A 538,972-nucleotide genomic window follows, 5' to 3' on the forward strand; every position below is an offset into this window, starting at 1 on the left:
GAGGCCCTGTCTGTTCCTTGACGAGAGGGCTGGGGACAGATGTCGGTCTTCATTCTGCTTCTCCTGTCGGGACTGCAGGAGACCCCTTTTGGGAGCCCAGGGACCCCCTCCCACGAGGGTGATCAGTGGTTCCAGCTGCCTGCCCGCCCCTCACTATTACAGGCCACATTTAGTGTATGTATAGAAAGCGAAGTGGGAGGAGAAAGACGCCGGCGTTCCTCACTTTCTCAGAGAAGTCGGGGATGCTAAAAAAGACTGAGGACTCAGGAGAACTAGAGGGGCTCCTTTACTGTGGACAAGGAGAACTTTGGGCCCAGACAGGGCAGGGGACTTGATTCAAGTCATGCAGCATATTAGCGGCTTTTGGTTTATTTTATTTATTATTCTTTGAAGCATCTGTTTATTTTTGTCTGTGGGTCTTAGTTTCGGCATGCCGGCTCTTCGTTGCAGTGTGTGGACTTAGTTCTCGCAGGACACGTGGGATCTTAGTTCCTAGACCAGGAATCGAACCTGCATCCTATGCATTGGAAAGCAGATTCTTAACCACTGGACCACCGGGGAAGTCCCTGGCTTTGGGTGCAAAGGTCAAATCCTCATGTTTAAGGGGAGGGAGCCAGCAATGAGGAGGGGGAGCCTTTTTTCATTTCCTGGTGATTTGCAAGCAGCTTGTCTCTTAATTGATTGTATGTGGTGGGGTTTTTTATTTCTTGGTTTGTTTTTTTGTATTTTTTTCGTAGCTGCTGGAATCACTCCCAGAAGTAAAGGGGCTGAGATGAGCAAAATAAATAAGGAATAAACAGGCTCAACATGTGGGGGAAGTGAAAGTAAAAAAGCAACTGTGAGTTTGGGGTAAAACTGACTCAGAGCTGAATGGGAGCAACTCTGAAACCAAAGTTAATGAGATGGAAAAAGAGCAGCAAACATGATAAACAGCCGGAGCGTGTTTCTGTGTTTTGTTTTTCCTGGAACAATGGAGCTCCGGGCTTGCCAGTCTCTTTAAGTGAGGAGCCTGGGCTGGGCTTGGCATGTCCCCCAACTCTGGCAGGCGTGAAGGACTGGAAGGGAACTCTCGCCTTCTGGGCCCTTGATCCTGGCCTTTGATTTTGCCGGGGTCTGCTCACCAGCTCAGTCACCAGCCAGGTACCCTGGGGCCGTCTTCTGTCTGCTCTCATCCTTCCCTTTCATCCTAAGGCTCCTTAAATTTCCAGCTGGCTCCATTTATGGTATTGATCGGGAGCCCCTGGGGACCAGCTGCGCTCGGATGGACCCCTCCTGTTCCTTTGTTACCTTTGACAAGCCCTGGACCTCCCATGTCTCTTTTCTCTGAAATGATGAAAATGCTGACAACATTCTTTTGCTATTCTCAACCGATGAGAATTTTTGCTTCCTAGGGCCAGTCTCCATTTAGTGGATAAAATAGAACCCAATAGGAATTGATTACCACCCCACAGGCTCCTCACAGGCCCGGCAGCCCTGTCCAAGAATGGCTCTTTCATTTCAGGGAATGGATAGATGGTCCTGCTGGTAGCTGTCTAAAGAGGGAGCAGGGAGCTAGCTTGGCATCTTCTAGACTTTCTCTCAGGCTGGCGTCATCACAGCCCTTGGTGGGGCAGGTGTTGGTAGCCCATTTTGTGGATGAGAAAATAAAGGCCCAGAGATGTGAAGGAGCATGCTTGCATCTTGGCAGAAGTAGGCTTGAACATAGAACTGTCTGAACCCAAGGCCCATTGTCCCTGTTGAGAACCGGGTTAGATGTGAAGAGCTCTATCTTGGTTTTCGCAAGTACCTTGTTAATGCTAAAAAATACTAGTAGCTGGGGGCTTCCCTGGTGGTCCAGTGGTTAAGACTTAAGCTTCTAGTGCAGGGCGTGCAGGTTTGATCCCTGGGAGCAGAGATTAAAAACCAAAACATGAAACAGAAGCAATATTGTAACAAACTTAATAAAGACTTTAAAAAGGGTCCACATCAAAAAAAAAAAAGCTTTAAAAACAATAAAATAAAATATTAGTATCCTGTTTGGTGTTCACCGTGTTCAGTGGCAGCTCTTTCGGCAGAGGTTGGAAGGCAGGGAGAAGGGGGACAAGGGCTGAGGAGTGCCTTTCGATGGGGAATCACCAGAGCTAAGGTCACAGGTGGGCGGACTGTGTCTTGCTGGCAGACGGGCTCTGTTTATCCAGAGATGCTCTTGCCCTGGGCTTCCCAGGTGGCTCAGCTGTAAAGAACCTACCTGCCAATGCAGGAGACGAAAAAGACATGGGTTTGATTCCTGGGTCGGGAAGATCTGAAGTAGGAGATGGCAACCCACTCTAGTATTCTTGTCTGGAGAATCCCCATGGACAGGGGAGCCTGGTGGGGCTAGAGTCCTTGGGCCTGCAAAGAGCTGGACAAAACTGAGCGACTGAACACGAGTCAGACAGTGGGGGCACTGTTCAGGAAGAGCTGACTGTCCTCCTGAGGTGGGTTTCAGAGTGGGGCTGGGTTAAGCCCAGGCTGGTTTACATCCAGATCTGGCAGGAGAGGCTCATTGTCGTCACCAGGCAGAGAGACCTGTAACCTGCAGACAAGTGGGGATGCAGGAGGATTTCAAAGGGAAACAACTAATGCGTGGGGAGGGTGGGTAATAAGCAAAAAGAACTCTCATCCAAGGAAGGGGTGCCAGACCCTGTGAACCCTGACATCTGAGCTGAAGAGTGCATGGTCAGGACACAGAGGAGCAGTTCTGATGGCCGCATTAGCAGCCCCCAGTTCTGTCTCATTGTCAGAATCAGCCAGGGAGCTTTAATAAGAAAAAATAATAGCTATGGTCAATCCCTGGCGGTGGTTTGGTTGTTAAGTCGTGTCCAACTCTTTGCAGTCCCGTGGACTGCAGCCCACCAGTCTCCTCTGTCCATGGGATTCTCCAGGCACGAATACTGGAGTGGGTCGCCATTTCCTTCTCCAGGGGATCTTCCCGACCCAGGGATCGAACCTGTGTCTCCTACATTGCAGGCGGTCTCCTGCATTACAGGTGGATTCTTTACTGAGGCACCAGGGAAGCCAGTCCCTATCCCTAGACTTTATTGGGATGGCTAGTGATACTGATGACCAACCAAGGGCGGCGGTACCTGGGTTAAATGAGTGTGTTATTCAACATCAAAATAAATATTTGAGGGAGACAAGAATCAACACTCAGGCAACAAACCTTTGAGAACTTAACGCCTGCCAGGAACTTCTGTGGCTTGTATCGAGGCAGATGGGGTCCCCCTATCCTCTAGGAGTGTGCAGAATAGGTGATAAAACCTCTCCAAGCCTCACTTTCCTCATAAGTTCAATGGGACAAATACTGCTTTGAGCACAGGGTCTCCGTGAAGTTTATGTGAAAGAGCAACGTGGAAACCAAGTTCCTAGCTTAGCATCTGGGCCATGGTAGTTTCCCCAGAGTTGTCTGCTGACCACAGTTGCTGATGCAGGACTTCTCTTTCAGTTCAAGAGCCATGTGAATTGAGGGTCTACACTGTGTCAGGGACGGTCCAGGCTTTGGAGGATGTTGTTGTTGTTGTTGTTTTGGCCATACTGTGGCACGTGGGATCTTAAGTTCACCCAGCAGGGATCTAACCCACACCCTGTACAATGAAAGCTTGGAGTCTTAACCACTAGATTGGCAGGGAAGTCCCTAGGCTTTGGAGGATGTTGGAGTGAGGGGGACCTCATTTCAGTCCTCAGATAGCTTACAGTGCGATTGGGAGACAGCTGCGTTAAACCCCCAGCATTTCAGCATCTAGAATGCAAGCCCAGGCTGAGCATAGATACTTCATGCCCTGCTTTCTGTGGGTCTGGGGCCAGAGGGTAAAATGTCCAGGGAAGCTGCTTAGAGAGAATTCCAAAGGAAGTACTGGATTGTGCAGGATGAATAACGTTCTCTAGGCGGGCAAGGTGCTTGCAGGCAGCCGGGACTGGATGTGCAAACATTGGAAGGCTTGACAGAGGTGTGTTGGCTGCAGGGGCCTGGCGGGTGGGGTCTCTGGACCTTGCCTTCCAAGGTCTCTTTTTGTTGGTGGTGGTCGCTAAGTTGTGTCTGGACTCTTGCAACCCCATGGATGGTAGCCGGCCAGGCTCTTCTGTCCACGGGATTCCCCAGGCAAGAATACTGGAGGGGGGTTACCATTGCTTCTGCCAGGTGATCGTCCCCACCCAGGGATCGAACCCGCGTCTCCTGAATTGCAGGCAGATTCTTTGCTGCTGAGCCACCGGGAAAGCCCTCCAAGGTCTCTAGGCCCCTCATTCTTGTCCTCTGTTTCTCTCTCTCCTCCCTCTTTTCCTCCCCAGAATGGCACATACCAGGTGCAGACACTTGAAAAAGTTCATCTGCTTGATGTTTGATTTATCATTCAAACCTTCGGTAACTGGTTTCTAGTCTCATAAAATATTAAATACATCCATATATCGGATATCACATTTTGATATGTTTTCACGCCTCATTTGCCACCAAAGTCAAGGACAAACTCACATTTTTCATGGCATGGGGCCCAGATTTGTCCGAGTACAGTGTTTTATTATATCCCCTCACCCCAGCCCTCCATGCAGACCCGAATTTCTCAGGGTGTTGCTTGAGCGTCCCCACCGACAGCCCACTCGGCACTGACCGTGGCACGCCTGGGGCAGAAAGGCAGCATATATCATCCCCGAGGAGGATTATTTGCATAGCATTGTAAACATTTTTGGAAGGGCAAGGTCTCTGTCAGACATCTCCAGATCCCTCATCGAACAGCAGTCAAGCCAGTGGCAGAGCCTGAGGGGGAGGAGCTGTGAGTACGTTCGTTCTTTCCATCTGTTCTGGTTCCCATGCATTCGTCTGACATTTCATGAGCATCTATTAAATGACAGGCACTGAATTAGGCTCTGGGTATGTTAAGACGGTCAGTCAGACAGAGAAGGAGAAATATCATATGACATCCCTTATAGGTGGAATCTAAAAAGATATGAATGAGCTTACTTACACAATAGGAAGAGATTCACAGACTTAGAGAATGAACTCATGAGTGCCGGGGGGAAGGGATAGTTAAGGGTTTGGGGAAGGTCAGGTACATACTGCTATATTTAAAATGGATGACCAACCAAAACCTATTGTGTAGCACATGGAACTCTGCTCAATGTTATGTGCCAGCCTGGATGGGAGGGGAGTTTGGGAGAGAATGGATACATGTGTAATGTATGGCTGAGTGTCTTCACTGTTCGCTTGAAACTATCACAACATTGTTAATTGGCTATACCCTAATACAAAATGTTTTTGGTGTTAAAAATTAAAAAGGTAGTAAACTATTGCCTCACCATCAGAAGGGAAAGTATAGATGGCATTCAGGGCAGTAAGTGCTACATGTATCCAGGGAGAAGCGTGTCAGAGGAGCTGTGAGCGTGGAGAGGAAGGCATGCAGCTCTCCCCTGGGGGGTGGGGAGAGGATGGGACAGCAAGAAAGACTTCATAGAAGGAGGGAACCTTGCGTTTAGTTTTTGGCTAAGAATAAGTGTGCAGAAGGCAGAGGGCAGGCAAGGACACCCTGGGATGTGCCTTGGAGAAGCTGGGAGCTCCTCAGTGTGGCTGGGACCATAGGGTTTGGGGAGGAGCTTGATAGGCTTGAATGTACACAGGAGGTGAGGGTGGGCCATGGAGGGCCTTTGAAGCCATGAGGATAAAGGGATCTGGTTGTATCTCAGAGACTGTGAAGGTCCACTGAAGCGTTTTAATGGAGGGAATGCCGTGACCAGATGTGTAATTGGGGATGGTTTGGAGCAGGACAAGGGGAGAGTCAGGGAAGCCCGTCAGTCGGCTGCTTCTGTAACCCAGGGGAGAAGGAGGAGGGCCGGATCCAAGGGGAGAAGAGGAGGACACGGCTCAGGAGACATTTAGGACTTGAACTCGATGGTGTAACTGATACAGGGTTAGTGGCGCTAAGGCTGGGTCCCCCTAAATGTAGGCTTTGAGAACAGTATTTATATTGTAAGAGGTTTGTTTGGGGCATGATCATGGAAAACATCAGTGCCAAAGTGAGACAGGGAAGGAAAGGAAGCCGGTGAAAGGAGCTTAAAGGACAGGTGAGTGCTGTGGACGCATGGGGCTCAGTCCTGCCGGGGGCTTGCAGAGACAGTAGGGTGTTCCTCCTGATGTGCCAGGGGGTTGGGATATAATCATCCAGATGCCATGTGTCTTTGGCTAAGGGTTGCCCCCATACCTAATGACCCAGCACTAGTCTGCAGGAGAAAGCCATCAGCCCAAAGTCATAGGTGCCTGCCATACAGGGATGATGCTTGCCAAGGGGATTCAGGCAGGGCACAGTTAGCATCTATACTGTTGGTACAAGAGAGGGGAGACAACGGGTTAGGTGGTGACGCCATTCAGAAAGAGAGACTGTGGGAAGAGTGGTCAATAGGGGAGAAAGGGAGATGGCTAATTCTACTTTGGACATACTGAGTTGGAGGTGCCACAGAGAAACATCCAATAAGCAACTGAATGATGGGATCTAAAATTCAGGAGAGAGGAGTGGGCTCAAGACACAGAATCTGGCTCCATTCGGGTAGAGATGGAGTCTAAGTCATGTACTAAGATTAAGTCACTTGGAGTCAGTTAATCTGAGTGCATGGAGCCTAAGCCAAGCGCTCAGATTAAGGCAGGCAGGCTGGGGCTAACAGGGGCTTCCCTGGTGGCTCAGATGGTAAAGGATCTGCCTGCAATGCAGGAGACCAGGGTTCTATCCCTGGGTCGGGAAGATCCTCTGGAGAAGGGAATGGCAACCCACTCCAGTATTCTTGCCTGGAAAATCCCGTGGAAAGAGGAGCCTGGCAGGCTACAGTCCATGGGGTCGCAAAGAGTCAGACACAACTGAGTGATGAACACACAGACATACAATAAGTGTTGGGAAGAACAGATGAATTTATGGAGCAAACTAAGGAAGAAAGCTCAGAAGCAAAGTGAGGAGTAACCAGAGGTAGAAGAACAGATGAAAGCAATTGAGACCACGGAATCCCAGGGAGGAAGACGCTGGAGATGACAGACGTGCCAAGAGGTTCAGGAAGGTGAGGATGGGACAGGGTTGGGTGGGTAATGAGGAGGTTGTGGGTATTGGAGGAGCGTTTTCAGCTGAGTGGTGGGAACAAGATACAGAGCAGAGGCAGCTGTATTAGGTTTATGTTCAAGGAAGAGTCAGGGTCAGCGTGACATTTAGGAGTGTATTCTGGAACTGGTGTGCGAGACTGGAGAGAGGAGACGCTGTAAAGGAGCGGCTGGGAGGGTCCTGGTCTGGGACGTGGCGGTGGGCATAGAAAGGAAGAGGCAGGTGGGCCGCGGCAGCCTGCAAAGAAGGCTCGATAACGCTCAAAGTCGCTAGGCTTGGGGGCACATCTGCAGCGGCTCTCCGGGCCATCCCTCCGGTCACACTCCGCCAGGAGTCCGCAGAGTCAGCTGTATCAAGAGTGTCTGTGTTCCAGGGTGGGGTGCTGTTGTCATTGACCTACGTGGTCTCTGCCATCCCCCTTCTGAGGGGGTGACCTTGGCCACGCTCCTGATCCTTCTGAGACTTCTTTCTGTGTACAGAGGCAGAGGTGATGGCCACCATGCCCGCGTCCTGAGCTGTGAGGCTCCAACAGCTGGTGGTTTCGGAGCCTTGCATAGGGTGTGCCAACCTGTCTGGGTGTTTCACTACGCTCAGAACCACCATCAGGGCCTGTGGCTTCGGTGGGCCTGGGACAGTGCCCCGTGGAGCTGGCCTCGCTTCTCTGCTTGCTGGACTTTGAGGCCCCAGCTCACTCTTCTGGAAGCGCCAGTGTGCGCTGACCTTGACTGCTCCCCGTCAAGGTGGACAGGCCTGGCTGGATTGCAGCCTGTGGACAAAAAAGTGACCGGCCAGCAGGAGCCTTTTTTCCCCTTTCTCTTCTTCGATTCAGAACTGGTCTGTAGCCCACTGGTTTCAGGGAGGTGACTGAATCTGCTTTGCTGAATTATAATAGCAAATTGATTTTATAGCCGCCAGTGTCTGTAACACATTCCAAGTCAACTTGGGATAGCGCTGTTGTGGGGTAATAGCATTTTAATTATGTGTGTATCTAGTCTGGCTAAACGCTGGAGGCCTGGGGCAGAGACTCAACCCCAGTGCTCCCCGGTCCCTCTCCCCCCTTACGTCTGGTCTGCTGAACCACTATCAGAGATGTTACACCGGGAGCCCAGCCCTCTCCTGCCTCAGGGATCGGGGAAGCTGAGCAGTTGGGGGTGAGGTTGAAGATGACTCTGGGCTTGCATCTGTTTCAGATTTTCCTCCCCTTTAACACGTCCTCTGTCCCCCTCTCTCTGCTCCTTCCTTCTCAGCCTCTTTGTATCTTTACTGCTCAGTGCTTTGTCAGCTTTGCCTGCTACCATTCTTTCCTCCTCTGCACTGAGTTTTTCTCTCACCCTTTTCTCTGTTCTCTCTTCTCATGTGCTGTGTGGTCTTCGGCAAGTTTCTTACCCTCTCTGAGCCACAGTTCTCTCATTTATAAGTTGAGGTGGTTAGACTAAGTGGTCTCGGTGATCCTTTGGTGCTAATGTGATTCCTCCCCGTGTCCTGCCCTCTCCCCTCCCACCTGCCTTCTCTTTTGTTTTCTCTCCTTCATTTCTCAGCTTCAATTACTTTTATGGCCCGCCTGCATGTGGGCCAGACAGCGGTGATGAAGGCAGGGAGCAGGAATTTCCCCTCTCCACCATAAGAGTGGAGGCCTGAGTTGCCTTTTGTGATCCCTGAGCCACCCAGAGGAGATGGATTTAGTGAGGAGCTGACTTGCTCCCCTCCCCCAGAACAGCCAAGTAATTGAAGAAAACATGAATGTTAATGACGCATGTAGCATTTGGAAGTTAGAGGGGTGATTAATATGTTGTAAGTTGTATATTAACACCTTTGCAGTGGCATAATGAAGACAAAATATACACTTGTAGACGAGATTGTTTACTCTTGCTGGCCCCTGAAGCCTCAGAAAACGTGGGGTTGCTGTGTGTGTGGCCAGTGGGCATGGGAGAGGGACCTCTTTCTGGCATTGAGGTTCTGGCCCACGATCTTTGTCACCTGAGCAGAGGACAGGAGCATGGCAGGCAGGGGACTTGGGATCAGCAGGGGGACAAGATCGAGGGCACCATCATTTGGGAGCAGCCCCCCCAGAAGACAGGGTGGCATGTTCTTCATGGCTTGGGGAGCTGACTCTTAAGTTTTCAAAAGAACTTCAGGAGAGGGTGGCTATCTCCAGATGGCACCCACTTCGAGGGGGTGAAGTGCAAGAAGGATGAGGGAGAGAGGAGCGCCCTGCAGCGTCTCAGGCTTCAGGAGCTCAGCAATTAGCCCTCCTGCTCTGGGGAGGTCTGCGCTGCTGGACTGGGCATCCTTGTTAAGTTATAGGCCAGGTCCAAGGAAGCGTGTGGATGGAAAACTCTTACTTGCCTCTTATTCCCCACTGATGCTCCGTCAGCCCTTTTAGAGTCAGAATCCAAGGGTGTGGGGAGTCTTGAACGAACCTTTAGGCCACATGTTACAATTTCCAATTGGAAGTGAGAAGGAGAGACTTTGTTTTGGGCTCACAGCTTAAGGCAGAACCAGAGGGACTGGCTCTCTGGGGTTGCTTCTCAGGGATTCGGGACTAAGTGCTAGGACCGAGAGCCACAGTTCATTCCTTTGACCGCGTGGACCTGTGGGTAGTTCAGTGGTCCAAGAGGCTAAGGAGAAATTCAGTTACACACTCCACCCTGTAGTTATGAAATCTGGAATAGGAGTAGAAGGCAGATAGATTCATATCCCGTCCCTGGATCTGCTGGCTGTGTGGCTGTGACAAAGTTGTTTCATCTCCCTGGGCCTCAGTCAACCTGCTTATCACACAGGAGTGATAATGCTGAATATCCTAAACACACATTCTGAAAAATTATTTGAGTCAGTGTGTGTGTGTTTGTGCGCGTGTGCACGTGTGTGTATGTATGAGAGAGAAATACCAAGTACAGCTTCTGGCACAGAACAAGACAGGTACTCAGAAGATGGTGATGTATGATAATTTTCGTTTCTGTCACTGTCATCATCGGCTTTCCTGGCCGCATCCTGTGTGTGCAGCCGCCTCCTGCTTGTCCTTCAGGATTCAGCTTAGTCACCTCCTCTGGGCATATTGCCTCACCTCCCACCACCCCAGTCTGGATGCCACACCCTCCAGTGTGCTCTCCTCCATCTACATTGTCCCTAGAATTTGTATGTCTTTCTCCTCTATCTGACGTGAAGCTCAGTGAGCAGGGATTGTGTTTCATTCTCCCTGGATCCTCAGCACCAGCCTTTGGTAACTATTCATGGAATGAATGAATGACCTAACTCTAGGCCTGGAGGGCACAGCGTGAAATGAAGCCAGTGGATGTGAACATAGCTGTTCATTTTCCAAGATTAATCATACATGCTTCCGTGCTGTGCAGAGAACACTGTGCTTTGGGGTTTAGAGCATTCCCCCGATCCCTACAAGCGACAGAGAGCCTGTGACACAGGTTATCTCCTTATATGACCAACTGCAACTCAAGTCCTGCTGAGTCCTTCTTTTCTGGATTCTTGGTTCATTCTTCTTGCAACACGGTTGTCATTTGCCTTGTCCTGTGATCACTTGCTTCCATAACTGACTTCCACCAAGCTCTTTGGGGATTCATCCCATTGTTGTTGTTCAGCCATGCAGTCATGTCCAGCTCTTTGCCACTCCACAGACTGCAGCACACCAGGCTTCCCTGTGCTTTACCATCTCCCGGGGCTTGCTCAAACTCATGTCAGTTGAGTCAGTGATGCCATCCAACCATCTTGTCCTCTGCCATCCCCTTCTCCTCCTGCCTCCAATATTTCCCAGCATCAAGGTCTTTTCTAGTGAGTCAGCTATTCTAATCAGGTGGCCAAAGTATTGGAGGTTCAGCTTTAGCATCAGTCCTTCTAGTGAATATTCAGGCTTGATTTCCTTTAGAATTGACTGGTTTGATTTTCTTGCAGTCCAAGGGACTCTCAAGAGTCTTCTCCAACACCATAGTTCAAAAGCATCAGTTCTTCGGCACTCAGCCTTCCTTATGGTCCAAATCTCACATCCATATATGACCACTGGAAAAACTATAGTTTTGACTATATGGACCTGCTTTTTAATATGCTGTCTAGATTTGGCATAGCTTTTCTTCTAAGGATCAAGCGTGTTTTCATTTCATGTCTGTAGTCACCATCTACAGTGGTTTTGGAGCCCAAGAAAAGAAAGTCTCTCACTGTTTTTATTGTTTCCCATCTATTTTCCATGAAGCAACAGGACCAGATGCCATAATCTTAGTTTTCTGAATGTTGAGTTTTAAGCCAGTTTTTTTTTTTTAACTCTCTTTTTCATGTTCATCAAGAGGCTCTTTAGTTCCTCTTCACTTTCTGCCATAAGGGTGGTATCCTCTGCATATCTGAGATTATTGATATATCTCCTGGCAATCTTGATTCCAGCTTATGCTTCTTCCAGCCTAGCATTTCTCATGATGTACTCTGCATGTGAGATAAATAAGCAAGGTGACAAATATACAGCCTTGATGTACTCCTTTCCCGATTTTGAGCCAGTCTGTTGTTCCATGTCCAGTTTTAACTGTTGCTTCTTGACCTGCATACAGGTTTCATAGGAGGCAGGTAAGGTGGTCTGGTATTCTGATCTCTTTAAAAATTTCCCACAGTTTGCTGTGATCCACACAGTCAAAGGCTTTAGCATAGTCAATGAAGCAGAAGTAGATGTTTTTCTGAAATTCTCTTGCTTCTCTATGATCCAGCAGATGTTGGCAACTTGATCTCTGGTTCCTCTGCTTTTTCTAAATCTAGCTTGTACACCTGGAAGTTCTTGGTTCACGTACTGTTGAAGCCCAGCTTGGAGAATTTTGAGCATTACTTTGGAGAGCAATTGTGCAGTAGTTTGAACATTCTTTGGCATTGCCTTTCTTTGGGGTTGGAATGAAAACTGACCTTTTTCAGTCCTGTAGCCACTCTTGACTTCCTACTTTTGCATTCCAGCCCCCTATGATGAAAAGGATACCTTTTTTGGTGTTAGTTCTGAAAGGTCTTGTAGGTCTTCTTCGGCGTTAGTGGTTGGGGCATAGACTTGGATTACTGTGATATTGAATGGTTTGCCTTGGAAACAACCAGAGATCATTCTGTCATCTTTGAGACTGCACCCAAGTTCTGCATTTCAGACTCTCTTGTTGAGTATGAGGGCTATTCCATTTCTTCTAAGGGATTCTTGCCCACAGTAGTAGATATAATGGTCATCTGAATTAAATTTGCCCATTCTGGTCCATGTTAGTTCACTGATTCCTAAAATGTCAGTGTTCACCCTATGCTCTCCCATGGCTGTCTGTATTGGACACCTGTTGCCACTGAGAACTGCCTGGGTGTCCACTTGTATAGACGCTGCTGCTAGTCGGGTATGCATGGTATATCAGTGAATGAATGCATGAGTGATTTCTTACTCTAGTTCTAGTAGGAGCCTATTCAGCTATTGCCTTATTATGTGGTATGCCAGTTTTTCTACTTATCCAGAGTTCTTAGTTCCCGGAAACAAAGGATCTTTTTTTTTTTTTTTTTTTTTGCTGTGCCACATGGCATGTAGGATCTTAGTTTCCCTACCAGGGATTGAAGCTGTGCCCACTGCTTTGAAGGCTTGGAGTCTTAGCCGCTGGACCGCCAGGGAAGTTCCACAAGGATCTTATTAAATACTTCTGTGTTCTCATAGTACTGGATAAATCAGTTTGAATGGCTAATTAATTACTGATTGATTTCCTCAAATTTTCTATCCTATTAAGACTTTTGAAGCAAAAAAAATAAAAGAGTCTTATTAGCCTTGTTAAGGAGTGACAATATTTGAAAGAATTGACCAAGGTTGCGTCCCAGTGATGAAACATATGGCATATGGGATTCCACATGATGGGTGGAAATCCTGAGAGTTTTTCTAATCATTTCCTCACAGGCACTAATTACTTTAATGAAGGCAAAAGATCTCAGTTAAAGAGAATTATTAGACTTGGACAATAGAAGTTGTCAATGTAGCCCTCATTAAAACCTTAGTTAATTGAGTTGCCTTGTGCTGGGTGGTCACTGGCTTTGGGCTTTCCCAGCGATATCTGTGGAAAGAAAGCAGGACATCCCTGCTGGCCCAGTGGTTGAGAATCTGTGTACCAGTGCAAGGGACACAGATTCTATCCCTGATCTGGAAGATCCCACATGCTGCAGGGCAACTAAATCCACAAGCCACAGCTGTTAAGGCCACATACCATAACTAATGAAGCCTGTGCTCCCCAGTAAGAGAAGCCACCACAATGAGAAACTTCTACACTGTTACAAAGAGTAGCCCCTGCTGAACACAATCAGAGAAACCCTGTGCAGAGAAACAAAGTCTCAACTCAGTAAAAATAAAATAAACTTAAAGTAAATTTAAAAATATCAAACCATTGGGGAAAAAAAGGATGGCGGAGGGTCTCTGCTCATTCTGGGCCAGGCTGAGGCCATGGCAGCTCTGAGCTTTCCCCACCCTGCATGTGGAGTTCTGAGCTAGGGGCGCTGGAGGAGGGTGGTAGGGGGAACTCAGGGGAAAATGAATTGACTGCCCACACCTTGGAGTCTAGGGGCGCTGGAGGAGGGTGGTGGGGGAACTCAGGGGAAAATGAATTGACTGCCCACACCTTGGAGTCTGGGGAGGGGAGAGGAGTTATGAGCTCATGATGTGAACTTGAGTGCTTGTGGGAGAAAAAAAACGTTTCAAACCAGCTACCAACCTAATCAGTAGATCTCTGTGTGTGAGTGATAGGGTGCGAGGATAAATAGTCATTCGAGGCCTGAAGGGTTGGTCTCTGCATGTCATCTTGGAGTATGACAATGATGAGAATAACTAACACCTGCATATAGGAGAAGGCAATGGCAACCCACTCCAGTACTCTTGCCTGGAAAATCCCATGGATGGAGGAGCCTGGTAGGCTGCAGTCCATGGGGTCGCACAGAGTTGGACACAACTGAAGCGACTTAGCAGCAGCAGCAGCCTATAGGAGTGACTAAGGGAGCTTGGGTTCTAAGGGAGTTGCAGAGACCCAAGTTTATAGCCGAGCTCAGCCGCTTACTAGCTGACTGACCTCTGGCAAGTGACTTACAGCCTCTGCTTCTCCATCTCTTTTGTGAGGTATCATAATAGATGACTCCTCTGTCTTTTGTGCAAGGTGACATGTTCTCCACCTGGGACTAGAACCTAGGTCTTATCAATTCATGGCCTACGCTTTGTACACACTACTGTGGAGGGAAAGGGGACTGTGTATGTTTAATTAGCTGGTGTTGGGAAGAGCTTTGGAGATACAAAGCTCTTGATAAGTGGTAATCCTCTTAAATCTGTGTAGGGCTGATGTGTGAATGGAATATACAAGGCAAACAGCCTTGGGGGAATTGACGAGGAGGGCAGGGCGGCCCAGACAGAGCAACGGAGAGAGAGAGAGAGAGAGAAAATGAGTGAGTGAGTGTGGAGCGTGTGCACACAAGTTTGTCTGTGTGTCTGTGGATGCACATGTATCATTTTTGCTCACCTTGCTGCTGCTGCTGCTAAGTCGCTTCAGTCGTGTCCAACTTTGTGTGACCCCATAGATGGCAGCCCACCAGACCCCGTCCCTGGGATTCTCCAGGCAAGAACACTGGAGTGGGTTGCCATTTCCTTCTCCAATGCATCAAAGTGAAAAGTGAAAGTGAAGTCACTCAGTCATGTCCGACTCCTAGCGACCCCATGGACTTCAGCCTTCCAGGCTCCTCCGTCCCTGGGATTCTCCAGGCAAGAACACTGGAGTGGGGTGCCATTGCCTTCTCCAATGCATGAAAGTGAAAAGTGAAAGTGAAGTCACTCAGTTGTGTCTGCCTCTTCTTGACCCCATGGACTGCAGCCTACCAGGCTCCTCCGCCCATGGGATTTTCCAGGCAAGAACACTGGAGTGGGGTGCCATCGCCTTCTCCGTTGCTCACCTTGAGGGTGCTTCAAAGTGATGGGTAGGGATTAAAGTATCAGATGGGACCAACAGGAGACCTCCATGTCTTTGCATCCCAGGAGTTCTGGGATTCTCTCCTTGGTTGGAAGGTGACCCCGGGTTCTGGGGCAGAGAAGCATGGAAGTTCTGAGGGCACATCTGTGTGGCCCGGGGAGGTGTTAAAGAAGAACCTGGTGCAGAGTGAGCTCTCTGCTTGCTGCCCTGCTCATTCAGCGTCTCAGGATGCTTATAACATTTGAAAATTGGCCTGATGCTTCCTTCTGGCAAAGTTGCCAGTCCTGCTGTAGCCTGGAATTGGGGGATCTGTGAACTCAGAGACACTCTGTTCTGCTTTGACTCAGTGGCGGACAATCTGTTTTCCCCTAGGAGCTGGGTTTTGGTCTTCAGTTATCAGTCAGTGCGCTCTCTCCTCTGTTCCCTCCTCCTCCCCATAAGGAGGCTCCGCCCACATCCTCACTGGCTTCCTTCTTTTGCCTTCCTCCTTTCCTCTGCTGGTGGTGAGAGCACGCTGCTTTTGGCCAGCCAGAAGCCGACCTGGGGTTGAAGATGTAAGTGCTTATAGTTCCTTGCGGGGGGTGGGGGTGGGGTGGGATGGGGGGATCCCAGGAAACAATCATTTCCTTGAGAAGCGAGACCACAGAGGAGAAGAGGATATAGAGCAGCTTGTAGGTTACACTATGGGCAACCACCACCCAGCCTCACTAGGGACAGTAGGAGAGCATACAGGGCATCCGAGAGCAAGGTGTCCTGTTGGCCGCAGACCAGAGATTGTGACACTTGGGCCCTGCGTGTGTACCTGGGCTGCATGGGTTCCGGGGACCAGAAAGTTCTCAGGTGAGCTGCAGGTGCCTGAGGCTGGACGCCCTTGAATTGGGGAGCATGAGTGGAAGTGACCAGGGCCCCGCAGCTCCTCCTGGCCACCCCGAACCACCCTGGAGACCAGACCTGTACTCAGCTGCTGGGTACGGGCAGCTCCTCGGGCCATAACCCGCTCACATGGAGATGCCAGCTGCCCTCTGGGGTTGGGAGCATGTCTGCAATTTTTTATTTCCTGAAGAGCCTGAGGGTGACCTGATTTATGAGAACTGCAAACAAATGGAGAGCTTCCAGCATGCTAGGCGCTCGGTCCTTTTCCTGCACACCTCGCTTTGCTTCTCTCTCTGTAGCCCATGAAACAGGATAATTTCTTTTGTAAATTTTGGCTGTGCAGGCTCTTTGTTGTGGCTCGGGGGCTTTCTGTATTTGCAGTGTGCCAGCTTAGTTGCTCTGTAGCATGTGAGGTCTTAGTTCCCCAACCCGGGATCAAACTCATGTCCCCTGCATTGGAAGGTGGATTCTTAACCACTTGGGCCACCAGGGAAGTCCCTTTGAAAAAAATAAGGTAGAAATGGAAATTACTTTCTAGTTGGGGCAACTGAGGCAAAGAGTGAAGTGATTCACTCCAGTTCACATAGTTGGTGGTGGAAGAAATGGCAACTCATTCTAGTTTCCTTGCCTGGAAAATTCCATGGACAGAGGAGCCTGGTGGGCTATAGTTCATGGGGTCAGTGTCAGGCACGACTGAGCAACTGAGCGTACCCACACCCACACAAACACACACACACACACACAGAGTTGGTAGGAGGCAGGTTCATAACTCTGACCAGGGGCCTTCACTCTGCCCTGTACCAGCTCTTCTGCCTCATCTCAGGATCCACAATGCCTGCTGATGCCAACTGGCATGTCCCAAAGTGCTGACAGACTGGGTGGGCTTCTTCCGTGGGCCTCCTGTGTATAAGGATACCCGAATGAGATCAACTCTAAGTGTGTGTTAATAACTCCCCTGAATTGTGGATTGATGAGGACCTGGGCCTAGGGGGACAGGAATTGCCTTTAAATCAGGTTCTGAAGAACATCCCAGCCTCTAACCCCTGGATAAATTTTTCTCTGCCTGGCAGGGCCTGGCAACTGCTGGTGGCGCAGCTCCCGCATCATTACCAGGAAGCCCAGCCCTGCCAGTGCCTGCTTGTCACTTTCTTTGTCCCAGGGAGCCCCTGGAGACCTTTAGGAACATGTCCCACCTGTTGGGCCTGGCTGGCGCTCTCCCTGCCCGCAAGGCCTGAAACAATGACTTCGCTGTTGGGCTTCATGATCATCACTTGTGGGCAGAGAACCCCAGGGACCTGTTCAGCTGGGCGCTCACTTCCATTTTAATCAGGGCCAAAGAGCCCTGGAGTGGGAATAGGGCATCTTGATTTAAGTCCCACTAATTACCATGCATCCTTGTACTTCTGTTTTCTGGGCCTTAGTTTCCTCATGTGCTGAGGATGGAACCTAATGTCCCTTCCATTCGCAAAGTGCCAGGAGTCAGAGAGAGGGGCAGGAGGTCGTTGGGTTACAGAGAGGGCAGAGGATTAATGGCTGATTTCAGACACTGGTCTCCCTAGGGATCCAGCTGTTTGCTAGCTGACAGTTCAAGCACCCAGGACCCTGAGAACAGTCCCAGAGACCTTGGACCCTGCCTGTCCCCAGAGCTTGAAAGCATGGCTGGCCTTGGGTCTCCGTGGGAACAGGGGGCAGAGGGAAGAACAGGGAGATGGTGCATGGAGGGTGGGGGAGCGAGCTGTGGACACAGCCAGAGTTGAGTGGCTGGAGTCTGGCCCAGCCCCAGGCGCAGAGGGGCGGCTGGAATGGGCCAGGTCATGATGGATTGTTCCTGCTTGGCATCTGGGCCGATAACCCCAGCACTAAGGGATCCCTGGGAGTGGCAAAGCTGGAACTCAGTTGTAAAGACAGCGATGGAGAACAGAGCTTCCGTAAGGGGGTCTTGAGGAAGAGCCTGCTGGGTCGTTCTTTCAAATTGGCTGTGACAGAGATGTCCCCCAAGGAGCCATGCTCAGCTCCATCTCTCACCAGATGGAAGCTAGCTGCTTTGGTCCAGAGGATTTGGCTCTGTTATTGCCAACAGGGTGGATGAATTAGGAGGGCGGCCCCACATTGCCTCAGTCCGTAGTCTGTGTTTTCGCAAAGAAGAAAGTAACATCGTCGAGCACCTACTATGTGCCAGGCTCTGTGCTCCACTCCAGGGTATTCACAGATGGATCAGGCAGAGACCCTTCCCTCCAGGGGCTTAGGTCCTAGGGGGCAGAGGCAGGCCACTGTCAGACATTCCCGGCATTTGTGGAACATGAATGCGGAAGAGGAGGGTGTGCCACAGATGAGAGATGGTTGGAACTTCCCCAGAGGATTTACTGGGGAAGACTGAGGGTGAGGGGGCGGGTGTGGGTGGATTTCTTTCTGGGGAAACTTCACAAGCAGAGGAATCATGACAGGATTGTGTCCCTGCCCTGCATGGATGAGCTGAGGGAATTCAGGCTGGATCCATAACAAACACCCGGGAACAGTGGGCAGCTCTGGTCCCTATGCAGGAAGGGAGGCTGAGCCTTGAGTGGGAAGCAGAGGGATTGGAGATGGGCATGCACGAGGCACCAAGCCCCCAAGGACATTCAGGTAATCAAAGGCCAGCATGGGAACCCAAGTTGGACCTTGAGAAGGCAATTTTCAGACATGTGAATGGGGTGCTCAGATTTTACCAGGTTCCCCTCTGCAACAGGCCATGAACCACTGTGTTTTGCTTGCATTGAACAAGCCTACGACTCACTGTACTTGCCTGTGCAAGTGAAACCAGGACCCCCTCTGCGTCAGGCCGTTTCACTGGGCTTTTGCTCCAGGTTCCTTGGCCTCTGCATGATCTGTCTGAGTGGGTCTAGGTAATGGGTAAGTGTGGCTGGAGCAGTAAGTTCACTTAGGACTCAGATCCTCACTGAGAACCTTCTCTGAGCCCTGTGGATGTTGGCAAAATGTTATGTCTATGTAGCCATGTGTGTTTCTCTGGGAAAGAGTCTGAAATGTTCTTTTTTAGGAAAAATTTTTTCCTTTTTTAAAAAATAATTTTTGTTGGAGTATAGTTGTTTTAAAATGTTGCATTAGTTTCTACTGTACAGCAAAATGAGTCAACTGTACATATATAATATATTCCCTCCCTTTTGGATTTTCTTCCCATTTGCTGCTGCTACTCCTAAGTTGCTCCAGTCGTGTCCGACCCTGTGCGAACCCATAGACGGCAGCCCACCAGGCTCCCCCATCCCTGGGATTCTCCAGGCAAGAACACTGGAGTGGGTTGCCATTTCCTTCTCCAGTGCAGGAAAGTGAAAAGTGAAAGTGAAGTCGCTCAGTCGTGTCCGACTCTTCGTGACCCCATGGACTGCAGCCTACCAGGCTCCTCCATCCATGGGATTCTCCAGGCAAGAGTACTGGCGTGGGGTGTTCCTTCCCATTCAGGTTACCGTAGAGCTCTGAGTTGAGTTCCCTGTACTATACGTATGTTCTCATTAGTTGTCTAGTTTATACATAGCGTCAATAGTGTGTATGTGACGATCCCAGTCTCTCCATTCATCCCACCCTGCTTTCCCCCTTGGTATTCATATATTCATTCTCTACATCTGTATCTCTATTTCTGCTTTGCAAATAAGATTATGTGCACCATTTTTCTAGATTTCGCATATACACATTAATATATGATATTTGTTTTTCTCTTTCTGACTTATTTCACTCTGTTTGACACTCTCTAGATCCACCCATGTCTCTGCAAACAATCAGATTCTCAAAATAGTCCTTTACCTCCCAAACAGTTAAGGTTAGAACTGTTGAGACAGGCTCTGTCTGCCTTGCCCTCCATTGTATTACCGGTGCTAAGGGCTTGTCTTAGCCTGTTTGGGCTTCTCTAACAAATTACCATAGCTTGGCTGGCTTACAAACAACAGAAATTCATTTCTGTCGGTTCTGGAGGCTGGGATGTCTAAGATCAGGGTACTGGCAGCTTTGGTGTAGCCATCTTTTTTTTGCTGTAACCTCACATGGTAGAAGGGGCAAGGAAGCTCTTTGGGGCCTGTTTTCTTTTTGAACTTTTTTCTTTGTATTGGAGTATAGCCAATTAACAATGTTGTGATAGTTTCGGGTGGACAGCAAAGGTGCTCAGCCATGAATATGCGTGTATCCATTCTCCCCCAAACTCCCCACCCATCCAGGCTGCCACATAATATTGAGCAGAGTTCCCTGTGCTGTACAATAGGTCCTTGTTGGTTATCCATTTAAAATATATCAGTGTGTATATGACATTCTCAAACTCCCTAACTATCCTTTCTTTGGGGGCCTCTTTTGTTAATGGGACTAATCCCAGCGCAAAGGTTCCACCTTCATGATCCGATCATCTCCCAAAGGCCCCACCTCCTAATGTTTGATACCATCACATTGGGGTTTTGGATTCCAACCTATGAATTCTGGGGGAAACACAAACCTTCAGTTTATAGCAGTGCTTGATAAGTAATCACTAGATGACTAGGGTTCCATGGGGTCGCAAAGAGTTGGGCATGACTGAGCGACTAACACTTTCACTAACAGTTTTCCTAGGTGATTGAAAGGAATAAGGTTCATAAATTTTTTAAGGCAGATGTTCACAGCCCTGTGGAAAAGCTCTTGTTCAGCTTGTTTAACAAGCACTTATTTAGCTCCAGTGGTGTGCCAGGTAGTAAGTACAGTACTATCACTGCTCCTGTTGACATCGGCACTGCTGTGTCTTCAGCTCCATCCAGCCCCCTGTTTATGATGTGCCAAGCATCATGCTAAGCCCTTTACAAACACAATCTCATTTAATCCTTACAACTGTCCAATGAGGTCGACATCGTTACCCCCATTTTAAAGACAAGGCTCCGAGAACGGCTAAGTCACTTGCCAAAGATCACGCAATCACTGGCAAAGCTCTCATTCCCATCGGAGTCTGCCTAGTTCCAAAACCTGTATACTCAGCCACTATTTCAGGGCTGGGTGGCTCAGTGCTGAGAACTAGGACTCTTTCCTGTTTCTCCAGATTGGCTGAATTCTCTTTGGCTGAGAGATGACTAGCCACATCTGCCATCTCAGGCTGCCCAGCCCAAAGTCCCTGTCCACTGGGAAAGGAACTCTGAGTCCTGGGTGAGAGGAGGAAAGCAGCAGGGCACAGGGAGCCTGGAGGGCTGGCCCGGGGTTCCTGCAAGCCCTCTCCCCAGGGGAACCTTTCTCACTGTCTGCTTTCTAGTCTCTGATCAGCTGACTGCTGGGAGGCCATCCTGCTAGGACAAGATCAGGGCACTGGGCACTTGGAGCTGTCAGGGAGAAATATGGGCATCATTTCAACAGGTAATCACAGGATATTGTGAGCTTGTTCAGTGCAAAGAAAGCTCAAATGGCACAGAAATCCTCTCCCAGATAATCAATGGACATTGCACCTAAGGGATTTCCTGTGGATGGCCACAAAGGAGTCTTCCCTGGGGCCCTGGTGGTGGCATGAAGTGCTGGGCTGGAGGGGCTGGCAGGAGTGGTGGCTGTGATGTCCAAGGGGCCGATGAGAGGTTAAGGGGAGTGGGGGAGAGAGTGCCTTTGCCTCTGATCAGGAGTTTAGAGACTGCATTTTAGCCCCATCTGGGTCACTTATACAAAAACTTGGCAAAGTTGTCGTTTTTCTGGAGCCTCAGTTTCCTCCTCTCTGAAGTAGAGGGGCTTGATTGCATGGATTTGGTCAGTTCAGACACTCTGATTCTGCCATCTCTAGAGGCTCCTCAGCTGGAATGTCAAGACAAAAATCCTTTGTAATAATCAACATGGGCAGGTTGTAGAGCTTGTGCATGTCTTCATGTGTATCTTTTATTAGTAGTAGCAACAAACATGCAACAGCTAACATTCCTTGAGGATGCAGGACATATTAGGCTCTATGGAAAGTACACTATTTCTTTTATCCCTCATGTGCTAAGTGCTAAGTTGCTTCAGTTGTGTCCGACTCTCTGCGACCCTATGGGCTGTAGCCCACCAGGCTCCTCCGTCCATGGGATTCTCCAGGCAAGAATACTCAACCCCATGGAGTGGGTTGCCATGCCCTCCTCCAGGAAGTCTTCCCAACCCAGCCCTCATAACAACCCCATTGTACCAAGGAGGACCTGAAGCTCCGAAAGGGTGAATAACTTACCCCAGACCACATAGTCTGTAGAGAGCAGAAATGAATTGCCTATCTGAGCTGTTAAATTTCAAAGCTGGTGCCCTCAAGCACTGGGCTAGAGTTTTTCAATCTCTTGACCACAGTCCACAGCAGGAATACATTTCAGGATCCAACCCAGATTACCCAGAGATAGTTATACAAACTGAAATGCTGTATGCTCTGTGCACTGACAGTTCCCATTTTCATTGCTTTTCATCTCTTTCTTGATCATCTTTATTGTATTAGTTTCCTGTGGCTGCCCTAACAAAGGACCACAAACTGGGTCACTTAAAACAGCAGAAGCTTGGTCTGTCTCAGTTCTGGAGGCTAGAAGTTGTTTTTTTTTAATTTGTTTTATTGAAGTATAGTTGATTTATAATGTTGTGTTAATTTCTGATGTATAACAAAGTGATTCAGTTATATATTAATACATTATTTTCAGATTCTTTTCCATTATAATTTGTCACAGGATTCGAATATCGTTCCCTGAGCGATACAGTAGGACCTTCATGTTTATTCATTCCATACATAATAGTTTGTATCTGTTGATCCCAGACTTATATACATCATGGGCTTCCCTGATAGCTCAGTAGGTAAGGAATCTGCCTGCAATGCAGGAGACCCCAGTTCGATTCCTGGGTTGGTTCCTGATCTGATTCCCAATTCGATTCCTGGGCCTATACATCATAGTGTGTATCTGCTAATCCCAAACTCCCAGTCCATCCCCCCACCCTGCAACCCCAGGTCTCTTCTATGTGTCTGTGAGTCTGTTTCTGTTTTATAGACACATTCACTTGTGTCAGATTTTAGATTCTGCATGTAAGTGATATCATATGCTATTTGTCTTTCTCTTTCTGACTTACTTCACTTAGTGTGATAGTCTCTAGGTCCACTCACGCTGCTGCTTTATTGCCTCCTTTCTGTGGCTGAGCTGTACTCCGGGGTGTGTGTGTGTGTGTGTGTGTGTATGTGTGTGTGTGTGTGCACGCCACATCTTCTTACCCATTCATCTGTTGATGGGCATTTAGGTTGTTTCCATGTCTTGGAATAGTGCTGCTGTGAACATAGATGTGCATGTATCTTTTTGAATTATCGTTTTGTCCAGGTATATGCCCAGGAATGGAATTACTGGATCACATGGTAGCTCCATTTTTAGTTGTTTTGAGGACCCTCCATACTGTTTTCCATAGTGGCTGCAATACTTAACATCCTCACTAACAGTGTAGGAGGGTTTCCTTTTCTCTACACCCTCTGCAGCATTTGTCATTTGTTGATTTTTTTAAATGATGACCTTCTGACTGGTGTGAGATGATACCTCATTGTAGTTTTGATTTTCATTTCTTTAATAATTAGCAATGTTGAACATCTTTTCATGTGCTTGTTGGCCATCTGTATGTCTTCTTTGGAAAATTGTCTATTTGGGTCTTCTGACCACTTTTCGATTGGGTTATTTTCTTGCTATTGATTACATGAGCTGTTTGTATAAGCCTTTGTTGGGTGCATCATTTACAACTATTTTCTCCCAGTTTGTCTTTGTTCTGGTTTCTTTGCTGTACAAAAGCTTGTAAGTTTGATTTGATCCCATTTGTTTATTTTTGCTTTTACTATCGCTTTGGGAGACTGCCATAAGAAAAACATTGCATCAATTTATGTCAGAGAATGTTTTGCCTATATTTTCTTTAAGAGTTGTATGGAGTCATATTTTATATTTAAGTCTTTAAGCCATTTTGAGTTTATTTTTGTGTATGGTGTGAGGATGTGTTCTAACTTTATTTGCATGCAACTGTTCAGCTTTCCCAACACCACTTGTTAAAGAGACTATCTTTTCTCCATTGTATATTCTACTATCCTTTGTCAGAAATTAATTGAATATTAGGTGTGTGGGTTTATTTCTGGGCTCTTTCTTCAGTTCCATCGATCCATATATCTATCTTTGTGCCAGTACCATGCTGTTTTGATTACTGTAGCTTTGTAGTGTTGTCTGAATGGAGGCCAGAAGGTTGAGGCCGAGGTGCTGACAGAGTCGAGCTCTCTTGAAGGCTCAAGGGGGGAATCTGTTCCATGCTTCTTCTGATGACTTCGGGCCGTCCTTGGCTTTTGGCTGTATTAGTCTAGTCTCTGCCCCTGGTTCAATTCCTGTGTCGGGAAGATCCACTGGAGAAGGAATAGGCTACCCACTCTAGTATTCTTGGGCTTCCCTTGTGGCTCAGCTGGTAAAGAATCTGCCTGCAATGTGGGAGACCTGGGTTCAGTCCCTGGGTTGGGAAGTTCCCCTGGAGAAGGGAAAGGCTACCGACTTCAGTATTCTGGCCTGGAGAATTCCATGGACTGTATAGCCCATGGGGTTACAAAGAGTAGGGCATGACTGATGGACTTTCACTCCACGTCACTGCCCCCATGGTCACCTGCCCCCCTGTGTCTCTTCTACTCTCTGTGTCTATCTTATACGGATACCTGTGGTTACATTCAGAGCCCACCTCACAGTCCAGGACAGGCCTTCCTTTCAAGATCTTTAACTTAATCATATCATTTGCCGTATAAGGTAATATTCATAGATTCCAAAGATTGGGACAGGAACCTCTGTTTTGGGGGACCACCATGCCTAGAATTATGGACTGGTGAATTCTTTGCATTCTCTGTAAATTTCAAACAGTTACCATCACTATTCACTTTGAAGGTCCAATTGTCCCATCACTGGCCAAGTGGGAGAACCTTCAAGGCAGCCTCTTGATCGTTAGACCCACTAGTCTGGGGCAATTTCTTGCTCTCTAATGCGAGACGTCTCAGGTTCACCTTGTGTATTCCTTGTCCCTGAACTGGAATTTCTTCTGGGCAGTCTGGTTTCTTTCAGTAGGAAACGGAATAGTATTTCTCTTTGATATTGTCTATTCTACTCTATTTCATTGAAAAATTTTACTGATTGCAATCTACCTAATTGATATCAAACTGCCACCTGCAGCTTGTGCTGGGCTCTTCTGCGTTTGCTTGCCTTTCCCACAAATTTAACTTTTTTTCCCATATAAGTGTGAAGTACCCACAGAACAGGGCCAGATTTCCATCCACCGGTTCTCCCAGCGCTGAGTCTGCTTACAGAGGGTGGCCCTTCACACTTCCGGCCGCCGCCCTGTCCTAAGGCCCTGCTTCCTGCTAGACTTCATCGCCCTCCTCCCCCGCTGTGCTCTTCTCTCCACCCCACTCCCAGCTCAGCCCCTCTATATCACTGTCACTCTTCTGCATTGCCATTCTAAGAGGCTAATGTGAAAATTGTTCACAGATGGCACAGACAATATGGAAAAGAGCCTCTCCTCATCAGAGCAACACAAGATAGTGTTTTTAAGTGATTAAATTGTTATCACAATAATTATGCTGAAATCCCAAACATCTCCTCAATGTGCTGCTTCAGCCTTTCATCAAGGGCTCCTGAGGTCCCCTTGGTGGTTCTCAGGAGGCAACACCTACAGGGGTTTCAAGAACTGATGGTCCAGTCCCCTTCTGTGGCCTTCAAACTGGGACTCTATAGAGAGAAATCTTTAGGCAGTGTGGCTGTGTCCCCACAGCTCCTTACCTGTGAACCAGGTGCCAAGCCGGGCCCTTGGCCAGTTTCTAGCAGACTTTGCTTGGTGGCTGCCGCAGCCCTGTCTTCACACACAGTCTCTGTGCCCTAAATAGCCCACAGGTGCTCCCAGAGGCCTTGTCCTGCCCACTCCACAGTGCTTGCCCCCCAGCTTCTTTGCACCCTCTCAGAGCCAGCTGGCACAGAGGGAGAAAGCAAACTGGATGAAATCTTTCACATCACTTAAGACTGATGGACACTTGGTCTCTTACCTTCCCCAGAATATTTGCATTTTGGGAGTATCTTGGAAGTCTGTCACAGCTCTCTCCTTCCTCCCTATCTATCGGGCAGACCCTTGTTTCTTTCTTCCAGGGCTGTGACCAGCTCCTGCCTCCCTCACGCCTGTCCAGCCCCTCTCCCCACCTGCTGCCCCAGAGAGAAAGCTCAGGAAACCACACCTAAAGGAAGACCACTTCATTTCTGGTTATCCAGGGGGAAGGGCAGTGGTGGGGATGGAAGAGAGACCTGGGAAAGAGGAGACACACTTTGTATTAAAATTAAAGACTAGCAGTCATGAAGCTGCTCTTAAAACAAATATTTAAAACTAGATTTTAATTTCATAGCATGGTCAGCCAAGGCAGCGAGGGAAGAGCCAGGGGAGGCTGAGCGAGAAAGGGCCCTGACCTGCAGAAGCAGAGGGGAAATTATGAACAGATTCTGTGCCTCATTTTAGGTTAGAGATTCAGCGTCTTTGCTTCTTATCACTCACATGGATAATGCTTATTGATCAGTTCTTCAGCTGCTCTTTCTCTCTAGGTCTATCTGTCTCCCCTGTTAACAGACCACAGTTCAGTCTATTCAGAAGAGGCCACATTTTGGCTTGGGTTTCGATGGACAGAAGTACGCTCTGGCTTGTGTTTCTTCATCTTCTCAACCCAAAGACAGAGCCAGGGATATGAAGGAAAACAGTGTGTTTGGTGAGAGGGTGGGTGGATGGATGGGTGAATCAGCACTTCCGGGTGGAAATGATTCATCAGCGGTGGTGTCAGCAGCCTGCAGGGGATTGGGGCGGTGTGGACAGTGGCCTGCCCAGCCCACCTCAGGCTCCGGCGATCGGGGACTGCCCAGTCTCTCTTCTGTTCGGATCCTACCTCTGATTAAGAGCCCTGACACAGTGTCTGAAGAAATATAAAGGCCAAATTCAGCAGCTAGGATGGAATTACATTAAGGAGAATGAAATTAAAGGCTTTTCACAGAAAGGGTTCTCTAGGATCATACGATGGAAGACTTTAATTATTTCAAAGTGCCCCCCAAAAAAGATGCTGTCAAAATGAATTCACCTTGGGGAATCACATAAAAACATTATGTATGTGTATCTCTTGGAGTTGTTAAGCTGTTACTGACTTAGAGGGCTACTGGCAGCCCACGAAAGGGGGACTTCAGTTGCCTCCCCTGTGAGCTGATGACAGATGATGCAACGCTGCAACTGGGGCAACAGAGACCAGGGAGGGGAGAAAGGATTTAAGGTCCTCTGATGAGACACAGGCAAGAACTTGAGGTCATCTAATAACTTTCTTTTGCTGACCTGGTGTAGATGCTTTCTTAGATGGAAGCTAGTGGGTTTCCCTTGCCATTGAAAGAGAGAGGGTATGGTATCTCTTTGTGAGTTGGGGTGTGCTGTTTCAAGGCCACACAGGGTGGTGCTCTTAGGACCCTGTATCCAAAGGCCTTACCATCTTCCCTTGGCCAGACTAGCACTACTTCTAGGTGCAGACACTTCTCCAGCTCACCTTGATCCAGGCTTTTCCCCAGGGATCCTGGGCCAGAGACCCACCCCTCGGAGTTCACTCAGTCCCCCCTCTATTTGAACCCCCATTTGGATTAAATCTCATGGACTCCAAAGCTGCTGCCCATTCATTGCTCTGGACCCCCATGGTCTGAAAACCCTCTGGCTGCACTGCCCATCCATTTTTACTTGTCCAAGGCTCATCAGAAGCATGATAGAGTCACGTAGCTAGAACTTTGTAGGTCAGAAGAAACTAGAACGTTTGCCTTGTGGTCTTCTCCTAAGACGCATTTGCCTGACATAATTGACAGAGAGCCAGCCCTGGCAGTGGTGACCCTGAGGGTTCCCGATGTGCCGGTTGACACCTGGAGTCTCAGGGTCTTGCCCCTTGCACACTGGTCAGTGGCCCCTGGGAGAAGCGGGCCAGGTGGAGGTTCCGCCTGGTCCTGTCCTGCCGATCTTGCCTTGGGAGCCCCTGTGTTGATACTGGGGGTGCATCTAGGCTTGTGTGGCTCAGTGTTTGCTTTATTTACTGTGGAATCCACAGGGATAGCTCACAGGAGGTGTCTCACTAATATTCATCAATGCTGGTCGGTGAATGGACACTAGGGAGCCCAAGTTGGTCTAGTCTTTTAGTCATAAGAAGTTGCACTTGCCATGACTCCCTAAACTGGCTTTGGATGGGAGCCCTCACTCACCTTCCCTGGTGGCTCGGACCTTAAAGAATCTGCCTACAATGCAGGAGATCCAGGTTCAGTGCCTGGGTCGGTAAGATTCCCTGGAGAAGGGACCCCGCTCCAGTATTCTTGCCTGGAGGATTCCATGGACTGAGGGGCCTGGTGGGCTACAGACCATGGAGTCCCAAAGAGTTGGACATGACCGAGCGACTAACACTTTCGCTTTTTCACCCTTCACTCTCCTGGTCTTGCCTGAAGGAGGAGGCGCACTGTCTGGTGTCAGGAGAGCCCAGGGTGGGAGCTGTAAACCTGGGTTCTCATCCCAGCTCCTCCTGACTCTGGCTCCATGTACACAGGTGCTGTCTCCAGGCCTCCGTGGGCCTCTCTGCAACGGGATGGGTGTGCTCTGCTAGTCTCTTCCAGTTCTGGGCTTTCCTGATCTCCCTATTTCCGTCCCTGCTCCACCCTGTGCCTCCCGGAGCCGCCAGAGCCAGCCTGGGAGGTGGAATGGGGCCCGCAGGACTGGCCATCGGAGCCTCCCCTCTCCTGTCTCCCCCTCTGCTTCCCTGTGTGGCTGAGGCCTTGTTCATCCTTTAATGATTCACCGCACACAGCCTGGGGCTGCGTGGCAGCTCCCAAAGGCCGAGTCACCTCCTGCAGAGAAAGGCCGCCTGTCCCTGAGAGCGGGCACTGCTGGAGCAAAGCTGTCAGCACGCTGCTGTCGCCGTGGTCACCGAGCCCCGGGCAGCATGAGCTCGTAGCGTGGAGGCACTGCTGGATCTGTGCACCGGGGCCTGGCCAAACAGAGAGAGTCCCTTGAGTGCCGGTCCCCTCTGGTCACACTCCCTGCCCCCCCCCACCACAGTTCCCATGTGGAACCATTCTTCAGGTTATCACATGTTCCCTGAGGAAGGAATGTGGAGGCACACTCCAAAGAAAACTCCAGAGCTCATGCGCTGCCAACAATTTGCTTTGCCCCTCAAGCCCTCTTTGGCCTCGGTCTTCTTATCTGTTAAATAGGCCTGAGAATGTTCCTGATGGAGGTGGTCAGAGGCAAAGTTTGTGACAGTCCTTTGGAAAGTGCAAAGGGTTATTCTCGGTGTGCAGCCTTGGGGCCGGTGACGGGGCTGCTAAGGGAACACAAGGGGTGAGGGCAAGCTCATGGAAGGGTGCTGTGGAGATGACTAAGATGAAGACTTCCCTGGTGCTCTGGTAGATAAGACTCTGTGCTTCCACTGCCAGAGATGCAGGTTTGAGCCCTGATTGGGGAACTAAGATCCCACATGCCACGCATTGCGACCAAAAAGAGAGAGAGAGAGAGAGAGGACAATTCTATCACTGATTTGAAAAGGTTTTTCAAACAAAATGAAAGTTTTTTCTTTTTTTTTTTTTTTTTAAGATAGCTTAAAAGTGGGGAGAGACTCAGAGATGTGGCAGGCTGGTGGGTAGAGGGAGGTTCAGCGGGCTCTGTCCCCATCACTCGGCCCTTCATCTGACATCTCTGGGTGCCAGCCTTTTCTCTGCTTGGAGAAGTCACTGATTTTTAGCCCAGAAATACATCTTCAGCCCATGGTACTAGGACACCCAGTCACCCCCCAAACCACTCACTACTTCTTACCTGCCCTTGCCCTGGTGGATATAAGGAATCTGACTCTTGAAAATCCACTTGGTGTTCACTGGGGCCTCTCTGACCACCACCTGCCTCTTTGGGTAAGAGCACCTTTTGGAGAATGTAGGGGATCTGAGCCAGGAGCTGTGTTCCTGAGGTCCTCCTGACAGCATATGGTCTGTGCAGAGAAGGGAAGTGAAGGTGGAAGTCATCAGCTATTTCTCTGGGGCTATGGTCCATTTCACTGGATGGAGGAGGAGAGGGGTGATCAGCTTCACGGAGGCCCGAGGAAGACCACCACAGAGGACCTGGGTAGGTCCTGAGGCCTTTGCAGTCTCGTTGGCTCTTGGGGTGAAAGACTTCTCCAGAGAGGGTGAGAAACCCCAGGATCAGTTCTCTCTATTTTTTCTAGACGATGAAAAATAAATGTGAAGTAAAGAGGGCTTCAGGGAAAGAGCTATCCTTCCCTCCGTCTCTTCATTCTTTCTTAAATATTTATTAAGCAAGTTGTGTAAGCCCTACACTGTGCTAGAATACCGAGTGTGAAGCACCTGTCTCTTGCCCTCTTTGTTGTTGTTCAGTTGCTCAGTCGTATCCAACTCTTTGCAACCCCATGGATGCAGCACGCCAGGCTTCCCTGTCCTTCACCGTCTCCTGGAGTTTGCTCAGACTCGTGTCCATTGAGTTGATGATGCCATCCAACCATCTCATTCTCTGTTCCCCTCTTCTCCTTCTGCCCTCAATCTTTCCCAGGATCAGAGTCTTTTCCAGTGAGTCAGCTGTTTGCATCAGGTGGCCAAAGTATTGGAGCTTCAGCTTCAGCATCAGTCCATCCAGTGACTATTCAATGTTGATTTCCTTCAGGATTGACTGGTTTGGTCTCCTTTCAGTCCAAGGGACACTCAAAAAGTCTGCTCCAACACAGTTCGAAAGCATCAGTTCTTCGGTACTCAGCCTTCTTTATGGTCCAACTCTCACATCTGGCTCTTAGAGCTCACAAACTAGTCAGGAAGATGAAACAGCCATCAAACACAGCAGTCAAAGCAAGCATGCAGGCACTGAGGGGAGTAGCCTAGCCATTCAGGCTTGGGTGAGCTTGGGGAAAGCCTGGTGCTGTCAAGGAGGGCAGTGTGGAGGAGGTGGCTCAGAGGTGGGCCTTGGGGGGTCAGAAAGCTTGGAGAGGTAGGGAAGATGAAAGGATACATGTGATGAGAGAAAAACTGGTGCAGCGTAGTAGTTGATGATCTGAGTTTGAATCCTGTCTGTACCACTGAATATTCATGTGCCTGGACAAGTCACCTTCCTATCTGAGCTTTGTTTCTTCATTTGAAAAATGGGGACAGTAGCAGTATCTACCTCTGAAGGATGGTTTGAGAATTAAATAAAAGAAAAGCTGTGTGGGGCCAGTTGCTCCAGAATACGTATACTTTCCAACTTGGTACCCTTGTTATCCCTACTGTTGCTGCTGCTACACTCTGCCCTCGGCCTTGTAGCTGCCTCTCTGCTGCCCTTCTCACACCCTCTCAGCATCCCTGCATCTCCCCTCTGGGCCACCTGTGCACCTGGTTATGTACTCAGGCCTCTGGCCAATCCCCTGTCTCCAAGCAGAGAAGGCTGGAGCGCCTCAAGCAGGTGTGAATTAAACCCAGCTTCCCTCCTGCTCTGCTCCAGTAGTCCTCCAAGGCAGAAAGTTTCCCTGCCAGGCCTCTGCTGTTTGTGTTGACAGCTCCAGCTACCTTTTCCTCCCAGCGTCCCCCATGCTGGGCGGCTGGAGAGCTGGCCTTTTGCTTCGAGAGAGGGGATACTGTGCCCTTAGAGGCTGCATCTGCCCGCACCACTCTGGAGCCTGACATTTTGTCTGCACCAAGATAGAGTCCTCTGTGCTAATTGGGCCCGTCCCCGCTGTCCTAGTGCTAATCCAGTATCGTTGAACTTGCACTTGAGTGGCAAAGCTTCCGAGCAGAGTGCCCAGCCCGGAGATGAAAGGTGCCCAGCAGTTGTGCTGGCGGTGGGGCCACCATGGGCCCAGAGCAGGGCGCATCCTTCCCAGCTGAGGTCTGGAAGCCCCACTGAGCTCATCATGTGAGTGAACAGTCTGGGAGGGTTGCCCCTCTCCCCACGCGGCTGCAGCTTGCAGCCATTCCTCGTCACTGCCTTTTACAAGCCCTCAGGCCCTCGGCATCTCTCACCTGTCAGTCTCTGGGGTCAACAGAAGGCCCTGCAGCCCCGGCACTGGAGCTCAGCCGCTTGGGAGCAGGTGAGCTAGGCCTCCAGTGACCTATTCTTTAGCTCAGACAAAAGGCCGCCTGATCACTTTGTGGTATTATTTTGAGTGTTTCTGAAACAAATCAAAACCTGCTTGAAGAAGAACAGTGAACCAGCATTTCTTAAGGGTGCACGTGCTCCTGGCAACCCGCTGGGAAGAAGGGGCAGTCTCGGCTTTGAAGCCACACTCCTGCCCGTGGTTCTGAGCCAGCAACCATTGCCAGCCTTCCCCATGCTGCCAGGGAAAAAAAAGGGACCCCTAAGAGAAGTGGGCTCCTTCCTCCTCTCTGAAGGGTGTTGGGCTGGGCTCTGGGTGGGTGAGACTCTGTCTCAGGAACGTCAGGTGAGGAAGAAACCCACTGGGGAGAGCAGTTCTGTTAGGGTCCATGAGTCCATATCGTTTTGAGCAAAACTGAGCTGATGCTGACGAGCTTTGCCAACTTTAAAATTACTCCAGCTCCTTCTGCGCCAGAGCCCTGGGGGCTGAGGGAGGGCAGAGCTGTGGGGGATCTTGGTAGCCCCTCTTCTCTCGCTGGACCCCTTTTTGCTTCATCTGATTGGAAAATGAGAGGGTGTTCCAGGAGACCTGTGGGTTCTTGGAGAAGAACTCTCACCACCTGAGTAAAATGTGCATGGGCTGAAGCATTGGACGGTCCTGGGCCTGGGTCTCAGCTCTGTCCCCTGTTCCCGGCTAGGTGACTGCTCAGCCTCAGCTGTCTCGGGCGCAGGACGGGGATAATTACAGCATCAGCATCTCAGGGCTTTTGTGAGAATTAGCAGAGATGCATGCAGAGCACTTGCGCAGTGTCCGGCTCACTGACAGCGCCCAGGACGTGCCAGCCATCAGGTCTGCTTCCACCGCTGCAGTCACTGTCAGTATTTTTATCATCCCCTCTGGTGCTGATCATGTTGGCTATGGGGCTGGCTGGGGGCCCCAGAGTGCCTCTCAGACTTTAAACTGCACACGAATCACGTAGAGGCCTTGTCATAGGGGGATTCTAACTCAGGAGGTGTCTGAAGGTGGAGCCTGAGGTTCCGCGTTTCTCGCCGGCTCCCCGGTGACACTGCTGCTGTCTGTGGGCTATGCTCTGGGTGGCCGGGCTGTGGCCGTGACCCCCGGCCTCAGTGCACAGAGTGGGTGGATGTGGCATCTGGGCCCAGGCCTCCAGGTCGGCTCGGGTGGGAGCCTCTCAGGGTCAAGAAGGATATGAGGAGCCTGGTGAGTTCAGCAGCCCCATCGTTAGAGAGAGAGAGAGAGAGAGAGAGAGAGAGAAAGAGAGGGCAGAGGCCTCGGCGGGCTGTGAGATCAGCGGAGGTCTTCCCGGCTGATGTCATGAAAGAGAGTTTGAAGATGCTTCTTTCCTCGAACTCCTCATTTTCTCATAATTTAGGGCTGATTGTTATGATTGCTGCCCGAATCTCGGGCCTATCTCTCCAATTATGCTGAAAGCTCTTGGAAGACAAGGGTCTGGTCTCTCATCCTCTTTACCCCTGAGCTCCTACGATCCAGCCCGGCTTGTAGGACGCACTCGGGACCCATATGCCTGGAGCCCTGACTGTGCAGCTTGGTGGGGTGCAGGGTGAGGACAGGCTGTGGAATCAGGTGACCCTGCCCCAGTCTGGCACAATCATGTACTTTCCTGCAGCGCGTGGGCAGCTTCTGAACACCCCCATCCTCCCCACAAGCCTCATCTGGAAAAATAGGAACAGCGACCCACCTCAGAGAGTTATCAGGATTCACTGAGATAAAGTATGTCAAAGGGCCCAAACTTCCCCGGTGGCTCAGTGGTAAAGAATCCGTCTGCCAATGCAGGAGATGTAGGAGCCTCGGGTTCAATTCCTGGGTCGGGGGGCGCCGTTGGAGAAGGAAATGGCAATCCACTCCAGTGTTCTTGCTTGGGGAATACTGTGGACAGGGGAGCCTGGCAGGCTGCAGTCTATTGGGGTCACAAAGAATGGGACAGGACTTAACAGCTGAACCACAACAGCAAATGTCAAGGGCCCAGCTCAGAGTGGGCCTTCAATTCCCAGTTGCTCCCTTTCTTTCCTCCTTGTCGTCTTTCATATTCTCAAGCTATAGCATGGGTCCTCTTAGAACTGCAGTCTTATCCCCAAGGCTTTTCTACACTGACCGGTTCTATCTCCAGGCTAGCACTGAACTGTGAAATAAAGGTCTAAAACCCACCCCCTGGGACTCCCCTGGTGGTCCAGTGGTTGGGGCTCTGAACTTCCAATGCAGGGGGTGCAGGTTCGATCCCTGGTTGGGGAGCTAAGATCCCACCTGCTGCACTGAGTAAGCGAAAAATTTAAAAAAAAAAAAAAGTCACCCTTTTTCTAGTCCTCTCCTCCCTCTACTGCCTGCTGCTTGTTTATCTTGCTGAAAACTTTGCTCTTTTGGGAATAGCACTTAAGTTGCCCTGCCCAGTGAGTCCTGGGGATGGGTGGGGAAGAGAACTACGGACTGAACTGATTGATGGATTCCCAGCGTCGCATTCCCAGAGTCACCTGCAGCCCCCTGCAGCCCCCTGCAGCCCCCTGCAGCCCCCTGCACTACCGCCAGCTGCCCCTAGAGGCCGAGTCTTTGCCGGCAGGACCAGGACACCTTCATTCTGCTGTGTGGCTCTCTGCTGGGTTTGCCAGGGAGTTGATGCTGAGGCCTTGTTAACTGCTTCTGTCTGTCACCCACTTGGAAGTCATGCAAGGTTTCCTTCACTCTCACCTACAACCTGGGAGGCAGGCTGGCTGTACCATTCTCACTTTACAGGTGAGGAGACTTACAGGCCACCTGTTCACCCAAGGACACAATCACCCCTGTCATCTGGCTCTAAGTTCAGGGCCCTTTTCCTTGGGTGATGGCTGCCCACACCACGCCATCGGCACAATGGCAGGTTTAGAGAGGACCAAGAACATTGTGTACCGGGTGTCAGTGATTTCAGAGTCCTCTTGGCCTGGAGCTTCATTTAAGATGAAATGCCATCAGCAGGGTAATTATCATTATCGGCGTATTTAAAGTGCTTAAATATTTGAGTCCAAGTCAAGCTTTTACAGCTCTCTAAATCAGAGAGGCAGTTACGCTGGGGCCAGGCCTCCTAGGAACCGTAGCCCTTCTGTATTAGGAGCAGAAAGAACTGTTTCCTAGCACAAAGGGAGCTCCCTGCAGACAGGGGCCCCTCTCTCCAGAACGGGCTCTGCACACTTGAGCACATGTGTGTGCCTGCATGTCTGTGTTATCACCCTGTGGCGTAGAAAGTCTCAGCACATCCTGCTTGGATCTGGAGATAGGCTGCTGCGCCTGTCACTGTGGCCTTCAATTAGGGACCTGAGATGCTTTTAACTTTTATTGTTTATTAATAAAGTTAAATCCTAAGCATTAAAACCATACTGGTTTAGCTTTTATTCAAGAGGGAAATGAAAATGATCCATTCCCTAGGTGAGAGAGGACAGGTTGTGTGAGCATGAGGAGGCCCCTGGGAATAGGGGGCTGGGGAGGCTGTGTGAACCTCTGACTTCCCTCTGCCGGCACCATTGTGTTTCCTGGGGATCCCCGCCCGGCCAGAGGCAGGCCGAGAGCATGGCTGGGCTTGGGGATTTTTTTTTTAAGTGAAGAGCCTCACTTACAGAACATCAACTTGTGAGAGGTGCAGAAAGACCACCGTGAACCTCTTTGCTTTGCAGCTGAGTGTGTCTGAGCACGTGGAGGTCAGGGCAGGATGGTGCAGTGGTTCTCAGAGAAGCCGTTGGAGGCGGCCAAACATAGGTTCAAGTCCTGCTGCTTCCACTTGCGGGCTGTGTCCTATCAGAGCAGCAGGGGCTCCTTTCTGAACCCCATCTCCAAAGTGGGGCTCTTTGAAAAAAGTGAAAGTGTTAGTCTCTCGGTCATGCCTGACTCTTTGTGACCCCACAGACTTCGTGCCCCACAAGTTCCTCTGTCCATGGAATTCTCCAGGCATGAATACTGGAGTGGGTTGCCAGGCCCTCCTTCACGGAATCTTCCCGACCCAGGGGTCGAACCCAAATATCCTGCATTGCAGGTGGACTCTTTGCTGTGTGAGCTACTGGGGAAGCCTGGGGCCCTTTAGACCTGCCTTTCAGTTTATATGAAGATTAAGAGTGATGGTGTGTGCAAATTCAGTTCAGTTCAGTCACTCAGTTGTGTCCGACTCTTTTTGACCCCATGGACTGCAGCACGCTAGGCTTTCCTGTCCATCTCCAATTCTCTGAGCTTATTCAAACTCAGGTCCATCGAGTTGGTGATGCTATCCAACCATCTCATCCTCTGTCATCCCCTTCTCCTCCTGCCTTCAATCTTTCCCAGCATCAGGGTGTTTTCCAATGATTCAGTTCTTCACATCAGGTGGCCAAAGTATTGGAATTTCAGCATCAGTCCTTCCAGTGAATATTCAGGACTGATTTCCTTTAGGATGGACTCATTCGATCTCCTTGTAGTGCAAGGGACTCTCAAGAGTCTTCTCCAGCACCACAGTTCAAAAGCATCAACTCTTTGGCACTCAGCTTTCTTTATAGTCCAACTCTCACATCCATACGTGATTACTGGAAAAACCATAGCCTGGACTAGATGGACCTTTGTTAGCAAAGTAATGTCTCTGCTTTTGAATATGCTGTCTAGGTTGGTCATATTCCAAGAAGCAAGTGTTTTTTAATTTCATGGCTGCAGTCACCATCTGCAGTGATTTTGGAGCCCAAGAAAAGAAAGTCTCTCACTGTTTCCATTGTTTCCCCATCTACTTGCCATGAAGTGAAGGGACCGGATGCCATGATCTTCTTTTCCTGAATGTTGAGCTTTAAGCCAACTTTTTCACTCTCCTCTTTCACTTTCATCAAGAGGCTCTTTAGTTCTTCACTTTCTGCCATAAGGGTTGTGTCATCTGCATATCTGAGGTTATTAATGTTTCTCCTGGCAATTTTGATCCCAGCTTGTGCTTCATCCAGCCTGGCATTTCTCATGATGTACTCTGTGTATAAGTTAAATAAGCAGAGTGACAGTATACAGCCTTGACATATTCCTTTCCTGATTTGGAACCAGTCTGTTGTTCCACGTCCAGTTCTAGCTGTTGCTTCTTGACCTGCATACAGATTTCTTAGGAGGCAGGTCAGGTGGTCTGGTATTCCCATCTTTAGACCCACCTTTCAGTATGTGAAGATGAAGAGTGATGGTATATGGAAAGTGCCTGAGATATTGTGAGCCACCTGAAAAATGACAGGAGGTAGACCCTGGTGCCTTGCCTTTGGTGGCATTCTCTCTCCTTTTGTTGCTTAAGGTGGTTAGAGGATTAATCACCAAACTTGACAAGTAACATTTCCTGAGACCCTGCTATGTGCCGGGGCCATGTGGAGACCCCCCAGACTGTAGAGCGTGGAGGTGTGATTGAAACCAGAGGCCCCTCCCTCTGGCTATTTGCAGCAGCGGCAGCCTCGAAAGGCCTCGCCTCTAACACAGTTTCCTCCTCCCAAGGGTCCCGCCCTGGTTAGCCTTCTGCACAGCCAGTCTGCAGGGCTGTGCCCTGGCTTTTCTGGGAAGAGCCATCCCAGACGTAAGACTCTCCGGGGCTGCCAGCCTGCATTTCCCCAGGGGCACCTTGTTCCCCTGGGGACTGTTCAGGATTGAGTCTGTCAGACGGGGGACTTGTTGCTATGTCTGGAAAACCCACTGATCTGGAGACAGCGGGCTGGGAATTGAAAAGAGAGAAGGGAGGGCAATGTGGGGACAGTGAGAGGTTCATCTCCAGAGCGCTTATGAGACTGCCGGCCAGGGGCTTATTTCTCCCTCCTCCCTAATCTCCTTGCCCAGCTCAGGCAGCCACCAAGCAGGTAGAGCAGGTGGCCAGACTGCGTGGCCCCTCACCTCTGGCTGCCTGGGGAGGGAGATGGGGGCTCCCCTCGGTGCTCAGCTGAGCTCAGTCTTGGCAGCTGGGGGCAAAGCTCAGCTGAAAATGGATCCGTGAGACCAGGGGACCTTGAGGAGCTAAGGGACTAGTTTCCTAACCCCCTCCCCACTCTGGGCCCGAGAGGATGGGAGGGCAGTAGGGGGCTGCCAGTGTGGCCAAGATCCCTGCAGAAGTCTCAGGTCCTTCCAATGTGTCAGGTGCCTGCTGTGAATTTTTCTTGGAGATAATTGGCCTGTGAGGTTACAAACCTGGCAATTCCCCACCTGCTCAGAATGGGAGAACTCTGGCTAATTCTTGGAAACACAACAGAGCTGCCCGAAGTGCAGTAAATCAGCTTTGTAAATTGGGAGGCTAGGTCAAAGTCTGGTTGGTTCTTTGGCAGTTTGTAAAGCTGCAGATGGCCCTGGCCAGTCTCGCGGGGCCACACCCAGGTCTTCTGCCAGGTCTAGTCTGCCCGGAGCACTTTTGCATTCCTAGTGCTCCATCTGTGCTGACCTTGGGGCTGACCCAGCTTCACCAAGACCTGCTCTGAGGGTTCTAGTTCATCATCTAGAGGCCCAAACGGTGCCTCCCTGGTGCGACCCAGGAGGCCAGCTGCCATGCCCCCACTGTTCGCTTTCCAGGAGGAAGCAAGAGGCTCAGCATGTCACAGGTTTCGGGTTAAGCAGCGGCACAGGGTGTGCTGAGTGGTGTTAGGGCTGTGCCTGCCGTGCCGTCACTTACCTTGTGCTCCCGCTGCCTAGTTGTAGTTGCTATTTTAAGTTAAGACGGTTCTACTTTATTAAAAAGGAAATCCCTCAGGGAGGGGTAATACTGCTGAACTGCTGTTAGCCATGGACAATTTAGTGTGAATTAATTAATCAGATGGTGTCCCCTGTGACCGCAGGGTGGAAGGGGCATAAAGTCGGGTGATTATGGGGAGAGCGCAGAGAAGGGGAGCCAGTGGCCCTGAGGACAAGCAGAACCCCTACTGTGCCAGGTTATCTCTTGTTTGCTTTAATTTTTTTAATGTAAACTTTTTCACAGGAGTCTATCAAGTATACCAAAAAAAAAAAAAAGAAATCATAAGTGCACAGCTTTGAATTTTTGCACAGTGGACACACCCTTCTATCCCACACCTGGACGGACAAACGGCAGCCAGTTGTCCCACTCAGGCCCCCAGCTTGTCAATATGACCCCTGCTGTGACCACGGTCCTGACTCTCAGTGCCTGTTTCGGAAATGGATGAACGCAGAGCTATACTGCAGGCATCTTCTGTGTCTGGCTTTCTTTTGTTCAGCGTTCTCTTTGTGGGTTTCATCCACGTTGGTACAGTTCGTTGATTTTTCATTGCTGTGTTCCATTGTCTGAATATGCCATCGCTTATTGATTCTATGGATGGTGGACATTTGGGTGTTTAGTTTTCATGCTCATCGACAGCGATGCCTTGAATATTCTTGGACATGTCTTTCTTATTTCTCTTTTATGTCTCTGGGTAGACGGTTTTCTCCTGGGAACCCTCCTCCGACCTCCATCCCCAGGGGAGGTTAGATGCCCCTCTGTTCGCCACTCTGTGGCATTCTGCAGCATTTCCTGAGGGCAGGAAAAGTAGGACTGTGATATTTTCAGCTTTTAGTCAGTGTCTGGCATTGAGTTGATGCTCAAAAGTGTTGGTTGAATGAATGAACAAATCTTGCCTATATCACAGTTTTGCCTGGGGCTGCTCTTGACCTCTAAGCAAAGCAGCTTAGGAAAGCTGTGTTGGGGGACCTTAGGGACCAACTGGGATTCCTCCCTAGAGAGAGTGGTGCTTTCTGGACTCTGGGCTCCACTTGAGCCCTGGTGTCGCGGAGAATGGGACTGGAGTCCAGGGCCTTAGTCAGAGGTGTCTGGCTGGGCAGGATCCCAACTCTTCCAGGCATTTCAGGGACTAGACTTCAAGCTGTGGCAAAATGAGCCTGTGCCCCCTTTGTATCTCTGAGGACCCTCAGGCCACACAGGCCTCCCTGGACATAGGTGTTTGGTGGCCAGCTTGGGGGGAAGCATCATGAAGAATGGAAGAGAAAGAGAAGACACAGGAAGGCAGGGTAGAGAAAGAGAGGAGGCGAGGAGGAGAGCAGACACATACACAAATCTTTTCTTTCTCCTTTCCAGAAGCAAGGCACAGGGGAGAACCAGACAGGCATGGAGCCTGAGCTCTCAGGGGAAGCAAGTGACCTCATGTTTGGGCTGTGTGGATTTCACCAGCAAGTGGCAAAGTGGAAGCAGGAACATGAGCCTGTCGAAATGCAATGTCAGGGTGCCCCGGTGGGATAGGCCTCTTTTTTTTCCCCATTGGTGCTTGGCAGATCCCTTTCACAGGCAGACTGAGTCGCTTCCTGTGCTCCCTGGCTGAGCAGCGTTGATTGAGCACGTTATTCTTTATTCATACACCTTTTGCTGAGCTGCATAACAAATGTGCTGTAAATTTCGGTGCTTTAGAGAGAGCCTGATGCATAAAACAGGACTGCCTCCCCTAATATAATGGAGGCTGGTCAAATTCCGCATACATCAAAGCCATTTGGGGTGCAATTGCTGTGTTTTTGAAGTAAACATTACTTCTTAAAGAAGATCCACACCCAGAGTAAATTATTTTTTTTTGGCATGATCTGAGGCTACAGCTGGTTGAATCTTTTCAGCTCAGCCCAGGTTTTCTCCTAGTGAAGTGTGCCAGAGTGCTTAAATCCAAAACTGCAGAATGCTCCTTTCTTCTCCTGGGCTGCCTTTGCCCAGAAGTGTACCTCTCCCAGCCCTGTCTATCTTGTTCCTTGTGGTGGCATCTCAGTCTTCATTTTATGCATTCATTTTTACTAATTGGCCAATTATGTAGCGCTTACTATGTTCTGGGCTTCCCTGGTGGCTCAGACAGTCAAGAATCTGCCTACAATTTGGGAGACCTGGGTTCAAGCCCTGGGTCGGGAAGATCCCCTGGAAGAGGGAACGGCTACCCACTCCAGTATACTTGCCTGGAGAATCCCATGCACAGAGGAGCCTGGTGAGGTACGGTTCATGGGGTCACAAAGAGTCGGACACGACTGAGCGACTAACACTTTCACTTTTCACTTTACTATGTGCCAGGCTCATTTCAAAGCTCTTTAACAAATATTAACTCAGTTAACCTTCACAACTCCATGAAGAGGCACTTATTTTTTTAATACTTATTTTTATTTATTTAGCTGTGCTGGTGTTAGTTGCAGCACATGAAATCTTCGATCTTCTTTGCAGCTTGTGTGGGATTTTTAGTTGTAGCATGTGAATTCTTAGTTGCCACATATGGGATCTAGTTCCCTGGCCAGGGATCAAACCCAGCCCTCCTGCACTGGGAGTGCAGAGTCTTAGCCACTGGACCACCAGGGAAGTCTGAAGCACTTACTTTTAATGCCATTTTCCAGATAAGGGAACCAAGGCACAGAGAAGTTAAGTAACACACTCTGCTGCCTCTCAATTAAGTCTTCTCAAGTGGCGTGAGAAGCAGGGGCCTGCCTTTTTCAGGAATTAGAAACAACATTTGGTGCCTTTCTTCACATCCTCCTAATTGGAGGTTGCCCCTTGACCTTGAAGAGCAGAGGGTCAGCTCTTGGAGAAGAAGTCAGAGTCTGTGAAGTACACCTGTCCAAAGGCCAGGCTGGATCGGCAGCACCATGGACAGAGGCACAAAGGGGCGCTTGGAGCTCAGGCCAGCAAGGTCAGCTCTGGATAGAAGAATTCCAAGAGCTTGCTGTTAATTCTCTTCATCTTGTTAGACATCCACACCATAGATGTTCCTGGCATCTCTGGACTTATGTCCTTTTCTTCTAGTTTTTCCTTCCCCTGTTCTCCACCCATCTCCACTCTGGTGGCACCGGTATCCTCACAGTTGTCCAGTCTGGAAGCCTGGAGAAGTGAAAGTGAAAGTGTTAGTCACTCAGTTGTGTCCAACTCTTTGTGACCCTATGGAGTGTAGCTTGCCAGACTCCTCTGTCCGTGGAAGTATCCAGACAAGAATACTGGAGTGGGTTGCCATTCCCTTCTCCAGGGGATCTTCCTGACACAGGGACTGAACCCAGGTTTCTTGCATTGCAGGCAGATTCTTTACCATCTGAGACACCAGGGAAGTCATCCTGTTTTCCTGTTTTTCTCATGCTCCACATCAGATCACTAGGTCCTGTCAACTCCACCTCCTATAAAAGTTTCACCTGCAGACACACCTCTCTGCCTCTGCCTTTGTTCAGGTCACTTTATCTTATCAGGACTTCTGTGTCGCCCAGCCCACCAACCTTTCACACGTTAGAGGCAACCCCTCCAAAACTTCTTTTGAGGTACAGTCCGAGTGATTTTTCAGTTTTCCTTCTGTGATTCCGGTTACGTCACCCTTTACTTGATACTGTTCAATGGCTCTTAGAATACACTTCACGCTTCTTAGGAGTGGCTTCCAAGGCAATGGGTGACCAGGTCTTGCCTCCCTCAGGGCATCAGCTCTCATTGCTTTCAGATCCCTAAACATCTCTGTTTCCTCTTCCTTCAGGCCATGAATGTACTATTTCCTCGTCCCCCTCTCTGTCTCCCTCTGGCTAATCCCAAGGTATTGTTCACATCCCCGCTTAGATGTCCTTTCTTCTGAGGTGTGCTCTCTGACACCCCCAGCCCCGCCTTGGGGACCCCTTCCCAGTGTTCCCATGACAACCAGACAACACTTCCTCCACAGTAACACCATGTACTTGGTATTTGAATTTGATGGCTACCTGTGTGTTTATCTGTTTTACACAGTGTCTCCCCATAGTGTCTTATGTCCTAGTAGAGAGCTGATTTGTGGAAAGCAGTTAAAAAAAAAAAAACACACACACTTTAAAGAGTAAGTGCTACCAGAAAAAGGGTATTGATCCGGCAGCCAGGAGACTCAAGTTTTATTTATTTATTTTTAATTTTAATTTATGTTTGTATATAATTTATTTTAATTGGAGATTAATTACTTTACAATATTGTAATTTCTTTTTAAGTGGAGGATACTTGCTTTACAATATTGTGTTGGTTTCTGCCATGTATCCACATGGATCAGCTATAGGTATATACATGGCCCCTCCCTCTTAAATCGCCCTCTCCCCTCCTCTACCCCATCCTACCCGCTCTAGGTTGTCACAGAGCACCGTGTTTGAGACTCAGGTCTTAGAACCTGCTCTGGCACAGATTCTTGACGCTGAAGAAGTCATTTTCCGACTCTGAGCCTCATATTCGTGTCTGTGAGGTGAGGAGCCTGCACTAGGTTCTGGATCCATCTTCTGCATCCAAGATTTGCTTTCCTAGGCCGTCTCTATCTCCCAGGTTGTGAGAACCTCCCCTCTCCACTCCTTCTCCGTCTTGGCTCCCTGCCTTTAGCTGGACACAAATTCTTGATGCTGAAGAAGCCATTTTCTGACTCCAAGCCTCACGTTCGTGTCTGTGAGGTGAGGAGCCTGCACTAGCCAGTGGCGGCCTTGGTTTCTCCTTGAATCCAGGACGAGAATGCCTTGAAATTCTCCCATGTCCTTCTTCTCACCTCATCTTGTTTGCTGTCAGAACACTGTAAGTAGGATGCTTCTCAAGCTGCCTCTGTCCCTGTGATCAATAGAAAGACGTCGCATCTACATGCTCGCAAGGCCGCCTTCCCCCAGCAGACCTGGGAGACTCCGGGTGGCCACAGCCTGAGTCAGCACCGTGTTTAATTTTAGGACTCGCTTACTGTTCACATGCTTCTCCTATTCATCCAGCACATCCCTCGAGCATTTACTACATGACAGGCATTGCTCTTGGTGCTCAACAAAACCCTGATCTCGGGGGCTTACGTTTTCACAAGTGTGTGTAGGAGCGACCCACACAAATATGCAGCACAGTGGGGAAGTAAATTAGATAACAAGGTAGGAGGCGGTGAGTGCTGTGGAAGGAAAGGGAAAGAGGAGCCGAGAAGATGGAGACTCTGAGACTCTGAAACTTGAGTCAAGACCTGAAGAAGTTGAGGGCGAGTATCAGTTTCTGTGGGGGAAGAACATTCCAGGTCCCAAAGTGGGAGCACTCTGGGGCGGTGTGCAGGCATGGACCCGGCATGAGCTGACAGGGCGCCTGGCCCGGTGCTCGGCAGGCTGGTCACTAGCGTATGCTGGTGATCAGAGCATAGGCAAATAGAGCAAATAAATGAAACTGTTTGCCACCTGGCCCACTGCATGCTGGCATTGTGATCCTTGGCAAATTACTTTGTTGAGTTCCTGCTTCTTTGCCTTTGTAGGAGGGTCACGACCCAGGCTTCATGGGGTTGTTGTGGAACTTGATGAATTAGGTACATGGAGCAGCCAGCTGATTGGCACATGCGTGGTGCGTGCAGCCCAATAATATCAGTCCCTGGCATGCCCTTCTCCTGGTCTTTGGGCAAGATGTTTGTCTTCTCCGAGTCTCAGCTTCTGCTTCTGAAACACAGAGGATAGTCAATTCTGCGCTGTCTTCTGTCTAGACGTTAATAACTGTCATGTCCAGCAATGGGAGTAACAGTATTTTAAATGTATTGAGTTGGCCGAACGTCCCTGGGTTGGGAAGATCCCCTGGAGAAGGAAATGGCAGCCCACTCCAGTATTCTTGCCTGCAAAACGCCATGGACGGTGGAGCCTGGTAGGCTACTGTCCATGGGGTTGCAAAGAGTCGGACACGACTGAGCGACTTTACTTCACTTTGTTCAAGGTTTTCCCTAACCTGAACAAACTTTTTGGCCAACCCAATAGATGACAGATTCCCCGGGGCAGGGGCTCTGTGTCCATCTGTGTGTGAGTATACGTGTGTATGATTGCATGTATGTACAGTTCGACAGGACACAAGTAGGTTTTTTTTTTTTAAATCCTTCGTAGATGCTTCAGGGACAAGGACACTGTGTTTTTAGATGAGACCTCAAACCTCCCACTCGGTGTTCAGTCGATCCTCATTGAATAAATGAAATAGTGCTGATGAAGTGACCTTTGCTGGATAAAATGTACAGGTCGAATTCAGCAGAGCTGTTTGCTTCCAGGTAGCAATGATGGTAGCAATGGTAGCCATCATGAAGAATATTTAGAATATATTTATCGAGGACTTAACTATATGCCAGGCACTGTATTAAGGACTTTACATGCATTTCTCATTTAAAACAGTCAACAACCCTGCAAGGTACGTACAGCTATTATCAGGATTTTATAGTTGAGGCAACTGAGGCTCAGATGTCAACATCTTGATCACAGCTCGTAAATGAAGGAGCTGAAATTAGAACCCAGCCTTCCGGAGAGCTAATGCACTTTCCTGCTACTCTTATGTCTTCCTGAAATGTCACTGCACCTTTCCATGGTCTGATCTCCCATGAGGCTGGGAGGAGGTAGGAGTGGCGTGGGGAGAAAGGCCGTTCTTTCAACCAGGCCATGTGGAAAGTCCCAACTATAGTCACTCCCCAGGTAACTGGCAGACCTTCCCAGTAGAATGGGGGGAAGATGAAGGAGTTAGCTTTTCTTGCCTGCAGTAGACAGTGAAGATGTGTAAAGACAAGGATTGCTTTCTTCTATGTACCTAAAGTTTTCCTTTTCCATTTGGTCTCAGAGCATGTTAAGAACTTGCTGGAGGGGATTTCCCTGGTGGTCCAGTGGTTAAGACTTTGTACTTCCAATAAAGGGGGAGCAGGTTCGATCCCTGGTCAGGGAACTAAGATCCCGTATGCTGTGAGGTATGGCCCAAAATAATTTAAAGATAAACCTACTGAAGAACCAAAATTGCTTAAAAAAAAAAAAAAAAGAACTTGGTGGCGCTATGTGAGCCCTGGACCACACATTTCCCTTTTAGGTGCCTAAAACCTGAGGACACATGTGTATGTATAGTAATATACACTTGGTGCATACATGCTAAGTCACTTCAGTTAAAGAGTCAGTTAAAGAGTCAGACTCTTTAAGACCCCATGGACTGTTAAAGAGTCAGTTAAAGAGTCAGACTCTTTAAGACCCCATGGACTGTAGCCCAACAGGCTCCTCTGTCCATGGGATTCTCCAGGCAAGAATACTGGAGTGTGTTACCATGCCCTCCTTCAGGGGATCTTCCCGACCCAGGGATGGAACCTATGTCTCTTAGGTCTCCTGTATTGGCAGGCAGGTTCTTTACCTACTCATGCCACCTGGGAAGCCCATATGCACGTATGATGTCAATATATAATATATGTATGTGTGGTGTGTGTGTGTGTGTATCTCCATCCTTCAAGGCCAGTGTAAGGGCCTCTTTCTGACCACGCCTGGGCAGCAGTGGGCACCCTCTGTGCCCTGCCAGCACTTCCTTACACCTTAGCTGTGTGGCTGCACTTCCCAGCCTGTGCCTGGTGACCGATGTCTGCACCTGTGTCCCTGTGAAAGAACGTCTTGTGTCCTAGTAGCTTTCTGTCCACTTGCAGCTCATGACTAGTGAGTGCATACTCAGCATGTAAGCTCCTGCTTAGTTGCACAGTCGTGGATGACTCTTTGTGACCCCATGGACTGCAGCCTGCCAGGCTAGCCTGTCTTCCGTGGGCTCCTCACCTCCATGGGCTTCTCTAGGCAAGAAAACTGGAGTGATTGTCATTTCCTTTTCCAGAGGATCTTCCCACCCAGGGATCAAGCCTGAATCTCTTAAGTCTCCTGCATTGGCAGGTGGGTGTTTTACCACTAGTCCCACCAGCATGGAGATGAACAAACGAATGAACAAGAGACTGGTCTTCGTACCACCAGCCTACTGCTAAGTCACTTCAGTCATGTCCGACTCTGTGCGACCCCATAGACGGCAGCCCACCAGGCTCCCCCGTCCCTGGGATTCTCCAAGCAAGCACAGTGGAGTGGGCTGCCATTTCCTTCTCCAATGTATGAAAGTGAAAAGTGAAAGTGAAGTCGCTCAGTCGTGTCCAACTCTTGGCGACCCCATGGACTGCAGCCTACCAGGCTCCTCCGTCCATGGGGTTTTCCAGGCAAGAGTACTGGAGTGGGGTGCCATTGCCTTCTCCACCACCAGCCTAGGTGAGGCTATTACCTACCCCAGTCACTCCCGGGTAGGGGGTTAACGACAGAGGCTACCTTCCTGTGGGATGGGGTGCCCAGAGCCAAGCTGGAGATGTTCGATGTCCTTGGCCTGCAAGCTCCCGTGGGCATGCCAAGCTGCGTAGAGCTGGCCTGGATGCTCCCCCAGCCCCTCAGCTGGACTGGGTGGCCAGCTGAGGTGGCTTGGAAGAGCCTTTCTTCTGGAGCCTTGCTCATCTGGCGCCTGTGTTCCCGTCCCCTGGCCTGCCAGCTTCTCCTTGGGTCTGCATGGAGAAGGAACGCGTTAGGAAGTTGCTCCTCTGCGTGTTTAATGTGTTCCATGCCTGCTGTGTCCCCCAGTGCTCAAGTTCCGGGCAATTACCCTCCTGCCGGGTTTCGTTGCTGAGCACAGCAGGTGGGCCTTGTTTGTAATTCACTTGCACCATTAACGCTGGGTTAGCACCATAAGGGCGACTGATGCGCTCAGTGCCCCCAGCCCCAGATGCCACTTGATAGCAGGATGTTAGATTGGCTTTCGGGGCTGAGGCATTTCTAAGCTCTTCCTGATCTGCTTTCTCCAGTTGAAAGCGATGAGAGAGGTTTCATCTATTGAAAATCACAGAATACTAACAGTCATCTGCACTAATGGGAGATCTGTACCCAAATACTGGTCGCCCCAAATCATGGTGATTTGGCTCCAAACAATAAGAGCAATAATCCTAATAACAGCTCTCAGCAATCTAAGCAACAGTGCCATCATTGAGCACTCGCCATTTGCAGGCGTACTGCTAAGATCACAGCTAATTTTTGAGAGCAATCTTAGGAATATCCAATATTTTCTCCATATTGTGGATGGGAAAACTGAGGTTTGGAGAGGTCAGTCACTTGGCCAAGGGCATAGCTAATAAGGAGCAGAGCCCAGTGTTGTGGATCTCAGTCTAATGCAGGCACAAAACTTGTGCTGCTAACGGCTACCTTACATTGCCCTCCTCTGAGATGAATGATGTGGAGTTTTGTGAATGGAGGTGGAGTCAGGTCAAGATCTCCGACTTGCCATGCTATTTTTTTTTTTGCTAGCATTGATATTAAGATGAGTTACTGAGTATGGGAATGAGGAGTCTGATTAAAACATCCTCCATAGGTTTACTTTTATTAATTAATCAACCGTACATTTATTGAGCTCCAGCTAGGTGGAAAACGTTGTCCTGGGTGTTTTACAGAAAACAAAGATAAATCATTCATCCGTTCAGTAAATCTGAGAGATGGGGAGTCAGACATATATTCCAGAATGAAAGACAGGGAATGAAATGTTGGGGGTGGGGGCGGAGGAGGTAAGAATTAAACAACCGCAGGGATCTTACTTTCTGATTGTTGAAACATGATTGGCAGTTGGCAAAATCTACTGCAATAAGCATCACATAGAGTGTCTCCTTTGATCTTTGAACAACCCCATGGAGAAGACAGTGCAAGTAGCATGTTTCCAGTTTTATGGGAAATTAAGGCACAGAGGGGCTTTCCTTGTGGTTTAGTGGTAAAGAGTGTACCTGCCAAGCAGGAGACGTGGGTTCAATCACTGGGTCGGGAAGACCCCGTGGAGAAGGAAATGGCACCCCACTGCAGTTCTCTAGTCTAGAGATCTCCATGGACAGAGGAGTCTGGCAGGCTATATATAGTCTATGGGGTTGGAGAAGAGGTTGACACTGCTTGGGAACTAAACAACAACAGCAAAAGGCATAGAGGTTTTAGGGTCTGCTGGTGGTTGCACAGAGAATGCTAGTAAAGCCAGGTTGGAGCAGAGGCCTTATGACTCCAGCCCCAGACTCTTCAAGAATCTCTCCCATTAGAGCCCAGCGGATATGCTCAGCCTAATCCAAGCTTGGTGCGGTATATGTGATGCCCTCGGCCCTACTGAGGCTGATTCTGGAGCTGCCTGGGGCTCTACTTTCTTTGCAGACCTAACGCCTGGCTGCTTAGAAACTTTCTTTTCCCTAAATTTGTGGGAAAATTCGGGGCCCTAATGTTCAGGCTGTACGGGGTCCGCTCCCTTCAGGGTCAGCTTCCCCATGTTCACATCCATGTACATGTGGCTAAGTGCCCATTAACTGGCCTCGCTGCTCTCCAGGCCGCCTGACACACCCTGGTCTCATCAATTTCCTTAAGTACAGCTCCTGTCCTGGCCCTCCCTTGCCCAGAAACTTTCAGTGGCTCTTTGTTGCCTGGAGGATAAAGTCCTTGCTCCTTAACCTTGGCATCGAAAGCCTTCTAGAATCTGACCCCAAGGCTTATCTCTCTCTGGACCCCACAGACACCATGTGCTCCTGCCAAGGTGAGATACTCCCTGTCCCTGGGACAGCTCCCTTGCCTTCTGCAATGAGTGCCTGGAAGGTTTCCCTTCCTGCACAGCACATACCTCGGGGCTCAGTACACGTCCTGCATCTTCCAAGAATCTGGTTCCAACTCTCCGGGCCCCAGGAGGCCTTTCTGCCTCTGTATTCCCAGCACTTCCTCCCGTTTGCTGATGAAGGCTGCCCTGTGTTGTGACAGCTGCTCCGTTGCTCTCTTGCACCGTGAGTTTATGAGGGGTGCTGCTTAATTTACTTTTCCCACAAGGACATCCGACTTTTCCAGTAAGTTCCTTGAGGGCAGTCAGTCCACCTGAGAGTTCTGAGAGCCTGTTGGTGCTCAGCACAGCGCTGGGTGGGCCCCAAGTGCCCAGGGACCCTGGCACAACGTAGCAGGGTTGCCAGGATCTGGGAGGTTCCTCCCCCCACCCCACCCCTGCACCAGGTGGTACTTACAGCTTTTCTCTCTCCTTCTGGCAGCTGGAGCTGGGCTTTCATGGTTACGTGCCCGCTTCATCTGGGCCTTTGTGGTGGGGGAAGTGTTAAGTCCAGAGACAGCCCCCTTGCTTAACTAAGGAAGTCAAGGATTTCCCCAGGGGAACGTCAAACGCCTTCAGCCTCTGGACTTCAACCCCTAGCCTCTCTTGGCTCTGCCTGAGTTTCTGAGACATCCCAGGCCATGGAGAGGAGAAGCGATGAGGCTTTCACAGGCTGGGCGAGAACTACTATGTGTGCGTGCTGAGTCTCCTCAGTCGTTTCCAACTGTTTGGGACCCAATGGACTGGGTAGCCTGCCAGGCTCCTCTGTCCATGGGATTCTGCAGGCAAGAATACTGGAGCGGGTTGCCCTTTCCTTCTCCAGGGGATCTTCCCAATGCATTGGCAGGTGAATTATTTACCACTGGCACCACCTGGGAAGCCCAAGAGCTACTGTTGCCTGTGACTAACGCAGAATACTGGGGCAGCTCCTAGAGAGAGTGTTCCCTGCATCCCTGACCCCTGCAGAGATCAGGAAAAGGTAGTGGGGGCCCCTTTCCCCTCCCCATCTCTCCTTCCAAGGGAGGACCCTCCTCTCATCTAGGGCCTGGGATCCTGCTAAGAACCAGAGCTGTGAATGCATTGGTGTGTCTTGGAGGCGCTGCACGTGGGCTGGGTAAGCATGGAAACTGCAGGTAGGCTTGGGGACTGTGAAAGCAGCAGGAGAGGAGGTGCTCGGGTTAGCCTGTGTCTGGCTAGGGACTGTGGTCTGGGAATACACTCTGGGGTCACCTCTGAACAGTGGCTCTACTCCTGCTCTCCTGGTAGCCGGAGCACCTGGGCCGGTGACAGTTGGTCCAGTGACTGAGAGAGCACTGAACAGGCCGAGCAGTCACTGAGCACTTGACCCGGAGGTGGTGCATGCATGCATGCTCAGTTGCTCAGTCATGTCCGACTTTTTGCGATCCCATGGACCATAGACTGCCAGGCTCCTCTGTCCTTGGGATTCTCCAGGCAGGAACACTGGAGTGGGTTGCCATGCCCTCCTTCAGGGAATCTTCCTGACTCATGTTGTTAGCCTTACACTACAGAGGACGGGGTGCAGGCTCAGAGGTGAAGTAAGCCTAGGTCTTAGAGCCAGTCATTGAGAAAGCTGGAATTCTTTATTGTTTTTTTAAATTATTAACTAGATTTCTTAATTGAAAAAGCCATCCAATCTTTAGCTTAAAATGCAAACAGTAGAGAACACTTCAGAATGACAAGTGAGTCTGCCACCTGCACTGCCTGCAGTTCTAGGACCTTCTTTGCAGGGGGGCAGTTGTCCAGCAGCAGCTTCTGTCCTCTGCCCCACACAGAGCCTGGTGCCAGGCCTTCCCCAGGTGGATGGCCATCAGTGCTGATGGCACTGGGTGGGGGCAGGGGCTGGAGGGGACTTCCATGCCATTTCCAGAGCTCACAGTGAACTTGGGAGATGCCAGCAGAATAAGTCAATCACTTTGCAATTTGAAGGGGACACCCACCCTCACTGTGGAGAAACTTTTCATATTTAACCGAGATGTTTTATCAATGGTGCTGCATAGATGGAGAAGTCTTGAGGCTACTGTAAAAATAAGACTGAAAACCAGAAGCAGGAGGCTTAAGTCCAAATCCTGAGAATACCAGAGAACCCCTGACTCCAGGGAACATTAATCGACAGCAGCTCATCAAACGCCTCCATACCTACACTGAAACCAAACACCACCCAATGGCCAACAAGTTCCAGAGCAAGACATACTGTGCAAATTCTCCAGCAACACAGGAACACAGCCCTGAGCTTCAATATACAGGCTTCCCAAAGTCACTCCAAACCCACTGACATCTCATAACTCATTACTGGACACTTCATTGCACTCCAGAGTGAAGAAATCCAGCTCCACCCACCATAACACCGACACAAGCTTCCCTAACCAGGAAACCTTGACAAGCCACCCGTACAACCCCACCCACAGCGAGGAAATGCCACAATAAAAAGAACTCCACAAACTGCCAGAATACAGAAAGGCCACCCCAAACACAGCAATATAAACAGGATGAAGGGACAGAGGAATACCCAGCAGGTAAAGGAACAGGATAAATGCCCACCAAACCAAACAAAAGAGGAAGAGATAGGGAATCTACCTGATAAAGAATTCCGAATAATGATAGTGAAAATGATCCAAAATCTTGAAATCAAAATGGAATCACAGATAAATAGCCTGGAGACAAGGATTGAGAAGATACAAGAAAGGTTTAACAAGGACCTAGAAGAAATAAAAAAGAGTCAATATATAATGAATAATGCAATAAGTGAGATCAAAAACACTCTGGAGGGAACAAATAGTAGAATAACAGAGGCAGAAGATAGGATTAGTGAAGTAGAAGATAGAATAGTAGAAATAAGTGAATCAGAGAAGAAAAAAGAAAAACTAATTAAAAGAAATGAGGACAATCTCAGAGACCTCCAGGATAATGTTAAACACCCCACCATTTGAATCATAGGAGTCCCAGAAGAAGAAGACAAGAAGAAAGACCATGAGAAAATACTTGAGGAGATAATAGTTGAAAACTTCCCAAAAATGGGGAAGGAAATAATCTCTCAAGTCCAAGAAACCCAGAGAGTCCCAAACAGGATAAACCCAAGGCGAAACACCCCAAGACACATATTAATCAAATTAACAAAAATCAAACACAAAGAACAAATATTAAAAGCAGCAAGGGAAAAACAACAAATGACACACAAGGGGATTCCCATAAGGATAACAGCTGCTCTTTCAATAGAAACTCTTTAGGCCAGGAGGAATGGCAGGACATACTTAAAGTGATGAAAGAAAATAACCTACAGCCCAGATTACTGTACCCAGAAAGGATCTCATTCAAATATGAAGGAGAAATCAAAAGCTTTACAGACATGCAAAAGCTGAGAGAATTCAGCACCACCAAACCAGCTCTCCAGCAAATGCTAAAGGATCTTCTCTAGACAGGAAACACAGAAAGGGTGTATAAACTCGAACCCAAAACAATAAGTAAATGGCAATGGGATCATACTTATCAATAATTACCTTAAACGTAAATGGGTTGAATGCCCCAACCAAAAGACAAAGACTGGCTGAATGGATACAAAAACAAGACCCCTATACAGATTGTCTACAAGAGACCCACCTCAAAACAAGGGACACATACAGACTGAAAGTGAAGGGCTGGAAAAAGATATTCCATGAAAATAGAGACCAAAAGAAAGCGGGAGTAGCAATACTCATATCAGATAAAATAGACTTTAAAACAAAGGCTGTGAAAAGAGACAAAGAAGGACACTACATAATGATCAAAGGATCAATCCAAGAAGAAGATATAACAATTATAAATATATATGCACCCAACATGGGGTTGTGAAGAGTCGGACACGACTGAGCGACTTCACTTTCACTTTTCACTTCCATGCATTGGAGAGGGAAATGGCAACCCACTCCAGTGTTCTTGCCTGGAGAATCCCAGGGACAGGGGAGCCTGGTGGGCTGCCATCTGTGGGGTCGTACAGAGTCGGACACGACTGAAGCAACTTAGCAGCAGCAGCAGCAGCAACATAGGAGCACCACATATGTAAGACAAATGCTAATAAGTATGAAAGGGGAAATTAACAATAACACAATAATAGTGGGAGACTTTAATATGCCGCTCACAGCTATAGATAGATCAACTAAACAGAAAATTAACAAGGAAACACAAACTTTAAATGATACAATAGACCAGTTAGACCTAATTGATATCTATAGGACATTTCACCCCAAAACAATGAATTTCACCTTTTTCTCAAGTGCACATGGAACCTTCTCCAGGATAGATCACATCCTGGGCCATAAATCTAGCCTTGGTAAATTCAAAAAAACTGAAATCATTCCAAGCATCTTTTCTGACCACAATGCAGTAAGATTAGATCTCAATTACAGGAGAAAAACTATTTAAAATTCCAACATATGGAGGCTGAACAACACCCTGCTGAATAACCAACAAATCACAGAAGAAATCAAAAAAGAAATAAAAATATGCATAGAAATGAATGAAAGTTAAAACAGTACAATCCAAAACCTGTGGGACACTGTAAAAGCAGTGCAAAGGGGAATGTTCTTAGCAATACAGGCATACCTCAAGAAACAAGAAAAAAGTCAAATAAATAACCTAACTCGACACCTAAAGAAACTAGAAAAGGAAGAAATGAAAAACCCCAGGGTTAGTAGAAGGAAAGAAATGTTAAAAATTAGGGCAGAAATAAATGCAAAAGAAACAAAAGAGACCATAGCAAAAATTAACAAAGCCAAAAGTTTGTTCTTTGAAAGGATAAATAAAATTGACACACCATTAGCCAGATTCATCAACAAACAAAGGGAGAAAAATCAAATCAATAAAATTAGAAATGAAAACGGAGAGATCACAACAGACAACACAGAAATACAAAGGATCATAAGAGAATACTATCAGCAATTATATGCCAATAAAATGGACAACTTGGAAGAAATGGACAAATTCTTAGAAAAATACAACTTTCCAAACCTGAACCAAGAAGAAATAGAAAATCTTAACAGACCCATCACAAGCACGGAAATTGAAACTGTAATCAGAACTCTTCCAGCAAACAAAAGCCCAGGTCCAGACAGCTTCACAGCTGAATTCTACCAAAAATTTAGAGAAGAGCTAACACCTATCCTACTCAAACTCTTCCAGAAAATTGCAGAGGAAGGTAAACTTCCAAACTAATTCTATGAGACCACCATCACCCTAATACCAAAACCTGACAAAGATGCCACAAAAAAAGAAAACTACAGGCCAATATCACTGATGAACATAGATGCAAAAATCCTTAACAAAATTCTAGCAATCAGAATCCAGCAACACATTAAAAAGATCATACACCATGACCAAGTGGGCTTTATCCCAGGGATGCAAGGATTCTTCAATATCTGCGAATCAATCAATGTAATACACCACATTAACAAATTGAAAAATAAAAACCATATGATTATCTCAATAGATGCAGAGAAAGCCTTTGACAAAATTCAACATCCATTTATGATAAAAACTCTCCAGAAAGCAGGAATAGAAGGAACATACCTCAACATAATAAAAGCTATATATGACAAATCCACAGCAAACCTTATCCTCAATGGTGAAAAATTGAAAGCATTTCCCCTAAAGTCAGGAACAAGACAAGGGGGCCACTTTCACCACTACTATTCAACATAGTTTTGGAAGTTTTGGCCATAGCAATCAGAACAGAAAAAGAAATCCAAATTGGAAAAGAAGAAGTAAAACTCTCACTGTTTGCAGATGACATGATCCTCTACATAGAAAACCCTAAAGACTCCACCAGAAAATTACTAGAACTAATCAATGAATATAGTAAAGTTGCAGGATATAAAATCGACACACAGGAATCCCTTGCATTCCTATACACTAATAATGAGAAATAGAAAGAGAAATTAAGGAAACAATTCCATTCACCATTGCAATGAAAAGAATAAAATACTTAAGAATATATCTACGTAAAGAAACTAAAGACCTATATATAGAAAACTATAAAACACTGGTGAAAGAAATCAAAGAGGACACTAATAGATGGAGAAATATACCATGTTCAGGGACTGGAAGAATCAACATAGTGAAAATGAGTATACTACCCAAAGCAATCTATAGATTCAATGCAATCCCTATCAAGCTACCAACGGTATTTTTCACAGAGCTAAAACAAATAATTTCACAATTTGTATGGAAATATGAAAATCCTTGAATAGCCAAAGCAGTTCAGTTCAGTTTCAGTTCAGTTGCTCAGCCGTGTCCGACTCTTTGCAACCCCATGAATCGCAGCACGCCAAGCCTCCCTGTCCATCACCATCTCCCGGAGTTCACTCAGACTCACGTCCATCGAGTCCGTGATGCCATCCAGCCATCCCATCCTTGGTCGTCCCCTTCTCCTCCTGCCCTCAATCCCTCCCAGCATCAGAGTCTTTTCCAATGAGTCAACTCTTCGCATGAGGTGGCCAAAGTACTGGAGTTTCAGCTTTAGCATCATTCCTTCCAAAGAAATCCCAGGGTTGATCTCCTTCAGAATGGACTGGTTGGATCTTCTTGCAGTCCAAGGGACTCTCAAGAGTCTTCTCCAACACCACAGTTCAAAAGCATCCATTCTTCAGCGCTCAGCCTTCTTCACAGTCCAACTCTCACATCCATACATGACCATTGGAAAAACCATAGCCTTGACTAGACGGACCTTAGTTGGCAAAGTAATGTCCCTGCTTTTGAATATGCTATCTAGGTTGGTCATAACTTTTCTTCCAAGGAGTAAGAGTCTTTTAATTTCATGGCTGCAGTTACCATCTGTGGTGATTTTAGAGCCCCCAAAAAACAAAGTCTGACACTGTTTCCACTGTTTCCCTGTCTATTTCCCATGAAGTGATGGGACCGGATGCCATGATCTTCTTTTCCTGAATGTTGAGCTTTAAGCCAACTTTTTCACTCTCCTCTTTCACTTTCATCAAGAGGGTTTTTAGCTCCTCTTCACTTTCTGCCATAAGGGTGGTGTCATCTGCATATCTGAGGTTATTGATATTTCTCCCAGCAATCTTGATTCCAGCTTGTGTTTCTTCCAGTCCAGTGTTTCTCATGATGTACTTGGCATATAAGTTAAATAACAAGGGTGATCTTGAGAAGAAAGAATGGAACTGGATGAATCAACCTGTCTGACTTCAGGCTCTACTACAAAGCCACAGTCATCAAGACAGTATGGTACTGGCACAAAGACAGAAATATAGATCAATGGAACAAAATAGAAAGCCCAGAGATAAATCCACACACCTATGGACACCTTATCTTTGACAAAGGAGGCAAGAGTATACAATGGAGAAAAGACAATCTCTTTAACAAGTGGAGCTGGGAAAACTGGTCAACCACTTGTGAAAGAATGAAACTAGAACACTTTCTAACACCATACACAAAAATAAACTCAAAATGGATTAAAGATCTAAATGTATGACCAGAAACTATAAAACTCCTAGAGGAGAACATAGGCAAAACACTCTCTGACATAAATCACAGCAGGATCCTCTATGACTCACTTCCCAGAATATTGGAAATAAAAGCAAAAATAAACAAATGGGACCTAATTAAAATTAAAAACTTCATCACAACAAAGGAAAATATAAGCAAGGTGAAAAGACAGCCTTCAGAATGGGAGAAAATAATAGCAAATGAAGCAACTGACAAAGAACTAATCTCAAAAATATACAAGCAACTCCTGCAGCTCAATTCCAGAAAAATAGACGACCCAATCAAAAAATGGGCCAAAGAACTAAACAGACATTTCTCCAAAGAAGACATACAGATGGCTAAGAAACACATGAAAAGATGCTCAACATCACTCATTAGCAGAGAAATGCAAATCAAACCCACAATGAGGTACCGTTTCATGCCAGTCAGAATGGCTGCGATCCAAAAGTCTACAAGCAATAAATGCTGGAGAGGGTGTGGAGAAAAGGGAACCCTCTTACACTGTTGGTGGGAATGCAGACTAGTACAGCCACGATGGAGAACAGTGTGGAGATTCCTTAAAAAACTGGAAATAGAACTGCCTTATGACCCAGCAATCCCACTACTGGGCATACACACTGAGGAAACCAGAATTGAAAGAGACATGTACCCCAGTGTTCATCGCAGCACTGTTTATAATAGCCAGGACATGGAAGCAACCTAGATGTCCATCAGCAGATGAATGGATAAGAAAGCAGTGGTACATATACACAATGGAGTATTACTCAGCCATTAAAAAGAACACATTTGAATCAGTTCCAATGAGGTGGATGAAACTGGAGCCTATTATACAGAGTGAAGTAAGCCAGAAAGAAAAACACCAATACAGTGTACTAACGCATTTATATGGAATTTAGAAAGATGGTAACGATAACCCTGTATGCGAGACAGCAAAAGAGACACAGATGTATAGAACAGTCTTTTCGACTCTGTGGGAGAGGGAGAGGGTGGGATGATTTGGGAGAATGGCATTGAAACATGGAAAATATCATATATGAAATGAATCGCCAGTCTATGTTCGATGCATGATACAGGATGCTTGGGGCTGGTGCACTGGGATGACCCAGAGGGATGATATGGGGAGGGAGGAGGGAGGGGGGTTCAGGATGGGGAGGGAACACGTGTACACCTGTGGCAGATTCATGTTGATGTATGGCAAAACCAATACAATATTGTAAAGTAATTAGCCTCCAATTAAAATAAATAAATTTATATTAAGATAAATAAATAAATCATATAAATCAAATGAAGGGGACACCCAGGTGGTACAATGGTAAAGAATCTGCCTGCCAATGCAGGAGGCACAAGAGATGTGTGTTTGATTCTGGGGGCAGGAAGATCCCCTAGAGTAGGAAATGGCAACCCACTCCAGTATTCTTGCCTGGAAAATTCCATGGACAGGGGAGCTGGGTGGGTTGCAGCCCATGGGCTTGTGAAGAGTCGGTCAGAACTGAACACGCAGGCATGCCACTTATTTTGCTGTGGACCTTTCTTGTGCAATATCTAGCTTTTGTATCTTCTTTACTTCTGCCTACCCTCCCACCACCCGCCAGCCTTAGGGGTGCTGGGAGCAAGGGGCCAGTCCTGGGCCTCCTGGAGGAATGCATGCACCTTGGAATGGCTGCCTTCTCTCCTGCTCTGGCAGGGACTTTAAGAAGACAGGGCCTTACTTTCTTCCAGTAGTGTCTGAGACGCTGAAAAGGCCGATGTGTACATGAGCTGACCATGTGGGTGAGATGGAACCCGGCCAAGGGAAGGGAGCTTGCGTCTGTGACCCAGCCACTCTTAGGTCAGGAAGTGCTTCCTTATCGATAACAGTTAGAGCGCTGTCCTCTGGCTTTGACCTCAGTGGAGCTGGAGATTGTCTTCCATCATACGTGAGTCTATAATAACCCATCTCTGGCTGCAGATGGTTAAACTCAGATGCATCTCCCACCCCTGTCCTTGTCTTCTCCAGGCTACAGAGCCCAACTCTTCCCACATCTCTTTATGGAAGTTTGCAGTGCACACAGCCTTGCTCCTAGGCTTCTGCAGGGCAGCCCCTCTCCTCACAAACACCCAGAAAGAACCTGAGCAAGGGAGAGAGGGCTGTGTTTACGTGGAGGTAATTCAGATGCTGTCCTTTACAGCAGTTTCTCTCCCCATCTTTCTCCCCACTTACTCAATTCCTCTGTGGAGGCTCTTGCAAGGTCTCTCTGCTTTAAATGTGTACAGATGGCTCCATCACTGGGTTATTTTCTTTCAAAGCCTCAACTCACATGGTCTCTGCTAGGAGCTTGACTCCCCAGGGCCCATCCTGGTGGCTTCAGATAAATGCCAGGGACATTTTTCACCATCCAGAGCCAGCCTTGACCTCCACATCTGACCCAGGGATCCTCTTCTCATCTCTCACGGCTCACCTTGACTGGTGGGTGATTAATTCTCCATCTTCTCACCTCTAACCACCTCCTTTGCCATAGAGAAGAGATTGAAATGCTGTGGCCTCCTCCCTTTTCTGTGAAGGATGCTTGGTCCAGTATGAGTTTCAGGAGGGCAGTTGGCTGTGGATGCAGAGCCTTATCCTGCACTTTGGAGCAGAGAGAGACTGGGGATGCCTAATGAGAGGGACTCACAGAAACACAGCAGATTCAAAAAGAAGGTGCTCCCAGCTTTCTAGCTGTGTGGGCTCCCTGCCATCTCCAACACCCATGGCGCAGTGCTCCACCAGCGCCTAGCGTGGGCTCCCTGCCATCTGTGACGCCCGTGGCGCAGTGCTCCACCAGCGCCTAGCGTGGGCTCCCTGCCATCTGTGACACCCGTGGCACAGCGCTCCACCAGCGCCTAGCATGGGCTCCCTGCCATCTCTGACACCCGTGGCCCAGCACTCCACCAGCGCCTCGCGTGGGCTCCCTGCCATCTCCGGCACTCATGGCACAGTGCTCCACCAGCGCCTCTGGGTCTCCTCTGCTGTGTTGTTCCTTCTGTCTGGCTCCTCGCCTCCCTACTCACCCCTGTCCCCTTCAAAGAACCTGGCCAACTCAAGTCAAACATTTTATCCTCTGGCCACATGAAGACCCCACCAAACACTCTGTAGTAGCCTCTATTTTCCCCTCACCATCTGTCATTATGGCATCTAGTTACCTAGATATGGATTAATATCTCCTCCCTAGACTGTAAGCTCCATCACGGCAGGAATTAGACACTGCCTACTGGAGAAGACTCTTGAGAGTCCCTTGGACTGCAAGAAGATCCAACCAGTCCATTCTGAAGGAGATCAGCCCTGGGATTTCTTTGAAAGAAATGATGCTAAAGCTGAAACTCCAGTATTCTGGCCACCTCATGCGAAGAGTTGACTCACTGGAAAAGACTCTGATGCTGGGAGGGATTGGGGGCAGGAGGAGAAGGGGACGACAGAGGATGAGATGGCTGGATGGTATCACTGACTCGATGGACGTGAGTCTGAGTGAACTCTGGGAGTTGGTGATGGACAGGGAGGCCTGGTATGCTGCGACTTGTGGGGTCACAAAGAGTTGGACACAACTGAGCGGCTGAACTGAACTGAACTGAACCACCCAGTAGGCACTCAATAGAAATATTTGTTGAATGCATGAAGTATGAATCATGTAGTGGTATTAAGTCTAGTTTATGCTTGGGCTTCCTAGGTGGTGCTAGTGGTAAAAAGCCTGCCTGCCAATGCAGGAGATGCAGGTGACGCTGGTTCAATCCCTGGATCAGGAAGATCTCCTGGAGGAGGGCACAGCAACCCACTCCAGTATTCTTGCCTGAGAAATCCCATGGACAGAGGAGCCAGATACAGTCCATAGGGTTGCAAAGAGTCAGACACAACTGAAACGACTCAGCACACATGCTTTGGCCAGTCTAGTGTAAAGGAAAAACAAACACCAATTCTTTTTAGAAAGCACTTCACTCACCTACAACGTATTTCTCCAGCTATTATCTCCTTTGAGTCTCTTAGCAACTCCGAAGGGCAGATGGTGGGAGTGTAGTTTCCCCATTTCACCGAAGAAGAAATGGAGGCCCTGAGAGGTTAAGAGATGGGCCTGAGGTCACACAGCTCTCCACCTCCAGTGTCTGCGTTTTCTCCTGTGCCAGGCTGAGTCTGAGTGAAGAAGGAGGGCTGACTCTTCAGGGAAAGGTTCTAGGCGGGGCTGACCTGGAGCAGCATTTTGGAGGTGAGAGGGCTGTGGATTAATCTTAGCACGAGGCGTGGGAGGTCGTCTCATTGGGAGAAGATGTGGCTGTGGTCCAGTGTGCCTTGGGGGGATGAGGGAGGGACAGGAAGTTCACATTCCCCGATTGCATCACACCTAAGATCTCTCGAAACAGCTTTTCTAGGGAGGCCTCGCGTCACCCATGGTTTATAGGTGTGGAAATGAAGCTCTTAGAGGTTAAGTAACCAGCTTAAGGAAGCAAAGTGACAGCTGAGACTGGAAACCAGGGTTGTCAGCTCTTTGTTTAGAGGTTGATTGAATGCTTTGGTCTGAAATAGACACGGGAAGTGGTTTGGAGGGGAAGACAAACTGGGGGTCCCCCCAGCTCACTCATTAGTGCCCAAGAATTGGGAACCGCTTCTGGAGTCGTGTGTCCTGAGTGCTGGCAGACACCTCCAGGGGCCCTGCTCCCTGGATGGCCTCCCCTAAAGTCAGGCCCAGGCAGAACAGTCCTTCCACTTTAGTTTATCCTGGTGCGTCACACCTGGTCCAGCTGATGCCAAGCCTCCCTGGCTTGTGTGCTATATTGTAACTCATCACAAACTCCTGACAGCGTCTCCTGATAGTAAATCCTAAAGGCTGAGGACATCTGGGCTGATGGTTTTGCCAAAGGACACTCCTAGACTCAGTTCTGTGTTGCTGGCTTCCCCTGCCCCTGATTTGGCAAAGTGTGCAAATGGGCCCAGATCTATTTGCATTTCTCGGCTTCTTTAACATCGTGATGATCACTATCATCACATTCTTACACTTCCTCAGGTACCACTGTGTGCCAGATTCTGGGGTACCTAGAGGAGGCAGGTATAGAGAGCAGTAGATGAGAATGGGGTGCTGGAACCAAGGCCTGGTTCTTCCACTGACAAGCTGAGTGACCTTGGCAAGTCCCATTCGACCCCTCCACCTTTGGGTTCCTTGTCTGCTGGGGATTGGAGGGAGGATGAGTAAGTCTGCCTCACAGAATTCTGAGGAGTATTAAATCTTAAATAGTACTTTGCACATAGAAAGCGAATGTACTTACATATACATATTTATTTATTTTTGGCTCCCCTGGGTCTTCGATGTTGTGCATGGGCTTCTCATTGTGGTGGCTTCTCTTGTGGTGGAACATGGGTTCTAGGTGCACAAGTTTAGTTGCCCCACAGCTTGTGGGATCTTCCTGGACCAAGGCTCAAACCTGTGTCTCATGCATTGGCAGGTGGATTCTTAACCACTGGACCACCAGGGACGTCCAGAAAGCAAATATTTAGTAAATGTTACCTGTTCTCATAAAGTACAGTTCCTAGAACTGCAGAATCTCAGAGTTTAAAAGAACCTTAGAGATCATTGGTCTGATTCTCTTATTTTACAAAATGGAAAACTGAGGCTCAGACAGGCTCAGAGCTAGTGAACACCCAGGCCCCTGACTCCCAGGACAGGATCTGCATCCAAGCATCACTTACTTGTTGCCGGGGAGATGGGATGCTTAACACATGCTGCCCATGTTATCAGGTCACAGAGGGTGACTCCCCAAGGAGGCCACATGGCCTGGGGTGCCACCCCACTACCTGCACATCCCGTCCAAGCTGCTAGCTGCTGTTGGGAGTTTCTCTCTGTTGGAGGAGTCAGAAAAGCAGAGAATCACATGCCCATTTGTCTTGGGGAGGCTGGAGTATCATGAGGAGTAATCAAGATCTTGTTGCCCAGAGTCGAGAGCAGACCTGTAGTTAATCTGGCTGCCCCTCTGATTTTCTTTGTCCTCCCACCACCAAACACTCTCTAGTGGCTGTAAGCCTCCTCTTGGACTCACCCCAGAAAATCAGGATTGATGGTGTAATAGACTTATGGGGGTGAGAGAGACCAGCAGAGGGACCGCTGACAAGTCAGGAGAGGAGAGGTCATTTAGAACAACTGGGTCAGGGAGTCTAGACACCGTTTACCATGGAACATGAGGAGCTGTGGTTGGGCAGTGTCTGTCTGTGCCTGTTAACCAGTGTGGGTTGAGAGTCAGCACACATTCGTGGAGCTTCTATTCAGGATGAGCATCATAACAAGCGTGTCGGGAAGATACATGCCAGAGAGATGATGCTCCCCTGCCTTCCAGGAATGCACAGTCTGGAACAGAGAGAGAGCATCAGTACATGCAAGTTAAATAACCATTCATTTATTCACTCATTTCTTAATGTTTATTTATAGCAGCATTGCACTGGGTGCTGTTCTAGGTGCTGAAGGTAAAACAGTGAAGAAGAAGGCTCTGCTTTCACGGAGCTTCATTCAAAAATACAAGCACCAGGGCTTCCCAGTGGCCTAGTGCCTAAGATTCTGGCTACCAATGCAGGGGGCCTGGGTTCCGTCCCTGGTCAGAGAACTAGATCCCATATGCCACAACTAAGACCCAGCACAGCCAAAATGAATAAGTAAAAATAAATATTAAAAATCTTTAAAAAATTAAATACAAGCATCAGAGAAAGGATTAGAGACATTGAGGTCTGAAAGAGACAGGAGAGGATTTTCTACCTTGAGGAAGCAGAGCAGTCTTGAGATGCTGAAACAATGGAAATTAGGTGCCCCCTTTGAAAAAAAGTGGGGACCTCTAATCATTGTATTAAAAAGCAGAGACATCACTTTGCTGACAAAGCTCTGTAGAGTCAAAGCTGTGGTTTTCCAATAGTCATTTATGGATGGGAGAGTTGGACCATAAAGAATGCTGAGTGCTGAAGAATTGATGCTTTTGAGTTGTGGTGCTGGAGAAGACTCTTGAGAGTCTGTTGGACTGCAAGGAGATCCAACCAGTCCACCCTAAAGGAAATCAGTCCTGAATATTCATTGGAAGGGCTGGTGCTGAAGCTGAAACTCCATAGCATGGCTACCTGATGCACCTTTTCCAGCCAACTCACTGGAAAAGACTCTGATGCTGGGAAAGATTGAGGGCAAGAGGGGGAGCAGAAAATGAGATGATTGGATGGCATCATTGACTCAATGGACATGAGTTTGAGCAAACTCTGGGATATGGTGAAGGACAGAGAAGCCTGATGTGCTGCAGTCCATGGGGTCACAAAGAGTTGGACACGACTGAGTGACTGAACAGCAACTGATTTCTGGTGTTTGGGTCAGGAAACATCCTGGGCAGGTAAATGCTGAAGCAGAGATGAGACCGCAGAAGCCTCAACCGCCAGTCTGATTCCACAGCACATCTCTCAAGTGCTCCCGGGGCAGGGTGCAATCAGTGTGTGGGGTGACACTTCCTGTGCTGTGCTGGTGAGGGCTGGAGGGCTGGAGCAGAGCTGAGCGTGCTCTGTGGAGGAGCTGCACCCGAACACTACGTTTTCTTTCTGGGCAAGGACTCTGAAAGTAACTCACTAGGAAATAATTCACGCCCACAGAGCCTTTTCCATGTCTATAACCTGACTGAATTATTTCATAATTTCAACAGATATTTTTGAGGCTTCCCTGGTGGCTCAGATGGTAAGGAATCAGCCTGTAATGCAGGAGACCCAGGTTCAATCCTTGGGTTGGGAAGATCCCCTGGAGGAGGAAATGGCAACTCACTCCAGTATTCTTGCCTGGAGAATTCCATGGAGAGAGGAGCCTGGCGGGACAGTCCATGGGGTCATAAAGAGTTGGAAACCAGTGAGCGTCTAACACTTTCACACTGTGGCCAGCCTGTCCTAGGCACTGGGGATGCAGGTGGAAAATTCTTACGTGTTCCCTGCTCTCCTGGTGCCTGTCACCCCATGAGGTAGGCATTCATATCCCCATGTTACCAATGAGGAAACAGGCTCCCAGGGGTGGAGCTGCTCAGGAGGTTCCCTCCTTAAGGACCACAGCAGATCACACCTGGCCTCCTTCCGTGCTGGGCCCTAACTGTGCACTTGTTAGGGTTGGCATGAGTGCTCTAGGGTGTCAAGAACAGCGTTCTCAAATTGCCTGGGGAAGATCTATCAGAGCCCTTCAGAAATTAGAAGTCATATTTGTATCAGCCTGCTTTGGACTTAAATTCTGCCAGTGCCTTTGTATTCAACTCTAGGTGAACGAGGAGCCTGGGATCTGTGGTCGCATGGGGTTAGATGGTCTTGAATTTGAACTTCAGCACGACTGCTTCAGTTGCATGACCTTGGGTTAATGATTGATCCTCCTTGAGCCTCAGCTTCCACATCTGTGAAGTGGGTATGCAATATCATCTTATAGAGTTAGTATAATAGCCATGAACAGTTAATTACTCTGAGCAGTACAGGATAAGCATCTTAGCATCACTCCTCCTAATGATTCTGTGAGGGAACTTTTATCATTGGGCTTCCCTGGTGGCTCAGTGGTAAATAATCCGCCTGCCCATGCAGGAGACTCAGGTTCCATCCCTGGGTTGGGAAGATCCCCTGGAGAAGGAAATGACAACCCACTCCAGTGTTCTCACCTGGGAAATCCTATGAATGGGGGAGCCTGGCAGGCTACAGTCCATGGGGTTGTAAAGAGTCAAATACGACTTAGTGACTGAACACAGACACGTTTCTATCATTCCCATGTTATGAATGAACAAGTTGAGGTTTAGAGTAGTTAACTCACTTGCTCATGGTGTACAGCTGCTACATGGCAGTGCAGGTCTCAACCTGTGTAAGAACTGTGACTATCAGTCCGCGCCCCAGCCACAGAAGTAAAGAGCAATAAACGTTTCCCTCCCCTTTTCAGTACTCTTGCCTGGAAAATCCCGTGGATAGAGGAGCCTGGCGGGCAGCAGTCCATGGGGTCACAAAGAGTCAGACACGACTGAGAGGCTAACTTTTCACTTTCACTTTTCTCCTTTCAACATATATCGACATGATGATCCTATGCCTGGATCTAGAGCGTTCTGTCTGCTTAGATTGTATTAACTACAGTGAATGTACGAAACATAAAACATACAAGTCAGACTGAGAATTTATTTCATCTTGGTATAAACTCAGAAAATGCCTTTTAATGCCATCTGTTCACTGATTTCATTCAGCCAATACTAATAGAGCACCTACTGTGTGCCAGATAGTGTGTTGGTGCTGGCCACGGTCCCGGCATCATAGCTGACAGTTCTGTGGGGAGACAGGAGGCATCATCATGAGCAGAGTATGTGTCCTAACGAGGAATGTTCCAGATGTGGTAGCAGCAGATGGGAAAGGGATCCCAGAAAGCCTCAGAGGGGAAGTAATGCAGTGAGCCTGGAAGACACAGTTTTCAGGCCAATAAGGGGGGGAGACTGCAGCCAGTGCATGGGCAGAGGGTGGGTGCTGAGGCAAGTCGGAGATTGCGCTCTGCTGAGGATTGGGTGCCGTGGAGTTGGAGGTAGAGGCAAGAAGACAGGAACCAGGGCTTCCCGGGAGGATCAGTAGTAAAGAATCCTTCAGCCAGTCAGGAGACTCCGGTTCCATTTCTGGCCTGGGAAGATCCCACATTCCACGGAGCAACTAAGCGTGAGTGCCATAACTATTGAGCTTGTGCTCTAGAGCCTGGGAGCCCCGACTACTGAAACCCACGTACCCTAGAGCCTGTGCTCCGCAACAAGAGAAGCCACTGCAATGAGAAGCTCTCATACCGCAACTCGAGAGTGGCATCTGCTCACCACAGCTAGAGAAAGCCTGCAAAGCAATGAAGACCCAGCACAGTCAAAAATATAAAACAAAAAGAAAGAAAGAGGAACTAGATCTTGAAGGGTTTATCTGCTGGAGTTAAGTTTGCCTTTGATTCTTGATGCAGTAGAGAGCTGTGGTAGACTTTGGGGCTGGGGTGTGAACATCATCAAGTTTGCGGTTTGGTAAGAACTCCTGGCTGCTCATTCAGGTGGTCAGATGGTAAAGAATCCATTTGCAATGCAGGAGACCTGGGTTTGATCCCTGGTCAGGAAGATCCCCTGGAGAAGGGAACAGCAACCCACTCCAGTATTCTTGCCTGGAAAATTCCATGGACTGAGGAGCTTGGCGGGTTGTAGTTCATGGGGTCACAAAGAGTCAGACACGACTGAGTGAATAACACTTTTATTTCACTTTTCTGGCCACTCACTGGAGACCCAACAGAGAGGGAAAGACCAGAGGGAGAGAGACCGAGATGGCTGCTGTTGCAGAGTCCTGGCTGTTGCTGGTCGATGTCTGGACTGGAGCAGGTTGACGGTGATGGAGAGAAAGTGATGGAGCTATTGGGACTTGGTGACTGAGTCGATGTGGGGTGTGGGGAAGTAGAACTCTACAGTGACTCTCTGCTTTCTAGCTTGGGTGACTAGTGGATCGTGGTGCCATCCCCTGAGAAGGAGAATGTAGGAGGAGAAACAGATGGTGGGGTTGGTGGAGAGGAGTCCTCCTCTTTAGGACAAGGTGTGTCTGGAGGGCTGGATGTCCAGGTGGAGATTTCAGGAAGCAGCCATCTCAGTACAGGTGTTCTGGGCTGGAGATTCTTATTTAGAAGCCACACCATGCCAGTGGTAATAACTCGTGGGTGAAGGTGGAACTCCCTTGGGATGATGTTAGTGGGAAGAGGGGCTGGATGCTCTATTGCTAGAAAAAAATTTTATCCTTAAATTATGAAAATATTTTCAGTTGGTAAAGGCTATGCCATAAAGTTCTAAGACCAGATTCATATAAATTGAAAATAAGACCTCAACTTTCCTTGTGTTTTTGGATAAAGAATCCAGAAGCTTCATGATCTGTTCTCATACGCAAACAGGTACGTGACAGACGACTACCCAGCGGAGTCTGAATCCTGGCTTAGCCCTGGCTTTCCCTAGTAACAGCTGTGTTACCTTGAACTAGGCACCTTTCTTGAGCTCAGCTTCCTTGTCAGTAACAGAACTTGTTTTGTGACTAATTAAGATAAAGATTATGGAAAAATTTTGCAAACCCTTGGGTCATGATGGTGCTTTTTATTCCTGTAAGGTTTTGGGGGAGATTATTTCTCATCACTTTGCCCAAGAGCAGCTGAGGACCTGAGCCATTGTCCTTACATGTGGTCTCCAGGATCAGCCAGCCTTTGGGGTCATGAATAATGGCCGTCAGGCCTTCATGGATTGAGTGTAGTTCTGTCATCAAATAAAATTTACACAGGCTAATCTGACACCTATTTAGCGGTCTGCATGGTAATTACTGTGCAGTGGGCTGACCAGGCATAAATGGAAAGCATTTGACAGAAACGATTATATTTAGTATTACTTTTATATAGCCTAGCAAGATTTTTACGGTTCTTCCATCTTTGACAGCCTATTCATTTTCCACTCAATGCGAATTTATTGAGGCTGTAATATATGCCAGGCACAGTTCTGGGCCCTGAGATGACAGAGAAACAGGATTTCTGTTCCAGCCCCACCTCCACTGAGCTTGAATTCTAATGGGGAGACAGTCACTCAATAGTCAACCTTACCCACAATGAGTAAGAATGCCAAGCTTCCCTTGAGATCATGGTTGCTTTCATCTCTTCCTGCACTAACACCCATGAATTAATATTTAATTAAATTTATTTATTGGGCTGCATCATTATTTGGTCTTAGCTGTGTCATGTGGAATCTAGTTCCCTGGCCAGGAATTGAACCCGAGGCCCCTGCATTTGTTGTTCAGTCACTCAGTTGTGTCCAACTCTTTGTGACCCCATGGACTGCAGCACGCCAGGATTCCTTGTCCTTCACGTCTCCCAGAGCTTGCTCAAACTCATGTCCATTGAGTTGGTGATGCCATCCAAACATCTCATCTTCTGTCGTCCCCTTCTCCTCCTGCCTTCAATTTTTCCCAGCATCAGGGTCTTTTCTAATGAGTCAGCTCTTCGCATCAGGTGGCCAAAGTATTGGAACTTCAGCTTCAGCATCAGTCCTTCCAATGAATATTTAAGATTGATTTCCTTTAGGATGGACTGGTTTGATCTCCTTGCCATCCAAGGGACTCTCAAGAGTCTTCTCCAGCACCACAGTTCAAAAGCACTCAGTCTTCTTTATGGTCCATCTAGGGCCCCCTGCATTATGAGCGCAGAACCTTAGCCAATAGAGCACCAGGGAAGTCCCAGCACCAGTGAACTAAGAGACAAAGATTCTGAGCCTGATTTGCCAACAGCAAAGTTGTCTTTGCTCCAATCTTTATCCTTTATTTCCCTCTGTCTCCTTATATCAGGCAGTGGCTTGAGACCTTCCTTCTATTGAACAAATATGTCCTGTGCACCTGTTGGTATAAGTAGCCTCAAGGGATATAGCAGTAAAACTGGGAGTGGTCTAGCCCTGGAGAAGCCCACACTTGAGCCTGGAGAGACACGGGCAACAGAGGAAAACACGTTGCCATCAGAGCCACTAGGGGCTGCTAGGAGTGGGTAGAGAGGCACCCGATTCTGGCACCTGGCAAGGTGTGGGGAGAGGAGCACACTCCAGGCAGAGGGGCGGAGTTGTGTGCAAGAAGGTGCAAGGTGCTGGGTCAGGCTGCAACATGAGCTGCTGTGGGAAGAGGGGATGTCATAAAACAAAACCTTTACCAAGTGTAACACACATACACACATACGGAAAAGTGAACATTATCATCGGTATATATACAGCTCGACTGATTTCACAAACTGAGCACACTTTGCTTAGCATCTGGAATAAGAAACAGGACATCACCAGCATCCTCAGAAGAACCCCTGTGGTGCTTTTTGGTCACTGCCCTCCTGCAGGGGTCATCACTAACTGGACTTCTTATAGCACATGGTGGTTTTGTCTGCTTTTAGATAGAATCATGTGGTAAATGCTTTTGTACCTGGTTTCTTCTAGTCAACCTTATGTCTATGAGATTCATCACGTAGGTGCATGGAGTTGTTGACTGTTCATCTTCATTTCCAAGCTGTATTCCCTTGTGTGACTGGACACTACATTCCTCCATCCTGCTGCTGGACATCTGGGTAGTTTCCAGTTTAGGGAGATCCAAAGAGTGCCACTGTGAACATTCTAGTATGTGTCTGATGAGTGTATCACACATTTCTATTAGAAATACCTATGGTGGAGTTGCGGGGACCCCTGTAGCTCAAACGGTAAAGAATCTGCCTGCCATGCAGGAGACCAGGGTTCAATTCCTGGCTTGGGAAGTTCCTCTGGAGAAGGGAGTGGCAATCCACTCCAGTATTCTTGCCTGGAGAATTCCATGGACAGAGAAGCCTGGTGGGCTACAGTCCGTGGGGTTGCAAAGAGTCAGGCATGACTGAGTGACTAACACACACACACAAAGTTCTAATAGACCAGTTTTCCACAACAGCTACGTCAAGCTACATTCCCAGTGACACTGTAGGAGAGTTCCAGGTGCTCCACATCTTTGCCAACACTTTGTAGTATCATTTTCCTAAGGCATTCTGGTGAGTGTATGTTGTTGTTGTTTAGTCACTAAATCGCGTCCGACTTTTTTGTGACCCCATGGACTAATCCTGCCAGGCTCCTCTATCCATAGGATTTCCCAAATGAGAATACTGGAGTGGGTGGTCATTTCCTTCTCCAGGGGATTTTCTCAACTCAGGGATAAGCCCGCATCTCCTGCACTGCAGGCAGATTCTTTACTGCTGAGCCACCAGGGAAGTCCGGGTGCGTGTATAGTGATAACGTATTGAGATTTATAATTGCATTTTCCCTAGCACTTTTCCAAGTGTGCTCCAAAACTTTTGGATATAGTTGTTAGTGAAATGTTTGTTCTAGTCTTTTGCCTATATTGGAGAAGGAAACGACAACCCACTCCAGTATTCTTGCCTAGAGAATCCTGTGGACAGAGGAGCTTGGTGGGCAGCCATCTATGGGGTCACACAGTGTCAGATGTGACTGAGCGACCTCACTTTTTTCTATGAATCATTTGGCCACAGTCACACTGCCTGCCCCTGATTTGATGGGGGTGAAGGTGGAGGATGGCTTTTGAACCTGAGGCTTCTGTGAGCCTGGGCAGAGTGGGGAAGGCAAAGGCCTGTAGCCGGCCTGGAGCTCCCCCGCAGGTGCAGGGGTTTGGGGAGGGAGTGTCGGTCCTCCTCACTGAGGCTGTCCACTAGGGGAGGCCGCTGTGCTGGAGGGTGGCTCCCAGCACGGGGACTCACGCACTTCTCCCCCTCCCCCGCAGAGTTATGTCATGCCCAGACCAGCGGAGGGCTCCATGAGGATTCATAGAAGATGCCCCGCGTCTGGGCGCCTTTGGTGCTGCTTCCCACGTGGCTCGTGATGGTCGCCTGCAGTCCACACTCCCTGAGGATTGGTAAGCGCTGCCCTTGTGGCACCCTGGGGGCAGTTCAGCCCTGGGTGATGCCCCTCCTGCACCCAGGTGTCTGCCGGGCACATCTGACCCTGCACTGCCCTCCTGAATTTGGCTGGGGCAGGGGTGGCAGTGGTGGGACAGCCGACAGGCCCACAGCTATGATCTGCTTAAGCTGCCTCTTGTGTTGAAACTAAAGATTCTGATAAGTCTCTCTTGCAGCCTGTGATGGACTCAGGATGGGAATGGCTGGGGGGCTTCCAAATCCAGGGCTAGAGAGCAGAACACAGCTCATCTCTTCTGTCCTCTGATCAATCCCAGAAGTCTTCCTGGAGGCTGTGTTCAGATGAAGTGTTCTTGGTGCCCCTGACTTGGCTGCTTGGCTGGGCCTTGGTGTCTGCTTGCCCTAGCCTGGTTCTGGGAAGGAAGAACGTGCCACTTCAGAGACATATGTCCACCAGCTCTGTCCCTTGTTCTTGCTGCCATGGGGGTGCTCTTTCTAGCTGTAGGCAGGCACTGCTATTGATGGCCCGTCAGCACCCCTGTGCCTGGCAGAAGGCTTGGGCTCTTTCCAGGGTTCAGAAATGCCTGAAAAATCAACTGCCTCCCCTACCCCTCAACACCTTCAAGACTGAGCAAAGCTGCTTACCTGCAGGCGTTGCTGTTAAGCAGTGGGGCACTGGTGATCCGGGCATTGGGAACACGGCTCCAGCTGCAGAGGCAGATAGGCCAGTCCAGCAGACACTGTGTGGTCAGCTGATGGCCTGGGACAGATGAGGGATGTTGGGGACTGGGTTGTGTACTTGTATATGGGCAAGAGAGTCAGTGTGGACAGGTAGTTGGGGCACAGAAGTGAGGAATCCAGGCAGGTGTGTTGGTCACAAGAAGACCAGTCCAACAGCAGGACCCCTGGGCAAGGCCAGGCAACAGCCGTAGAAGCACCTAAACACCAGGTAGGTTGTCTAGGCAGGTGCCCACCCGAGGCCTTTCTGCCTAGACTGGGCTGGGGATGGCAAAAGTGGATGCTATGCACAAGGCAGGATCTGAGATCCTAAACTTGAACCTGAAAGGGTTAGAGGCTGTTTTAGAATGAAGACTATGATATAGAATCCCAGGGGCACTTGGCCTAAAGCTCCTGAACTCCTCTAGTGCAGTTAGAACTGGTTCTAAGGTCCCAGAGGTTGGCATGATGGTGGTGATGGGTGGTCAGGAGGCCCTGGCCAGGCCAGGCATCACAGGTCAGAGCCTAAGTAGGAGGCCCCCAAGTTGCTCCGTGCTGTGTCGTGGGCACACAGACATATTTCTCCATGGATATGCCAGAGACACTTAATTGGAATCAGAAATGAGGACCAGTGACTCAGTCCTTCCCCTCATCCTGCCCTTGGCTCACCACCCTGCACACTTAAAAAAAGGAATTAAAAACAAACCCTTTCCTCCCTCTTCCCCATTCACTTCTACTGAAACTTCAAAACCTAATTTAATTCTGCTTAGCAGCAATGCAAAACGGTTCATATCCTTAAGATGCTTAATTTATAAGATGCCTCCAGTTATTCAGCATTTGCTGTGAGGTTTTCTTCTCCTCTAAATGAGTGGATGAAGCGGTAACCCATCAATTTCCATTTGTCGCTAATGGGAAGCGGAAAGAGACTGAGACGGAATCAGTAGCGCCTCGTGGCCTCGGCTCTCCTGACACTTGTTCCCTCGGAGGGAAAGCGGAAAGTGAAGCTGACAGATCCCTGTCTGGCCTGCTGTGCGACAGGGGAGGGCTTCCAAGGAACCCCTGCTCCCATCCCCACACTTGGAACGATGCTTGTCCAGTTCCGTCAGCTCTGCTGGTGCTGGTTGTGGTTCATGCCAGGCCACATCCAGCTGATTTCCAGCCAGGGGCCCTGCTGGTGGACAAGGTCAGACCGAGCCTGATCTCCTGCAGAGTCCAGGAAGCTGAGTGAAGTCAACAAAGAGAGAGAAAAGTAAAGAAAAACCAAAACAGCAATGCCCGGGCTTGTTTGGCTGTCTCCTTGGTTATCCTGGGAGCCGGGAGCTTTATGGATGAAAAGGTGCTAATTGCTCGGACTCCGGAGGGGATCTGGAGTAGGGCAGGGATGAGGAGAGAAGTAGGTCAGGAAAACGCAAGTAGCTGAGCAGCAGGCAGCCTTCCGCACCAATGGGCTGGACCAGCGCTGATGGCGCCGGGTCCCCCAAGGCCTCCAGAGCCTCTTGGAAAAGGGAGGGGCTGCTGCTCCTTCCCCTTTCCCAGGGGTCACTCTCCCCACATTTGATTCTTCTGGAGTTCCTCCCAAACCCCCAGCCTCAATGTAGATGGCTGTGAGAGCGAGACTGCATGAAGGGACCAGGGATCTCGGAGATAAATGGTCCCGCCTGCTCCATCTCCAGCCCCGCTTGACGGCTGGTGACAATATGGATGCTTGTAAAGAGGCGCCGAGCCCATTACCCTGCCTTGGGACTGCTGTTTTTCATTCAAGTGAGGCATGGGGCGGGAGATACAGCCAAATTGTCTATTACGGGGTCCAGTGTTTACCCCCCTCCACCCAATGAGGTTTTGGGTAAGAGAAAGGGATTTTATTTATGATGGTGAAGCTGCCCGCATAAATTCCCCAAACTCTCACACATCTGTCAGCCCGCTTCAGTCATCTATCTTCTGGAAATGTCTTTTGATTTTGCTTCTGTCCCTCTGGGTCCTCTGAGTGATGACTGTGGGAGCCACAAGTTAATAAATGCCCTGAGAAGACCTCCCCTCCCCATCTCTAGAGCCCTCCATTACTTAAAGGGATCATCGTTATATCTTAAAGCCACAAAGGATTCTGCGGATCCCATTTTCCAACTGCTCATTTCGCAGATGGGGAGGGAGACCCACAGGGGTGGAGGTTTGGCCAAGGTCACAGGGGTCACGGGGGCGGGGCTGGTGGCAGCCAGTCCTAGGGCCTGGTCTCCTGACTCCTCTTGCAGTGCCCCCTCCATTGCCCACCAGTGGGCTCCCTAAGCCACTGGGGAAGCAGAGTCACCTTCAACAGCAGGTGGAGGTCCTTGTCTCTTACGGTTTCCTCCCATCCTGTTTCTGATATTAGCAAATCTTGCCCCCAAACTCATTAGGAACTCAGTATTTGTCAGCTGAATGAATGTGAGGCTTTCCCGCTAGCCATCTATTACTCCTTCCCCGGTCACTTATTTTAGCCACACGACTACTCACTGTTAAGTGAATATGCCATATACTAGGGAGGTTTACTCTGGGCTTTTCTCATTCCTCTTCTGGGCCTGAAGAGCTCTTCCTTGCATTCCATTCTGTCTGCCTGGGGAAAAAAAAAAGCAACTTCTCCAGCTCCTCCTCTCCCCTCCCCTCCTCCTTCTCCCCCTTTTGCATCACCAATATCACAGAGCCCTTCCTCCTCAGACTTCTCTCCCAACATTTTCCTGTCCTTCCTAGGGTCAGGCCGTCTTTGCCCAGCCATTCTCCCATTCCCCTGTTCCATCATTCACTGGTTTGTGCTCTGATTGTTATGGCATTTTCCCACCAGCTTGGCTTCCAAGGGAGATGGACCACATGACACGGGCCCTCACACTTGATGTATGCAAGTGCGTCACACAAGCTCAGTGAAGCGGGGGGATGGGTCTGTGATCCTTGCAAGACGCGGTTCCCTCAGAACATGCTCCGCATCATTGTTTTAAAGTTTCTTCCAGTCTTGGTTGTTGTTCAGTCGCTAAGTCATGTCCAGCTCTTCACGACCCCATGAACTGCAGCCCTCCAGGCTTCCCTGTCTTTCATTATCTCCCCGAGCTTGCTCAAACTCATGTCCATTGAATCAGTGATGCCATCCAGCCATCTCATCCTCCGTCATCCCCTTCTCCTCTTGCCCTCAATCTTTCCCAGCATCAGGGTCTTTTCCAATGAGTCAGCTTTTCCCTGTGCTTAAAGAGGTAGACTTATTGGAGGAAGGAGAAGAAAAAGCAGAAAGAGAAGAGAGAGAAAACGTCCATCTATCTGTCTTACTTAAAAGAGAGAGGAGGAATGGACTGAGGTCCTGATTGAGTTCTAAGGCAAGTGTTTGCTGTAATGGTAAAAACAGGGATTCACCCATTCATTCATGAGTCCACTCAACAAGCATTTATTGATTGCTGTGTGCCAAGGACTGAGGATATGGTGCTAAATAATAATAATCCCCATAATAATTCCCACTTGGAAAGACCTCACTTTCTTGCAGGTACTGTGCTGGGTGTTTCACATATTTCAGGCAATCTTCACGCCAGAATTAATGATCCAATGTTATAGATGAAGAAACAGAGGCTCAGGGAGCTTAAATAACTTGTCTAAGGTCACACAGAGACTGAAATTCAAACCTGTCTGTCTCCAAAGCTTCTCTTTCTGCTTTGCTCTACTGCAGCTCTACAGCCCTGGAGACATTTGGGATATTCCATTATCACAGCAGTCACATGAAATATATTGTGTTCTATCTGGTAAAGGGATTGAAAGATGGAATCATTAGTGCTTTTATAGGCTCTCACTCTTGTTTTGTTTTTAACTCCTAAATAATTTCCTAAGGACCCAGACAAAGTCCATCAGACAGATGAGGAAACTGAGGCCTGGGGATCTGAGAGGCTCGATCAGGGTGGTGCAGAGTTCTGCTCAGTGTGGGTGGCTCTAGACATCAGCAGGTTATTGTAGCGGTGAATCTCTTGTTTAAGGTTTCCCTGCGAGGTAAAGCAGCAAGAGCTTGTATTTATTCGACACTCTGTCTTACTAGGACCCCAAGCACTTTACAACTCCCATTTTTCACTGAGTTGGTTTCCCTCAATGAGCTCCAAGTCCTGCAGAGAGAATGTTTAACATAGAACATTCAAATGTTATGAAGATGAAGATAATAAGAGAATTGGGGGAGGTAAGCGGGGGGAATAAAACACACCAGTTTTCTTACCCTGTTCTGCTGTGTGTTAAATATATTGGACACTTCTGCTGCTGCTGCTGCTGCTGCTACTAAGTCGCTTCAGTCGTGTCCAACTCTGTGAGACCCCATAGACAGCAGCCCACCAGGCTCCCCTGTCCCTGGGATTCTCCAGGCAAGAACACTGGAGTGGGTTGCCATTTCCTTCTCCAGTGCATGAAAGTGAAAAGTGAAAGTGAAGTCGCTTAGTTGTGTCCGACTCCTAGCGACCCCATGGACTACAGCCTACCAGGCTCCCCTGTCCCTGGGATTCTCCAGGCAAGAACACTGGAGTGGGGTGCCATTGCCTTCTCCAATGCATGAAAGTGAAAAGTGAAAGCGAAGTCGTGAAGCATGAAAGTGAAGCATATCCGACTCTTAGCGACCTCACCAAGATCCAGATATACCAGTGGAATGCTGTTCCTTGCAGAGGACATACCATGGGGCTTTTTGAGTAGTGGGCTTCCCTGCATAATGTGTGATGTGATCACGTGATTTGATTTATGAAATTTTGATCAGCGTGTCACTCTTCATCTCTTTTCCCAGTTGAGTCACCCATATAAGCAATCAGTTGGTCTTTCACATTAGGGACAAATAGAAATTGATGCCTTTCTCCTTCACCTGTCATCTAGAGAGAGAATCCATGGACAAAGCTTTCTGGGACACACATCCCTCCTCTAATAACCACCTTAGGGGATCAGGGTCTTTGTTATTATGTCTGTGTTCCTGAGTCTAGCACAGTGCCTGGCCCATGAAAGGTGCTTAGGAACTGCTAGATGAATTATCTAACTATGAGTTTTGAATCTTGAACTGACCTGTCAGTTTTTTAATCTCTCTTCTCCCAGATGTTGGTCAGTGCTCAAAAATGTCAACCAATTTTATTTAACTGTAAGTGTACAAAATATGTATTTAGGAGAGCAACTATTAGAGCATCTGCCCGCATGCATGCTTGCTCGGGGCTGTCTCTCCTCCTTCCTGCCATCCCTGCCGCCTCTGCCTCTTCAGAGGGGTGAAGGAGGCTTGGTTAGAAAGGTATTCCAGGCCAGAGGGCCATGCGGTGTCATCTGTCTTTGCTTGTGGCTTGGTCTTCCGCCACGGGCACTGCATTGGATATTGTCAGGACGTGCGTCCTCTCTCTCAAGCTTTCCAGAACCCATCTGTGAGCTGCAGCCTCTGGCCATAGTCTCTTGCACTGAGGAAGCGAGGGATGAATTAGGCCTAGATGCTCCATTTTACAGATAAGACAAACTGGGGTCCCCATAAGGCACAGCAAGTTGGCAAAGGCCACTGTGGCAGTGCCAGGACTCCCAACTCCCAACTGCCTGGTGACACCGATGCCACGGTTTACGCTGTGCAACACGTTCTTTGCTGTTTTTGCTCAGTCACTAAGTTGTGTCCGACTCTTTGTGAGCCATGGACTGCAGCACACCAGGCCCCCTGCCCCTTACCGTCTCCTGTGGTTTTCCCAAGTCCATGTCCTTGAGTCAGGGATGCTATTCAACCATCTTATCCTCTGTCGCCTTCTTCTCCTTTTATCTTCAGTCTTCCCCATCATCAGGGTCTTTTCCAGTGAGTCGGCATTTCACATCAGGTGGCTGACGTGTTAATTCAGTTTCCCCAACAACCTGCCAGGTAGAAGTAGACACATCTTGTAGAAGAGGAGTCTGAGGCTCATGGAGTTTGTGGCTTGCCCAGCTCTCATGCAGCGGAGTGGTAGCCTCAAAAGGAAAGAGAGGGGAGGACATCTGGGCGGAGACAAATGGGATCTCTTGAGTCAAGCTGGAGGTCAGCTGAGGTGGCAGAGTCCTGAATAACCTGTTGATGTGTTCTCTCTCTTCTCTCTCTCTCTTTTTTTTTTTTTTTTGGTTGAGTGGCATGCAGAATCTTAGTTCCCTGACCAAGGGTTGAACCTATGCCCCCTGCAGTGGAAGCTCAGAGTCCTAACCACTGAACCAGCAGGAAGGTCCCACAGTATATTTGTTTTTTAATTGGAGTATCATTATTTTACAATGTTCTGTTCGTTTCTACTGTACAACAAAGTGAATCAGCTGTATGTGCGCATATATCTTCTCCCTCTTGAGCCTCTCTCGCACCCCGCTCCATCCAACCTCTTTAGGTCATCACAGAGCACCAAGCTGAGCTCCCTGTGCTCTGCAGAAACTTCCCACTTGCTGTCTATTGTACACAAGGTAGTGATATATGTCAGTTGTACTCTCCCAGTTTATCCCATCCTCCCCTCTGACTGTGCATTCTCTATGGGTAAGACTGAAAGCTGCAAGGGCCAGCATGCCAATGCCTAGGACCTTAAGAAATCAGACTGAGCTAAAGCAAACAGGCCGGTGATGGCAGGAAACATGGTGTTTCCTTAAACATATCATGGCGGATCTCCGGAAAGAAACTCGGAAAGGCCCCGGTAGCAGTGGTATTAGAGACAAGGGAGGGGGTTATTTTTTCCTAACTCAAAGCTGTACATCATAGAGCTGATTTCCAAATAATTTTGGTGCATGACTTCCTATGTTCACTGCTGCTTGAAGAGCCTGGTTTCCCCAGGGTCTCATATGGCCCCTCCACTCATGCGATGACCCACACTATCTGCTGCTCTGCCAGAGGAAGCCCCACCTGGCAGAGACACACATGATTTGAGAGAACTGGCATGGTAATATTTAGTCAGAATTTCAAAAACCTGTCTTCAGTCCTGCAAAGTGATTTACAAGAGTCTTGGGATGAGGACTGAGTCATTAGCTCTATTTTGGCGGGAGGGTGTGGGGGGAATGTGTTGTTTCAGGGGGAGGTGGAAATCATGGAGAGAGATTTGGGTTTGGTGTAGAAAAATGCTTATTCGACAGATGGGATGGGTTCTGATGCTGAGGTCCTCACAGCTGGAGATGGCCACAGCTGGGCTGGACAGAGATTTCAGCATCATGGCGGGGAGGGTGGGGGCTGGACCTCTTACCTTCAGGACCCCTTCCATGCTGGAATACTGTGCTAGAATACTGCAGCCTTTGGTCTGTTCTCATACTATGAGGGAGATAGCCCATTATCCTTGTGTTCTCATTATCAGCCACTCAACAGAGCTTAAAATGGAGGCGGCCATCTGCCCGATTTAAGCTATGACCCCGTTCGGCCACAGTTGCTTGAGCAGGATAAGGAGGGAAGCCCTACAAGTTCTGCTTGCTCGGTTGGTGTAGCCCTGCCTGGGTGTTTCTTTTCTCCCTGTGGCCACTGCTGAGGAGTCAGAGATGCGCGGGTGATGGCGGTAGCTGCTGCCAGCTCTCAACCAAGTGCCTGGGTGTGTGCGAGCCTGAGTGGGTAGGAGGCATGAATCCCACTCACAGCCTCGCGGCTCAGCTGCAGGCAAGACAGCGGTCACACTTAGCTCTCATTAGTCTGGATGCGGGGGCACGCATTCCATATCAGCTGGACAAGGGCTGCAGGCATGTTGGGTCACCCAGCAGCCCTTCTGTATCTTTTTGGTGTGTGTTTCTTCCCATCGAGCTGCGTTAGGGGCCGATAAGCTTGTGGCGGCTCTGGAACCCCTTTAGCCCACATCGATGAGGGGCATGGTCCAGAGGGAGGCACCTGCTCATCGAGTCCAGCCTCAGCAGATGCGTGATGAAGGAGGACTTTATCCAATCCCCGGCCAGGAGGCATCACCACCATGCTAGATTCAGGAGGAAAGCCAACCTGACCAGGGGCGGGTGAGCACCTGGTGCAGCCCTTGAGAGGCTCCCTTATATCTCTCTCCCCTCAGCCTGCTCTCTCCTGACTCACCAGGTGCCTTCCATGGCCATTCCAAGCTCACTGGACACCACGGAGCCTGCTGTGTTCTGTGCGGCACTGGGGTTGGCCTGGGAAGCCTCCAGCATAGAGTAGAGGTGGATGCTGGAGCCTGGGCTCGAACGGTTTGGGTGTGAGCACCACCTTTTACTAGTTGTGTGACCCTGGGAGACAACTTAATTTCTTGGTGCTTCAATTTCTTCAAGTATAGCATGGATGACAGTAGTTGCTTCCTCATATGTTTATGAGAATTCAATGAGTTCCCTGGAGGCTCAGTTGGTAAAGAACCCACCTGCAATGCAGGAGATGCAGGAAGATCCCCTGGAGAAAGAATTGGCAACCCACTCCAGTATTGTTGCCTGGGAAATCCCATGGACAGAGGAGCCTGGCAGGCTACAGTCCATGGGATCGCAAGAGTGGGACATGACTTAGTGACTAAACTACTACCAGTACCTACAGAGCACTTAGGAAAGTGTCAGGCGTGTATTAAGTGCTGGGAAAGTGATGCCTGTTACTGGGAATGGCCCTGTTGGGCCACCCTGTGCCCACCTCTTGGCCTTCCCCTGCCTGGAGCATCCTTCTCCACTCCTCCATCAAGTGCTGTATCTGTATCCTCCCCTTTCCTAAATCCTGCTTTAAATTCAGTTATTTCTAAGAGCCAAGAGTCTGCACCCAGTTTGGAAAGCTCTTCTAGAATTCTCAGAGCACAAGAGGTGTGCATGCTGACTGAATCACGCATGCCTTGCACTGATGTCATTGGTCCATCCTGCCTCTTTTCGAAAACATTTTAAAAACTTTATTTGAATTCCATCGGTCCCACAAACTCAAGAGCATCCTGAGAGATTGGACTCTATCTTCTTTACCTTTCCAGTGTTGTGGGCATTTTCCCCTGAGGTAATGGTCCCCACTACTGGCTAGTGGATCTGAGTGATTGCCCATCTTAAAAACCTTCCTTAGCCCCACATCCTTCTTCAGCGAAACTCCATTTCCCTTCTTCCCATTGCAGAGAAACTCTGCAAAAGAATTCTCATGCAAAGCTGTCTCCATTTCTTCTCCTCTCTTACCTAATCCGTAGGACTCTCTCCCATCAGATTTTCACTCCCACCCACGGTGCCTCCATGGCCTCATCCGATCACCTGTCTCCAGGACTCATTTCACCGGCAGCATTCACTCCCTCTTCCTGGAAACATTTCTTTCTCTTGGCTTCTGGGTCACACTCCATCTTGATTCTTACCCTCCCTCACTAGCTCCCAGTCTCTCTTGCTGTTTCCTTGTCCTGTCTCCAACCTCTGAATATGTATGTGCTCCAGGGTTCTGTTCTCAGACCTCTTCTCTTTCCACCCACCGCCCACTGATCTCATCCAGCTTTATGGCTTTTGATGTTACAACTCTCCTATGTCACCTCCAATCCTGACATCTCCCCATAACTCCAGACTTATATGCCTACTCCACATCCCCTGTTAGAGGTCTAAGAGAAACTCAAACTCGAAGTGTCCAAACTTGAGCTGTTGATGTTCCCCTTTAAGCCTGTTTCTCGTACCATCTCCTCCATTTCATATGTGGTGATGGCATCCTATCTCTTTGAACTTAGGTCCCAACCCTTGGAGTCATGCCTGATTCCATCTTTCTCTGATATCACATATGCTCCCCTTCAGCAGCTCCTGTCTGCTGCACCTTCCAGAACCGAGGCCCTTCTGGCCACCTCTGCTGTGGCTTTCCTGTTCCAAGATAGTCTCTCTCCCTGGATCACTGCAAAGCTTTCCTACTGCTTTCTCTGCTTCTCTCTTGCCCTGTCACTTTCGTTTCTCAGGATGGCAGCAAGGATGATTCTTTAAAAATATAAGCTGGATCATGTCAGCCCTCTGCTCAGCTCCTTCAATGCCTTCTCACCTCAAGTCAGAGGAAAAGAAAGAGTCCTTCTGGGGTCCCTCCCTTGGTATCCTCCACGATCTGCCCGCTTGTTCTGTTACTTTTTTTCTTCATTCCTTACCCTCCGTCTCTTGCTCACTCCATACCGGCCTCCACCCCCTGGCTTCCTTGGTGTCCTCTCTGCCTAGGACAATCTTCACCTAGATGTGTGTGTGGTTCGTGCTCTCATTTCCTGTAGGTCATGCCCTGCCCACCATTTCTCTCTCTCTTTCTTCCTTGCCTTTTTTTTTTTTTAATAGCACTTGTCACCATCTGATAAACTGGGTCCTATTTGTTATTATGCATCTTCCCATCAACCGAAGCCCTTTGTTTTGTTCTCTGCTGTTTCCCTGGCATGTAAGGCAGTGCCTAGTACACAGAAGCTTGCCTAGCTCATGCTCAGTCTTGTCCAACTCTTTGCGACCCCATGAACTGTAGCCCACCTGGCTTCTCTGTCCGTGGAATTTTCCAGGCAAAAATACTGAAGTGGGTTGCCGTTTCCTCCTCCAGGGTACACAGAAGGTGCTCACTAAATGTCTACTGAATGAGTGAGCAATGCAGCCCCTAGGGAGGTCCCTGAGGAGCTTCAAATTTGAAAGCTGTTGGAAGGCAGATGGTCCCACTCGCAAAGCGCTTCTAAACAAGTGTTCCTTTAAGCGAGGACAGTGCAGTGACCCTGCTGGCTTCCTTTCCCCAGGTTCCGTGACCCCTGCAGCAAAGCCTATGTCCCGGGGCCAGTCTCCATCCCACTGAGGAAGTCCAAGCCAGCAGGTTAATGACTCAGCATCAAAACCAGTCTTGGCTACTGGTCCTACTTTGTCCCTCAGAATCAAACACTGAACTGTTGACTAAGAATCCTCTCCCAGCTGTGCGGCTGCTGCAGGGCTCAAGTTTCTGTCTCGTCATCAAGTCTGAAACCTCACTCTCATATTTTGACTGCGTCCGAGCTTCCCCCGGGGGCTCCGGCCAGGCCTTGCTTGCTTCAGTCTTCCTAAAGTCTGGGGACCTGAATCTGGACCCAGCCTCCCAGCTAGGACCCTGCCACCCGCTCCCAGCTCTTTCCTGAAGCTGCCAGTTTTGACCAGGGTACCTGCGTTTGGTCTGCCATGGATTCTTCCAGTGCTGGACCCAGCCTTTCTGCTTGTCCTCAGAGTCACAAAATCTTGATGGTGGCCAGGGAACCCCAGGGTAACCCATTCCACTTTTGAAGAGCTCAGACAATCCGTTTTCCTATCTGTCGAGCCACAGTCTGTCTCTGTGAGCTCTGCCTGTCTCTCGGGAGCTGACAGAGCAGGCCTAGTGCTCTTCCCGCCGATGGCGTCTCTCAGGTCTGAAGCCCTGTCATTTCACAGCCCCCAGCAGCTCCTTTCTTTCGGAGATTCATCATGAGTGCCTCTGACAGTTGCTTCCGTCTCAGTATCTGGATTCTGCTCATCATCCTGGTCACTGCCCTCTGAATATGGGTTTTCTCTTTTCTCCTTTCCAGGTGGGATGTGGTCTCCGAATGAGAGACAGGCACTCCCCTCATCTACTCCCTGTCCACACCACCCACACGTGCTCCAGCCTGATGGGGTCTGGTCTCCAGGTTCAGAGCCTCTGGTTGGACCCAAGCACTGACTGATCAGTGTTTCAGTTAAAAAAAAACAAAAAAGCCTGTCTAGGTCTCCACCTATGTCTGTGCGAGGCGTGCCCCTTCCCCTGCCCCGGCTCCTCTCAGGCTGGCTTTGCTCTTGACCCCAGAGCCGATGCTCTTTGAAAGCCGGTGGCAGGTTGCCCCTGGTGTCTGAAGATATCTGTGTTTAGGAGGCAAGTGCTGGGAGGTTCCCCAAGTTGCGTCACCCCTGTGGTTTCTTCCGAGATGTGCTTCTCCATCCTTTATAGAACATGGTCTTTCAAGCAGGGAGTGACACAGGCAGGGGAGGGAATGCCACTTTGCTGGCGACACTCATAAATTTCCCCCAGTGCCAGGGATCTAACAACATGAGACTTTGAGTTTTCGGCTCACAGATGAAAGAACAGGGATTTTCCCCGAGATGACAGGAAAGGGAGGCAGATAGCCCTGGGGCCTCCACAGGAAGCTCTGCTAAGGGCTTGCCAGAAAGGCACCAGCCGCAGCCTGCCGGGGAGCATAGTGGCGGTGGGTGGCCCCGCACCTCTGGGCAGCCATCAGGAAGTCCCAGGCCAGGGGACAGGGAAGCAGGGAGCTTTCCAAAGGCCATCGTGGGGACACTCCCTGCTCTTCCTGGAGCCCTTGGGGTTTCTGAACATAAAGGGACCTTTATCTTTAATGTCAGTTTCCCTTTTAGAGCCAGTTGGGAAAACCTTGAGTGCTAAAGGAATTTAAAATGGAAACGAGTGGAGTTGGAGGAGATGAAATAGCGTGTAAGTGAATATAAGTACCTGTGGATTCACCCCCGTTGGACCTCTCCCTATACTGAGTCAACTTCTCCCTCATCTGCCCAGGAATTATCTTACCAGCTGAGCTGCAAGGGAAGCCCAGGAATTATCCGTCAGAGAGTAATACTGGCCTCTGGGCGGGACCAGTCCTGGGGGTGGGGGGCAGGGGGCTGTTGCTGTCGGCTTGTGATGACAGCCCAGTGGGCTTCATTTTGGACCTTGATTCAGTGCCTGTCTTACCATGAAGTCATAAGAATGTTCACCTGGGGGAGCTTGGGGTTCACAGTCACGTCTTCATATCCTCAGCATCATGGACAAGGCAGCCTCGAATTAAAAACCCATGGGTGCGACTCTCTGTTACTAGCCATGTTCCTTTAGGCAAATTAGCCAACCTTTTTCATGCTCAGTTTCCCATCTGTAAGCTGGAGATAATGCTTTGCCATAGGAGGAGGTTATCATATTAATTGAAAGGAGATATGTAATATCATATGTACCATCCATGGTTTGTAGCATCTAGTAATATTTAGAAAATATTAATTGCCTTTCTTTTGTTTCTTTAAAAAAACAGTAGCTTGCCCAACATTACGGCAGGTGTAATTCTGGGTGGCATTGCAGGGCTGTTAAATGGAATTGGGCTTTACTGACATACAAACTTGAAAATGAATTAGCATGTGACTTTGTGCAAATTATTTAGCCTCTGTTTTTTTACTAGATAATGGGGTAATTATACACACCCTATATACTGAGATTTATGTACGATAATGTATCCAAAACGGATAGCCCAGTGCCTGATAATTAGTAGTTCAATAAACAGTAGTTATTAAAAGTAGTTCTACCATAGTTATTATTACTATAGCTTTCTCCTGCTGCCATAACAAATTACCACAAACTCAGTGGCTTAATCCAGACAAATTTATTAATTTATGGTCAGAAGTCAGGCTGAGCTAAAACTAAGATGTCAGCAGGACTGTGATCCTTCCCGGAGGCTCTAGGGGAGAATTCATTTCCTGCTCATTTTGATTGTTGGCAGAATTCAATTCCTTGCAGTCACAAAATCAAGGTTCTTGTTTTATTACTGGCTGTCAGCAGAGGCTGTTCCCAGCTTCCCGAGTGCGGCATGCCTTGGCTCATGGCCCCCTTCTTCCATTCTCAAAGTTCTGGGTCACTTCATTCTCACATCACAGCTCCCTGACCTCAGCCAAGGAAATGTTCGCCAATTTTAAGAACTCACCAGATTATATTGAGCATGCTGAGATGATCCAGGATAATCTCCCCATCTCAAGGTCTGGAACCTTAATGACATCTGCAGAGTCCGTTCTGCCCTGGAAAGTAACACGGTGGCGGACTCCAGGGATTAGGACATGGACATCTTTGGGGGCCATTATTCTGTTCTGTTTAGATGGCTTCCAAGATAGGAGCCTGAGCCTCTTGAAAGCCTTCTCATGAGCAGAGCTGTGGGCAGGGGACCACACTTGTGTTTGGAAACTGGCCCCAGGCCAACCCTTGACCCGATTGCCTGACTCCTGTTACGGTCAACCATTCTGCATGAGAACCAGACAGCCCAGAGCCCTGAAGCGGATGAGTTTCCTCTATGGGCAGAGGGAACCCGGTAGGACAGCCACAAGACTGTGACTGAGACTGTGCCACAGGAGAGAGAGAGAGTCACACAGGGCCTGTGTAACGAGAAGCTCTTCGTCACGGTGATTTAACGTGCCATGGTTCCGAAGGAGTAACCTCCAAGTAGTGTTATCTGAGGCCGCGTCACGTGGGCTCTGCTGGGCTTGGCTTGGAGTGATGGGTTTATTTCCTGCCATGGGGCCAGGAAAGAATTATGTCCCCCCAGAGTCTCAGCAGACTGTCTCTTACTCTGCTTGTCATCCTTCCAGAAAGGGACAGATCCTCTGGTGTTTTAGGAAAGCATGTGATATTAGAAGATACTATCAGGAGTTAGGAAACCTGGGCTTTAAGGCTGATCCAACTGGTTTTTCTTGGTCCTTATTTAATGCTGACAGTGCCCTGCAGTGGACTGAGGCTCTGTGGGAAATACAGGGAACAGGATATTTTGTTGTTAAGGTTCTAATGTGAAAAGGTAAGCCTCAGACATGAAGGAACTCCAGGGTAGCACAAAGCAGAAAGGCCTGGAGTGCTAATGGGCTAGTTCCAGATTTAAGCAATGGTCATTGGCACTTCGGGCTTCTTTTTGCCTTCTTGATATGACACCTGTTTCCATCTAGTTAAAGGACGGGGGTCCATCACTTTCAAGGACTGTATCCAGGGGCTGGAATGACATTCATATGTATTGAGCATCTAATATGTGCCCATCACTGACTATAAATTATATAATTTAAGTTTTGCAACAACCTTCAGAGGTGGGTTGGATGATGCCTGGTCTGTAGGTATAGAATCCAAGGCTTGGAGGGATTGAGGTCCCCCATGTGGAACATAGAAGACCCTGGATTTGAACCCAGATTTCTTTGGCCCCAAACCTGTGCTATGTCACACTAGGTGCCTCTCATTCTTGTGCCCACTGTACTTCCTTCGAGGAACCCCTGGGAGGAGTGGGGAGAAGGCAACCATGAAGGAGGTCTACCCAAGACCCCAAGGACACTTTGATTTCTTTCTCTCTCTCTCTCTTTTTTTTTTTTTTTTGGCTACACTGGGTCTTCATTCCTGTGTGCAGGCTTTCTTTGTTTGCAGCAAGCAGGAGGGTACTATCTCACTGCAGCAGCTTCTTGTGTTGTGGAGCTGTAGGCTCGAGGGCTTCAGTAGTTGTAGCACACAGGCTCAGTAGTTGCGGTACACAAGCTAGTTCTTGTGAATTCTTCCCAGACCAGGGATTGAACCCATCTACCCTGCACTGGCAGATGGGAGTTCCTTAATTTCTTTAGAGAAGCAGAAGGCAGATGCCAAGCCTGAGCCCCCCTCATTGCCCCCTCCTGCCCTTGCAGGTTTCCTCTGCAGACATTGGAGAGAGAGAAATTAACTTAAAACTGAACCACAGGAGTAGCGCTGAAGGCACCTTTAGGCTAAAAATAAGAGCAGAGCTGTGCTGCTCGGAGGGGACGAATCTGCTCGTTGCCTTTATTTATAGCCCCCTATTTATTAGATTCCAAATGATGTTTAACCAGGAATCATATGGCAGTGATCTTTGATTACTTGTGTGGCTAATGGCTGAACATATATTATTATTGCTATTTATCCTGCCCTGTTAAATGTATCCGGTGCTTCTTTCCCAGGAAGGCGCCAAGGAGAGGGGCCCAGAGGGTGCCTACCTTGTAAGATGAGCACAGTGCCCCAGAGCAAGGAGAGTGAAGGTGGCTTGACTGGTGACCAGGCGACAGGCTCTGCCAGGAGTATTTTTAAATTATTATTATTATCGTCCACATTGCATAGGCTGCAGCATCTTGGTTCCCTGACCAGGGGTCAAACCCACACCCCCTGCAGTGGAATCACTAAGTCTTCACCACTGGACTACCAGGAAGTCCTAGGAGTATTTTGTTTAAAAAGGGGGTGGGTGTGGTCCTTTGAAATAGAGGGAGTGGAGATGGGAGTTGGAGAGGACACTCTAAAAGGGAAAGAAGAGTGTAAAGGAAGAGAGTAAGTTGGGACTTTTCGAGTCAGAAATATCTAGCCTTATAATAATAGCATTATTAAATATTTGTTATGTTCCAGGGACTATGCTTAGAGCTTCCCTGGTGGCTCAGAGGTTAAAGCGTCTGCCTCCAATGTGGGAAACCTGGGGTCAATCCCTGGGTCGGGAAGATCCCCCTGGAGAAGGAAATGGCAACCCACTCCAGTATTCATGCCTGGGGAATCCCATGGATGGAGAAGCCTGGTAGGCTACGGTCCATGGGGTCGCAAAGCATCGGACACGACTGAGTGACTTCACTTTCGGGACTATGCTGTTCAAAATCACTTAATGCTGACATCATGTCCATTTTACAGATGAGGAAGCTGAGGCTCAGAGAGTAAACAGGTTACCCAGGATCACACAGATGGTGTGAGGCTGGAACCAGCATTAAAACCCACAGCCTGCCTGCCTCAGGAGACCATATACTCATTATTACTGCCCTGCCCTACTTCAAAACCAGTGTCCTCTCCTCTTTCACCTGCATATGTGCTCAGCCCCTCAGTCATGTCTGACCCTTTGCGACCCTTTGGACTATAATATCCTGCCAGGCTCCTCTGTCCACGGGTTTTCCAGGCAAGAATATTGGAGTGGGTTGCCATTTCCTCCTCCAGGGAATCTTCCCGACCCAGGAATCAAATCCACGTCTCCTGTGTCTCCTGCGTTGCAGGCGGATTCTTACCTGCTGACCCATGGGGAAGTTCCCTCTTTTGCTTAAGCTTGACTTTCTGAGTAAACAGTCCAGGAAGAAAATGGAAATCGTGTCCCTGAGGCCTGGAAAGAGTACAGAGACTGGAGTTCTTGACTTCCCCTGTGCTCTCCTGGGGTGCTTAGGATGCATTGCCAGCAGTGCCCAGGGCCACCTGGGACCACCTGGAGTGGGCCACTGGGTTGGGGCAGGGAGTGGGAGGTTCAGGATGTTGAGTAAAGCTTCCTCGGCTTCCTTGTCCAAGCCTCAGGGTGGGACCGCCAGGGCCTCTGAAGGTGGAGGTGATGGGGTCCTGGGCACATCTGGGCCCTTTTGCCCAAGGAGCAGAAGCTGTAGCATCTCCACACCCCTGGCCCCAACATCTAAGGAGGGCTCTAATGGGGAAGCTCAAGAAGCGCCTTTCCGGGGCACCTGAAGCCTTCGCAGGCAGGCTGCAGACCGTCCAGACAGCCCCAGCCTTCATCATCACACCCCCATTTCCATCCCTGCCCCATGAACACTTGCCATCAGGCATCCTGCCCTCCAGACACACTGGGGCCCCGGAGCACCTCTGTGTCTCTCATTCCTGGGCCTTTGCTCCATCTGCTTTATCTCCTTATCTCCTCACCTCAATTACCCCTGCAGAATTTTCTTCAAAACCTCGCTGTTCCTCTAAGAAAATTTCCGTGACTGTCCTTTCCTTCCCCGTAACAGGGCTGTCTGCCCTTCCCTGCTCCACAGTGTGCTGTGGGCGGCCAGCTCCACCCCAGCCTTTGGCTCATAGTGATGAGAGTTGTTCAGGCATTGGTTTCTCTGGAGGCCAAGACGGCCCCTCTCAGCCTTGCTAATAAGTAGGTGTTCAGTAAACATTGGTGGAATGAATGAATGACTCAGCTCTTACCCCTGGCTGCCATGAAGAAGGTGTTTGTGCCCCTTGGGACTGTATACCCTGTGACTTTGAAAATGGGGACCCTGGGGCAGGAAATGGGGGCTGCATGAGCTAAGTTACACGTTCTGAGACAGAACAGCAGGGAGCCTGGAACATTCTGGTGGGAGTGGAGATGTTAGCCAGCTGAGTGTCTCAGAACTTAGACAGGAGGAGAGAGACTTGGATCGGAAGCATCCTCCCTGCACCTCTCCTCTCCCCATAGCTCGATGTGCGGTCTCTGGCCTTTTCAATTCTAGCAGGCGCACCGTTGGCGCATTTGACCTTTAGAAGGAGGTCTGTGTGCTCGGGCTGGCATCACAGGGGCCCCCTGCCCGGCGTGACTCTGATGACCGACTCCCACCCCGGGAGGCTCTGCCCCACAGTGGGATGGACTGGCCTCCAGCCCTTTCACCCCATCCCTCGGTGCCCTTCCCTTCATCTCTGCAGACATCACCAGCGGCTGCCTGGGGTCTGGCCAGATGCCAGGGCACTTGAAGAGAGGCTCCTTAGATAGGCTCAGGAAGGGATGTGGTTGGAGGAAGAGTAGAGAGGGAGGGGGAAGATGCAGGTGGGGCAGGAGTGTGCTCAGAGAAGTGGGGCTCAGGCGAGAAGCCCTGGGTGAGAGTGAGCCCCAGGCTGTGCGAGCTGTGGGATGCTCCAGGGTCGCGTCGCCGCTCTGGGCTCCCGTTTCTCCGGCCATGGTCCCCCGCCCTGTCCCGCCCGGGGTTCTGTCTCTGGGCAGCTCCTCTCTCTGGAGGCTGCAGCATATGTGAGTGTGCCTCCACCTCCTCCTTTTTCCCTTCCCTCCCTCTCTTCCCTCTGCCCCGCTCAGGATTTACTGTCCACCTGGGTCTAGATTATCCCCTGATTAAGTGCCATTTAGCTGTTGGCTGCCTGTTCACTGAGTTTTATGGACACACTCAGTGAGGCACAGGGGCCAAGGCCTGATTTTGGAGAAGGGGGTAATGAGAACAGGGCAGCAGCAGCCCACTTAGATTGGATTTTAATAAAGTTTCCAGCTAGGCTAAATCATCGCATCACAGGCGGCCCAGCGATGGCTGAGCGTAGCTGGTCAGCCCCCCACCGCTGCCTCCTCTCGCTGGGGCAGGCTGGAAAGTGCAGAGTTGGGGCTGGGGGTGGGACATGGAGGAGGGGGTCTGCGGGAGGGGAAGTGCTCATCTCCAGCAGAGGACCCTCCTTGACAGCAAGGGTAGGGCTGTTGGGAAGCATGCTCAAGGTAAAGGGTCTCCGACGGGAGGCAGGATGCCTGCTCTTTCAGCAGCTGTTAATTAGTTGCAGATGATGAGATAATTCATAAAAATTAGCAGTGATTTCCTTCATTGTGTTAATATTACCGGGCAATAAAACTGCTGTTAAGGATGACTTTTCTCTGCATCAAAGAGCAGGATGTCAAGGAAAAAAAGAGCCCTCAGTGGGGTGGAGGGAGGAAAAAAGGAAAACAGAACTGGTGAGAGAATGACAGGGGGAGTGATTTCCCAGCTTTGGCTGGAATCATCGGAATAAGAAGTCAAATTGAAATGCAAATCCTGGGTCTCTCTGAGCCCTGGCTGGGAAGAAACGCATTTGGTGGTGTCACCTTGGCAGTCGATGGGCAGCCAGACGGACGGCGGGGAGGGCTTCCCCCAGCTGCTCAGTGGAAGGGAAGATGGCCATGATGTCAGCCTCCATCCCCATCAGGGAGTCGGCCTGGGCCCCCAGGAGAATTCTCCAGAGAAGAGACATGTTTGCTTATGAGGCATGTGAAGCCCGTGATCTGGCCTTGACCCCTTCATCCGCATCTCTTAGAGCTTTTCTCCTGTCTCACCCAGCTCTGTGCGCACTGGCCTAAGGTCAGTTTCTTGAATGTGGCCGCCGCCTTCCTGTCTTAGGGCCTCACACATACTTTGTCTACACCATAATTTGACCTCCTCTCCATTTCTTTCATTTCTATGTAAAGTGTCATTTCTGTAGCTAAGCCTTCTTTGAGCTGTACTACTAGCTCCCGACACAGTGTCCACATTGCTTATGGGGAGTGAGAGATGGATGAATAGCGTCTTTTCTTTAAAAAAAAAATTATTTTTGGCTGCGCCGGGGCTTCGTTGCTATAGGCAGGCTTTCTCTAGTTGCAGTGAGCAGGGGGCTATTCTCTGGTTGCGGTGTGCAGCCTTCTCACTGAGGTGGTTTCTCCTGTGAAATGCTGGCTCTAGAGCCGGGGCTCAGTTGCTGTGGCATGGGGGTTTAGATGCCCTGCGGCATGCGGGATCTTCCCAAACCAGGGATCAAACCCCTGTCCCCTGTATTGGCAGATGGGTTCTTAACCACTGGGCCACCAGGAAAGTCCTGGATGAAGAGTGTTTTCCCTGCTTAAACCCTTCCCCAGTCACTTGTTACCCCCAGGTTCAAACTCGAGTGCATATTCATTTGCTAGGGCTTCTGTACCAAAATACTGAGTGGCTTAAACAACAGATAATTATTTTCTCGCTGTTCTGGAGGCTGGAAATCCAAGGTCAAGGTGCTGGCCAGGTACAGTTTCTCCTGAGGCCATTCTCCTTGACTTGCAAATAACCACCTTCTCATCCTTTTCTCAGGTGGCGTTTCCTCTCTGCACATGCCCTTCTGGGGTCTCTCTGTGCGTTCATATTTCCTTTTCTTGCCAGGACACTAGTCAGATTGAATTAAGACCTGCCCTCATGACCTCGCTGTAACTCAGCGGTCTCTTTAAAAGATGCATCATGAAGTACAGTTACAATCTGAGGTACAGAGGATTAGGTTTCAACATATGGATATTAGGGGAACCCAGTTTGGCCCGTAACAGCATCCCATGTGATCTAGTCCCTGCACATCTCACCGGTCACATCTCCATCTCCCCTCTTAACTCTGTTCTTCCGAATGCCCCCTAAGCATGTCATACTTTACCTGTCACCATACGCAGAAGAATTTTGTCCATGTGTCTGGCTGATGAATCCCTACTCATTCTCTAAAACCCAGTTTAAATGTCATGTTTCCCAGGAAGTGTGCCCTGGCGCCGTCTCTCCCTCCTTTTACTGCTCACACTCTCCTAGGTCATCTTGCCTTATGAGCATCTGTGTTGTAACAGGCTTGCTTATGACTTATCATCGTCTGGGCATGCTTAGTCGTATCCGATTCTTTGCGACCCCATGGACTGTAGCCCGCCAGTCTTATCTGTCCGTGGAATTTTCCAGACAAAAATACTGGACTGGGTTGCCATTTCCTTCTCCAAGGGATTTTCCCTACCCGGGGCTCAAACCTGGGTCTCTTGCACTGGCAGATGGATTCTTTACTGTCTGAGCCACAAAGGAAGTCTCCCTTGAACTTGCTGTGCTCTTTTTGAGAGTATTGGCTAATACAGAGAGGGTACTCTGTAAATTGTTGAGGGTACAAATGAATGGTCAAAACTTTTTTGAAAGCTCAGAAAATGATTTGGATTTTAATAACCTAGGTCAGAGATGATGTTGGCTTATATTAGGTGGTGACTGTGGGGACGGTGAGAAGTAAATGGATCTATTTGAAGTTGAATTGACCAGTCTTGGTAGTAGATAGATGTGGAGGTTGATTGGAGGGTTAGGAATGACCAGGTTTCCAGCTTGACCAGCTCAGTATCCAGAGGTATTATGTATTAAGAAGGAGAAGAGTGGAATAGGAGCAGCCTTGGGATTGGTGGGGTAGGGGAGATCAGGAATTGTAAGATATTCAAGTCAGCATGTCAGGCAGTCAAATGGTTATAAGATAGTAGATCTCAGAAGAGAGGTCTTGGACAGACCGGTAATGGGGGATCATTGGCATGTAAGTGTTATCCCCACCCATGAGATCAGGCCATCTCCTAGGGAGAGAACAGTGTGGAGAGTCTTAGGATTGAGCAGCCTAGAACGTTTACTCAAAAAAGAAAGATACCATTTTGCAAAGTAGGCACAGTCTAGTGAATCCACAGTAAATGAGATGATTGAAGTACCTACAAGACTTAACCAGCTGAAATATTTTAACTGTTAAGAAAAAATGGAAAACTGAAATTATATATATATATATATATATATATATATATATATGTTATATATATTTGGCTGTGGTGGGTCTTAGTTGGAGCATGCAGGATCTTTAATTGCGATATGTGGGAACTAGTTCCTTGACCAGGTATTGAACCCAGGCCCCCGAATCAGGAACTCGGAGTCTTAGCTACTAGACAACCAGGGAAATCCCTGGAAAACTGAATTTTGTATCTGTGGGGCATATTGGCCAACGATGGTACACTAGCCATAGAAAATGGGAGAATGGTTTTGAAAGGCCAGCATGTCTCTTGGTAGACCAGCTGACACCACATGAAGCTGTGACCTCACACTCTGCTCTTGATAAACACTAGTCCTGACTGTCCATGTGCCAGGCTAGGAAAAGTTTTCCCTGGTGATGTGTTGGAAGATTCTCAAGGGATAAATCATGAACACAGACTTTGCAAATAAGTGCAAAACTTTTCTAGACCATTAACACTTTCTGGTAAGCCTTTTTTTTTTTTTCCTTTCTCTGGGAGAAAGAAAAGTGGAACTAATAGAATGTACATCTGATTTAATTAATGACTGATCCATTCTCTCATTCACACTCAATATTATGAACAAACAGCTGTAAGGCAAGGTTAAGAAGAAAAGGGATTCTGTTTGATTCCTGACCTCCAAGGGCTGGTGGAGACAGTACTGACACAGGTGGAAAAATGAATGACAGTGTAAGACAACTTAATAACTCTAAGAGGACAAAACATTTAAGCGCCCGATGAAGGGTGCAGACAATATGTGGTACAGGAGCCTAGGAGAAGGGGAACTCACTCACTCTGTACCCAGGTCATCTGGGAAGGCTGCTCTGTTCTTATCTGATCCAGTTGTTTATCTTGAGGAAGTGAACGAAGGATGCTTTTTAGGTTGTACAGGAAGACAGATGGAATGGAATCTCCGAGCTTGCGCTTCTGCGGAAGATGACATTTAGTTCTGCTGCCATCTGTTGGTGGGTGTGGAAAGGCGCCAGGAGCACAGTCCGCAGGTGGTAAAACACGAAGGGTGCCAAGAAGAACCAGGTGCTGGCGCCCACCTCTCTGGGATAAGGAAGCTTTTGTTCAGTCCATTGTCATTAAAAATATGATCCTCAGGCCTGCAGCGTTGAAGTTACCTATTGTGGCTGTTCAGTCGCTCAGTTGTGCCCAGCTCTTTGTGACCCCAGGGACTAGAACACGCCAGGCTTCCCTGTCCTTCACTGTCTCCCGGAGTTTGCTCAAATTCATGTCCATTGAGTCGATGATGCCATCCAACCATCTCATCCTCCGTTGCCCCCTTCTCCCGCCCTCATCTTTCCCAGCATCAGGGTCTTTTCTACTGAGTTGGCTCTTCACATCAGGTGGCCAAAGTGTTGGAGCTTCAGCTTCAGCATCAGTCCTTGCAATGAATATTCAGGGTTAATTTCCTTTAGGCTTGACTGCTTTGATCTTCCTGTCCAAGGGACTCTTAAGAGTCTTCTCCAGCACCACAGTTTGAAAGCAACAGTTCCTCAGTGCTCAGTTTTCTTCACTGTCCAACTCTCACTTCTGTACATGAAATTACCTGGGATTATGCTAAAATGCATAATCTCAAACTCTACCCTACACCTACAAAATCAGTATAAGTTAGGCCCCTGCAAGGGGATTCTCATGTTCATTAAAGTTTAAGAAACATTAATCTGGTCCTGGTGATTTAAGAACCTTCTGGGTCCCTTCCCAGGCCCTCCTCCCTGGAATTCCAATTAGTGGGACTAGGATGACACCTGGAGATTCATGTTTTTAACATGTACCCCCAGATGGTGACTTCCATGCCATCAGGAAAGTTTTGTAAGCTCTGCTCCAGCTGCAATCCATGTCCCTGGGTCAGGTCAGCTATTCAGCATGCATAACCTGGACGTATGCACTTCCCTTTCCATTGAAATCATTCTTTTCAAGACTGCCAGCCAAACGGTGTTTTCTTGGTCTTCATCCTCTCAACCTCCTTTGCCTCTATGCGGCGGTTACAGTTTGGGTGACCTCTTCCTTTCTGAAGCTCTCTCTTGATCTTGGTTTCCATTAGCCTCTCCTATTTTTGTACTCCTAACTACTTCTTTATCTTTTTCTCTGGTTTTTCTTCTTCCCTGATCCCTTGACTCTCCCTTCAGCCTTTCTGGGCTGTCTTGTCTACCTTGTGGCTGTAGTTACCATCTCGATATGAACAACTTTCCACATCAGCTATGTGCGGGAGGTCCCCCATGTGTGATAGCACCATTCAGGCTGAGGGTCAGTCATGCTGCTCTAATAGGCAGCAAGTATGTGGGCTTTAGAACTAAACCACCCTGAGCCTGAGCCACGCTGTCCACTTGGCAGCTGATGGATCGTGAATAAATTAATTTACTTTTGAGTCTCAGTTTACCTCTAGAGTGAGATGAGTAATATCTACTTAATACTTCAGAGGAACATTTTTGAGACCACTTGGGAAATGTATATAAAATGCATGACATATAACAAATGCTTCATAAATGTCATTCTTTAAAAAAAAAATCTTGATAGACACCTTCACTGGACTGAATTCGTTGTACCCGTGCTGCATTTTTTCAGCTATGTCTTTGCTCATAATCTTCCCTCTGCTTGGATCATTTCCAGTTTTGTTGCCTTTCAAGGTCAAATTCTGTTGCCACCTTGGCACCAAGTTCTGTGATCAACTCAACACCAAATCAGCTTTTGCACAAATTTCTATATTTCTGTTACTCTTTTAATACTTAAATCACTTATACGTTGTGTTATAATTGGTTAGGCATATGCCATCTTCCATGCAAGAGTAAAAGCTCCGTTTGGACCAGGCTCCTGTCCTTCTAATAGTTTTATTGCCCCAAAGGCCTGCAGAGTGCCTGTCTTTTATGCCAGGGAAGCTCAAATGTCCCACTGGTCATGAATGGACTGCATCACCTTTGCCTGTGAAAGCCAAGACATTACTCTCCATTACATATGCTAATAGAAGAGCAGTGATGTGGAGAATCAAAATAACCAACTGTCCCAACATTATTGCTGTTGGCTTTGGAAGGCATTGTGATGTTTCTGCTTCAGATTTACCTTGTTGATTATGTTTCATCAGGCACACATCAGAATGAGTCTGTATTCCATGAGCGTGCACCATCTGGGAAACTGAAGGGTGTGATCCAAAACTGCACTGAGCAGTAGGAGAAGCTAGTTTAGGATTTCAGCTGTCCAGAGATAATCCACAAAGTGAATAATCAACCCCGATGTAACCGAGAGATGGCTATGTTATTATTATCCTGCTCAGCTTTCTCTGGTCAACCCCTGTATAACAATATGTTCATTAATTAGTCAAGGGCATGCTAATCATTTGCCATTGACATAAAATACCTCTGGCGATAGAGTAGAAGCTCTGTATTTTGAATTGATGCCAGCCTATTATAATAATGATGCCTTACATTGGTATAATGATTTATAAAGAGCTTTCATGTATGTTATTTAATTTTATATTCTTGATGCCCTGAAGTAGATAGAGTAGGTCTCATTTTACTATTTGACAGATGCGGAAACCACGGCTCAGAGAAGTTCAGTGACTTCCCCAGGCTGTCTTAGTTAGATCTAGGCAGAGTCAGGGATCCAGCTTTTGTATTTCTCCTCCATTAAGGAAACTGTCATTCTTTAAAATGTTTATTATGATTCACTTGGAAGATTGCCAGGTGATTCTTTTTATAGTTTCCAGTTTTCTGGTGAAATTCTTTATTTTATTCTATTGATATAAATTTTCTTTCTGTTTTATGAACAACAAAAGCATCACATTTAGAGTCCTTTTCTTTGAACTTGGATATCTGGATCGCCTGTGGGTCTGTTTCTATTGTCTGTTTTTTCCCCCTTCTTGGATTTTGGTTGTATGGTTCTAACTCTGGGTATACCTAATTTTTTTATTGAATGCTAGACACTGTATAGACTGTAGGATGCTCTGATCTTCAAGAGAGGGTTTACTCTGCTAGACAGAGTGCAACCAGTGGTCTTAATCCAACTAAAGACTGAACCAAGTCCATGCAGGATTGTGTTTTGATAAAGTTTAGTCTGATCTGTCCCTCTCCTTTACAGCTAGCACTAATTGAGAGACTCGTGTGTTCACACGGTCCCTTTCTTTGATAGGCCCTGGATTCTAGTCTTGTCTTTTCAGTAAGTTAATACTTCAGGAAAACTCTCTGCTTCATAGAGACTTTCTGCTTAGTTTTTTTTTTTTTCCTCCTTCTATTACATTCAGCTTTCAGAATTCCATAAATGACCCAAGGGGAAAGCTGGCCATGCATTTGAGGCCCCTCATGCCTCTAACTTTCTCTTTCTAGTCCTAATACTGCTGGAAGCTTTGCTGGCTGTTTTTGTCTCCTAGCAGCAACCCTGTGCCTATGTAAAATATCCTCAGCCTCTTGTCCTGCACTCAAAAATGGTGAATGCTTCCAGGTTAGAATCAATTCTAGAATATGAGTTTGCCTCTCCTCACTTTCCCCCCTAGGTAGTTATATCCTCGCTGATCCCCTTGCTCCAGGAGGTCTATGAGACCTTGCATGTGTATGTGTATGGTCAGTCACTTCTGCTGCTGTTGCTAAGTCACTTCAGTCGTGTCCGACTCTGTGCGACCCCATAGACAGCAGCCCACCAGGCTCCGCCATCCCTGGGATTCTCCAGGCAAGAACACTGGAGTGGGTTGCCATTTCCTTCTCCAGTGCATGAAAGTGAAAAGTGAAAGTGAAGTCACTGAGTCGTGTCCAACTCTCAGCGACCCCATGGACTGCAGCCCACCAGGCTCCTCCATCCATGGGATTTTCCAGGCAAGAATACTGGAGTGGGGTGGCATTACCTTCTCAGCTCAGTCACTTCAGTCGTGTCCAACTCTTTGCAACCCCATGGACTGTTGCCCGCCAGGCTCCTCTGTCCATGAGATTCTTCAGGCAAGAATAGAGTACTGAGGTGCATTGCATGTCCTCCTCCTGGGGAGCTTCTGACCCATGATCCAACCTTTGTCTCCTATGTCTCCTGCACTGCAGGTGGATTCTTTATCCACTGAGCCACTTGGGAAGCCCCTACAAGACTTTAACACAAATGCATTTTGCATTTAATCTAGCATTTTTGGTTGTTCTCAGAGGAAGTATTGATCTGCCTCAGACTCTCCCCTCCTACTCAGAAGTAGAAATCAAATGTTTATTCTCTACACAAAAAAAGCCACAGCTTACATGGGCAGTTCTTAGCTGGAGGTCTTGGGAGGTGGCCTAGCCAGCTGGGGGAGAACCTTCTTCAAGGCATTTACGGGTGTCTCCAGGCGGCCCGGAAGACAGGGAAATGGATGGGTTGTAACTCTGTGGCCTGGGAGGAAGGCATTCATTAGGCTGAGGAATGAGCGTTCGGCAAGCTCAGGAGTCCTCACCACTCCATCAGGTTTCTAATGATTTTGTCAGAGTGTTAATCCCCTGGGTGAGCAGCAGCATTTTGATATCAGCAAACAGATTGTGTTTCAGCCCAGATCGCCTAATATGGAGTGCTGCATGAGAGCTGAAAAAAATTCATCCGATTTTAATGGAGTTGAGAGAGGCTAGTTGGGATAACAAACATTGAAAATAGGGTGATGGGGCTCAGAGTGAGAATGGGTTGGAGAGGCAGGTGCTGGACATAGCGCTGGTCCACGTGCATTCCAAAATGGATGTATTTGTGTACCTGGATACGAAAGGAGGGGATGCAACTGTACTCACAGGGTGCTTTAGGGATGATCTCTTCTGGGGCGAACCGTTTCTGAATGCCTAGTCTGGCCCAGCTCCTATGAATACAGAGATAAGGAGAACCAAAATCCAAACCCTCAGGACCTCCCAGTCTGCTGGTAGAGGTTGACAAGCGGCCAAATGATGAATAAGAGTAGTACTAGCAGTATTGGATGTAGGAACATCCCGGGTGCACCGGGAGTACAGAGCAGGGACAGGGTTTAGGGGTGAGGGGAAAGCTTGAGCTGATCTCTCCAGTGAGCCAGCTGGACAGGGTGGAGGACGTTCCAGGCAGAAGGAGCCGGCTGAGGAAATGTGCTGCTGCAGTGCTGTGATAACGTGAGCATGCACGCGCGTGTGTTCAGTCTCTTCACTTGTGTCCGACTCTCTGTGACCCCACGACTCTAGCCCGCCAGGCTCCTCTGTCCATGGGATTCTCCAGGCGAGAATACTGGAGCGGGTTGCTGTGCCTTCCTCCAGCGGATCTTTTCAACCCAGGGATCACCGCATCTCTTACGTCTCCTGCGTTGGCAGGTGGGTTCTTTACCACTAGCGCCACCCGGGAAGCCCCAGCATATATGTGATCCTACAGAAATGCGGACTTTTCATTTCTTCTGCCACTCCATGGTCAGATCTATTTGTTTTTAACATTTATTTATTGATTTGTCTGTGCCGGGTTTTGGTTATGACACACAGGATTTTTGATCTTCATTGCGACATGCTGGATCCTTAGTTGCAGTGTGTGGGATCTAGTTTCCTGACCAGGGATCGAACACGGGCCCCCTGCATTGGGAGCTTGGAGTCTTGGCCACTGGACCACTAGGGAAGTCCCCCTGGTCAGATCTTTAATGACATCTTGCTTGGTGAGAACTTTTTGCCTGCATCCTGTCTCTCACCTCTTGAGTCTATCCTCTATGTTGAACCATGTTTTTTCCCTAATCTGCACACCTGGCCATTGTTGTTCACCACTCAAGAACTTCTTAGGGTTCCTCTTTTTTTATAAAATAAAGTACAGAATTCTTGGGATACATTAAGCCATTTAGTGATATGACTGTAACCTACTGCCCTGCTGCCATCAACACCTTCCCCAACCCTACCCTGGAGCCATATTCCCTAGCTTTGTGTGTGTGGCAAATTGCTTCAGTTGTGTCTGACTCTTTGCAACCCCATGGATTGTAGCCCGCTAGGCTCCTCTGTTCAAGGGATTTTCCAGGCAAAAATACTGGAGTGGGTTGCTGTGCCATCCTCCAGGGGATCTTCCTGACCCAGGGATAGAACCCAAGACCCAGGGATCGAACTCGTGTTCCTTATGTCTCCTGCACTGGCAGGCAGGTTCTTTACCACTAAGAAGAGACAACAGTAGTTGAGAGCCCAAACTTGGGGGCCAGGCTGGGAAACCCTTTCTCTACCTTTCCTGGGCCACTATTCCTGGAGATAACCAGTGTTTTCCTGCCCCCGTGACTTTGTCCATGGTCTTCCCTGTGCCTGAAATGCCCTTCCCTGCCATCTTTGCCTGATAAAATTCCACTCTTTACTCCAGACTCAGGTCACATGTCACCTCCTCTCTGAAAGCTTCCCTGATCCTCTCTGTCAGAATGATTCATTTCTCCTCTGAGTTACTTAATAGTCTACCCCTCTGTTAAAATAAATCACCTTCAGCCTATCTTATAACTTTTGTGTCTCTGTCTGTCTATCGGTGACTGCCTCTGCCCCCACCAGGGAAACCTCCTTGAAGGTAGGGAGAATGCCTTATTCATCTCGTGGTCTCCATCACACCTCACAGTGCATTCCTGGTGCTCAATAAATATTTATTGATTGAATGAATAAACGAGTATTGAATGGGCTTTCCACGTGTTCTGTTCTTGGTGTCTCTTATTGTAATTAAAGCTTTTTTTTCTTTTTTAGTCGATTTCGGCAAAAAGCAAAATAAATTTTACGTGAGGTTTGAGAAGGACTGTAGAAGTGATTTATGGGCGGATAGGAGATCTGTGCAAACAGGTGGGAGAAATGTTCACAGTCAGCTCTGCCCGCTCCTTCCATTCCTCCAGACCCGAAAAGCAGAAGTACAGCTGCCTTCAGCCAAGGCCAACGCCAAGCCCCGATGCCCGCAAGCCCAATGTCCCCTGCCCTCCTGGCAGGTGAGCAGCTTTAGTGTATGGTGTTGAAGTCCTGGGTAGAAATGCTCTCTCCTGAGAGTGTGTTTGGACATTTGTGGCCGGTTTACACATAGTGGGCACTGTGGAGGCTCATGTTCTGGAATGGTCTTTTGGGGAGGAGCTTGTGCTGTGGAGCACCTTTGCACCAATTGAGATAGCTGTTTACTTGTCCAGCCATATTCTGTCACAGCAAGCCTTGGCAAAGCCCACATGAGGCTCAAACTTGTGACCTTGGCTTCCTGGCCTCACGTTCCAGTCACCTGAGCCAAGCCCACAGCAGGCACTGGCTGCACCTGTCTCTGTATTTCGAAGAGTGAGGTTGGGCCCAGATAGCAGACAGCCCAGCAGCCGGCGCCAGGGCCCTGTCTGTCAGGAACTGGATGCCCAGAAACCTCGGTTCAGCTCGGAGAGTCAGAACACCTCCCGGGTGGCCCAGACGGGTCCCAAAGTGGCCATTTCTCCCCAAATGGGGACAATAACCCTGGGACCTGTGGCTTTTGTTTTTGATGACTTTGCACCAACAAGCCAGGTGTCTTGGCCCCCACCCGCCCCATCAGCCAATGTTCCCAAGGCCCAGATTTAACTTTCTCTTATTTTAGTTTCAGGCCATTTCTTCTTTTAATGGTGTCCCTAGCTTCCTGAAATAATTCTTGCCCTTCTTTTATGCAGCTGTGTCTCACATATTTATGGGAAGTTATCATGTCCTCATGGGTCCTGGTTCTCTGAGTCCCACATATTATGTTCCTTTAACCTCCCTTTATAGGTCAAGAATTCTGATTCCTTTAATCATTTTTATTACCTTTCTTGGTATTCACTCTCCCTCCTTGACTTCCATTAAGAGCCAGAAGGCCCAAACTTCAGAATGTGTTCCAAAAGTGGCCCAAACAGGGGTGGGGGCAGTCAAGACCCTGTCTTAGGAACTCATAGCTTCTGTCCCCCATGAAGCTCTGGCATGTTTCTCGTTTACTTTGGCCTCATTGCTCCCAAATGACCTACCCTGAACTTCACCTTCCTGTGGAATGGGCTTATTCATTAAAAAAAATTTTTTTTATGTGGATCATTTTTAAAGTCTTGATTGAATTTGCTATAATACTGCTTCTACAGTGTATTAAAAAGCAGAGACATCACTTTGCCTAAATAGTCAAAGCTATGGTTTTTCATGTATGAATGTGAGAGTTGGACCATAAAGAAGGCTGAGCACCAAACAATGGATGCTTTTGAACTATGGTGCTGGAGAAGACACTTGAGAGTCCCTTGGACTGCAAGGAGATCAAACCAGTCAATCCCAAAGGAAATCAATGCTGAATATTCACTGGAAGGACTGATGCTGAAGCTGAAGCTCCAGTACTTTGGCCACCTGCTTTGAAGAGTTGACTTATTGGAAAAGACCCTGATGCTGGCAAAGATTGAGAGCAGGAAGAGAAGGGGATGAGAGAGGATGAGATGGTTGGATGCTATCATCGACTCAATGAACATGAGTTTGAACAAACTCCAGGAGATGGTGATGGACAGGGAAGCCTGGCGTGCTGCAGTCCATGGGGTCACAAAGAGTCGGACACAACTGAGTGACTGTTCTGGTTTTTTGGCCATGAGGCATGTGAGATACCAGCTCCCCAACCAGGGATCAGACGTGTACCCCCTGCATTGGAAGGCCAAGTCTTAATGATTGGGCCACCAGGGAAATCCCTGGAATAGGCTTACTCTTACCATGGCCAAATTCCCAGACTTGAGGTGGTGGCGAGGCATCCTCAGAAGACTTAGGGTAAAAGGAGAGAGCCAGCAGGTGCTGAGTGCCTGTGATGTTCAGGCACCACACAAGACTCCTCACCCATATTATCTCCTTGAACTCTCACGTAATCAGCTCAAATATATATCATCACTCCCCTTTACCTAGTTAAGGACTAAGGCTCAAAATTGTGCAATAACTTTCCGTCGCGCGTGTGGCTAATCAACTGCGCATCTAGGATTTGAACACAGGCTGTGAGATGACCCCAAAAAGTCTTTTTTTTCCCACTCTCTGCAGCCTCCTTTAGAAGAAGTAGGAAGAGAGCCTTTTGCAGAGGGAGCAGTGGGACCCAGAGGTGCATTGCGGGGAGGACTCTGTTTCCTTTATCCTCAGTGTGTCCACATCCTGGGGACCAGTCACTTCCCTCTGACATGTCCTGAAAGAAAAAAAAAAAAAAAAAAACACCTTACTTACTTTGCTCTAAACACCTCTCCCTTTATCCTGAATGCAGAGTATTTCTTGCCTCTTGAGCAGTGGGACCATTATGGCCCCAGATGCCCTGCCACTGGCCTGAAGGGGCATGTTGGGGTTGCCTATGCTCCTCACTTCTGAGCTGGAGGGAGAGCATTCTGCAGCCTGGAGCTTGGGAATTTTCCCCGCTGGCTGATGCTGCGCCCAGCCCTTTCCTGCTCCCATTGCGCTGCTGTAAGGGTACCCTCCTGTGATGCATATCCATTGGATTGGGCTGACCATGGTCCCTCTGTGTGTGGCTCGCATGCTATTGCTTTCTGAACCCAGCCAGGCAGCAGGGGGTGGATGTGGTAGCCCCACAAGGCAAGTTGATCAAGTCTTAGTGGTGCCTGGGATGATGGGTGCCCTCCTTACCACTTGGCCGGAGGGCAGGAGAGGATCCACCACTGTGCTGTTGACCCCCTTGCACCTGCCTCCCCCGCCCACGTTGTAAGAGTAAAGGAGAACAGCGCCCTGTCAGCAAGTATCTTGGAAAGGCTTGAGATAACCAGGTAATACTGGAGATAACCAGTGCCTGTGAAGACCTTGGGTGGGGGACAGAAAAAAACTGGTTCGACCACTTCTTTTGGAGCACACTCAGCTGTAGGGAAGACTTCTGAGGCTTTGCTTCTCTGAATCAGCCCCACGGGGGCACAGTTACTCATTTCAGAACCCAATTATAGGACTTGCCTGGCAGTCCAGTGGTTAGAACTCTAGCCCTCCGTGCAGAGCGCCAGGGTTTAATCCCTGGTTCTAAAATTAAGATCCCACATGCCGTGTGGCATGTCCAAAAACAGCAACAGAAAAACAACTGTAGTCTCCATGCTGGTCTTCGTACTGGGTGTTGGGGAGACAGATGAACACAGGGGACTTGTTTTCAAGCATTGAGCAGTCTAATGGGAGAGATGGCATATAACAGATCATTCAGCTCAGGGCAGCGACGGCAGGAATGGAGATTTACACTGTGGAATGGGAAGCAAGGCTCCCCCCAGCCTAAAACAGGGGTGGTAGCGGCAGGAGTTGGTTTTTAAGGGCGATGTCCCCTGAGCTGAGTTTAAAAGAAGAGTGAAAGTGGGCCAGACGAAGAAGGATACACCAAAGGGGAATTGTAAGTAGGGCAGACAGGAAGCCAGGGAGATGAGACTGAAATCGGGGGCCCAGTCGTGGAGACCCTGTGTGCTGGAGAGGGAAGATTCAACTCAGGGAGGAACAAGAAACCAATACAGACGGCTTTTAAGTTAGGAGAGTGCCTTGGCAATTTACATCTCAGATGAATCTTCCCAGAAGTAAAATAGAGGGCATATTTGAAGAGGGTAAAACTTCAAAAAAAAGAGACCAGTTAAGAGACTGTTGCAGTAGTCCAACCGTTTGTTCATCCATCAATCTATCCTTTTCATGAATATTTACTGAGTGACAAGTATATGTTAGGTGCTTGGTGAGTGTAGGTACAGAGAGGTAGACACAAAAGATGGAGCCCTGGTCTCCAAAGCTGACATACAAGAGGCCAGGAGGCCTGGACCTTTCACATAGAGCTGATAGAGGACAGAAGATGAAGTACAATATTATTTCAGAAGTCAGTTTAGTAGGATTTGGTTACTAATTAGATGGGGCAGGCGGGAAACATGAAGACAGAGGCAAGGACGTCTCTGGATTTCCACTCGGGATGACTGCAGTGGCTGAGTCAGGAGGAGGTCTCCATTAGCATCCTTAGCACCCCAATTAAACAGCTAACCTAAGTAAGCCATGTAGACTCAGCTGTAGACAAGTTCGCTAGCACCATTCCCCCTTTCAGCCTGACTGCCTTTCATTCCCTTCTATAAAAATTCTGGAGCTACCGCTGGGAGACTGGGAGGTTGACATCAACCAGGGGCAGAGGGTGCGTGGGAGACGTGATGGACTGCAGGTACTCAGGACCTTGGGTAAACAGCTGGACATACAGGTCTGAGGCACGAGCGTTGGGGTCTGGACTGGCAGTGTAGCTTTGGCATTGTCAGCAAGGAAACCGTGATAGCAGACAAAAGAATTGCAAGCAGAATGGTGCTGGGAAAGGAACAGTGGCCTAAACAAGATGCCATGGCTCAGGCCTCAGGTTGGCTCTTCATTTGCAGCCTGACCTGAGGCTAGCTTTTCCTTCTTGGACCTCGGAGGCCCTGATCTGTAAAATGAGATGATCAGACCAGATCAGTGGCCTCCAAACTTATGTTTAGTGGTTACATCCTTCATTTACACACAGAATCGCAATAGGTAAAAACTGAGCTACTGGGATCGAAGCAGGATGTCGGGGCCTTGGAGGTTGGCATCCCTTCTCCCTCTACCTCCCAATACCCAGATGTAGCCTAGGAGGGTGTTCTGGGGAGCACAGTTTGAGAATCAGAAATCTGTGGGATTTCAGAGGTCCCTTCCCTCCAGCGCCGGCTTCCTGGAGCCTGATTCATAGCTCGCTTGGGTACAGGAGGGAGAGACTGTGCCTCCGGCCTCCTGGAGATTGCAATCGGGTCAGTGGGAGACGGAGGAGGAAGAGGCAGCCGGGAGCCCACCCCCACCTGCGTAAACCCAGGATAATTTTTGTCTTTCAGGAGCCTAATTAAAATCCAAGCCCTTTCATTTGTTCCCTTAAAAAAGAGAGAGAAAGAAAAGCCGCACAGGCCATAAAACACCGCAGCCTCCTGTAATGTTTTCCCATCTCTTCCTGCAGTTCCGTTCTTCCTAGTTTATCATCCTCAGGCTTGATCACAGGAACTTTATTATTTCCTTTTCCCCTCCAGCACATGTAGGAAGGTAAAAAAAAAAAAAAGAAAAAAGAAGAAGATATTGAGCCTCCGCTGAAGCCAGATCTGCTTCTCACCCCTTTCAAAGGCCTTTACTATTATGATTCACAGCCCCCAAGGAGGAGACTCAGAGACCCCTGGCTAAGAGTGCTCATGCCAGCCCTGCTCTTTCAGCCCCAGGAGTATAGGGGTGGGGGGGGGAGCTCTTTCTCACACAAGCTGACCTGCGCCTGCAGACAGAGGCGGTGCTGAGCTGTGTTCTGAGCTATAAATTAGCCAGCTGTGGTCCAGCCCCCAAGGGGCTGTAAATAGACCGGGGGTCTTCAACTTCCCTGGCGCTGAGCTTGTCCCTGCAGCCATCCTGTCCGCTCACTTCTAGCCTCCAGGGCTTCAGGCTCCCTGACTGAGGTCCAAGCTCTCCCCCTGCCCAGAATGGCCGCCCTGTCCTGCCGTGACGGGCCTTCAGTGACTCGCCAGGAGATTGTCTCCAAGCCATATTTCACCCAGGTGCCTGTGAGAAAGACTCCCTCTGTTCTCACTGCAAAGCGAGAGAGAGGCTGCTTCGGCCACATCAAGACATCAGCTCTTCCGCGGCCAGGGCGCTCGAGGCAGAGCTTGTCAGAAACTTCATTTATGCAGAAGACGAAGAGAGGTCAGTCTGCGGGGTCTGGCTGGCCCACCACCTCCCTGGCCTGGAAGGTGGCCAGGAGGCAGGATGGGGCAGAGCTTTCCCAGCCTCATTAGCACAGCCCGGGCCCCGTTTTGAGCCGTGTGACCAGGCTGAGATGCGGTGTCCTTAGCAGGGAGGCCCGGCTGGATATTGATCCGCCCTGCAGAGGCCTGGAGGACTTGCAGCTGGAGCCGGCATGCAGACCACCGACCGTGGACCCAGCTGTGTGCAGCCCCCAGGTGCACACAGAGGTGACAAAACCAGAACAAGCCTGAAGGGCCTCCCATCACTCACCCAGAGAGCCCTGCTTTGTGACCTGGCAGGAGCAAGCACCAGGCTCTCAGCTGCCTCTCCCTCCCAGAGCAGACCTGCCTCAGTGCTCTTTCCCAAGCCCTCCTTCCCAGGCGAGGCTTCCAGTTCTCTCCCCCTTGCCAGCAGAGGGATCTGGGCTGCCGGCTTCTGCAAGATGGGCCAGCGGGCCCAGGAGTGCCTCTGACTTGTCCTATAAATGACAATAGAGCTAACAAGATCTAATTGGCTATTAAAGGAGAAAGCGCCCTATAGATGCTGCAGGCTAATTAACCCTGGGAGCGCAGAGCGGAAGGATGGATCACTGCAGGGTCTGCATGTGAGCGCATCTGTGCTAAAGTGTGTCTGCCCCAGTGACGACTGGGAAAAGAGATGCTCCTGCATAGCCAGTCTCAAACCACCCCCACGGAGCCCCGGAATCCCACTCGGTGGGCCAGGAGAGACAGAGCTCACTTCAGCTCCGGAGCTCAGACTCAGATCCTATGTACCGATGAGGAAACGGGACTCTCTGGAGGTGGGGGGGGGTGGGGAGGTGGCACTCCCCTAAGACCACAGAGCTGGCTGGTGGTGAAGTGGAGTGAACTTGGAGTTTAGAAGTGGTGTGAGGGTCCCCACCTCTGTCCTGAGGATTCAGAGTCTCATGAAGGAGATGATCTCTACAGATCATAATTATAACCCAGTCTGCAGAGGCCTGGAGGAACCCGCTGAACTGAGTAGCGACCGCTCAGCTTTACCCTGGGGACCCAGAGGAGGCTTCCCGGGGAGGTACAGTCTGAACTAAGTTTTGAGTAAGATGTTTTTATTAATAGATAGACCTGTGAGGGGAGGACATTGGGCAGAGGAGCCTGGGAAGTCCCAGTGGCTGAGTCCCAAAGTGGGAAGGCTGAGGATGGAGAAGGGGGTTGAAGCCCTGCTCCAGTGTGGACTCGAGGCGTGTCCTGGGAGCGGTACGGAGCTGGCATTGGTGGTGGCTCCCTCGTGCTTCTCATTTGGAAGAAAACTGGATGCAGCCAGATGGGCTGGGGGTGGGGAGAAGGTGGGGGCTGGAGAGATGAGGAGGGCTGGGCCAAGGCAGCGGCAGCAGGATGGCCGGGAAGGAGGGAGGAGCCCCAGGTGACTCTCAGACCTTGGTGCCTTTAGTAGCGACAGACAGCAGCTGTGGGGCCAGCGCTCTGCTCTCTGCACCCTCTTTCGATCCAGCTCCCCAGCTCATAGGCCGTCAGAGCCGGAAGAGGCCTTTGGAAGTCTCCTGGTCCAGCTCTGTCATTTACAGAAGAGAAAACCGAGACCCCGGGAGATGTTGTGATGGGGTAGCCCCACGTCTGTAACCTTGACGTCCAGCGCCTGGTGCGGTGTCCCTTCCTGTCCTTCCCTGGAGTCTGTGCTTCTCCTTGTGAAAGAATCTGCCTTCTGCCTCCTCACCTGTCCTTAGTCCCATCATCTTCCTAATGTTTTTCCTTTGCTTTCCTTTCCTCTCTCTGACGACATCCTTCCAGACCCACCTAACACCGGGATGGTTCAGCCTGCATTCAGCAGTCGGTTCTGTTCTTGAAGACGTGACAGTTAGAGCCTTTGGTTGGCTGTGCTGATGAACAGTGATGAACAGTTCAAAGCATCAGCTAACCCACATCCTAAATGCCTGATGGCACGCTGTGCTCCAACTGGTTTCACTAAGTCTGACCTTTAAAAGTGTGTGTTCCTTCAGCATACGCCAACAGCCAGAGGGCAGGGTAGCCCCGAGGTTACAAATGAGCTAGGAATGAGCCACAGAGCACACAAAGGTGCATTTACTTCAATAGAAAGGCTTTTGCGGGGCTGTCAGCGGCATCATCAGGAGTGCCACCCACCGCCAACCTTCATGGGGTAATACATCCGGTAGGCACGTGGGGCTGGGGCCGTTGGGTTGGAGCCAGTCCCTCTGGGAAGGGCTGGCAGTGTAGAAGTGAATGCGAGCCCAGTGCTGTCCACGGAGGGTCTCACTCCTACCCCTGCCCTGCCTGCTTCTTGCATCAGGCTGCAGCTACACCCCTCCTCTTCCTTCTCCTGCTCTGGCCGCCCTCTCTCCTTCTAGGTCCTGGAGTTAGGAGTGGGTGGTTTGGCCAGAGCTGAGGTGACATCACTCTTCCTTTTTGACCTTGAAGGGTGTGATGTTTCTCAGTTCAATCCAATCTATTTTATACGTATTTGAAAAAGTGTGCTTTACCATCCTAAAATGGAATTCACCAATACTTTAACCCTTCTGCATGCGTGATTTAAAAGCGTATAATATCCTAAGTATAACAAAGGATAAATTAAAGGCAAGTAACATAATAAAATATGTTTCCGTACAGGCGCACCTCATTTTATTGTGCTTTGTTTTATGGCATTTCACAGATAATTGTGTTCTTTTTTACAAACTGAAGGTCTGTGGCAGCCCTGCGTGGAGCAGATCTATTGGAGCCATTTTTCCAGCAGCGTTTGCTCACTTTGTGTCTGTGTGTCAGATTTTGGTAATTCTTGCAGTATTTCAAACTTTTTCATGATTATCATAATTGTTACGGTGACCTGTCATGAGTGATCTTCAGTGTTACTGATACAGTTGTTTTGAGGCACCACAAATAATACTGGCGGCAAATTTAACTTGTAAATGTTGTTTGTGTTCTGACTGCTCTGCGTACTGGCTGTTCTCCTATTCGCTCCCTCTCCTCGGGCCTCCCTGTTCCCTGAGTCACAGCAATAGTGACATTAAGCCAATTAATAACCCTGCAATGGCCAACTGTCAAGTGCAAAAAGAGTAACTCATCTCTTACTTTAAATTAAAAAAAGAAACACACATACAAACTAGCAATAGGACTTCCCTGGGGGTCCAGTGGGTAAGAATCCTCATGCCAGTGTTGGGGACACGGGTTCAATCCCTGGTCCTGGAAGGTCCCACACGCCACAGAGCAACTACGTCCGTGCACCGCAACTACTAAATCTGTGTTCTAGAGCCCACGTGCCACAACAAGAGAAAAGCCACCGCCGTGAGCAGCCTGTGCACCACAACCAGAGAGTAGCCCCCGCTTGCCAAAGCTAGAGAAAGCCCCCACGCAGCAACGAAGACCCAACCCAGCCGAAATTAAATTATATAGAGAGAGCAATTGGAATGATTTTTAGTGAGGGAAGCACGTCAAAAGCTGAGGTGAGCCAAAAACACTTAGCCAAGTTGTGAATGCAAAGGAAAAGTTATTGAAGGAAAATGAAAGTGCTGCTCCAGTGAACACACAAATGATAAGAAAGTGAAACAGCCTTATTTCTGAAATGGAGAAAGTTTGAATGGTCTGGATAGAAGATCAAACCAGCCACAGACTCTTAAACCAAGGCTAATACAGAGTAGGTCCCTAGCTCTCTTCAATTCTGGGAAGGCTGAGAGGGGTAAGGCAGCTGCAGAAGGAAAGTCTCAAGCTACCAGAGGTTAGTTCATGAGGTTTAAGGAAAGAAGCCACCTCCGTAACATCAAAGCCCAAAGTGAAGCAGCGAGTGCCGTTGTAGAAGCTACAGGAAGTTATCCAGAAGATCTAGCTAGGATAATTCACGAAGGTGGCTACAACCGAACAGCAAGGCCTTCCCAGGTGGCGCTAGAGGTAAAGAACCCACCTGCCAAAGCAGGAGACTTAAGAGACGTGGGTTTGATCTCTGGGTTGGGAAGATCCCCCCGAGAAGGCGTGGCAACACACTCTTGCCTGGAGAATCCCATGGACAGAGGAGCCTCATGGGCTGCAGTCCATGGTGTCACAAAGAGTCAGACGCTAGTGAAGTGACTTAGCACAGCACACACAGCACAACCAAGCAACAGATTTTCAGTGTTGACCAAACAGTCTTCTCCTGGAAGAAGATACCATCTAGGACTTTCATAGCTAGAGAGGAGAAGTCAGTGCCTGGCTTCAAAGCTTCAAAGAACAGGCTGACTCTCTTGTTCTGCAGCTGGTGACTTTATGTTTAAGCCAATGCTCCTTTATCATTCTGAAAATCCTCAGGCCTTTAAGAATTATGCTAAATCTACTCTGCCTGTGTTCTCTAAATGAAACAATAAAGCCTGGATGATGGAACATCTGTTTACAACATGGTTTACTGAATATTTTGAGTCCCCTGTTGAGATCTACTGCTCAGAAAAAAAAGTTTCCTTTTGAAATCTTACTGCTCTCTGACAATGCACCTGGTTACCCAGAGCTCTGATGGAGATGTACAACGAGATTAATGTTTTCATGCCTGCTAACACAGCATCCATTCTGCAGCCCATGAATCAAGGAGTCATTTCAACTTTCAAGTCTTATTATTTAAGAAATACATTTTAGGAGACTATAGCTACCATAGCTAGAGATTCCTCTGATGAGTCTTGGAAAAGTCAGTCAAAAATCTTCTGGAAAGGAAGCTTCTGGATGCTATGATGAATGCCATTCTGGGTGCCATTTGTGATTCATGGACAGAGGTCAAAATACCAACCTTAACAGAAGTTTGGAAGCAGTTGATTCCAGCTGTCATGGATGCCTTTGAAGGGTTCAAGACTCCCGTGGAGGAAGTAACTGCAGATGTGGTAGAAACAGTAAGAAAACTAGAATCAGAAGTGGAGCCTGAAGATGTTAACTGAATGACTGCCATCTCACGATAAAGTGGTCTTCCTCCGTGGCTCAGCTCGTAAAGAATCCGCCTGCAATGTGGCAGACCTGGGTTCAATCCCTGGGTTGGGAAGATCCCCTGGAGAAGGGAAAGGCTACCCACTGCAGTATTCTGGCCTAGAGAATTTCATGGACTGTATAGTCCATGGGGTCACAAAGAGTCAGACACCACTGAGAGACTTCACTCACTCACTCACTCATGATAAAGCTTTCACAGATGGCGAGTTGCTTCTTATGGATGAACAAGAAAAGTGTTTTTTTTTTTTTTTTTTTTTTGAGATTGAAACTACTCCTGGGGGAAGATGCTATGAAGATTATTGAAATGACAATAAAGAACTTAAAAATATGACATAGGGCTTCTCTGGGGGTTCAGTGATAAAGAATCCGCCTGCTAGTGCAGGAGACACAGGTTCTATCCCTGGTCTGGAAAGATCCCACATTCCTTGGAGCAGCTAGGCCCATGAGCCACAAGCACTGAGCCCACATGCCGCAGCTGTTAAGGCCCGCGTCCCGCAGAGCCCGTGCTCTGCAACGAGAGAAGCCACCACAGTGAGAGCGGCTGAGCACCACAGCTGGAAAGCAGCCCGCACTCTCCACAACTAGAGAAAAGCCCACGCAGCAACGAAGACCCGGCCCAGCAAAAAATAAGTAAATAAAAATTATTTAAGAAAAGAAAATGTGAGCAAAAGGGAATGTGACTATCTTCTTAAAAAAGAGAATGTTATATAAACTTAGATGATAAAGCAGCAGCAGCCTTTGAGAGGACTGAATCCAACTTTGAAAGAAGTTCTGCTGTGGGTAAAATGCTATCAAACAGCATTGGACACTGCAGAGAAATTTTTCGCAAAAGGAAGAGTCCATTGATTTGCAAAATTCATTCTTGTCTTATTTTAAGGGGCCCCAACCTTCAGCACCCACCACCCTGATCAGTCAGTAGCCATCAAGATTGAGGCAAGACCCTCCACCGGTTAAAATACTTATGACCCTCTGAAGACTCAGATGATGGTCTGCATCTTGTAGCAATGAAGTATTTTTAAATTGACGTATGGACATTGTGCTTTTAGACAAGATGCTATCATACAGCTAATGGACCACAGAATAGTGTGTGTGTGTTTAGTCACTCAGTCATGTTCGACCCTTTAGACTAGCCCGCCAGGCTCCTCTGTCCGTGGGAGTTTTCAGGAAAGGATACTGGGGTGAGTTGCCATTTTCTCCTCCAGGGGATCTTCCCAATTCAGGGATCGAACCTGCGTCTCCTGCATCTCCTGGGTCTCCTGCATTGCAGGCGGATTCTTTACCCTCTAAGTTATCAGGAAAGCCCACAGTATAGTGTAAACATAACTTTTATATGCACCGGGAAACCAAAAAATTCATGTGACTCAGTTTATTGTGATATTCGCTTTATTGTGGTGGTTTACAATGGAACCTGCAGTATTTCTCAGGTGTGCCTGTATATAAATGCTTGGGCATTACTACATTTAGAGGAAAAAAATATCCCCCAAATTTTCAGAAAGCCTCACAGGGTTCCTGTGAAGAACCACTGGCTTTGGAGTTACAGAAACTTGAGTCAAATTCTGTATCCAGCCACCAAGAGCTGTGTGACCTTGGGCAAGTGAATTAGCCTCTTTGAGCTCCTGGCCCCTCATCTGTAAATCGCAGGGAACCATGGCTGCCCGCTGTATGGACTAGAAGCATTAATGAGATGCGGTGTTTTAAAGCTTTTTACCCAGGGCTGACTTCTCCCCTCCCGCGTCTTTTGTTCTGGATACTCATCTCCTGGTAATATTCATAAAATCCTTCCAACTCACCTTTGTTCCGTACTTCACCTTTGAAAGCAGTTTTGCTTCTGTTGTGCCATGACCGCCTCCTGCTCTTCCCCTCTCCCCACCTCTGCGGCTCCCATATAGCCAGCCCAGTAGCCTGGCCCCTGCTCCCCCAGTACCCTCCAACCCACATCCTCTGTGAACCCCCTGAGCCTCTGAAGGTCCTTAGGCTTGTCTGCACCACAATGCTGGAAATAAAGATTTCCAGCATCACAGTATATTCCTTCATCCCTATATAGGCACCATCCTGATTCGGGGGATGGGGAAAGTGGAGCTCTCAGGAGCCCATTTACCCCCACTATGAGCGCATGCATTTTTCTGTATTATCAGTGCATTGTAGTCATCACAGGCTTCCCTGGTGGCTCAGTGGTAAAGAATCTGCATGCGATGTAGGAGACGCGGGTTCAGTTCCTGGGATGGGAAGATCCTCTGCAGGAGGACATGGCAGCCCACTCCAGTATTCTTGCCTGGAGAATTCCATGGACATAGAAGCCTGGTGGGCTATAGTCCATGGGGTTGCACAGAGTTGGGCATGATGAAGTGAGTTAGTACGCATGCGTGAAGATGATCATCATGATCATGGGTTGTTGGTTTCACCTGTCTCAGCAAGGCCTCCCTCCAGGTACGAGCCCTTAATAAATACATTATGACCCTCCCTGCTATACACGATAGGAAGAAATTCTACCTAGCTCTGGGAAGATTTCCTGCCCGCATCTGTTTGTTTCATTGTCAGCCCTGAGCACGTACTGCCTCTTACACTTCATAGTTCCTGTTGCCACTGGAACCCACTGCTTCCATCCACACAGCTGCCTGTGAGCCTTGAAGCTCAGTGGCAAGGCACTGCCCTACTGCGCTGACCTTATCTCAGTGGCCCACACTCCCTGGTCATTCCTCCAAAGCCTGGGCCAAGGTGCTTGGAGGGGAGATCAGGCTGGCTCCTCTAGGGATCCTGCCCAGGGATGTTGGGAGCTGGTGGCCACTGGTCTCCATGCAGCCTCCAGCTCTTGGTTCATTCATTCATTGAGCAAATATTTATTTAGTGCCTGCTGGGATCAGGCACTGTTCCAGGCACTGAGCATAAAGCAGTGAATTAAAACAAGCAATAACCCTGACTCATGAAGAATATAAACATAAATTGTGTGTGTGGTCTATCAAGGATAGGTATTAAGGAGAAAAATGAAACAAGGAAAGGACAGGAAAGGTCCAAGAGAAAGGGTGTCAAAATGTTAGATGGGGTGGCTGGGGAAAGCCCCACTGAGAAAGTAATGTTTGAGTAAAGACTTAAAGGAAGTGAGAGAGGAGCCAGGCAGATACCAGGAGAAGAGCATGTCAGAGAGGGAACAGCCCATGCAGACATGCAGAGACCAGAGGCAGGAGGGGCCCTGACAAGTCCAAGACACAACCAGGGGGCTGAGCTGGCAGAACAACAGGAGACAAGGTCAGAGCTGCGGCTAGGAGGGTCAGACCATGTGGCTCTTTAGAGTAAAATGTGAAACAGAAGGAGTTTTTTTTTTTTTTTAATTGAAGTATTTTTACAATGTTATGTTAGATTCAGGTGTATGGTAAAGTGATTCAGTTGTACATATATATATGCTCTTTTTCAGACTCTTATCTAGTATAGGTTTTATGAAATATTGACTATGATCTCCTGTGCTATACAGTAGGTCCTTGTTGTTTATCTATTTTATATATAGTAGTATGTATCTGTTAATCCCAAGATCCTAGTTTATTCCTCTCCTTTTGGTAACTAGAAGTTTGTTTTCTTTGTGAATCTGCTTTGTAAATAAATTCATTTGCATCATTTTTTAGATTCCACATGTAAGGGGTAATTGTGACATTTGTTTCTGTCTGATTTACTTCACTTGTTGTGATCATCTTTCAGTTCAGTTCAGTCACTCAGTCGTGTCCAACTCTTTGCGACCCCATGAACCACAGCACGCCAGGCCTCCCTGTCCGTCACCAACTCCAGGAGTCCACCCAAACCCATGTCCATTGTGTTGGTGCTGCCGTCCAACCATCTCATCCTCTGTCACCCCCTTCTTCTCCTGCCCTCAATCTTTCCCAGCATCAGGGTCTTTTCAAATGAGTCAGCTCTCCGCATCAGGTGGCCAAAGTATTGGAGTTTCAGCATCAGTCCCTCCGATGAACACCCAGGACTGATTTCCTTTAGGATGGACTGGTTGAATCTCCTTGCAGTCCAAGGGCCCCTCAAGAGTCTTCTCCAACACCACAGTTCAAAAGCATCAATTCTTCGGCACTCAGCTTTCTTTATAGTCCAACTCTCACATCCATACATAACCACTGGAAAAACCATAGCCTTGACTAGATGGACCTTTGTTGGCAAAGTAATGTCTCTGCTTTTTAATATGCTGTCTAGGTTGGTCATAACTTTCCTTCCAAGGAGCAAGCGTCTTTTAATTTCATGGCTGCAGTCACCATCCACAGTGCTTTTGGAGCCCAGAAAAATAAAGTCAGCCACTGTTTCCACTGTTTCCCCATCTATTAGCCATGAAGTGATGGAACCAGATGCCATGATCTTAGTTTTCTGAATGTCAAACTTTAAGCCAGCTTTTTTCACTCTCTTTCACTTTCATCAAGAGGCTCTAGGCCCATCCATGTTGCTGCAAATGGCACTATTTCATTCTCTTTTTATAGCTGAGTAAGATTCCATTGTATGTGTGTACCACATCCTCATTATCCATTCCTCTGTTGATGGACGCTTGTGTTGCTTCCATGTCTTGGCTATGGGAATAGTTCTGCTGTGAACACTGGGATGCATATATATTTTTGATTTAGAGTTTTCATATATGCCCAGGAGTGGAATTGTAGGACCATATGGCAGCTCAAATTTTAGTTTTTTAAGGAAACTCCATGCTGTTTTCTTGTACTGGATGCCCCAACTTACATTCTTCTCAACAGTGTAGGGGGGTTCCCTTTTCTCCACACTCAAACATTTATTTTTTGTATGCTTTTTTATGATGGAATTGTAGGATCATATGGCATTGTGATCTGGTGTGAGACCAGCCATTCTGACTGGTGTGAGAGGTGATACCTCATTATGGTTTTGATTTGCATTTTCCTAGTAACGAACAGTGTTGAGCATCTTTTCACGTGCCTCCCGGCCATCTGGATGTCTTCTCTGGAGAAATGTCTACTTAGATCTTCAGCCCATGAGTTGTTTTATTTTATATTGAACTGTAGGAAGCAGAGGTTTTGCATAAAACAAGGTCATGAGCTGACTTCAGTTTTGAAGGGATCACTCTGGTTGCAGGGGAAAATGCAGGGAGACCAAATTAGGAGACTTGTAGGAATCCAGGGGAAAGGTGATGTTGACTCACAACAGGTACAGCAGCCCAGTAGTAAGAAGTGGTGGAATCTGGATAGATTTTGAAGGTAAAGCGAACAGAATTTCCTGATGGTTTAGATATGAGATGTGAGAGCAAGAGAGGCATCAAGAGTGACTCCAAAGTTTTTGGTTTAGCTTTAGAAGGATGGAATTGGCATTTGTTGCAATAGAAAGGGAGACTGGACTGACTTGGGAATAGAAGCTCTCTGAGTCCAGTCTTGGGCTAATAATTCTGAGACACCTGTGATGACTGTCTGGTGACATTTAGGAATGTGAGCCTGGAGTTCAAGCCACTGGCTTCTGCTAGAAATACAGACTTGAAAGTCATCAGTGTAGGCATGCATGAGTGCTAAGTCACTTCAGTCCTATCTGACTCTCTGCGACCTCATGTACTGTAGCCCACCAGGTTCCTCTGTCCATTCTCCTCTGAGAATCCATGGGATTCTCCAGGCAAGAATATTGGAGAGGGTTGCCATGCCCTCCCCCAGGGGATCTTTCCTACCCAGGGATTGAATCCAGGTCTCTTGCATTGCAGGCAGATTCTTTACTGTCTGAGCCACTAGGGAAGCCCAAGAATACTGGAGTGGGTAGCCTATTCCTTCTCCAGGGGATCTTCCCAAGCCAGGAATTGAATCAGGGTCTCCTGCATTGCAGACAGATTCTTTACCAGCTGAGCTACCAGGGAAGGCCCCCCATCAGCATATAGATACTTAAAGTTCTGAGACTGGATTTGTGGAGATACTGAAGAGGTCCAAGGACAAAGCTGTGGGTCACTTCCAAATTAGGATATTGAATTGAAGAGAAGATGCCACCAGTCTTTGGAGGAAAGCCAGGTGAGCAGGGTCTTCTGGAAGTTGAGGAAAGAGTGATGAGCTTTAACAGGTGCTCCTGAGAGATCCAGGAACATGAGGACCAAGAGGTGGGCCCACTCCTGAAGGACTTCTGTTTCACTTTGCTTTTTAATGCTCTGCATTTTTTGTTGTTCCATGGGTCATTGTCTGGGGAAGGGTGACTGTGCCAATGGTGGGGGCATTTCTGTCTGAGTGACGCTGGGGGCCCCAGCCTTACAGAAAGCTGGAGGGAAGATTTATTGTATTGAAAAGAAAAGTGGAAGATACCAGGACACTTTCAAGTTTATTTCATTTTACCCACAGGTCCTGGTAGTGGAAGATTTGTAGGGTTACTTTTAGATAAAGAAAATGAGGTGCAAAGAAAAAACAGCTAACTTTAGGTCATGGGCTTTTAAAAAACTTTCTTAATGAAATTAATTTATTTCCTTGGCTGCGCTGGGTCTTCTTGCTGTGCTCGGGCTTTCTCTAGTGGCAGCGGGTGGGGGCTACTCTTTAGTTGTGGTGTGCAGCCTTCCCTTGCAGTGGCTTCTCTTGTTGATGAGCACAGGCTCAGGGGTGCATGGGCTTCAGCAGCTGTGGTGTGAGGGCCCTATAGCGTGGGCTCAGTAGTGGTAGTGCATGGGCTTAGTTGTTCGTGGAATATGGAATCTTCCCAGACCAGGGATTGAACCTGTTGGCCCTGCATTGGTAGGCAAATCCTTAGCCACTGGACCACTAGAGCTTTGAAATCAGTGTTGGCCAAGAGAACCTTCTGCAATGATGGAAATATTCTCTATCTACTTTGCCCGGTACAGGAAGTCCCCTACATGTGAAGGAGCTCCATTCCAAGAGTGTGTGTTTATAAGTCCAATTTGTTTGTAAGTCCTACGAAGTTAGCCTAGGTACCCAACTAACACAGTCAGCTATATAGTACTGTACTGTAATGTTTATAATACTTTTCACACAAATAATGCATGAGAACAAATGAACACAAAAAATAAAGCATTTTTAATTTGCAGTACAGAACCTTGAAAAGTTCAGTAGTGCTGCATACAGGGGCTGGCATCGAGTGAACAGGCAAGAAGGGTTACCGACCGCAGGAGGGACAGGAGGTGGGAGATGGTGGAGCTGAACCTTTGCCAGCAATAGGAGATGGAGGACAAGCTTCAATTTCATTCACACCTGACATCCGTGGCACAGGTTCTGGTTCCTGGCTGGATTCAATTCTATCTACCTTCTTGAAAAAACGATCCGGTGGTATCTGGGTAGTGACTTTTTTTCTCATCATGGATGACATGGTAGCACTGATTTGCATTCTGAACGGCTGCTGCAACCTTCATGTACTATTCTGTGTTTGGGTCCTGGCCTCAAAAAGTAACAGTGCCCCCTCAAATAAAGAAAATCCCCTTGCCATTTGCAAAGGATGGACACACGTGACAATGTATGCCAGACATGTGAACTAACATATGTGACCTGACATGGGAACACATGTTTGCGTCTTTGAAAGCTTAAAACTAGGCTTGTATGAGGCGGACTTGCTGTATTGGCTCTTTGAGTTACATCTGGCTGCTGACTACTTGAAACGTGGCTAGTACAACTGAGCTGACTTTTTAATTGTGTTTTACATAAATTAATTTAAATTTATTTAAAGATCCACCAGTGGCTAGTGGTTACATTCATGGACAGTACAGTTCTTAGCGAATGAACCTGGATTTAAACCCTAGTCTTCTGACTCAAAAGGACTTCCATGGTGGCTCAGACAGTAAAGAATCTGCCTGTGATGTGAGAGACCTGGGTTCAATCTCTGAGTTGGGAAGATCCCCTGGAGAAGGAAATGGCAGCCCACTCCAGTATTCTTGCCTGGAGAATTCCATGGGCAGAGCAGTCTGGCAGGCTACATACAGTCCGTAGGGTCACAGAGTTGGACATGACCGAGCAACTTTCAATTTTTCTTCTGACCCAAAGCCTTGAATATTTTCAAACTATCCTCTGTTCCTCAAGAAGGTGGTAGAATGCTCCAAAGAAGAATAGGCTGGCCTGAGCTGGTGTATTTGGGGGAGCGCAGAGTTGGAGAAGGACAGAGAAGGCGATGGCACCCCACTCCAGTGCGCTTGCCTGGAAAATCCCGTGGACGGAGGAGGCTGGTGGGCTGCAGTCCATGGTGTCACGAAGAGTCAGACACGACTGAGCGACTTCACTTTCACTTTTCACTTTCATGCGTTGGAGAAGGAAATGGCAACCCGCTCCAGTGTTCTTGCCTGGAGAATCCCAGGGACAGGGGAGCCTGGTGGGCTGCCGTCTATGGGGTTGCACAGAGTCGGACACGACTGACGCGACTTAGCAGCAGCAGCAGAGTTGGAGAAGGAGATAATGCCTATGACCTAGGGGCTCCTCCAAAGTTCTCAGGTTTATCAGCCAGCTGACAGGTTCTCCAAGGTATCCTGTAGTCATTATCTTCTGCTCAGCCCAGCCTGGGCTCTGTGGGCTGGGTGCACCTCAGGGCAGAGCGTACCTAGTGGTTGTGGTTTAGTCGCTAAGTTGCGTCTGACACTTTTAAGACTCCATGGAATCTAAAAAAGAACGCCTTTGAGTCAGTTCTAATGAGGTGGGCGAACCTGGAGCCTATTGCACAGAGTGAAGTATGTCAGAAAGAGAAATATAAATATCATATATGATGCACTTTTATGGAATCTGGAAAGATGGTACTGGTGAATTTATTTGCAGGGCAGCAGTGGAGAAACAGACATAGAGAACAGACTTATGGACACGGAGGGTGGGGAGAAGGAGAGGGTGAGATGTATGGAGAGAGTAACATGGAAACTTACAATATAATATGTAAAATAGACGGCCAGTGCAAATTTGCTGTATGACTCAGGGAACTCAAACAGGGGCTCTGTGACAATCTAGAAGGGTGGGATGGGGAGGGAGACGGGAGGGAGGCTAAAGAGCGAGGAGACCTATGTAACCCTATGGCTGATTCATGTTGATGTTTGACAGAAAACAACAAAATTCTGTAAAGCAATTATTCTTCAATTAAAAAATAAATAAATATATTTTAAAAATTAATTAATTAATTTATTTTTTGGCCATACCACGGGGCATGTGGGATCTTCATTCCCCCACCAGGGATTGAACCTGTGCCGTCTACAGTAGGAGCACAGAGTTTTAACCACTGGACCACCAGGGAAAGCCCCATAAAAAATAAATAAATATTTTAAAAAGACCCCATGGACTGTAACCCACCAATCCTCCATAGGATTGTCAGACAAGAATACTGGAGTGGGTTGCCATTTCCTTCTCCAGGGGATCTTCCTGACCCAGAGATTTAACCGGAGTCTCTTGCCTCTCCTGCAATGTAGGTGGATTCTTTACCACTGAGCCACCAGGGAAGTGTACCTAGTACATGCCCATTTTAAAATCCTACCATCTGTGTATTCCCTCTCCTCTGTGAATTCCCTCTCCTCTGTGAAGTTTTCCCTATCCGTCCCATCCGAGAATTGCTTTGAAATATTAATATTTAAACCTCTTTGTGGATCCTTAGAATGTACCTGCTATTATTGTCACTATCTCACTTATGTTTGTGTCCTGCCTTCTGAATTATCTATAAACCACCACAAGCAAGTGAATTATCCATGTCCCATCTCCTGTTCACAGTGGGTACAGAGTGTAGAGAACACTAAGTCTGATCATCTTTGTATCAATAGAACCTGGAATCATGCTTAGAAAATAGTGCGAGTTCCATAAATGTCTATTTCATAATTTAATGGCAAAACTTAGATTCATTATAGTCCTGGTTCAGATTCCTAGGTGTCCACCCACTATTTTTGTGGTCAAAGGCAAAATACTGAGCTCTTTGAAATTCAGTTTATTCATCTTTCAAGTGTGATACAACTCTTTTGTGTTCTCTTGAACATCAAATGAGATGCGAACTATAGAAGTTTTTGCACAGTGCTTCTGAGTGACAGTGTTTCTTTTCATTGAACTATAGTTGATTTACAATGTTGTGTTAGTTTTCAGGTGTACAGCAAAATGATTCAGTGTTTTATATGTGTGTATATATCCTTTTTCAGACTCTTCCATTTGAAGTTATTACAAGATATTGAAAATAATTCTCTGTGACCTGTGTGCATGTTCAGCCATGTCTAACTCTCTGTGACCCCGTGGGCTGTAGTCTGCCAGGCTCCTGTGTCCATAGGATTTCCCAGGCAAAAAAATACTGGGGTAGGTTGCCATTTCCTACTCCAGGGTATCTTCTTGACACAGGAATTGAACCCACGTCTCTTGAGTCTCTTCCACTGGCAGGTAGATTCTTTCACTGCGATCCTTGGGAAGCCCTCTATAATTCTCTATGCTATACAGTAAATCCTTATTATTTATCTGTTTTATGTATAGTGGTATCCATCTATTAATCTCATAATCCTCATTTATCCTTCCCCCTTATGTAATAACATGTCTTGATTTTTCTTATGATGCTGTGTCTTTAGTTTATTCTTCACTAGACTGTGGTCTTCCGAAATGTAGGGACTGTATTTTACTCACCAGCGTCCTTTGCACAATCCTCTAAACTTATTAGATCCTCTGGAAGAGCCATAGGATTTATTGCTTGCTGGGTAGTTCTGGCCCCAGCTCAGAAGATACAGCTGAATGAGATGTGACCGGGACCAACAGAGAGCTTGTGGATGGGTCGGGGCCTAGAGGGTTCATGGCCTCTGTCTCAGCTTGTCTGCTTGTAACTTTTAGCCGCTGCTTCCCCTCCCCAAGGGGTCATTGGATTTCTTTAAATTGCAGAGCTGTCCTGGGTAGTTCCCCTACTAGAGTGGAAGCTCCAGGAGGATAGATGTTTTTGTCTTTTTGTTCACCCTTTGTCTAGAGCAATGCCTAGTATGTGGTAGGTGCTGTAAAAATGTTTGTTAAATGAAGCAGTGTCCACAGGTGGGCATGAGAAATACTCTATTATCCAAGGGTCTTCACTTTTTTTTTGGTAAAGGACCAAATTATAGATATTTTAGACTTTGGGACTATACTCTCTGTTGTGATTGCTCAGCTCTGCCAGGTTGCACAAAAGCAGCCACAGACAAATGAGCAGGGTGTGTTCTGATAAAATTTAATTTACATAAGCCGGCAGCATGTGGTTTTCCAGCTGTCTCAGCGCTGTTTCTTCCCTATTCTTTCCTCATGGAAGAGTCTTTGCACCCTCGTCTAAAGTCAGCTAGTCATAGATGTTTGGGTTTATTCTGAACTCTCAATTCTATTCCACTGGTCTGTATATCTGTACTTATGCCAGCACCAACATTTTGATTCAGCAACTTTGGAATCAGGAAGTATGAGTCTTCCAGCTTTTTCCATTTCAATATTATCTTGGCTATTCAGAGCCCTTGCAGTTCTCTATGAATTTGAGGATCAGCTTTTCCATTTCCGTAAAAAACACCATTGGAATTTTGATAGGGATTGCACTGAACCTATCAACAACTCTGGGGAGTATTGCCTTCTTAACAATATTAAGTCTTTCAACCCATGAACCTGGGCTGTCTTTCTCCTTGATTATGTCTTCTTTCAATTCTTCCAGCAAGGTTTTGTAGTTCTCATTGCGTAAGTCTTTCATCTCCTGAGTTTGTTCCGAAGTACTTTATGCTTTTAATGCTATTGCAAATGGAAATGTTTTCTCAGTTTTCATTTTGAATTGTTCATTGCTAGTATCTTGAAACAAAACTGGTTTTTGTATTTTGATCTTGTACCTGGTAATTTTGCTGAATTTGTTTCTTAGCTCTGTTAGTTTTTTTTTTTTTTCTTTTTGGTGGATTATTTGAGATTCTCTATATATATGGATAAATGTCATCTGCAAGGAATGAAGTTGGGCCTCTACCTCAATCCTTGTATAAAAAGTAATCCAAAATGGATCAAAACCCTACATATAATAACTAAAACTATAAAGTTAGTCACTCAGTCTTGTCCAACTTTTTGAGACCCATAGACTTTAGCCTGCCAGGCTCCTCTGTCCATGGAATTCTCCAGGCAAGAATACTGGAGTGGGTAGCCATTCCCTTCTCCAGGGGATTTTCCCGACTCAGGGATCAAACATGGGTCTCCTACATTGTAGACAGATTCTCTACCATCTGAGGCATCAGAGAAGCCCTAGAAAACTCTGAGAAGAAAACATAGCAGTAAATCTTCATGACCTTGGATGTGACACCAAAAATACGAGCAAGAAAAGGTAAATTGGGCTTATCAAAATTAAACTTTTGTGAATCAAAGGACACTATCAAAAAATGAAAAGACAACCTATGGAATGGGAGAAAATATTTGCAAATCATAAATTTAATAAGGGATAGTAAATAATAAGAACTCTTATAACTCAACAGCAAAAAGACAAACAACCCAATTTAAAAATTGGCAATGGACTTGAATAGTCATTTCTCCAAAGTCCAAATGTTCCACAAATGTGTGAAAAGATATAAAATTTCTTTGGTTTTTAAGGAAATGCAAATCAAAACAACAATGAAATAGTACTTTACATCCACTCGGATGGCTTTTAATATAAAACAAAAAATGCCGGAAGATAGTTAGTATTGGCAAGGGTGTGGAGAAATCGGAATGTTTGTATGTTGCTGGTGAGAGTGTAAAATGGTGCAGCCGCTGTGGAAAACAGTTTGGCAGTTCTTAAAAAAGCTGAACACAGAATTATAATATGGCCCACCAATCCCACTCTAAGTACATACCCCAAAGAAATAAAATGTATAGCCACATAAAAACATGAATGTTTATAGCATCATTAAAAGATGGAGACAGCCCAGTTATCCCATCAATAGCTGAATGTATAAATAGTCACATATATACAGCAGAATATTATTCAGCCATCAAAAGGAATGAAGTACTGATATGTGCTATAATTCGAACCTTGAAACATCATGCTAAGTGAAAGAAGCCAGATACAAAAATAAACTTATTTTATGATTCCTTTAAGTGAAATGCCCAGGGGAGGCAAATCCAGAGACACAGGGGCTGAGGGTAGGAGAGAATGGGGTGTGTGTGTATTATTACTTGAAGAGAATATGGTGTTGTTCTGGGGTGATGAAGCATTTTTGAAACTGAAGAAAGGTGACTGTTGTACAACATTTTGAATGCCTGCACTAAATATCATTAAATTGTATACTATAAAATATATGTATGAAATTATATAAACTGTATGAATTTCACCTCCGTTGAAAACCAAACAGGTGGCAGGATTGACCTGTGGGCCATAGTTTGCCAACCTTTGAGAGCACTGTTTTTCAAACTGCAGGTCGAGACCCATTAGTACGTTGGGAGATCAGTTTAGTGGTTCGCAACCAGCAGTTTTAGCAAAAATGAAAAAGAATGGAAAAGAACTTATCAGAGTGTCATAGGCAGTAAGAAGTTACTGTTTCATGAAATGTTTGTTTCAGTTTTATATATACGTTTAGGTCCCGGTTAATGATGTGATGTATACTTCTTTTTATTGGTCATGGTTAATGGATGAGAAAAACTTGACCTCCTCCTCAGATTTGATTAATTTGCTAGAGCAGCTCACAGAACTTGAAACATTTACACTTTAAAGGATACAGATGAATCACTAGATGAAGAAATACACAGGGTGAGATCTGGAAAGGTCCTGAACGCAGGAACCTCTGTCCCTGAGGAGTTGTATGTTATCTTCCAGATGTGAACGTGTTTACCGATCTGGAAGCTCTCTGAACCCTGTATTTTAGGAATTTTATGGAGGCTTCCGCACATAGGCATGATCAATTATTAATTCCATTTCCAGCCCTTCTTCCTTCTCAAGTGAATGGGGAACAGTGCTGAAAATTCCAAGCTTCTGATCCTGGCTGGGTCTTTCTGGTGATCAGCCCCCCCATCGAGGAGGCTTCTGGGAGCCCAGAGTCACCTCATTAGAACAAAAGATGCTTCTATCTCCCAGGCAACCTCAAGGGTTTCAGGAACCCTGTAACCTTAAAGACCAAATAATAGAACCAAACATTCTCCCAGTGCTCTTATCACTTAGGAAATTCCCTGGGTTTTAAGAGCTCTGTGCTGGAAGCGAGGATGAAGACCAAATATATAAATCACAATATCACAGTTAACAAAACTTCAAAGCTGTTTTTTACGTATTTAGTTCTGTGGCCTCTTTTTTGGGTCAGGTCCAGTGTCAAAGCCCAAAGCCAATCCTCATTTTCTGCTCATCTTCCCCAGTGGCCCAATGTCTCTGGCTACTGTCTAACATCCTCTTGTAGCTGCAGTGAGGCCTCCAGGACATCCCACTCCCTGCAGTGGACCCTAAACACCAGAGAACTGCTTCCCCAGCATCCAGTGGGGTCCAGAGGTCTTTGGACACTAGCTGGGCACAATGACCAAGTCCATTTGGTCTTCACTTAGGGGAGACACAGGAACCTCTTCCTGCCTGCTTCCAAGAGCTTGATGATCCAGCCTGAAGTCCTGGGAAGGGACTGAGGGTCCTAGAGCTGCCCCGATCTCTGCATGTAATTTTTGTTTTTAATTGGAGTATAGTTGCTTTATCATGTTGTGTGTGTTTCTACTGGACAATGAGGTGGAGCAGCTATATGTATACATATGTCTGCTCTTCTTGTACCTGCCTCCCACCTCTCTGCCTCCCACTTCTCTCGGTCGTGACAGAGCCCTGAGCAGAGCTCCCTGTACTGTACAGCAGCTTCCCTCCAGCCATCTCTTTTACTCACGGTAGTGTACAGATGTCAAACCCAGTCTCTCAGTTTGTCCCGCCCTCCCCTCCAGCTCCACTCCTTGTCAGATATCTTGTCATCATTCAGATCCAGCTTCTCCTGGTCTCCTGGCTGATTCAGTCCCAGTGTTTGGTTCGTAGTTCTTCTTCCCCAGCTCCTCCACCTCTCTCATCGTGACTCTGCTAGCTTGCTGGGGGTCTGAAGGACTGGGTGTCCTCATATGTCTCTGTGTGAACCTCTGCTCAAGCCTGCCCTTGGTCCCTTCCCTCCACAGGACACCAGAGCTTGGAGACCACGGATTAACCTATAACAGAGAATGGGATGGGTGGCTGGGCTGCAAGGCCCATGCGCTGTGTGCATGGTGTGCTCGGGTTTTGAGAGCATGGGGGATCCCTGAAAGGTCCAGGGTTGATTTCTAGCCCAGAAAGGACTCAACCTGCAGGGATCTTTATCACATAAGACATACAGGAAGTCTGTTCCATGCAGTATCAAGACAATGTGGGAGGTTAAGAAAGAGGAGCGTATGATCAAGACCCTGGGAAACTGTGGCTGGATCAATAACAGCTACACCCACCCCGTCTGTGGCTGCCCTTTGGTCTAAAGGTGCCTCCTACTGGGCAGCCTCGTCTCCTGCAAGCACTGCTCCTGTTTGTTACAGTCACCATATTATCAATGTTGTCATTCAGTTGCTAAGTCATGTCTGACTCTTTGCGATCCCATGGACTGCAACACACCACTCTTCCCTGTCCTTCACTGTCTCCCGGAGTTTGCTCAAACTCACGTCCATTGATTCGATGATGCCATCCAACCATCACATTCTCTGCCAGGTGTTAATAGCTACACTGCAACCACAGCCTGACACTCTGTCTGGCACCTTGAAAGGGATAAACAGCCACAGATCTCCTCCAACTCTGGCAAAGGTCCTGGAGTGCCTCAGAGTTCCTGGGACAGTCAAGCAGAGCTTTTTTGTCTTCATCAACGTTGAACACCCAGGCTTGGATGAGCCTGCCAGATGAGGACATCTCAGGACAACACTGCAGGGTGATGCTCATTTACAGACACCTGGAGACAACACCCCTAGGGAGCAATGAAAGCGGCTGAGTACATGCATCAGAACCATGCGCCCTGGGAACTGGAGCCGGCAAGCTCCCCATGTATCACCTCGCTGGCTGAGACCCACGGTCTTGGCTGCCAGCCTGACAGGCACAGCCACTCTGCTCTGGGTGAATCATCGAGGTAAAGCCTGAGGAGGGACCTGTCAGTCAGGGCTGAATCCACCCTGATCTCTGAACTCTGCCCCCTGCACATCCCACACATGGGTCTTGCTACATAAACTCACGTGGCTCTGTAATCTCAGAATCCCGTTTTGGTGACAGAATGACAAAGGTGAAGGGAAGTAAGTGGGAGGCTGGGCAACCATAGTGCTTTTACATATCGACTATCATTTATTTAGCTCGCAGTCTTTAACTGGGGCAACAGCGCTTGATGGGGAAGACTGAGAAGGACTCAGCTCTGCTCCATGTAGCATCCACTAGGGGCAGCTGGGAGCAAGTGCATAAAACTACATGGCTGGCAGGTTGGCACTGACTGGAGGGGGCCTCTCTTCCTCTCTAAATGGACCTCACCATGTGGGCTCCTCTGCAGGCTGCTTGAGCTTCCATGCCACGTGGAGGCATGTACTAAGACCAAGCAACCCAGAAGAGCTGGGCGGAAGCTGTACTGCCCTTTCTGACCCAGTGGAACTCCCATAGCATCCCTTCCACTGTAGTTGCAAGACCCCCCTACCTTCAAGGGGCAGTGTCCAGAGTCACATCACTGGGAGAGCATGTGGGATGGGAGATGATGTTGTGACCATTTCTGAAAAATACCATCTCCTTATGAGCCATGGAGAAGGGATAGCAATGTTTTGGACATTACCGCATCCTTAGAAGCCTAAGGGGCTCAATGAAGCGGTAATGGGTGAGAGGCAAGGTGCTGAGGAAGTGGGTTCTGCCACTGGCACAAAGGACCCTGTTTCTGCTCTGGAGGGTAGGGGGTGTGGGTGGGGAAGCACAGAGCTTTCGATCTGCTCATTTATTTTTGACTGTGCTGGGTCTTTGTTGCTGTTCAGGCTTTTTCTCTAGCTGTGGTGAGCAGAGGCTACTCTTCATTGCAGTGGCTTCTCTTGTTGTGGAACTTGGACTCCAGGGCGTGCAGGCTCAGGCTCTGCAGTATAAAGTCAGTAGTTGCAGTGCACGGGCTTCGTTGCTCCATGGCACGTGGGATCTTCCTGGCTCAGGGATTGAACCCATGTCTCCTGCATTGGCAGGCAGATTCTTTACCGCTGAGCCCCCAGGGAAGCCCCTAATTTGCTTCTCTGATGTAAGTGAGAGACCCTTTGTGAGAAAGACATGAATAGGATTTGTTGTGTTTAGTTTCCCCATCCCCACCCACCTCTAGCTCAGCTCAACAGAAATCCCTGATGAATAATCTTCGTCAGGGAGAGACCAGAAATATCTTCCTACTTAACAGGCAGGCAGAGGCGAGGATGAGCGTGGGGCTCAGTGGTGAGGCCCCTGCAGCTGGCAGATTGACTCGTGTGAGTTTTTTTTTTCTTTTGAATCTCTGGGTTTTGGAACAGAGCCACATCCAGGGAGATGCCCCCAGCTTGGTGCTCCTTGTGGGAACACAAACAGGCTCCAGAAGAAGGTGGCAGCTGCTGGATGCCGAAACGAAGCTGCCCCTCTGAAGGTTAGTTGCCCTCAGCTGTGTTAGACCAGAAAGCAGTTGCTGAGACCTGTCCTTCTGCGGCTCAGGCTCAAGTTTCTCCTTCGAGTAGGTCCAAAGCTCTGCTGCCCTCTGAGGCCTGGGGCTGCTATGCAGAGTCCCCTGCTGTCTGTCACCTCCCAAGCCCTGGAAGATTGGTTGTTCGTAGGACTCCAGCAAGCCAGATGTTGTTGCTATCCAGTAGCCAAGTCGTGTCTGCCTCTCTCTGACCCCGTGAACTGCAGCATGCCAGGCTTTCCTGTCCTTCACTATCTCCCTGAGATTGCTCAAACTCATGTCCATTGAGTCGATGATGCCATCTGACCATCTTATTCTGTGTTGCCCCCTTCTCCTCTCGCCCTCAATCTTTCATAGCATCAGGGTCTTTTCTGCTAATGGCCCAGAGCCTAAGCAAAGTCAGGGCAGTAATCTTTACCTGCTTCGCCTGGGGATATTTATAAAACCTGAGCACCTTCGGGCAGACTGTGTGGACGTGACATATATAAATAGCCCTCAGGAGGACCTGCATTCTCAGGAGGAATGCAGAATCCTTTCTGAGCCGTAATTTTAAAAGCGAGGGCCAAGGATCGTCTATTTAAATGCTTATTTAGAGAATTTATTAAGAATGTAGATTTCAAAACAACAAGAAAAAGAAAGTAGGTTTCAAAACAACAAGAAAAAGAAAGTAGGTTTCAGTTCTACTGAAATCTATAGTGGAGTCTCTGAATCTAGCATCTGCTTTTTAACCAGCACCTAGGGATTTACAGAAATTCAAGTTTGAGACCCACTTGTAATCCCTTCCCCTACTCTAGACTGTCAAACACAGCAGTTCACTCACCTCTGTCTGTGCCATGGGTGGTTAGGTGCCAGAGGTATGAGGTTACATAAGACATGGGATCTGATAGGAAGGGGATAATTGTTTCCAGAAATTCTCAGACTAAGTGTTATCATCTGAAAATGTGGATTCACTTCCCTGATAACTTTCCTTACCTTCTGTGCCCGGGTTTTAGAATTACTTCCTAAGGGGTGTCTCTACAAATGCTGACTAGCTTATAGGAAATAAAAGGTCAGTTTGATAGGAGTTCTGCAGAGTTGACACCATCTGGCTTGGCAATGTGGGATCTTAATAATAATATAGTTTACTTGTATATGGCACCTCTGATTATCCCTGCAAAAAAACAAGTCTTGGAAGTATGTGTTCCCTACACACAATGCTTCGGACAGCTTTTCACCCATTTCCCAAAGCCCCTTCTTTTCTGAAGCCCTTTCTTTTCCTTCTTCTAAGGTTTTCTGATGATGCCAAAGAGAGTATGTTTTCAGTGACCGAAAAAAAAAAAAAAAAAAAAAAAACCTGGGCAGAGAATGAGATGACTAGGAATCAAGTTCCCTCTTGGCCACTTATGACCCATGAGATGTAGAATCTGCATTTCCCTATCTGCCATGTTGATACCTCCCCGCCCACCTCATAGGGATCGAGGCGATAAAGCAAGTGAGATGCTTTGAAATCTGAGCAGCAAACACATGCCTGCAAAGCATTACGATGAGTAGCGCGAACTCTGTGCCTTGGTTTCTGAGTTATCTACAGGTCCCTGCTGAATAGTGGTCAGCAAGAGGCAAGGCAGAAACAAAATGAAAGGATTGACCCCATGTCACGTCTTAAATCCCAAATCCACAAATACAGAAGATGCCCTGTAGTCTAATTAATCCTTATAGCCATGCTGAGAAGGAGAGAGGACAGATGTTATCTGTACGGAGAGGAGATTGGACTCGATATTTTCTGGGGCCTCTTCCAGGTCTAAAATGAAATAATTCTGTTATTTGTCAGATGAGAAAACTGGGCTGAACTGAGCTGAGCGGAGGTTAAGAGGTCTGGCTAAGACCACGGGCTTATTAATGACAAGAGTCAAGATGTAACTGGGGCCTCTGCCCCCACCCCCCACCCCTCCTGATAAATGGCATTGTCTCACTCTGGCTCCCCAAGGACTGAGCAGATATTGGGGTTGAAGCTGGCCCTTCTTTGGGCAAGAGCATGCATGCATGCCTGCTCGGTCATGTCCAACTCTTTGTGATCCTACGGACTATATAGCCTGCCAGACTCCTCTGTCCATGGGATTTCCCAGGCAAGAATACTGGGAGTGGGTTACCATTTCCTCCTCCAGGGAATCTTCCTGACCCAGGGATCGAACTCCTGTCTCCTGTGTCTCCTGCATTGCAGGCAGATTCTTTACCGCTGAACCACCAGGGAAGATCACGTGTGGGCAAAGAGAAAGAAAGTGAAGTCGCTCAGTCGCTCAGTCCCTCAGTCGTGTCCGACTCTTTGTGACCCCGTGGACTGTAGCCCACCAGGCCCCTCCATCCATGGGATTCTCCAGGCAAGAATACTGGAGTGGGTTGCCATTTCCTTCTCCAGGGGATCTTCCTGACCCAGGGATCGAACCCAGGTCTCCTGCATTGCAGGCAGACGCTCTAACCTCTGCGCCACCAGGGAAGCCCTGGTGGGCAAAGTGGTCCCCAGTTCCAGCTGCTTGGGTTCCTTGCTCCTGAGCATTGTAATTCACAATAATCTTTCTTCCCAGATTGGAATATGTGGGTGGTTTCTAAGCACAGAGGTCAAAGGAGAACCAGGAGCAGCTGGCCTTTCTGGTAGGACTCCAGCCCACCTCCAGACTTGCCCCAGAGGGTCTAACGGGTAAAGACGAGCCCTGTACAGCCCGCTCCTGGGTCCTCTCTCAGAGCTGTTTTGCCACCTCACAGAGCAGGATGAACCATCATCACTTTATCATTTTAAATGTTAATAATTTATATTATTTTCTAATCTGTGTGCCTGGAAACCTCTTTGCCAGAGGCCCAGTGACTAAGAAGTGGCTAAATAAACTGGGAGCCTTTAGCAGATTCCAGGGGCTGCTGTTCCCTGGAAGGCTGCACAGAGCCTGAGCCTGCTGCCTCCCAGCCACAGCCAGGATGCCCCCAGGAGGTGGGGAGGATGGGCCAGCCGTGGCCCTGTTCCCAGATTCTGGCCCCGGTGGGCCCCGCTGAGCTGCAGGAGGCGGGGAGCCCCCAGTCAGTGTCTCTGATGAATACTGCACCGGAGCTGTCATGTCAGGGAAGCACGCCTTCCTCAAGAGACATTAAATATTAAAGGTACCAATAGCAGCCGTAGAGGCAGAGGGTGAACAAAACTGAGAAAATGTTCATACTAAGAGCAACCCTGTTAACTCCTGGGCGTAGAATGAGCATTTCTAAAGCAGGGCAAAGGCATTGAACTCCTTGGGTCTCCACTTTCTCAATGGGCTGACCAAGTGAGAGTGAATATTCTGCCCCGTATCTGCTGTCCCAAGCTGGAGATGCCCTGGGGCTCCTCACACGCCTGCCGCATAGCCTGAGGTGAGGAGGGAGACAGAGCAAGCTTGTCCTGGCTGAGGGTTCCTCTCCTGGCTGGGAGTCACACCCTGGAATGGAGCATATTTCTATTCAAGGGGCCTCTCAGGATAGCCCGAGTGCAAGAGGACAGGCCCTTCCAAAATCCCATAGCAGAGATTCCCAGGGCAGAAAGGGGCCTCAGAGACCACCTTCTCCAATCTCTGACCATCTGGCAAAACCCTATCAAACAGATTGATACCTCCTGTTTTTCAGGCAAGAACTTCCCCAAATGTCTGTTGTTGGGATAGGAAGATGTAGCTCAGACACCCAGGAGCTGTGGGAATCCTGTTGCGATTGGAGGGGGAAAGGTTGTCTTCCCCTGCACCTGTGGGGGCAGACAAGCCTCAGAGCTGATATGCAGCCCCACGGAGACAGAAGGTGACGGGTACTCTAAGGATAGGAAGCCTGGAGGTCCTAGCACTGGAATATCCCCATTCTATAGCCTGGGAGCTTCACATAGAGTCGAGTTCATTCGTCCACTCAGGAACTCAGAGATGTTAATTCCGTACGCAGTGTGCCATGTGCTGTCCCGGGTGCTCTGGGTACAATGATGAGCAAACTGAACACGGTCTCTGCCTTCCCCCAGCCTACACGCAGCCGGGAAATTGGACAAGTAAATAAGCAATACCTCAGGCTTTCCTGGCGGTCCAGTGGTTAAGAATCCATCTGCCAGTGCAGGGTACACAAGTTCAACCCCTGGTATGGGAACTAAGATCCCACCTGCCGCAGGGCCACAAAGCCTGTGGGCCCGCGTGCCCTAGGGCCTGTGCACTGCAGCGAGAGAAGCCCCTGGGTGCAATGCAACTAGAGAGCAGCCCCCGCTCACAGCAACTAGGGAATGTCCATGTGTGGCAACAAAGACCCAGCACAGCCAAAGCTGAGTAAATTTTAGAAATAAGCAGTACTCTTGGGGGAAGGGGAGTACTCTGATGCCAAAAGCACAGGGCACTAAGGGAGCCGGGGTGCAGGGGCACCCAGCCTGCTCCTGGGAGCCAAGAGAAGGCTTCTCAGCAGAGACAATGGAGAAGTGACTCCTGGTGTCCAGCCGTGTGGTGTGCTGGGCAGGGGTGGAGGAGGGGGGGAGGGGCAAAAATGGCAGAAAAATGAGCCCAGAGGGGCAGGAAGTGAGAGAGGGCAAGGAAGCAGGCATGTGGGTCCCTTGAAGCCGCTCAGGCAAAGCAATCTGGGACCATCTCCAGCTCAATTGAGGAAAATCTCCTCCGGCTCAGTCATTTGTGTGCTCTGTGGAGACCTGTGCATCCGAGGTCATGGACTCTGCTGTTTTTGTTTTCTCCTAAATTCAACCTCTGCCTGCATCCTGCAAGGACAGGTTATGCTCTACCTCTGAGGTGGCAGCTCTGGTTGGTAGTCAGTTTTTTCTGATGCCTCCTCACTTCCTTCTGTGGCCCTAGTTGGGCTCTCATGGGCCTAGGAAAGTTCATCTTCTTCATTTTAAAAACGATGAATTATTTTATTGATTTATTTTTGGCTGCACTGGGCCTTCACTGCGGTTTGATGGCTTTCTCTAGTTGCCATGACTGGACCTACCCTCCAGCTGCAGTTTGAGGGCTTCTCATTGCGGTGGCTTCTCTTGTTGTGGAACACGGGCTCCAGGTTGTGCCGGCTTGGTGGTTATAGCGTCGGGGTTAGTTGCCCCACAGCATGTGGAATCTTCTTGGACCAGAGATCAAACCTGTGTCCCTTGCATTGGCAGGCAGATTCTTTACCACTGGACCACCAGAGAAGGTGGTCCACCTAATTCTTCTTGATGGCCCTTTAAACACTTGAAGTCAGCAATCATGTCCCTCCCAGATCGCTTCCCCTGGATGGAGACATCCTGCTCCTTCAGCCACTTCCCCTATGATTTAATTTCCCTTTGTGCTACTAGCCTGCACCCTCTCCTTCCCTAGTTTCCCATTGTCCTTGTGAAAATGGTGACCAGTTTGGCCCCAGTGCTTGGCATTAGCCTGGCTAGAGCAGGGATCAGAGCAGGAGATCCCCTCCTTTGTCCCACATACTCTGCTATTATTAATACAACCCAGGTTTGCACTTTTCTTTTTCCAAGTAGCAGTTTATCACGGTTGGCTCATGTCAAGCTTGGGGTTCAAAAACAAATGAACAAACAAAACCGTATCTTTTAATAAATGTTCCAAGCCAGGTGTCCCCTGTTTATAGATCGGCTATTGATTTCTCAAATCCAAATGTAAGACTTTGTATTTTCCATCCAAGATTTCATTTCCTTGGTTTCCCTCAGTCTTCTATTCTGCCAGTCATTTTGCACTTGGGTTCTGTCACCTGATGTGCTAAGAGCTCACCTTCTGAGTTTTGTGGCCCCTGCAGATTTGGTCAGCATGCTCTGTATGTTGTCATCTCTGATACCTGCAAGCCCCCAGACCCTGTCTGGTTACTCCATACGGGAGCAGGAGGAAGGCCAAATGGGTACCCGTGCATCACTGCCATTGGGCTATTCAATCATTGTCACGTTGTAATTGGCAAAAGTGAAACAGCAGCGTGTTCTGTGTTTTGAGCCCTTTCCCAGGCTAGGTTTAATTGCAATGGGATTTATGACTGTCGCTGTAGGAGGTAATAGATGTGTCTCTTTCATCCTGTCTGGCTACTGAGGATTTCTAAGGGAAGAGGAGAGACAAGTGGAACCGGAACTAGGAACTCTGCAAGGTGGTGGGGAAAGTGGCGACCAGTGACTGGATGAGTGGCAGCTGTGAAGGTCGCCCTAAGAGATGTCAGGCATGAATATTCACAGTTCCCCGTGCTTACAGTGCCTTCCCGGCCTTATCTCTTCACAGCAGCCTTGGCAGATAGGGAAAGGAGGGCTGGATTCTCCATTTTACAGAGGCGGAGATTGAGTCGAGAGTGGATTTGCAGCCGATTCAAAGTCCCGCCAAAAGTCAGGATTAGAACCGGGCTGAACTCCGGGTTTCAGGCTGTCATCTTCCTGCTACCCACACCCTGCTCCTCCGGCGTCATTCACAGGGCCCATCTCTGCTTGGCACTCTTCCTCCTCGACTCTTATATGTGAGGTGACGTGCATGGCAGCGTGTTGTGAAGAGGAGCCTGGAGGGCCCGTCCACAGTTTCTGTTGTTAAAATAGGACTTTCTGTGGGTGGGATACCTCGCTGGGCATCTAGTGGGATGCAAAGCATGGGATCCGCTATCCCAGCTTTTCAGTAGGAGCTACGTTCAATAGTGTTAGGAATTCACTTAGCCAGGAGGCTTATCTTGATGTATCATCCACAACTCAGGGGAGCGTTGGAGGAAGGAAAGTACTGATGCCTCTGTCTGTTGCAACCTAGAGTAAAGGCAAGGGACTCTCAGAAAAGACCAATCCTCCCTGCTCCCCTCCCTCCCTTCCACCCTCCCTTCCTTCTCTCCTCTCCTCTTCCCTTCTTCCATCCATTCACCCTCCCACTTATTTTTCCTATCAGCAATTATTTATTGAGCATCTATTTTGTGTCAGGCACTGCTCCAGGTGCTGTGATTCACTGGTGAACAGGCAGGTGCAGATTCTAACCTCTTGGAACTTAGAATCAAGTGGAGAAGACCGAGGACTAAGACTTACTTGAAAGTATCAAGTGCATCCTCATAGGGGAGGTGTTGGGGTACAGTAGGTCACTGAACAAGGACCTGGGAGCTGATCTGTGTGTCAGGGAAACTTTCCTAGAGGAACCTAGAGAAGCGCTTGGCAACCCTCTCCAGTATTCTTGCCGGAAAAATCCCATAGATAGAGGAGCCTGGCAGGCTACAGTCCATGGGATCACAAAGAGTCAGGCATACTAAGCAACTAACACACAGACACACACACTCCTAGAGGAAATCATGACTTAAACTGAGACCTGAAGTTTCAGTAAAAGGTAAGAATTAGTCCTGGTAAAGAGACCATGGAAGCATGGTACAGTTAGAGCAAGAGGCATGTTCAAAGACTGGGGGCAATAGAGGACATGATGTTTATGTGAAATGTAGGGAAACAGGGAAATGGAAAGAGATGAGCCTGGAGAGATATTCAGGGGCCAGATCATAAGGGAGTCCTGTTGAGGAGGCCTGGACTTAAGCCTAGTACGAGGGGAAACGTCTACAGAGTTCTGAGCAGGGAGGAACATGAGCAGGTTTCTGTTTTAGAGAGATTCCTCTAGCCAAAGTGAGAAGAACAAACTGAAGGTGTTCAGTTTGGGTCCTGCTGATTCTGCAGTGCCTCCGGGCTTGGCGGTGGAATGGTGTATCCTGTAGGAAACTTGATGTGTGGGTCCGGAGCTCAGAAGAGAAGTGCAGGCTGGAAATAGGAATTCACCATGTCTCTGCTAGCACTTAGGCACTAATGCTAGTCCTAAGATACCGGGAGTCAGCTCATCAAAGCCATGGTTATGGATGCCACAACCGGGAAGGGCAGGGGACCTAGAACAGAATCCCGAGCACTGACCTATGAGGGCAAGCAGATAATTCAAGAATGGAAGCCACCTTTTAGGGTCGCAGTGGAATCCAACAAAAGCTGTGGGTCTTCTTTCCAGAACAAAGCAAAATAAACCAAAGCGGTGGGACCCTTATGAACTCCTCAGAAGTTAATCAGTGACCTCAGATGAAGGACCCCTGCTCTCTCACACCTCCCAGGAGGGAGAACACATCTCCAAGCCTTTCTTTCCCTAATCGTCTGATCCTGCCCTCTCTGTGTCTCCTCCCCGCCTTCCTGTTTCCTTTTCTAGACGTTCGTTTTCTCCCCCAGTGACTTCCCGGTCAGGTACGGAGAATGACATTTGCCAAGGGCTCAGGCAGGGATTCTCAAGTCCTGGTGTCTCCAAACCACCAGAACGGAAACATCACACTTTTACAGCATCACCTCTCACCAGGTTCCATGGGCACCTCGCCGGTTCCCTTTGGTGGGGCCGATAGACTCAGGCAGATCGTCCCACCTTGAGATAGAGCCGGGGAGACTGAAGCAGAAAATAGGACACGGCGTCCTCTGGGTTTCCACTTTCATTTATTTCAAATGAATTAAACATACTCTCCCTGTTCCCCTTCTTTGTGTGGATTCCAGGTGGGAGAAATAACCCAAGCAAAGACACAGGGGCAGGACTGTCCTGAGAAGGAAAAGGGCTTCAGGGTCACTCAAGAACTGGGCGCATGGGATGTCCCCATCGTGGGGGTGGGGTGGGGAGGGGTGGGGTGGGGATGGATGAGGCTGCAGGGCTGTCTGGAGCCTGACGGTGGTGGTCCTAAATGCAAGGCGGATGAGAAGTCAGGACTATTCTGTAGGTCGTGGGGAGCTGGCAGCATTTCTGAAATGGGAAAGAACATATCAGAGCTGAAGCAGAGGAACCAGAGCCTGATTTGCAGAAGCCCAAACGTGGATTTGTACAATTATAGAACTCATTAATTTACTCAACATGAATCGAGTGCCTGCTATTTGCAGGCTCAGAACTTGAACCAAGAGATGCAAAGATAAGATGCAGTCCCTGCCTTCAAAGAGTTGGCAGCCTGGCTGGGGAAACAGAAAGGCGTGATAAGTAGGTGGGAGGAAGCAAGGCCCTCGGCACCCCCACCCCAGCCACTCTCCTGCGCTGTGCAGGAACCCTTCCAACAGTGAGGGGAAGGAAAGGAAATCTCTCCCAGAGGCTGCTGGAGGAGAAAGCCTTCCCAAACAGCTGATGCTCTGACCAGAGCTAACGATGGGCTCATAGGAGGGGGGTTCTGAGACTTGGTCATCCCCTGAACCTCATTTAGAGTCTCAAGGCCCTAGACAAAACCCCATGTGCACAGCCCTGGGCTGAGCTTTCAGCTTGGAGGGTTAGAGAGGACGCGGCAGAGTTTAAGATCTAAATCCTCTAAATATTTGCTGTGAGGCCTCTTCATCCCCAAGAGGAGAGACAACGTGGAGGAAGCAGCTCCCCAGCACTCAGAGGGGCAGTTTGTGGTCCAGCCAGGAGATTTCCCCCGATGACCGAATGACCTTTAAGGAGGTCAAAGGCCATGTGTCTGTGTATGCAATTGGGGAAAGGAGAGGGTGGGACTAATTGAGAAAGTAGCATTGACATATATATGCTGTTGTTACTGCTGCTGCTGTTTAGCTGCTAAGTCATGTCCGACTGTTTGTGACCCCATGGACTGTAGCCTGCCAGGCTCCTCTGTCCATGGGATTTCCCAGGCAAGAATACTAGAATGGGTTGCCATTTGCTCCTCCAGGGAATCTTCCCAAATCAGGGATCAAACTTTTGTCTCCAACTTGGCAGGTGGATTCTTTACCACCTGTATATATACCCTTCCATGTGTAAAGTAAATAGCCTAGTGGGAAGCTGCTGTATAGCGCAGGGAGCTCAGCATGGTGCTCTGTGATGACCTAGAGGGGTGGGGGGATGGGGCCCAAGAGGGAGGGGATATATGCATACATAGAGCGGATTCACTTTGTTGTATAGCAGAAACTGGCACAATATTGTAAAACAATTATTGTCGTTGTTGTTCAGTTGCTAAGTTGTGTCTGACTCTTTGCGACCCCATGAACTGAAGCACGCCAGGCTTCCCTGTCCTTCACCATCTCCCAGAGTTCACTCAAACTCATGTCCATTGAGTCGGTGAAGCCATCCAGCCATCTCATCCTCTGTCACCCCCTTCTCCTCCTGCCTTCAGTGTTTCCCAGCATCAGGATCTTTCCCAGGGAGTCAGCTCTTCACATCAGGTGGCCAAAGTATTGAGGCTTCAGCATCAGTCCTTCCAGTGAGTATTCAGCGTTGATTTCTTTTAGGATTACTGATTTGATCTCCTTGTCTAAGGAGCAAAACAATTATACTCCAATAATACATTTTTTTTCATGCCTTGAGTCCATTGCATTAATGTGAGCCAGGGGCTGGGGTCACCAGGCTGGGCTAATGCAAACGTAGCTGAAGAATGAAAAATAGGAAGTGACTGCGAACACACAGGTGGTGGGCAACGCTGCAGGAACAGATGCCTTCAGAAAGGCCCCCACTGGAAATGTTTGCATTGTTACTGGGGTGGAGACAGGCTGTCCTCTGGGTTCTTTCCTTCCTTCTGTCTGCTGAGCCTACTTGCGCGTATGCAGGCATACCTGTGATGCTGAGATGGTGGAGAGAGACAGGGTCCACTCCTCTCTTTTGCCACTGCCCCCTTTCCTCCTCTCCTATATAGAAGGACTGTGTAGGGCCAGGACATTTGAACCCCAAAAGCCACAAAACTGGTTCTAGCCATGGTTCGTGACCATGGCTGTATCAGCTGACCTCCTTGGTCCCCATGTTCTTCCTTTTAAGAAGAGAAATCAGGATCCTGTGGCATCCTATCTCATAGATAATGCGAGGAGGCTGAGTGAGGTAGTAGAAAAGAGTGCCTCAACAGGGAACACCATCTGGATGTGCGGGGGTTGGACCAGGGAAGCCCAGGTGCCTTGTTTAGACGGGGTTGTGGGCAGGAACAGGCTCTCAGAGCTGAAGCTCAGGCTCCAATCCCCACCCCGGGGGCACCTAGCAGCCGGGTCATCCACACAGAGCTGAGCAGAAAGTCACCAAGGCTGCCTCCCTGGCCCCCACTCTGCCCTGCAAACCGAAGCAGTTGCCTTTGAAAGAGGGCTAAGGAAATTCCAAATGGAATTAAGTCAGTTCGGCTCTTTTTCCCCCTTAAGTGTCCGCCTGCAATGCAGGAGACCAGGGTTCAACCCTTGAGGCACCAAGATCCCCTAGAGAAAGGAATGGCAACCCACTCCAGTATTCTTGCCTGGAGAATCCCAAGGACAGAGGACCCTGGCGGGCTACAGTCCATGGGACCACAAAGATTTGGACATGACTGAATGACTAACACTAACACCCACTAAGTGTCTGTCTAGACACACACCTGATTCCTGGAAAGGAAGGTCATGCCACCTGCTCACTGCTCTGGGTGCTGTGAAGCCTGGCACCTTCCTCCTGCCATCTCCCCTCTTTTCTAACTCCCTCCTTCCTCCAGGAATGAAGACTGGGCAGTCCTGTGACTGTCACTGGAGGCCCCAAGGAAGCTGGCACACGCCAGATGTGCATGTTCCCCTCTCCCGCATCTGTAAGTCAACCTGTAATGCCCAGTCTTCACCCAGGCATTCCAGAAAAACGCAGACTTCCTGCAGACTGAGGAGGGATGTCACCAAGCTGCTAAGATGCTAAAGCATCCATATTCAGGAGAGGATGCTCGCCAGTTTCCATTTTCCCTGAGGACAGACCTAGGAGAAATAGGTATAGACAGCAGCAAGCCGGATTTAGGCTCGGGTTAAGAAGGAGTACGATGCCGCTGAAATGAGTGATTTGCTGGGCCCCGCGCTCCTGCTTCTCTCCAGTCTTCTAAGCCGGGGACTCTTAACCTCCAGCTGTAAGTACAACCTGGCCCCAGCGTGGGATTAGAAGGATGGAACGAAGGAGGGAGAGGCTTGCATACTGAACATTGTCCTTATGCTAGAGCCAAAGCTGCAGCTGAGCCAGGAGCTTTCATCCTCACCTCGCTGGACAGATGGGTATCCGGGGATGCTGCCTTGGGAGGGTCAGTCTGGCTGCTGTTGCCTCTCTCCCAGCCCAGGAGCGGCCAGCACCCACCTTGGTCCTGCTGTGACTTTGCCTCTGTGGCTGGTCCCCTACCTCAGGCCTCTGCAGGACCCTCCTTACCCTATTTCCTGCCTGCTTCCCAAGCCAGCTGCCTGGTCCTTCTCTCCAGTCCCTTCCCCATCTCTCTGCTGGGTTTTCATTCCCTGCTGACTCCGATCCCAGCCGTTTCATGACGGGCTGAGCCCCAGTTTTAATAAGAGTTGTTAATCATGGGGATGATTTACTTGGAATCCTTTGTAGATTAACATGGTGCTTCGAGAAGTGAAACAATAGGTTTTTACAGTACAGGAAGATTAGAGCAATTTCTCTGCACACACGTAAAGCAGTATTTCCTATCAATTTGCCTGGCTTAAGTAGAAGTGGGGGTGGAATCGACCAGATGGCCTCCTCCCAGAGATAACTTGAAGAAGATGAAGGTTTTAGAGTCAGATCCAGATCCAAACCCCAGCTCTGACCCTCACTGCCTGTGTGATCTTGGGCCCAGCTACCTGGCTCCTTGCATCTTCAGTGTCATCTCTCTTGGGAAAGTCAGACTAATGATAGCACCTCCCTGGTAACTGTGAACATGAACTTGAGGTGCAGCCTATGAAGCCATTCTTCTTGGGCTTCCCTGGTGGCTCAGATGGTACAGAATCCGCCTGCATTGCAGAAGACCCGGGTTTGATCCCTGGGTTAGGAAGACCCCCTGGAGAAGGGAATGGCTAATCCACTCCAGTATTCTCGCCTGGAGAACTCCACGGATAGAGAAACCTAGTGGGCTGCAGTCCACGGGGTCTCAGAGAGTCAGACAGGACTGAGCAACTAACACTTTCTCACTTCTCTAGAGAGGGAAAGCTCTTCATCATTTCCTTTAGGCTTCAGGAGTCCTGAGTTATTTGTAGACACTCTTTCTCACACTAAAAAAGGTATTTCATTTCATATTCAGATTTATCTGAACTGAGTTAGAAAAGTTTCTCTCCCATCTAATATTTAAAATTGGAAGTTACAGAAAAGAAAATTAAGGGACAATGGCTAGACTTAATACAGAAGAATCCTTCTTCTGCATACTGATGTTTTCTAGGGTTCTTCTGCTAAGAGAGCATTTGGGTCCACATTAGATGCTATTATCTATTTGACAGAGAAGCTGAGACGCCAGGCTGAAAGCAGAAAGCAATAGTAGGAACTATTGGGAACCTTTGTTTCTTAAAGATCAATTAGAGGAAAGGGTAAGATGGATCAGAAAAGTCAGATTTGGGGAAACTGGGATGTGATATATAAACATTAACACTGTTTCAGGAAACATCTGCACAAAGGCAACATACACCTGAATTGCGGAGCACTGCCCTACCTTGTACTTGGAATGCAGAGCACGTTGAGAGTGTGTGTGTGTGTGTGTGTGTGTGTGTGTGTGTGTGTAGGGAGAAAAAGAGAAAGGAAGGAAGGAGGGGAGGGAAAGAGAGGGTGAAATTGAGAAACGGGGGCCCCTATTGGCACGGCCTTTCAAACTACTTCTGCCGGTCACAGTCACAGCACATTGAACTCTGCGGGGCAGGATTGGTCATGAAATCAGTCAACGCTGCATTTTGTGTCTGACTCTGGTTTATTGTAGACTGTTTTCTCCAGACATCTTCTGATGTGTTCGCAAATGATTATAGATTTTTCTTACCACATTCCGGGTCTCAAGGCTTTGTCCCCTGCAGTCCTACACCTATGAGGGCTAAGAAGCTCTCTGGGACAGTGCTGGGCCCCCGGACTCCCAGCCTGGACAGGGTGGGAGTTGGGACCTGAGGGTGTCATCCTGCTTTGGTCTGGACAGCTCAGGACTGGAAAGGAAATAAGCTTTCAGGTGGGCGACAGTGATGCCCAGTCACGGGCAGATGAGGAGGCCGAGGAGGTTGGAGAGGGGGAGGAGGTGCTGACACCAGGAGAAGCAGTTTGGGCCTTATGTTTAGTCTATGAGGGTGTAGGTTGGCAAGAGGCGGGCGGGGAAGGTCTACTGAAGATTTATGTTATAAGAAGTTTGATGTGGCAGCGTGCAGTCTGGGTTGGAGAGGAGGATGTTGGAACTGGGAAGATGGATTAACAAGGTATTGCTCTCTTCAGTATGTGACAGAAAGGATAGAGGAGTTGTGGGTGTTGATGCAAAGGAAGAGAGGGAAATGGGACAGAGAGAGAGACACACAGTTAAGTACGAGTCTCAGTTACAACCATTGGATGAGTTTTCTTGTTCATGCAGTTACTCTTTCATTCTTTCCAGTAGCAGCTATTGAGCAGCACTGGGAGGGAAATCATGGCTCAAGCGTTTCTGAATTCACTTCTTCTTCTTCTTTTTTTTTAAATTTATTTCTTTGGCTGTGCCAGGTCTTAGTTGTGGCACATGGAATCTTCAATCTTTGTTTCAGCATGCAGGATCTAGTTCCCTGACCAGGGATCAAACCCAGGCCCCCTGCATTGGGAGCATGGAGTCTTAGCCAATGGACCGCCAGGGAAGTCTGCTGAGTTGACTTCCTGATGGAGGGTTTATAGTCACAAAAATAGGCAATTACAATAGCCATGGGGACACAAAAGAGGGGTGCTGGCTGGGGGCTTGGAGTGGTAGTTCAGGAACACTTTTTGGAAAAAAGCAGAACAAGCGACCTCTAAGCCATGAGCTAGTCAGCAAAGCCAGATGCTATCATGAGGCCCAGAGAAAAAAGCAGGCATGGATGAGCTCGCCTGGTTGGCAGTGAGACATGGTTGATGACCTGGGAGAGGGCAGTTGGGGGAGGATTAAAGCTGTGGCAAAGCTACTGTGTTTGAATCTAGTGTCTTGATTTGAATAGGAGATGACCGCCACTGAAAAGATCGTTTGTTCCTCAATGTTCCCAGGAGGAGGGGGCATACCTTGCCTCACCAGGGAACCACCGGCATGGGTCAGGAAGGCGTGGGAGCTGGGGGCAGTGTGGTCAAGAGCCTTTGTTGTGGTTTCTGCACAGAGGAACAGGTGAGGCAGCATGCATGGGCTTCGGATTGGTTAGTCTGAATAATCTCAGTGGGTTCCAGGGCACAGGGCCTTTCTCTAGTTGCCTGGTACCTACTCCTAAGAGTGACGAGGGCAGATAGCTAGTGTACCATGTATGGAGTATACCTGCCTTGAGAACACTCAAAAAAGGAGGAGGTTGTGGTGTGGGCTCTGGGTTTGTTGGCTGTTTTGGAAAAGTGCCCATATGGGCTAGCTGTTTAGTATCTCTTGGAATTGGGTAACCCTGAGAGGGGCAGTTCCTCCAGGGTCAGCAAAACCCCAGATGTAAGGCATCCAAATACAGACAATCGAAGACGTGGTTAACACAGGCAGTTAAGGGACTCATCATACATGACGTCTATTGGACAGTATCTGTATGTCAGGTATCCTTCTTAGTCACTTACATGTTTTATCTCCACTCTCACAGTAAATTAAGGAATTAAGTAGGAATTAAGTACTACTCATTTACAGATGAGGAAACTAAAGCTCAGAGAAGTTAAGGAATTTGAGCTAGGTCACACAGCTAGTACTGGGCCTGGAGTACTGGGCTGGTGGTCTCAGTCACTGGGCCTCCTTAGTAGGTGCCAACAAGACACAGCAGAGGCTATAGAATCCTCATTCCATAGTGATCATTTTAATGCAGATTCAGAAGTTCATGCATTTCTATCTGGCATTTTTCTTTCCAAAACTCTCCATTAGATTCTACTGCTTCCACCATGGTGGAGGTAATGGCATTTTACAGGAGAATTAACTGCGGGTCAGAAAGATTTTGAGGCTTTTCCAAAGAGACATCTTGATTCTGCCGGGGAGTCAGACTCCCAGCTGTGGTTGTTCTGAAAGGCATCAGCATTCCCCTCTCTGGGCAGCCGAGGAGGCTTCCCCGAGAAACATCGCTCCCTTTATTTGCATTCTCACAAAGCGTCTCTAGGTTTCAAGGAATCTCTTGCAAGCCCCTGTACTGTTCTTTCTATAAAGAAGGGGCAAAGAACAGTCTGTGCCGAAGCCTTTGGAGCATTCAGGGAATCCAAATGAGATTTGCTCAGTAATTATGTTTTCCTTAACGAAGTTTCAAGGAGGCGGTAACTACCAGGGCTTTATTCAGACACCAGCCATTTCTCATCAGTAAATGGTGCTTCAACAACAGAATCATAAACAGAAGATTTTGATGGGTCCACATTCCAAAGGCTGCATGAGCTGGAGAGGGAGAAGGGAAATATTGAGGTTTGGGGTTTTTGTCTTGACTTCTGATAACTGGCCTTTCAGCTCTGTTTGGGTGGGTCAGGTTCCAGTGTGAAGAACAGGCTTCAGTTAGTATTAACTGTTCTTAAAGGTGCCACAGGGGTTGCTTAAGGATGCCAGGGCTCAGCTGCCAGCCTGGGAAGACCCTCTGGAAGTCTGTGGGGCAAAGTATCTTCCTTTACCCCTTATAGATGATTAGACAGGGAGCCTGCAGGAATGACTGAGCCTTTAGGTGTATTGTAAATTGAGCAGTAGCATAAGAAGGGAAAATTAGCCCTTGGGGACCCCTGTGCTGCTGGTCATTAGGAACAGGATCTTGTCAAGGTCAGGACAGTTTGCAGCCAGATGGTGTTGATTTCTAATTTGTCACAGAGTTGTCTTGCCTGGACTTGCCCCCTTCTGAATTTCTGACCCACCTGCAGTGGGCTCTTGCCTCCAGTGCCCATTCTCAGTGACTCCCACCTCCTGCTCTCTGGGCCTTGTTCCCAGCCCCTGTCCTTTGCACTGACCCTGGGCTGGAGGGAACAGCTGATGGATCTCCCTCTGAGAAGTATTCCAGTTATCAGCACAGCGAGGGTAAGGCGTAACGGCCAGGACCTAGAAGCCTACCATTAACCAGCTATTCCCTTGCTCCCTGATGCTGCTGCTGCTAAGTCACATCAGTCGTGTCCGACTCTGTGCGACCCCATAGACGGCAGCCCACCAGGCTCCCGTCCCTGGGATTCTCCAGGCAAGAACACTGGAGTGGGTTGCCATTTCCTTCTCCAATGCATGAAAGTGAAAAGTGAAAAGTGAAAGTGAAGTCGCTCAGTCCTGTCAACTCTTAGCGACCCCATGGACTGCAGCCTACCAGGCCCCTCCGTCCATGGGATTTCCCAGGCAATGGTACTGGAGTGGGGTGCCATTGCCTTCTCCCCCCTTGCTCCCTGGCCACAAGTAAATCACTGAATCAAAGAGGGTCTGGGTCAGACTGCCCTGGTGGTCCAGTGGTTAGGAATCTGCATGCCGATGCAGGGGACATGAGTTTGATCCCTCGTCCAGGAAGATCCCACATGCCTCAAAGCAACTAAACCTGTGTGCCACAACTAGAGAGTAGTCCTCACTCTCCATGACTAGCGAAAGCCAGAATCCAACAGTGGACCCAGGGCAACCTAAATAAATAAATAAGTAAAAAAAATTTAAACAATTTTAAAAGTTAAAATCAAAGAAAGTCAGGATCAACAATTTGGAAACTGAGGTTCAGAGGAGAGCAGTTACTTGAATACCAAAATGTACCCAACTGATAAATTTCAGGCTTTGGAACTAGACCTTCAACCTAAGTGTCAATTTTCCCACAGAAAGTCACAAATAAAGCTTGCCACATACCATAGTACTTATTTCCAAAACTGAGTCAGCAAGCCTTGCCCAGCCTTACTGAAGTGGCCAGGACAGCTAAAAATACTTATACCTTGTGAAGCTCTATATTACTTCTCAGTTCTCAGTTTTTAGCAGGGAGGTACCTATTTTAAAAAATACTTCCAAAGTTTGAGGCATAATAACATACAGTAATATTCTTTTTTGTAGTGTGCAATTCTATGAGTCTTGACAAACACATGCAAGCATGTAGCCACCAGTTCAATCAAGGTATGGAATGATTGCATCACCCCCTGAATGTTCCCTGTGTCACTTTGTTGTTAACCCCTGTCCTGACCCCCAGCTCCTGGCAAACACTGATCTGTCTTCTGGTCTGCTTTTGCTGTTTTGGAAAGATCCTATAAGTGGAGCGATACAGTGCCGTAGCTTGAATGTGTTCCCTCCAGAATTGTTGGGATCTAATCTTCCATGTGATGATATTGGGAAGTAAGGACTTTGGGAGGTGATTAGGTCAGGAGGGTGGAGCCCTCATGAATGGGATTAGTGCCCTCATAGAAGAGGCCCCAGGGAGCTCTCCTGCCTCTCCCAGCATGTGAGGATACAGCAGGAAGACAGCGGTCTATGAAACAGGAAGCACACCCTCACCAAGACACTGAATCTGCTGGTTCCTTAATCTTGGACTTTTCAGCCTCCAGGACTGCAACAAATAAATTTCTGTTGTTTATAGGTTGCTTAACCTGTAATATTCTAAAACATACAGTTTATAGCCCTTCCAGTCTGGCCTTTTCCACTTAACATAGTGCTTTTAAGAGTCATCCAGGTTGTTGCCAATATCAAAAGTTTATTCCTTTTTATTACTGAGTAGCATTTTGTAGTATGGATGGACCATGGTGTGTCTATTCCTGGACCAGTTGAAGGACTTTTCAGTTGTTTCCAGTTTTGGAAGACCGCAAACAAGGCTGCTATTTTGTAATAATATAAACACAGGGAGCATCTTATAAATTTATTTGGTCAACTCTGATTTTTCAATGATTGAAGAATGAGCTTTGCTGGCATTCACTGGACAAGTGCTCTTCAAAATTCTGGAGAATCCAGCACAGTGAAGATATAGCAAGGCTTTTAGCTCTTCTACCGTGAATTTATGTAAAGTACAAACTTATATATTCTGCATTTACAAATACATTTTATATATTTGTAAACACAGGATATTTTTGTAAAAATTTAGTATACATTGAATTTTCCCTGAAAATTCACTATGCACATTGGGAAGACTGTACCTTGCTTTGTTCTGCATTTTACCAAAAGTTGGTCAACACTTTGGAAAATCATAGCATCCTTTATCACTCTTGCCAACTGAACTTGTGGTGTTTGAGCTGCCAACACAACACTTTCTGTATTAGTTTGAATTTATAGTTGCTTTGTTCGCGGTGATGCTACATAAAGGTGCAAAAATCTGACTCCTTCCTTCTGTCTTCTAGTTGAGTCATACTCAAGCATTTGCATAATGAAATACTTATTATTTTGTCATAAATTACTTTTAAATTACTCCTTTGTATTATAACTAGGGGAATAAGGTGAATTAAAAAACAATTAGGTTTGCAGTTATATATGAATTTTTATTTTGGAATAGAAAAGATTTATCATAAAATATTGGTTATAGAGAAGGAATGTTGATTGTAATAGAATTGAAGACCACTCCTCTTCCCAAGAGTTGTGTGGTCAATATAATTTGTCCAGCAGTATAGACAGAACCATGTCCTGAGAGAAAGGTATAGATTGGCAGCTGGCAATTTTAGGAGAATATTCATGTTCCAGAGTTTGCTGTAGCAGGGCTTAGTTCCCTTGGCTATATCCAGAAGCATTTGGAAAAATAATCAGCTGATAAATATTTATTGAGCACCTATTATGTTCCAGGTGGTATCACTATCCACGAGGAGAATTCTAATGGTGGCAGGGGTGGGAAGATGTATATATTCCCACATTTGTATGTATTTATACATAGACATAAATGAAAAAGATAATTGCTGGCACTGATAAGTGCTAAGAAGAAAATAAAATAGATAACAGCTTTACCTCGGGGATTAAATAAGTCTCCTCTGAGTTTGTACATGAAAATGAGAAGATGCAGTGTTGAAAAGATCCAGGGAAAAAGCATTCCAAACACAGGAACTAGCAGGGGTAAAGGTGCTGAGATGAGGAGCATATAGGGTTTTTTGAGACAAAAAGAAGACCAGGTATCTGGAACCTAGAAAATATAGGGAAGCTGGAGGGAGAGAGCATCAAAGAAGCCAGAGTTCTCCAAATGATGCAGGTCCTACAGGCCAAAGTTACGTGTTGGGATTTCACTTTTAGCAGTGGGAAGCCTTGGTGTTGTGTTAAACATGGGAATGGTATAATCTGGCTTTGTTTTTTTTTTTTTTTTAAAGACCACTCTAGCTGCCCTGAAGGGAGAGTGGTGGTAGAGAGACCTGGAGCGTAGTGTAGAGATCCAGGAGAGAGGTGGTGGAGACCTGGATCAGGGAAAGGCATGCAGATGGCGGTTAGCAATTGAACTAGAAATGCGTTTTGTATAGGAGGAACGGCCAGAGCCGACGGATAGGATTAATTTTGGAGTCTTGAGACTGACTCCTCAGTTTTTGACCTGAGCGATTGGGAGGGAAGTGGTGCCATTTATTGAGATGGGGAAGATTAAGAGAGGTGATAGAGTTGAGGGGGATAGCAAGTTAAGTGTGAGACACCTATTAGACCTCCACAGGGAGGGAATTCCCCAGTGGTCCAATGGTTAGAACTCTGTGCTTCCACTGCTCTGGGTCTGGGTTTGATCCCTGCTGGGGGAACTAAAGATCCCATAGCTGTGTGGCACAGCCAGAAGGAAAATGGACATCCACATGAAGATAACAGTTAATAGTTGGGTATACAAAGTCAGGTGAGAAATGCAGTGTGGAGATAAAATTTGAATGTTATCAGCCACAGAGATTTTGGAAAGATAGTGGCAGCATAGTATTTGAATAGTTTTGGATCTTTCCCAAAATCCCCACATAAAACAACAGAACAGTGAGATGATAAAACCAAAACCCCATAGGCAACATTTATAGTAAAACTAGGTGATAAGATATCCTCTAAATTGCAATCAGATGGGCAGAAATCATTAAAAATACAAGATCTGTCTTAGTGTCCATACGTGAAAAGCAGAGAGAAAACAGAGGGACGGTGGGCCTGAGAACAGAAGAGCCTCCAAGTAGCACACAGAGATATACTCAGCGGAATATATGGCGGGCCGCTTGGACAGTAGCAGCTGCAGCCGGGGCAGTGGTTACACGGTCCTGCTCACCACCATAGCAGGTGACTGCGGGGAGCCCACCAGCTGGACTGAAGCGGCTAGACCAGAGCAGTTGCTGCGTTTTCTCAAAACTGGTCTGCCAGGGCTTCTTCTTGCTGGGGTCCCCACTGGATAGTAGGGAGTGGAATCCAAATTGTGGAAGGTTAGGATAATGAAAAGGAAAAGAAAAGAAGAAAAAGTCCAGAAAAAGATATGGGGAGGGGAACAGAACCAAGAAATTTCAGAAAGCAAGCTACTGTATTTTTCAGTTCAGTTCAGTTCAGTCGCTCATTCGTGTCTGACTCTTTGCGATCCCATGAATTGCAGCACGCCAGGCCTCCCTGTCCATCACCATCTCCCGGAGTTCACACAAACTCACATCCATCGAGTTGTTGATGCCACCCAGCCATCTCATCCTCTGTCGTCCCCTTCTTCTCCTGCCCCCAATCCCTCCCAACATCAGAGTCTTTTCCAATGAGTCAACTCTTCACATGAGGTGGCCAAAGTACTGGAGTTTCAGCTTCAGCATCAGGCCTTCCAAAGAACACCCAGGACTGATCTCCTTTAGAATGGACTGGTTGGATCTCCTTGTAGTCCGAGGGACTCTCAAGAGTCTTCTCCAACACCACAGTTCGAAAGCATCAATTCTTTGGCGCTCAGCTTTCTTGACAGTCCAGCTCTCACTGTATTTTTAACACTACATAAAACAATGGAGGAGGGACTGCCCTGGTGGTTCAGTGGTAAAGAATCTGCCTGCCAGTGCAGCAGACAAGGGTTCGATCCTTTGGTTGGGAAGATCCCCTGGAAAAGGAAATGGTAACCTCGTCCAGTATTCTTGCCTGAGAAATTCCATGGACAGATGAGCCTGGGCAGGCTACACCCCATGGGTTGCAAAAGAGTCAGACATGACTTAGTGACTAAACGACAGCAAAATAGTGGAAGAGGATGCTATATGGAGTTAGAAAAGACACCTAAGTGAGGTCTTTTTCTAAAAGTTCAGGAAAACTCTTTTCACTTAAAAATGAAATCATTGTGTCCAAACTCCATAAAAGTTACTGTAAGGAAGACAGAATGAGAATAATATCCCTGTAGACAATGAAAGCACACCAAAACAAACAACACCAGCAAAACAAACAGAAAAAACCCACCAGACTATAACATGCTATTTCACAATAGGCCAAACATTAAAAAACAATAGTACAACATGAAATATGATCATATTGATATTTAGAAAAACAAATGTAGTGATAGAATTCAAGAAAGAATGAGAAATAAGGGGAAAACATTTTATAATGAAGAAGTAAACTATAAGGAACACGAGAGCAAATAAACACTACAAATAGTGCCATATGAGAAATAGGCATAAAGGAAAGAAAACTGTAAAACCGAGAAGAAATTAGGAGATAAGCATGGTTTGAGAGAAAGTGACATATTGAAGGAAGACAGAAGATCCAACACGTAGATAACAGGTATCCTTGAAAGGGAAAAAGAAACCTAAAGCAAATAGCAAATCATAAAAGTTATATTCAAAAATCTTCCTGAAATTGAAAGAAAATTTAAAGCTGCATATTCAAAAAACACCCTGTGTATCTGAGAATATTGATCCAGAAGGACCAAAACTTGTTCTAATAACATTACTAGGGTTTAAAGAAAAAGAAAAAAAATACTCCTTTGGGCATCTAAGCAGAGAAGTAAGTGATTTACATGAAAAAGAAAATGATACTGTCCTCAGACTTTTCTACAGCCACATGTTATGACAGAAAAAAATGGAGTAACATGCTAAAGGTACTCAAAAAAGAAAATGGCAACATGAGCCAAAGATTGTATATTCACCCAAACTGACATTCAAGTACAAACAGCACAACTATCGTTAAAATTTGCTGTTCAGTCGCTCAGTCATGGCTGACTCTTTGCAACCCCATGGACTGCAGCACACCAGGTTTCCCTGTCCCTTCACTATCTCCTAGAGCTTGCTCAGACTCAAGTCCATTAAGCCGACGATGCCATCCAAACATCTCATCCTCTGTCGCCCCCTTCTCCTCCTGCCCTCAATCTTTCCTAGCAAGAGGGTCTTTTCCAATGAGTCAGCTCTTCTCATCAGGTGGCCAAAGTATTGGAGGTTCAGCTTCAGCATCAGTCCTTCTAGTGAATATTCAGGACTGATTTCCTTTAGGATGAACCAGTTTGATCTCCTTGATGTCCAAGGGACTCTCAAGAGTCTTCTCCAGCAACACAACTTGAAAGCATCAATTCTTTGGCCCTCAGCCTTCTTTATGGTCCAACTCTCACATCCATACATGACTACTGGAAAAACCATCAGTTCAGCTCAGTCACTCAGTCATGTCCAACTCTTTGTGACCCCATGGACTGCAGCACACCAGGCTTCCCTGTCCATCACCAACTCCCGAAGCTTGCTCAAACTCATGTCCCTCGAGTCAGTGATGCCATCCAACCATCTCATCCTCTGTTGTCCCCTTCTCCCGCCTTTGATCTTTTCCAGCATCAGGGTCTTTTCCAATGAGTCAGTTCTTCACATCAGGCAGCCAAAATATTGGGGTTTCAGCTTCAGCATCAGTCCTTCCAATGAATATTTAGGACTGATTTCCTTTAGGATTGACTGGTTTGATCTCCTTGCAGTCCAAGGGACTGTCAAAAGTCTTTCTCCAACACTACAGTTCAAAAGCATCAATTCTTTGGTGCTCAGCTTTCTTTATAGTCCAACTCTCACATCCATACATGACTACTGGAAAAACCATAGCTTCGACTAGACGGCCCTTTGTTGGTGAGGTAACGTCTCTGCTTTTTAATATGCTGTCTAGATTGGTCATAGCTTTTCTTCTAAGGAGCAAGCGGCTTTAAGTTTCGTGGCTGCAGTCACCATCTGCAGTGATTTTGGAGCCCCAGAAAATAAAGTCTGTCACTTGTTTCCACTGTTTCCCCATCTATTTGCCATGAAGTGATGGGACCAGATGCCATGACCTTAGCTTTGACTGTACTGACCTTTGTCGGCAAAATGATGTCTCTGCTTTTTAATCTGCTGTCTAGGTTTGTTGTAACTTTTCTACTCACAGAATATTGTTCCCATGAGTCCTTCATAAGGAATCTACTAGAAAATTGAGTTTGAACAACCCTATGGCCAGAGAGATATGGATGTTAAACCAGCGGTGAGCATTAAACTGTTATTTATAGCAACAAAACTAAGTGAAGTTTCCCAGGGCTACATTATAAGCTGCAATGGCTATATCACCTGACAATGCAGATATGTTATTAAGAATAGGGGAACAGAGATGGCATATGCAAAAACATTTAAAATCTTTTTTAATAATCATAATAGCTGGGAGTGCTATTAGTATTGTGACTGCTATTCTGAGACTGTTGTATGTATGATGTGGAATAACACAAATGAATCATTCTAGTCATTCTAATTCTGTCTTTCCTGTGTCCTTGAGAGTCTGGATTCTTAGTGCCAAAGAATAGAAATATAAATATAGTCATAGAAAAGGCAGAGTAAAAATCATGTAGACTTGAACTTGAACTTTTGATCTGATAAACTTTGATACTTATAAGTTGTGTATTTTATTTTTATATACAATATTTGTTATTTCTGTCTATAAATAGATTTTTCATTTTGCCCCCTATCTCTGTCCACTGAAGAAAGGCCTAGAGACTATGTCCAAGAGATGCACCAGATTATGGTCGTGCTATTCCATTTCTCACTGAAAGAAACCAGGGTTTCTTGGAGACATGGCTGACCCCAGGTTTAGGCAGAAAAATGTACAAAAATACCACGTGGAGCAGTCATGTCCAAAGGACTTAGGTGCTAACTTAAAGAGACTCTCACTGGTCAAAGATGACAATTTGAGCTTTAATAAGGATAACAACTGCAATGGATTGAAACCTATATTTAAACATGGGTTTAATATGTTTATATCCATGAGTTCATAACGGCATGTGAAATATTAACTAATTGGTCATCATTGCAGGATGACAGGGAGCTAATTAATTATCTTGAAGACCATGTAAATAAAAGGAAATTAGCATTTATCCTGTCATTCCTATGTGAACTGTGCCCCAGGATAACAGTAATAGATAAGGGGCAGCATCTCTGTATACAATTATTCAGGTTGATATGTGAAACTTAAATGAATGAATGGACCTAGAATTTAGACTTTAGACACTGAGCACCAATAGTTGGTAATACTGCAAAAAGAATAAAAGGCAGACGTTATGTGTCTTCTGATGAAAGAACATAGCGTCAATTATAGGCTCAGCTGAAGGTTTGAACCTGAACTTGACCAAGTCTCTGGATCCAGCAGCTGATTTATACGAATGAAGAGACAGAAAAGTGTATTGAGCTGTACCAGGAGTGTGAAGGCAACAGAATCCTGACTGTGGGGGAACCTCACAGGGTAAAGGAACAGGTGTACTTTAAGGAAAAGAAAGAGATGAAGGGGAAATTTGTAAGTTAAAAGAGAATTAAGACAAAGTTCCTCAAAATGGGCAAGACTAAACTACAGTATCTGGGAATGCACTTGGGTGATTAAACCTAAATGCAGAAAAAATACACAAGAAGTGATTCCTATAAAAGTCAGAAAAGTGGTTATTTTTGGAGGGGAGGATGGGACTGCAGTTGGGATGGGAACCAGTAGGCCTTCTGGGTGCCTGCAATGTTGTATACCTGTAGTCATTATGAGGTTGTTCATCCCCGAAGCTATTTATTTTGTGTGGTTTTTCAGCATCTATGTTTTATTTTACAATCAATGGGTAACAAAATATTTTAAAGTCATGAATGTATAGCTGGAATTTAAAGCCATGGGAAAGATGAAGTCACTTGAAAGAGAGTGTAGATGGGAGGGGGCTTCCCAGGTGGCACTAGTGGTAGAGAACCTGCCTGCCGATGCAGGAGCTATAAGAGATGAGGGCTTGATCCCTGGGTCAGGAAGACCCCCTGGAGAAGGAAATGACAACCCACCCCAGTATTCTTGCCTGGAGAATCCCATGGACAGGGGAGCCTGGCAGAGTACACAGTCCATTGGGTCACAAAGAGATGGACACGACTGAAGCAACTTAGCATGCTGGCACATAGATGGGAAGATGGCTCAGGACTGAATCTTCGAGGGGCACCTTGATGTTTGAGAAGGAGCCACTGAAGCAGGAAGACAAATCACAGCTGTGAATAAACAGATGAGTGAGATAGGATGGGACCTTAGAGAAGGAAGTATTTCAAGGTGGAGTAAATGATTTCACTGGTTGATGCTTCTGAGAGACTAAGTGCAGCGAGGACAGAAGATTCTTCATGGTCCTTGGTGCAATGTAGATGACTGAGGACTTTGGTAGAAGCTGTGTTGGAGTGATGAGGATGAAACCCAACCCGATGGGGTGGGTTAAAGTAAGCATGGTCAGTGGGATGGAGATTGAGTAAAGACAATGGTTTCTAGGGATATGGAGTGATGTGAGGTGCTATAAAGCCACCTGATTCAAAGAGCTGACTTGCTAGAAAAGACCTTGATGCTGGGAAAGATTGAAGGTGCAAGGAGAAGGTGGGGACAGAGGATGAGATGGTTAGATACCATCACCGACTCAGTGGACACTGAGCAAACTCTGAAAGATAGTGTAGGACAGGGGAGCCTGGCATGTGGCGGTCCATGGGGTGGCAGAGTGTGACACAACTTAGCGACTTGAAAAAAAGGAGGGTGGGGCTGAGGCATGCATCAGGAAAGCCCTTGAGCCGTCTCAGTGCCAGGCAGGAAGGGCACCCTCCCCGGCCCCATGGCATGGGCACTCTGTCCGAAGATGAGCCACACAGTCTGTTCTGCTGAAATCCATTACCCTGGCCTCTGCCCTGCTCTGACCAGTGCTGTTTGCTGAGGCGACCAGGCGGCTAGTAGCCAGCTGGTGTTTCACATGCAGGGTGAGCAGGGCCTGAAGGGCAGGGGGGACTGGGCTTATGGACAACAAAAGCCAACAGTTGAGAGGATGCCAGTCAGATCAAAGCACCATCAGCCAGTTCTACTGATCTCTGTCTCCCTCTGCTTTGGCAAAGCCGAGAGAATTGATTCTCCCCATGTCTTGTTCATGCCTTCCCTTCAAAGCCTGGCCACAACTGGTCCTTTCTCATCCTGGTGAAGCAGGAGGGTCCGGACACCGTGCAGGCTGGGGTTACTGGAGACACAGCCAGTGGAAGCTGGCTCAGACATGCTGACAGGAGCAAGAGAGCCCTTCTTTCATTCAAGGATCAAAGCCTAAAGTTGGAGCAGAGAAGCTTTAGAGCAGGCTGAGTGTCCTCTTCGGAGCTGTCTGGCAATTTGAAGGGAGCTTTGGAGTCCTGCTCTACTTCTGTCTGTCTCCCCAACCTACTCTACTTTGTTTACTGAGGCTACAGACCCCCCCATCCTGGAGACACCCACCTTGCCCAGGAGCAGAGGCATCCCAGCAGGAGGGCAGAGTGAGGAGGAGCCAGACTTGAGTTTCCTCATGCCCACATCATAGAGATGCTGCAGAGTGCAATGGGTTAGTGTCTTCAAAGTGCTGACAACTAGGCTTGCCATGCAGATGGGGCCAATTTTAGCTGATCTGGTCTCTTTAGTTTCCTATTGGTCGGTCTGCTTTATTACCTTCTCTGTTGGGGAGTTTAAGACTCTGCGAGACTAAGCCTGGCCTCCTCCTAGTCTTGCTCCAAATCCTGCAAATGTGCACTGCCCAGGAAGCTGTGAGATGCAAGGGACCCCAGAGATGGTTGTGTAGATGAGCCCATAGGAAAGAAATCCTTTTCTACTGCCTCTGGAGGTTTTTTTTAATTTTTTCCTATTATATTTTTCTCTGAGACAAAGTGTTCAGTCATCTCATACATATGTGTTAGAGCTAAAATTCTACATTGCTTTGTGGGTTATTTTGGAGGACGAAATAGACAATGAAACTCTTTTCCTCTTTTTTTTTCTCTCTCTGTTAATATCCCTCTGTCCTCAGGCAACAGCGCTTAGCATCAGTTACACATATGTGATTGTTTTCTAGCATCTGTGATGCATTTACCCTGAACTGGCCCAATTACATGCCAGTCTAATATCTAGGGTCCTGGCCTAAACTAAAGGTGACTTTTGTGGCTGTAAACAGAATTACACTAACAGGATCACACATAGCCCAGACCCAGGACCCGTGTTGTAGGACTGCGCTCCAGCCAACTGACCTCACATGTGCTCAAGCCTTGTCCACTAGGACAGCCCATCTGGTGGCCAAAGTCTGCAGTTGGTAAATGCAGATGGCTGGTTTGCATGACACTGAACAGCTTGAGATCTGGACTACATGGACGATTAGCTGAGCTTGTGCAGATCCAGCCCAATATCTGGCATCATGGAGGTGTAGCTTGTTCTTTCTTCCCCTTTATTTTAATAAAATGCCTGAGCCTGGCTGGACTCTGGAATCTACAGCCTGTTATAACTGAGTATAATAGTGGGTTGTAGTTAGACTTCTTGGAGAAGGCAATGGCACCCCACTCCAGTCCTCTTGCCTGGAAAATCCCATGGACGGAGGAGCCTGGAAGGCTGAAGTCCATGGGGTCGCTAGGAGTCGGACATGACTGAGTGACTTCACTTTCACTTTTCACTTTGATGCATTGGAGAAGGAAATGGCAACCCACTCCAGTGTTCTTGCCTGGAGAATCCCAGGGATGGGGGAGCCTGGTGGGCTGCCATCTTTGGGGTCACACAGAGTTGGACACGACTGAAGCGACTTAGCAGCAGCAGCAGCAGTTAGACTTCTTGGTGGCCCAGCGCTAAGGAATCCACCTGCTAAGCAGAAGACACGGGTTTGAGTCCTGGGTCAGAAAGATCCCCCGGAGGAGGAAATGGCACCCCACTGCAGTATTCTTGCCTGGAGAATCCCATGGACAGAAGAGCCTGGCATGTTGCAGTCCATGGGGTTGCAAAGAGTTGGATACAGTTTGGCAGTAGGCTTTCAGACTTTCATAGTAGTGGGTTGTAGTTAGGCCACTGGCAAAGTCGTATGCTGTCCATGTAGGTGCTTCCAGTCTTTAATTGGAAGTTCAAGGGGACCGGGGACAATCACATCTTGCCTGTCATCATAGAAGTAGCTCTGAGCTCCTGCCTCCCCTCCAACACACAGGAGTGACTGAGGCTCCAGCTAGAGTAAGGGTTGGGACTGGGCCATCCCCATAGGATCCTGCTGACCCCACAGAATCTGTAGCTGCCCCATGGCTTGGCCCTGCCTCTGCTGGGAGAGATCATCGTGGCCCACCGTGCACTACACCACACAGGGAGAGGGCAAGTGACCTTCCAGGGAAGTGATCCAACATTCCCTGGTGGCCTGGGATCACCATAGCCATCTTGGGGATCTGCCTGGGATCCTGGCCTCCCTGGGAGGGCCCAGAGGAGATCATCTCAGCCACTGTGTCCCCATGGAGCTGAGTGACTGGCGAGGGATGGGAACTCTGTGAGCGTCCCTCCTGCCCATCTGTCGGCCCTTCACTGTGAGGACCTCAGCACATCTGTAAAGTACTGGGGCCCCCTCTCTCTCCTCCTGGTCCTGTGCTCTGCAAAATATTTTGATTATGGACTATCTCATGTCACCCTCACCTTTCCATGGACATGCCATCTTCCTTTGGTTTTATATGAACTCTAGGGCTGGGACTGCCCTCAGGATCCCGATACTGTTCCACCTGTGTTTCTGGGTCTGCCAGCTGGGCCAGGGACCTAAGCATCTGAGGGAGGTGGAGCCTCAGAGACCATAGGTGGTGTGTGGGGCACAGGCCCAGGTACATGCCCGGGGGCAAGTTTCTGGTAAGTGCTCCAGAGCCCCCTGCTGCCCTCCCCTCCCGGTACAGTTCCCACCATTGAGACTTCACCAGATGCTGGGGATCCTTCAGAGCAGCGGTCCCCAACATTTTTGGCACCAGGGACTGGTTTCATGGAAGATGATTTTCCCATGAGACTGGGGGGGGCAGGGAATGGTTTTGAGATGATTCAAGCTCAGTACATTTATTGTGCACTTTATTTTTAATTTAATGCCTCCAGTGACAGGAGGTACCAGTCCACAGCCTGAGGTTGGGGACCCCTGCTTCAAATCATCTGCATGCATTACATCATCTACCAATCACAGCACCCCTATTTACAATTTGAGGAATTTGGAGATTTAGAGAAGATGGGAAACTGGCCCTAGGTTGCACAGCTAAAAGGTGGTAGAACAGCTGTGTATTCTTAACCATGGCGCCATCCTGACTTTCTGCAAAGAACAAACATGCAGATTTTCTTTCTAGGGGGACTTTCTGTTCATGTGAATGCCACAGAGGGGAACCTAACCTTTCAGATCAGACAGAAAACTCCTCTGTTCCTATGGCCATCAGTATGCATGCATCTGCTCACACAGACACACATACTCATGTCAACAGGCACTCATTGACTTGCTCTCCATTCATTTGTTCATTCAAACAGCCAAAACCCACTGAACTCCACCGAGCATCGTGGTGGGTGCTGAGGCTTGAGAGAGGAGTCAGAAGCAGCCCTTGCTCTGGGGGAGTTCTTGGGCTCAGAGGAGACTGGTTCTGTAAATGTGCAACGCCCAAGGGCAGGAGCAGCAGTAGAAGCATGTGTGAATGCTTGGGCGCACAGAGGAGCAAGTCTGATTCGGGAACCTGTAGACGGATCTCCTTTCAGGAACTGAGAAAACATCGGATGTCCTAGAATCTTTGAATTTGCATAAGGCAGATGCAGAGAACGGACTTGTAGACACAGTGGAGGAAGGAGAGGGTAGGCTGAATTGAGAAAGTACCATTGCCATATATACACTCTCATGTGTGAAATAGACAGCTAGTGGGAAGCTGCTGTATAGCGCAGGCAGCTCAGCCTGGTGCTCTGTGATGACCTAGAGGGGTGGGACTGTGACGGTGGGGGAGGCTCAAGAGGGAGGAGATACATATATAATTACGACTGACTCCCACTGTTGTACGGCAGAAACCAGCCTAACATTGTAAAGCAATTACCCTCCAATTTAAAAATGTTTGAAAAAAGAAAGAAAATAAACTTTAGAAAAGAAAGGCTTGGGCTCTCATCCTAGCCCGGCCATTTCCTGTTGCAAAGATACTGTGTCAGAGGACACGGTATGAGGTGCAGAGCCAATAAATGTTTATCTGACCAACAAGCTCTGCAACCTTGAACGAGTCAGCCAACCTCCTTGAGCCTCAATTTTCCCATTTACAAAATGGGAGCAATCTGATCTGCCCTGACTGCCTTTCCAGCTTGTGGTAGGGTGAGACCGTTTACTGGGGATGCACGCTCTTTAGGCGTGAACTTGTGTCTTCACTGTCATGACTCGGTTCAGCTAGGCTGGCGTCAGGGGTGTACGGAGGGCAGCCCGGATCTCCGGCTACTGGACAGAATGACAGGATTGGTCCTTGAAGGTGCTCAACAACATTCGAGAGATTAGTGTCTGCGACAGCACGGAGTCTGATTCTCCGGTACCCCGGTCTCTCCCGTGAAATGACTGTCAAGCACTTTGCCATAACGGAGTCTTTTATAAATACTTCCTAATAACGACAACCTACACAGTTGGCAGTGTGAGCGGGGCTGATGGGAGCATTAATGAGGCTGTTGGGTGTCTGCTGCCGCCCAGCTCCATCCGGCTCCACAGAGACTGGGGATACGCAGGAAGCTGTGGGGCTCAGGCCTCCTCCTTTCTGCCCCCACACCGAGCCTGGATGCTCAGCACACCGGTATCTAGGATACCACCGGCCCAGCTCATGTCCGTCTGCTGGGCTTTTTGTTGCTTGATGCCTTTTACTTGGGGGTTTTAATCAGTACTAAATAGTTGGGAAAGGAATGCAAAAGGCTCGTTCCCTGGCTCATGGAGGGAGGGCAGGTTGTAAACAGTGACAAGAATGATGTCAGCCATGTTTACCCTGTGCCAGGACCTGGGCAAAGCAGGTGGTGGCATCATCACAGGCACTGACTAGCCAATCAGAAGATGGAGAGTCTCTTTCTGGGGAAGAGAAGATGAGAGAGGTGGAGGAGAAATGGGTGAAGGGTGTGGGGCAGTGCAGGGGGGAAGGGATGGCGTTTGTATAAAAGACTCAAAGGAGATTTATGTGGAAGTTAGTGCTGGGAAAGGCAACCATTCTAAGTGGAATATTAATGGAATCCATTTTCTTGCCATCTCCTGAAGGAACACTTTGGAAGTGCAGGGGAAAAAAATCACTTTGTAATAATAACTGTTATTTATATAAGAGAACAGCATTGGATATATAAAAATGTGAGGTTTCAAGGCAATAACTGGACCCTCAGAATCATCATTATCCATTTAAAAGGTAATTTTTGGGCTAGGAAATTGATAGAAAAAAATGGCCCAACTCTAGCCTGGTGGTAAATAAATTTGTGTTTCAGTTTTATAATTTGATTTCATTCTGAATCTGAAGGGACTTGGTGACTAAAGGGAATTGAGTCGGGATGTAAATGGGAGTGACCTTCCCCACTGCATCTTTACTGATGCCCAAATATGACTGTGGGAGGGGGGAACATCAAGCTTCCTTCCTTGGTCACAGCTGGAGAGAAAACAGTGGAGACAGAGGGACAATTCCTGCCAGAATGCACTGGGCATCTTGCGGGAAGTTTACTCACTGCTCCTGTAATTTCCCTCTGTCCTACCTGCCAAGTTAACCACCATGGATGACCATTCCTTTGGAGTTTTTTTCTATCAAAATCTATACATTTTTTTCTTTAAAAAGAAAACCGGAGATCATTCTATACATACTCTATTGGAATTGGCCCTTTTCACTATATTGTGAACACCTTTCCATGTCAGTTTATATAAATCTGCCTACTTTTTAAAAGTGGAAGCCTTCTCCCTTATGTGAATATCCATCATTTAAGTCAGTGTGCTCCTTTTGATGGACATGTGGGTTGTTATCATCCTTGTGCCAGAGTCTTGGCACACTTATAGGAGTGTTTCTGGAGAGTAAAACCTCAAAGCGAAAGATTCGGATCAGAGGGTGTGAACATTTTAAATTAGAATCAACCGAACATTATTGACCTTAAAAAATAAGATCTGACAACCTATGCCTCGGAGATCAAATGGATTATTATGATGTCAAACAGGTGGGCAACATTATGAAAGATCTTTCTGGAATCGGTGTGTTTGCTTATTTAAGGGTGATGACAAAGGTTGAGAAGGAGATGGAACTGGTTATGAACGTGGGATGTTAAGCCCTGTCCCCACTAATGATGTCAGAAGTGTGACCTGGGAAGGTTTCCAGGGTAATGATAAACCGCCTTTGCTAACTCTGCTGGTGATGATGACAGGTACCACGGAGCACTGAGGATGTGTAAGGCGCTTGGGGACTTGCTGTCCAAGGCCAACACTGGGACCTCAGTTCTGCTACTGATGCACTCAAGACTTGGGTGCAATTTTTAACCCCATCCTGGGTGAAATGGGGACCATCACACACCATGCTGCTGCTGCTGCTAAGTCACTTCAGTCGTGTCCGACTCTGTGCAACCCCTATAGATGGCAGCCCACCAGGCTCTTCCGTCCCTGGGATTCTCCAGGCAAGAACACTGGAGTGGGTTGCCATTTCCTTCTCCAATGTATGAAAGTGAAAGTGAAGTCATGTCCAACTCTTAGTGACCCCATGGACTGCAACCTACCAGGCTCCTCCATCCATGGGATTTTCCAGGCAAGAGTACTGGAGTGGGGTGCCACTGCCTTCTCCACACACACACCATACACAGTTTTAATAAGGATTAAATATCATAATTCTTCTAATATTGCTTTGTAAAGTAGAAAGAAGTACTTAAATATTAGTGTCTTTATTAATAATGAATCTGAGGTTTATTTAAAATGATCAGAGTGTTCCCCTACCTCCCCCAGCCTTCACCACAGTGCTCAGAGTCCTAGGACCTAAAGAACAGGTGTGTTTTCTCAGCTTTGCCATTTGATCTTGGGAAGTCATGAAACCTCTCTAAGTCAGAGGTTCTCCTTTTGGAACTTTGAAGGAAACACAATTGTGTAAGGGGCTCAAAGTTGTGATCAATAGCATCTTTTGCCAGAGAGCAGCCATCTGATTTGGTACACCTAGGCAGAGGTGATCTGCTGATTTTTAGACAAAGTGTAAGACAGGTAAATAGGTATGACAGATAATTAGACAGGGGTAGGTTTTAGAAAAGGCAGAGGAACCAGAGGTCAAATTGTCAACATCTGCTGGATCATTGAAAAAGCAAGAGAGTTCCAGAAAAACATCTATTTCTGCTTTATTGACTATGCCAAAGCCTTTGACTGTGTGGATCACAATCAACTGTGGAAAATTCTGAGAGAGATGGGAATACCAGACTACCTGACCTGCCTCTTGAGAAACCTATATGCAGGTCAGAAAGCAACAGTTAGAACTGGACATGGAACAACAGACTGGTTCCAAATAGGAAAAGGAGTACGTCAAGGCTGTATATTGTCACCCTGCTCATTTAACTGCTATGCAGAGTACATCATGAGAAACACTGGGCTGGAAGAAACACAAGCTGGAATCAAGATTGCTGGGAGAAATGTCAATAACCTAAGATATGCAGATGACACCACCCTTATGGCAGAAAGTGAAGAGGAACTAAAAAGCCTCTTGATGAAAATGAAAGAGAAGAGTGAAGAAGTTGAGTTAAAGCTCAACGTTCAGAAAACTAAGATCATGGCATCTGGTCCCATCACTTCATAGGACATAGATGGGGAAACAGTGGGAACAGTGTCCAACTTTATTTTGGGGGGCTCCAAAATCACTGCAGATGGTGACTGCAGCCATGAAATTAAAAGATGCTTACTCCTTGGAAGGAAAGTTATGACCAACCTAGATAGCATATTAAAAAGCAGACATTACTTTGCCAACAAAGGTCCATCTAGTCAAGGCTATGGTTTTTCCAGTGGTCATGTATGGGTATGAAAGTTGGACTGTGAAGAAAGCTGAGTGCCAAAGAATTGATGCTTTTGAACTGTGGTGTTGGGGAAGACTCTTGAGAATCCCTTGGACTGCAAGGAGATCCAACCAGTCCATCCTAAAGGAGATCAGTCCTAGGTGTTCCCTGGAAGGACTGATGCTGAAGCTGAAACTGCAATCCTTTGGCCACCTCATGGGAAGAACTGACTCATTGGAAAAGACCCTGATGCTGGGAGGGATTGGGGGCAGGAGAAGAAGGGGATGACAGAGGATGAGATGGCTGGATGGCATCACTGACTCGATGGACATGAGTTTGGGTGAACTCTGGGAGTTGGGGATGGACAGGGAGGCCTGGCATGCTGCGATTCATGGGGTCACAAAGAGTTGGACACGACTGAGCGACTGAACTGAACTGAACTGAGGTGAAACAGGTAGGTAAGACTGGTATGACATTTAGAGAGGTGGGTAGGTAAGTAGGTCCAGTAGGCAGGTAGGTAGATAGGGAGATGGATACATACAGAAGTCATGGGGGCAAGATGAGAAGAGCAAACTGCTCCTTCTTCAAAACCCCTGTCTTGGCCAGGAGGGGAGGGCTTTGTGCCCTCAGAGACCAGGGACAGAGAACACGGGATGGTGGCATAAAAAATACCTTAGGAGCCAAAGAACTGTCCTAGATAGCAGACGGGGCAGGGGGAGGGGAGCTTACACTTACCCAATGCATGGATTAACGTTTCCATTAGAAATCAAGAAACAGTTAGGAGTTGAAAGCATCAGACAGAAAGGTCTCTGCCATCATCTGGGATCCCAGATTCCTCAGAAGAGAGGCAGCAGAACATGGGTTTTCTCACCTCTTAGCCCTTCACTCTGGAAGTTCAAATGCAGACAACAGCCCCTGGAGGAGGGCGTGGCAACTCACTCCGGTTTTCTTGCCTGGAGAATCCCGTGGACAGAGGAGCCTGGCGGGCTACCGTCCATGGTGTCACAAAGAGCCGGACACTACTGAAGTGACTTAGCACAGCATAGAGTGTTCAGTAAATTGCACGAAAGATGCAGACAGCACTTGCATTCATGACATCACTGTGTACGAAGGCGGGTGTTGGAGGCGGGGACCGTTCAGCAGAGTGGTTAACGCTGTGGAGCTTACCATGGATGAGCTGTGTGACCTAATGTAAATCACTTAGTGTCTCTGACCCAGGGTTTCCTCAGTTCTAAAACAGGGATGATAGTCCCTTCCTCGCGGGCTTGCTGTGGAATTATGTGAGGTCATATGCCTGAAACAGTAAACTCTCGATCCGTGGCAGTTCTGTGGGGGTAGAGCACCCCAGAAGTAGCTACTGTGCCTGCTGACAACCAGCTAAGACCCACAAACCTCAGGCCTTTCCCAGTATCAGCAGACACTGCCTTGATGTGCTAACAACCCCTAATGAGTGCCATGCTCATCAGTTACATAAACAAGCAATTAGTGGGTGAGCGGGCGGCTCTTCCTCAGCACATCCTATTAATCTGCTGGTTGTTGGTTCACAGTAGTTGGAAGTTGATGAACTGCACGTCCTAACAGGCCCCGGGCAGCCTCCATTCTGAGTGATCCCCAGGCATCCCCAGCCTGTCTGGACTCGCCATGGGTTCCTCCCTCTCGAGGGTTTGTAACAAACAGAGTTGGTGTTTGAGGTGGTGAAGATGTCTGGAAAGAGGCCAGGAAATGATGGAAAAAGTCCCAAAGCCCATAAACGGATTACCTAGATGTAGAGTCAGGAGTGATAAGGTGGTTTGAGGCTTGTGAGAGACTCAGACAAATAGCAAAGCTTTAGAGATTGCTTTAGAAGTATTCAGAACAATGTGGGGTGGAGGGGGCAGGCATGACGGGGGCTAGAAATTAGGCTGCCAGGACTCCCAATGCTGTACACCGTTCCTGTTTGTGATACTTTGGTTTTGTGATTTATTTTGAGCACAGCCCAGTATTACACTAATATTTTTAGTATTGTGGTTAATATTGCGAACATTATTGTCGGATAATTTAATCAGAATTTTATCACCATTTCCAGAAGTGGGCGCAAAGCTTGGTACAGAATCATTCTACACAGACACACACACACACACACACACACACACACACACACACCCCAGTTCTCAAACCCTTCCCCCTCCAAGTATGCTTTTCACGTTAAGACCCAGGGTGAGGGCCATGTGAGCTTGAATCCTTAACGTGATGCGTGAACTTGGCTGTTGGTAACCCAAGCTCCTGATCCAGTAACTAAATGGTTTAATTAAGTTTATCACTGCTACTCCAAGCAAGACACCTTTCTGAATTATTGTAGCTAATTCAATATCCTCTCTAAGAAGCACCATCGGGGAGTGTGATGCTGTTCTGAGGACCAGACTCTTTTCCATTCACCTCCAAAGCTTGTTGGGGTGCGGGTGTGTCTCCGGAGGTGGTCTCGGGGAAGCGAAGTGGCTGACAGGAAGCCTCCTCCCTCCTGGGTCTCCTCAAGTGCGTGGCTGTCGAGCCCACTGGAAACCACCCCAACCTCCACCTTCCTCCTTCCGTCTCCTGCCACCTCCTGCCGAGTACTTTTAATTTGCTTGGAATAATTGATTCTGTCTTCTTCTTGCACCTCATTTTCTCCCTGCTTTTATTTATCTCCTTTAAGCCTGTCCTTGATAGAAGCTGGCCCCAGCATCTGTGGGGAGAAGGGAGGGGGTATGCGTGTCCTGGGCAGACTGATGTACGGTGGCACCAGAATCCACAGGCTCCGTGTCCGCCTCTTCTCCCCTCATGCACTGGGAACCTCATGGCTGGGAACGCTGTGTCTGGAGAGCATCTGCACACAGGAGAGTGACGAACAGTTGGTGAAGAGAATGGCAGATGAATGAATGAAACGTGCCTCATCTTTTCCTGGCCCTGTGTTTGCATCTGGCTCTCTCCTCCTTTTGAATTCTCTCCCTTTCCCCTCATTCCTACTCATCATTCCCAGTAGGACCCCAAACCTGATTCCTCTGTCACGCCCGCCATGATTACCATTAGAAATTGGTCCCAGACTCTTATTTCATTAAAGAGAAACTGACCGCCTAGAATCACCTTTCCAAGTTTGCCTAGCAGCAGACCCAGTAGAATTCAAGTTTTAGGACTCTCCCGACCAACATGCTTCTCTCTCCTGGGCACTTTTACTGTTTATCAGGTATATGATTTGCAAATATCTTCTCTTGTTTGGTAGGCTATTTTGTGTGTGTGTCGTTGCTGGTTTCCTTTGCTGAATAGGAACTCTTTAGTTTGATGTAGTGCCCTTTGTTTATTTTTGCTTTTGTTTCCCTTCCTGATGAAACAGATCTGAAAAGATATTGCTAACATCAATGTCAAAGGATGTGCCATCTATGTTTTCTTCTGGGAGTTTTGTGGTTTCAGGGTTTATATTCAATTCTGCAATCCATTTTGAGTTAATTTTTGTGTATGGTATGAGATAGTGGTCTGGTTTCATTCTTTTGCATGTGGCTGTCCAGTTTTCCCAATACCATTTATTGGAGAGTCTTTGCTTTCTCTATTGTATATTCTCAGCTTCTTTGTTGTAAATTATATCTACGTTTATTTCTGAGTTCTTTATTCTATTGCATTGATCTCTGTGCCTTTTTTTCCTGCCAATATCATGCTATTTTGACTATTAGAGCTTTGTAGTATAATTTGAAACCAGAGCGTGTGATGCCTCCAGTTTTTTTTTTTTTCTTTTTTCTTGGGATTGCTTTGGCTATTTGGGGTCTTTTGTGATTCCAAACAAGTTTTAGGATTTTTTGTTCTATTTCTGTGAAAAACGTCATTGGGATTTTGATAGGAGTTGCCACTGACTGTAGATTGCTTTTGGACATAACCATGGCATATCTTTCCATTTCTTCATGTCTTCTTCAATTTCTTTCAATGTCTTAAAATTTCAGTGTACAGATCTTTCACCTCTTGGTTAAATTTATTCCTAGGTATTTTATTCTTGGGCGCAATTCTTATCATGTTGTCTAGCGCACAAGCTCCTCAAAGTGAAGTACTTCATATATTATTTTATTAGAATAATATAATAACCTATTGATCAGCCATTTTGTACTGAGTACTTTAGGTAAATTATTCCATGTAATCTTTGCCAAGGCGAGAAGCAGGCATTGTTATCCTCATCATAGATGAGGAGATAGAAGTTCGGACAAATTAAGTGGTTTGTTGAGAGTCACACAACTGGTGAGTCATTGTACCAGGATTTGAACATGGATCTTTAGGGCTCAAAGAAATACTGGGCAGTCAAGGCTTTTGCAGAATATACGTTTAGCACAGAGGCATCCTTGTAACATAACCTATGTTGGATTTGCCTAATGTGCAGACGAGGAAGGGTAGAGAGTTTCAGTGGAGAGGGGGTGGTGCCTTTTCACCTTGGCAGGGCCCCCAGGCTTGCTCACCACCCAGGCCCCCTACTGAAGTGCAGTTAACCAGCTCTCCGTGGCAAGCTCAGAACCGGAGCCTGGCAGGAGGGAGCAGTGCCTTGCCAGCGGCTGCCCATGGAAAGCACATATAAAAGGCCACTGAGCAGAGGCAGAAGACCAGGTAGGAGGTGCCGCAGTGCTATTGCAATTAAAAAAGAAAAAAAAAAAGAAAGAAAGAAAGAAAGGGAAAAATCCATGGTGGTTCTTGGCTCTGAACCCCAATTTGCATCTCATCTGGGAGTCATTTGCATAGGAAGCCCTATCTGTAGCTTTATGAAATAAAATAAATAAAATGAATGAGCTGGTGAAGCTGCCAAGCGGACTCCCAAAGCCTGTGCTCTGAAGGGGAAGTTATTGCTTTGCTGAGTTCTTCTTAGAGTCCCCAGGAGCCCTCCCTGCAAGGCTCTGGGTGGGTTGGGGGAGGGGCAGGTTTCAGGGTACAGCTCCAGAGGAAGCAGGCAGATCAGGGACACAGTAGGACAGCTGCCTGGACTCAATAAAAGCAGCCCCTGTGTTCCCTTAGAACCCAGTTCTGCAGGTTTCTCCCAGCTTTTCTAGCAGGGTCTCTCCCCTCCCCTCCCGCAGCCCCACCAGACTTTGGCCCTGGGTTCTGTGCTTTCTAAACAGCGATTCTCCATGTTTAGTGAGCAGGATAATCCTTGGGAAGCCTGTCACAAAGCACGTCCCCAGTCCATCTCAGAGACTGATGTGGTTTGTCGGGATGGGGGCCCAGGAATCTGACCTCTAGCATGCAGCTGGGGAGTGGAAAGTCATACTTTGGGGACCCCAGCTCCAGGGTGATGGGGTGGGAGCTGCTAAGATGCCAGGTGTTCCCTGCAGGGTGACAGCATCCTCTCCCTAGGGCACCTGCATGCCCTCATCCTGAGGTCTCCCCACAAACCATGAAGAAGTGATGACCAACTTCCTGTGACAAAGGAGGAAAAGATCCTCAGATGGGCCAAGATCTGCCCAAGGTCACTCAGCAAGGAAGCAGGAGAGTTTAATTTGCAATTCAGTAAGTTTTGATTTAAAATTCAGTGAGTTTAGTGAGTGAGGTCCTTGAAAATGATGCAACATCTCTCCTGGTGGAGTTTAGTGCTATTTAGTGGGGAGCAGAGCGTGTAACTTTGCAAGAGGAATCATCCTCATGGTAGCCCCCTTCCGTGTGGTCTGATACTCGGTCAGAGGCAGAGATGAAACCGTGCAACTCACAATGGGACTTGAACCCATGGCCTTCTGACTGAGATCACACATCTGGTCTCAGGACTTAATAAAACTCGGGTTCTTAATGTCTTATCTCATGCAGGAAGAATTCAGTGAGAGACAAAGTGATAGTTAAGAAGTGGATTTACTTAGAATACACTCCACAGACAGCGTGTGGGCCATCTCAGAAGGTGAGAGTGGCCCCAAGGTATGGGGTTGTCAGTCCTTATACGAGTGGGTAATTTCATAGGCTAATAGGTAGGAGGAATATTGCAGCTATTGGGGGAGGGGAGTGCGGATTTGGGCCCAATTCCTTGGCCCCCAGGAATTGGGCCACTCCCACGTTCGGCCTTATGATCCACCTTGGAACTGTAGTGGCACCCGTGGATGTGTCATTTAGATGCTGACGTGTTACAACAAGTGTATACTGAGACACAAGGTCTACGCAAAGTCTCGTCTACCGTCTTGGACCTAGTTGATTCCAACCATTTATGTCGTGGGCTGTGGCTATCCACTCCTTTAGAGGTTCTGCCTTGCCTCTCCCCATCTTTTTCAAAGGGCCGGCTATATCCAGAGTCACACAGCCTGCCAGGGTGGGGCTGGTCCACAACCTGAGAGTTGTTGCAAAGGCGGAAGTAATCTGAGCTTGTGCAAGAAGTGGGGAGATCTGCTCCTTTCTTGGGCCCAGTGGGTCTTGTCATAATCATGTATAGTTCGGCAAAGTCAGCCTTTGAGTGATGCTTGAAAAGGTCATCAGTTTTAAACTTGCCTTTTCCTCTTAAAGTTCTCCCATTTTTGTTGGTTGGTGACGATTTCTAACCCTCTCTGTGCAGTCAGAGGGCCATGGGGCACACAGCCTCGCTGAGGGGCTGGGACTGGGGCTCGGCCTCCTACTTACTTACCCACCTCTGCTCACCCCACCCCTCTACCTCTGCCAGTCCAGGGCTCACTTTTCCTGTCTTGCTTCTCCTTTGTTCTGCTCTCTGGTCCTTTAAAGGGGGAGGAAGAGCCTGTCTGCACAGCCAATGCACAAAGCGTGGCAGTGACTGTGACACACAGCAGGCTTCTGAGCCTCCTCTCCAAGAAGAGGTCAGAGGAGGTCCTGCCCAATCCTGGGTTGGAGGCAGGAGAGCTGGGAGCCTGGACTGGAAGATGCCCTCCAGGTGCCGCCTCTTCAGTCCTGCCCACTCCTCGCCGCCTGCATCTGGTAGCCTCCAAGGAAGATGGCCTGAGAGTTCAGGGTGCTCCGCTGGGGGAAGCTATCCCTGCTCCTCCCACCACATCCTTGGCAGAAGAGAGGTGAGGTGCAGGGTGGGTGATCTGGGAAAGACACGAAAGCTCTGGAGCTTGGCCCAGCTCTCTCCAGAGCAGAAGTGATTTCCCTGAGCCCTGCTCTGCATTTAGCCATAGGTGAATCCGAGGGCTCGCAGCAGCTTCTGACTTGCGGCTGGGGAGCAGAGGCAGTTGCCATAGGCGGCAGGTGACAGCAGTGTGGAGGTGTGGGGCAGGGGAAATCAGCTGGGTGGCTTTGCTTAGGAAAGGGAGAAGTAGACAGGTTGTGAATACCAGAGTCCAACCGTTTGCACCTTATCATCTGCTCAGTGCAACCTTAGAGAAGCCATTTAATTTCATTGACACTCAATTTCCTCTTCTGTAAAATGGGGACCATACGCATCCTAACCGTTGGTGGTTAGACAAAACTGAAATAGGTTAGCCAGTCCCTTCCAGATGTCAGGGGATGATTACCCTGATGGTTTTGAATTTGAATGAGAGGCTACATACCTTATTCTCCTTTTCAACTACACAGTTGGTTCAATTCCACAGGTTTTTTTGAGGAGATATTCTACCTCCATCCCTGTTTTAGGGGCTATGGAGGATTTGATAGCTAAGATCCCACTCAGATCCCTGTTTTCCAAAGTTAGAGGCTTGAGAGTCAGATTCAAGAAAGAGGAAGTCATCTGATTTTTTTTTTTAGGTTTGTTATTTTGTCTTGTTGGCTTGTTTGCCACACCCAGCAGCTTGTGGGATTTAGTGCCTCAACCAAGGATTGAACCTGTGCCCTTGGCAGTGAAAGTTCAGAGTCCTAACCGCTGGACCACCAGAGAATTCCCTTATCTTGTTATCTTAAACAGCTTCGTTGAGATATAATTCACATACCAGACAATTTACCCATTTAAAGTATACAGCTCAATGCCTTTTAGTATATTCGGAGCTGTAACACTATTACTACCATCACTTTTAGACTGTTTTCATCGCTTCAGAAAAGAAACCCTGTACCTATTAGCTCTCACTCCTCAATCTCACCATCCTTCCCAGCCCTTGGCAGCCACCGACCTGGCTTCTGTCCTGTAGATTTACCTACTCTGGATATTTCATACCAATGGCATTATACAACGTGTGGCCTTTTGTGCCTGATTGTTTTCATGTAACGTAATGTTTTCAAGGTCATGTATCAGTACTTCATTCCCTCTTATGACTAAATAATATTCCTTGATGTGGATATACCACATTTTGGTTATCCATTCATCTGTGAATGGGCATTTGACTTTCTTCCACTTTTTGACCATCATGAATAGTGCTGCTCTGAACATTAGTGCACAAGTTTTTGTGTGGACGTTTGTTTTCGTCTCTCTTGGGTATATAACTAGGAGTAGAATTTCTAGGTTATGTGGTAATTCTGTGTTTAACTTTTTGAGGGATTGCCAAACTGGTTTTCAAGGGGATTGTATCATTTTATTGCTCCCCTGATGGCTCAGCGGTAAAGAATTAGGCTGCCAAGTAGGAGATGTGGGTGGATCCCTGTGTTGCAAAGAACCCCCCTGGAAAAGAAAATGGCAACCCATTCCAGTATTCTAGCCTGGGAAATCTCACGGACAGAGGAGCCTGGTGGGCTACAGTCCGTGGGATCGCAAGAGTCAGACACGACTTAGCCACTACACCACCACCACCACATCCCATTTTAAATTCCCACTGGAAGTGTATTTTTCACATCCTATCTCATGTGGTTTTTGATTTGTATTTCCCTCATGGCTAATGATGTTGAACATCTTTTCATGTGCTGATTGGCCATTTGTAGATCTTCTTTGGAGAAATATCTATTCAGATCTTTGGCCCATTTTTAATTGGGTTATTTGTCTTTATTATTAAGTCGTAAGAATTCTTTATATATTCTAGATGCCAGTCCCTTATGATTTGCAAATATTTTCTCTTATTGTGTGGGTTGTCTTTTCATTTTCTTGATGGTATCCTTTGAAGCAAGATAACTGAATCTGAATTGCAAAAAAATGTCAGTGTTAATTACCCTGAAACCCCATTAATTTGGACTCTGATAGTTTGAAATTGGAATTGGTCAGGGTAGAGGTTCAAAGTCCATCCATTCAACACACAGTTATTGAGACTATCTGCGGTCAGGAAATGTGCCAGGACCCTGGAAATAAAGGGATGAGTGGAGCAAAGCCTGCTTCTGTGGCCCTCAGTCTGCTGCTGCTGCTGCTAAGTCGCTTCAGTCGTGTCCAACTCTGTGCAACCCCATAGACGGCAGCCCACCAGGCTCCCCCATCCCTGGGATTCTCCAGGAAAGAACACTGGAGTGGGTTGCCATTTCCTTCTCCAATGCATGAAAGTGAAAAGTGAAAGTGAACTCGCTCAGTCATGTCTGACTCTTAGCAACCCCATGGACTGCAGCCCACCAGACTCCTCCGTCCACGGGATTTTCCAGGGAAGAGTACTGGAGTGGGGTGCCACTGCCTTCTCCGTAGTCTGCAGTGAGGAGCAAACAAACACATCATCCAGCCAATGGGCTGAGCCCTGATGGCAGAACCCTGGGGAAGGGAGAGCTAACCCTGCTGTTAAAAAAGGGGTTTACTAAGCAGATGAGCAGTGAAAACTATTTAGGAGAATAAAATGCCTCTGAAGCCTTCTCCAGGCCCTGATGGCTTCCAATTCTATGCTAACAAGAGATGTGGGGCCTTGCCCTCTCAACCTGGGAGCATGCCTGGCTTGGATCCTTCTGCTGCTCCCTGTGGGGCCCAGGACATTTCATCAGTTTTAATCCTCATGATAACCTGATGGGTGAACTGTTATCATCACTGTCACTTGGGGAGGTTCAGTGCCTTGCCCATGGTGACAACGGTTAATTGTTGGGATTGGGAATACTCTAGCCACCTGATGCAAAGAACCGATGCATTGGAAAACACCCTGATGCCGAGAAAGATTGGGAGGGCAGGGGAAGGGGGCAACAGAGGATGAGATGGTAGGATGGCAGCACAAACTCAATGGACATGAATTTGAGCAAATTCTGGGAGATACTAAAGGACGGGGAAGCCTGGTGTGCTGCTATCCCTGGGGTCAAAAAGAGTCAGACACAACTGAGTGACTGAACAACGAGAGCTCCCTCTATCATCACTGAGCTCTGTTCTCTGTATTGGATTCCAGACCCACCAATCCCAGCATTATACACTGGTGCCCTCCCTAAGACAAGGATGACACTCATGACCCAGATGGCAAAGCACTGGTCACCTGCTCTACCCAAGACCAAAGTATGGGCTCTTCAGGCCACACCAACCTGGAGAATAATAGTTGGAAGGTATATTTTCATCCATCAAACATCTGTTGTTTATGCCTACTCTCTGTTTTAGGACCCCACCTCCAGCAAAATGGCTGGGACTCCCTGCCCCAGCCTGACCCCAGACCTTCCATGGGTTCCAGTGGCTCCAGGTCTAGCTCTTACTCTTGACCCCCCTGTCCTCTTCGGTGTCCTGATGTGGATATAATCTTCCCCATCCTCTCTGAGTACCCTCTGCTGCCCAGGGAAGGAAACAGGGCTGCCTTATAAGCTCAGTATCCTAAAGAAAGCTTCTGTCCTGTTTGTGCTGGTTTTTTCTTTCACAGTCTCTAGTGTTTGGCTCAAAGGGCAGGCTAGGTTCATGAGCCACGCTGGACTCAAAAGCATTTCTCTTCCTACCAGTTCTTCTTAAATTCTTTTCTTTTGAGGTGGGTGGGGGTAGGGGCGGGGAGGCTGTGCTGCGTCTCTGTTGCCGCTTTTGGGCTTTCTCTAGTTGCGGTGAGCGGGGTCTGCTCTTCGTTGTTGTTTGTGGGCTTCTCATTGCAGGGGCCTCTCTTGTTGTGGAGCTCAGGCTCAAGGCGCGTGGGCTTCTGTAGTTGCTGCTCAGGGCAGTCTTGGTAGTTGTGGTACTCGGGCTTAGTTGCTCTCAGGCATGTGAGATCTTCCCACGCCAGGGATTGAACCTGTGTCCCCTGCATTGGCCGTATGCGCTGGACCACCAGGGACGTCCCTTTTCTTATTCTTAAACCAAATTTACCCATATTTGCTTTTCTCTCGGGGCACATCGCCTCTCTTCTGGATTTTCAGCCCCTCATGCAGGTGGACCCCTGGGGTCCCACCACGTGGACCTTCCACTGGTCTGCAATGGGCACATGGCTCAGATTCTGACCCCAGAACTCCTCCCCCAGAGGCAGGAAGCAAGTTTCATGAAGCAGTCAAGGCCCCATCCACTAAGGCTGGGACCCAGGCTCCCAGCAGCTTCCCCACATGCACGCTTCATGCAGCTCAGAAAACTAAGCTCCTTTCCCACCTTTGCCTCCTGCTGCATCAGACCCTTGCAGCCAGACATCCCAGCCAGAGCTCAGCTCATTTCCTGCCGGAGAACATGGTTCAGTGGAGCTGGCTTTTCTGCTCTTGAAGGAGGTGCAGGATTCCATCCTTGAGTGAATCAAACAGACCTCATCAGCTCAATGGCCCATGAGAGTCTAGTCTCATCAGGGGCACAGCAGTAGCCTCAGGTGGGACTGCCTCCTCTCCTAGCAGGGGAGGGACTCCTGGGGGGACCCCAGAGGCCTTGGGAGGTATGTCCTTGGCCATCAGGAGCCACCAGGTTCACAGGGATACCAGCAGACCTCTGAGACCAGTCTCTAGGGGGGCAGAATAGAGAAGACCAGCAGGCAGGGCAGGGCAAATTTTGTCTCCTGCTAATGATACCTGCCTTGGGGCTTTCCAGATGGTGGTGCAGCCTACTGCGGGGCTCCCCAACCTCTGGGATCTAACTCTGGTGGTCCAAGGTGGAGCCGATATAATAATAATAGAAAGAAAGTGCACAATAAATATAATGCACTTAGAGCATCCCCGAAACCATGCTGTGCCCCCAGTCTGTGGATGAACTGTCTTCCATGAAACTGGTCCCTGGTGCCAAAAAGGTTGGGGACTGCTAGCCTATTGGAAGGAGCATGGGCTTTTTGCCAAATCCCAGTTTTATGTCTTTCTGGCTCTGACTTTGGACATGTCCTCTGACTTCTCTGAGCTTTAGGTATCTTACCTGTGAAATTACCTGAATAATAGGACTTAACCTGTATCACTATATGGGAGGCAAAACTACTTAACATTTGGAAAGCACCAAGGATGAGGCAAGGCCCAAGGAGGCTTCAGAAAGTATTCATCTCTCTTGTTGGAGAATCTGTCAATCTGCACAGCTGTGAAAGCGAGAAGAGCTCCCGGGGCCAGGGGAAGGCAGTGGAACTTTAGTATCTAGCCTGCTCTGTTTTATTTTTTGGGTTCTAACATAAGGTGTGGGCTCCAGAAAGGAGGAAACCTGCATTTAAACACTGGTTTTCTCTGTCGGGCCCACAGCACCCAGTCTTCCTCTCCCTGCAGTCATCAGAGGGCTGTTACCAAGTCCTATTTTTCTGTGGAAGAGAGTTTGTTTAAAATTTTATTTTGTATCAGCGTATAGCTGATTAACAATATTGGGATAGTTTCAGGTGGACAGTGAAGGGACTCAGCCACACAGAGTCTGAATGGGGGAAATGTGGGGTCCGTGGGGTTCCTTCTGTCTGGACTTCTGAAGACGGGATTCTTCTACTCCTGCCCCACGCTCGATGCGTTAAGAGAGCATGAGGGGAACCTGCAGCCGCAGGTCCCTCTCCGGGAGCTCTCCTTGCAGGACCTTAATGAAAGACTCTGTCAGCTGCTCATGATGTGTGCAGTCGGCAGCATGAAGACTGATACCACACCCAGCAGAGGGGAGCCATGCAGAATCACGGCCCCCGCCTCACCAGAGGAGTTCCCTCCATAGCCTGCAATTCAGACTAGCCCAGGAGTAAAGGTTGGCTAAGATGCCAGCTGGGGACTGCACTTGGCATCCAGGGGTCCCATCGGGACCCATTCACCCTCCATCGCTTAAGGCTCAGTCAGTGTGGTCTGTGCCCATCTCACCACACCAGGGGCAGGAGTGGCACACTGATGGGTGGCAGAGAACAGACAGTGGCCACCAGACCTCCCCTGGCGCCCACTGACCTCCCCTTCGCCCACCCTCACCTTTGGCAGCTGCCTTGCATCCCCATCTTGAGGACCTAGGGCCCCTGTGCCTGATATCTGTGTTTCCGGAGTGCTTTAGCAAACTAGCTGCTTTTTGCTGGAGAATTCTTTTTGCTGGAGGACCTCTTCATGCTATCCCTCTGCATTTGTCTTTTCCCAAAAGCTCTCAGCCAGCATTTCAACTTAAAACACACACACACACACGAGCTCTAGAGTACAATAAGTTATTACTGGTTTAGAAGAAAAGGAACCTTCACCAAATGAGTTTGGGAAAGGCTGCGTGTTACACTTTCCTCCTAGCAGCACAGAATCAGGGCCTCAGAGTTACCAACAGTGCAGCCAGCTCTCTGAGAAATCTTGTAGGAAAGACAGCTGCTTAGCTCTGTGTCTCAGAATTTTTAAATATCAGATCTGGAACACTAGTTGGAATAGTTGGGTTTCCATCTATGATATAACCCATATAGGACCCTGGTATGAACCATTGCAGAGACAGGGAGGACAGCTAAAATACTCACTGGATGTTAGTTAGTCTCCAATGGATGTAAATAAATGGGAATGCCTTGGTGTCTTCCCTAATAACCAGTGGGACACTGGTATTCTATAAAACAGAAGCTAAGAAATGCTGGTCTTCATGCAATTTAGTTAGCACCTAGCTGCCAGGCACTGTGTTAGGATATAGTGGAGAGTAAAATTAACATGGTTGTCTTGGCTATAATGGAGCAGCAAGACTAGCCAGGAGGGTGAGATAAACACAGTGTGTATGTGATGATGTGTGTTTCAGAAAGATGAGTCCAGGGCACTGTGGATGGGATGGTGTGCAACATGGGGGCATTACCTAGTCTAGGAGGTCACAGATGGTCTTCCTAGGACATTGTTAATTGCTGATCTTGAAAAGATGAGTAGAAGGTAGTCAGGCATGGGATGGGGAGAGGAGAGTTTTCCGGGCAGAGGGAATAGTATGTGCTAATGGCCAGAGTTGAGAGATGCTTTTGGCTGCAAGTAACAGAAAATCAAACTCAAGCAGCCGAATGGTAAGAAAATGAATTGAATGCCACAACAGGAAGGCTGGAGGTAGCATGGGCATCACTGTGGTAGATTCTAGTGTCTCAGTGATGGCAGCAGGGATGTGGGCTCTTTGCTTTGTCTATTCCAGTGTCCATGCCTTCAGCTTTATTCTGGGATCAGCTCCCTCTTATATCGTTGTCAATTAGTAGCAAGCTTTTTCAAGTCTTGTATAAGGGTGAGAACCAGACAGCATCCTCTCTCTATGAGTCTTACTGGGCTGGTTTGGAGCATATAACCACGCAGAACCAATTATTGTCACACGGAATGCCTGGCTCTGCCCAGCTTAGTCCGGGTTCTTACCAAAATAATGAAAAAGCACTTGTAAGGGAAATGGGATTACTATGATTGACTTAGACCAAACATTTTCCATAAAGGGCCAGATAGTAAATATTTTAGGCAATGTGAGCCCTACAGGCTCTGTTACAACTTCTTTTATAGCACAAAAGTAGCCATAGACAAGACATAAGTAAATGAGCTTGGCTGTGTTCCAAGAAACTTTATTTATGGATGTTAATATTTTAATTTCATGTAATTTTCACATCACAAAATATTCTTTTGATTTTTTTTCCAGCAATTAAAAAATGTGAAAACCATTCTTAGCTTGTGGACCATACCAAACCCTCGCCCCATCCCCTCGACACGAAAAATAGGTGGCACATAAGATTTGGCCCATGGGCCATAACATGCTGACCTCCGGTTTACACTAATCAGAACTCATTCCTGGAGCAGGGTTCGGTCCTAAGCCACATGGCTATCACATAGTGAGGGAGGGGTGAAATGGATGGGGAGACTACCTCAGTGTCCTTCACCGAGAGCCTGGTCCTTTCAGAGGTCTGTAGGCAGTCAAATGACGGGACCATAGACAGTGAGCATCACAAAGAGCTGTGATGCTTCTTGGCACACAAAGCCTCCATCAACCTCTCCTGAGCAGCTCTGCCCTTCTCCCTGCCTGGGTACCACCCTGATGTCCTACCAGCTTCACCAATACACCAGCTAAAAACCTAATCCTGGAAAATTGTGGCAATGGTCTGAGGAATCTCCCTCTCACTTCCAAGTAACACCAAACCCTGTGCATGTTAGTGGGGTCTTCCTGAAGACAGGGCCCCCACTTTTGTGGCTATCCCCAGTGGAGGGCGTGCAGTCAATCAGCAAGAAGTCATTGAGATGCTCACCAGGTCTGCAGCCCCCATGGGTGCTGTAGGGGAAGCGGGAGGAGTTGAATGATTTTCCTTTATAGCAAAGGCACGGTGTCCAAAACAAACACACACAAATCTTTCCATGTTCTGCGGTGCAGAGCCGCCTGGGTGATAGTGGCATGATGAAATGACCTCAACTCCCAGCATCTGTTTATGCCACACAGTGAAAGTTAATGAGGGCTGACCCTCAGCTAAGCTGGGAAGTCAATCAGAGTTCAGCTTCTGGTTCCAGCCATTCTTTCTGAAGATGGGCTCCCTCTCTGACAAACTCGATTCTAGTCCTATTTCTGCACCAGGTCGTGTCTCCTCTCTGACCTTGCCCCGTCCTTTATCATCAACAAGGGTCTGCTGTTGGCCAGTGCTGCTGGAGACTGGCTGACAGGGTGTACTTTCTTTTGAATGAATTTCAGGTCTTCTGTTTCTCATGCTGTGTATGCATTTTTGCTTAATTTTGTATTTTATGCAATGTGTCTCTGATAATTTCAGGCCAAGCAGGCATGTGGTTGAGATTGATTTGGCACAAGGAATGAAAGAGAGCAGAAATCACAGCGATATTAAACTATGTTTGGCATATGGACATCAGGGGCTGGGTGGATAGGATGAATGGGCAGATTGGGATTGATGTGTACACACCATTGACACTATGCATAAAATAGATAACTAATGAGAACCTACTGTATGGCTCAGGAAACTCTACTCAGTGCTCTGTGGTGACCTAAATGGGAGAAAATCCAAAAAAGAGAGGAGATGTATATATATATATATATATATATAGACATATACACACATATAACTAATTCAATTTGTTGTACAGTCAAAACTAACACAACATTGCAAAGCAACTATATACTAATAAAAATTAATTAAAAATAAACAATGTTTGTGTTTCACTTTACCATTCATAGAGCATGTGCACGTGTACCCATGCACACTATTTCTCACAGACCCTGTGAGATAATAAAGCTAAGACGGTGCCATCACTATTAAACCCATTTTATAGGCAAAGAAACTGAGGCTTAGAGAGACTAACTGACCCAGAGTTGCTCCATAGCTAGTATTTGTGGGACAGAGAGTTGAACCTAGAAGTTCAGACTGTGTCAAAATATGGGTTCTTTTCATTGAGCTCTGCTACCCCCTGTCCCACCAGTCCCTGGCCATCCTCAGCTCTCTCTGGGCCTGTTCATCAGGGCAGCATGAAGATAAATCTCATTAGGAACCTTGACAAGAAACTGACTCACCTTGATGATGCTAAGGCTGACGGAAGCTTCTTTCTTTCTTTGGCTCCTGACAGTAGGGATGATGAGTATTGTGAATATTGTGCTGTCTCTGGTTTCTGTCCATTCATTTAGTTTATCAGCATTTGTTCAGTACCTACTGGATCCTAGGCTCTGTGCTTAGGTACAGGGGATCCCAAGAGAAGAACTATACTCTCCTTCCTCTGCTGCTGCTGCTAAGTCGCTTTAGTCGTGTCCAACTCTGTGTGACCCCATAGACGGCAGCCCACCAGGCTTCTCTGTCCCCGGGATTCACCAGGCAAGAACACTGGAGTGGGTTGCCGCTCCCTTCTCCCCTCCTTCCTCTAGTAAGTGGACAATTACCACACAATACTTCAGGATCAGGATGAACTTCAGGTCAGGAAACAGTGGCTCATGAGAAAGGATGTCTAACCCAAGCTAGGGAGTTCAAGTTAATAATTTAAAAAAAAAAGAAATCAGAAAAAGAAAAGAGTTGGTCCAGATGCACAGGACTCAATCAAAAGGCCAGAGTATGCAATTAGGAGATTTACAAAGGAGTGTGTGTGTGTGTGTGTGTGTGTGTGTGTGTGTGTGTGTGGTGTTTTACGGGAAAATGAGAACATGTTATATTCTCAGGAGGAGTGGGGGACAAGGTGGAGAGAAGGCATGGGAAGAGCAGGAAAGGGTGGGATCTAGAATATTGCTAGAAGGATTGGCCTTGCTCAGGTGAGGGGTCTGTTCATCTGGGACAGGAGGGAAAGTGGGTATAAATATTGATGCATTCACTCATCTCATCATATTAATTCATTAAATATGTATTGAGTGCTGTGATGTGCCAGCATTACTGTTGATGAGGATATAAAGTTGAAAATAATGAATTCAGTACATATTTGCTGAGTTCCTATCTGCTGTGTGCTTTCCTAACACTAATAGCAATATATATTGAGTGTCTATCTTCTGCTTGTTTTGTTTGAAGAGTTTTGCATGTATTATTTCATTTAATCTTCATAACAGCAGATGCCAATGTTATCATTATTTCTAGATGGGTAAACTGGAGACACAGAGATTAGGTAACCAATGTTCCAAAGCTGATAAGTGGCAGAGACAAGCTTTGAACCCAGTCAGCCTGTGCTCTGAAGCCTGTGCTTATAACCATTGAGAGTATTGTATCAAGAAACTTGTAAGCCCATTGGCATAGACAGATGTACAGATAAATGATTAAAATTCAGCAGGTTTCTATTTTGACAGTATGGTTGACTAATAAATTGAAAACTTCTCCCTGAGAAAATACCAAGAAATTCTGGATTAAATATAATAGCAAACCCTTTCCAACTCTAGCTGAGCAAGAATGAAAGGAAGGAAAACCACCAGGGACAAAAAATGACAAGAAGCTGAAACTAAAGTGGTGAGCATGTGAAGTGATGCCGTGGCAGCTTTGGGTGGGTAAGTCGAGAAGTGCGGTGCTAGTCTTGGATTCAGGAAGTTTGGATTTCATTGACCATGAAGAGATAGGAGTCAAGACCCTGGAATTGTAATGTGGAAAGTTAGAATTGAGAACTCCACATAAAGATGATATCTTCAGTGAAATGGGGACCTATAAAATAGCCCACTCATAGGAACAGGGTGATAATTTGGACTCTTGAGTAAGAAAAAATAGTCTCTGAGATTTTATAACCATGGGGAACCCTTAATAGGTCTGAGGTGTGAGTTTATCCTCCTTGCTCTTTCAAGAATTACCAAGTGGAAGCATCTGTAATAAAAAGTAGCAACAAGTTGGGGATGCTCCTGGAGTTTCTGACAGAAGCAAAAATAAAACCTCTCACATGGATGAATCTTCAACCATGGTTACAAAGGATTCCCATAGATAAAACCTCATGAATGACAGTCAGTAGACACAGCTGACATCAGGATGAGACCCTTGGGAAGTGCAGCGTTGAAACACTGGATTTAAACTACCTGTTGGACTGTTGTTGTTATTGTTCGGTTGCTAAGTCGTGTTGGACTCTGCAGCTCCACGGACTGTAACCCACCAGGCTTCTCTATCCATGGGGTTCTCCAGGCAAGAATGCTGGACTGGGTTGCCATTTCCTTCTCCAGGGGATCTTCCCAGACCAGGAATCAAACCCCTGTATCCTGCATTGGCAGGCAGAGACTTTATCACTGAGCCACCAGGGAAACCCCACGTTAGACTTTTGGGCTTAAATAATATATTAGAGAACCTGCCATTCAACAGCAGCAGAATACAGTCTTCACAAGTGCTCATGGAACATTCTCCAAGAGAGATCATATCTTAATACATTTTAAAAGATTAAAATCATATAAAGCAAATTTTTTACCATGATGGTATGAATTAGAAATCAGCTCTAAGAAACAACAGGAAAATTCACAAACACAGGGAGATTAAACAACATACTACTGAAAAACCAATGGGTCAAAGAAGAAATCAAAAGAGAAATTAAAAAAAAAATCTTGAGACCAATGAAAATGGAAATACAATATATCAAAACCTATGGGAAGCAACAGAAGCAGTTCTAAGAGGAAAGTCTATAGTATTAAACACCTAACACTGAGGAAAAAGAAAGGCTTTAGGGGTCAAAGCCTCATAACAGGCTCACAAGCCTGTGAGTTCTACATCAGGAAGACAAGCTCTCAGAATGTCTGGCTTTGAAGGCCAGTAGGACTTGTGATGGGAGAGCTGGAGGGCTATAGCAAAGAGACTCTGCTCTTAAAGGGCACATGCAAAATCCCACACACTGAGTATCAGCACAGAGGCAGTAATTCAAAAGAAGCCTAGGTCAGAACCGCTTGCTTACCTTGGAGATCCTCCTAGCAAGGCATGAGGCAACTGGGATTCTCCCTGGGGACACAGGTGCTGGCAGCAGCTGTTTTTAGGAACTTGTTCTATGACACTGGTGCTGACAAGCACTGTTTTTGAATCCTCCTTCTAGCTGGGGACTTACAACCCCTTAGTGGGCCAAAATAAGCCCCAGGCCCCTTTGGGGCATTTACCTAGCTGTCCTGGGACCTGTACCCTCCTACCAGTAGTTAGGCATCAGCCCCAGACCTCCTCAGGGAATGTAGCCATCTGTGCCAGGACCTGGCCCTGCCCACCAATGGCCCAGCAGCCTCCAACCAGGCTGGGGACCAGCCCCACCTGCCAGCATGCCTACAGTATTCAGCCCTGCCAAAACAGAGGGGCCCATACAACCCACATAAGGCGGTACCCCTAGAGCATATAACTGTGGTGACCAGAGGGTAGTTACTGGACCCCATAGGATATCTCCCATTTAAGGCCACTTTTCCAAGATTGGAAAATGTAACCAACCTACCTAATACATAGAAATGAACACAGAGAATTGGGCAAAATGAGAAGACAGAGTAATGTGTTCCAAACAGATGAATAAGGCAAAACCTGAGAAAAAGAACTGAATGAAATGAAGATAAATGGTCTACCTGATAAAGAATTCAAGTTAATTAAATTCTCATAAAGATGCTCAATGAAAAGCTAAACATAGAACTACCATTCCACTCCTGGGTTTGTATCCAAAAAACAACAACAACAACCACTAATTCAAAAAAACACATGTACCCCAAAGTTCATAGCAGCATTATTTACAATATCTGTGGTATGGAAGCAACCTAAATGCCCATCAACAGATGAATGGATAAAGATACACCGTCACAATGGAATACCACTCAGCCAGAAAAATGGACAAAATTTTGCCATTTGCAACAACGTGGATGGACTTGGAGGGCATTGTCCTAAGTGAAATAAGTCATACAGAGAAAGACAAATAGTGTATGATATCACTTGTATGTGAAATCTAAAAAATGCAACAAGCTAGTAAATATAACCAAAAAGGTGGACTCACAGATTTAGAGAATAAACTAATGGTTACCAGTGGGTGGGGGGGAGGGCAATATAGGGGTGAAGAAATGGAAGATATAAACTATTGAATGTAAAATAGGCTCAGGGATGTATTGTACAAAAAAAAAAAAATGATGCTCACTGAACTTGGGAGAATTGATGAACACAGTGATAATTTTAACAAAGAGTAAGAAAATACAAAGGAGAACCAAGCCAAGCTGAAGAATACAATGACTGAAACTAAAAGGATACTAGAAAGAGTCAACAGTAGATTAGATGATAGAGAATGGACCAGCGAACTGGAAGACAGAGTAATGGATTTCACCCAAGCTGAGCAGAAAAGAGAAAAAGGAATTTTAAACAATGAGGCTAGTTTAAGAGACTCCTAGAACAACATTCTGTGTACTAATATTGGCATCATAGGGAATAATGTCCTGTATACTAATATTGGTGTCCAGAAGGAAAAGAGAGAGGGAGAAAGGGGCAGAGAATTCCTTGAAGAAATAATACCTGAAAATTTCCTTAACCTGGAAAAGAAAGCAGACTCCAGGTACAGAAAGCAAAGAGAATCCCAAACAACCAAACCCAAAGGAGTCCACACCAACTCTTGCCACTTTTACTCAATATAATATTAGAAGTCTCAGCCACAGAAATCAGACAAGAAAAAGAAGGCATCCAAATTGGAAAGGAAGAAGTAAAACTTACTGTTTACCAATGACATGATATGACATTTAGAAGATCCTGAAGATACCACCAAAAAACTATTATAATAAATGAATTCAGAAAAGTTTCAGGGTATAAAATTCATATATAGAAATCTGTTGCATTTCTATATGCTAACAATGAGCTTTCAGAGGAGTAATTAAGACAATGATCCCATTTACAATAGCTTCAAAAATAATAAAATACTTAGGAATAAACTTAACAAAGGAGGTGAAAATCTGTACATGAAAAACTACAAGACTTTGATGAAGGAAATTGAATAATATAATTAAATGAAAGCATACTCAGTGCTCCTGTGTTGAAAGACTTAATCTTGTTAAAATATCCATACTATTCAAACAATCTACAGATTCAATGTAATCTTTATCAAAATTTTATGACATTTTGCACAAATAGAAAAAAACAACCCTAAAATTTATATGAAACCATGAAAGACCCCAAATAACCAAATCAGACTCAAGGAAAAAGAACAAATCTGGAGATATCATGCTTCCTAGTTTTGAACTATTGCAAAGCTACGGTTATCAAATTAGTATAACATTGACATAAAAACAGACACATAGATCAGTGGAACATGAGCCCAGAAATAAACCCACACTTATATGGTCCGTTAATTTATAATAAAGGAGCCAAGAACATATTATAAGGAAAAGACAATCTCTTCAATAAATTGTATTGAGAAAGCCACAGCCATATGTTAAATAATGAAGCTGGACTCCTATCTTATACCTCCACAAAAATCAATTCAAAATGGATTAAAGAATTAAATTTAAGACATGAAACTATAAAATTCCTAGAAGAAAGCATAGAGGGTAAGCACCTTGATATTCCATTGTAGCAATAATTTTTGGGTTTGACACCAAAACAAAGGCAACAAAAGGGAAAATAAGCAAATGGGACTATATCAAACTAACAAGCTTCTGTACAGCAAAAGAAATCATCAACAAAATGGAAAGACAACCTATGGAAAGGGAAAACTATTTGCAAATCATATATCTAATAAGAGGTTAACACCAAAATATGTACAGAAGTCACAATTCAATAGTAGAAAAAGAGAACACATAACAACCTATTTAAGAAGTAGAGGAATTCAATAGATACCTTTCCAATGAATTACACAAATGGCCAACAGGAACATTAAATGATTCTAATCATTAAGGGGCTTCCCTGATGGCTCAGCGGTAAAGAATCTGCCTGCTAAGGCAGAAGGCACAAGGGACGCTGGTTCTATCCCTGGGTTGAGAAGATCTCTTGGAGAAGGAAGTGGCAACTCACTCCCAATATTTTTGCCTGGGAAATCCCATGGACAGAGGAGCCTGGTGGGTTATAGTCCATGAGGCTGCGAAAGAGTGAAACATGAATTAGTGACTAAACAACAATAATCATCATTAATCATCTGCTAAGTCACTTCAGTCGTGTCCGACTCTGTGCGACCCCAGAGGGCAGCCCACCAGGCTCCCCCATCCCTGGGATTCTCCAGGCAAGAACACTGGAGTGGGTTGCCATTTCCTTCTCCAATGCAGGAAAGTGAAAAGTGAAAGTGAAGTCGCTCAGTTGTGCCCGACCCTCAGCGACCCCATGGACTGCAGCCTTCCAGGCTCCTCCTTCCATGGGATTTTCCAGGCAAGAGTACTGGAGTGGGGTGCCATTGCCTTCTCCAAGGAAATGCAAATCAAAACTACAACGTCGTCAAAATTTAAAAATATCACCTCACACTTCTTAGAATGTTGATGAGAATGTAGAGAAAAGGTATCCTTATGCACTGTTGATGAGAATGCAGAGTGGTGCAGCCACTTTGGAAAACGGTATGGAGGTTTTCTCAAAAAAATTAAAAATAGAACCACGAGGTGATCCAGCATTTCATTTCAAAGGAAATGAAAACAGGATCTTTAAGAGATACCTGCGCTTCTGTGTTTATTACGGCATTATTCACAAGAGCCAAAATATATGGGAGGAACCTAAGTGTCTATAGTGTAGTAGCATCTACACAGAAAAAAATAACTGATTAATAAGGTAATTAAAACACTGGGGAGAAAAGGAAGTGCTGCTCAAGAGCCCATAGTCACGTTCACACTGCAGGGTGCTCAGGGTCTAAGATACCAAGGCCTGCCTGCTGGGCAGGCCTCCGCCTGGTCATTTGAGCATGGATGGGTAGGATTTTGCTGAAGGGATTTCTGGGGAGTGGCATTAGGGTTCTTCAGACAAACAAAACCAATAGGGTGCGTGTGTGTGTATACATGTGCATATATATATGGAGATATACTCTTAAGGAACTGGCTCATGCGATTGTGGGGGCTGCCAGGCGGGCCAGCAGGCTGGTAATCCAGGAAAGACTGATGTTGTAGCTTGAGTCTGAAGGCAGGTCTGAGGGCAGGATTTCTTCTTCTTGGGGACCTCAGTCTTTTTCTCTTAAAGCCTTCAATTTTTCAGATGAGAGTAATTCGGTATACTCTCCATACTCACATTATGGAGAGTAATCTGCTTTACCCAAAGTCTGCTGATTTCAATGTTAATCCTACCTAAAAACTCTTTCACAGCAACATCTGGACTGGTATTTGACCAGATATCTGGGCACCATTACCAAGCTGACACACAGAATTGACCATTGCAAAGTGCAACCTGAGAGTCTGTGTTCTCCCTGTGAACTGGAAGGCAGGGTCATCTGCTGAGAGTCAGGCGATGAGGGTGCCCAGGAAGCTGAGGACTGTGGGAGTCCGAGACACAGTGGAAATACGATGGCAGAGGGCTGCTGAGCCATGTGAGGGACCAGCTGAGCATGGATGAGGGCGTGAATATATGAATAAATGAATGAATGAATATCTCGATGAGAGCAGAGGGACTAGCTGATGCCATGATGCGAGCCAGCTCTGCCACCAAGGCAGGAGAGGAGATAAAGATGAGAACAGGTACAGACAGGTAGGCCAGGCGGATGAGAAAATCCAGCAGCCTCCCCCTTCCCCTTCTCTGCCCTGTGCACCCAGGGCAGTTCACAGTTTCAGTACTTCTAATTTCATTTCACTGGTATTAGAGGAGGACCCTGTTGCATGGCCCCTCCTTATCTGATATTCTGGAACATGCTGGAGCCTCTATTTCTTTTGAACCAGATCTGCCGACAAGTCAGGGCTCCAGCTTTCTAGAACCTGCTGTAGATTGAATAATCTGGAGTCTTACATGTGAAACTGCAGACAAGCCATACAAGAAGACCCTTTAGGGGGAAGAAACATATGATGAGGGTAAGGAGGGACAAGCGCCCAGAGAGGCCGCTGGGGCTGGGTGGCAGGAGAACCAGAAATTATAGCCGAGTTCTGGCCCTGGCTCTGCCCTTACCTCCTGTGTGACTTGGGCAAAACTGGGGCTCACAGTACCTTCCCACAGACCTCACCAGGCCATCTAAGGTCTAACAAGTTCATGATGCAGAGGTGCTTTGAACAGTGTAAGACATAACAACCACAACATATACCATTTAAGGATACTCAGTATATGCATGGAGCACAGAAAAGGGAATTTCCAGTGCACTGGTTGGAGTGGGAGGGGGTAGGAGAAGGCTTTCACATATCATCCTGGGATGGGGAAGGCCTTCAGCAAGCGCCTGCTATATTCTAGACCCTGCGGTGGGCACTTGCTGTGCAGCTGCTCATTTAAGCCCATGACGACCCCAGTGAGAACAGGTGGGTCAATCAAACCAAGTGACTTGCCCGAGGGCAAAAGTTCAACGGTGGAGCTGAAACTGGAATTTGGGGGTGCTTGACTCCCAGGCCTGGGAGTCTCCCCACCCCCACACTGTATCCTCTTGGGGTGTTTGTGAGCTGATTTTATTATTATCCTCGAGACCTGAGGATCTAATGCACAGCACAGTGATTATAGTCAACCATATATTCTGTAAACTTTAAATCTGCTGAAAGATTGGATCTTCATGTGCTCACCACGGAAAAGAATGATGATTTTGTGATATGATCAAGGTGTTAGCCACAGTAGTGGTCACACTTTCAGCTGTCAATGTGTGAAACCAACACCTTGTGTGCCTTAAACTTACATAATGCAATATGTCAATTATATGCCAATAATTAATTAAATAGTGTTGTTAGGGTCAGGCTCAGCTTCTTTCACCACTGCTGGCACTCAGGCCCCCTGGGCAGGCTGCATGGTGTGATGGTGGGCCGGGGGGACTTCCCTGAACAGGAGCCTGGGTTTGACTGTGAACCTGGGCACCAAGGCTTAAAAGTGTTAATAACACTTCATAAACATGACAGCGAAAGGCCAGCACCTGAGAATTGTTCCAGCAGGAGCTGAGCCTTCCCTGAATCCTCTGTTCTCTTGTTGCTGTGCTCACAGTACCCTCTGAGCTCGTGAAGTAAGTGGTGAAGGAAGCAGTAGAACAGGCAACAGGCTGCACGCTCACATCTCTGCTGCACCTCTGGGACCCGTGTGGGTCAGAGCGCCAGGTTGCGGGAGCTGCGAGAGCTGGAGAGAGTGCTATCCAATGTCCGTCCCACCTCAACAGGAAGCTGACCTCCTGGGAGGCTGGAGTTCCCCTTCCTTGTTTCCTGACCTCATCTGGAACCTCTCTTTTATGGAAGGGACCACCTCCTTCAGGACTCCAGTCTCTGTCTCAAAGGTGGGAGGTTGCTAGATGCCCTTGGAGGGGAACTGGGCGATATAAATGGTCTACCCCTGCATACCAGATTACCCCAAACTTAGTGGCTTGAAGCAGTGTTTATCATCTCACACGGCTTCTAAGGGTCAGGTAGCCAGGGGCTGCCTAGCTGGATGGATCTGGCTCAGAGTCTGTCCTGGGGCTGCAGTCAAGGTGTTGACCGTGGCTGCAGTCATCTGTAAGCTCATTCGTGGTTGTGGTCAGACCTTGATTCCTTGCTGGCTGTTGGCCGGACACTTCAGCACCTGGTCATGCGGTTCTCTCCATAGGATCGCTCACAACATAGCACTTTCCCAGAGCAACAGGGGTGTGTCTGTGACAGAGAGAGGGTGAAAGTGTTAGTCTGTCCGGCTGTGCGACCCTATGGACTGTACCCGCCAAGCTCCTCTGTCCTTGGGATTCTCCAGGCAAGAATACTGGAGTGGGTTGCCATGCCCTCCTCCAGGGGATCTTCCCAGTCCAGGGGTCGAACTCACATTTCTTACATGTCCTGCATTGGCAGGTGGGTTCTTTACCACTAGCACCACCTGGGAAGCCCCTTCCTTGAGGGCAGGGACCATGAATATGTCCATCTCGCATTCTCACTGCTTGCACTGTTGGCAAGAAGTAGAGCCTTGCTGAATGATGAATGTCCTTTTGGTGGGCAGGAGTTTTAAAATGTCTGAGAGAGACAGGATTGGACCCCCAGCAAACACACAGACACCAGAACAACAGATTGGGGAAGAAAATCAAGAAGGATAATTTTTTTTGAAGATTAGAGACTGACTCTACACATCCTTATGTTTTATAGACAGGGATGAGATGAATGTGGATTTAAATAAAGACTTGAGTCCTTATTTAATGATGCAGTTATCAGGCTGTATTTGGCAACATGTCTCCTGACATAAAGTTTGAAAATCAACCTTTTCAAATACTAAATTACCCTTTGGGTCTGCCAGCGTTAATTATAAATATAGCAAAAGTTGACCTCATTACCATCAGATTCATGGAGTGGGTTAATATTTGGTAGACTAATCAGTTCTGAATGCTGAGGAATGAAAGCTTACTAAAGGACAGAGTCTGATGGAAAATCAGGGGCTGGACCACATCTGCAGCCAAGTCCATTATACAGGGGTCAATGAGCCCTTGCTTCAAATCAGTGGGGACTTAGAGCCTTCCAGGTTCTTATAACAGGGCAGGCTGATGTTGCCTTTGACTGGGGCAGCCAAAGTGTGATGCCTTGATGAGTTGAGAGAGCGGGCTCCTGGGAATCCTGGCCTGCCGTCCTGCCGTTGGTGGGATGCGTCTCTACTGCTTGTCTGTTAGGCCCAGGAATGGAAGGTGCTGGTTTGCCCCATGACCTCCGTTGTGTGTTCCTTCATGAGGGAGGGGAAGGGCTGGGACAGAGGAGTGAGTGACCAGACATGATTCTCCCCTGTCCCCTGCGAAGACCCCAGGAGGGTATGAGACCTGTGATAGGGAGCAGGAACCAACCTCTCTTGCAGGAGGTGGTACTCAGTCCCCTGTCCCCTGCGAAGACCCCAGGAGGGTGTGAGACCTGTGATAGGGAGCAGGAACCAACCTCTCTTGCGGGAGGTGGTACTCAGTCCTGTGTGAGCCAGGAGAAAGGGAGAGTGAAGAAGAATGTCCACAGTCCTGGTCTCTCCTCACCCTGAGAGCCCAAGCAGAGTGGGCTACGCAGTGGGCCCATGGAGAGAGAGCATTTCAAGGGAGTGCCTTTTTATTGCAAATACCCTGGTTAGGGTGGTGGAGGAAGAAGAGAGTAAGTTGGATAAGTAACCTGTTGACTGTTAGTCAAGGGCAAGAATGTGCTGTTAACCAGATCATTCTAGAACTGGAGGTGGCTATGTTTCCAGTAGTGGGAGCTGGGGCCTGGATTCAGAGTAGAAGTGAAAGTGGTCAGGTGGTTTAAGCACTTAGATTTCTTTATCATCATCTGTAAATTAAAATAATGATAATAATCATTTTGAAAAATAATAAAAATATTACCCACATATTGGATTGTGGTGTGTAAAAAAGTCAAGAGAAAAAATATATATATACCAAAAGAAAAACAAAAAAACAAACTGCCAGGGACATAGAAGCTTCCAGCAAATACTGGTTTCCCTCTTTCCCTAAGACATGAGAGAGGTATCTTCCTCAAATAAAATAACTCCTTCTCTCCCTTCCTGCCTCTGTGCTTTCTTTCGTTTCTGCCAATATTCATCACTTAGCACTTAAGAGGTGATTTAAGAAATTCTCTGGTGGTCCAGTGGTTAGGACTCCTTGTTAAGATCCTGAAAGCCGTGCAGCACTGCAACCCCCATAAAGGGGTGATTTATTACACAGAACATTCTGGGAAAACTACTGGAATATACTGAACAGAATATTGGTAGCAAAGGATCTCATTTTTAGTTTTAATCCCAACACATTCAGCTGTGAGTCCTTGAGTTGGTTTAATCTTTCTGGGCTTCCAAATACTCATCTATAAAGTGGGAATGCTAATATTTTACTGTTATCCCCTTTTGTTGTTCAGTCGCTCAGTCATGGCTGACTCTTTGCGACCCCATGGACTGCAGCATGCCAGGGCTCCCTGTCCTTCGCTGTCTCTCGGAGTTTGCTCAAACTCATGTCCGTTGAGTCGGTGATGCCATCCAGCCATCTCATCTTCTGTCGTCCCCTTCTCCTCCTGCCTTCAATCTTTCCCAGCATCCGGGTCTTTTCTGATGAGTTGTCTCTTCACATCTGGTGGCCAAAGCATAGCAACTTCAACATCAGTCCTTGCAATGTATATTCAGGATTGATTTTCTTTAGGATTGACTGGTTGGATCTCCTGGCAGTCCAAGACTCTCAAGAGTCTTCTCCAATAGCATGGTTCAAAAGCATGCTAGATTATTAAAAAGTGCAAATGAAATAAGATGTGTGAACGTGCTTTGCAAACTATAAAGGCTTCCCAGGTGGCACTAGTGGTAGAGAACCTGCCTGCCAACGCAGGAGACATAAGAGTCTATGGTTCAGCCCCTGGCTCAGGAAGAGTCCCAGGAGGAGGGCATGGCAACCCTCTCCAGTATTCCTTCCTGGAGAATCTCATGGACAGAGGAGCCTGGAGGGCAAATAGTAGAAGACACAATTTTTGCATTAAAATTATTTTTAATTGTGGTGAGATGTATATAACATAAAATTTACCGTATTAATCATTTGTAAGTGTAGAGTGTGTGACGTGAAGTACGTTCACAGTGTTTTGCAGCTGTTACCACCATCTATCTCCAGAGCTTTTCTCATGTTGCAGAACTGGGGCTCTATACCCACTGAATACTAACTGCCCATTTCTGGCCACCCCCAGCCTCTGACAGACACCTTTATGCTTTCTGTCTTTATAAATTTGGATACTTTAGATATCTCATATAAGGGGAGTCATGCAGTACTTATCTTTTTGTTTCTGGCTTCTCTCACTTAGCATAATTTCCTTATGGTTCACCCATGTTGTAACATCTCTTAGAATTTCATTCCTTTTTAAGGGGGGGGGGAACAATATTTGTATACACAAAGGAATATTGTCTATTCCAATATATCACTTTTTGTCTATCCATTCATCTGTTGACGGACGCTTGGGTTGCTGCCGCGTTTTAGCAATTGTGAATAACACTGCTCTGACCATGGATATACAGATACCTCCTTGAGACCCTGCTTTCAATTCTCCTGGATATATCCCCAGGCGTGGAATTGCTGGATCATATGGTAGCTCTATTTTTAATTTTTTGAGGAGTCACCATACTGTTTTCCATAGCAGCTGCACCATTTTGCGTTCCCTCCAGCAGTACACAAGCATTTCGGTTTTTCTACAACCGTGCCAACACCTGTTATTTGTTATTTTTTGTCTTTTTTTTGGGGGGGGGTTTGTTTTTCATAATAGTCATCCAAATGAATGCGAGGTGAAAAAAGAAGACGCAGTGTTAGTGATTTTATAAATAATTGATTTAATTATAGCTCACTTCATTCAAAACAGAAAAGAGAGGGGGACTCTAAATTGGTTTATTAAGATGAGGATGTTGCTCTGGAAGAAGTCATAGTTTAGAGGGAAATCGAGGCTCTCACACCAGTATGTGTACTGTGGGTCACTTACAGATGGTGTCCGAATGATGGATGGACAGAGGGAGTGCATTTGCCTCAGGTGATCCTTGAAAGTATGTGTGAGACTCTGTTTTTGAGTCAGACCTTGAAGAATGGCTGAGATTTCGATACACAGCAGTTGCAGAGGAGGGATAAAGTGTGGTTATCTCTGCATGAAAATAGCATGGTTGAGGACATCTTGGAAGCAGTCAGGTGTGTTCAGAGAACGCTCCTCAAAGTGTGATCCCTGGATTAGCAGTGTCAGCAGCTCCTGGTAATTTGGTAGAAGTGAAAATTCTTGGGCATCTCTCCAGACCTGTGTGTTCATGCTAAGTCACTTCAGTCATGTCCAACTCTTTGCAGCCCCATGGACTGTAGCCCACCAGGCTCCTCTGTCCATGGAATTCTCCAGGCAAGAATACTAGAGTGGGTTGCCATGCTGTCTTCCAGGGGATCTTCCCGATCCAGGGATTGAACCCACATCTCTCGTGTCTCCTGCATTGGCAGGTGGGTTCTTTACCACTAGTGCCACCTGGGAAGCCCACCCCCACCCCAGACCTGTACCCACAGTCAGAGACTCTGGGAACGAGACCAGGCAGAGTGTTGTAACATGCTTCAGGGGAGATGGATACACTCTTTGCTTTATATAAGGAGAAGAAGCAGTTTAAGGAGGATAGAGTGGGTTACAGGTTAGATTATGAAGCCTTAGAGTTAAGTTAGGGAACTGGGCTCTGTTTATAACTGTCTGGTGATTTCCCATTGCAACTGGAATAAAATGAAACTTCTCATCATGACCCAGGAGGCAATAAGCTGCCTCTGTCCCCCCTCTTTATCCTCCCTGCTTCTCTGCACTCACTATGCTCCAACCACTGCACTCCAATTGCTGCCAAACTATTTCTCGTTCCTTCAACTTGGAATATTTTTCTCTCTCCCCAATGGCTTCTTCCTCCTCATCATTTCTGTGTCTGCTCAGATTATGCCTCTTTACAGATTCACTTTCCCTGACCGTTTCCCCTCATTATACTCTCCTGAGATCCTATTTTTCACAGCACTTGTTGCTATTTGAAATTACCCTATATTTCTTTCTTTACACAGTCTTTGTCTGCCTTCCCCGACCAGAACATAAGATCCTCGAGTCTGGGTTTCTGTCTTGCTTACCAGTCTATTACCAGTGCTCAGAACAAAACCTGACCCATGGTAGGTGTCCAGTTATTATTTTTGCATTTGGTAGACACTGGGATGCTCTTAAGTGCTTCTGAATTGTGGAGTGATCCCCTCAAAGTGGGGCTCTGGGAGAATTTGTCTCGTGGCTTTAAGTAGACGGTGGTGGAGTAGCAAAACTCAGAAAGAAGAGAGAATTCTCAGGGATCAGAGTGGACTTGGGATGTGACGACGCTCTAAACTAGCGGTTCTCACCTGGGAGGAGCAGTTTCCCTCTTTCCCACCACAGGACACTTGCTAATATCTGGAGGTATGTTGGGTTGTCACAACTAGAGCAGAGGGTTCCTGGCATTTAGTGGCTAGAGGCCAGGGATGCTGCTAAACTTTGTACAATGCCCAGGCTCGCCCATTCCAACAAAGAACTATCCAGCTTGAATGTCAGCAGTGCTGAGGTTGAGAAACCCTGTTGGAAACTACGGTGGCGGTTGTGGGAATGGAGAGAAAAAAAACAGGAGTGAGTATTTTCTATTCTGCAGGGTAAGATTTTGTCCTCGTCTGTGTGTACAATTGTGACTTTAAATCTTTTGGGCAACAAACCACAAGAAGGGGAAATTTCTCTGGAAAAGAGCACATCTCCGCTCCTCTTTCCTCCTGTTATTCACTGTCTCCTGCGTCTCTTTTTCCTCCCCCTTCCTTCCCTTCCTCCTCTTTCTTCTCTGCTTCCTCCTTCCTCTTTCTTCTTGCCTCTTCCTCCTTCCTTTCTCCTTCTGCTTGCTCTCATTAAGCTGCTCATTATAAAGATTTGAAGTTTACTGGGTTTACGGTCTCCGTCCTTAATTTTTAAAGTGGGTAATTGCGTGGTCTATACTAAATTATACTTACTAGCTTTTCACTTCTGTGGCATATGGCAGCGGGATGGGACTGCCTTTTATCTCCTGCAGGTTAGTGCTGTGTCTTCCCTTGTCCCTCTATGCATTTTAAATATTCTGACAGCAGCCACTAAAGCATCTCTTTCAGCCAGCAACAGCTCATTAGGGAACTCAGCCAGTGTCCATTTACCCAGAAGAGCTAGACCTGGTCTACTGGATTCTGGGGTAGAACTTGGGCAGATGCCCCTTACGCTGGAGAGCTCCCCTCCCCGTCCTGGATAGCTCTTCTGGGCTCCAGGTGGCCAGGGCTATTTATCTTCCCCAAAGGGGCCACTCCAACTCCTCACTATGTGCTGTGTACCCTATCAAAGAACTTGGGCATGTCCAGCTCTTTGTGACCCCATGGGCTGTAGCCCACCAGGCTCCTCTGTCCATGGGGATTCTCCAGGCGAGAATACTGGAGTTGGTTGCCATGCCCTCCTCCAGGGGATCAAGTCCTCACTGTCCCTCCACAAAGCCCAGCACACATGATTTCCCAGGGACACCAGCTAACAAGTGAGTTGGTCTCCAGGAGAAATATGGGGCCTGATATGGGTTTTTGAGGGAGGAGAGACCCGAGACGTATTTGTCTTGGTGAAATGCACAAAGAATGTTGAGACTTGAGCAGATTATGAGGGAGGTAGGGTGACAGGGATGTGCTGGCCTCAGAGAGGCGGAGGAGACAGCAAAGCAGAGTTCTCACTTACATTCTGGGTGTAGACTCTAGAACTCAGCCTCCCCAGTGCATATAGAGCAGTGACTGTCCTTGCCAGTCAGAAATGGTCATTACAATGTGAGCTGGAATTTTGACACATTTTGTTGCTGTGAATTTCCTCCTTTCACCTTAGGAAAAGAGCACAATAGAGATTATCTGAATGTTTTCCAATTAAATTGGTGAACAAATGTTCAACAGAGCGCCTCTCCCATGTGGGGCCCTCGCTTAGATGCTCTGACCCCGTGTCCTCCTGGATAAACTTCTCGTCCTGTTCTGACTCTTTCCCGGGTGGTGATGATGATGGACAAGCAGATCTATTACTTGTGTTTTGGTCTCCTGGGGAAAAAAAACTGATAACTCCAAGGTAGAAACAATCAAAGTAATGCCCCTTTGGATTTTTCTAGCCACTTTCTTGCAAAGAACTCAAAGCAGTTCTAATCTGTCCTTATCTCTCACCTTATCTCTTCTACCCTGTTTCTTGGGTGGAAGAGGGATTAGCATCAACCAAATGTGTCAGACTTGTAGCTACCGTTGTAATTGCCATTTTTGATTGGAGGTGACAAGGTCCTGCATTGTGGACTTGGGTGGGCACGACCCTCATTTATCACAGCTTTGGATAAAATGTGGAGATAAGAACCCCTCAGTGGGATTATGGCTTAAGGTCTCCCTCCCTAGCATTAAGGAAGGAGCATGAAGCAGTGGTGACGTCATATGATGGAGATTGACAGGTGGGTCACAGAGGGCATGGAGCAGTGGAGACTCGTGGTGGCACCCACTGGCTGCCCAGCTGAGCTCACCTTGCAGAGTTGGCCCAGCCCATCGCTTGTGCTCTCTGTTCTCCTTCCTGACCCTCACCACCATCTCCCCAGCTAATCAATGAGTCTCTGAGAGCAGGGTCCAAGGCTGCTTCATGCCTCCGGGTCTTGGGTTCTCAAATGTATCTACCCCACTAGCGCTAGCATCAAGACAGAAATTCAGTAAGGGCTCATCAAATTGAATAGCCCCCACTGGGAGGCTGGCCTGGCCTCAATCTCTCCTCTGGAGTTAAAGCAGACCTCGCCTGGCATCTTGGTACATGCTAGGGTTGTTAAGATTCCCAGCATCCCCCATCGCTCCCCATCCCTCTGCCTCCATTCCACTCCATCTCATAACTCGGCCAGGAGACTGTCACTGGCAGCAAAAGACAAATGGGCAACTCCAGTCCATTCTTTCTCTCTCCCTACCTGATTGTGTGCGCACAGAACCTTGAGTGTGGCTGTGCGGGACACTGCCATAGACCCATGAGGAGGAGAACACAGGGGACCATCCTTCCCAAAGGAAGCCTAGAGGGAGGTGGCAAGATCCAGGGAGAGAAAGGAAGAGCTTGGGGATTAACTGGAAATATCCATGGGATGTGTGGAGGCCTCATAGAGGCCATACTAACAAGGCGGGCTTCCCTGGTAGTAAAGCTGGTAGAGAATCCACCTGCAATGCAGGAGACCCCAATTCAATTCCTGGGTTGGGAAGATCCCCTGGAGAAGGGACAGACAACCCACTCCAGTATTCTTGGGCTTCCCTGCTAGCTCAGATGGTAGAGAATCCACTTGCAGTGCGGGAGACTTGGGTTCAATCCCCAGGTTGGGAACATCCCCTGGAGTAGGGCATGGCAACCCACTCCAGTATTCTTGCCTGGAGAATCCCCATGGATGGAGGAGCCTGGCGGGCTACTTCTGAGTCGGATACAACTGAGCAACTAAGCACATGGCGCAATGTGGACGTAGTTTCTGCTTATGCTGTGGACGGTGTTCAGTCATTTTTTCCCTAGAGGTCATCTCCTTTTGTTGACTGTGGGAGTATGAAGGATTAAGAGAGGGACCAGAAGGTGAAGCTTGGAAAATGCTATAACTAACATATATTAGGAGTGAATCTTTTAACAAGTTTGGAAGGCACATGCCTAATGTTTGCCTGGATCTGTACTGAGTGGGGTAGAGGAGTCCAAGAAAGATGAGACAGGATGTCCAGCCCTGAGGGCAGTCCCATGGCACCAGGATGCATCCTCTGCAGCCCTGTGCACAGACCCCCAAACCCATCCAAGGGGGGATGGGTCCTCTCGCTGCTCTGTGCGATCTCCCCACCCCTGCTCAGACCCCCACTCCTGAACTCCCTCCACACGTTGGTCAGCTTGACATGGAGCCGCAGTTCTGCAGAAATGTCTAGCCCATCACACGGCCCCCTCCACTTGCCAGAACCTAAACCTGTCAAGTGCTGCGCGTCCCTTCCAGCCATCTCCGAAGAGAGGTGGCTGTAATCCCTGTTCCCCAGTGCAACCCACAAACACCCTCCACCACTGTTTCCCAGGACAAGCCTCCACTCACCTTGTACCTGCCTGTCTCATCTGTGGTTTTCCTCCAGGCTCACAGCCTTTCTCTCCTCCAACCCTTGGCTCCCGCCCTGGTCATCCTCAGGACCCATGGATCCTGCTCTCTAGTGCCGTTGCCTTTGTTGTTGTTTAGTGATTAAGTCTTGTCTGACTCTTTTGTAACCCCATGGACTGTAGCTGTCCAGGCTCCTCCATCCACGGTATTCCCTAGGGTTGGAGGAGAGAAAGGCTGTGAGCCTGGAGGAAAGCCACAGATGAGACAGGCAGGTACAAGGTGAGTGGAGGCTTGTCCTGGGAAACAGTGGTGGAGGGTGTTTGTGGGTTGCACTGGGGAACAGGGATTACAGCCACCTCTCTTCGGAGATGGCTGGAAGGGACGCGCAGCACTTGACAGGTTTAGGTTCTGGCAAGTGGAGGGGGCCGTGTGGTGGGCTAGACATTTCTGCAGAACTGCGGCTCCATGTCAAGCTGACCAGCGTGTGGAGGGAGTTCAGGAGTGGGGGTCTGACCAGGGGTGGGCAAGAATACTAGAATGAGTTGCCATTTCCTTCTCCAGGGAATCTTCCTGGACCAGGCATCGAACCCACATCTCTTGTGTCTCCTGCATTGGCAGGCAGATTCTTTACCACTGAGCCACTTGGGAAGCCCACATCCATTCAGCTAATTAGTTCCAGACTTAAGACCTAAGTCCAGGTCTAGCTGTTTTCATGGTCCCTGGTCCTTCTGCTCTGCGGAATGGCCCAGAACAAGCTGGAGGAGACCCTTGAGGCATCTGGTCTAGTCTTCCAACCCAATGCAAGAATGTTCTCCACAGTATCCCTAAGGGAAATAACCATACAGCCTCTCAGTTCAGTTCAGTCAGTCAGCTGTTTCTGACTCTTTGCAACCCTGTGACTACAGTACACCAGGCTTCCCTGTCCATCACCAACTCCTGGAGCTTGCTCAAACTCATGTCCATTAAGTCAGTGATGCCATCCAACCATCTCATCCTCTGTCTCCCCCTTCTCTTCCTGCCCTCGATCTTTCCCAGCATCAGTGACTTTTCCAATGAGTCGGCTCGTCTCATCAGCTGACCAAAGTATTGGAGCTTCAGCTTCAGCACCAGTCCTTCCAATGAATACTCAGGACTGATTTCCTTTAGGATGGACTGGTTTGATCCCCTTGCAGTCCAAGGGACTCTCATGAGTCTTCTCCAACACCACAGTTCAAAAGCATCACTTGTTCAACACTCGGCTTTATGTTCCAACTCTCACATCCCTACGTGACTACTGGAAAAACCATAACTTTGACTAGACAGACCTTTGTTGACAAAGTAATGTCTCTGCTTTTTAATATGCTATCTAGTTTGGTCATAGCTTTTCTTCCAAGGAGCAAGTGTCTTTTAATTTCATGGCTGCAGTCACCATCTGCAGTGACTTTGGAGCCCAAGAAAATAAAGTCTGTCACTGTTTCCATTGTTTCCCCATCTATCTGCCATGAAGTGATGGGACCGGATAGCATGATCTTAGTTTTTTGAATGTTGGGTTTTAAGCCAGCTTTTTCACTCTCCTCTTTCACTTTCATCAAGAGGTTCTTTAGTTCCTCTTTGCTTTCTGCCATAAGGGTGGTGTCATCTACATATCTGAGGTTATTGATATTTCTCCTGGCAATCTTGATTCCAGCTTGTGCTTCATCCAACCCAGCATTTCACATGATGTACTCTGCATATAAGTTAAATAAGCAGGATGACAATACACAGCCTTGACGTATTCCTTTCCCAATTTGGAACCAGTCCATTGTTCCATGTCTGGTTCTAACTGTTGCTTCTTGACCTGCATACAGATTTCTTAGGAGGCAGGTAAGGTGGTCTGATACTCCCATCTCTTTAAGAATTTTCCACAGTTTGTTTGAGCACATCCTGGGCTGGGGAATTCACTGCCTCCCCAGGGACACATTCCAGAAGCTTCCAGGCACCAAGTCAAAACCTGCCTCCTAATCCTGCCCCATCAAGCAGCCCAGAACAATCAGCTTTCTCTTTATCTCTCTCTTTTTTCCCCCAACTCTTCAAATATTTAAAAATAATTTGATCTCACTTCATTCATTCTTTCCTGAAACTTAGCATAAAATTTTTGTGAGCACCTGCTTTGTGTTAAAGGCCAGGTAAATGAGAAAAGAGTCATTGGCAGGCGGACCCTTGACTGCTGAGCCACTGGGGAAGCATTGCGCCACTTTGGGGGCTCCTTTCAACGCCACTGTCATTGTCCTCCTTTCAAAGGCATGCTCCTTCTCCATGCCACTGTCTGCCCTCTGGATTGTGACAACCCCTAATCCTCCTCTGCCTCTAAAACCTTACATTCCAAAATCTCACAATCTGAAAATGGCATCCTTTGCCCCTAGCTCTTACTGTCTTGCTCCCCCTGCCAACCCTCTTCCATACGTTCACACATCCATGTACCCTAAGTATTCTTCAGTCCTTCTGGACCCAACCGTTTGGACAACTTTTGCTGGGTTTCACTGCCTTTCCCGCCAAGTGGGAAGACCATGGCCAATCACCCCCATCAGTGCTCCTGTAAGAGCCTTCAGTTTGCCCCCTCATCCTGCCGACCCACCTAATTACTCCTACTCTTGGTAGTTCTGACATCCACCCACCCTGAGGTCACTTGCAGAAATACACCAACATTCTTCATTTCAACTAGTCCCAAATAGAAAAATGTTTATACCTCAGAGCACCTATTCTATGCCTTCATCTGAAACTACCCACCCTATCTTTGTCAGGCTTGCTCAAGAAAGTGATGATCTTGCCTCTTTTCAGAGGAACTAGAAGCCAAAGCTCAGTCTCTCTCAATGCCCTGCCCCCCCAAATTTACATTAGGTGGACTGGCGTTGTCCAGTTTGGTAGCCCTTGCCATGGAGCACTTGCAAAGTGGCTAGTTTAAATTGAGATGTGCTGTAAGTATTAAATGCACACTGGATGGGGGGAACTTCTTTGTCTTAGTGAAATGAATGGAGTATCAAATGTTAAAATACAAGGAAACTTTCTGAAATTTAAAACAAAATAATTTTTTGTGTGTTTTGGTGTTTTTCACTTTAAAGTATTACTATTGACAAATGGAAAATACAGTTATATCCAGAATTCAAAATATAATGTAATTTAAGTCCTTAAAAAAAGTACGCTCTGGGGACTTCCCTGGTAGCCCAGTGGCTGACTCCACATTTCTAGTACAGGGGGCTCAGGTTCAATCCCTGATCAGGGAATTTGATTCCACATGCCAAACTAACAGTTTGCATTCTGCAATTAAGACCCGGCCCTGCCAAATAAGTAAATATTGAAAATTACACCCCGGATTTTGAAACTTGTGTATGAAAACAAGAGTCCAAATATCTCAGTGATTTTTCTGTTTATGGTATGTTGAAACAGTAGTATTCGGAAATTTTGATTGAATGTGATATATAATTAAAATTAATTCCCTGATTTCACCTGTTTCTGTTTAGTTTTTCAATGTGGTTACTAGAAAATCTGAAGTTGCACATGTGGCTTGCATTATATTTCTGTTGGGTGTCACTGAGTTAGAAAGCAGGCTGGGCTGTAATAACAAGGGGGCCTAAAAATGCAGCTTGCTGTCCCACTCCCAGCCTAGGTGAGCCTGTAACCTGTGCCCCAGGTTCCTGCCTACCAGCCTTTTTGTAAGACTTGCTTCAGAAAGTAGCCTCTTTCTTCTTCTTTTTTTTAAAATTTATTTTTAAAATTTTTACAGGAGTAGACTTCACTTACTATGTCGTGTTAGTTTCAGGTTACAACAAAGTGATTCAGTTATATATATGTACACACATATATTCATTCTTCCTTAGATTCTTTTGCCATATTCAGTATTGAGTTGTAGAAAGTATTGAGTAGAGTTCCTGTAGGTCCTTATTAGCTACCTAGTTTATATGTAGCCGTGTGTATATGTCAGTCCCGATCTTCCAATTTATTCCTCCTCTCACCCCCTGGAAACCATGTTTGTTTTCTACATCTGTGACTCTACTTCTGTTTCGTAAATAAGTTCACTTGAGATTCCACACATAAGCAGTGTTATCTATTTGTCTCTGTGTCTGACTTACTTCACTCAGTACAACAGTTTCTAGGTCCATCCATGTGCTGCATTCTTACCAGACCATTTTATGCAGCCCAGTCCTTTGTGTAACTGGTTTCCTTTTGGAGCACTGGAAACAGGAGAGTTGATCTTTATTAGTGACTCTTGAAAGAAGGCCATATGTACGTATGTAATAACATAGGTGAACTGACAGAGTTTCAGTAAGAGAGAGAAAATGCAATAGGCAGGCAGTTGCTAATGTGCAGTCAAGTTTGAATTATGTACTTTGGGCAACTTATTCTGTTTGTTTATTTTCTTTAGCCAGCATTTCAAGTTGTGCCTGTAGCTTTGACGCTAGAAGACAGACTAGCTGCCCCCCTACCCCTCCACCATTCCTGCTGCCTGTGTCTTCCATGCCTCCTTTCTGGAACGTGTGGTTGTGATAACTGGGTTTCCGTGGTTTATGACCATATTTGAGCATCAGGATGGTGCCGTGTGCTCCTGTCTTGGCCTGGAGACAGCCCCTTTCTTCTGACATTGTCAGTTTCTTCCTTCCCATAGGCTCCTTCATTTGAGCCCCTCTCCTGTAAATGAATTAAAGACCCTCCCTTGGGCAGTGTGATTCACTCCACCTCTTGCCTGAATCACCCTCCATTTCTGGAAGACAAGCTGCTTGACTCCAGGCACATCTCAACTACTCCTCCACCTGCGGCAGCCTGAATGCTGTCCCCACCTCTCCGTAGGAACTGCTCTTGCAAATGTCCTCAGCAACCTCCTGATTGCCAGACCTCATGGGCAATTCTCACTGCTTATTCTACTTGACTTCTATCCACTCTAACCACTCTGACCCCATCTCTTGCAGCAGTTCATGCTCTCCTCAGATACTGAGTCCTTAGGGTCTTAGCCTTTTCCCTCCCGTCTCCTTACTCTCCACCCTATTCCAGATCCAAATTGTCATCACCATCCTAACCCTGAGGTCTTCCAGGTCTGGGTCTCCAGCAACTTTGCTGCTCAACATTGTACCCCAAACTTAATGAATATGACCCTACACTCTCTATACCTTCTCCAGAAACAAACAAACAAAAACCGCCCTCTCCCCTATTCTTCATCCAAGTCAGTAATGTCACCATTGAAACGACAGATAAAGCCAGAGACCTTTTTGTCTCCTCCCAGCCCTCCTCTCGGCCGCCCCTCTTTTCCACCTCCTGAATCTCACTTGAATCTGTCCCATCTCTCTCTCTCTCTCATTTTTGGCTGCACTGTGTGGCATGTGGGATCTTAGCTCCCCTACCAAGAGTGGAACCCACGCCTTCTGCACTGGAAGCAAAGAGTCTTAACCACTTACGGGTTGCCCCATCTCTGATCCTCATCATCCTGTCCCTCAGTACCCGCCTCATTTCTCTTTGTTGAGCTACTAGAGTCACCCTCAAGCTGATCTTCTCAGCTCCCATTTCAGCTCTCTGTCTGGTATATTGACTGTGCTGTGAGTGATTACTCTAAAATGCTAATGTCATGACGTCATTGTCTATGGAAAGTCCTCCTATTGTTCTGTCTCAGTTCCCTGCCGTGACACACAAGGTCTTTTATGCTCAGACTCCTGTCGTCTTGTCCAGCCACCCCTCTCAGGGGCTTGGGCCCCTCACACCAGCTGAACCCGTCACCCCACGCTTCCTTGTGCCTTTGGGGGTGCCCCACTCTGGAACACCCTTGGTTGCCTAGCCTCTCCAGGGACACTCATGTCCTCCTTCACAGTTGCCTCTCCTGTGAACCTTGTACAGGGCTGGTAGGTAGTAGGTCTCACCGTACGTGTGTTCCATAAATGTAGGGGCCTCTCCCTAAAACTTCCCTCCATCACCTAGAAGTGTTTAGTTTTCCCTGTCTGTACTTCCTTAGAAATCTGTGATTCTCTCTACGGACCACTGACTTCATTATATAGGAAAGGTCTCTTTCTCTCCATACCTCCACCAGTCCCCAAGAGAGGCCAAATGTTTGAGAGCCAGGGACCCCTGGTCTTCGTTGTCTGTGAGTCTCCAGCACAGTGAGCACCTGTGGGTGCTTTACGGCTGGAATGTAATATGATTTTGTCAGTCACATACCATTGTGTGGTGGTCATTTGCTTTTAGGCTTCCCAGGTGATGCTAGTGGTAAAGAACCCACCTGCCAGTACAGTAGGCGTAAGAGATGTGGGTTTGATCCCTGGGTCAGGAATATCCCCTGGAGAAGGGCATGGCAGCTCATTCCAGTATTCTTTCCTGGAGAATCCCATGGACAGAGAAACCTGGCCGGCTAACAGCCCATGGGGTCCCAAAGAGCGGGACGTGACTGAGCATGCAGGAAGGAGATCGGAGTATAAATCAACATGGTGTAATATCACAGATATTGAAAGATGATGCCAAGGAAAAGGGTCCAGTCACAGATACCTCAGAGAGCTACAAAACTCTAAAATCCAAGGAAGGAGAACCTTGATGGTTTCTGAGGGTGACTCTAGAGATGGTGGCAGCTCAGGATGGAGCAGATGCAGAGAAATTGGAGGCAGTAGGTGTAGACCGCCAAGTGTAGGATGTTTCATTTGCTGAGGTGGAGAGGAGGGGAAGGAGAAGTCAGAGAAGAACCAGAGGAATAGTAGTATTTTCTTCATAAAAGCATCTTTTAAAAATAGAGGCATAATTTATAGACAATAAACTGCATGTAAATTTTTGACTTTATTGGAGTACAGTTGATTTATAATAGAACCATTCAACGTCAGCTTCTTCAGCATTACTGGTTAGGGCATAGACTTGGATTACTGTGATATTGAATGGTTTGCCTTGGAAATGAACAGAGATCATTCTGTCATTTTTGAGATTGCATCCAACTACTGAATTTCGGACTCTTGTTGACCATGATGGCTACTCCATTTCTTCTGAGGGATTCCTGCCCAAAGTAGTGAATATAATGGTCATCTGAGTTAAATTCACCCATTCCAGTCCATTTTAGTTTGCTGATTCCTAGAATGTTGATGCTTACTCTTGCCATCTCTTGTTTGACCACTTCCAATTTGCCTTGATTCATGGATCTGACATTCCATGTTCCTATGCAATATTGCTCTTTACGCCATCGGACTTTGCTTCTATCACCAGTCACATCCACAGCTGGGTATTGTTTTTGCTTTGGCTCCATCCCTTCATTCTTTCTGGAGTTACTTCTCTACTGATCTCCAGTAGCGTGTTGGGCACCTACTGACCTGGGGAGTTCCTCTTTCAGTATCCTATCATTTTGCCTTTTCATACTGTTCATGGGGTTCTCAAGGCAAGAATACTGAAGTGGTTTGCCATTCCCTTCTCCAGTGGACCACATTCTGAAGTTGAACGGTTCTATGAAGACCTACAAAACCTTTTAGAATTAACACCCAAAAAAGATGTCCTTTTCATTATAGGGTACTGGAATGCGAAAGTAGGAAGTCAGGAAACACGTGGAGAAACAGGCAAATTTGGCCTTGGAATGCAGAATGAAGCAGGGCAAAGACTAATAGAGTTTTGCCAAGAAAATGTACTGGTCGTAGCAAACACCCTCTTCCAGCAACACAAGAGAAGACTCTACACATGGACATCACCAGATGGTCAACACCGAAACCAGATTGATTATATTCTTTGCAGCCAAAGATGGAGAAGCTCTATATAGTCAACAAAAACAAGACCAGGAGCTGACTGTGGCTCAGATCATGAACTCCTTATTACCAAATTCAGACTTAAATTGAAGAAAGTAGGGAAAACCTCTAGACCATTCAGGTATGACCTAAATCAAATCCCTTATGATTATACAGTGGAAGTGAGAAATCGATTTAAGGGCCTAGATCTGATAGATAGAGTGCCTGATGAACTATGCAGTGAGGTTCATGACATTGTACAGGAGACAGGGATCAAGACCATCCCCATGGAAAAGAAATGCAAAAAAAGCAAAAAGCTGTCTGAGAAGGCCTTACGTATAGCTGTGAAAAGAAGAGAAGTGAAAAGCAAAGGAGAAAAGGAAAGATATAAGCATCTGAATGCAGAGTTCCAAAGAATAGCAAGAAGAGATAAGAAAGCCTTCTTCAGTGAGCAATGCAAAGAAATAGAGGAAAAGAACAGAATGGGAAAGACTAGAGATCTCTTCAAGAAAATTAAAGATACCAAGGGAACATTTCATGCAAAGATGGGCTCAATAAAGATGGAAATGGTATGGACCTGACAGAAGCAGAAGATATTAAGAAGAGGTGGCAAGAATGCACAGAAGAACTATACAAAAAAGATCTTCACGACCCAGATAATGATGATGGTATGGTCACTCGCCTAGAGCCAGACCTCCTGGAATGTGAAGTCAAGTGGGCCTTAGAAAGCATCACTATGAATAAAGCTAGTGGAGGTGATGGAATTCCAGTTGAGCTATTTCAAATCCTGAAAGATGATGCTGTGAAAGTGCTGCACTCAATATCCCAGCAAATTTGGAAAACTCAGCAGTGGCCACAGGACTGGAAAAGGTCAGTTTTCATCCCAATCCCAAAGAAAGGCAATGCCAAAGAATGCTCAAACTACTGCACAATTGCACTCATCTGACATGCCAGTAAAGTAATGCTCAAAATTCTCCAAGCCAGGCTTCAGCGATACGTGAACCATGAACTTCCTGATGTTCAAGCTGGTTTTAGAAAAGGCAGAGGAACCAGAGATCAAATTACCAACATCTGCTGGGTCATGGAAAAAGCAAGAGAGTTCCAGAAAAACATCTATTTCTGCTTTATTGACTATGCCAAAGCCTTTGACTGTGTGGATCACAATAAACTGTGGAAAATTCTAAAAGAGATGGGAATCCCAGACCACCTTACCTGCCTCTTGAGAAATCTGTATGCAGGTCAGGAAGCAACAGTTAGAACTGGACATGGAACAACAGACTGGTTCCAAATAGGGAAAGGAGTACGTCAAGGCTGTATATTGTCACCCTGCTTATTTAACTTCTATGCAGAGTACATCATGAGAAACGCTGGACTGGAAGAAACACAAGCTGGAATCAAGATTGCCGGGAGAAATATCAATAACCTCAGACATGCAGATGACACCACCCTTATGGCAGACGGTGAAGACGAAGTAAAGAGCCTCTTGATGAAAGTGAAAGTGGAGAGTGAAAAAGTTGGCTTAAAGCTCAACATTCAGAAAACAAAGATCATGCTATCCGGTCCCATCACTTCATGGGAAATAGATGGGGAAACAGTGGAAACAGTCTCAGACTTTATTTTGGGGGGCTCCAAAATCACTGCAGATGGTGATTGCAGCCATGAAATTAAAAGACGCTTACTCCTTGGAAGAAAAGTTATGACCAACCTAGATAGCATATTCAAAAGCTGACACATTACTTTGCCGACTAAGGTCTGTCTAGTCAAGGCTATGGTTTTCCCTGTGGTCATGTATGGATGTGAGAGTTGGACTGTGAAGAAAGCTGAGCACCGAAGAATTGATGCTTTTGAACTGTGGTGTTGGAGAAGACTCTTGAGAGTCACTTGGACTGCAAGGAGATCCAACCAGTACATTCTGAAGGAGATCAGCCCTGGGTATTCATTGGAAGGAATGATGCTAAAGCTGAAACTCCAGTACTTTGGCCACCTCATGCGAAGTTGACTCATTGGAAAAAACTCTAATGCTGGGAGGGATTGGGGGCAGGAGGAGAAGGGGACGACAGAAGATGAGATGGCTGGATGGCATCACCGACTCCATGGATGTGAGTCTGAGTGAACTCCTGGAGATGGTGATGGACAGGGAGGCCTGGCGTGCTGCAATTCATGGGGTCGCGAAGAGTCGGACACAACTGAGCGACTGAACTGAACTGATTTATAATATTGTATCAGTTTCAGGTGTACAGCAAAGTGAATCAGTTATACATATACATGCATATACATATACATCTACTTGTTTTTAGGTTATTTTCGCATTTAGGCCATTACAGAGTATTGAGTAGAGTTCCCTCTGCTATGCAGTAGGTCCTTATTAGTTATCTGTTTTATATATGGGCTTCCCTGGTGATTCAGTGGTTAAGAATCGGCCTGCCAATGCAGAAGACGGGGGTTCAATCCCTGAGTTGGGAAGATCCCCTGGATAAGGAAATAGCAACTCACTGCAGTGTTCTTGCCTGAGAAGTTCCATGATCAGAGGAGCCTGGTGAGCTACAGTCCCAAGGGGTCACAAGAAAGTCAGATACAACATAGTGACTAAACAAAAACAACAATTTTATGTATTGTAGTGTGTATATGTCAATCCCAATCTCCCAATTTATCCCCCCCTTCCCCTTAACCCCTGATAACTGTAAATTTGTTGTCTACATCTGTAACTGTTTGTGTTTTATAGATGAGTTCATCTGAACCCTCTTTAAGGTTCCACATATAAGCAATATCATATGGAATTTGTCTTTGTCCGACTGACTTCACCCAGTTTGACAACCTCCAGGTCCATCTGTGTTGCTGCAAATGATATTTTTTGTTCTTCTTTATGGTTGAACTGCAAGATAATAAAGACAATCAAGTTAATAAATTTTTTCAACACCCCCAAAAAGTTTCCTGAAGCTGCATTATAATTTCTCACTCTGTTCCTTTCTACCCCAGCCCCAACCCCATCCCCAGGCCACCACCGATCTGCTTTCTGCACTACAGATTTGTGTGTGTTTTCTAGAAATACATAAAAATGGAAATATACAGTATGTCAGCTTTTTTTGGTCTGGCTTCTTTCCTTCCATTTTATTGCTAAGCAGTATTTCATTGTATGGATAGACCACAGTTGGTTTATTCATTCACCTGATGATGGCTGTTTTCAGTCTTTGTTCTGGATCAAGTAATTATGAACATTTGTGTACAAATGTTTGTGTAAAAGCATGCTTTCTTTTCTTTTGGGTACATACCTAGGAGTGGAATGGCCGAATCACGCAGTAGGTGTATCTTTAACTTCTTGAGAAACTGACAGATGATTTTCTGGGTGGCTATGGGCTTCCCTGGTGGCTCAGACAGTAAATTATCCACCTGCAATGCAGGAGATCTGGGTTCAACCCTTGAGTCAGGAAGATCCCCTGTAGAAGGGAATGGCTACACACTCCAGTATTCTTGCCTGGAGAATTCCATGGACAGAGAAGCCTGGCAGGCTATAGTCCAGGGGGTTGCAGAGTCAGACATGACTGAGCAACTAACACTTTCACTTTCATACCCCATTTCTAGCCTCATCAGTAGCATAGGCGAGAGGTTCAGTTTCTCCTCACCAAGTTGGTTCAGTTGAGCTTTTAAGTTTTAGCTATGCTAATGGATCTCTAGCAATATCTTATTACGGTTGTACTTTGTATTTCCTCAGTGATTAGTGATGTTTGTATGTTTCACAGGCTATTTGCTACCTATGTAACGTCTTTGTTGGAGTGTCTGTTGAAGAGGGATCTTTTGCTCATCTTTAAAAATTGGGTTGTTTGGTTTCTTACTGGGTTTTGAGAGTTCTTTGTATATTCTAGACACAAGTCTTTTATCAGGTGTATGCTTTGCATATAATATTTTCTCCCAGTCTGTGGCTTATCTTTTTGTTCTACTAACAGTGTCTTTTGAGGAGCAGACATTTTAAATTTTCATAAAGTTCAGTTTTCCATTTTTAATTTGTTGGTTTTGCTTCTAGTGTCACATCTAAAAAATGTTTTTCTAATTCAAGGTTACAAAGATTTTCTCCCAGAAGTTTTATAAGTCTATGATTTATTTTTTCTGTTTTGTTGTTATTCAGTAACCCAGTCATGTCCAACTCTTTGTGACCCCATGGACTGCAACATGCCAGGCTTCCCTGTCCTTTGCCATCTCCCAGAGCTTGCTCAGACGCATGGCCATTGAGTTGGTGATGCCATCCAACCATCTCATCCTCTGTCATCACCTTCTCCTCCTGCCTTCAATCTTTCCCAGCATCAGAGTCTTTTCTAATGAGTCGGCTCTTCTCATCAGCTGACCAAAGTATTGGAGCTTCAGCTTCAGCATCAGTCCTCCCAATGAATATTCAGGGTTGAGTCCCTTTAGGATTGACTGGTTTGATCTCCTTGCAGTCCAAGGGACTCTCAAGTCTTCTCCAACGCCATAGTTTGAAAGCATCGGTTCTTTGGCACTCAGCCTTCTTTATGGTGCAACTCTACATTCATACATGACTATTGGAAAAATCATAGCTTTGACTATATAGCTTTCACTATTTTGTGTTAATTTTTGTATATAGTATGAGAGACGGTTTATTCCATATATAAGACATGGTTTGAAGTTGTTTTTTTTAAACTCATGCATATCCATTTGTTCCAGCCCCATTTGTTGAACAGACCATTTTTTCACTGCATCTTTGTTAAAATATGTGTCCACACAGGTATTTTTCAGAATAGTAATTCTGATGGAAGAGTAGAAGTAGGCATTGTTGTTGTTGTTTAGTCGCTAAGTCATGCCTGACTCTTTTGCAACTCTAGTTCTTCAAAAGGCAAAACAAATTTTACTCAAACATTTAAAAGTGTTATCAGGCAAGGTGCCAGGCACTGGCTACAGGAGAAAATGAATGAAGTGGAAGTTAAAGACTAAAGTGTTAATTAGAGTTTAAGGTCCATGGGATTCTATAAATGTACATAGTTGAAACACTTAATCAACCTTTGTGTTCAGAGAAGCCTTCCAGAAGGAGCAGAGGTCCGAGCTGAGGGTTCATTCTGAGTAAGAGTGGTGAGTGAGCAAAGGTGAGGAGGCAGGAGGCGGAGGAGACTGAGCAAAAGTATGGGGGCATGGAGCAGCTCTGTGTGTGTGCCTGTGTGTGTGCCTGTGTGTGCCTGTGTGTGTGCACCTATGTTTGTGTGTGTGTACCAGATGGTGCTGTGTGAGCTAGGTGGTTCAATATTTCTAAAAGGTAGAGATGGATGAACAGAGAAGTGAAGTATAAGACTGGAGAGCTAGAGCCTGCTGTTGTCTGCCATATCAAGTAATTCATTTGTTTGGAGATTGGAAGCTAAAAACTGGGGTTTGCACCTTAAAAGGATCACTGACAGCTGTGTGTGGGAGTGACTGAGGAGTGCTGGGTGGTGGTGAAGACTCTGGGGGCACAACGTTGTAAAACAACTATACTTCAATAAAAAAATAAAATTAAAGCATTAAAAATAAAAAGTGAGAGAATAAAATTAAAGCATTAAAAATAAAAAGTGAGAGTTAAAAGGTTGCAGTGATATTGTTGAAATGAAAGAACTGAACTAGAACAGCACAGCTGAGACCAGAGAGAAAAGCAGTGATTTGAGAGATATTGAGGAGGGACATTCAAAAGCAACCGGGAGTTGAGGGATTGGGGTGAAGGCATGATGCCTGGGTAGCTGGTGCCACCATTAACTGAGCTCAGGAGTGTAGCAGCGAGAATACAAGAGGGAGGAGGGGCTTTTAGTGTGGGTCTTACCAAGTCTGAGATGTCAGACATCTGGAATCGCTGGGCAAGTGGACATAAGTCAAGCATCCCTGTGGAGGAGCCTGTAAGTGGAATCATTTAGGAAGCCCATGGGAGTGAGGCGAGAAGAGGGCTCTGTAGATCCCTGAGGTTCCCTGGTATTTTAAGGGCAGGCAAGAGATGTGTACCTTGAGAGAATGGGCAGGGAAGTGGGAGGAAATTTCGACCCAGGGACCTTGTGTTCTGGAAGCCATGGAAGCTGAAGGGCTCAGGCAAAAAAGAACCCTCAGGACCCTCAGATGCAGAGAATCCTGGAGGCGGCCTGATGATGCAGTCTGGCAGCTCATGGACTGTACTGTCTGATGTAAGGAGCTGGGTGAGGATGAGGAAATGGCAACTCACTGGAGTATTCTTGCCTGGAGATTCCCATGGACAGAGGAGCCTAGTGGTCTACAGTCCATAGGGTCGCCGAGTCAGACACGACTGAAGTGGCTTAGCACGCATGCACGCACAATCTTGGGCAAATTGCTCAACATCTCCTTTCTCAGTGGGACAGTAAGTCGTAGAGTTGTTTGAGAATTAAGTGAGGTGATATACACGATGCTCTTTGAACAGCACGTGGCAGATACAGTCATGCCACTCAGGACTGAATTAGACAAGGAATCAACTGTGCCCACCAGTTTTGCAGAAATGGCTCTTGAGGGTTATTTACTTTGTGGGTACAGTTTGAATGGGGTGGTGGGGACAGAAGGAAGAGTATGAGGGGTCAAGAAAAATGTGGAATGAGTAGCAAACTTTGAGTAATCACTGGAGAAGCCTGGCTGAAGTTGAAGGTGCCCTGCTAGGTCAATGTAGTCAGGGGGGTCTGGATGGGAAAGGAGGGCTCTGGCCATGTCTTATTTAATTAATTGATCAGTAAATATATTTATTTATTTGGTCTCACCGGGTTTTAGTTGTGGCATGTGGGATCTAGTTTCCTGACATGGATTGAATCCAGGCCCCTTTCCTTGGGAGCACAGAGTCTTAACCACCAGACCACCAGGAAAGTCCCCTGGCCGTGTTTTAGTGGAGAGGAATGATGGGATCTGGGAAAGACACTGAAAGATAAAGAAGAGCAGGGAAGCGTGGTGAGACAGAGAGGCGGGCGGGTGGGGGGTCTCCTAGCACGAGACTCCCCACATCTGAGTCCAAGGGAAAGAGGTGGGGGCACAAGATTGAGGGGTTCACTGAGAGAGGCCTTGGCTTAGCGAGCCAGTGGGCTGAAAGTGAGGAGTTGAGAATAGGCAGCGGCTATACATGAAGGTCCATGTTCTGGCCTGAATTGTATACCCCCCTCAAATTCTTATGTTAACACCCCAATACTCAGTACTTCAGGGTGTGACTATATTTGGACATAGGGTCCTTAAAGAGGTGTTAGTTTCTTAGTCTTATCCAACTCTTTGTGACCCCATGGACTGTAGCCCGAGAGGCTCCTCTGTCCAAGGGATTATCCAGGCAAGAATATTAGAGTGGATTGCCATTCCCTTCTCCAGGGAATCTTCAAAAGTGAGGTCCTATGGGTGGGGCCCAAGTTGACATGACTGATGCCCTTTTAAGTAGAGATTAAGACACAGACTCCAAACTTGCACAGTGAAAAGACCAAGTGACTATGTAAGGAGAAGATGACCGTCTGCAAGCCAAGGAGAGAGGCCTCAAAATGAAACCAAACCTGCTGACCCCTTGATCTCAAACTTCTAGCTTCCAGAACTGGGGGAAAAATCAAGTTCTATTGTTTCTGCCCTGTCTGTGGCGCCATCCGAGAAACAGATAGCCTGTAGTGTGAGAGGACAAGGGCGATGGTGCCGTGTTGTCCCCCCAGTGAGGGGCAGGGTGTGAGTTTGTGGTGGGAGCAGCCTGCACAGTGGTGCCATTGCCACCAGCCAGAGGGATGAGTGAGACCAACGAGGGCGAAACAAAGGGTGCTGGGAAGACACGGGGAGTGAGATGTACCCGATGAGTGATGGTGGAGGTGGGCCGGGGCCCCTGGGGACAAGCAGCCCGCCGCTTGGCTCTGGAGCAAAGTCAGCTGGTTCCCTGGAGGCTCACAAGTCCTCTTCTTCTTGCTAGTACGCAGTTCTAACAGATATAGGCGTGTTATAGATATTGCCTATAAAGACTCTCTAGTAAAATCTCTTTATTCCCACCTCAAAGAGGTAAGAGTATCAAAACTTTTTGAATTCTTCACCAGAGGATCTGGAAGAACCAAGGGATTAAGGAGTCTGATTTTTCAATCTGAGGGGTCATTTGTGGGCTGTTGAGAAGTTGTGGAGGGAAGACAAGCCCTGTTCTGATGGACACAGGTGAGCAGAGAGCAGGAGAGCCCTAGTCCCAGGGAGGAGGGCTCTGCTTGGGTCCTCCGTCCTGGAAGCCCGGGTATAGGAGCTGTGTTCAGTCCATACCTCATCTAATGCCTACTACTCCCAGCCCAATGTCTGCTCCTGGCTGTAGGGCATGAAAAAACAGTGGCTTTGCATTATTTATTCACTTAGTACCATTCATTAAGGACTCCGTGCATGTGTGAGTCTGGAATTGCACAGTTGCAGAGATGAATCAAGCGTGGCCTTCACCCTCAGGGAGCCAACCGTCTGTAGGAGAAAAGATGGACAAATAGGCATGATACATAATAGAAAGTCAGAAGTGGTTACTCTTTGAGGAAAGGTACAGAGAAGTTTCTGTGGGAGTTCTAAGAAGAGGGGATTGATGTGGGGTGAGGAATCTGGGGAGTTTCAAAAGAAGGAAGGATAGCTCTGGGCTTTTCTGTTTTTAGTTCTGGGCTTTTAAGGCACAAGCTTGATGAGGAAGCTCACAGATAGAAATGGAAAGATAAATACCCCTCCAAGGTAGTGTGTGGAAATCCAAGGAGAGCAGCAGGCTGGGGAGTCAGGAGAGACTCATTTTTCTCTTAAAAAATTAATTTATTATTTGTTTCTTTTTTAAAAACACTTTTATTTATTCGTTTATTCTTGGCTGTGCTGAGTGTTCTTGCTGGGAAGGCTTTTCTCTAGCTGCAGTGCACGGGATTCTCATTGCTGTGGCTTCTCTTGTTGCAAAGCACCGGCTCTAGAGCACAGACTCAGTAGTTGTGGCTCACAGGCTTGGTTGCTCCTCGGCAAATGGGATCCTCCTGGACCAGGAATCGAACCCGTGTCTCCTGCACTGGCAGATTCTTTACTACCAAGCCACCAGGGGAGTCCTGTTATTTGTTTCTTGGCTGCACTGCATGGCATGTGGGCCTTTGGTTCCATAACCAGGGATCAGACCCGTGCCCACTGTATTGGAAGTGAGGAGTCTTAACCCCTGGACCACCTGGGAAGTCCTCGGGGAGACTTCTTGAAAGAGGTGGTCTGAGGTGGGTCTAGTAGGGAGAGGGGGAATAAGGGACAGGGCCCGTGTCAGCAGAGGCTTGGAGGAAGGACCATAACAGGCCAGCCCAGGTCCTAGCACAGAGGCACTGTCACCGTGGGAGTGGGAGGGGTGCTGCAGGTAGAAAGGTGTGGAGGATTCGATGCCATCCTAGACACTGGATTGGGACCAACCCTTCAGACAATGGGGCGGTTTAAGGGCTTTGAGAGGGTCAGGGATCATGTGCCCTCCCCTCGTGGGAGGCCACGCCCACTGGGCTGAGTAGGCAAGCGCTGCAGGGGGCAGCCCTGGCCTGCCAGCCTGCTGGGGGAGGCATCCTCTCCAGAGTGGATGTAGGCATGGGCCCGGAACATGGCGGGGCACGTGGGTGCAGGTGGCAGGGCCAGGAGGCCGCCCTTTCCTTAGAACTCAGAGATGCTAGCAGAAGGTAAAGCTCTCAGTTGTGGGGAGAAAGGCCGGTGGAAATGTGACGGGTCATGGCTCTCTGGGCAGGAAGGAGTCATGTTGAGTCCATGTGGGTTTGAAGAGTCATTACACAGTCCCCATGGCTGGAAAGGGCTTCCCTGGTGGCTCAGTGGTAAGGAGTCTGCCTGCCAATGCAGGAAACATGGGTTCAATCCCTGGGTCAGGAAGAACCCTTGGAAAAAAAATAGCAACCTATTCCAGTATACTTGCCTGGGAAATCCCATGGACAGACAAGCCTGGCGGGCTACAGTCCAGAGTCAGACATGACTTGGTGACTAAACAACAGCAACACAGCTGGAAAGGGGGCCTGATCCCTGATTGTGTCTCCCCAATCAGCTTGGCCTTTGCTGCAGAGCCAGACCCTCCCTCCACCCCTAATCTCACTGTAGCTGCAGAGCAGTGCCCAGGGATGGAGGATGTACCAGATGATGGGGCTCCTCCTTGGGTGGCGGCTGGGGACTCAGCCTCCTGGCCCATCTGCAGGCCAGGCCTGGGGATGAAGGTCAGGAGCAGCGGCTACCAGTTCAGTCCCGAACCAGCTGCTCTCCTTCACCCCCAGGCCCCTCAGGCGACAGGTGGACAGCAAGTGTGCCGCTCGGTAATGCCTGCTGCAGACGTGTTCCTCTGCTGCCCCAAGAAGGCCTGAGCATGTACCTCGTCTTGCTGCCCGCAGCCTGGGAATCTGGTTCTTATTGTCATCCTAATTCTTCTACTCCCAGTAATACTTGATGCCAGCCAACCACCCAGTTGAGGTGGTTGCCAGTCAGAAATTAATCATTGTCTAAAACCTAAAACCTAATGAATACTGGTGCCCAGGAAGGCATGGGAGTTGGGAAGAGAGAGCTGGATGGTGGATCTTAGTGAGCTGGTGAGAACCTGCCAGGTGCCTCTGAGGATGGGTCCTGAGTGCCTCCTGCCAAGGGGCTTTCGTGTGCCCCTCGGTGTCCAGTTTCCATATGCCCTCTTCCCCTCCCCGGCCGTGACCCTTCTGTCTCAAAGTGTCCTGTGACCCTGTGTGAGTTCACTGTGTGGTGTCACATGGCTGGCTGGTGTCCTGTGCATCAGGGTTTATATTAACACACTGTCTATGTCAGGTTGGGCTGCCATAATAAAACACTATAGACTGGGTGGCTTCAACAACAGGCATTTATTTCTCAAGTGTGCAAGTCTGAGGTCAAGATTCCACAGGGTCAGTTCCTCATGACAGCCTGCTTCCTGGCTTGGCGGTGGGAGAAGGAGCCTTCTCTAAGGGTATTAATCATGTCAGATCAGACCCCAACCCTATAACCTCTTTTAAGTTTAATTACCTTTTAAAGATGGTATCTCTAAATGCAATCACATTGAGGATTCAGGCTTTAAGAAATGAATTGGGGTGGGGGTGGGGGACCATATTTCAGTCCATAGCACACATCTTTTTTTTAAATTGAAGTTTAGTTGATTTACACTATTGTATTAATTTCTAGTGTATAGCAAAGTGATTCAGTTATATATATTGGGTTGGCCAAAAAGATTCATTCTGGCTTTTTCATAACATCTCATGGAAAGCCCAAATGAATTTTCGGCCAACACACACACACACACACACACACACACACACACACACACACACACATACGTATATTCATTTTCAGATTATTTTCCATTTACAGTTTATTATAAGATATTGAATACAGTTCCTTGGTAGGTGCATGTTCAGTCACTTCAGTAGTGTCTGATTCTTTGGGTTCTTACAGACTGCAGCCACCAGGCTCCTCTGTCCATGGAATTCTGCAGGCAAGAATACTGGAGTGGGGTGCCACGTCCTCGTCCAGGGGATCCTCCCGATCCAAGGATTGAACCCACCTGTCTTATGTCTCCTGCGTTGTCAGGCAGGTTCTTTACCAGTAGCACCACCTGGGAAGCCCCTTATTTATCTATTTTACAGATAGTCATTTGTATCTGCTAATCCCAAACTTCTAATTTATCCCTCCCTGCTTTGGGAGGTGATTAGGTTTCGGTGAGGTCATGAAGGTGGGGCCCCTGAGATGGGATCAGTGCCCTATTCAGAGTGCCCAGAGAGCTCGTCTCCCTCTCTCTGCCATGCGAGGACATTGGGAGAAGCAGCCCCCCACTCCAGACCGTCATGCTGGTACGCTGGTCTCCTCCCCAGCCTCCAGAAATAAATGGGAAATAAATACCACCCACTCTATGGTGTTTTCTTATAGCCGTGTGAGCTAAGACACACCTGCCTAGACCACTGCTTCTCAGCAGCAAATCCCCAGGAAGACAGGTTTCGTTAGAAGGAACGTGCCCTATAGTTAAGGGGCACAGGGTCCATATGAGACCCACCTGGGATCCCCTCCCTCCTCTGTACTCACCAGCCTGTGAATGAGGGAAGGTCGCTTGCCTTCTGTGATCTGTTTTGGGATTTTTTCATCTCCAAATGAGAACAACATAGAAAACACACTCTCATGGAATTCTCAGAGACAGTAAGTGAGACTGTGTCCACTAGGACTTACCCTAAAGTGGTCACCGGATAAATGTGTCCCTATTAGCATTGGATTCATGCCATGGACCCATGCCTCTTTCTCATGACTCATGCCTCTTTCCCAGGAAACGGCATTGCCAGTTCCTGACATTTTTTTAGGTGTCTCTTTTCTATGCAGTAGGTCTGGGCTAATGGTTTCTATGATATTTTTAACAGTGAAACCTTTTTTTCCCCACATCACGTTTTTTGTGGAACTCCAATATCTAAAACTGACAGATGTGGAGGTTGTATTCATTGCAGCTGATGTGAGGCTAGAGACCTCCATGAACCCCTTCTTGAAGGAACCCGGGGGCCCTGCAAAGAACACCATTGAGAACCACTGCTCTGGGTTGCCCCACTTCCCTTCTACTCCCAGAGTCTTCTTCCTGGGACAGCTCAATGTAATTGTCCAGGCTTCTTCTTCATAAATAATAATCTCATTCTGATCTTGCTCCCCTAAGGTAACCTGGCTAGGAACTGTAGCTGTCCCTGGGCTCATCAATCGTACGTGTAAGGTCCGTTGGCCACTGTCCCAGGTGTGCAACGACTGCCACTTGACTCACAGAAGTTTATTGCCGAGTTCTAGGAAGTCACCTCTGTCGCCCCATGTATTACCAACCGCTGTAAACGAAGTCTAATTTGTATTGCTCAATAAGGCTATGCCTATAAATAAACGCACAAATCAGGGAAAAAAATTGCTTTGTCATATTCTGTGTCCTGGTTTTGGTTTGGAAAATGGGTCACAAGAGGGAAACGGGAGTTTTATACAGAAAAGACAGCACAGAACCTGGGTCTCTGCTCACACCAGCCACAGGGATTCCGGGGGCCGCACTTCAGCGAAATCTATTTGGCTTGATTCTCTGTGTTGCTCTTCTGAGGCTTCAACCTCGGCGAGATAAGCTCGATCTTTCTCTTTTTATTCTTGTAACAGCTTTATATTGAGATATAATTCATATAGCACACAACTCACCCATTTAAAGTATACAATTCAGCGGCTTTTAGTATATTCACAGGGTTGTGCAGCCATCTCCATGATCAATGTTAGGACATTTTTGTCACATGCCCCCCTGCCCCAGAAAAAAAAAAAACAGTATGCGTTAGCAGTCACTCTCCTTCCCCCTAGCCTCCCCACCACCGCTGCCACAACTGGGCAACAACTAGTCTACTTTCTGTCTCGGTGGGTTCACCCATCCTGGACGTTTCATATAAAGGGTGTCTTTTAACGTGTGGTCTTTTGCGTCCGGTCTCTTTCACTGAGCATGTTTCCAGGGTTCATCCATGGTGTGGCATACATCACACTTTATCCTTTTTTATTTTCTGTCATGATACTCCATTGTAACGATATACTGCTTTTCTGTTTGTCTACTCATCAGCAGATGGATGAGTGTCCCCACTTTTTGACTATTATGAATAATGCTGCTTGGAACATTTGCATACAAGTTTCTTTATATTTAGATAGAGTAACTACTTTTATGATTTATTTTAACTTTTAAAAACTGAAGTACAGTTGATTTATAATACCGTGTTAGTTTCAGGTGTTACAGCACAGCAATTCAGTTACATATATACATATATAGTCATTTTCAGATTCCTTTCCCTCAGTACTACAAACTACTGAGTTTAGCTCCCTGCGCTACACAGTAGGACCTTGTTGGTTACCTATTTTATATAGTAGGGTATATATGTTAATCCCAATGCCTGAATTTATCCCTCCACCCACCCTCCTGTGTACAAGTTTTGATGTAGAGATTTTCAATTGTGGAACTTCCTCTACTGAGACAGTGAATGATATCAATGGCTAGATTTATTGTTTTTCATGCACCAAATTCTGCGCTGAGCACTTCACACATATTATCCTTGTCATCATCATTGTAGCGCAAAGAATAGGCTCTCTCCCCATTTTACAAATGAGGAAACTGAGGCCCCATAGCTCACACAGGGCAGGGCTGGGATTTGAACTCAGGTTGACACATATTCTTAATACACATATACTGACTACTGCTTCCAGAAGTTGGGCAGCTGTTGGGACCACGCCACTCCAATCATTCACCCTGATTAAGTCACGAGGATTAAATTTCAGTGGTGTCCATTGTCTTACCGAATTCTCACACTAACCCTGTGGGGTTTTCTTACTGATACTATCCCTGCCCAGTGAGGAAAGAAGTTCATAGAAACTACTCCCTGGGTGACATGTCTCATCTGTGTCTGAGCATGGAGAGCCAGAGGTCAGCAGGACCTCCAGCTGCTCTTTGATACCACAGCTCTCCCTCTCAAACCTGGCCTCCTTCAACCCTGTATCACCTCGAGGACAGTTTCTCGTATGCCCAGAAGTACTATTTTCAAAGCAGAGCCTCCATCTGCCTTCTTTTGCAGCGGTGTGCCCGTGTGTGCTTGTAAGCCTATATCCGAGGGTATCGCTACTCCCGAACCCAGGGGCCTCGTACAGGTAGGACCCCTGGTGGCCCACCGTGATATTGCAGGGTCCTTGAAGTGGTTAGTCCCATTAAAGTTCATGCTACACCAGACTTCAAGCCTAGACCCTTAGCAGGTAGAGGACTTGCTTTTGGACAGTTTTGAGGATGGCAGGGTGGAGGTGGAAGGTGGCAGTGGGGGGGAGACTGGAGCAGAGGAGGGTAACGGTAGAGGGTACCAACTGTGTCCATGTGGTTGCCTGCCCACAGCCGCTATCTTGGATGACCCCATGGAGTGCAGCAGAGGGGAGCGGCTGTCCATCACCCTGGCCAAGAACCGCATCAACCGCGCTCCCGAGAGGCTGGGCAAGGCCAAGGTCGAAGTGGACATCTTTGAGCTTCTCAGAGACAGCGAGTACGAGACGGCAGAAACCAGTACGTAGAGCGGGCAGGGCTGCCCTCGGCTTCCCCCGCTGGCAGAGGAGGGGCTGGTGGTGAGAGCCGCGCCCGTCGGCAGACCTACATGCAGGGACTCCCGAGAGAGGAAGAGAGCCGTGTGCCCGGAGGCCCTGAGGGCTTAGTCTGAACAAGATCCCAGGCTTTGTTGTAAATCATACGTAGGGTAGAGTTGAGAGGAAATGTGTTCATCCCTTCATTCTACCCACTCATGCATTCCTTCATGTATGGATTCATTCATCTTCTGGACATCGTGTGCGCATATCCCTAAATGAAACCTTGTGCGGTGCTGAGAAAGGAGAGAGCTGGCCAGCCCCAGGGAAGCAGAGTGTGACACATGTTTCCTTCCTGTCTTGATTTCTTGTGCCAAAGGCAGTGTTGTAGAAGAAGCTGAGACTTGGGCTGGAGTTCGGCCACTTGCTTTTGAGGATAACTTTGGACAAGTCAGTGATTCTTTTAAACCTCAGTTTCTTCATCTGTAAGATAGGAATGCTAGGCTCTCCTTTGCAAGTCATTGTGAGATTTAAATGACTTGCAAAATAGGAAAGGTCTCTGTGAGTTGCAGTGCTTTATAGACGTACGTAGTAGATCACTCCAGTCACACTAATGGAGCCCCTCCTATGTGCTGGGCACTGCTTTTAATTCTTCCAGCAACCAGAAAGTTAAGTGTTGTTATTCCAACTTTACCAAGAAACTGAGGCTCAAAGACTTTGGATAACTCGCTCAGTGCCAGAGGTAGTCAGATGCAAGTCCTAGACCCTGAACTCGCGTCATAGCCTTGCCAGCCCAGGGTCTTGCCTGTCCCACCTCCCCTGCACTTCTCTGGCGTGTTGCTGGTATTATCTAGACAGCTTAACAAGATGAGCTTCCAGGTTAGTGGGGTGATGGCTTGTAGCTTAGCTGTAGATGAACTGCTCCAGTACAGAGGGAAGGAGGGGAGCCCCTCAGCCCAGAGACACGATAGCCTTTGTTCCTTAAGACTCTGGAAGTCTTCCTTTCCCGTCCATATCAACCTTTAGTGACAGTCAATGGCAAAACCAAACCAAACCAAAGAACAACTCGCTTACGTGGGTATGTCAGACATGTGGTCTTCTGCATGTGGGCCCAGTGATGCTCTAATCTGGACTATTAATATTGCAGAAGAAACGTATTTACATTAGCTTAAGTACAATCAATAGGATACTGTATGGATCCAAAGAGGGCAGGGAGGGAGGAAGGCAGTGGCTCTCTGTGTCGCAGCTTCTGTAATGCTCCTGCTGTATCAGATCCATGCTCTGCTCCTTCTGGCGCTTTCGTTTCCCTGGCTCATTCATCATGTGCCATGATGATGCCAGTTTACAGTTTGTTTACCCATTTGGGAAACTTTTACTGAACATTAGCTCCATTTTGGGCCTAACTCGGGATATCCTGTGTTGGGGGCAATGCAGGAAACAAGGTAGAGAGGGTCCCTGCCCTCAGGTGCTTACAGTCTGTCTTCAGTGTGCAGCTCCCTCTGTGCCTCTTGGTTTGGAGTTTCAAGGCAGAGGATCTCATTGGTCCAGTTTCTCTTGGCTGGTCTCACAAGCCACAGACATTGGCCAGCTGACCTGAGATCTACTTTTGAGGAGAGAGTCCACTCCTAAAAACTGAGGGTGGATTCCTATCATATGAAGCAGTTGTTGAGGCCAGTGAGATCTGTGGACACAGATTCCTCCAGAAGGAAGCTTGGGGGAACAGGTACTTGGAATTGTCATTCATTTATTCACTCGGTCAGTCAATAACTATTTAGAGGGTGCCTGCTGTACTCTGTCCTAGACAGTGGGGGTAAGGCACAGATGGAAATTCCAGTTATCACAGAGGTTAAACTCTAGTACAGTGAAAGGAAGATTCAGGTTTCTCAGGATCTTCCAAAGGAAAGCGGAAATATCAGCAATGACTTCCTGTGAACCTCCTGGTCCTGTCTATACTTTGGTGTGTTTCTTTTTGTCCAGGAGGGCAGGTCTCAGACAAGAATCCAGATTTCTAGATAGTTCTCATAGTCTGTTCTTTGGAAAAAAAACAGCTCCCTCTTCTTCTTTGGTTCTTCAGACTTTCCCCTGCAGGACAGAAAGCGTCCCCTGCAGAACAGAAAGCGTGGATTGCCCTCTGAGGATGGGGGTCATTAGCAGATGTAAATTTCTTCTCCCAATGACCCGGGCTTAGCAGAGTCAATACATCTAAAATATTAAACCAGAGGAATCAGGGGAATAAAGGAAACATATCTTTAATCCATGATACAGAGCTTTGGAGCATCTTTCTAAGGCCCTTCTTTTAGGCACTAAGTATTTTACTAACAAGTGGCCCTTGGTTCAGCTTTTATATCTCACTGTGTTTGAGGCATGATTAGCATTTGTTAGAAAAGAGGGCTTTTGGATCTTTCTACCCCAAAGGCTTTTCATCTAAAGCCAAAACTGCTCCCCCACAATGGATTTTAAATACCACCCAGATAGTTCATAGAAAGTTTCCAGCCCCACTTTCCCCTCCCTCAGTAAGGGGAAGAGAGGATGGTGGATTAGCACTTTTAGCTGAAGCATGGTGGGGCGGGACCGCTGGTCAGTGGTGGGGCGGGGGAAGGAGTTTGGAAGGAGGCCGCATCCCAGGATGAAGGCGGAACAACAGCTCTGCTATCCCTACTTGGAGAGACTGTGGGACAGCGTAGGAAGATCAGACTGACCTGGCTGTGTTACCTATGAGCTGTGTGACTGTGGACAGGCTGTTTAACCGTTTCGTGCCTCGGTGATAACACCTCTTAGGGTCATTAGGAGCACAACAGGAGACAGTGCAGGTGAGTTCATTAGCACCTACACATACCAAGGAGTTAGGAAGTGGCAGCTGTGGATTTTGTTGTTGGGTTATTCTCTCCACGGGCTTCTCTGGTGGCTCAGACGGTAAAGAATCTGCCCACAATGCGTGAGACCCGGGTTTGATCTCTTGGTTGGGAAGATCCCCTGGAGAAGGAAATGGCTACCTACTCCAGTATTCTTGCCTGGAGAATTCCATGGACTGTGGGGCTTGGCAAGAGTCACCAAACTGAACACAACTGAGCAACTAACACTTTCACTATTCTCTCCACACATCCCTTATGCCCCCGCCTCCTTGGATTTGGCTTCCTCTATCTCTTACCATCACCCCTTTCTCTCCTCTGGCTCAGAGTTCAGCCATCCCTCCCAGGCAGCCCAGTCTACCTCCCAGCCTCCTTTCACATGGCCTGTCTTAATGTCAGGTGCCTCCTGGGGCCTCGATCATAACTGAATATTCCACTCTCTTTCCCTTTTTCTGGGTTGATGCATCCGACAGTTCTGAGCCTTTGGAAGTCACGAGATGCTGCCCAGAGCCAGCTACTGCTGTCTCCTGGTGGTGGTGTCTCCCCTGGGCTAGGGGCTGATTTGCATTGTTAATTTAAAGCTATTTGAGTGGCTCTGGGGCCCTGACCAACCCCCCCCCCCCCCAACCTCACATCTGTCACCCTATGCCTGGGGACGCCACTTTAGGGAGATGAAAGAGATCCTAGTGATGACATTCTTGGTTTTAGAAAGCAGAGGCTCTGGGTTAAGTGAAGATGGTAGCAATCCTACAGGGTACCCTTGTGCCTGCTTTCGGCAATAGGCAAGTTTCAAAAACTGCACAAATAATGAGTCACACTTGGGGCAGGTGTGTCATCAAGAGAAGCAATGGCAATTTCAGAATCAAAGATGATGAAGTGTAAAACTGAAGATGCTGGGGTGTGGAGTTCAGCCTTCTCATTTGATGGTTGAAAGGGAGACTGGGAGGTGGAAAGTATCACATGGGGTGTTAATCAATAACAACCTGGGTTCCCTGGAGAAGGGAATGGATGCTAACTGCAGTATTCTTGCCTGGAGAATGCCATGGACAGAAGAGCCTGGTGGGCTACAGTCCATGGGATCGCAGAGTCGGACACAACCGAGTGGCTAACACTTTCACTCACTCGGACACTGGAAAGATACAAGTAGCAAACCACCTCGCTTCTATCTGGTTCACATTTCATGCGGTGAGTTTATCTAAAGTGAAGGTCACCTATAAAGCTCCCTCAGACCCACATCTGATCCCCTCCACCTCTCTGCCTGGTCACCATCATCGCCTCGGGCTTCTTGATGTTTGATTTCCCGGCTCCCTCTGTGCGGCCCACAGATCTGAAATAAGAGGGCTGGACAAGACCTCTCAGGTCACCTCCTGGCCCGCCTGTCCCTTCCCTCCTTCCTTCCGTATCTTATCTCCATCTCGGCCTTTCTTATGCAGGCAGCTCCCACAGGCCTCACCCTCCTCTGTTCCTATAGATCCCTGTGTCTCCTGTGGCGAACATATTAGAGCTTAACTAAGCGCCACCCCCTTATCACCCAGACACCCGGAGGCACCGTGCCTGCCACTGTCAGAGTCAGTTTGAGGTTTAATTTACTGCAGAGCTGAAAGCAGGCGGCTTCCTGTCAGCCCCTCACCTCTCCCTGGGTTTGTCCCTGTGAGGCCAATCATGCTATCAGCTGTCCACACCGTTTCCCCTGGAAACCCAGAGGTGCCTGGTTCTCAGGCCCCGCGAGGCCCCAGTGATGGGCAGAGAGCGTGAGGTTCCGGCTGCCTGGCTGCCCCTCCTGCACAGGCTTCTGAGCTTCTCAAAGGCTCCACATGCATGACCTCCAGCGATCCAGAGCTGTTTCTAGTAAGTGAGGGCTGATGCCGAGCAGGGCCCTGTGGGGCTCCTGGGCATGGAAGCCTTTCTGCCTCTCATTTCTCATAGGCAAGACTCCAGCCTCCATGACCTCTGAGTTCCAAAGGGCACAACAGTTGCTCATCAGGAGAGGAGCAGGCAGGAAACCACCTGTTGTTGTTCAGTCACTATGTCGTGTCTGACTCTCTGTGACCCCACTGGAAAAGACCCTGATGCTGGGAGAGATTGAAGGCAGCAGGAGAGGGGACGATAGAGGATGAGATGGTTGGATGGCCTCACTGAGTCAATGGACATGAGTTTGAGCAAACTCTGTGAGATGGTGAAGGACAGGGAAGCCGGGTGTGCGGCAGTCCATGGGATTGCAAAGAGTCAGGCACAACCTAATGAGTGAGCTGAACTGACCTGAACTCGACTGCAGCACTCCAGGCTCCTCTATCTCCCAGAGTTTGCAAAGATTCATGTCCATCGAGTGATGCTCTGCAACCAACTCATCCTCTGCCACGCCCTTCTCCTTTTGCTCTCAGTCTTTCCCAGCATCAAGGTTTTTTCCAATGAGTAGACTGGACCACCTAAAACCCTGCACATACCCTAATCTTGTCAGCAACCCCACTCTTTTGAATCTTTGAAGAAGAAAGAAGAATGCAAGACTGTTACTGCCTTGATCCTTATTGCGTACTCCTGCCTGACTGGATAACCTCTCCCTGTTACCCAGAGAGGGGGCCATAGTTATTGAGGCATTAGCCTCTGGTGCTCCCTCTTTGCGTGGCAAAGAAGTAAAGGCACTCTTTCCTTCTCCTCTATAACTCTGCCCCGGTGTTTCTGTTTGGCGTTGGTGCACGGAGAGCCAATATTTTGGCAACAGGGCTAACGTTCCTCCATCAGCTCTCTAGAAAGACTCCAAGTCAGCATAAGGGAGAAGGTGAGAAGCCAGAAGAGAAGGCATCCAAATAGCGTAGTGTCATTCGACAAGTGTTCCCTGCTCCCCTTTCCTCAGCTGCCCACATCACATATACATAATAGGGACTCAGAGACACATTGAATTACAGTGCTGAGAAATCCGGAGGAAAGGGGGACAGCGGGGGAGGAGATGGTTGCATGGCATCACCGACTCAATGGACATGAGTTTGAGCAAGCTCCAGGAGTTGGTGATGGACAGGGAAGCCTGGCATGCTGCAGTTCATGGAGTCGCAAAAAGTCAGACACGACTGAGTGACTGAACTGAAGAAATCACCTGGCTCCACTGCCTCCTTTTACAGAAGGGGAAAACTGAGGCTCACAGTCTTTCCCAGAGGACAGCTGAGACCACACATCTGAAAAGTGACATAAATCTCAGTAGCTCTGCTGTGGGCTTGCCAGGGAGTGGCTCAGAGAAGAGCAGAGGGGGTTCAGAAATAGGTCACAGATGGGGCTGGGTGGTCAGGTAAGGCCTCTGGGCCAGGCTTTGCAATGATTGACAGGTGAGGCAAAGGGAAGAGGGCATCCACACAGAAGGCTTAGTAGTATGCTTGAGGCAGGAAAAAAAATGGGATACTTTGGGGCACAATGATAGCTGGGCCTGACTAAAACAGAGTGTTTGTGGGGGCTGTGGCAATGGGGACTGGAAAGCAGTGTAGAAGAGTGATCAAGATCCTAATCTTGGGTTTACCACCATCACAGAATTATCACCTGAGCCTTGGACTCCCCATTTGTAAAATGGGAATACTATGAGTTCTCACTTCATGAGGTTGCTGCAAGGACTGAGATGATGCACTTAGAACACGTAGAGCAGTGCCAGGAGTCAGGTGAACTCTTGATAAATTTCATCTATTAGTAGTATTATCAGTAATAGAGCTAGTGACGTAACCCCTCCTTCATGGGATGATTGTAAGGCTTTGGGGTCCCTGGTGCTTGCATGTGTGAAGTCCCTATAAATGGTGTTGCTGCTTCTGTGGTGATCTAGGGCTGAGGCTTTGAGTGATACATCATTGGTGACAGGAGCCAAAGGCAGGTGTTTCTTTTCCTTCCAGTTTTATTGAGATATAACTGACATACTGCACTGTATAAGTTCAAGGTATACAACATAATGCTTAGAAACGCTGGGCTGGAAGAAGCACAAGCTGGAATCAAGATTGCTGGGAGAAATATCAATAACCTTAGATATGCAGATGACACCACCCTTATGGCAGAAAGTGAAGAGGAACTCAAAAGCCTCTTGATGAAAGTGAAAGAGGAGAGTGAAAAGGTTGGCTTAAAGCTCAACATTCAGAAAACGAAGATCATGGCATCTGGTCACATCACTTCATGGGAAATAGATGGGGAAACAGTGGAAACAGTGTCAGACTTTATTTTTGGGGGCTCCAAAATCACTGCAGGTGGTGATTGCAGCCATGAAATTAATTATTTATTTATTTTCCCCTTCCTGTTATGTTGCCCTCTGTGTTTCCAAGGCTCACCACAGACTCGGCAGGGAGAGTGTTTCCTGGTGTTTGGAAACCTCTCTTCTTAAAATTCCCTTCCCGGGACGGGCTTCCCTTCCCGAGACGGGCTTCCCTTCCCGAGACGGAGCTCCCTCCCCACCTCCTTTGTCTCCTTTTTCGTCTTTTATATTTTTTCCTACCTGTTTTTGAAGACAATGGTCTGCTTTTCTGGTTGCCTGATGTCCTCTGCCAGCATTCAGAAGTTGTTTTGTGGAGTTTGCTCTGCGTTGAAATGTTCTTTTGAGGAATTTGTGAGAGAGAAAGTGGTCTTCCCGTCCTATTCCTCCGCCATCTTAGGACCGCCTCCGCAGCCATGAAATTAAAAGACGTTTACTCCTTGGAAGAAAAGTTATGGCCAACCTAGATAGCATATTCAAAAGCAGAGACATTACTTTGCCAACAAAGGTCTGTCTAGTCAAGGCTATGGTTTTTCCAGTGGTCATATATGGATGTGGGAGGTGGACTGTGAAGAAAGCTGAGCGCCGAAGAATTGATGCTTTGGAACTGTGGTGTTGGAGAAGACTCTTGAGAGTCCCTTGGACTGCAAGGAGGTCAAACCAGTCCATTCTGAAGGAGATCAGTCCTGGGTGTTCTTTGGAAGGCATGATGCTGAAGCTGAAACTCTAATACTTTGGCCACCTCATGCGAAGAGTTGACTCACTGGAAAAGACTCTGATGCTGGGAGGGATTGAGGGCAGGAGGAGAAAGGGATGACAGAGGATGAGATGGCTGGATGGCATCACTGACTTGACAGACATGACTTTGGGTGAACTCTGGGAGTTGGTGATGGACAGGGAGGCCTGGGGTGCTGCGATTCATGGGGTCACAAAGAGTTGGACACGACTGAGCGACTGAACTGAACTGAACATATCATGAAATGGTTATCACAGTAAAGTTAGTGATTATCCATCATCTCACATAGATACAAAATTGAAGAAATAGAAAAAAATTTTTCCTTGTGATGAGAACTCTTAGGATTTACTTTCTTGACTTTCATATAGAACATATAGCAGTGTTAATTATACTAATCATGTACTTTGCCTGCCAGCTTTTTTATAACTAGAAGTTTGTACCTTTTGACAGTCTTCATCTAATTGCCCCTCCGAGCACTCCCCACCTCTGGTGAGCACAAATCTAATTTCTTTCCTATGAGCTGGTTTGTTTGTGTTTGAAAGATAATTGACCTGCAACACTGTTGTTTGCTCCTGTGTATTACAGTGATTTGATATTTCTATGTATTACAAAATGATCGCCATGATAAGTCTAGTTACCATCTGTCACCGTACAAAGATGTTACATTATTATTGACTATATTCCCCATGTTGTTCATTTCATCCCTGTGACAGCCAGTGGCAGTTTTGAGATCTCAGATACTCTGGGTCACTCTGACCAGGGAGGTATCCATCCTGGGGCATGAAGGTGCAGAGACCTGGCACTCTACCCTCCCATTTCCCCTCTCGGCTTGGAAGTCAGCAAGGCCATCCTTTTAGGTCCTGGTCCATTCACAGGGCTGAGAGTGGACCGTGCTTTGGAGGCTCTGGCACAAGGAGGAGACAGACGGTCCTTGGTGCTGATGGAGGTGGTTGTTTGCCTCGCTTGGACGGTCGGGGTTCTGCTCTGGACGCAGTGCACAGCATGACCAGGCACACAGAGACACCTTGCCCTACCGCTCCACTCGGGCTTCTGCGCCCTAAAGTGTTTTTATGTGAGCTCTCCCGGCCTCTGCTCCACGTTGCTCTCAGCTCCCTGTGGCCCTGATAATTTATCACAGGATCTCCGAGAGCACCGTACTGTAAGTGACGAGGCCCCAGTTTTCTCGTCCCCACCCAGGAGGCTACCCCTTCCCTGGAGGGCTTGAAGTTAGTGAGCCTGTGAGTGACTACTCTGGACCATATGCATCACAGCCAGACCCTTCCCCTCCCTGTGAAGACTCAGAGACGGTTAAGTTCCCATCGGCTCCTCTGGTCCAGCCCAGGTGTCTAAGGAGGCTTTGCATCCGAGCCTGAGCTGGTGTCTGCAGGGGAGGAAGTTTCCCCCTCTCACAGCATCCCATCGTGGTGTTTTACTCCTGCAGCTGCTCCGGCAGTTGCCTTCCAACTCCTCTGCTGGCTGGGAAACTTGGTTGCCATGGCAACATCACTCACATCTCCAGTGCTCCCTGGGAGGCAGAAGGAGAGTGCCCCTCCCTCCCTTCCATCCCTCAGACTGCTCAGAGATCCTCACGGGATGACCGGGGCCTGCAGCATTGGGGTTCAGGAAGTTTTAGAGCCGAGGTCATCTATAACTAATTTTCATTTCTACCAAGCAGGCATCCTTCATAGGGAATGAAAGAACAATTCCCAGGTCCCAGGAATTCCCCAGGCCCCAGCTGCTGGGAAGATGATAATTCACTTTCTTTTTTTTTTTTTTATTTTTTTATTTTTTTTTTGATAATTCACTTTCATTGCACTCATTTTGGATCATTTTGATTCAGTTGAGCAAGCATCTATTGAGTAATTCCTTTTTGCCAGGACTGAATAGCTGTGACCCCTACCTTCAAGGAGTTTCAGATGCAGTGGGAAATGGGAGATGGACACTCACAAAGGCACAGGTCCCCAGACCCTTGAGACCAGATGTGTTTAGATTTCAGAATTTTTCAGGTTCTGTAAAGGTCATGTCCTGCTTATACTATACATTAAATAGCATTTCAGATGGGGCTTGGGGCTGAACCCCACTCTCGAAATCAAATGCATACTTACATTCAGATAGTCACATATTATAAATATCTTCTTCACATCTATCTACTTAGATCAGATTTTGCTGCTAAATGAGTTTGATGATACCATCCACTGTAAGAGCTTTTGGGATTTTGAAATTGAGAATAAAGGATTGTGACTTTCTCTAATAATTTTTTTTAGGAGAAGCTTCTTCGTATTGGGGTTTACCTGGTGGCTCAGACAGTAAAAGCGTTTGCCTGCAATGCGGGAGACCCAGGTTTGATCCCTGGGTCAGGAAGATCCCCTGGAGAAGGAAATGGCAACCCACGCCAGTACTCTGGCCTGGAAAATTCCATGGATGGAGGAGCCTGGTGGGCTACAGTGCATGGGGTCACAAAGAGTCAGACAAGACTGAGCGACTTTACTTTCACTTTTCTCTGTATTGAGACCTGGCGAAAAAACCTAGCTTGGGGCAGAAGCAGGCCAGGAATTCAGAGAACAGGGAAATTGATCTTTCCAGCATAGAGCTGACTCAGAACCACAGTGGGATGTGAATATCGAGAGGGAGTGGTGCTTTCTTGCCTATGGGCAATAACTGAGCTGGGCACTGGAGGATCAGTAGGAGTTTTCCAGACAGAAGGGCAAGAGAAGACGTAGACCATGGTAGTTTACAGGTGCTAAAGTACTCCTTCTCAGAAAATTGTTTTTAAACAAATAGAATTGCATAGATAGGATAAGGAGGGAAAACAATTATATGGAAATGAGACAGGAAAGGGGCAGGGCACCTTTAAAAGAATGACATAGCCCGAGCACACTACATAAACTGATTAGAATGAACTAGATTTAAGATAGCAGAGGAGCTGCCTTCCACTTGACCTTGAGCCTCAGTATATGCTTATTGTAACATTCGGAAGCTAATTTACACATCCCAGGCACCATGGTGGTTCCAAGGACAACTACAAAAGGTCAAAAAGTGGGCAGTGGTCCAATTTCCGAAAATTCCCACCCCTTCCCTAATCCCATCCCTTTCCCCAAATCGGTCTTCCTCAATGGCTATGCAGGAGATGTAGGAGGTGTAAGTTCCATCCCTGGGTCAGGAAGAAACCCTGGAAAAGGAAATGGCAACCCACTCCAATATGTTTGTCGGGAAAATCCCACAGACAAAGAAGCCTGGTGGCTACAGTCAATAGGGCTGCAGAGTCGGATGCGACTGACCACCCATGCATCCCCCAAATAGCTGGAATGCTCCTCCCACTCATTAGCCTATGAAATTACCCACCCCGATAAAAACTGACCACCCCTTACCCTGGAGCCTCTCTTGCCTTCTGAGATGGCCCCCACTCTGCCCGTTTCCTCTGTGAGTAAAACTCACTTTACTGTGGTTCGCTCTTGGATTCTCTCCTGTGCGAAGCCAGGAACCCACACTTGGCAGCTGTCCCAGGGTCTCTGACATGACCTGGAATGTGACGCATGCTTTTGAGCTCCACTCTCTTTCCTGTGACAGACATGCAATTAAAATATTTTGATAGTGATATATAAATATACATATTTCTTTATTAATGTACTGAATAGCCAGACCTAGGATCAGGCCTAACTACTAGTGTAATTTCGAAGTAATTATGAATATGAATGGTATTTCAAGATCTCTGCAATACTGTAATATGATCTGAAAACACTTGTGATGTCTATCAATGACAGAGTCACAGTTACTGTTAATATACTGTGGTTTATGGCCTCTATTCCAAATTGAAGGGGATGCTAAATTTCAGTTAGGGGTTAGAGAAAATAATGCCATTTTTCTTCCGCCAAATGTTCACAGACCACTGACTTCTGCCCATAGATCTTAGGCAGTGGGGTTAAGACTGCTGGTCTAGTTAGAGAGAACAGCTTGGAACAGGCTCAGGTAAGAAACTGCAGAGTGTGAGCCAGGTGAGCTTGTGTGAAATGAGAGGAGACGTGATGGGAGAAAGGGCTAGAAGGGTCATCTCTTGAGGAGATCAGACCCGTCTGGATTTTACTTGTTCATTGGAAGACATGTTTTGATAATGAAATTTTATTTTTTATAACGATGTGTTATGAAAGGAATACATGCCCATTTATATTAGAAAGTAGAAAGAAGGAAAAAAGAGCATCATGTAGTGTTCCCCTGGTCAAGGCAATCTCTACTGCGATCTTGGTTAATCACTCATGGCCGAGGGAGGTGGTGTTGTACGGTGGTTAGGGAACCGACCCTGGAGCCAGGGGTTGGGGGTTTGAATCCTGACTCTGCCCTTTAACTTTTCTGTTTTCTTATCTGTAAAATGAAGGTGAGATGATAGTATCTCTCTCATCAAGTTGTTTCCAGAATTAAGTAAGTCAATTCATATAAAGTGCTTAGAATGGGCCATAATTAGCACTTAATAAATATGGGCTTCAATAACCTCTTCTTCCAATCACTCCACGGTGCCTGCCTATTTTCTGTATTTACTTACTTGTAGCCTTCATATAGATACACATATAATTTTATATCCTGCTTCTTTCTCTTAATATTATTACATAAATATTTTTAATACTATTATAAACTGTTCATAAGCATTGTAAATGCCTAAGTAATATTCCACTTGGGTATATGACCCACACTTTAGATAACTATTTCCTTATGATGGGACATTTCGTTTATTTCCCATTTTCTGTGGTAAGAGTTGAGTGGGCTTCAGTGTGGTTCAGTGGCAGTTTATTGAGCACATAACTCTCGAGTCCCGCCCTGCTCTCTGTGGAGGGCACAGAGATGAATAAGGCAAGCTTTCTGGTCTGCAGGAGCACACAGACGCACGTTTCGGGTTATAATTGGCCTCAGTGTGGAGAACGGATTGAATGTGAAGAATCCAGAGAAAGCCTGTAGGAGGCAGATAGTAAAGGGGCTGATGGAACCGATAGTGGCAGTGAGAAGGAGAGGATGGTGGGGGATGAGCAGGCCAAATGGTCAGAACCTGGCTGCTGGCTGGTGTAGCCCGTGAGTAGATTCAGTGGGGGAAGGCAAGGAAGAGTCAAAGAGACCGCGGTTTGAACTTCAGGAGCTAAGGTGGGGGAGGTGAAGGGATGGTAAAATGAAGTGGTTAGGAGTTTGGGCTTTGATGCCCAAAGTGAAAGTGTTACTCACTCAATCATGTCCAACTCTTTGCGACCCCACAGACTATATAACCTGCCAGGCTCCTCTGTCCATGGAATTCTCCGGGTAAGAATGCTGGAGTGGGTTGCCATTTTCTTCTCTAGGGGAGTTTTCCCAACCCAGGGATCGAACTTGGGCCTCCCGCATTGCAAGAAAATTCTTTACCATCTGAGTTCACCGGGGAAACCCATATGGAGCTTTAAATTCAAGAGTGACACTATCATATATGACCTGTGTGAGCTTGATCAAGCTACTTAAATTTTCTAAGCCTCAGTTTCCCCATCTGTAAAGTGGGGATACTAATGAATCTTCCTGGAAGCGTGGTGATCAAGTCAGACTATATATGAAAAGTATATAACAGATATGATATATTGGGAATAGTCGTAAGAGTCCTGTGGCATATCAGTTCCATGCTAAGTGTGTGTGTGCGCGCTCAGTCATGTCCAACTGCAGTCCACCAGACTCCTCTGTCCATGGGATTTTCCCAGCAAGAATACCACTCTAAATACTTTGTATGTATTAAGTCACCTAAATGCTCACAACATCCCTACAGGAGAGGTGCTCTTAGCATCTCAGTGCTATAGATGAGAATGAAGGCTCAGGGAGCTTGGTCAAGGTCTTGCTCAAGGTGTCACAGCTAGTCAGCAGTGATCCAGCCAAGACTCATACTCAGATAGGCTTGCATCAGAGCCCGTGCTCTTAAGGCCTGTGCTTTCTCTCTCTCTGCCTCACTCTGTCCATGCTTACTGCAGGACAGGAGAGGGAAGTCCCTGTGGCAACACTCAGCAGGTAGTTGGAACTTGTTTTAAACCCAGGACATCTTTCAGAGTGTAGGATCGCCTGGGCAGAGATGAGTGGAGGCCACAGGTAAGGATGAGAATGCCCAGGGAGAGTGAGGCATGGACAAAATCTAAATTTAGTGGGTAGCAGAGGGAAGAGGCGTTGGCCAAAGAAATGAGAAAGACCTTTCAGAAAAGCAGATGAGAATCAGGACCAAAAGGTATCGTGAAATTCAAACGAACAAATGTAATTGTTAGCTGCGAGAGAGAGATAAGAACTGCTAAGAGGTCCTTGGTGACCGTGGGGAAACAGGTAGAGCAGAATGACGAGGGGTGGGGACAGAGATGGACGCAGTGGCTGCAAGGACGAGGGCAGACACGGAAGGTGGCTGCGAGCAGGCGGGACAATCACAGCAGACTTGAATCCGACACTGACTCTGGCCTTCATCAGGTGTGTGACCTTATGGGTGTCGCTTAACATCCCTCAGATGCGGTTTCCTTATTGTTAAAGTCAGGAACTGAGCTTCAGCCCTGGGGCTGCTGGAATTTGATGGAATTTGATGGCCAGTGAACTCGGAGCCCCTCATTGGCAGGAAGGGTTGAACTGGCTGAGATCACGTGCTCTAACTTCCGTGGCAGTAGCTTGAACTCTGATGAGCGTTCTCCAAAGGTAAATCTTGCCCTGACCTTCCCTGGTGGTCCTGTGGCTGAGACTCCATGCTCCTAATGCAGGGGGCCTGGGTTCCATCCCCCGTCAGGGAACCAGGAACGCCACATATCACAAGTAAAGATGCTGCATGCTGCAATGAAGACTGAAAATCCCACGTGCCGCAACTAAGACCTGGTGCACTTGAATAAAATAAGATAAATACTTAAAGCAACAATGGTAAAGCGTGCCCACAGCTACTCCGTCTCTGGGGATGGTTCTGACAGTACTGATAAGCCTCCCTCAGGCACCCACCGCCCACAGTCTATCCGTCAGCTGAGATCTGTGATGTTGTACTGATTGAACCCCTGCCTGTGCCTCGGGCTGAGAGAAGACCCCCGCGGATCTATTAAACGTGTGATAAACCACGGCACCAGGATTTGAACCCTGGTGCTCTACCCACCGCCCATGCCCCATGAGAGCCAGGACTTGGCTGTGTGGGCCAGTGGTTAGGACTCTGCTTTAGGAGAGAGAGCATCCAGGTTGCAGGTGTGGCTTCGCAGTTGACTCCACGAGGCTCCTGGGCCGATTCCTTAACCTCAGTGTGCTGCGACGCTTTTTACATTTTTGTTTATTTATTTTTGGTTGCACTGAGTTTTCATCGCTGTGCATAGGTTCTCTCTAGTCATGGCGAGCGAGGGCTAATCTCCAGGTGTGGCGTGCGAGCTCATTCTGGTGGCTTCTCTTGTGGCACGGGCTCAGTTGGTGTGGCTCATGGGCCTAGTTGCCCCAGGGAATCTGGGATCTTCCTGGACCAGGGATTGAACCCTTGTCCCCGCACTGGCAGGTGGATTCTTCTTCACTGGACCACCAGGGATGTCCCTGCCCTGACTCTTGATGTTGAGTAGGAGGAAAATGTGTCCAGTCAGGCTTTGAGTTTTGTCGGGCAGGACGTCTTACAGTACAGCTGGGAATCACGGGGCATAATCTGAGGGCCGGCTCTTTGGTTCTCATATCACTGTGTGTGTCTTGAGAATTGTCCTATGTTCTCTGTCCATCTGTTTCCTCCTTTTCCCCTCACTTCCTTTCTCAATCTATAGCATTTTAAAATCGTACATTCTCTCCTCTTCTGACCACGTGCCTCGTCCACCCAGCCATTCATTCAACAAACTTGAACTGGGCCCCTAGAAAAAGCATCATGCTGGAGACAGGGAACTGTCAAATGCGGACTGAGAGAGAAATACGGTTCAGCTCTGCCGTAAATGGGTTTGAAATCTAGTGAGAAGAGTAACATATTTAAACAGCAAACTGAAATTGACGCATTTACAAGTGTCTTAGAACCAGGGGACAATCCATGGGCCTCAGAGCCCAAGCGAGGATGATTTCCACTTAAAAGAGGTAGGAAGGGGTAAGGAGAAGGTAGCATTTGAGATGCTCCTTGACATGTGAGTGAGTGAGCATCCAGGGTAGAGGAGTGAAGGGTGTCTCCCCCGGGAGAGGTACAAGGTCATAGAGGAGTGAAGGGTGTCTCCTCCGGGAGAGGTACAAGGTCATAGAGCATGCTGGTTGGTCAGGAAAGCACCTGTGGGTTCAGGGAAGGAGGGGGGCGGGTTGGGTCAGGCTCCAGGCCGGGCGAAAGGCAAGTGGCATTGAAAGCTGGGGCTCCTCTCTGCCACCCTCTCTTTTTCTTCTCCTCTCTTTCCTGCTCCCCTTAACCTTCACGGAGCCGCTTTCTCCTCTCTGCCTGCAGCATCCTCACTGTTTTTCATCTCTCTGCTTGTCTGCCTTTCCTCCTCTCTAGACTCGCTCTTTCAGGGAGGTGGGGAGTAATAGATTGTACACCGGCTGGCTGTTCTGTGAACTGAGCCCTCGGCCCCTGCAGCAGCCGTGTCCGGGCTCCCAGCACCCATCCTGCAGGCCAGGCCAGGGGAGGGCGGGGGAGCGGTGTGCAGGTCCCCACCATGCACTTCCATTCTTCGGTGACAGCCCAGACAATTTATACATCCTGTTGGCGGAGGCCATATGTTGAAATAACCTAGGTCATTTCCTCATTTAATACCATCCATAAACTCTAATAAAAATGTCCTGGAGCCCAGTGGTCCAGGGGAGGAGAGGCGCTGGGTTTGGAAGGATGGGAGAGGGGACCAGGATGCGGGGGGTGGGAGGTGAGGGGCGATCAGGGGAAGACCAGAGGACTCGAGGCTGAAGCCCACGCCCCGCCTGATGAGCGCCTTTCCTTTCCTGCTCCCCACGCTCTGTCCTGCTGCTGGCTGCAGTGTGTCAGATTCTCCCCAAGGGCGTGGTCGCTGTCCTGGGACCCTCCTCCAGCCCAGCTTCCAGCTCCATCATCAGCAACATCTGTGGGGAGAAGGAGGTGAGTGCTGGGCCGGGGTGGGGGCACTCTCTGTGGGCTGGCAGCCTGTGCCTCGAGCCCAGAGAGATCCTGGACTCTTAAGGGCCAGAGGTGTCACTAATAACAACCATACAAAGGAAAGAAGTGGGCCTTGGTAGGCACTTACTTTTTTCAGTTTGTTTGGATGGAGGGGACTCAGAGGAAAAGTTTCATAACAAGGCACTCAAGCTGAGCTCTTCCGAGTCTTGGGGCCCTGTGGCGGGCAGGGCAGAGGGCGTCCCTTGGTGGGTGAGGGTAGAAGGAGAGGCTGGGGAGGGTGGTCCAGGGGAGGCTGAGAGGTCTTAAGTCTGAGCCCCACAGGAACGCTCCAGCCTATCTATTTAGATATTGGGATTCTGGGGAGGAATGCCTTTGGGGCCAGGCCTTGCTACATTTGGGGGCTTCCCTGGTGGTTCAGATAGTAAAGAAGTTGCCTACGATGCAGGAGATCCGGGTTTGATCCCTGGCTCAGGAAGATCCCCTGGAGAAAGGCTTGGCAACCCACTCCAGCATTCTTGCCTGGAGAATCCCATGGACAGAGGAGCCTGGCAGGCTATAGTCCATGAGTCACAAAGAGTCAGACACGATGGAGTGACTAACAGTTCCACTTGCTACATTTTAGTGCTGAAATTAAGTTTGAAAGCTTACTTCTATTTCAAAAGTTCTCTAGAAAAGAGATCTTATTTTGCTTTCTTCTTCATTCATCAGTTCCAGGGTTTATTTCACTAAAGTGTTGTGGCCATTCCCTCTAGTTCTCACTCCCCAGGAGATAAAAATGCTCAATTCTTAGAGAAATGACAGGGCGAAGCTTTGGACTGTATTTGCGCAGTAAATCTTTATTCTAAAAAAGAAAATGAAAGCTTTTAAAATGAGAATTATGTACACCTATATTAAAATCTCAGTGGGTAAAATAACGTAAAAGAGAGAAAAAGAAGATGCTTGGGCATGAGTTTCTGAGAGAGGGCTAGCTCCCTGTTCCAATAACTCTCTCCCTCCTTTTCCCAAAGGGGAAAACAAACTGGAACCTTCAGCGATTCTACTGCTGGAAGCTTTCCTAGTCCATCTTGGAATCAATCAGTCCTTCCCCTTCAGATATATTCCTGGGAGATGGTGGCAAAGTGACACCGTAGCCTCCCAGTGGACTTCTGCTGCTGCTGCTGCTAAGTCGCATCGGTCGTGTCCGACTCTGTGTGACCCCATAGATGGCAGCCCAATGGGCTCCTCTGTTCCTGGGATTCTCCAGGCAAGAACACTGGAGCGGGTTGCCATTTCCTTCTCCAATGCATGAAAGTGAAAAGTGAAAGTGAAGTCGCTCAGTCGTGCCTGACTCTTAGCGACCCCATGGACTGTAGCCTACCAGGCTCCTCCATCCATGGGATTCTCCAGGCAAGAGTACCGAGTGGGGTGCCATTGCCTTCTCCGAGTGGACTTCTAGACAGGTCTTTTGGGGACAGATGGAGCTTGATGGTCAGGAGCTGGGGAGGGGGCCGAGCAGAGGGACTGGGGAATGGAAGGGTCAGTCTTGCACCTGTCGTAGGAGCCTGGAGGCTCAGACTTCCAGAAGATTTAGCCTTGGGTGGGTCCAGTTCTTACAGCAGGACGGGGCTCCTGCTTTGTGAGTTGCCCTCACGGGGGCAGGAGGCTCTCTGGAAGCCACTTTCTTGATGCCTGCACTTCTCTTATGATCAGAGGGCTTGGTGAGTCCCTGAGGCTTTGAGAAGAATATTGAAGCTTCTCTGTGTTATGAGCCCGCTCTAGGAATTGTTACCAGCACTGTAGAATGCCCTGAGGTCCCAGCCCCAATCCTGCAATGGGTCTTTCTTACCACTCCCTGTAGGTGGGGCCCCTGAGCTTCATGCTAGAGAGAAGGTTTGTGCTGACTACTCCCCATCCCTACTCCAGCCATCCTGAAAGATGACTCCTGCACCAGCCCAGGCCAAAAAAAGAGCTTCTGTCCCACCGCAGTCCCTTCCAGCATCTCACAGCCCTCAGCCTCTGTGAGCTAGACCTGATGTTTAATTCAAATCTTTCTCGCTGGCTCCAAGTAACAACTTACATCTATGGCAGGCTGTTACTTCCCGCTTGCTGTGATCTTCACCAATTGAGGTTGCCAAGCTACCCATTGTCTCTTGTCTTTCATCTCTGTCCCCTGTAGTCATCCCCCCGCCCTATCTCCACTCCAGAATGGCCTCCTCTTGGGGTTCAGTGGTTATTTTATCTCAGCGACCACATCCTTTAACCCCGCTTGGCATTTCAGGCCAGAGGCAGAGACCCCGAGTTGCACCCATCTTCCTATCCTGCTGCCAGGGACCTCATGCCAGTGACCAGCCAGACAGGCTGTGCTGCTCAGGGAACAGCCAGACAGTTACCCCTCATCTGTCTGGTCATGTTCCTTTCAGAGCAACCTTTCCTTTCCATTCAGATTATGCATTTCTTTTAATATTTTATGAGGCTGAACTGCCTTACACTGATTCCCCTCAGCTTCAGGAAAAAGAAATGGAGTCCTCATCGAGGAGTTCATCCCTTTAAATGCTGCTAACATCTCTGCAGCTGGCGGCTTTCTGCCTCACTGCCCTTCCCCTCCATGCTGCTCACCTCTTCCCCTGATCTACACCTCCATGCTGATGTCCTAGGATGCATTTATAATTGCAGATCAGTTACCGATTGATTTTTGTCCTCGAGAGAGAGTCAGCAGGTCTGGCCTGGCCATCCCCACCTGGACCCATCAGAGCGTCCGGCTGCTTCCACAGCAGCATTTAAGATGCTGGACTGTGGGAGACTTCCCCACCAGCCCCTTCCTAGGGACACCCTCTCAGCCCTAGCCCCCGAACATACAGCCCCAAGAGCTTGTCCAGGAGTTCCTAGATTTGGGAAGAAAGGGGAAAGGGAAGGAGAAAAGGCATTGCCTTTATCCTACATGTTAGGCACTCGGCTAGCACATGCTTCACACACAGGGTCTCATTTTATCCTCCGAAATCTCAAGAAATACCTGTTTCTCCATGTGAATGAAGCCTAGAGAGGCTAAGCAGTTTGCCCCAAATCACACAGCAGAACCTGGATGTAAACTCAAACTCGAAAACTCTTTCTCCTGAGCCTTCACATTCCTGAGTCTTTTCCTGCTCCATCTCTGGGATCCGTAGATCCATGGGAATCTCTACAGGTGCTTTCTATAGGGGGTGAGTTAGCTGCTGATGGAACCCAGTAGGCTGGATGGCCGCACAGGGAGGGCCTTGGGCAGAGATCCTCAAATGTGTGAGCCAAGCAGCCTGGCTACCCTGCCCAGCCCTGGCCTCCAGCTTACCCCTCTGTGAACTTTTTTCCATTCACGGTCCATTTGTGATTCATTTAAGACAGATTGTAAGGGTTGCAAAATATCAGCGGGAAGAAAGACTCCTTATGACACACCCCAGGTCAATGTCACTTTTCAGCCTCTTCGGTCATTACTCATCAGGCCGTCTCCCCAGTGCTATGCTTTCCATTCTCTGCTGGGAAATATTGGTTGCCTTCTCTCTATGGTTAAAGGGCTAATCCTCGTTGAATTCTGGAATTTTCTGCCTAGTTTCTGCTAAATGTTTACCCTCCCCTCATCCCAGTCTCAGGGGAACTCTGGTCTCTGGCTGACTTCTTCCAGAAACTTAAAAGGATAAGTTAGCAGAATTTTCCAGAGACCATGTCAACATCATCCCAGACTCTGGGCCAGCCCAGGCAGAGACAATTTCTGCAATCATGCCTGAATAACCCAGTCTAGGAACCAACCAATTCACTACCAGGGAGTTCTTCTTGCTGTCTACCCTCAATCTTGCTCACTTTGACGTTAGTTCAAATGCACGCTCATAGTAACCTAACCCTTACATTGGGCACCCTAAGTGAGCATGAGGGATGAGGTTTCAGCCCCATCTCTGGTAGAGACACGGACAGCCTTTAGCTCTTCTGGCTCTGGGTCCCAGGGTGACAGAATGCAATCAAGGAGGATGGCAGCTTATTACATTTTAACTTTCCTATTACCTACCCAGTAGCCTAAGCCGCCAATAAAGCAGCCATCACAGCCTGTTACTATCTATTTCTGGGAGAACAGAGGCAGAAGGCAGGGGCAGTGCCTCCCGGAAATGTCAGTAATAGATGCAGAGAGAACCTGACACTGTCCTAATGAAGCCAAAGCAGGTATTTATTTACCTGGCTCCATTCGGAGGCTCTCTAGTTGGTTTCCCAGCGCTCAGCGCTTCCCATCCTCATGTGTGTCTTCAGAGGAACACATCCCAGGATTTCACCAAGAAATTTTGTCCGGAACTGGTTTATACATCTGTTGGCTAGGCTGGGTTGAGGGGGCCCTTTGGTTAGTCCCTAGGGAAATATTTTTCTCTTTTTGCCATCTCTGCTCTGATTCATTAACTAGAAATAATATAAGGATTATGCCTTCAAGAGCCCTTTGTCTCTCTGCCTAGCAGTGGGCACCTGAAAATAAAGACCTATTGTTTTGCCTTTCTGAGGGCACAGAACTCCGTTCCACGGTCCACAGTCCATTTATCCAGGTCTCTGGCTGCACGGTGTGCCATCCTGGGTCCCGAGCTTTGACAGAGATGCCATCTCATCTTCCTCCTATGGTGTGGGTGCCCTGACTCCCATAAGCCCCATCTCCGACCAGGCAAAGGTTGCTCACGGAAGAATCCACCCTCTGCAGCCTTATCTCACCCGTCCCTCTTTTCTTTCTCTCTCACTTGTTCTCCAATCTTCCCCGCTGCCCATTTTTTTTTTGCTCCTCCTCCCAGGTCCCTCATTTCAAAGTGGCCCCAGAGGAGTTTATCAAGTTCCAGTTCCAGAGATTCACAACCCTGAACCTCCACCCCAGCAACACCGACATCAGCGTGGCTGTGGCTGGGGTCCTGAACTTCTTCAACTGCACCACCGCCTGCCTCATCTGTGCCAAAGCAGAATGTAAGTTTCCCCAGGCTGGCTGCGCCCAGACGGTCAGGTCCTGTCTGTGTCAACCGGACTGGTTTGCTCCTCCCTGGCTGGAGACCACACCCCGCAGGGGAGGGCTCTTTCTGATCTTAGAGATGATAACCAGAGGATTCGGGCCTTCCCAGGTGTCCTTGGCTGTTTGTCTCTGTGTGTGTATGTGAAAGAGAGAGCAGTCCAGGGGCCCTCTTTGTCAGAAATTCCCCGGGCATGGGCCGAACAGCGAGGAGCTGGTTTACAGGGAGACTGGCCAACCGCAAAGACTTTCTACATCTGCAAATGCAATTCCCACATTTTCAGCCTCATTGTTAAAGAGCCACAGAGAGAGAGAGAGAGAGAGAGAGAGAGAGGAAAAATATAAAATTGGATGCATTTGTATTTGATGGGTTGAAGAGCTTCTTTCCTTGGAGAGCAGGTTTAGCTGATGGAACAAGGTTCAAGGTCAATTCCTGGTAAAGTTTTTTTTTTTTTTCCTTGCAAATGCAGGTTTTAGAAATGTGTTTTCTCTGACTCTCAATTTGCGACATAAATTCAGTGTTTATGAGATTTAGCTAATTTAGGCCAGCACATTCTAGCAAATCTGCATCTGTGTTCCACCCCCCCGTGGCAGCTGTGCACCCACATGCAATCAGGCAGGTGCTGGCTGCTGGCTCCCGCCAGGGCCCAGAGTGCAAGCCCCCACATCCGTGTCCTGTGCAGGTTTTACCGTGAGGGTCTGGGTGGGCTGCACGGGCAAAGGTACACCATTCCTGTTCGGGCCGCTATGGCTTCTCAGAACCGCTCAGTGTGGTAAGCCCGTCCTCCAACCTGGAATGCCCACAGCATCTGAAAACAAAAGCCCCCTCCCTGCCAAGGGCCAGACCCGTTTCTTATGGGACCTTTGCACCTCACTGCCTCCACTTGTACATTCATTCATTTATTTAATACAAAATGAGTACTTGCTCTGTGCTACCCAAGAAGCAAAGTAACTGAGTCCCAACTATGCATACTTTTCAAATATATATTTTTTATTTTATTTGGCTGTGGCGGGCCTTAGTTGTGGCGTGTAGGTTATCTAGTTGCGCTATGGGCTTCTCTCTAGTTGTGGCGGGCAGGCTCAGTAGTTGCGGCACTGGCTTAGTTGCCCCGCAGCTTGTAAGATCTTAGTTCCCCAACTAGGGATCAAACTTGCATCCCCTGCATTGGAAGGTGAGTTCTTAGCCACTAGACCACCAGGGGAGTCCCCTATGCATGTTTTTTTTTTTAATGCTTTATTTAATTATTCAACAACCCGGTGATTTTGGAAATGTTGGAATGTCCCATTTTAAAATTCAATACTATTTAAAGTCCAGTTTCTTAGTCTCTCTAGCCATACTTCAAATGCTCAAAAACCTCATATGAACAGTGCAGTTAGAGAACATTTCCATCCTCACAAAAAGTTCTATTGGATAGCATTGCTTTAGATGATAAGGTTTTGTGGACAAAGCATTTTGTAGCCCCCCAAAGAGAGAGAAATGTTTAGATAACACTTCATTCTCTTTCTCCCTCGTGGAGAACTTCAGCACACATTACCATGGGCACTCTGAGTTGTCCTGTGGCCAAAACAACTATTTACCCCAGCACCTTCCAGATAGGTTTGATCATATACTCCCAAAAGGATGCTGATCTAAAAGCCCACACAGGATGCTCGTGTTCAATGGAACACAGTTGGGATACATTGCGTCCCACCAGGTGGCCTTCCTTGCGTGGCATCTTTACACCACTGAAAGGTTTAACAGAATCAAGGATTCTCCCCGAGAAATTTCTGCCACCAGCCCACTCAGGCAGGACTGAACTGGCTCACCCCATGCATCCATTGGGGATGCTGGAGGACAGGACAGGCTGTAAATAAGGCCAGGCAAAGGTTGCTCTGCAGCTCTTGTCTGTGCTGGGTTACAGTGTCTCAGCAACCCGACAGGTAGTTCTTTCTTATGTCTAGCCACAGTCCCTCTTGCTTTAAAGCTGAGCCCTGTTTCCTCTGCTGCAGCTCTTCCTGGGTTTTGGGACATGAGTTGCTCAGATGTTGGTTAAGCACCTGCCGTGTGCCAAGCACTATGCTAGATATGGTTGCCTCCTAGCCCAGGGCTCTTTCCATTGGAATTGACATTCTCTGACATTCAAATAATTCCTTGCAGATTGCAAAGCACTTTCACTTATGTTTCCCCACTTTACCTCCCTCTTTCTCAGTCATTCCGAGCTGAGCAAAGAGTCTGGGAGCTGCTAAGTAATTTGACTTAAGGTCACACAGCTGGTACATGACAAATCTGAGCTGGGGCTTCCTCCTCTCTGGCCCCTCCCACCCTCCTGGGCTGCACCAGGCTCAGGAGGGCTCGGGGTGGGTTCTGCAGGGCAGGCACAGTGTCCTTGGCAGGGCAGAGACCTCTCTGGAACAGTGTAGCCCCTTCCTCCCTCGAGTGGGTGCAAGATGGCTGAGCACAGACAGTAATCCTGGAGAGGATGAGTCTGCACAGGTGCTGGTGAGGCCGGCCCACAGCCCAGGCGGGACTCATCAACCACACACTGCCGCCTCTGCTCAGAGGAGAAGAACCCATCTCTAGAGGCTGCTGAGTGACTGGCCCCACCTACCAGAGGCAGAAGGAAAGTGGGGCAGAGCAGAAGTTCAAGGGCAAAGAGGATTAAAAATCTAATCAAAGAATGCAGAAATGAGGGACTGAAGGGAAATGCAGCTCAGAGCTTGGGAGGAGACACTCTTCCATCTCCCTTATTAATGCAGGGCCGAGAGACGCTACAAGTCGAATTAGGAACAGGAATCTAATTCTATTTTCCTAGCGTCAAAATTAGGCATAACAGAGATCATTCCCTGGGGAATCACGCCGCTTACGCTCCTTCTTCCCCAAAGTAGATTTTTTAATAAGCAGGTTTTGGACCAAGTACAGTTGTATTGTGGATGGCATTATTTTTCTTTAATGGGAAAAAAATCAGAACATCTGCAAGTACCTAGTACTAGTGAGCTTCGGGGAGGCGAGGTGAGGAGCTGGGGGAGTTTGCTGTTAGGAGACTTTCAACGAAAGTTGGGGTTCCCCACCATGGTCCCTGAGGCCCCTTTGGTGAGATCACCCAGCCCTGCCACAGAGTTACCTTTTGAGACCCTCAGGCTGGACCCAGAGACTCTTCATTCAGTTCAGTTCAGTTGCTAAGTCATGTCCGACTCTGCAATCCCATAGACTGTAGCACACTAGGCTTCCCTGTCCTTCACAGTCTCCCAGAATTTGCTCAAACTCATGTCTGTTGAGTCGGTGATGCCATCCAATCATCTCACCCTCTGTTGCCCTCTTCTCCTGCCCTCAGTCTTTCCCGGAGTCGGGGGCTTTTCCAATGAATCGGCTCTTTGCATCAGGTGGCCAAAGTATTGGAGCTTCAGCTTCAGCATCAGTCCTTCCAATGAATGCTCTGGATTGACTCTTCATGGTCACAAGCATAATATGCTGTGTATTTTCCTGGTATTGCTATACATAGTTCAAATCATCTTTTTGTTTGTTTGGTTTTCATGCTTGCTTTGGCATTTCTAATGTCCTTTTTCTGTGTGTAGCTACAAGTTCTGCGCCCCTACACCCTCTGCCGCCTGTGTACCACCTCTGTAACCTGGAACCAGAAACCTAGGTTGGGCCTTGCCTGGCCCGTGAGTTCTGAGACCTGCCCTGTGTCTTTTCTGCTCCAATGTCTGGTCTCTTTGTGCGGTGCATCCACGCTCAGTCGTGTCCAACTCCTTGCGACCCCCTGGACTGTAACCTGCCAGGCTCCTCTGTCCATGGGATTCTCCAGGCAAGAACACTGGAGTAGCTTGCCATTTCCTGCTCCAGGAGATCTTCCCAACCCAGGGACCCAACCCTTGTCTCCTGTGGCTCCTGCGCTGCAGGTGGATTCTTTACCGCTGAGCCACCTGGGCTGACCTGTTCCGTCTCTACCCAGGAATAATGATGATACCTGCTTCCTGGACCGTTGTGGGGATAGATCCACAGTATGTGAAGAAGCTTAGGAAACAATAAAAGCAGGTCTCAGCTCAGAGATGCCTGCTGGGCCCCAGCAGTTAATAAGCAAACAAGGACTTCCCTGGGAGTCCAGTGGTTAAGACTCTGCGTTTCCATCCACTGCAGGAGGCTCCGGGGTTCAGTCCTTGACGGGAGAACTAAGACCCCACATGCCGTGCAGTGCAGCCAAGAAAATTATAAAATAGCAACAAAACAACAAAGAACTAACCCAATCAAACACCCTGGAGAAATCGAGGGGAGTCCCCGGGTGAGGTTTTTCCCATGTCCATCCTTGCTGTCAGAGAAGGGGGCAGCCTGGATGGCCAAGCAGGGCAGCAGATGGTCCTTCTGGAAGTGAGAAGCCTCCACCTGCCCCTCTATCCCCTCTCTGTCTCCTCCTCTGACCCCCACAGTCTGGCCCTTTCTGTCTTTTCTTGGGGCCAGGTCTAGGCGTGGGATGGGACAAAACTGAAAAGTGGGTAAAATAAGCCCACTCTTCAAGCATTGGAACTTGTTCCATGCCCCTGCCCCTCTCGGGACACCTCAGACCCTCATCCCTCTCACTCCATCAGAATCTGCTCCCTGGAAAAATAGGGCGTGAAGCCAGCACAGCCGAGGCACCTGCGCCTATCAGGGGAGGGGAATGGACAAGTACCGGGTTTAGACGCTCCGAGCAGAGTTCACCATCTCACTGCATCCTCACCACCACCCTCTAGTCCGTGTTACATCAGCTGCTGCCCGCAGGAGCCTAAAGTGAAAGTGTGAATGGGCTTCCCTGGTGGCTCAACTTGTAAAGAATCTGCCTGCAATGCAGGAGACCCAGGTTTGATCCCTGGGTCAGGAAGATCCTCTGGATTCACCAGAAGGGAATGGCTACCAACTCCAGTATTCTTGCCTGGAGAAAATCCTATGGACAGAGAAGCCTGATGAGCTACAGTTCGTGGGGTCACAAAGAGTCGGCCACGACTGAGTGACTAATGCTTTCACCAGCCGGGAATGCTACCATTTTCCAGGATCAAAGCCTGAAGCCCAGGGAATCAGCCAGTGGAGAGGGAAATGATTACTTATTCCTATTTTTGGATACAAGCATCCTCTGTGTTCCCAGCAGACCCGTCACTTAGGTCTTTGTGTCCTTGTCCTGCAGCCCCGTCCAGCCCCAGCTGTGCCTTTCTCAACCTGTCCATCCATCTCCTGCCCCGCCTTCCAGTCTCAGAAGCCAGCCACCCTCCTTCTTCCTGGAATAGCCAGCCTGCTGGCTTTCACATCGATCCATCCCATCACATCCTGAGCGATACTAATAGGTTCCTCAGGCCCCCTGTCAGCCTTGGACTTGGCAGCTAGACCCGCTGCTGGGCTATGGGTTCCTCAAGTTAGGGGGGTCAGGGTGGAGGTGGAGGGGAAGCTGGGGAGAAAGCAGCTTTGAACCCCTCTGGTGACAGCTGCCTTTGATAAATACCTTAGTTCCATTAAGGGGTTCCTAGTGGCACAAATGGTAAAGAATCTGCTTGCAGTGCAGGAGACCTGGGTTCCATCCCTGGGTCGGGAAGATCCCCTGGAGGAGGGCATGGCTACCCACTCCAGTATTCTTGCCTGGAGAACCCCATGGACAGAGGAGCCTGGCAGGCTACAGTCCATGCGATTGCAGAGTCGGACATGACTGAGTGACTAACACACTTGGTTCCATTAAACAGATAGAGGTAAGGTAAACAACAATTGGAAAATGCCAGACTGCACTGAAAAACTCCTGACGTGCTTAATGTAACTAAACCACCCTTCCTCTTCTGCAGATGTTTTCCAGTTCCTAGAATTAAAAAAAAGGGATCCTTTTCTAATTCATAAAGAATCTCTGGGCTAGAAAGACACCAACATCTTTGTAGTTCAGCTTTCCAACCACTGATTTAATTTCCTCTACAACCATCCTCAAGTGGGGCTTCAGTCTTTCCTTGATTACCTCCAGCCACGGGGAACTCACTCCCTCACGATATAGGCCACTGCTTCTTTAGAGAGCTCTAGCAGAGTTTCTTCCTTACACTGAGCTAAGTGTGGCCCCCTGCGAGTTCGATCCATTCACTGTTCCTGGGGGTAGTCCTTGACTAAGTCCAGAGCAAGTCTGTGTTGTGACAGCCCCTCCCCTCTGCCTCAGGCCAGGCACCCCTTCCTTCAGCAGCTCCTCAAGTGATGTGGTGTCTGCTCCCACCTGGCACTGCTTCTCCCTTGACTTCTTAGGATGGAGTCTCTCTCTTCCTCTCACAGTCTCTGCTCAGTCCACCAGCAAGCACCGTGCACCCTGCCTCACACTGGGGCTGAGCTGCAGAGTTTGAAATAGGATCCCTACCCAACACTGTGAAATAATTAGACTACATGTTATCTGCTGTAATATATGCATATATGCGTAAGCATATGCTATCAAATGTTTCTTATGGTTTATAACCAAGGGCTGTATCCTGCGAATTGGATAATAAATCCTGAACGAGTTGGAAGAAGAGAGAAGGGGAGGGTGGGGGCTGGAGATCGGAGAGAGGGTTTTGTGGGGGAGGGGACGGGGTGAAGGAGAGTTAGGATGTGAAGGGGTGGGGGAAGGGTGGATGAAAACCAGCTTGGTGAGGCGCCTTCTAGGTGACAGTCACTGATCTGCTCATTTGACTCCCCCATAAGGTAGTCATTACCCGTATCTCATGGATGAGTACACAGAGCGGCAGGGGGCAGAGGGAATGGCCCCCACCAGCTGCCTGGTGGTGCAGGAGCTGGGATTCGCGGCAGCTGACCTTGCGCTCTTCTTGCTACTTTAAGCTCGGTGCAGCCTGGGAAGGGGAGGGACTCCTAGGAGATCCTGGGGGAGGTGGCGGACCTCCCAGGGACCCTTCTCCCCTGCCTCCCGGCAAACAGGGTTGGATGAGATGCTGCTTCTTGTTTAAAGGGCAGCAGAGCACCCCCAAGGGGCAGCGGGGGTGGGGCACATGGGCATTGATGGGAGAGGGTCCCCATTTTCCTGACACCGCGGGGACCTTTTTCCCTGGGAGCTCTGTGCGCCTGCCAGCTTTCAAGGGATGCAGGGTCCCTGGGCTGCCTTTTCCAGGCTTCTCCATGCTGTGTGTAATTGTACTGTCGCTCCCCAGGCTTCTGTCTCGTCCCACTGAGTTTCATTGCCCATCTGAAGGATCCCAGGGCATTTGGCCTCTCTCCCAGTCGAACTCCAAAGGTTCTCCCTGCTGCATTCCAGGCCCGGTGGGGAGTTCACCCCACCACCCCTTCCTTGCTCATACCTCCAGCTGCTCCGCTAGAGCGTGTCCTGAAGACAAATCTTTCCTTGAGCCAAGGAGCTGGCCAAGACTCCAGCAGCTCCAGTCCTGTGGCCTCCCTGATCTCCTTGTCCTTTTGATCAGGTGCTCAGACCTTTGTCCGAGTGCGATTTTGCTTTTCACAACATCTCTGTGAAGATGTGAATATTCTCTGAATTTTGCATATAGGATGCAATGCAGCTGCCCCATAGAAAACCAGATCTTTAGGCCACCAAACAAAATAGGGATACGATTTGAGGCTTTTAAAAAGTTTTTATTGGAATATCGTTGATTTCCAAAGTTGTGTTAGTTTCATGGGTACAGCAAAGTGGATCAGATGTACGTATACATACGTTCACTCTTTTTGTAGGTTCTTTTCCCATATAGGCCGTCATAGAGTGTGGAGTGGAGCTCCCTGTTCTGGACTGTAGGTCCTTGTTATCTATTTTATACACAGTCCTGGGGCTGTGATTTGAACTTTGCTATGGGCTTCCCTGGTGGCTCAAGTGTCTGCCTGCAATGAGGGAGGCCTGTGTTCAATCCCTGGGTTGGGAAGATCCCCTGGAGAAGGAAATGGCAACCCACTCCAGTATTCTTGCCTGGAGAATCCCATGGATGGAGGAGCCTGGTGGGCTACAGTCCACGGGGTTGCAAAGAGTCAGACACAACTGAGCGACTTCACTTTCACTTTCATACACTTAGTGTTCTTGCCCGGAGAATCCCAGGGATGGGAGAGCCTGGTGGGGTCGCACAGAGTCGGACACGACTGAAGTGACACAGCAGCAGCAGCATACACTTACCTGGGCTTCCCAAGATGGCACTAGTGATAAAGAACCCACCTGCCAATGCAAGAGACACAAAAGATGTGGGTTCGATCCCTGGGTCGGGAAGATCCCCTGAAGAAGGGGGTGCCCACCCACTCCAGTGTTCTTGCCTAGAGAATCACATGGACAGAGGAACCTGGCGGGCCGTGGTCCATAGGGTAGAGCTGGACTGCAGAGTTGGACACAACTAAGCAACTGAACAGAGAAGGCAGTGGCACCCTACTCCAGTGCTCTTGCCTGGAAAATCCCATGGGCGGAGGAGCCTGGTGGGCTGCAGTCCATGGGGTCGCGAAGGGTCGGACACGACTGAGCGACTTCTCTTTCCCTTTTCACTTTCATGCATTGGAGATGGCAGTGGCACCCCACTCCAGTGCTCTTGCGTGGAGAATCCCAGGGATGGGGGAGCCTGGTGGGCTACCGTCTATGGGGTCGCACAGAGTTGGACACGACTGACGCGACTTAGCAGCAGCAGCAGCAGCAAGCTACTGAACGTGCGTGCACACACTGAGCTGCAGGTTCCTGGCCTCTGGGACCCTGCAGGGCAGGGTCTGTACCTGACCCGTCTTCTCTGCTGGTGTCTTGTCAGCCCAGTGCCTGGCACCAGGACAGTGAGTGTTGGGTGAACAGACGAGTACCTTCCTCCCTCTTCTTCCGCCTCACTAAGCTGCCATTCCTGACCTTTGTTCTTATGGGAATGAGTAGATATAGGAGAGGCAATGTTGATTCCACACATGCCAGCTCCCAGCCTGCTTTCACATAGGATCTCAGTAAGTTCTCACCTGTTATGCCCATTTTACAGATGAAGATTGAGACTTGAAGAGGTTAGATGGTTCTCAAGGTCACACAGCTAGCGACAGTTGACCCTGAGCTTGAATCCAGATCTGCATCAAAGTTGGCAGGAAGAGCCCCAGCAGTTTCGGTGCCCTTCTGGATAAGGGTGGTGGTGTGGAGCCATGAGGGGCACAGACAGCAGCAGGGGGTCTAACAAGCCTCCGCTGAGGCCTGTTTGGAAAGGAAGGAAAAACCAACTGAACTCTGGGCTTGCACAGCCTGCGTTTCTGAAACCTCTTTGTGAAGGACAGGCCCTCCAGGGGCTTCTCCAGCCCTACCGCAACCCGTAGTTCCTTGGACCACCTTTTCAGGACCCGGGGTAGGGGTGGGAGTTAGGGATTGGCCCCACCTTCCAGGACTCCGTCTCCGTCACCCCAGGCCCACCCTGCTCCCTAGTTCCCTCCACCCTGCTCCCTAGTTCCCTCCACCCTGCTCCTTCTTCCTTGTTCACAAAGCACACCAAGGCTTCACCCCTGATCCTTGAGACACACGAACCAAGCCTCCCTGGGTTCTGTGCCTGCTCCTCCTGGTGGGTTTTATCCTAAGAGGAAGTCTGGACTCAGGGGAAGAGGATGGGATGGAGATGAGGAAATGGGAATTCTGGTCCTAGCTCTTTTCCTGGGCACATCCTGTCATTTCTCTACAAAATGAGGAAGATGGTACAATGCTTTCTTTTTTTTATATATATAGTTATTTACTTGGCTGTGCTGGGTCTTCGTTATGGCACTGGGGATCTCTGATCCTTGTTGCCGCATGCAGGACCTTTGGTTGCAGCTTGCGAATCCTTAATTGCAGCAAGTGAGACCTAGTTCTCCAACCAGGGAGGGAACCTGGGCCCCCTGCATTGGGAGTGTGGAATCTTAGCCACTGGACCACCAAGGAAGTCCTTACAATGCTTTTCAGATGCCCCCTCATCTTACCTTTTGGTCCTCAAGGATCCGGAGGGGGTTTAACCTGCACAGGAAAAAGGCTTCTTTGGGGTCATATTCATGACCTCCCTGCATTTAATATTCCTTTAACCAGTGCAGCACCAGGCTCTTTGACTGGTTAGAGAGCATCCCTCCCCGGGCCATCTACCATGTGTGGTGACAGTGTCTGGGAGAGTTCCTCCTCTCCTGCCTCCTGCTCGCCTCTGTGCTATGGGATTGGAATACTTTGTACGATCTTGGGAGGACTTAAACGAGATGAGCCGTTAAAATGTTTAGCCCATTACCTGGAATGCAATAAGAATTCCATGAATGTTACTCTTGTCATTGATTGGCTTTGGGGAGCAAATGCCTGTAGGTCTCTTTCCATTGGAATTGAGACCACTGTCTTCCCAGGAGACCCCCACCCATGCACACACCCTCTTCCTGGCCTGCCTTTTCAGAGATGTTTAAGACCCATGTGTCTTGGTGACATCCATCTGGAATCCCTTCTCCCACGTGCTTGGCAGTGAATAGCAAGGGCCTGGCAGAGTCCTTAGCTCAGGATCCCCAGTTGTTCTGAGCCCACCTGACTGCCTGCTGGGGTGCAGTTCAAAACCTGTTCTTTCATAATCATAACAATACCTTGTCTCAGAGCAGCCCCTGTGCTCTGAGGAGTTCAAAGCATTTTGCTAGATCTGTTTTCTGGGCTTTGTGACTTGGAGGGAACTGCTCCCTGACCTCCACCATGGAAATAAAAGCTGAATGTAACATTTATGAGGGCTCATCATGCGCAATGCTCTGGCCTAACCACCTGATGCCAGACCCAGGACCCTGCCTCCCTCCCGACTTTTCTGGCTTTGGCTCCTGTGTCTCCCGAGACGGCACCGTGGACCCTCAGGGTCTTCATCCTCTCTTCCCCTCCAGGCCTTTTAAACCTAGAGAAGCTCCTCCGGCAGTTCCTTATCTCCAAGGACACCCTTTCGGTCCGGATGCTGGATGACGCCAGGGACCCCACCCCGCTCCTCAAGGAGATCCGGGACGACAAGACCGCCACCATCATCATACATGCCAACGCCTCCATGTCCCACACCATCCTCCTGAAGGTGGGCGCCGGGCCGGGCGGGTGCTGGTGGGCCCCGAGCATCCCCTCCCTCCCTCTGCCTCTGAACTGGCACTCTGCTCCCTTCTTGCCTTGGGTGTCCCCCCTGGGCCGAGGTTGAAGGAGCCCTGGGCTGGACCTCTGACCCCTACAGTGTGCTTCAGTTCCAGTGAACAGCTTCTGAAAGCTAAGAGGAAAAAGTAGGATGATGCTATGTCACAGAGACGCTCAACTCTCAGCGCAACAGGGCAGCCACCGGCTGAGACACTGGCCACACCTAGATCTGCCAGGGGCTCTGTGGTCCATGGGTTCCTAGGAGGGGCAAGGGTGGTGGGGTGGGCTACTCGGGGGCTGAGGCTATTTGCCGAACCGAGTAGAGGCATCTCCCTATTCTCACAGCCAGGGCTATCTCATCCATGTGTATTACTGAATACCAGCCCTGTGTGGAATCTTCACACGTGTTCTATCATTTACCAAGTGCTGGCATGTCATTTTTCAATGTAATCCTCTCCGTGGCGACAGGAGGTAGACATGATAGCGTCCCCCAGCAGCGGAAGAAACTGAGGGTCTGAGAGGTGAGCAACACTGTCCAAGGCCAGCCCTGGGAGGAGCAGAGCAGAGCAGAGCCTGCCTCAGTTCTCTTCACAGGAAATCAGTCCACTTCTCCCCCGGTCCCCACCCCCTCCTGGGGACACAGAGATCAGCCCCGGAATCAATGTATGCACATGGAAACTAGAACTCTCTGGGTGAGGCCGGTCCAAGAGAGAGAGACAGAGACACACACAGAGACAGAGACAGAGGGAGAAAAGGCAGTGCCTGGGGGTCCACGCTGGACAAACAGCTTTGATCACCTGGGCATCCTTGGGACCACTGGGACTGTGTCCCGGGCTGGTGTCTGGGCTAAGCAAGCAACCCCAGACAGAGCGGACCCTGCCAGGTTCCGCCCTGGCTCCAGCAGCTCCCCCAGCCTCTCTGGGCTCATGGCCTCCTCTAGTGCCATTTTAATTGCACATTTAAGTGCAGCCCGCCATCTTCCACTGAGGGAGTGAGGTTCCTCATTAACCTCAGCAGGGCCGCAAGGAGCCCAGCAGACACAGGATGATTCTCTCTTCCTCTCCCTCCCTCGCTGTCTCCTCACCTCCCCACCCCAGCTAGTTTAGTCTCAGAATTAATAAGAGATTTGAATGAAATTTCTCTGAGTACTGAAGGCCGTCCCTTCAGCCTGTTGCTATAGTAATTTTCTGCAGCTCCAAACCCACGTCTGTCTGTGTGGGTATACCCAACTCACAGACACACACTCCAACACACAATTTTTCTTTCTCTTTCTTCTCTTGTGTCCGGAGCTGTGATCAAGGAAGTCACTGAGGATGGAAGAGCTTCAGGGCATGAGAGATGCAGGCTGAGGCGTTCTCAGGAGGGTGGGGAGGACTGAGAAGCAGGGAGCAAGACAGAGGTCCCTTAGTCCCCCTGCCAAGGACAGATCAGAATGTATGTTTCCCCTGCAGTAGCTGATTTCTGCCTGGACAGCCCCCAGGTGGAAGCCTTTTGAGGTCAGCCCTTGCCCAGGAATATTTCCGGGCTCCCAGCTTATGTGGCTGCCTCCCTCCCTTTTAGAAAATATGTCTTAGTTCATTGTTGAAATCTCGGAAGGTACAGAAAAACCCATAGGAAAAAAATAAAAATCATTCACAATTCCATCACTGAGAGAGAACCACTATAAAGTTTTGATATCTAGTCTTTCTGCCCTTAGAGACACATTTTTTTTTTCCTTTTTCAAAATTATTACACCCTGAACATACTCTTTTGGAACCGCTTTAATTTTTTTTTTCCACTTAATTATATGGCATGCATTTTTTTCTCATGTCATGACATATTTTTCTACAAATATTTTAATGGCTGTGTCATTTCTTATCATATGGATGTACCGTAATTTATTTAACCATCTCTTCATTGTTGGAGATACAGGTTGTTTTCGATTCTCGCTGTAATAAATAATGCTGGAATGCACATCTTTTTACATAAATCTTTATGCACATTCATGAATATTTTCAGAGCATAAATTTCTAGGAGTGGAGTTACTGAGTTAAAGGTATGCATGCTTTTAAGGATTTTGATATGATTTGCCAGCTTGCCTTTTTAGAAAGCCTTTAAGGATTTACACTCCCACCAGTGGCGTATAGGTGTCTTATAGCACCCTTGCCAGTACTGAGTATTTTCATTAAAAACGCTTTTAATTTCTTTTTTATGGCTATGCATTTGAAGGAAATTCCCTTGTAATGACTATTATTAGCAAATGGTTCTGCTGGGTGGCCAGTGGCAGGCTTTCCTTAGGTCATTGATCAGCCCCAGCCCATGTAACCTTGGAACCAAACTCATCAATGAGCAGCGAGGTTTGGGAAAGCTCATCCCCATTTGAATTCCTAGAAGCCCCAGCAGGCTGACCTTGTATCCATCCTGGACTCAATCTGCATGCTTCCCTGAAGTGCCAGGCTCCTCCTTCGTGAGGTTACAACCCAGCCTTGAGGGAAGATAGACTCAGCGTGGGAAGCAGTGCAATCAGAGGGCACCTGGAGCTTCTGGGAGTCACGCTGTGCACTCGTGAGCCTGGCCTCAGAGCTTGGCAGCACTCCACTGTCTCTTGATTTCAGGAGGATTTTCAGAGTAATCCCCTATTTTATTGAGCGGCTGTTCCAGCAACGAATTCCATGTTTACCGAGAATTCAGGTCTTAAAAACCAAGGATCTCTTGTGTTTTATCTTTAGGACAGCAGATTTCACGAAGTAGGTTTTAACCATCCAACAGTGCCCTTTCTCAGCCCCCTGCCCCCAGCGCATCCCTGGAACCAGGGGGCTCTCATCAGGCTAGGCAGTGGTGAGAGGCAAGCGCATTATTATATGGATAATTTGGGGGGTGGGTGAAGAGGTGGAGGTGAGCACCATGTCCCCCTCCCCAGAAGTGGAGGCATCACTGTAGCTTTGCTAGAGGAAGGAGAGGCCTTGAGCTCTATCACGACCCCTTGTAATCTTGTCCCAGTTGCCTCAGTTTCTTATAGGGATGGTGATGATATATTGGGCTGGCCAAAAAGTTTGTCTGGGTTATTCTATAACTTGGAAAACCTGAATGAACTTTTCAGCCAACCAACCTAATAATTACCCCAGCCTGTCCTTCAAGGAGCCTGAGAGAATGCTTGCACAGTTATTGGAATCCCTGGGGAGATAAACAAGATATAAAGGGAGAAGGCAGTCATCCCTGGCTTTGTTTACCGCTCCCCACCCCCAAGCACCTCAACAGTCGTGACAAAAGTGGTTTCCTAGTGGCCCAGGGCTGCAGGCTACGTGATGAAGATCTAACCGACTGTCAGGAGGGATGAGGGCCCTGGGGAGAGCCGGGCTCATTATTTCCATGATCTCCTTGTCGGCTTCTCTAGCACCTGTCACTCTCCAAGCCAGGCACATGGCACGGAAGGTTGCTTATAGAGGTATTTATGATGCTGCAAAGATCAGACAAAAGGAGGCCCATCTGAACTAGTAGCTCCCAACCGTGGGCTGAGACTCCCTGGTGCACCATCACCAAGGGCACATCACAAGCAACTTGCTCCTCACTGCTGACAAGACCGCAGTTTGCAAACGATTCACCTCTTTCCAGCATTACCGCAGATTGAAGAATATGCCTATGAGGCATACTCACTCCCACCGTGATGAGGGTGGAGTTAATTTGGGAATTGCCTACAAGCCACCACTTTCCTGTCCATGCCTTGGCCCCTAAGAGAAGTGTGTCAGTAATTCCATCAATATCATAGTTCTTCAAGGGGAGTGTTAGGCTGCCTGGCTTTAATTTCATCTTTTCCATGTATGAGATGTGTGATCTTCTGGACAAGCTACACAGCCTTTGGTGCTTCAGTTTCCTCAGCTGTCAAAGGGCGGGTGGTGGACAAGTAATAGTGCTGCCTCATCAGGTGAACCCAAGCCAAATGCTGTCCGATGCTTGGTGCGGACTAAACAGTGAGTGTTAGCCATTGGTATTGTTAATGGTTGTGGAAATAATTATTACAGTCTTCTGGAAAGTCACTTTGGTTTCCATAATCCCCAGTTATATCCATGGGAATGTGTACACATGAGAATATCAGCTACCGTGAGTGTCACTGCAGGGGTGGGGGTGTGGGCTGGAGGGAGAGAGACCCTACTCTAGCAGCAAGGGTTTCTGTGCTCCATCCTTCAAGGTTGAGGGTGGTGTAAGAACCAATCAGTCAAGATGTTCTGTTCTGCCGGTGGGGAGCCAGACCAGGGACAGACACTTGGAGCCCTCCCGAGTCATGCACTTCCAGTGGGTTTTCATTTTCCACTCTAATCTCCTTCTCTTCTCTTTGCAGGCAGCGGAACTAGGGATGGTGTCAGCCTATTACACATACATCTTCACTAATCTGGTAAGACATTTTCATAGCTCACCTCTTTGGCATAGAGAGTATCATTAATTAGGGTCAGCGGGGTGTGACAGAATGAAACCCTGGAGATGGGCAGTAGGGGAAATGGACCAGAGAAGCAGACGCCAGCCAGAGAAGCGGGACATTTGAGAAACACGGAAACCCGGGAGCCCTGGGACTCTTGTCCTAACAACTCTTGGCCTGCTGCTGCTGCTGCTAAGTCGCTTCAGTTGTGTCTGACTCTGTGCGACCCCATAGACGGCGGCCCACCAGGCTCCCCCGTCCCTGGGATTCTCCAGGCAAGAACACTGGAGTGGGCTGCCATTTCCTTCTCCAATGCAGAGAAGTGAAAAGTGAAAGTGAAGTCACTCAGTTGTGTCCGACTCTTAGCAACCCCATGGACTGCAGCCTACCAGGCTCCTCCATCCATGGGATTTTCCAGGCAAGAGTCCTGGAGTGGGGTGCCATTGCCTTCTCCAAAGAGTCTAATACCTCTGTTTAGATGTCACCAGCTGACCCCTCTGATGGTTGCAGCTCCTGTATAGGTCCAGTTACAGGCCGGCAGTCCAGTCCCTACATTTCCAGACCCTAATGCAGGCTGGCTTAGAATTAGGAACACTAGAGCACAAAAATTACGCCTGTCCTAGGTAAAAGGTGTTATAACTGATACACTTTCAGAGGCCATTTTTTTCAAATTCCCTTTTTTTGCAGCCTAGCAGACAGACCTATAGAGATTTTATTGTCAAGTTGGAATTCTAGTTTTGCCCCATACCAGCTGTGTGCCCCTTAAACAAGCACTGAGCCTTGGTTTCCTTGTGTGTAAAATGGCTGTAAAGACAGCTACATCATGGAATTGCTATCATTTTGAAATGATGTAATTTAATCTGTGTATATTTTGAAATCGTAAGGCATTAAGACATGTGAAATGTTGTGAAAATACACACTCTCAATTAGGCAGTAGAAAGAACCTCAGAGAACAGGTTTAAAAATGTTATAACTTTTTATTTTGAAATAATTATAGATTCACAGAAAGTCACAAAGATAATACAGAGGGGTGCCATGTAACTTTAACCCAGGTTTCTGCAATGGCTATATCTTATGTTATTACACTACAATATCAAAACCAGGATATCAAAATATCAAGTCTGTTAAGATATATGTGGATGTGTGTAACTCTTACTGCAGTTAGGAAGAAAACCATTTCATTACCACAAAGATCTCGCTACTACTTTATAGTCACATCCATGTTCCTTCTTCCCACCAGTCCTAATCTTTAATAACTGCTAATCTGTTCTCTATTTCTAACTTTCGTTGTTGTGGTGGTTCAGTTGCTAAGTTGTGTCTGAATCTTTGCAACCCCATGGACTGCAGCACACCAGTTTCCTTGTCCTTCACTATCTCCCAGAGCTTGCTCAAACTCATGTCCATTGAGTCAGTGATGCTATCTAACCATCACATCCTCTGCCACCCCCTTTGCCTTTTGCCTGCAATCTTTCCCAGCTTCAGTCTTTACCAGTGAATTGGCTCTTCGCATCAGGTAGCCAAACTATTGAAACTTCAGCTTCAGCAACAGTCTTTTCAATGAATATTCAGAGTTGATTTCCTTTAAGACTGACAGGTTTGATCTCCTTGCAGTCGAGGACTCTCCAGAGTCTTCTCCAGAACCACAGTTTAAAAGCATCAGTTCTTCAGTGTTCTGCCTTCTTTAGGGTCCAGCTCTCACATCCGTTCATGACTACTGGAAAAACCATGGCTTTGCCTAACTTTTCTACTTTTATGTAAATGGAATCATGAGTAGATGACCTTTGAGGTTAAATTTTTTTCACTCAGTGTATTGCCCTCAGGATCCATCGAAGTTGTTGTATGAATCAATAGTTTGCCCTTTATTTTTGCTGAGTCATATTTCTTGCTGTGGATGTACCTGTTTGCTTAATCATCCACCTATGGAGAGACATTTTAGTTGTTTCCAGTTTGGGGTTATTACAGGTAGAGCTGTTATAAATAGTCATTCAGAGAAGCGGTTTAATTATTATGCATTTATTTATTTTGTAAATGCAGAAGATATCCAAATCATTTAAGTAGCCCCTTTATCCAGATATACTTTTTAAAATGTCTTTTGAAGTGTGCTGAGTCTTCGTTCCTGCAGGGACTTTCTCTAGTTGGTGGTGAGTGGATGGGCTCTTGGGCACTCAGGCTTCAGTAGTTGTGGCACGCAGGCTTGGTTGTGGAATTTTCCTGGACCAGGGATCGAACCCATGTCCCTTGCATTGGCAGCAAATTCTGGGAAGTCCCTATCCAGACATACTTCTGATGTAACAGGCACTGAGCCAGGCATTAGAAATTAAAATGGGAATAAGAAACCAAGGTGGGCCAGCAAAAACCTATTGCAAACTGTCATATTGCGAAGTGGCAAATTCCATGAGATGTGGATACAAAATGCTTTAGACCCTAGAGCAGGGGCCACTTGCTCTACCCGGGGCAGGTAGGAAATGCTTCACAGAAGAAAGAGTCTTTAAGCTACATCCTGAAAGACAAGTAGACTTTTTTCCTAGACAAACAAAGAGCAGAATAACATTTGGGAATAAGGAACAGCATGCTCACATACCTGGAGATTTGAGTCCCTTCACACATATGGACTGCTCCAGGAATGGATGTGCCAGTTTACTATTGCTCATTTGTCTGTTTATAGCCATTTGTGAAAGTAACCTTCTTAAAAGATATAAGGCAGGTAACATCAAATGAGTAATGATGAACTGGCACATCCATTCCTGGAGCAGTCCATATGTTAGGAGGGACTCAGATCTCCAGATATGTGAATATGCTGTTCCTTATTCCCAGTGCCAATGCAGGAGACATAAGAGATGTGGGTTCCATCCTTGGATCTGGAAGATCCCCTGAAGGAGGACACCACAACCTACTCCAGTACTCTTACCTGGAGAATCCCATGGACAGAGGAGCCTGGGGGGCTACAGTCCATGGGGTCGCCAAGAGCCAGACACGGCTGAAGTGACTTAGCACACACGCAGGTGTCAGTGAACCACAACAGCCTTGATGTGTTTAGGAAGCAGAATTCAACCTCGCAGAGTTGACTCGAATCTGAAAATGGAAAAGGTCACCTGGGAGTTAAGACTCTCTTGGCCGACACAGGTGGTAGTGTAAAATTAGGGGTCATGCAGTGTCCCTTCTGGGGTTTAGGGGCCAGGGCCAGGTCTCCTGAAATGTCCTGCAAAGGCAAGGAGAGGGCTGCCCCAAAAGACAAGCTGGGATCCTGCCACCCCTGTTCATCTCTAGCGGAAGTTTTGTGAACAGCCCTTTCTTGGGGGTTCTGTGGCATTGTTCGCCCTGAAGCATCCTAGAGGTCTTTGCTGTCAGAGTTGAAAGCCCCCTTGAAGAATCATGTGTAGCTTCCCTTCTGGTGTAGGGACTCCCTCCACAGCAGGCTTGCCAAAAAGTCATTCAGCGGCCTGTTGCCTAGTGCACCCCCACCACAGACCTGCCTGTTCCATTGTTGGAATTTTTAACTGAGGTCTAACCTACAGAAAGAAGGCCACAAAGATCATATGTGAGCAGCTGAGCGAACGTTCTCCAGGTGAGCACACCTGTATCAGCAACACCCAGACCCAGAAATAGAATATTGCCAGCACCCCAGCAGTCCCCTGCATGCCCCCTCCCAGTCCCTGCCCCTCAGAATATAAAGCAGAAGGAATTGCTTTGTTGCCGTGTTTATTTAACTTATTTTTTTCTGTCTCACACTGCTGCTGTAAATCAGGGCATTAACATGGAAAAGGGAAGAAAAGGATTAGACTATTCCCAGAGTGATGCAAAAGCATTTGCCTGAAGTAAGGAGGCATTTGGGGGAGCCCAGCGAGTTGGCAGAAGAATAAGGACAGATTAAACTCCATCTGTGTTCCATTTGGGGAGCCTGGGAAGCAGAGGGGAGGAGGGGGAGAAGGCAGGCCAGGGGCCACCTGCCTTGGGCCAGCCTGCCCCCATGTTAGGCCGACGGGGTAGACAAAGCGGAGGGAGTGGGGCAGCTAGGACTCACAGAAGTGTTTTTGCAGATGAAAAGAGGCTAGTCGTTTGAAAGATGAATTCCCAGGATGATAATGCGACTAAGGCGAGGTTGCTTGGCCTGGAGATGTTTAGGAAAGCATCACAGAGCTTCCCCGGTGACTCAGTGATCAAGAATCTGCCTGCCAGTGCAGGAGACATGGGTTCCATCCCTGAGCCAGAAAGATCCCACATGCCGTGGAGCAACTAAGCCTAAGCCTATTGAGCCTGTGCTCTAGAGCCTGGGAACCACAACTACGGAGGCCCAAGTGCCTAAAGCCCATGCTCTGCAAGAAGAGAAGCCATCGCAAGGAGAAGCCTTCGCATTGCAACTAAGCAGTGGCCCCCGTTCACTGCAATTAGAGAAAAGTCCACACACAGTGATGAAGACCCAGCAGAGCCAAATATAAATACATAAAATTATATACAGAAAAGAAGGCATCACAGGACTTCCCTGGCATCCAGTGGTTAAGACTTCACCTTCCAAGGCAGTGGTACAGGTTCAATCCCTGCTCAGGGAAGTAAGATCCCACATGCTTCGTGGCCAAAAACATCCCTCATAAAACAGAAGGAATATTGTCATTTAGTCACTAAGTCACATCAACTCTTTGTGACCCCATGGACTGCAGCGTGCCAGGCTTCCCTGTCCTACACTATCTCCTAGAGTTTGCTCAAATTCGTGTCCATTGAGTCAGTGATGCTATCTAACCATCTCATCCTCTGCAACCCCCTTCTCTTCTTGCCCTCAATCTTTCTCAGCATTAGGGTCTTTTCCAATAAGTTGGCTCTTCCCATCAGGTAGCCAGAATACTGGAGCTTCAGCTTCAGCATCAGTCCTTCCAATGAATATTCAGGGTTGATTTCCTTTAGGACTGATTAGTTTGATCTCTGTGCAGTCCAAAGGATTCTCAAGAGTCTTCTCCAGAACCACAGGTCGAAAGTATCAATTCTTCAGCACTCAGCCTTCTTGATGGTCCAACTCTCACATCTGTACATGACTACTGAAAAAAACCATAGCTTTGACTATACAGACCTTTGTCAGCAAAGTGATGTCTTCGGCTTTTTCATATGCTATCTTGGTTTGTCATAGGTTTTCTTCCAATGAGCAAGCATCTTTTAGTTTCGTGGCTGCAGTGATTTTGGAGCCCAAGAAAATAAAACCTGTCACTTTTTCCACTTTTTGTGACAAATTCAATAAAGACTTAAAAAAATGATCCACATCAAAAAAAGGTTTAGAAAAGTAAAAAAAGAAAGCATCACCCCTGCAATGTCCCACCACTCCCTCTTTTCCGAACTGTTAATAAAGACTTTGATGATGACTCTTGTGGAGAAAGCACTGACCCATGAAGTCGGGAGACCTGGGTCAAGTCCCCACTCTGCCTTGTTATTGCTGTGTGACTTGGGGGGAGTCACAGTGACTCTCTGAGCCCCAGGTCTCTCATTTGTAAAATGGGGATAATGAAATCTTACAGGGTTGTCGTGAGGATAAAGAAAACTGTGTTATGAATTGCCAAATACTATATGCTTTCAGGACAGTGTGTATTTTGGTCACACTCCGATACTTTCAGCTTTCAAAGGGCTTTTGTCCTTCTTGGGTGAACACAGAATGAGATGCGCTTTGGGAGGGTACCTTCCTCAGAGAGTTCTTTGAATCTGGAATTGACAGGATTCACACAGTTGGTAAGTTTGCAACAGGAAATCAGAAAAGTAACTGTGTAAATGATGATGGCTGAGTAATAGCCAAGAAGATAGAAGCAAAGCCATTTCAAAAATCAGTCAGTGAGAGAATATTCCGGATACTTCTCATTAGTGCCTTGGCTCTCAGAAAGGACAGACCTTTATTAGGAGTAAAGAAACTATTTTTAAGTCCATTCGTTCTGCCCAGTTGCTGTTGGAGTCTTGAACCAGAGCAGGAGGGGCTTTATCTAGAGGGTCATAGGTGAGCCTCTGCGCTTCTCTAGAATCCAGTGGTCCCTAACTTTATGGCACCAGGGACCGATTTTGTGGAAGACAGTTTTTCCATGAACCGGAGGTGGGAGGATGGTTTCTGGATGATTCAAGCACATTACACTTACTGTGCACTCTATTTCTATTATATTACATCAGCTGCACCTGAGGCATTAGATCCTGGAGTTTGGGAACCTCTGCTCTAGTCCTTCCCCCCAAATATAGATGCCACCTGGACTTTAATTCTTATTTATTTCTTTTCTGATTCCTCAAATATGTCCATCATGTCCCATCTCTCTAAATTCGGCCACGGTGATGCAGCAGGCACTCAGGTTTGCATTTGAGAGTTAGCACAAAGGGGCAGGCCTTTGCATTAGTAGACAAGACTAAGGACTCCAGGTTGACCAGCCGTCAGCTGTGTGATCCAGCACAGGTTGCTCAGTCTCTCTGAGCCTCGGTGACCTCATCTGCTGGTGGACACCAATAATACCTGCCCTGGGAGATAACAGCCACCCAGAAACTGACTCACAGCACAAGTCTAGTTAAGGGAAGGTATTATTTTAAGAAGTCCTGGTGGCTCAGTGGTTAAGACTCCTCCTGCCAATGAAGGAGACACATTGAATGAAGTTCGATCCCTGGTCTGGGAGGATCCCACGTTTGTGGAGCAGCTAAGCCCATGCCCCAGAAGGGCCCTGCTCTAGAGCCTGGGAGCTGCAACTGCTGAGCCCACGTGCCACAACTACTAAGGCCCATGAGCCCAAGCTTCACAGCAAGAGAAGCGTTTGCAGTGAAAAGCCCAAATACAGAAACTAGACAGTAGCCCAATCAGCAATGAAGACCCAGCACAGCCATAAATAAATAAATGGAATTATAGAAAAGAAGTTCTATTTGTGTTTCCCAGGTACCAAAAAGAACAGGAGATATTTATTTTGCTGTCCAGCCTCTAACGGCCTATAAAAGTGACTCCTAAAATGCCATTTTATTAATTTCCGGACAATGAGTAGAACGAGGCAGTTCGGTTATTGTGCAGTCACAATATTATTATTGTGTGAAATCAGGTAATATTTGTCTTTTGTGTCTGGCTTGTTTTATTCAGCATAACATTTTCTACATTCATCCATATTAAAGCAAGTATCAGAACTTCATTCCTTTTTTTAAACTCTTTTTTTTATAGTGGAAAATACACATAAAATTCACCATTTGTTTTAAGGATATCATTCAGTACAGTGAGTATATTTACATCGTTGGGTAACCGTCATCCCGATCCACGTTCAGAACTTTTTTCATCCTCAAACTGAAACCTTAAACCCATTAAACAGCAACTCCCTACCCACTCCCCGTCCCAGCCCCTGGCAGCTACCATTTTGCTTTCTGTCTCTATGAATTTGCCTCTTCTATATGTTTCATATAAATGGAATTCTAATGTTTGTCCTTTGGTGTCTGACTTATTTCACCTAGCATAATGTCTTCAGGGGTCATCTAGGTGTCAGAATTCCCTTCCTTTCTAAGGCTGAGTAATACATTAAAAAACTAAGGTCGTGGCACCTGGCCCCATTACTTCATGGCAGATAGAGGGGGAGAAGGTGGAAGTAGTGACAGATTTCCTCTTCTCGGGCTCCAAAATCACTGCAGATGGTGACTGCAGCCATGAAACCAGAAGATTGCTTCTTGTCAGGAAAGCTATGACAAACCCACACAGTGTGCTGAAAAGCAGAGACATCACTCTGCCGACAAAGGTCTGCATAGTCAAGGCTGTGGTCTTCCCAGTGGTCACGCACGGTTGTGAGAGCTGGATGGTAACGAAGGTGTGGTGCCAAAGAACTGATGCCTTCGAACTATGGTGCTGGAGAAGACTCCTGAGAGTCCCTTGGACAGCAAGGAGATCAAACCAGTCAATCTTAAGGCAAATCAACCCTGAATACTCGTTGTAAGGACCGATGCTGAGGTTGAAACTCCAGTATTTTCCTCATCTAAGGAGGACGGCCGACTCATTGGAAAAGTCCCTGATGCTGGGAAAGATTGATGGCAGAAGGAGAAGAGGGTGTCAGAGGATGAGATGGCTGGATGGCATCACTGACTCAACAGACATGAGTTTGAGCAAATTCTGAGAGATGATGAAGGACAGGGAAGCCTGGCATGCTGCAGTCCATGGGGTCGGAGAGCTGGACATGACTTAGTGACTGAAAGAACAACAACGGTAATCCGCTTTATGTATATACCACACTTAATCTCTTCACCCATCAACATGAACATTAATGTTGCTCCTTCCTTTTCGCTATTATGAATTGTGTCTCAGTGAATACAGGTATGCAAATACCTGTTCAAGTCCCTGCTTTCCATCCTCTTGGGTGTATATCTGGTAGCGAAATTGCTGGATCATATGGTAATTCTGTGTTTGATTTTTGAGAAACACCATAGTCTTTTCTAGCCATACCATTTTTATTCCCACCAGTAATGAATGAGGGTTTGAGTTCCCCCACATCCTCCCAATGCCTGTTATTTTTTGTTTTTGTGATAATAGCCATCTTAATGGTGTGAAGTGTTCAGATGTGTTTCTTATTTCTATTTGGAGTTTTCCCATTGAAAGAAGTGAGAATGAATGGCTGAAATGGAGAATCCTGATTAGAAAGCTTTCTAATGAGAGAAAGAAGCTGTAAAAACCCAGTTTTTATTTATTATATTTATCAGTTATTGTACAGTCACAATATTAGTGTGTGGAATCATGTAATATTTGTGTCTGGCTTATTTCACTCAGCATAACATTTTCTAGGTTCATCCACATTATAGCAGTATCAAGACTTCATTGTTTTTTTATAAACTTTTTTTATATAGTGGTAAATATATATAAAATCTGTCAGACTTGGTGAAAACCCTCAGTTTGGGAGCTTTCTAACTGTGCACCCTGATGCTCTTGGCAGGCCTCAGTTTCCCCATATGTAAAATGCAAATCATAATATCCATCTCAGGAAATCTTGGTAAAATGAAAAATCAGCAATGGATAACACTTTGTATCTGGTAGGCAATGCCAACTGCAGTTCCATGGTTTCACACAGTAGACATGTTATTTCTCACTCAAAGTCCCCCAGGTGTATTTCTGATCATTGGGCAGCCTTCCAGAAGGTCATCTGGAAGCCCAGATTTCTTCCAGCTTCTAATGTGTCCACTGAGAGGCCAGGAAAAGGACAAAACACAGTGGGTCAGACACAAGAGGGTTTGGGGGGCCAGACCTGGAAGTGGCCCATAGTATCTCTCCTCTTAATCCATTGGCTGAAACTTGGCCACATGCTCGCACCTACCACAAGGGAGATGGGGAAACATCATGTCCTGTGTGCCCAGGGAGAAGAGGATATGGGAATGCTGATTGGCTAGCCATATCTGTTGCATTATTAAATGATTAATGATCATCACAGGTCTCTTTCCTGTATTCTAGAAGGGCAATTAGTAACCTAAGCCCTGGCATGTCTGTTTAGAGGCTGCTGCTGCTGCTGCTGCTAAGTCGCTTCAGTCGTGTCTGACTCTGTGCTGATCCTATACGTGGAGACCAGAACTTTGTTATAAAGGTGTCAGTGAGTGAGTGAAAGTTGCTCAGTCGTGTCTAACTCTTTGCAACCCCATGGACTATACAGTCCATGGAATTTTCCAGGCTAGAATACTGGAGTGGGTAGCCTTTCCCTTCTCCAGGGGATCTTCCCAACCCAGGGATCAAACCCAGGTCTCCCATGTTGCAGGCGATTCTTTACCAGCTGAGCCACAAGGGAAGCAAAGTTGTCAGCTCCCTTATAACTAAAAGGGTCTGCGTCTTGCATGCTTTTGCCCAGGTGGGCTGCTGGCCTGGAGGTCCTGTCTGGTGCTTCCAGGTCGGGCGTGCACTGGACAGATATGGACTCACTGTGCTCATCCTGCTCTTCAGTCTAGAAGCAGTCTCTGTCCTCCAGTCGGCCTCCAGGTTTGGCTGTGGGAACCATTGTTCCGCAAGACTGATGGGAGTTTGGATAAAGGATGTGAAGAATTAAGGGCCTTTGGGCAAAGCCCAGACTGCCGCTGAGACAGCAGAGATGCCATCTGAAGAGAGGAGGTGAAGGAGGAAGTGTAGTTTGAGCTAATAAATCTGGGAGGATTATCCAGCTACTAATGAACCCAGGGAGATTCACAATCACTGCCTAATAGAAAAGATAAAATCACCCTAATCTATTGTCAGTGAGCACAGATGGGCCTGGTGCCAAAGCAGGGAGCCACCGCCTTGGCAGGAAAAGTGTAGAGATTCAGGGTAAGGGTCAGAATCGTGAAATGTCCAGAAAAAGTAGGAAATGGGCCCTGGAAGTGGGAACTATGGTCTGTGGGCCACCTGGGCTACTCCCAGCATTTCAGGCAGCATGGCTTGCTGGATGCTGTGATCCTCTTTTCATTTTCCTGCCCCAGGTAGGGCTAGAGTGCCAGGCTCTTGCCACCCGCACTGTGCTGGAGGGCCACAATGCCATTTGTGCCATGTGTATAGAGGCAGTTAACATCTCAGAGTTGTTCCCTGGGGGACTCTAGAGAGAAGGAACTTGGTGCTGGCTGGGTATTGGAAGGCAAGAGGCAGGGTTACACCAGCACCCGAATGGTTATATTAGCACCTGTAGGGTTACCTTGCATGGTAAGGGTTATATGAACAGGAGGCCTCATCATATATAGTTACAGCCCTGCTACTAACTAGTGGTCAACATAGTATTAGTCAAAGTTGATATTTATTGCCTACTTTCTGCATGCTAAACTCTGTAACAAGTGCTTTTCAGTTATTTTCTCATTTAAACCTCACCCAACAGCTCTAGGAGAGCCCTCTTTCATCCCTATTTTAGAGATGAGCAAGCTGAGGCTCATAAAATTTTGTTACGTTGCTCAAGGTAGTAACCCAAGCAGTTAGCTTTTAGCCACCTCACTCAACTGCATTTATCTAGGCAAGCCATTTCTCCTCCTTGTGCTTCAGTTTTTCCATCTGAAAACTGTGACGTTGTATTAATAGTAGGTGATCTTTGAGGTTCTTTACAGTCCTGGACTTATTTCATCTTACACACCGTTGAGGGCATTTCAATTCACAGCACTCTGTGGTTGGGAATATTTCCTGGAGAAGAGGAGAGGATGACCCATTAGATCGAGGGCCCATGGCTGTTAAGCTAACAGCTCCCTGGATTCCCAAAGAGTAGCAAAGTCCTGCAGAAATAACTCCTTTGTGCCCCAGTCTCTATCTTGTTTGGGCAGAATGGATATATGCAGGCAATTTTTCTCCTCTGGGTCCATGTTACTGTCAAGCAGACTGAGCCTGTGTTTATTTTTCTAGAGGTTTATCAGAGAGATTAGCCATAAGTAATTGAAATTGCTAAAATTATTACAGAAAGGGGAGCCAGGGCAGTCAGGGAGGGAAGAAACAAATGATTCCAAAGGATGCAAATGCTCACTGTCCTGCCCTCCTGCTCCTTTCTCTGATGGGCCAGCACCGTTCATCGTTGAGGTCTTCCTTGAAAGCCAGTTCCTCGAGGCATTTTCTGCTGACGTGCCCTGTGCCGAGTTCCGTCACACACTCTCACAGCGCCCTGTCTTCTCTATTTTGTAGCATCCATCTCAAGCAGGAATTCCTTCTTCTACGTCTGACCTTTCCATCAGACGTCGAATTTCATAATAGAAAGACCAAGTCTGGACTTTCCTGGTAGTTCAGCAGTAAAGAATCCGCCTGCAATGTGGGAGACCCTGGGTTGGGAAGATCCCCTGGAAGAGGCAATGGCAACTCACTCCAGTATTCTTGCCTGGAGAGTCCCATGGACAGAAGAGCCCAGTAGGCTACAGTCCATAGGGTTGCAGAGTTGGACACAAGTGAAGCGACCGAGTGCAAACACACACACACACACACAAGACCAAGTCTGTCTTGTCCATCAGTATACCCCAGTAGCCTACTGGCATATAGTAGGTGCTCAATAAATACTGAGTTAATGAGTGGAGAAGTTCATAACCTGATAGAGTTCTTGGACTGGGATGGCTGGCCAGGATTAAGGCTCATCTCCATCCAACAGGAATTCAGCTCATCCCAAGTAGCCCAATGAGTGCAAAGGTCCCCAGCTCAGCCAGGAGGAGCAGGGCTCAGTGCCCCTTTTCCTGAGGATACCTGCATTTTCATAGCCCACACGGTAACTGCTCAGTCTGGAACACTCTTCCTCCATTCTGGGCTGGACAGATTTGAAATTAAGGGTGTGCAGGTTGCTGAGGCTGAAACTCCAATACTTTGGCCACCTCGTGCGAAGAGTTGACTCACTGGAAAAGACTCTGATGCTGGGAGGGATTGGGGGCAGGAGGAGAAGGGGATGACAGAGGATGAGATGGCTGGATGGCATCACTAACTCAATAGACATGAGTCTGAGTGAAGTCCGGGAGTTGGGGATGGACAGGGAGGCCTGGCGTGCTGCGATTCATGGGGTCACAAAGAGTCAGACACGACTGAGCGACTGAACTGAACTGAAGTTCAGCAAGGATGGTTTTATTCAGGATCCAAAACATGGAATATCAGGGGGTTCTTTTTTTTTTGCCACACTGTGCAGCATGAAAGATCTTAATTCCCCAACTAGGGATCAAACCCGCACCCCTGTAGTAGAAGGGTGAAGCCTTAACCACTGGACTGCCAGGGAAGTCCCCTATCAGGGAGCTCTGGTAAGTGAGGGCAGTGTTGAAAGCTGTGGCCCCTGGTTGACACCAGTACTGACCGTAGACGTGAGAAGGGTCAAAAGAGTGCAAGGACTGTGCTGAGTGACCTGTCACCTGGGGCTGCTTCCTCTCCTGCCCACACCTTGCCTGCATCAGCCTTGGTCAGGCAGCCTCTTCGCCAACTCCTGGTACTCCTAAGCCAGAACCCAAGGGTCTCCAAAACAAAACCTCTGCTTTGGGTTTCCAAGGTCATTATGAAATTATCTAGTTCCATCCACCATCCCCATGACTTGGCACACAAGGTTGGTGAGCCTCATGACTGTGTCATGACACAGAGGGTGGAAATATGGCTTAATGGAGGCAGCTGGGGACTCGGATCAGAGAGGACCTGAGCTGGAACCTGGGTCCTGCCATGCATGAGATGTACACATGGCCTATTACTTAACCTACTGGAATCTCAGTTTTCCCTTCTGTAAAATGGGGATGATAATTCATACACCATCATTTTGTGAGGAACATGGAACTTTTCTAATCCTGTCAATATTATTTACTAGGCTGCTAGTAAACATCATTTCCTTTCCTTCCCTCTTTCCCACTTCCCTGTTGAGTATTTCCATACTTAGATCTCAGTGTCCTGGTTTACTGTGTCTTAACTTTTGAAAACTCCAAAGCTGCTATCAGAAGCATTTCAAAATTGGTCTGTCATCTAATTGAAGTTACAACTACAGTTCCAAGGGTGCGTGAGCCTCTTCCATGTCTTAGAGTCTTTTACTGAAATCACACACCACACGTACACACACACACACACACACACACACACACACACACACACACAGCTAGCCAACAACTACAGTCCATCAGTTGGACAACTTTCCAGTGCCAGAGCAATTGATTCTAAAGTGTAGTTTATTCTAAAATTATTAAGACTATCCACATATTTCACCTTTATTGAGCCTTTTAGGAGAACCACTCTGCATAATACAGTGTACTTTGGTGAATAAATATGTTTTTAGTGCAACTAGGAAAAGAGTAATGGAGTGAAAGTTCCCCATGTGTCTGACTGAGCTTCCAAGGTACCGCCCCCACCACATGCAAACTCAGAGAGGGGGCAGGTCTGGCAGTGACAAATGTCCCCTGGGCGTACATGGGTCCAGCAGCATCTTGAAGAGAAGCTATTATTCCAGAATTGTGCTCTCTGGCTGCCAACCCTCCTGTGTCTATCCTCTGAACTGGGCCACAGCTAGAGGGGGTGTGTTCAGGGGAAACGGCGGGGAGAATTGGAAAAAGATTCAGGAGGCTACGACTGAAAATTATTCTCTGCATTTGCATCTGGGGAAACCGGCTGACAGCTGGAAGTCCCTTGGTCCAAGTTATGGCATTATAAAATGATTAGCTAGTCATGATTAAGCGACTTACCTATGGAAAATGCTGAAGTCAACTCCACTTATTCAGCAAACATTTATTACGTGTCTGCTGTGTGCTGGGAATGCAAGCAGCGTAGGATGTGGCTTAAAGAGGCAAGAAGTGGAAGCCCACAGGAAGACTGTTGAGTGCTTTTTTGGGACCTTGGAGAGAGGTTTACAGATTTGGCTTGCTTTGAATCATTTATTAAGGGAAGGTTATAAAGGAGGGGGATTCCCTGGTGATTCAGATGTTAAAGAATCTGCCTGCAATGCAGGAGACCTGAGTTCAATTCCTGGATATGGAAGATCTCCTAGAGAAGGGAATGGCTACCCACTCCAGTATTCTTGCCTGGAGAATTCCATGGACAGAGGGGCTTGAAGGGGTATAGTCCTTGGGGTCACAAAGAGTTGGACATGACTGACACTTTTACTAGAAAGGTGAATGGGATGGTGGCATGTGGTCAGAGGTAAGCATGGTAGGCCTGACAAAGAAAAAGCAGGGTGCCTGCTGTAGCTGGAGAGAGGACCTGTGATGCAGAGAGGGGAACCAGAGTTGGCAGAGGAAAGTTCCTGTCAGATGACATTTCGTCTGCCCTGCGAAGTTGCTGGACTTTTTATCATTAGAAGTTGACATAGGGACTTCCCTGGAGGCCCAGTGGCTAAGACACCACACTCCCAGTGCAGGGGGCGCAGGTTTGATCCCTGGCCAGGAAGCTATTAATAGATCCCACATGCCACAGCTAGAGAGTTCGCATGCCACAGCGCCACAACTAAAGACCCAGTGCAATCAAATAAATAAATAATTGTTTAAAAAGAAGTTGGCCCTGGTAGTTCCAAGGGCTGGTCTTGGCTCTCCCACTAACTGACCGTGTGTGATCTTGGAGAAGTCCTGTCTACCCTGGGGATAAACTGAAGGATCTCCAAAGACCTTTCAGCTCTTCAATTCTGTTGACTTCACGGATTGCATGAATTTATAGTGAATGAATGGGTTCCCTGGGCATGTGAAGCTTCTGGATTTCCTCTTCACGGCTTCTAGAGTCCTGGTCTGGTTTGCTTCTCCCTCCCTCCCTTCTGCTCCCCTAGTTCCCCCCACCCCCACCGCGGAGGGCAGCACCCCTGGCTCCTGAGTGGCTGGTCCTCTCACCCGCTCTTGCCCAGAAGGCGCTATCCCACGTCCCACATCCAGGCCACTTCCTCAGGGCCCTGATGGACAAAGGGCCTCAAAATCCAGTCCAGGCTGATATGTGAAGGGCTGATGACAAGCACAGAATCTGGGGGGACCTTTGAGAGCATCTCACTGAATCTCATCATTTTACAGTTGAGGGGAAGTAGCTAGAGTGGGACAGTGACTTGCTCAGCTCTCACAGTGAGTCAGGAGTGGTGGGCAGAAGTCTCCTGACCATGCATTGGCTGGGCAGCATTAATTGAGCTTGTCAGAATGCAACCATGAATACAGTCCATTCTCTGAGATGGTCAGGGTGGAGTGGGAGACAAACCCAAACAGAGGATTGAAAGCCAGTGGGTTAAAATAATGAAGCTATCCACAGAGCCTGGCAATCTCATGAAGACTTCCTGGAGGAGGCCACACCCAGTGGGCCCTAAAGAAGCACTGCTTAGTCAGGTGGAGGACAGGGGGATGGATGTTCTAAACACACAGGTTAATGCCTTAGACATTTCCTTCTTAAGCAAAGCCTCTACCAAGGAAGTGGATCCTATGGGAAATTGTGGATTTGGTGAGGAAGGTATTTTGGGGTGGGGAGGAACTTTCAGAGCCTTCACCTCCTTCCACACAGGCAGCCAAATGCCACCTTCCATGTCCTATGAAAGGCAGATGAAGAAGAAAGGTGGGAGTCACAAGTGAATCTGCATGCGTGCTAAGTCGCTTCAGTCGTGTCTGAGCCTTCCAGGCTCCTCTGTCTATGGGATTTTCCAGGCAAGAATACTGGAGTGGGTTGCCATGTCCTCCCCCAGGGGATCTTCCAGACCCAGGGATCAAACTCTTGTCTCTTATGTCTCCTGCATTGGCATGTGGGATCTTTATCAATGGGCTTCCTTAGTAGCCCAGTTAGTAAAGGGTCAGTCTGCAGGGCAGGAGACCCAGTTCAATTCCTGGGTTGGGAAGATCCCCTGGAGAAGGGATAGTATTCTATCCAGTATTCTTGGGCTTCCCTTGTGGCTCAGCTGGTAAAGAGTCCTCCTGCAATGTGGGAGACCTGGGTTTGATCCATGGGTTGGGAAGATCCCCTGAAGAAGGGAAAGGCTACCCACTCCAGTATTCTGGCCTGGAGAATTCCATGACTTTATGGTCCGTGGGCTCGCAGAGTCAGACACGACTGAGTGACTTTCACTTTCACTTTCTTTACCACTAGTGCCACTTGGGAAGCCCAAGTGAACCTGAGTTAACACCTTTGTTGTGGTGCTAGCTGGTCGTAAATGCCTAAGACACTGCCCATTCACTTGGGTGGCTGTCAACTATTCTCCCCTTCAAGGTGATGGGCACTGTAGGCCTAAAGAGAGAACCCCAGCTAGGGACTGGACTGGGGACCAGGAGCCCAGCATCTGGGCCTCACAGTGAGATCTGGGGTATTACAGGTGAGCCTGAAATTTCCAGATACACTTGATTCCTAATGGCGTGGGGCGGGGGGTATGAGAGCAGAATGAGGATTGCCAGGAAAATCAATCAAAAGTGAGGGAGCATTCAACGGGAGTGTGGAAACCCTGGTGGAGGCGAGGAAACCCTGCCTGGTGTCAGAGGAACCAATTATCACTCAGCTCCTTTGCTCATGTTTGACAAATAGTGTGACAGTGAACATTGGTCCCACAGGGCTCCTGGCACCAAGTTGGAGATATTTGCGTATCATCCATTTAATAGAATTGAAGCTCGTTTCTTGCGTCTTTCTCGACACACACACGCACTCCCACATCCATGCCTGTGTGTGTTGCTGGCGGGGTGCACCAGACTGTGCTTGTGAAATAAATCAAATTGAAATAAGAACTAGACTCTGGGGACTACGCTGGCTCAATATCTCTAGAAGTATAATGGAAATGCCCCCCTCTGACTGCCCAGGCCTTCTGCTTAATAGAGCTTTGGGAGAGGGGAGACCTGCCTTGACCTGAGTCACCAATGGTCCCATTAATTCAATGAGAGATGCTTCAGCCTTCGCTCTGTCCACTGATCCAGCAATTCCCAATAATCCACTGTCAAGAGTCTGACCATAAACACCTACCCATTTTCACTAGCTGGTATTGTAACAATCATTGCTCCCATGGTACCAGCGAAGTACCAGACACCATGCTAAGTACTTTTATGCTCACGATCTTAAATCCTCAAAATGCCACTACGGTGTAGGGGCTCCGGTTCCACCAAGCAGGGAAGCGAGGCTCAGAGATTCAACTGAGGTCATTCACTCCACAAGTGGTCCAGCTGAGAATTTGCCTTTGACCTCCCTGCCTACCTCATGTCTTTAACAAACTGCTCTTTATTGCTTTTCCATGCTGTATGAGTTTTCTGTTGCTGTGAAACCGATTACTACAAAGCCAGCAGCTTAAACCTCATAGCGACTGGCTCAAAGCTCTGTAGGTCCACACTGCATGGCTGGGCTCTCCACTCAGGTTGAAATTTAGATGTTGGCTGGACATGTTCTCATCCAGAGCTCAGGGACCTCTTCCAGGCTTATCCTGTTATCAGCAGAATTTACATTCTGTGGTTGATTTACAGGACTGGACTCTCTGTTTTCTTCCGAGCTCTTGGCTAGGGACTGCTCTCAGCGTCCAAAGGTCACCATCCAGTGCCTCGCTCCTGGTTCTCTGGCAACGCCTTTCGTTGTGTATCCTTTTATCAGGTGATGGGGGAGGTAGAAGGGAGCAAATGAAACTCTAGTCCTTGCTCATGACCCCTCCTTCCCCTCCATCTCATCTTCTTCTTGTCCATGACCCACTCTGTGATGTCTCCGTCTCATCCACGGACAGTCTGCCTCTAGTCCAGGCCTTCTCATAACTTTCAATCTTTGACTTCCTCTTCTGCAACAAGCCAGAGAAAACTGTTTTTAAAAGTTAGAGTGCCTGGATAATCGGCCTCTTTTAAAGTCAACTGTGCCATACAGCAGGGCCTCCCAGGCGGCCCAGTCAGTGCAAAGAATCAGCCTGCCAATGCAGGAGCTGCAGGAGAAGCTGGGTCGGGAAGATCCCCTGGAGGAGGAAATGGCAACCCACTCCAGTATTCTTGTCTGGGAAATCCCATGGACAGAGGAGCCTGGCAGGGGATCTCAAAGAGTCAGACGCGGCTGAGCATGTGCTTGCCACATCGCATAGCCTAATCACGGAAGTAAAATTCATCACAGTCACTCTCATTCCTAGGGACTGTGTATATGTGGGGCATGGTCTCTTTAGAATCCTGCCTACCCCATGCACTAATTGTGCAAATTAGTTTATTTCATTTGCTCCCCCACCCCTCTGCACGCCCCCCCCCAACCCGCCCCCCATTGCCTGGTGAAAGGATAGACAAGGAGAGTTGTCAGGAAACCAGGAGCAAGGCACTGGAGACCTTGGGACAGCAAATGGTACATCCCCTGATAGATGGTGGGCCCAAGTTCCTTCTGCTGACCCACTGTGTGGCTCTGTGGGTGGCATACACATTGACTCCCGATGATGCTCTGTAAGCAAGCCCCTGAGGGAAGACAGAACCAGAGCAAAGGGGAAACTGAGGCCCCTGGGACAGCTGAAGTTGCCTCATAGTCTGGCCCTGGGGAATTTGGGCCCTGCTGAGAAGAGTGCTTGGGATGCAATGAATGTTTGGAAAGCACAAAGAGACTGAGAAGAAAATACATTATGGCAAATCATATTATTATTATTATTATTACATTATAAGTGCAATTGTATTACAAGCACCATTAGGAGGAGCAAGTTCTGTTATTATTAAGCAGCTCCTCTCTCTCCAGCATCAGGCTTCCCTCAATATCAAAGGCATCAGCCATTCAATTAATCACCATCTGAGGCTTTCCCCACCCTGGCCCTGTGTTTGCAGTGCTGACAGCTCCCATTCACAGCCCAGCAGTAAGTGTGACACCTGCCTGTCCAGCTGAAGCCTCCAGCCATCACCTGCATGGTGGGCGCCTCTCCTGTGGGTTTCAAAGCTGGATTTTTATCTTGGCCAAGAGTTAAAATCTTCCTAACATCACTCTTTGGAGAAGGCAATGGCACCCCACTCCAGTACTCTTGCCTGGAAAATCCCATGGATGGAGGAGCCTGGTGGGCTGTAGTCCATGGGGTCGCTAAGAGTCAGACACCACTGAGCAACTTCACTTTCACTTTTCACTTTCATGCATTGGAGGAGGAAATGGCAACCCACTCCAGTATTCTTGACTGGAGAATCCCAAGGACGGCGGAGTCTGATGGGCTGCCGTCTCTGGGGTCGCACAGAGTCGGACACGACTGAAGCGACTTAGCAGCAGCAGCAGCAGCAGCAACATCACTCTTGATGATATCTCTTTTTTGCTTAAAACCCTGCAGGAGCTCTCTGTTACCCCGAGGATCAAGTCCGAAGCATCTTCTTCCTTTTTTTAAATTTATTTTTAAAATCTTGGCTGCCCTGGGTCTTTATTGCAGTGCATGGACTTTCTATAATTGTGTCATACGGGCTTAGTTGTCCCATGGCATGTGGGATCCTAGTTCCCCAACCAGGGATTGAACCTGCGTCCTCTACACTGGAAGGCGGATTCTCAACTGCTGCACCACCAGGGAAGTCCCCAAAGCAGCCTCTTTGGAATGGACTTCTGATTCTAGCTGTGCCTTTCCCTACTGCCCAGCACCCCAGCCAGATGGGGCGGCTTGCAATGCCCTGCATTGAGCCAGTGCCTTGCTCCTCCACAGCTCTGTGCATCCCACCACTTCTCTGTCTTAGAAGCTCCTTCTGCACCTCCTTGCCTGCTGACTCCTGCTCACCTTTCAGGCCTCAGCTTGCAGTGAGCTCTCAGCTTGGGAAAATCAGCAGTCATTTTTATGGCCATGCCGCCTCTCTCTGTGCCCCTGGCACTTGAGCTCAGCACTATTTGGGACTTGCCTCCACTTGCCACTAAGGATAAGTACCTTGACAGAGAGAGGTTTGCATACTGGTATGTTCCTGGTACCCAAAATGATGTGTGTCCTAGAGAAGAGACTCCTGGGTCGTTTTGTTTTGTTTAGAATGAGTCAAAATGGCCAAGATCTGAAAAATCACCTGATATGTCCATTTCCCTCCTGAGTGTCCAGTGGCTTGGATCCTGGTCTGCTGCTGCTGCTAAGTCGTTTTAGTCATGTCTGACTCTGTGCAACCCCATAGATGCCAGCCCACTAGCCTCCCCAATCCCTGGGATTCTCCAGGCAAGAACATTGGAGTGGGTTGCCCTTTCCTTCTCCAATGCATGAAAGTAAAAAGTGAAAGTAAAGTCGCTCAGTCATGTCCGACTCTTAGCAACCCCATAGACTACAGCCTACCAGGCTCCTCTGTCCATGGGATTTTCCAGGCAAGAGTACTGGAGTGGGTTGCCATTGCCTTCTCCAGGATCCTGGTCTAGCCTTAGTCATATACTTGCTGAGTGATCTCAAGTGTGTCATAGACAGCAAGATGCCCTGCCCCTGTGGGAGCCCCTCAGGACCTCCCTGTGGAGGAGGCTAAGGCTCCTGATTGTGGAGGAGGTGGCTGGAGGAGGTGGAGGAGGCTGAGGCTGCTGATTGACAGTGTCACTCATCTTCCCCAACAACTCCTAGTATGCCTGCTAAGATGGGGGAGGGAGGGCCTTGTGTCTCTATAAGCCTGAGGCTAATGAGTTGGGAGGGAGGGGAGCACGGTGCAGACAGAAGGCCTGATCAGTGGACCCTGAGTGCAGCGGACTTCAGAGGTGAGGCATCAGTGCCTGATAGAGGAAGCAGACCTGCAGAAAAGCAGTGGTGCCCCACAGCCCAAGGGGAGAACACGGAGCCTCTACCATTTTATCAGTTTGATCCACTGAATTCTCGGCATCACGGTTAGTAACCACTTACTTAGCTCCCAGAGGCACAGAACATTTCTAAAGCTAAGATGAAGACATAGCTACTGGGGTGGAGGTGGGAGGGTTCTCCCCTCCCTGGCTTCTGCCTTCCTTCTTCCTGGGAGCAAATGACTGAAGTCTTTGTAAAGGTGTTTCCACCCTGATGCATGTTTGCAGATGATCATGAATTCATATAATGAATGTTTGAGCACTTGCTAAGCACAGGCGCAGAGTAAGGTGCAGGGACCAGAGCGCTGGACAAGACAGTACAGTCTGCTTTTGAAGTCCTGTTTGTAGACTCATGCTGGGAAAGAAAAGCAGAGAAGGGACAAGGTTCCTGGGAGGAAGGGCTGTGCATGCTCAGGTCATGGGGATACATGAAGAGGAGACATGTAGGGAGAAGGATCCAGGAAAGCTGGGAGCAGGGAGGTTTAGAACCAAATCTCCCATTAAATGGAATTCACTGACAGGTGTGAATTAGCCTCCCAGCTGCTACTTTTTTCAAAGACCTATTACACAAAAAGCAATCACCTAGAATGCAGAGAGCACAGGCAGTGATGCAGATAAATAGACAGACAGGTACCTGGAGGGAGGGAGAGGATGTGAAGGTACCCAGGAGATTCTGGACTCCTGGTGGCTTCAGTGCTTTCTCGAGAAAGGCTAAGAGGCCACTGTTTTTTTCTTTTCAATTTTATTTATTTATTTGGCTGAACCAGGTTTTAATTGCAGCACGTGGGATCTTCAATCTTCGTTGCAGCATGCAAACCCTTAGTTGTGGCATGTGGGATCTAGTTCCCTGGCCAGGGTTTGAACCTGGGTTCCCTATAGTGGGAGCAGAGTGTTAGTCACTGGACAATGAGGGAAGACCCTAAGAGGCCACTTAAAAGACAAAGGCTTGGGTCCTGGCCTCCCCCATACTTTGGGTCCCAAGGGAAAATGAATAGGCTCATAAGGAAAGAGCCTTGAAAGTTAAAGGACCAAGCTGCCCATCCAGTAAGATAAGAAACAGCCTGACAGGTGCTCCCTTCCTGAATTCATTCAGTCAACAACCTTGACTTCTTTCTACATGCTTTCCCCCCAGGTGGATGCTGCTACTGTAAAAACATTGTCTCCAATAGCCCCTAGTCCTTGGGAAGTTGCTTTGAACAAACTCATGACGGCTTCCCAGATGGCGCTAGAGGTAAAGAATCTGCCTGCAATGCAGGAGATGGGAGAGACGAGAGTTTGATCCCTGGGTCAGGAAGCTCCCCTGGAGGAGGGCATGGCAACCCACTCCAGTATTCTTGCCTGGAGAATCCCATGGACAGAGGAGCCTGGTGGGCTAGAGTCTGAATGAATGAATGAGTGACTGAGCAGTGATGGGATAAAAAGCTTTAAGTGATGATGAGTATACCTGTGAGGACAGCGGCCATTTCCTGGATGATGGAGGAAGTCAAGGTGAAGAATGAACAGAGGGGTAGACAGGAATCATAGCGTGAAAAGACACATATGTCCAGCTAAGGGGTTTGTTTTTGTCCTGAGTGCAGTAAGGAGCGTTGGGAGGTGGGGAGGGATTTGTGATCAAATGAATTGTTGAGAAAGAGCTCTTGAGCAGTAGCATGAAGGAGGAAGCTGGAGAAAGGCAAAACTGGAGGAGGGGAAACCAATTCATTCAAAGTCCAAGAACAAGCTTGTGAAGATCTGATTTGAGGCAGAAGTGGTAGGGATGGAGAGCAGGGGACAGATTCAAGAGATGTTAAAGAGGAACAGCGTTTCCAGTGACAATAACCTAGTGCCTACAAGCATGGGTGAGATGGGAGTGTGAGAAGGGGAGAAGTGGAGAATGAGCTCCAAATCCTAGCCTGAATGATGCGTGGAGGATGGTGACATTCACAACTAGGAAACCAAGCGAGGGGATTCAACTAGGGTGGAACAACAAGAAGTACAAGTTTAGGAGTGATATTGCCAAGGATAGCTTCCATTATTCCAGCTTCGTAATAATGGCTTAAGAAACTGGAAGCTTTTGGTGTTCTCAGTACTCCTGGGAAAGTTGTCAGTCATGAACAACCTCAGTGGAGGGCTTGTGTATTTGAGTTTATGCTGTATCCTTCACTGGTGGCTCAGATGGTAAAGGATCTGCCTGCAGTGTGGGAGACCCTGGGTCAGGAAGATCCCCTGGAGAAGGGAATGGCAACCCACTCCAGTATTCTCGCCTGGAGAAATCCTTGAACAGAGGAGCCTGGTGGGCTACAGTCCATGGGGTCGCAAAGAGCCAGACACCACTGAGGAACTAACATTACTGCTACTATTGACTTAACCTACTGCTGGGCCCCAGGAGGGAGGAATGGAATTATAAGTGCTGATCTTGAATGCCAAGTACCTGGACCTTAATCCCAGTCTGTCTTTTGAGCAAGACACCTAACTCCTAGGCACTTCCGTTTCTCCTTCCATCAACTGGGTATGTGACTAAAACCCACTCTCTCTACACCAAGTGTGCTGGTGAGGACCGGAAGAGGTGCAGGAAAGTGCCTTAGAAGTTTTGTAGAGTTGTGCCAATGGAGGCAGTTAATGTTATGATCCTCAATGACAAAGTAATGTTTAATAAATGACTTCTGATTTGGTTGATAAGAGGTTGCTGGTCTCCCAGGAAGTTAGGGGCCGGGCCTGAGCATGAAGCAGAGATCAGAGGCTGAGTCTTGGGTGAAAGCAACAGAGGAACAAGGGACTGCTTAAAACACCACTGTGTGAATATGAACCAGTTCTGGAGCAAAGGGTCTGCAGAGAAGGACAGTTAAAGCCCTTCTGGGTTTGGCAGTGGAATCCAAAGAGACTGCTGAGGTTGTAGAGGTGTCATCAGGGTGGCACTTTTAATAGTTGCCTGTGGCCCTGGCAGGAAGGGAGATGTTGAATTCTCAGGCCTCCATGCAAGATCAGAGAGATCTTCCTCCATGACTAATCTGTAGGGAAGACAGAAGGCTCCCTCCCCATCCTGTCTTCCTCATTTCCTGTTAATGATGCCTTCCTTGAGCTAGTGTATTGTATACTAACAATACTAATAATTTCAAGGAGTTCTTTTCATATTTCTGATCCATATAGTGCTTTCCTATATATCACTGTTATCTCTTTTAAGTCTCACAGCCAACTCTGTGAAGTGTGATTTTCCCTATTTTGTAACAGAGTCCTGTCTAATGAAAAGAGACTAAAATAAAGAGATTGAAAAATTAAAAAGCAGAGATTGGTTTTTGGAATTTGGGACTCCAGTGAAGCTCCAGTGAAGAAAATCTAGGACAAAATACCAGCAGACAGTGTATGATCTAACATGTTGTGACTCCACAGCCATACCCACTCCCTCCAGCACAGTTATTGTCCTCATCATTTAATGAAACCAAAGAACCAGCTTCTGGTTTCACTAAGTTTCACTGGGCTAGAGATACAGAGATGAGCAAGACCACCCACAGGCCAGCAGGAAAGCTTTTGTGGCTCAGATGATGGTGATCAGGGATGACCAAGGCTCCTAAACCAGTCCTGGCTGAAGCCAGCCAAGTTCATGAAGCTGATTTTAACTGCCTACTTCTCTATGCATGTTAGCCATTCATGTCTTCAGTCACAATGCTTTTCTTTCTTTTATAAAAAACTTTTTATTTTGTATTGGGTTATAGCCAATTAACAGAGTTGTGATAGTTTCAGGTGAATAGAGAAGGGACCCAGCCATACATACACATGTATCCATTCTCCCCCGAACTCTCCTCCCATCCAGGCTGCCACATAACACTGAGCAGAGTTCCCTGTGCTAGACAGTAGGTCCTTGTTGGTTATCCGATTATACTGCATTTATTTCTAATTCCTCCCCACCTGAAACCTGGTGTTGTCTCGTGTTCCTCCCTGAGATTCTTTGTGCTGAACAGACATGGCATGGGGCAAACCTCAGCTCTCGCATGTTCTCAAGATCAGTTTTAATTGCTCAGTCTGGAGCCCACACCAATCCCCAGGACCCTTTGTAATTAAAATATTTCTCAGGCAGAGATTTAGCTGATGTTGGATAATCTCTTTACTCTCTTGGACAACCAGTGTTCATTTTGTAGCTGCAAATCTTAGACCAGAAGTCATTGCTCTTAAAGTCGAGTTGTATATTCTGAAATGAATTTTAATTCAATTTTGCCAGCTCTTTTACAGCACAGTCAGCATGAACTCGTAGTACCCTTGACCCTCGATGCCCCGCTCACAGGGATGCATAAGGGGTACAAATATATAAACCACTGGGCCCGGGTCTGTTTACAGCTGTGTGACCTTGGAAAACCACTCATTCCTCTGGGTCTCTGCTTCTTCAGCTATAAATTGACACTGGTAACTCCCCTGTGGTAGGGCTGCTATAAGAATGGATTGAGATCCTGCACATGCAGTCCCTAGTTCTGCCAGGCACACAGTTGGTGGTCAATAAATCGTCACAGTTATTATTATTATAATTATTGCTTTGTTAGGATTATTTACGGTTGAAAGGTCTGGAACTGCAGCTCAAGCCTTCTGTCTCCACACAAATAGCCACACCAAGCAATTAACACCGTATGGTGACTGACTTGGCAAAACTTTTCTTATTTGACAAGTAGCTAAGGATAGCTTCTTGCAGGGTGAGGAGGGGAGGGAAGAAGGGAGGAGAAACCCCCAGGCCAGGTAGTTCACTTTATCCACACCTAAGTGGAGTGTGGGGACCAGGAGAAGGAAGAAGGGACAGCGTGGAGGATGGACTGCACTAGCCATGGGTTATCCCTGCAAAGTGGATGCTCTGATCTGCATTTTATAGGTGAGCAGAACGAAATTCAGCAAGGCTACTCAGCTGCCCCAAATCACCTAACCAGTGTGTGGCAAAACAGGATTCGAACACAGACTATCTTATTTCAAAACCTCTTTTTATTATATCCTGCTGTCCCCTGATAGGATCGCCACATGACACGACTCCAGGGGGCGCCATGCACGTTGCCATACGCATGAACGGCAGCTGGGACTTGTGCTGTGTCGTGGCTGAGTCTCCCAAGATCCAAGGGGTAGGTTACTTAATAGACAAAGGAGAGATGAGGAAGGCCTGACCTGGGGATTGGAAAGGAAGGGGTAGAGATGCAGGACAAATTTAGGAGACAGATGTGAAAGGATTGACTAGACATAGAATTGAAAGAAGAGGGGGTGAAGGCTGCCTTTGAAGTGTCTGGCTTAGGTGGCCCTGGCAATGGTCAGGCCCTTGGGGGCTCAGAAATTGCGAGAAGAAACCAAGGAGAAAGGGCTTCTGGGCAGAGAGTATGAAATGCCCTTCCCCCACTTCCCCATTTCACCTGCCTCCTGGCCCAGACAGTAAAGGGTTAGGAGATGGACTTGACCCCAGGACATGGTCTGACCTGTGTTTTGATTTCCTGTTTTTCTCCTTAAAGTCAAGTACAGAGGCTGAGTCCAGATCATGAAAAACCCTTGTGCTTTTAACCTTAGTTGGCTGACCTTGTCCCTCACCCCTCCACTCCGCTGCCCACACTCAGCTTGCCCTAGCTCCTGGCCTGGTGGATGAGCAGGCTGTAGGGGGATGGAGTGGTCCTTGCAACTGACTGGAGTAGAAGGCCATGGGCAAACCAGGACATTGGAAGTGTCACAGCTGCTGGACAAAGGGGGCCATTCAGCTGATCCACAGCGCCCATGTGGCTCTCTATCCTTTATGCATGAAGCCTTCCTCCCAGGCCTGTTCTAAACACCCTTCAATTTCAGGTAACACTCTCCAGCATTCACTTGTGGTCATGACCTGACCTTCAATTGCAGCTATTCAGTCCCCTGAAAATCACCGTATACAGAAGGATACACGTGCACACACGATCCCATATGCTCACACATACACAGATGTGTGCACATCTATAACTTTTTAAATGAGAAAGCCCAGTGATAAGAAACCAAGCTGTCAGGAATTTGCTTTTCAAAATATAATAATGTAACTTGCAGAGAACAATCAAGGGCTGGTCACCATCCTGCTCATGTTCTTATACCTTCTGAGCAGAGTCAGGCATAGTGAGGACCCCAGGACTTTGAAGCATCTTCCATCCACAGCCTCAAGCAACCTTCACCAAACAGCTTCCAGGTATTAAGCACTATGCTGGGTGCAGTGGAGGTTTCAGAAATGAGTCAGGGAACCTCCCTGGCTGTCCAGTGGTTAAGACCCTGAACTCCCAATGAAGGGGGCACAGGTTTGATCCTTGGTCAGGGAACTAAGATCCTGCAACCCTTGGGTGAAGCCAGATTTTTTTTTTTTAAATGGGGGACTTCCCTGGTGGCACAATGGATAAGAATCTGCCTGCCAATGAAGGGGCCATGGGTTCAATCCCTGGTCGGGGAAGATGCCACATGCTGCAGGGCAACTAAGCCTGTGTGCCACCACTACTGAGCCCAAATTCTTGAGCCCCAGCCTGCAAACAGTAACTACGAAGCCCAAATGCCACAGCTACTGAAGCTCACACACCCTAGAGGCTATGCTCGGCAACAAGAGAAGCCACTGCAATGAGAAGCCTGCACATTGCAGCTAGAGAGTAGCTCCCACTCGCCACAACTAGAGAAAAGCCCAACAGCGGTGAAGACTCAGCACAGCCAAAAATAAATAAATAGTGAACGGGTCAGGTACAGCCCTGCTCTTAGGAACACACAGGCCTTGGGAGGAAGAGGCTGTGGACATGAAAATATATTGGTGCTGCAAGTGCTATCACAAAACCACGTGCTCTTGGAGTAGTTGAAGACTTGGTCTTGGCCTCTGTGCCACACTCGGCCTTACCAGGTGGCCACGGGCTCTGTTCTTCACCCTGGTTCCTCTGGTCTCGTGACAGTGGTAGAATCTACTCACATTGGGAGCAGAGGCCTTAAGATTTCCCTCCCCAGCACATTTATAAGAGAACCAAGGTTCCCATGAGAACCTGATCTATCTCAGGGCTCCTAACACTTTGTCACTTCAGTTAAGGTCACAGCCAGCCAGGGAACACACCTGGAGAGCACAGGACACCTGGAGGAGGCCAGGGTACATTCTTGGCTAGAGCTCTTGGTGGAAAGCAGGAGCCGGAGTGTCTATGCTCCCCTCTCATCCTGAAACTGATTGATCATATATAATACCCTCTCAGCCAAATGATACCCTCCCTATGACTTGATTTGGGGGTTATGATTCATATTTCCCTAAATACGTTTAGAATTGTTGTTCAGTTGTTGCTAAGTCATGTTCAACTCTTTGCAACCCCATGGACTGTAGCATGCCAGGCTTTCCTGTCCTTCACTATCAAATGCTCAAACTCATGTCCATTGAATCAGTGATGCCATCCTACCATCTCATCCTCTGTCACCCCCTTCTCCTCCTCCCCTTAATCTTTCCCAGCATCAGGATCTTTTCCAGTGTGTCAGCTCTTTGCACCAGGTGGCCAAAAAACTGGAGCTTCAGCATCAGTCCTTCCAATGAATGAAAGAAAGTGAAAGTGAAGTCGCTCAGTCGTGTCTGACTCCTTGCGACCCGTGGACTGTAGACCCCCAAGTTCCTCCGTCCATGGAATTCTCCAGGCAAGAATACTGGAGTGGGTTGCCATTTCCTTCTCCAATGAATAGTCAGGGTTAATTCCCTTTAGGATTGACTGATTTGATCTCCTTGCTGTCCAAGGGACTCTCAAAAGTCTTTTCCAGCACCACAGTTTGAAAGCATCAGTTCTTCAGCACTCAGCCTGCTTGATGGTCCAACTCTCACGTCTGTGCATGACTATGTCGCATGTTTAAAACAGCGTTTCCCACTGCACAGTCTATAGAACACTCCTGCAAGACATCCATAGCTTTGGTGGGGAATGTGTTTCATGGTTAGCGTTTAGAAAGTCCCAGGTTAAACAAAACTAAGCTGCTTTACGGTGGGACTTCTTTAACCCTTTAATGTGCTAGTGTGCGTTGTCAATCTTGAACATGTGGTTAGAACATGCCAGGTTTGCTCCCCTTATTTGAACATGGAAACTTGTTTTCTTGAAAATTCTGTTAACACTTCCCAGAAAAGCTAGTGTCCTAAGAAGCACACTTTGGGAAATACTAGAACTTAAAAGATTTTCTTTGTGTACAAACTGGCAGTGGGCAGCTGTTTCCCATTTTCACTTAGATACCAAGCTTCAGCAGCAGCAGGAGAGTGTAAGTTTAGACAGAAAGAAGCATTTCCTAACAGTGAAGATGCTTAGAGAATAGAAGCCTGAAGGGTCCTGGGAAATTACTATAAAAGAACACTCCACCCCTTTCTTGTCCTTTCACAAGCTCTCCCATGAGTCGTTATAAATAGGATGGATTATCAAGGAAGCTCCTGGATCTTTTTATCTTAAGGGGGCCTTTGAAAATAGGATATAATTGGAGGATGAGAAGGTAGTTATTAAAAGGCAGCAAGACAGGTTGTCTGGCTTTGGGATGGGCTGTCTCTAAGTGTCTGTAATTAATTCATCCATTCTTACTCAGCTCGGGTCATGCGTTTCAAGGAAATACCCTCTGAACTCAGGTTTCCAAGACGAGTGGAACTAAAGAAGTAGGAAGCTAGAAGCTGCCCACAATCTTGTGGTAGCATGTTCGTAGCTGTCCCATGTTGAACATATCTTATGTGCCAGAGATGATACGCCTGGTGCGTGCCTATTACTTATTCCTTGAACAACCTCTGAGGTTGCTGTCATTGTAGTTGCCGCTTTAAATGAGGATCTGAAGCCCAGATCACACATGGCAGTATAGTGCACCACCTGGATTTGAACCCAAAGCGCTTACCATGTGTCCCCCCTACTGCCGCTGTGAGTCTAGACATCAAGGTGTCAAAGTGAAAGTGAAAGTTGCTCAATTATGTCCGACTCTTTGCAACCCCATTGACTATACAGTCCATGGAATTCTCCAGGCCAGAATACTGGAGTGGGTAGCCTTTCCCTTCTCCGGGGGATCTTCCCAACCCAGGGATCCAACCCTGGTCTCCCACATTGCAGGCGGATTCTATACCAGCTGAGCCACAAGGGAAGCCCAAGAATACTGGAGTGGGTAGCCTATCCCTTCTCCAGGGGATCTTCCCGACCCAGGAATCGAACCAAGGTCTCCTGCATTGCAGGTGGATTCTTTACCGACTGAGCTATCAGGGCTTCCTTGAAATGGGACTTCTTCCACCCTGCTGTGCATGTGAGGATAGGGCAGCGGGTGGTGGTGGTGATGAGCTGCCCACATTGACACAGAAGCCGAGGGAGAGGGGACATCTCCAGCTCCCCCCACACCAACTACAGCCGGGGAGGCCCCTTGGTCCCTGACAGCAGCCTGGCCCTGTACCCCGCCACCCTGTCCTTGCCAGATGCTCTCTCCTCGTTAGCCATCTGCACCCTTGTGTCTGTTGATAGCCCAGAGCGCATGGGCAGCTGCCCTGTTAGAGACGGGAGACATATCAGCTTATGAATCAATACATTCTCTGACACATCTGGGTTCCCCTGACGGGGATGTGGCAGGATCCAAAAGACACTTAATCCTCATCCCACTCCATGTTGTCAGCCTTTGGTGGCTCCAAAGGCATCTTTGTAACTTCAGTCTGCAAGCTGCAGCTAATGAGGCTGGACTCCAGGCAGAGCGCAGGCCCATGGCCCGAGGGCTTGGCCGTGGCCGTGGATGTGAGTGAGTGAGTTTACCAGGGACGTGACAGGGGCCTGGAGGAACTAAGTCTTAAGACAATGAGGCCGCCTGAAGAAGAGCCGTGTTTCTGCTCAGCTACAAAGCAAGCCCACGGCACCTGCCATCTGTCATGTCAAACGGAGTGGCTGATGGGTTAGTCCTGGGGTCTAACAACCGTGGGCCCAGAGGGTGCAGAGCTGTGTGCGAGGCATGTGGAATAAATGTGTGATGAATGTGAATTCAATGCACAAGGATGACCTGACCTGCATGTGAAGGCATTATTTCAGGAGCGGGGATTGGTGAGCTGAATAGCCCACACTCTCTTGCCTGGTGTCCCTGTATAGGACCAGGGGGACTTTGGGGGTTCAGGGCTCTGACCTCAGCCCTGCCTGAGATAGGGGTGCTTCTCCCTGTGACACTAGCTGACCTCCTTGAGACTCATGCCTGCAGCTTTTAGCTGAGTGAAACCATGGCTCCAGCCACGTGATTGGGTGAGGCCCACACATCCTGGGAGAATCCCCTTGAGTGTCTAAATGCCACTGCCCCACATGGGGTTTCCTTAACTTCCTCATCTCGGGGAGCAACGCCCACCCTAGCCCCCCATAGATATCTGACGGTGCCTGGGTGCTAAGTCACTTCAGTTGTGTCCGACTCTATGACCTCATGGACTGTAGCCCACCAGGCTCCTCTGTTCTTGGAATTCTCCAGGCGAGAATACTGAAGTGGGTTGCCATACCCTTCTCCAGGGGATCTTTCTGACCCAGGGATCGAAACTGTGTCTCCCTGTGGCTTCTGCATTGTAGGCAAATTCTTTACTGCTGAGCCACCGGGAGCCCTATCTGACAGCATATGTGTTTATTTGTTTGCTTACAGTCTGTCTCGTCCCCTAACCTGCAAGTTCCTGGACGTCAGGAAATGTGTTTCTTGTTCATATATATTCCGTGTCTAGAACATCCTCTGTGCCCATGTCTGGCGCATAATCAGCACTTCAATATTTGTGAAATGAATAAAAAATAATAATAAAATGAAGGCACAGCCCTACCTGCAGATGTTCAGGTGGAGATTCTTAGAAATACAATGTGATCTTCTTACTCCTCGGCTGGCTGAGCCTCAGGTCCCATCACTATTAGAATAAAGTGCAAGTTCCCTGACCCAGGAACCAAGCCCTGTGCTCTGGCCCCTGCTGACATCTCCCGCTCCATCTCTCACGGTCACCTCACCCTCACGTATCCTGGTTCTGACCCAGTGACTCTCAAACTTTAATGTGCATATGACCTTGGACCCTACTAAAAATACCGAGTCCTGGGCCTCAGCTTCTGAGATAATGGATTCAGTTGGTGTTAGGTGGGATGCAGGCATCATCACTTTTTTAAAAAAGATACCCAGGTGAGTCTGACGGCAGGCATTCCGTGGACGCGCTCTGAAGAGCGATGCTCCTGTGAAAGTATCCCGCAGGCGCCCACACACTCTCTCACCTCCAGGTCTTTGTGTCCCTGGTGACTTCTGTCTGGAATAGCCTTGGTCCACTCACATTTTCCACCCAGAAAATGCCTGAGCACCCTTCAAGACAGCTCACGGGTCATACTTTCTACACACAGCATCCTGCCTCCACCAGCTCATTCGTGGTTTTCTTTCTTTCTCCAGCCAGAGCATTGTACACATGCCCTTCGTAGAGATCATTCTGCTCATTTCTCTTTTCTCCCCCCCCTGCACCCCTACCCTGTGAGCTATTTGAGAAAGAACTCTCTGCCATCCCCGGACCCTGACGCCCAGCGGAGCACCTGGCCTTGTGTCCATCTGGCTAGGCTGCACTCCCCAGCTGTGAGCCCGCAGAGCCCACCCACCCTGCCCTCCCTGACCCTGCTCTGCCCTGCCTGCTGCGTCTTTCAGGAGTTCTCGCTCCAGCGGATGGACAGTCTCGTGGATGATCGAGTCAACATTCTGGGCTTTTCCATCTTCAACCAGTCCCACGCTTTCTTCCAAGAGTTTGCACAGAGCCTCAACCAGTCCTGGCAGGAGAACTGTGACCACGTGCCCTTCACGGGGCCCGCAGTAAGTGCCCACCAGGCCCCTCCCTGGTGCCCCTTTGCTGCCAGCACCCCATCTGTGAGCCAGCCCCTCCCCCCAAATACAGCCCATTCTGGACTCCAGCATTCTCCAGGCCCAGCTCAAAACTGGATCATACAAATGCTGGAAAGTGCTTACAAGGGACACTTTGGGGGAGAAGTCAGCAGGGAGGGAGCATGTGGAGGCTCCAGACTGTCATTTAGTGATGTCTGTGGCCAGACTCCTGATGATGCTGTTGCTAAGACCCACTGAGTTTTGGATCCAAGAATCTTACGTTGGAAGGGCTTTAGCTGATCTGTTCCTTCATCTCTCAGATAGACTGAAGCCCAGACATGGAGATGAGGGAAGGAGATGTGGGGATCTTGTTCAGGGGCAAACACCAAGCCTTTCGCAAGTGAAATAAGATTCTGATACTCCTGGTCCCGTGCCGTGGATCATTGCCCCCAGGGCAGCTCATCCAGACAGGCTTCCTTTGTGCCTTTACCTGCGTTTTTCCTCCCCGCACTTCGTTCCCTGTGTGTGTGTGATGGAGGAAGAGATTTCCCTGGCTGTTCTCTACCAGGTCCAATGTCCTTACTCTGTGGGGCCTGTCAAGGATGTCTGCTTGTGTTCATTTATTACAAGGCACGTTCTCTGGAAGTGGGCTTGGCTTTCTAGATCTGTCCTAGCTGGGTTAGATTTAAGCCTCCCAAAGCCCTATGAGGCTGTTCATGTGATGCTCATATAACTTTTCGAAGGTCAGAACTCTTGCAAAGCTCAAGGAGCTTTGATGAGGGAACCAACTGAGAGAAGGAGGCATGAGAACTTGAGCTAGAAGGTTCTCAGCGCATTCTAGCAGGGTGTTTTAGACCTGAAAGAGGAAAGATGCCAAAGGAAGGATTTCCTGGGGCGAAACACCTGGAGGGAGGGAGTCCTCACCCCCAGTTGCTTAAGGGGCAGTGACGAGTCCCCAGGCACAGGGTCATGGGGAGGCTCACCCATCCCGGGAGGAGTGCAGCCCTGTTGCCCCCGTCTTGTCTGTGGGTCTTGCACTCACCACTCCAGTGTTGTAATGAGGTGCTCATTACACCTCACAGAGGCTGGAGCACAGCCTCTTGAGAGGCTCATAGCACAGTATCAGGAAGTGAAGTAAAGTGAAAGTCAGTTAGTCGTGTCTGACTCTTTGTGACCCCATAGACTGTAGCCCACCAGGCTCCTGTGTCCATGGGGTTTCCCAGGCAAGAATACTGGAGTGGGTTGCCATTCCCTTCTCCAGGGGATCTTCCCAACCCAGGGATCAAGCCCAGGTCTCCCGCATTGCAGGCAGATTCTTTACCAGCTGGGCCACAAGGGAAGCCCAAGAACACTAGAGTGGGTAGCCTATTCCTTCTCCAGTGGATCTTCCCGACCCAGGAATCGAACAGGGGTCTCCTGCATTGCAAGCAGATTGTTTACCAACTCAGCTAAGAGAAGGCAAAACTTGCCACCTCCTCTCCAACCCAAACCAGTCCACATTTGGCATCCGGCCTAGTGACATTAAAGGTCCTGGTGCCACGTTGCCAGTGTCCCTCTGAGGTTTTCAACCCGGCCATTTGTGTGCACATTGACCGCAGACAGGCAGATGGGTGGCCCCGGGCACCTGGCTCATGCCTACCCGATACCCCGGCCAGGCGGCGCCACTCACAGGGCTGTGGGACCGGCTTGGGCTGTGCTCACATGTGCTGACAAGAGCACTGGCTTTGGAGGCACAGGATCTGGATTCAAATCCTGGCTCTGCTGTTCCCTTGCTGTGTGATCTTAGGTAGCTATGTAACCCTCCTGGGCCTCAGATGCTTTTTCTGTCATGTTGGGGAATTAGGTTTGACCATCTTAGAGGATTATTGTGAAGATAAAATGCGATATGATTCCATCCTCAATTTTACTGCATAATGTAAAGAGTACAGATATGCATTGAATTAATTTATTTAACATTCCATCTGCTGGATACTTCGAGAACCATTCCCTGGTGACTCAGACGGTAAAGAATCTGCCTGCAATACAGGAGACCCAGGTTCAATCCCTGGGTTGAGAAGATCCCCTGGAAAAGGGAATGACTACCCACTACAGTATTCTTGCCTGGAGAATTCCACAGACAGAGAAGCCTGGCGGGCTACAGTCTGTGAGGGTCGCAAAGAGTAGGACACGATTGAATGACTAACACTTTCCCACTTCTTCCACTACGTGCACTGAATGAACTTATTTAACATTTTATCTGGCAGATATTTCAGGAAGCATTAGTACGTATATCAGGTAGCTTTTGCAACACCAGCTTTGTAACAGCCAGCACCCAGACCTTACCAGCTTACAACAATGAACATTTATGGAGCTCGTGCATCTGAGGGTCAACCAGGGATCAACTCATCTAAGCTGGCTCAGCAGAGCAGCTCTGTTGATCTGGCTGAGCTCATTCAGTGCCTAGGAGTCGGCTGATCGAGGCTGGGGCTCCACATAGCTCTCATGCTTCTAGCCCAGCAGGCTGGCCTGGCATGTTCTCTCATGGTGGTGGCAGGAGGGCAGCAAAGCAAGTGGAAATGCACAAGACCTCTGAGTCCTAGGCTCCCAGGATGGGCACCTGTGACTCCCACTTCATCTTGTTGGCCAAAGAAAGCCGCACTCACAGACTCAGAGTCAAGGAGTGAGAACAGATAGAATGCTGAACCGCTGATGCTTGAAATAATCCCACCTGGACTTCTTCCTCTTCATGGCACCCTAATAACAGACAATAGCAGTCATGCTGCCCTTGTTGAACAAATGAGAAAACTGAGGTGCAGAAGTGCCGGGGGGCCTTGCGGAGGACCTCCAGAGGACGGGGCCACAGCGCAGCCTGGACTCTATCCTACAGAACCTTCCAGCCACGGTGTCTGAAGGGAAGGTGGTATAGGAACTCCTCCCCTTGACGAATGTGAAGCTCATCTTTCTCCAGGCTTCTCGCTTCAGCACCTACCTTTTGAAAAGCGGTGCCTCTTCCTGTCTCTTTGGGGGCGGAAATTCCCAGCACAAACAGCCTAGCTCCTTCATCTGCCAGGAGCTGGAAGACGAGGAAGAATCATTTCCAGGAACGCACAGCCTGGTTTGTCTCCCCACTCAGCTTCTTAAAGAGATGCTCCATCGGGGAGGGACCACTCCCCTCCTCCCTCTTTCCTCCGCGAACCTCTCCTCCCCATCAGCTCTGTTCTCTTTTTCCTTCTCATCTCCTCCCCGCTCAGTCTGCCCTTTCCACTTTCCTCTGCCACTATAACCTCCTTCCCTTCTGGCCCTTTCTGTGTTTTCTCTCCCACACTCCACATTTTCTTTGCATTTTCTTCTCTCTTACTTCTTTTTCTCCCAACTGGAGTGTGCCTCCCTCTCTTCCTCTTCTTCCCTGTTGGACCCATGATGTTCCAGGTGGAGCTTGTTGGAATGGGGGCCCAGTTCCAAGGGCACAGAGAGGGAGTGGCTGTACAGAAGGGTGACCACCAAAAAAAAAAAAAAAAAAAAAAAGGGCTCAGTGCTGCCCCCACCAGGCCATGCCTGCCTGGCGGCTGCCGGCCAACCACAACCATGCTTCCTGCCTGAGCGGAAGACAGTCTTGAACGCAGACACGTCCCTGCTAATTACATATGCCACTCCCATTCATCACGCAGCAAAGAACAAAAATCGTAGAAAATCATTAAAATTACAGATGGCTAGATTAAGTAATTAGAATTTGGGCTAAAACAGCTGTTTGTAATTAAGTGTTTATTTCATTGAATAAAACCCAAATTGTAAGAACTATTCCATGAAATTTTAATGGTTCCTGTCCTGGAATTGTGCTGGGGATCAGAGTTTAAGCGACAGAAGTTCAGAGACAAACGGACACCCAAGAGGACTCTGGGAATCCAGTGATCTGAGGGTGTTGGGGAATATAAGGGTTACAGTGGTGTGGTTAAAAGATACTCTTATTTTTATTCTGATGGATGGGGGAGAAATTCAGCTGCTATTCCTTGAGTCAGATTGATTCATCTTAATTTATACAGTCTTTCATTCCCCTAAACAATTTACAAACAGCTTCAAAGAAGATAGCAATGAAGAAACAAATGAAAATATAAAAACTAGAGAATCACGGGTGTTTGCCAAGGAACATTTCGAGCCAAGAAAGAGGAGAGGATTTTAAATGAGAATTGAGTCGTTTGGGGGATTTAATATTTAGAAGAGACAAGGACAGGAGAAGCAGAGACAGGACCTAGAGGCATGCCCACACAGATGGGGAACAGAAGCCACAGAAAGACAGCAAGGGCTCCGAAAGGGAAACAGGATGGAAGATGGAAGGAGCAGGGATAATGGGCTTTGCAGACCCAGGAGCAGAAACACGGATGGAGCGCTGGTTAGGTACCAGGACTTTCCCCAACTGCAGTGCCAAATGCTTTCCAGAGCTAAATTAGTAAATAATAGGAGACGGAGAAAGCAATTGGGAGACCCAAAAGATGCTTCGGGATGGAGACCTGCAGTGGGACGGAAAAGCTGACGAGCGAGAAGTTAGATAACAGGCTCTCACACCTTCGGAGGTGAAATTGGTGATGGGGGATGGGGTGGGAGGAATTAGCTGGAGGAGTGTGGATGGAACGCAAGGTTTCAGAGAAGCTGATGGAGGATCCCAGTAAGAGACCTGGGCTGATTGCCAGGAGCCTGGGAGAGAACTGTCTAGTGATAGACAGAGGACCCTTGGAGACTAAGCTGGGTAAAGGAGATGTTTAGGGCTTAGGAGGTTTCAGGAGCTCAAGGCAGCCCAAGCTGGACTGCAGAAAGGACTCATGAAGCCCAGAGCACACTGGGGATACATCACCTGGGTCACCTCTCTGAAGACAAGATACAGATGGAGAGAAGACAGGAACTTTGAGGGTGGTCCTTCCATCCTCTTCCTCCTCCTCACCCTCAGCATCCCTTGTTGGAGTTGTAATTACTTAGAAGCACCTGAAGAATCTTGAAGGCCAAATGCCAGAGAATACTGCAGATAAGCACATGCCGATCTCTCGGCATCTGGATCGTTTGCTAATGAGGGAGCATCAGCCAAGACAACCGCATCCCAGACGACGTGGGAAGCGGCAACCATGTGGCAGGAGCGAGCTTGGGGCCTGGTGGGAGGATGCGAGAAATGGCGTGGCGAGCTGTGTCTGCAAGTCTCCAGGGAGAGGTGGACCCAGGGCATCTGAGACACACCCTCACGTCTTTGTTTTGCTTTTTCTTCCTCCTCCTTTCTTCCTCCTCTTCCTTTTCCTCCTTTATACCCACCACTTTGTCTCTCTGCCTCAGCTGTCCTCGGCCCTGCTGTTTGACGCTGTCTATGCCGTGGTGACCGCGGTGCAGGAGCTAAACCGCAGCCAGGAGATCGGTGTGAAGCCCCTGTCTTGCGGCTCGGCCCAGATCTGGCAGCACGGCACCAGCCTCATGAACTACCTGCGCATGGTGAGGGGTGGTGGGAACCCTGCAGGCCACGCCCAGCCTGCAAGGTGCGGAGTCGGGGGAGACACTGTTCAAGGCCCCCCACCTCCAGGCCTCCCAGTATATCACAGCCATGGGTAAAACAATGATCTGTGATGATCCCATTCAGGGGCCATCAGTCCCAGTTGCTCCCTAATCCCTAAAAACCACTGAGAACCCATGGCAAGTTTGCAAGGCAGTGGCTCTTGAGCCTTAGACTGTTAGGCAGTTCCTGGATTCTAGGCTTGGAACTGGGACCCTGTTGGCTCAGACCTAGTCCTTGCAAAGCTTTGCACACATGGGGATAGATAATGCTGCCATGGATGTTGGCCCCTCAGGGAGTCACAGGCTCAGCACTTCTGGCCTGATGCTAAGTTCCCCCAGAGTTCTCCCAGCTAAGCCACCACTGGTGGGATGGACATGGATTCTAGCCCAGGAAAAAGCCATCTCCCATCAGAAAAACCTGGTGCAGAGCGGCTGGGACTTTGCAGCTAGAGTCAGGTCATCCTGACTTCCTGCAGCTTAGAGATGGGCGAGCAGCTGCCCAAGGAGGATAGATGATATTCACAGCCAAGGGCGTGGAGGAGGAGCTCTGGGGGATCTGAGCTCAAACTAGCATCTCAGTACCGAATTGGTTTATGCGGCAGCTATGAGGTCACTGGGTGTGGGGCATCCTTTCCTCCTCCAGCCCCGGCCAAGTCTGAACTGGTTCCAGAGACATCATTTTCATAGTCTCAAGATCCTGTGGCCGAGAGGTGGGCAGGAGAATGGGTCTTGATGGCTTCCCCTCTCTTGTGCATCCTTCACTAGTGTGGTAGAATGCTTGCTCCGCGCCACATGGAAGGCTGGGCCTATTTGGTGCTGTAACTCACTCTCTCTTGGACAGGTAGAATTGGAAGGTCTCACCGGCCACATTGAATTCAACAGCAAAGGCCAGAGGTCCAACTATGCCTTGAAAATCTTGCAGTTCACAAGGAATGGTTTCCGGCAGGTAAGCCTAGCCTGCTGGCAGATCCCTCCTCCTTGCTCCTGTCTCTGCCCCCCAGCCCATTTCTCCTTGGCACTCAGGATGACCTCCCCAGAGCAGCAGGTGGTGTCCAGTGCAAGGCTTCTCCTCGTCCTGCACCAGGATCAGCCAGTGTGGATAAGGGGTCACAGCCCCAGCAGAACACCAAGAGGGAGGCAACTGTGCTTCATAGCGGGAGAGGGAAGAGAGGGGGGCATTCTACCATGTGGATTATTCTGCTTCCTGAATCTGGCCCTAATCCTGGGACCAGGGTTAGTTTCCAGGTGGCTTGCTGGTCGCAAATGGATCAGATCCCATCCCATGGGGTTTGAGGAGTCCCTCAGGGTTCAGTTCTCTCCTGTCAGCTCTTGTCTGAACAACCCAGCTCTGCCCCCTGCCATGCCAGTCACACCCCTCCTCTCCTGGCTGCTCCCTGTCCAACTCAGGGGTGCTTCATCCTCCGGCTCTCCTTTCAACTCGCTCCGCCTCTCTCATCCTCCTGCATTAACCTTCTCACTCTCCTTTCCTCTGATTCTCCTACATCAGAGGAAACAGGGATTCTGGAAGTCACTCCAAGTGCCTCTCTGAAGGTCTCCCAACCTCTCCATCACTCCAATAGTAAATTCTTTATTCTTAGTGTAGCCTTTCTCCAACCTTAGGAAAACATTAGAAGCAGAAAATGATGCACTAACTATAGCAGGAAGCAGACATATTGAAGAGCCTCCTGACTATCAGAGTGGCGAAGGAAACATACCACTGAAGAGGTTGCAGAATCACCTTTCCAGGAGATTAAGAAGAATCATCGTCATCTTCTTCATCAATACCACTACTGTCATCTTCACCACCGCCCCCAGCACCATCATCCTCATGGCCGCCATCACCATGATCTGCACCATCATCGTCACCATCTCCATCATTTTCACCACCACCACCACCATTATCATCTTCATCACCACCACCACCGTCATCATCATCTTCATCACCACCACCACCACCATCATCATCTTCACCACCACCACCACCATCATCATCTTCATCACCACCACCACCACCATCATCATCATCTTCACCACCACCACCACCATCATCATCTTCATCACCACCACCACCACCATCATCATCTTCACCACCACCACCACCATCATCATCTTCATCACCACCACCACCACCATCATCATCATCTTCACCACAACCACCACCATCATCATCTTCATCACCACCACCACCACCACCATCATCTTCACCACAACCACCACCATCATCTTCTTCATCACCACCACCACCACCATCATCATCTTCACCACCACCACCACCATCATCATCTTCATCACCACCACCACCACCATCATCATCTTCACCACCACCACCACCATCATCATCTTCATCACCACCACCACCACCACCATCATCTTCACCACAACCACCACCATCATCTTCTTCATCACCACCACCACCACCACCACCATCATCATCACCACCACCGCCACCATCATCTTCATCACCACCACCACCATCATCTTCATCATCACCACCACCATCATCTTCACCACAACCACCATCATCTTCTTCATCACCACCACCATCATCATCATCTTCACCACCACTACCACCACCACCATCATCATCTTCATCACCACCACCACCATCATCTTCTTCATCTTCACCACCACCATCATCATCTTCATCACCACCACCACCATCATCTTCTTCATCTTCACCACCACCATCATCATCTTCACCACCGCCACCAGCACCATCATCATCACCACCACCGCCACCATCATCTTCATCACCACCACCACCATCATCTTCACCACAACCACCACCACCATCATCATCTTCATCACCACCACCATCATCATCATCTTCATCATCACCACCACCATCATCTTCACCACAACCACCACCACCGTCATCTTCTTCATCTTCACCACCATCATCATCATCTTCATCACCACCACCATCATCACCACCACCGCCACCACCATCATCATCTTCATCACCACCACCATCATCTTCACCACCGCCACCACCACCATCATCATCTTCACCACCACCACCATCATCATCATCTTCATCACCACCACCATCATCATCACCACCACCATCATCTTCACCACCACCACCACCATCTTCATTACCACCGCCACCATCATCATCTTCACCACCACCACCATCATCATCATCTTCACCACCACCACCATCATCTTCACCATCATCATCATCTTCATCACCACCACCATCATCTTCACCACAACCACCATCATCATCTTCATCACCACCATCACCACCATCATCTTCACCACAACCACCACCATTGTCTTCACCACCACCACCACCATCATCATCCTCTTCATCACCACCACCATCATCTTCACCACAACCACCATCATCATCTTCATCACCACCATCACCACCATCATCTTCACCACAACCACCACCATCGTCTTCACCACCACCACCACCATCATCATCATCTTCATCACCACCACCATCATCTTCACCATCATCATCATCTTCATCACCACCACCATCATCTTCACCACAACCACCATCATCATCTTCATCACCACCATCACCACCATCATCTTCACCACAACCACCACCATCGTCTTCACCACCACCACCACCATCATCATCATCTTCATCACCACCACCATCATCTTCACCACAACCACCATCATCATCTTCATCACCACCATCACCACCATCATCTTCACCACAACCACCACCATCGTCTTCACCACCACCACCACCATCATCATCATCTTCATCACCACCACCATCATCTTCACCACAACCACCATCATCATCTTCATCACCACCACCACCACCATCATCTTCACCACCACCACCACCACCACCATCATCTTCACCACCACCACCACCATCATCATCTTCACCACCACCGCCATCTCTATCATTTCCACGACCACCACCATCATCATTATCATAGGGGTTTTCATTCACCAAACTCTAACCATGAGCCATTTACCACATGAAGTATGTCATTCATATTTTCCCTTTTAATCCCACAAAGTAGTTTACTTCTCATTAATCCCCGTTTTGCAAGCGAGGAAACTGAGGCTCCAGGAGACTTGATCTTGAACAATGTAGTCATGGCAGCTGGTTTTGAATTCAAGCATTTCTGACTCTAAAACCCAAGTTCTTAACCATTATGACAAATTATGCATCAGAATCACCGTGGCAATTTGTGGAAAATGCAGATTTTTTGGACTCCACCCCACAAGAGTCTGATTGGGTAGACCTAGTGGAGGACCCAGGAACAGACCCCAGAGGTGATCTGGGTGACACCCTGGGCTGTGCTGGAAGGGCCATCACACCTGCATCCTTCCACTTGGTCCCCGTGTCTGAGAGACTCTGATTCAGCCTGTCTCACCAGGGCCAATGGAGTTCCTTCTAGGAGGGAAGCAATTATGATCGACTACAAGGGCAGATCACCCTTCTGGGAAGACAATAAAGTAAAAGGCAGGAGTCCCAGGCTGAGAGAGGAGCTATGCTAACGACTGCTCTTAGCTCAGGGCTGGAGCTCCGTGATCTTGAAGCGATGACATCAGCGACTGTTTTCCGTAACTTCCCAAGTGGGGCAGGAGTGAGGTAAGCAGTCAGAAACTATGGGATGGGGGGCCACAAAATCGTCATGTCACAGCTGTCACAGATTGTGAGCTTGCCCTGTGTGTCAGGCACTGGGCTGGGAGGAAGCAATGGAAAAGATACAGTGCCTACACTGAGAGAGCCTAGAGTCTGGCAAGAGGCTGACATGGGGAAAATAAGTGCAATTTTAGGTTATTAAACTCGAATCGTGCCCTTGGGCTCATAATTCCCGAACAAATGAAGCCTCCCATCTGTAGGAAAATTGTCAGGCTGACTTCCTGAGTCCCACTGGGGGATGTGAAGTAAGGAACTTTTATTCATTTTTTGCAATATATACATATGGGCTTCCCTCATAGCTCAGTCGGTAAGGAATCTGCCTGCAGTGCAGGAGACCCAGGTTTGATTCCTGGATCGGGAAGATCCCTGGAGAAAGAAATGGCAACCCACTCCACTATTCTTGCCTGGAGAATTCCATGGACAGAGGAGCCTGGTGGGCTATAGTCCATGGAGTCACAAGAATCAGACACGAGCTAGCTACTAAATCATCACAGAGGTATACATCTATATATACATATATATGTACACATGTATATATTGAGTTCCTGTAATGTGCCAGTCTGTCTTCTAGACAAAGGTTAAAAATGGGCTTAGTGTCTTCCATGGAGCGTGGGCCTCCATGGAGCGTGTATTCCAGTAGGGGACAGACAGGAGGCAAAAAGTACTATATAATACATCAGTGGAGGTAAGGGCTTCAGGAAAAGTAAAACAGGGCCAGGAAAAAGAGGGGATAAGAAAAACGGAAGTTAGGAGAACAGCGAGGATGCCAAACCCAGGCTCAGTCCACAGAAAGCCCAGGCTCAGGCTTTGAAAAGCTTCTCTTGGCCTTCAGCCCTGCTTTCTAATGCTGCCCAGAAAGAGCCCACTTCTACCAGGCGACACCTGCCGTGGCAGAGTTGGCTGTTGGCCCGGATCCCACCCTCCACTTGAAGAACAGCTCATTAGCCTCAGAGTACCTCTTCACCTTACCTCTGCTTCTCCACCAGCCGCCACTCAGGCTGCTTTTCCCAGCTGCTGGGCTGCAGAGCTACCTGAGTCATTAGGAGACAACAGCATCTCCAGCCACCAGCACCCACCCCTCGACCCCAGCCCAGCTCAGCAAGGGGTTCTGCTCAGAGAAGGCTGCTGCCCCATCTTCCACAGCACTTATTATTGGTGGAGGGTAGGGCTTCTCAAACCCAGGTGTATGCAAGAATGACCCATGGTGCTTGCCTTCAAATATATGTTCCTAAGCCCTACAGTTTTACACGGAGTTAGTAAAACTGGGTGCCTCTAAGGAACCTGCATCTTCTTAACTAGCACCCAGATAGATGATTATCATGCTGGTGGTCTATGGGCTGTGTTCAGTCGTGTCTGATTCTTTGCGACCCCATGGAGTATAGCCCACCATGGAATTTTCCAAGCAAGAATAACAGAGAGGGTTCCATTTCCTCCTGCATGGGATCTTCCTGACCCGGGGACTGAACCTCCATCTCCTGCATTGGCAGGCAGATTCTTTACCACTGTGCCACCTTCTTTACCCTCTGAGCCATCAGAGAAGCCCCAGTCCACAGGCTCACCTTTGACAAATACACACTGCAGCCTCTAAGAATAGGCTTGACCCCCACCCCATCCCTGCATCCCACCCTCATCTTTTTTGAGCTAATATTGAATGGAACCTGCTGCAGACGTGACCATTAAATAGGATGGTGTTTTTTTGACCTTCAGCTACCCCAAGGGGCACACATCCTTGATTGGACTTATAAAGTGCATCAAAGTTATCCTCTTCTGTTACCCATTTCCCTTCAACAAATCTGGTGACCATCTTGCTGCTCGCCTGTCTGGCTCACGTTCCGTGAGTAGCAGTGAGAACCCTGCAGGGCGTATCATGAGCACAGATGTAGCTCCGCAGCTCTGGTCCCCAGGTCCCATCCCAATCACCGACCCAGTCTTCGCCTCTTGACGGGTGTCCTTCCCCTGCTTATTACAGGATGAAGAGATGGTTTAGGGACTGTTAATTAGTTGGGCTTCTCTTCCAGGGTAGGAGGAATGTCAGGGATATGTCAGTATAACTGCTGTACTATTCTCCCAACTCCATCCTCGGGAGAGTGACACGGAGCAGGGAAATAACACCTCTTGAGGACCTGTTTGGTACCACAGACAACACATGGGCGCTTTGCACAGGTCACTTCTGATGTGGAGGGCAGTCCTTCAAGGTAGATAAAACTCCCACTTGACAAGTGAGGAAACCGAAGCTCAGAATTGCTAAGGAACGTGGCCCAAGTCCACAAATAGCAAGGACTCTGGGTGCAGAACTGGAATTCACACTCAGGCTTGTCTGACTCCCAAGTCCATGCTCATGGGTCTCCCACTCCTGTCTTTTCTCACTTTCCTGGAATCCCTTAGCCTCCAAATCAAAACACCTTAACTTGCTGCCACCTGCTCCAAACCAGGACGGCGCCTGGCTCCTGGTGACCTGCTGTGCTGGGCTTTCTTTAGTAATGACGTCTTCTCATTTGGTTTTGGTTTTGTTCTTTCTCTTCCTGTCTGGGCGAGTGACTGTTGAGAGCTGGGTTTGATTATTTAGAAAGCACCACGCAGGGACCCAGTGGGTTGTAATTGGTAAAATGTCTGAACCAAATACCATAGTCCCTGCCAGTGGCTGATTAAGGGATTATTACCATTTTAAAAATAGTCTTTTAAAATTTCAGCATTTTTTTTTTACCATTTAAAAAAATTACTGTTTTGATTCTGTTTGGAGAGGGGTTTTCATCTGTGGATCTTCCATTGGAGGCTGTTTAGGGGGAAATGTTCCCTACAGCATCCTGGAAGGAACATTTCCAAACCTGGACAAGGTTTGCCAACTTCAGCCCCCAGTTTTTGCCTGTATGAGTTCTCCTATCTCTATCCCAAATTCTCCCTCCCCATCTTCCAAAAGATGTCTTGGGTGGTATCAGAATAGTATAATCTCCCCGCCTAATTTGCGAAAAATAGTATTTGAAAGAGGCAAGGGGAAAAATGAAGCACAGCATCAGCAGGCCCTTAATTTCCTTCATTTTAACTTGGTTTAAAGATCAGAGATTCTGAGCAGGCCCCCAGCGACTTTGTTAGGGCTGTAATAAGATGAGTGCGCCTTTCATCTGGCGATCGGAAATGGCTTAACAGGCTCTAATTAAGCCTGTGGGAGGTGGAGGGATGAGGCCGGGGAGGTGGGATCAACACTTTTCGATGGGCTCACTGTGTATCGCAAGAGGGCACCTCAAGTCTCTCCCTCTGTGCAGTGAAGATGGTAACCCCTCAACGTCTGGCCTGGCTAAGCTCAAAGATTACTGAAACTCGATTTGCATAGCAGTCTGTTCTGCTCACCTGTGGTCAGATAGAAAGCTGACTCTGCTGACATAATGAGAATGGATACCCTTTACTGGGGTCTGCTACACGGTGAGCTGTGCTGGGTGTTTTGTGTACTTAAAATTTCTTATCCTTTTATCAACCATGCATAAACTATTCTCTCCATCTTGCAAGTAAAGAAACTGAGAGAAAATCGTGGTCCTCATCCATTCCGCTGTTGTGCTCAGTTGTTCAGTCACGTCCAACTCTTTGCAACACCACGGACTGTCCCCCGCCTGGCTCCTCTGTCCATGGGATTTCCCAGGCAAGAATATTGAAATGGGTTGTCCTTCCTTTCTCGATGGGATCGTCCTGGACCAGGGGTCAAACCCTCATCTCCCGTGTCTCCTGCATTGGCAGGCAGATTCTTTACCACTGAGCCACCTGGGAAGCCCCCATCCATTTAGCTGGTTAGTTCCAAACTTAAGAGCTGATTCAGGTGTAGCTGTTTTCACAGTCTCTGGTCCTTCTGCTCTGCAGAATGGCCCAGAACAAGCTGGAGGAGACCCTTGAGGCCTCTGGCATGATCTTCCAACCCAATGTAAGAATGTTCTCCACAGCATCTCTGTGGGAAGCAGCCACACATCCTTTCCTTGAGCACGTCCTGGGCTGGGGAGTTCAGTGCCTCCCCAGGGACACATTCCAGAAGCTTCCAGGCACAGAGTCAAAACCTGCCTCCTAATCCTGCCCCATTAAGCAGCCCAGAACAATCAGCTTTCTCTCCCTTTTTTTACCAGCTCTTCAAATACTTAAACATAATTTGATTTGATTTCATTCATTCCTTTTTGAAACTTAGCATAAAATTTTTTTGAGCACCTACTTTGGGTCAAAGGCTAGAAATGTAAGATAAATGAGTCAGAGATCCTCATCTTTTAGGAAAGGCAAAAATTACAGTCAACAGTCACTGTCCAGTGTTTGAGTTGTCCTGCCCCTCTGACTTTTTCTTTCCCCAAATCCTGGCCCCTAGCCATTCCCGGTGCGACACAGTTGATGATTTCTCACCATAAATGCCCTTTGGTTTGTCTGGGGCTCTATTAAAACACGAGACCCGGGAGTTCCCTGATGGTCCAGTGGTTAAAACTCCGTCTTCCAATGCAGGGGGTTCGGATTCAATCACTGATCAGGAGGCTAAGGTCCCACATGCCTCATGGCTGAAAAACCAGAACATGAAACAACAGAAGGAATATTGTACACATTCAATAAAGACTTTAAAGTGGGGACCCGGCTCCAAATGAAGCTAAGGGGCACACAGTTGAGAACACCATGGGGCTTCCACCTCCCTCACTCAAAACGTTCCATTTCTATTTACCACCATTTGCTTACTGGAATTAGTCTTCAAATTTTGGTTCTTTCTGAACTGCAGCCCTTGGAATTGATTAACTACTCCTCTTGCCCCTAGTCACCACTTCCAAAATATACAGGGTTATTTTCACATGGTTTTTTCAAAGAAACCAGCCCTGAGCCACTTTTTCATGGAACATGGATCCATTTAACTCTGTGTGTGTGGAGATGGAGATCGGCAGAGATGGCCAGAAGTAGGCAAATAAAAACACTGTGAGTCGGCAGCCATGGTTTGTTTTCCAAAGCTGATACAAACCCAGCTTTCCAAGGGCCTGATTTCCTGGAAGGACTAGAGTGTAGTGCTAACCAGAGGCAGAGGATAGGCAAGACGGCTTTTGTGAGTCACTCTTACAAACCGAGAATTAGAGATGCAATGTCTTCTAAAAGGTGCAGGGACTCCAGTCTCCATCTTCTCAAAGTTCCTGCAGGTCTCACCAGTTGCTGGGAGTACAGGATGCCTCTCTTTGATCTCCTGTGCTGCAGCTTGCCTGAAGAAGCCCCACCTCCACCCCGAAACAGGCGCATTTGCCGTCTTCCATGGAGGTCTGGGTGGGGTGGTCCAATGTTTGTGACTCTAGAACGTGCTTCGGCTACATCACTGAGTAGTGTAAAGGCAGCTACACTTGTTATCGTGGCGCTCACAGCCAGAAGACCAGGAAGTGTCTGTTGCTTTGATGCAACTCAAGCAGACCTGCTGGGGTCTGTCCCCGCTCCAGATCGCATCTCCAACTTCCAAAGCAAAGAACAATAGTAAATCCCCAAAACACGCTGTCAGTTGATGGTCTGTGTTGCCATTGCCTGCACGTGGCCTTGGAGGAACAGTGAGGAGGGAGTCATGAACAGGTCCATGGACAGGTCCCCCCACCCCCACATCGGTGTTCTGTCCCCCATTCCTCTTTGCATGAACCTCTGGCACAGCTCAGGTCCCACCTGCGCTAATGAGAACAGCCTTTAAGGCTCAGACAGGTTGCCAGTCGGGGAGGCTGCTGAGAGAGTGCAGTGATTGCTGCTGTAGAATGTGTTTTCCATCCGAGGAGGGAGTTTATCATAAATATGCAGATCCTTTGAAGCAGCCTCAGTGGGTCCTGGCTCAGCCATGCAGGAGTGGGGATTGATTGCTGGAAATCAGCTGCCTCGCTTGCTGCATGGATGGACCTGACGAGAGCGCTGGCTGGGGGCTACTTGGCAGGCCATTCCTTGCGACTTGGCCTTTGATGGGGAAATTCTGAGGCAGCAGGTTCTCCTGAGGAGGGAGAGGAGATAGAGATTGGTGGTTTGGGGGCTGCTTTGAAGGTTCCTGAGAAGTCATTTTTCCCTTTTAATGAAGGGGCTGGGAGAAGGGGAATTGGCGAGAGGTTTAAAACAGTTGTCAACATCTCCCAGAACTTTATAAATTCTTAGGGTTGGAAGAGACCTGAAGGGTTATCAAGTCCAACTTTCCCACTAGAGGGGGCAGGAGGAAACATCAGTCCTGGGCTGAAAACCCCACGGTGGCCCCCATTTGCTTTCAGGGCAAATGGCAGCTTCACAGCAAGCCTGTCACGCGCTGGGCTCTGCCTGCTGGGAGCCTCCTCCCTCGCCTCCCCACCCCCCCACTCCACATCCCCCGCACCCCACCACCCCACCACTCTGACACCTCGCCCTAGTGATTACGCAATGGACCCGGCTGTCTCACACCTGTGCCTGCACCCTCAATCCCATTTCTCACTCGGCTCCTCCTGCTGGCACCAGAGCTCAGATCACAGAGCCCCTTCTCAGGGAGTCTTTTTTAATTAATTAATTATTAATAATGTATTTAGTTTGGGCTGCTGCTGCTGCTGCTAAGTCGCTTCAGTCATATCCGACTCTGCGCGACCCCATAGACGGCAGCCCACCAGGCTCCCCCGTCCCTGGGATTCTCCAGGCAAGAACACTGCAGTGGGTTGCCATTTCCTTCTCCAGTGCATGAAAGTGAAAAGTGAAAGGGAAGTCGCTCAGTCATGCCCAACTCTTTGTGACCCCATGGACTGCAGCCTACCAGGCTCCTCCATCCATGGGATTTTCCAGGCAAGAATACTGGAGTGGGTTGCCATTGCCTTCTCCTGAGTCTTTATTGCTGCCGGCAAGCTTTCTCTAGTTGCAGCAAGTAGGGGCTACTCTGTATTTGAGGTGCTCGGACTTCTCACTGTGGTGGCTTCTCTTGCTGCGGAGCACAGACTCTCAGCATGCTGGCTTCAGTAGCTATGGTGCACCATCTTAGTTGCCCCAAAGCATGTCGGATTGTCCCAGACCAGGGATCGATCTCATGTCCCTGCGTTGGCAGGTGGCATCTTAACTACTGGACCGCCAGGGAAGCCCTCAGGGAGTCTCCCGGCACTCCTTTCACCTGCTCCCTGTGGCTGCCTCTTCTGTAGCACACTTGGACTGCTGTCACTCCAGGTTTGGGGAGGGACAAGCCTCCTTGAGGACTCCGTGACTACAGCCGAGGACCACCCAGCTGGGCGTGAGACTCAGCAAGGGCTGGGAAAAAGGATGCATCTGTGAGTAAGGGACTAGGGTGTGCAGAGCCCAGGGCTGGGACCTGGGAAGTGTGCAGGGAGCCTGGGAACCTAGGATTTTGTCCAGTGTTCCTCATTTGTTCAAGAGAGATTTCACATGACAAGCCTCCCCATTGGCAGCTGGAATTTGAAAACTGGAGTGGAAGTCCCTCCAATCATTGATACGTTTCTCCTTTTCCATTTGCTTCTGTTCTCTTAACAGCAATAGTCCTCTGGTTCATTAGAAGTCTGTTAATATTAAGCACCCCCTCCTATGAGGGCATCTGGCGCTCCTGGCCACCCTCACGATGACGGACAGCCAAGGGGCAGATGAGCTGGCTTCGGGAGGGTGTCACCTGAGGGCCTCCTCTCCTCCCGTCTCCCTGGCCCACAGACTTCTGGCTCTTCCTCCCAAAGCTCAGGGGCTTCCTGCTTACTAGCTTTGATGGAAAAGTCACTGACTGCCGATGCTTATTCACACATCAACCAGCAAACAAATTAGAGCTACTTGAAATTTCAAACAGGGGGCTGCTTTTGGGCAGAGGAATGGGATTTTAAAGGGCTGTGTTTGAAATCTATTTCTTGTAATATGCCCGATCATGCATCCTGCCTGAACTCAGCCTGGGGAGGTTTGCCAGTTCTGAGTGACGGCTTCCCATGCCTCTTCAGCCAGCTCAAGCCAGGGAGAGCTGTTAATTTAGTCTCAGGAAGCAGCCCGCATCCCTCAACTCTGATGAGACGCAGGGCAGGCTCCAGGCCAGAGGTGTGGGGAGTGCAGGCAGATGGGCCAAGGGGAATGGAAAATTCAGGGAGGTGAGAAGGAGCTGTGTGCAAGGCGGCCCCTGTGGGATCGTGGAAGGGCTCAGACCGAGTCCAAGCTCTCATAGCCCCCAGCGTTCCATTCCTTGATTGCATCCTCAGTAAAACAGGAATGATGGTCATCATAGTATCTGCTTTATGTGAGTCATCAAATTGTGGCGAGAACAGAATGGAATATTTTTCATAGATGTGCATTGAGGATTCTCCTCTATTGTGCACATTTTAGTTTGGGTGTCTTGTGGAGATGTCTATTCCTATATTTCTCTCTCTATGCATGCAGTATTCCTGGGATCTCACTTCTCACCTGCTTCAGAGTAGAATGAGACGAAGCAGGACCAAGCCATATGCTCACATCACTCCTGCAGCAACTCCAGAGTCCTGCAAGAGGGCTGCAAGGGCCAGCCTGTGCCAGCCAGGCTTGGTGGAAATAAATTCTGCCAGTTGCCCACTCCTACCCCTCCCCGCTCCAGGATGGGGTCCCCACAGCCCTCCCTCACCTCCCCCTCTCCTTCCACCCCCAACCTCTGTCCTTCGTCCATGCCCTCATGCGGTGGTATGAGCAATTCCATTCTGCAGAGTTTCTGAGTGGGTGTCAAAATGAAAATTGGAAGTCACGCCTCTACTCCTGGGAGAATCCCCAGGATGCCTGGGGCCTGTCCAGACAAGAGCTGCTGACACCACTGTCCTCCCCCACCTAAGAGCTCCCCATCTTCCTGGAGCTCCGTGAGGTCCAGCCACACGCCATCTCCCACACGCAGCCTGCATCTATCTGGGAGCAGCAGTGGACCACCCTCGGTCCATCCCTGAAAGCTTCCTCTGCCCTCTTGCCTTCTCAGCCTTCCCCTGACTCCTGGAGGATGGGGCATGATCAGCTTCCTTCAGCCCAGATGCTTCATTAGAACCATTAGTTGAGTTGGCATCTGCCACTCAGAGCTCAAAGCTGTGTGTTATTAGTACAACTGCTTCCCTGAGAAACTTCTCTACCCGGTGAGTTAACAGATGAAGCCAGGCATTCTCCATGCCCTGACTGTGTTGTGTTCTTGGGCAGTAATTTTCTTGTAAAATGAAAAATCTCAAGCATGCCTGAGCTCTCTGATAAATTCTCTCCTCAGCAGCTAATTTCAAATACCTTCCATCTTCGGGAGGCGAAAGAGGGCTGTGAAGCTGAGTTTTCATGTTTACAGCCTCTGTCTTGAACTCACCCCATGCTGGTTTTATTGGGCTTCCCTGATGGCTCAAGCAGTAAAGAATCTATCTGCAATGCAAGAGACGCAGGAGACTCCCTGGGTCAGGAAGATCCCCTGGAGAAGAAAATGGCAACCCATTCCGGTATTCTTGCCTGGGAAATCCCATGGACAGAGGAGCCTGAGGAGCTACAGTCCATGGGGTCTCAAAGAGTCGGACACGACTGAGTGTATACTGACATGCTAGTTTGATGAACTTCTAAAATGTTTAGAAGAATGTCTGTGAGATTTTTGACCATATGAAGAAAAAGAGGGAGTTGAGATGTAGGTAAAAGAATTAATCAAACTCAGTATTTCCGTCCAAAGAGAAAAACGATATGAGCATCCTCACTGCCCTACTCAGGGAAATTTATCTTCTGAAAGCCTAAGCTAGTTGAAGAGTCTTTTAGATTGCTTAAGAGCATTGCTGAGGAGAGGACCTTAGCCAGAGCCAAGTGGGATGAACCCATCTCTATTCTTGCCCTAGTGAGTACTTACTGGTCACCAGAGTCCCTGGAAAGAGCCACTGTTGATTTGTTCTTGTTGGCAGGAGGAGTGTTGCGGGCTAAGCCCAATTCCATTTCATATTCCAGAGATTGGGGATTCGGGTTGGAAGTCTGTGCACATCTTCCCAAGAGCCAAACATTCGAGTGCAGATGAGCACAGTTGATCCTCATTATTTGCAGATTCCATATTTGCAAATCTGTCTCTTCACTAAAACATATTTGTAACCCCAATACAATCCTTCCCTGGTGCCTCAGTGGTAAAGAATCTGCCTGCCAATGCAAGAGATGAGGGTTTGATCTCTGGGTCAGGAAGATCCCCCTGGAAAAGGAAATGGCATCCTACTCCAGTATTCTTGCCTGGGAAATCCCATGGACAGTGGAGCCTGGCAGGCTACAGTCTACGGGGTCGCAAAAGAGTCAGACAGGACTTAGCAACTAAACAAAAACAACAACCCCAATGTAGTGCTCATGGTGCTTTCACAGATGTGTGTGTGGCAGGGAACAATTTGAGTGGGTCACCTGGCGTATTCCCAGCAGGGGTCCAGCGAGGCAATGCTCTGCCTTCTTCTTTGGGCTTATACTATAATCAAGGATGTTTTTCATAGTCTCTCAAGTGTCACGTCTGTCACCTTTTCGTGCTTTTTCTTGGTGATTTTGCTATTTAAAATGACCCCTGCACTTACTGCCAAATGCTGTCTAGTGTTCCTAAGTGCCAGAAAGCTGCGATGCGCCTTACAAAGAAAATACAAGCATTAGAAAAACATTGTTCAGGCATGACATTTGGTGCTGTTGTTCAACGTTAATGAATCAGCAGTATGTATTAAGTGAGATGTCTGTCGGCAGAAACACACAGACATCCAGATTATGTGTTAATTGGTTGGTGGAAATGTGACCAGAGGCTCATAGGACCCTAGGCCCGTTTTTCCCTAAGGAGAAATGGTTCTGTCTCCCTAATTCAGTGTTTTTGGTAATGTTATAGAACACAACTACCATGAATTATGAGAACCAAACATGAGTTCAGCCAGGAGAGAAGACCGGAAATGAGCGAACTCGCGAACGGCTGAAGTTTCCTACAGCGACTTTGTCTTTCTGCGTTCATTACCCCCACACTCCTGTTCTCCTGTTTCCTCACAATGGCCAAGGACCTCATCTGTCCCTTGATGCCCTGGCCTTGCTTCTGGTTCCCCTGATGTAGAAGTGTAATCTAGATCCCATACTCTTGAGGCCAAAAGGATTAATAAGACCCTCTAGACCAGTGTGCTAGTCAAATGCTTGGATTCTTGCAAATATGTTCTTATGAAGTAGAGTCTGTGCTTGAATCCTCCAGTGCATTCAAGGAACTCACTACCTACAGGGACAGCATATTCCATCTTAGAAAGCTTTCACCGTTAGAAAGTTTCTCCATCTATTGGATGGAATTCTTTTTTATTTTTCTGAAACCTCTTCCTTTTGTCCTTAGTTCCATTTCTTGGGTCTGCACATCTCATCCATCCTTCCCATGACTGCCTTTACTTGATCCTTCTAGAATGTAATTTCAGTCAATGTTAGTGAATCGACAGTATGTATTAAATAAGATACCTATCAGCAGAAACACACATGAATCGAGGTTATGTGTTAATTGGTTAATCAGAATGTGACTGGAGACTCATAGGAACATAACCCTGTTTTTTCCTAAGGAGAAATGGCTCAGTCTCCCTAATTCAGTGTTTGTGGCAATGTTAGAACAAAACTACCGTGAATAATGAGAACCAACTGTAATGAGTTCAGCCAAGAGGGAAGACATGTGCTTGGAACACACTCCAGTTAGTCTGTGCTCCACTAGGATAGTGGTGTCTGGAACAATATGCAATATTTGAGGTGTAAGTAGTGTGTGCAGCTGACTGGCTCAATAAATAGCTGTTGAATAGAATAATAATAATGTGTTAACATTTTGATGTTGATTTCCATGTTGACCAGCTCTCAGACCGTGCTCTCTACTGAAAGGATGCCAGGCATGAGCCGCGGGGCTCAGAGAGAGCTGACTCCTGGCAGGTGCCAGAGAGGCCTTCCTGGCACCCTCCTCATAGGTGACCACCTGCTTCATTTTCATACCTGGGCAGCCAGGCTTCCAGTGCTCGTCTATAATCACCCTTCCAGGCCTCTTTATGTTGTACCTCTCGGGACTGTCTCTTCCTGGCGTTCCCCCAAAGCCTTTGAAAAACTATGCTGCATTATATACCTACCTGGAACTTTCAGAAAGTCATGTTTGAGCTGGAAGGGGCTAGACTAGAGCCTGCTTTTATAAGTAAGATGACTAAAGACTAAAAAGAAGGGTCTTGCCGAAAGAAAGTTCATAATTCAATTTGACACACATTTATTGAGCACCCAGGCACTGTCCTGGGAGCTGGAGCTCCAAAGAGGAATTTATTAATGCAATTGTCAAATATTTACTAAGTGCTGATTCCACACTGGGCATTGGGGATATGTGAGGAATGAAATAGAGTCCTATTAGTCACAGAAGGGATTTTGTAGCGCAGGAAATAGACTTGAAACAAATAATTACCTAAATAATTATACAAAATAAGTAATTATCTAAATAATTATACAATGAGTGCTATAAAGGAGAAGTTCAGAGCTTCATGCCCAAGTCTCTGAGAGGTTGGGAAGGACCTGCCCAAGGGGGTGACATTCAGGCGGAAGGTTGATGGATGGCTGGGCATCCACAGAGGAAGGGAGCTCTGGTGAGCCCAAACAAGGGCCCCCAGAATGAGTGGTCACATGTGGGATTCAGAGATCAGAGCCAGTTGATGGCAGAGCCATGTCAGGAAGCCAGAATTCCTAATACTTTACTCTTTCCATGAACCTGTCTGTCCCCTTCGTCAAGCTTTATTTAAATATCCTCTCGTAAATATGTAAGTCAGAACCAAAGGCTGACTCCAGGAATGTGGAGTCTCAGCCAGGAAAACTTAACACAAATACCAATTGATAAGGAATAGCAATGAAAAGGTTTTGCAAATGTTTAACAACACATTTGCAGCCCAGGAAAATTAATATCTTGGAGGCAGTGCAGCAGAGTGGACCTGCCTGGGTTTAAATCTGCGTGAACTATAGAACTTTGGGCAAGAAATCTAACCTCTTCGAACTTCTGTTTTCAAGTCTGTAAAATGGGATGATAGCAGTACCGTCCTTGTAGTGTAGTTGGGAAGATTAAATAACAAATGTAAAGCATTTAGTCCCATATGTGGCATTCAGCACGTGCTCCAAGGGCTTCCCTGATGCCTCAGTGGTGAAGAACCCACCTGCCAATGCAGGAGACGTGGGTTCGATCCCTGGGTTGGGAAGATCCCCTGGAGAAGGAAATGGCACCCCACTCCAGTAGTCTGGCCTAGGAAATCTCATGGACAGAGGAGCCTGGCTGCAGTCCATGGGGTTGCAAAAGAGGTGGACGTGACTGAGTGACCTAACAACAACATGCTCAGAAGTATCAGCTTGCATAATTTTCATAGTCCTGCAGTTAAAAGTGGCTAGGATAGGAGTTCATTATTGCCAAAAAATGTGTTTTATTGAGCATCAGTTGTGTTCCAGGTACTCTGCTAGGGGCTGACTATAGAGCAGTGAACAGGCAAAGTGTCTGAATCCCCTGTGCCAGGCCCTTTTGTCCTTTTTGAGCATCACTTGCATTTTGGTTGCAAATCCAGGACATGCATTAACACCCACCCCCACCTAATTGAAGCTAAAGCTTATGAAACAGTAGTCGCCCATGCTGTGTGGGTTGCACTCTGCTCTGTTCTGGATATATATTTCATTTTTAAAATGCAGGTCTTGACCCACTAAATTGATTTCCTAACCTACTAATGGGCAGCAGCCACAGTGGAACAAAACACTGCCTTAGACCAACTCAGCTGAAGGCTTAATCAGCCCAGAAAGAGCTCATTTGATGTGAAGTCTTCCCATCTTTCCTCAGGATTGTTTTTGATCTATTACCTTTGCCATTTGCCACTGTTGTCCTTTGATCCTGGGTTTTTACAGTATTTTGCATGTAAGCACATATTTTGTACTAAAAGAATATTTTGGCTGGGAGAACGAGATCTTCAGCCAACTCCCTTTGTTCCCCAGATCACCCTGCTCAGGCAAGGGACCTCTGATCCAGTCTCCCATGTGAACTGAAGTTTTATGACTGGAAATGCTGTATTTAAATTCGGTAAAGATTTTACTTCTTCATGCTAGGGGATCACCATGGAGGCTTCCATTACAAATCTTTTAATCATATATCATATATCAAAGCACAGACCTATACTATAGATACTCCAAACTATAACTGAGTCTCAATTCCTCCCCTAGTGGTTCACATCAGACTGTCACTTTTCCTGCCTGTATGTTGAAATTAGTTCTCTGTACTCAAGGAGACACTAATACAATATTGTATGTATTCTTCCTAGTGAAAACTTCAACTTTGAACCCTGAAGCTGAGGTTAAAAAAGTGAATCGTGTGTTTTGACATCCAACCTTGGATAGCCTTAGAGAACAAGGATCTGGAAGAAAGAGCTTACGTTTGGATAGGGCTTTAAACTTTTGTCACCCCTGTGATTGCCTTATATCATCCCAGTAAGCGGAGAAGGGCCTCATCTCATAGGTAGCAAAACCGACTTCCCAGGGCCACATAGCACATGACAGGGTAGAGCTTGACTTCTGCTCAGCTGCGTTTCTAGCAGGCAGACAGTAGTGCTATTAGGTTCCCATGGCTTATTATCACTCATCAAAAGCCATCCTGGCTCTCCAGGTGGCGCAGTGGTACAGAATCCATCTGCCAATGCAGGAGACACGGAAGACGAGGGTTCGATCCTTGGGTCTGGAAAATCCCCTGCAGTAAGAAATGGCAACCCACTCCAGTATCCTTGCTTGGAAAATTCCATGCACAGAGGAGTCTGGTGGGCTAGAGTCCATGGGGTTGCAAGGAATCGGACATGCCTGACGAAGCATGCACAGAAGCCATGAATAGTGTTGCTGCACTATGGGTAGGTCAATTCATTTATTTCCGTTTTGCAGCCAAGGAAGATTCAGAGAGGTTGAGTGACTTGCTCAAGGTCACACAGCTTATGCATGGCAGAGGAGTTAAGAAAATGTGGCTCCTCTGGTGCCCTCCCCTTGTGAACTCCTACGCTCGGTCCCTAAGAAACTACCCTGTACCTTGGTCAAGATCTCTCTTGTGGACTCCTGCACAGAATCCCTTCAGGGCTGTAATCTCCAAAGAACAAGTTCACGGTGATGAAAGAAGTGTGTGTGAAGGCCCAGGACTTAAGGTCAGGGTAGCCTGCACCTGTCCTAACCCAACCAGATGGTAGAGCAGTAAACAGAACCCAAGTTTTAATTCCAGTTTCATCCCATATTAACTGTGATCCTCAGCAAGTTTGATGTCTCTGAGTCTCAGTTTCATTCATTCATTCAACCAAGTGAATTCATTTATTTCATGCATTCATTCTTTCAACAAAAACTTGTCTGAAGTGCTTACATTTCTCAGATGGGAATGATAACAGAGTTGTTACGCAGAATCAAGGGTGTGTAATTAAATCACATGGCTGAGTGCCTGGTGTGCAAAGGTGATCAGTAAGTGTTTGCAAACTCTTGACTCTGGAGCAGAAGAACTTGTCCGGCCTTGGAGCTATGTCAGCCTGTCTAGAAACTGGATCCTGGCAATGCTGAGTGCAAAGAACAATCATCTAAATGTACACGAAATATTAAATGTTACAGAGCCGTGTGCACACTCATGGAGGCAGGTACAGTTGTGAGGAAATCCTTCAGGGCTTTAAAAATGAATCTGTTTTTACGTACTGGGGAGAGAACAAAGCTGCAAAATGCCAGCCTCTAGTGATTCTAGGCGGGAGGGAGCAGGAGGGCTTGGGAGCTGGAGGCATGTAGCTTCTCTGGGCAGGACTAAGAGCGGAGCAGGGAGAAAGACAGGCAGTGAGTGATGGGCTCATTAATGAATGTAAAATGACAGCCTGAGACAGATGCTCTAAAGGAAAAGAACGTGGTTCTGGGAGAAGTTTGACTTTGGGAGTTAAAAGAAAGCCTTCCTAGAGGTAGTGATTACTAAATTGAGGCCTGAGGGGTTGACAGATATAAACTAGATCAAAGTTTGAAAAACTTCTCTTGTAAACAGGCCCAGAGGGTAAAAATTTAGACTTTACAGCTTTACTGTTGTAGATGAATGTCGTCACAGTCGGTACATCAGTGAATGGGTGTGACTGTGTTCCAATAAAACATTATTTTCTGAAACAGGCAGCGAGCCGAATTCAACTCACAGTCTGTGGTCTGCCAACCCCTGAACTAGCCGAAATGGGGCTGCAGGCAGGGGGTCGGGCAGCAAGGAGAGTCCCAGAGAGGGAAGAGCAAGTACAAGAGACCCTGACGGGAAGCTTATTGCACTTGAACTGAAAGTTTTGCCTGGAGCAAAGATAAGGCCGGGAAAGAGGGTATGAGTTGAACGTGGAGGGTGGGCAGAGGCCAGGCCTTGTAGAGCCCGGTGGAGGGCTTAGTATTAAGGACCCTGGTCTTTATCCTTAAGAGTTGAAAGGTCTCAGCAGGGGCCAGTGTGACCGTAGTTGAGGCTTTGTAGAGATGGCTGGCTGCTGCCAAGTGTCTAACAGAACAAACAGAGGCCCTCGAGGTTCCCAGTCCCAAGTTCATTGGGAGCTTGGATGAGGATGGAAGCTGGGAAGTATGAGGCCTGGAGAAATTAAGAGACTTGCCCTGTGGTCATGGTGCTGGATGCTAATGCAGATCTCCAGACTCCACCACCAGCACTTACAGAAAGCATCAGGGGACACCTGGGGTCAGGGCTCCTGGACAAGCATTTCCCACGATGCCATGCTGAGGGAGTGACCAGCTTGCTTATGCTGATCCGGGGTCACGCAGCAGACCAAAAGCAGGTCTCTGACACTCATTCATGTGTACGGCAGTCGCCTCTCCAAGGGACTGTGGGCTGCCCTTATCAGTGTCACAGAGTCTGTTCGTTAAAGGCCCTAGGCCCCATCAGACCTTATCTCTGCTTTTCGTACAGCAGTTCTTTCAAGCTTGGTCCCTTAGTTGCTCAGCCAGGGATCTTAAACACAGCTGCTGGAAGGACAGAGCCTCTTCAAGACAGCTCTCCTGATAGCAGTCAGAAATGACAGTTCACCATGAGAAAAGCGATACTGTGAAAAGCAGACAAATTAACTTATGAAAACACAGGAATGAGGGTGCGAGGCCACCATATTTCAGACACCGATAAGTGGCTCTGTATCACAGGACAGGGTAATAACTGGCTTCAAAAGGATGACACTGCATTAAGGGAAAGACATACACTCTGTTTAAGAGGACAGCAGAAAGTATTAATACAATTCCCTTGGAAAGAATTTTGGGAAATAATACTTTCAGATAAATAATTAAAATCCGCCCCCCCCATTTTAGTGCTTAAAAGAGCAAGATTATTATTAATTTATATGGATTCTTTGTTCTTTGGGGAAATTGGGTAAATGATACTTTCTGTGCACGTGCAGACACATCCCATATCATGTTTTGGGATATCCCATAATACCCCATGATATCCCATATCGATTTTCATATTTGACGAAGTACTTCTAGTTCCTTCAAAGAGCATAGAATCAGTAATGAGAAGGGACATACCTTTTTTTTTTTTTTTAATATCAGGATCTCAATAAAGCTGCACATTGGCCTTGTTTTGAATCCTGTTTTTTTCTCCATGTCTCAGCTCTGGGATTCAGTTAAATTATTACCTTATGCCGAGGTCACTTTCCTTCCTCATAAGTAGGGTGGCAGTGAGATTCCTAGACATAAATGGGTGCCCATCCCAGGACCTGTGAGCCTGGTGGCACCAGTGATGTCCTAGAACCAGCTCCCCCAGCTAGCCAGAGCTACCCTCCTCCCCAGTATCGCACTTCTCTTCCCAACTCAGTGTCCCATGATTACATGTTGGTAGCTTGAAATCAGCCTCAGTGGGAGTGTTTACATCACTGAAATGGACAAATAAGAGCTTTGTTTACTTATTTGGCTATGCCAGGTCTTAGTTGCAGTATGCAGGATCTAGTTCCCTGACCAGGGATCAAACCCATGCCCCCTGTAGCCCGCCAGGCTCCTCTGTCCATGGTATTCTCTAGTCAAGAATACTGGAGTGAGCTGCTGTGCCCTTCTCCAGGGGATATTCCCGACCCAGGGATCAAACCTGGGTCTCCTGTTTTGCAGGCAGATTCTTTACCATCTGAGCCACCAGGGAGACCCTGGTCTAATCTCATAACCCAAAGTCTACAGTGCAAAGTGTGGGGCACAGAAGAGACCCCACCTTCTGTCTCAAACAATGACATTACAAATTAAATGAATGCTTATCTAGCACTCTGCACATATATTATCTCATTTAATCTCCTTATGAACCCTTAGGAGGTAATCATTACTATTTTAACACCCATTTTATAGATGAGGGACACAGGCTCAGAGGGATTAAGTAACTCACCCAGAGTCACACAGCTCAGAAGAGAGAAGTCGAGTTCTACTCAGGTCCTCTAACACTGGGGCTGTGGCATGCATAGTGCAGACTGTGGGCTGCTCAGTGGTGAGTGGAGGCTGGAATCAGCATGCCCAGCTGTGCACCTGCGGGACTACATCGGCCCAGGGGGATGTCATTTTCCTACCTGCCTGAAGGTGCTGTATAGGTTTGCAGTGGTGGTGTCCAAGTCCAAACCCTCTCCTCCCTTCCCTGCAACTCCTGGGATCTCTAGTGGGAAAGTAGAGCAAGTGGGAGAGAGAGAACGCGCAAAGAGAGGGCCCCAGGAAGACATTATTTGCAGCATAATCTAGCTGGCACGTGTGGACATGTGGAAGAGGCTTACAAAGCAGCTGTTCCTGCAGGAGGTTGGGGGCAGGTGTCAGTGGGGTGGACCAAGGGAGTTTGGCTGGGGGCAGAGCCACAGATTGTCAGTGATGAGAGCTGTGGTTCCTGCCCACCCCTGGCATGTGTGTGGCATGGAAGGTGCCCAGTGGGTGGGGCAATTAGCCTGTATCCCAGGGCTCCTGGCTCTGCCTCTCGCTCTCCCTCCCACTGCCTTTCTGCAATTAGATTGCTCTGGGTAGGAGCTGCCAAGCCGCTTTGTTGGATCTGATGAGTTTATTAATTTCTTGGGAGCTAATGGGAGTGTTGGGGGGGAGATTCATTTCCTAACTGGAGCTTGGGGGCTAATTCATCTCCTCGCCATGTCCCCAGAGGTGGGAGGTGGCAGGGGACATGGCTCAGGCTGTCAGATCTGGCTCTGGGTAAATCATTTATATCCCTAGGTTTTGTGTGAACCCATCTCATGGCTTGGGTCAGACGGGGAGTCTGGGGCTGGGGCAGGTGGCTAGTGAGAACTGGGTCCCCTGAGAACAGTGAGAGTGCAGAGCTAGTAGGGGGTGAGGCCTTGCTGGTCCTGTGAAGTGCATGCTTAGGGGACAGGACTCTGAGAAGTTCAGTCCTGTCCCAAACATCCAGATGCTGACATCCGGACTAGTTGTTTTTAGGTCCTTCTGTTCAAATCTGGCCCTTCTGATCCTAGGAGGTCACCAGGAGCCAGTTCTAGCTGTCTTGAAGATAGGGAAGCAGACTCATTTCACTTGCTTTTGTGGATATAAAAACCCAGGAGAGAAAAAAGCTGTGTCCCGGGTTCTTGCTGTGTGGCTGAGGCTCCTTTGAGCCTTTCCTCTGGTTGGCCAGGCTGCTTACATAGAGGACACATTAGCATCCCCAGCCCAGAGACAGCAGTGGACACAGGAAAGTTCTTGGATTGAGGAGTTAGACAGCTCTGGGTTCAAGATCATGCATCACCTGCTAACTAGGTGACTTTGTTGTTGTTTAGTCACTAAGTTGTGTCTGACTCTTCGCAACCCCATGGACTGTAGCCCACCAGGCTCCTCTGTCCATGGGATTTTCCAGGCAAGAATACTGGAGTGCCTTGCCATTTCCTTCTTCAGGGGATCATCTGACCCAGGGATCGAACCCACATCTCCTACATTGGCTGGCAAGTTCTTAACCACTGAGCCACCAGCTTAGGCAGGTCATTAAACCTCTGTGCTCTAGTTTCCTTGTAAATAAAATGAACACACTGTCGCTGCTCCACAAGGTTGCTGGGAAAATTCAAACAGCTGATAGCGCTCATTCAGCACAAGAAGTGTCTGGTAACTCTTGTTCCCTTTCCCCCTTCACTTGAAAATCTTGTGGCTCATCCCTCATCCTCCCCAACTCTCTCCCCAACAGAGAGAGGGACGGAGGCCAGGTAGCTCAGGCTGTACCCTAACCTGGCTGATCCCTCCAGGGGGCACTCCAGGGAGCCAGAAGAGGCTCACCTGCCTCCTGCTCTTGCCTCACCGAGAGGAACACTCAGCCTATGAGAGATGATGGTTTCCTCTGCTTCTACGTACCAGTCCCTGAGCAAAAAACTGGGGGGTGAGCCTGAACAAGCCAATCCCTCCCCCACAGACTAGCAGAGGAGACGGACATGTAAACAGAACCCGCGGCAGGACGCTGGAAGAACCAGACAGGAGGCCACGAAGGCATCCTTGGCAAGGCGGGCTGGGGCTAAGAGCACAGGGGTTAAAGCGCAGGTGTCTCAGCTGATGGCGAGGTTACCTCAGGCAAGCTGTTGGCTGGGCTCTTTTATCTTGGCCTCAGTTTCTTTATCTAGTCAAGGCTTCCCATGCGGATATGCAGGAGACGCTGCCAGTAAACTAAAATGATCAGGAACTCGCGTGGTACCTATCTGCCTTTGTAGAGGTGGAGACACCAGTGGCATCCTTGCTGAAGCTTGGAGAGGGGCTTTTGGTCATCTCTCCATTTTTTTAAAAAAAGGTTTTTTTTCTCTTTTGTTTATTTGTGCATTTATTTCTGGCTGTGCTGGGTCTTTGTTGCTCTGAATGGAATTTCTCTAGTTGCAGCGTTCGGGGGCTACTCTTCATTACAGCGTGTGGGCTTCCCGTGGTGGTGGCTTCTCTTGCTGCAGAGGACAGGCTCTCGGTGCACGGGCTTCAGTAGTTGCTGCACGTGGGCTCAGTAGCTGCAGCTTGCAGGCTCAGTAGCAGGCTCAGTAGCTGTGTCGCAAGGGCTTAGTTGCCCCACAGCATGTGGGATCTTCCAGGACCAGGGATCGAACTGCTGTCCCCCATATTGCAAGGCAGATTCTTAACCACTGGGCCACCAGGGAAGCCCCCATCTCTCCTTTGACAGATGAAAAGCATACCTGTAGAGAGCATCGGAGCTATTGCTGGAACTGGAGGTTTCCAGCCTGGCCCTCCCCTCTTTAAGCTCCAGACCATGATGTCAGAGAGACGGTTCCTGCTCCCCGTGACTGTCAGCCTTCTGGGGGTGGGTCCAGAGCCAAAGGTGAGACGAGTCTTTACTGTGGTGGAGCTTCCACAAGAGGAATCCAGAGCCCAGCTCTGGCGGGTGCAGCCGTGTGGGATCCATGGAACCTGTGAGCGTTTTCCAGGGAAGCTGCTGCCGGTGCCTGGAGATGCCTGGCAGAGGCGGATGTGTGCATTTCATTGGGTTTCTAGCCAGCTGCCAGCCGACTCTCCCGGTTGCCCACCTCCAACACCCAGCAGCAGAAATGCTTTGCCAGGCATCCAGCTAGTAGAAAGATACTGGTAGCACACACATGTACATGTAGCTATAAAAAGGGTTCCACTGGGAAAACAAGCAAATTCTGTAAAAACCCAATGATGTTGTATTTCGATTTGGGTGACTTTCTTAGAAAGTGGAACTACGTGGAACTGGTGGGACTAAGTTATGGACTTTTTCCCCCCTCTCTAGTCAAGACCATGAAGAGAAAGGAAACTAGCAGGTATTGAGTTTCAGCTTAAATCCGTTCTCACAATGACCCCATGAGGTTTGTATTATTCCCATTTTACAGATGAGGAAATATGTTCAGAGAAGCTCAGTCACTTCTGGGGTGATGCAGTTGAGATCTGAGGTCCTGGGTCTGGCTGAATAATGTGACATCAAACTGGTGTTTGTGTGATTTCCATTTGTTCTGGGAAGGCAGGGCAAACATTGCCACCCCCATTTAGACCTAGGGAAACGGAGACTGGGAGAAATTCAAGTAACCTGCCAAGGTTCTCACAGTCAGCAAGTGACTCCACCAAAACTAGAGCCTGGATCTTTCTTCTTATGGTTCATGCATCCACTGAACCATTCGGCGGGCATTTACTGAAGAGCTGAGTAAATGCCACGTGGTAGCCATGCTGGTTCTTGTTTAGATGATGAGGCTTCCTGAAGGCAGGATAGAGCGAAAGAGCTGTGTGGCTCAGTCCTGCCTCCAGCTAATGCAATTCCCCCGGCTCCCCACCCTTCTGGGTGAGAGAGCGCCCCTGAACTGCATTCCATTCGTGATTTCTTTTTTTCTGTTTTTAGTTTCTATAGGAGTATGCTTGCTTTACAATGTTGCATTTGTTTCTGCTGTACAGCAAAGTGAATCAGCCGTAGGTATCTGTGTGTACCTATATCTCCTCTTTTTGGGATTTCCTTCCCATTTAGGCCACCTCCATTCCTGATTTGCTTTCTCATTTTCCTCTCCACCTCTCTCTTAAGTCTTGCTTTCCTTCACAGTCTCCCTACCCTTCCCTAACCCCCCCCAACCCTAGTAGCCCGTCCCAGTTTAGCCCCTCTGCTCCATACTCTGCATGGCTCCCTCCTTCTGTGACTTAACCGTAGCCCCGCCAGAGGCAGGGGACTGGCCTCTCAGCTCCCCTAGCCCTGGAGTCTCGTGGGACCACAGCACCCCCGCTCCCCAGCCTCCACCTCCCCCCAGCCCTTCCCAGCCTCTTTCCTTGGTCTCCTCAGATCGGCCAGTGGCATGTGGCAGACGGCCTCAGCATGGACAGCCGCCTGTACGCTTCCAACATCTCTGACAGCCTCTTCAACACCACCCTGGTCGTCACCACCATCCTGGTAAGCGGCTGCCCCCAGAGCTTCCCAGCTGCTGCTCCCCGGGGTGCCTCCTCCTTCTTGCAGCCTCCCCAGGAACAGAAGATGGGAGCTCTAATCACAGCGCCGAGGCCAATTTATGACAGTGTAATTAAACTCAAGTTGCTGCTTCATATGGAAATGATATCTGATGAGTTCCAAGGCAGCTGGGGAAGCGGGATGGGGTGGTGAGACGGCAGTTTGTGGATGTCTTTAATGGGGGCACCCCAACAACCGGGGCATCTGTGCATGGCCAAGGGCAGGGCACCTTAAGACACAGGGGCGAGAAGTCCACCAGGGTGGCCCCTACTCTTTCACGGCAGCCTGCTTTGCTTGGTGCCTACGTGTACAAATTGCACCCCTGCCAGTGGACACCTGAACTCAGTGGGTTTTTACGGCCTGTGATTTCTTCATTTCCAAACGATCAAAGGAAAGTTCTCAATCTACAGAGAAAGGGGCCATCTGCCTTTTTTATTTGATCCAATTCTCTTCGATGATTACCCAGCCCTTCCCGCTGTGTGTCAGGCACTGTGTTCATTCCTGGGGACACAAAGATGAGTAAGACTCAGTCTCTGTCCTCAAAGAGGCTGTAATTTAGTAGATGGCACGAGTCAAGTGCGATCATGGCCAAAGTCGTTTACTTCTCCCCTCCCCCCACCTACAATGACATCATGTTTTAGAGATTTGTCAATTAAACCAACTGCATATTTTAAGTAATAATGAGTTTTTCCCCTTCCTCCACCTCCTTTTAACTAATCAAAAGCCTACTTCCCTGTCTGGGCCAGCGTCTTATCAGCAAGAGATAACCAGTGTGGCTGCACTGATGTAATTCCAGCTCCAAACAGACCCAACTATTAGTGAGTCTGTTCAGTCTTATCATTGCTAACTGTGCAAAGTCTGGAAATGTGTCTGTTAAGAAAAGGACTTCTTTTGAAAGATTAGGCTTTCAAGATAATGAAAAAGAGTGCAGGGACCTCCATCACTACGTTCATAAACTCCAGGGGCCCAGGAGCCCTGGACCAGAATAACTGATCTCCTGTGAGCAGAGCAGGAAAAAAGCCAAGAAATAGGCTCATGTCTAGCACTGTGGGGTTTGAAGGAAGGAGAGGTCCCATCCCAGCAAAGGGATGGTCAACAAAGCCTTCCAGGAAGAGGGACCTTGAGGATGGGCCTCAAAAGACAGCGAGAGATAAGGAGGGAGAAGTGGACGAAGGGTCAGGCACTCAGGAAACGTAGGAAAAGGCAGGTTGCTAGGACATGGGCATAGGTAGAAAGGGAAGGCCTGAGGCTGGAAAAGTGGGTCCACAATGCTTAGGGACTTGAATGCCAAATCATGGGTTTTCCCTTCACGTGGTACGAGACAGGGGTCACTGAACACTTCATTCATTCACCGAGTATTTGGGGGGCATGCCTATGTTCTCGGCTCAGTTCTGGGTGCTAGGGCATAGACAGAGCTGGGGAAGAGAAGTGGGGTGTTGGCCTCACTGAGAAGGGCAGATCTGAGCAGACCTGATGGGGTGAGGTGACACGTGGCGGTCTGGGAGGAACATTCCAGGCAGAGGGAATAGTCACAGCAAAGGATGGAGAGGCAATTCCAGCTCACAGAGGTTTTGCCACCCCCATCTCAGCTCAACCTTAGCTCATCCAAAGCAGTGTGAAAATGTCAGCAGGATGAGGGGGCGATGGTGTCACCTAGACCCCCAGATCTGGGCATGCCTGGCTGAGCTGGGGCCACACTGGGCAACAGTCCTGGCTGAGGGGGACAGCACACAGCAAGATTGCTGGGACTTTCTCTGCCTCTGAAGGGCTTCCTGAGTCCGTGCCCTGCTGCCCATCCTCAGGCATGTGGCCCAGTTCCTGGTGACCATTTGGAAGAGAGCCTTGGCAAATGGTCACCCTGAATGATTTATCCCTTAAAACTCAGCACATAGTCCTGTTGTGTCCTGCTCTTGACGGGGTGCAGTTGGGACTTGTGATTTATTGGTTAACACCAGCTACTACACAGAATTGTTGTTGTTTAGTCACTGAGTCATAGCCAACTCTTTGTGATCCCATGGACTGTGGCCTGCCAGGCTCCTCTGTCCATGGGGATTCTCCAGGCAAGAATAATGGAGCGGGTTGCCATGCCTTCCTCCAGAGGAATACGCCGAATTAGCTGCAGCAAATACCCCACCTTGTGTCAGAACCCGGGTTAAGCTTTTTGCCCACGTCACTATCTTCTGTTCTCCCAACGCCCCTGCCACAACGGGGCCCCAGGCCAGCACTCAGCCCCTGCACTTTCCAAAATGCCTGTGACCCCTCCCTCTAACACTGGCCTTGTGTTTATTCACTCTAAATATGCCAGTGGATTTTAAATTAACTTAAGAGTGCTTAGGGAGAAAAATTTTGTAAAACTCCTTGGGGTCATTAAAGATACCCTAGGAGGTTGCCTTCCAACCCAGACATGGAAACTCCCCTGCTATGCTCTGTCAGTGAGGCCCTTTCAGCACTTTTTACCCACACAATCCGCAGATGCTGAACCCTGGAGCCAGGTGGGGACACCATGAGGAGTCAGTCCCAGGCCCATGCACATCCTGCCTGGGAGGCAGCAGGTGTAGGAAGATGGAGGGTGTGTGTGTGGGACCCTGTCTGGGAGCACAGTAGGAATTCTGAAATGTGGGTGGGTAACAGAGGAGGCAATGGGGGCCCCAAGGACAGTGTTGCATTAGGTTAAACAGAAAGACGGAGAAGAGCCCCTTGAGCCAAGGATGGCGTGTATGGAAGGCGAGGAGCCTGGCTGCGTCTCATTGACAGAACAGTGCACTTGAACCAGAATCCCATCACCTTCAACTCAGAGGTCCCTCCCCTGGCACGGAACCTCCTACTTTCCCCTCTTCTGCTTCATACCCACGAGTCTCGCCCTTCCTCCTCTCATGACCTCTGATCTTCCCCAGCCCAGAGGCCCCTTCCAGCCTGAGCTCAGCAAACCAGCATTTCAGCACTTTCCTCTCTTGGCTTCTAGAACCGTCTCCACCGTGATGCTCAGCCATCTCACCTCCTGTCCGTCTCTGAGTCCACCTCTCCTTCCACGTCCTGCTCCCAGCTGCCCCTCTGCATTCAGCCTCCTGACTCAGCTGGACCTGGGCAACCCCAGGCTCCTCTCCGTCATCCCCATCGTTTCCCCTGAGCAAACCTCTCTGGAGGAGCCAAGCCTTCCCTCCTGCCTGCAGCACAACTCTGGTGCAGTTCCTACCTCTGCCCTCCTCCCTTCCTCTCTGAACCCGCTGACCCTGGCCCTCCTCTCCACCCTCAGGTCCACTTCCCTGACTCGAGTTCACCTTGACCCTGGCCCTCCTGGTACCTTGCTGCCCTGCCTCGCACTTCTCTTTCTTCCTTCTCTATCTTGCCTTTTCTAGGAATCCCTCCCTTTCCACCTGCACGTATACTCTGGTCCCTCCCATCCTAAGACCACCTCACCTTCACCCTGCTGCCCTTGGACTACCCTCTAGTTGAGGGGATCATCCATCAAGGGGTCGGTGGTCGCCGTTGCTGCTGAAGGGGAACTGAAGTTTGGAGAGAGACGTGACTGGGAGCGGTTGGGTGGAGAAGCTCTCTGCCGGCTGGCCCTCATCTCCTAACCTCCCAACAACCCCGGCCCTCCCCTGTGCACCTCTCATTCACGCCCATCCCTGCAGGGTTCTGCCACCACCTCCCCCCGACACCCCCAGTCTGCCTTCGAACATCTCCGTGACACACGGCCCAGTTGCCCTTTCACAGCCCTGCGTCCTCTCTGGGTGGGAATGCCGGCCTTGAACCCCCGCCTCCTTGGCCTTCATGCCCACGTGTCCCTGATTTTCGGCTTTTCTGGCTGCTTCTGCTTTGTCCTGCTCTGTGGCTGCTCTTCATTCGCCCCCACCCCCGGATCAGGTCTTATCCCTCTGCTGCCCTCCGCCTCCACGGCCTCCCATATCCTGCCGCTCAGCCACCGCCTCTATCCAGGGGCCGCCCCATCTGTGCCCCTGATCCTGCCCTCCCTCCGGATTCCAACATTCAGTCTCACATTTGCTCCTGAACTGCCTACCAGCACCTTGAATTCAACATGCTCTGAAGCCTTTTCCTTTCCAAACCATCCACGGCCATGATGACACCATCCTGAGTCTCCTGCTCAGGCTCCAAGGGTCTGAGGATCCTCCCTCTGTGCTCCACACCCATCCTGGCATCCACCTGACCCTCTCTGTGCCTTGTCCAGCTCTGAAGCTCGCCTGAGCCAAAACACAGCTCGGGAATCAGCATCTCCCAGCAGGAGAGGCTCTGTCCTTCCTCACTCCCAGAACTTCTCTCTCGCTCACTTTGTCATATTCTTCACTCACATCTTTGCGTCTCTAAAACTCTGATTGCTTCCCTACTATATACGTGTGATGCACCTCGCCCTGGCATCCAAGGCCCATGCTGACCCTAATTCATCTTTCTAAACTCATCCTCCCATCCCACCCCTACCCACAAGCCAGGCTCCCACCCAAGGGTGCCTCCATCACCTGCTGAATGGGCCGAGCTCCATCTCACTGGGGATTATGTCCTTGATCCTGCCTTTCCCCTGCCCACACAGCCCTCTGTCCCCACCACTTCCATCTGCCAGAGTTCTGTCATTCTCCAGAGCCCAGCCTGCATCCCACCTCCTCCGTGGAACCTTCCCTGGACATTCATCTGAGAGACCCAGCCCTTCTCCCAACACCCATGGCTGGACCCATTCTGCCTTGGGTTGTGGTCATACAGTGCATTTAAGAACCTCACCGGTTCTGTCATCAGCATCCTTGCATCTCATAATGCCCTGAGGTTAGTCTGTGTGGAATAAACAAAAGAAAAGGGCAGGGGAGGGAGGACAGAATGAAATGGAAGATGGGGTCAGATGATGACCTTAAACAAGGTAGAGGGGCTTCCACTGGACCCTCTGTGCAGTGAGACCCTTGCGTGTTCCTGGTAAGAGAAGTGCCTTGAAGTCAGGAAAGGGAGGTAACCGCCACCTCCAAAGTTTCCCATTACCCAAGCCACTTCCCTCCTCCACCCCATCTTCTCCCCACCGTCCTATGTCCCTGGTCCCCTCATCACATGTGGCTGAGACACCAGGGCTAAGATGAGAATGACAGCTGCCCAGTTTCGCTGCAGGAAAACCCATATCTAATGCTGAAGGGGAACCACCAGGAAATGGAAGGCAACGACCGCTACGAGGGCTTCTGTGTGGACATGCTCCAGGAGCTGGCGGAGATCCTCCGGTTCAACTACAAGATCCGTCTAGTCGGGGACGGCGTGTATGGCGTGCCCGAGGCCAATGGCACCTGGACGGGCATGGTCGGGGAGCTGATCGCTCGGGTAAGGAAAGAACAGGTGGTTTGGATCTGAGGGTGGGCAGGGGAGGGTGATGGAAGGACAGAAGGTTGTGCTTCATGCTCATAAACCCTCTGTTTATTCAGTCAGTCAGTCATCCTTTTTTCATTTATTTGTCCACTCATTGCATGAATCTTCCCTGAGCTGGCACCGGGCCAGGCACTGGTAATATATATACATTGGTATTGGTCATTGGTGAATAAGACTACCATGATCCTTGCCCTGTGGCTCTTCTGGTCCCAGTCTATCACTTGTAATGGCTAAGGAATAGACGCTTTGACCAATAAACACGGCTTAGAGATTGGGTTCACTTCTTGGATAATCAGGTGCTTTTTGTTTGCTCTGATTTTTTTTAATTATTTATTTTTTGGCTTTGCTGGGTCTTCATTGCTGCACAAGGGTTTTCCTCTAGTTGCAGTAGACAGGGGCTACTCTCTAATTGCCATGCACAGGCTTCTCATTCTGGCGCCTTCTCTTGTTGGGGAGCGCCAGCTCTCGGATGCACAGGCTCGGTGGCTGTGGCACACAGGCTTAGTTGCCCTGTGGCATGTGGGATCTAGGGCCTCCCAGGTGGCACTAGTGGTAAAGATCCCACCTGTCAATGCAGGATAAGAAAGAACCGCAGGTTTGATCCCTGGGTCGGAAAGATCCCCTGGAGGAGTGCGTGGCAATGCACTCCAGTATTCTTGCCTGGAGAATCCCATGGACAGAGGAACCTGGTGGGCTACAGTCCAAAGGGTCACAAAGAGTCAGACACAACTGAAGCAACTTAGCACACATACATGTGGGATCAGTCGGATACAACTGAAGTGACTTAGCACACACGTGTGTGGGATCTAGCTCCTGGAGCAAGGATCAAACCCGTGTCCCCTGCATTGGCAGGCAGACTCTCAACCCCTGGACCACCAGGGGAGTTCCAGTCATGATGATTTTTTTGATCATCAGTACCCCTGGCAGAGCTTGGACAGGCTCTGGTGCAGAGCACACCTACATCAGCTGACTCTGACGCTTGAGAAGGGCTGTCAAAGAGACATGGCTAAATAACAAGGGAAAAGGGACCGACTGTCAGAGGCATTGGTCACAGTTACGGCTGTTCTGTTACTTCTTGTATTAGTTGCTGCTATCCTTAATGTGCCCTTACAGACCAGGGCCAAGGTGCACTTGGGAGGGCTGTAAATTTTCAGGGTGAATGTGGAGACTTGATTAAAAGGTAGGTGAGCATCCTGGAATGTCAGTCATCATTCGGTTAGAGCAAGACTGTAGAAAGTTCTTCCAGGGCCAGAGTGCTTATTTTCTTGGCACAAACTACTAACATCTGTAAAAATTAAGTTGTTATCAATTCACCGTCTGTATTTCCATAACTGAGTGTTTCTCGTCGGGGTAGGTGATCGGCACCCAACGCAGAGGTCACAGACCTAGGGTTCTTAGAGCGACCTTGAATCGACCCGTCCTTTTCCATGCTTTCCAAGTGCAGAGGGAGCCCCTGCAGGCTCCCAGCCAGTGCCAACGTGTAGGGGGCTTTACATACATTATCTCTAATTGTCTCAGAACGTACCTTTTATTAATAGTTCTTTGTTTTTCTCATTTTATAAACGTGCCACCTAAACAGAGAGCTTGAATGGTTTATCTGAAGGCACACCGTCAGGGTGAGACAGGGCTGGGATTTGAACCCAGATGCGTCTAGCTCCAGAATCCCACCATAGCACACGACCTCAGCTGGACAGAGATGTTACCAAGGAAGTTCCGCATAAGCCCAGTCCCTTCCTTTGTATTCTCCTTCCCTTTCACCTTTGCCTGCTTTTTCCTTTCCTTCTTTCCTCTCATCTCTTTATCTGTTAAATTAACATGATTGTAATCCTTTATATATGGGCTTTCCAGGTGGCTCACTGGTAAAGAATCACCTGCCAATGCAGGAGACATGGGTTCGATCCCTCAGTCGGGAAGATCTCCTGGAGAAGGAAATGGCAACCCACTCCAGTATTCTTGCCTGGAGAATCCCCATGGACAGAGGAGCCTGGCAAGCTACAGTCCATGGGGTCACAAAGAGTCGGACACGACTGAGTGACTGAGCAACGCCACCTTTTATATGTACTGAACTTGGGATAAAAGATACATTTTTTAAATCCCGGTCTTCAAGGATAAAAATGTTAGTAGGGGTATTGAGTAAGCAATCCTTGGCAATGCATGATGGAAAGTTCTCTATAGACAAAAGAGTGTGGAAGGTATTTAAGGGTTGAGGTGGGATGGTGGTTAGGAGTTTTCCTGATAGCATTTGCAGTGACTCAGCGGGGCCAGTAGCAAGACTTGTTCAGTGAGACCATGAATTGTCTGGTTCCTAGAGTCTAGGAGGGAGGCCCTGCTGGCAGAGTGAGGCTTGCAGGCGGTCAGTGGAAGACTATAGAAGGCCCAGGGGGCCTGAGAGCCTCTCACAGGGACAGGCTGGGGGTGAAGCTTTCTGCCATCTTTGAGACTCAAACTCCTAGCCGATGATGCCCACACTTCCGCAAAAAAGGATGTTTGGCTCTTCTAAGTTCCAGAACGCCTCCCAAGGCAGTCTTATTGTTTAGAACCCCCAGTCGAGGCGCCCTCTAGTGTTTAAACCTCAGAAAGCTGAACGGCTCATCCGCCTCCTGTCTTACTCATGTACTCAGTGACCTTGAGCCCGTTTCTTCAGCTCCCTTGGGCTGCCTTGTGACTTGTGGGGTGATTTCAGGGATGTCGGAGTCGGTGCACAGCCATCCCCTTATCAGCCCCTTAATGAGCTGTGACGTGGACTGGCAGGAAGAGGAAAGGATCCGGGACTCAAGGACATGCAGCTTCATACTGAGTGATCTGGGCAATCAGACCGGGATCTTAAAATTCACCCCAGATCTGCTTTCAAGTCAAAACACTGCTGCTTTGGTCTCATCAAGACATGGCTGGGTAGTATTAATTAATTAAGGAATTAACCCGTTCTTTCAATACATATGCTGGCCCTGATCTAAGCTTCAGCGCTTGGTATGTCTGTTCCGATGCCCCCTAGGATCACAACAGCCCTAAGGCCTGCAGCCCCGCTATGTGACCTCTTCCCCAAGGTGCACAGATCAGAGGTTATAACAGCATAGCCTTGGTGCTGGCTAGTCAGTGTCCCAGACAGAAGAGACCTCGTAGGTCATCTCACCTAAATCTGTCACTTATATACAGATGAGGAAATGTAGGCTCAGGGAGGTTAAATAACCTGCCAGAGATCACACAGCTGGTAAGTTTAGAGTCAGCATTTAAGCCCTGGTCCAGTTGACTTGGGGCTTCCCTGCTGGCTCAGACGGTAAAGAGTCTGCCTGCAATGCAGGAGACCCGGATTCGATCCCTGGGTCAGGAAGATCTCCTGGAGGAGAGCATGACAACCCACTTCACTATTCTTAGCTGGAGAATCCCCATGGACAGAGAAGCCTGGCATGGTACAGTCGATGGGGTCCCAAAGAGTTGGACAGAACTGAGTGAGCTGACTTCAGTGCACATGGTCTGAGAGTGGGAATCTTGATGTTAAACCTAATTTCAGTTCACTTACTTACTAGCTGTGTGTTCTTGGGCAACTTTTTTTAATCCTTCCTACCCCATCCCCCAAGGCTTCAGTGTTTATCCAGAAAGAATTTTTGTAAGGATTTAAAATAACACATGCATGAGCATGCCCACACCCACAGAAAGTTTGACATACAGGAATCTCTCTATAGATCATTTGAGGAACGCAGTAGCCTCCTGGATGCAGAGTGATGGAGCGTAAAGCGTCATCTCCTGGGTCACCTCCACTGGGTGTTCTAGAGCCTCGGTCTTTCATATCCATGGTCAGCTGCTTACCTAAGACTGTGGGGCTAGCACTCATGGCGTGTTAGTTATGAAAGAGCACTCAAACATATTTTCTGCTTACTTTTGAAAATCATCAGAGCGTGTCTTTCGGTGTAAATCCCGTTAAAAGTAGGAGTGTGGTTGGAGTGAAAACAAGTGGCTTCACGTCAGCTGGGCAGGTGACTGGCCTTTCAGCCCCAGGGCCGTGTCTGGGTAGGGGAAAAGCGCAGTGTGTCTGTTTGGGAGCCTCTTGGGTCTGCATTCATTTTGGCCCCAGTTCAACCCTTCACAAGCTGAGCCCACAGCAGTGATGGTGTGTTTTGGTGGAGATGTACTTGGCAGAGAGGAGGAGATGGACTAAAGCTCGAAGAAGATGCCCTTGGAACATCCTCCTGGGTCACCCCAGTATATTTATTTAAAGTGAATTTTTCATTGATATTGTTGGAGATATTCACATATAGAGATGAATGAGACAGACACTAGGCCACTCTTTGATGGAGGACCAGTTGCATAAACGCAGAGTGAGAAAGGCTAGGATGGGGAGGTAGAGGGGCTGGTGAGAGGACTGGAGGAGGGCCTCCTGACTCTGGTTTGGAGGTGTAGGAAGGACAACTGCAGGAGATGATGCTTGACAACTCCAGGAGGAGCTGGCCAGGGGAGGCAGGGATGTGGCGGGAGAAGATCAAGCCAGGAGGGAGGGAACCAGGCAGAGTCCTAGCCTGGAGACAGGAAGGGGCATGGCAGTTTCTGTTTTAGGATACTACGCCTGGAACAGAGCGTGGTGGGAAGTGAGCCTAGGAAGTGGGCAGTGGTCTACACAGCCTTCTACAGTGCGGAACATGGATGGGTGGAGGGATGGGAAAGGCCTGGAGGCAGGGGACCAGGGAGAAGATGGAACTGTTGCAAGAGGTGTTGAGAACCAAAAGTAACTTAGGGGTCAGAATAAGCCTTCAGAAGCTGTCTTTAAAGGTAAGTTTTTCTGTAATATAGAATGGCTCAGTGGTAAAGAATCCTCCTGCCAATGCAGGAGACAGGAGTTCCATCCCTCACTAGGGAAGATCCCCTGGAAAAGGAAATGGCAACCCACACCAGTATTCTTGCCTGGAGAACCCCATGGACAGAGGAACCTGGAGGGCTACAGTCCATGGGGTTGTAAAAGAGTCAGACAGACTTAGCGACGAAACAATAAATACAGTCTTTATAAAATATATGTGTTTAAAAAAATTACTTGTAATTCCACCAGCCAGCAACACCCATGGTTAACATTTCAATATGATCCCTTCTGATTTCTTAACGAGTAGGTACTTACACAAGTTTTTTTCTTAAATGAGATCATAGTATAATTCTGTTTGGTAACTTGTGGAAGCTATTTAACAGATGCATTGTCAGGACTCGAGGACTGAATGGACGTGGCCCACGGGAGCGGGACAAGAGTAGAACGGATGACACCCAGGTTTCTGACGTGGACGCTGACGTGGATGTCTGGGTGGATGGTGGTGCCAGTCTTTGAGGTAGAAAACCCAGGAGAAAAACAGGTCTGGGAGGAAAGAGGGGGATGATTTCCGCTTTGGAAATGGTAACTGTGAAAAGCCTTTTGGACACGTAGGTAGAGATGCTCAGCAGTGAGTTGGTTAGAGTGGGCTCTGCGGCTCCAGGTTTAGGTGCTGGCGTAGTTGGTGAGCTGTAGGTGGTTTGAAGCTGTGAGGAGGGATGGAAACCTCCGGGAGAAAATCATGCATTCAAGAGGGAGGAGAGGGAAGAGAGCCTGTGAAGGCTGCTGAGAGAGGCGGGTAAAGAAGCTTCCCACCTCTTGAAAGGAAGCACAAAAGAGCCTTCCATCAGATTTAGAATGCAGAGGCCACGGACAAGAGTGGTTTCAGTGGGTGGCTGCACTGAAATCACACTGCAGTGGTTGGATCATTGTGGAATACTCTTTACAGAAGCTTCACTCTTGTGGGAAAGCAAGATAAAGAAAGGGTTGTAGCTAGAAAGAGCTGTGGAGCTGAAAGGTTGGCTGTTGTTTAAAATGAAATCACTTGTGGAAGCGGCTGCTGGGAGTTGAGAGCGCGTGCGTCTCTTAGGCATTGGGGAGAGGCAGGGATAGTCACGTGGCTGGAGCGGAGTCCTGGTGGGGATCACGGTGGGCAGGACAGAGGGTGGGGGAACGATGCATTGCTGGAGGGGTTTGGGGTCCTCGCTGAGGCATGAACGGGTCACTGGGAAGCAGTGCAGCCAGGGGTGTGCCTGTTCTGCTGTTGTCCTAGGCACCCTCTCCCGCCCCCGACGTCGCACACACATGTATGCGTTGATTTCATGTTTGAAACTGCTTTCACAGCACTGACTCTTTATCCTCCATAATGCCTCTGTGAAGTGGATCTATGGGTGAACACCCTGCGGCTTAGAAATACAAATGATTCACCCCCGGTCCCGCAGCCAGCAGACGGCCGCTGAGTCCTCATGGCCTCTCCTGATGGACTTACACCCTCATATCCCTCCAGCCATGAATGGTGTTCTCTTCCAAGAGGTCTTTCTAGGCAGAGCCTGTGGAGGATGCCGAGAACTTGGTACCCACGTCTGACTCTGGCCCATAAAGGGGCTGCACTTTATTTGTAAAATGAGTGGATGATCTCTCTGACCCCTTCTCCTCTCCCTCAGTTGTGTGTGAAGCTTTACTGTGGGTTCAGCCCTGAACACTGGTATCCTGGAAGGGGAGAGATTGCATTTCACATCCTAGGGGCCCAGCTTGGAAAAGAGTAAAGCACATTCAGGAAGAGAGAGAGAGCCCCCCTCAGGCTTCAAAGCTCAGAACCAAGTCCCCTGTTGGCAGTCAATGCCAGGTTGGCAGAACAGCCCATTTAAGTTCAAAGAGAAAGGGGCTTTAGAAGGCTTAGATTCAAGGCTCATAAGCTTTGGACATCAAATAGCTCTTACCAATGACATTTTGATGAATTAAGTGTAGATGAAGCTGAAATGCCTCATTCCATTTCCCCTCCTGGGCTCCTAGGAGAAGGACTGTGAAGAAGGTTTGCCAGAGACCTGGTGGGGTGGGCTGTCTGTGGCCTCGATCCACTGGGAAAGTTGTTGAGAGACATTTTGCTGAACTAAAAAAAAAAAATATGCAACTAGTCCCCTGGGATTCCTTTTCACCTTGAAGCCAGAGACTATTTTAACTGAAAATAGGTCATGGAATTCTGTTCTTTAAAATCAAGATACTGATCCAGGGGCTGAAACTGAATGCTCAACTCTTTTCCCATGTGACGGCCAGGTTCAAGGGGGGGACTTTTTCTTCCTCTGAAAGCCTGCTCCCTGCGTTTACTCAGGTAGGAAGAGGTGGGCTCCAATGGTAATTCAGCAATTCATTCATTCATTCACTCATTCATCAAGTGCCCACTCTCCGACAAGCACTATTTGGATGGGAGGAATTGCTGGTAAGGAGCTCAGGACCTACTCAAAGAGACAAATGAATCACGAATTCCAGTACTGTGTGATACATGCTCTATTAATAATATTAACCATGCTGACAAAGGTCCATATAATCAAAGCTATGGTGTTTCCAGTGGTCATGTATGGATATGAGAGTTAGACCATAAGGAAGGCTGAGTGCTGAAGAATTGATGCTTTTGAATTGTGGTGCTGGAAAAGATGCTGGAGAGTCCCTTGGACAGCAAGGAGATTAAATTAGTCAATCCTAAGGGAAATCAAACCTGTATATTCATTGGAAGGACTGATTCTGAAGCTGAAGCTCCAATACTTTGGCCACCTAATGCAAAGAGCCTACTCACTGGAAAAGACCCTGAGGCTGGGAAAGATTGAAGGCAGGAGGAAAAGGGGGGACAGAGGACAAGATGGTTGGATGGCATCATCGACTCAATGGATGTGAGTCTGAGCAATCGCCAGGAGATAGTGAAGGACAGGGAAGCCTGGTGTGCTACAGTCCGTGGGGTCACAAAGACTTAGGCACAACTTAGTGACTGAACAACGACAACAATGACGAACGCAACAGTGACCCACAGTTATTAAGTGTTTCCTGTGGGCCAGGCACTGTATTGCACGCTTGACTCGTTTGTCTTCACGATAACCAGATGTTCCAGGTGAGGAAACTGAGTCACGAAGCAGATGACGCAGGCCGCACGGGCAGTGAGCGACACTGGTAGGGCTGGTGGAAGCACGAACAAGGCATGAACAGGAATGAACAGGGAAGGACTCACCCAGGAAGGGACCGTGAAACAGAGTGGTGCAGATGGAGGAGCTTCATCTCAATAGAAAAGAATATTCTTGGTGCAGAAAATGCTGAGATTGTACCAGGCAGTGAAAATGGTTCTGTGCGGCTGGCACCAAGTATGGCAGGGAGTGGAAGCGGGTAGAGCTACAGGCAGGGGCCAGTGGTGACAGGATTTATCTGTTTGTATATTTAAACTATGTCCAGAGGGCTAATGGGGAGCTTTTGAAGAGAGAGAGGTGGTTGGTTTGTTTTATTCCAGGAGGGGAGGAGTGCTGTAATTGGCTTTGGTCCCGGAAAGTTAGTCCGGGAGGCAAGATGGGGATGGATTGGATGTGGGAAGACCAGATTCAGTTACGCTTATCAGAGAGCGGTCCAGTGATGCAGGGAGCAGGATGGGACCCAAATAAAAGCAGGGTCAGTGAAGATGACCAGGAGAAAAGGGCGACAGTGTGGGGTCTTGGCATTTCATTCTAGGACCTACTGAGTGGGGGAGCTCCCCTTTCATGGGGACTTTTAAGCAGGTCGTCCTGCCTCTCAGAAGAAGGAAGGCTGTCTGACTCTGGGCAAGGTCCTTCCTGGAATGGCTTCTTGCGGCATGTGTGTCAAGCAGCGGTCCCGGCATACAACCCCCGAGACGCGGGAAGGGAAGAAATCCGTCTTGTCTGGTTCATTATCCACAGGCTGTTGTCCTTGAGAATAAAAGGGCCAGAGCCCTGGGCTGCTTCCTGGACCACAACCGCCTTCGCTCTCCATCTCTCATCAGACCCTCCCTTACAACTGTCTGTCTCATCTGGAGTCCTCAAAGGTTCCTTTCTGTTACTCGAGTCCTTTCACCCACCCGATAAAAGCCAAGGAAAGCAGTTTTGAAACCGCAGCTGCTGTGCCTTTCTTCTGAGACGTCTGTCTCAGCTGCCGCCCATGCAGCTGGGTGCTGCTGTCTGTCTCTGCGACCGCTGTCCTCTCTCCACATTTATGGCTGGGGTGCACACCCCCCAGAAGACTGCGGCTGGGCCTCTGGACCCACAGCCTGCAATGAACATGAGCCCCAGACAATACCCTACCTGCCCGTCACTGGCTTTCAGCTGAGGGCTCTGTCGTGGGCCTTCAGACTTTTTCCTCTTGCTCTCCATGGCTCTGTAGAGAATTAGAATGGGGGGAGTGGTCATCTGATGAAGGCACCGTGTCCTTTTTCAAAGCTGAGCCCCCAGGAGGGAGAGCAGGATGATAACAGCTGCTGACAAAGGCAGCCACTGTGTAGGAGCTCGGCAGATGCTATTTCGTTTAATCCGTGCATGGTCTGAGAGGGATTGTTACTCCATTTTGCAGATGAAATGGAGGCTCAGAGAGTCAGCAATGAACCCAAGTGCAGACTCACAGCAAGCAGCCAGGGCCCAGATTCATACGCTATTCAGACCCCTGTCTTGAGCATGTCTTACTGCACCACCAGGGACGCATGAGAACTGGTGGCTGGAATGGATTTTTGCGTGATTTTGGTACAGCTTCCTGTCCCCTGCATCTGCTTGCTAGGAAAATGGAGAGGAAGGAATAGGCTGGACCGGGAGAATGGCAACAAAAGAGAGGAGGCGCTGCATGGCCAGACTGAGAGGGACACAGGGATGATAGTTACATCCTCGACTGCATTATCTGGGAAGTGGGTGTTATAACTACTTCCTTTTTACGGACTGAGAACACACAGCCCCAGAGAGGCCAGCACCTAGAAGCACTAGGATTTGAAACCAGGTCTCTTTCCTCCAGGAGCTCTCCCACTGGAAAGGCAGACAGATGGCAGAAGTTATTTTAACACCAAGTTGTATGGAATAAAGCTCTGTTATAGATATAAACTACATCATTTTCAACTGACAAAGTAGGAAGCAGAAATGACTCCTCACTGGGGACCGCTGGGATGGCTTCTTAGTGGCAGGGAGACTGACAGCTCCTTGCGGGCAAGCACAGCATCTCATTCCTCTTGATATCCCCATACACCTAACACAGTGCTTGGGACACAGCAAAGGGTATCAGACAGTTCCTTTAGGTCATGCCGAGCAAGGCACCAGGTGATAAGTGTTCCCTGAATAAACTTAGGGAGTTGATTCCTTAGCAGGTTTCTATCAACCCAGTTGTTAACCTGAGGCTTGGAAAACTGGGCCATGAATTGATTAATCAATCAGCAGATTGTAATTTAACACAGTGAGTCAGTTACTGTGCTCGAGGTTTGGGGGGAAAGGAAAGATGAGGTTTGGTTCTGTCTTTGAGAGCTTACAGGCGAGGTGATATGGAGGTAGGCAGAATACAGACATGAGAAAGAAGCCGTGGGCCCCAGGGTGGGCAGGAGAGAGGGGAGAAGGTTTCTAAGGGAGCCCTCAGCAGGGCAGGACCAGGGAGTGACAGTATACATCAGCTGTGAGGGTGTACAGCTTAAATGCTCATCTCCTAAGAAGCAGTGTCAAGATGGTCCCCTCTCTGGGATCATGGAACATGAGGCCCACAGAATCAGCTGCAGATTCAGGAGGAGAGAGCAGAGCTTTGCCTGGCTGTCCTGAGACTCCGGGAAGGTTCTTCCTACTGAAGAAGCTGCTATGCATGGGAATCCCAGGGGTTTTGCAGTTCAGTTATGTTCACAGTGACTCCAGCAGCTCCAGACTGGTAACGCCTCCAAACCCCATGGGTGTCTAGAAAATGGCCTGGGAAATTTGTCAGAAGGCTCCCTTCTTAGAAATTATTTCCGCCTTCCCAGCCGAGTACCAGCTGTTTAGGAGAGTGAGGGTCTGCAGAGTAAGTGAAAGTGGATTAATTAAGGCATCTGAAAGCCTTCTGAGAGATTGGCTTGCTGTGACACAGAAGAGCCAGGCAGTAGGGAACTGATTTGGGGCAGGAGTGGGGACGGAAGCTGCGAAAGTGGGACCTTAATATCTCCTAAGAGTCCTGTAGTCCTGATTGCCTGCCTCACATGGCAGAGGTGAGGTGTCATCTACGGGCTTGACCATGCATCGGGCTGTAGTCTGAGGTCAGGGGTGCTTTGAAGAGGTCTGGTTGGGCATGAGGACACTTATCCTCTGTCTTTTTCCCCAAAGTGAAAGGAAAGTTGCTCAGTCGTGTCCAACTCTTCGAGACCCCATGGACTAAACAGTCCATGGAATTCTCCAGGCCAGAATCCTGGAGTGGGTAGCCTCTCCCTTCTCCAGGGGATCTTCCCAACCCAGGGATTGAACCTAGGTCTCCCACATTGCAGGCAGATTCTTTACCAGCTGAGCCACAAGAGAAGCCCCTTGTTCCCCCAAAGTACTCGCTAATTCAGCTACTGATTTTTCTCCAAAGCCTGAGTCTCTGATGTTCCTAATCCTGTGTCTGGTACCTCCCTTCCCTCTAGGAGTTAAGGATGCTTTTCCTGAACCTGGGGCCAGGGCCCTACTCACCCTATTTAAGTGCTTCCCATCCTCAAGCACTATTATCTGCCCCTACAGGCATTGATTCAACACTGGTTGTGACTTCAGGTTAAATTAGACCCAGTTTTTACTTTCACTAGGTTCACATTCTACCTTTACAGAGCCTCCAAGGACGGTTGTACAAGTTGTATATTGTACAAGGGGTGGATGGGGACTGAAACCCAGCCTCACGCAGCTCACCAAGCGTGTGCTCTGGTATGAGTCTCTGCTGCTGCTGCTGCTGCTAAGTCATGTCAGTCGTGTCCGACCCTGTGCGACCCCATAGATGGCAGCCCACCAGGCTCCCCCGTCCCTGGGATTCTCTAGGCAAGAACACTGGAGTGGGTTGCCATTTCCTTCTCCAATGCATGAAAGTGAAAAGTGAAAGTGAAGTCACTCAGTTGCATCCGATTCTTTGTGACCCCATGCTCCTCTGTCCATGGGAGTTTCCAGGCAAGAGTACTGGAGTGGGTCACCAGTACCTTCTCTGGGTGTGAGCCTCTATCTACCTGTAAATTTTCCTTCTGCAAAGACATCTTTAGTTTGCTAAGTCATGTACCCACTAAGTTTGCTAGGAGGATCAATGTTTATAATTTGTACAATGGCCCCCAACTATAACAGGAATGAGGCCCAGTGCATAAAAATAATGAGACCACAGCATGAGATATATGCAAAATGGGATCATATACAAAATTTTATGGGAATACAGGAAAAAAAGAAATTATTCAGCTCCAGGAAGCCAGGCAAGACTGTAGAGCAGCAATAACAATATTAATAGCTATTGTTTATTGAGGAGCTACTACCTGCCAGGCATTTCTTATGCGTCATTTCCTCTCCAACAACAGTCTTACAAATAAATGTTATTATTCACAGTTTATAGTGAGGATGCTGAGGTTAGCTCCAGCTTAACAGAGAGACTAACTCAGCTAACAAGTTGATTGATTCTGGAATTCAAAGCCAAGCCTGATATCAAAGTTCATGGTCATTCTAACACACTGTGGTGCCTCTAAGGGAAGTAATAGTCAAGTTGAACCTTAATGGATAAGTAGGAATTTGACATGGAGAGGGCAATGGCAGCCCACTCCAGTGCTCTTGCCTGGAAAATCTCGTGGACAGAGGAGCCTGGTAGGCTGCAGTCCATGGGGTCGCTAAGAGTTGGATATGACTGAGTGTCTTCACTTTCACTTTTCACTTTCATGTACTGGAGAAGGAAGTGACAACCCACTCCAGTGTTCTTGCCTGGAGAATCCAGGGGACGGAGGAGGCTGGTGGGCTGCCGTCTATGGGGTCGCACAGAGTCGGACGCAACTGAAGCGACTTAGCAGGAGCAGCAGGAATTTGACAAGAGCCAAGGAGGGAAGAGTTACAGGCAGAGGGAACTGTGTGGGCAAAGACATGGAGTTTGAAATATGTGACAGGTGTAAGGAACACAGACAGAGCAATGTGGCTGCATCATAGATTAGAGAGACACCAGGGCTTGAGGTGACGCTGGAGAGAAAGTGTGGGACAGATTGTGAATATCACTGTAGGGAGTTTGGACCATATTTGAAAGCTAGTAGGTAATTGCTGGGGGTTTCCAGGTGGCTCAGTGGTAAAGAATCCTCTTGCCAAGCAGGAGACACTGCTTCAATCTCTGGGTCTGAGAGATCCCCTGGAGAAGGAAATGACAACCCACACCAGTATTCTTGCCTGGGAAATCCCATGGACAGAGGAGCCTGGTGGGCTACAGTCCATGAGGTCACCAAGAGTCAGACACAACTTAGCGACTGAGCATGCACACACGCACACACATGCACACACATGCACAGGGAGCTGCCGGAGTTTCTTTAAGGGGGGCAGTGATGTGAGTAGATCTTTTGTCTGGAAGTAGATTCTAAAGCAGAGGTTCTCAAAGTGTGGTCCGTGAGCCAGCAGCATCAGCATTACCTAGGACTTGTGAGCAACTCAAATTCTGGGGTCCCATCCAGACCTGCTGAATCAGACAGTCTGGAGTAGGGCCTGGCAACATGCATTTTCACAGGCCCTCCAGGTGGTTGTAATGCACAGTCAAGTTCGAGGACCCCAAGTGCCCTTGGAATCCACTCAACTGGACAGATGGAGTGGGGAAGAACTAGGAGCAATGAGGCCAGTGCAGAAACTACTGAATAATTCCAGTAAAGACTTGAGTGATGACAGCGGCGGTCAGATCCTAGTGGTAGTGATGGATTACATGGGCGTTTCAGAGGCAGGATGGATGGGGCTTGGTTATTGAATGGAGAGACAGCAGGGAGGTAGGACAGGGAGACTCTGGCTGACTCCTGGTCTCGGTTTTAGATGACAAGTGCCTGGTGAAGTCATGACCTGAGAAACAGTCTCTGGAAAAAACAAGTTGCTTTAGATGGCAGAGACGAGGAGTAGATGACATGGGTCTGAAGTACAGGCAGAACTTGGAGGTGGAGAAATATAGTGCGGGGGAAAGATGGGCGAGAGGGCAGAGCTGGGCCCGAGCTCCTTTGGAGGGTCACCAGAGGCAGGAGGTAGTGAAATGGGGGGAGCTGAGCATGCTCAGCCATCCTCCACCCCCCTCCCCATGCCACAGCACCCACCCCGGGTGCTTGGACAAGCCAGCCAGTGTTTCTGATCCACCCCACTCCACATTTTGTCCTCGAAATGGAGATAGTAGCATCCACCCCAGGGTTATTATGAGATATCAATGAACTGTAATATCCTCAGTATCCCTGGCATGCTGTGACTCTCAGACAAGGTCAGACCTCTTCTCTCCTTCCCTGCCGTCTGTTACCTGCCTCTCCCATAAGACTCTGCTTGCACTTCCTCTCCGGACCTAAAGCCTTGGTCCCTCCTCCATCCATCCCCAGACACGAGGGTCCACAGGCCTGCCTTTCTGCGAGATGTGCTCTTCCAGGGCTGGGTCCTTCCCTGTCCCAGGCTGGCCTGGGTTAATTGAGTTAGTTTCTCCTTGCCGCACCTGTCTGGAGACCACAAAAGTGTAACTGATCAAGACAAAACTGAAGCACCACGTGTCTGGTCATGCTCCTGTGGCCTGAGCTCTGACTGCCTTCTAAAGGTTATCTGCATCAGTGGAACCTGCCATGGTTCTGAACCCCTCTCCTTGCCCTCTTGTCTGGGGAAAGTAGACACAAGAAACAGAAATTCCCTCCAGAGGAATGGCCTCTGGGTCCTCTCTTGCAAGAGACATAGCCTCTGTTAGGCGACAAGGTGGTGGCATCGGTGGCAGGTTCACATGTCCTTTTGATCTTAGAAAAAAAATACCTTGAGTTGGAAGTCTAGGTGTGTCCCTGAGCTTTAAGCTGGTGCCAAATCTCCCTGGGCCAACATTTGCTCCCTTGTTCAGTGAGCAAAAACATTTCCTCCATGTTCTACCTTCATCAAGCAAGGAGTAACTAAAGAACCTCTTGATGAGGGTGAAAGAGGAGAGTGAAAAAGGTGACTTAAAACTCAGCATTCAAAAAGCTAAGATCATGACATCTGGTCTCATCACTTCATGGCAAATAGGGGGGAAAAAGTGAAAACAGTGACAGATTTTATCTTCTTGGGCTCCAAAAATCACTGTGGACGGTGACTTCAGCCATGAAATTAAATGGCACTTGCTCCTTGGAAGGAAAGCTATGACAAACCTAGACAGTATATTAAAAAGCAGACATATCACTTTGCTGACAAAAGATCTGTATAGCCAAAGCTATGGTTTTTCCACTAGTCATGTACGGTTTTGAGAGCTGGATCGTAAAGAAGGCTGAGCACCAAAGAACTGATGCTTTCCAATTGTGGTGCTGGAGAAGAATCTGGAGAGTCCCTTGGACTGCAAGGAAATCAAACCAGTCAATCCTAAAGGAAATCAATCCTGAATATTCATTGGAAGGACTGATGCTGAAGCTGAAGCTCCAATACTTTGACCACCTGATGCAAAGAGCTGACTCATGGGAAAATGCTGGGAAAGATTAAGGGTGGGAGGAGAAGGGGGTGAAAGAGGATGAGATGATTGGATAGTGACACTGACTCAATGGACATGAGTTTGAGCAAACTCCGGGAGATAGTGAAGGACAGGGAAGCCTGGCGTGCTGCAATCCATGGGGTCGAAAAGAATAGAACATGATTTAGCGACTGACTGACTACTACCTTCATCAGTCACAATTTCACCAACGTCCCTACCATCTGAAGAAGTGATTAAGAGCTCACAAGACCCTGCATCTCCATCACCGGCTCCGCTCTCTCTGACCTTCTCTTGACTCCTTGTTCACAGCATGCCCAGTTCCAGCACATGGTCTGTGCTCTTCCTTCTAGCAGAAATCTGCTCCTTCAAAGTCTCCAATCTGCTGCTTCTACCTGGTTATCTAGGTCTAATCCAGATGTTGCCTCCTCCAGGAAGTATTCTTTCTCTGCCACCTAGGGGACTGCCATCCTGTCTCTGAACCCCTCTCTTCCACAGTAGCTTGTTGTATGATCTTCAAAGAAACTGTTGCCAAAGAAATCACCTTGCTTCCTGTGAGACTAGAATGCAAGTTCTCTGGGATCAGAAATTACATTTGTCTTGTTCATCTGTATGCTGATGGCACCTGGAACACGCCCCAGCATACTTAGGAATTATAGGATGGATATAATTGTAGATAAATGGGTGAATGGATGGATGGATGGATGAATAGATGGGTGGATTGATGGATGGTAAATAAATACATGGGTAGATGGAGGGATGGACTTCCCAGATGGTGCTAGTGGTAAAGAACCTTGATGCTTGAATCAGGAAGATCCCCTGGAGGAGATCAGAGCAACCCACTCTAGTATTCTTTCCTGGAGAATCCCATGGCAGAGGAGCCTGGCAGGCTGTGGTCTGCCTGGGCTGCACAGAATCAGACATGACTGAAACGACTTAGCACTCACACACTCAGATGGACGGATGGTAGATAAAAGTTTGGCTGGATGGCTGGATGGATGGTAGATAAATGGGTGGGTGGGCAGAGGGATGGATGGTAGATAAATGGGTTGATAGATGGATGGATGGGTGGTAGGTAAATGGATGGGTGGATGGATGGATGAGTAGATGGATGGGATGCTGTGAAGACATGTATAAAAGAATGAACCATTATAGCCCATGACCCCAGAGACCTCAGAGCCTGGACAGAACATCCCAATGCCAAGAACCAGTGGTAGATTTCAGATGATCCCTTTGACTGGTAACAGGAAAAACACACAGTGGCCCAGAAGTGCTGGCGCATTCAGCAGGCTGGGGCAGCAGAGATGCCATGGGCACCCATACACTTCCCATTCAAATCCCTGCCTCCCTTCCCGGCTCCACCTTCCCCTGGTCCCCAAAGCTGGGCCCTCAGCTCACCCCGGTGTATGTGCAACCCCACCCTACATCCCACACCAATATTGTCTTGAGAAAGAGGAGCTTAAGCCCCCTCCCTGTCTTTCCTCTCCTCATGGGGTGGGAATGTCTGGGGTGAGTTGTCTGACTCTGAAATTGACCCCATCTTCTAGTTTGCTCTCTGAGTCACAGCCCTCTGTCTTCAGTCTTTAAGCTTTAGTTGGCCTAAATGGTTGTCTGCTCAACTCTCATCACACACACATTTTCCAACTGCCTTTGTTTTACATATTTTTTTCTTATTTATTTATTTATCTTCGTTTGTTTTGACTGTGCTGGGTCTCAGTTACAATTCATGGAATCTTTAGTTGTGACATGCAAACTCAGTTATGGCATGTGGGATCTAGTTCCCTGACCAAGACCCAGACTTGGGCCCCCTACAATAGGAGCACAGAGTCTTAGCCACTGGGCCACCAAGGATGTCCCCTCCAACTGCCTTTGCAGTCAACCTCTGCTTGTGCTTGATGGTTTTATTTTCTCGAGTATAGGTGTTGGTAGAGAGAGTGACACCATGTACACCATGAAGCAGGTGCTTCATGGACATCTGAGTCATCTCCCCTGAGACTCCTGTATTCCGAGCTCAACCCCTTGTGGCTCCCTAGGCTGACCTTTCACCTGTTCCTTGGGTGATATTACACCAAAGATAGTCATGGGTGATGTTTATTGAGCACTTACTAGATGCCAGGTGCCGTGCTAATAGTTGCTCTACAAATATTATCTCATCTAATGAAGCACAAGCTGGAATCAAGATTTCCAGGAGCAATATCAGTAACCTCAGATATGTAGATGGCATCACCCTTATACCAGAAAGTGAAGAGGAACTAAAGAGCCTCTTGATGAAAGTGAAAGAAGAGAGTGAAAAAGCTGACTTAAAACTCAACATTCAAAAAACGAAGATCATGGCATCTGGTCCCATCTCTTCATGCCAAATAGATGGGGAAATAGTGAGAGACTTTATTTTCTTCCAAAATCATTGCAGATGGTGAATGCAGCCATGAAATTAAAAGACACTTGCTCCTTGGAAGAAAAGCTATGACCAACCTAGACAGAATATTAAAAAGCAGAGACATTATTTTGCTGACAAAGGTCTGTCTAATCAAAGCTATGGTTTTTCCAGTAGTCATGTACACATGTGAGAGTTGGACCATCAAGAAAGCTGAGTGCCAAAGAATTGACGCTTTTGAAATGTGGTGTTGGAGAAGAGTCTTGAGAGTCCTTTGGACAGCAAGGAGATCAAACCAGTCAATCCTAAAAGAAATCAACCCTGAATATTCATTGGAAGGACTGATGCTAAAGCTGAGGCTCCAGTTCTTTGGCTACCTGATGCGAAGAACCGACTTACTGGAAAAGACCCTGATGCTGGAAAAGATTGAAGGCAGGAGGAGAAGGCAAGGTGACAGGAGGAGATGGTTGGATAGCATCACCGATTCAATGGACATGAGTTTGAGCAAGCTCCGGAAGCTGGTGGTGGACAGGGAAGCCTGGTGTGCTGCAGTCCATGGGGTCACAAAGAGCTGGATACGACTGAGTGACTGAAGTGAACTGAATCTTCAAAGAACCTGACAAAGTAAAGTATTCTGATCCCTGTTTTATAAATCAGCAAACAGGCTCACAGGTTCATTTGTCCAAAGTCATGGGACTGAGAAGTGCCATGTGGAAATTGGAATCAGATTCCAAATTCAAATGGGTTTGCAGTGTGTCCTCTTGAGTACTGTGGGGAGCCCCCTTGAACACTTGCCATATTTGCTCATCCAGCTGTCTCTGGGTCATCAGATCCTGCCACAGTGGCTTCCTGCCCACTCCAGCTCCCACCCCCAGCCGGCGGGCACCGCTCATCCCTTGCCTTGTGAGCGCACACAGTCACTCAGTCATGTCCAATTCTTTGCAACCCTACGGACTCTAGTCCACCAGGCTCCTCTGCCCATGGGATTCTCCAAGCAAGAATATTGGAGTCAGTTGCTATGCCCTCCTCCAGGGGATCTTCCTGTTCCAGGAATCGAACCCACATCTCTTGAGTTTCCTGCATTGGCAGGCAGGATCTTTACCACTAGGGCCACCTGGGAAGCCCCTTGCCTTCCCAGGAATAAATAGCTCTGCTCCGGAGCAACCATATGCGACAGTCCCCTCTGTCATTCCACCATCCATCCCTCATTCACAGAAATGAATTCACACCAGAAGGTCTTGTGTTTTCAACTTGCTTGTTGTCATGGCTTGGCCTCACCATCTCGGTTCTTGGCCAGAAGCCTTATCTGCTTTAGGGGGCTTATTCACAGATTATGCTTCTGGCCATCCTATAGCTTGTCAGGAGCAACTGACATCCCACCATTTGTCAGCAGGAGAACCAGAAATGGCTCAGTGGTGCCAACGGCAGTGTTGGCAGCTCTGGAGATGGCTGTCTGAAAGCCCCGTTCTGCCCTGCCCTTTCCAGAACCTATGGCATTATTCCTTCTGCGGTCCTCAGGTGAGCTCCCTTGCTCAGTGACAAACTTCAGCCCCTGCTGTGTCTACATTTGCAATTTAGGCAACAGGGTGAAGGCCTAGATCTTTAAAAATGGCAGCGGTTGGTCCATTCAGTGAATTTGAACAGCCCAGAAGGACTGTCAACTTTTGCTGAATGGATCCTTTATCCACATCCAGGACACGCCCTGAGCACACCTGCCTGGGCTTGGAAGGCAGCAGGCTGGGGACCCGGCCGGCTGCTGGGGGTTGGTGACTGGTGGGATACAGGCAGGAGATCGAAGCAGAGGGTGGATGTGGTCAGTAAGTACAGCAGAGCAGCAGTTGTGTCAGCTGGTGTCAGTCTGACCAAAAGTGAAGGGGAGTCAGTAGGAGCCGATCAGGGAGGTGAGTTCGACCTTCAAAAACCCCGCCAGATGCTCCAGTGGTTAAGAATCTGCCTTGCAATGCAGGAGACACTGGTTTAATCCCTGGTCCAGGGTCTTCCCTGGTGGCTCAGCAGTAAAGAAACTACCAACCAATGCAGGAGACTCAGGAGATGCAGGTTCAATCCCTGGGTTGAGAAGATCCCCTGGAGGAAATGGCAACCCATTCCAGTATTCTTGCCTGGAAAATTCAATGGACAGAGAAGTCTGAAGGGCTACAGTCCATGGGGTCACAAAGAGTGACACGACTGAGCGACTAAGCACACACACCAGGAAGATCCCACATGCCGTGGGACAACTAAGCCCGTGTGCCACAGCTCCTGAGCCTGCACTCCAGAGCCCGTGCTCTGCGACAAGAGAAGCCACTGCAATGAGAAGCCTGTGCACCACAGCTAGAGAGTGACCCCCGCTCACTGCAACCAGAGAAAACCTGCACGCAGCAGCAAAAAAACAACCAACTAAATACATTTATTAAAATTTAACAAAATGTATTTTTAAAAAAACCCACCAGGCAGGACGGTGCAGCCCAAAGCATAGGCCAGGTCTTGGGGGGTGTCAAGCAGATGGGCAGAGGATGGATGTGGGATGCCGGAATCAGAAAGAGCATAATGATAATAGCAGCAAACATGATTGAGCAGTGAACGTGTTCTTTGTGTCAGACCTTGGACATTAACTCATGTAATCCTCACAGCAACTCTGTGAAATAGAAGCTGTTGCCATTCCTACTTTACTCATGAGAAAACAAGTTCAGAGAGGTTAAGTGACTTGTCCATGATCACATAGCTAGCAGGATGCATACTTTAAACCAGGATCCAAAAAACACTGAGAAAACATTGCTATCCAACATGGGATGGAGTGCTGTCTCCTTCTGGGGTTTAAGACCCATCTAGAGTGTAGGCTGGCAAGTGTTGGAGGGTGTTTTTGGCTCCCAGTTGAGGGGCTAGGTTCCTCTGCCCCCAGCCACTGGGCTTTGCCCAGTGTTCACAGCAGAGAGAGAGTTGGCTCCCAAGAGTTTTACAGTCTATCCAGTTGTTTGCATCAGACAAGGGATCTGGACTCTTCTCCATCCAGATGCAACATACAAATCCAGTTAAAACAGCCAAATGTTCCTTTTAGCTCGCCTTGAATTAGAAGCCACCCAGATGTTTAAACAGAGATAGGCTAGAGATTTGTCGTGTCTGAACTTACCAGCCCCTGGCACAAATAATGTAGCTCCTGTAGCCCTGTGACATACAGGCTTTTTTATTTCAAAGAGTCAGCTGCTGCTGCTGCTAAGTCGCTTCAGTTGTGTCCGACTCTGTGTGACCCCATAGACGGCAGCCCACCAGGCTCCCCCGTCCCTGGGATTCTCCAGGCAAGAACACTGGAGTGGGTTGCCATTTCCTTCTCCAATGCGTGAACGTGAAAAGTGAAAGTGAAGTCTCTCAGTCGTGTCCAATTCTTAGCGACCCCATGGACTGCAGCCTACCAGGCTCCTCTGCCCATGGGATTTTCCAGGCGAGAGTACTGGAGTGGTTGCCATTGCCTTCTCCAAAAGAGTCAGCAGACAATGTTTTATGTGGCAGCCTGGATGGGAGGGGAGTTTGGGGGAGAATGGATACACTATATGTATGGCTGAGTCCCTTTGCTGTCCACCTGTAATTATCACAACATTTTTACTTGGCTCTACCTTAATACAAAATAATTAAAAAAAAAAAAGAGTCAGCAAGATGCTGAGTGTCAGGCTTGATGGTAGCCACTCTCTCTTCTATTTGGGCAAATCACTTAACTTTTTAAGAAGCGTAATTGAAATATACATACAGAATGCACACAAATCATAAGCATAGACTTGACTTATCACAGAGGGGACATACCGATGTCATCACAATCCTGGTCAAGACATACACCAACACCAGCTCACTGCAGACCCTTGCCCCTGCCTGCCAAAATGCTGCCCTTCACTCTGCACCTTCCCTCCTCCCAAAAGGTAACCATCATCCTGAATTGAACACCATCATTGCTCTGTCTTATTCTATCTCTACATTGGCTACTGCTGGCTTTGAGGTTGTTATGGAGCTCATATGCAGTCTGTGAAAAGAATTTTTGGGGCTATTTTTGGTTTATTATGAGGGGCTAGTGCAGGTGATGGAATTCCAGTTGAGCTATTTCAAATCCTGTAAGATGACACTGTGAAAGTGCTGCACTCAATATGCTAGCAAATTTGGAAAACTCAGCAGTGGCCACAGGACTGGAAAAGGTCAGTTTCCATTCCAATCCCAAAAAAAGGCAATGCCAAAGAATGCTCAAATGCACAATTGCACTCATCTTACACGCTAGTAAAGTAATGCTCAAAATTCTCCAAACCAGGCTTCAACAATATGTGAACCGTGAACTTCCAGATGTTCAAGTTGGTTTTAGAAAAGGCAGAGGAACCAGAGACCAAATTGCCAACATCTGCTGGATCATGGAAAAAGCAAGAGAGTTCCAGAAAAACATCTATTTCTGCTTTATTGACTATGCCAAAGCCTTTGACTGTGTGGATCACGATAAACTGTGGAAAATTCTAAAAGAGATGGGAATCCCAGACCACCTGACCTGCCTCTTGAGAAACCTATATTAATGTCAGGAAGCAACAGTTAGAACTGCACATGGAACAACAGACTGGTCCCAAATAGGAAAAGGAGTACGTCAAGGCTGTATATTGTCACCCTGCTTATTTAACTTATATGCAGAGTACATCATGAGAAACGCTGGGCTGGAAGAAGCCCAAGCTGGAGTCAAGTTTGCTGGGAGAAATATCAATAACCTCAGACATGCAGATGACACCACCCTTATGGCAGAAAGCGAAGAGGAACTAAAAAGCCTCTTGATGAAACTGAAAGTGGAGAGTGGAAAACTTGGCTTAAAGCTCAACATTCAGAAAACGAAGATCATGGCATCTGGTCCCATCGCTTCATGGGAAATAGATGGGGAAACAGTGGAAACAGTGTCAGACTTTATGTTTTTGGGCTCCAAAATCACTGCAGATGGTGACTGCAGCCATGAAATTAAAAGACGCTTACTCCTTGGAAGGAAAGTTATGACCAACCTAGACAGCATATTCAAAAGCAGAGACATTACTTTGCCAACAAAGGTCTGTCTAGTCAAGGCTATGGTTTTTCCAGTAGTCATGTATGGATGCAAGAGTTGGACTGTGAAGAAAGCTGAGTGCTGAAGAATTGATGCTTTTGAACTGTGGTGTTGGAGAAGACTTTTGAGAGTCCCTTGGACTGCAAGGAGATCCAACCAGTCCATTCTAAAGGAGATCAGTTCATTGGAAGGAATGATGCTCAAGCTGAAACTCCAGTACTTTGGCCACCTCATGCGAAGAGTTGACTCATTGGAAAAGACCCTGATGCTGGGAGGGATTGGGGGCAGGAGGAGAAGGGGACGACAGAAGATGAGATGGCTGGATGGCGTCACTGACTCGATGGACGTGAGTCTGAGTGAACTCCGGGAGTTGGTGATGGACAGGGAGGCCTGGCATGCTGCGATTCATGGAGTCGCAGAGTCAGACATGACTGAGCGACTGAACTGACTGATTTTGAGGGGGCATGAGAACCCTGTCAGCACCTCTCTAAAGTAGACCAAACGCACTTCAGCACCGAGGAGGAGGGGCCAGAGGCTTATGACAGCACCTCCAGCTGTCTTCTTGGGAAAAACAGCAGGGATCCCTGAGAAATGCCCTCTGCCCTTGGCAATGGCTTTGACTTGTGCATATGCTGATAAGAAATGAGAAAAAGGCTAGCTGTTAACCAGTGCATGGATCTGATGAGTCAGATCTTTGCTCACCCTTCCTGGCACCCTGTGGCGCAGCTCAGGGGTCAATCTGAGGCCAGTTCAGACGTTTCTTCTGTCCAGCAAGACAGTAAGGGATGGGGGAATCACCGGAGGAGGCTTGTTGATTTGGAGTTCAGCAGGGGCAAAGGGGCCACCTCTGGAAGTTCTTTGTGGCTGTCAGCAATGTTCCTGGGAACTGGTGGTCCTTTTATCTCACTCAACAAAAACAGTCCTAATAGCAGCCTGTGAATCACGCTGTTCCTAAACATGGGGCTGGAAGCCCCTTCCCTAAGCGGGAAGGGAAATAAAAGAAGGGCACCCTAAGCTAGAAGTGCCGTCAGATACACCCAGGCCTGGACCCCAGAGGCCCCGGCAGCTGTGGAACTGGCTTGGTCCGTGCTGGTTTTCTGCCTGAAAGGTCAGGGCTGCAAGCTTGATCCCCATGTGGGCCAGTTAGCCTTACTCAATGTCAGAGCCCCAAGCTGTGTCCCAGCCCTCCGACTTTTCTGGCAGCCAGCAAGCTATGTGGGAAACGCAGCAGTGTGAGCGCACCGGCGGCAATCCTCTGCCTCTTATCATTGGCCCTACTGAGGGCCACATTGTCATGTGGGCTGGAGGTTTAATCAGTTTGATAGGGGAATAAGGAACATTTGGATTATGAATGAGCGTATCATCCTGAAAACTGGGGATTCGATCGTTTTCTTTCATGTGCCAATCACTGGTCGATCTTCAGAAAATCGGGGGTTGGGGATGATGCAGGCGACGGTAAAGGTGCCACAGTGAGAGGAAGCAGAGTTCAGGCTTCCCCGGGAATCCCTGCATCCCCAGACTCTCAGGGCTAGTTTCTTTTTCACATCCCAACTACATAAACGCAGTGTAACATCTGTCATACGTATCGGTTTTCCAATCATGGAATTTCTTTGTTCTCTCTTCAAAACCTATATTGATCTTTTGAAATAATCACTGTTTTAAATAACATTGAAGTTGATCCTCTAACTTGCAACAACGAAAATAATAGCTTACACTTCTGTAGCATTTTCTGCTCCAGGCACTGATCTGAGTGCTTTTCATATATCATTTTGTTTAGTCTTCACAACATCCTTGTGAGGTATGTATTGTTACTGTCCCAGTTTCCAGATGAGGAAACTGAGGTACAGAGAGGTTAGATCACTTGCCTAAGATTATGGTGGCTGGTGAGTGCCAAGGGTGGCTGGAGCATGGACACTTTCAGCTGGAATTGTGCATAATTGCTCCCCTAACTCAGAGTCCAGGTGAGAAAATCACATGAATGAGCTCGTGCTTGCTTTCTTTGATTCATCTATTCATGCATTCGGTTGTGCCTTTCTTCATCAAATATCAGTTTGGTACCCATCACATGCCAGGCACTGTTCTAGTCTCTGGAGAGCTGTGTGGCCACAGCAACAACAGGTTCCTGCCTACTGGAACCTTCTTTCTAAACAGACAATAAACAGGAAGATGAAGGAATGAACAAGACAATTTTAGATTGAGATTTTTGTGGTGAAGGAAAATCTCAGGATAATTACACAGAGTGTCAGAGAGAGGGCTCCTTTGAATGAGCATTCTGGAAAGACCACTCTGAGATCCGAACCATGTGCAGAAGCAGCCTCGCCAAGGCCAGGGCAGAGCTGGGAACTGGTGTTTAGTTGCTCAGTCATGTCTGACTCTTTTGCAACCCCATGGATTGTAGCCTACCAGGCTCCTCTGTCCATGGGATTTCCCAGGCAAGAATACTAGAGTGGGTTGCCATTTCCTCCTCTGGGGGACTTTCCCGACCGAGGCATTGAGCCTTCATCCCTTGCACTAGCAGGGGGATTCTTTACCGCTGACCACTTGGGAAGCCCAAGAGCAGGGAAAGGAAAGAGTAAATGCCAGAATTCCACAGTGCAAATGAACCGGCAACGTTTGAGAACCAGAGCACCGCCCCATCACACCATGCCTGGTGGGCCTGGTGAGGAATCAGGGTCAGTAACTGGAAAGTCTCTCTGGGTTCTTTTCCTGGGGTCCATGCCCACCCAAGCGTCTGAGGAGAGCATCAAGAGAGATCATAAACTGAAAAGGGAAAAATTTATATCTATGTTTTTTTCCTAGATTCAAACTGAAATATATTTCCTTTATCTATAAATGTGGGCAACAAACCTTATTGGTATTAAGCATACTGTGACTTTGTCAACAATGATGCCGTTAGAATGTTGCTAGACCTACCTCTGGCTCTCACGGTCAGTGTATCACAATTATGTGGTTATGTATTCTTTACTTTTATTTTTTATTCATTTATTCATTTTATTCATGTGGCATATGGGATCTTAGTTTCCCCACCAGGGATCCAACCTGAACCGCTTGCATTGGAAGCAAAGAGTCTTAACCACTGGACTGCCAAGGAGGTCCCTTGTAATTATGTATTATGTAATACAGTCCCATGAAACAGCAAATGTAATAAACATCTTAAAACATTTTTAAAGAAAGGGTCGACAGACCTCACCAGACCGCTGATGAGGGTCCATGGCATAGAAAAGTAAAAAGGCAATACAGAGAACAGCATGATCTGCTTTAGCTTCAAACACCCCCCTGGCTACAGTTGGAAGAGGGGGTTATAAGGGTAGAATGACCCCTGAGCTCAGTCCACAGAGGTTACTGGATTTAATACTTGCAACAATCACAAAAAACAGGCATGATTATGTCCATTTTAGAGGTGAGGAAGTTGAAGCCCAGACTTCAGGTAATTTGCTCACTGAGGATTGCAGAATTGGGATTGACATACATCTCTGACCTGAAAGGGCAGAGAGGGTCCATGGCCAGAGATGGCAGCATGTGACAAGAAGTCAAAGGTCAACAATATCTGCTTGGCCTCCTGCCCCAGCTTGGATCCATGTGCTGCACAGCTTCACCCATGAAAGAATTGCCAACCCGTCTTTCCTTAAGCCTGGTTCTTTCCTCAAATCGGCCCACATAGGCCAATTACACAGCTCTGAGCTGAGCCAACTAAATATTTCATGGGGATTTTAATTTAACTCTAAAGAAATTCATCCAACCCTGAGAATAGGCTGTCACCTCAAGAAATAGCACCAGGGAGCCCTTGGACCTGCCAGTGACATTGCTACTTCCCCGGGAATGCTAATGCTTCTCTGGGTTTGGCTCTGAGCCTTGTAGGCTCAGCCCTGGGTGCATGAGTAAATCTCTCAGATTTGGGCTCAGATGTGCTCAAAAAGGGCTTCCAGGGTGGCTCAGTGGCTGAAGAATCTGCAGAAGATGCGGGTTTGATCCCTGGGTCAGGAAGATCCCCTGCAGGAGGGCATGGCAACCCACTGCAGAATTCTTGCCTGGGAAATCCCCTGGACAGAGGAGCCTGGTGGGCTACAGTCCATGGGGTTGCAAAGAGTCGGACACAATTGAATGACTGAGTATGCACATACACATAGATTCAGAAAGGTTCTGATCAGGACCTTCCTGGGAATGGGAAGCAGGCTGATTTGAATGTGTGTGTGTGAGAGAGAGACAGGTGACTAGCTGGTCCTCCTCCATGTTCCCATATCCTGGACTGAAAGAAGGGAGGGGAAGGGATGGGGTTGACCCCCAGTCTCCTCAGTGAACAGGGCACCCATCATTGTGCAGGTGCCATGGGGTCCTATTAATTTACCCTCAGCCTCAGCCCACGGCGGGTGGAGTGGGAAGCCGCCTGCCTTACGCAACAGAAGAGCAGCTGTGTGCATTGCTGAAACCTACTATTAGGGCGTCTAAGTGATGGCTCCTGTGGATAACAGGGGACCCAGGAGTGGGCGTGAGTTCCCCGGCACCTTCAGATCCCGTTGCCGCTCAGCACAGGGACCCTGGTGCATCCCGGCAGGTTCCCTGAGCGGCTCCCTAGGTGGAGGCAGGAGAGGAGAAGAAGGTGCCCAGCAGGTAGATGGATCAAAAGACAGAAAGTGAGCACATAATCTAATTTGAAATGGGCTGAGCTGCAGATGTTAATCTGCTCCACTGCGCAGCACGGAAGGCCTGAGGGCTGGCGAGATTCTGGAAGCTGGTCCTTTCTCTTCTGGCCCGCCTGGCTCAGCCCGGGCCTCCCCCCTCAGCATCTGCTTCTTCCCAGAGGGTAATTAACACCTCTCCACCTTAATCACAGAGCGTGGGGGCCCATTCGCCTCTCGCTTGGGCTCCCTGTAGCCCTGGAGTTACAGGGTGCTGGGGCTGGGGAGGGGGCAGGGGGAGAGGGGAGCCCTCTAGTGGGGATGTGGGGCTTTGAGTCCTCTTTAGGCTGGAGAATGAAGAAGTGTATCCGGAGCATGACCTGAATTTGGTTATAATGACCCAGCTTCCTAATAAGTCCCTCCTGGTGCAGGCTCGTCAGGTATGTGTCAGAAATCAACCTGATTCTGCTGTTGGCAAGAAGGGGCTGGAGGGTAGGCCGTGTCTGAGAAGTTGGCCCCCTGTACCCTACCCTGCTGGCTGCACTGGTTTTAGAGACTTACTGTGTGTCCACTTCGGGAACGTCACTATGAACAGTGCAGCCAAAGAAAGCAGTCCTGAGAATATGCGCATCTGAAGACAGATGTCTCTGCTTCCAAGCTGTGTGTACTTGAGCAAATTAGTAACCTCTCTGGGCCTCAGTTTCTTTGTTAAATGGAGCCTGTGGCAACTACATAAGTTAATTTTTTTGACAATATGGTCCTTGCTTCTTATAATCTAATGGGGAAGTTAATTTATGTGCATGAATGATCACAACAACAATAACAATGTTCACACAATAATAATAATAAGAGCTCTCATTCAATGAGAATTATTCTGTGCCAGACATAAACCTTGTATGAGTTGTTCAATTAATTCCTGTAGAGGCTCCATGAGGGTGGGAACTGTTGTTAGGCCCACTCTCTCGATGAAGAAATTGAGGCACAGAGAAGGTAAATCCTTTCTCAAAGTCACACAGCCAGTAAGGGTACGGTTGGTATGTGAGCCCAGGTCCCTGTTCTCAGTTCAGTTCAGTCACTCAGTCGTGTCCGACTCTTTGCAACCCCATGAATTGCAGCACGCCAGGCCTCCCTGTTCATCACCATCTCCCGGAGTTCACTCAGACTCACGTCCATCGAGTCAGTGATGCCATCCAGCCATCTCATCCTCAGTCGTTCCCCTTCTTCTCCTGCCCTCAATCCCTCCCAGCATCAGAGTCTTTTCCAATGAGTCAACTCTTCGCATGAGGTGGCCAAAGTACTGGAGTTTCAGCTTTAGCATCATTCCTTCCAAAGAAATCCCAGGGCTGATCTCCTTCAGAAAGGACTGGTTGGATCTCCTTGCAGACCAAGGGACTCTCAAGAGTCTTCTCCAACACCACAGTTCAAAAGCATCAATTCTTCGGTGCTCAGCCTTCTTCACAGTCCAACTCTCACATCCATACATAACTACTGGAAAAACCATAGCCTTGACTAGATGGACCTTAGTCGGCAAAGCAATGTCTCTGCTTTTGAATATGCTATCTAGGTTGGTCATAACTTTTCTTCCAAGGAGTAAGTGTCTTTTAATTTCATGGCTGCAATCACCATCTGCAGTGATTTTGGAGCCCAAAAAACATAAGGCAATTTATGGCAAATGCTGCCTAAGTGGTATAAGCAGTGTTTCAGCTCCATTTTCCCCCTGTATATATTCACTTTATTATTACTTCTATTCATTTATCTTTGGCTGCATCAAGTCTAGGTTGTAGCATGTGGGATCTTCTCTTGTGTGGCTCTCAGGCTCCCTGTTTGTAGCACATGGGCTCCAGAGCGCTTGGGCTCAGGAGTTGTGGTGTGCAGGCTTAGTTGCCCTGCGGCATGTGGGATCTTAGTTCCCCGATCAGGGATTGAACCCACGTCCCTTGCATCGGAAGGCAGCTCAACCCCTGGACCACCAGGGATGTCCCTTACCTCCCTTTTTGATTGAGAGGAGGGAAGGCTTATTCCTGAGAAACTGATAGGGAAGTTTATATGGAGGAGATAAACTTTGAATGGACCTTGAAGAGGGGAGTTACTGTTGGACATTGCAAGTGAAAGAGCTATAGGAGGTGTGTTTGACTCCCAGGGGCTTCAGGAGGAATACTGGGAAATGAGGCTGAACTTGGAGAGGTGGGCAGACCATGAGGGCCTGACTCCCAGGCTACACCTGTAGCTCTGCCTGTGTGTCAGTTTACTAACTAAGCAACAGGCAGGGCTACAGGTATTAAACGTGTTAGGATTACAGACCTGATTCTGCTTAAAGTACTTCAGGGCCTTTCCACTGCTCTTCAAGTCACTGCATCTTCTGCCTGCCCCTCCAGCTTCATCTTACAGCACTGTTCCCAGCTGTGTGTGCTTTAGACACCCTGGGCCTCTTCTAGCCTCTGGAATGTCCCCAAGCTCCCTCCTGCCTCAGGGCCTTTGCACATGCAGCAACCCCCCACCCTGAATGGGAGTGCTCATCCCAGGCCTTCTCACTGGTAACTGTTGTTCGGATAACTGAGTCTCATCTTGAGAAAGCTCCCATGAAGACTCTGTCAGCCCCTGTTCTCCCTTCTTATGGGGCCACAGATGTCTACTGTAAACACTTAGTGCAGCTGCCATTTCACAGATTTCTTCTTCAACAGTCTGGCGACTGCCTCTGCTGCCATCAGGGACTCTGCCTGTGTTTGCTTACCCTGTATCCCAGCACTTTGCTCCCTGCCTGGGGCAGGGCAGAGGGTCGATAAGAGGATGCTGTTACAGAGGGAAGGATTGCTGGAGAGGGGGCAGTGGGTTCTGCCTTCCCTGACATTCCACACTCCAGGGCAGGTCCCAGGACACAGAACTCACTGGGGATCCTGTGAGCTCCACGGTCCCATGACACCCTGGGCCCAGATACTCAACCAGAGCCCAGCATCCTTTATCCCTCCCTGGGAAGCCAGGCTTGGTGAACCTGGGGCTCCTTCCTATCTGGGTCATTATAGATAATGCCCTCGCTGCTCTCACCACCTCAGGCCTGGCCTTGCTTGGGATTCTGTGAGCCTTTTCAATATACAAAGGATCTCCAGAGACATTTACCCTGGAATGAAGGCTTCCAGGAATGCTCGATACAGCCTTATTCTGTGTAGCATTTTCTCATTCCAACTGTATCCTCCCAAAGCTTTCCAGTGTTAAATAACACAATTACAGAGTTAAATAAATGCCAGCAAAGGATGTGAGGCACTATTGGGCCTGAGTAGCAGGTGAAACAAGATCTGTGCCGATGTGAGCAGCAAAGGAGTAGAAAGCTGGTGGCAAGGCAGGTGAAGGAGGGCGGCCGGCCTCCCCAGTGGGCAGGAGCCCCAGGGGACTGGGAGGCAGTGGGGGCCGAGTTAAAAAAAGCCCAGAGAACAAAGACCTGGAAGCTGACCAGAGATAGCATGATGGATCCAAGAATTCAAAGGGAGCTGGGGAGGCCACTGAATCTGTTGTCCCCAGAGGAGAGTCGTATAATAAGGAAGAGGCTGTGGACAACGGCTGGGTTTCTTTTCCAAGCTGGATGTCAGCTTTTCCCTTGAGATTTCTAAGCAGTGGTACAGTATGAGGCCTAAGAGGGTCCTTAGGTGGATAGGCAGTTACACCAGGGAGGCTCACTGGGTCGGTTCTGCTGTGTGTGTGTCCCAGGTCACCTAGGAAAGGCCACTAGGGGCCGAATGTCTAGAGACCTCTGCCCATCTGGAGATGGAACAGGCCTGGTTGCCCCCTCAGACGTTCCTACAACTCATCATGGGTTAAGATGCTGTCTCCAGAGGCCCTGTTGAGATCCTCATCATTATCAAGTTCATCATCATTTTCACTATCAGTATCATCTTAACATCAAACATTAATCAGGGACTTACTTTGAAGCGGGCCCATGCTCAGCATTTATAAGCATCATCTCATTCACTTTCTTAGCAATTCTGGGAAGTGGGGGCTATTATCATCCCCACTTTCAGGTAAGCAAACTGAGGCTCAGAGAGGTTACATAACTTTTGTCCAAGGTCACACAGCAAGTAAGGAATAACAGAGCCCAGATGGGTCTGGCCCACACTGAAAGCTGAGTCTCAGCCACCCTGTCTACTACCTCCATTGCCCCAGGCAGGTGTGTGTGGGGGGGACTCTACAGTGTGTAGAGTTGATAGGGCTCTTCCACACCCATCATCTCTCTTGACTCTCACATGGTATTGATAGGCAGGCATCGCCCCATTGTATAACCTGGTAAGCTGAGTCCCAGAGAGGCTAAGTGAGTCGTTATAAACATTTGGTCAGCAAAAGGCCAAGCCAGGTCTTCTGACCCACCCCATCCTCTCATTAGCCAGGCTCCATGTGAGAGAGGAGCTCTTAGACAAAGGAGGCAGGGAGCTGAGGCAGCAGAGGTCTGCCCAGGGTGCCTGGGCACTGCTGAGGGCAAGGGGTAGACTTTTGCCCAAAAGGGGGCAGCAGGTGCCTAAAAGAGAAGAAAAGGGAGACAGGAAAGCTTTGATCCTTCAGCTCTTTCAGGATCTGGTGCTTTGGGCGGAGGCCTCCCTGGAGGTGTTCTCGGGGAAGCACCGAGTGGGGTCTGCGGGCCGGAGCAGGCATGGCCCAGAGCCCTGCTGTGAATTTGCCATCTTCCAGCCAGGCCTCTCATCCCAGGAGAAGAGCCGCGGCCACCCTGAGCCTTCAGGCTCTGATAGCGATGATGGTGGCAGTTTCGTGTAACCCCGTTCAACCCAGGAGGCACAGGGTAGTATGTTTTGGAAGTCACCTCTAGGCTGCCTGCAGTCTGCCCTCCCCTTGTAAATTCCACAAACATCCAGGAGATAAAAGAGGGGATCTCTCAGAGGCAGAACATGAAGCTCTTCAAAGAGCACTTTCAATCAAAAATGGGAAGAGGAGAGAGGTCTTTCTCTCAGAGGGAATGTATTTATACACCCCTGTGTGTGTGCGTGACACACACATACACACACACACACCCAGGAACCAGGAGCATCGTGATGCTTACAAAATGCTCTGCCTGTTCCGTGTTCCCATTCCTCCCTCTCCTCTTTCTCTAGCTCCAGGCGTCCTACCCTTTTCTGGGTTCCCGCCCCCCCCCCCCGCCCGCAGGGTACACCTCTAGATCTGCCTTCTCCAGATGGCATTGCATCTTTCTGGCCTTTATGGCTTTCCTGCCTTGGGCTCTACTCCCTGCTGACTAAGGATAAACAGTCTCCTCCCTGACATCTCTGAAACATCGATTCTTGGGACCACCATCATCTTCTGGAGCAAATGGGGACCAGCTGATGGAAGTTCCTCCCTTCCTAGTCCAGCAAAATGAAAGCCTGGGATCTTAGGCCTGGGGAAGAGCTTCAGAGGGCTTCCCAGGCAGTGCTAGTGGTAAAGAATCCACCTGCCAATGCAGGTTAGACATAAGAGACATGAGTTCAGTCCCTGGGTTGGGAAGATTCCTTCCTGGAGAATCCCATGGACAGAGGAGTCTGGCGGGCTACAGTCCATAGTGTCGCAGAGTCAGACATGACTGAAGCAATTAAGCACACACACGTGCAAGGGCTTCGGAGCACCTGGTTGAGTCCTTTCATTTCACAGTAGGAGAAACTCAGGCCCGAGCAGTAGAATCACTTTCCCCAGATCACAGTGAGTTTATGGCCCAGCTGTGATGAGAGCCAGGTCTTCTGATGTCCCGTCCATGGTTCTTTCACTGGAGAGCATGGCTCTCCTCAAAGAGTGACCGGAGATGCAGAAGGGCTGGGCTGAACCATCGTGATGCCCATACTTCCCTTGACTTCCCATGCCCACAATTGCTAGTCTGCAGTCCCAGCCCCTGTGGTTTCTGCTTTGGTTTTGTGGCACATGACTTCCTCATCAAAGCCTGCTTTACAGGATAATGTCTTTTTAACTAAGGTAAAAATAAAAGACATGCCCGCCTTTTGGAATAGCCGATCCCATGAGGTTGTTGCTGGTAATCCAGGCTGCACAGAAGCCATGGAGCATGATTACTGCTCGCTACTGAGTCAATGAAAAAAAAAATCCACTACATAATCTCCATAGCTTCTTCTAGCATCTCACTCTCCCCTCCCTGCCTCCCCTGCACCCAAGTTACTCTCAAGTGGAGACAAAGGAGAGAGAAGGGCTGGGCTAAAGAGGCAGCAGTGCCTCCAGGAGGCAGTTTTCTGTTTGGTCTAGCTTGGGGAGGCGTCTATTTGAGAACAGACAGAAGCGCCCTGTCCGAGGCTGGGACAGACGTTCTCCCGGGGTGTGTGGTCTTTCTGCTTCTATCCAGGAAAGCGCCCTCCTGGGATGCTGTCCATTTCTAGCTTCCTCTCCATATGGAATTGTTTTACCATAATGTTGTTGCTGGCTGACTTTATAAACTTGTGAAATGATTTCTAAATTGCAGTCTGAAGTTTGCCCTTTTGGGAGTAAGGCTGTGTTGTCGGTGGTGGAGGGGAAAGAAACTTAAGGATAGAGTTGTTGGTTTGGGTTACTTGGTTTGGAGGTATCTTTTTTTTTTTTTTTTTAATAACCAGAAAAATGACAGGATGCTGTGGTTATCTCTTGCCCATTGTATCAGTTTTCATTTTTCTATTCTTTTCTTCAGTTCTTTCATTCCAGCCTATTAAACTCCTATCTCCTCTGCGCAAGGTCTTTGCAGGGCTTGACAGCTATTTTGCCGTAACCCTGCACAGGACTGGTATTCCACCTGCTACATCTTTGTGGTTGATTTCTGTTGCTTTACAAATGTGCTCTTGAGTGGAACTCAAGTTAGAGCCACTGTCATCGAGGGACTGAAGTTCTGAAAGGTCCTAACAACCCTCTGAAGGATCCCCACAAATGAAGGCACTAACCATCTCCTAATCAAACTTCACTCCCTTCTCAAGGGTTGATTCGCTTGACAGCAGTCATCAACACTCTCTTGGAGAAATATAGAACGAGCTCAAAAAGGCATTCGTGTTTTTCGTTTTTATTAAAAATCTCTTACATCTGCACTCTAGTCACTTTAAAGCCTGGCCTCACTTTGTGAGGACTTCTTTGTTGGCTCAGATGGTAAAGAATCTGCCTGCAATGCAGGAGACCTGAGTTCAACCGATGAATCAGGAAGATCCCCTGGAGAAGGGAACGGCTACCCACGCTAGTATTCTTACCTGGAGAATTCCAAGGACAGAGGATCCTGGTGGGCTACAGTCCATGGGGATGCAAAGAGTCGGACATGACTGAGTGACTAATACTTTCACCTTCACTTTATAAGGCTCTACCTTGTTAACTGATGCTGGATGGAGTGGCTGCTTTAGCATGAGTTGGGGGTTGAGGAGCGGAGCTGAGATGGAGGAGAAACTGATGTTTGTCAATGGATGTATCCAGTGTGTACAAATCATAAGTCCCTTTGTGTATAAAGTGAGGAGTGACATGTCTCTCTCCTTACTTCCTTTGCAATGATTTAGGAAAAATGGCACACATGTGTAGCATGCGTGTGTGTGTGTGTGTTCTCATTCAGAACCAGTTGGCCTGTTTGTAGACTGTTAAACACCTCACCTTTCCTCCTTTCTTTCTCCACCTTGTGTGTCAACAGATCCACCAGAATTGGTGAAAGAAGCTGAAATGTAAACCTTGATGGAAGCTAGTCTGAGATACATGCCTAGGTTATAAAACATAATTCTTAAATATCAGTATAAGTCAGAATCACCCGGACAACTTGTCACAAATAGACTCCCAGGCCCCATGACAAGAGTCTGATCCAGGAGGTTTGGTATGAGACTCAGGAACTCATATTTTAATAAGCCCTTTGCTCTTTAACATTCTTAGTCTTTTATAAGAATAAGGTGATTCTAATGCGGGTGATCCTAAACTACACTTTGAAAATCACCGTCAGAGAATTGCTTGGAAGGATCCTGGTACTGTCTAAACCCCATACCCTTGGTTTGCGGATGAAATTAAGGAAGCCAAGAGAAGTGAAGTGAGGTTGGTTAGCTAGTTAGGGCAGAGCATGGCCAGAAGTGAACAGCACTCTGGGCCCCACCACTCTATGTATAGGGCAGCAGGCCAACAGGAAGTGAGCTTGCTTTGCAACAGAGTGGATTGAAATTAGACACGAGGAAGAACTTCCTGACAGAGAGATATCTGGAGGAGCTGACAGCACTTCCTTTCTCAAGGGTCTTAATTAAAGAAAGATTCTTATCAGGTGTGGGCGCTTGAGGTGCAGCAACATCTGGTGACTTCGCATAAAGGATCAGAGACCCTTCACAGAGTTCTGCTGTGGCACCTGGATTTTGACCTTATCAGCAACAGAAGGCCAGTGGTCCAGGAAGCCTGAGGTGCAGTCCTACCTCTGACAAAGACAAGCTTGTGACGTTGGGCCACTCGCTCAATTCTTGACCTTCATTTCTTCCCTGGGAGATAAATGCGGTTGCATTAGAGTGCCTGTAATTTCCAAGGAGTCATCATTTTTATTTTCCACTGTAACTCCCTCACCAAAGCTCACGCAACACTGGGACTTGTTTGTGGGCTGAACAAGTTCATCAGTTGAATAAAAAACTCCTCATTATTGAGTATCCAGAAGTTCTGTCTGCCAATTCTCCCTTGCCTAGGGCGTTTTTAGTCTCTGTCTGATGGGTCCATAGTGAGCCTCCCTTTTTATACTAATTTACATAGTTAAAGGGGTCTAAGCTGAAACTCCAGTACTTTGGCCACCTCATGCGAAGAGTTGACTCATTGGAAAAGACTCTGATGCTGGGAGGGATTCGGGGCAGGAGGAGAAGGGGACAACAGAGGATGAGATGGCTGGATGGCATCACTGACTCGATGGACGCGAGTCTGGGTGAACTCCGAGAGTTGCTGATAGACAGGGAGGCCTGGCGTGCTGCAATTCATGGGGTCGCAAAGAGTCGGACATGACTGAGTGACTGAACTGCACTGAACTGAACCTCAGGTGAGGGCTTCCCTGGTGGTTCAGCGGTAAAGAATCTGCCTATAATGCAGGAGACACTAGTTGGATCCCTGAGTCAGGAAGATCCCCTGGAAAGGGGCATGGCAACCCACTCCAGTACTCTTGCCTGGAGAATCCCTGGACTGAGGAGCCTGGTGAGCTACAGCTTGTAGGGTCGCAAAGGGTGGGACAGGACTGAAGTGACTGAGCACACATACGTCCTTGAGAGGGACATGAGTTACAGCTTCTACATCCATGTCCTCTCATGAGTGACTGTTCAGACCTCTGGCTGCTTAGGATCACTGCCCAAGCAGGGAAGCCAGACCAGAGTGGCACCTCTCCATCGCTGGCAGCCTCTGGTCACCAGTCCCTGTGCCCCCTTCTCATGGGGCCCCTCTTTGATGACCTCCCTCTGTTCCTTTCAGAAAGCGGATCTGGCCGTGGCAGGCCTCACCATTACTGCGGAACGGGAGAAAGTGATTGATTTCTCGAAGCCATTCATGACTCTGGGAATTAGCATTCTTTACCGAGTTCATATGGTAAGAGATTTATTTTATAAGCATTTATGGCATTAGAGTTATTTGCATGCAAACACTGAGTTATATGGTAATAATGAATGACTCACAGAAATATTTAGATTTCAAGACTTAAATGCAAATGTGCCAGGCTATTTTCTCCCCCATCAGCTGTGAGGACTTGCAAACAGGAGGAATGGAAAAGTCACACTTGGGGGCTTTCCAGTAAAAATAATGCTTCTGCCTCACTGCATAGGGATGGCCAAGAACGATCATTCAACCCTTGGTTCGTAGAGTGTTGGCAATTGGACCCATGGGTTACTCAGGTTCCTCCAAGGTGGTGGGTCCCCAGCCCGGATGAGTCACCCCAGATTTCTCAAAGCCTTTGGCGACCTTCAGATCTGCTCCTCTTCATTCTGAGCATTGCACCTACTGAGGCAATGCAGACTCCCTCTTTTGATTAGCTGTACTGGAGAATAAAGAGCAGGTAATGTAATATTACTTATAGCTTCTTCTTCCTCCCTTTCAAAAGGAAGGACTAGACTGAGTATAAAAGTGAGTTTGTAAAAGCTCACCCGTGGGCAGCAGGGTCTGGATGCGACATCAAAGTTACTGGCTGGTGGGGGGAGCATCCGGAGAGGGAATAGTAACCCTTATCCAACCTGGAGCTAAGCACACATCTAGTATATGGATTTCCCCAATGATCTAGTCACTTTAGGCATCCAAGGTCATGCCAACATGATATATTCTAGCAGCCGGCACCACAAAGCTGCTCAACAGCGAGGAACCCAGAGCTCACCCCATCTACCTGCTGAAGACCCTCCATCCTTCTGAGCCCCTCCCAGGCCCCAAGTCTCAGCCCTGGGAGAAAGGAGTTTTCTATATTTGCAGTCCCAGCCAGGGCATCAGGATCTGTGGCCCGTTTCTCCAGGAGGAAGGACTTCTTGTCTCAGAGTCCACTCGGGCAGCTCAGAAGACCACTGTCCTGGGCTGGGCCTCAGTGTCCATCATCATTGCTGCCCAGCTTGGACAGAGAGGCTACATCAAAAGACGAGACAGCATCAAAATCCCAAGCTGTCCGGGCTAAGCCAGATAGAAATGTGAGGATCTGGTCATAATCACTGCGGTGATGGAGGTTTCTGTCTTATGAATGAAGGGGGATTTTGATCTTTCCTCCTATGTTTTCCATGATAATGATAACTCCCATTCACTGAGCACCTCTTGTGTGCCAGACCCTCTTCAGGCCCCTGTGATGTGGGCTGTTGTCACAGATTGGTTTGTGTCCCCTCAAAAGGACTTGTGAATTGGGTGACCTTATTTGGAAATAGGATCTTCACAGATGGAGTCAAGTTAAGATGAGGTCATACTGGAATAGGGGAGGTGGAGCTAATCCAATGACCAGTGTCTCTATAAAGAAGTGGGAAATTTGGACACAGACACCCAGAGGGGAAGACAGCTGCTAAGTCGCTTCAGTCGTGTCCAACCCTGTGTGACCCCATAGATGGCAGCCCACCAGGCTTCCCCATCCCTGGGATCCTCCAGGCAAGAACACTGGAGTGGGTTGCCATTTCCTTCTCCAATGCATGAAAGTGAAGTCCCTCAGTCGTGTCTGACTCTTAGCGACCCCATGGACTGCAGCCTACCAGGCTCCTCCGTCCATGGGATTTTCCAGGCAAGAGTACTGGAGTGGGGTGCCATTGCCTTCTCCAAGAGGGGAAGACAAGACCCTGTGAATTTGGAGGCAGACTAGAGGGATACATCTACAAGCCAAGAAATGCCAAGGATGGCCAGCAACCCCAGAAGCTAGAAGGGACAAGGAAAGAACTTGCCCTTAATTCTGAACTTCCAGCCTCCAGAACCTTGAGATGATACACTTCTGTTGTGTTAAGCCCCCTCCCTGCCAGTCAGTGGCACCTTGTTCTGGCAGCCCTAGTAAATGAGTACAGTCATCCTGTTCTTATTTTAGAAATGAGGAAACAGTGGCAAGTAGTTCTACAAATGTAGCCAAGCCCACACACCTCTCAGTGAAAGAGCAGAGTTCAAACCCAGGAACGGTGTGGTGCAAGCCTGTGTTCTCTCTGTTGTTACTGAAAGAGTGTATGTGGGGTCCGGCTGCTCGCCACTCAGAAGCCAGTAAGCAGGCCAGGTTGGTGGAAAGAGAAGTTTGCTTTATTTCAGATGCCAGCATCTGGGGTGGAAGAAGGGTGGCAGACATCTGTCCAAAAGGTGGGGAACTCTCCCCACCCCTTGCTGGCAACCAGTGGGGCAAGAGCTTTTATAGACAGAGGTAGGGGGCTACATACAGAAATAACACAGTCAGCTCTGACCGTCATCTTTAAATTGGTCATCAATGGTCTGAGCAGCAGCATCCTGATTGTTTAGGTCCAATCTTTCGTTTCAAGTTTGGTTTGTTTCCATTTCTTGGAGGCCAGTTCTCGGAATTGTGGCAGCTCATGTACTGGGTACAGTCTGGTCATCCTGTAGTTAATTTCTCCACCTGCTCTTTTGGTCTCTGTAAGACAGCTCACAGGATATGGCTCAGAATATTATCTGTAGCCCTTGAGAAAGAACGAAACGTTCTTGCCTCTGCTTAATGACTACATTATTACTGTTTAGTCTCCTTTGACTGTTTTCCTTTGTTTCTGCATTTCTCACTTCTCTGATTAAACTTATCCTTTGGCTAAAGTTTTCCACACACATAGGGCAGGCAGAGGACATGATGGGGGGAGACAAGGACCATAGGTCCTGCTCTGTTTCACCGTGATATGAGGCTGTCGCCTACATTGTGTGACCTACTCATAAGTTGTCCCGTAAGTGGGGCTCTCTCCCTGTTCTCAACTGGTCCTCGCAACTGGAGGTGTTATCATTCCCATCTTACAGATGAGGAGACCACGGTCACACCTGGAGCTGGGTCTGGAATCCAGGTCTCCTGATTCACAGGGTAATGTTCTTGTCATCATTACATCGCTTGATACCTAGAGACAGCTTTCCATCCAGCACCATTTCTTGAGCTTCCCCCCACCATCACCCCAACCCATTCTCCTCCCACAGCTGAGCTCCGAAGGAGGATCCAAAAAAAGACAGAGACGCAGTCTTCCTCCAAATGGCATTTCCATGGCCAGGTCACATGACTAGGCTCTGGCCTTGAGTTCCTGACTAAGGCCGAAGGCACTAGAGGACCACCCATGATCAGATGGGCTGAGAGGAGCCATATGAGTATAAGCACAGCAGCGCAAGTGTTTTCACCGCCTGCGACATCTGCTGCTAGGCCACCTCCACCACCAGGACACCACTGTCCTGAACATCAACTCTGGACATCCTTAATGGGACCATCGGCCAAGTGTTTCCTACCAACTGCACGCCTCAGACTGTATGAGCTCGTCTGTGTTCGTTCTGGGATGTGAAATTTTATATGTCAGCTTGGAGAGGTTCTAGTGCCCAGATATTCCGTTAACCCAGAGTCCAGATGATGCTACGAGGGTCTTTTGTAGATGCGATGAACATCTATGATCAGTTGACGTCAAGTAAAGGAGATGACCCTTGGTAATGTGGGTGGGTCTCATCCAATCAGTGAAAGGCCTTGAGAGCAAAAGCAGGTTTCCCAAAGCAAAGGGAATTCTGTATCAAGGCTATCACGTAGAAATCCTGAGTTTCCAGCCTGCCCTACAGATTGGGGACCTACCAGCTCCTACAATCACACGAGCCAATTCATTGAAATAACTCAGGTAGCGCTACTGGTAAAGAATCCACTTACCAACGCAAGCAAAGCAAGAAACACAAGTTTGATCCCTGAGTTGGGAAGATCCCCTAGAGTAGGAAATGGCAACCCACTCCAGTATTCTTGCCTGGGAAATCCCATGGACAGAGAGGAGCCTGGTGGGCTATAGTCCACAGGGTCACAGAGTCAGATGTGACTGAGCGTGCGAGCGCACGTGCACACGCACACACACACACACACACACACACATCCTCCTGGTATACTCTGTCTCTCTGGAGAGCCTTACCCACACAGTTCCCCTGTCTGATCAACGTTCCTTCCCTCTCCCTGCCATTTTACCAAGGCACTAGTGTGTCACACAGCTGCTCAGATCTAATTTCTAACAGGGGGCCAAGCTGAGCAAAAACTGAGTGCTGGTGTGAACAGCTCACACTAAGCAGAACTGACGGTTTATGCATTTATTCAACAAATATTTACTTGCATTCCATGTGTGCAGCAGAATGCTTAGAAAGCATCAAAAAGTGAGCTGGGGGGAAGACAATCCTGAATCGACTAAACTGGGGGAGACCTGGTTAGAACAAGTCTGAGATGAAGTGTGCAGAGTCTGAGACAAAAGAGGTTGTCAGAAACAGCTAATACCAAAGGGGAGCCCAGCAGAGTTCACTGTGAGTGCTGCTGTCTAAAATTATTTTACATAGAGAACCTCTCTCTGACACAATAAGTGTTAAGCTGATGAAATTAAAGTTGAATACTGGGTGTTTATTACTTTGTAAATTTTTCTCTGTTAGTTCTCTGTGAGCAAAAATATGATTCATTTAATGTAGTTTATAATCTATAATGACCCAGTCTCTTAGCTCTGTATCAAGGTCACTTGAGTTGTGAGTGATAGTTACCAAAAAAGTGAGCGTCTGGTGAAAATCAAACCTGTGTGCAAAAATAAAAATAGTTAACACAAGTTATAAATGCCTAGTTAGAAATTCTTCAGAACCTTTCAAAATAACAGGTGGTGGTAGGTATATCTCAAGTCTAAAGATAATCAGAAGTAACTTGTGCCTGTCTAGCAATCTCAGATTATCTAGGTTCTTTCTTGAACATGGATCATCACGAGTTGACTGTGGGATATTTTCCTTCCTCTCAACCTTGGGGTATAATCTATTTCTGCCAGGCATATCCAGGATCAGAATCAGAAGACTGTTTTGCTCTTCGACCTCTACTCCCTGCCACTCAGAGGCTGGCTTTGACATTGGTTATTGTCAATCTCTCCTGCTTATTAAAACCCCCTCTCTGTTCCTAATCACCATTCTCTCCTGCTGTGCTTCCTGTCTCTCTGATTATTGCCTTCTTTACCATTTCTCTTGATTCTTCTCTCTGTTTGCCACTTAAATGCCTGTGGTCCTTTTCTATTCTCACTCTCCCAATTCTCTGACTGGATAATCTCACCTGCTCCCAAATCTATAAATCTAACCCTGACTGCTCTCCTGAATTCCGGAAGCATATTTTTAAAACATTACTAAGTTGTCTCCAGAACTTCCCAGGTGGCTTAGTGATAAAGAATCCACCTGCTCGTGTGGGAGCCACAGGAGACACAGGTTCGATCCCTGAGTCAGGAGGATCCCTGGAGGAGGAAATGACAACCCTCCAGTATCATCTATTCATTATATATCATTATTCACTTACATCATTATATCTAGAATAATGCCATGGACAGAGGAGCCTGACAGGCTACAATCCACGGAGTCACGAAGAGTCAGACATGACTGAGCAGCTGGGCGCACACGAGCCATCTCCATATGGATATCTCACGGGCACCTCAAAAATGGGGACTCACACAAACCACATTTGGCATGTTCCTCCCTCCTCCCCTCTGCCCCCTCTCAGGTCACAGCGTCTGCATCCAGCCACCTGAGCCGCCCTGCACTTGTCTTTCCTCGAACGCCCATTTGGTCCACTCACGTCCTAAGCAGTCTTCACAGATACTGTCTATTCCTGCCCACTCTGCCTTGGTTCAGGCTCTCCTCATCTCTAACATCAACTGCTGCATTCCAGTGGCCTGTATCCTCCTTGAAGGCAGGTGTTTCTATTTTTTAGACTTTTTAAAAGTACCCTCTTTATTTTTATTTCTGGCTGTGCTGGGTCTTTGCCGCTGCACGTGGGCTTTCTCTGGCTGTGGTAAGAGGGTCTACGCTCTAGCTGCGATGTGCAGGGTTCCTGGTGCGGTAGCCCCTCTTGTGGAATACAGGCTTTAGGGCACTCAGGCTTCAGTACTTGCAGCACACAGGCTCAGTAATTGTGTTGCAAGGGCTTATTTGCCCCGAGGCACGTGGAATCTTTCTGGAGCAGGGATCATTGAGCCTGTGTCTCCTGCATAGGCTGGCAGATTCTTTGCTGAGCCACCTGGGAAGCCCCAATATCATATGGTATTAGACTATGCATTTTTATGGGATGATTTTTGGTGTGGAAAATGTCATCATCCTAAACAGGCAGCATTTACTTGAAAAGTATAGAAGGAAGAAAGGAAAGAGGGGAGAAGTGTGAGGGATCTTGTAATTCTGTGAGCAATGAGCACCACTTCCCTTTGTGGCTCACGGCCAAGCATCACTGACTCCCAGGAACCTGGTTTCTGTCAGGAGGTCCAGTATTCTAGGCAGCAGGATGAGTGACCTGAATTGATTTCTTCTTTTTCTTTCTGACCTTTATCCTGTTGGTCTGAGAACAAAAAGTGAGTGAAAGCAGATGTTGGGGCAGCTCAGATCCATCAACAGGTCAGGCCTTGCCATAGCTGCCACCTGAACCCTTACTCCCTCCCGCCCTGATGCCTGTGCATCCCACAGGCAGAAAAGCACGCTCCTAAGAAGGCCTCAGAACCCCTGACCCAGGCCAGATGAGCTTCCAGGTCAAACATAGAGGGCCCAGCCTTTAGAATCTGGAGTGTCCCCATGTACTCCACAGATGGGAGTCCAGTGACTGGGGACATCAGAAGTTCAGGACTCTCTTCATTTCCTTAGCATATTAGCTTATTTCTTATTGAGAAGTTCAGTATGTAACATAGCAGTTTAACCCCAAGGGCATTTTGCAGTCCAGGGGGTTTCACAGAATTGTGCATTTTGTAGTCCAGCGTTTTATAGAACTGATGCATTCTATAAGCTCCCAAATATCTGTGAATGGGAGGGAGAAGAGCACAGAAAATCAAAAACATTCATATTTGATGTTAGAGTATGTCATGTAGTTTTCTCTCTCTTATTTTTCTATAGCAGCAATTTGCCTAATGATGTTTTGCTCAGATTAATATTAAAGTAAGTTTGTATGCCTCAAGCACACACTGACTGTTGGAGAAAGGCCTCACCACAGCATGCCAGAAGCCAACCTGGGGTTTGACGTTTGGCACATAGAGCCCCAAAATGGATAATCAAGTTTAAAAAATTCAGCATCGATATATTCAAGGAGGTTGGGTGCATGTCCAGGATGTTTGTGTGTTGACTAACATCATCTGATGCCTCGTTATTCATGAAGCACTTTCACAATCTCTGGTTTACTACAGCAACCCCCCGAGGCAGACAGTAGAATTCTTGTTTCACACAGAAGGATTCTGAGGTCAGTGGTGGCCAGTGGTGCAGGGGAAAGAAGAAAGATGGGGCAATGGTGAGGGTGCACGGAACCCAGGTTTTCAGTCTCCAAGTCCACACACTTGCAATGATCTGTCTTTATGGTATAGGAGGTATATTTCCTTGTGTTAGGTGATCTTTCATGATCCTTTCTAATCTGATGATACTATCTATGAACCCATGTAGTACCCTGAACCAGCCAGCGCATCTAAGGCTCCCTTGAAAAATGTGAGTTAGTGAGATTTCCCTGATGGTCCAGTGGTTAAGAATCTGCCTGCCCATGCAGGAGACATGGGTTCGATCCCTGGTCTGGAAACTAAGATCCCACATGGCTCGGGCAACTAAGCCCATGAGCCACAACTATTGAGCCTGCAGGCCATAGCTGGAGAGTAGCGCCAACTCACCACAACTAAAGAAAGCCCACATGCCCCAAGCAAGTGCCCATGTGCCGCAACCAGGACCACCAAAAATAGGTAAACAAATAAATAAGTTTTTAGAAAATATGAGTTAATTATTTTTCCCTGTGATGTCCTGCTCCATCTTTGAATGACGAATGTGAAAGTTTGACACTTTGTTCTTTTTCTCTTCTTAACCCTTGGCAAGAATCGTCTCTCTAAAGAAAAGTTAAAAAAAAAAAAAAGCAAACAGTGATTAAACTTAAAAATGAGCAAGAAATAAATGTCAACATTAAATTAACACCTGGCATTTTTTCTGGATGTATTAGTCGTTTTTCAAGAAGGTCTGTTTCATCTCAGAAAGACTGTCTAGGAAAATGGAGAATAATACTTAGTAAACCAATGAATCATTTCTAATACTGCTTAATACTCTGTTATAAGAAAATAGAAAATGAATAAAGTTCTATTCCTTAAAACTAAGTAACCTGATAGCCCATATAATGGAAGTATATGGTTCTCTGGATGTATGATCACGTTACTATTGGTTACTTATAGAGTGCTTCTCTCTCAAGAAGCTCAAGGATTTTATCAATGTTACTATAGTAATTCTCACATCCCCACTTCATGTTGATTGCGGTATTCCACTTTCTGGAAGAAGAAAACAGCATGCAGAGAAGCAGAGTGGTTCACCAAAGATCACTCAGAAAGTCAAGGTCAGAACCAGGTTTAGAACTTAGGTCTTCTTGTGACAGATTTCCAATCAGCAAAGTGAAAATAGATATACCAGCATCTGGATTATAAAGGCAACAACCCCATCTGGGTGTTTCAAGTGAAGAGGGATTAATTGCTTACTTCTTTTTTCCTCTTAGAGTCAGAGGTGGGAAGTGCATGCTAAACCAGAATATCAAGACAGTCCACTGCAGACACACTGAGGGAGTTATCCATGGGTTCCTGGGGTGGACCGAGAATCTCCTCCCTCTGCTTCTTCCAGAAGGATTCATGGAGACTGCATCTGTCTTATCTGTTTCTTCAGCCCTAAAGAGTGTTTTATTGACCACTGATGACACCTGGTAGTGGAAAGAAACCTCTGTATCAGTGGCCATTTAGTTCTACAGACTGGCAAGGCCACATGGAGGACAGGATGAGCCTCTGTCATTGGTTCTGCTGGAGAGGGAAGAGTGCTGCTGGAGGGAGAGAAGCAACAGCATTGATGTCCCAAGTCTGTGTGTCAGGAAGTGGAGGGTGCCCAGCCCTCACACAGGCACAGGAGAGCCCACTGCACATCTGAGCCACTCTGTCTTGACTCCTTTGGGAAGGCTGAGGTGGAACTGAGTTCCAAAGCTTGCAATTACCAGCTTCTAAGAGCCAGCCTTCCAGAAGAGAGCCTGGTATTACCCTAATCACTTCCTGGGGGAACCCTGGGGAAACTCTCATGATTCATGTATTATAACCCACAAAAACTCTAGGAGTTATAGAAAGGGAATGTGGCCAGATGGAATTCTCCCTCCAAGGATCGTTAGCATGTGCTACTACGGGACGGAAAATTGGATTTCTTGTCCATGAGAGAGGACTATAAAAGGTAGTTCCCTCTTTCCTCATACACCCCCACCTCTCTCACGCATGGCTCCCATTAGACAGTTGTTGCTCAGTTGCTAAGTCATGTCCGACTCTTTGCGACCCCATGGACTACCCTGCCAGGCTCCTCTGGCCATGGGATTTCCCAGTCTAGAGTACTGGAGGAGGTTGCCATGCCCTCCTCCAGGGGATCTTTTCCACCCAGGGATCGAACCTGCGTCTCCTGCATTGGCAGGTGGATTCTTTACCTCTGATCCACCAGGGAGGCCCATTAGACAGAGGGGGGAGCCATCACTTACTTATGTAGCACTTACTGTGTGTTAAAACAGTGCAAAAGGTAGGTTTTATGATTACCCCCGTGTTACAGAAGAAGACTTGGAGACCTAGAGAGCTTACATAACTCGCCCAGAATCCCATAATTGTGTATGGTACAGCCAGGATTCAGTCCTGGGCAGGCTGACTCCAGAGTCTGCGTGTTAATTCATTACCTGTCCTGCACTACCTGGTCCCAATGTCCTTATGCATTTGGCTCCAGACTCTGGGCAAGCAATTACTTTCTTACTATAACGTCATTTCTTCCAGTAAATGTGCAATGAAGTATCAGTGAGGTTATGGATTTTTTTAAGGATAAGAAGAATTTTCACCAGGCAAGAGGAGATTAGTTCCACTCGGTAACTCCGTGAACAGCTCCACTGCTGATATTCAAAGAGCCTTGCCACTCAGGGATTGTAGTCATTTGGTGACCAGCCCCGTCTCGCTCACCATCCGACAGCATCCGTGATGCTGGCTCTGACGTGGTCCGTCTGAAGCACAGTACAGAAATCAAGGAACCAGTTCCCATTTTGGTGCCATCTAATTTGCAGCCCCATTTACAGGGCTTGGCTTGACCTAGACATTTGGGGCATAGATTCTGTATCACCAGTTATCTACCTTCAACGTGGTTGTCTTCACCAGAAAGAATAGGCCCAAACTGTAGTCAACAGAGACATGTATAAATCAATAAGAGAGTCCCCAAAGAGGATGGTTTGTCGCTCACTCACTCAGTCATGTCCGATTCTTTTCAACCCCATGGACTGCCGCACACCAGGCTTCCCTGTTCCTCACCAACTCCCAGAGCTTGCTCAAACTAATGTCCATTGAATAGGTAATGCTATCCAACCGTCTCATCCTCTGTCACCCCCTTCTCCTGCCTTCAATCTTTCCCAACATCAGGGTCTTTTCCAATGAGTCAGTTCTTCACATCAGGTGGCCAAAGCACTGGGGTTTCCGCTTTAGCATCAGTCCTTCGAATGAATATTCAGGGTTGATTTCCTTTAGGATTGACTGGGTTGATCTCCTTGCTGTCCAAGGGACTCTCAAGAGTCTTAAATGATGATGGGTATGAATAAATAATGTTTAGAGCACTTTAAGGGGGCGAGACTGAGTAGGCTGGGATTCTGTTGGCATTGGGGAGAAGGCGCAGGATTAATTAGGGAGTTTATTGAAGCAAATTGTAAAGATACAACGGAGAGGAAGATGCGATACAGCTGCTGTTTGAAAGAAGGAGAGCATGGTATCCCTATGGCACAGCTTGACAAACGAGCTCCAGAGAAATTGAAACCATCACCAGTGATGTGAGCACGGCGCTTAACCTCCCTGGGTCCCATTTCTTCCATCTGTCAATATGGAGAACTGAGTACTGAAATCCGAAGAACACAGTGAAGCATTCTGAGATCTGAAGAAAAGCGTCACCATCATATATCCATGTATCTATTGGGTTAAGGAAAACCTGTTATTAGGAAGAAATGCCAGTGGCATATGACTCCTGATCTACCCCCAGCACCAGGAACTCAGATGTCTGTTGGGAAGGAAGCAAATGAAAGCATCCACATAGAAAAAAAACGGGAGGCGTTCAGAGCCTTGCAAGTAACATACGTCTCTTTGGCATCATAAAAACAGCTTGGGCTCAGTCCAAGCCTAGTCTGTGCAAGCCCAGACCCACGTCTCAAATGACTGCCCATTCCCTGCTTTTCTGGTTGGCGTCAGTCAGTCACACGTGGAATCAGATGTTGCCTTGCCAACGTGACTGATATGTTTCCAGGGGAGCTCTGTTTATGTCTTGATCCTTGTTTGTGTGATGCTCTATGTTTTATAACTTAAGTCTCCAGGAATTTTTCCCATGGCTGTGCATCATTTCTTATCACCCATAACCAAATATGGCAGCTTTAAATAGTGCTGTCATTTTCCTCAATTTCATTCGTTGTGATATAATCAGGGATAGATTTCTGACATTGAGCATCTAATGGGGTTTCAGATTCAGAGAGTAACAATGAAAGAATTTTTTTCTCCTGGATATCTCTCAGTTGGGAGACACAGAGTGAAGTAGTCATGAGTGACAGGTGTAGAATTCATGTATGTTTGCCCAGAGAAGCTCCAGGGGATAGAAGGACCCCAAGAGAGGCCCAAACTAGTGATTTTCTGCAGCAGGTGTGTAGATGTAATGAGCATCTTCACCCCCTTTTGGACTCATGCTGTCCCTTCCTGCCTCTGCACTGGCTCTTTGGATGATGGTGAAGGCATGGTTAGTCCATGATGGACACAAGAATGACTAACGAGGGACTCCAATTCCGCTGTCTTGCGTCCTTCTTCCTGTTACACAATTTACATAGTGATAGGGCCGTACATACTCAAATGGTCTTCTCCCTGTTTCTCTCCTGTTCCCCTGGTCACTGGGCTTTGTCCTTCGAGCTGTTTTATTTTCCCAGTCACCTGAGTGTTCTCTGCAGCTCAACGTGAACACACATGAGGCAGAAAAATTGCAGTTGGTATCAGAGGGCAGTTCCCTGGTCTAAGCCACATTGGGAGAGAAATCCAATTTCAGACAGACCACCCCAGGGGGCACTGTCACACTGATGAAGGACTTCAGGATCCAAGAACCAGTGCCCCACTGGCAGAGGGTAAGCTCTGACTTCTTCACTCTGTACCCTCTGGACTGTGTCCTCAGTGGGAGAATAAAATTATACTCCTGAGTGCTTTGGGAATTTGTCTATTGGCTCACTGGGAAGGGATGGAGAACTCACCAGAAGAGCAGCTGAAAATCAGCCACAATTGGGGTTTGTGCAGATACAACAGGGCCTTGCAGCATTGTCTCCCCTGCTCCTTAGATGCTGCCTTGGGAGCAGCTGTTGTTAGCTGCAGTTTCTCAGCATTATCTCATGGTCTGGCTGTCCCTGGATAACAAAAGCCCAGAAAGCTGATTGAGATTAGCTCAGTATTGGCATAGATAGCTCCCCTTGTAGTGTCTGGGAACCCCAGTACAAAATGACATACCTTGATACTGACAGCAGGTTGTGCCATGACTGATATGTCCTTGAACTTGAAAGTTTACCTGTTCATAGCACTCCTGAGCTTAACACTGATTTTCTATCCTATCCGTGGACCTCGTAGATTCCTGGAATCATAAAGTCATATCATTTTCGATTTAGAATGGTCTTTAGGGAGCATCTGTTCCAGCGGTTTCATAGTAAGTGGAAGAAGCAAGCCTGGTTCAAGGCCAGGGCAGCAGTGGGAGCTGTAGAGTGGGGCCCTGTCTTGAGTGAACAGCCACCACTCAGCTCCAGCTGGTTGAGAATTGGGCCCAATGTGGCCAGATCATCCATTTTTAAAGCCAGAAATCTGGATTTTTCTGTGAAACATCCTAGTCACTTAATGTTGACAGCTTATCAAAATGAGTAAACACTACAAGTCAACAAGCAAGTGGTCTGTGGGCTGCAGGTCACTAGGGTATCACCTTTGATCTAGATCAGCTCCAGTGGAGTCTGGAGAGGGGTGTGCACTTGCCTGAGACCACACTGCTAAAGACCAGGAGCAGATTCTGAAATTCCTTCCTTCTCGTTCCGTCTCACTTTCCTGCAGAAAATGCCCCCCTGCCTCTGCCAGAGTGTGGTCCCCAGCTTTCTGGCTGGTTCTTGGCTCCATCCTTTGGCTCCCATGACTGCCTGGCCTAGGAACAACCATGTTTTTCTGCAGTATCGTGGGCTGCATCAGATGCCCTGGGCTTTGTGTCAGCAAGCGTGCATTTGAGTCCCAGTTCTTCCACTGATGAGCTGTCTAACTTTGGATACATCTCTCGAATGCCCTAGGGCTTTGATTTCTTTCCGAATACAATGAAAATAAGAATCTGGGCGCTACACAGCATCCAGTTTGAGGTTTACCTGAGAAGGTCTCATTGTATGTGAGATCACCCTGCAAACCAAAAACCAAGCATGCCTATCAAATTAGCATCCTCGTAAGAAAGACGTGAGTGGCAGAGAGGGGGCTACATGTCCTTGGACATCAACAGCTCAAAGGTGCTTCGGAGCCTATCTACGCTGCCCCTGGAGGACATGGGGACGCATATAACGGACACTGAGTGCTGTGCTATTGCCCAGCACAGAGCCTCCTTCATCCTAGGAAGTGATGAGGCCCTGGGCCGTTCTTTAGTTTCATCTACTGAGTTAAGGGCTATGTAGATGTTTCAGAGCAGACCCCTCTACACCTTCGGCCCCTGTGTCATTTAAACCAATCACCCATAACCCAAGGCAGTGCAGTCTGGGCCCATTCCCAGCTCACCAACCCCTCTGCCCTCCCCTGCCCAATGGCTGTGCTAACTGAATGCATACATGAATCTCGTTTCTGTCTCCGTTTCCAGGGACGCAGACCCGGCTATTTCTCCTTCCTGGACCCATTTTCTCCGGGCGTCTGGCTCTTCATGCTTCTAGCCTATCTGGCCGTCAGCTGCGTCCTCTTCCTCGTGGCTCGGTACTGGCTTCTCCCCTTCCCTGTCCTCACACCGCCATCTCGTGTCCACCTCTGGGAACTGCACGGGCAGGGGTGGGAGTAGGAGGGGGCGGCCTTGGTCCCAAACCAGAGGAATGGGAGGCGGGCTCAGGACCCGAGCCACTCGGCCACTTGGCCCGGCTGTCAGCTGGGCACTGCCCGTCCATCCATCTATGTGCCCGTCCCCTGATATGCACAACATAGACAGGTGAGCTTGTCCGAATTTGTGCCCCTTGCCTCTTACCCCTCTCATTCCCCAGTCTCCAGCCCCCTGCCTTGGGAGAGAGAGGAGGGGAGGAAGGTGGTGGGAAGATTACTCTGATTAAGTGTTCTGCCTTTGGCTGCCCTGGCATCTGTCCTCGCCAGGACCTGCCACAAAGTGCTGAGTGACAGGAAACAGAGGCTGCAAATCCGGAGTTGGGAACCGGCAGCCTCGGTGACACAGGCAAGGGAGACGGCCTCCTCTGCAGAGGGCCTGGCCCTTCCCCAGCCCGGTCTGTCTGTGAAAACACAGCTGCCTTGTTGAATGGAGACCGTGCAGGGCGGCTGGCAGCAGCAGGGCAGGATGGAGAGCAGTGTTGGCAAGCAGTGCTGAGTTGAGACACATGGTCCAGATCCAGGGTCGGGGAGGACAAGAAACCCATCCCCCATCTCCCTGGACACGAGAGAGTGTCCCTGAGCCCAGGAAGAAGCCAAGGAGCATCCCAAGAGGATGCGCAGAGAGGGTCATTTCTCTCTGAGGCTAAGTTGGGCTTCAGAAGAGCCCACTTACTATCCAGAGGCAGAGCCAGCTCCCGTGGTTCAGGGTCATTCATACAGATCCCTGCTTCCTGCTCAGAACTCAGCTGATCACCTCAGGGGAGCCAAGACCCACTCAGATTGAGAGTCTAGGGGGCTGACAGTGGCTCTGGTCCAGCTGTCTGCTCTCCTCTGCCTTGGGGCTACAGGGGCAGCGCTGGCCTATTCTGAGGTGAATGGTCCACCTCTGTGAGGTGGGGTCTTCCCCAGAAGCACGTTTATTCATTGCTCAAGGGGAGCCTGTGCTCCCTCCAGCTAGAAGATGGAACTCCCAGGAGGGAGGGGATGCGTGTATAATTATGGGTGATTTCCATCACTGGGCTTCCCTGGCGGCTCAAAGGTTAAAGCATCCACCTGGAATGTGGGAGACCTGGTTTCTTCGATCCCTGGGTAGGGAAGATCCCCTGGAGAAGGAAATGGCAACCCACTCCAGTACTCTTGCCTGGAGAATCCCATGGAGGGAGGAGCCTGGTAGGTAGGCTACAGTCCATGGGGTCGCAAAGAGTCGGACACAACTGAGCGTCTTCACTCACTCACTCATTCACAGAGGAGACCAGCCTTCCCTGGTGGCTCAGGTGGTAAAGAATCCTCCGCTTGCAATGCATGAGACCCAGGTTCGATCCCTGGGTCGGGAAGATCCCCTGGAAAAGGAAATAGCTACCAACTCCAGTATTCTTGCCTAGAGAATCCCATGAACAGAGAAGCTTGGTGGGCTACGTTGGTGGGCTCTCAAAGCACAACCAAACAACTAACAGACACACACATACACACACACACAGACACACACACACACCAGGAACCAACACAACATTGTAAAGCAATTTCCCCCCAGTTAAAAATAAATTTTAAAAAATGAAAATGGAGCCCCAAGGATCTTCGGAGTACGAACCCCTAGGGCAGTTCCCTACCTGCCCAAGAGGCATGGCATCACCCACTCCATGCCTCTTCCAGTGGAGATCAAAGCCAGGTTCAGGAAGTCGTTCCCGACCCCTGAGACCCAGCCAAAGGGGGAAAGGCCTTGCTTACAACCTGGTCATCATCACAGGGTGCTGCGTGTGCCGCTTGGTGCCACCTACCCTCCTTGGGCCTGTAGCCATGCCCACTGTCAAGAATCTGTTGTCAGTGTCGACTGGCAAGGCGCGGGAGCTGGCACGCCATCTGACACGTCCCCTCTGCACTTCGCTGGGCTGTCTGCGGCTGCTCACTGGAAGCTGTCTGCCTGAGTCTCGGCTCCGCTGCCCTGGAATTCTCTCTTGTCCCCTTTGATTGAGGCCCTGTGTGTAGAAAGTCATGGTTCTCAGGTGGCCTTGAGGGACTGGAAGTGGTATTAGGGCGTAGCTATCAGATACATACACACACACACACACACACACACACAAGACTGCTTCACCCTGCCTTTCACAGCCTGAAACTTTTCAATCAGCCCTGGGGGCTTAAACAGTCCCTCTCTCCTGCCATCCACATTCATACACACACACTGGCCCCCCAGGATCCAGAATTAACAAAAAGATTAACCAAAAAATTGTACTAGAGGTCTGATCATACATCATATATATCATACAATATGTATATATATACACACACACACACACACACAGACATACAGGCCACTTGATATGAAGAGCTAGTTCATTGGGAAAGACCCTGATGCTGGGCAAGATTGAAGGCTGGAGGAGAAGGGGACAACAGAGGATGAGCTGGTTGGATGTCATCACTGATTCAATGGACATGAATTTGAGCAAACTCCAGGAGACAGTGAAGGACAGAGGAGCCTGGCATGCTACAGTCCAACATGGCCTTAGCAACTGAACAACAGCAGCAAAATACATATAATATCCTATATGAGTAATATGTGAGGGTAGGGTAATCTGGCCCAGGGCAATAGCTTTCAAACTGGGTTCCCGGGGACGTGGAGGCTCCTGGTAGGCGCGGACACGTGGAGGGGCGGTGAAGAGGCTAGGCACAGAGAGCTCTGCGGCCTCAGCTCGTCTTCATTCAGGCCAGCTCCACTTCTCTCTCTCATGTATTGTACTTCTGGGTGAGATTTTAGAGGGAAAAGATGTTTGAAAGCCACTGCTCTATGGCAGCCGTTCCCAAGCCAGCTGATATCAGAGTCATTCAGGGAGCTTTAAAACAACTTGAATGTCTAAGTCAGATCATCTCAGAATCTCTAGGGATGAGGCCTCGGGAATCTGTAGTTCTGAAGCTCACATCCAACCATCCGTAGGCTTGGGAACCACTGGGGTGAAGCCCCACGGGTCCGATCCAGCCCCACAGCCCCTGGAAGGAAGGAGGACGTATGGGGGCAGGGGCCAGAGATGGCACACTGGCCTTGTAATCAGCAACAAGTAGCAGCGAAGGAAATGTGAACCAGCCCTGCAGCACCTGCAGACTAGGCTGGGCGAAGGGACAGGAAGGCCGGGGAAGATGATGGCATCGCGTGAACACACAGACCTGCCCTTCTTGGCATATGTCCAGATGCGTCTCCCACATCAGAGCTGAAGGCTTTGTGTGGGAGGCATGCTAGGGAAGAGGGAGGGCATGTGTCTGATGGGCAGGAGGTTAGGGTATCAGAGACATCAGAGGTACTGCTGGGAGAGAGGCCAGCGTGAGGCTGTGAGGGACAGTCAAAGGAGCCTGTGTGCCTTGTCAACCCTATGTGCCCATCACACTCATCCAGGGAGCCCTGAGACATGCTGAGGCCCAGGCCATCCCTGGACAAATGAAATCAGAACCTCTGGGCATGGAATCCAGGTGTTGGCATTTTTTAAAAAGCTCCTGGGTGAGTCTGAAACACAGACACGATTGAGAACCAGGGCTGGAGGGAACCACTGGGGTCAGTGGTTTGGAAAGTGTGGTCCCTGGACCAGTGGCATCCCCTTCTCCCAGGAACCTGCAGATTCGTAGGCCTCACCCAGACTTAGCGAATCAGACACTTCAGGGCTGGAGCCCAGCGATCCGTGTTTTCACAAGCCTTCTTGGTGATTCTGATGTCAGTTACATTTTGAGAATTTCCACTCTGGGCTGAGAGTTTTCAATCCACGGCTCTGTGGGGCCCTAGGGTTCTCTCTGTGGTCACTTCTGGGGAACAAAAAAGACAGAACAAGCAATTCCCAGCCACCCACCCCCATGACTTGATTTATTTTGAAAAAATTAAGATGTTTCTTTGATTAAAGAAAGTTCCAAAACTGCCAACATAGTCCAACAGAAGGGAGCTGGCTTGCCCAAGGCCACAGGCAGCTACCAAGGTCCAGGGGTCAGGCCAGGAAGAAGAGCACCCCCACACCCCCAGCACCCCTTCTTCATGCCCACCCTCCACGGCGCTGACGTGTGTTCCTTTCTCCCACAGACTGACCCCCTACGAGTGGTACAGCCCCCACCCGTGTGCCCAGGGCCGGTGCAACCTCCTTGTGAATCAGTACTCCCTGGGCAACAGCCTCTGGTTTCCGGTCGGGGGCTTCATGCAGCAGGGCTCTACCATCGCCCCGCGCGCCTTATCCACCCGCTGCGTCAGTGGCGTCTGGTAAGATCCTGGGGTCCTCAGATGAGCCCTGATCCGGCTTCCTGCAGGCAGGAACCTCAGCCCCGCCCTCGGACAGCCTCTGCCAGCTCAGAGGGCTGGTGGGGTGGGGTGGGGGGAGGGGCAGTGGACGGTGCTGTTTGTGCCATCTTCTCTCCTTCCCCTTCCCCGCCTTGGAGATGCGGAGAGGAGCCAAGGCACAAAAGGAGAGCCGGTGAGAAAATGCCCACGGCAAGGCAGTTATAACTTCCTGACCTGAGAATGACTGGCATTTGAGAGGCAGGGCCTGAGAAGTCCTGTGCAAATTTGTGCAAATATGCACAGTGTGTAGCAGGAAGTCCTGGCCCTCCCCTCACCAACCCCAAGTCACATCACTCCCCCTCCAGCAGCTTTCTGGAGCTCTGTCTCTCTGCTCCTGCCTCTGGGCCTGCCAGACGTGTCCACCTCAGCAGGTGTCGAAAAATGCAAGCTCTTAGTGGCTCAGAGTTGGACGGGACCTCAGGGTCTAAGTTGACAGCAGGGTCCACAGGGCTGTTGGCCAGCTCCTTCTCCTCTTGGATCAGGCAGGGCAAATGGAAGAGGGTGAAATGATTCAAGGTGTGGGAAAGTTCCCTGAAAATTTGGAAGAGCCACATAAATGTTTGAACTGATCATTGCTATTAGACCATTCATTTTGGGGGGAAATGAAATATCGATGTACCCTTGAGAGGCAAGTTCTCCGTCTCACTTAAAAACCCACCGTCGGGTTTGGTGTCACAGCTTTTAGGACTTACAGGCTTCATTCTCTCCCCTCCTTCTCAGCCTGTGTAAGCTGGAGGAAGGGGGAAGGGATGAGGATTCTGGGGATGGTGGAGCATCTGGACAGTTACCTGGGAGTCACTGGACTGGGACTGATCCTAGCAGATGGAAACACAGCCGGGATTGATAAGTGACAAATACAGTAGGATTTAAATTGCTGGGGCACGATCCTCACCCATTATCACACCAGCCCAGGAGTCACTGAGCGTATCACCATGGGGAGCCGGGCTTCACGTTCCCCGGCAGAAAGGAGACCTTGGCAGGCACAATCGCAGAACCCTCTAAAAAATCCAGGAAATCTGGGCAGAGACCCGGAGATGAGATGTCAGCTGCAGATTTTGATCCCTTTCTACCTGGGCTTTTCCTTCCAAAGGGGCATGTTACCATGTGGCACCAAGTGGGGCTCCATTGCCTGCTCCCTTAACCTGTCAGTTCACACCTCCAGGAATTCCCTCCCCTAGAGGACATCTGCCCTGGTGCCAAGGGGACCACCTGTCCTGCAGGTTGTTGACTCAGCCCCCTGGCTCAGGGGGGCTTTAAATAGCTGGCCCCAGGTGGCTCTGTTACCCTGCTCCAGAGCGTGTGTGGGAGGGAGGCTCGGCCCTCCCCAGCCTGACCCAGGGGTGTTGGTGTGCCCATCTGCCTCTCGGAGCTCTTGGTTATGAAATCACAGCCTCAGTTTGTTGGCTCCCTGGAGAGTGGGAGGTCAGAGGACCCGGCCTTTGTGACCTAATACGGCATCCTCATCCAGAGCAAGTGACAGAAAATACCATGTCTCTAACAAGAATGCCAACTTCACAATAAAATGCCCGTTTGGCACAGGAGCAAGGCTCTGTTGACCCCGCTGGGGGGAGCTTGGGTGTCATTTGCTTTCTCAGCAGAGGCAATGGACTTGCACTGAGCTACTTAGGCTCTTGGAACTGTCCCCTGTGACCAGTGGCATAAACAGCCACATGGCTGTCCAGGGTAGAACAGATGCCAGAGTGTAGCTGTGTGGTTGAGGGAACCTCCCCAGCCAGCTCTGAGGTCATGTCCATACCCAGGGCTCATTAACCCACAACAGTGGGTCAGAGCAACTTCCAAATGCTCACCTCCACCTGGGGAGCACTCACCACCACCCCCAGCCTCCTCTGGGGGAGGCTCATGAGAAACAACTTCCGGGAGGGTGTGAGAACTCTGGCAGGAGCAGGAAAGCCAATTTGAGGATGGAGGCACTCACAGGTCACCAGTAGGGAAGGTAGACAAATGATTTTCATCCCATTTATGATGAAATGGGACTGTCTCTACTTGCCTCTGTATCTCATGCTCATCTCATCCTTTACAGATAATTAGTCACTAATGACATATTATCTGGTCTGATCCAAGACAGGTAAACCAGGCATTATTAGGGTGTTCAGTCACTAAGCCATGTTCAAATCTCTGCAACCCCATGGACCATGGCCTGCTGGGCAAGAATACTGGAGTGGGTTGCCATTTCCTCCTCCAGGAGATCTTCCTGAACCAGGGATCAAACCTGAGTATCTTGCATCTCCTGCACTGGCAGGTGGATTCTTTACCACTGTCCCACCTGGGAAACACAAAGCAGGCATTATTATCCCCCATTTATTAGACACGCAAACGACCTCAGAGGAGTTGTGTAGCTTTCCCCCAAGGTCTCACAGATGGAATTAGACAAAGCCAGAACTAAAACCAGATCTCTTACTGGTGGTCTGGGGCATGGATCTGGTGGGCTGGCATGTGGATGTGCCTGTCAAGTTGACGGGTGCACCTGTCCTATCACTCCTGGAAGAAAGCGCACAGGCCAAGGGGGCAATGGGACTTCCTGCTCTTGCAAACCCACCTGCAAGCTGCCCTGCCGCAGCCTGTGGCAAACACTGTGCCTTCGCTGGCACACGTCTTCATAATGAATTGAAGCCTCATTAATTCAGACGCCACTGATTCAGAATTTGGCGATTCGCCAGCCTCAGTTATGCTTACATATATCTTTGAACCCCTATAAACAAATGGATTAGAAAGCAGATCCATACTGCTGACCAGATGGTAGAAGTCCTGTTTAACCTACTTAAGTGAACAAACTGGTTTTAATGACTTTAGCGTGTGTGCTGCCTGAGTTGCAGAGCTATTCTAATTTTAAATGAATTCGATCTACCCAATGAAACAACCTTCCATTTTGAAATAGCATGACCTTTGTAAGAGTGTTTCCTAATTCCAACTTATCAGCGGCTCAGAGGTGCTTGTCATCAGTTTGTCTTGAAGAGCTCCTGCTCTGACGATTTGTGGAACTGGTTTTAGAATACGAATTTCTCCATGTGTTACTTGGCCACGTGACTTTGCTTCTCTGAGCCTCGGTTTCCTCTTCTGTAAAGTCACAATAAGAATTTCACTTCCCTGAGTTGTAGGGAACACAGGAGCTGGAGGGTGTGGCTCTCCGTGGGTGCTCAGTACATGGTGATGCTCCTCTTAAGGTCAGCTGCATCCTGAGGGGACAGGGGATGGGGGAGATGTCCTGGCTGTAGCTCTGAAGAGAGCCCCCAGAGCTGACACCCTTAGCTCATTCACTAGCTCATTGCTCACTGTCTCCCAAGCTGTTTCATGTTCACAGACACACTTCTTTTGAGTAGCAACCCAATAATCACCTCCTTTAGGAAATAAGAGAAAGAGCGGCATGGTCTTCTTCAAGGCAACCTCCCAAGCACTGGTCATTTCTGCTTAGATCATATGCCCTGCCTCTTTTCTCTTCCCCCACTAAGCTGAGGGCTCTTTCAGAAGAAGAGGGTCACCTGCCCTCTCCCATGTCACAGCAGGACTGGGGATGGGGGCTAAGACTCCTGGGGGCACCCGGGCAATGATGACTTCCTGGTCTTTTCCTGCATAGGTGGGCATTCACGCTGATCATCATCTCATCCTACACGGCCAACCTGGCAGCCTTCCTGACAGTGCAGCGCATGGATGTGCCCATTGAGTCAGTGGATGACCTGGCTGACCAGACTGCCATTGAGTATGGCACGATTCACGGAGGCTCCAGCATGACCTTCTTCCAAGTAAACCCATATGGTTGCTCACCAGCATCGGGAGCTGGGCAGGATAAAGTTGAGATGTTTGTCTGCTGGAGATAAAAACATCTCTCCTCATCTCATCCTCCCTTTTGAACACCTAGTTTGGAGGTCCTCATGGGGCTCATTATCCCCCCTGCTCCCCAAAATACCCCTGGAACCAGGTCCTCAGAGCATTGGGTTAATGCCAGCCTTGTCCCTGATGTTGATCGTGAATGATTAGTGCTGCTTAAGATGATTTTAGTGATGGAAATGTTTTCTAATTGCAATAGTTTCATATTTATTTTAATAAGCATTAGAAAAAATATGTGGTGAAGCTAACCTATACTTTTACTTCTATTACTGCATAGGATGAGGCTAAAGCATGGTTTAAAATTTTTTTTTGTATGGTAAATTTTATTAGTAGTACTTAGACAAAGCAAGATTGGAGTAATACACTAATGAATGAGATGTAAGGAACTTTAGATTAAGCTGAACTGATTTCACTGATCCTAGACTATATAGATCTCAGATGGGGACCGTTTTGGCTTCTCTGAGTTTCCCTTGCAAGGCTCAGGAGTGGATCCTGCCACAGTGCATGTTAGCTGGCCAACCAGAGCTGGGCTAGACCCAGAAATAGTTTGTGTTGGCTTGCAAGATCTCTAGGGAAGCAGATTTCCCTGGAGTCTGTGATTGTGTAGGCAGCCTATGACCCAAGAAGTTCATTTTCACATGAAACAAGTCCAAGGCCTTAGGTTTTCTGTTCTCCGTACATGTCTCAGAGCTGCTGGCACAGGGACCATGAAGGCATCATGCAAGCATAGGGTTTGGATAATCCCCCAGAAATCTCTGTCTCCTTCTTATTTGTACCTGAGAAGCCAGCATTGGATATGTGATTGATGGACTGGTTCAGAGTTGATAGAAAAGGGCTGGCATTCTTCCTTTGGGTGATGCCTGTTAGAAGTCCAGAATGAATCTGAGCTCGCTGCCTCCCAGGAGAGTGGAGGATGCAGCCAGAATACCCATACTCACTTTGGTCAGTGTGTGGAGGTTGGCAATGGAAGACCCCTTGAGGGTGAATGAGGCAGATGCGATGATCAAACCAGCAGGCGGAGTTTGCAGCACCTTCAGATCCTGTTCCTTCTCTGTCTTTCTGTGTGTGTGTGCGTGTTTAGTCGCTCAGTCCTGTCCGACTCTTTGCGACCTCATGGACTTAGCCTGCCAGGCTCCTCTGTCCATGCAATTCTGCAGGCAAGAGTACTGGAGTGGGCTGCCATTCCCTTCTCCAGGGGCTGTCTTTCTGTAAAAGGTATCAGAATCACAGCCCTCTACTGCCATTGAGCAGTGGCAGCTGAGAGATGAAAGGGAACAGGTTCTTGAATGCAAGGAGGGGACTGAGTAGCGGAAGGACCAGGATTTTGGGGACCACTTGGATGCTCTCCCTTTCCAGACTGCTGTCCCCTTTCGCTACCCTCAACCTGCTTCCTTGTGTTCTTTTCCCAGAATTCCCGCTATCAGACCTACCAGCGCATGTGGAATTACATGTATTCCAAGCAGCCGAGTGTGTTCGTGAAGAGCACGGAGGAGGGGATCGCCAGGGTGCTGAATTCCAACTACGCCTTCCTGCTGGAGTCCACCATGAATGAGTACTATCGGCAGCGAAACTGCAACCTCACTCAGATCGGGGGCCTGCTGGACACCAAGGGCTATGGGATTGGCATGCCAGTCGGTATGCAGGAGGGGATCAGCCTCTTCGGGGAGCTCCACCCAGGCAGGCTCAGGGCAGCTCAGACCACTGAAGGCAGCCTTCATGTCAACAGCCCCTGTTTCTAGAACCAATTTCTCAGTGACTTGCGGCGGGCATTCTCAAGGTTTTGTTTTTTTTTTTTTTTTTAAAGCAAACCCTCATACTTCACGTCATCAGGGATCAGTTCTTGGCCCTTAGTTATTGAAAGGTTAATTGATTAGCTTTTTTATAATTGTGTTTATTTATTTCTGGCTGTGCTGGGTCTTCAGTGCCGCTGAGGCTTTTCTGTAGTTGCGGCGAGCAGGAGCTCCTCTCTAATGCGGTGCGTGGGCTTCTCATTGTGGTGGCTTCTCTCATCATGAAGCACAGACTGTAGGGCACACAGTCTCCAGTACTGCAGCAAGCAGGATCTTGCCAGATCACGGATAGAACCTGCGTCTCCTGCATTGGCAGATGGATTCTTTGCCACTGAGTCACCAGGGAAGCCCTTGTTAGTTGTTAATTGCATGGTTACTAAAGGGCTCTCAGATGCCCCTGGTGGATTCTTTAGGCCTGTTGTTCTCTCCCCTTCTGCTTCCTGCTCTTTGACCATTTCTCGGCTGGCTGACATCTCTACTAGTGGCGGAAGGGAGATGGTAGGAGTTGAGTGAATTAATTTTGCTATTAGTGTCCATGGTGAAAGGTGTAATATGAAAGGGGACTGATGTGATTGGAGGAGATGGCTTTCAAATCATCTGTGGCTCTCATGGATCCATCTACTGAGTCAGCGTAGACAGCTGAGAGTGAGCAGGCGTGCTCTGATGTAGCTCTGAGGAGGCTAGAGAAGCTTGGCTTCCAGAAAAGTATCCCAGCTATGCCTACTAAAGGCAATGCCTGCTTTAGGCCTTCCCTCGCCGATGACTCCTTCACCAGAAGGTGAGGGGGAGCATGTTAACTGCTCACCATGGTTGTATTGGAGGTCTGGAAATGTCTCCCAAGTGTTTCAGACACATACCCTTCCCCCAACACCATGGAGAGTCATGTGGCACAGGGCTGACTTCAGACAAGGTTGTCCTGTGCGAGGCAGCAGGGAAAGCAGCAGGGATGGAAGAAATCAGATCATGTGGGGAAATTGATATACAGTGCATGCATCTTTGCTATGATCTTGCACAATTCTTCCTCTCTCTCTTTTCTTTTTAGTTGATTTACAGTGGTGTGGTGGTTTCAGGTGTATAGCAGAGTCATTCAGTAGACATATATATTTTTCAGACATATTGAGTAGAGTTCCATGTGCTGTACAGTAGGTCCTTGCTGGTTATCTATTTTATATATAGTAGTATTACACCCCTTCTCTGGATCATTACATAACTAAGAACTCTGTAAATTACGCGGCTCACTTATATCAGTGTCTTGTGAAGAGCATGGCTTTGAGGCAGGCAGATCTGGAAATGCACCCTGCTTCCTGACTGCAGGACCTTGGACAAGTGATTTAACCTCTCGGAGTCTCAGTTATCTCATTTTAAGGGGAAAGTCGCTCAGTCATGTCTGACTCTTTGCGACCCCATGGACTGTAACCTGCCAGGCTCCTCTGTCCATGGAATTCTCCAGGCAAAAGTTTTGGAGTGGGTTGCCATTCCCTTCTCCAAGGGATCTTCCTGACCCAGGGATCGAACCCAGGTCTCCCGCATTAAAGGCAGATTCTTTACTCCCTGAGCCACCAGGGAAGCCCATCTCATTTTAAAACCAGGTTTCTAATACCTAACTCAAAGGGTTATTTTGAAGGTTAAACCTAATTATCTGGTCTCACCATGGTATCTCATCACACTTAGCCTGTTTGGGGGAACATCAGGCCCTCCCCATCTTTTCCATCATTCCCTCTGTTACTTGATCAAAGCAGATGACTTCTTAAAGACTGCTCAGAAACCAAGCCCAGGAACATAGGCAGCAACACGATTCAACTCTTGAACCCTGTAATTTCTGACACTAGTAGGTCTATAACCCAGAAGCCTCACTCAGGGTGCCTGCATGCTCTCCGCTTAGCATCATATTTCATGGAGTCCATTAACATTACAGATCGTGGGCCCCTTTGAGAAATTTACTGGTTGACATTTTGTTTCAAGATGGTGGAGTGAACCACAAAATGAACCTAAGTTGCACCTTGATAATACTCTAGCAGTTTAACATATTTAACTGAAATGTCAAGTGTTTCAAAAGTTTTCATAGAGGAAAACCCTATAGAGAGTTGACACGAAGCTGACTGACTAGAAATTCTCATCGATAACCAATGAAAAGGGGAGTGAAATGCATTGGTTCTGTGTCTGAAGTGATGCTGTTTCCACTTGTATTACTTTAATCTTATCCCACCTGCAAGGTAGATGTGGTCCTTCCCATCCTAGAGGATAGAACCGAGATTCAGGGTTGATAAGTTACTTGTCCAAGGTCACAGAATAGGTGGAGAGAGAAACTGGGCTTGAGCCTAGGGTGCCTGTCTCAAATCTAACATTTTGCCTCCCAGACCGTGTGGACAAAAGGGTACCCAGCTCGACAGAACAGGATAGATGGGAAGGGTGAACTATGAGCTAGCCCAGGTTGTCAGGCTGGGAAGAGCACTGCAGAGTCGATTGATAAGACAGAATTTAGGTCCTAAAGACAAGCATGTGTGTCCTTCTTAAGTGAGAGGTAAGGGCATAAACAAATAAGCAATGTGATTGGACCCAGGAAAATTAAGGGAAACGGAACAAGGAATGAGATGGGTAAGTAGTTTAGGAGCTAAGTAGGCAAGCATGGAGTAAGCAGAATAATCCTTTGCTGGGGCCCTTGGTATGCTATAGAGATTAGGCTGAAGAAGCCTTGAAAACTGCTCAAAATGCCTTGTCGGGTGGACACTTGCTTCTAAACCTGGAATGTTCATTAGTCTCACCATCTAACACCATCTGTTAGTTCAAGTAGCCATTCACTTCAGATGTGTGTTAAGCACCTGCTATATGTGAGGTGCTGTTGACATTCACCCAGTTTTCGTTCAGTGCTGCAGGCTTGCGGTTTGAATGCCCAAGCATAGTTGTATCTATAGCAGGGAAGTTTCTATCTATGGAGTCATGGGCTGTTAGAGTCCTAAGAGATCTGGGAACTGATCTGATTCCATGGCCCAGCGGCCCGGCACTACCTTGGAGCTTGTTAGAAATGCACTCTCAGCCGCCACCCCAGACCCACTGAATCAGAGTCTGCGGGCCTCAAATCCCCAGGGGATTCCAATGTGCATGAAAGTTTGAGCGCAGGCATCTATTTGTTCCAGCTCCTGCCTGTATCCTTCACCAGAGCCCTTTCCCCCAGACCATCTGTCCACAGCAGGCCTTCACAGAGCTTAGACAAGAACCTGGGTAGCTTAGTTGCTTTCCAGACTCTTGGCAGCTTTTTCTTAATGATTTCAGACCTCAGCCTGGGCTGGGGCATTGAGCTTTCCATGGTTTCGTTTAAGCCTGTTTCTGTGATTAAATCTAAATTCCGGGACCAGAGCTCCTTGACGGTATTCCATTTGAAAATTAAAAAAAGAATTGCTCTCAACTAAGCCTTCGGTTTGAGGAGGTGAGGGGAGCGATGTAGACAGGGTGGTGGACAAAGTCAGGGTTCTGGGGCACCCAGTGGGCAGCTGTGAGGGTGGGGGATGCCCCAGACAGGTTCTCCATGCAGATAGAGCCACCCCTCTCTCTGGGTGGCTTTTCTCTTATTGGTGGCTGCTCCTGGTAAACAGTTGTTGGGTGTAATGTAGTGAGAGTTACAAATGGCAGAGAAACTAATTTAAATAAAGTCGAGAGTAGGCAGCTGATGGACAGCAAGGTTTGTGTCACAGAAGATGTCTCTCCTTGGCCTCCCGGAGGCAGGCAGATGGGGAGCTTTTGCAACCAGTTCCCCGCATGCCGGTGGGTTCACCCAGGTAGAACGCAGTGGCACCTGGATGGGGAGGTGGGAGACGCAGCTGTCTATCACTTGACCCACAGTGGGGTCTTGGCCATGGGCTGGGCGTGCCAGTCAGCGTGGAGAGAAGGGAAGTAGAAATACCTGGTGCCCCACTTGGAGCCAGAACGCAGTCCTCTCCACGGAGAGTCCCAGCCTGAGCACTGTGGAGAGCTGTGCTCCTGCGGGGACCCCACCCTCGCCCCTCCTGTGCTTCATGGGTGGGTGGTGGGGGGTGGCAGGGAGGTTGAGACCTGGCCGGGGAGCAGAGAGATGCAGACGGGGCACTCACGTCCTGTGTTTCGGGCTCTCCTGTGACCCCCAGGCTCCGTCTTTCGGGACGAGTTTGATCTGGCCATTCTCCAGCTGCAGGAGAACAACCGCCTGGAAATCCTGAAGCGCAAGTGGTGGGAAGGGGGCAAGTGCCCCAAGGAGGAGGACCACAGAGCCAAAGGTAAGGGCAGCTGGGGCCCCCCTCCTGCCTGGGAGACCAGAGCTGCTTGTCTCTGGCTTCCAAATCCCAGGTCATTACAGGTTGAAAACAAGCCTCGAAAGGAGCCCAGGGCCAGGCTGGGACCGGCTAGGGTCAGCCCTGTCCCCAGGTCTCAGCTCCCTGTAGGGTATCCACTCCCGCCTGCTCCCAAGTCCTACAGATGCTAACCCTGCCACGTCTCTCGAGTCCAGTCATTTCTGCGCCAGCACCACCTCTTCCACTGTGGCCTGCCTGTGTCCCTGGCACCCCACAACCGCATGATTACAACAGCCTGGCTTCTTTTTCCCATTTTTGCCTTCTTCAGTGTTCTCTCTGGGGCTTCCCAGTGGCGCTAGTGGTAAAGAACCCACCTGCCAGTGCAGGTTAGATGTAAGAGACTCAGGTTCAATCCTTGGGTCAGGAAGATCCCCTGGAGGAGGGCATGGCAACCCCCTCCAGTATTCTTGCCTGGAGAATCCCATGGACAGAGGAGCCTGGGGGCTGCAGTCCACAGCGTCACAGAGTCAGACACAACTGAAGCCACTCCGCACTCACACACACAATGTTCTCTCCACTAGGAGCCTTAAAAAGGTAACTCTTTTTAAGATGCACATAAGATTGCAGCCTTGGGGGTTTCCCTGGTGATTCAATGGTTAAGACTCTGCCCCTTCACTGCAAGGAGTGTGGGTTCGATCCCTGGTCAAGGAAGTTCCTCATGCTGTGAGGTGCAGCCAAAGGGGAAGAAAAGAGATTGCAGCCTTGGCCTAGACAAACCTTACAATGGTTCCCATCTCACTCAGAATAAAACTCAAGCTTTCTATGACTCCCGACCCTACCTGATCTCTTCCCTCGTTTTCTTCCTGCTCCCCAAGCCTGCTCCTTCAGAAGCTCCCTCAGAGGGGCCATCAAGTCCCCACCCTGCACACCTCTCCCCTTCCTCTTAACTGCTTTATTTCTCTTTTCAGACTTTGTCACTACCTGATATTATTATTTTCTATTAATCTGTTTACTTTCTGCCTCTTCTAGAACATAAGTTCCATGAGGGCAGAGTTTGTCTTCCTCACAGGGCTGTCCACTGGGCCTGGCACATGAATATTATATTGAATGAATGAATGAATGTTAAATCCAGCTGGATAGAGAGCAGGCACTGACTGCCGTGAAGTTGAGGAGGGGCTTCCCCTGTGGCTCAGTGGTCAAGAATCTGCCTGCTATGCAGGTGTCACAGGAGACATGAGTTCAATCCCTGGGTCAGGAAGATCCCCCGGAAGATGGCAACCCACTCCAGTGTTCTTGCCTGGAGAATCCCTTGGACAGAGGAGCCTGGAAGGCTAACAGTCCATAGGGTTGCAAATAGTTAGACATGACTGAACCCACTTAGCACGCATGCACGAGGGTCCTGAACACATAGCATTTTCTGTCAGGGGAATATACACCCTGGCTTACCCAGGACAATCTCGGACTACATATCTGCTGTAGATCAGTTAAGGCCTGTTAGTTATTTTCAGAATGCCCTTTCATTCTCCAAATGTCCTGGTTTGAGCAATAAATCATCTGGTCACCCCAGTGATCTACTGCAGCCTTGCTAAAATATGCAGTGAGTTTACCTATACACACTGTCCCCTGGGGAGGCAGCAGAGGAATAAAATGGATGATCCCTGTACTTCCCCTCTTGGCTTGGCGTGAGTGATTATCCAGGATGAGACAGTGAGGGAGTGACTTTGTGTTCCTAAGTGTCTCCATGTGCATCTCGATCCTGCAAGGAGAAGGCTCAGGAATACAGGGGCAGCCCTTAGTCATTTAGAATATCATCTCTTTTTTTTTGGCCGCACCTTGCAGCATGCAGGATCTTAGTTCCCTGACCAGGGATCAAACCTGTGTCTCCTGCAGTGGAAACACAGAATTGTAACCACTGGACCACTAGGGAAGTCCTGATCTGGAGTAATTTAAAATAGAAACAGAGAGGTGGACCTGGGACCCAGAGTGAAACAGGAGAAATGTCCAGGTTTCTGGCACCCTAAAGCCCTTGATCCTCCTCTAGCACTCTCCCTCCCACAGTGGGTTGGGTGCCTTCTGTGGCTTTGGATTGAGCACTCAACATGCTGCGTTGCAACTGTTGGTGTCTGCTGCCTGGTCAATGGCACCGTAGAGTGGCCCTGTCTCCGCTGCTCTACGTCCCTGGCCTCCCCTGCAGAGACTGACGTGTAATAGGGACTCAGTGAAAGTGTGTGGGATATGTGTTTAAAGCCACTGACTGACAGATGTCAGAAGACACTGCTTCCAGTCCCCCTGGCCACACTAGGGTGTTGAATGACACTGCTGTGATGGTTTCCTGGGCAGCCTTCATGGCCAGAGCTCTCCACTCTGTAGAGCTGTTCCTGACTCTGACAGCTAACATATGTGGGGATGCGGGGAGGCTGTAGATGAAGGAGACTGATCAAAACAGGGGTGGCCAAGAGCAAGGGCTCAGAGAGCTGCAGGGACCCCACCAGCTCTGGCTGCTCCAAGCCTCCCTCCTCTTCTCCTTCTCACTGGTGATGAGGTCCCCCGCTTTCCTTCCCTTTGTAAACCTGATCCTATTTGATCTTCTGAAGCCTGGTTCCCCTCGAGACTCACTATTGAGTTATCCCAACTCTCCAGTTTCCCCATCCTAAGTCTCCAGTTTCCCCTTTCATCCCTGACCGCTAAACCCAGCCCCTGGCCCTTGCCCTTTGTTCACTTAGTATTTGTGTTTATTTTCACCGGTAATCTATAGAGGAACATTTGGAGGGCAGCAGATTGGCAAGGACATAATGATGACTCAGGAGCTGGGACCTTATGGTTTTCATTCAGGGACCTCAATTTAGATCATCTCTGTCCCATTCACGATTTCACCCAGAGTCCAGTGGAATCCCCCCCACTGCCCAAGAATGGAGCTTATCAAACTTTTGCCCCCCTGCACACCTGCTTGTTCTGCCGACAGCCGCTACGTTGGTTCTCTCCCCTGAAGCAGTGTGCACAGGGCTCAAAATCATGAATAGTGGGTCAAGTGGACTCTGCACCATAGATGGCCTTGTTATTTACACTGTAAAATGTCTTTAAGCCTTAGTTTCCTTCTCTGGAAAACAGAGCTAAAAATAATAATGACCCTCCTTGGGCTATTGCAGAGATCGAATGAGATAAATCATGTTAAATGCTTAGCAGGGCACCTGGTTCAAAGGAAATGAGAAGTGATTTTATTCTAAATTTTTTATCTAAATAAGCAACTGAGGTCTGAATAGTGTTCACAAGTGCATCTGTCCACCCTGTATTCCTCCAGGCTACATAGCTCTTCTTCAACACATAGGGCATTAGTTTTCTGTTAATAGTTGTTCCCTATGGACTGTGAAAACCTTAAGGACAGAGTCTGTGTCATATGCATTTTTCTATCCCAGTGACCAGCATATCATTTGACATTTCATTAGTGCTTGATGCAAGGAATGGAAAGGAATGAATGAATCAGCCATCATCTCAAGGACCTACAGACTCGTCCTACTTCCTAAGTCTGTTTTCCTCCAGACAGCCCTGATATCCAGGCAGTGGATGGAAATTGTTTACAGAGACCCCACTGCCTCCTTGACCTCGGGCGTGGGGTAGCTCGTCTCGGCCGCCGCTCCTGACCTTGGGCGTGGTATAGCTTATGCCAGCAAATTTGGAAAACTCAGCAGTGGCCACAGGACTGGAAAAGGTCAGTTTTCATTTCAATCCCAAAGAGAGGCAATGCCAAAGAATGCTCAAACTACCACACAATTGCACTCATCTCACACGCTAGTAAAGTAATGCTCAAAATTCTCCAAGCCAGGCTTCAGCAATACGTGAACTGTGAACTTCCAGATGTTCAAGCTACTTTTAGAAAAGGCAGAGGAACCAGAGATCAAATTGCCAATATCTGCTGGATCATCGAAAAAGCAAGAGAGTTCCAGAAAGACATCTATTTCTGCTTTATTGACTATGCCAAAGCCTTTGACTGTGTGGATCACAATACACTGTGGAAAATTCTTCAAGAGATGGGAATCGCAGACCACCTGACCTGCCTCTTGAGAAACCTATATGCAGGTCAGGAAGCAACAGTTAGAACTAGACATGGAACAACAGTCTGGTTCCAAACAGGAAAAGGAGTAAATCAAGGCTGTATATTGTCACTCTGCTTATTTAACTTCTATGCAGAGTACATCATGAGAAACTCTGGGCTGGAAGAAGCACAAGCTGAAATCAAATTTGCTGGGAGAAATATCAATAACCTCAGATATGCAGATGACCCCACCCTTATGGCAGAAAGTGAAGAGGAACTAAAAGTCTCTTGATGAAAGTGAAAGAAGAGAGTGAAAAAGCTGGCTTAAAGTTCAACATTCAGAAAACCAAGATCATGGCATCTGGTCCCAACACTTCATGGGAAATAGATGGGGAAACAGTGGAAACAGTGTCAGACTTTATTTTTTCTGGGCTCCAAAATCACTGCCGATGGTGACTGCAGGCATGAAATTAAAAGATGCTTACTCCTTGGAAGGAAAGTTATGACCAACCTAGATAGTATATTCAAAAGCAGAGACATTACTTTGCTGACTAAGGTCCGTCTAGTCAAGGCTATGGTTTTTCCAGTGATCATGTATGGATGAGAGAGTTGGACTGTGAAGAAAGCTGAGCACCAAAGAATTGATGCTTTTGAACTGTGGTGTTGGAGAAGACTCTTGAGAGTCCCTTGGACTGCAAGGAGATCCAACCAGTCCATTCTAAAGGAGATCAGTCCTGGGTGTTCATTGGAAGGACTGATGCTGAAGCTGAAACTCCAATACTTTGGCCACCTCATGGGAAGAGTTGACTCACTGGAAAAGACCCTGATGCTGGGAGGGATTGGGGGCAGGAGGAGAAGGGGACAACAGAGAATGAGATGGCTGGATGGCATCACTGACTCAATGGACATGGGTTTGGGTAGACTGTGGGAGTTGGTGATGGACAGGGAGGCCTGGCATGTTGTGATTCACGGGGTCGCAAAGAGTCGGACACGACTGAGCGACTGAACTGAACTGACCACTGCCTCCAACAAACAGTGGCTGTGTATCAGGCACTGTGCTGGGCTCTGAAAGTATGAAAAGCAATGAGACGTGGCCCTGCCCTCAAGAGGCTTAGCACCTAGAGAGAGGTGCAGATCATCACTGTAACAATCACAATGCCGAGATGCTTTCATAGAGCTGGAGAGAAGGTATTATATTATGAAGCCCCAGGGCAATACTTCTGAGCAATATTAAGGGAAGGTTTACAGAGACAGGGGGCCTGGACCATGAAACATCCATTAGGAGTCACAGCTCTATTTGTTCATCTTCATTCTATTTATTTACTTGGCTCTGCTGGGCCTTCACTGCTGCACAGGCTTTTCTCTGTTGTTGTGAGTGGGCTTCTCATTGCAGTGGCTTCTCTTGGTGCAGAGCACAGGCTCCGGGGCACATGGGCGTCAGTAGTTGTGGCTCCTGGGCTCTGGAGCACAGGCTCGATAGGGATTGAACCTGAGTTACCTGCATTCGTAGGCAGATTCTTTACCACTGAGCCACCAGGGAAGGCCCGGGAAGTCACAGCTTTAGGAAGATTATGGAGCACAGCTGTCACACTCAGAAATTGGATTCAAAATGCAGGGTGAGGTTGGAGTTAAGAGGACATTGAAAAGTGGGTGAAGGCGTGTGGACAGCAGACCTGTGTCCCATGGAAGAAACGAACAGCAGAGGGGACTGCGCATGGACTTTTGGGGGTTCTGGGGACACAGTCACAAATGTCTCAAGCAGCCCAACATGTTTGGAATATCCTTAAAGTCTTCTGTTTTGTCCTAAAAACACATGTGAATTTTGCATCTGACAGCTGAATATGGGCATGTTTATGTAATGGAAAAACCCTTTTCTGGCCTAAACCCTGGGTAAAATTGTGTCCTAGGAAGATGTCCTAGGAACACCCCAGAGCTCTGCATGCACCTTGGCGCACTGTGAGCACACTGGACTGACTTGGTGACATTGGTGGCAGACCTCAAAGGTTCTGGCATGAGATGTGGCATCAAGAAAGCAGGTGTTGTGGATGGAGCTCTGAGCTGTCAGTGGCATTCATGGTCCCAGGGGACAGTCATTGCCTTGGGAGGAACAGAGAGGAGATACTGCCTTTAAGTTCTAAAAGAAGTTGTTCCAACTCAGCAGACACAATGTTCTTAGAAGTCAAGGTGTTTGATTTGCTAAAAAGTATTTTGGAATACAGAAGGCCAGTACCTGAAAAGAAGCTTGGTGGAAAGCTGACACTAGAACTTCAAAGACCCAGGCCACCCAATCTGCAAACCAGATAAAAAGATGCCCTCCTGAGAAGGGAGTTTCTGAGCAGGAAAGGATGTGTTAGAATTTGGAGGGTCCCTGAGAAGGAGCCTGGTGCCCAGCTGAGAGGTGGAGAGTGCCAGAGAGAACTCTGGATTTGTTGGGAATCCCTAGAGGCAAAGAGATTTTTGCTTCCTTCCAGAGTTTGGCAGACCCCAGAAATATGTGTCATGCTGCATGGAGTGGAGGGCGTGAGAGATGGCACGTGGGCACCAGGGGCAGAGAGGTCGCAGGGACAGGCCTGCATTTTCCAGGGTCCCAGACAAGGACACTGGAAACCTAACTCCATCCCCATGACAGAATCTCCTTGCCAACCTCAGACCTGAAATATATCCAGGAGTGAAAGGGAAACAGAGATAACACTGTATTTAACTGAATGTAAACCGGAAATTTCGGAGAAGGCAATGGCACCCCACTCCAGGACTCTTGCCTGGAAAATCCCATGGACGGGGGAGCCTTGTAGGCTGCAGTCCATGGGGTCGCGAAGAGTTGGACACAACTGAGCGACTTCACTTTCGCTTTTCACTTTCATGCATTGGAGAAGGAAATGGCAACCCACTCCAGTGTTCTTGCCTGGAGAATCCCAGGGACGGGGGAGCCTGGTGGGCTGCCGTCTATGGGGTCGCACAGAGTCGGACACGACTGAAGCGACGCAGCAGCAGCAGCAAACCTGAAATTTAAACATAAAGAAATCTCTGTGTTTTGGCAATCAGGTGAAAATAGGAGCCTGAGGTAGACATTTGGTACTTTTATAGGAAAATTAAGTTGTCGTTTTTGCAGCGTGGTTGGCTTGGGATATTCTTCCCCATTCCACAGAGGTTTTAAGAAGATTGTCTGACAGCAGAGCTCAGAATGGATGGAGGAGAGAGACAGGGAAAGCAGGCTCCCAGGGAAGATGGAAAGAAGTGAGCAGGAGGCTTCTCCCCACTCTGCAGTTGGGGACTGAATGTTCCCTGGCACGGAGAAGAGAACTGAGCAGATGAAGAGGGAAAATAAACAGTGGAAGTCATCCTTGCCCAGGTCTCATGTGCTTCAGAAGATGCTCAGGTTCTATCAACCAGCTGATGCTATCTTGCCTCCTTTCAGTCGTCCTTGGGTGCAAGATGGGGAGCCGTATTAATCACCAATGTGGTCCAAGAAGGGGCTGTGTGGGAGATGCTGTGCAAATCAGCGTAAGAGCCAGGGCTTTGGTTCCCAGCCCAGCCACAGCAGCTGGTGCCAGTTTAACGCAGTGACCCCATTTCTGCCATGGCTGAAACCCAAGCAGACATTACTCAGAGAGGCTGAAAGGCTTTCTGGCTGAGCAAAAGTCCACGTGACCTCTGCAAGCCAGGCCAGAGGCACTAACCTGGAAGCACCGGAGCCACTGCTTGGTTTGTGTGTGACAAATTAGCCATCAGACTTCCAGGATATAACTCACTGCTTGATAGACCTCCCCTCTCCTGTGGCAGAAGAACAGGAGCCAGCATGGCCTGGAAGCGCTCTTCCTTGAAGTCTTTCATGGGGGCCAGGAATAGAGACGCAGGATCATGTTTTTTCTTGAGTCTCAAACTGAACAAAGGGCAGTCCTTTTCATTTACTTTCCAAAGCAGCTCCTAGGAGATCTTTCTTTTATTGATTGGAATCCCTTGGCTTCCACATGGACCTAAAAGGAAGGAGGAGAAGATGGAGCAGACTGAGAGGGATGGAGGTGGAGGGAACTATGAAGGGGGTCCTTATCTCACAGACCTCTGAAGCTGAGAGTGACATCAATTAGGATGTTTCAGACAATGCATGGTGCCTGGCATAATCCTTTTCTACTGTGTTATCCTATTAAAATGTGATACATTTTAAAGAAAAGGATCTGATGCTGCCCCACTTCTAATCCAATATTATAGCTCCAGCATCGCTGCCAAATTCCAGAGAAGAATCCTAACATTGGGCTGATGCCACCAATCTGAGTTGTTCTTTTTTTTTTTTTTTTTTGCCAGGTCTTCCTTGGCTCTGATGAGAACCACAACATTACCCCTTGGCTTCATCTATCCCCATTTCTTTCCCTGCCTATAACTCAGTGACCAGCTCCCTGCATACAGAGCTGAAAAACACAGATCATGTGAAGGACAGGAGCATTACAAAAAGAAGCAGGCTTCATTCCAAGCTGTTTCATTTTCTTCTGCCTTGTCTTTTCAAAAACACTCATTTTATTTATTTTCTCACTCAGCTCCTATATAAAGAAATATCGCTAGCCACTCACAGGGGCCGACATCCCCATTCAAGGGGATTGTATTACCAAAGGCTTTGCAGAGCAATCGCCAGACAAAAAAGGTAGTCGGTGAATTCCAAGGAAATTAAATACTTTTATCTTGAAAAACACAAGCTCACAATCAGGCTTCAAAGGAACATAAATACAACACCGGGCTGTGAAAATCAGGATCCCCTTTCAAGGATGGAATAGAGGCCAGTGGCATTGACTCACAAAATCCTAAGAGAGCAGGAAGTTTGCTGTCTGGCATGGCGGGAATGAAAGTGTGAGACATCTTAGCAAGAGTGGGGGCGAGTGATGAGAGGGGTGGGGGGAATTGTGGGGACATTTTCCCTTCTCTGTCTTCCCTGGGGGCCCAGCTCTATTATGCTGGCTCTCTAGTTTCTCTGGAGAGAGCCAAGACTGGAAACCTGAATATGGGAGTTTAGATAGTGTCTCAAAGTGATGCTTGTGGAGAAAGCCTCTTCCTAAACAAATTGGATTGACTGCTCAGAGACAGGGAAACTCTGGGATTGGGGATAGGGGGAGGGCGGAAAGCGTGATCAGGAACAGAGGTGAACCATGGCCCAGTGTGTTTGCATCAAAGGAGGTCAACGAGTATAAAGACCCCAGCCGCAAAGTGAGGCAAGATTAAGTCAATGGATCTTCGATCCAAACATTTGATGTAATGTTCCCAAGGAGAGAAGGGGTTTTTATAAGTGGAATTCCCAGCCCATACACGGGCTTCCCTGGTGGCTCAGTGGTAAAGAATCCACCTGCAATGCAGGAGACACGAGTTGGATTCCTGGGTCAGGAAGAAGCCCTGGAAAAGGAAATGACAACCCATTCCAGTATTCTTGCCCGAGAAATCCCATGGATAGAGGAGCCTGCTGCTGCTGCTAAGTTGCTTCAGTCGTGTCCGACTCTGTGCGACCCCATAGACGGCAGCCCAACAGGCTGTCCCGTCCCTGGGATTCTCCAGGCAAGAACACTGGAGTGGGTTGCCATTTCCTTCAGCGCATGAAAGTGAAAAGTGGAAGTGAAGTCGCTTCAGTCATGTCCGACTCTGTGCGACCCCATAGATGGCAGCCCACCAGGCTCCTCCGTCCATGGGATTTTCCAGGCAAAAGTACTGGAGTGAGGTGCCATTGCGTTCTCTGATAGAGGAGCCTGGCGGGCTGCAAATCCATGGGGTCGCAGAAGAGTCGGTCATGACTGAGTACTAAACAACAGCACAGCCTCCCTCCCCAGTCACTCGGGACAGTGCTGGGGCAGTGGTCCAGGAATGACTTCAGTCACGGGGAGCCAGGTTGAGTTCTGTAATCATGCTTCTGCAGCACGAGGGACAATGGGGGCCCCCAGTTCCCCGGAGAGGTGGTGTAGGGTAGGGATACAGGCTTAGACTCCAGCTTCCATTTGAATCAGCCACTTCCGCTTGCCAGCTGTGGGGTCCTGGGCAAGTTACCTGATTCCAGTACCTTGGTTTCCTTATCTGGAACATGGAGGCAAGGGTAGTGCCAATTTCACAGGGCAACTGTTAGGACTGGATTAAAACGTGCAGCCTAGTAAGCTGGCTCATAGTAGACATTCATAAAGGTCAGCTTTATTTATATAAATGTTAGCTGGGCAGCCAGACTTACCTGGATTTCACATCTTAGCTCTGAAGACTTGGGCAAATTCTTGAAGTTCTCTGAATATCTGTTTCTTTAACTGTAAAATGCCTACAGTAGACCTTCTTTATAGTATTTTTCATGAGAATTGAATGAGATCTGAGGTGCTCAAGCTTATACTTTGATAAATTGTAAAGTGCCTCTTCTATAATTTTTATTTCGATAAGTTGCAAAATTTATCAGATGCGTTTCCCATCCCTTTTCTATTCTGTCGCTTTTCCTACCCTTATGCCATCACTGTTTCCAGAATCTGCTAAGGTCTAGTCAACAGATGTCATGATCGATGCAAGAAGGAATGGCAAGCTTAGTTTCACAGTCCTCAGCGGTGCACACGTGATGATTCACTTTGTATTTTCTGAAAAGGTTATGCAGGTCAGCTCATATATGGGCGAGTAAAGGTGCTGTTTACAACAAATAAGTCCATAGAGATGGGGCCATTTAATATATTTGCATGAATGTAGGTGAATGTGGCTCTGAATTTTTTTTCTTAATTTAGTTGCTAAGTCATGGCTGACTCTTTGCAACCCCATGGACTGTAGCTCTCCAGGATCATCTGTCCGTGGGATTTCCCAGGCAAGAATACTGGAGTGGGTTGCCATTTCCTTCTCCAGGGGATCTTCCTGACCCAAGGATCGAACCCTGGTCTCCTGCACTGGCAGGCGGATTCTTTACCGCTGAGCCGCCAGGGAGCTTCTAGACTCTGAATTAGTAAGTGCTTGAAAATCATATTGGTCAAAGAATCCACATTCTTATCAAATGTTGTCAGTCTGGAAGATTGCATCAAGCTTCAGCACCTAGCATAGTGCTCAGCTCATGGGAGCTTCTCAAGAAGGATGTGTTGACTGATGTCAAAGACAAAATACACTGCCTCCTAAAGGGATTGTGGTACCAGTCTCTCCTCTCTCTGCCCCTGCCACGTGACCCCTGTTGCCTCTGCCTCTTTGCTTCCCAGGCTCCCATTCAAAAGGAATTGTCCTGCCTTGCATTTGTAGATTTCCACAGGACCATCTGGAGATATGCATGGGTTTTAACGTCTGGGATATATGTGCACCTGAAGCCAGGAGGTGACTATTTGCTGGTCAGAACCAAAAGCAGAGCAGGTGGCTGGGTGGGTGGGTGGAGATTCAAATCTATTCAGAGATATTCCCTTGCAGGTGGCCCATTCCCCTCGGTGGTTCTGGAGACAGCATTCTTCATTTGCACATGTCAACTATCACTTGTGTTTGTGGGCAATCTGTGAATGACACCAAAGTTAGTCTTTAATCTACCAAAAGTTTATGGGGAGAGTTTGATTCCATTTTAGTTTAATAGTCTTACTTCTGGGACCCAACTGAGCCTCAGAAACTCGTGTCAGGAAAATCTCAGTTTGAAAGCCATCTGTCTGAATGGCTTCTGTGTGGTCTTGCCTGAAGACGGGAGGGGCGGGGGTGATAAGATGACTCCAGTACAGGTGTGGAGGCATCTATGGGTGCATCGTGGGCCTTGGGGCCAGCCTGGAGGGAGTCCACATGACAGGCTCCCCTGAGTGACGGCTGTGAGCCGGGGAAGGCATCTGACTTCTAGGAGAATGACTGATGACGACGTTAACGGAACCGCTGCTCCCTCCTAACTGCTTCCCGCTTGCTCCCCACTCCATCTGTTTCTCAACTGCAACTCTGCCAGCAATCTATTCTTGCCTCCCCTTTCCAATAAGTTCCTAAAGGCACGAGCAGTATATAAGCCCCGCTCCTATTGGGAGGGGGCCGTTCAGCCTGGAGTCATCACGATGGAGCTGACAGCGCTGATTAACATGCTGGTCTTGAAACACGAGAAGCTGGGAAAGAGAGGCTGTGGGGTGTTTCACTGACTCATGGTTTCTACCAGAACCCTGTCTAAACCTAAGCTCCTCCAAGAAGCTTTCCCTTGCCTGATCAAGATATCCCAGTACAGATCACCTGTTTGTTTATAACTCTCCCCAGCCCCACCCCCCGCCCCCAGACCTTTTCAGGACGATGTACGGTCAAGTCCACATTGTGGATCATCCACGTCATGTTCAGCCCCACTTTGGCCAGCCATTCAGTACAATCTGGGCCATCTGCCTGTGCCACCAGGCTAGGAGAACTGGATGAGGGCTAGTGCTCAAACTCTCAGTCGTGTCTGACTCTGCGACCCCATGGACTGCAGCCCCCATGCTCCTCTGTCCATGGGATTTCTCAGGCAAGAGTACTGGAGTGAGCTGCCATTTCCTCCTCCAGGAAATCTTCCCGACCCAGGGAACAAACCCATGTTGTCTCTTACATCTCCTACACTGGCAGGCGGATTCTTTACCCCTAGTGCCACCTGGGAATAATAGATGAGGGCTGGCCCACTTTATTATTAATTTAAAAGCATTTGATTAGGAGTGAGTACATATCACAATATGAATCGAAAGTTTTGGGTAATGCAGGCTTCTATACCTGTGATGTCCTTATCCTCTTTCTGTCAGTTCATTTTTTCAACAAGCATTTATTGACTCTTATGATGGGCCATGATTGTGGTTTTACAGAGCTGAACAAGACATGGATCCTCCTCTCAAGGGAATCACAGTCTAGTGGGAAATCAAGGTATCTACATTAAACTAATGATTATTCTATGCAGTTTTAGAGTAATACAAGATGTATTAGAAATCTTCTGACCAGAAAGATCACTCGGGCACAGGCATGGTAAAGTTGAGAAGGACAGGCTGTGTGCAGAGAAATCATTTTGGAGTCTTCAGCCAAAGTCCAGGCAAAAGATGGTGGGGGCTTGAGCTAGGGAAGTGGTAGGAGAGACCGAGAGAAGGATAAGAAATTAAAAAGAATTTAGGAGGTTAAATCAGCAGAACAGTCCATGGAGGAGAGGCAAGAGACTCAGTGCAGGGAAATAGGAGAATATGCTTCAGAGCAGGCAAAGACAATTGAGAAGCCTGGGGGAGAGCAGAGAGCAATGGCTTCATGAAAAAAAGAAGGAAGAGGAAGTTCCCTGATGGGCCCATGGTTAGGATTTGGCAGTTTTACTGCTGTGGCCCAGGTTCAGTCCCTGGTTGGGGGAAATGAGATCCCAACAACCTCACAGTGTAGACAAAGGAAAAAAAAATTCAAAAAAGGGGTTGGTTGACAATGTCAAGTGTTACAGGAAGTCATTTAAGTTCAGGACTGGAAATTTTCTGATAGATTAGAAACAAAATGTTCAGTGGTGACCCTGATGAACTTGGTTTTAGTGGCACAAAACAAAATTTCATGGGATGACAAGTAAATATTCAGGAGGATAAAAGTGAATTCAGAGCACAGTCATTTTCTCCTTTAGATACCATAGGCAGATCACCTAGCACCTAAAAGCTTTTCTTGAGTGTCCAAAACTATGTTTGAAGTCTGAAAAAAATTATTAGCTTCAAAACACAAAAAGAAAACTGCTAAATTAAGTTGACATGTGTAATTAAATATCTCCAAGATGTAACACTGTTTCAACTTCATTAACTTTAAATTTAATATTCATGAAAACTTCATTACATTTAGAAACAATTTTTTTTCAGCTTGATTTTTCTCCTTTTGCAAACATTCTCTTATATGCACAACAACTGCTAAGAAATCACAGCCAATTTACATTAATTGTTGCTTGCCACTCTGTCTCATCAGAAGCAGAATTTTTAAAATGCATTTAACATACAATGTGGGTACATTTTCTTTTTGTTTCATGTGGGATGGGGCCTCCAACTGTAAGTGTTTTAAGAGCTGTCTTAAAATAGTTCTGATATAGACAAACTGTTTCAAAAAGCTTGGCCAGGGAAGAAAGGAAAAAAGAAGGGTATTCACTAGACAGAGCTGGAGGAAGGAGAAGGATTTTTTTTCTTTTTTAATTTTTAATTAATATTTTATATTGGAGTATAGCCAAGTAACAATGCTGTGATAGTTTCAGGTGGACAGAAAAGGGATTCAGTCATACGTATACATGTATCCATTCTCCCCCAAACTCCCCTCCTATCCAGGCTGCCACATAACATTTAGCAGAGTTCCCTGTGCTATACAATAGGACCTTGTTGGTTATCCATTTAAAATATAGTAGTGTGTAGACATTGATAAGAAGGGAAAGACTCGAGTGTGTTTTCGTGCTGAGGGAAAAAGCCAGTGGGGAAGACAAGATTGGGGAGGGCCAAGATTGGGACAGAGGGCGACAGGGAAACACTAGAGCCCAGATGGGGGAACTGGACCTGAGGGTAGAACGCCTCCTCTGCAGAAACACAAGGGGAGGTTGAGTTCCTAAAAGAGGATCCTAATCTTCTTTCTGGAGCTGAAGCTTCAATACTTTGGCCACCTGATACAAAGAGCCAACTCACTGGAAGACACCCTGATGCTGGGAAAGATTGAAGGCAAAAGGAGAAGGGGGTGACAGAGGATGAGATGGTTAGATACCATCACCAGCTCAATGGACATGAATGTGAGCAAACTCCGGGAGATAGTGGAGGACAGAGGAGCCTGGCATGCTGGTCCATGGGGTCCCAAAGAGTTGGACACGACTTAGTGACTGAACAACAGTGTTTTTTCTCTATCAGGCAGAACTATCTGAAGGTGATAGGAAAGTCCATGGTACCTCAACAGTCACTTGGGGCTCTGTTTACCTAAACAGGTGGGCCTCCTTGGTATCAGTTATCATTCCCCTTCACTGGGGAGCCCTTTCTCCACAGGGGCTGGCTGGAGAAACTGGTTAGTCCATGATGTTCAGGTGCATGTTCTAAAACCCGGTTCTCACCACCCCTAAAGCTACGGCTGCACACCCCAGCTAGATTCTTGGGGCATTCCCCCTTAAATGTCCCTTTTGTCTCTAATATTCCTATGATCAAAACCTTCTGCCTAAATTGTTCCAGGTTAGAGGAACAGGTCATCAAAGAAGCCCGAGCACCTTCCTCCTGGAAGGAAGAAATCTACTCCAAACTCTATATGCGTTCCCTTAGAACTGAGTTTTTGTCTCTTGTTTTTGATTATTCAAAATAGAGGATGTTGTATTCATGCAGGTCCTCAAGAGCTGGCTGTGTGGACCTGCAGACCAGAGTGTGTAACCCGTTGGGTGCATTCACGATGTGAGCTCTTGGAGTAGCAGATTATTAGTATAGGCAGGTGCTGTGCCACGCTGTTATTTCAGAAACAAAACAAAAACCAAAAAAACCGAGACATTCACTTGAGGCTTTGTGAGGGGAAACCCAAGGCATCTTGAAATGGCTAGGCAGGGATATTTTTCCAGCTTTCCCAAGTACAGGAAGCAGTGTCAGATTTCTGCTCCTAAACCCTGGTTCATCTCAGCGTTGCAAAACGCTGGCTCTCCCTGACACGACATAGCTCTGTGTCCCATGAGGGCACTGCTGGTTGAACAGACACTCAAAACGTGCAAGTATTCAGGAAGAGCACAGGAGGGAAGCCACGCTCTTGGCACTTTCCTAGATAAAAGCTGCTTTTAGATTTATGATTATGGCCCCTGGTGAATCAGAGTTTCATGTGTTTCTGACACTCCCCCCTCCCCAAAAAGCATCCAGTTACATAGCTAATGTGGTGCTTGACATTGCAGAAGTGAAACAACCGTATAATTCTAGAAATATTTGTTAAGTACATGTTATTTGGACAGTTATCATACTAGAAAGTGAGGTTATAACCATATATGGTGCCTGACTTGAAGAAACTTAGCTATGTACGATGCTTTCCCAAATACCAATTTGCAAACAAATTTTAGGCCTGGCTGGAAAAGAATCACCTGTGAAATGCATTTAAAAATACAGATTCCTAGGCATCATTTCCAGAGGTAGGGATTCCATAGGTCTAGGGTAAGGACTAGGGATCTATGTTTTTAATGAGCTTCCCAGATGGTTCTGATGGCCTTCAGGTTTGGGAACTACTGGTCTGGTGGAATAAAAAGTTTTACTTTCCAAGGAAATATTTTAGTAACATGTTGACACAGATAAGTAAAAGAAACTTTTTTCTATCCACAGTTTAGTTACAAGTTTTTTATATCCATAGATATAAATGGCTTTATATCAAGCAAACGCAGTGTTAGGAAGATTGACTACATTTTTGTGAAACAGCTAGAATTTGCTGGTATTTTGATATCATTGTTATTGTTGCTGTATAGTCGCTAAGTTGTGTCTGACTCTTTTGCAACCCCATGGACTGTAGCCAGCCAGGCTTCTCTGTTCATGGGATTTCCCAGGCAAGAATACCGGAGTGGGTAGCCATTTCCTTCTCCAGGGGATCTTCCCTATCCAGGGATCGAACTTGCATCTCCTGCATTGCAGGCGGCTTTTTTACCACTGAGCCACCTGGGAAGCCCTTTGGTATCTATAGGCGAAATCCAATTTTGCCTAAGCCCATTTTCAGAAAATGACCGCCACTCACACCCCAAGAAGCTTCTCACCAATCTCCTCCATTTGCATCTACATCCCCTTCCCCTCTTCTCCTCCAGCTGTGCTCTGCTTTTGTTTCAAAAGAATAATTATATCTCAGGGAACATGTGTGTAAAGCATCTACAAGTCTCAAGTGCTGGTAATTCAAATAACATTCAGCATTTTTCGTAGAATAATTATGTCTCCCAGCTCTTTTATGCTATTTTTTATTTGTTCTCACTTTCTTACAGGACTAGGAATGGAGAATATTGGTGGAATCTTTGTGGTTCTTATTTGTGGCTTAATCGTGGCCATTTTTATGGCTATGTTGGAGTTTTTATGGACTCTCCGACACTCAGAAGCGACTGAGGTAAACCTTCTAATGGGTATGACCTATATAGTGTTGGCAGGCAGGGCAAAGTTCAGAGGCTCATGCAGGGACAAAGGTCATTTCAGTCAGAACCTGTGAAATCCCACAGGAGGGTAGGGGGCCCACGGATTTAGCACAACTGTGATTTAAGGTATAGTATTAAAAGGAGAAGCAAGCAAAAGTAACCAGGTTACGATGGAAACAGTGGTTTTGGCTCTTCCATCTTAAGTATCTTTTTGCCTTGGAGGTAAAAGCTGTCTAGAGCTATTATCCTAATTCATGAGAGCTCAAAATGGCACCTTCCTTCTCAGAGATTTGGAAGAAGTTTAATTCTCAGACCTGTGACTTAGAAACTGGGCTAATTAAGCTTCACACAGATGGAAGAGTCTGAGAAGGAGGAAAAAGGCTATCCAATTGAACCCCTATTCTACCTCCTTGCATGCTACCTGCATTCTTTGTTTATTTTAATTGGGGTACAATTGCTTTGCAGTGTTGTGTTAGTTTTTGCTAAACGACAAAGTCAGTCAGCCATATGTGTACACATGTTCCCTCCCTCTCACCTCCCCTCCCCCCACCCTACCTCTAGGTCAACACAGAGCACAGAGCTGAGTGCCCTGTGCAATACAGCAGCTTCCCGTTAGCTATCTATGTTACCCATGGTATAGAGAGCAGTATGGAGGTTCCTCAAAAAACTAAAAATGCAACTGCCATCATTTGGTTTTTAAAGTATACTGGCATCGATCTCAATCTCCCCACTCCCGAGTGTCCTAAAATCTCTCTCCCTAACTGACACTGGAGAAGCAGCTCCTAACAACAGCCAACAGTCCAGGGCTCCTATAAGCCTCTGGGGTCCAGCCTCATGTAGGACCTCGATTTAACACAGCTCACCAGCCTCTTCCTCTTTCTCGTGTCCCCATAGGACTTCCAAGCCACCACCCACTCCTCATAACCCTTTGCTACTTCAGGACTAATGTTCCCTCCTATCTCACCAAGAGATCAGGAGTGACCAGCCCCCACTGAAGATCACCGCCTTAAAAATCCATCCACAGCTGGAGCCATGCTTGGGGCTGCCTCATGTGCTCTGGTCACCCCTCCACCTCATTCTCAACTTTCCTCAGCTCCCCTAGGATTATCCTTTTCCTCTCCTTTATTTTTCCTCCCTGGTCTCTTCCCCAAGTCCACAGCTATACTAATGTTTATCCCATAGTCTCAAATAACAGCCATGTTACGATTGCTCTTGCCCTGCCTCTGTTACTATTGCTCTTGCCCTGCCTCTCTCCTCTTGCAAGCCCAGGTGATCCACTGCCTCCACCTCCGTGTTCTCACCTCCCATTCTGGACTCACTCAAGGACAGCTGGCTTCTCCCCACCTCTGCCCTGAAAGGTCATGGATAAGAGGCCTGACCCCTCCCAGTGAACAAAACCAAAAGATAACCCACTGGGCCTTACTGGACCTCAGTGTGGCCCTTGATGAAGTGGGCAGTTCCTTCTAGAACTCTTTCCTCCCTTGCCCTGCCTGCTCCAGACTCTCTTGGTTCCCCACCTCCTTCTCTCTTTAGCATTACTGGCTCTCTTCCTCCATCTGCTCCTTCAACAATGATGCTCACACGTCTCCCTAAGACCTCATTCAGGTGTTCCTTTCCTTGTGAAACCTTCCCCACGTCTCCTGCCTTCTCCCCCAAATCAGAACGCTACTCATTTCTCCTCCCTTCCACCACCCCTGTAACCTGAGCATAGAGCATTCACACAGTGTGCCAGTTATTTTCAAACCAGCCTGGTTACTAGGCATTTTACTACCCAAAATAAGGACTCAGTCTTTTGTGTCAGTATTCCCACTACAAAGCACAGTATTTGGTACTTAGTTGACAGTCAACAACAGTTGGAGAAGGAAATGGCAACCCACTCCAGTACTATTGCCTGGAAAATCCCATGGACAGAGGAGCCTGGTAGGCTGCAGTCTATGGGGTCGCAAAGAGTTGGACACGATTGAGTGACTTCACTTCACTTGACAGTCAATACATATATGTTGGTATATTCTGTCACGCAGATTAGGCAGGAGATGGTAGGCTGCAGTTCATAGGGTCGCGAAGAGTCGGACACGACTGAGAGACTTCACTTTCACTTTTCACTTCCATGCATTGGAGAAGGAAATGGCAACCCACTCCAGTGTTCTTGCCTGGAGAATCCCAGGGACAGGGGAGCCTGGTGGGCTGCCGTCTATGAGGTCGCACAGAGTCAGACATGACTGCAGCGACTTAGCAGCAGCAGCAGATGCTTTTGTTATTATTAGAAGCACAGAGAAGTCAAGACTTGCATAGTGTCTGCTATTTATTGACAGTCTTGAGTCTAGTCCTGACTCAGGCCATGTTCCATTAGGGGAGTCTGCTTCTCTGCAGCTGCTTTAGGTAGATGATCTGTGTAAGCTACGTTATGTTCCCAAGAACTTGCACATGGTCTGAATGTACCTTGAAAAATTCGGTGAGGAGTTCAAGCTCTCCCAACATCTAGAAAGAAGAGTAAAGGCTACATGAACTATTGGACTATGGTAAAGCAACTTCCCATTTCTGCTGATAGAATGGGAAGAGTGGAAGAGAGAACATGAGAGAAGAGAAAGTTCCTTCTCCCATCCTGGGGCGGGGGGGAAGTGTCCTTTCCAGCACAGAGAAGAGAACAAAGCAGAGCATGTACTCACTCTGAAGTAGGTAGGTTTAGATTCAACTTCTAGGTCAGCTATTTGTTAGCTCCATTTCCACATCTGTGAAATGGGTATAACCATGAGAGTCATGGGCTTCCCTGGTGGCTCAGATGGTAAAGAATTCACCTGCAATGGAGGAGACCTGGGTTCAGTTCCTGGGTTGGGAAGATTCCCCTGGAGGAGGGCGTGGCAACCCACTCCAGTCTTTTTTGCCTGGAGAATCCCATGGACAGAGGAACCTGGGAGAGCTTGAACTCCTCACTGAATTTTTCAAGGTACATCCAGACCATGGGCGAGGTCTTGGGAAAATAACCCAGCTTACACAGACCCTCTACCTGAAGCAGCTACAGAGAAGTAGACTCCCCTAATGGAACAATTAATGGAACAATCCACGCAATTGCAAAAAGTTGGACACGGCTGAGTGACTAAGCATGATTGTCACGGTACAGGTTCAAGATTCTTCATTCGCAGTTCTGAAACCTAAAAAGCTCAGTGCATAAAGTTCCAAGTTTTTTGTTTGATGCCAGCGTATTTGGTGACAAACCTAGACTTGGACTTGTATGAGGCTAATGTTTATGGTCTTTCTCTCACTTGGTGTGAGCATATATACCTTTTGCTACAGAAATATTAATGTGTTTGAATGTAGGGTCTCCCCCAGAGCCCACTGGAAGAGATACATAATGTATTTTATGTTCACTGTATTACCTTGTCCAAGTCCAAAATATTCGAAAACACAGCTGGACCCACGAGTTTCTTATCAGGAGAGCTGCAGGAGTAGATGGCTGTTGTAGAGTTCTTGTTAGAACAGCAGCGTCTCCAGCCATTACCAGCTGATTAAAAGAAATGAGACTTTTTAGCCTGAGAAGAGAATGTTCATGGAGACAGGGCTGCTTTTTCAAATACTTGAAAGACTGACATCTGGTAAAGGGATTACTTATTTAGTCAGCTTCAAGGTCCAAATTTAACTGGGATCAATGGATGACAATTTCAGGGAGAGGAATTCAGTCAGTAGAAGGAAGCAGCGTTTAAGGGAAATATGCAAAACTGGTAGGGGCGCTTTCCCACCGCGGTGAGATCATTGCCTTTGAAGGTGTTCAAAGTTGAAACAACCAGCTGGTAGGGCTGTTGCACACGATAGTATGGAGGATGTTTGAATATTAAATAGCGGGTGGAAGTGAGAGGATGAGTTGAAAGGCCATCGATCATTTAAGATGATAAAATTCTGAAACTCTGCGCCCTGATCGCTCGCCCGAACTAGCACGCAGGGGACCCTATGGGGCTGCTCTTGAAAGATGGGGCTGTGACCTCCTCGTGTCCTGCAGGGGTCCGTCTGCCAGGAGATGGTGAGCGAGCTGCGTAACATCATCCTATGCCAGGACACTGTCCATCCGCGCCGGCGGCGCTCTGGGCTGCCGCCGCCCCGGCCCCCCATCCCGGAGGAGCAGCGCCGGCCCCGGGGCACCGCGACGCTCAGCAACGGCAAGCTGTGCGGGGCCGGGGAGCCCGACCAGTTGGCGCAGAGACTGGCCCAGGAGGCCGCCCTGGTCGCCCGCGGCTGCACGCACATCCGCGTGTGCCCCGAGTGCCGCCGCTTCCAGGGCCTGCGGGCGCGGCCGTCCCCGGCGCGCAGCGAGGAGAGCCTGGAGTGGGAGAAGACCACCAACAGCAGCGAGCCCGAGTAACCCCGCCGCCGCCGAGGATGCTCGGCACCGCGGCCCGCTGCGGGGGCGGGATGCGCCGGGCCGGCGCCTGCTGCCCGCCGGGCCCTCGGACTTGTACAGCGTCCACCCTTCTCTCCGGATTTTGGATCCAGTAACTTTACAAACAGATCAAAGAGCCTGACGCCCCAGCCGGAGACGGCGCCCTGGTCCGGGGAGCTGGGGCCACCCCAGAGACGATGCGCCCAAGTGGCAAGGGACTCTCTGCCTCCCAGCCACAAGCCCCCACTCCCCGCAGTGGGCCTTCCCCTCCCGCCAAAACTACAGAGTCCGGGTGGGGGTCCCTGTCCAGACCGTCAGATGAATTGGTGGCATCATCAGTGGAATTTCCCCCTAGGAAGGGGCCATTGTACCCTGGGTCTAGTTCTTACAGGAAAACAAACAAACAAATTAAACTCAACAGGGAAGTTTTCCTTTTCTGGATTTGTATATCTTTGTTAATGTTCTTTTGTTGTCTCTTTCGCTGTCCTTCCCTCCTTTGTTGTCTCAATTCTCTTCCTTTGTTTTGCTTTCTTGGGGAGGCGGGGAGGCTGCGTTAGGGATTGGAAGTCACCATAATCTCTGTTACCATTTCCCTAAATTTTAGGATATGGAGCAGCCAGTGCATCAAACTCCAGGTGCTGAATTCTCCCTTCTGTGTGGTGACCGGGGGACACAGGGGCGTGGAGGAGAAGGCTCTTGGGAAGAATTAGGTGGAGAGTCTCCAATAAAGGGTCCATTAAAGTAATTTTTAAAACGTCCCAAACCAATGAACTCAAAGTTGACTGAGAGAACTTGAAATGCCTGAGAGGTTAATATGTCCCTTCTTTGTGTTTCTCTTTTTGACTTTCACTGTGATTGGGTTTGGTGTGGTCTTTGGTGAAAGTGATCTCTGAAGAGGAGAGAAGAGAGAGGAGCGCAGAAGGCACTGACTATCCCAGGGCTGGTTTAAGGAGCAGAGAGGGTCAGTGCAAGCTTCCTGGACAGTGGCCTTGGCTCGCTGTTCATGGGGAGGGGGATGGGGCCACCCTGCTGGTCTGGGGCATCCTTTGTTACCTGCACCTCTTTTTAACAAAATTCAGTAGCTGCCTATGAAGCCAGAGCTATCCTGGATTGGGTGACTTCTTGCTACTAGATGGGAGACCTGGGTACAAGCGCGCACGTGTGTGTGTGTGTGTGTGTGTGTGTGTGTGCTTATTATATAAAAAGACCATAAGTAATCAAGAATTTGCCAGGTTCCTGGGAGAGAGGTAGGGTCTTGTGGCCAGGGCATAGGCCTGGGAACTAGAAACTCTTGAGTTCTTACCGACGCATGGGCAGTAGCCCCCTTGTGTGACTTCACATGAAGAATCTCACTTCTCTTCCGTCTGCACACTCAGAGTTTCTGATACTTTGCAGGCTGTCAGATGCCTGCAAAGTGCTGCTCTACTTGTGAGATGCTTGCGGGGTCCACAGCATCTTCTGACGGGAGGGGCAGCCTTCCCAGCAGCCACTTGACCTTTGCTTGGCTTCTCCAATTGGGAGTTTCACACACAGAGTTTTCATTTTCTGATGGAAAACAAATTCTATGCAATTTCTGTTTGTCAGCTTAGAAAATCCAGAGGGAGAGAGAGCTAAATAGCGACGATGATCACCTCCCCCACCGTCAACACCTTGAATCAAAATTGTCCTCCTGTTGTTTCTGTTCTGAATGTACTAACATAAAGACACCTTTGGAAGATGACGAGCTGAATTCCATGTTTTTGCCATCGACATTAGGTTGACATCTTCTTTGTGCCAGGACAGTTGGTTAGAGCAGCCATCTTGGGGGTAACCTGAGGAGTCAAATAAAGGATACTGGTTTTGTACTAGGCTGACCTCTTCTCTCACATGAATTTGAGTCCTTTTACTTTTTCCTCCTAACTCATCAAATGTCAGCAAGCTCTGCAGACACGAGTCTTTTTTAAAAAAAACCTTGCTCGCTTGAACCACTTGAAGAAACATGGATTTGGCGGGAAGGGCACCTGGAGGCCGACAGACTGCAGACCAAAATGGTGCCACGCTGCCCTCAACTCCAGCCCTTGCTTCTGACAATGTGGTGCCTACTGTCAGATCACATGTGGAGCGGGAAGGGGTTTTTTTTTTTTTTTTTTTAAAGACAAATAAAACTCATTTTTATGAGCAAGACATCTTGATCAATAACAAACTTTTTTTCATGGATTAGTGAAGTAAATGTCCCCATGAATCATTTATAAAGTCTGTTTCTTTCATGGAATAAAGATAAGATTGACAGCGCAAGGAAGTATCTATCAGCTGCAGAAACCATTGTTGCACCTCGCTCAAGCTGCTGAGTGAATTTGCAACCAGCTAGTTCTCTTCCTTGGTTCGTCTCCACTTTTTATCTGTTGGTTGTTGGCGTTCTTTTCCATTCTGTATTTTCTATCTGACTCTGTATACTGTATAAAGCTGTTTTTTCTTGTCTGTTTATCTTTCTTCGACTGGAATATTTACAATAAAACAGAAAGAAACCCTGAAATGTTAGTGATGGATGAAAGCTGTCTGGGTTTCGAAAGAGTGGTTTGGTGTGTCTAAAATCCAGGTACTCTGAAAGCAAATAAAAATATAAACCCACATTTTGTCTTCCCCTCCACCTGCCCTTCTCTCTTGCGGTCTCTCCAGTTCCCACCCGCTTCGGCTCTTTGTTCAGACCCCAGAAAAACCTAGGTGGCTTCTTTCAGTTTGTAGTCCTGGAGACAGAGTCAGTCCCCACCTCCCACCCCCAAACGGATACACATGTTAATGAAGTTCAGGATTCATAGGGTTTTGTCTTCCTAAATGCACTTTCACAGAATAGTCATCTATTGATACCTAGGGTAACTCTAGTCAGATATCACCCCAGATTCCACTGGGAGCTTGAAGATTACATCAATTAAAATATAATACTTTGCTTTATTTCTTTTAATTGCCTTGCAGGGCCCCAACGGTCACAAGATCTCTACCTCAGAACCCAGGTGGTGTGTAAGTTGAGTATGTAGATGGCCAAAAATCTTTTGGCTTCCTCTAATCCAATGCTCATATGAGAATATTCATCCTGGGAACTTGCCAACCGGCCCTCTTATTGGTTAGGTGAGACCGAAATATCAAGATAACCAATCCGCCTGGGGCTGCTCTGTGAAAGTTTATTAGTTTGGAATTCCAAGGAGTTTAATTTTCTTTGGGAATCCAAGGGGGATTTCCCATGGTGCAGAAGGCCAGAAAGGGCCGGGGCATTTCAGACTCGGCAGGTTGGTGGTTTGAGTGAAGCTTGAGAGAACCGTTTGTAACCCTCCCTCCAGTGGGGTGTGCGCAGCAGTCTGTACACGATAAGGGGGATTTGGTTCCCTGATGGGTAGGCGACTCTCTGGAGGTAATAACAAAGAGGCCTGTTGGGAAAATTCAGAGAAGGAATCCTTTCATAAAGATTTCACTTAAAGCTAGTGCTTCCTATGGGGCCTCTCAAAGAGAAAAATTAAGCCTTTAGTTGCTTTGAGTTGTTCGCTTGTTTTTCTGTGAAAGGTGGCTTCTCCCCACAACCCCACAGGCAAATCCTCCAACATTAGCCAAACAGAGTGTCCTCAGGGGCTGACAACCTGGGAATCCTACCGCATGCCTCAAAGATTGGTGATGACGTGCCTTTAGAGAACTCCTCTCATAGAAAAAATATTTGTTGTTGCTGTTTACTCGCTGAGTCTTGTCCAACTCTTTTGCAACCCCATGGACTGTAGCCCACCAGGCTCCTCTGTCCATGAAATTCTCCAGGCAAGAACACTGGAGTGGGTAGCCATTTCCTTCCCCAGGGGATCTTACCAACCCAGGGCTTGGCCCAAGACTCCTGCATTGAAAGGCGGATTCTTTACCGTCTGAGCCACCAGGGAAGCTAGAAAAAATATAGACCCACTCTATCTATCTGTCTCTCACAACAGGTGTTGATTGCAGAGGAAAATGTGTCTAAGTTTTAAAACTGAGGAGGTCAACAACCCTACTGTAATTTAAGGGCAACCTGGAAAGAGCTTTTCTGTCACTATCAACAGAATGTTATCGGTCAAATTCTATTAATTTCATACTAATTTCCAAATCTGAATGTTACCGTAAGAACTAGCACGAAGATCAAGAAAGAAAAACGTTTGTGAAGGGAGTAGGATGGAAAACAAACTCTCTGATCAGAAATGGCAGAAAAGTGGATGACCTAAGAAGAGACATAAAGAGGTTGAGTGTAGGGACTTTCCTGGCAGTTCAGTGGTTAAGACTGCCTTCCGATGCAGGGGGTGAGGGTTTGATCGCTGGTCAGGGAGCTAAGATCCCATGTAATGTGCAGCCAAAAAGCATAAAAGAGAAGTACTATTACAGCAAATTCAATAATGACTTTTTTAAAAAAGGAGTTGAGCATATAATCTGCTTATATATTAAGTGAGACCATGCATGTAAATATTTTAGTGGTTAGGATTGAAGGAAATGAGTCAGAGAACCAATGCATTGTAACTGAGTTGTATCTGGGAATTGAACTTATTTACAAAGGTAAATATATAGAGTCTTACTGCAAATATGTAGAGTCTGTATAGAGGATGGAGGTCAGACCCATAAGCGCAATGATCCTCCTGCCAGAAAATTAGCTACAGAATCCTGCTCACCCTTCAGAATCCCTTGTACCCAATCCAGTGTTCTCTCTCGACTATGGCAAAACAGGGACCAAGAGGCCTCTTATCCTGCTGGGAATTTTCCTTAGATTCGTGAGTGACCTTGAGAGGGTGTTTCTTCGGTCTACAGCCCCACATTAGAGTCTGTGTCTGTCTTCTGTCTGAGAAGACAACAGTGACGATAAAGCACAAAATATTCAAGTGCTGGAGTGTGTGATTTGGACTCAAATCATGTAGACATTCCGAGAGGCCGAGGATTCCAGGTAATTGAGGTCGGCTTAGTGGAAGAAGCAGGACTGTTGTGACTTGGGGTTGTTCATAGTTTATTTATTTTGGACATCTAGAAAAACAAGAGTTCACTTTTCCTGGGAATGAAATATGGTTAATTCATGTTGATGGATTCAGCGCCGTTCTGATAAGACATAGCTTGTTGAGGCAGTTGTTTTGTTTCGTCCACAGCGTTCTTTTTCCCGGGATTCCGGCTCACCTATTATGCTTGTTCCTATTTGCTACCAGTCCTGTTTAGAAATTTTCACCACTAGCTCGTTCCTGGGCTTCTTTATGTTGTATTAGTGGGATTAGCTATGGAGACAAGCGGCCTAGACCTACAGAATACAGAAAGTCTAACTGTGAAACAAGCAATGAGATGATCTGAAGTGGATTATGAGCTCTTTTTAAAAAAGATTAAATACTTTTTAAGTTGGACGGAAGGAGGGTGAAATACAGAACTGAAAGTGTGGAACCGATGTGAAAAACTAATATAGAACCAAATGCCCAAATCTCTGATGTACAGGAACATTCAGAATGATTTTCTGTTCAGTCCATTGAACCATCCAGGTAGCCGAAGCCCATGGAGGCTGCATGGAAAATTATTCTACTTGGATTGTTCTGATTAGATTCTTAGTAGATTATCCATGAAAAGTAACAGAATGTAGCTTCCAATTCTACATCATCTGTAATCCTATAGCTCCAAGTGGGCCTAGAGAAACATGCTAAATCACCAAAACCAGGTGACATGTGACAGTCACAAGCAGGATAACACACACACAGAGGACAGCATTACTGGAGATGTTCATACCCACACACTCAAATGTGGCGACAGTACTTAAAAGTAGCTTAAAGAGAATCTGATGGAAAATACTTCTGCACAGAGAGACTTAAATTTATTTCTCTGTACTTCTCTTGCCTCTGTTTATTCAAGCTAAGCTGGTGAGTGTGTGTGAGTTTAGCACAGACTGGGAGATTCCCATCAGGGCTCTTATGTCTATTTTGAAAGAGAGAAGACAGTTTCCACGATCACTTCAGGGTTTGTCGGTGTTTCTAGACAACATTCCTGGGTTTAATCTTCTGGCTTTTAGTGGCTTAGTTCTCCCTGAGCAATCTTGGATGTAATTTATTTCTAAACCAACATATATGTAGATGCATGAAGTAAAAGGTGCTTTTTCCCTATTCCCAGTTGAGGGATAAGATGCCTGAGCTAACTTCTTAAAACCTCTTCGCCCTCCACCCCCATCAGATGCAAAACAGAACTCCTCCAGCATGAATAACCGACCAGGCAAAACGTTCTGGTGATAGTGTAATGGAACACAGTTCATGAGAACAAGAGCAGCGCAGGTTGACATTCCTCTGCTCGACACTTGTCAATCACTTTGTCCATTGTAGGCAGGAAACAATTTTCAGAAAGGTCACACGATGAAATTGTTAAAATGTAAGTGGTTAAGTTGACTAGTGAGCTATAGAAATCTGAAGCAATGTTTTCATTTAGCTAGTCTATTTTCTGTCACAAATAAAACAACACATTTGCTGAGGCTGCCATGATTTCTAGAGGATGAAGTTCCTCGTTGATTCAGCCCCTGCTGATCTTTCAACCTTCTCCTGACTCTTTTCTCACCTTCCCTCCATCCCACCCTGCAGTCAAACCACACTGCTTTCTACTCTCCATCCCATGCTTTTCTTCTCCTCTGACTTTACTTTGGCAGTTCCCAGCTCTTGCCTTCTCTTTCAACTCTCCACTGTCAAAGTCTCCCTGTATATGTGAGTCACCAATAGCTCAGATGGTAAAGAATCTGCCTGCAATGCAGGAGATCCGGGTTTGATCCCTGTGTCGGGAAGATCCCCTGGAGAAGGGAATAGCAACCCACTCCAGTATTCTAGAGAATGGAAAAGAATATGAAAAAAGATATATGTGTGTGTATATATATATATATATATGTATAACTGAATCTCTTTGCTGTGCAGAAAAATTAACACAATATTGTAAATCTACTATTCTTCAATAAATAAATTTTAACTTATTCTTAAATTTAAAATATTAACTTACTAAAGAATAGTGGATTTTCAATGTTGTGTTAATTTCTTCTGCATAGTAAAGTGACTGAGTTATACATATACGCATATATGCATATATTCTTTTTCAGTATGTTTTGTCACAGGATATTGAATATAGTTCCCTGTGTTATAAAGCAGGGCTTTGTTGTTGTTCTATCCTATGTATAATAGTTTGCATCTGCTGACCCCTAATTCCCAATCCATCTCCCCTCGCCCCCTCCCTCTTGGCAACCACAAGTCTGCGCTCTGTGTCTGTGAGTCTGTTTTTGTTTCATAGATAGGCCGATTTGTATGGTATCTTAGGTTTCACATATAATGATATCATATTCGTATTTGTCTTTCTTTGTATTTATCTTTTCATCTTTTTAGAGCAAATCATCAAGGGGAATTTATTTCAGTTTTACTGGTGAGTAAGGAGGAAACTGAACTGGTTTTGATTATTTTGGTAAAGTGAAAGTGAAAGTCAGTCGTGTCTGATTGTTTACGACCCCTTGGACTTCTCTAGGCCGGAATACTGGAGCCGGTAGCCTTTCCCTTCTCTAGGGGATCTTCCCAACCCAGGGATCAAACCCAGGTCTCCCACATTGCAGGCGGAATCTTTACTAGCTGAGTCACAAGGGAAGCCCAAGAATGCTGGAATGGGTAGCTTATCCCTTCTCCAGCGGGTCTTCCCAACCCAGGATCTCCTGCATTGCAGGCGGATTCTTTACCAACTGAGCTATCAGGGAAGCCCGTTGCGTTTCCCCTGAGCAAGCACTGCCTTGATGGACTTATATTGAAATGGAGAGCCCATGAGTCAAATTTTGATCATTTTATTTTGGAGCAGAAATCACTTTTTATATGTGTCTTTCTCTTTCTGACTTGTTTTGCTTAGTAGGATAATCTCTAGATCCATCCAAGTTGCTGCAAATGGAAACCTGCCTGTATTTAAAATCCAGCTCAAATATCATTTCCCTGTGACATCTTCAATGATCCCCATCCCCAAGGCAGTAATAATCTCTCCTTCTCCTGAACATTCCCAATCTTTCTTTCCCTGATCACTTCCTGAGCTGTGCTGTGCTTAGTTGCTCAGTCATGTCTGACTCTTTGTGACCCCATGGACTGCAGCCCACCAAGCTCATCTGTCCATGGGGATTCTCTACTGGAGTGGGTTGCCATGCCCTCCTCCAGGGGTTCTTCCCAATCCAGGGATCGAACCCAGGTGTCCTGCATTGCTGGCATATTCTTTATTGTCTGAGCCACCAGGGAAGCCCTATCACTTCCTACATTGAATCATATATGCTTACTCCCACCTACCAGAGTAAGTAAGGCCCTTAACGTACAGAGAAAATGCCTTTTCCATCTTTAATTAATTCCCAGTGCATAGGATTCTTTGCACATATTTGGTTCCCATGAATGAATGCATGAATGAATGAGGCAAATTCAGCTGAGAGCAAATGTACATAAAAATGCTGAAGGTTTGAAACCAAGTAGTAGAAATACATTCCTGATTTAAAGCAACTGTGCACAAAGCAACTTAAAATTTTACACCAGGCAAAAATATTACTTCGTTTATTTAACTGGATGTGAACCTGATGGGGACAGCAGGTTGATAATGTTCTTTGGCTGGTGGAGAGTTGGTTCCAATTGGGAGGTACAAGAGGATGTTTTCTTCCAGTTGTTTACATGCCTTCTAAACAGATGATAAGAATTCAGCTTCTTGACTCCCACACCAGCTTTGGAAAAAATCAATCATCCTTCTCCCTTCTCTCCTCATTATTTTCAAAAAGTGATTTCTGCTCCAAAATAAAATTATCAAAACATGGCTCATGGGCTCTCCATTTCAACATAAGCCCATCAAGGTAGTACTTGCTCAGGAAAAATACAGTCATCTTTATCAAAATAATCAAAACCAAATTCAATTTCCTCCTTACTCACCAGGAAAGCTGAAAGAAATTCCTCTTGGTGATTTGCTTTTTAAATGTGAAAACATCATAATTGTTTAAAAGTTAATAAAGTAGAGCTCTAGTATGTAGACTGATTACCATTCTGGGAAGTCTGTCCAGTTTTGATGAGCTGAGAAAAAAGCTATTATTTTCCTAAAATAGTTCTAGATCAAAGAAGTTAGTGTTTAGATCAAAGAGGTAGAAAAGGAGCAGAGAGAAAGAACCAGCTCTTCTCCAGTATCTGCTACATACCGAATACACTACAAGCATTTGTTTATTTAATCCTCGTGACAGCCCTTCTGAATTAAATATTACTATTTTCAGGAGAGAAAAATGTCGGGATTTGGAAATTAAATAACATACCCAAAATTTCACAGCTGGTAAAAGACAAAGCTTTTAGTGAAAGGCAAATACTCAAATCCAGTCCTGTTTGTGTGCTTTACCAGTGTCTCTCCCATTACATCCTGTCACCTGATCCCATCTGCAGGGTTTTCCTCCAGGAAGAATAGAACTTGCAGACAGGGTTCTGCATATACTTGCTTTTTGTTAGCTAGGATTCTTGCTTTTTTGTTGTTGAAGCAGACAAATCACTCTAAGTCTGCAACTTTGTTCACCACTAGTATTTTGTGTTCGTTTTTGAAACAACCCGCTTCAATACTGAGACATCATCAGAGATGCTCAATATATTACTTTAGAGATGGAATCCCAGTAGAAGGAGAGTTTTTATTAGGTTGTCTGGTGATATTTCTTATTATTAACAACAATGAAGTTTGATGGCTTTAATATGGCATGCATCAATGAACCAGAATTGTCATTTAGTTGATGCAAACATCCAGCTGCTCTGTTTTTGATTACAGAGAGAGTCCTGTTCAGTGATCAGAGATAACAATGTAAATAAGGAAAATTATGCATACAGCCCTGTGGATCTAGAAGTTTGCCCCCTAGACTTGTAACTCTGGAAGGACTCTCATTCAGTAATCAGGTACTCCATATTAGTTCATACCCTACGATTAAAATGATACCCAAGCCTCTGTGACCAAAGAAGTGACTCTGACCATTCAAACCGATAAAACTTTATTAAGTGTTATGTTTGCCCTGATGGAAGGGAGCGAGGTTTGTGGGTGCTGTTGAGGGATGTGAAGATGGATGAGCTCGTGTGGACTTTTTATGCTTTGTAACCCCTAGAACTAATTGTATATGTTGCTGAGATACAGGATACAGATCAGTGAAAGAGCTTGTAAACAAATGCTGAGTTCCCCGTCATCGTGAGTATGCAGAGTTGATGGTATCAGAATTATCTTCATGGGCGGTAGAGGCGAGTTTAGCTAGGCCTGGGAGGGCTGGGAGGCCCGGCTGGCGTGTGGCCGCAGCCGGGGACCCTGAGGCCGGGACGTCGCGCGCAGGCGCTACCCGGCTGGGCCGTGAGCCGGCCGTGGGCTCGGCGGCGAGGCCTCCCGGATGCCGGTTGGAGCTCTGCGGTGCAAAGCAGGGGCTGCGCCCGGGCCGCAGGCAAGGGTAGAAAGCCAACGGGTTCGCTCCCCGAGGCGCGGTGGATGCGGCGGCAGCGATGGACGCCCTAGAGGAAGAGAGCTTCGCGCTGTCCTTCTCTTCCGCCTCTGATGCAGAATTTGATGCTGTGGTTGGATATTTAGAGGACATTATCATGGATGATGAGTTCCAGTTATTACAGAGGAATTTCATGGACAAGTACTACCAGGAATTTGAAGACACGGAAGAGAATAAGCTCACCTACACGCCTATTTTTAATGAATATATTTCTTTGGTAGAAAAGTATATAGAAGAACAGCTGTTGGAGCGGATTCCTGGATTTAACATGGCGGCTTTTACTACAACTTTACAGCACCATAAAGATGAAGTGGCCGGTGACATTTTTGACATGCTGCTCACATTTACGGATTTTCTGGCTTTTAAAGAAATGTTTCTGGACTACCGAGCAGAAAAAGAAGGCCGGGGACTGGACTTGAGCAGTGGTTTAGTGGTGACTTCACTGTGCAAATCATCTGTGCCAGCCTCCCAGAACAATCTGCGGCCCTAGGTCCCACCTTCAGGCTCTGGACTCTTCCTGGACATCACTAGCTCAATAGACTGGGAGAGGCTTTGGCTAATGATGTCAGGAGAATACATCTTGGAAAGACTGACTGTTCTGCAACTCTTCATTGATGTGAAGTAGTGATGGGTCAGAAGATAACTACCTGACCTTCCTGGGACAAGACACTCTAGTACTCCTCCCTGAGTAGACCCCTCTCTCAGGCTTCGGAGTCTGGCCCCTGCAGCAAACCCAAGTCCAGCATTCTACCTGGGATGCCCATCCACAGCATTCATGTCAGGGTGTCCGTGTTGGGAAAATTCACCATCAACTCTCTTGGCCCAGCAGGCCTTACATGCCCCAGGAGGCTTTTTGTGCATTCACAGCTCTTTATATGGATCACAGTTTGAGTCCTACAGCCTCAGTGGGGGTTTTGACTGGGAGGATTTATCTAGGGGTGAACTGCAGCTAGCTGCCCATCTCAGGATTTCTGAAAATCCTACCGTCACAGCTAGAAGAAATCAACTTACAGAGATTTCCTTTACCTAAAAGCTACATGGGAAGATCAGTTCCTAGTCTTACGTGGGCAGTCTTTGCATCACCGTCTTCTACAGGTCCAGATGTAGTCCCATTGTTTCCATAACCCTCGTATACGTGTTTTTGAAAAAATATTTTTATAGATGAATACTCAGGCTAACCTAGTGGATACAATCTTGGAACTTCCATGATTACCCACTTCAAGATCAAAGTATTATATGCTGTGTGCTTTTTAGCTGTTAGTGCTATGAAAGCTAAAATGCTTTCTACCTTGGTGGTCCATTTTACTGGGTGCCAGTGAATGTATGCTGGAAGTAGTCTAAAATATATCCTTTTCTTAGAGCATGTTCGTGTTTGTGCAGGTTTGCTTAAGACCCTTTCTGTGTAAATCAGCTCCTTAGGTTTGGGGTAGGGGCTCTGCACTTCCTTCTTGGCTGTCAAAATAATCCTACCAAGATAGTGTTCCATGGTCTAGCTTAGCACGAGTAGGAGATAGCAACAGCTTTACTGGTCATACTGCTTAGATTCAGTACATTGTCTTCTTACAGTGTTGGATAGAACATTACTAGCTGGCCGGAAAACATGAGTGAAAGAAAAAATGTAGTAGTTCAATACCCAATGTGTACTTAGTTTTTTGTTTTTATTTTTAAAGTAAAAATAGGAATCTCTACTAACTTTTCAGTTGACTCTTTTCATTTTAAAGGATGAGCTACAGGCTGCGTGTTTTTCTGTACCGACATGGCACTTATTAAATACTTTGGTACCATGAAAAAAAAAAAAAAGAATTATCTTCATGGATTAACAATATGGTTGTATTCTATGATGTCAGACTAGATGATGTGCTAATGATCCCTTATAGGAGAGGGAGATGATCATAATAGTAATATTCTATCTTTTATTGAGGACTTAATAATCACCAGATAATATGCTCTGTGTTTTGTAGATGCTATTTTTATATTCATGACAGGGAGTTATTATTTTCCTCCTGCTACAGAAGAGGAAACTAGTTTACTTGGCCAGCAGCGATTTAGAAGTCAATTGTGGAACTAGGATTTGAACACAGCTGCCCTGCTCTAGAGTCTTACTAAACTATTTTTAGCAAAGTCTTTTTCATTTCCACCTTGAGATCCTATGATTGTCAGGCATGGGGTCTGCCTTCAAAGTGTCACTTAAAAGAGGAGACAAATGTACACAGCTATAATGCAAGGGGGGATAATATAGAACACAAAATATTATGATCTTGTTGAAGAAATAGGACACAGAGTTACAAATTAATAAGAAATTTATTTAGGGGTGAAAAATGTGATTACAAAAGACATAATAAGGAATTATTTCATCAACAAGCCTTATATGTAGCAAGAATTTATTATTACATAGTCCAAAAAGTTCTTTTGACATCTCTTGTGTGTACATTTCTGTCTAGATACTGAAGGATTCAAGAACAAGGCATTTAAAGCTGAAGGAACTCATTTTCTGGGCTGCTCATTTGACCCTGAATCTTAATTTGATTTTGTGACATTTCTGTTACTGTTTTTCAACCAAATTTATACTTTTAAGGTTTAGTGTTTTATGATTAATAAAGTAGTACACATGCATTACAGAAAATTCGGAAAATCCAAAGAGTATAAGAAAAAACTACCCCAAATGTCAATAACTAAAGGTCTTCATTTTTAAAATTTTGTCTTCTAGTCATTTTTATGTGTCTTTGCATCATTATGATTTTAATGTATGCTATTACATTATTACCTAACTTTCTCTCCATATACACTGAGCTTATCCAACAAGATTCTGAACTAGTAGAAGGCAGGAATTAGGCATCACACTTTCCTGGAGTCCTTGGACTACATACAAGTAAGTTTGCACTGTTCTGTCAACATAGTAAGTGCTAGAATCATGAATGGATTGATTACCAATCAATCAATGAATGAACACAAAATATAAAACAAAGTTCTCCACCTTTGAGGAATTGACAGTCCATATTAAAGTTCTAATTGCACAAAGCATTTTACCCTAAGACTTGCATGCATGCCTGCTAAGTTACGTCAGCTGTGTCTGACTCTTAGGGACCCTATGGGCCTCACCTCTCCAGGATCATCTGTCCATGAGATTATCCAGGCAAGAATACTTGAATACAGAATGGGTTGCTGTACCCTCCTCCAGGAGATCTTCCTGACCCAGAGATTGAACCTGCATCTCTTATGTCTCCTGCACTGCAGGCAGGTTCTTTACCACTAGCGCCCCCTGCGAAACCAACATATGGCTAAATACTAAATGAGTCATTGCAGGATACTTTTTAGAAAAAAGTGATACATGGTGAGGATAGATGGCCTGGGACATATGTGTGGGGTTATAACTAGGGTGGAAGAAGCTGAACTTAATTTTTCTGACCATCCAATAGGCTCCCTATAGACATGGGTTGTTCTGTCTCTAGCCGGTTCTCATTATTCTACTCGGTACCAAGTGGCCTCTCCACTGACAGTCTCAGAGGACCTGCTATATTCTATACAAGCAAAAGAAACCAAAGCCCCTCTCCCTGCACAAGGGAAAGTACCTAGCTAGTGTTTTCTCTCAGCCCTGGGATAAGGAGGGAATTCTAGGCTACACAGCCTCATGATGGATAGTTTTCTCCAGTGGTAAACTTACGAGAAAGGAGTTTTAAAACTCTTTTTTAGAGTTCTTTCTCTCCTTTAAGTGAAAGACTGCTCAGGGGGAAGTGCTGAAACCATACTCTCTCCTGCCTAGTTATCTGATGATTGTGGTCCCGGAGCTCCCATTATACAACTTGTGCTGAAGTGTATTGGAGCTGAGTGCCTCAGCTACAATGGGCAGCATGTGAGAGGGACACTTTGAGGACGTGGGGGCTTCTCAGATGGCCTGAATTCAATGAACAGTTCGCAGCAAATCAATAGGGGCATAGCAATCAGGTGGATGTAAGTAGAGCTGGATTTGAAGGATTTTCACGTAATCGGTTTGGAGAATTACCCTGGGTATAAAGAGATGTGTAACATCAAGCTGCATTTGGTGTACTTCAGCTCAGGTTGTGGCAGCTGGTCTGACAGGCTGCCTCCCCCTTCCACAGTTCTGTTAATTCCAGATGAAATGAAAATACCCTCCTTAGTAGTCATTAAGGTTCCAATTTTATTTCTCATTATTAAACCATAAAGTTGGCAAAAACATTTAAATTAAGCAAAATGAAGAGATTTATGAGCAAATTGGAGTCAAGGTGAAACATTGAAGATTAATCTCAAAAGATTAAGACAGGCACAATAACCAGCCTATTGGAAAAAAAAAAAAAAAAAAGCAAGTCTCAGAGTAAACAGGAGGAAATGTTCTTTCTTATTTTTTCCCAAAGAACTAACCCTTTAAAATTGAGTTTTTTAGATGATGACTTCATGCTTGGTAATACCCACCTGATTTGAGAAATGTTGGAATAAGATTTAAATGGTATTTTAGTCTCTGTGTAAAACTAGAAAGGTATGTCACACTGATGGCCCCAAGCACCTGACAGTCTCCTGCGGAGGCAGAGCGCTGTGATGAGAGCAACATGAATTATTTCAGATCCCCCTTGCCCTGAAGACAGAACCCTGCTCGGTGGCCGGCGTGAGGGTCAGAGATTAAACTTGTTTGATCTTCAGTTTCTCCACTGAGACTGTCAGTAAGGAGCTGTTGTGCCAGAAGGAAGATGTTTCCAGCCAGCTGAGCATCCCATGGGTAAGCACAGGGCTGAGACCCCACTAGAATTCCTTATCGGAGGCTGCCTTCTTCCTTGAGAATGCCATAGCAGGGGCAACCTTGAAAGGGGATGACAGACATGAGAGGTGCCATAGGCGGCCACCTAAGCAGGCCACCAACCACTGAAAGCATTTTAATTTAATACCAAAGAGCATCACGGATAATCATAATCCCGTCTTATTGATCCTAAACCTCTTTCAGCAGTGAGGAGATGCAGTTACTGTAAGGGCAGTAAGGGCAATGACTGTTCCCCAGGGACTTTGACAGCAAAATCCATTCACTTCAAAGCTGAACACCAAGGCTTTTCTGGAAGGTAAGTGGTATGACCTGGACGTTAGTGTTGATTACTGGGAGATTCCAACTGTCCCCTCAGACTGCGTGTCCCCTATAAACCTGTTCTCATACCTGACATAGTCAATAGAGTGGCTTCTTTGGGTTCAGCAAGTATGACATCGAGTTAATCATTATAAGTCAATGACACCATAGCAGAAGCAAGGTCTGGGAAAGGTCAACTTTTATGAAGGTTATAGAGGTTCCTGCCTCCAAGGATTCTGGGGTTTCTGGGGGTGCTGGGTCTATGGGAAAGCTGGTCCCAGAGACGGAGGGGTGGGGGTGGGGTGGGGCAGGAGAGCAAGGAAACTAATGTCTCTTTAGTTTTAATTGTGTCCCAGGCATGACACTAGGTACTTTCAAATAAATTATATTTAATCCTCACAGCAACCCTCTCAGGTAATCTTTTCCACCCTCATTTTAGAGCTAAAGAGTTGGAGGCTCAGGGAATTGAAGTAATTTGCACAAGTTCACCAACCTTTCCCAGTACGGACGTGAAAAAAAAGAGCTGGCCGGCCTCAAAGATCGTGCTTTCTGTGTGACATCATGCCAAGTTCCTGGAAGTTAAGAACTAGGAGCCTTATTGTACAACTGGGTCAGCCAGGAGTCACCCGTCCCAGAAGCCTACGTGGGAAACTCTAAGTGGGAAAAACACCCAATCTCCTTTAATAAAAATGCGTTGTTGTTCAGTCGCTAAGTCGCGTCCAACTCTTTGCAACCCCATGGGCTGCAGCATGCCAGGCCCCTTTTTCCTCCACTATCTCCCAGAGTTTGCTCAAATTCATGTCCGTTGAGTTGGTGGTGCTGTCTAACCGTCTCATCCTTTGTCGACCCTTCTCCTTTTGCCTTCAATCTTTCCCAGCATCAGGATCTTTTCTAATGAGTCAGCTCTTTGCATCAAGTGGCAAAAGTATTGGAGCTTTAGCTTTAGCATCAGTCCTTCCAGTGAATATTCAGGGTTGATTTCCTTTTAGGACCGACTAGTTTGATCTCTTTGCAGTCCAGGGGACTCTCAAGAGTCTTCTCCAGCACCGCAGTTTGAAATCTTCAGTTCTTCAGTGCTCAGCCTTCTTTATCGTCCAGCTCTCATCTGTACATGACTACTGGAAAAACCATAGCTTTGACTATACTGACCTTTGTTGTCAAAGTGATAACTCTGCTTTTTAATATTTAATACACTGTCTGCATGTGTGCATGCTAAGTTGCTTCAATCATGTCTGACTCTGTGAGACCCTATGGGCTGTAGCCCTCCAGGCTCCTCTTGTCCATGGGATTCTCCAGGCAAGAATACTGGAGAGGGTTGCCATGCCCTTCTCCAAAGACACTATCTATGTTTCCCATAGCTTTCCTTTCAAGCAGCAAGCTTCTTTTAACTTGAAATGGAGGGAAAATCTCTACTTGAGAATGGGAGACTAGACTGACTGGACCTGATCTCTGCCCTCTCAAGATTCACCTTCACCTTGGAAGTTTTATCACACATCATTCTTGCTGCCACCTTTGTCTCTGGGGCCAATCTGATCTTTCACAAAAGGACTCAAGTGGACTTAGGACACTTAATTTGCTGTGGCAGCACTGCAGCAAGGCTAAAATGATGACATAGGACAGCCAAAGGCTCAGAGATAAGGAAAATAAACATGGATTAGAGGCAGCAATTAATCAGACTCAGGAGCTGTGGCTGCTTTCCAGAGCATGGTCCATTCTCATAGGTGACTTTGCAGTCACCGCCCTACTCAGCTTCCAGCCTGAGTTCAGGTGGCAGAGGCCAAATCCTCCACCCCACCCTCTCCCACCCCAAGCATCTGGAATGTCTTTCTTAAAAAACCTTATTTTTTAATATTTATTTTATTTATTACTTATTTATTTGGCTGCACTGGGCCTAGTTGCAGCAAGAAGGATCTTTGATCTTTGTTGCGGCATGCGGGATCTAGTTCCCTGACCAGGGACCCAGGCCCCCTGCATTGGGAGTGTCGAGTCTTAGCCACTGAACCAGCAGGGAAGTCCCTGGAACATCTTAAAGCACGTTTAAGGAAGTTTAGGCCACAGTCTAAAGCTAAGCTTCAAATTTCAAAGAAACTACTTGCCCTGTGCAGATGAGCACCCACCTTGACTTATTTATTGGTAGCTGCAAATTCTTAACCCAACGTGAACAGAAAAAGGTAAAAAGGTAAGTATTATAGGAAACGGAGAACTTTTTACAATTTGTCAAAATATGAACACCAGTGACATTTTTATTTTAAATACAACTGCTCAAAGCATTAGCAGCACTCTCCTTAACCACAGTTATAGAATACAATGAATAAATTCTTCTCATGCATCATTCACTACATCTAGAGCAAGGCTATGTTTTCACAGAGCTACCAAGTCAGCTACTTTGCAAACACCAGAAGATCTTCAAAACAACACTAAAATAATATTTCGCACCTACCAAGGAGGCTAAATAAACAAATAAAAATTTGATAATGTTAAGAGCTGGTGAGGATGTTTGCTCAAGAGAAGTCTCAGCTGCTGGTCGGAGTGTAAACTGGAAAGAAAAATTGACAACATCCAATAAAGGTAAAGATGAGGAATATTCTATGAATCAATTGCAGATCTTGGTACATACTCTAGAAAAATTCTTGCAGATGTTCACAAGCAGACATGAAGAAGAATATTCACTGCAGCAGTTTATAACAGCAAAACACACAGATTACTTAAAAAAAATCTGGACAAAATTTAAATGTCCACCGATAAATGGATGGACTTTTAAAGTTATGATTTAATTGGCACAATGGAACAGTTCACGGTTGTAAAAGTGAATAAGGTGCCTCTACATATGAATAAGTCTTTACCATATAATATTGAGTGAAAACCTCCATATCTCAGGGGGTTTTCCCTCCTATGCCATCTCTCAAGTTTAACCATTGACCACAAAAACCACACATTCATTCTTTAAAGTAATATTCTTAATTATATAGAAATATCTGTTAGATATTTCGGGAGACTGAACTACTTTTTTTTTTTTTTTTTTGAGACTGAACTATTGATCTAAGGCCAACAAGGATACTTTTTCTTAAGATCTCATGGTCTGAGTGCATCTGTAACATAAATGGAGGGCTTCTTGTAGCGGTGCTGGCATGGTCTTGGCGTGTACTGATGAAACAAAACAGATGCAAGCAGGAAAGCGAAACCAGAAAACAACTCCCTACTACAAATGCATGAAAGGAAGGGTAACTTTGTTAAAGAAATGCAGATAAGTGGTTTTTAATGAGAATGTGTTGTTAGTAGAAATCAAGACTGTCCAAGAACAACTCAGGTTGCACTATTGTTACCAACAAAGTAAAAGGATTCGGAAGTGCTTCTCTTTCTTTCTCTCTCTTCTGGAGTATTAAACCTATTCAAAAGATCAACAGAGTGATTTCTGTTTTCAAATAATTTTTAGTCCTATGTGCCATTGGAACGAAGGCGCACAACATGGAAAGGGTTTATAAGATATCGGTGGTGTTGATTGTGGGGAGGGTGGTGACCTAATTAATCGTAGAAATATAGAGGTTGTATGGGGAAATGGAAAGTCAGAACTGGAGTCAGATGCTGTCTGTACCACTTATGAGCTGCTGGTGCTTCAGGCAATTCATTTAATGGTTATAATCTCCAAAGTCTCTTTTCTAAAAACTTTTAAATTTTGTGTTGGGGTATAGCCAACTATGTTGTGATAATTTCAGGTGAACAGTGAAGAGACTCAGCCATATATATATACATATCCATTCTCTCCTAAAACCCCTCCCACCCAGGCTGCCACATAACTTTGAGCAGAGTTCCCTGTGCTGCACAGTAGATCTGTGTTGGTTATCCATTTTAAATGTAGCAGCGTGTTCCTGTCCATCCCAAACTCCCTAACTTCAATGTCTTTTTGATAAAATAAAATATCTTGCAGTATTGCTGGGAGGATTACAGAGATAAAACAAGTGAAGTACATATATATGTGTGCGTGCTCAGTTGCTCAGTTGTGTCTGACTCTTTGTGATCCTATGGACTGTAGCCTGCCAGACTCCTCTGTCCATGGGATTTCCCAGGACAGCGGGTTGCCATTTCCTACTGGAGCGGGTTGCTATTTCCTACTCCAGAGGATCTTTCCGACCTAGAGATCAAATATCTTCTGCATCTCCTATGTTGGCTGGCAGATTCTTTCCCACTGTGCCAACCTGGGAAGCCTCAAAGTATGTATATAAATATATGTATATATATGTGTGTGTATATGTGTGTGTTGTGCTTAGCTGCTTAGTTGTGTCCTACTCTTTGTGACACCATAGACTATAGCCCACCAGGCTCCTCTGTCCATGTGGGTTTTCCAGGCAAGAATACGGGAGTGGGTTGCCATGCCCTCCTCCAGGAGATCTTCCCAACCCAGGGATCAAACCCAGGTCTCCCACACTGCAGGCAGATTCTTCACCAACTGAGCCACAAGGGAAGCCCATATATATAGAGAGAACTCAGTAAGTGATAAAGGCCCAAGAAATGGAAGAGCTTGTGATGATGATGGTGACGATGTTGATGAGGACAAGGACACTTTCCCAAGCTGCTACTGTGCACTGCTATCAGCTACAGCCTCCTTCTGGTATTATATGCTGGTGGGAAAGGCATAGGAGACTTCAAGCTGAATAAAACAACTCTGTAAAGCATTTACTGGCAAAACCTAACTTCTTGCACGTAGATGATAACTAGCCAGTCTATTTTAATAATAAAAGCTTTTTTTGGTTTCAAGTTCTGGTTGCCCTTTGTTGATCAGCAGAGAACTGATTATACAGTCTATACTGGGCTCATAAAGAATTATTCTTAAAGAATTACCCTTTAGCAAGATGCTATTAGCTGTGATGGAGGGTCTTTATGAGAAACAGCCCAGTGAATGTCACTAACTCTATTGTAAAGAATGTTTGTGAGTCTGATGTTCACTGTATCACATAGTATCCATTTTACCAGACCTCTAGGGAAAGAGTCCTGTCTGATCTTGGTGCCAAAAACAGCTTAAAAAATCCTTTGGGTACTTGATTTTATCCTTCTGATGCTGTGAACAGACAAAGTTCATTTCCTTTTTTGAATGAATATCTGGGAGGCTCAGTCTGAGACCGAACAGTAACTGTGCATCATCACTGTGTACATTATTTAAACCTCACCTTGGAGTCACCTTTTTCTTACCCTTGTTTTCTTCTTCTCTTTTCACCCTCCTTTTATTTTATTTTTTTGGTTGCAGCATGCAAACTCTTAATAGAATCTAGTTGCCCAACCAGGGATCAAACCCATGTCCCTTGCGTTGGGAACACAGAATCTTAGCCACTGAACTGCCAGGGAAGTCCTTTGCTCTGCTTTTATCTGGAAGAACACTCATACATAGCTGTACTGTGCTATACGTGTCTGACTCTTTGAGATCCCATGGACTGTAGCCCACCAGGCTCCTCTGTTCATGGGACTCTCCAGGCAAGAATTCTGGAGTGGGTTGCTATGTCCCCCTCCAGGGGATCTTCCCAGTTCAAGGATCAAATCCGGGTCTCCTGCATTGCAGGCAGATTCTTTATCAGCTGAGCTACCAGGCAAGCCCTCATACATAGATACATCTATCTATTTATCTATTTAAATACTTACATAAACATATATATATATATATATATAAATACTTACATCTATGCAATACAGTGCTCCATACTAATCTATAAAGGAAATTATGCCAAACGTTGTTACTCTGGGTGGTCCAAGGGTTGATTGTATTAAGTAGACTATTCTAACGTTTTGTTTTTCGCACAGAAACATTTACACTGGTTGAAATGCAGCTCTCTAAAAGGCAGTTAAATTATTAACTCCCATCTAGATCCTAAATGAATGTTTTTCCCAATACATCGTTTATAATATATTGTTGCCCCTCAGGAGTTGAGGTATTAAAGTGCTTTTTGAGACATGCTGGGAGAACTCTGGAAAATAACTTGCTAAAAGAAAACCAGTTCAGGAAAGCAATTTGATGTTCCATTTTCCTGCTGGGATACTATCTGGGATGGGATGGTAGTGTTTATGTGTAAGCAAAAATCTGTTCCATATGTTGAGAGGAAGACAAAAGCAGTGCCAATCTGCGATGCTGGGCAGTGGCACTCAGCAGACAATTTTTGAGGCAGAGAGTCAGGGACCTGTACTTGGCAATCACCATCATCTTTATGCATGAAGGATCACCATCACATTTTCCACCTTCCTTTTGCTCTCTGGTGTGTCGGTCTTTAAAAAAATTATATATATTAAGCCTTGCCATAAGTTCAAAGGTACACCTTAACTCACTCAAATCACAAGTCTTGTCTCTGACTGAGAAGAGTGCTGATAATTCAGCATCATTACCAAAAGTGAGGTGATGGAACTCAAATGAACCATGCTGAAGCCCCTCTTTTAGGAAAAGCACATTGAGGCTTCCCTCCTCCAGGATTGTTTTGCTTCTCGGTAATTCTGTCGAGATGTGCTTTTTTCAATTTTTTTTCTGGGTCAAATCCCGGTGAGGTGCTGCGGAGATGGGTGTAACTTCATGAGGGAAAAGCATTAATTTTTTACCTGAGAGAAGGCTGAGGAGGGACTTGCGTGGTGGTCCAGTGGCTAAGACTTGGCACTCCCAATGCAGGGGGCCTGGATTCAATTCCTGGTCAGGGGTCTAGAGGCCACGTGCTGCAACACAGCGCTCCTGCACACAGCAACTAAGACCCGGTGCAGCCAAACAAATAAACACGTAAAAATAAGCGGTTTTTTAAAAAGAGAAAAAAAGTTGAGGAAAGGTCTCTTCTCTCACGCCTTCATTTTCCTCAAAATGTTCAATTGCATTTTTTTTTCCTTTGTAAATTGAAGAATTAATGAAGAGAAGGACAGAGTGTCGTCTGGTGAAGGAGAGGTCCATGGACAAGTTTCATAGGAATAGCATCAGCTGCCGTAAAACACAGAAATCTCCATTCTTCCCTGACAAGGCTGAAACGTATGGCTTGTGCCTTATCTCCCCCAGGACACAGTGTCCTGATAAGGGGTGACAGCCCAATGGTTAAGATGTAGGCTTTGGGGTCAGACTCTGGATTGAAATCCCAACTTGAGCACTTTTATTGTGTGATGCTCAACAAATGCCTCCACTTAATTTCACTAAGCCTTGTTTTTCTCAACTATATGATGAGAATAATAATGAGTACCTACCTCATAGAATTGCTGTAGGATTAAGTGAGACAATCTTTATGAAGCATTGAGCACAGAACCTGAATGTTAAGCACCAAACGATATCAGCTGTTATATATACGATCAAAATCATTTTAAGGTTGGTTGATTCACAAAATTTTACTTATGAAATTCCTTTTTTTTAAAATAATAAAATACTCTTTGCTCTCCAAGCAAGATGGCTGAGGAGTCTGGGCTGCAGCTCCCTCCCTCGACTGCTCCTGAAGCTGAAGGCCCTAAGGAGGTCTCCCCAGAAACAGCCACCCCAGAGCCCCCTTCTTCAGCTAGTCTCTCTGGGAACAGAGGAACCTTTCGGTGACACCAAGAAAAATATTAACATCCTGCTAAAGGCTGTGGGAGACACTCCTATAATGAAAACAAAGAAGTGGGCTGTAGAGCGAACCCAAACCATCCAAGGACTCATTGACTTCATCAAAAAGTTCCTGAAACTTGTGGCTTCAGAACAGTTAGTATGAAACCAATGGTGGTCATTTCCCTACAGAAATTCACAGAGCATTTGTCTCTTGGTACCCAAGGTGGGGGAGGGGATTGATTCCAGGACCATCTTTCGTAGATGCTCAGGTTCCTTACATAAAATGGCATATTTGCATATAATCTGTGCATATTTTCCCATATACTTTAAATCCCTTTTAGATCCCTTATGATACTTTGCTGCTGCTGCTGCTGCTGCTAAGTTGCTTCAGTCGTGTCCGACTCTGTGCAACCCCATAGACGGCAGCTCACCAAGCTCCCCCGTCCCTGGGATTCTCCAGGCAAGAATACTGGAGTGGGTTGCCATTTCCTTCTCCAATGCATGAAAGTGAAAAGTGAAAGTGAAGTCGCTCAGTCATGTCCAACTCTCAGCGACTCCATGGACTGCAGCCCACCAGGCTCCTCCGCCCATGGGATTTGCCAGGCAAGAGTACTTTGCTGCTGCTAAGTTGCTTCAGTTGTGTCTGACTCTGTACAACCCCATAGACGGCAGCCCACCAGGCTCCCCCGTCTCTGAGATTCTCCAGGCAAGAACACTGGAGTGGGTTGCCATTTCCTTCTCCAATGCATGAAAGTGAAAGTGAAGTCCCTCAGTCATGTCCGACTCTTCCCGACCCCATGGACTGCAGCCCACCAGGCTCCTCCATCCATGGGATTTTCCAGGCAAGAGTACTGGAGTGGGGTGCCATCGCCTTCTCCGCAAGAAATACTTTAGGGTATGTAAATAGTTGCCAGTACCCAACAAATTAAAGTTTTGCTTTTTGGAACTTTTTTTTTTTTAAATATCCTTCATGCTCCCACATAATAGGATCATGCGATAATCAAGAATTAGTATTTTTAATTTTTTTAATTGGAAGATAATTGCTTTACAACATTGTGTTAGTTTCTGCCACACAACATGAATCAACTGTAAGTATATATACGTCCCCTCCCTCTTGAACTCCCTGGCCCCCATCCATTCCACCTCTCGAGGTCATCACAAAGCTGAGCTTCCTGTGCTATGCAACAATGTCCCACTAGCTCTATATTTTATACAGAATTAGTATTTTTTAAATTTCACATATTTACACATTTTTTAAAAGTAGTATGTGTATATTCGAGAACTGTTGTTTATTCAGTGAGGGTTTGGGGTACACAGGGATTTGCAGACCCCTCTTAAATAACTCCCTGGGACCCATGGAGTCTGAATCCGTACCCAAGGAAACATGGTCTCCCTGTGGTCCTCTCTTTCGGGGAACAATTGGGTTCAGTGACATGTTATAACGTATTTCATGACAAAGGGCTCTGAGGCCAAATATGTTTGGAACATGCTTCATGAAATGGTTAAACTCTTTTATGCACTGCAGAACTTTTTGGACCATTTATAATATGAATAGGTATAGTGGTTCTCCAAAAGGGTAATAGAAGATGCTGTTTTTCCCATATATTTTTTAACAAAAAGCTGTGTGTGTGTGTATGTGTGTTTGTGAAAGCACCTGCAGCAACTTGGGCACATGAGGGCTTGCAAACTCACCTTTACAAGACTGTCTTTGACTGGCAAGGTCCCCATCTCATATGTGCTCACTGGCTTATAAAATGTCTCTGCTGCTTCAGTACTGCTCCTAACCTCCCTGCTACATACCTCAGTGCTGCTTTTCTTTTTAAGATGCTTCAGTCCTTTAAATAGTCTCCCCAAGGCATTGATTGCCTAGCTCTCTGAGTTTGCAAAGCCTTCTATGAAAAAAGTTGGGGGAAGTTCCCAAGGTGTGAACTCTAAGGATTTGATATCTATCCTGTGAGAGCATCCTTCCCCCACACTACAATATACTGACTCAGAATGATCTCAGCACCTTGACTCTTTTCTACCCCCCAGGCCAAATTTCCTTCCTATGCCAGAAGCTGGGGAGATCTTTTCCCCACTTCTTTCTAAGTTGCTATAATTCCAGTGTCTTCTTATAAGAACATGAACTTCTCATTCTATAAGACTCCCAGAAACCTGTTCCAGAATTTCCTAACTGGACAAATAGATACCTTTTCTCTATTCATTGTTTGTTAAACAGGCAATTAAATTGAAAAGGCAGTTGAATTTGTAAGCCTAGGGGCTCAGAGAAATCTGGGCTGGTAATGTAGAATTCATCAGCTTGGGGATTTCCCCTGGTGGGCCAGAGGTTAGGACTTTGCCTTCCAATGTGGGGGGTACAGGTTTGATCCCTGGTCAGGGAGCTAAAATCCTAAATGAACTCATGGCCAAAAAACCAAAACATAAAACAGAACCAATATTGTAGCAAATTCAAGACTTCAAAAATGAAGACATTAAAAAAAGTCTTCAAAAACAATTTTTTAAAATAAAGACTTCATCAGTGTGAAGATGTTATTTAAACAAGTGCAATAGATGACATGACATAGGGTAAGACTAGAGAAAGAAAGGAAAGAAGAGGCCTTGGATAAACCCTAAGAAGTTCTAACATTTGGAGGTAAGGTAGAGGAGGATAAACTAGTCAAGGAGACTAAGACGGAGCAGCAGGTGTGAAAGAGGAAAACTAAATGATGCCCCAGAGGCCAAAAAAGAGGGAGAGGTTAAGCGAAGCAAATGCTACTATGAATTTAAAATGAAAACAGAAGGACTAGAAGTACTCATTGGTGACCTTCACAAGAATGGTTTCAGTGGAGAGTGGTGGAAAAAGAATCAAGACTGGAGTAAACCAAAGAGTGAATATTGAGAGAGACAGGAGACAGCATGTATAACAACTAGTTTAAAGATGTTTTGCTGAGACAGGGGCAGAGAAATAGAGCAGTAGGAGGAGGGGCATAGAATGTTAAGTCAAGAAGACAGGAAATACTAGAGTGCATTCCTGTTGTGATGGGGAGGACCCAGTAGACAAGAGACTTGTGAAGCATATAAAAAAGGAGGAAACCAAAGGGTGGGAGACCTTGAATGGATGAGGGCAGAAGAAACCCAGAACACAGAGGGAGGGTTGGCCTTTGGTAGGTGGAGGGGCAGGGTCTCCATTTTAGCAGAAGAAATGGGGACAGGTGCGGGCTGACTTTTAGGGAAAGGTATAGGAAGGCAATGGCACCCCACTCCAGTACTCTTGCCTGGAAAATCCCATGGACGGAGGAGCCTGGTGGGCTGCCGTCCACGGGGTCGCTGAGGGTCAGACACGACTGAGCGACTTCACTTTCACTTTTCATTTTCATGCATTGGAGAAGGAAATGGCACCCCACTCCAGTGTTCTTGCCTGGAGAATCCCAGGGATGGGGGAGCCTGGTGGGCTGCCGTCTATGGAGTTGCATAGAGCCGGACACGACTGAAGCGACTTAGCAGCAGCAGCAGCATAGGAAGACAAGCGAGTTCACACCAACGGTGTTTATTACTTTTCTTAATGAAGTTTGCAGTGAAGTCATCTGCTCAGCAGGAGGGAAGACAAAGGGGTATAGGGAGTTTGAACAGAGAGGAAGGAATCTTAAGGAGTGGGCAATCAGAAAAACTCACCAAGATGAGGGAGCAATATTGAGTGCCTGTTAAAAGTCAGAAGTAAAGTCAGCTCAGGTATGTGAATTTCTCTAGCAGTACTCACCTTCTCTAGAAGGTTCATCCTTGAGTTTGCCAGACAAGAAGGACAGAGGAAAAAGAGAGACACTGAAGTTAGGGATATTTGCAAGGGAGTGCATGTAACAGTGGACCACGGAGTCCAAATTGTACAGCATCCACCACAATGGCTGGGGCACAAGGGACAATAATGAACAAATAGAAAGCAAACATCTCTCCTGACAGGACTTCCACAGTTCATTTATGTTTCCTTAACAAAGTTACAAACTGTAAGTTTGTGAATGGAGACAATATCTCCACAGAAACTGAGGTTCTGTAAATTCTTGAGTCTTAAAAAGTCACAGCCTTCTAATCAATTGCTCACATTCTTTTCCCCATTATGGTATTTGATGTAGTTATATACCAAATATATATACAGCAAGTCCCCTACATACAAATAAGTTCCATTCCAAGAGTGCATTCGTTGAGTCCAACAAAGTAAGTCTAGGAACCCAGCTAACACAATTGGCTAGTACTGTACTATAATAGGTTTATAATACTTTTCACATAAATAAAATATGCAAACAAACACAAAAAATAAGAAAACATTTTTAATCTTACAGGACAGCACTTTGAAAAGTACTAGCGCCAGTCACATCATCACTGCTTTTACTGATTGCTTCTGGACCTTCTGGCCTAGAAATAAAGATACTGAACTACTGTCCTCTATACAGTTCTGTACTGTAAAGTACACAAAAGCACAGCCGCTTATAGAGGACCCATGTACCTAACAATGTACACCAGACGCATGAACCTGCTTATGTGACTGGACATGAGAATGCATGTTCACAAGTTTAAAAGTTTGTAACTTGAAGGTTTATATGTAGGAGACACACACACGTGCATATACATATGTATACACACATACACTCACACAAAAGACAAATACAGGACATTTTTTCCTTCTGTGAGGCCTTTACTTAAATGGTTTCCTTGAGGGATTTGAGGTCTAATAAGGGTCACGTATATCATAAGTTGCTTGTTAAGAGCCATAATAAAACAATGTGAAAACTATTAATACTTGGAAGCATAACAGAAGGAGTTTGATTTTGTTTGGTGGGTGGGGATGTCTTCACAGAGAAATTGACACATGAGCTCAAACTTAAAAGTCAAAAGGTTTCATTTAAGCTTTGACTGTTCAATAGAAACTCACTTTTGTTGTTGTTGCTGTCTAGCTGGCAATGCTATGAACTGTATCATGAAAGGCTTCTCTGATCTTCACCATCTCCTGGAGTTTGCTCAAATTCATGTCCGTTGAGTTGGTGATGTTATCCAACCATCTCATCCTCTGCTGCCCTCTTGTCCTTTGCCTTCAATCTTTCCCAGCGTCAGGGTCTTTTCCAGTGAGTCAGCTCTTCACATCAGGTGGCCAAAGTATTGGAGCTTCAGCTTAAGCATAAGTCCTTCCAGTGATTATTCAGGCTTGCTTTCCTTTAGGATTGACTGGTTTGATCTCCTTGCTGTCCAAGGGACTCTTAAGAGTCTTTTTCAGCACCACAATTCAAAAGAATCAATTCTTTGGTGTTCAGCCTTCTTTATGATCCAACTCTCACATCTGTACTTGATTACTGGAAAAACCATTTCTTTGATTATACAGACCTTTGGCAGCAAAGTGATGTCTCTGTTTTTTAATATGCTGTCTAGGTTTGTCATAGCTTTTCTTCCAAGGAGTAAGTGTCTTTTAATTTTGTGGCTACATCACTATCTACAGTGATTTTGGAGCCCAAGAAAATAAAATCTGTCACTGTTTCCACTTTTTCTGCATCTATTTGCCATGAAGTGATGGCACCGGATGCAGTGATCTTCATTTTTTTGAATGTTGAGTTTTAAGCCAGCTTTTTCACTCTCCTCTTTCACCCTCGCTTTCTTGCCACTAGAATGGTATCATCTGCTTGTCTGAGGTTGATGATATTTCTCCCAGCAGTCTTGATTCCAGCTTGTGCTTCATCCAGCCTGGGATTTTGCATGATGTACTCTGCGTATAAGTTATGGAAGTGAAGTCGTTCAGTTGTGTCCAACTCTTTGCGACCCCCATGGACTGTAGCCTACCAGGCTCCTCCCTCCATGGGATTCTCCAGGCAAGAGTACTGGAGTGGGTTGCCATTTCCTTCTCCAGGGGATCTTCTCAACCCAGGGATCGAACCCTGGTCTCCTGCATTCCAGGCAGACACTTTAACCTCTGAGTCACCAGGGAAGTCAGCATAAGTTATGGAGCTATTAGTAATTGCCCTCCACTCTTCCCCAGTAGCATATTGGACAACTTTTGACCTGGGGATGGGGGCTTATCTTCCGGTGTAATATCTTTTGCCTTTTCATACTGTTCATGGGGTTCTCACCGTAAGAATACTGAAGCAGTTTTCCATTCTGGCCTCCAGCTGACCGTGTTTTGTCAGAACTCTTTACTATGACCCATCCATCTTGGGTGGCCCTCCATGGCATGGCTCATAGCTTCACTGAGTCACGCAAGCCCCTTTGCCCTGACAAGGCTGTGATCCATGAAGGGGAGAAATTCACTTAAGTGTATATAAAGAACTTATAATAATGGCTAACATTTATTGAGTGTTTACTACTATGTCTGAGACACTAAGCACATTATACATTTTAGCCATTTAATCTATTAAAAGGTTCTGTCTTTATCCCTATTTTTCTAGTGAGGATTAAGGAGGTTGATTATTGTGTTATTGAGAGGCCCAGACAGGATTCAAATCTGGGTGTCTATGATGTTCAAGCCCAGGAAGAAGGATTAGCACTAGCAAAGGCCCAGGGAATGTGGAAGAGAGGCCCATGAAGGAGAGCGAACTGGGCAGGGTTGGGGGAGAAAAAGGAGCATAGCAGAGGCAGATGAAGGAAGAACCATGGAAGGTGAGCCAGGAAAACCAGGTTGTGCCAAGATTCTAGTCCTCAACTAGTAGTCAGTTCCAGTTATCTATTTCTCTGCAACAAACTATCCCAAACTTAGTGGCATAGAGCAACCATGCCACGGGAGCACAACAAATTTGCTCATGGACTTGGTGGTAAGGAATTCAGAGAAGACACAGCACAGTGGGTGACTCATCTCTGCTCCATGATGCCTGGGGCTATGGTCAGAAATCCTCCAAGGCTGGGGGACTGGAACCATGTGAAGACTCACTCGTTCACATGTCTGGTAGGTGATGTAGTTATCTGAGACCTTAGCCAGGGCTGTTGGTCAGGTCTGTGGGGATACCCTCCCGTGAGCTCTCTATGTGCCTCCACTGGCTTCCTCACAGCATGGCTGTCAACACACGTGTCCCAAGAGAGCATCGAGTATCCATGGCATTTTACTCTGCTGGTTGAGGCAGTCCCAAAGCCCCATCCAGGTCCTAGGAGAGAGGGTGTAGATCCCACCACTCAGTGGGAGGAAGGTCAAAGTATTTGTAGCCTCTTTGTTTCTCATCATCTTTAACAATTTTATAAGGGTACAGTTCAGGTGTTTTTTTAAAAAATATTTATCTATTTGGCTGTGTCAGGTCTTAAGGTGGCATGAGAATCCTTCACTGTGGCTCTTGGGTTCTCTGTTCTGGCTTGCTGGCTTCTCTCTAGTTGTGGCAGGCTCATGGGCTAAGTTACCTTGTGGCATGTGGGATCTTAGCTGCCCAGCCATGGATCAAATCAGCATCCCCTGCACTGAAAGGCAGACATCCAACCACTGGACCACCAGGGAAGTCCCTGTAGCCTGTTTTAAAACTACCAAAGCATCAGTGAATCGGGTCATTAAATAAAGAGAGACCTTTAATTTTGTGGAAAGCCAGTCTATTAGCACTAAGGTGATGTCTATTGCAATACAACTTTTACGTGTAAAATGTATGGAATTACACTACCTGCTCTTCCAGAGTTCCCCCTGAATCTTTCTTTTACTCATTTAGTTTTCCATTTCTGTAGTCTATCTTACTTCCTTTGCTCACAATTTTACAGGAGAAAAGTCAAGTTTAAATGAATCATATGAAAGTACCTCAAAGATTTTTATTTTTTTAATTTTTATTTATTTTTTAAATAATGAGTAATACTGGTTTATTTATTTACCCATGCAGTGGAAGTTTGGAATCTTAATCACTGGACAACCAGGGAAGAATCCTTGAAGATTTTTAGACATAACTAGCTCTAAACTTCGAACAAATAAATAACAAGAAATGTTTGTATTCAAGAGAATTACCTTTCTAGTGTCTTAATAGTTGGCTGAATTTTTGGAATTAACCTTATGTATGATTTAATTGCACTCAGTGTTATTTTAAAATCGGTGTCATTTTTTAAAATGACGTATTCACAGAGTTCAATGGAGCCTCCAGAGATAGGTGAGCAACTAACCCATCCAAAACAGATGGATACCTATGAACGATATTTAATCTTAATGGAAAGCCAAGTTTACCTATGACAAGTTCCTGGCTTGGAAGCAATGCTTACTGTGATACAACTTTGCTGAGCTAAACATTTACAGAGAACAACAGGGCAGCCAAGAAGCTGCTTTATTGTGAGCCCAAAATAAACATGCCTCAGAACATTTAAAACATGCCTCAGAAAACTTGATTAAGGGTTTCTATGCACCCTCAATTGAGTCTCCAAGTGGTTCTTTGGAGTATAACTCAATAATACAATTAGTAGTGGAATTATGTTATAATATTATTAATTAATTCATTTATTCCATCAATTTTGTTGGCGTACTATCACAGCCAACTCTTGAGCTAGTTACTGAGTGTTATCAGTACACTATAGATCTAGAAGTATGTCAATTTTAAAGAGATTCCCCTTTTAAATGATTAATCCTTACTGGAGAAAGATGACTTGAACATGCATAAAATTTATCTTTAGAAGCTAAATGAGTAAGTGCATGAAAAGCTAAGAATAATATATGGCTGTTTGCAAGACCTCATTGCAAGTTTAGCTACTATTATTAAGCTCACTAAAATTCTCTCAAGTTCCTGTATCTATTCACAATGTATTTCTTGCATGAAGTCAGAGATTAGTAAAAATTCCAAGATTTCTCATGAACATAGGTGCAAATACTCAACAAAATATTAGCAAATCAAATCTCACAATATACAAAAAGAATTATATTATACCCCTCGTCTACTCCAGGTATGTAAGGCTGGTCTAACATTTAAAAATCAATGAATGTAATTTCCATTGTATGGATCTTCCACATCCTTGGTTAAATTTACTTCTAAGTGTTTCATTATTTTTGGTGCTATTATGAATGGGATACTTTTATTTTTTTTCAGATATTTCATTGTTAGTGTATAGAAACACAACTGATTTCTGTGTGATTTTATATCCTGCAACATTAATACATTTGTTGATTAGTTCTAACAGTTTTTTTGGTTGAGTCTTAGGATTTTCTATGTATCAGTTCAGTTCAGTCGATCAGTCATCTCCAACGCTTTGCGACCCCATGGACTGCAGCAAGCCAGGCCTCCCTTTCCATCACTAGCTCCTGGAGCTTGCTCAAACTCATGTCCATCAAGTCAGTGATGCCATCCAACCATCTCATCCTTTCATCCCCTTCTCCTCCTGCCATCAGTCTTCCCCAGCATCAGGGTCTTTTCCAATGAGTCAATTCTTCGCATCAGGTGGCCAAAGTATTGGAGTTTCAGCCTCAGCATCAGTCCTTCCAATGAATATTCAGGACTGATTTTCTTTAGGATGGACTGGTTGGATCTCCTTGCAGTCCAAGGGACTCTCATGAGTCTTCTCCAACACCACAGTTCAAAAGCATCAATTCTTCGGTGCTCAGCTTTCTTTATGGTCCAACTCTCACATCCGCACATGACTACTGGAAAAACCATAGCTTCGACTAGACAGACCTTTGTTGGCAAAGTAATGTCTCTGCTTTTTAATATGCTGTCTAGGTTAGTCATAGCTTTTCTACCAAGGAGCAAACAACTTTTAATTTCATGGCTTTTAATTTTCTTTGTATAAGATCATGTTATCTGCAAATAATGACAATTTTACTCCTTCCTTTCCAATTTCATTGCCTTTATTTTGAATGATTGTTTTAGCTAGGACTTCTAATATTGTGTTAAATAAGAGAATGGGCACCCAACCTTTCATTGTTGATACAATATTAGCTGTAGGTGTGCCATATTATTATTTATTTTATTTATTTATTATATTGAGGTCTGTTCCTCACATGCCCAATTTGTTGAGGGTTTTTTTAATGAAAGGCATACTTTATCAAATGCTCTCTTTTGAATCTATTGAGATGATCATATGATTTTTATCTTTCATTCTATTAATATGATCTATCACATTTATTGATTTGTATATGTTGAACTATCCTTGCATCTCAGGGATAAATCCCACTTCATCTTGGTGTGTAATCTTTTTAATGTGCTGTTGAATTCAGTTTGTTAATATATTGTTGAGAATTTTTGCATCTATATTTGGCATGGATATCAGTCTATAGTTTTCTTTCCTTAACTGACTTAGGTGCCAAGGCAATTCTGGCCTTGTAAAATAAGTCTGGGAGTGTTCCCTCTTCAAATTTTTGAGAAAGGTTGTCATTAATTCTTTTTTAAATATTTGATAGCATGCAACAATGAAAATATGTGGTCCTGTGCTTTTTGTGTTGGGAATTTTTGGTTACTAATTCAACCTCCTTATTGGTCTGTTCAGATTCTCTGTTTATTCATGATTCGGTCTTGGTAAGTTATATATATCTAGGAATTTACCCATTTTGGGGGGGATAAATTTATCAAATTTGTTGGCACATAATTGTTCAAAGGAGTCTTTTATGATCCTATGTATTTTTGTCATATCTGCTGCAATGTCTCCTCTTGCATTTATGATTTTAGTTATTTGAGTCTTCATTCATTTTTTTCTTGCTCAAACCAGCTGAAGCTTTGCCCATTTTGTCTATCTTTTCAAAAAAATCAGATAGTTTTCTTCATCTATTATTTTTATGGTCTCTATTTTACTTATTTCTTCTCTGATCTTTGTTATTTCTTTCCTTCTGCTAAATTTGGGCTTAGCTTGTTATTCTTTTGATAATTCCTTGAGGTGTAAACTTAGGTTATTTACTTGAGATCTTTCTGTTTTCTTAAATATGCATTTAACACTATAAACTTGAGTGTAAGAATTGCCACAGGTATTAGTGTACTGTGTTTTAATTTTCATTTATTTTAAAATATTTTAAATTTTATTTTGTATTTGTTTCTTTGACCCATTAGTTGTTTAGGCTGTGTTCTTTAGTTTACACGTCTGTAAAATTTTCAGTTTTCCCCTTGTTGATTTCTAGTTTCATATAATAGTAATTAGAAAAGATAGTTGGCATGAGTTCAATCTTAAATTTGCTAAGACTTGTTTTGTGGCAAAGAAATCTATAAGATGTGATAAAAGAAACTGAAGAAGATACACAAAAAATGCACAAAATACACAAAAAGATATCCTGGGTTCAAGAATCAGAAGAGTTAATATTGCTAAACATCCATATTACCCAAAACCATCTATAGATTCAACTTAATCACTATTGAAATTCCAGTGTCATTTTTCATGGAAACAGAAAAAAATCCTAATATTTGTATGGAATCACAAAAGACTGAATAGCCAAAGCAATTTCAAAAAGAAAGAACAAAGCTGGAGGCATCACAAGTCCTGATTTCAAACTATATTTCAAGGCTATAATAATTAAATCTTCTTCTATAACTTACCAAAACTGATGCAAGGAGAGTGGCAAAAGTTGAATAATGCCTCACTATGAAATAACTGAATCTGTAATTTAAAACTTTTTATATAAAATACTCTAGGACAAAATGACTTCATCAGAAAACTCAAACAATCATCTAAGAAATAAATAATGCCAATATTACACAATTTTTTGCAGGGAATAGAAAAAGAAAGAGTACTTTTCAACTAATTTTATCACACCAATGAGAAAAAGACAGACAAACTCAGCACAAAAAAAAAGGGCCCGTACTGTTCATGAAGGAGAATATCAATTTGCCAATAAACATAGGAGAAGATACTCAACCTCCTTATTACTGCATGATCAGTCGCTTTAGTTGTGTCCACCTCTTTGAGACTCTATGGACTGTACCCTGCCAGGCTCCTCTCTCCATGGGATTTTCCCAGCAAAAATACTGGAGTGAGTTGCCATGCACTCCTCCAAGGGATCTTCCCAACCCAGGGATCAAACTCGCATCTTCTATGTCTCCTGCATTGCAGGTGGATTCTTTGCCGTTGAGCCATCAGGGAAGCCATCTTTATCATTAAGGAAATGCAAATTAAGCCAAAATAAGATACTACTATATGATCATCAAAATGGCTAAAATTAGAAAGATGTGCAGTACCAAGTATCGATGAAGATGTGGAACAAATGTAATTCTCATACATTGCTGTCAGAATTGTAAATTGGCACAACCACTTTGGAAAAGTGTTTTCTAAAGCTGCACTGTCCAATATTGTAGTAGTAATAGTAGTAGTTAGTACCACATTTGTTTATTGAACACTTGAGCTGTGGCTAGTCCAAACTGCAATACGTGTAAAATACACATTGAATTTTGGAGATTCAAAATGTGGAAAGAATGTAAAATATCTAATTAACAATTGTGATATTGATGACATGTTAAAATGATAATAGTTCAGATGCATTAAAACAAAAAAGTGTATGATTAACATTTAACTTTTTAATGTGGCTACTAAGAAAATTTTAAATTACAGATGTGACTTGACTTTCACTATATTTCTATTAGACAGTGCTGATCAAAAGCTGTGACCCATCAATTTTATTCCTGAGTATATTCCCAAAGAAATGGGTATATATGTGCACTAAAAATCAAGTGCAAGTATGTTCACAGCAGCATTATGCATAGCAATAAAAAATTTGAAACAACCCAAACATTCTTCAATAGTGAGTGGATAAATAAATTATAGTGGATTATAATATGAAATACTATTTAGCAACAAAGATTTTATTCAGCTATTTGAAAAAATGTAGAAGATTCACAACGTTAAGTGAAGGAAGTCACCTCATTTGATTTCATTTATATAAAGTTTGGGCTTCCCAGGTGGTGCTAATGGTAAAGAACCTGCCTGCCAACACAGGAGATGCAAGAGACATGGATTCGATCCCCTGGGTCAGGAATATCCCCTGGAGGAGGGCATGGAAACCCACTCCAGTATTTTTGCCTAGAGAATCCCTTGGACAGAGGAGCCTGGGGGGCTAGAGTCCACAAGGTCACAAAAAGCTGAACACGACTAAAGCCACTTAGCACACACATACAAAGTGTAAAAACAGGGAAAAATAAGCTACAATATTAGAAGGACAGTCAGTAACTTTAGGGAGAATGGTGGATGTCGCGACTGGGGGAAGACTGGGAAACTGGCCTTGTACTATGGTTTGACAGGCTGCTGGTTACATGGGCTTTTGCTTTGTAATAATTCATTGAACTGTTCATATATGTACACTGTGTATGTGCAGTTTTCTCTGTGTGAAGGATACATACAGAAATATACAAACTAAGAGGGTTTACTGAAGTTTCCAGCAATTTGAAGAAAACAGTCTTAATAAAGGTAAAGCCTCCTTGATAATTAAGCTTCTTACAACTGATCCATTCATGTATATCTCAGAAAAGCAAACTGAATTTTTTTTAAGACTGTATTCTGCCCAGTTAAGAAAATCCTGATACTTTCTAAATAGTTCTAGGCATGAGTCTCCAGTTTAAAATAAAAATATCCCTGCTCTTTGCTTGGTCACTGAGCTTGGCATGACAGTTCATTTCCTGACAGAGACATCAATAATGTTGACAAAAATAAAACACAGAATCTCAGAATTACAGAATTTAAAGCTATAATGTAGTCTGTAAGTTTTCTGAGTTGTGATTTCCTTGGGAATCTTATGGAAACTATGGCACTTCCTCTTAAAAATACATACATGTAAAATATTCTATATATTCGCCATGGCAGCTTATTCAATTCAGGTTATCTGATACACAAAGCTCTGCTGCTGCTGCTGCTGCTGCTGCTGCTGCTGCTGCTAAGTCACTTCAGTCGTGTCCAACTCTGTTCGACCCCATAGACGGCAGCCCACCAGGCTCCACTGCCAGTGGGATTCTCCAGGCAAGAACACTGGAGCGGGTTGCCATTTCCTTCTCCATTGCATCAAAGTGAAAAGTGAAAGTGAAGTTGCTCAGTAGTGTCTGACTCTTCATGACCCCATGGACTGCAGCCTACCAGGTTCCTCCGTCCATGGGATTTTCCAGGCAAGAGTACTGGAGTGGGTTGTCATTGCCTTCTCCGAAACAAAGCTCTAAGGCAGAAACAGATCAAGTGAAAAGGCTGGTTAGTGCAAAAACCAGGACTAGTATTGCAAACTTTCAATTTCTAAACCAGCTGTTATTCTTTCAAGGGAAGCAGTAGCTTTTCTCTTCCCCTTTGTTCCCATCTGTGTACTGATGTTGTTCATATTGAATTCTCATATAATTCTGTCCTCACGCTTTGCCTACTTGGGAGATGTCTTTAGCTAAGATCACTCCCTAACCCACCCTCCTTTTAAAATAATAGCTAATTAGCTGTCCTTTATCACTGTTATTTGGGTATAAGCATTATCTTCCAGCTACATTTTAGGAACAATACCTTATCCATCTTTGTTTTCCCCACACCACCTAGCTAGGTATATATCCATTACAAAATAACCAGTTGTTGAATTAGAAGAGCATGCAAAAATCTGACTAAAACTTCCTGTTGAATTACATCTCATCAATGCAGTGTTACTGTGAACTCAGATTCTGGTGTCAGACTGACCTAAAAATGTATTCAGCCTCTGTCATTGACTAGCTGTATGTTATTAGGTATATAATTTCTCTAGAGTCTTAACTGGCAAATCTGCTGGCACCAAGTGTACTTCATAAAAATCACCGTGAGGATTAAAGGAAATAATCTATGTGAAATAGCTTGAGCATGTTCGGCACATAATAAAAACTCAAGAAGTGGCTATGATTATTGTTATAGCATACTCAGTTTTGAAATAAAGAACTGGTTGGAGGACCATAGACTTAGAACCTTAGAATTTGACTGGTTAACCAGTCCAACTGATCCAGGAATTATTATTTTTATTACTATTTTTACTTTTTCTTGGCTGCACTGCATGGCATATGGAATCTTAGTTCCCCAGCCAGGGATTGAACCCATGTCCCTTGGATTGGAAGTGCAGAGTCTTAACCATTGGACTGCCAGGGAAGTCCTGATACAGGAATTATTTATATGCGATTCTAGCAGGATTCTCCTTTGCCTAACCTATCCAAGTAACAGGGAACTCATTGGAATGGATTAAAGCAATCCAATTCTTTGAACGTTCTTTCTTATTATTAGCTTGAACCATATGAAATTGCTGTTTGTAGGTCAAAACAATCAAATTACCAACAGTTGCTAATAAAATGACCATCTTTCTGTTACATCCTCATTTAACTTCCCTGTCCACCGTTTCTTTGTACATAACAGTCCTTTAGAGATAATGGGGAATCCAGGATGAACACAATGGATCTAGCTCCTACCTTCATGGAGGCTTAAGTGCTTGACAGGGAGACAAGAAAATAAGCAGTTAAATATCATTTTCAATCTCAAGGAGGTAGAAGAAGAACGTTTAACACAAAGGGCTTAGCAGAGCAAATTCTCATAGAACATAAACCCAAGGGACTGAGAAAGGGGTAGAGCAGCATTAACAGACATTCTGTGATCATGAAAATGGTCTCTGTGGGCACTGTCCAATAGGAGAGCCCCAGCCACACACAGCCACTGAGTTCTTGAGATGCAGCTAGTGTCATGCGACTTAGGAAATGCGATTTTAATTAATTTAAATAACCACATGTGGCTAGTGCCTATCAGATTGAACAGGGCATGGACAGAATAAGAACAGACGGGGAACATGATCACACATGAGGTTTTTTAAAAAATTAATATCATATGTCCTGTGTGGGCTCTCCAGTTGTGGTGTATGGGCTTAGTTGCCCTGAGGCATGTGGGATCTTAGTTCTCCCACCAGGGACTGAACTCACATTGGAAAGCTGATTCTTAACTACTGGACCACCAGGGAAGTCCCTACACATGAGTTTTAGAAAGATAATTTTGTCTATCTTGTGGGATAGACAAGGGATGAGTGGAGATGTTGATCTTGTCTTTAGGAGTATGCTCTACAAGGGGAGAGAAGGGAATGAAAGAAAAGTGAGTTGAGGACATCTCAAAGAAGCAAAGTGTATATAGTCATCTCTCGGTATCCGCAGGGGATTGTTTCAGGCTCTTCCTAGATATCAAAATCCACAGATGCTCAAGTCCCTTATAGAAAATTGTGTAGTACCTCCATATAACCTATACATATCCTCCCATATACTTTAAATCATTTCTAGATTACTTATAATACCTAGTACAATGTAGCTGCTATGTAAATGGTTGAATATGATATACATGTAAAGGTCATATAAATAGCTGTCTTCTCCAAGACTGTCTAATCTCATGCAGATTCTTTACCATTCAAGCCATCAGGAAAGCCCAAATATTGTCTACACACAGCAAGTTCAAGTTTTAACTTTTGGAATTTTCTTTTTTTCCTGAATATTTTCTATCTGCAATTGGTTGAATCTGTGGATATGGAATTCCTGGGTTACAAAGGGCTAACTGTAACTAATCACACCCAATCTTATACAGTATTCATATATGCATTTATATACACTTGGTGCAGTATTTGTGAGCAATAATGACCCCACATTTCTTGCCTTTTCCCCTAGTTGCTCATAGGACATCTAACTTAAGTATCTCTGAGTGTTTGCAAGGGTACCTGAGCTCACAAGTATATCTATCAGTAAAGCATCCATGTAGTGTCCACCTTGCTCTTTCTCCTCTGTGCATATTTCACTCAATTCTTCTCATGGTTCTTGTCACTGAAACTACTAGATGTTGGTCATGTCAATGATCCTAATACTTCCAAAGCCATTCACCCTATGGTGCCCGAGAGACCCTCTGTGCTCTGCAGAAGGAGGAAACTGCCCCTTCACAGTTTCTCGGCTCACCCTCTCCTTGATCTTCAGAACATTTTCTTTAATCAACTCTTTTCCCGCCCCTCTCTTAATTCCCCTAAGGCTTAGAGAAGTAAGTCCCCAGGATTGCCACCAAGTCCCTTGCAAAGAATTTTGTCTTCCCCACTCTATGAACCAATAAATACCCATGTATGCACATCACAACCCCTTACCTGCTCCCTAGCACACACTACATGAAAACACACACACACTTTATGCATGAAGATCTTGTCAACTCCCAGCTCTTCAGCTAAAATATCCCTAAAAGACTGAAGAAAATTCAGTCTTTTAGGGATGGTGCTTTCAGCCAGCACCATCCCTATTCTTGCAAAAGAAATGGTCAAAGAAGTACATAAACCATCACAGCCCAACACTCATATATAATGTGTATAGAGCTGGAGCAGTAGTATAGCATAATGTGAAGTGCAAGCACTTGACTTTGGTGCCAGACTGACCTGAATTCCGATCTGTCTGGTCACTTTTACTAATTCTCTTGGGTGGATCACTTAACCTTTGTGAATTTCCGTTTTCAATTCTGTAAAATACCTACTTTGGGAAGGTCATAAAAAATCGTAAACAGCTTATATACAGTGCCTGGTATCTAGAAGGGGCTCAATAAGTGAAAGATGCAATCTCTACATTGGTGTTGGAGCGCCGAAATCTCAGGATGCCCCAGACCTTGTGACAAGGACCGAAATAAAGGTCAGATGCTACCACATCCTTACACAAAAGCATCTTGGGACAGTATTCGATTACAGCCTAGAGCTCGCGAGTAAAGACACTGAAGACATAGAAAGGAGGGGAACTGATCAGGGTCACCGGTAAACTAGTGACAGAATCAGGACAAAATTTTAGCTGAGTCTGGAAACTTTCGGCTTGCTGCTTGTTTCTGTAAGACAGCAGCCTCTCAGAGACCCGGGCTCGGCTCTGACTTGCCCCTATTCCACTCTGATGCGACAATTTGTACTCCTCCTTTGCACCCTGGGTGTCCCCCCATGACGAGTAAGAGAAAAAGCAGATGATGAAGTGTATTTCTAGTGACTGCGCGACATCCCCGTCGCCACGGCAACCTCGGCTTGGTCCCGGAGGACCGGCTCCTCCGGCGCCCCCTCCCATTCACGCAGCGGACGTGACACGTGCGGCGGGGTCACGTGTTGTTGTTGGGCCGGGAAAGCTGCTTCCGGGTCAATGCAGGACACAGGGCTCCAGAGGCCGGAGTGGGGGACGAGGTGAAGCGGAGCCGGTCCGGGGCCGGCCGTGAGCAGGCCCGAGGCTGAGCGGCGGCCACGGCGGCGGCCGGGAGGGGGGAGGAGAGGCGCAGGCCGAGGAGCCGCCGCAGCAGCTCCCCCGCCTCCCAGGCAGAGGGGTGAGTGGAGCCCGGGCCTGCCGGCTCCGCCGGGTTGTCGAGGCCCGAGGGGCTCCCCTCTGGAGCCGGGGTGCCGTGCGAGGAAATAGTAGGAAGAAGTCGGAGCGGGACGAGGCCTGCCTGGGCGAAGGGGAGGATGGGACACCTGCCGGGGCCTTAGGGAGGATAGGGTCGGGCCTGCGCTGCGGCGGCGCGGGGAGGGCCTGGGCTGCGAGAGGGGCATGAGTTGGAGGAGGCCGTCTGGGGAAGCCTGTCCGAGTTCCTGGGAGAATGAGGGCTTCCCGCTGTGCCCTGGGGCCTGGGGGACGAGGAGATGCCCCATGGCTGGTAGGAGATGGATACTGGAGATGTCTGGGGCTGCTGGGGAAATAGGAAACTTGCCTCTGAACTACTGAATCAAAAAAAAAAAAAGTACGTGTCCCCAGGGAGGTTCGGTTGGGTTAGGAGCTCCTGGGACACCAGGCCTGCTCTTTCCGGGGCCCGTAGAAGCAAGCAAGCGGCCATTTAAAGAGGGCTTTTGAGAGAATCGTTTTGCCCCCAGGACAAGTAACTGACAATGAGGCGGTTGGAGTAAGATGGGACCTGGGAGGAGGGTACCCTGTCCGGAGATCTGGGAGAGAAGGGTCAGGATCTGTGAGGAGCTTCATTCTCTGTTGAGTTCGAGGTTCTCTTCTAGGAAGACATACTGGGAATTGGTGAAGCGAGAAGGAGAGGTGATACTGTCTTGGGGCACAGTGATTCTAGAAGTTGTAGTTCCGTAAAGTTGTTTGGAAGAGTAGAACTGTTTCTAGTCAGTGGAGGGAGGAGGAGCTCTCTGAAGGTTGCTAAGTTACCAGAAGCTTGTAGGCACGCCTAGGGCTGGTGTTAGGGGAAGTTAGTTCTTGCAGGTCCAAATTCGGGCTTAGTTAAGGCGTGACCTCATTCTTTTTTGGCTGCCTGGAACTCTTAAATTGGTTTCCACGAGCCCATCTTGAGCTAAGAGGTTGTGTAGGTGCTGAGGGCTGATGAATGTCTTTGGGTCCAGAGACATTTGACCTAAATCTCTAGGTTAGGAGCTTTCAAACTTTAAAAAAAAAAATTATAGTAATCTAGTACATACCCACATAGGAACAAGAAGTTCCACAAAGCAGTGAAAGTGAAAGCTTCCTTGGTGGCTCAGACGGTAAAGCCTCTGCCTGCAATGTGGGAGACCTGGGTTCCATCCCTGGGTTGGGAAGATCTCCTGGAGAAGGAAATGGCAACCCACTCCAGTACTCTTGCCTGGAAGATCCCATGGATGGAGGAGCCTGGTAGGCTGCAGTCCATGGGGTCAGGAAGAGTCGGACAGGAAGCAGTACTCATTACTAATGATGCATACTGATAATTGCTATTATATTTCATTCTTTTTCTTTAAGAAGTGCTAACTAAATGCACTAAATTGATACACGGGTCATAACTTGCAGTTTGACAAACTGTCTCCAGGGCACATTTTTTTGGCTTCAATTAGTGTCTAACTGTATGTTTCTAGAGAGCAAGGATGATAATAAGGAGATGGGTAGGGAGGGAGAATGGAACCCCCCTGGTGCAATTGACTACTTTTGTTTACATATTTAGAAGGTGTAGCAAATTGTACCATAATCTTTGATGTCTTAATTTGCCTGATCAGTTGATGAAATTTTGAAATAAATATGTGCTTTTAATTTTCTCTGTTCTTTGCTGGATCTGAGAAATATGAGAGGCCTAGTTCCATACAGTTGATTCATCCCTACAACATCTTTAAGGTAATTTTATTTTAACGTTACAGTGTTATACATTAATTTGCCTTTCTGCGGTGTAAAAAATCTCAAGCTGAAACCCATACTCTTCCTACTCCAATAATTTATGGTATGCTTTTTCTGCATGATTTAAGGTGTAGGTTCCTGGCTTTAGTAACTTAATCATAAACTTAAGAGATCTTTCAGTCAATTAGCATCTTAATTCTCCCCATGAAAATGACATTTTCATCTGTTTTTGAAACAGATAAGGTCCTTGTGTGAGTAGTAGTATAATAAATGTTAATGAGTATTGGTGACCAAAGTGAGAAGCCTTCATGTGTGATGATGTTTAATGTCCTTTTAAAAGTGTCACATGGCCTGTTATTAACAGGACATTGAGAGTCAAATGATGCTGCCTGATTTCAGTAGGTACATATTTATAGGTTATATTTAAGACCAGTTCAGTCATTTTAATTTTTGTTGAAGATGCCCTCATATTATTTGAAACCTGGAATTCAAAAGTACAGCCATCAGGAAAATATTGCCTGAAGTAAAGTTTACCACTGGGGCCACATTCTTGAGTAGATGCTTTATGAAAGCATTCTTATTATCTTCAAACTTAGTGTATTATAAAATACATCTTTCTTACCTTTATTTTTTGACTATCTCTTGGTTGCTCTGCCTGCATGTATCAGCCATTCTTTAAAAATTACGTTTTACTCAGGTAAAAATTTGTTTTAAAATGTTTAAAAGTTTTCTTTGTGTGGTAGATGTTTGGGACATTAAGGAAGATTCTCATTAATTCCATTTTTCTGGGAATCATGTGTATCTGTCAATAAACAGTTGTGGAGAATTTACCCTGAGTGATTCTGTGTGTTTTTTTTTTTATAGTTTTCGTTTCTATTCTTCAGCTTTTTCCACCTGTCTATACCCTTTTAATTTTTGCTCTTTTACCCTTCTAATTTTTGCTTCTGAACTGCTGTGGGTTTGGAAATTAGATGCTTACCTTTGTTAGAACTTTGAGTAAAATGAGATTATATGGCTCTTAAGAATGTCCTTTCATGTATATATATTATATATTAAGTATAATATATACATGCACTTTGTTTTAGTGTATGAACTATGTGACATGTATTTTTCAGGCCTGTTTGCTGACTTCTTAGTCATGGGCTGTGTTTTGAATAAGTGAACTCTATACTTTGGAGCTTAGTTGGTTGTGTAAGAAAAAGTTGTAAAAAGTAACATGAAACTGGTCGGAATATAACTTGGACTTAAGGGGTGAAGAAATCATTTGTTAATAGCTGTGACTGTTGCCTCTGTACCACATGCAGTTCACTGTCAGGAGGTACCATTCTTCCCTTTTTCATCTTTTCCACTACTATGTTCTAGCTTTTATTTTTTTGAGATTGAAACGCTGCCAGCCTAACTATTCCCATTGTTGTTTTCAATATACTTGATCTTGCATAACTTCATCAGAGTACTCTTCCAAAGAATATTGCTGTGATTTATCATTTCCCTCCTCAAAAACCATTAGCAATTTCCCAGAGCCAGCACTGAATAAAACCCATAGTGTTTAGGTTGACATTGAGAGCATTTTTACTGACATTTTTCCAGCCCTCGATGCAGAGCCTCTGTTCCTGCCAAGCTGTCTGCTTTTCGATCCTTCCTTTGCATGTAGCATTATTCCTGAAAGTCTGCAGGACTTTCTTCATGAAATCCTGCTCATCTTCGTTTCGTTACAGCCGGTCCCTCTTCCTTGAAGTCTTTCTGGATGTTTTGTTGATACTACTTGTCCTGAATCACTGTATATTTACTAATTGTGTGTCTGATTTCTATCCCTTTTAGATTTGTAAACTGAGACAGGAGGCTCATATATCCTCACACCTGTAGAACACCCTGCACAGAGTTGAGTATAGTTCATGGACCAAGACAGTTAAAGTTGCAGATCTCTGGAAATTCCACCCTAGACTTACTGAATCAGAATCTAGGAATCTGCCCAGGTGATTCTAATGTACAGGAATGTTTAAGAATTGCTGACCTAGCATGATGCATAAAATTGCAGCAGATACACGTACAGTGTTTTAGCAGATAATGTAAGTGATTTGAGCAGTATCAGTTCAGCAGATGGGTTTAATTTTAGGGCTTTGAAGTCAGGCAACCTAGATTTGAGTCTTTCAGTCGTTAGCCATCTGACTAGCCTCTCTTTGCTTTAGTTTTCTGATGGGTAAAACAGGGTTAGTAACAGTCCCTCTGATAAAGGTGTCGTGAGAACTGAATAATAACAAGTATAAAACAACATAGTACCAAGCACGTAGTGAACTCAGTAGGTATTATGTACTGCTGTCATGTTGATCATAACAGGGGTCATCAAAGTAATGAAATGAGAATAGACTTTATGTCAGTCATTGTGAATACACAAACTACTCATGTTTTTAAGAATTCAAGCTTAAGATTCATTTTCTATTGTAGACTGACAGTTGATGGATCTGTATGGCATATAAAGTCATAAAATGTGTTCTTTCCTTCTTTAGAACGATTGATGCCAAATTAGCATGTTAGATTCTGCGCCTCCCTCCCCCACCCCCCACCCCCCCCCCCCAAGCTCCCTGAAGGAGAATGCAAACTTCTGTGTGTATGTGTGTGTACACACACACACACAAACACACCCCTGGGTCAGGAAGATCCCCTGGAAAAGGGAATGGCAACCCACTCCAGTATTCTTGCCTGGAGAATTCTATGGACAGGGGAGTTTGGTTGGCTACATAGTGCATGGGATTGCAAAGAATCGGACATGACTGAGGGACTAACACTTCCACAGACACATAGTTTTCAAAATTCCATTCCATCTGTAATACTTCTCATTGGCGTTCTTGATTTTTCTGTCACTGTCAGAAAGTGCTACTTCATGTTTATTGAAAGTGAAGTTCACTGTTTATTCATCCAACAAATATTTGTTGCCACTTGGCCTGACACTGCTTTGTACTACACTGAACTGAACTGACAGATCCCTGCTTTTGTGAGACTTGGGTTCTGGTGGAATTTATCACTAAATTAACAGATGGTGATAAGTGCTCTAAAGAATGAAACAGAGTGAAGTGATAAGCGCTTGCTGGTGGCAGTGTTGCCATATTTAATGAGGTGGTCAGAGGCAGCTTGGTTGAGAAGGCAGCATTTGTGCTTAAATTTATTTGAGATTTAAATGCTGAGATGAAGCCAGCTAAGCCAAGAGCCAGGAAAAGGGTATTCCTGTAAAAGCCTTAAGAGGGGCAATCAACTTGGCAGGTTCGAGAAGTAGAAAGCCAAGCCAGCTGAAACCTAGTGGTCTAGGAAAACGGTGGGAGGAGGTAAGCACAAAACAGGTAAAATGAAGCCCCGAAGGCTGTGGTAATGACTGAATTTTATTCTGATTGTGAAGAGAAGCCTTTGGAGAGTTTAAAGGACATGACTTTACATTTTGAAAAGATCACTTGGAAGATTTTAGAGAATGAATTATACAGTCATGAGAAACTTAAGAGGAAGCTATTGCCACAGTCCTAGCAAGAGATTAATGAAGGCTTAACCCAGAGTAAAGTAGAGGAAATGAAAAGAATTGGGCAGAATTGGAGTGTTAGAGGTTCAGAAGGTAAAGAATCTGCCCACAATGCAGAAGACCCTGGGGAGGGAAGACCCCGTGGAGGAGGAAATGGCAACCCACTCCATTATTCTTGCCTGGAGGATCGCATGGACAGAGGAACCTGGTGGGCTACAGTCCATGGGATCACAAAGAGTTGGACATGACTGAGTGACTAACACATAGAGGTTGATTAATTACAGGGGGTGTGAGAGGAAGAGAAAAATAAAACACTGTAGGTGGGAACTAGTGGAGGAGGAGCAGATTTGAGGAAATTAAGAATTCTGATTTTGTTTCCTATGTGCCTCTCCTTGGTTATTCACCCCCACTGTTCAAGGATACCACAATTCTGAATTTTTTGTTTATTGTTCTTGTAACCTTTCTTTACAGTTAGCACCTATGCATGTCACCCTGAACAATGCAATGATTAATTTTCTATGTTTTTGAATTTTAAGTGGAATTATATTGTATATATTCTTGTGATCTGCTATTTTATCCATTTAACAGTGTTTTTAAAAGTCATTTGTATTGATAAGGAAGCAGTCATAACGAATGACCAATTATTAATTCCATTGCTGTGTAAACATTTTATGAATGTAATGGAATTTATCCAGCTGCCTATTGGATATAAGGGCAATTTTTTTCACCAGGGTTTTTGTAATTTCAAACAATACTGTTGTTGTGGACACTTGTACTTTTCTCCTGGTACACATTACAAGTTCCTGTAAAGTTACACTGAGAATTGCTGTGTCACAGGAAATGTGCATATTCAGCTTCACTAGATGATGATAAATGGTTTTCCAAGGTATTTGTATTCCTACTAGCAGTGGAAGAGTTCCTGTTTGCCCACATTTTCTCCGGCACTTGGTATTGTCAGAGTTTTTAAGTTTTGCTAGTTTTTGTAAAAATGATAGTTCATTGAGATTTTAATTTCTGTCTTTGAATATTATTGAACATCTTTTATTTATTAGTCTTTTGAATTTTATCTTCTGTTAAATACTTGTTCATGTCTTTTGTCCGTTTTTCTATTGCACCACTTGCCTTTTTCTTACTGGTTTTGGTTCTCTATATTAAGTACACGGGTTGCAAGTATCTTTTTCCAGTTTCTAGTTTATCTTTTTCTGTGTTTAATAGCTTCTGATGATCAAAAGTTTTTCATTTTACTTTTCCTTTATGGGTTCTTTTTGCGTTTTGCTTATGAAATAGTTCCCTAAATCAAGATCTTAGAGCTGTTTTCCTATTTTTAAAAAATACTTATTTTTTTCTCATTGGGGTAAAGTTTGCTTTCAACATTCTAGCTGGATTGAACCTTTCAGTATTGTGAGATGAGGAATTCCCCTTTCACTTTTCCCAGGTTTGTATTCTTTTGTCCTGGGGCAGTTCTTGTGTAGTTTAACTTTTTCCTGCTAATCTCTATGCTGCCTGAAGCCAGGTTTACATAGACCTGTTTCTGGACTATCCATTGAAGTCCATTGATCCATTTTTTTTCCCTCCCGAGTTTTCTTTGCAAAGTACAGTTGATTCTTGTTATTCATGGTATGTAATGTAAAGTTGCCATAAATACCAAATTAGTAAGTTTGTAACCATTGTTCCCAGGGGAAGTGTAGGGTTAGGGTCCTGCCAGTCTTTGCTCACATTTTCATCAAGTGATTAATACCTAACCTTGTTTAATATGTGTTTCTGTTTAAAGACACTGTATTCAGTATATATTGTTGATTCATTAACTTCGGATTCATAGTGATTAGCTCTGTAGTTCATGCCTGAATAAATCTTATCTAACACCTGTTTTTTCCATGAGGTACAGCAAAATCTTCCTGTGTTTAGGCACACAGCAATGTGCTGAGGGGCCTTTTCCTATAGTAAGATCAACAGAAAAGCACAAAATATAAAAAACCTGGCACTAAATAGATCCTGAAAAGGACGCCTGTTTACGGTATGAGAGCTGAAGCAAGAAGGCAGAGTGATGCCTTTTTTTCTGTCTCAGCTGGAAACATACTGTGAGGTGACTCATTTTTTCTTGCTCTGAGAGTATCTGCAAATGACCATGAAAATGCTGCAAGTATTGATTTTGGAGTTACAAATTAATTTGAGTTGGTAAATTTGCAAATAAAGAATTTGCTAATAATGAGGCTCTACTGTATTATGAAATCTGGGGAGACAGTTTTTCAGCAACTTTAGCACTTTCCCTTTCCTCTTCTGCTTACATATATATTTATAATACTTTATTTTAAAAGAATGATATAATGCAATGATTCTCTCATATACTAAATTGTATTTGACGGATGCCATTAGCTCAGTGGGCTTCCCTGGTGGCTCAGATGATAAAGAATGCAATATGGGAGACCTGGGTTCCATTCCTGGGTTGGGAAGATCCCCTGGAGGAGGGGCTGGTAACCCACTCTGATATTCTTGCCTGGAGAATCCCCGTGAAGAGAGGAACCTGGCGGGCTACAGTCCATGGGGTCGCAAAGAGTCAGACATGACTGAGCAACTAAGCACAGCATTATCTCAATGAGGATAGTTCATTTTTGAAAATATTTTTATTATTATGTTGTTATTTAGTTCATAGGTAAATGAATAGAGAATTTTAGGAAAGAATTGTGACCTTTAAAATGTTGGAAACAAGTCTAGATTATTAAACCATATTATTATGTGTTGCATGAGGGTGATATTTTCTCATAGGTACTGTTAATAACTTAAGGCATACATTTTATAAAGGCAAGTCCCTTTGGAGATTGTAATTTAAATGTTATGTGTATTAATCTCTCATCCATTAGTGACATTTTCCCATGTGAACATCAGTAAAGGAGTCCAAAAAAAAAAAGATATGATTGTGTACGTTATAAATCATATCTGTTACAAATGCGTTTATTGAGACTTGGCTAATTTATCCCTCACTCACTATTGAAGATCCTTAAGTGAATTGTTGGCATCAATTTGGTAAGTATGCTGAGAGAGTAAGAACCAGACACTTTAGACTTGACCTACGTTCATCTTTGTTTTTAAGTATATTTTATTTATTCCTTGATTTTTGAAATTTTATTGTGGTAAAATATATATAACATGTACCATTTTAACCATTTTTAAGTGTGTGTATTAGTGGCAGTAAGTACATTCACATTGTTGTTCAACCACCCCCACCATCCCTCTCCAGAGCTTTTGCATGTCCCCAGACTGAAACTCCCCATCCCTTACTCTCCCCAGCCCCTGGCAACCGTCATTCTATTACACTTCCTATCTCTGTGAATGTGGCTGCTCTAGACACTTTGTATAAGTGGAATTATATAGTAGTAGTTCTTCTGTGTTTCGTTTATTTCACTTAGGTTTATGTCTTCAAGGTTCATTCATATTGAAGCATGTATCAGAATTGCCTTCCTTTTCAAAGCTGAATAAGTCTCCATGTGTATACATTTGATGTTTTCCTTATCCATTTATCTGCCCATGGATGTTTAGGTAATTTCCATCCTTGGCTATTGTGAATAATGCTGCTATGAATATTGGTGTACAAATAGCTGTTCAAGTCCCTGCTTTCAATTCTTTCGATATCTACCCAGAAATGGGATTGCTGGATCATATGTAATTCCATGTTTAATTTTTTGAGAAACTGCCATACTGTTTTCTGTAGCAAGTACACCATTTTACATTCTTACCAGCAGTGCACATATATTCATTTTTAGTTACTGTCCTGTGCCTGTTGATCTAAAGAATGGCATAAATTATTAAATCTTATGTATGAGAGGTACAGTATAGAATGGATACCAAAATCAAATATTCAGTATTAAATCTACTGTGGCTATAGTTTTTGTGGAAAAATTCAACTTGTGCTTGGAAGCAAGGATTTTTTTATTCTGCTACTGATTCATTGCTCTATCATGTGTTGTCTTATTTTTGGAATCCCCATGGAGAGGTAGACATAATTAGTATTTCAGTGGTAGCTAAGAAGCATTTTCATAACTAATCTGTTTGTTATATCCCTGCCTTTCATATTTTAAAAAATACATTTGATATGAAAAATCAGAAGTGGTTAAAAAACTCATCTTTTACCATATTTATTGAGTGTGGATTATGTACAGAGTTCCAGCCCATGGTAGAAAGAAGCATTGTGATATGGTTCTTAGCCTCAAGAACTATACTGGCTAAGGATTTAAAACATAAACACATGAAAATCACAACACTATGTATTAGTTAACAATGGGAGAAAAGTGAAAGAATCCATGCCAATATATGATTAATTACCCACTAAATATTTTAGGTAATGGATAGGCTGAGCTCAGCTCAAAAGAAGCATCATTATGTCAGGAGGTATCTGAAGAGTCTTCATCTCCAAGTATTCTGAGTAGGGCTTTGAAGAATAAGTAAAACTTAAGACAGGTGGAGAAGGGAAGACCTAGTTAAGGAGAAATGACATTATAAATGTCAGACATTCATTAATTGGCATTAATTAGCACTGACCTGGGACCAAAAAATATTAGATCAAAACTAACAATAATTGTAAATAAGTCCACCAGCCCTACATTAATGTTTCCATGAATGGTAATGAGAGTAATAATCGGAGTAGCAGGAGGAGTAACAGTAAGCCAGTATTTAAGTGCTCTTCCTGTGCAAGGGAATATGCTAAACATGTTTTACCCATATTATCTGCATTCATTCAGCAACCCTGTGAACTAGGAGTTCAGTTCAGTCGCTCAGTTGTGTCCGACTCTGCGACCCCATGAATCGCAGCACGCCAGGCCTCCCTGTCCATCACCAACTCCCGGAATTCACTCAGACTCACATCCATTGAGTCAGTGATGCCATCCAGCCATCTCATCCTCTGTCGTCCCCTTCTCCTCCTGCCCCCAATCCCTCCCAGCATCAGAGTCTTTTCCAGTGAGTCAACTCTTCACACGAAGTGGCCAAAGTACTGGAGTTTCAGCTTCAGCATCATTCCCTCCAAAGAAATCCCAGGGCTGATCTCCCTCAGAATGGACTGGTTGGATCTCCTTGCAGTCCAAGGGACTCTCAAGAGTCTTCTCCAACACGACAGTTCAGAAGCATCAGTTCTTCAGCACTCAGCTTTCTTCACAGTCCAACTCTCACATCCATACATGACCACTGGAAAAACCATAGCCTTGACTAGACGGACCTTTGTTGGCAAAGTAAGGTCTCTGCTTTTCAGTATGCTGTCTAGGTTGGTCATAACTTTCCTTCCACGGAGTAAGCGTCTTAATTTCAGGGCTACAGTCACCATCTGCAGTGATTTTGGAGCCCCCCAAAATAAAGTCTGACACTGTTTCCACTGTTTCCCCATCTATTTCCCATGAAGTGATGGGACCAGATGCCATGATCTTCGTTTTCTGAATGTTGAGCTTTAAGCCAACTATTTTACTCTCCTTTTTCACTTTCATCAAGAAGCTTTTCAGTTCCTCTTCACTTTCTGCCATAAGGGTGGTGTCATCTGCATATCTGAGGTTATTGATATTTCTCCTGACAGTCTTGATTCCAGCTTGGGCTTCTTCCAGCCCAGAGTTTCTCATGATGTACTCTGCATATAAGTTAACTAAGCAGGGGCTATCTTTTACCCCTTTTATGAATGAGGAGACTTATTATTAGAAACCAAAGTAACTTGCTCACATACAGAGTGGTAGAGTCAGTCATGATTTACATCCAGGCAGTTTGGTTGCCCTTATTACCACCAAGCAATATCACTGTAGGGCAATAGTACTACTATAGCACAAAGTATGGCAAGGGCTAGCGAATTTTTTTTAATAACCTATTAACTTTTGCAACTTCTCTTTGTGGCTGTTTACAAGAATGCTTTGTAAACTAGAAGGCTGCAGGGTGATGAGCCAGTACTCCATTCCTAATGAGACCTTGCTTTAAACTTGATAGGTAGGTACACACAAGTAGAGATGATGGGGTAATCTGTTCTGTAAACAGCTGAATAGTGACCTTAAGCTTGTGTATTCACGGTTAAAAGATAGTTTGCATGTATAATTTTCTTCTAATGAAAACCGGTACCTTCAGCAAACTAGTGCTTTTTGGGAGGAAGGGGAAGTTTAAGAATATTTCCCCCCCTTTGGTGACTAGACCAATCAGTACAGCTGCTTAGTTTTGTGGTTCGTTTTGATGTAGTTACAAGAGGTATTTTGGGTGTGATGATTTTCATATATTTTAATAAGTTGGATTTCTATGATTTATGCATGATGTCATATACTATTGACATGCATTTTTTCCTTTTTTTTTTTTTTGTAGTGAAGACAGCATGGCTCAACAGATTAGGAATACAGAAAGTATGACTTAGCATCCTGGTTGGGCCACAGAAACCTGAGCAGGTCACTTCAGTTTCGTGTCCTGTGTAAATAGAGATAAGTGTCAGTCTGTCTGTTTGAGAAGGTGCCTGTGGAAAATTACTAGGCTTTAAAATGATTGTTAATCTCAGTGTGGAGACACTCAGCTTTCTCAGAGCATCGATTCAAGAGTAAATGTTTCTGCTCGTGAATTTTGAGTAAGTGCAACATAAAAGCCTTAAGATTTCTTTCTGGTCCATGTGGAAAGGTAGGGGTTGTTGGAGATTTGTTTGTAAAAGAGTTGGAAAGTGGGGGATAAGGGTGGAATTCTTGGAATTGATTGAAATAAGGGGTGAGGTGAACGTTAAACTTTTTGTTCTTGTGATTGCTGAAAGTTGATGGAAAGTGCTTTTCTGTATTCTAAAATGCCTAATTTAGTAGGGATGTAGATAATTGGTGTAAGCCAACATTTCTCACAGAAGCTATGAAATCAAGAAAGAAGTTCTTAGAAATAGTTTCATACAAAGAGATGCTTACATCTAAGTAGCAGTATTTGCTTAATCTTTTTCCCCTCAAGTACTTTCTCATTATAATAAAGTTCTTGGGCTAGTTCATTTGGATCAGAAATTTCGAGTGCTGCACAGAACAGACTACCAGCATGAGAGTCAATCCTGGTTACTAATATGCAGCTGTAGATGAGAAAACTTTGTCTTTTGTCCAGTATCAAATGTGTGTGCAGTATAGTTCTTTAGTAAAAAAATACGGACAGCTCTGAGGCCATACTCACTGATAACATAGAGTCACAGTTTTAGATATCTCTGGTGCCACTAATATAATTACATAAAGAATTTGGGTTAGATATTTTTATACCTGTGATGCTTTTAAGGAGAATGAACTGTGCTGTGAGAAATGAAAAGCATAGCAGTGCCCTACTAATAGTCCAGTTCAGAGACTGACCAGGAGTCTGAATTCACATTTCATTTGGCAATGTTGGATTTTTTGAAAAAATCTTCTACCAGGAAAAGATGATGTGCCACATTATTATACTTGGGTGTAGCTTAGTATACAGCTGAGGAGACTTTGAGAAATAGAGTGGTTCATAGTAGGGTGTGAGGTCATGGTGTGTTGTGATAATGGACTTATCAGCTGCACTCAAGTTTTACACTTGGCATGCTCAGAGTCAGTTGGTGAATTGGTAAGCCATAATTCTTGAGAAGAGCTCTGAAAGGTTATTAGAATTAGTTTATTTTCCTTACTTTTCATCCCAAGAAGGCATCTGCTTAGGTATCTTACATAATGTTAAAGGAGGTAACTGAGGTAGAGTTGCCTATGTATGTACTTTATAATAGGGGAAAGCAGAAGCGCCATAGAGAATGAGACTGGCCTAAGTATGTTGACTTGGATGATATCTTTAATGTGTTTCTATGGGAAAGATCACTGTCATTCATGAGTTCAGCAGCAAAAGCTCGTTAATGGAATGTTCTACAGACCTTAAAAATGATTATATAGGTATTTATTTATGGATCTAGAAAGTTTTTCATGAGCTGTTCAGTGGAAAGGCAGGTTACAGAGCTATATATCTAAAAGTAATTTGATCTTTGTGTGAAAAACGTGTGTCTACATAGCATGGAAAAAATGGTCTGAAAAAAATACACACCATAAGGTGCATCCTCAGGCTTTTAATGTACTTTCTAAATCTGTCAACCAAAGCTTCCTGCTATGGCTGTGGCTGTAAATATGCTTCAGATAAGAATAACTTTTTGATAACAGTTATTTACATGTTTAGCTAGTGAAAAGTGAAACTCCATCTACATGACCTAACAGTTTTTTGGCTTATTTTCAGTTGGTAATTTTTAAAAATTCAGAATGTATATCACTAGTATTCTTAAAGCACTTTTTTAAAGAAAAAAGCTTATCAGTAGACCCTTTTCTCTTTATTTTTTAATATAATTTTTAATTGAAGTATAGTTGATTCACAACATTGTGCTAATTTCTGCTGTATATTCTTTTATAATATCCTTCTCCATTATGGTTTATCCTGGGAGATTAGAGATAGTTCCCTTTGCTGTACAGTAGAACCTTGTTTGTCCATTCTAAATGTAATGGTTTGCATCTACTAACCCCAAACTCCTAGTCAATCCCACCTCCCCTTGGCAACCACAAGTCAGTTCTGTATGTCTATGAGTCTGTTTCTGTTTTGTAAATAGGTTCATTTGTGCTGTATTTCGGATTTAGCATGTAGCTGAAATCGTAGGGTATTTGTCTTTCTCTTTCCGACCAACTTCACTTAGTATGATAATCTCTAATTGCACCCATGTTGCTGCTGATGGCATTATTCTGTTCTTTGTTATGGCTGAAGAGTATTCCATTGTATATATGTATCACATCTTCTTTATCCATTCTTTTACTGTTCTTTCTTTTAATCTTTCCTGGAGGTAAAAATATGTAAAATACACACTTTCCTAGAGTAATTATGTTTTATTGGGGTGCACTCTTGCTGAGGATCAGAAAGACTTAGGAAACAAAACAACAAGCTAAAGTCCCAGCTACCTGAAATGTCCAAGAATCTGGCAGAGTTCAGATATAATGGGGATCTTTAAAAACAGGAAGCTTTCTGGGGATGAGGTTAGGAATCCCAAAGTAAAAGCTAAATGGGCTTTGAAAAAACTTCCAAAAATTAAGAAAGCTAGTAGTCCTAAGAGATTCTTTGATACTACTCAGATTTTCCTCCTTAGCTTTGTTTTGTTAGTTTTTTGATCTCCTCCATGCCATTACCGCCCACACCCCAAAACTCATCCTATAAATTTCTCTTTCAAGATATAACAGCTCTCTATCTCTGAACACTTCACTTTCCTTCATCAACTGTCCCATCTCTTCTGTTTTCATCTAAGCATCTCAAAGGCATGGTCTATACTTAAACCGTCTTCACTTATTTCCTTAACTCTTTATGGTTTTTATCTCCTTGTTTGTGCTGAAGATGCTTCCTCTAAGGTGAACAAACTCCTACTTGCCCAGTCCTTTTAGGGTTTTAAAAATTATCATTTTTGACCTCTTGATAGTGTAAATAAAGATCGGTAACCTCATCCTTGCAATATTCACAGCAATCTGTCAAAACTTCTCTTTTATCTCTATAGGATAAAGTCAAACTGAGCAAGGTCAGGCTTGAGCTGACTACCATCCACTTTTTGGTCTGCTCCCCAATTTTTATGTTGTAGCAAAACCACTTAATGTGTCTTGTGAGGTTTACCTTCAGTTGTTTCCTGTGCCTGGAATGCTCTTCATCCCATTAGCCTAATCTTTGTCATCTTTCAAAATGGCTGAGGATTCACCTCCTACTTCCTGGATTATACTTAGAAAAGTTCATCACTTCTTGTATTTGAATTCACTATTTCTGGGTGCCCTGTTTGAGGTATATATTATCTCCCTGAATTTCCCTCTAGGTTGTGGATGCCACAGGGGCAGAGTTTGTATTTTATTTTCTCGCTTTCTTTTTGCTTGGCACAGATCCAGTGTCTGGTTCATGTTTGTTGAATGGAACTACATGAGACTATAAACTTTGTGAGGGCACACATTTCATAAATAAAAGAACGAGTAAATAAGCCTAATTGGGACCACTTGATAACGTGCAAAAAAGAGGTAGTGAAAACTGGATATATTTGTTTGTTGTCTCTATTTTTATTAAACAAGTGGTGAAGAAATTCTTATTCTCAGATTGTGTTATAAAGGAAGTAGGTACCCGAGAAGAGAAAAATGCCTGGAATGAAATGTCATCTGACCAACAGAACCATTCCAAAGGTGAAATTGTGGATCCTTTGGCCAAAATGTTTAACCTAAATTTTATTTTCACGTATTTGGTAGCAAAATATTAGCAGGTGGCGCTAAAGTATGTTTTTCTCCTGCCCTTCTCTGATGGATAGATAAGATTCAGTTCAGTTCAATTCTGTCGCTCAGTCGTATCCGACTCTGCAACCCCATGAATCGCAGCATGCCAGGCCTCCCTGTCCATCAGCAACCCCCGGAGTTCACTCAAACTCACGTCCATCGAGTTGGTAATTGGTTAGTTGTAAATTGTATCTGCATAGTTAAGTGTCAAATGGCTGAAAATAAATTTAAGCTACTTGGGAGTGCTTCCCTCCTCTTTATCATTTTTATGCTGTGAAAACTCTTCCTGAATGTTTAGCTTCATCCTACATTAATGCATATTTTGAATTATTGAGACTTATTATTGAGAACTGTAAGTCAGTTCGCCACTATTTATTATTCCAGTAATTTGCATCTTGTAGGAAGCCCCAGTCTTTAGTTAGTCTCTACAGCAGGAGGCAACTGGGAGGCCTGAAGCTCCAAAGCATCCTTAGGCCATGGCTTTGTAACTTCTGCCTCCTGGATCTCTTGTGGTTTCTAAGTCAGTGGTTTGGATACCATTTGGGTAATTTGGATGAAATATTTGGGTAACTTATTAACAGATTTTACTTGGTTAGCAAAAGAAATGACACTGGAGACCTGAGGGTGTTCTTCCCACCAGTCTGTATACATCATAGTCATTTTCCCACTTCATCTCAGCCCAGCCTCTCATTTTGATTGTAGTTTAGTTCTGAGGCACAGATGTGTTTTGTTCTGCTTTCTTTTTTGTTGTTTAGTCACTCAGTCTGAGTCCAACTCTTGCAACTGCATGTACTGTGGCCCTCCAGGCTCCTCTGCCTATGTGTTTTCACAGGCAAGAATATTGGAATGGGTTGCCATTTCCTTTAGGAGATCTGCTTGACCCAGGGATTGGACCTGCTGCTCCTGCATTGTAGGCAGATTCTTTACCTCTGAGCCACCAGGGAAGCCCTTTCTTTTTCTTTATCAATGCCCCTTTACAAAAATATTTCCATTTAGCCACCATTTTATTTCTTTTCTTCCTCAATTCCCAATTCCTTTAAAACATTATTATTTCTTTTATTTCTTTTTTTTTTTAGTTTTTTATTTTTTTAATTTTAAAATCTTTAATTCTTACAGGCGTTCCCAAACATGAACCCCCCTCCCACCTCCCTCCCCATAACATCTCTGTGGGTCATCCCCATGCACCAGCCCCAAGCATGCTGTATCCTGCGTCAGACATAGACTGGCGATTCAATTCTTACATGATAGTATACATGTTAGAATGCCATTCTCATTCCACATAGTCGAGTTTGGCATTTTTTTTCACAGACAGTTGACAATAATGAGGACTTAAAAACACTTTGATAGATCAGGTCAGTCCTGGATATTATCACTTAAAAATGTTTTGTATTTTGAAAATATATGGGAAAAGAAAGGGTGATGCATGCATCTGGTGAGTTCAGGTGGTTCAGACAGGTGCACAGTGAAAAACCAGTCTCCTCGCTTTGTTCCTCATTTCCTCTCTTTGGAGTCAACCACAGGCATGAATTTTACTACTTTTGTTTTATCCTTCTGGATATTCTACCTTCTGGAGATAGTCTGTACCTATATAGACAGATAAACCTGTTTTTAAATAAGATTTTAAATGTCTGTTTTGGGACTCTGGGATAGTTTTGGAAGTTGTGAATGAGGCTGGTATTAATAGTGTTTATACTTTATATAAAATGTAGTATTCTACCATAAAAGTTTTTGGTGAAGTAAATATTGGTCTTGCATACCAGCATAAGGCTATATCTTGTGTATCTTCCTCTCTTAGTGGTCAGATATGGCCTGTTCTCTGTTTCCAGTTGTGTTGAGTTTCATACTAATTGTGACCTGATGTTGAGTCAAACTGATAGCAATTGAGGTTACTTAGGTAACTGGGTGTCCTGTTCTGGTATTAATCTATTTGGCAAAAGTGTCCTTAGCTCCTTATCTTTGCACTTTCACCAGGGGCTTATAAAAAGATCATATAGCATAGTCAGAATTTGAGGCACAAAGGGGTTAAGATATTCACGGGCACACTCCATGACTCGGTAAGAGAACCAAGCAACATCACCCCCAGATTCCTGGTTCCCTGGCTTGAAGCACCAATTCAGGACACTTTCATAAATTTATTAAAACTGTGCAACTGTAGAAGGTAATCAGATATAATTTGACACTAGTTCTTTCCATAGTCATAGATTATTGTTCCACCTCCAAAAAAACCTTTTAAAAGGCTCCAGTTAAAGGTCTTTTTCCATCCTATATTTCCTCATTTTTCAGTCTATTTGGTTTTCAGTTTTCCTTTCCCATCTACTGTTCTTCCTCCAAGTGCCCCAACAGATTTTGAGTAGATTTATGTTACTGATCCATTTTGCAATCTTAGTGTTCTAATTCAAAATCTGTGTCTTAATGCGTACACTATCTGCATTCATGGAAAGCTGTTCCAGTAGAGTATCCTGGAAAAGAACCAATGAAGGTGCCTGATATTGCTTTTTAGTCTTTAGAGAAAAAAAAAAAAAGCAGACTACTTAGAAAAACTTAAAGCATGGGGCCATGAGGAATAACTTTTAAGTTCCCACGATTGCTTGCTTACCAGCATTTACTTTAACTTGTGTATGTTTCTAACCTTACCATCCTCATATCAGTTTTAGTAGTGTAATAAATAGCCAGTTACTTAACCACCAAAAGCCAGTTTATTCGGGAATAGCCAGAGGATTTACAATGTGAGATATGCAAACTATGGCAGACCATAGGCAGATCCAAGGAAGGTGAGCTTGCTTTTGTAGGGAAAATTAGGGGAGCTGAAGAGGGTGGCGTTGTATAACCGAAGAGTCCATTGAGGAAGCCAGGGTCCAAAGTATGGAGGCTGGCTGGGCTGTTCTCAGGCTCTGGCTGGGTTGTTGCTGGTCGGAGCATTTTTTTCTTCCTGCTGGCTAGTAAAGTAGGCAATATCTTCCTGTCATAGATGAAGGCCTGCATCTCTTCCTGTGTGAAGTAATTAATGTCACATGGCAGGGATGAAAGCTCAGCCTATAGCCCTATCCAGATTCCAGTTTTAGCCAAAGTTTCTTTAATTCCACACTCAGCACGTCTATATTTAAATTGTGATTAAGATTATTGTCCATGAATGAAGAGGTTTAGGATTAAGTGAATGTGAAGCTTCCAGTTAAAAGATGCTGTTTAATCTTGGTGACTATTATTTTGACACTGACAGCTCAGCACCCTCCCACACAGTTTTTATTCTTTTGAACTGCCAGTTGTGTGGAAGATAGCAATGCAACTTCTTTGACTTTTTGTTAAACATTTCTGAAACTTCTCTTGGCGTTCTGCTTGAGACGGTCTTTGATCCGAACCGTGGTGCCTGCCACTAGTGGCATAGCACCTCCTCTGTGCTGTCTGCTGTCGGTGATGAGTTTACGCTGAGAAAGAGCCTTTCCACCGGGAGATTTCTGGAGTCGTCAATGAAAACAGAGTTTGGTTTTGACACAGTGCTGGGACAGAGGAGAGCAGCATGTACTTACCACTCCGTGTGCATAGAAAGAACAAGCTCTCTTGTACTAAAACAGACCCTGTTCTTAAGCTCCCAAATGACAACCGTGACAGAGGGCAGTCCTGTATTTTCAAGTGTACTTGTCGTATACTTGTTATGAAATGCATTTCCACTGGCTAAACTTTGATAGATTGTACAGATAAAACTTTTGGACATGTGATCAATGAGTGCCTACTCTGTGCTCTAGGTGTTTGTGAATTGATTTCGTAAAGTACAGAAGACGTGGTCCTGGTAGTAATCTAGAAAATGGGCCAGGTTTAAAGACCACTTTTATATTCATGTCATTTTTACATTCCTACTGCAAATACAAGAGGAAATTTTTAGCTCATCCATAGTGGGAAAATTTGAAGTGGAAAGAAGTTAGATAACTAGTTTATGTTTTACCTAGCTAGCAATTGACAAGAGTTGAAGTTTTCTATGTTTATGTGCGTTTTACCACATTACAAATTCCTTTTATAATTGGTTCTGAATTTTAGAGATTTATAAGAGCCCTGTAATCTAAATAACACATTTGTACATTTCAGAGCTCTATGGTAACCCTGAACTCCAAGTAGTATAGATATTAATATTGTCTTTTACAGAAAGGATATTTAAGCCCCAGAGAAATACAATGTCTTGCCCAATGGCACAAAAGTATTAAGTGTAGAACTGGGTGGGACTTATATCTACTCCTGATCCTGAACCCTCTGCTCTTTCTACTTGGCATACTGAAAGCTAGTTATTTTATTAATAGTACTCAGCGACACTTATTGAGCCGTGACTGTGCGTAGAGTACTGTGCCAGATGCTGTGAAACAATACTGAGGAAGCAGAATTGCATAGCATTGCTCCCCTTTATAATGCCATGGTGGAGCCAGGACAGTCACATGAGGAAACTACCTAACATCAGTATAATTAGACTGTGAAAGCAAAAGCAAACCCAGTGCAGCAGAGGGAAGTGACTGTCACTGCCAGTGGTACACAGTTTGGAGTGTTACCTGCCTAGTACCAAACAGCCTTCTAGAAGGCTCATTCCTGCTGGTTTTTCCTAGGACCAGTTTCCAGTAGTCATCTTCATACTCTCCAGCCCCGCTTGCTGCACCTCCATAATCTAAACTGTGTCAGGTCTCTCCTATTTTAAGGGGAAAAATCTTGGGCACTTGCTCCCCTGACCCCTACTCTGTCCTATTCCTGCCTTCCTCATCAACTCATTTTCTTCCCACCTTCTCATCAGAACTTCTCAAAGCGTTGGCTACATACTCCACTCTCTGTCCCTTTTTGTTTTCCTTCATGATGGTGCTTCCTCTACCTGGATCTTAAATATCAGTGTCCTGGAGAGTTCTGTCACCTGACTGTCCTTATTCATGATATTTCCTGATGAGGTCCAAATCCTCACCTCAAGCTCACCTTTCTCACCCAACTTCAGACTGTTTCCCTGAATCAGATGCCTCAGATTGAGCATGTGTAAAATAGAATTCATCATTTTCCTCCTTAAAACTACACCTTTCTGCATTCTCTTTTTACTTAGTGTTACCACCAGTGACCTAGTCACCTGGACTAGAAACCTGGACGTCAGCCTTGACTCCATCTTCCTATCAGCCCCTAAAACTCCTGAAAAGCTTGCTTTCTAAGTAGTTGAATCTATTTGTACTACCACTGTATCACTGGGCTCTCATTGTGTCACCCCTGAACTTTGCAGCATCTAACTGTTCTCCCAAACAGGATCTCCTCTGTCTGAGATTCCTGTTTAGGTGATCCTGATGCTCTCTGTTGTTAGATCTCTTCTGGTTACTCTCTTATACCATTGTGCATTCTCTCTGCTCAGTTTAAGTATTCAAAGAGTACTCTTCTTTGAGTACTCTTTATCCTTCTTCCTTTTTTTCCTGATTATTTTAGTAAAAAACTTAGTTTCTAATAGGCAGAACTACAGAGGACAATTGGTGGCCTAGAGGACAGTTGGTGGCCTATATTTTGATTTATGTTTAATACAGATAGAAGCCAGTTCCTCAAGATAATGGTAAGCAGGCCCACGCTGTTGGATGTTACCATTTTTAACCTATGCATGAGTACTGGGAGTATACTGGGGTTACAGTATGTTTGTACCCTTAGCTGAGGTTAGAGTTGACCTTGACAATACTAATACTAATACTAATACTAATACTAATACTAATACCTTAGTGCTAATGATACTCTGACTTAGTTAGGATTAGGCTCATTTTTAAGTAACTGAAAAATTGAGGACAGTGGCTCAAATAAAACAAGGTTATTCCTCTTTGACTGAAATTTCCAGAGATATGCACTCAGCAGCATTATGGCAGCTCAGTTCCATGACATCCTCAGGGACTTAAGTCCCTTTCAGCTGTTTGTTTCACCTTCCTTAGGTTGTATCTCTTGGTCTCGTAGAGCAAGGATCTGTTTCTAGGCAGTAGAACTGGGGAGACAGGGAAGGAGGACAAAGGGCACACTGGCTGTCTTTTAAGGATTATTCCCAGAAGCCTCCATAGAATTCTTTATTTTTATCCCATCAGCTAGAACCTATATACTCATTCCTCAGTAGAAGTAGCCGTGGAAGAAGAAGAGAGGACTTTATGTCAATTCAGTGTCAACGTATTCATCCCATTCTTCAGTCCAGTGTTTAATCTGTGCCTTCCTATTCGCTCCCTTTCCTCCTACCACATGGACCTGTGCACCAGCCAGAGTCTTCCTGTTACACTTGGCTGATGGTCTTCTCTTCTAAATCTTGTAGCTGTTTTCATCTGTATTGCAGTTACCATATGCTGAACTATATTGCTGCCATTTGTCTGCCTATGTAGCTTCCCTAAATCATGAGATCTCACTACAGTATAAGTTCCTGGGGTCAGTGACCATCTCTTCTGTGTTGGCAGTGCCTCTCTTAGTACCTTGTAAATAATTGATTCTCAATAAATATTTCCTGTGTAAATAAATAGACAAATTTTGATGATTTCTGGTTTCTTATAGAATTTTAGGAAAGGAAGATGGATCAACCTAGCGGGAGGAGTTTTATGCAAGTATTATGCGAAAAATACAGTCCTGAAAACTTTCCTTATCGCCGTGGTCCTGGGATGGGAGTCCATGTCCCAGCCACACCTCAGGGCTCTCCTATGAAAGGTAAGAAAGATGGGACATAAAACATTTATTTACTGGAACTTACTTAGGACATTAAACCAGACTGTTGCCGTATTTGCAAATGATTCCCTTTATTTTGAATTATGAATTGAATAGCCTTTCTCCCTTTCTATGGTTTTAGTTTCTTGGAATACCTGAAAGGATTTATCTTCCTCCAGACTGGCCAAAAGGCATTTTAGTTGCACTCATAGGGCAAGAGCAATATTTGAATGAGAGTATTTCAAAGAACTTGGAAGGTAGAAGATAGTACAATCCTGTCCTGTGCCCTCAATGACCTCACAGCCTATTGGATTACAAGATACTCACATATATGAAAATATATAATAACACAAGGTAGTTTCTATTGAATCAAATGAATGGCACAGTGATTGGGAAAGAAATTTAGGGAGTGAGTTAATATGAGCAGGAAAGAGTTCAGAATTGTGAGATTTGAACTAATCCTTCAAAAAAGTAAAATTTGGTTAGAGAGGGGATAAAGACATTCTAGGAGGGAGCTTATGTGAGCAGTCATCTACAACTGGAAACATGCGGTGTGTGTTTTTGGTTTGCATTTTAACTTAATGTAATTAACTGTTCTTGGGAATAGTTCTTTGTCATCATGGGAGGTTAATATTAAACAGTTTTATTTTTTTATTTTTCTTTACTTTATAATACTGTATTGGTTTTGCCATACATCAACATGAATCCGCCACGGGTGTACACGTGTTCCCCATTCTGAACCCCCCTCCCACCTCCCTCCCCGTACCATCTCTCTGGGTCATCCCAGTGCACCAGCCCCAAGTATCCTGTATCCTGCATTGAACCTAGACTGGCGATTCGTTTCTTATATGATATACATGTTTCAATGCCATTCTCCCAAATCATTCCATCCTCTCCCTCTCCCACAGAGTCCAAAAGACTGTTCTATACATCTGTGTCTCTTTTGCTGTCTCGCATACAGGGTTATTGTTACCATCTTTCTAAATTCCATATATATGTGTTAGTATACTGTATTGGTTAAACAGTGTTTTAAAGTTCCTATGTCCAAAGGTTACTAAATGTTTGTTATTTCTCAATACCACTATCTCACCACTCCATTATAAGCTGTAATAGCAGAAAGAAGTGGACTTCTTACTTGATCATTTTTTTAGGATTCACTTCCATCCTGAGAAATTGATTTTGTGAAAAGCACTAAGTTGAAAAATCATATTATTTGAGGCCTCCATTCATAAAATATACTTTTGTGAGTCTTTGGTTTGTACCAAATAGGAAAAGAGTGGCTGAATTATCATATTGATCCTTTTTATTAGAGATAGGAAGAGTGATTTTATTGGCATATTTTTGAACAAGCAGTAGTTTGACTGAATTCATTGAATGGTTTAAGACTCTGAAACATGTTCTCTCATAATTATATATTTTTGAAAGTCTCATTTTTGTAAGGGACAAATCCTACGTGGATATGAAAGGGGGTTGACTGATGGACAAGTATGGGAGAAAGATGTAGATTTTTAAACAGATTCATGTAAGTGAGGAAGATTCCTTGAGTTGATATGAACTTGAAGAACAGAATTGATTTAGCCAATATACTATGTAATGGTCTGAGATAATTTTCAAAGGCAACAAGAGGTGAGAATACAAATCAGTCTGTCTGAGAAAAGAGCTAACCAGAATGACACTTTTGAACTAAATTTTAAAGAGAAAGAATTGAGGCCAATAAGAAGACAGTGGTAGCCCTGATGTGAATCACAGGGATCTAATGTCAGATGATAAAGTGACAGTATGGAAAATGGTTCTGTTGTTGGTAGTTGAGCTAAACAATCCTGCCAGGAGGTAAAACCTCCAGGACTTTTCAGTCTAGTACTTCTAATCTCCTCCTGGGTCATATTTGGCTATCTCCCCCTTGAAATTCAATACCTTTGGATTCCATCACATCCTGTATTTTCAGGGCCTTGTGTAATTTCACATAATTTGGTTTTGATTCCTGGCAGTTCAGTGTATGTAGACAAGAATTAGGCTGATGTAGAACATGTTTCATTTCCCTTGTGATTCAGATCGCCTCAACCTCCCAAGTGTACTGGTGTTGAACAGCTGTGGAATAACCTGTGCAGGAGATGAAAAAGAAATTGCTGCCTTCTGTGCTCACGTGTCAGAACTAGATCTTTCTGACAACAAACTTGAAGACTGGCATGAGGTAAAGCTTTTATATTGCTGAGTTTTGGTGAAGGGCAGCAGTGATTCACTGTATTATTATCTGTGTTGCTATGTATGCTGCTGAATTCTTGTTCTCACTTGGGATTCTTGTCTGTATGTCTCAAGAGAAATACCTGATTGCTTCAACTGTTTCTAGAGTGATTTTTCAGTTAACTTTGTTATTGCTTATTTATTTTTCATTAATGTGAAAAACACTGAGAAACTTTCTTCTAGGCATCAAGAGGTTAATAAGACCACAGAGGTTTAGACTGCTAACAGTGCATTAAATTCTCTACTGTTTCACTAGTTTACGTGTCCCGTGTTCATTCTCTGCTATTATTTCAATATTTATTACCATACTCTGACATAAAAATTGCTGGAGCTCAAAAATAAGGTTATAAAAATATTTTTTCTTGATACTGAAATTTATTCCAAATATTTTAGAACTTTTCCTTATTTTATTAAGTCTTATTGGTGATTTGACATAACTGATGCCTTTGACCTCAGAGTAACTCTGAGTTGCACAAATAAAAGTATTATGACATTCTCTCCTGTTATTATATATAACATTACTACCTGATTATAACATGACCTGATAGAAGGTATCTTTAGAGAAAAAGAGGTCTTCCTGCTTGATTTTTTACCTTAATTTAGGTTCTTATTTCTCGTTTGGACTACTGGAAAAATGTCTTAATGGGTTTTCTGCCTCAGGTTTTACTCTGCTTCCTGTAAGCTACCTTCTGCAGTGCTACCAGACGCCTTTAAATAATGAAACGTGATTGTGAAACTCTTGCTTCAAGTCCCTTCGCTGATTTTCACTGCCTACAAACAGTGGTTTGAACTCTCTCAGTGTGACCCTCCATCATGTCACCCTTTGCCATTTTCAGAGTCTTTTCTCCACCTTTAGCCATGTGCTTTTCTGCAGTTGATGATAAATCTTGACAAGGAAAATTTCCCTGCTTTTATTCATTCTGAATCTACTATTCTGTTTCTCCTCTGTTTACCCAGCTGCTTTCTGTGCATCTTTCCAGATTTGGCCCAAGTTGTTGTTCCTCTCTGAAACTTTCCCTGACTCTCACTCAGGCAAAGTTAGATCACCCTAACCCCTATATTGCGCTGCTGTGACAGAATCCATCACAGTGTGGTGCAGTCACTGGCTTACTTGGCAGTTTTCTGCTGGACCATGAGCTTTTTCAGGGCTTTCTTTTTTATCATCAGCAGTAGCATTCTAGGCTGGAAAAGAAAATAGCAGCACACTCCAGTATTCTTGCCTGGTAAATCCCATGGACAGACGAGCCTGGCAGGCTACAGTTCATGGGGTCACAAAGTATAGAACGTGACTTAGTGACTAAACAGCAAACAGCAGCATTCTAGGCATTCATATGTTTGCGGAGTTCATTAAAGAATAAATGATTGTATCTTGAAGTTTGATCGGGCCCAGTTGCTCTGACTTTTCCTGTAATCTTAAGAAATTCACTTATTCCTTTATCATCTGTAAGACAAGGCTACTGATAAAATTAATTATCAAGACACCTGGTAGATATTAAATGTGATACAAATTCTAAGACTGCTTTCTGGTTAAAGAAAAATCTATCTATAACTTACTTTTCTTTAGCTTTTCTTACATTTATCTATTTCATAGTCTTATTTAATCTGTTATCCATGCTCCCCATTATATTTCCTACTTTTATTAAGATGTTTGCCAGAATTCTTTGAGATGTATGCCACTTGATTTCTAAATCATGTGTTAATATATACAGGTTTACCTGGCTGTTTCCAAGAAACAATCTCTACTTATCCATGTATTTATTGATTGGTTCACTTATACAAACAACTCTTACAGTTCACTGTTCAACAAGTTACAATGTGTGCCTTCTGGGTCCTTTGAGATGCTTAATTGACATGCATGCTCTGTCCACATTGTACAGATGCAAAAAGAACTACCTTGTTAATCCTCCTTCTCCAGGATTCCCACAGCAGTCCTCCTGCTGAATCTCTGGTGAGACTTTTGACCTGCGTGGATGACAAGTCAGACCAACTCTTACCCTGAATCATTTAAGCTCCTGTGTTCACAAGCTGATTCCCCTAAATTTATTTCTTTGGCAGTAAAAATTTCACAGAGGTGTTGTACTTTGTGCTTTGACCACATACATAAGCTTTTGCTAACTGATGGGAACAGTTTAATAGAGATATAACTGCTACTTCAGAAGGATGATTTGTGTCAACATGGATCAGAACACAAAATTTATATACTAGGTAATTCAGCCTTTTCTCTGCTTAGACAAAGATCTACACTGAACATTTTTCTAACCCGCATTGACAGATAGAGCCAGAGGGTCACGTGTTTGGGCTTTCCAGGCAGTGCTAGTGATAAAGAATCCACCTGCGAATGCAGGAGATGCAGGAGACATGGGTTCGATCCCTGAGTTGGGAAGATCCTTGGAGCAGCAAAGCGCACCTCACTCCAGTATTCTTGCCGGAAAACTCCATGGAGGGAGGAGCCTGGTGGGCTACAGTCCATGGAGCCTCAAAGCGTTGGACAGCACTGAGCTCACAGCTGCGACGACACTCGCAGCCACAAGTTTATTTGCCCTGTATTGGTGCTCAGTTTGTGTATCCCTATAAGTGCCCTGTAGTCTGATTTCAGGCAGTTTTCCAATGAATGTTTGCTCCTATGCTCCAAATTTCCATTTTCCAATTTATTTTTGTTTTCATCTTTCCTTTATATTTTGTCCTTCCCCTTAACTGTAGTTCATCCCAGTCTTTTAGAATATATATCAGAACACAGAGATATGGGAGAAATACTGACAGTGGAAGAATATTGATTTTTTTTAGAATTGATTAAACTCTCTGCCAAGCTACAGAAGGCCTCATAGGTCACAGTTTTAAGATTACATTCCAACCCATTGAAACACATGTATTTGATTACCAAAAAGATCATTTGTCCCTGGCCCATTAACTAAGTTTATTTCAGCCAGTATTTGATATAGCAGTATGGAACAGAATAATCTAGTTTGTCCTTTCAATGTTTTTGAATGGTCATTAATGTTATAAGTAGCTTCTTTTATACTTTAAACAACTGGCTGCTATCTATTCAGAGGCTAATATAAATAGGAGTGAGAAGTGTAATACTTGGGGGAGAGGCAAAGATTTGTCTCCAACCCTTCTAAAACTGGGCATCTGTATGTATAAAAAAGGAGATGCATTTTTTAGCTTTTGATTTGTATATTTGGCTAAGTAGATTTTTGTCTGACCTTTCCCAAAGTATCTCTTTTATCCTCCTCTCCTTATCAAAACCATTTTATAAAGGAAATTGAACTAAGCAGCTTAGAGGAGGGAGGAAGCCCCCACTCGGTGAAGTAGAGAATAGCTTAGGTATAAATTACAGATTGTTATCTTACAACCCTTTCCCATTTTTCTTAAAACCTTAGTTTCTTCCTTTTCAAAAGTAGAGGGTCCCCTGTTAAGTGGAGACCGAAGAGGTGGTCTGAGTTCATCTCCATGTTCTGCATATGAGTATCCTGAACTCATTTCAGATCGATGGGTCCTGTTTTCTAGTTTTAGAATTTAAAAAAGAGAAGCCTGAGATACTCACTGAATATCAGCCTTTACTATTAAGACATTTTTCTGCCGTGAATAAACCTACCTGCGTAATGACTATAATATTTTCCAGAATATTGTTGATCTAAGGTGACCCAAAATCCTTTTAAATTTTAATCTTTTAAAAAAAGATATTTATTTCTAACATGTATTATTTTCCAAATAATATTTGGATTATTCAGTTGTAGTCCAGTGTTACGTTTTTTAGCATATTCTAGGGCTGAGTCATTATTTTTTTAATTAATTAATTATTTGGAGGATAATTACAGTACTGTAATGGCCTTTGCCATATAACAACATGAAATGGCCATGGGCATACATGTGTCCCCTCCCTTCTGAACCCTCCTCCCACGTCCACCCCATCCCTCCTGGTTTTCACAGAGCAAAGGAGACACAGACATAAAGAACAGACTTTTGGACACAGTGGGAGAAGGAAAGAGTGGGATGATTTGAGAGAATAGCACTGAAATGTATACGTTACCATGTGTAAAATAGATAGCCAGTGGGTGATGTATGATGAGTCATTATTTTAAATCTTTATTCTCATTAGATAGTAGTGCAGATGCCAGCTATGAAGAGGATCACATCAGGTATCTGCTAGCCTTGGAAATTCTTTCAGAAATTGCTTCAAAAACTCTTGAGAGTATCCATTTGGGGGAAGTTTTCTTCTTTATTATAAAAACAAAATATGAAGGGTGGTGGTTAGCAAAGGGTGTATGCTTTGTTTATTTAACTGGGGTTGTGCTAAAATGAGAACTTACCCTTCATGCTACAGTCGGAGCCAGTTCCTTTTCATCTTTTTTTTTTTTGGTCCTTAAAGCATAGCTAGTCATCATCTTCTATGTGAAAGGCCTTTGTATCATTGGTGTCCAGGTGGTAGACTGCAGTAAAGGATGGGTCCACGTGTGGACTTTTCAGCTGTGTTGTGGCCACTCACTAAACTCCAGATCTTAGGCATGTATCACCCAAATGCTTGGTACCATTTGATCACAAAAGAGAGCAAACAGGAGAATATATGCCAACTGGTATGAGTCGCTTGCATTTTAAACTGAAGCCTAGTGTGCTGTGCTTAGTCACTCAGTTGTGTCCAACTCTTTGCAACCCCATGGACTGCAGCCTGCCAGGCTCCTCTGTCCATGGGGATTCTCCAGGCAAGAATACTGGAGTGGGTAGACAGCCCTTCTCCAGGGGAACTTCACAAGCCAGTAATCAAACCCAGGGTCTCCTGCATTGCAGTGGATTCTCTACCACCTGAGCTGCTCAGGAAAAAACCTAGTACAGTGCATAGTGAATAGTTAAGGTCAGTAATCAATGAAGCTCATTTCCTTTTTTTTTCTTTCTTGTGTACCAAGTTACTCGCTAAATCATGTTTGATGATCATGATCATGTTTTGATCATGTTTTCTCTTTTGTTGATGATCATGTTTTCTCTTTTGTAATGTAGTCACAGATGCTTTTTATTTTTGAGTAAATATATTTTAAAGTTGGTGCATCTTTGGACCAAGCTGAAAGTGTTTTCTAAATGATTATGTAATTAATTTTGAATACCTGAATTGTTACCATGTGGTCTTCAGTAAACCTTTAATTAGCCTTAATATTGTACTGAGGATGGAAGGAAGGGATATTCAAAGATAATTACTTGTACATGACCCAATCTCAGCTCTTTAGAAAATGTCATCTAAATGATCTTTTCTCCAAAATATATAGCGATATCAAAGAGAAGATTATACAGAGCAGAATCAAAAACTTTGCCAAAGGCAACATAGAAAATTTTTCTTTTATACCATTAATTTTCAGTGATGCTAGAGAAAGGAATTAAATCATTTGCCATGATTTGTTGAAATTATTTATGCTTCTCTGTGCATACTATCTCTAAATAGGACTTCACAGTATAAGTGGCATTTTGCCTGGAGACCCACTCACTTAGGTTTTCTTGACTATGATTGCTGTTTAAAAGCTCTGAGTACTGCCTAATGTGCTTTTCTTTTTTTTTTTCTCTGTAGGTCAGTAAAATTGTGTCAAATGTTCCCCAGTTGGAGTTTCTAAACCTGAGTTCCAACCCTCTGAATTTGTCAGTTTTAGAAAGAACATGTGCTGGGTCCTTCTCTGGGGTTCGAAAGCTTGTCCTCAACAACAGCAAAGCTTCTTGGGAGACAGTCCACACGATACTGCAGGAGTTACCAGAGTAAGCCCAAAGGGCATGATGGAGAGGGAACTATGTTGCCGTCTGTGTTAGTACCTAGAATTACTGCTGGCCTCCCACCTCAGAAATACTAGAACTGCAGATTGAATGGAGAATGAGGTTAGAAAAATGAAGTAATTAAATGAGGGTGTGAGGGTAATCTAGTAGGATTTTCATTGGAATGCTTGTACAGTGTTGAGTGTGCACCAAGACATAGGATATGTCATCCTTTGGCTAGAAGATATCCCTGAGAAGCACTTATCATTTCAAAATCAACCCAGCTTTCTCCATTTTAATCTTCTGATTACCTGATTCCAGAATTTTGCCTTAGCCCTTTTCTTTGGGAGGAAAGAATCATAGTATCTCTAAAATGTATTAACACTCAGATGATTAAGTAAGTGCCTAGCTGGCATGATGGGAAAATGGACCTCATATTCTTTTCAATAGTTTAAGCAGGAAATTATACTTCTGTTTGTCAGTTTAGAAGTGTTTTGTTATGTTTTGTTTATATCTATCTTTGTATATGCACATAAATATTCAAAGGAAATAGTTTAAAGAAACATATGAAGCTGTAGTCTCCTTGATTGTCTAAATATGGAAATTATTAAAGCCTTTCAGAGTCTGATCTCAACTCACTTATTCCATCTTAATTTCTCCCTCTCCCTCTAATGAAATTGGTTTTCTCACTGCATGCAACATTTAGCATAGCATGGAATGAGCTTTAAATAACAGTTCCACTTCCTAATCATATGACCTTTGATAAGCTTATTAATCTCTTGTCTATAAAGTGGGCATAATTATAATTTCAGAAGTGGAAGTATGGTATATAAAGCACCTGCACACGGCCTGACACAGGGTAGGAATTCAGTAAATGATAGCTATTATTTCTGTTTCTAAACACTGCTCATGTTGTTTCTAAAATTTTCTTTCATCTCCTCTCAATTTACCCAACTCTGCCCCTTCTTCAAGGCCATGCATCCTTTCCTGGCTGTTCCAACTACAATTTCAATTCCATTCCTGTATGAAATGGCATTGCACTTACAGTGCTGCTTCATTTAGCATTTATTTATTTAAGCATACAGTTACTTTAGTACTTGGTTATATCATTCTCTGCTCTTTTATGTATTTTAGGTTTGTCTTCCCAACTATTTTAAACTTCAGAAAGACATCTTTATATTTGTTCTACTATACCTAGCAGAGTCTCATATGTAGTAGATACTTATTTACTGAGTGACTAAAAATAGGTGCAAAATAGAAACTTGGCTGCTTTAAACAATGACATATTCCCTTTTTTCTCTGCAGTTTGGAAGAACTCTTCCTGTGCCTTAATGACTATGAAACAGTGTCTTGTCCTTCTATTTGCTGTCATTCTCTTAAGCTACTACATATAACAGACAATAACCTCCAAGATTGGACTGAAATACGCAAGTTAGGAGTTATGTTTCCCTCACTGGATACCCTTGTCCTGGCCAACAACCATTTGAATGCTATCGAGGAGCCTGATGATTCATTGGCCAGGTTGTTTCCTAATCTGCGATCCATCAGCCTCCACAAGTCAGGTGAGGGCCATGCTTGTTCTCATTCTACATGCAAATTGCTCTGCACTTATGCATGAAATACAGTGAAAGTGTATTTCTTTCCATCATAGCTCTGCCTTCTTACAGGATGATTTTACAGAGTGACATGTAGATGCCTAGTGATTAGCTAAATCTAAGACATTCATTTTTATAAATGCTCTGGTAAATATCAATATTTATCAAATATTCACTTGGCATAGTGTTATGTTAGTTATTAATATTTTATATATTAAAGGGGCCATGCTATGAAAGAAGTGAAATTGATGAATTGGGTAGTAAAAGGAAGAGTAAAAGAGTACAAAAAGTTACAAATAAGATGGTTTTGTCTGGATTTAGGTTAAGGAATCCCAGTCCTTTCAAATTCTCACTTATCTTTTCTAGTATTTACATATAATTGATTATCAGTTTGTTGCCATTTGATTCTGCATGTAACAGGAATGAATATTTTAGCCTAATTTTAAAATGAGTAAACTTTATTATTTGAAGTCTTAATATTCACAGCAAAATTGAGCAGAGAGTACATAGAGTTCCCATATACTCCCTGCTCCTACTCATGCAAAACCTCCCCTTCTGTCAACATCCAAGCACCAAAGTGATACATTCATTGTTTACCTACATTGACATCATCCAAAGTGCAGGGTGTACACTCTTGGTGGTGTTCATTGTGTGGGTTTGGACAAATGTATAGTGACACACGTCTACCATTGTCATATTGTACATCTTAGTTTACTGCCCTAACTATCCTCTGTTCTCTGCCTGTTCATCCCTTCTGCCTCCCTAATCCCTGGCAACCACTGATGTTTTTGCTGTCTGCATAGTGTTGCCTCTTCCAGAATGTCGCATAGTTGGAATCGTACAGTGTGTAGCCTTTTCAGATTGGCTTCTCTAACTGAGTAATTCACTTCTTTCTCTTAGTTTAAATTCCCTCATGTCTTTTCATGACTTGATAGCTCATTTCATTTTTAGTGGTAAATAATATTCCGTTATCTGGATGTACCACAGTTTATTTATCTACTCGCAAGCTGAAGAATATCTTGGTTTCTTCCATATTATGGCTTAATTAATAAAGCTGCAAACCTCCGTGTGTAGGTTTTTGTGTGGACATGTTTTCAGTTCATTTGGGTGAATAATAAAGCACCGTTGCTAGATCACATAGTAAGAGTATGTGTAGCTTTGTGAGAAGTTACGGAACTCTCTTCTAAAGTGGCTGTACCATTTGCATTGCACCAATAATGAATGAGAGTTCCTGTTGCTCCACATCCTTTGTCAGCATTTGGTTCTGTGAGTGTTTTGGCTTCTGGCCATTCTAACAGGTGTATAGTGGTCTCTCATTGTTTTAATTTGCATTTTCCTGATGGCATATGGTGTGGAACATCTTCTAATATGCTTCCTTGCTGTCTGTATTTCTTTGCTGAGATGTCTGTTCAGGTTTTCTGCCCATTTTTTAATCAGATTGTTACTTTTCCTATTGTTGAGTTTTAGGAGTTCTTTGTATATTTTGCATAACAATCCATGTGCCTTTAGCAAATATATTCTCCTAGTCTGTGGATTTTCTTCTCATTCTCTTGGCATTGTCTTTCTGCCTTTTTATTTTTTTTTAAGAAACCAACTATATAAAGAAAAATAATTCTGACCTGTAACTGAAAAACCACACAGTTTATTTCACCATGGAGATTTTAAGGGTGGGAATTAAGTCTTAAAAACAAGTGATTATAAAGCAATTATCCTCCAATTGAAATTTTTTAAAAAACAAGTGATTTGCATAAGGAAACTGTTTATTTCACAACTGACATCACTTGAGCTAACTCCATTCTTCCTCCTAGACAGATTGCTGATCTGAAGAGGACAGCAGTGACCTGGGTTGGTTAGGCACCAGTTTATTGCTCCTCTGCCTTTACCCTTGCTGAAGGCTGATAGAAATAGGAAGGGAAGAAAGGGACTACGTTGTTTTCTGCAGTGGGTTTAATTACTGTGTTGTAAAACTGACCAGGAGTATTTTTCCTGCTAGTGCCAAGTACAGACTTGGATGCTACATTTGTTCACAGCCATAAGAAGAGTTTCCTTTTAAGACTGAGCAGTCTTAATTTGTTGCCTATTTTCCTGCCCAAGGGGTTCAAGTTTTTTGTGTCTCAATTTGTTTGTTTTAAATTTTGAATGTGTTTTCCCTATCCCCAAGATGGAGATAGTTGAAAGATAATGTTTAGTTTCTGGTTCTGTGGACCCTGCCCATTTAGTACCGGTTAAGTAAAAATTTAGTCTAGCAGTGTCACTCTTAGATTCTCTGAGTCTGTATTTGATGAAAGAATTGATCACATCACTTTTAAAATGTTGTAATCATGGCATCCATCCTGCGTATTAAACCACCAATGGCCCCCTTTGCCAGCCTTCTGGGTAGAGAGTCAGTAGATAAGTGAGTGTTGGGGAGTAAAGGGGATCCCTTGAACACTGGGGTCATGGAGAAAGGAGTGGCAATAGGGAAGTTTTATGGTGTTTTATTCCACTCTTTCCTTGGATAAAGAAAAATTTCAGGATCTAGAACTAGCTTTTGTGATCATTTTAGCATTTCAGAACTTATTAATGGAAAGAATTTGTTTAGTGATGTTTATCTTCTCATTTGTATGCTTTTCTGGATTTACTTAAACAATATCTTTCTCAAATTAGGTTTGCAGTCCTGGGAAGACATTGACAAACTAAACTCATTCCCTAAACTTGAAGAAGTGAGATTGTTAGGAATCCCTCTTCTGCAGCCGTACACCACTGAGGAGCGAAGGAAGTTGGTCATAGCCAGGTCTGTTGTCCTGATCAGTCTGCTCTCTTTCCTCAGCACTTTGTTGCTTCATTAAGGGCTTATGCACTATTGGAAGGTGGGAGGAAGTACACTGTGTGTTCATCCATCTCTAGAACAGACTGTGCTTAGAGCTTCTGCAGCTCCAAATTCTAGATGAAAAGAAACGTAATATGAGATGAAAAATGTGAAATACAATTCATCTGCCAAGACCACTAAGTCTATTCCATTTTTATACTTTTTGATATTTACAATATTTGAAATCTTGTTTGGGTCATGAGGAAAAAGTAAGTATAATTGAGAATCAATTCCTTGTTTTCTCTGTTAACATAGAAATAATTTACAGTGTAAATCCCTGGAAATTGGGCTGTTTCATTAGTGTAAAACTCAAGAGAGCAGTATCTGTGGTTTTTTTCTTCCATTTAGATTGACCTAAACTTGACCACCACCTTGTTACCTTCTTCCTCCAGCTATCCTGCCTTTCATGTCTCAGCCTCTGCCTCCCTTAGACTACTGAAATGTCCCCTGAGGGTTTATTTTTGTATGTATGTATCTTTAACAGCATTAAGGTTTGGCTAAGATGTAAAGGGCCGTGGAGCTTTGCTCTGTTCTCTCATGTGTATACATAGTAGTTTAACAGAGAAACAGTAATCTTGAAGATTCCCTAAAGAAGAGTGATTCTGTAAACTGCTTTGATCTTTCTGACCAGCTAATACCTAGCAGGTCTTTACTGCTTTCCAGCTGTTAACGTACATGTTAATATCCTACTGAGGAAATAAATTTCAGCATATTTTTCTTCTAAGAAGAGTAAGTCTTGCATACCTTGTGCTTTGTTTTCTTTACACAATTCTTTTGTAAATATAATCAGTGAATCCCTGAATCATGTGACCAGATTGTCCTGATGGCTCTGTAGGCCTGTGCTGTTCAATGTGGCCCCATCAAGCCATGTGTGACTTTGGAACACTTGACATTATGGCTAGTCTGAATTGGAATGAACTGTAAATGAAAAAACTCATACTAGATTTCAGTTTATATGAACAAAAAGAACATGAAGTACCTTAGTTACTTGTTGTCAATTATAGGTTGAAATATATCCTAGATATATTAGATTAAATATAATGTAGTATTAAAATTAATCTTGTTTTTTACTTTTTAAAATGTGGATACTAGAGAATTTAAATTACATGTGTGGGTTGCATCATATTTAAGTTTGGACAGTACTGTATAGAATCTTATTTTGAAAGGTGAGGTATGGTTATAAAAGGTCAGTGTTACTTCCAAAAATGCAACTTTAGAGATATTTTTGGTCTATTTATTTGCTGTCACATTAGTTCGTGTAAGTGGTTGTACACAAGCAGAGCTGCATCAAATGCATCCTTTCAAGAGAATAAGACTGGGCCTCAAGACAATCATTTTATTGTATCTTTTGCTTTTTATTTATAGATTGCCATCGGTCTCCAAACTTAATGGCAGTGTTGTTACTGATGGTGAGCGAGAAGACTCCGAGAGATTTTTTATCCGTTACTATGTGGATGTCCCACAGGAAGAAGTGCCATTCAGGTAAAAACCCCTCATCAGCTTAGCAACACTTTAGCAAGTATTAAGGCAACTTAAGAACTATATCTTTAGAGCAAAATCTACTAACTTGTTATTGGACCCTCTTAGAAGACTTTGGTGATAGGTTTTAAAAATAAAGGAAGAAACACAAAAAGCAAACCTGTTTTATGTTATTCTCCGTAGTGTATTTCTTCTAGCCTTGCACTTGTATTAGGAATGTTTGGGTAAGTATTTGGCTGCTTCCAGTAGTTCCCACTCCATCTTCCATATCATCGATTCCTTTTTGGTCCTTTCCTCCAGGAGCATATTTTCACCCACCCCCAAAACTGGTCTTTTTTTTTTCACATTGCATCTGCTTTTAAGCTCCATTATGTTCTGCAGTTTGGAAGGCTTGGCAAATGTACATGAGGGTTAGTGCTTATGAGAAAGGGACTAGAGAACAGACTCCTTAAATAGGAAATATGAACAAAATGAGGATGTTGGGTCGGAAGAGAAATGCTGAGGCCTGAATGTGAAGGGTTAACACATATTGTTTGGTGAGAAACTAATATTCTACAAATGTAAAGAGAATGTAGCAGATATTATATATGTAAACATAAAGGGAAAAAGACTCCCTAAACAGGTTTATGGGTATTGGAAACTAGAATCAGTTACCCCAAAAGTAATTCTTTTCTTAAAGAGTGTAAGTACAGCATTCAACAGGAGGAGTTTCAGACAACAAGATGCAAGTTAAGACTGAACGTGAGTCAAACCACATTCTGTTACAAATTTCAGGGATTCTAATTCATTCCTGGCATCTGGCACATAACACTCAGTCGTGTCCGACTCTCTGCGACCACCTGGACTGTAGCCCGCCAGGCTTCTCTGCCATGGGATTCTCCAGGCAAGAAATCTGGAATAGGTTGCCATTCCCTTCTCCAGAGAATCATCCTGATGCAGAGATCGAACCCGGGTCTCCTGCATTGCAGGCAGATTCTTTACCATTTGAGCTACAAGAAAGTCCTAATTCATTCCTACTGAACATTTTTTTCCCCCAGAGTTCTCTGTTATTTACAGACTTTAAGAGAGTTTCCATACTGTAGGGCTCAACCAGGGCTGTGTAAGAGAGTTGTGCTATTAGCAGTAGAATTTTAATGCTTAAATGTTTAAAATGTTAGACAATTAAGTAAGGATTTTGAAGGTAAACTTTTAAAATTAGCTAAGAACAGCTAGTTAGGAAGAAATACGGCTATGCCTTTAGCACAACCCAGAAATATTAAGTTAAACCATTAAACTAAGTTAAACTAAAAAAATTTTTAGGTTAAGAAAACTATAGTCTGATATCTATAGTTTAATTTGATTCAATCTAATGTTTTAGAAGAAGTAAATATTCTGGCTTTAAGCATAAGTTTGTCATGACAGGTCACTTAACTTCCAGTCTGCTGCAGGAAGTAGTGTATATATGGCAGTAAATTGTTTCTGTCCCTGATGGTGTAATTTTCCTAAAGTGCCTTTGTGCCTCTGTGGTAATCACTATCTTGAGTGCATGTCATAGAAATCATCTTTATCCAGGGGAGGACTTTATTGGAAGGATATTGAGAAACTAAAAGAATTGCTAGATGGTCTAGAGAACCCGGTTTAGACAGGAAGGAAAGCAAGGAGAGCCAAGCTTTCCTCTTACAGTCTTCTTTATAGCTTTCTGTTGGCACAGTGCGCTGGACCTTACCACTGAACACTTGCAGCAGTGTCATGGACTTTTGATTTCTCCATTAGCATTGAAAATAATTTGCTACTGAACTTTGCTTCATTCCCTAAGTTGAAACCTACGCATCTGACCGATTGATTGGCTGGTTTAAGGCATGTGCCCACACTGTCTCCCCAGAGATAAGTGGGCTTATCTGTTCCATTTTGGCTTCTGCAGTGAGAAGTCATAATCTTGCTTCCCCTAATCTTAGGACTTCTTCCCATGTAGGAGCAATTCAGCAAAAAGAACATTTACTATAGTCTGACACAGAGATTACTTTGATTAACATCTAGATATATACCTTTTCTCCAAAGTTATGTATTAAACATTTCTTATCTACCCTAATAAATTTCTTATACAAATGAAAACACTTTTCTTTCTCCTAGTAATGAGATAACCTATTCCAATCCTACATAGACTGTGATTAATTAATTACCTACTACCAAAGATTTATGCAGTCAAGCTATTTTAGTTACCACTCTGGCCTTGATGCCTCTTTTTGTAATTATGCCTCTTTTCTCACTCACTAGTAGTAAGTAATTACAGTTAGTAGTAGTAGCTTGATGCTGCCGCCTGGTCTCTTCCTTCCTTCCTGATATTGAAATATTGAAATGGGCAACCAGATTTCAGTGTCTCCCACCAGCATCTCTGGCCTATAAAATGTTTTCCAAGGATGTGTGTGCTCTGCTCATTAATGTATTTTGCAAGGCCTTGGGGAAGGAAGTATCTCTGGGTCTTTGTAGGGTCCGTGGCTGGAGAATGGGTGAAGTGATAGCAGGGTGACAGTAATTTCCTTTATCCCTGTGTCTTGCAGTTTCTGAATTCCTCCTTCCACGTTAGCTCAAAGAATTTGTGACATTTCAACTTGTTTTAGCATAGACCGCCACCAGTGAGTCCAATTTCCAGTTAGCCAGCTTAGAACCACTCTAAATGATTCGAAACCATTGAAGCTAGCCACTAGGTTTTTTAAAATTCAGAACCTTTGGTAATATACCTACGCAAAATCAGCCAGATCTAGAATTGTTTTTTTTCCCCTTGGTTAACACAACTTATTTCTTATATTCCCTATATTCATTTCCCATATGTTTGTCCATTTAAATGACCAAAGACTTGTAAATGTTTTGATGTTTTTGTAATTGATCCCACAGACAATGCTGTGATTTGACTGATGGTAGTGCAGTAGAGTATGTATGTGGAGGGAGGAAGCAAATGGGGAATTAGTTTACACTTGCAAGGTAATTCCCTCAGGCAAGGGGATTTTACTGCCTTTTCAAGCCACAGAGGAACAGTCTTATTGGACCCAGTGAGGATTTAGGGATTCAGGATATTTCCAAGTCCTCAGAGTCCTTCCTTATATATACTTCCATTCTAATATATGCCCTGTGTCTCTCCCTTTAGTGCTTCAACTTTCATAGGATAGTTCCAATATGGATGCAAAATGACCTATGATTCAGCAACCTAGAGCATAAAAGCTTGTATATTTGTTTTTATGGCTACTTCAGCTCTGTTGTAAGAGAGCAAAGATCCTTTATAGGAACTTGACATTAACATTCTCTTTATGTAATATTCTCTATTTTCTACCCTTAGAATAGCAGGTGCTCATAGTCTTGGATTGTTCATTCCCATCATGTGTTTTATTCTTGGCAGCACTCTGTCAGTCTCCTAGAGCATTTCATGTGAACTCAAGTGATAATTAGTTATTTTACCAGTCCATGGCAAGGACTTGCAAAATTCCTCCCATGAATATTGTGATATCCACTGGCCTCTACTAGGCCAGAAACCAATCCCAAATCTCCGTTAATTACCTGAGGTACTATTGTTGGGGAATCAACTGCCTGGTAGCAGGCCCATAGGGCGCAGAACAGAAATCAACTCTGGCCCACTTAAGTAGAATAGGAATTTAGTAAAAGAATAATGAATACTATGTAGGGCTCAGAATTGATAAGATTAGAGAATTAGGCTTGGCAGAGTTGAGGGGAAGGCAGGCACAGCCAAGATTTCTGTAGATCTCACTGTACAAACAGTATCCTTCTTCCACTGGTCACTGGACAGTCATCAGTACGTTGCTAGACTTCACTGCAGGCATTTTGCAGCCATGCTTTTGAATGTTTGACTCTTCCTTATCTGCTGTGAGTAATCTCTGTCAGTCCTCATGTCCTTGTATTACATCTTAGGATTTAAAATTCCAGCTATAGTTAGACAGATTTATGTCACCTTCCCAGGTTCTAGCTTCCAGGGGAAAAATAGAATATCTACTCTTTAGCTTCTGTAGTGGGATGTGGTTTCTGCCTCTCATCTATCTTGAATTTCCCTCAAATCAGAAGGGCATTCTGATGCCAAAGTTGACATATATCCACTGTAGTACACATTCCCTAGTAATTTTCTTATAAGTCTCCTGGTGGACTGATATTTGAGCCACTATAATATGCCAGGAACTGTGTTAGCCATTTTTAAAATAATATAATAGCATTCATGCTGATTCAAGATGAAATGGTGAATAACAGAGAAGAATTTATATTAAATGCATTCATTATGAATTAAGAGTGATGTATAAACAGGGCATTTAGTACTATACTTACCATCTCTTTAATTGTCCTCCAAGTTACATGCGTAATTTCTCCCCAAAACGCCAATGAATAGAATAGCACAGTTCATAGTTAGTAAAAGGTGAAAGTTTGACTTCCTGGATAATTTAATGTTTCATACAGAATCACATTTGAGCTTTAGTTTCCTGGTAGGATTGAGGTATTTGTTTATTTTGAAGAAAACATTCCTTTTCACTTGACCGTGGGTTTTTAAAATCTTGATTTCCCTATAAATTCTGACTTTCCCAGCATCCTTCCCCAGGTTTAGGCTCCCCAGTCTTCTCCTCTTATTTTCCTGTCTTGTGTCATTAATCACCAAATACCTCTGCTCAACTTAGACATAAGTAAGAAAAGTTAGCCAAAATGTCTCTTGAGAGCTTGAATAAAAGGCCATTATGATCCGTTCAGGGTCCTTTATGGTAGCAAAGTTATTTTGTGAGTCAGTCGGATTATTCACACACATCTGTTTCCATATGATTAGTCATTTTGGCAACACTTTAAAGGTGATCCAGAAATTTACATATTCTTTTTTTCTATCTCAGAATAAAATACAAGCTCCAGTTACCTGTACCACTTCAGTTTTTATGATGAACAGAATAAAATGTTTAGAGGACTGAAGGGAGACATACTTACTAAGAGTGTTACAGCTCCTTACAGGTGCTCCCTTTCTACTGGTAGGTGGAGCTGGAGGCTTAGCCTCTCTACTGTGTCTGTTTATGGTAACTATTGGCTGACACACACACACCAAGCAGAGGAGTTGCCCGTGTGTTCCATATTGATCTATTTTGTAAACAGTAGAAGATGAAACATTTCTGTTGCATGATTCTTGGTCTTTAAGCATCACAGTGTTTGAGCCTCCAGTCACTGGATTTCTCTTTAGAGTCTTCATTTCTGCTGGTCTCTTCACGGCTTGTACGGTGGTGGCACACTATTTCAGAGTCCGTTCAGTGGGTGCTGCCAGTGGCTGAAAAGATGTCCTCACTGGGTGGGTCATATTTCAGTCGTTTGACTCACATTTTACCAGGAGACCTTCTAGGAAATAACTCTAGATTCTAGATGGGTTTCAAAGGGCAGTTTAATTTATTTACTGAATATCTACTATGAACTAAGAGGCGCTGAGCCAGAAGCTGCAGATAAGACAAAATAGTAGTATCTATTCTTAAGAAGTTTGCCATCTGGACTAAGCTAGAGATATATTTCCTCTGCTAGAGGCTCCTCATGTTCCCAACTTCTAAAAATCCAGTTATCTCAGGATTTCATCTTTGCGTCTCTTCTCTTCTGTACTCATCCCATAGGTACTAGTCCTGTGGCTTTCCACACCTTTTAGTTTCAAATAATTGCCAAATTTATTCAGCTCTGATCTATCTGCCCCTAAATTCCAAACTAATATTTCCAGATGTCTACCTGACATCTCTATCTGCTGTTTAACCCTAATGTGTCCAAAATCTAACTTTTGGTCCCTTCTTTACCTTTCCTTGGCCCCTCGCCTTCCCTGCTTTATCTGCTGCTGTGCACATTTTCCTCCATCTCTTCATTCTTCCAGTTGCTCAAGATTAAGAGTTGGGCATCCTCCCTGATTTCTTTCTCCTATACCCCACAACTAGTCCATTTTGCTTTTTTCAGTTCTGCTTTCAAAAATATATAGAATCTTAATACTTCTTAGCATTGTTTTAGTTCAAGCCTTCCTCATCTCTTACCTTTATTATTATAGTTGCCTTCCAATTGTGTTACCAACTCTAAGCTTGCACTATTTACTGCACAGCAGGCCAATAAATCAAGAGACAAGTTGTTAGGACAAGGAAGAGCGACTTTATTTTGAAGGCCAGAAGACTGAGAAGGTGGTGGATTAACATCCCAAAGAATCATCTTACTTGAGTTAGAATTCAGGCTTCTTTTATATTAAAAGGGGAGGGAATTTGGTTTGTTTTTGCAAACTTCTTGCTGTCTGAGTAGGTCGGGTCACTGATGTCCCTGTAAACCTCCAAGGAGAGAAGTGCTGTTCTCTATGCTGCAGCTTTTTTTAATCTCATATCTTATCCAATGAAAAGTGTTGCACTTTTAAACGTCAGAGTCATGAGAATGGGCTAACCTGTACTATATTTCAGGCTATAGGCAACATTCTTAACTTGAAGCAAAGCAATAGAAGACAGAGGTTAAGTAAAATATAACAGATCTAATATGGAGTCAGATTTGTTCTTTCCTATTACAATTGGCCTCCCTATATCCACCCTTGCCCCATGTTCTCCACATGCTGTGCTTAGTCTCTCCATCTCTCCATTCTTGGAGATTTATGTCCAACCCTTTGCGACCCCATAAACTGTAGCCCCCCAGGCTCCCTTGTCCATGGGGATTCTCCAGGCAAGAATACTGGAGTGGGTTGCCATGCCCTCCTCTAGGGGATCTTCCCAACTCAGGGTTCGAACCCAGGTCTCCCACATTGCAGGCAGATTCTTTACCATCTGAACCACCAGGGAAGCCCAATTCTCCACATGGCAGCCAGTTTATAAGAACTCAAATACATGGGGGAAAATATCCTTGCCGTTCATCAAACACACCAAGCACACTCCGCCTCAGGCCTTTGCATTGTTTCCCCTGTTCAGAACGTCCCACATCAGTTGCTGGGCTCTCTCTCTGATACCTCATCAGAAACTCCCTTCCTGACCAAGCTAGCTGAAACAGCACACCTCTGTCTCCTGCCATTCTCTTAACCTACCATTGTTTGTATTTATCAACACCGAACTTAGATTCATGACTGAGTTAATCTGGTGAAGATGAGGGGAGAATATTCCAGACAGAAAGGAGTTTGTGGGAAGTTAAGGCACAGAGGTATGAAGTAAGTCTTTAGTTCCAGTATGACTTAATGATAAGAATTAAATGGGAAGTCGTGGCAGATAACACTGGGGAAGAAGGTAGAAACCAGGGCAGGCCATTTAAGACCTTGGTGTGCCATGCCAGTTCAGTTCAGTTCAGTTCAGTTGCTCAGTTGTGTCCTACTCTTTGTGACCCCATGAACTGCAGCACGCCAGGCCTCCCTGTCCATCACCAGCTCCCGGAGTTCACCCAAACTCATGTGCATCAAGTCAGTGACGCCATCCAGCCATCTCATCCTCTGTTGTCCCCTTCTCCTCCTGCCCACAATCCCTCCCAGCATCAGAGTCTTTTCCAGTGAGTCAACTCTTTGCATGAGGTGGCCAGAGTATTGGAGTTTTAGCCTCAGAATCAGTCCTTCCAATGAACACCCAGGACTGGTCTCCTTTAGAATGGACTGGTTGGATCTCCTTGCAGTCCAAGGGACTCTCAAGAGTCTTTTCCAACACCACAGTTCAGAAGCATCAATTCTTCAGCCATGCCAGTAGACTAGGACTTTTTCTTGTGGGCCGTGGGAAGTCATTGAAAGGCTTCACTTGGGAAAGTTGTGTGGGCAGACTTAGGTTTTTGTTTAGAAGGAGAAGCTGAGAGAGACCCAGAGACCTAGTTAATAACTGAGACTTGAGAAAAGGAGGATATGTGCATCAGTGGTCCTTTATTTCTCTTTATAAAGGTACACATTAGGACTGAATTTCACTGTAGAATTTGAAGCCATTTTTAGAAAATACCTTGTGAAATTCTATGTGTTTTCTGGTATTTATAGGTCTGATTTCTCTCGGGGTATAAAAGTACCATATATAGAGAAAAAACTCCACATTTATGAATCTGCCACATGTTACAATGTACCTATTTATTATTTTTTGCCTTTCCATTTATCAGACATCTTTCTACATTACCTGTATTTATCAGTTTTTCCTTTTTTTATGTTTTCTTTATCTCTTAATTTCCCGAGAGACTGAATTTAAGTTACTTATTTCCTTCTTAACTAATACACAGCTCCCCTGTGTTTAGTTTTAAAGAGAAACAGAAAAAGAAAAACCATGTTAACTTTTCTTTTAGAAATCAACATATCATGTATCTTTTCGGTGGGCGGGGGTCCAATGGTTTCTATTTATTTTTAAAGACAGGGAAAGTAAATGCATTGATTTGGGGTGTCTTTTTTTAGACTTTAGAATTTTGTTTTCCGTAAAAGGGAGCTGTGAGAGGCATAGCTCCAGTGAGCAGTTATTTGATGGGAAGAAATGCTGCTGTCAGAGACAGAGTGGCAGTGCGAGAAATAAAGTTTTCTTAAAGGCTTTTCTTTTTGCTTTTATCCTCCTTTAGTATCTCACTTTATGTTTGTCCCAAGGAGTCCCTAAACTGTGCCCTGGGAAATCCTTATTTATGATGTCAGGTATTGTAGTAGGCATTCCTCAAATGTTTATTGGATTGTCGTTAGTGGTAGCCAGCTTTTTAAAATATGGAGAGCATGTTTTTTCCTGCTTAAGACTAATGGCTTTTCTAAATGGAGCTGATTGTATCTTCATGTTACTGTGAGAGCAGGGCAGCAGGCTATATTTGGACCCCACCTCAATGAAGGCTTATTTTGCCCTGGGTGCTGGAGAAATCCTAGTGTGCCGTGTCGTTCCCTCATATCCCTTCCAGACAGAGGACCTGCTGTTGTGAGGGAACATTCCTCCGTTGGACAGAGTCTCCTGGGCTTCTCCATACTGCCAGACTCCATCATCCTCTGACAAGGGCCGTGACACAGCACTCCTCACATTCAGCTGCAAGTCTGATGAGAAACAAAAGGGGCTTTCTGCTTGGCGCACCATGGAGAGCCTCTGAAACGTTAGCTCTCCCTGTTGCTTACTGCTTTTGTCATTCCAATTACCTTGGACTTGATTGTGACTTCTTTCCACTTTCCCAGCCTAGCAGAAGATAGGCTGCCTTCCTAATCTTGATTAGAGTTAATATATGAGAATTTGAAAATAGCTGCAAAGAAAAGAAAGAATGAGAACCAACCCTCCCAAATCATGGTCTTGGGGGAAATTTTCTTTGTTGTCTAAACTTTTTGTTTTAGCCAGGGCATGGGGCCAGTTTTATCTTTTATTGTTTTTGTTTGCTTTTTTAGAATTAAAATACTGAGAATAATATATAAATACTCATGTTCACATGGTTCAGAACTGATGATTTTTAGTGTTTTACTCGTTTAATTTTTCACTGAAATAGAGAATATTACAGATAAAACTGGAGTACCTTTTTGTCTCTGTTCTTAGTCCTATTTCTTCCTCCAAAAAGTAACCAACCCGATTTTCTAGGCAAGAGTACTGGAGTAGGTTGCCATTTCCTTCTCCAGGGAATCTTCCCGACCCAGGGATGGAACCCAGGTCTCCCACGTTGTAGACAGATGCTTTACCATCTGAGCTACCAGGGAAGTCCTGTATATAGCTGATGTCTACTCATTATATTTTATGTATCTATTAAAGTATAAAGTAGGATCTTCTTATGCTTTGTCAATATACATTGCAGTTTTTTCTTGTGTAGCTTTTCAATCTGATATTTTCACTTTGTATTTTGGTGAAAAGTTGTTTTAAAAATTTACTATTACGTGTATCAGTCCTTTGTTCTACAGTGTATTGTTTTTTTTTTAATTTTTGGCCACACTGTACAGTGTGTGGGATCTTAGTTCCCCGACCAGGGATGAAGACCCACAGCCCGTGCAGTGGAAGCATGGAGTCTTAAACCACTGGACTGCCAGGGAAGTCCCTCTGTGCTTTATTCTTATTCCATCTTGGTCAAGAAATCATTGCCTTTCCAAAGATCACTGAATATAATCTTGTGGGCTTTTCCTAAAAGTGCTTTCACATTTATGGCTTTGATCTGTCTGGAATCTATTTTTGTGTTTAGTCTCTAATGGCAATCTAAGACTGTTTTTTTCCTCCACAATCATAGTTGGTATTCACCATTGATCTGTAAGACCAGTTCAGTTATATATCTAGTTTTTTACGTACATTCATGATTCTTTGTCAGAGTCCTGTTCTATTCCATTGATGTATAGTCCATTCCTGTACCATTACAAAATTGCTCGATTACATTGTTAAATTATAGTAAGTCTGAATTTCCAGTAAGAATATGTTTCCTCACCTAATTGTTCTTTTTCTAGATTCAGGTTAACTGAATCTAATTCAGATTAGATGTTTTAGATCCTTTTCCCTATAATTTTAGGATTGGCTTATCAAGTTTCACATAAATCCTGCTATAATTTGGATTCCAGTTACATTTAATTCATTGACTAATTTGAGAGAATTGACGTCTTGATGCTGTTACATCTTATCTCTGAACATAAGACGTCTTTCCATTTAATTCAGAGAATCTTTTATGTACTTCACCAATGTTTCTAATCCTCTCACAATGTACTTGCACAGCTTTGTTAAATTTATTTCTGGACATCTTATACATTTTATTGCTATTAAAATGAAATCTTTTTTTTTCCTCTGTCACTGCTTTCTAATTTGTGTTTAGGAATACTATTTAATTTTATATGTTGATCATGTGTCCATCAGTTTTACTAATGTATAGAATAGCTAATATTTGCTTTCTTTTGAATTTCTAGGTAGGCAATCATATCTGCAAATATTTTTATCTCTTTTTTCTGTTTCTTAGATAGGACCTCCTCCAGTATATTTTAAATGAATGATAAAAGAGAACATTTTCCTTTATCTTATTCCTCACTTTAAAGAGAGTACTTCCAAAGTTTCAGTGTGAAGTGTTTTGGTAGGGTTTTTTTTTCCCCCAAAGGTTTTATAGTTTTAAATTGTACATTTAAATCCATAATCTATTTTGGGTTAAATTTGGTACAATGTGAGAGGTTTAGGTTGAGGTTCTTTTCTTTTTTTTGGCCTATAGTTGTCCAATTGCTCCAGTACCATTTGTTGAGAAGATTGTCTTCCTTTATTGCATTGCTTTTGTAACTTTTAAAAAATTGAAAGAGCCTATTTTGTTTGAGTATATTTTGGGGTTTTCTGATTTGTTTCACTGATCTATGTGTCTTATTGTCCTACCAATACCAAGTACTAAAGCCATATAATAAGTTTTAATATCACAGAGAATGATTCTTCTCTTTGTTCAAGACTATTTTAGCTAATCTCGGGCCTTTGCTTTTCTAATATATAAATCTTAGACTAACCTTGTTTCTGTTTACAAATAGTCTTTCTGGGATTTTGAAAGAAATTTTATTAAACTTACATCAGGTGGGGAAGTTTCACATACTTACTATACTGGATCTTCCAGTTCATGAACACAGTGTTTCTCTCCATTTATTTAGACATTCTTTGATTTCTTCCATAAACATTTTATAATTTTTAACATACATTTTCAATCTTTTGTTAGATTTATACCTAAGTATTTCATGTCATTTGTAAATATGAAAAATTTTATTTCTGACTTTCAGTGTACAAGACTGTTTATTTTTCTTACTTTATTGCAGTGGCTATAGCATCTAGTACCTATGTTGCATAAGAGTGCTTTGCTCCCAATCTTAGGAAAATCATTCAGTCTTTTACCACTAAGTATAATGTTAGCTATAGGCTTTTTGTAAATAGTCTGTATCAGGTAGTTCCCCTCTGTTTCTAACAGCTGAGAGTCTTTATCAAAAATAAATTTTTTTCAAATGCTTTTTCTGTATCAATAAATGTTAAATGATTTTTCTTCCTTCTCAAGTTGATATGGGAGCTATACTGATTGATTTTCAAGTGTTGAACCAGGCTTTGCATCAGTTCAGTTCAGTTGCTCAGTCACGTCCGACTCTTTGCGACCCCATGGACTGCAGCATGCCAGGCCTCCCTGTCTATCACCAACTACCCAAGTTTACTCAAACTCATGTCCATCGAGTCGGTGATGTCATCCAACCATCTCATCCTCTGTCATCCCCTTCTCCTCCTGCCCTCAATCTTTCCTAGCATCAGGGTCTTTTCAAATGAGTCAGTTCTTCGCATCAGGTGGCCAAAGTCTTGGAGTTTCAGCTTCAACATCAGTCCTTCTATTGGAAGTCATTGGAAGGACTGATTGGAAGGTTTTGCCTAAGAATAAACTCCACTTGGTCACAGTGTATATGTATATCTTTCTCTACATTGTTGGATTTAGTTTGCTAATATTTTATTGAGGATTTTTGTGTCTGGGATCATGAGATTTATCAGTATGTAGCATTCTTTTTCAAAAAGCTATATTTATGTGCTTTTCATATCAGAGTAACACTAGCTTCATAAAATGAGTTGGTAAGTTTTTCCTCCCCTTTTGTTTTCTAGATAAGATTGTGTAAAGGTCTTAATTTTCCTTTTTTTTTTATCATGTAATGCAATTTAAAACTTTTAAATTTTATTAAAATACATATGACAAAATTTACCACCTTAACCATTTTTTTTTAATTGTGGTAAAATATATGCAACATAACATTTTCTTCTTAACCATTTTTAAGTGTACAGTTCAGTTGTGTTAAGTACATTTACGTTGTTGTGCAACAAAACTCTAGAACATTTTCTACACTTGCAAAACTGAAACTATATCTATAAACTCTCAACTGCTCCTCAGCCCCTCCCTCTAACTCCTTGCAACCACCGACAGCCATCATCCTACTTTCTGTCTCTACAAATTTGACTACTCTAGATACTTTTTATGAAAAGAATCGTATAGTCTTTTTGTGACTGACTTATTTCGCTTAGCATAATATCTTCAGGTTTCATCCCTGCTGTAGCATGTGACAGAATCTCCTTCCTTTTTAAGGCTGAATAATATTCCATTGTATGTATATACCACGTCTATCAGTAGACATTTGGTTTGCTCCCATCTCTTGGTTACTGTGAACAGTGCTGCTGTGAACAAGGATGTGCAGATATCTCTCTAAGACCCAGCTTTCTGTTCTTTTGAATCCCAGAAGTGGACTGTTGAATCATGTGGTAATTCTCTTTAAGTCTTGAAGAATCACCATACTTTTTTTTCATAGTGGTTGTGTCATTTTACAGTTACAATAACAGTGCACCATTTTCTCCACCAACCAACACCTGTTACCTTGTGTTTTTTAAATGATATCCATCCTAATGGGTGTGAGATGTTATCTCATAGTGATTTTGATTTGTATTTCTTTGATGATTAGTGATGTTAAGCATATTTTTGTATGCGTTTTGTCATTTGTATGTCATCTTTGGAGAAATGTTTGTTTGAGTGCTTTCAGTTCAGTTTAGTTCAGTCGCTCAGTTGTGTCCAACTCTTTGCAACCCTGTGAATCGCAGCATGCCAGGCCTCCCTGTCCATCACCAACTCCCGGAGTTCACTCAAACTCATGTCCATTGAGTCAGTGATGCCATCCAGCCATTTTCATCCTCTGTCGTCCCCTTCTCCTCCTGCCCCAATCCCTCCCAGCATCAGGGTCTTTTCCAATGAGTCAACTCTTCGCATGAGGTGGCCAGAGTATTGGAGTTTCAGCTTTAGCATCAGTCCTTCCAGTGAACACCCGAGAGTGATTGATCGCCTTTAAGATGGACTGGTTGGATCTCCTTTCAGTCCAAGAGACTCTTAAGAGTCTTCTCCAACACCACAGTTCAAAAGCATCAATTCTTCGGCTCTCAGCTTTCTTCACAGTCCAACTCTCACATCCATACATGACGACTGGAAAAACCATAGCCTTGACTAGACGGACCTCTGTTGGCAAAGTAATGTCTCTGCTTTTGAATATGCTATCTAGGTTGGTCATAACTTTCCTTCCAAGGAGTAAGCGTCTTTTAATTTCATGGCTATAATCACCATCTGCAGTGATTTTGGAGCCCCCCAAAATAAAGTCTGACAACGAGTGCTTTACCCATTTTTAAATCTTTTTTTATATTTTTTTGTTGTTGAGTTGGAGGATATCTTTATACATTTTGGATATTAACCCCTTATCAGATATGTGATTTGCAGGTATTTTCTCCCATTTGGTAATTTGCCTTTTAGCTCTGTTAATTGTATGCTTTGATGTACAAAAGTTTTTTAGGTCTGATATAGTCTCATAAGTCTATTTTTGCTTTTGTTGTCTCTGGTTTTGGTGTAGTATCTAAGAAAGTGAAGTTGCTCAGTCGTGTCCTGCCGGGGTCCAGCCCTGGTGGATCCAGGGTGATTCGAAGGGGAGATGGATAGGCGAGGAAAACTTATGTATTTAGAAAATATAAGATTAGATTAGGAAGAAATAGTATAGTAGGAAATTTAGGTGGAGAAAACGAGGCTGAATAACTTGGTTTACGGGGAAAACCAATAAAACCTCGAGACAAGAGGTTTGCACCATCTACGTTAGGCCACCAGCGTTCACTTGAATATCGAAGGGTGCCCCGCCTTAGGCTCCCTATCCTGTGGATCTTAGCAGCCAGGGCAAGTAAGTAGACGTGGTGAGCCTCCCCGCTCCAGACGGGAATTCAGCCAAGAAAGGGGAGAAAAGAACGACATGGGGAAGCCCAGCATCGGTGCAAGACTCCCAAAACTTTATTTTTCAAAATCAGCTTATATACCCCAAGTTGTACATAAAGAAATAGTGAAATATGCAGAGTTATGCAGGGGCAGCAGTCCTGACCCTCATTGAGACAAACAAGGCTTTCTTTTTCCATACCCTCCCGTATACAAAAGGTCTCAGGTGGTTTACATTATCTTCTGGCCAAGAGGCCTGTTAACATTTTTATGGCTCTCTTCCTGGATAATTGTCCAGAAAATTCCTTTTCCCTAGAAGTGTTTTTTCTTTACTCTGCATCATCCTCAAAGTACTGAATAAAGTTACATTCCTGTAGAGCAAAGGTGCAGTGGGTTATAACAAAGAAAGTACTTAACTCAAAGATCAAATGTTGCCAATACCAGGTCTACTACCTGTTTTTCTATATACCAACTATATCTAAAAATAAAAGATATGAAAATTTGGCAGCAAGTACTGGCTCAACAAATGAAACCTTTAATCAGTCCTGTTCTAATGATTTTGACTCCTCGGAAGCCCCTACATTCCTAGGATGTTTTAAGCTTCTTGTGCCTCCTGCAGCGGGAGGCCTCAAACAGTCACATGTGCAGCTGTACGAGTCCTGCAGGCAGGCTAGAAAGCTATCAGAGGGGTTTTTGGATTGAAACACCCTTTCAAATGCAGAAGACTAAAGCCTTAAGGTGACTTTTTCCAGAGTGTGTCAGAAGAGTGGAAAAGCAGAGTACAAAGGCCGGCAGACTTTGGTTTTTTGGGTACATGCTCAGGAAATACCAGGGGGAAAACCTGAGATCTGACTCAACCTTGCACATCAGATCTCTGCCGCATGACCTTGTCACGTGTGGGATTCCTCACGCTGGCTCCCAGCAGTGTCCGACTCTTTGCGACCCCATGGACTTTAGCCTACCAGCCTCCTCTGTCCATGGGATTTTCCAGGCAATAGTACTAGAGTGGATTGCCATTTCCTTCTCCAGGGGATCTTCCTGACCCAGGAATCGAACCCAGGTCTCCCGCATTGTAGACAGATGCTTTACCATCTGAGCCACAAATCATTGCCAAATCCAGTGTCATGAAGCGTCCCCCTATATTTTCTTCTATGAATTTTACAGTTTTAGATATTACATTCAGGTCTTTAATACATTTTGAGTTCATTTATGTATATGATGAAGGTAAGGGTCCACTTTCTTTTCCTTTTTGCATGTGTATATCCAACTTTCCCAGCACCATTTGTTGAAGAAACTCTTTTCACTGTTGGGTGGTCTTCAAACATTTATCGGTCGTTTGACCATATATGTGAGTTTTATTGCTGCCCTCTCTGTTCTGTTCCTTTGGCCTATATGTCTGTTTTTTATGCCAGTGCCGTGCTATTTTGATTACTGTAGCTTAGTAATATGTTTTGAAATAAGGAAAATGTGAGTCCTCTAATTTTATTCTTCCCTTCCAAAATTGGTTTGGCTAATCAGGATCCTTTGAGATTCCATATAAATTTGAGGATTATTTTTCCTGTATATGCAAAAAAAAATGCTATTGAGATAGTGATAGGAATTGTGTTAAATCTGTAGATTGTATTAAATGTGGACATTTTAATAATATGAAGTATTTCAATCCATGAACATGGATCATCTTTCTGCTTATTTATGTCCTCATTAATTTCTTTCAACAATGTTTTGTAGTTTTCGGTGTTTTCCTTTTAAAAAAAAACATTGATTTCTGATTATTTCTTTCCTTTTGCTTGATTTGCCCTTTTCCTAGTTTTTGACGTTGGAATATAGATTCTTAATTTGAGGACTTTCTAATAAACACTTAAGTGCTATAAATTTCACTGTCTGCACTGCTGGCATCCCATGTGTTTTAATGTGTTATATTTTAATTTCCATTTAGTTTTGTTTTTAAAAATTATTATTTTATTTGAGTCTTCCTCTTTGATTCATGGTTTATTTAGAAGTTTAATTTCCAAGTGTTTAGGAATTTTCCTCTTATCTTTCTGATATTGATTTCTACTTTTGTTCCATTATGGTCAGAAAACATACTTTGTATAATATCAATTCTTTTAAATTTGCTGAAGTGTATTTTATGCCCACTTTGGTGATTATTCCATGGGTGCTTGAAAATTGTGTATTCTGCTGTTATAAAGTGGAGTGTTCTATGTATGTCAATTAGACACTGTTGATTGGTTGTTTTGTTCAGATCTCTGTTCTTGCCGATTTTCTATCTAGTAATTCTATCCTTTTCTAAAAGGAGATGTAGGTAGCTCTTTGAATCTGGTTTCTTTTACTTAGCATAATGCATTTGAGATTCATCTTGTGTGTATCACTAGTTAGATCCTTTTTACTGTTCAGAAGGACATGGTTTATTTAAACGTTTATCAGCTGAAGTACATTCTGGTTGTTTACCCTCTTCGGCAATTTATTAAGAAAGCTATTATAACCACTCACAGGTTTGTGTGTGAATATAAAATCTTATTTCTCTTCAGTAAATACAGAGAAGTGGAATTGCTGAGTCATATGGGAAGTATATGTTTAACCTGTCAAGCTGTTTTCCAGAGTGACTGTACCATTTTGCTTTCCCATCAGCAACATATGAGAGTTCTGTTGCTCCAAATCCTCACCACCATGGTATTTTCACTTTTCTTGTTTCTGTCTTTAATTTTAGCCATTCTAATAGATACATAGTGGTTTTAATTAGTATGTACCTAGTGACTAACAGTATAGAGCATCTTCTCATGTGCTTATTTGCTACCCAGATGCCTTCTTTGGTGAAATATCTGTTAAAATCTTTTGCCCATTTTTGTACTGGGTTCTTTTCTTATTATTGGATTCTGAAAGTTATTTATATACTCCATATATATATATATATATATATATATATATATCCCTTATCAGACAATTGTTTGGTAAATATTTTCTCTCAGGCTGGCTTATTATTTTATTTTTTATCAGTTACTTTCAAATAGCAGGCATTTTAAATTTTGATGGCATTCAACTTACTGATTTTTTTTCTTTTATGGATTATGCTTTTGGTGGTATATCAAATCATAGATCACAGAGATTTCTTATGTTTTCCAGATATTTTATAGCTTTAGGTTTTACATTTAAGCACATTGATTCATTTGAGTTAATTTTAATATATGATCTAGGTATAGATTAATTTTTTGTTTTGTTTTAATTTGAAAATATGAATGTCATTGTTTAGTTGTATTCATTGATAAGACTGTCTTTCTTCTATTTAATTAAGTTTATACTTTTGTTGAAAAAACAATTAACTGTATAGGTAGACTCTATTTCTGGATTCTCTCTTGTTTTCCACTGGTCTATGTGTCTGTCCTTTTGCTAGTAGTATGCTGTCTTGATTACTGTGGCTTTAAAATAAGTCTTGAAATCCAGGCAGTATGGATTTCAAGTTTGATTTTCTTTTCAAAGTTATTTTGGCTGTTCTGATTCCTTTGCCTTTACACATAAATATTAGGATAAGTTCTTGAATTTTAGAAAAAAAATTCCTGCTGGGATTTTGCTTGAGATTTTGTTGAATCTGTAGAACAAATTGGGTAGAATTGACATCTTAATAATATTGAGCCTTTCTGTCCATGAACCAATGTATCTCTCCATTTATTCAAGTTTTCTATGATTTCTTTAAGTAATTGGTGTTTCGTATTTTGCCACATAAATCCTGCCCATATTTTGTTACATTTTTACTTAAGGATTTCATGTATCTAAGCCCTATTATAAATAGTACTATTTTGAATTTCAGTTTTCAACAGTTCATTGCTAGGATAGAAATACAATTTGTTTTTGTATATTGACCTTGCATCTTGCAACCTTGCTAGATTTATTGCCTCTAGTAATTCTTTGGTAAATTCATTGTAGGTAGTCATGTTGTATATGACAAGGCGCTGTGTATATCTTCTTTTCCAATCTGTATGACTTATACTTCTCTTTTATTTTTCTTTTTTCCCTCTTTTTCTGCATCTCTTAAGAAACTCATGTAGTTTTTTAAATTTAGTGTGCCATTACAGTGAATTATATTAACTGTTTTTTTTTAATGTTTAACCAGCCATAAATTCTGAGAATAAATCTCACTTGGCTATAATATAATGTTAATCTTTTTATATATTGGAAGGTTTATCTTGCTGATGTTTTGTTGAGAATGTTTGTATCTACATTCATGAGGATTATTTTTATGTATCTGTAATTTTCTTTTTCTTAATGTCTTCGTCTTTGTTTAATACTAGAATTTTAGGATAGTGCTGGCCTCATAAAATGAGTTTGTGAGTGTTCTTTCTTATTCCCTTTTCTGAAAGAGTTTGTGTAGAATATTATTTCTTTCTTAAGTATTTTGTAGAATTTGTCAGTGAAGCCATCTGTGCCTGATATTTACTGTAGATTTTAACTATGCTTAAATTTATTTAATAGATATAGCTTGATTCAAGTTGTTCCTTCTTGAATGAGCTTTGATAGTTTGTGTCTTTGAAGGAATTCATTTTATCTTAGGTATTGAATTTATGAGCATAAAGTTGTTCATAATATTCATTTATTATAAACCTTTGATGTTTTAGAGTCTGTAGTGATGTCTCCTCATTTAATCCTGATATTAGTATCTTCTTTTCTTGATCAGTCTGGCTAGAAGCTTATCAAATTCACTAACCTTAAGGAACAGCTTTGGGTTTTATGGGTTTTATGTTGGTTTTCTGCTTTCTATTTCACTTATATAAGTTATGACCAACCTAGATAGCATATTCAAAAGCAGAGACATTACTTTGCCAAATAAGGTCCGTCTAAATGGAGTAGCCATCATGGTCAGCAAAAGAGTCTGAAATGCAGTACTTGGATGCAATCTCAAAAACAACAGAATGATCTCTGTTTGTTTCCAAGGCAAACCATTCAATATCACAGTAATCCAAGTCTATGCCCCAACCAGTAATGCTGAAGAAACTGAAGTTGAACAGTTCTATGAAGACCTACAAGACCTTGTAGAACTAACACCCAAAAAAGATGTCCTTTTCATTATAGGGGACTGGAATGCAAAAGTAGGAAGTCAGGAAACACGTGGAGTAACAGGCAAATTTGGCCTTGGAATGCGGAATGAAGCAGGGCAAAGACTAATAGAGTTTTGCCAAGAAAATGCACTGGTCGTAGCAAACACCCTCTTCCAACAACACAAGAGAAGACTCTCCACATGGACATCACCAGATGGTCAACACCGAAATCAGATTGATTATATTCTTTGCAGCCAAAGATGGAGAAGCTCTATATAGTCAGCAAAAACAAGACCGGGAGCTGACTGTGGCTCAGATCATGAACTCCTTATTGCCAAATTCAGACTTAAATTGAATAAAGTAGGGAAAACCACTAGACCATTCCAGTATGACGTAAGTCAAATCCCTTATGATTATACAGTGGAAGTGAGAAATAGATTTAAGGGCCTAGATCTGATAGATAGAGTGCCTGATGAACTATGCAATGAGGTTCGTGACATTGTACAGGAGACAGGGATCAAGACCATCCCCATGGAAAAGAAATGCAAAAAAGTAAAATGGCTGTCTGGGGAGGACTTACAAATAGCTGTGAAAAGAAGAGAAGCGAAAAGCAAAGGAGAAAAGATAAAAGCATCTGAATGCAGAGTTCCAAAGAATAGCAAGAAGATATAAGAAAGCCTTCTTCAGTGATCAATGGAAAGAAATAGAGGAAAAGAACAGAATGGGAAAGACTAGAGATCTCTTCAAGAAAATTAGAGATACCAAGGGAACATTTCATGCAAAGATGGGCTCGATAAAGGACAGAAATGGTCTGGACCTAACAGAAGTAGAAGATATTAAGAAGAGGTGGCAAGAATACACAGAAGAACTGTACAAAAATGATCTTCATGACCCAGATAGTCACGATGGTGTGATAACTCATCTAGAGCCAGACATCCTGGAATGTGAAGTCAAGTGGGCTTTAGAAAGCATCACTACGAACAAAGCTAGTGAAGGTGATGGAATTCCAGTTGAGCTGTTTCAAATCCTGAAAGATGATGCTGTGAAAGTGCTTCAGTCAATATGGCAGCAAATTTGGAAAACTCAGCAGTGGCCTCAGGACTGGAAAAGGTCAGTTTTCATTCCAATCCCTAAGAAAGGCAATGCCAAAGAATGCTCAAATATCTGCACAATTGCACTCATCTCACATGCTAGTAAAGTAATGCTCAAAATTCTCCAAGCCAGGCTTCAACAATATGTGAACCGTGAACTTCCAGATGTTCAAGTCGGTTTTAGAAAAGGCAGAGGAACCAGAGATCAAATTGCCAACATCCGCTGCATCATGGAAAAAGCAAGAGAGTTCTTAAAAAACATCTATTTCTGCTTTATTGACTATGCCAAAGCCTTTGACTGTGTAGATCACAGTAAACAGGAAAATTCTGAGAGAGATGGGAATACCAGACCACCTGACCTGCCTCTTGAGAAATCTGTATGCAGGTAAGGAAGCAACAGTTAGAACTGGACATGGAACAACAGACTGGTTCCAAATAGGAAAAGGAGTATGTCAAGGCTATATATTGTCACCCTGCTTATTTAACTTATATACAGAGTACATCATGAGAAATGCTGGAATAGAAGAAACACAAGATGGAATCAAGATTGCCGGGAGAAATATCAATAACCTCAGATATGCAGATGACACTGCCCTTATGGCAGAAAGTGAAGAGGAACTAAAAAGCCTCTTGATGAAAGTGAAGGAGGAGAGTGAAAAAGTTGGCTTAAAGCTCAACATTCAGAAAACGAAGATCATGGCATCCAGTCCCATCACTTCATGGGAAATAGATGGGGAAACAGTGGAAACAGTGTCAGACTTTATTTTTCTGGGCTCCAAAATCACTGCAGATGGTGACTGTAGCCATGAAATTAAAAGACGCTTATTCCTTGGAAGAAAAGTTATGACCAACCTAGATAGTATATTCAAAAGCAGAGACATTACTCTGCCGACTGAGGTCTGTCTAGTCAAGGCTATGGTTTTTCCAGTGGTCATGTATGGATGTGAGAGTTGGACTGTGAAGAAGGCTGAGCACCGAAGAATTGATGCTTTTGAACTGTGGTGTTGGAGAAGACTCTTGAGAGTCCCTTGGACTGCAAGGAGATCCAACCAGTCCATTCTAAAGGAGATCAACCCTGGGATTTCTTTGGAAGGAATGATGCTAAAGCTGAAACTCCAGTACTTTGGCCACCTCATGCGAAGAGTTGACTCATTGGAAAAGAGCCTGATGCTGGGAGGGATTGGGGGCAGGAGGAGAAGGGAACGACAGAGGATGAGATGGCTGGATGGCATCACTGACTCAATGGACGTGAGTCTGAGTGAACTCCGGGAGTTGGTGATGGACAGGGAGGCCTGTCCATCGTGCTGCGATTCATGGGGTTGCAGAGTTGGATATGACTGAGTGACTGAACTGAACTGATTTTCCTCTCATATCTTTATTAGTTTCTTCCTTCTTGGTTTGAGTTTAGTTTGCTCATCTTTTTCTAGTTTCTTAAGGTGGAAGCTTAGATTATTTATTTGAGACCTCTTTTCTTTGTAAACATTTAATTCTATAAATTTCTCTTTAAACAACTGCTTTAGCTACATTCTATAATTTTTGATATATTGTTTTTTTATTGAATTTAGAAAATTTTCTAATTTTTCTTGTGACTTTCTGACCCACGAGTTATTTACATATGTGTGTTGTGTATTTTCCAAATTCTTGGACATTTTGCAGTTATATTTCTGTTAATGATTTATAATTTTATTATAGTCAGATAACATATCTTGTATTATTTCAACTATTTTAAACCTAATAAAGGTATATTTTGAGCCTAGAATATGGTCTGTTTTGGACAAAGTTCCATATGCACTAGGAAAAAATGTGTTTTCTGATGTTGCTAGAAAATGTGTATTAAAAATGTCAGGTCAGATTTGTAGTACTGGCCAAGTCTTTATATTGCTCACCATTTTCTGTATTCTTATTCTGTTAATTACTGAGAAAGGAGTGCTAAAGTCTCTAACTGTAACTATGGATTTGTCCATTTCAGCTTCCAGTTCTACCAGTTTTTGCTTCATTATCTTGAAGCTCTCTTGTTAGATATATACATGTTGAGGATCGCTACTTATATATATATATATATAATTATTTATATATATCTTTTGAGCTATATATATCCCTCCCTTTCTAATGGTTTTTGCAGTTGTCTCTAACCAGCTCCCTAGACTCTTGATCTAGAACCAGCTCTCACAATGGATTTTGGAGACCCTATCCCACTAATTACTGAGTTAGTGTAAATCTAGTCACCTAGGCAGGAGGTGTGTGTGTATGTTCTTAGTCGCTCAGTCGTGTCCGTCTCTTTTTAACTCCATGGACTATAGCCTGCCAGGCTCCTCTGTCTGGAATTTTCCAAGCAAGAATACTGGAGTGGGTTGCCATTTCCTACTCGAGGGGCCTTCCTGACTCAGGGATCAAACCCACATCTCTTATGTCTCTTACATTGGAAGGCAGATTCTTTACCACTGTGCCACCTGGGAAACCCCAAGCAGTAGGTGATTTGATTCAGTTCCTTTTGGAAGAGTTATCTTCTTACTTCCTTTACCTAGGCCCATTGGTCAAAAGAGGTAGCCTGAGGAAGTGGACCTGCAGCAGTCTTTTGCCTCCTTATTTCATGTGCAACCTCACATTACCCTAACTCTGCTGATACTTCAGGCAGTGATCCTGGCTTGAGTTCCTGTACCTCCTGTGGGGTACTTTTCACCACCTTTGCTTGACAGGAACTTAACTCCTGACTGCTACTACCTGCTCTGAACTTGGAGTCCAGTGGTCCTATAGTTTCAGTTGTGTGCTTTGTATTTCTGTTCAGTTTCTGGTCCATGGAGATGTCTCTTATTTTTGAGACTGGGCCATGTGTTCTTGAATTCAACCCTTTCACATTTTACCCATTTTATTCTGCTTTTGGAGCAGAAATATGTTAAAATGTGAATTTATGGAGCCATTTTGTTCAGGGTTTTAATCATATTGATAAGTGTATATCAAATAATTACTTATCTGCTATATAGTATTCTATTATATGACTAGATGTCTGTCCATTTACTAGGCAATGTTGACAGTACTTGAATTTAAGAAATAGTGAATTGAAACAAAATTCTAAGTCTTTATGGAAAACTATATGAAAAATACTAAGTTCAGTTCCAGACACTTTGCTCTGTGTGAATGATGAGAATAAGTAATTCTGGATGTAGGTGAAATACAGAAGCTTGAGGAGGACAAGTGGGAAGCATCTGTGGCTTCATTTAAGTGAAAGAATGAGCTCCATGATGGAACATCATAGACTGAAAAGGGATGAGAATCTGGGAGTGAATTTTGAGTACTACTCAAGTGTAGATGATAAAAGGAAAACCTGTAAAAAGAGACTGTAATGTAATGTAAAAGGAGAAGAGAATTTCTAGAACAGTATTCATTATTGCAGCAAACCATCAAGATGGTGATTAACTGAGAAAGAATGATGGTCTGAGAACATCAGACATGATGGTCTTTCTACCTTTCATTCTTGCATAGCAAACTGGCCCTCAATTCAATTGCTTATCTGTAAAGTATGTAGTAGATGATCTCTGTGATCTTTTCTGCTTCTGAAATGTGATGTTTTATGTGTTTTAAAAGATGTTGGTGACTTTGAGGAAACTGTTTAAGTAGAGTGCAAAATCCCAGCTGTAGACTGCTATGGCAGCTGCCTTGATATGCCATGATATGCAGGCATGTGTGTGTGCTCAGTCGTGTCTGACTCTGTGCGACCCCACGGACTGTAGCCTGCCAGGCTCCTCTGTCCATGGCATTTTTCTAGCAAGAATACCAGAGTGGGTTGCCATTTCTTCTTCCATGCCATGGTATGATACCATGTCAAAAAAAAGAGAAAGCATACCATACAAGAGAGATTAAATGACAGCAATCAGATGTTTGAAATGGATTTTGAATCCTTTGTAATACCTTGGGAAACAAAGTAAACTGTGTGAATAGTTTTCTTCCAGTTACATTTAATGATTTTGTTCAAGAGAAGCATAAGGGATTTTTCATGTTTTGTTTGTTGCATTCCTTAAAGAGAGAGATGTCTGTGTTAGGGATTTCAGTTCAGTTCAGTCATTCAGTCAAGTCCGACTCTTTGTGACCCCATGGACTGCAGCACGCCAGGCTTCCCTGTCCATCACCAACTCCTGGAGCTTGCTCAAACTCATGTCCATCGAGTCGGTGATACCATCCGACCATCTCATCCTTTGTTGTCCCCTTCTCCTCCTGCCTTCCATCTTTCCTAGCATCAGGGTCTCTTCTAAGGAGTCAGTTCTTCGCATCAGATAGCCAAAATATTGGAGTTTCAGCATCAGTCTGTCCAGTGAATATTCAGGACTGATTTCCTTTAGGATGAACTGGTTTGATCTCCTTACAGTCCAAGGGATTTATTTTGAAGTGAAAGTGAAAGTCACTCAGTCGTGTCCAACTCTTTGCAACCCCATGGACTATACAGTCTATGGAATTCTCTAGGCTAGAATACTGGAGTGCATAGGCTTTCCCTTCTCCAGGAGATCTTCCCAACCCAGGGATCAAACCCAGATCTCCTGCATTGCAGGTGGATTTTTTACCAGCTGAGCCACAAGGAAGACCTTATTTTGAAGTAAAACAGCTTTGTTTAGAATAAATACTCTAGTTGATTCAATATGAGTTTGCTTTTGAGACTCAATAGAGTAGGAGAATTGTTAGCTTAACACTGCTGTATAGGCCCCTGTGAGCACACCTCCAGACAGTTTTAAGGGAGAGATGGAACACTTCTGGGATACCCATAATGCCATTGTGGTAATGCACTTGCATTTTATGTAAGACTCATCGTTTTTCTCTAGGATGCTCCTTGAGATTGTGAGCTGCTGCTTTTATGGATTTGGAGACATGAGGTCCAAATGTGGGAGCTTTCTGCCAGCTTAAAACCTTTGCTTCTAGGCCTCCTTTAGTCTTCCGTGTTCCTAAAAATTATATAAAATATTATGTTCATATTGCTTAGGATGGTTTATAAGACTGCAAGGTAACCTTTGTCTCTGTTCGTCTTTGGGAATTAGGTTTTTTCATAAGTTCACCCTCACTAAGATTTATGGTGGAAACCTACAGTCCTTTTCAAGCAGTGTGTCAGGTCTTATTCTAGCTTCGTAGACCAGTGACTGGATTGTAACTGAGGAAATGCTCCTAGCTATCTTAGTAAGAGTGAAAATAGGCAGTAAGGGGAAAGGGACACACCTCTCCCCGCCTGACCATCATGCTACTGAAATACGCTCATGTGTCTGTCCCATTAGGCTGGTGTGCCGTGGACCAGCAGCCTCGTGTATGAAGGCTGGTTTATGTGCGCTGGGAGTGCAGTGCCCACCCCAGCTCCACGAAGCGTGACTTCATTCTCCAGTCCCCCCTTTGTTAGTGCCACCCACAACCCACTTTACAAGTAACTAATTTCTAACTCCTCACCATTCAAAGACTCTTAAAGTTGAAAGAAGCTTTTCTCTCTGTGGGTGTTTTTATTTAATAAGGAGGAGGAAAAAAGCACAATGCCAGTTTGTCTGTGGGTAGTGTTCTTCACAAGGTTGTGGCTAGCATTTGGTTTCCATTTATCATTTTCAGTTACCCATGTGGTCATGCTGGCCTTTATGCTGTGTGTAGTAGATTTTGTTTCTCTTGTGATTGGTCATTTTCTGTTGGAAGGTCATGGGGGAATGGTATTCAGAACTACTGAACACAAACACAGTATATATTACATTTTAGCATTTGCTTATTACAGTATATCCTTGTCAGTAGTATCTTCCAAGGTAGGCTGATAGCATTTTGCCCACTTCAGAAGTAAGGCTTACAAATATTAAATACTTTTTAATAGCCAGATAGCAGTACTGATTGGTAGACTATAAATTGAGATCATTCATTTTGAAGACTACTTAATCATCAGAAATCATACAGCTTTGAAAAGAGAAAAGCCATTTACCTCTTATGGCTATAGCTTTGGGGCTGATGATGCTAAGAAAAGCTCAGATAATACAGAATATGCAGGTATAGTTTAGACATTGTTTAGATGAACTTTTGAATAATGAATAAAATACTAAGCTGGTGGACTAAGAAATTGGTTTCTAAAATTTACTGGGCATTTTGTAAAATCATGATTTTTTCTATCTACTGATTTGCCTTGCTTAACAATAATCCAAAATAAAGATATTTGGGGATAAACATATTATCTTGAAATCATGATTTTCACTTATGTAACTTTTAGGGGTACATATTCTATGTATGTAGTGAGTTATCATGAATCACAACTTTAATATTTTTTCTTTATTTTTATAGCATAAAGAGTCAGTATTTGTTATAGTCTATATCCAGGCTTTCATCCATTTACAAAACTCTGCTGACGTTACCTCAAAATCAATAAATAAAAAGTGGGAAATAGGTGTAGGATGTGGTTATATTGATGACACAAAATAAGTTTGAAAAGTTACATGGGAATGAAATAATGAAGGCACTTTTACAATCAAAGTATTAGTTTTCTATTGCTGCTATAACTAATTGCTATAAACTTAGCGGCTTAAAACAATGTCTGCTTATTATGTTAACGGTTAAGTGTGAGCACAGGATGGCTTAACTGGGTTCTCTGCTTAGGGTCTCACAAGGCCAAAATCAAGGAGTCAGTCAACAGGGTTGTGTCCCTTATTGGAGGTTCTGGAGAAGCGTCTCCTTTCAGGCTTGTTCAGGATGGCCGCTTAATTCTGTCTCTTCTCAAGCTTTCCATGTGCCTCTCTTCATCTTCAAGCCAGCAGTCTCATATCAGGTCCTTCTCATGCTTGGAATCTCCCTCACTTCCTCTTCTATTGTTAGCTGGAGAAGTCTCTCTGCTTTTAGGGGCTCATATGATTAGATTAGGCCCCACCCAGTTAATGGGCTTCCCAGGTGGCACTAGTAGTAAAGAATCCGCCTGCCAATGCATGAGACATAAGAGACGTGGGTTCAGTCCCTGGGTTGGGAAGATTCCCCTGGAGGAAGGCATGGCAACCCACTCCAGTATTCTTGCCTGGGGAATCCCTCGGACAGAGGAGCGTGGTGGACTATGGTCCATAAGGTTGCGAAGAGTCAGACACGACTGAAGCGACCGAGCATGCACATAAGCATCCAGTTAATCTCCCTATTTTAGGATCAGCTATGCCACATAGCATGATATAATCTTGAGAATAACACCAGGGAATGGAGGTGACTGGGGATAGACAAAAGTCTGCCCATCTTAATCATATTGAAGACTTAAGACTTTATTCTCTGCATTGTATGTGATTCTAAGAGAAGAATGTTGTGGTCAACTTTGTGTTTTATAACAATGACTTTGGCTATAATATAGACAAGAGTAATTGGGGAGCCACTCTAAGGTCCTGGGAAACCATTGAAAGGACTATCATTTGAGATTCAGGTAAGAGGAGCCACATGAGCTATTGTAAGAAGAACGGGATTTGATACAAGGAATAAGATGTTATAGAATCTGAAGAAGGGCTGCCTCCCTAGGATTATCTCTAGAGGGGTACTGCAGAACTAGGCTACCAAGGGCACTGCTTCCTCCACTGGCACCAGATAAGGGGAGACTGAGGAAGCTGCTGTCCCTGGGGTAGATCACACTCTCTTAGCTGTGACCTGGAGACCAGCAAGCTGCTGCCAGAGAGTTGACTGCAGGAACATACTATGTGAACCACCATCTGATCATTAGGAAGCCTCTAACCAAGCTGTTCCCACCCACGTCTGCTAGAGCCACTCTCTCTCTCCCTGGGCTGTTGAATGAGATTGATGAAAGTTAAATCTCACCTGAAAAGAAGGGTGGTAAATGTAGTTTTCATCTTTGCAGTATAGAAATGCATTCTAGGATGAGGTTGGAATAAATACTGAGGAGACTCATCCAGCTTATGCATCCAAAGAAAGCTGTGGCAATCTGTATTACTAATGATAGTGTCTTGAATTTACAAGACAAGTGGGCAAAGAGATGCAGATAGACTCATGAAATATTTAGGAATAGAATTAGTATGACACAGCAGTTGATGAGTGGGAGAAGTGGAGAAGAGAGATAGGAAGGAATCCGGACAACTGTTCGGTTTCTGGCTGGGATGATTAGATAGTTTCTGGTGCCATTTACTGAGATAAGAAAGACTAGAAGAGAAGAAGGTTGGGGAGCAACAATGAATTATCTTTGGACCTGTCGAGTTTGAGAAAACTATAAGACCTTAGAGTGTCCTAATTTATAGGTCATTTAATTTGTAGGTAGACTTGACCAGTTGTAACAAATTGGCTAATTTCTGCACATGGGCCATAATTTTGTGTACAAATATGTTTATGCTTGAGATAAATTCAGTTGACTATAATGTCAAGTATAAATAAGTATAGAATTATATAGCTATAATATTAAGTTTTAGTTTTATATTTAAATAGATTCAGGGCTTACCGCTAGTTCTTTAATCTCATTGTTGACTAGTGTTTTTCTTTTTCAGAAAGACTCGAGGGTGCTGTATTCCCTAAGTTTGCTTGTTAAGCTTATTTCTGGGGAGAAAAAAAAACCAACTTGGTGAGGTATAATATTCCTGGGTCATGCTTTCTAATTTATTTGTTTGGTAGGAAATGTGTTATTTTGCTCAGTCTCTTTCACTGGTGCTGAAATCTCGCTTTTCATCCCATTCTGCTGCTTATCCTTTATCTTTGAGCTCCCATTTTATGATATTAATGCACTTATTAATTTCTGCACCTTAGAGTATCTGTGGGGCATTTTCATTTCATTGAGATGTTTTCTTTGAGATCGAGTTCTCCTCTGCCTTTTATTTATGTGTTTCTCTCTTTTATTCCTTGTGCTGTGTGGTATGTGCTTAGTTGCCTCTTTGTCTTATCTTCTTGCTTATGCTTAAAAGTGAGTCCCTCTCTCTGGACCATGTCTTTACTGAAACATGGTCTAAGTAGACTCCTGACCCCTCACCACTGTTTCTTTTTTCCCTCCTGGACAGAGTCTGAGAGTCTGGGGTGTTACAATTCTATCTACTTTCCTGTAGTCTGAAGGGAAAACATCTGTAGAACTGGGTTCAGCTTTTATTTGACCCCTGGGTTCTGCTATCTTTCCCAAGATTTTGTTAAATTATCATAACCTAGTTTTACTTACTTGAAGTTGTAATACGCTAGGAGACTGGGTAACAGAAAGATACCCTTGGACTTTGAGTCATTTTGCCTTTTTAACTTGGAGCCTTGGAAAACTTCAAGTCCTGGTGGTTTTGTGTTTTGTTTCTGTGGATGGTTTTGTTTTGTTTTGTTTCTCCTTGCTGAGATCCTGACATACTGGCAGTGGGGAATAGCACCTTCTGACCCCTGAGGGATGTCCTTAGTCTTCCTCCTAGCTGCGTCCATTCTCCTTTAGCCATTTGCTCTAGATTTAAAAGTGCTGGTCAGTGCACTAAAGGTACTGACCTTGGTAAGGATTTTGTTTCCTTACCTTCTTTCTCCATAATGTCTTCTAGGGGTTGAATTAGGATCCCTGCTTATTAACAAAACCACATCGCACAAAGCTTTTGGTTCCTTTTAAAAGGCTATTTCAGTGAGACTGTTCCCTCTTTTTCTGTATGAGTTGCTGCTGGTAATATTTTACCCTTAAAAAATATTATTTGGGGTCCAAGACCTGGGAGAAATTTCTGTAATGTGTTTCACCATAACACCATCTTTTCAGAGAAGTCCTTCCTAAGTAGATATCAGTCATATATTTTTTAAAGGGTATGTATCTTTTAATAATACAAGTCCTAGACAGCAGGAATGGAGTCTTAATACTTCTTTGTGTATGGACTTAGAATTTACAAGTTCTTCAGTTCAATTCAGTCACTCAGTCGTATCCAACTCTTTGCGACCCCATGAATCACAGCATGCCAGGCCTCCCTGTCCATCACCAACTCCCGGAGTTCACTCACACTCATGTCCATAGAGTCGGTGATGCCATCCAGCCATCTCATCCTCTGTCATCCCCTTCTCCTCCTGCTTCCAATCCCTCCCAGCATCAGGGTCTTTTCCAATGAGTCAGCTCTTCACATGAGGTGGCCAAGTTCTTACTCATCTGTTATTTTGTATGAGCCTCACAACTGTCATATAAGGTAGGAAGAACAGACTTATTATCCCAGTTTTACTAGTGAGGAATCTGAGATACGAAAGGATTGAATGAGTTGGTAAGTCACACAACAAATTACAAGTCAAGACTCTGACATCAGCTCTTCTGACTCCAAGGCCGGTGCTATTTCACCTGGTCCCCCGCTTCATGGCAGTGACTGCCTCCATCCCTAACCAGAGGTCTCACTGCAGCTTCAGTGTTCTACCAGCCTAGTTACAACACTGATTTAACTGAGTTAAAACCAAAGTAGGGTGGAGAAGGTTGGGGAGTAGCAAGCTTATGACCACTGTGTTCTGATCCAGAATTAACCTCAGTATATCTTGGTTATAATAAAGCTAATATCAGATCTTTTTCAGCACTTTCCCCCTCTCTGATTTGTAGAAAACTGCTCAGCTTCCGCAGGGAGATCAAACCTACATTCTCCAAAGCTGGCAGACGAGAGAAGATTTTCCACATGGGAAACTTGTCCTCTTAGGCCCTGGTCCCACCTGCATAATTCACTTTTCTCCTAGTATCTTTGCCTTGATCAGGGAACTTGTATCCCTCAGTTCAGTTCAGTTCAGTTCAGTCGCTCAGTCGTGTCCGACTCTTTGCGACCCCATGAATCACAGCACGCCAGGCCTCTCTGTCCATCACCATCTCCAGGAGTTCACTCAGACTCAACGTCCATTGAGTCCGTGATGCCATCCAGCCATCTCATCCTCAGTCGTCTCCTTCTCCTCCTGCCCCCAATCCCTCCCAGCATCAGGCTCTTTTCCAATGAGTCAACTTTTTGGATGAGGTGGCCAAAGTACTGGAGTTTCAGCTTTAGCATCATTCCTTCCAAAGAAATCCCAGGGTTGATCTCCTTCAGAATGGACTGGTTGGATCTCCTTGCAGTCCAAGGGACTCTCAAGAGTCTTCTCCAACACCACAGTTCGAAAGCATCAATTCTTCGGTGCTCAGCCTTCTTCACAGTCCAACTCTCACATCCATACATGACCACTGGAAGAACCATAGCCTTGACTAGTCGGACCTTATTTACCACTTTTTTACAGGAATATATTCTTGATTCTTCCACAAACTCCTTATATTACAGTCAACTAGGCTAGGCAGGACCATTCAAACAAAGCATCACTGAAAAATCAGTGTTAATAGCTAATATACAACTATTTTTTACAACAGTGTTTTTGTTTGTAAGTTATGGCTTCTCTAGGGTCAGAAACTGCTGGTCTATGTCCATCTTTCTAGCTATTACCAAAAAACATGGGCTTAGATATCTACACACCTTGATGATGATGCCCAAGCAAGTGGGTTCTACACAGTGACTGGATTTCTGTCTGTAACCTTTGTAGTGTCTACCTTTTTAGGTTCTCCTCTCCTCTCTAAGCGTATTCTTCCATAATTATTAGCAGCAGGATGATAGCCATCTTTAGAAGAAACCCCCTCTCTGCAAGGATGGGGTTTTACTGAAATTTCAAGGAGACAACCATATCAGATCACAGATTCCACATAGTCACAGTAGATAGGTAGGCAGGTAAGCAGATATAATATTAGACTAGGATATTAGAAAGATGTTGAGAATAACAGTAGTTTACCTGCAGTTCTGAAGAAGTCAGTAGTTCTTGTGCTGGTGGCTTAGGCTATCACTGTTTTGCTTTTTTTTTCCCTTCTAGGTATCATGAACTCATCACAAAATATGGGAAGTTGGAGCCTTTGGCAGAAGTGGACCTGAGACCCCAGAGCAGTGCGAAAGTAGAAGTCCACTTTAACGACCAGGTGGAAGAGATGAGCATTCGTCTGGACCAAACAGTTGCAGAACTAAAGAAACAATTAAAAACTCTAGTTCAGTTACCCACGAGCAGCATGCTTCTCTACTATTTTGACCATGAAGCGCCCTTTGGCCCAGAGGAAATGAAGTACAGCTCTCGAGCCTTGCATTCTTTTGGCATTAGGGATGGAGACAAAATTTTTGTGGAATCCAAGACAAAATAACCTCTGCCAGCCTTGTGAGAACACACATATTAGGCCTTGCAGGGCATTTGTTCCATGAGGTTTTCTTCAGGAGGGAGAAGGTTGTTTTGTTTAGTTTTGTTTTGTTTAGGTTTGGGGGGGTTTTGTATATTTCCCTCTAAAATGGGTTACGGGGCTGCTTTTGGTACTTTCTACCGCTGATTCCTTCGGCTCTGCCACCAGAATTGGCCACACCCCCAGTCCCTGTGCCCACCCTCATGAGAGATGCCTGGGCAGTGCTGACATCTAGCTGTGCTCAGGGGGATCTGTCTGCCGCTTGGTCGTCATGACCACTTAGGTACACTTGTGATGCTGGTGTGAGCAGTGCGTCCCCCCAGGAGGGCATCTTGCGCTTAAATCAGGAGATAAGGTGTCTTTCCAGGAAGGGCCAGCATGTCTCTCTCAGTTCCTCCACTTTCCCCTCCTTCTCTCCTTTTCTTCTTGTGTTCAGTTTTTCCTTTTGACTTGTGTCTGCACATTTGCCCAATAGTTTTATTCTGTCCATACCTAACTTCTCATTTCTCAACCTGGGTAAGTTTTTTCCTTCATTTCTCCATTTTGAAATAATTTCACATGTTTCAAGCGTTTCTCAACCTGATTCTGATCTCAGGTACTCAGTTGGAACCTTTAGTTCTGTTAGGGTCTGGAAGAAGAGTCCGTGAGGGGACACTGGCTGCTGGAAGCGCAGGCACGAGCAGTCAGCTCTGTGTGTGTGACTTTCCCAGTCTTAATGTTCCTCCCCTAGTAGATCACCCGTTACTGGCATGAAATAGGTCAAATCCCAGAGTGCTTTGCTTTTTGCTTTTTGAATGTATTTTTTTCATATCTATCTTTTTCATTACTTTATTGGGAATGGAGGCCTGACTTTATGAAGAATTCAATAGTGCAGTGGATATACATGCCAGGAGAGCTAAGAGTTACCTAATAAACTCTTGGTAGTATGTGTGAGGGAGTCAACGTAGAGGGGATATGGGAGAAAGTGTATCGTGACTTCCCTGCCTGGCATCATTTGAAGTCTTTGCTCTCGCACCTTGCATTAGAAGAAGTGGGAAATTTTCATCAACGGGATCTTTGATTCCCAGTTCTTCCCTGGGATTTTGTGATGTCATAATTAAACAATTCCTTTTATGTTTCAACTTAGTTGCCCCTACAGGAGAACAGCTCTGACTAATCTCTGAGTAAAGTATAAGTGTCAAAACTTCAGATTTGCCTCCAAGTTATGTTTTTTGCACAATCATATTTAAAGCACTTCTCTTTAAAAGGTAGTCCTTACCTGCTCTGACCTCTTTTGGCTTGTTCTTCTGTTCTCTTGTTAATCAGTGTGGTCTCTTTCTTTGATATATGTTTTTCTGGATCCACCACATTTACCGATGGGAGACTTGAAAAGGACTTAGTGCCACTGGGGCAGAAAGTGTGCACATGAAGTATTTTTCAAAGAATGTAATTGTTATCTGATTGCATTTGACCTTTTGACCTTTGTTACATGATTCCATCGCTTCTACAAAGTCTTAGATTCTCACGAAATGTTTAGATGACTCTTGTAAAACCCTTCTCAGATACAAAGTTGTGTTTATTATTGCTACTTTTTCAGTCATCCTAGGCCACAATAGCAGGTGTTTATTCTCTTTAATGCACTTCAGGTTCAGTATCTGTAAAGCCTTTGACCCAGGCTTGCTGGGTCAAATCTACATTCACCGTAATGTTGAAGGTGGAAACCAAAGGGTTTAGGAAGATGAATGAGGCCAGCTCTCCTGCTGCTGCAAACTTTATCTTTCAAAATCATAAAAATGAACAATGGAGATCCAGGTGGGGTATAGACAAGAATAATTATTTTGCAATCACATTTTCCTGACAGATTTTTGGAGGTGGGAAAAAGTGTGGCAACAGTGTCATGACGATCAACACTGTGGGTGCTTTGTGTACGTGCGTGTGAGTGCGAATGAGTATGAGAGAGGAACTGTAATGAGCCCATCGCTTTTGTCAGCCTGGGAAACAGATGGGCTCTTATTTTTTAAGGTTGTATGACCCACGACTGTCTCACAGCAAAAAGCAGAGCGAACACCTGTGTTACGCTTTAATCATCAGTGAAATAGTAACAATTAATAAGATATTTTATATATGACAAAGTTTTATGAAAATGCTTTTTTACTATTAGAGACTTGTTCCTTCTGCTGTTACAGAACACAGTGCCCATCAGCTGCAGGCGTAATTCTCCAATTACACAGTTGCATGTCAAGGGAACTTCTCATTTAACTCAATGGCCGTGGGTATTTGGGGGACATAGTAATTGATGGTTCTAATAATTGCTAAATGATTTTTGATTGAGACAAGATCTAATGCAATTATCACTCTTTTAGAGTTACAGAACAGAAGTAAATGAGAAAAGCTGTTTGAGCATGCATACATGTAGACTTATTTGGGTAGCCGAGTAAAGATGCTGCTCTTGAAATAAAATTGGTGCTGTGTAGACACTTGTAACCAAAATTATTTTTATAACAGGCCAAAAAGAAGGAGAAGAGAGACCATGGATTTCTGAGTCAACAAGTTATGCATAATTGATTGTAGCTTATCTGTGTTTTAATGTTAACTTCATCCAGATTCAGCGAGAGCATATCATTGACATTTATGAAGCAAAGTTCTGTCATAGCCAGTATTACAGATAATGTTGCTACAGACACAGTGTATAGAACATACCTTTTCTAAAATAGAAATTCTTTTCAGTTATGAAAAAGGTAATAAAAGAAAACCAAGTCAAAACTGAGGCATCCTTTTCATGTGGGCATGGAGCTGCTGAAACCACAGTGGAAATAAATTTTTGAATTTGAATTGTTGAAATATCCCACATTGCGTTAAAAAAAAAAAAGTCCAGAGTCATGTATCTTTTTTTCTTATTGAAAGTTTCTATTGTTTCTGTAACCTATTGCCACAGTGACTGTAAATACCTAAGAAAGCAGATATTATGTAACCCTTGTTCCTTTAAGACCTTTTGGTGAAAATAAGCCCAAAACAAGAGCTGTATGTAACAGAGCCAAATGTTATGATGCTATGTTTTAAAAGTTTGTTTCCTTAAAAAGAAAGGAAAGTTCAGTTCTAACCAAATGTTTCAGCTATGTTGCTAAATCAGCAGTGTTATGAACAGGGACGACTTGTTACGCCAGTAACTCGTCACCATTTGAGGCAGCAGGTGACAGCTTTTAGGAGCCCATGTGTTGAGGGTGGCTTGCTCCATGCGAGGTGCTAGGCTCCAGGGCAAATAAAACAGAATACAGAATAATAGTTTGTTCTAAGCAATGTCCTTTCCATTGATGAATTTGACTTTTCCCCTCATTTCATGTTGGATTGCAAATGCAAACCAACTGCTTCCAAGAACACCCAGAAGCTCTCTGTGTTACCAGGTGTGTTGTGAACACTCTATTTTTCATAGGTGCTTCCTTCGAATATGTATCCACTGTAGTGATGGAGAGGGACTGGACTCTCTCAGGCTCTTTACTTGCCAGTTGTCTCCTGCAGTTAATGGAAATATATATATTTTATTTTAGAATATAATTTAAACATGAAGGTCTATTCTTTGCACTTTTTATTAATATATATATAGAGAGAAAATCTTTAAAAAAATTAAAAATCCAAGTCCACTTTCTCTTTGTGTTCTGATTTTTTTTTCCCCTGGAGTTGTGTCATCAAAGTACATTTATTTTTATATATCAAAAAGTCGATGATAGTGCTCTGGTTGAGTCCTTTGGGGAACTGGGCCTAAGTTGGTAAGAATCTGATCAGCTTAAGAAATTTAGTTAGTCTGTTGTCAAAATTAGAGATTAAAGTTGCAAAACAAAGAATTCATAGGAAATATTACTTTTTTGTCAGCAAAGTTTTATACTTCTAACATGCTCTTTTAAAAATAAAAACCCCCAAAAAATAATAAATAAAAATAAAAACCCATCTTTGAGATATTTGGCATCCCCCTTTTTGAATAAGAATCTGATTTAGATGAATTAAGCTTTTGTGACAGTGTTCCAAAGGACACTTCTTTCCTTTGAAAATAATTTTGTATAAGAATTAGAGTTTGGGCCCTGAACTATATCTGCTTATCAATAATTTCTCAGTGATCTGTTATGAATGAACCTTGTACCAAGAATTGAAGTCCAAGTACTATGTATACTTTGTTACTATATTTAGAAGACAGTATCTATTAAATTTTTTCTCAGTTGTTCAGAAATGCAGAAGTATCATGACCTGTTTAAGATTATTTCTACCTCTTATTTCTACCTCAAATTTCAAAAAATTGTAGTTTTAACCTCTGAGCTAAGTTCTATTTAACTAGTATTTATTATGAGCTGCTCTGAGTTCTTACACAGGAGATATATGTCAAGACGCCCATTACCCCACTGGACTGAACAGCACTGTAACTTCTAACAGTTGTTAGAATGCATGTAAAACAAGAAGGTTAACCTTTGAAGTCCTGTTTGTCTTTCCAACTCTTCTCTGGAAAAGAAGTTATCTGTGTTCTCCAACTTAGAATTTCAGGATTCAAATTTAGCCAGATAACCTTTAAAAACATAGGTCATGATAAATATTAACATAATTTCATCTAATGTTAAGTTTTTAATGTAACTTGAGATTTAGGAATTGAGTTAATACATGAAGGGGATAACATACCATATTATATCTCCTTAAAATATAATGAATTTCTGTATCCTTCAAAAATTTGAGAATAACCCTAAAAATGTTTAGGTTTTTTTTTTAATTGATCTATTGAAGTATTCAAATACATGTATTTGCCTAGACCTATGAGTATAATATACGTGAACATCTTATGCTCTCCTTCAATGTAATTTAGGCCCCTGAGCAGTTTGCATTCTATTTTAAGGCACATATATCAAGAGAGGAGTAACAAACTCATAATCCAAGAGGCTGCTGCTGCTGCTAAGTCGCTTCAGTCATGTCCAGCTCTTTGCAACCCCATGGACTGCAGCCTACCAGGCTCCTCCATCCGTGGGATTTTCCAGGCAAGAGTACTGGAGTGGGTTGCCATTGCCTTCTCCAAATCCAAGAGGAAGATGAGACAAATATAGAGAGAGTTCTTGGTTATGTTAATCAGTGCCAGGGATCCAGGCTTATAATTTTCATCCTCATATTTCTTCTAAACATTAACAATGAGCACTTCTTATCAACCAGGGCCCAACCTAGGTGCTCTACCTGTATTAAAGCCTTTTGGTGTTGATGACATCCCTATGGTTCAGCACTATTATTTATCTCCATCTTCTTAATCATGAGACACAGAGGCTGAGTAACTTGCCAAAAGTTACACCGTTGGACACTAGAGCCAGGATTCAAACCCCAGAGATTGGGCGGCAGTTGACAGCTGTACTACAGTACTTGCCACTGAAGTTCTCCTTCGTAACCCTACACACACACACACACACACCGTTACTGTTAATCTTGATGTTTCACTAACACACTAAAATGAGATAGCCCTCAATATTCATTTACTAAATTGAGTTGCTCTATATAAAAAATCACTGATGTGGCTGGTGGCTCTAAATCCAGATTGGAACCTGTCCTCACGCCCCTTGCAGAATTGTGACACTGTGATTGGCATGTTCCTGTTGGCCTCTTTTGCTCTTCTGGGAGGAGCCACAGTGAACGCTCGTCATGGGTGCTATTGACAAGGATAAATGAACCCACAATATGATGCTGGACACTGATAATTTGCTTTTCAAGCTGAGGACATTCTAGAGCCTTAAAACTGCTTCAGTGAACAGCCCAAGGTGAAACAAGTCACTCAGTTTTGACTTTGACTCTTATTAAGGAGACATCCGTGTTCAAAGGAACTTAAACTTGATGTTTATGGGTGTGGGGGGAAGGGGAGAAACAGTAATCTGATGGAGTTTATATCAGATGTTTTGTTACGGTAAAGGAAGAGGCTGTCCCTGCTATTGTTCCTCTCTAAAATTAAAGACAAAGCCTTGTGAGGAATATAAATATTTATTACAAAGTAGAGGAGGCAGTTTATTATGATCTGTGAGATCTAAATATGCCCCCAAATTGCAACACAATTTCAGTTTACCGAGTCTTTCACAGACTCTTCATCCTTGAATGCTTCTTAAGTCACTATAAGTAACACAACTAAGGTGTTAAATAAATAAGAATGAGAATCAGAGGAGGCAGACATTAAAGAACATAGGCTAAAGAGGAAAAAAATTTTTCTGAACTACCTGATACATTTGAGAGCAGATGTAAGCTTTATTCCACTATTAGAGAATACAACTAGGACATTATGAATAGCTTTGCTTGTGTTAAAATTTTGTTTGGTGTATATTTCAATGTTTATGAAAATACCTCTGTTAAAAGTCATTTATATTTCATCTTTAAATAGAAAACATTCACGATTCAAAAGTCAAACAATACAAAGAAAGCATACATTGGAAAATGCCACTCTAACCCCGTTCTCCATCTTTTATTAGTTCCTTGTGTGTCTTTGCAGAGTTAACACAAATAATGTCAAATGAGAATGTATATTCTATTGATCCCTTTTTATCCAGCAAAGTTAGCATACACCATCATGCACCTTGTTTTTTTTCACTTAAAATCTACCTTAGAAATCTCTCTGTAACACCATATACAAAATGATCTTGTGCTTTGTTTATAGTATATCATCAACCCACTCCAGTCTTCTTCCCTGAAAAATCCCATGAACAGAGGAGCCTGGTGGGCTACAGTCCATGGAGTCGCAAAGAGTCGGAAAGGACAGAGTGACTGAGCATAGAACGCATATAGTATTCTATTTTAGATGTGATTTATAATTTATTTGACCACACCTTATTTTTACAATTTTTGAGTGTGCCATGTAGCATGTGGGACCTCAGTTCCCCAACCAGAGATCGAACCCTCACCCCTTGCTTTGGAAGCACTAAGTCTTAACTAACTACTGGACCGCTAAGGAAGTCCCTGATCAATACCTTATTGATAGACATTTCAGTCTTTCTTTACTCTCCCAATCTCCCTCCCTCCCTCTCTCTCTTTTCTACTTTTTTCAGTTTGCTGCAGTAAAAAGGATACATTCTTTTACATGTTCGAAATAAAACTGTAGAATACATTCCCAGAAGTGGGATTGCTAAATCAAAGGTCAGAAAGTGAAAAAGTGAAAGTCGCTCAGTCTATCCAACTCTTTGCGACCCCGTGGACTGTAGAGCCCATGGAATTCTCCAGGCCAGGATACTGGAGTGGGTTGCCATTTCCTTCTCCAGGAGATCTTTCCGACCCAGGGATCAAACCCAGGTCTCTTGCATTGCAGTCAGACTCTTTAACGACTGAGCTATGAGGGAAACCCCCAGAGTACTTTTGGTGGATGTCGCCAAATTGTTCTCCACTGGAGTTACATAAAAGAACATTTTTTTTTTCTTCTGATTTTATTACTTGTCACATCCTGCAAAGTCAAAGATTTTACTGATCTTGGGCTTGATAGTAATTCCTGGTTAGGGCAATCAAGATGGGATTCTTCCCAATTAGGCATGCAGATCTAGCCACTTGAATTCAACACACAAAGGATTTGCATGAGCCATACAAATTGTCTGTCTTAGGAGCTATCTTTCCTTGGAATCTGCAATTGTTAAATCACTGGTGAGTGAGATTTCACTTCTACTGGAGATGGTATATGTACTATTCATCCTTAACAATGTGCCAGCGTTTGTTTCAGCCGAGTGCCCTTGAAAAGTGATAGACAAATAGCCCTAAAACCCTCCGTTTATTGTCTGCAGTAAGCTTTAATCAGAACTGCTTCTTTCCAACCAGTGAAATTCTAAGAACTACTTGGTGAATAGGGAATACAAAGTGTCTTCCCCCAATCCCTTTTCAACTTTATTGCTAATGTGCTAGCAAGGATGTTAGAATAAGACTGACTGGTTGTGGGGGGTTTTTTTGGTTATGTTGGTCTACTTAGAATTAGATATTACAAACCCCTTGCCTAGAGATAAATTCTAGAGTTATTTTCAGAAAATATCTGAGTCCTTGTTTAAGTTTCAGAGCTGAACATCTTTTATTATTGAGATCTTAGATCTAGAAAGTCTTGCTAGTTAGCTAATAAACATTAATGTCATTCCATGTGATCTTCCAAGAGTCAGTGCCTTTTTTCTCATAATTAAGAGTTCAGTGTCTAGACTAAGATCAGCACAAAAAGAAAAATGTTATTGTTTAGTCACTAAATGGTGTCCGACTGTTTTGAAACCCCATAGACTGTAGCCTGCCAGGCTTCTCTGTCCATGGGATTGCCCAGGCAAGAATACTGGAGTGAGTTGCATTTACTTCTCCCGGGGATCTTCCTGACCCAGAGATCAAATACAAGTCTCCTGCTTGGCAGATGGATTATTTACTGCTGAGCCACCAGGGAAAACTTCCCACCAAAAAAAGAAAATTACTTGGAGGTAAATAATATTAATTCTTTAAAAAGACAGGTTCTAGAGCATCTGTGCTACAATTTAAACTCCTAATGCTTCCAGCTTACTGTTACAAAATGATTACCATGATACTACTAAATATGAAAAATTTTAGAAATATGACATCAGGTTTTTAAACATTTTGCTCTTAAGATGGAAAAACTAACAGACTGCATGAGAACCAATTTTATGAAAGTTAACCCAGGTGTATAAGAACAAAGATTCCAAGACAGTAAGAGAAACAAACTTCGAGGTGCAGCGCTCTTGAGAACTTTCCATTGTGAACATCTCTACTATCTAGGAGGTCGTCACGAGCATAATTGCTCATGAATCAGCTCCTCCGTTTCAAGGACTCTGCTGTGACTAACCACCATTTTCAGGGAGAATGTTAAGCAGAACATTAGATGAAGAGACTTCCCTGCTGGTCCAGTGGTTAAGACTCTGCCTTGTAATGCGGGGGATGCAGGTTCAATCCCTGGTCAGGGAACTAAGATTCCCACATGCCAAGGAGCAACTAAGCCCACGTGCCACAACTAAGACCCGACCCAGCTGAATAAACGAATAACCTTAGACATAATCACTTTGTCAAGCTAGATCTAGGAGGCTGAACATTAATCCATCGATGGATAAGTAGTAGAAACAAATGCACTGCAGAAATATGTGGAATCTCCATGGCATATGGAGACTGCAGAATGATCAGTTGCAGAGGGCTGGTAGATTTATCCAAGGCATCAGTGTCACAGACTCAGCTGTCTGGGAAGCAGATGCTAAGGTGCAGGGAGGAGTGCAGAAGGCTTCTTGGGGAATCACACCCATGAAGGAAAAGTGGGAAAGAAGGATGCAGCAGCAGAGGGCATCACACTGTGCCGTGGACCTGACACAGTCTCCAAGCCCAATACGATGCTCTGGAGCAAAGAGTGCCTATGAGTCTCACTCAGGTCCTTTATACCAAAGCTTTTCTCAGTCATGGATGGAGGAACCCCAGAACATAACCTGAGCTTGAGCACGGATGCAGACGCCAGAGGAGCCAGCCATTGGAAGCTGTCAGCTAACCATACTCTGTGGCTTCAGAGCATCCTTTTCTGTAAGGTGGATCTGAGTGGCACACATCTGTACAGACCGCGGTCCACCCCATGCCGTGTGTAGATGCAGTTCTCCTTCCATGGTCAGGGCCAGCTCTCCCAGGGCTCTGGTGGACTTCTCTTCCTGAGGGGAACCTCGGAGAGGGGAGATCAGAGGAGTGAACTCTGGCCCCTGCGGTGGGTTTCCGGCCCATGACCGGAACCCATCATCTCCCTCTTCCACCATCCATTCTATCCCCTCTGCGGGTCTCAGTGGTTTCCCTTGTGGTTTCTCCCAAACTCTAATTCCTGAGGAGTCTGAATCCCTGGTACCCATATGCTGCTCAGGCTTAGGTTGCTGTGCTTGTCCATCACAGTCACAAGCAGCTAAGGGAGTATCCAGAGCTGCCATAAGGTATCACCTGAGTTCCACACACCTTACCCCTTGGACCTGTCATTCAACAGCAGCCCCACCTCCTCCTGCTCATCAGAGTCAGGGATTCCTGATGGGATGATGGCTCATCTCTCCTGCTAGTGTCTGTCACAGGGAACCCGGAGGACCCAGACGGCATCGCAGCCACAGCTTGCAGTTCAGCAGGACTCTTGTCCTGTCTTCTGGTGAGAGTATGCCCTCTTGAGAACCAGGATGTCAAGCTCTGCGCAACCTAGAGATGAGGCGTTGGGAGCCAAGAATCCTTGGGAGTGGTCACAAGTGGGGCTACTCCTGTTTCCGCACCTTGGTACCTGGACCCGTGGGTCCTCCTCTTGGGGCGCTGCTCCAACCTGTGGCTCCTGCTATAATTTTGGGTGCACACTGTCACATCCCTTTTCTCATAAAGTAGGTTCTCTAGTCAGATGCTATTTTACCTGGAATTCTATGCCTGTGGACGTCCAACACGTTCATTCTTCTGAGACTTTTAATTCCTTCTTCTGCCATCTGTCCCAGTAATTTGGGCATTTCAACCTCTGTGTGTGTGTGTGTGTGTGTGTACATATGTATACATATGTGTAATATATAAATGGATGGATAGATGTATATGAATTCTTGTTTCTCAGTCATGTCCGACTCTTTGGGATCCCATGGACACTAGACCACCAGGCTCCTCTGTCCATGGAATTTTCCAGGCAAAAATACTGGAGTGGGAAGCCATTCCCTTCTACAGAGGATGTTCCTGACCCTAGGATTGAGCCTGGGTCTCTCATACTGCAGGCAGATTCTTTACCATCTGAGCCACCAGGGAAGCCCAGTTATTTATATATAAAATCCTAATACATAAAATTGTGTACACAAGTACAGGGTTTTCCCAATTAGACCCTGATTTCAGCATAATAGAGCTGCCTCAGTTGAAGACTTGATATTGTCTGTCACCTCACCTAGGTTCTCTTGAGCAAAAATTGCCCATTAGAGGAGTCCTGCTTTGGGTGCAAAGTGACGAGGCCGTCGCCCTACCACGTGGCCCAGTCACTGGCAGGGTGTCCCGTGGCCCCAGCAGTGAGGCTGAGGCTGAAGGAGCTCACAGCTCGAGGCTTGCAGCCTGCCACACTTCTCACTGCACCATTTCAAACTAGCTCAAATCTATTTCTTGCACAAAAGGTGTAAGAAACTTAAGAAAACGAAACATAAACAGTCAGCATATAGGGCTGACTCTGTTTTTAGGAAATTAGATGTTTTGTTTTGTGTTTCGTTTGAACTGTCTTTCCTCCTGCCGAAAAAGCAGCATCCATCTATGCCTTCTTTGTAAAAAACAAAGTGTCTTGGGTTACTGGCTCCAAGCCACGCCCACACCACCTTAGGTCTAAATCTTGTCGAATCTTGGCTCACTTCACCCCTTCAACAAAATAAGTCCCCCTGCCGACAGGCATAAAAAGAGATTTTTGTCATTTTTTTCCCCTTCTGTGACCACTGAGTGTACACTTAAAATACACACTCACTGACTGGCTCTCCAGCCCAACCAGTGATATATCAGCCCTGTCTGCTCTCAGGCACCTGACTTGCTCACACCCAGAGCCAGCCATTCTGAGCCATGCATACTGCCATCTTCTGTATCTGGTTAAACCCAGGAGCGGTCCTGCCTCAAGAAGGACGAAGCATTTAATATGGATCAAAAGGCTAAACACAAATGCCCCTGAGTGCACGAAGAGAGAAGACCAAAACAGTTATGCCACTAGGAGTTGCTAAAGTAGAACCAACTATTTTGCTTCATGACATTTAGATTGACTACAGGACTAACACCTTAATAAAGACTGGGCAAGGAAAATGCTTTTCAAGGTGAGTCTTGGATTTGAGTTAATTTTACTGGGAAGAGACACCCCCAAAGTCAGGCTTTCTATTCTATAAATATGTGCCTTTTGGAGAAAGATAGATAGATATTTGACACATCTGAAAGTAATTATATATGGAGAGTAGGGTAAAAACCCTACTGAATTACCACAGGATATTGGAAAAAATATATATTGACTAATTTAGACTGAAAAATCAGTTCCCCAAACCTCTTGTCCATTTTAGGACAACGTACTGAAAACTGGAGTTATGTCTTTTGACACAGTTGGCATTTAAATGTCTGGTCAGAGATAAATTTGGAGCAATTTTAAATTCCTATTAATTTACAGAGAGTTTTTCCCTGCTACATTCAAATGATTTCCTTTTTTAAAAAAATAAGTCTCACTTTAATAATTTTGGATAATAAACTTCGTTTCTGCCTTAGCCAATGTTTCTCATTCTGCATCGACAGAACTGGAAACGGTTTTAGCCTTGTTCATGATGTTTAAATACCTAGAACAAAATTTCATCAGGAGGGGTTCTATCTTCCCCACACCC

General features: G+C 46.2%; 3 protein-coding genes and 1 long non-coding RNA gene across 11 annotated transcripts; all 4 read left to right on the forward strand.

Annotated features, from left to right (window-relative positions):
* The first annotated feature begins 15,503 nt into the window (after window positions 1-15,503).
* On the forward strand, window positions 15,504-417,100 carry GRIK4 (glutamate ionotropic receptor kainate type subunit 4). 2 transcript variants are annotated; one of them, XM_069555411.1, is made up of 20 exons: window positions 15,504-15,567; window positions 71,012-71,143; window positions 221,664-221,828; window positions 238,550-238,647; window positions 243,432-243,597; window positions 254,394-254,572; window positions 258,938-258,991; window positions 291,576-291,737; window positions 297,039-297,191; window positions 298,093-298,197; window positions 324,494-324,601; window positions 329,759-329,962; window positions 366,808-366,921; window positions 380,857-380,966; window positions 385,132-385,305; window positions 388,976-389,141; window positions 390,636-390,861; window positions 395,135-395,263; window positions 412,141-412,259; window positions 416,276-417,100. In XM_069555411.1, exons 2-20 carry the CDS (start codon window positions 71,062-71,064, stop codon window positions 416,633-416,635), a joined length of 2,874 nt encoding a protein of 957 aa, XP_069411512.1. In that variant the 5' UTR covers window positions 15,504-15,567; window positions 71,012-71,061; the 3' UTR covers window positions 416,636-417,100. The 2 variants fall into 2 exon arrangements, with proteins under 2 accessions (XP_069411512.1, XP_069411513.1); XM_069555412.1 differs by lacking the exons at window positions 324,494-324,601; window positions 329,759-329,962; window positions 366,808-366,921; ... (5 more) ...; window positions 412,141-412,259; window positions 416,276-417,100 and adding an exon at window positions 298,872-301,320 and having other exon boundaries at window positions 15,505-15,567.
* A 9,767-nt stretch (window positions 417,101-426,867) lies between these two features.
* On the forward strand, window positions 426,868-428,921 carry LOC138420316 (ADP-ribosylation factor-like protein 2-binding protein). The gene has a single exon (XM_069553445.1). It carries the CDS (start codon window positions 427,123-427,125, stop codon window positions 427,609-427,611), a length of 489 nt encoding a protein of 162 aa, XP_069409546.1. The 5' UTR covers window positions 426,868-427,122; the 3' UTR covers window positions 427,612-428,921.
* Window positions 428,922-432,103: 3,182 nt separating this feature from the next.
* On the forward strand, window positions 432,104-432,890 carry LOC138421365 (uncharacterized). The gene is made up of 2 exons (XR_011249473.1): window positions 432,104-432,184; window positions 432,626-432,890. It is a non-coding gene; the product is annotated as an uncharacterized lncRNA (long non-coding RNA).
* Window positions 432,891-457,602: 24,712 nt separating this feature from the next.
* On the forward strand, window positions 457,603-529,421 carry TBCEL (tubulin folding cofactor E like). Of its 7 annotated transcripts, none has more exons than XM_069555420.1 (9): window positions 457,660-457,837; window positions 459,544-459,597; window positions 479,842-479,991; window positions 482,040-482,179; window positions 487,781-487,962; window positions 489,262-489,518; window positions 492,198-492,324; window positions 493,765-493,881; window positions 526,328-529,421. In XM_069555420.1, exons 3-9 carry the CDS (start codon window positions 479,859-479,861, stop codon window positions 526,644-526,646), a joined length of 1,275 nt encoding a protein of 424 aa, XP_069411521.1. In that variant the 5' UTR covers window positions 457,660-457,837; window positions 459,544-459,597; window positions 479,842-479,858; the 3' UTR covers window positions 526,647-529,421. The 7 variants fall into 7 exon arrangements, with proteins under 7 accessions (XP_069411516.1, XP_069411515.1, XP_069411518.1 ...); XM_069555418.1 differs by lacking the exons at window positions 457,660-457,837; window positions 459,544-459,597 and adding exons at window positions 469,165-469,303; window positions 469,415-469,667; XM_069555415.1 differs by lacking the exon at window positions 459,544-459,597 and having other exon boundaries at window positions 457,603-457,837.
* Window positions 529,422-538,972: the final 9,551 nt, after the last annotated feature.

The sequence above is a fragment of the Ovis canadensis genome, chromosome 15, assembly GCF_042477335.2.
Source record: "Ovis canadensis isolate MfBH-ARS-UI-01 breed Bighorn chromosome 15, ARS-UI_OviCan_v2, whole genome shotgun sequence".
NCBI lineage: Eukaryota > Metazoa > Chordata > Mammalia > Artiodactyla > Bovidae > Ovis > Ovis canadensis.

What these genes read in the sequence shown, in the direction of transcription:
- GRIK4 (XM_069555411.1), top strand. Translation starts at nt 71,062, where the DNA reads ATGCCCCGCGTCTGGGCGCCTTTGGTGCTGCTTCCCACGTGGCTCGTG. An exon ending in ACATCTGTGGGGAGAAGGAG is followed by an intron (nt 238,648 to 243,431) that starts GTGAGTGCTGGG and finishes TCCTCCTCCCAG; the next exon opens with GTCCCTCATTTCAAAGTGGC. An exon ending in CAAGGAATGGTTTCCGGCAG is followed by an intron (nt 298,198 to 324,493) that starts GTAAGCCTAGCC and finishes TGGTCTCCTCAG; the next exon opens with ATCGGCCAGTGGCATGTGGC.
- LOC138420316 (XM_069553445.1), top strand. Translation starts at nt 427,123, where the DNA reads ATGGACGCCCTAGAGGAAGAGAGCTTCGCGCTGTCCTTCTCTTCCGCC.
- TBCEL (XM_069555415.1), top strand. Translation starts at nt 479,859, where the DNA reads ATGGATCAACCTAGCGGGAGGAGTTTTATGCAAGTATTATGCGAAAAA. An exon ending in CATCAGCCTCCACAAGTCAG is followed by an intron (nt 489,519 to 492,197) that starts GTGAGGGCCATG and finishes TTCTCAAATTAG; the next exon opens with GTTTGCAGTCCTGGGAAGAC. An exon ending in AGGAAGTTGGTCATAGCCAG is followed by an intron (nt 492,325 to 493,764) that starts GTCTGTTGTCCT and finishes TTTTATTTATAG; the next exon opens with ATTGCCATCGGTCTCCAAAC.